At 36.2% G+C, this 576,716-nt stretch overlaps 7 protein-coding genes and 2 long non-coding RNA genes across 10 annotated transcripts; 5 read left to right on the top strand and 4 right to left on the bottom strand.

Annotated features, from left to right (window-relative positions):
• Positions 1-149,022: 149,022 nt before the first annotated feature.
• LOC133524723 (uncharacterized) lies at positions 149,023-152,151 on the bottom strand. The gene is made up of 2 exons (XR_009800418.1): positions 151,629-152,151; positions 149,023-151,412 (listed from the first exon to the last, which is right to left on the bottom strand). It is a non-coding gene; the product is annotated as an uncharacterized LOC133524723 (long non-coding RNA).
• A 45,777-nt stretch (positions 152,152-197,928) lies between these two features.
• LOC133524722 (uncharacterized) lies at positions 197,929-217,808 on the top strand. The gene is made up of 5 exons (XM_061860863.1): positions 197,929-198,059; positions 210,450-210,552; positions 210,738-210,977; positions 211,362-211,497; positions 216,414-217,808. Exons 1-5 carry the CDS (start codon positions 198,040-198,042, stop codon positions 216,554-216,556), a joined length of 642 nt encoding a protein of 213 aa, XP_061716847.1. The 5' UTR covers positions 197,929-198,039; the 3' UTR covers positions 216,557-217,808.
• Positions 217,809-256,126: 38,318 nt separating this feature from the next.
• On the bottom strand, positions 256,127-257,192 carry LOC133524745 (uncharacterized). The gene is made up of 2 exons (XR_009800419.1): positions 257,000-257,192; positions 256,127-256,871 (listed from the first exon to the last, which is right to left on the bottom strand). It is a non-coding gene; the product is annotated as an uncharacterized LOC133524745 (long non-coding RNA).
• On the top strand, positions 257,056-563,827 carry LOC133524741 (uncharacterized). The gene is made up of 2 exons (XM_061860892.1): positions 257,056-257,188; positions 561,668-563,827. Exon 2 carries the CDS (start codon positions 562,802-562,804, stop codon positions 563,702-563,704), a length of 903 nt encoding a protein of 300 aa, XP_061716876.1. The 5' UTR covers positions 257,056-257,188; positions 561,668-562,801; the 3' UTR covers positions 563,705-563,827.
• On the bottom strand, positions 267,688-304,265 carry LOC133524721 (reticulon-4 receptor-like 2). The gene is made up of 2 exons (XM_061860862.1): positions 304,144-304,265; positions 267,688-269,842 (listed from the first exon to the last, which is right to left on the bottom strand). The coding sequence occupies exon 2, from the start codon at positions 269,814-269,816 to the stop codon at positions 268,080-268,082; it is 1,737 nt and encodes a 578-aa protein (XP_061716846.1). The 5' UTR covers positions 269,817-269,842; positions 304,144-304,265; the 3' UTR covers positions 267,688-268,079.
• Positions 336,150-337,753, top strand: LOC133525279 (3-oxoacyl-[acyl-carrier-protein] reductase FabG-like). Its single transcript, XM_061861568.1, has one exon. It carries the CDS (start codon positions 336,873-336,875, stop codon positions 337,632-337,634), a length of 762 nt encoding a protein of 253 aa, XP_061717552.1. The 5' UTR covers positions 336,150-336,872; the 3' UTR covers positions 337,635-337,753.
• LOC133525315 (uncharacterized) lies at positions 348,534-348,893 on the top strand. The gene has a single exon (XM_061861602.1). The coding sequence runs from the start codon at positions 348,534-348,536 to the stop codon at positions 348,891-348,893; it is 360 nt and encodes a 119-aa protein (XP_061717586.1).
• On the top strand, positions 431,636-439,623 carry LOC133524720 (uncharacterized). Its single transcript, XM_061860861.1, has 4 exons — positions 431,636-432,086; positions 432,777-432,934; positions 434,003-434,128; positions 439,493-439,623. Exons 1-4 carry the CDS (start codon positions 432,005-432,007, stop codon positions 439,583-439,585), a joined length of 459 nt encoding a protein of 152 aa, XP_061716845.1. The 5' UTR covers positions 431,636-432,004; the 3' UTR covers positions 439,586-439,623.
• LOC133524739 (leucine-rich repeat-containing protein 24-like) lies at positions 475,694-569,865 on the bottom strand. 2 transcript variants are annotated; one of them, XM_061860890.1, is made up of 2 exons: positions 568,452-569,865; positions 475,694-478,020 (listed from the first exon to the last, which is right to left on the bottom strand). In XM_061860890.1, exon 2 carries the CDS (start codon positions 477,987-477,989, stop codon positions 476,223-476,225), a length of 1,767 nt encoding a protein of 588 aa, XP_061716874.1. In that variant the 5' UTR covers positions 477,990-478,020; positions 568,452-569,865; the 3' UTR covers positions 475,694-476,222. The 2 variants fall into 2 exon arrangements, with proteins under 2 accessions (XP_061716874.1, XP_061716873.1); XM_061860889.1 differs by having other exon boundaries at positions 475,694-478,024; positions 568,452-569,863.
• Positions 569,866-576,716: the final 6,851 nt, after the last annotated feature.

The raw sequence follows: 576,716 nt of genomic DNA, 5'->3' as shown, positions 1-576,716 counted from the left end.
AATAACAAGGTATATATAGAAACATTAACCTTTCATAAAAGCTTGTAGGATTTTTTCATACCAGGACGATGGCAAATAAACACCGCGGCCTATGAGCGCCCACAACTCCAGTGGACTTTGAAGTCTAATACTTACATGGCTTGCCCTGTCATAAACTACCCCAGAAAAAAATAGTGTAAAGACAAACACGCCAATTTGCCTACAATAAACAATTTCGGCTTAAAATCGTGACGAAAATTGCTCGTAGACTTTGAACGTGATTATACGACATGCGCAGCGAAAGGGTTAGACAAATACTGACGCACCTGTCCGTCGGCGGGTCTAATTAATGTGCCCACCCAACATGGCACCGCGGGGGAAATCTGCCCACGGTGTAGATTAAATATTAATAGAGATATGCCACTTAAATAGATTCTTATAAAATAAAATAAATAATCAAAGTGCCAATCGTAGAGTGTAATCATAGTAGGATCATGGAGGGAACAGTGGCTCTGTAGAAAAAAGCCGGGAACAGTTGCTTACTCAACCTAATATCAACACGAGAGAGGCCATATTTGGCCGACTGAGCCAATGTTCGCACTGAGCCACTGTTTCCGCCTCGACTCTATTTGAAAATCTTTTTCATAAACAATACTTGATTATTTAATTTCGAGATATACGATGCTATGTTTTCATAATAGAAGCTGAGTGATATAAATTCAAAAGTCTACTTCGAGAAGAGTATGCGACTAAAAAAGATTGGAGTATCCATTGATTCACTAGCAAAACGAGAAAGTACTTAAAACTGTACGGCTAGCATGACTGTCCTTGTCTCGTTTGCATATTTTGGCTCGTTAGTGTTTGCTTAATCTTACACGCCACTTTTCTCGCGTATTGAGATGAGTAGCGGGATCTAACTATATCTTCTTTTTATCCTGTTATCCCCTGCTGGGGTGTAGGGCTCGAACCATTTTCTTCCACTGACCGGAGTCCAGGGCAGCCTGGGTAACCTCCTCGCACCCCATCCCCAATACACCCGACTCTTGCTCCACGGAACGTCGCCAAGTAGATTTAGGGCGACCATATTTTCCGGGCATCTTTCAGGTCAGGGCCACCTTGGATAGTTGGGTGTCTGGCTTCCTGAGGATATGCCCAATCCAATGTCATTTGTGCGCTTGGATCTCTTTTTTGTGATCCAGTTAGGCCAAAAGATGCGCAGAATTTGCCTTAAGCATTTGTTCACAAGCACTTGGAGTTTTGTCATAAGTCTTTGCGGACAAACCAGGTTTCGCACCCGTACAGTAACACGGCCTTTACATCTAACTACGAGTATATGTATGTCCCTTATTCTTTGTGAACTAAAATAAAACCAAGAGCAAAGATACAAAAAATATCTAAACTCAAAACTTTGGATATCCGCGTGGCATTAACTATTCGGCGGTATATCTTTTTGATAAATAGTTAATATTTTTGGGACAATCTTACATAAATTGACCTAGCCACACAGTGAGCCCAACAAGACTTAGACGACGATTTATATATGTTATAGATAGACTAATACGTAATAAATACATAGAAAACATCCATAATTGGGTACTTGACACATGTTGAATATTATAACAAAATTTAGTTAAATGGATAGAAAATGAGCCATCCATTATAAAAAAGTGGAAATTATAAAATTATATTGTGATTATAAAAAAATACAAGGCTCCGAAGTCTCAAAAAAAAATTTTTTTTTTTGTGTTTCAAAAATATAAAAGAAAATGGTACCATTCGATTCCTTACATTCTATTGAAAAATAAATTGTATGACAAACACAATATTTTAGGGCCAAAATGGCAATTTCCTTGATCTTCCATACATTTAGGACAGACTTATATAATGTGACGTTACATCACCTTATCATTTTGTTATAGGCGTTTTAATCGTCGAGTGCGAGCGTCAGACTTTAACTCTCATTTCTGACATTTGTATTGCTTAAATGCCATGAGTCCCATATAGACATTTGATCCTCAGGAAAATCAAGATCGTTTGACATTATTTACAAAAAACTGTCAAGTAGCCAATTCAGGACCTTACCTGTAATGAACACGTATATAAATGCCTTTACCCGTATTTTAAGCCGGCAACTCCTGTTTCGTAGGCAGGGTAGTGTCCGATTAGGCTGGGAGGCCTCTACGTTTTTGATGGCACGTCTACCTCGTATTAATTGGTCTGTACCCCCTCAGCGGACACTATTTAGCATCCGCGTATTAGATTATACGGTCGCGTGTTTGTGATGGAAATTATGCATACAATATGTACTGAGCATGTGAAGCGCCCTTCTACACCCGAAGGTTTCGAAATTAGGACGTTAAGTTAGTGTACAATATAATGAATGAACATACATAAATTTATGTACAATCACGCCTATTTCCACCACGGATTTCCACTCGCTACGATCCTGACATACCGATTTCGCTTCCTTCACTTTCATAACATTCCTATCTCCAGGCTTATTTGCTAGGGAGAACATGTCGCTATACGGCAAGCGAGGCGATGAATCTGCTCGGATCACCCGAAACGCGCACTTGTTAAAAACAATCTCCCATAAAATTAATAAAACCGGAAAGATAGTCTATGTTGCTGGTCCGGTAGTATACAACAAGCTGCTAATCTCTATCACAGAAGCGGTAAAGCATAGTTCTGTCAAAATAAAACTAAAAAATTGGCTCGTCAAACAAGGCTTTTATAGTTTTCAAGAATTTATTGATTATAAAGAATGCGTAATATAATTCATTAGTTTAATTTAATAGTTTAATATTAAATGGGTATCAGCATAATAGATATAAGATGTGTAGAAATAAGTTTGTAATCTTGACCTGTAATACCTCTTTACCAATAAATTATGTTCATGTCTATAAAATATATTAAACCGGGTCACTCACGTATTTTAAGCAGATGTTTAAAATGTTCATGTTTCACTCCATAACAAGGACCATCCTCAACGCGTTAAGTACCTTTGATTTTCACCCCTGTCCCCTAATCGAATTCAACACCCTCGGCCACAGCCCCGTATCAATTACACTACCTGTCAAATGTCAAATTAACATGCAACAACTTTAATCATGTTGCACAACATGTAACGCAACGCCTCGGGGAAATCAAGTCTTATTGCTCTGATGTATTGACTACTTGTTAGACAATATTGAGATTATTGTTCCGACAGTACGGACATGTGAAGCTACTTTATGAGCTACTATTTTTGACCGAACGTTAGTAAAGGTCTACATTTCAACTTGAGCAAAAATGCTTCCGAATGTTCTCATCTACACGAGGCCGATTTTTAAATTTCGAGCGCTCGATTTCGTGGCTTAAAAATCTGTGGGAAACGGCGAAATGCTATTTTAAAAATAAGAGCGATCAAAATTGGGAATCTAGTGGTATTGATAACTCGTTTTCAAGTCTATTAATAGAATTTAAATGCCTAGTAGTGGGAAGAAAAACACGAAATCGAGCGATCAAAAGTCAAAAATCGGCCCCAGGGTCGCAATTCTCAACCGATTCTCCTGATAATCTGTAAGTAGGTTCCGTGATTGAATAGATTTATGTCGATTCAGTTTTTGGATTTTTTTTAAATAGGCGTACCTTTATACAGTTTAAAGCTATCCTCACGAGGTTTACAGCTTGCAGAGTCACTAGTATATACAGGGTGTAAATTTTGTTACCTGCAACAATTTACGGGCTGAATAGGTCATACTGAGCAACTTTTATTATGGGACAAAAAAATTTTTTTTAATAATGCATGTTAAATATAAGATGTCAGGTTTTAAAAAAGATTTGTCCCGCCGAGTTTCTTGCCGGTCCGATATTGGGATATCCTCCTAGAATTTAGGAGGGATTTAAATCTTTTCGGTCAGAGATGTAGGGTTAGAGCCCACTTGAAAAATAAAATCTTTATACTACTCGTATTACATCGTTATTTTAGTTGTAAGTTAATTTCTAATGCATCATGCCTGATTTCCGTAGCGAGCTTACCCCAGCTTACCTCGGTATCAGACGCCAAAACTGAGCTAATGAAGGATTACCCTAATGCACGGGATCAGGGGCTCGTGTATTGATTTGTGCTAGATTAGCCAGTTTTGGCTATAAAGATAGATGTTATAGAGTTGATTAATGAGGTAAATTATCACATATTTTATCAGAAAGTTAACCGCGTTTCATTTCTACATTCGGCGTTGTATCAAAACATATATTACTGACATTGAAAAATCAAGTAACTTTGGGCAGCTATTTCAAGACCAACTTTAATCTTAAATGCATGTGGCAAAAATAGCATGACAGAATCTAAAAAGGCTAACGCAACTTTTTAAAGACCAAAATGTAGCCAACGTACTGTCTTCCAAAATAACTCCAACATCCCGGTTAACTCGTGAAAATTTCAACCCGCCAGCGTTTTTCAGTCTGAACGATATTAAAAGCAAACTGCCTTTGAGGCAAAGCCGTGGTCGTGGCTGATCTAAAATGCACCGCTATCTCCCCGATACTCAAAGAGTTTACTCCATGAACATAATACAGGAATATAACAAACTCATTGTTGGTAGCCATGCTGGGAGCTTTAGGTTAGGTCTAGACTGTAGTTTTTGTCGCTTTTTGTACGTCTAAAGGAACTGGACGTCCACTTTTTGGCAAACTAATCCCAAAAATGGGCGGAAAATGTGCTTAAGAGTAATTGTTAAATATTATTTCGCACAGAAACAAGTTCTAATAATTTCATTACAAGCCAGATCCGAATCCAAAACCTCTGGATTGGGAAGTTAGGATTTCTGCCGCAATTTTCATGTACCCTAATTTATACAATATATTGTAAACTTCACATCGCTATATATATTATTATTCAAGCGAAGGAAAATGCGACTAGAAAATAAACAAATAAAAGACAGACAGCCTTGTGTTCCAGCGAAATAGAGGAAGATTGATCTATCTCATAGATGGCATTCTTGAGTTACCGTTTCTATTTGTGAACTGTATTTCTCTGCGTTAAGCTTCATTTTAGTTTGAAAGAGTTGATCAATCTTGGGTATTAAATCCATGGCTTATTTAAAGGTTTAGTAAAAAAAACGCTAACCGACTATGAAAAATCCAAAAAGAAGGAATACTTTACGTCGTGATTTCCGCCGCAATAAAAATATTTTTTATATATTTATTTTTATTCGGAAAACCACAGCTATCAATTGCACAATAGTTATATATGTAAATAACAAAGAGCCAATCATAGGTTCCCACAGGTAGCAACAGGTTAACAAACAATTGGTGGTTAGCACTAAATTTCTTACAACGTGTTACCACTAATATTCTAAATATGAATACTTATTATATACTGAACTATGAAAACAAAACTTAGCAGTAAATTAATACATCGATCGATACAGTAAGGGCCTTATCACACTTGCGATTTGCGAGCGAGTTGAAAGCGAAGCGAGCACGCAGCGAGTTCGCCGCGAGTGCGTAACGATCTCGCCGCGAGCGCGGAACGAGTTCGTCGCGAGTGCGTGGCGATTTTGCCGCGAGCGCGCAGCGAGTTCGCCGCGACTAGAAATGGGCCGCCGTGCTGTATATTCGTCAGCAAAATTCATTTCTACCCACTTTAGTTTATTATCTATCACGTTTATTATCTACGAGTGTTAGCGGAAGCAATACTAATGGCATCGTCGGAAGGTTCAAACATTGTTGAAATGGATATGGAGGCGTTTATAATTGAGATTCAAAATCGTCCCGTCCTATAGGACCAAACAAGGCGTGAATATAGTGATCGTAATTTTAAAAAAACAAGCATGGGAGGAAATTTGCAATATATTTATTGAAGACTTCGCGACAAAAACAGTCAAGGACAAAAATGAATCAGGTAAGTCAGATGCAACATTTATATGTATTTATTTTGCCATGACAATGCACCTTCATTCGAAACAAAATATTTAGCAAATTTATCACTTATTGCACTACATGAAATTCTAGAAATATTTTCATTAACGTATGTATTATCATACAGTCCAAGTATTTGCGACATTTTCTTACGACGTCTTATAACTTTGACTTCCATTTTTTAACTGACTGTCCAAGAATCAGGTCACTATCAGCGATTTTCCCGCGAGTACGCTGCGAATTCGTTGCACGCTCGCGGCGAAATCGTCACGCACTCGCGGCGAACTCGTAACGTGCTCGCGGCGAAGTCGCTGCGTGCTCGCCTCGCTTTCAACTCGCTCGCAAATCGCAAGTGTGATAAGGCCCTAATATTTTATGCTATCGCTCTCTCACGCTCGTTTAAATAATTTGTCTGTTAGAATCCGTCTTATAGTTGTGATATTGCTATTAAAAACGTCTATCCCGTTCCTTCGTTAGTTCATTTCGACTTTTACCAGCTCGTAGTAGAAAGTTATTATTTCTGTAATTACGCGATGAAAAAGGAATCGAAACCAATTTATTTAGTGATTGTTTGCTCATTTTCTATCAAATTAACTGGATTTTGTTACAAAATTCTACATTTGTGTTTTACAACTCGAAAGCCAATTATCTCAAAGTTGGGTGTTTGTAAACAAGGTCCTTCGAACCGGATACCCATAGGAAACCCGAGCCTCGCCTGCGGCTCTTTCTGTTTTGCACAAAAAACCATTGCCTCATCCAGTGTAGGAAACACTTCAGACGAGATGTTCAGATTATCCTTATAGTACAGCCAAAGGTTGTAAGGAAACGAAAAAGGCGGACGTTGAAAGGGTCCTTCCTACTAGGGATTCCACACGGCAAGACTTTTCGATCTTTTTTCTATGGTTTTGACCTAAACTCGAATAACTTTCTAGGAACATAGGAAATATGATTTGAATTGTTGAAATTGTCTTCTTCTTCATTTCATTTATCATTTATTCGCGTGAATTATTGTAGTTAACAGGTGTTACATAGGTTTTATGGGTCACAAAATTCAGCCGAATACAAGCGTGCAAATTTTACGCCTTAAACACTAATTATCAAGCTAATTAATCATACAATTAAACTATCCATCAACAATTGAATACATTAGCATGTGGAATGATCACATAAAATAATAATAATTATAAATAATAATTATTGAAGCAACATCAAGTTTAAAAAATAAATTATTAAAATACATTCATTAAATCATCAGCATGCAAAAAAAAAATCAAATAAATTAATTTGACATGCATTCAGGTGAATAATTACTTATATACATATATATATATATATAATACCGTTTGTATTCAATACTCAGTCTCGGTCTCGGTCTTTCTTCAGTCGGTCTCTTAATACTGAAGATTGTGACATCATGTCCTTCTGTTGAAAACCAGAATCCTTCATAGGGTTATGTTCCTCGCCAAGCGCATGGCCTCATGCAGTTTTAATTGCGTAGGTGCAATAATTTGAGCACATCATCTAGTAGAGGGAAAGCTCTGAGGTCTCGTGCCTTCAACTTTGCGCGTCAATATTAGTCTTTCCAGGCTATCCGGGGAGCGACCTGAGAGGTGTTTGAAGTATGTAAGCATTAGGTCCTGGAATATCGTTGCCAAACGACGTTTTATGCGTAACTCCACGGTACTGTTAAAAGCCGGCGCCAACACCACATCTCAAACGCGTTGATGCGCTTGTTCAAATTTGCTCGGTCCATGTCTCCGAACCATACAGAAAGGTTGGGACAACCAGAGAATGCACAAGTACATATAATCTTTGTCTGTTTTATTATACTATCCGATCCTTCCAAATCTTATCTAGCCGCGCCATAGCTCCCATTCGCTATTTGAATCCTCTGGATATCTGGTGACCCTACTTGCAACTCTATAACAAAGAAATATTTATTACTCCAGCCTGGAGGCAAGAGGCAGGAGGCAGGAGGCAAGAGGCAAGAATAAAAATAAACGCGGCAAAGCTAATGAGCCGCTGTTTGTGTCCGGGTGTCGCTCGTTTGTTTCGGAAATGGATCGGAAGCCGAGGCCCACTAGTGGACAGCTTGAAAACAGTACGCATAAGATATTAAGAGAAATGTGGTGGGCGGTGGACTGCTTCTCCATACAAACGTAGTCCCCATTCATCTCTGGTAATTGAAATTATGGAAAATTTTTTTTACATAATTAGATGTAGGTACCTACATTAACTACAGCTACGATCCTTCGTTTCCATTTACAAATTTTTTTGCAGTTTTGACGAAGAATGATAGAGAGACAGATAGCGTTTTTTTTTGTTTTCTGAAAACGAATGTCTTGGCTAGGCCCCTGCTGTTTTTTATGTCGTACTCAATAAGAGTCCCGCTGTCACCGTGTGCTAACCGACACCAAAGGTGATGCAGTCCACGACTTATTGTATTAAAATGTGTTAGGGTTTTGCTTAATAATGTATATCTAGGGGAGGCCTACATATGTCCAGCAGTAGGTGTCTTTCAGCTGACATGATGTGTAAGGCTTGTAACATAAAATAGACAAAAACCTACGCTCTGTTAAAAACTGTTTACTATCCAAGGCTTCGTTTGTTTACAATTGTAGCGCCTTTGGCGCAGTCTTCAACTTTATGTGGGATTAAACATGACGTTAGTTCGTTGCTCTCTCTTCTAAAGAATATAATGACAATAATAATGATAATAACAATAAGATTGTACTTTTCCGGCTGCTATTGTTTTGTTTGCGACACGTGGATGGCTTACAAAAATATGGTTATATTGTCTATTTTATCTTTTCTAAACGCCTTTCTGTACTTTTGACTTCGGACATAGACCTTTCAATAATATTTCCACACCAGTCGATCTATTGAATCCAATTTATATCAGTTCATCGTCAGATCTGATTTCTCGTCTCGAAAGTTCATCTTGCCCAATGACCGCAGTCCCCTGAGGGCCTAACCAAGATGACAATAGTACATCGACTAAAGGAAAAAAGGAACCCTTATAGGATCACTTTCTTGTCCGTCTGTACGTCCGTCCGTCCATCTGTCTGTCAATCTCGGGAACGCGTGGAGTTAACGATTAGGAATTAAAACCATATACCTACTCAAGTCTACAGTTCCTTGAAACTTTGAAAAAATCTGACTTCTAAGTTAACGTAAAAAACGTATATTTCGACACTCTCAAGGGAATCCAAATTTATAGCGTTGTTTCCGTTGACCTACAACTATGAAATTTGGTAAGTAATATCGTCTTTTACTACAAGTACCTACAGGGAAAAAATCTGGGAACAATATGGCCTATGGAGGGCGAGTCCGACTCACTCTAAATTAATCTCTCTCGTAATTAGCGAGTTTTAGTTATCATCTGATGATTTCCTAAATTAAAAAAGTACCCACCTTATTGCTGTGTAACATTAAGATAACATAGATTATACAGAAGGCTCCTCAACATTGCTGCCGCTGCTGCTAAATTTACAATTGTCTATTTTCACGAACTCATATTTTAGTGAAGAACCTTTCAGTCAGATCAAACTTGGCTAGTATCATTTGGACTGAGCATAATGTAAGGCAAGAATTAAATCAAAGATGTCGCCGAGTCTCGCAGGCTCCGTGGTGTAAGTTATAAATGATTACACTTCTCGCAACTTTGTCCACAATGGTGCTGCGGTAATTTGTATCTTGTCGAGTTTCAACGAAGTGCTGCTTGAAATTATTTAGTTAAATACATTGAGTTACTATTAGAGAAGCCATACCAAATAGTGTTGGTAGGAACTCGAGTCTTTTGAGTCTGAATTTGGAAAACTCGACTCGTTTTTACGAAAGTCGGCGTTGAAAAAACTTCCGAGTCTTTTAAGTCCCGAGGCGAGTCATTTATTGAGTCTTTTTTAAGAGAACTCGAGTCTCCAAATAAAGACTCCGTCAACAATTTCATAGGTTTAACCTAAATAAAAGTAAAGAAATTATGCGTTATTGTACACTTGTGTGCCTAATCCACCAATATTATTTAAAGACAAAGCATTTCGAAATTGTGTTAACAAAAAAATTGAGAGCTCTCTGAAAAGGACTCAAGTTTCTATAAAAGACTCGAGTTTCTAGCAAGTTGAAAAGAACTCGAGTTTAGACTTAATTATGTGAGTCTGAAAAACTGAGTCGAGTTTCAAAGCAGAGGACTCAAAGGACTCGAGTCTTAACCAACACAAATACCAAATCACAGAATAAATAATAGTACTTATTCTTCTTCTTCCTCGCGTTGTCCCGGCATTTTTGCCACGGCTCATGGGAGCCTGGGGTCCGCTTGACAACTAATCCCAAGATTTGGCGTAGGCACTAGTTTTTACGAAAGCGACTGCCATCTGACCTTCCAACCCAGAGGGTAAACTAGGCCTTGTTGGGATTAGTCCGGTTTCCTCACGATGTTTTAATAGTACTTATTACCGTATAGAAACGACACTTCCTACAAAACCGAAGTTTGAGAGCCATTCAGGGACGAATCATACTATCCCTTTAAGCTATTAAGGGTTGTCAAAATTCAAGTCATTATCTTATCTGTGGTCGTACACGCAAAGGGACGTTAAGTTGTGCCAACTCTAATAATTACTCGAAGCAATGCTAAGCCGAACAGAGCCGAGAATGACTGAAAGGAGAAAATGTCGCCTCACTGACCAAACAATGAAATTGTCACAATCATGTCAGATTCACGCTCCGCTTCTATGGTTTTTTGTCAAAACAACAAGAACTCATGGCGTAAAATACTGATATTCTATGCCAGTTCTATACGTAGTAATAATAGTACTATTATTAAATAAGCGATTTAGTCTTAAGGTGAAATTCGGATATCACAGTTGATAGGTACAAGGTCAAGTTAATTGGTACATAGGTGGTAGCATCAACACCGCCGCAGTAATATGCAACAGTAATGCAGCTGACTGCATATCAATTTACTTGATAAAATCAGACAGATTGAATATGGCGGCAAATTTCATTAAATCTAAGAGACTGGAAGATACAGCGGATCAACGCAGCTACAGTAATATCGCAACAGAGCAGCGGCAGTCAACATCAGAATGTCAACTTTAAAGCGTCTATTACCCCATTCAAGTATGGTCAATTTATGATTATAACTTCAGAGCGCATGAAATAGCTAAGGTAAGTCTGACGCTCAAATTGTTTTAACGATTCTGATTAAGGTCAGAAAACGGAGTTTTTTAAAAGCCGTAGCGCTTTTTGGATCACAGTACCCCTTATACATAGGGATAAGTTCGCCTTTGTACATTGCCAAAATTTTTTTTATTGTATCTTTACCTGTCCCTTATGTACAATAAAGTGTTTACATACATTATGGCTGCCATGAATTTAAGTAGCAATCATGAGGCATGTCTCGAGGGACTATATCGATTCGAATCCTGAGTTTTTGACTTTAGGTGGCATAAGTAATCGAAATGAAGATTCTGCATCTATATTACACATGTATTTATTGTATGCAATAAAATGTTTTATTTTCTGCTACTAGTAATACTCGTACTCATGACTCATGTGTAATATAAAGCATGCTTTATATTATACGTATTATCGAAAACGTTAGGATTCTTTGGTTCTCCATACGGTGTTAGAACCTATAAACAATACCTGTCTCCAAAATATATCTGGCATAACTCCTGCTATTTTGACTTGTCAAATAGGACCTAACCATGCCACCAATTGATAATAGTATAGGGGACACAAACAACTGAAAAATAATAAGTTTAACCACAGACTGACTGGAGGCAATGTTCATAAGTCAAAAATCACAAAAAACCCGCTATCTTTTATGATTCATATAAACTTGACGCTAAAAACTCTGTAACTCGAAGGCGAGTCTTGTTGATTTGATTTATATTCTCATAAAGAGTAAAATAGTTCACGAATGGCCGAACTTGGACTGTCTAAACCATAGACAGTCTCCAGTAGACTCCATATTGTGGAGCAAATGTATGTAGAAAGACACATTATCACGGTGACATCGTTCAAACCAACAAAGTACTACGTTGCAACCTGCATCTTTCCTTTACATTTTATGATCAGTTTTATAGTCTTACTTTATTTGTATCTTAATGTTTGTTGGTATATATTTACGCTCGAGCTGTTTTAAAAAGTAGACATCAAAAGAAAAATCTTAGACAAAAAAAGCAGACATATCAGCCTAAGTATACTCGTGGTTATAGAAACATTATATTATACTCGTAGTAAACGAGGTAAAACAGACATAAAATAAAAACATTATAAATAATGTAAACAAACAGTTTCATTTCAAAATAAAAGTCGGCGACAAACATGTTTGGTGATGCGACAGATGCAACGGTTACATATCAGAATACCTTACATTGTTTTAACTAATGTTGAAACACCTATGCTCGATTCACCTAATTTTAAATTATCTAACGATCATTTCACCTAAATATTGAGCGCCACTTGCACCATGCCAGTATCCCGGGGTTAACCGGTTAACCCTGGAGTTACCATGGTTACCAGTATAATTTAACAAGGGCTGTTAATTAGGATAGTGCAAGTGGCGCTTAACTACCTAAGTTTATAATATCTAAGCTCAAAATAACTAAGCAGGACTAAACACTTAATGTACGATATATTTAATGCACGGTTCACCTAATGCAACAACGATATTTATGATACCTATGCGCCTTGAGCGTTTTCTTCTGTATCCCATCTATTCGGGAAATTATCTGTGAGTAAATTTACTAGCTACGACCGGTCAGCTGAAATGTTTTTAAGTCACAAGTTATTTAACGCTCTCCACTTCTGAATTCCGTTTTGGTACAGACTTATTTAAAGTTGGAATTATATGAAAACGAATGTCCGTTTCGTAGCTTTGTTTTGTTACGGTTTCTGTTCTCGTTTTCATATCTGCTTACTTAGTTGTTTGTTTTTGTATTTATGTACTGTTATGATTTGTGTTCCTTGAATTATCTATTGTTAGCTGCTTTCTGTATTCCCGTCATACATGTGTCTATTGTAACACTCCCCCCCCCCCCCTATCACTCTGTCTATCTAAATAAACCCTATTTACCCTACCTAGCTAAACCTAGACTTGCCTAAAATACTAAAATACCTATTTCCTAAAATTTCCAATAAGAAAAATTGAAAATTCTAAAACCTTTAAAATACCGCAATCCGTAATTACCTTTACTAATTTAATTAAATAATGTAATACCTAAAACAACTCTAAACTAAATAAGTTAATATCTTGAATTCGATCAGTAAATTGGCCAAATGATCGTTTAGTGTTTATGTAGGACCCAACTTTGTAACCGCGAATAGTAACCAAAATCCTTTTCGCATATAGGAAAGAGTTATGTAATGTATACGCCTATTAAACCTAATATGTCAAATAATTAATAAAACGTAAAATATAACAGTATTTAGTGTGTCAGAGTAAAAATAAGGTAATTGTAAGTTTATTGGCAGATAAAGTATATAATTAATAAGTTGTAATTGATAAGGCAATAGTAGATATGTCATAATTCAACATGTCAGTAGAATGTCATAGTTAATATGTCAGTAAAGTTTGTCTAAGTAAAGTCTGTCAAATGTAATAGTCAGTTGGTCAAAGGTCAATTACTAACAAATGTCACAATATTTTGGTTTTGGGGTTATAGATATCGCCCGCTCCACCGCGATACCCGTAGTCATCATCCAGCTGCAGGTCAGACTCCCGACCCCAGTTCTGAAGGAACTATATTTATGGTCCTGAAGGGACATCTTTTCATAACAACAGGACTCTTTTTCATTTGTCCATGTCATTATGTTGTGACATTTTCGTCATAAATGAGAGGAATCCAAAGGGACAATTTAACATAACAAAATACTGGTAGTAGAGCAGCAGTAATTGATCCACTCTAATTCTCCAGAATACTGTAATTCAGTAATACATTTTAGTATTCAATGAAATGATAATATCCAAACTGTAGTTGTAGTCATTTTGAATCACCTTTCGGACCAAAATAAACCACGATCTTGCATCTGCCTCGATCCAGTTCGGGTAAATCACTCATTGGGTTATAATTTCAATAAGGTTTTATGATAGTAAGACCTTGTATTTTTAAGGTCGGGTGTGAAAATTACAGATCTGTCGAAAACAGAATGAAATCGTCATACTGTCTGCTAGGGACAGGCAAAACAAACATTTTCTTTTCATGAGCAAATTGACTCTACAGCACTACATTATATTGTGGTTATTGGATTGAATTTTCCCCACAATATATTTTCTACCAGTAGCGTTGCAAGGGATCAAAATATATTCAAAGTCATAAGTAAATATGTCAAGTTTGTCAATAAGTCATAAATAAATATATGTAATAAAATCCTAACAATCCCTAACCCCCAACTACATCCTAGCTAATTATACTTTAAATCTAACCCTTAAACCCATAATTAAACTCAAACTATGTAATTAAAATAGCCATAAAGTATCAAAAGGTAACCTAGCTAACTACTGCAAGTATCTAATGGCTTTGATATAATACAATTATAAATCTAGATTAAACCTACAACTCCCTAAACCAAACAAATAAAAACCCTAGCCCTAACAGCTAAACTATCCAACTATTCTATCGATATATTTGCAAGCTAGCAACCCGGGTTGCACATTTAGTTTACTCGCGTAGTTTTCCGGTGTGCAATGGAAAACTCCTAGACTAAAGCTAAGTACGACGGATGGGGACACTCCGATTTAGTCCTATTTCCTAGTTCCCCGTGTGCTGACAATACACTCACGCTTGGGATTGGGACAGCAAGTGTAAAGTCGGAAAGGTAAATATAAAAGTGAATATATAATTATATAGATACGGAATTTGGTCTAGAGCTTGGCTTTTTTAAGAAGTCTAGTTGACAACCCAAATTGTCCAAGTTCCAGGGGTAAAAACCTGTCTTAATAGACGCAGGTAACTGCCAGGACCCACCTGGTATGATCCTATGACTCAACTTAGTGAATTAGAGCTGTAGTTATCCACCGCTAGGTTACCCGCTCAGAATCACTAAGTCGCCAGCACTATGCTGAAGAAGACAACCTCTTCTAACCCATAATTTGTGAAAGAACCTACGAAATATATAACTAAATTAATATATAAAGTTCTCCAACCAAAATCATTCCAGTGTTATAATCACTAAAATAATCCCAGCCAAAACACTATATATATTAAACACAATTAAAACACAACTAATAAATTGCACTGTGAACAAAACAAAACTTTACAACCTTTAAAACATCCATTGTTTTGTAACCTAGACTTCACTAGTATAATCTTAAACACTAGCGCTGGTCTGGATCACAAAGCAATAATCAAACAATTAAAATTCACTAAAATTATAAATGACACTATAACCAAAACAAAACTGTACAATCTTTATAAGTCTATTGATTTATAAATCAGAGTTCACCAGTATAATTTCAAACACTAGCGCTAGTCTGAACCACAAATCAATAAACAATCAAATAGCTAAAATTTACATAAATTAACACAAACTAAATGAACTTCTTTAAAATTATTTAAATAAAACCCCAAAACAAATTACCTTATACTATGCCCCAATCCAAACTCTACCAGTATCAGGAAATACTAGCAAAGTCTAGGTCAGGTCACAATACAGGTAACCTAGATAACCTAAATACCCACAATAGAGCGTTGTCTAACAGTCACTGCGAATGGCCCCGAGAAATGCTCGTGCAAGCGGTTTTATGCATCCCCACCAGAGATCCTGAAAATCCCGCGCTCCCAGTTTCAATGCACCTCATTGGTAGTTCTTTAAACCAAGACTGAAATTTATAACTTCATACATTTCCTAATTAACATAAGGTCCAAATTCGACCTACTTTTGGGTGTGGTTTAAACTATTTCTCTACGCATTTAGGATGTCAATATAGTTTTTATTCTAACCACCTTTGTTTTTTCTATATGTTAGAGATCCGCCCTTTCTTATTTTTTTATAATATGGTTCAATTTAGCTAAGAATATTTTTATGCGTAACAAACATATTTCGTTTCATTTTATGATGACGTAAGTTTTGAGCTGATATTTAAAACTAACACTTGAACTAATGGTTCCAGTATATTGTTTGGACCAAGTTTTATAATGCAAAAGCTTTATGACATTGAAATAAAGTTCAAATTATTTTAAAAACAAGTTTCTCATTATATTGGTTTACTATTCAGCACTGAGCCCTCCAAATAAGCGTTTAATATTTCAGACGATATGACCGACTTCAGATAAGAAAGAAATGTATTACCGTGAGACCCAAACAAGGAAGTTTATTTAACGACTTAAAAATAGATCAATATTATGTTCATATGTGTAACAGGCAAGGAGAGGTACTGGCATGTTACAATCGCCTCCCAAAATTTGCTGTAGCTTAAATATATTAATAATATATTTGTGAAAGTAAATTTTCGAATCAAATCAAAATAAGAAAAATAATTGTTATCAAAATATTGCAAACGGACTCTAATAAGAACCCTTTTTAACATTCGTCCCTTCTGTGTGTGCCTTTTTTTTTTTGCTACGGCTGTGTGTAGTGTGTGTTTAAACCAAACAAAAGAATGAACATTTCTGAAAGAATAAGTTTACAAGTTCAGCCATGTTAAAAATAAACAATCAAAGGCGCAACCAGTTAATCTTGCCTCAACAAGAAAATAGAAGTTGTGCTTGTAGTCCAATGTCCTACCCTTCTACCGATCCTAATGATACATACGAGAGTTTCCGACTTGAGTCTATATTTTAGCGACCAAGAAAGGAATCAAACGTATCTCTTTTTAAGACAAGATTAAACCTTTTGACCAAGGAGCATTTGATGCCACTCGAGGGGTCGCTATCTTTCATCTTTAAAAGATTTAATTCCAACACCGTAACTCATAACTTATATCTCCAAAAAGCCTTTCCCAGTCTGGAGCATGTACATCATTAACGGGACGTTATAATTAAAAGATTAAGCTCTGCTTAACCCCTTTGTATGTAAAATGAAGCAAAAAATAAATTGATTTATTATTGACATTATTTTGTATATAATAAATTTCCTAAATAGTGCTGACCAATAAAAAAGCACAACTAATCATTAAACTGATTCGAAATGAGCTAAATAATACATATCATCTTTAAATATTTTTCTAAACCCACTTCGCATTATGCTTTTCCATATGAAGAAAGCACTATGACGTCACATTAATGATGGGTGTGTAAGTTCTAGATCTGATGTTGTGTGTAGTGTAGAAGTAACACGGCGGCAGTTTATAAATCTGCAAATATGCTCTTGTTGTTTTTTAGCGAGCCTAACCTAACTCCAAACTACCGTGTTACCTCCTTTGTGTAGTGTAGTGTTTCAGTCAGAATGTCAAAAAAGAGTGTTTCATTTTAGTTTTGCTATTTTCTCAGGGCCCCTACATGCATTTTTTTTTTGTTTCAACACCCGTTAATCATATTTATGCATCAACATACTCACTTTCATACACCCCTGAAAATCGAACAAAACTATCGAGAATAAAAAAAAATGAAAGAAAATAAAATGTATTAATTATGCGTCAATCTTTTATGAAAATTTACTGTTAGCAAACATACCATCAATACATCTAATATAAAAAAAAACTTACTTTTTTTTTTAACGACTCTATTACCCATTTGCAAATAAAATTACCAAATCAAAGTTCTGATATTTAAACTATCTTGTAATAAAAACAACTACACTTATAGAGCACCTAATTTAAAAAAAAAATAACAAAGTATGGAGAGCCCAGCAAAATAATAATAAACATGTAAAATTTAGCAATTATTTAAAATCAACAAAGTAAAATTTAAATATTGTTTGTCATAAACATGAAAAGAAACTATTTTACGTTGTAATGAAGTACAATTATCAGCTACAAAAATAAAATCGTTCTATTTGAATCTAGAATTAAAACTGTGAATTAATTCTAATATATTGTAGGTTTTATTGAAATAAATTATTATTTTAGACTAACTTGCTTATTGTGCAATAAAACGTTAATATATATATATTTTTAGACTAATCTACTTATTGTTCAATTAATTATATTTTTTAAATTTTATTATATATCTTGATTTTAGCCAAAACTTATAAAGTTCCCACGTAATATAGACATAAATACAAACTGTTTACCTAAGCCCTATATAAACTTATCACTCACTGCAAAAACCGATCCCATTATATGTATCACAAATTGTAACAAATTAGGTGAACGTTTAAAAATCATAAATCTGAAACTATTTAAGTCAAATACAAAAATATGGCTTAATTTTTTTTTTATTATTGTACTATTGCTCATAAGTATCTACAGTATATAAGTTAATATATGTAAAATATATAATTATGTAATGTATAATCGTACATTCGACCTACGTTATAACTAGATTATTTCATAACATAAAAACGTTGAACTTTAAAATACTTATTGTCATATTATAGTCTAACGTATTCAATTTTTTTTTCTTTATACCACGACGGTGGCTACGGCCCGCCTGATGGCAAACAGTCACCGCAGCCTATGGACGCCTGCAACTCCTTAATATTTCTAGCATTGAAATATTCTTAACACCCATTGTCCACGCTTAGGAACATTAATTTATTTAATTGTATTGGTATTCAGAACAACAACAGCCGTAAATATACAACTTACATAAATAGGTATTTTTACATAGTAGTAGGCCAATAACAGTTACTCGTAAGTTGCAATATATTATACAGATATATTATTAATAAAACCAAGTAATATTTAAAGTGAAAGTGCGCAAGCTATACAGAAAACAATAGATGGTAGATCGATATATAATTATCAAAAACAGTGAAGTTAGAGCTAATTACAAAAAATTACAAGTTACTTCAACAAAAACTACCAAAACTGCCAATTTAACCAACACTAGATAAAATAAAACAATTGTTTAAACGCGACTGAGGAACTTGCACATTCCTAAACCTAATTACTACCCGGACTTTATTAATACTAATTCTTTTAATTACGCAAAATTAACATGATTGAGTATGAGTGACCTATTGTATTTTGTAAACTAAATAATTGATGTTAATGCTCAATCATTAAACTATACAATGTATTATTATACCTTGATGAATAAAGCTGTTAATGTTATTTTGTATTTACCTACTCTTTTACTTATTTTTATTGTAGCCAATATTAGTAAACCTAATAAAATAATGTTAGCCTACAGTACTAACCGAAATATCGGCACATAAACATGTAAGTAATCCTAATATTTATTTGACCTCACACTAAAAGTTATTCCCTACACGATAAAAAATTAAAACGTTCAAACTTTAACTTCGGGCGATAACGTTGTTATACAAAAACACACTCATGTTACACTCAAGTGGCTAGCTGGCGAAACACTTTTTGTTGCTTCTACGAATGACTTTAACCTGAAACCATAACAAACTCAAACTCAGTTAAGTGGCCATCGTGACATGTTTTCGTAAACCAATCTTACTATTCGTGGTAACTTTTAAGAATGTCTCGAGTGACGTGAAGTGACGCCAATGCCAAATGAGACCATAAACATTAAAATTTATAACGTTCTTTGTTTTAACTTATTTTATCATGACTACTTTACGAACTCCGCAAGATTTATATTTAAAACCGTTTCGAAACACACTATCATAACCTTTGGTCTCCTAATAAGTACTAATTACTGTATGATAGGTAACCTAGTAATGCCACTGGATAACTAACTCTAGTATCATTTTTAAAGCTTTATAATACCACGCTTTATTCATGGACCTATGCCGAACAATGCATTTACAAAAGTGTACTAATTAATGTATGCATGTATGTGATTAATTAATTTATTTTATATTAAAATAGAATTACGAGATACAAAATCACAGAGTAAAGTAATACAACAAAAGCTAACTTATCCCTGAATAATAAACCCAATATATATATATAACTTTGATTGATACCTAATTTAATTATATACCTGTAATTATTATTTCTGTAGATACTACAACCGTATTTTATTAGGAACAACTATTATCTATGTTTAAGTTATCTAAGTAAATTAAATGTCAGAATGATGCCGTCTAGCTTCCACTACAAAAAGAGTAAATTTACATTACCTAAGTATATTCAAACGCAATACTATCTGAATAAAATTACCAGTATATTTTTTTTTCAACTTTTAGTAAATGACTGAAACTACAAAAACTATGGCATTGTAATAATGAAACCGTAATATTTAACACATATTCCGAAAACTACAAAAGACAAACATTATCATTGCCAAGTAAATGTACTAAAGTATACGTACTTTCATGTATCCCTAACATTCCTATTTTAACCTACTGCGTCCAGAAATCGAACACTGATTTTATTTATTGAAAGTACGCAACCGACTTCTATACAAATTCAACATAAAATAAGGTACATTAATATAAACTAACGTAAAAATGTAACGTAACATAAAATTGATTTAAATACAGTTTACTGATTTACTAGAACTGGCAAAACTAAACTTGAGATCATTTTACACAAAATGAAACTTTTTACATTTAATTTATATTAGACAAAATAACTAAGTTAGAATAAATATATAGACTTATGCCTCTAATTTCTAAATCTACATCACACTAGTAAAATTCATATCAGAAACGAATAACATGACCGCAATTGTATACTATTTTAAGCATTGTTTTTTACGCCTCCCCATGTATACAATTTTAATAATATTAGCTATCTAATATAAAATTAAATTTAGAGTATTACTATGTACGCCTCCCCGTACATACACCTTTAATAAATTTAGCTAGGTATTTACTATCAAATGATATTAAGAACATTACTATGTACGCCTCCCCGTATATACAACTTTAATAACTTTAACTAACTACTTTCGAATAAAAATCTTTAATCATTACATACAATTTTTATAAGAATTAATATTTAATCGCAGTAAAATATAAATTATCTATAACTAACTTGGCATTGAATAGATACGCATAAAATAAGTTTTTCAAGTAATCATGTTTCCTAATTGACGCACAACTCTATTCCATAATATGCTATCCGTCTTCACAGCAACAATTGTGTTGTTATAATCGACCGTCGATACAAATCAACTATAACAACAACTTTGATCCAAAACAAGACATGTAACTCAAAATTAAGTTATAAATGAAAGTAGTAACGTTAATCGAAATAAATAAAAACCCAAAATAAATAACCTCTGCATTCAATGTTATTAATAAGAAACGAACGAAATAAATAAACCCTGAACTCAATGTAATTACACGAATCAAAATGCATACATTATATCAAGATATTGACTATCATTTATAAAAACGACTTAATATAAAATAGAAGTAATATAATTTATTTTATATTATCCTGGTCACGGCACCAATTGTAACACCCCCCCCCCCCCCCCCCCTATCACTCTGTCTATCTAAATAAACCCTATTTACCCTACCTAGCTAAACCTAGACTTGCCTAAAATACTAAAATACCTATTTCCTAAAATTTCCAATAAGAAAAATTGAAAATTCTAAAACCTTTAAAATACCGCAATCCGTAATTACCTTTACTAATTTAATTAAATAATGTAATACCTAAAACAACTCTAAACTAAATAAGTTAATATCTTGAATTCGATCAGTAAATTGGCCAAATGATCGTTTAGTGTTTATGTAGGACCCAACTTTGTAACCGCGAATAGTAACCAAAATCCTTTTCGCATATAGGAAAGAGTTATGTAATGTATACGCCTATTAAACCTAATATGTCAAATAATTAATAAAACGTAAAATATAACAGTATTTAGTGTGTCAGAGTAAAAATAAGGTAATTGTAAGTTTATTGGCAGATAAAGTATATAATTAATAAGTTGTAATTGATAAGGCAATAGTAGATATGTCATAATTCAACATGTCAGTAGAATGTCATAGTTAATATGTCAGTAAAGTTTGTCTAAGTAAAGTCTGTCAAATGTAATAGTCAGTTGGTCAAAGGTCAATTACTAACAAATGTCACAATATTTTGGTTTTGGGGTTATAGATATCGCCCGCTCCACCGCGATACCCGTAGTCATCATCCAGCTGCAGGTCAGACTCCCGACCCCAGTTCTGAAGGAACTATATTTATGGTCCTGAAGGGACATCTTTTCATAACAACAGGACTCTTTTTCATTTGTCCATGTCATTATGTTGTGACATTTTCGTCATAAATGAGAGGAATCCAAAGGGACAATTTAACATAACAAAATACTGGTAGTAGAGCAGCAGTAATTGATCCACTCTAATTCTCCAGAATACTGTAATTCAGTAATACATTTTAGTATTCAATGAAATGATAATATCCAAACTGTAGTTGTAGTCATTTTGAATCACCTTTCGGACCAAAATAAACCACGATCTTGCATCTGCCTCGATCCAGTTCGGGTAAATCACTCATTGGGTTATAATTTCAATAAGGTTTTATGATAGTAAGACCTTGTATTTTTAAGGTCGGGTGTGAAAATTACAGATCTGTCGAAAACAGAATGAAATCGTCATACTGTCTGCTAGGGACAGGCAAAACAAACATTTTCTTTTCATGAGCAAATTGACTCTACAGCACTACATTATATTGTGGTTATTGGATTGAATTTTCCCCACAATATATTTTCTACCAGTAGCGTTGCAAGGGATCAAAATATATTCAAAGTCATAAGTAAATATGTCAAGTTTGTCAATAAGTCATAAATAAATATATGTAATAAAATCCTAACAATCCCTAACCCCCAACTACATCCTAGCTAATTATACTTTAAATCTAACCCTTAAACCCATAATTAAACTCAAACTATGTAATTAAAATAGCCATAAAGTATCAAAAGGTAACCTAGCTAACTACTGCAAGTATCTAATGGCTTTGATATAATACAATTATAAATCTAGATTAAACCTACAACTCCCTAAACCAAACAAATAAAAACCCTAGCCCTAACAGCTAAACTATCCAACTATTCTATCGATATATTTGCAAGCTAGCAACCCGGGTTGCACATTTAGTTTACTCGCGTAGTTTTCCGGTGTGCAATGGAAAACTCCTAGACTAAAGCTAAGTACGACGGATGGGGACACTCCGATTTAGTCCTATTTCCTAGTTCCCCGTGTGCTGACAATACACTCACGCTTGGGATTGGGACAGCAAGTGTAAAGTCGGAAAGGTAAATATAAAAGTGAATATATAATTATATAGATACGGAATTTGGTCTAGAGCTTGGCTTTTTTAAGAAGTCTAGTTGACAACCCAAATTGTCCAAGTTCCAGGGGTAAAAACCTGTCTTAATAGACGCAGGTAACTGCCAGGACCCACCTGGTATGATCCTATGACTCAACTTAGTGAATTAGAGCTGTAGTTATCCACCGCTAGGTTACCCGCTCAGAATCACTAAGTCGCCAGCACTATGCTGAAGAAGACAACCTCTTCTAACCCATAATTTGTGAAAGAACCTACGAAATATATAACTAAATTAATATATAAAGTTCTCCAACCAAAATCATTCCAGTGTTATAATCACTAAAATAATCCCAGCCAAAACACTATATATATTAAACACAATTAAAACACAACTAATAAATTGCACTGTGAACAAAACAAAACTTTACAACCTTTAAAACATCCATTGTTTTGTAACCTAGACTTCACTAGTATAATCTTAAACACTAGCGCTGGTCTGGATCACAAAGCAATAATCAAACAATTAAAATTCACTAAAATTATAAATGACACTATAACCAAAACAAAACTGTACAATCTTTATAAGTCTATTGATTTATAAATCAGAGTTCACCAGTATAATTTCAAACACTAGCGCTAGTCTGAACCACAAATCAATAAACAATCAAATAGCTAAAATTTACATAAATTAACACAAACTAAATGAACTTCTTTAAAATTATTTAAATAAAACCCCAAAACAAATTACCTTATACTATGCCCCAATCCAAACTCTACCAGTATCAGGAAATACTAGCAAAGTCTAGGTCAGGTCACAATACAGGTAACCTAGATAACCTAAATACCCACAATAGAGCGTTGTCTAACAGTCACTGCGAATGGCCCCGAGAAATGCTCGTGCAAGCGGTTTTATGCATCCCCACCAGAGATCCTGAAAATCCCGCGCTCCCAGTTTCAATGCACCTCATTGGTAGTTCTTTAAACCAAGACTGAAATTTATAACTTCATACATTTCCTAATTAACATAAGGTCCAAATTCGACCTACTTTTGGGTGTGGTTTAAACTATTTCTCTACGCATTTAGGATGTCAATATAGTTTTTATTCTAACCACCTTTGTTTTTTCTATATGTTAGAGATCCGCCCTTTCTTATTTTTTTATAATATGGTTCAATTTAGCTAAGAATATTTTTATGCGTAACAAACATATTTCGTTTCATTTTATGATGACGTAAGTTTTGAGCTGATATTTAAAACTAACACTTGAACTAATGGTTCCAGTATATTGTTTGGACCAAGTTTTATAATGCAAAAGCTTTATGACATTGAAATAAAGTTCAAATTATTTTAAAAACAAGTTTCTCATTATATTGGTTTACTATTCAGCACTGAGCCCTCCAAATAAGCGTTTAATATTTCAGACGATATGACCGACTTCAGATAAGAAAGAAATGTATTACCGTGAGACCCAAACAAGGAAGTTTATTTAACGACTTAAAAATAGATCAATATTATGTTCATATGTGTAACAGGCAAGGAGAGGTACTGGCATGTTACACTATACACGTGTGGTCTCGATGAGATTCAGTTTCTTGGTTTATATTATATGTTTATTAATAATATATTTGGTTCGCATGACATATAAAACCATAGGTTTTATAATTATAACTATTTATTTGAGTTATAGTGTCAGACCAAGATAAGTTAGCAGCGATTTTGATAGCCCAGACTGTAGTAAACGTCATAATTTCATACAAGTTTCACGGGCTTATAAAGTGTGTTCACCCTCACACACTAGAACCTAAATGGTCGCGAACTGTGTGGTTTAAGAGAAATTTCCTCCCGCGGAGGCTTCAGCTGTGGAGTGAGCTCCCTGCTGAGGTTTTCCCGAGGGGCTACAGTATGGGGTTCTTCCAAAAAGAAGTGTACAGCTTTTTAAAGGTTCGGTAACGCGCATGTAATATCTCTGGTGACTGCTTACCATCAAGCGGGCCGTATGCTCCGTCCGTCCACGGATATTATAAAGTAAATTGCATTCCTGAGCTTAAATTAAGTAACTTTTTCATAGAAACCTATTTATCTGATAAGGTTCCTACGAGCGTGTATACGGCAATGTACAAGAAATAAATAAACAATTAATAGTAATTCTTAATGGTTATGTAATTCATAATTTAATAATCTCTTAACGGCTGCTTATTAAATATAATTATATAATTTTAATTATTTTCTTCCATAGGGCATCAATCCGTCGTACCAACTTGACGAGGCGAGGTCCATACTTGTGAGACACCTCAAAACATCTTCTGGAAAAACGAAAATTCTGCATAAACTGCTGTTATTACGAGTAGAAGAACAAAAGAGACAAAAAATTTGACTAGCTAATTTAATTGAAATTATTCATGTAAGATTAAAAGTTTTGAAGTCAAAAAACATTTCAAAAAGTATGGCACTATCCGTGGTATGGGTTTTACCCTAATGGGCTATCTACGACGCACGATAGTTTAATATAATTTTTCTAACGAACTGTACCACTGTTGCCTGGTCTGACGGGACAGAAAAACTATTAGAAATAGTTGATTCACCCAGGTACCAGCGGCACTTCGGAAAATGCCTCACTTGATATGTATGCGCTATTCATTTAGACAGTGACGAGTGTGGATAGCTTAGTTAATGGATACAGGGCACTTGGGACGCGCGTTCGATCCGCCGTGATGGCTGGAATCTGTAGTGCCCTAAAGGTGCATCCAGATTTGGAAAACGTGTCGGGAATAAGTACAGACGGCATCTATATAAGACATTTTATTTAAAGTACAGTTTTTTCATGTTTGCGATTTCTTATAGGTACACATCCTAATAGGAGAAAAAAAATGCCCCAAGATTTCCATACTTTTACCGTTTACGACATATTAAAGTCTATGAACACTCCCATCTTAAATACCGGCACCGCACTTGTAACTCTGGTGTTGCAGGTGTCCATGGGCGTCGGTAATTGCTTACCAACAGGCAATTCGTTTGCTGGTTAAAGTTAAATACAAATATAGTTTATGAACGTTAAATAAAGCTACGCCGGCTCTAACCCTACACCTCTGGCCGAGAAGATTTAAGTCCCCCCTAAATTGTAGGAGGGTATCCCAATATGGGACCGACAAGAAACTTGGCGGGACACATTTTAAACATTACATCTTATAACTGATGCATTAAATAAAAAATACAATTTATATTAATTTAAATAAAACCGGCCAAGAGCATGTCGAGCCACGTTCAGTGTAGGGTTCCGTAAATCTGTAGTTACTCTTCCGTCACAATAAGCTAAACTGGAGCTTAAAGTATAGTAAATTGTTAACCAAGGGATGAAACGGTACCTTTCACGCGAGTTAAACAAATAGGCAAATTTGCATAATCAGTACCTAATTAAAGTATGTCTTTTTACTATGAAGGGGAAACTTTTTGCGAGAACTCAAAAACAGCTAAACTGATCGTGTCCGCTATAGTTTTCATTTAATGTCTTTCTTAAGCTCTACTTCCACGATTTTTTCATATTTTTTGGACCTATGGTTCAAAAGATAGAGGGGGGGACACATTTTTTTTTCTTTCGGAGCGATTATCTCCGAATATATTCACCTTATCAATTTTTTTTGTTGAAGACCCTTATTAGTTTTGAAAGACCTTTCCAACGATACCCCACACTGTAGGGTTGAAGCAAAAAAAAAAATCACCCCGACTTTACGTGTAGGGGAGGTACCCTCAAAAAAATTAAATTTTTAGATTTTATTGTACGACTTTGTCGGCTTTATTGATTTATATATCCATGCCAATTTTCAGCTTTCTAGCACTAACGACCACGGAGCAAAGCCTCGGACAGACAGACAGACAGACAGACAGACGGACATGGCGAAACTATAAGGGTTCCTAGTTGACTACGGAACCCTAAAAAAGAAAACCATAAAATAACACACAGTAGGTACTTTCTTAAAGAAATTTGAAGCACTAAATTACTAATGCAGGACGTCATAATTGCCAAACATCCATGATATAATAGCTTATTTTATAGTATGCTCGCCGTTTACCCCCTATATTATAAAAAATAAGCTGATTTAATTTATTCACATTGTTAGTGGTGGTAGTTACTATATGACATTAAGGCTAGCAACTACGTGGACTCGATCGCATTCCCTCTTGATCGCATCAATACATCAGTGCGAGCGAGATGGACTGCGATCGACCACGACCACGTTCGATTGTTGCCTCCTTGTCACACTTACGTACGAATTTACAAGCCCGACAGAGAGGCAACACGTTGAACGTGGTTCGCGGTAGGCCCTCAGCTTCTGTTCTGTACTATATCTATATACATTAACAGCCGGCTTTGTTCGTATGCGGGCCGCACCTCCTTCAGTTGTTCTACACTATTCCTCCTGTCTGCAACTTGCTCCTGGGAGTTGTTAAATTTAAGTCATGAGAGATCAGCGTTTCCAGATTAATGTTAAAATATAGTACTTTGTGCAACGAGGGGGACAGGCTGGAGTGAATTAAAGACTTGAATTTGCAATATTCTTACTCCCGGAGTTATACACAATGTTTTTCATCACACTTGCGAAGAAAAAAATAGATTTTAGGGGAAATAATCCATAAATACGGTGTCATTTCCATGTTTGACAGGTTAGGCATTGAAGGCACCCATCTAGTAGTCAGCCACAACTGAAAGTTGTGTAAAATATTTTAAACGGCTATTAAATTAATCAAATTAAATATTTTTAAACATACACAAAAAAAATACAAATGTCAGGATTTATAAAATAAAACTAATGTTTACCTAGTTGGGTCGTATGAATAAGTGACATAACTTAAAAACTCACTCGCGAGTTATAGCTTTTCTCACAACCCATAACACCCGCGGGAACAATATAGGCTTTTGTTTGCCTGCATGAAATAAGATTTTTTTCGAGCAGAAAAAAAAACAACCCATCACAAACATTTACTATTAGTACCTAGAACATTACCAGAACTCACGCGCGTAAGGTGACATTCGAATGGCAACTGCAGCTGCATAACTGTAGCGGCATTATCGCTGCGGCCTTGACTTAATTAGTGACAAGTTGAACGTCGTAATCGCAGCAGTAATGCGGCTGCGAACGTCACCATCTGAACATACACACATTGTCATCATAAAAGATGACAATGTGTGTATGTTACGGCGTCACATTATTGCAAACCAGCATGGTTTTATTAAGGGCCGGAGTGTTGAATCCAACCTTATATCCTACACGGAGATCTTATTGGACGCACTAGATAATAACTATCAAGTAGACGCTGTGTATACCGATTTTGCCAAGGCCTTCGATAAGGTTTGTCATGAACGCTTACTCTTGAAGCTTTGGCATATCGGTATACACGGCGACCTTCTCCGATGGATAAAATCTTACATAGAGAATCGTTCGCAGGCTGTGGCAGTGGGTGGATATACTTCTCAGTACAGGCCTATTACGTCTGGTGTTCCACAAGGGTCTCATTTGGGGCCTTTGTTGTTTGTCATATACATCAATGATATTTCTGCATGCATAAAAAATTCAAACTTACTGTTATATGCTGACGATGCAAAGATATTTAGAGTCATACGTAATGTGGACGACTGCAAAGCCTTACAAAAAGACTTGGATCTTTTTGAGACTTATTGTATTGATAATAAGTTGTCGATAAATCCAGACAAATGTTCCGTTATAAGTTTTAGCAGGAAAAGGAATAGTATTAATTTTGATTATAAACTTTGCGATAAAAAATTAGGTCGTGTTCACCAGATTCGAGATCTCGGTGTCATAATGGACTCTAAACTCACTTTTATACCTCACATTGATGACATGTTAGGTAAAGCATTTAAGAAGTTAGGATTTATACTACGCGTAGGTAAACCATTTAAGAGACTTTTAACTTATAAGGTATTATTTAACAGTTATGTTCGTAGTCGTTTGGAATTTGCAAGTGCTGTGTGGAGCCCACTGTATAAAATACATAGTGATAGGATAGAAAGAGTTCAAAAAAAGTTTGCTAAGGCAATAGAATACAGAATTAGAAATAAATACTCAGATTACGCCACCGCAATGAGAGTACATAATATAACATCCCTTAGTTATCGCCGCGAACGTACCGATATCTTAACCCTTTATAAGATTATTAATAATATTATTGATGCTCCGTTTTTACTACATTCACTTTCCTTCAGAGTCCCTCGACGTTGTGAACGTGCTTGCAGGAAAAAACCCCTCTTTTACATCCCCCGTAGTCGGACTGCTTACGCAAGAAATAGTTTTGTTAGAAGGGCGTGCAGGTTGTACAACGAAAAATTTCTAAGCCTTGATATTTTCTGTGAGAAACTTAATAGATTTAAAACACTATCTATGCAGTGTAATAATTAATAACCCAAATGTTTAGATTGGCGCTTTAAAGAAATAATCTCAGTATTAGATGTTACTGCTTTTTATAATTTCTTTATTAATAGATAATAAATCCTTGAGATTTCAGGTTGTAAACAATACCATAAGGTTGTTATAATGCTCTTATGTTTTTATTCTCATAATTTTTCTTTTCTTTTGTTTGTTTTTTGTTTTTGCGCGCACAAATAGCTCTGTTTTACTATGTAGAAACTACTTAATTTAATAAGCATGATGTTAAAATATTTTCATTAAGGAAACTGTAAGTCTAGTTTTAAGAAAAGTTCCTGTGCTATATATAACTATAAAAGACTGTTTGTTTCTTAAATAAATAAATAAAAAAATAAAAAATAAAAAAATAAATAAATAAAAGGCAACATTCTCATACAGATCATGCACAGGCTCAAACTCTATTATCCCAATATTCCACATTTCACCATTTCATGGAACTGATGTATGACACTACATTTAATATGTACAAACGGCAATACCTTAGAACGTATAGTCTCTGGAAGAAGTAGTCTTCCTCCTATACATTGTTCTTAATAATTAATAACATTAAATTTGATGTATAAGTCCGGGGGGAGTGTGAGTGCGGAATCTCTGCACGAGTAAGCCAGCATTCTACTGTTTGGCCAAGATGTAAGGTTTAATTGAGGGGCAACCAGGCCAAATTCACTGTTTTTATATCGCTATAGCAAACGTTATATAAATAACAAAGTTATGTATACAATATTTGCTTAGCTTGGTTATTGTTCTTTAATTTTTTCTACTGATATTTCAAAAAGCATATCGTATCACAAGTAAATAATTTTTCCGTGAACCCTTTTCTTGAGTTAGAATCCGTATAAACTCCCTTATAATGCAACGCTTAGACACGAAACTGTAAGCAGTAGTGAATAATGATATACGCTTCAATTACGTCTGCCGATTTTTCAATTCTATAAATAGTTTTTGAGAAATCGATACTCTTCAACTTCATGCGTTGCCCCGGCGCGCGGGTGTCTGCGCGCGCAACGAGGGGCAGTCGCGGTTTGACCGTCAGACGGGAAACCTGTATCACTCGACGCGACGCGTGCGCAATTATTCTTTGTGAATTGATCGTACGATTCTGATTTTTGAGAGTTTATCAAAACTCTCCAAAATTTATTTGGACACTGTTATTTAAGTTTATAATGAGTGAGTGAGTATTAAGAGAGCAAACGGACGCAATCATTTGCTTGCTTGTGCAGATTTAAGTTGTAAAGGTGAAGAACGAGGAAGGGGCGCCGAGGGAGTTGGAACGCGCGAATGAATGACCATTCAGATACGGGACGCCTTTAACGCATACATATGCGATATAGTATTTTAGGAAATGCAACTCTAGCTACTAATAGGTACCGCTTGTGGCTTGGCCCACGCCCGTGGTTCTGTCCACAGACTATGCTTGGCACGTCGTCGTTATTTAAGTTTTTATTCCGCGAGAAATCTAGGATTTAAAGTTCCAAATGAGTGTAATTTTAAACTTGACTTAAAACGCTGCTTAATTTACATTTTGTCGGTGTTTTTGCGCGGAAAGTCTACTTGTATTGTTATTGCGCTTCACAGTAAGCTTATTGTGTCGATTTTGTATTTTGAATAGTTTTGAATACATATTTTTGAGATTAATTACGACATGTACTGCTGACTGTAGAGGAGGGTGGGAAAATATGTGATTCTAATCGTTTTTGTGATATCTGTCTTTAAAAATCGACCAAGAACATTTTGGGCTATGCTCAGTGTAAGGTTCTGCAGTTACCATTCTGTTAGAATAAGCTAAACGGGGGATATTAGTAGGTATCATGTACATCATAAGCATTCTTCAAACCTTCGCAGCGCAAATTGCAGCTATCTAGCACTAACGACCAGGGAGCAAAGCCGCGGACGGACGGACTGACAGACAGTTATGGCGGAACGATAAGGGTTCCTAGTTCACTACAGAATCCTAGTTCACTAGTCAATATTTCGTCATGACATAGAAGAAGGAATTATAATTTTAGATTTCATATGCCATTGTGTTGGTCATGTACAGTCAGCATCAAATACTTTGTAGCAACCAAAGTAGCCAAATAGTTCGGTACACCATATATTTAGTATGGTGTACCGAACTATTTGGCCACTTTGACTGCTACAAAGTATTTGACGCTGACTGTACACTTTCTTATTTTACCTTATCTGCCCCCAACGAACTAAAATTACTATGAGAAGTGTGACTAGAGGTTAAAAATTACCCCAACTGGTTGTGCCGCGAGCGGCTCAACTGTACTGTAATACCACCCAAGAGGTTTGATATATTTAATTTTATTTTGGCCAATATAAACTTTTATTGACCAACTTTTTAAGGGTTCCGTACTTCTAAAGGAAAAAAAAGGAAACCCTTATAGAGGATCACTTTGTTGTCCATCTCGTTTATCAAGACCCTTTATCTTCAGGTCGCGTGGAGGCATCAAGTTGAAATTAAAACCATATATTTGAAGCTGTGAAAAATCAAACTTCTAATTTGAAGTTAAAAAAAGATAGAGCGGTTCATGCTGCTAAAAACGTATATTTCGACACTCTCAAAGGTCTCAAAATTTATAAGGTAATTTCTGTTGACCTAGAACTATAAAATTTGGCAAGTAATATCGTCGTATACTACAAGTCTGTACTCTCTCCCTCTATCACTGTGTCTGTTTTTCCCTGTGGAAAAATCTGAAAATTATAGGTATATTTGTAATTAAATCATAAAAAATATACATGCATATACAATTTTGTACGGAACCCTAGGTGGGCGAGTACGACTCGCATTTGTCCGGTTTTTTTTAATAGCGGATAATGGTGTAATATGCAAAGCTGCGGGCGGGTAATATTTATGGAGACGGGATAACTCTCAGTGATATGGACCATTTTTCAAAGTCAAAAATGTAAAGCTACGTCCGTGGGCTGGGGAAACCCGACAGATTCTAAAGTTGTATTCTTGGCCGCATTTAGACACTAAAATGTCATAAAAAGTTTTCTGAAACCGGTCTTGTTTTAGAGATAATGAAAATATTTGTAAAAATTTGTTTCTGTAATAATATGATAAAAAACGCCTTTTTGGCTGCGATACTGCTACTACTCGTATAATGTGGCTTGGTTTAGAAATACATACTGACAAATATTAAAGTTTGTATCGTAATTTTGTATCTGTAAATAAATAAAACTTTACTTCTTTGTTGTAATATTTTGTTTTCGCCAAGATGTAAATAACGTGCAGAAAACGCAAAAAAAATAATCTGTTTCAGCCAAAAAAAATTTTTTTTTCGAATTTGAGCAAAACTCATATAACATTTTTTGCTCCTCATGACCTCAGAATACGTGGACAAAATCTGTCGGGTTTTACCAGCCCACTGTGTATACTCCGTTGCTGCCCTCTCTATTTGAAACATCATCTCCCATAGATTCCAGATCTAATACAGTGACCTAACTGTTGTTTATGTATAGTTACAGTATATTGGCACAGAGCATAAATTAGCCTTGATCAAGATGCATTTCCCTGGCACTTGCTTACATGTGTAATGTATGCAAATATCGACGAGCGAGGTAGAAATTCGGAGACGGGACAGAGGGCCTAGCCAAGATGCCAATTGTTTACGTACGACAACGAAACACTTTCTAATAGAGATATCACACTTACATATTAGTACGATAGAGAGACAGATAGCGTTACGTTGTCCTACCGCAAACGATTGGTATCTTGGCTAGGCTCCCTCTCTAGACTTTAGATAAGGTATTGATAAGCCTTACGGCCCAATTCGAAGAATGAGATACGATAACGATAAGTTCTGGTTTAGATAAGTTCTTATTTAGATATAAGTTTCTATGTCGTATAATTGACAGAAGCAGCTCAATTCGGGCAACCAATGTCACTTTGACGCTAGAAAAGTCGTAGATAGATCTTACTGGGATCGAAATAAACGTCAATTTTGATATGTCGTTTGCGTTTAGTTATCGATCTTTCCAAACTAAATTATAACTAGTACCTACGTATATTGAGGATGTAGGTATAGTCTTAAATATCATTAAAAGTAAGTTAAAACAATTTATTGACAAAAAATGTGAGTCCTTATCATTTGCATGTCTATCTACTTCTAGAGTCTTTATAATGAGCCTAAACTCGATGTATATGTATTTTTGGAAACTATACTAAAGCAGGAGCAGACAGAAAATATCACGAAAACACATTGACATAAATATCTAAGGACGGGCCTTACGGACAATAAGAATGGGGCCAGTACAGCGGTGTCACGCACAATAATTCGAGCCAATCGTGAAGTCTAACGCCGCAACGCGATTGGTTGATGAGTTCCCTTCACGCCCGCGATTGGCCACAACTAGTTGCGTTAGACTGCACAATTGGCTCCAATTCGTGAGTGACACCACTGAACTAGCGCCATTCTTAGTGCCCGTAAGGCCCGTCCTTAGATATATATGTCAATGCGAAAATATGTTTAACTTTCTTTTTTTTTGTAGTATAACATTACCCCGCAGACCACATCAGTATTATTTTTGTATAAAATTGATAGATAGAATACTCTTTATTGGTACACCTCAGTAAAAGATACAGCTTAAATAAAACAATTGATTAATGATATAGGCAGAAAACAGGCGTTCTAAAATAGCTTTTGATAAAAGCAAATTTTACTTAGAAGGATATTTTCAGAGTAATAGAGATGAAAGGTAAAAACCCGCGCAATATCCAAATTTTCGGTCGCAAATTTCGTGCGGCGCGCTATCTTTTGTTTTCTTCTAATTGCCTTTCCGTTCTTCTCTCTCACTGAGCGTAAGTGTGAGCGAGATGGAAGTGCGTGCTCGGAAGCTTTTTAAATTTTAATTTTTTGTACGTGAAATAAATAAAAAAAGTACCTAATCAATACGTTCCCTCAAACAGCACACTGCCGTTTTTTAGAAGCAATTCTCATATTTTAACCTTTGTGCATTTTTTTAAGTGCAGTTTAGACCTATCTTCGTGATTACTTTCTATTGAGTGAAAGTTTAAAAACTCAGGATTCGAATCAATAAGTACATGCCCTCGAGAAAGGCCTCAAGATTGGTAATTAAATTCGCAAAAGCGCTACGACTTTTTTTAAATCCTTTTTCTGAACTGCACCTTAAGTAAACGCTGTATCTTTAGTATATAGATAAAAGTTAAGAAACAATTTGTACATATTCGGGTAGTTATAACATTTAAGTATCTTAACTCCTTAAGCCAGTTAAGGGTAGATGAAAACATTACATGATCAAATAATGTAGGTTAAAGTCAGGTCGTTCAGTGACAGATCCAGGCGGTTTTGTATTTGGTTGGTTAACCAATAAATGTTTTAACTACCCGAAAATTTACAAATTGTTTGTTTACTTTTAAATATCTAAAGATACAGAGTATAGGTATGGTAAAGACGACCACTAGTAAATTTAGTATTTATATTCCAACACAGATGTTTGCTCGAAGTTCAAAACACTTCTACATACGTTCGGTGCACTGTCTAGTGCTTTCAATTGAACATAGAACTGGTTCCATGCTCCGTTCAGAATTACTTAACTTTAATACCGTTAGCAAACAAACTATCATTAAACTAATTTTACGGTTTACACTCATGTGTTTTATTCACTCGCGACATGTTTCGGAGAGCCTAGATCTCCTTTCTCAAGCACTAATAGAGCGAACAGCGTTGAGTGTAAACCGTAAAATTAGTCTAATGTTAGTTTTTTTTTACGTAATAGGCTGCAAACGAGCAGACGAGCCGCCTGATGGGAAGCAGTCATCGCCGCCCATGGACATAAGCAACATCGGAGGAGCCATTTATACGTTGCCAACCTTTGAGAACCCTAAAAACCTGCTTCTTGAAGAACCCCATGTCATAGCGCAAGGGAAACACCTCAGAAGGTAGCTCATTCCACAACTTGCACGTTCTGGGAAAAAACGAGCGAGATGCCCGCTTGTTCTTGGTTTGCCACGTGTTGAGAAAGTGAGGATGAACTTTGTTTCTTTGGCGGGAGGTGCGGTGATAAAAACGTGACGGTGGCACCAATTCAAAAGTATAATATTTCTCACGACAGTTTTAATTCGAAAATAACTATCGTCATAGAGTAAATCTTAGTGCTTTCTCCATACACATGTATAAACTCAATATGGACGAATATTTAAACGGTGGTTTGCATAGGACCTACGAAGTATATTGATATAAATTTTGCTTAGAAATACAATGAAAATATTAACCATACAAATTAATTCGGGCCGCAATGAAAAACCACACACAACACAGAAGATATTGCAAACTCGGGTCTTTAATTACCATCCTCGTATCCAAAATTTCACTTACCCCCACGTTGCACAATGTACTAGTACAGTACACGTGGTGCTACTTTACCGCCCTAGTGCTATAACTAGCTCTATACGTATATTTAAAGGGCCATATGTACTGTAAAACGTTGTACAATATACGTGCGAAAAGGTAATTTCCTACTACTTTTCTCACTTGTATCGTAATGTCGCAGTTGTGTGGCATAATATTTTCAAATAAAAAAAGCGGCCAAGTGCGAGTCGGACTCGCGCATGAAGGGTTCCGTACAATTTAAGACGTATTAAAAAAAATCTACTTACTAGATCTTGTTCAACATTTTACCACTTTGGACACACATTTTACCACTTTGGAAGTGTCTCTCGCGCAAACTATTCAGTTTAGAAAAAATAATATTAGGAACCTAAATATCATTTTTGAAGACCTATCCATAGATACCCCACACGTATATGTTTGATGAAAATTTTTTTTTTTAAATTTTATGACGTATTAAAAAAAACTACTCACTAGATCTCGTTCAAACCAATTTTCGGTGGAAGTTTGCATGGTAATGTATATCATATATTTTTTTTAGATTTTTCATTCTGTTATTTTAGAAGTTACAGGGGGGGGGACACACTTTTTTTCATTTTGGAAGGTTCTCTCGCGCAAACTATTCAGTTTAGAAAAAAATGATATTAGAAACCTTAATATCATTTTTGAAGACCTATCCATAGATACCCCACACGTATGGGTATGATGAAAAAAAATTTTTTTTTTAATTTCATGACGTATTAAAAAAAAACTACTTACTAGATCTCGTTCAAACCAATTTTCGGTGGAAGTTTACATGGCAATGTATATCATATATTTTTTTTAGATTTTTCATTCTGTTATTTTAGAAGTTACGGGGGGGGGGGGGGGGGGGACACAAATTTTACCACTTTGGAAGTGTCTCTCGCGCAAACTATTCATTTTAGAAAAAAATGATATTAGAAACCTCAATATCATTTTTGAAGACCTATCCATAGATACCCCACACGTATGGGTTTGATGAAAAAAGATTTTTTGAGTTTCAGTTCTAAGTATGGGGAACCCCCAAAATTTATTGTTTTTTTTTTCTATTTTTGTGTGAAAATCTTAATGCGGTTCATAGAATACATCCACTTACTAAGTTTGAACAGTACAGCTCTTATAGTTTCGGAAAAAAGTGGCTGTGACAGAATCGGACAGACAGACGTACATGACGAATCTATAAGGGTTCCGTTTTTTGCCATTTGGCTACGGAACCCTAAAAAGGAAAATACTCTGTAGATACCTATTTGCCTTTTAACTCAATGCACAAAATACTTATATTTACAGGTATTTTCACCCTATTCGAAAAACTGTTTAACAATTTTCTTTTCTGTCTGTACTAACATACTATTTCTGTAAGCAGGCCAATTGTTCGTTACGAACTACGGTAAATTGCCTTCTGTTTTTGTGCCAAATTCGGGGTTCGACTAGCTTAATTTACATTAGTCGACTAGCTTAATTCTAGACATAACATTGTCCCATCTCTCTTTGGGACAATGTTATGTCTAGAATTGGACGTAGTTACGCGAAAACGTTCCAACCCACAGCGACCCCATTTTGAGATAAACGCAATTTTGTGTTTTAGCGGTACACTTTTTCCCTGTAATTATTTCAGGCAAATACTATTGGTTTTACTGTGGAATGCCAAACTGGTTATTGAATGATATGCATATTTTTTGTAAATACATAATACAAGGGGCAGATAAATAGGTAAAACGAGTTTGAAACGTTTTTGCTAAATTTAATTTTGTATGAACCTTGTTAAATAGCAATTATGCATAAACGTTCCAAAACGAATTTAAGTGTATTATTTTTATAAATATATCTAAAATAAATTTAATATGTAAAATAATAAATAACAATGAAGAACATACAAAAAAAAACAAAAAAAAATTGAAAATGTATTACAAAAAAAAATAGGACGTGATCTTGTGAGCTTAGAACCTATGACAAAAATTAGCTGATATGGTTCCAAAAGTTATCAAAAACTTATATTAAACATTCAACCATCATCGTATTCTATGATCTCGAAGTCCGGAACCCCACCAAACCCATCAACATCATCAGTAGCTTCTTCAGAACTTTGAAGCGTTCTATAAAATTGAAGGCAATTCTCAGGTATGTAGTGGTACATGGATTGTAAGTCCACTAATTTCGCTGGAGCAATCGGTTTGCCATTAGGCCACAATAAACAAAAATCAGATTCTTTTATGTATTGCAATTCTCGCTTTATTCTTTTATCAATTTTCAACTCATTGTAATCGTCTTCCATCGTAGACCGCATAAAAATAGAAAACATTTTATCTTTATCCAACTTAATTTCTTTTGTATGTAGCCAACTAACTTTAGATGAGTCTGTAAACTTCTTCCTATTGATAATCTTCTTTTCCAGTTTAGTTGTACTAAAAAAATCAGTCTTTGTCATTTTGTAAACTTGAAGAGGTTTAACTTTTTTACAGGTTTTAATAATATTGATGTATTCTTCAGGTGTATATACGCGTTGATGGTGGTTGAGTGCGATTTCAATTTATGAGAAATCTGTGTCATTTGGTAAGAAAGTATGGCCAGATTCAAGGAATCGGAATGATATGGTTTTCAGGGTTGGATGAGAGCTTAAGATGGCTTTAATCATTAGGACGATTTTGATGTTTCTATTCTGACCACCATAGCAATCACTCCATAGGATTAAATGTTCAGCCGTGGGTTTATATATTTTATTAGGCACGAACCTACTTCCTGTGCACCTCTTCCTGGCTCTCCTTCTACCCATACATAACAATGCCCAGTATCATTAGATGCACTATGGATACCACTATTGTAAAACCACAACTGCCTTTGGTAAAATGCAATATTCGTCGGAATGCGGGGTAAAGGCAATGTTTTCTCCAAATCAAAGGTTAAGCATTCCACTGAGGGTGAATTTTGTGCTTGCTCAAAATCTCTCTTCATTTGCTGTCTCATATTTTCAGCCACGCTTAAATGTTGTATTTTTTCTTCCTCTACTTTTTCTTTTTCGTCGGCACTTTTAGCATCACGAATTCTCATTTGAAATTTATCGCACTTGTTTACATGTGTCTTTTTTTAACGATTTGCATCTTAGATTAAATTTGGTAAGAAATACCTTTTTTAGATATTCGAAAGAAACACATTTGTGCTTATCGTTATATTTAAGTGTAAATTCCTGTTTATATATATCATACATTTTTGCTACTGTCATTCCTGGTTGCAGGTATAAAGCATCATTATTTTTTATCTCTCCTATAATGAGATTCATATTTCGGAAGTTTGTTAATAATCTCTACAATGAAATGATTATGCTCATCCGATACTTTATTATAGCCACCTGTATCCTGGATCAAGTATATGTGGATCGTTTATAGAAAAAAATTAGAAAATAATATATTATAATAAAACGTTCCAATTAATTTAGAACAGTCTTCGCAGTTTAAAAAAACAGTATGGATTAATCTAAAAGGTTTCAAATTACATGGAACATTTTTGCAGAAATAAAAAATGTATAAAGATTTTGCAAAAACGTTCCAACCCACATGGATCATTTAAGAAACAATTAAATGTGCGTTTTATGAATTTAGTATAATGTTCCAAGACAAGTGGAACATTATAACGATATGTTATTCTATTAAGAGTTTTGAACAATATGTTTCAGTATGCATGTAATGTTTTTACTTTATTTTGAGTACACGTCCTTGGCATAATGGTGGGTTGGAACATTTGGGTCAAACTTTATTGATGAAACTAACCTAAAAATACTAGCATCTTTGTGTGCACATGATGTAATATGTCAAAAATAGTACCCTGGTTATGGTAACTCATTTTCGAGTGACTTGTGGGTTGGAACGTTTTCGCGTAACTACGTCCAATTGTGATCGGAATTAGGAAAACTTCTACATTAGGAACAATAATTAAAGTAGGTATAGGTACCTAATATTGCTACGAAATATTACTCCTAAGAGATGTTTTTCTTAACGAACACTGCGGAAATGATACTTGTATTTTTACATCAATCGTCTTATAACTATTACTCTCTTTATTACATAATAACAGATCTAGAATGACGATTGAAGTGTGCAAAAGAGACGCTATCGCGTATACGAACATTTCATGAGTGTGAAAGAGGCAGACTACAAATGCATGAAAATACGTATCACAGCTTCATTGCGGCTTCTAGCGTCCGCTTGAATATCTCAGAACCTAAGGTTAACGGATCGGAAAATACTAAAAGCTGTATATAGGAGATACGTGGCTACAACTATTTACTACCTTGCATAATCTAGGGACAAGTGACCTGCTGCTGTGAACCGTCCGTTGAAGTGGGGGGCATAGGGGTGTTACATGTAAGTTGCTGCCGTGGACCGCGGGGGACAGGGGACACAGGGGTATTATTGGGTTGCGGGGTATTCTAAATGGAGTAATAACGTGCAGAAGGGCTAGGAGTTGCGGACTGTCTGTAATTTTTCAATAATTTATACAAGAAAGTTGCACCCGTAACGCTTCCGCATAGCAGTATTGACTGAAGTTTGAAAAGTTTAAATCTTTGGACATAAGAAATAGCTATTTTGGCTTTGCCCTCCGCAAAAATCTGGTGCCGCAGAAACCGCTTACGCGCTTTTGAACGACATTATTCCGATTTTTATCGCACTTTTGATATTTGACGGGGAATCTTTTTAATTCATTAATTCTTTTAAAATTATGGGTTCAGTCCAGTCCAGTGGGACTATTTCGGCAGTAGCAAAGTATTAGGAGCTTTAAATACGACTAAAATTGTACGGTTAGTACAAGACAGTGTACGATGATTTTATTTAGCTCTTGTAAAGCGATAGCTGGACTTTACAAGTAGCACGTGGACTACCGGCCGTTGACTCCAAAACGGTGGTTAAACGCGTTTAAAGATTTTCCATTCACTGTACATTACTAAATTAGTTACTGTCTAATAAATAATATTAATCAGCAAAAAACAAAGGAATTAATCAAGAGGCTAACTGTTACGATGGCGCTCGAACTGGAAATCCCGACGGGCAATCTTGTACATTGTATATCTTCATGGAAATTGACAGATACAGCGCCGATCAACACCGCAGCAGTAATGCAGCTGCAGTTGACATCCATGTCACGACACTGAGAAAAAAAAACATATAAAACAATTGAAATTGTATTAACGTTTAATGCTTTAAATAGTTGAGCTTTAGAGAGACACTTTAGAAATATGAGCCTATTGAACAAAACAGTAAATTTTACTGTTCCGAAAAGACAGTAAATTTTACTGTTTTGAGTAGCTTATTTTTAAACGTTTATTTTTATCGTTTTTAGGCTTTCGTACCCAAAGGGTAAAACGGGACCCTATTACTAAGGTTCCCGCTGTCCGTCCGTCTGTCCATGTGTCACTAGGCTGTATCTCATGAACCGTGATTGCTAGACAGGTGATTTTTTTACAGATGATATATTTCTGTTGCCGCTATAACAACAAATACTAAAAAGTACGGAACCCTCGGTGGGCGAGTCCGATTCGCACTTGTCCGTTTTTTTTAATACTTAGAAATGTACAAACAGTTAACGTTACTGTTTTGTATTTTACTGTTTTTCGAACATTGTTGATATTGTAAAGCAGTCTTAATGAAAATCACTTTAATGTGTGCTCGTTAGATCATATTTTTTTCAGTGAAAACCAACAGTAATGCAGTTATATTGACATACTAATGTCACCTTTTATACTACGTCGGTGGCAAACAAGCATACGGCCTGCCTGATGGTAAGCAGTCTCCGTAGCCTATGTACACCTGCAACTCCAGAGGAGTTACATGCGCGTTGCCGACCCTAACCCCACCCCCCTCGTTGAGCTCTGACAACCTTACTCACCGGCAGGAACACAACACTATGAGTAGGGTCTAGTGTTATTTGGCTGCGGTTTTCTGTAAGGTGGAGGTACTTCCCCAGTTGGGCTCTGCTCTAGATCTGGAATGACATCTGCTGTGCTGTGCCCTACCACACAAGGCGAGATGACATTCACATTGCCCATACCTCTCTTTTGGACGTAGTTTAAGGACATACCCGGGTCCAAACACCTTTAAACAGATGTTATTTTTAAATATTTAAAAACTGTTTATCCAACTAGTATAGGAAGTAATAGTAACTATACAGTAGTGTAGTTTAACAGCAAACCAAACCGCACCCAAAATCACGGCAGGCAGAACAACCGGTTGAAATACTGGTGAAATTAATCCGATACCTCGGAACTCGCGTATAAATCTTGCAAGTTGGGCACTTGGCTCGGTCAGGGCAAGTTTGTAGTGCTTAGGCGGAAATATTTGGGCTGCATTGTTGGCGCAGAGTAGGAGAAAGTAGATCGTGCAAATTTGTCTATATGTTTTTAAATCCCGCATGTTGTTTTTTACTAATTGCTGTATTCTTGTATTTTTTGTATTTTATATTAAGTAACTATGACACAAATAATATCAAGCTATAATATTATCAATTGAAAATCTCTAAATGAAAGTCTCAAAATGGCCTTCCATGTGCTACTCATAGAGTTAGACCACAACAATTTTGGTAACACACGCAGTGCTAGTGTTATACAAACTTGTGCTAGTGCTAGTGTTATACTAAATACAAATGGGGGACTTAATGCCTTAAGGCATTCTCTACCAGTCAACCATAGAGCAAAACAGAAATTCTCGAATGTGGGTACAGTGAGAAAAATAATTCAGAAAAAATGACAACTATAAGTAATTTTGAAAAACTATTTACAATTTTGGACATTAATAACATTATTTACAATGTTACACAAATGTATGTAGTAATATCATATATATATATATATATATATATATATATATATATATATATATATATAGACATATTAATATCTAAATACCAATATTATATATACATAAATATAACATATAATATTAATATACATACATATTATAAAAACTATGCATAATGCGCGGAGGACGACTATCTCACTTGTGCTGCACTCAGCAGGTGCTTGTGAAGCATACGTTCAAATTATGGCGTGTAAATAACACTTTCACTGCGCATGCTATCAAAATCGTTGCAGATTTATCTTCGTCTAACTCTATTTCCGCCAAAGGTTAAGGTTAGTTTTTTAATTTTTAATATTAATTAATATATAACATATAATCTCTTTACCTTCAGCACCTTCTGCGAATTGCCTATGATGTTAACATACATGTTAATATGATAAAATATCTATATGTCTAATTATTCCTTTCATATTTCGTTTCTATGTATCAATTTATTGAACTTGGAATTTATTTTAATTTTTTATAAATACGTTTTTCAGTTTGTGAAAACAAAACATTATTAACAGCCGATACGTACATCGTCATATTTATGTTTAGTGGTTACTGAATTGTCAAACATCAACTTCTAACAACCAGAGTTTACGCAAAATGGACGGAGTCATAAAGCGCCAACCAGCGACGGAATATAGATGAATCTCTTAGTACATTCTGGACTTCAATATTACTCTATACACAATTTCCCGATATTAAAAAAGGTGTGATCATCACACCTTTTTTAATAAGGTCATTAAGGATCAAGTAGAGCGTTCATGAAGCAAATAGAGGAAAAACTCAACATCGTGTCGTATCAGGCAGAGCACCCCCAAACATGGAAATTACTCCACCGACAAGTCTACTCTTAAATATATGATGATGGTCACTAAAAGTTGTCAAGCTGCGCATATTGAAGTTGAGTCGCTCGCGGCACAATACACGTGCATTTTTGAACTGAAGCACTTACCTAGTACAAATTGTACAAGTTACCTTTAGTCGCATCTAGGCCAGCGAGAAATGTGCTGGTGATAACTATCTCCCGCATAAAGAAATGAAAATGACAAGCTTATGTTCAACAATGATTATAACAAAGATGAAAGATATGTGATAATTAAGCAACAAAAACAGTTACATTCACAGATAATGAAATAAACATGGAAGTATTTTTTGTGCTCCTTATGTATGAGTATAACTTATCTTTAGTTATATAATATCATTTCTCTAGTGAGACTTATACAGGATGGATTTTCTTTTTCTTTCAGAGAGGGCAGCTACCAGATCCCGTGCCGCTAACCGAAAATGGTCTTAGAAGACCTTCCCTCGATTTCAAATTAATGAAGATTGGCGTTTACAGATATTGTAAACACCATACAGGTTGCGAGAAAAAGGTCATTTTGGACAAAATTTTTTTTCATGCCAATCGATCCCATTGTTATCGAGGATCAAAAGATTCTACGGGAGAAAAACAAAATTTCCGGCTAGAAAAGCCACAAATTGAGTGCTTTTTTTTCTTTTTTCTTTAATATATGTTATGTGTTGTAATTAAATTAATTGAAAGCGTTTTATTTTTTGGATGCTCTATCTATGCGATGAGATCTCTGGCACAGTACTTATATGCGATGCTTGATAAAGTTAGGCTATTGTGAAGAAAGGTTGTTAGAGTTTACAAAGGCCTATATTACGTTATGGCCTTGTATGATAAAGCATGTTGTTTAATAAATTTCCATAATGGATAGAGATCTCGTAACTTACGTGTCGTAAGGTTTTTTGTGGAAACACTATGGTTTGGAGATGTTTGTGCTTACATTTTTAATCATACAAGACATCATATTAATTATACCTATTTAAAACAGTAGGTATACGTACTACCAGTGGGGCAATGTTCCTCCTTTCGGCTTTTCTCCGCTCCGCTCGGCTCAGCATTGCTCCGAGCAATTATTAGAGTTGGCACAACTGGACGTCTATATACATGCACGACCACATATAATCACTCGAATTTTGACAACCCTAAATGGCCGAAAGGGTTACTGCCATTAAAAAGGGACAGCATAATTCGACCCTGAATCGCTGTCAAACTTCGGTTTTGTAGGAAGTGTGATTTCTCTACGTTAGACTATTATTTATTCTGTGCCGACACATTAATCCGCACTATACAACTCATTTAAAGGTGACATTCGAAAAACAAACGCAGCTAATTTACAGTTGCGACATTACTGCTGTAGCTTCAACCCCCGCGCCCGCGGATGTTCGTCGCCGCATTACTGCCTCGATTATGACATTCACTCCTCATTTTATCTATTTAGGGCTTTTTAGGGTTGTTAAAATTCAAGTCATTATCTTATCTGTGGTCCTGCACGTATATAGACGTCCAGTTGTGCCAACTCTAATAATTGCTCGGTGCAATGCTGAGCCAAGCGAAGCCGAGAAAAGCCGAAAGGAGAAGTGTCGCCCCACTGGTGTCGGTCCGTTTAACTGTACGAGTATTTTTTGTATTATCGGACATATTTCATTAAATTTGTTATTAGAAATAGGTTTACCTAAATGTCATAAACGCTCTCTTTTATCTCTATTCCCGCAAGTCATATTATAATGTTGGTAACACCATAAGCAAGTAAGTAAACACATTTTCACTTGTTTTTGGTACCTGTCATTTGATTGTTCAAAACAACAAGCGACGGACCCTTGATTTAAAATTAAATCTGCATACATTGGTCCATCCACTTTGCCACGAAATGGTGTCAATATGGAACAAAGCCCCAATCGCTTCACAATTTCCCGCTGAATTGAAAAAAAAATCGCCTTTTTTGAAGTCGGAAAATGTATGCAAATACGTCTATGACGGCATTGTACGCTATACGTGGCTTTGCGGTGAATGCGCGCGGCTGCGGCTATTTTGATAGCAGCAGGTAGCGGGCGCGGAAGCATACGTTGCAGCGGTTTTTCCATCTTAGAAACGTCGCGCGTTTGAAGTTTCTTCTTTTTTTGTGTTTGGACGTTCTATGTTCCACGCTTACAGCAAATAGAAACATACTATGTAGATACACCTAAAAAAAAGTATTAAATATTCGAATTCCATAACTATAAATTAATAAATACGTACGATAGTCGTGTTACTTGCGCAATGAGTAGTTCCAAATTTCAAATGATTTATTTGTTTGTTAAACATAGGTATGTACAACAGTTTGTCTTAAATGTATAATAAAGTATCACTATGCATTTACAAACTAAATCTATGATAAATAATAAAATATACACAACAAATTAAAAGATCATATCAGTGTGTAGTACGCTTTAGTAACTAAGAGATCATACAATATATTTTTTTATTTCTTTATATCAACATTTTTTAAATCTCTTATGGTAGCTTATTATAAAATTTCGTGCACTGGTTACAGTGGTTACTAAATATTGCATGGAAAGTTAAAACAAGCCCGTCATACGCCTGATGACCAAAATGCGAGAAGGTAGGCGTAGAAGGCGTAAGAGGCAATCTCCTACAATTTATGCGCCGATTATATATGTAAAATCGCTAATCGCCACCGCACGAAAGTCGCTACATGTCATTCCGCGTCACTCAGCCCTAGGTCCAAAAGCAAAGCTATATCGGGAGTGCGTTTGCTCTCCATCTGCGATTCTGAGCCGTTTGTTTGCCCTGGCCTTTGTTCGTGAAACTTCATTACACTGAAAACTCAAAACGACTCAAACGCGTGTTAAAAACCTATCGACAAGATTTTTTTTAATTGCTACCGTTTCGCCTCACGTTTCATCAATTTGAACTTAAGATTATACAGCCGCAACCGCTACAGACTTTGTTGCTCCTGCATGATTTTTTTTTCCAGAACGGATGCCAGTTATTCGCTCATCATTCTTGTTGGAATGAGCCCCTGTTCTGTCTTTTTGCATCCCCATTGAGTATCTTTTGTCACCCCCAACCACTTCTGAACTTGGTGGTAAGTTTGGTAAACGTGCAATGATGCAACATCTTTCGTTTGAGACAAACGAGCGAGGTCAACCTTCGCAGGTGGCTGTTTATACAAATCCTAACGTTGGCTGTGATATACACACAATTAGAAAAAAAAAAACTTTCGTTGTAGCAATAATTTAACATCAGAATTTGCATATTTGCAGGTAGCCGAGTCAAATCAATGCCGCAGCGAGTGTTAAGGGGGAAGAATAGCTTTTCGAATCTAACGAAATAACGGTGATTTTTCTATGAAATTCAATTTCGGGGGAAAATTAAATCTTAACAAATCATTTTGATTTTGATACCGATCGCTTCTGCATAATATATTTTAGGTTAATAGGTTTCGCTTTTGAAAAAAAAACCTTTTTTTTGTTTTTTTTTTGTATTGCAAATTTTGAAAAAAAAGGAAAACCTATAAGTAAACCTAGTTTTAATCATGTAACATGTAAAATATTTTTCAAATTGGAAAAACGTTTTCTCTTTTTATATGGATGATCACGTGGTGTATACTTCCCTCTTAAGGAAAAAGAAAAGCTTCTGGATTGAGTATGTGGTTGATGGCGTTTATTTGTCAAAAAAAATACTACTAGTAGCCTTGATTATCCTTCAAGGCCCATCCTCTTACCCGTAGTAATAACTTCAATGTAATTTAATCCATTTCCAATTGAAACCGAGTTGAATTTCTTCTGTTTCGTTCGATTCCAAAACACCAGAAAGCCAACCATATTTCCTATTATTGATTTCAACTTAAACCGGCATTTTTTTGTATATTTGAAGTTTATAAGACATAGCATGGACAAAGTATTAAACATTAAGATCTGGAAAACCTAGCTTCGCATGAAAATAGCTTAGAAAAGTTTAGTACCGACACAGTTAATTTTTATAATACCTAGTCTCGCAATCTCGCGTGAATACCGATAGTTTCAAATGCTTATGGTTTGGCCATTGCTTTAGAGGAATGTTTTAATAATGGCATTTAATCCTTTACCACAGGTTATGAAACTTTTTAGGGTTCTATAGTCCACTAGGAATCCGTTTAGTTTCGCCATGTCCGTCCGACTGTCCGTCCGCGGCTCTGCTCCGTGATCGTTAGTGATCAGACAACGCGTGTAAAGTTTCTGTCATTCTTTAATCACTTCATAAAACTTGTCTCGTCTCCGCAGGATTACAATTCTCGCATTGCTCCTCGCAGTGTAAAAACAGCCTTATGCTTGGTGAGGCAGAGCACCACTTCCCTGCGTAATAACCGACTCGGTAACTCGGTAAATAAAAGGTGCCCACGAGGAACCCGAGAGATTTTGATATAACCACGCATTTTTGAAGCCAAAAGAAGGAAAAAATGTTATATGGGTTTAGGTCAATTTCACAAAAAAAAAACTTTTTTTCTGCGATTTTTTGTGTGTACATAAAATGTAAACGCTATTTGTAAGACTGTAACTAAAAAAAAAATTTTTTTTTTTGTAAAACCAATTTTTGTCACTTCGACATTTATCAATAAGGATATTTGGACTAGGTCCCATAGTGGCAACATTGCCATCAAAAAGGCTGTACTAAGTTACAATAAAATGTTTTTTTTTTGTAAGTGTCTTTACTCGTAACTCTGAAACTAGGCGATTTCCAAAAAAGTTTGTAGGATATTTTAGTCTTTAAATAAGCTCAGGAATACACTGTAAAAATTTCTCGCAATGCTCACGGGCACGGTGTATAACTTTGAAGTATACCAACAGACACTTATAAGTTGCGATGCGAAACAAAAGTTGGCCAGCATCTACCCATTTTATGCACTTTATTTTTCTTCCTGACAGGAAACGTGGCTCACCTGGGAATTTATGTTTCAGGTATAATTTTATCCATTGATATTTAAATATCAAAAGCGTGGATGCCAGTTTTAGTTTCGTTATATTTGGTACATAAAGATTTAAAGCTGGTTTACGTCCTGTTGTTGAAATTACGTTTTCAAGTTTCTTCCAAAATTCTTCTTGGATGCATTTCTGTTTGACCCTATGGTTAATTGGCAGAAAATGCGTAATTGCATTATGCTTGCCTTTTGTACTGTTTTTATGTGAAATTAATTAATAATAAATAAATAAATAAACTTAAAATGCCCATCAACCATTTTTTTATCATAAAGGTACATAACATTGTGACACCACTTTATTCCTCGCCAAACTGTCTTTTTGTTGAAGTTCTAAGTTATTAATTTACAAAATACAAAATGTTATCTGAATCATACTCGTAGGTTCGTTTGAGTACTTACCACCCACACATCACAATATATAAGCCTTAGGCTGCGGCCTGAACGCACGCAAGCTATCAATGTCATACATTTAGTTATATTTGACATTACATAATCAAGGCCTTTCATACATTTGGTCGAGCGCAATGGCCTTGATTTGCCGCTCGCCGTCCAGCCGGCTGCGTGCGTCACACCGCAGCCTTATTGAGTTTGCTGTAGGCGTAGTCAACAAACGTTTGATTATTTTTAGTGAAAACATCTGTTACTTAATTTAATTTGATTAGATTGGATTCTTAACGGTATTCTAACCAGCAAATCTCTATAAAATGTCGTGTCATTCTAACACAAATGTCAAAATGAGGACACACATTTACCAACGAATTGTTAGATTAGACAGACGTTATGAAAAACTCCATAATAATCTACTCCTTGTAAGGCAAAAACACGTACTTTTATTATGTCAATAATTACAATACAATGCTACCATAGTTATTTCTTCTTCTCGACAAAGAACAAATGCAAGTTATCAATATCGACACAAGTTCAAAAAACGCATGTATCTTCCCTAATGAGGCCCCTTTTCCTCACAAAATTGCTACAGAAAACGTCAATTTATCCAAGATACTATAATGAAGATGCGATCCTCACTATTTCACAACTTTGTTTCGCTACATATCTCACACGTTTTATTTTTTATCGATCAGCCAAACCAATATCAGCCTTAAACTTACATGCATAAAGAGATTCCCGAATGTATTGAGATACTTGGTATAATACTACTTGACACGCTAGCGTATACGTAACCTGATATACATGCAAAACCAAAAACGACCTCACGTTATGTAAATAAAGTGTAAATTTAAATGAATAACGTGTGTCTGATGCGATGTTGCGAAGGTTATGACGCTTGCTACGCCAAAGTTTTGCTACTCCGTAGACGCGTAGCTGATTCGTAGCTTGTTGCATTATTATGAAAATTCAGACCAGACTGCTTGGGGAATTGTGAGAGTAAATTCATTATTGATAATTTAAAATTAGTACCTATATTTAATATAATACAGAATACACGAAACTCTGTAACAGGATATTTTATAAACGGATGACTCCATACGTTCTGTTAAGATCTAAAAATGGTATTAAGGTTTAAATTGTCATTGAAATATCGTTTTTTTAGTGGGGGATTCAAAGAAAATCTAAAAATATGAAACCTGCAGAGACGTCCTAAGAATTTCTATATCTTTTTTGTGACAGCAATGTTGGTGTGAACAAAATGTTGTTCAAAAATATCAAGTTCATTTCATCCAATAAGTTTCATTTTTGGTACAAGCTTTTAGCGCTGACTGTACTTTTCTTTCCACAGGCAACTAATACTCATCGAGACAATTCTAACAACCCCAAACACAATTAGTTTGCGTTGTTTTGTCACAGAGTTCGCATGGCCACTTATATCTATCATCAGATCAGCTCCATGTCATCATAATATTGCATTTTCATCCGATTATATGTATGCAATATTTTAGCTCAATCGGAAATCAGAAAGTGAGTTAAAGTTTGCTTTCAAGATTTGACTCACACTAACTAACAAGTTAAATAAAATAATAAATAAATAAATAAATAAATAAATAATATTAGGACATTGTTACACAAATTGACTAAGTCCCACAGTAAGCTCAATAAGGCTTGTGTTGAGGGTACTTAGACAACGATATATATAATATATAAATATTTATAAATACTTAGATACATAGAAAACACCCATGACTCGGGAACAAATCTGTGGCCCTAGTGAAAAAGGGTACGTCTCTGGCAGTTTAGGTGTATAAGGGCATAAGTGTTACATGGAACTTACACCCCTTTACACCTGCGCTGCCAGAGACTTGTACCCTTTTTCACTAGGGCCACAGAAATATCCATGCTCATCACACGAATAAATGCCCTTACCAGGATTTGAACCCGGGACCATCGGCTTCATAGGCTGGGTCACTACCATATATAATATATATAAATAATATTCCATTTTCAAATAATTTAAATTGCCTGCTTTGCCTAAATTTCCTTTGCACTTTGCACTATAAAACCATGTTAAGAGCGCACCGCCAACAAACTGTTATGCAGTTTGGCGAAATTTTGATTGTTGTTCATGTATGTTTTTTTTATAAACAATAAATTAAAAAAAAAAACTTTTGAACAAAATCTTAATTCAAACACTCCCTCTATTTGAATTTTACATTCATAACGATGCTACTTTTGTCCATATACTCTGGCGTTCTCGTTACCTGTAGGCGGGCGTTACGAAAATTCTCATTTATTCGGGTCCCAAATAAATAATCTTCTTAGTCTTAAGAGCTACCAATGTATAATACTTTTGAATCAAATATTTGTATTTATTATCCATCACAATAAACCGTTTTATCCGAGCCTTTATAGGGGAACTTAGTACGTGTTAAATCTGGCAGGGTCGTCATGTAATAATAAGAGATAGTAGCTAGAGAATTTTCACTGATATTTTATCCGTAATAAAGCAGCACATTAATAATGTATTGCACCAAAAAATACATGTTTCAAGATTGAGTCTTGTACCAATAAGGCTAATGACAAAAATACACATAAAATTGTATTTGTTACCGCGATAGTTATTCATGAAATAAAACTATTTTAACGGACTATATCGCGTAAATGAATTAAAGAATACATCCCGACGTTTCGAGCCCTTTACAGCGCTCGTGGTCAACGTCAAATACATACAAGAAGGCGCATTCGACAACGGGCTAATTTAAAAAAATAGCTAATGAGGCGCTCTTTTTTCGCCACTTTTTATGTGACCTTTTTTGCCACTTTTGAGTTATTCCTAGTCAGAATCGCGAGCCCTTTTCATCCTTATAGGTGAAAATAAGTATCCCAAAATTTCCATACATTTTTTAAACTTTCCTTTTTGTTACCGCCATTCAAAGTATATGGGGAAATGGTAACACAATAGGAAAAAGACCCTGGGACTTTTTTTATCCCATTAGGATCGAAAGAGCTAGAGTAGAAAAAATATAAAAACTCACATAATTTATAAAAAAAATACAATATTAATGAAAGTGACATTTCTTTTAAAACGCTCTAATAACTATAAAACTAAAATCACTTCATACTTTGCAACACTCACGCTACTGCAAAGCTTATCAAGGAACTTGTTTACTGTTGCAACAGTAGAAATTTCTGTATAATATTAGCGATTAGCGAGATTAGCGACCCAAAGCACCTAACTTGCTACTTCTATGCTGCGACGCTACTTCTTTCCATATACTCTGGATACTCTGGCGGCCTTGTTATTTTATAAAAAGCGGGCGTTAGGGAAATTCACAGATATTCGGGCCCCAAATAAATCATTATCCGTCCCAATAGACAGTTTTATCTGGTCCTTTGTAGACCCTGTTTTAAGTGAATTGCGGGCTCGAGGGGATGATTAAGCTATGTTTTCCTGCACGATTTATAGATTTGGAGTTTTTATCTGATTCCGATTTATTAATGTGTTTTTTCAAGGTAAGATTTAAGTAAATATTTAATTGTGTTAGTTTTGTTCAGGTCTAAAATCTTAAACGTAACTTAAGAACTGATTTTAACTAAAAACTTAGTAAACCAACTTTACTTACTTGTCAGTACAATTTATTTGGTCAATCACCTCGAAAACCACACCGCAACCACCACCATTTTACATGTCTCTGTCTAGCCCGATGGTTGGCTGGTAGAGAAAGCCATTAGGTACCAAGTCCGCCATTTGTACATTATTTTTCATATTTTTTGCAATAAAGTTTAAATAAATAAATAAAACCACTAAGTCTATTATAGTATTTTATGCAACAGTTGTATAAGAAGGGTCAAAAAAGGCGAGTGGCGTGAGTAACAATGTGAGCCGGAGCCGAAGGCGTAGGCGAACATTGTAAAGGAATACGCCACGAGATTTGTCGTTAAATACAGGCCTAATAAGCACTATGAATTAATGACAGCGTCGAGTGACCCAAACAATGTCAGGAATCATTTTACGCACTTACCGTTAGTGCTGCATAATGCAATTCTGCGCGTCAGCTTTTAGTTGTAGACATAGAGTACCTATCATAGATTCTGTATTATGAAGAGTTTATTTGGAATTCTCTCTCAATCTCCTTCTTTCGTTTTACTTTTAACAAAATGGTCATGGTTATTATTTCATTGGTGCATAGCTAGCTGCACAATACGCTGACTTTCTTCTCTGAGCTTTTGTAGCAGAGTGCCAGAATTTGCAGTTTTGACGAGTATCAGATCGATTTCCTGATTATTACGCGGAAATATTCGTTACAATGAAGATTTTTACTTTGTGCACTATGTTATTGTTAGCATATGAAACAACGCACCAAAAGTATCTGCAACGTTGGAATACTTTCCAAATAAGTAAATGTATGTTTACAGCCCGTGGAATTTAAACTGTAGAGAGTGTGCATTAAGCTAATGCGCGTACGCGAATCGCGGCCGTCGTGAACGCTGCTCGCACTGTTAGTGCCTGAGAAAAGAGACCTAGGCTCTACGAAACATGTCATGCGAGTGACTATAAACACGTGAATTGAGCCGTATACTTTTCTTAATTTACAGTTCGTGTTCAAAAGTATCTGTTGCAATCTAATTGTACTCCATATAGTTATTTCTTTATGTCAAGCTATTAGAGATTGGTAGATACTTTTGACGCATAGGTACAGTCAGCATCAAAAGTAGCGGATGAAACAACGCGCCAAAAGTATTTGATATTCCGGATAACTTTTCCAAATATAGATAAATTTCTAAAATTCGTGCTCAAAAGTATATCTTTTACAGTCTTAGTTGTTCTATATTAAAGACACCACTTTTTGTTAAGCTGTTACAGAATGGTAGATACTTATGAAACGTTATTTGATCCGCTACTTTTGATGCTGACTGTACTATAGTAATAAAAAAAAATCGCCGTAATTAGTACAAATGTGCACCAAGGTATCGACATATTTCATCTAAATTATTTTTTTAACAAGCAGACACTTCTGCGAATGAGCTTAGAATTTTTTTTTTTTTTTTAATAGCCTATTTGTGTGTCCCACTGCTGGGCAAAGGCCTCCCCTCTAGCTTTCCAATCCTCCCTGTGCTGAGCAAGGTCCCGCCAGTCCCGCTGAAACGCATCCAAGTCGTCCCGCCATCTCTTTCTCGGTCTGCCTCTGCCACGACTACACCGGGGATGCCAGCTAGTGGCTATTTTAGCCCATCTGTCATCATTCATCCGGCAGACATGTCCAGCCCAGTCCCACTTAAGCCTGGCGGTCTTCATCCCAACATCGACGACACGGGTTTTGGAGCGAAGCCCTGTGTTCCTCACCCTGTCTGATCTTCGGATACCCAGGATACTCCGCTCCATTGCTCTTTGACAAACCTTGAGCCGTGATTTTACTGCCTTGGCTGAGACTTGAAATCACGGCCTCGGGATCGATACTCTAGCGCTCTGTTATTTGGTAGTAAATAATTTCATCTAGTAGTAAACAATCTGCGGTTCTAGTTTAGCGAAGCTAGTTATAAAGCCGGCGCCGACGCATACGTGTCGGGCAGCCGCGGCTAGGGATCGCTTTAGACTTCCAGCGTCGGTAACTTTTTACAGCTTAGCCTTTTTTGTTTAAAGTCAGCTTTGTAGAGCTTTTAGAATATTCGACGAGCTATTTTGTGAAGCTAGGTGAAATTTAATATTAAAATGAACGGGCACTGGAAGGCTCGCTATGTACTACAAGAACAAATTAAATTACATTATGTGAAAATATTTTAATTGGTATTTTTTACCAGTGGACAAACTCTTACATAAACTATAAACGGAATAAATGTCATATAAAAAGGAAAAAATTACCTCCACAGATTGTCATATAGGTACTTGGGGATTTCGATCCTTGCCACCGAGCCCAGGTGGCCGAGCGGTTCAGGCATCTGTCGCGTACCTAAATGGAGGACGCTGGTTCGATTCTAGCCCTGGGCACTGGAGGCTCTAGTCATATTTTTCCTTGGTATATGACATTAATTTCGTTTATACGCTATGTTACTAATAATTTTTTTTTATTTTTTACCTAGATTGCTTGGGTGGAAATGTATTGATTTGAGATTTATATGTCGGGAAGGGGGGACCTTCCCTCCCTTTTATACTGTACAATTGACTACTACTATAGTTCGTGTCATCCACGATGACGCGCAGGTTTGTCAAATCTAACCTTTAATAACATGATAATACGTGTTAAGGCACGTGTCTTCGTGATTAAGACGATCTATACTTAGCAATGTGCCAAAGAGAATTTTCAAAAATTACAAAGTTCCCATAAATGTTCGCGGTATTTTTTTCTGCACATTATTGCCATTTTTTTTAAAGTTAGTTTCGATTTATATCACACTTGAAATAGATGCCAATAAGTGACGTAAATATTAAATAAAAAAGGTCGCCAGCATCATCAGTTAAAGTAATATAAAATAAAATAAACATTGGGTAATAACATTGTTAAATTATAGAAAAGGGACTTTATCGCGTATTGAGTGACTAATCGGAGGTTAAAACTCAACACGCTATTAGATTCAGTTTCTATAATTAAATAATATGTAAAAATCGTGAAAGTTTAAATCAGTGTATTGGGTAATAATCCCTAATCTAAACGCGAAATTTCTTAGTGGAAACTTGCATGAGAATTCTCTCATGAAGATTTCCACAAATTTTCGGAAATTTTGAGAATGTACACATTGCTACTACTACGATATAAATAACCTACATTGAATAATGTTGTGAGCCGAGAGAATCAGTTCATTCGTCAATAAGATGATGATGATGTAATCCTATAATCCCTCATTAGAGACAGGGCTCGCAGAATATTTTTCCATTAGTTGCGATCCTGAGCAGCTACTTCCAGCTCTTTCCAGCCGAGTCCAGTTGAGCCAGCCTCCTAAACTGATGGCCTCCATGTGGTACGAGCCCGCCCCGACCGTCTACTGCCAGTCGATTGCCAGCGGAGTCCCTGCTTGTCCAAGGTGCGGAGCGTGTGTTCGATCCATCGTTATTTTCTTACAAGGATTTCCTGGCCTATGGGTTTCTGGTCAAGGGTCTATGGATATTATAGAACAAAACAATGCAATCTAATTGAGAACTCTAGAAAAAAGTCATGTAAGAACTGGATTTTCAAAGGACCCGGTTGACCTCTGTTCTTTTATGAATTTAACCGGATAATCGCCGATGCGTGAAATATCCCTTTTTATAACAAGCACCTACGGTCTGACAACTCAATAAATCTCATGAAAAACTGGAATCTGGATAGCTTAGGTGGCTTGAGATGAAAAATGTGGTACAGAGATTGTTGAAACGGTATGGTGGGAGGGAGTCAGACAACCGTATGGACATTATGGTAGTTGATGTAGCTATTTAATGACTAATCAGGCGCGCGTTATATCTAAAAGTACATTTACTACAGAGATGTGTACTAACGCTTTTATTACATCAAGGAGCCAGAATAGCCGGTCTTTTGACAAAGTCTACTTCAAGAGGTAGGATAAGCGGAGGATGTAGCTAAAATCATTAAATGATTTTAGATTTTCCAATTCAAGATGATCAAGGGCTATGTGTACTGCCTTCTGCATGGAACCACATGCTTGTCTAATGGAATCCGACCATCTTGCAGAGGCTCTTCCTCGCGCGCTTGCCTTCAAACTGACCCAGTATGATGTCACGTTCGAGGTTGTGGTGTGGCGATCGCATTACGTGCCCAAAGAATCTGAGAGCCCTCTCCTGCCAGATTGTTGATTTAAGTTTTATAGTAAAAAAAGTATCATTTTAGATGACTTGTAAAAAAAACATTGTATACAACAGTGATATAATCAAGCTTTCAATCTCGTACCTTACTTAGGCAACTTAGCAAGCGTTGCAGCCTAAACACGGTACCACTCGACTGAAAAACTCTATTATATCACGATTGAATAAAATAATATTAAGTGTCAGTGGGTAATGCTCTAAGACCCAAAGATTTTTGGTAACTACATAACCGTAACCGCTGCTGAGTGAACTTTGGATGAGAGCAATACACGACCGGATATCATAATGATTATGTTGAAAGCATTTTCATTATAACAAAATTAATGAAGAATAGTGAAGCCTTCGATCAGCAGTTAATGTCTTTCGATAATAATAGAAAATTAAAAACAAGTATCTTTTTGTGTTTTAGCACAATTTAAATATGTCCAAAAAGCTAGCAATCCGAATATTCCAAATATTCATCCTCAACCAACCTGCACTATTGTAATTCGTGTTCCATTTTTCGGCACCGGTGTCCCGGGGGCCCTCAATGGCGCTCCATAATGGCGGCCGAGCCTGCAAGCCTGGCAGTGTGTTCCAAATGTATGGGCGAGTTCGAGCGAGTGCTAAAGATCTACGAGTAAATATTCTTACACCAATTGACTAAGCCCCACACTAAGCCCCAGAAGGTTTGTGTTTTGGGTACTCAGACAACGATATATTACATATTTTAATATTTGGGGACAATCTTACACAGGTTGACTTAGCTCCAAACTAAGCAAAGTTTGTACTATGGGTACTATGCGATGATATACATGACTCAGAAACAAATATCTGTGCTCATCACACATATAAATGTCCTTACCGGGATTTGTACCCAGGACCATCAGCTTCAAAGGCAGTCACTACCGATTACGAGTTGACGAGTCACATGGTGACTGCAGCAGCCACTATCGCATCATTACTTATCTGCAATTTTAACGCGAACGTTGTCATTGTCAAATTTCATGACAAATGTTGCTGTTGCTCGAGGTAAAGAGATTCAAAATGCGATCAATTATTTAAGAGAATTGAATAAAAGTTTTGTGAAATTGTCTAGGCTCGGCGAGCGTTCGCAATAACGCCTTTGAATACAATGTGCAGTGTCATTTTTTAAACGTCTTTCTTGGCTTGACACCGGAGGTTTCGGGCATTCAAGAGGTTTTATCAAAGTCACGCTTGGGGTCGGATTTTTAATAGCATTTGACAAGTGCCCACAATGGTAAGTAGAGCGTGAGAAGTGCAGGGGATTTATGAAAACTACGTAACTTTTATTATGCGGATATTTAGAGCAAAAAGAGGCGTGGACACTTACTAAAACTTCTGAAAATTTGTAAACAAATAAGGAATCTCGGCACCGATTTAATCTTATAGTGGATAGTAAAGACGTCAGCACTTATAGACGATGGTTGGTTAGTTAGTTATGCTGGGCATTTTCCGCAAATCGACAACCATTGTGCCTATTTCGCGTGAAACAAGGTAGCACTACTCTAGCCAGCCCAGCTCTTCCACGAAACCTAGCAGTGTCTTCAGGTTGCTAACTGCCTCCTTTAGTGTGGACGGAGTCGCTAGGTGTTTGTTGCTGTCCACTTGTACCTGTTTACAGTCTAGGAGAATATGTTTCGCTGTTTCCTCTGCTTCCATGCATGCTCTGCACATGGGGCTGTCCGTTTTACCCATATTATGTAGGTGTTTGTTTAGTGTGTTATGTGCTGTCATAATCATATACTATACTTCATAGTTTATGTCTGGGAGTTTTCAGTAGTATTTTGGTGAGCGTACGATGATTGGTTAGAGCTGGACAAAGCTAACTTTGCCTGCACAGAGTGTAATATCAAAGTTTGGGATTACCATAAATGCCAAATTTCTAAGAAAATATGACGATTATCGCACTTGGTGGAAAGTGTGGACTTTTTTACGTCAAAGTCAATGCAGATTAAGCTTAAATGGATTCTATTCAATTTAATATCGAATAATGTCGACAGGTAATGCCCAAACGCTAGCCAGGCAACGGGGCAATGCGGTCACTGTCTTAGGGACGATGTCTCGGGTCACGTTAGGTTTCGTCGAAGTTTAGTTGTTGTTGTAAATGTATCAAAGTTTAGCAAAGGCCCCACTTTATAAACTGATATTGATGTCATATATTAAATAAAAAAGTGACGATACCCTATGGTGAAGGCCGGATCACAAATCAAAATATTTGTTAAAAATAATTTGATTTGTTTCCAAAGTTGAGGTTCCAATCCGTTGATTATAGTTTCCGAAGTTACGGGCAGTTTAGTGAAACCTGACACAACATACTCTTAAGAACCTGTGACTGATTGCCACGCTTAAATGATTAATTTAAACACCTTTTTATAACATCAAAGTTTAATTTCTAGGGTCCCACTTTTTCGATGCCTAAAAAATGTCTAGGTATATCATATTTCAATCCCAAGCTATTATAAGAACCTCGGTAGAGAAAACCATTTTGTACCTTTTGGCGTTGAAACTCTAGGTCCATGGGGTCCCAGCGCGCACAAGTTTTTTGGAGAAATCGCGAAACGCCTGGTTGACGTAACTGGTGACCGAAGAGCTGGCGGCTTCCTCGCACAACTTATCAGTATTGCGATACAACGAGGAAAGGCCGCCAGCATCCTTGGTACAATGCCTCAAGGGCCTATTTTAGATATAAGCTAGTTATAGTAATCATCTGTATATATCCATTATGTATATTGTTATTGTCAATAAATAGAATTAAAAGTAGGTAGCTATTATTAGTAATTCTTGTTGGTCTATATATCAATCGACGTCAATCAATCGATCGACTGATCATCGATATACGATCGCTCATTCCCTTGGGTCACAAATCGCTATAAATCGAGCATCAATCAACTGACCGAGCATCGATTGAAAGACCGATGCATCAATCGACAAGCTATCGAATATACGGAAAAATGGATAAAAATAAAAGAAAAGGATTACTAACCTAAAACTATTTACTTCGAGCATTTTCGCTAGACACCACCAGACCATTGCTTCAACTCTGACCAACAAGTCAACTTTGTCATTAATTAATTTTCCTGTCTCTTTCCATTCAGAGCAGAGTGAAAAATTCCGCTAATGGCAAAATACATACATAACAAAAATGCAATTACCCTCTACGGTTATCTCTAATACAAATCCGTCTCTCTTGCGTACTATCTCATAAATCACCAGGCCGCATAGCTTAAAACATTACCCATAACCATCATCACAATGTTTTATAATCTATATTTACTTTAATCGACTTTCAACTCTAAAGTCCTAGAAAAAAGTTGCTTTTTCAATAAGAAAATCTAATCAGATACGACTTCTCAAAAGTTCGAGTAGATGTTAGTACGAAGAAATATAAGCCCTATGAAAAGGCGCAGAGAGTTTCATTTTGTTTGAAAAAAGATTGATTTATAAAAAGGCGAGAGGAACTGCCTGCGTTGATGCGTAGGAAAGAAAATATTTATTTTGAAGAAAGTATTGGGGCTTATTTTGTTGTTTTTTTTTATGCCTATAGATACCTGGCTAAAGTAACTGGAATTCATGAAAAGGTTGGTTATTTTATGGTAGAGCTACCTCTCAATTTCATAGGTAAGAATCATACTCCTTGGTTATACCTATCAAAAGTATTTATTATTTAGACATATGGTTAATTCGTACGAGCTCAGCTACCTGATGATTAATACTATTAGAGGGCCTACCGCAAAAAAAGAAAATTTCGTCATTTGCCTCTCTATCGCTCTTTCATATTCGTACGATAGAGAGCCAAATAACGAAATTTCAATTTTCGTTTTCCGCGGTTGGCCCTCAGGATTCGTCTTAAGAGGCATCTTGCTCGCAAATACTAGTGAACGTGAGATGCCTGATGACGCGACTCAAGGTCGCGGTCGTGTCATGTCATAATAAGACAAAAATATTAAATCGATGTATAAAAATTACTAAATGGAATTAATTTTATATTATACACATAAGTGTTGGCCCAACGGTAATAAGAATTGAAAATATTAAAAATTAACCATTACAAATTGTACCGTAACCGTAACATTGCCGCCCGAGCCCAGCATTGCAAGCCCGTTTCTGTCTGTAACACCTTCAGACGTGGCCACGGCAATCTCGTCCTTCTATCAAATATCAAATATCAAACATTTATTCAGCAAATAGGCCACAGGGGCACTTTTACATGTCCATTTTTACAAACAATAAATAAAAAAAAAAAAAAACAATTACAAATATCGAATCTATGAAATAATAAATACTTTATTAGAGATGTATACTGTCTCTAAATGTCAAATTACACTAAAAAAAAACTATGATAAAAAAATAAAACCATAAAATACTAAAATTCTTTAGAGATGTATAAGTCTCTAAGTGTCAGAGATAAAATATAAAAATATATATTACATTATCCTTAGAGATGTAGAGGGTCGCCAAGGCTTGAATTCTTATATAAATAATTAAAAGACAAAAAAATTAAAACAGACAAGAACCGAATGAAGTGTCTCACGTTAATGTCACTCAAAAGTAAAGTTACATACTTTAACATAACCTGTACCCCGTGTAAGCTTAAACAGACCGGTCTCCACAAACAGCACCCGTTCACGAGTATGACGTGTATCTCAGCCATCGCCTCCCTCAACCTTCATTCGGGAAAGTGGCATAATGGGTCGGCCTCTGGTCTCGATGGTTTACGGCCTCAGCATCTTAAAGAACATCGGCTTGTGGGCTTTTTTGGCCTCGGTACACGGTTCAGCTGATCTAGTTGGGCGCATACTTGGAATAGAGAGCACCAATATCTGCATACCTTTCGCAGCAGATGCATTAGCAAAATGGGCAACATTATGTCCATGCAACGAACATCCGGAAAGCCCGGCTGTTCAGAGGGGCTAGGATGACATCCTCTGCAGGCTACCTCACGCAAATTTACAGGCTGGTGATCTGGCGCGTCTTAAGGCCACCTCCTAACCCGAGTCGGGTGTATGGTTGCACGCCTAGCCATCCCCTCATCTAGGCACATTGCTGGACAATGATTCCCTAAGGATCGCAGTGGCCTTAAGGTTGGGGTGCAAGGTGTGCAACGCGCACCGCTGCATTTGTGGAGTGATGGTGGAGGAGAACGGCCACCATGGACTCAGCTGCCAGAGATCGTTTCGCCAGGCACCATTCTCTAAACAAAATCGTTTAAAGACAACAGCCATCGATAACCCAGTTTAGGCGGCATCTATTTACATGGTTAAAAGAAAAATGTTTTTATACAATGAATGAATTTTTAGAATCTAGATAACGAAGAATAAAATGTAATGCTATTTAACATGAACAATATGATTGAAATTTGTAGTATAATGTTGTATTAATTTTTAAATCATTTCATGTTTGTAAGTACTTATACTAAAATGACTAAATATAGTAGTTAGTGTGTATAAAATTTTTTTGCATGCTTATTATTAGCTAAGTGTGTGATCTAATTTTACATATATAAAGATGACCATTAATGTTTACCACGCTTAATGCAAATAAATATATTTAATTTAATTTAATTTTAATTTTAATTTTCGTCGAGCGATGCTCTCGGTAGGTGTTCCGTGCCTCCTGGAACCACCAGGGCTGTCCCGAACAGACGGCAAACGACCCGACGGGCTGACGCTGGTTCCATGGCAGAGAGGACGGTGTCTTATATGGGATGCAACCTGTGCGAGTACCTTTGTTGCATCCCATGTAGGACACACTGCTAAGTCGGCAGGCTCAGCGGCAGAGACTGCCTCCAAAAGCAAGCGCCTGAAATACTCTGCCTTGGAAGCCACCTACGATTCCGTGCCCGTCGCCATCGAGACAGCTGGGCCCTGGGGGCGGGAGACGCGTGAGCTCTTCCGAGAGCTTGGCAAGCGACTTAGGGAGAAAGGAAATGACCCCCGTTCTGAGTCAAGACTAGTCTAACAACAGGTCTCCATCGCCATACAGCGGGGTAATGCTGCTAGTGTAATGGGGACCTTTGGACCCGGCATAGCTCAGAACGGGTTTTAGTTTCTTAAGGTGTAGTCAGTAGTTAGTATAATTATTCTAATTAACGCTCGGCCAACACTGATACACATAGATTTAAGATTAGATCCTATGCATGTAATTTTACATGTGGAACTACCCAGACTTTGTAATATCTATTGTTGCAATAAATAAATATTAAAACCATTCAGATTTAACAAATTGTCCGGGTTGGAATTGGTTTTGATACGACATGACGATCGTCTTGGTGATGGACGCGCATCTGATGCACGACTTCAAGGCCAATTAAAACATTGTGACATCAAAATGTTATCTAAGCGCACGGAGCGTAAGCTTATCGTAAAAACATTACGTGTTTTTACGATACGCTTACGCTCTCTGCCTATTACGTGAAATCTCTCAACCTACGAGACTACTAAGTGAAATCTCATTAGTCGAAATCATGTAGTCACTGGCGTCAGATACTTTCGGCGGATGAATCTACGATCTTACTTTCTTGTCACATGAATGTTTATATATATAGGTACATTTGTACATGATCTACCCCAATATCAGCATTTTCCAAGATGCTGCGATGCAAGATGGTCCCCAAATGTCAAACGGTATGGATGAATAAGGGAACTTTAATTTACATACACACCAAATTTCAGGACTGTCCAAGAAATGTAGAGGTTTGTTCTATTCCGATTTGATGAGTCGTATCAAAATCAGATCAAAATCATAACGAGTTATTAAATCTGAACCGACCTCCCGTAGTTATAGGCTTGTCCTTGGATTTGCGTCTTCGTGCGTTCAATTCAGAGCGATCCATCACAGCACACCTGTGTAACAGGAAATTAACATCTCTCTTGTTTTGGCAACTATGTTGTATTTGACACAAGTTGTAACGACCATGGGTGTTCTATTAACATACGACCTTTGAAAGACAATATTGTACAACTAGTCTAAGGTGTTTGAGCGTATGATATGAGTAACATATTGCGTGATACTTACAAGGTGTAAAAAAAAATAGTGTGGATCTGTTTAAGGGCATATTCGGTATCGTGTTCTGATTAGGAAAAAGTAGAAGATTTTTTTTGGCGAAATTATTTTTTTGCATCGAGGGTTGACCGATTTGGATGATCTATCCCATACATAAAAAGAAAAAGAAGTTTTTTTGGCGTCATAACTTTTTTCTTCCGAAGAGAGGGGTATAAATTTCATCGCATTTGAGAGTCAGACGACTTAAACTGCCGCCATACAATCGAATTTACGCTCGCGATTTAAATCGATTAGCTGAAATAACATGAAAGTCTGCGTGGACATTCAAGTAAGGGGGCGTCCATTAATCGCGTCATATTGTATAGGGGGGGAGGGGGTCAGCAAAAAATCACCAATGATCACCACAGGGGACGGGGGGGTATGGACACGTATCACGTGTATTTTTTTTTTCATCTGTGCTATACTGTATTATAGTCAATAATAATCCTTAGGTTCATTTGTTAGAAAACTGTTCTTTAGTTATCGAAAAAAATACACGTCATATTGGATGGGGGGGGGGGGGGTCCTGAAAATATCACCAAAGATCACCATGGGGGAGGGGGGGGGTCTAAAACAAGCCAAAAACGTATGACGCGATTAATGGACGCCCCCTAACATATATATTAACATATATATTATTCAAGTAACTATGGCTTGTACTAGCTTTCGTTGCTAGGAATTGTTATACAAACAAAATAGAGTGAATTTGACATGCAAAACTTCAGTTTCCAGAAAATAATTAGATTGACCCAATTAGCGTGAGTAGTTAGAAAAGTTAATAGCTGTCAGTTTTGTAACGACAATTAAGCATGAAATATTTATGCAAATCAACTTTTTGCCTTTTTTTAGGGTTTCGTAGTCACCTACAAACCCTTATAGTAGACGTACAAAGCGCTGCCAAGGTACTCCCTTTGTCCATACTTAATAATTCCGTTTGTCCTGTTCTGACAGAATGGTAAAGAACCACGAAACCTTAAACTACACATTGTAATATCGCTTATAGTTTATGAAACGAACACCAAAATCGATTTTTTATTGAAATTTAATGCTTAATTATCTTCATAAACTTTTCTCAACAACTCACGCTAAATTGGGTACATTATTTTCTTTAAACTCCAAGATACCAATTTCATAATTTGAATGCATCTTCGTTCTTAGTGTTAAATCCTTCAATATTCAAAATGGCCATAGGGGTTAAATGTTATTACCTAAATACAGAGTGCTGGTTAATGTTTTATGAGTAAGTAATAATAAGTTTAAATGCGTCTTATCAGTCACAGTACAACATAGGACAAATACAGTGTGTTTTTTGGTCTACTTAATCAATATTTTCTGTTGCCAACTTTCATTTACTGAATCAGATTATTTAGGTCTTTTAAAAGTGCCTAATTGATTGTCTGTATCTACTCAATAAATAAGGCAAGGTTTGTTTTATTCGCCGACATTTTATTCCCGTAGGATTAAAAGCTTTCATAAGATTTGGTCTGTGTCATTTTCTTTCCACGCCCTAGGGGGAATAGAAGTATTAGAACAAATTGAATTTATAAAACAAAATATTTTAATTTGTTTTTATTTCAATTAGAATCACTACTTTATAAATTGAAGTAACTGACCTAAGAAAAAAGTGACCAAGGCCTCCAGTGCCCAAGCCTGGAATCGCTAACATATTAGGGGGAAGATTTCCAAAAATAACGTGCTTTGCCTTTGTCCATACTTAAATTTAATTTTGATATGAGGCTACAGTGGGCCTTCTCTTAAAAACATTAAACGTGTTTGGTAATTTTATTACTTAGCCGTGTGAAAAAATTATCTGCATCGTAAGGATGAAGGCACTTAAAGTTCGTCCACACTGAAGTCTGCGCGCTAAGTTATGTAATACAATGTCACAGCCTATTTTGTGTCCCACTAATTTCTTCCGCCATTCGTTCTCGTTTGGTGCTTGCTCCTGCCATAAACCGCTAAAAATCACGTCTAGGTCTTCCCGTAATCTTTTTTGTTCTGCCTCTGCCATCCATGCCTTACCCAACCTACTGTGATGAACTTAAAAAAGTATTTAAAGCCAGAGTCGCATGCAAAGCTAGTATCGCACCGTCCAAGATGGCGGAATTGGGAGGTTATTAAAACCGCTTGTTTATCGAGGCATCATCCATCAGCGGTGATTAATTGCCTCCTTGCATTATCGACATCCATTCAAAACTCCATTACGCCGACATAAGAAGCCTGATGATGTTGGTCGAGCTTTTTATGTTAATATGCTGGCTTTCACACTTTGCGAATTTAGTTAAAATACATCGGCCTATTATTAGGATATATGGATAATAATTGTTTCCTACTAACGCAACAATGGTTTGCACAAAAATATCACTGACGGATCCGATTCTCGTATCTAGATCTAATTTTTGACGTATATTAGCTGTCTTTTAGTGGAAAGGATAGCATAGATCAGTGCTGTTTCGAGACTGGTGTATTGTGGTAGATGCCTTATTTCTAAATAAACCTATATTGTGTTTGACAAATAAATGTGTACGTGCTTGCGTGTGCTTGTGAATGGGTTCTAGCAGGTGTATTACATAACAGCAAACTTCTCCAAAAGGCCTCTACATGTTGTACCTCCACGTACGCCTTTTAAATGACTCGGACGTATATACCCGAGAATTTAAGACAGACTCTTATTACATATCCGTTCTACGGTCAATTATATGATCCTCTTTATATGCCTTTTTACCTAATTAGGTGTCTATCATAAATGTTACACCTATTAATACGAAAACGGGAGTTAATCGCGGATAGTTAAATTGTTTACGTTTCGACCACGGTTTCTCTGAGACTACGGGAACAATGCCTCGACACATCGGAGGTATTTTTTAAAACTTAAATATGCGCGATTAAGACTCGTTTTCGTAATTAATAATGAGTAAAAATTATGGAAGTTAAAATCTGTGTAATGTTCTAATGTTACACATACACTGCAACATATTTCGAAACACGAATTATTCCCATACATTTTGTCTATTTACAAATTTTGCTAATTAAACTGTGCGTAAATAAAGTCGAGTCTATTTCTGTTCCCATCATTAAAGTCGCGTCATCATCTCATTACGAAGCAAACCTGACCTCAAAACCCCACAAAAGCCTTTGAACTCAATGTTTTTCAACCCCCTATATATCATCTACCTTTGTTGGCATGACCTTTTCTTTGTTGGCACAACACTTGTGCCCTTTTTGTGGGCCATAAGGAGAATTTTATAGCATTTTTATGCTTGTATCATTTTAGGAATCTTGTCATTGGAAGGCCTTTTTATGTAAAGTATGAGGTTTGGGTCGGTATTCATTTGCGAAATTACGGGGCGTTTTTAACGATAGCGTTATAACGTCATGGTGATGTTTTAGTTACGCAAATGTAAAGCTACCGTTTTTTGAGTGATATGTGGAGAATACTTCTTCTGCTTCTACCTAGCGTTTATCCCGGCTCATGGGAGCCTAGGGTCCGAAAGCAAGAATAAACTTACCTAACCTGCAATTGCAGCATGGTTCCATTTTTATTACTTGTCGCTATGCCCGTCACTTTCACACTTACATACTCGTTAGAACGTAACAGGTATGGTGACAAATGATAAAGAGCCGACCATCTTAGCCCTAACTATATTTTTTCGCTACAAAAATATTTTTCACCACACCAGCTGGTAAACGCTCTCTTGGTTGTTCGAAAACGTAATAGTAATGAGAAAGTAGTATTTTATCCACATGTTTGGCAAAGTGAAGCAAATTTACAGTTGTTTCCTTATGTTGGCTGGTAGAAATGATTTTTAAATGATGATTTTGAATGATAAATACTCGTATTGAATAACGTTCATTTTGATTTAATGTGGTTTGATTTCGATTCATATTTTACAGTTAACTAATATTTTCTTCGGCTTGGTATGGTGAAAATTTTTGTGTTTCACTCTGTGGCAAAATTTGTATAAAGATTGTGCCTTAAAATCCTCGCAACGCTCAAAATTCCATTATTCGCTCGCTACGCTCATATTTCAATTTGGGAATCTTTCGCTTCCTCAGGCATCAATATTAAACAACAACTTTGCCCCCTTGTAAAACAAATAACTATAGTGCGCTGACTCAATCAAGAGAATTGTTTGTCTCTAACAGGTTGTATTTTGATCAAGCAGATATATCTTAACGGTACTACAAATCTTTTTTAAAGAAAACCATTGTTTAAATTAAAGGAATATTGTATCGCCCGAAGCGGTGAATTTTTCCATCTTTCCTTTAATCTAAAAAATTCTAACAAGTCCATTTGTTAAAGAACCGGAATTCATGGGGAATTATTGAAACAGAAATAACTTATGTGGTATGAATACAATACAACAATTAGTGCCTGTTTCACAATGTCTAAGTAAAGTATTGGACAGCTAAATAACAAATGAATTAACTGCCAGATTCTTCCTGCAAAACTTAGCAATTAATCTACCAGTTAAACTTATTTGAAGAGACCACAAACTTGCTCTTAATTCGCTAAAAGTTGGCATACGCCAAACGTCGGAATGTTTAACAATAAGAAAACGTTAAGTGAGAAAAGTAATTAGCAGTTTAAAAGCAAATTGTACAAAGAACGATAAAGCCGTACTTACACAACTGCATTGTTTGTACACGTTAATCCCGGGTTTCACTAACAAAGCGATGCTATGATTAAGTTTCACCAATGTTTACAGACCGTTAAATGTTAAACGTCTTCGATGATTCGGCGATCGATGATGGCGGCCTGCAAGTCCCCTGGGGATAAGGTGGGGATAGCGGCGGGGATGATGGAGGCTATGGCAACCACTGGGGCCGAAGGCGCTGCGGCGTAGACGAAGATCGCGGACAAGATCTGTTAATAAATGATTTAAAAAAATAAGAAGTAGGTAATAATGTACTTAATGTATCACGATAAAAAAATACATGTTGAAACCAAAACCTTAATGAAACCCAAAACTTACCAAATAATAATTCAACGTACTCGTAGTTTGGGTGCTTGTTGATGTCAGTAAATAACAACTTTTTATTTTACCCGGGTCCATGGTTAGGTACGCCGTAGTTATTTGTGTCCCAAGGGAGGAAAAGTATTCCTCCCATGGTGCGCATACTATTGTCCTGGAGGGCAGAAAAAATATTTCCAACTGACTCCCTTAACAGGATCTTACATTAATGTGTTTACAAACAGACAAAGCATGCGCACATGCACACTAAAATGATTTCCGTACTGAAGTGTGGTAGGCACCTAACAGCTTAGCTTGTTGTAAGTAATCTCATTTGTAATTTTAATTTTAGAATTTATATTTTGTTAATGTATCACAACTATCTATAATGTTATTTGTTGCCACGAATATACAAACCCAATAGGGTTTCACGGCTCTTTTCTGTTACTTTAATTCTACATGCCATCTATATTATGCTACACCCTAGTACTATAGCGAGTCTGCCCTTTGCAGTGTGCCACAAGATTTAAGTGAAGGGGTAATTTTACGGGCCGTACGTAAATTTTATTATTACTCGGACAAAAGACGTACATAAATTTCCTACTTTACGGGCCGCATGTCCCGAATACCGCACAATGTAGAAACTTGAGATTGCTTGGGGTGCATTTTATGCCAAATTTCAAGTTAGTTTAAATCTTTCTGAAGTACTCCAGGATTTATACGCAGTTTTTAGAGTTCTTTATTTGTATGGGAGTATATAAATCATTTTCAGAAGTTCCGCACGGAAGTTTTTTTAAAGACACTTCTACCAAAAAACACTTCATTTTTTTGTCTACTGCTCTTAGGTCTACACTAAAGCTCTGAGGAATTAGGCGAATGGCACACTCCATCCGATTCGCATTTCGCAGATTTCGCTCCGATGTTTGAGCTAGACAACGCTATGCGTGTAGTATAGCGATATCCCGCGCGCACATCGGAGCAACGTGCAAATCTGATGCAGTGTGCTAAGCGCCTTTCACCCCACACTCACGTCTTATTATATACTGTTCTACCTGAATCCATTCAGCGCTAATTACTACACGTTGTCGTTTTGCCTCTACGAAGCATTTCCGCTACATACCGGGAAATTCATGTTATCGGCCACGGCGTAGCGCTACTACCGTTGTTCAGCAGTGAATGTGTTGAAGTTGGCCAGAGGACGCCGTGTAGGTACTTATTATTAATATTTACTATAACGGTACTTAGACAACGATATATATAATATATAAATATTTATAAATACTTAAATACATAGAAAACACCCATGACTCAGGAACAAATGTCCATGCTCATCACACGAATACATGCCCTTACCAGGATTTGAACCCGGGGCCATCAGCTTCGTAGGCAGGGTCACTACCCACTAGGCCAAACCGGTCGTCAAAACCGGGCGTCAAACCGGTTGTGGAGTTAAAACACACCAAGGCCTAGTTTCTCCTTTAAGATGTTATTTTTATTTTGAGCAGCTGTCGTAAAAATCTGTGCCCACGCTAATTCCTGCAATTTCGTTGTTTAATGACCGCTGGAGCCCTATAAAAAACCGAGACACCGTTATTTAAAAGAAGAAAAGTTGTAGCAATCTATGAAGGTGTTCAAGTAATCTAGGTACAACCTATTTAAGATATTTATCTCCAAAACTTTTGCCGTTTGTTTGGCGACACGGGTCTTCTAAATATTTTCTACAAAGGCATTTTGCTACAGAATTTCGCGCTAAATTCTTGTTATTACTTATTTCGAATAGAGCCAGCTTTCTCAGTTAAACAAGTTCGAACATAATAATTTAGATATAATTTATCCTACATTATTTTTCTTTAATAGCGCCATTTAAGAGGATACGGGAGCTGAGAATTAATTATTATAGGTGAATATATTATATCAGTCTCGCTTACGAAAGCGGCTCCTAAAACTAGTGTGATAAGGACAACGCCAGGTTAGGCGAAATATCCTGCGTAAAAATCTCAAAAAACGATGTTTCGTACTCGACTGTTTCCTTCTCTAAAACTTTACCAAATGTAACGAAATTTTGAGATCTAAATGGTAATAAAATTGTCTGTGTCGGACTGTTTTCTAGGCTAAGTGATTTCAGTTTTGAATACCATGCTTCTCTTTGCGGCCTAGTAAATTAGGTCATTTTTCGAATATTTGGAGTGCACTCCGGCAAAACAGTCCGACACAGATATTAATGAGGGGATAGTGTGGGGCGAGAGACAAGCCGAGCAAGTGGAATTGTACCGCTCGATTTGCCATGAAAAGCTGAAACTGCTCGATTTTCCGGCCGAGTTAACGTCTTGTGCAGATAAGGTATGTAATGAATATAACCATAAAGTAATTTTAGACAATATGTATAACTATATTATCAATACAATGACGGAGGCGGCCAGGAAGTCGAGTAAGCAGAGGCGGGGCGGACAGGGTAGGCATATAGCGGGATGGAATAAATATGTTGCTGGCGTTCATAGGGAGGCGAGGATTAAGTTCTTGACGTGGGTTGGAGCAAACAAACCATCTGCGGGATACATTTATGAACAAATGTGTGCATCCAGAAGGATTTTTAAATCAAGGCTGAAATGGTGTCAGGATAGACAGGATCAGATAAAAAGCGACATCCTGGCGTCAAATCAGACTAAAAAAGACTTTAAATCCTTCTGGAAAAACACTAATAAGTTCAGTGCGCGTCCGAGTGTACCTGTGAGCGTTGGCGGGGAATCCAATAAAAAGTCTATTGCCAATAACTTCAAGAGTGTTTTTGCAGTGAGTCCGCTGAGTGCGACTGCGCATGGGATGCTGGGTGCTGAGACTATCATGGGAGGAACAACTGTAATGTTTATGGCTAAAGATGTTAAGGCCATCATAAATAGCATGCAGAGGGGGAAATCTCCAGGTCATGATGGTCTCAGTATTGAGCATCTCAGGCACGCTGGGATACACATGCCTCGTGTTCTGGCAATGTTCTACACCTTATGTCTAAGGCACGGTTATCTTCCTGACCAGCTAATGCGTACTGTGGTAGTGCCGCTCGCTAAGAATAAAACGGGTGACTTGTCTGAATTAGGGAACTACAGACCCATCTCACTTGCAACTATTATGGCAAAAGTGCTTGATGGCTTGCTTAATGCACATTTGCAGAAACATATAAAGCTGAACGACGCGCAATTCGGGTTTAGACCTGGACTGTCAACAGAAACCGCAATTTTGTGCCTTAAGCAGGCTGTCAGGTATTACAGGGACAGGAACACGCCTGTGTACGCGTGTTTCCTGGACCTGTCAAAGGCCTTTGACCTGGTTGTTTACCCTGTATTGTGGGACAAGCTGGCTAAAACCGGAATACCTAAAGAGTGCGTAGGCTTGTTAAAATACTGGTATAACAATCAGGTCAATCAAGTGAGATGGGATGGGGAGTACTCAGACGAGTATAGACTACAATGCGGGGTTAGACAGGGAGGGCTAACATCTCCCACCTTGTTTAACCTTTATGTAGATGAACTGATTGGGAGGCTCAGCAGCGCGCGTGTTGGATGTCATATTTTAGGAACTTGTTTCAATAACATAAGCTACGCGGATGACATGGCGCTGTTGGGCCCCTCAGTCAGCTCGATAAAAAAGCTAATCACCATATGCGAGGGCTACGCCGAGCAGCATGGTCTTAGGTATAATGCAACCAAAAGTGAAATACTCATTTTTAAGGCTCGAAAGTACAATTTAGATTCAACTATGCCTAGGATCATGCTGGGAGGGGTACCCCTCAAAGTGGTGGAGAGTTTTAAGTATCTGGGGCATGTGCTCACTGGAGATATGAAAGATGATTTGGATCTAGAAAGAGAAAGGAGAGCCATGGCTATAAGGGGCAATATGGTTGCCCGCAGATTTGCACGATGTAACAAACAAGTAAAGTTAACACTTTTTAAAGCATACTGCCAAACTTTTTACACGTGCAGTCTGTGGGCAACATTTACGCAGCGAGCCTACAATACACTAAGGGTTCAGTATAATAACGTCCTGAGGATGCTGTTGAAGCTGCCGAGGTACTGTAGCGCATCCGGTATGTTCGCGGAGGCGCGAACGGATGACTTTTATGCCATCAGGCGCAAAAGAATAGCGTCTCTGCTGACACGCGTGCGCGGCAGTAGCAACAGCCTCCTAAGGACGTTGGCTGAACGCCTTGATTGCCATCTCACGAGCTACTGGGTAGACGTGTTGATAGGCAAGGCTAAATGAGCTGGATGATTTAGTTTTAATTTAGTTTTATGTAAATTAATTGGTACTAACGTAGGGTGTAAGATTTTTTTTGCTGTTACTAACAAAATTTATGGATCCTATCGGTCTGAAATAAATGATTTTTATTTTTATTTTATTTATTTTTATTTTATTAATAATAATAATTTGTGTTGAAAAAATCATTCTTCTAGCTTCAAAAACCCAGGAGGAAACAGTCGAGTACGTTTGTATGGAGAAATGACCACTCCTGTTGCCTCTTAAGGTCTTTTGAGAGTTATGAGTCAGTATGTCTTAAATTACGAATGGCAATAGTCAAGTGACTTTCGTGTCATCCTGATATATTGTTTTTTATTCGCTTGGCGTTTGTCGAAATAAGATTGTCATCTTGGATAGGTATAATATGAACGAAGAGACTAGGCTCTCTGATCATTGTTCGCCTCTGTTAGCTGTTCCTTTTTATACTACGTCGATGGCGACCAAGCATACGGCGGGTCTGATGAAGCAGTTTTCGTAGCCTATGGACGTCTGCAACTCCAGTGGTGTTACATACGCGTTGCCGACCCTGACACTCCGCACCCTTTAATTCAATTTTAATTTCATATATCAAGTAGGTACATAAATAGGTGGCACCATAGTATTCTAATTGTACTTTCTTTAATACAATAATCAATTTATAAAAAATGTCTACACACATTTTATATATTATAATTAGTATTCTAGGGAACAGCTATGATGTGCCTTTTAGCTTATGAAATAACTTCTTACTATCTAACTCTATACAATCAATTTTTTACACTATATACATAGGTGAGTAGTGCTCATGAGATTAGCATGTGAAAACATAATGTAAAAGTCGATTCATATAAAATTGTCAATTATATACGTCTCTGTCACCTTTATGAAATTGACATTCGTATTCAGAATGCCTTGCGGTGCGGTGCAGCTCTGCACAAAGTCTTGGTGTCCAGGCTTCTCAGCAGAAAAACTAAGATCCGAATTTACAAGACCGTAATATGACCCATCTTAACATACGGATGTGAGGCCTGGACTTTGAAGGAGGAAAGCAAGCTTCTGGTGGCTGAGAGGAAGATTCTTCGCAAAATCCTCGACCCAACGCAGCGACCCGATGGCAGCTGGAGAATCCGCAAAAACGTCGAAGTCGAACAGATAGTAGCTGAGCCATATATCATGGGTGTCACAAAGGCGCAAAGGCTGCGGTGGCTCGGTCATCTAGATCGAATGGGAGCCGATCGGGCGGGGAAAGAGCGTTTGAGGGAAAACCGACAGCACGCCGCCCGGCCGGTCGACCTAGGTATCGATGGGCGGATGTGGTGGACATGGATCTACGCGAGCTCCAGGTTGAAGACTGGTGAGAAACTGCACAGGACCGGGATCAGTGGCGAGCAGTAGTGTTGGAGGCCAAGACACACTTTGGGTCGCTGCGCCCGAGGAGTAAGTAAATACTGTCACCTTTATTCTCAATTATATTCGTAATATCTAGAATTGTAACCGGAAGAAATTAAATATAATTGCAGTACCTACTTGCCTGTAATCAGGCCGCTCATTTTGAAGAAAATATCCACCAGGCTTCACGCCGCTTCTTCCGTGTTACAGTCTGAGTTGAACCTCATACCTACCTCTGGTTCTTATGACAGTTCATACAAATCTCATTTCACATTCTCCATTTTAACTCGGGCATTTTGCTTTCGTATATCCGGATGTTCTCCTCTACAGGTCGCAAATTCTTAACCGATTCTCGTGAAATTTCGTGACCAGTTTTTATGATTAAATTGATTTTTTCTGTCGGCAGTTTTTGGATTTTTTCAAAATGCGGGATTTGGTATATAGTACTTAAGCGCCAATAGCGTCTATGGCGCTTTGTGTAAGTATTTTCACCTATACATTTTCTAACCTTCACAAGGTCTACAGCACACAGAGCCACCAGTACATTAATGAGCTAAATTTCCAAAAAAATGTCGACAAATATTTTTCATGACAGCAATGGAGTAGCTGTTCCATATAAAAAATGAACTCTCATAGGGACCATCATTTGACGCGAGAGGTACCTATAAATTACTAACGCACCAGGCTCTGTTTATCAAAAGGGGTTGTAATAGTAGCTTTTACAGTACTTTTGTCTATAGCTGATTGAATATGCGCTAAAACTCAATATTTACCTACCACGCATATTTCGCCGAGTAATTTATGCTGGGAAGACGTAAATGTGTAGTAGGTAAGTTTACAACAATGGCGAGCTTACCGCTTTGTCCGCCGGCCGCAAAGCTAAGGGTTGCGGGCCAGGCCAACTGAGAATTAAGAGAATTAAGCTGATGTGACTTGCCTTTTGTGTCTACAGCCTGGATTAGTGAGGTAAGCGTTAACGGTTTTTAAATTGTACCTACGTGTATGTGATTGGGCGAAAGTTCAAATAAAATGTATTCGCTGCCTTGTGTGAAGCAATATCAATTTATGTCAAGTGTGCGACTTTCAAACCAGATATCGCGGTTTCGAACCCCGCCGCGTTGACTTTCTCGGACGTACCAATCACGTACATATAATAATAAAAAATAAATATTACAGGACATTATTACACAAATGGAATAAGTCCCACAGTAAGCTCAATAAGGCTTGTGTTGTAGGTACCTAGACAACGATATATATAATATATAATTATAAATACTTAAATACATAGAAAACACCCATGACTGAGAAACAAATATCCGTGTTCATCACACAAATATATGCTCTTACCAGGATTTGAACCCGGGACCATCAGCTTCATAGGCAGGGTCACTACCCACTAGGCCAGACCGTCAAACTATACGTTACACATATGTACGAAATATAATTTAACATCTACTGTAAGCAAATGGTTCTATCCCGCGACATGACAATATATTTCTCCGAACGCTTAGTATGTGGTTTTTCGGTAGAAGAAAACATCGTTAGGAAACTGGACTGCCGGATCACTGAGAATGACGAAAAAAACCATGGTTATCCAGCGTATATATGCTGCGAGCATCATGGGCACCTTCGCACCGGGGACAGTGAGTGGTTTGTTTGTTTTTAAATTTTTAGTTGTATTTTTTAATCATCTGCCAGACCCAAATCAATTATCACCCTTTTTATTCTGATGTTTTCTTGTACAATAGTGCATAGATTCAAACCTTTAACAATAACTTCCAAATATTGATATATCTACAATATTTACTAACCATACAAAAGCCTGGTAATCACAAAAGCTTGATACCCTGCTAATTAGCCGAACAACACAGGGATTATATCCGTCTTTACATTGGACAAAAACCGGGTCATTGTAAGACAAAGGAAACCTTAACGTTCATTAAGTGTCGGTTATCGACTTGCGAAACGAGTCTGAATAGCCTTGTGAGACTTATGTTTGTTAATTAAGAACAGGGTCGACAGTCCAGGGTGCGTAGCTAACGAGCCAATCGTTAACGCTCCAGCTCCGTAGCAAACGAAACTGTCACTGTTGCACTAATATGGAAAAGTGATAGAGAGAGCTTAACAAAGAAAGACGAGGAAGACCAATTCCCAATCCCAAATAAAGGAAGCAGGGCTATAACCGCGAAAGTAGAAGTTCGTCAATTGCGGGCATTTTTTTGTCACTCTAATTACATCTTAGTGAGAGTAAAAGAGGAATATCCTCACAATTTGCGAATTTCGGTTTTGCGCAGTAGGCCCCCAGTACCTACACAAAAAAGAAACAACAAGGTCGTTAATCCAATTTAACCCATTAAGCGCTAATTATGACATAATAATATTGTCGTCAGGTCCTGTTCCTGTTGCAGATTTGTCTATGATATTTTGTTTATACCACGACGGTGGAAAACTAGCATACGGCCCGCCTGATGGTAAGCAGTCACCATAGCCTATGGACGCCTGCAACACCAGAGTTGTTATATGTGCATTACCGACACTCTTTATAAACCTGTACACTCTTTTTTTGAAGAACCCCATAATACACAAAATTCAAAGATTTACTTCTAAATAAAATGTCGTATTGATTGGTTGTCATATCGTGTTTGTGATATAATGTGAAAAAAAAATAATACCGAAGGTAGATTTCGCCGCCCTTGCCTATATAATAGTTAAAATTATAATCCGGACATACGAACGAAAGCATTTTTTCCCAAGCTGAAACTTCGCTGCCGCTCGGTCAATAAACAAACGCAAAGGAATATCTACAATTTGTCATGGAAATATTGCGGCAGACTACGAGTAGTTAGAGAACGGCTAAAGCGATTAAGTTATTTGAAATTCAGTTTAAATAAAACTTATTCTTAACGAAAAGACAACAGTGCGATCAAACAACTGTTCTACGGGGCTTATGGGAGAGAGTACTGGAAATTTTATACATAAAAGATTTATCGACAGTGGGTCATCTAGAAAAAACTAGCCGAACTTAAGACAAAAGTGGACTCGCGCGAAATCGCCTTTTCGTACAAACGTATTCCTCGTTTTTCTCTCTGGATATTAACATTATTGAACATATTTGAAATATGAGAGCCTCGGTAGAGAGTACCATTTTGTGCCATTTGGCGTTGAAACTCTAGGTGCATGGGGCCCCAGCGCGCACAAGTTTTTTGGAGAAATCGCGAAACGTTTGGTTGACGTAACTGGTGACCGAAGAGCTGGTGGCTTCCTCCCACAACGTATCAATATTGCGATACAACGAGGAAATGCCGCCAGCATCCTTGGTACAATGCCTCAAGGGCCTATTTTAGATATAAGCTAGTTGTAGTAATCATATGTATATATCCATTATGTACATTGTTATTGTAAAAACATTAATATTATCCCTAATTTTGAGCAAATATTGGAGCAAAGTAGGACCATTTTACGGTAGTGAATTTCCAGTAAAAAGAGCAATCATATTTATTTATTTAATCTTTATTGCAAAATACACGAAGGTACAAATGGCGGACTTAATGCCATAATCATATCAGGCAGATAGGACGTTAACATTAAAATGTCAGTCTGTCTTGAATAATGTGTTCTTCCTGAAAGCGACCACCGGTTCTAATCTGCTGTTGTGTTGTGCCCGCTGTACAATGTCCAAGTTAGTTTGTAACTTGGTGTTCTGCTTGTTTATTTGTTCCTTTGCCGGTCTGAACTGTTTTATTCTTTTCCAATATGTTAGCTTCCTGCTAGCGATTGGAAACTATATAACGAGAATTGTGGTTCTCGTCTATATTTACCCAAGTATGGCAAATCCAAAACAATAGGTTATGATACAAACAAATACTGTTAACAGTTTTTGTTTGTAGTGTTTGTAGGATTTAATGTGTCATGTAATGTGTTTTATCGCAACTTTGTAACTACAGACCAAACGATTATATTGAACGAAATGTCAATGTGTAATCTGTAATTTCTTTACATTATAACCCTAGAGCCGTAGTTTTCAAGCGGACCCCAGGCTCCCATGAGCCGTGGCAAATGCCGGGACAACGCGAGGAAGAAGAGAAGAGCCGTATTCCATATTAACAGGTTATGAATTTGTCCTGGATGTGAAATATGATCTTTCAGTGTCAAAAGTATTTCTTTATATTTTTTCGACGAGAAACGTCTCCAAGTTGAGTTTTTATCGATCTCAAAAAGATTCATCTATTTATGCAAAAAAAGATATGGACGGTGATAATTTTTCGAAATGTTTACTTGTTATTTAGGAATCATGAGGACTGGTGTAATGATATGTTTTTCCTTCATTGAAGAGCAACTGGTAATATCAATGGACATTGCGTCCATAAGCTCTATTTTTATGTGAAAATCTTAATGCGGTTCATAGAATACATCTACTTACTTACCAAGTTTGAAGTTCTTATAGTTTCGGAAAAAAGTGGCTGTGACATAAACGGACAGACAGACGGACATGACGAATCTATAAGGGTTCCGTTTTTTGCCATTTGGCTACGGAATCCTAACAAGCTTTCATTTGATGTACTATACGATTAATAACAAAAGAATAGGAAAAAAAATCTGTCCGTACGCAATTTAAGTAGGCAACCTATTTGCAACATGTCAATGTGAATATTACCTATGATTTTTTCTTATCACAAATAAATAACAGATGATTCCTAATAACGTATCTAACATTAGGCACATCTTGTAATTTATATGCATTACGTTAATACATAGTCTTGCTTGATTTTCTTTAAGATCGTATCGGTCCGGCAATACTACAGGCGACAGTTCATGCTACAGTTTAGCCATGAACATTGTTATCATTGTTAGGCATGTTTGATAATCGCACTAATGAAAAAATGCAAAACAATTTTTCAACACCTACAAAAGTACTTTTTTCCAAAACAAATTGCACTTCGCCACGTAATTAAATAACGCGGTTAATCCCCGGAGCCTCCAATTAAGTTGATAGCTTATTAAAACCGTTAGTGGTCCAAATTGCCCCATTACGGGCCGAGTGCTGAGAGACGGGAATGAATCGCGTAGATGTACAAATAACTAGGCAAAGATGGCGTAATTATTTCGGTGCACAATTACTGGAATAATTTCGATGTTTACATTTTGAGAAAGAAAAAAACGTAGTAGGATTTTTTTAATGATTCTATTTTAATCCTGCAAGCTCTCTATCTTTGTCATTTAGCTAAAGTTAAAGTACTCGTATTTTAGAGCAGTGCGTGGTGCAACATCCTTTAGTTGATTTATTTATTTATAAATCATAAGCATTTACAGATCATGTCCAAGTCGCTTACATACTAGTTCCCGATATATAGAGTTATATAGAGTCATTAGTCATTCAAATTTAAGATTATTAAGATAACAATATACAAATAAAAAATCAAATAATTTAATTTAAAAAATATGTGTAATTAACAATCATATTTAATTAACTATTTAATTATTATTACAAATCATCCACAGCGCAGGCTTCGTCAAAAACATAGATACAAAACAGAATCCGCAACAAACTTCGTCCAATCTATATAAGTGAAAATCCGCCACAGGCTTCGTCATTAATGTAGGTACAACATAAAATCCGCAACAAGCTTTGTCCAAAAACCTAAAACTACCTACGATTCCCCGTTAATCCCCGAGACGACACGTACCCGGCGCAAAAGTTCCAAAAATACTGGCCGCATTACCGCGCTGTACTGCCAATGATATTTGCTGGACCAGGTATGAGCCAGAACGGGGACCCAAACCTCGCTCTCTTAACCGCCGCCCCAGATTTTTAATAAAGGTTTTTGCCTCAGAACACCAGGGTCCACCAGTTTCCACCGCAACAAAAATGTTGTTTTTAACTATTTAAAAACAACATTAGGTGTCGTCCAAAACTACCAACTTTATCCACAAATACGTCAATATATGGGGCCTGCATTGACATGACATTGAGAGACGAGACCGAGTGCGCACCGTTCTGATTTAGTCAAAAGGGGCTAATTTGTGCATTCCTAAATCAGTAATTTTAAAAGTCACAAATACCTATATTTATTTATTAAAGTTTATTGCACAAAGATTAACAATTATGTACAAATGGCGGACAAAATGCCAAAAAGCATCCTCTACCAGTCAACCATAGGGCCAAACAGAAACACTAAAAGGTGGTGCAAGGAGAAACAAACAATCCAGTAAAGACAATTATATGGTTACAAAGGCAAATATTGTAAGTATAATATACATACTTACATAAACATACCTCCTTCTTCCTCGCGTTGTCCCGGCATTTTGCCACGGCTCATGGGAGCCTGGGGTCCGCTTGGCAACTAATCCCTAATAATATTTATTTTTTTACCCTGTGGTGGGTACTACAGTTGTTGTTTCTCATGTTTAAACATACTAAAATATATCTAAACATAAAACTAATTAAAAACTAAACTTAAATGTATTAGAACTTAAATATAAATATAAACTAAATATGTATAAAACAACTACCTACTCGTACCTACTGACTACCGGGCCGCCTCCGATGCAAAAGTGCCCATCACGCTCGCTGCGTTGCCGCGTTGGATTGCGATGGATAGCCTTTGCATCAGGAAAAACCCGGAGCGGGGGTCAAGGCCCCTTTCTAGCAGGCGATTATATAAATAAATATATGGGATGATGAACACCTGACGAGATCTTCATTTAGCAGAAGAATACGGAGCACCACTGAACTGACGGACTATATAGTAGTAGTAGTAGTAGAAGTAGTAGTAGTAGTAGAAGTGGTAGTAAACTCTTTATTGTACAAAAATACATATTAAAAGTAACATACAATTAGTAAGAAGTACAAAGGCGAACTTATCCCTTTGAGGGATCTCTATATCACCATTATGACGAATATTCTAACAAACAATAAATAGATACAAAATAAAAATGACGAATGAAGCTATGAAGCTGACGGTCCCGGGTTCAATTCCTGGTAAGGGCATTTATTCATAAGATGAGCATGGATATTTGTTCCTGAGTCATGGGTGTTTTCTATGTATTTAAGTATTTATAAATATTTATTTATTATATATATCGTTGTCTAAGTACCCCCAACACAAGCCTTATTGAGCTTACTGTGGGACTTAGTCGATTTGTGTAATAATGTCCTATAATATTTATTATTTATTATTATTCGTCTGATGAGCATGGATATTTGTTCCTGAGTCATGGGTGTTTTCTATGTATTTAAGTATTTATAAATATTTATTTATTATATATATCGTTGTCTAAGTACCCTCAACACAAGCCTTATTGAGCTTAATGTGGGACTTAGTCAATTTGTGTAATAAAGTCCTATAATATTTATTTATTTATATTTATTTATAAATATGTTTCTACTTAACGTACACGTGCGTATTAATTCTTCCTCTAAAATCCAACAAATTCACGTCTAAATATCCGTAATCACGTAACTATGTTGATTTAGGATGCGCAGCTCAACTGTAAGTGAAGGATTGTTTCCAAGTACTCAAGGATTACCTAAAAGGATGTTTACGCTTACTGCCTCAGAGAGGATAGCGTAACACGTGTTTCTGATGTTAAAATATTGTAACAATTTATATACTTTGCCCATTTTATTTGAATCTGTACACTAGACTTTTTTATTTAATGATTCTTGCAAAATCAGACGTTAGACGTTAAGGTATCTTAACGTCATCCTTAAGTCTCAGACAAGGAATAGTTATTTGTTTTACAAGGGGGCAAAGTTGTTTTTTAACCGCTCGTGCTAATATTGATACCCGAGCAAGCGAAAGATTCCGAAATTGAACCACGAGCGTAGCGAGTGGTTCGATAAGTGGAATCTTGAGCGTTGCGAGGGTTTCAAGGCACGAGGGTTAAACAAACTTTGCCTCCGCGTGAAAGACAACATTTTTCACCACACCAACGCGAGGAAAATACTAACTATGAAATACCAAAAAAATCAAATCCAAATGAACTCAATTAAAAAAATTTAATCCAAAATCATCATTTAAAAGTCAATTCTACCAGCTAACATAAGGAAACGACTCAAAATTTGCATCTGATTACTTTGCCCCACATGTGGATAAAATGCAACTTTCTTATTAGTTTTTGAACAATCAAGAGGGCCTTTACCAGTTGGTGTGGTGAAAATTATATAACTCTACCATAGACCATAGTCTAAGTTGTGTGCTTAATTTGTATGTCATGTTCTTTTCATATTGGTGAGCAATAAAGTATATTTGAATGGTATTGTATTGGCTACTGCCTTAGCAAGAAAAAATACACCACGGTGCTTGTTTTCAACAGAAAACAATATCGTTCTTACCTTAACCTATATTTTTTACCTTCGCCATAAACGTCTTGCTGAGATATGAACCCGCACCATACGGCCAGGCAAGCCAAGCTTATAAATGTGGCTAATAAAGTTACGCGTTCACGTTTCAAGCCACAAATCATGCGGATATCGTAAATGTTTACAGAATGAATGTGCGCCATTACAGCGCGGGAATAACCGGGCGGGGCGGGTGTGGCACCGGGGCGAATGTAAACGGTGGAGTGAAACACTTCTTGATGAGTATAGAAATTAATCAGGAAAACTATTTGAGTAGTTTTGCACTATACCTTAACATAAAAATAAATGCATCCATCAAAAAATAATATCCGATTGCAGACATGCAAATTAATTAATTTATATCTAATAGTAATTACATTCTTAGACAGACTGTAGAATATTCGCTTGTGTATTTTTTTTTTATTTTAATGTGTAATAAAATGTATATTTTTCTACTTCTTTCCAATTTTTTGTGTATTTTCCCCATTCCTTTTTGTGTTATACATGTTTATCCTATAAATTGTGTATGTGTTTATATCCTTTGTCTTTCTGGTACCTTGTAAATTTTGCTGCATTCACCCTCTTTGCACTATCTACTCTCATCTACTCAAATGTTAACTGGAAGAGATCCCTCAAAGGGATAAGTTCGCCTTTGTACTTCTTACTAATTGTATGTTTCTTTTAATATGTATTTTTGTACAATAAGTAATTAATAATCTCCATTGTGTGTTGATGACTGTAGTGTAAAATAACAGCACTATCCTGCCATCCGATTAGGCCATAAATATATAAAAAAAAAAAAAAAAATGCCATACGATTTTTGCACCCTGACATAATGTATTGACACTGCACAATATAGTAGAAACATAAAAAAATGGCCGCAGTGACAATTATCCTGGAGACACAGAATACTCCAAGCTTCCTTAAATAATAGGTTCTAGGGGCTAGATTCTAAATTGAAAACTGCATTGTCACACATATGATTGTATATGTAAGAAAAATACAACATCAAAAACCGAAAAATCATGAAAAACCGAACATCGTGAGTGTTGTATGTAGAACCGGTGACATCTCTAGTATGTAAAACGTTCAAGGTAATTCAAAAAACTAGCGCGGCCAAAAGATGTTGATGTCATCTTTAGCCAGTCTTCTCCGAGACCACGGAGACAACGCCGTCCTCGAAACGTCGGAGGAAAAAAAATAAAACCTCGTAATTTTTCGCGATTAAATCCCGTTATAGTAAATAATTAGTAAAAATCGCAAAAGTTAAAATCAGTGTTTAAAAATATATATCTTGCACGCCATATCTTTTGGTTCCATATAAGTAGCTGACTTTACAGCGTCTCTTAATTCACGAGAGATATATACAACTCGTTGCTATCTGGCGTCTTGGGTGTCGATCTGGCACGCCTTAAAGCGCTTGCACAGCCAGAGTCAGGGGCCTGGATACATGCACTGCTCTCACTCCAGCTTGGTACACTGCTAGACAACGACTCGTTAAGAATAGCAGTGGCACTCCGGTTGGGGGCCAGTGTGTGCAAGTCTCATTGCTGCAGTTGCGGAGCAATGGTAGAAGACAACGGACACCATGGTTTGAGTTGCCCAAGGTGCGCGGGGCGATTTCCTAGGCACCAATCGATCTAGCGTGCCTTGCATACTGGAGCCACCTGGCTTGAGTCGTGCAGACGGAAAAAGACCGACTGACTTGTGTAAGCACCATTGCCGCGTCCCACTTGAGGCAAACCACACGGTGTGCTGGCACAGCTAAAGCACACTAAATACTCCGCCCTGGAATCAAGATATGATTTCGTACCAGTGGAACGCATGTAACTCCTCTGGAGTGGCAGGCGTACATAGGCTACGGAGACGCTTACCATCAGGCGGGCCGTATGCTTGTTTGCCACCGACGTAGTATAAAAAAAGTGGTAATAGAGACCGCGGGGCCCTGGGGTTCTCAGGTTCGCCGCCTGATTGCAGAACTGGGTCGGCGTCTTCGGGAGAGGGGCTTGGACCTCCGCTCTAGATCGTACCTGGTTCAACAGATCTCAATTGCAGTGCAGCGAGGAAATGCTGCAGGCATCATGGGTACTTTTGAGCCAGGTACGATGCAGGGTGGGGCGCATATAAGGTTACTTACACATATATGTACTAGTTTTTGTTAGCTCTTTTTAGTATTTTGTATTTATAATTAATATTGATGCTGGTAGAATTGACTTTTAATAAAAAGATTTTTATATAAAAATTCACGAAAACACTGAAATTTGATTGTAGTCCCACAACTTTTAATAACATACCATTTAATATGAGGGCCTTTCACACCCTGTGTCATTAAATATATTTAAGAGACAATTCAAATTTTCAAACGACCTGGGATGCGTAGCGATGGAACTTCATTTGTTTAACTCGCTCTGTAGTGATTCTATTTGTTAAAAAACACATCCCTCGCAACGCATGCTCGCACATCGCTGGTGGAAACGCAGCCAAGTATGCAGTAGCCATCACAATAGACGTTCTATTCGGTGTAATAAGCGCCCAAATATCACATTTCAGCGCCGTATCGCGCGATTTGACCATACCACGTACATAGGCCGTTTCGCATCCGCTCAAAACCGGATTTTACACCTGCTTACACAGTTTAAGTTGCTGAAATACGAGCCAGTTCGTCTAATGGAACGAAAGACATATGGTGGTGCGGTTGGAACTATTAGAAATGTTGGGGTGGTCTATATTTCACTCACCTAGTTTAGCGGTGAGAAAACAGGTGTGTAATGGAAATAGTATATTACATAAGTGAGACATTCCTTGTTTTACTGCCTTAAAGCAAGAAATATCTCATCACATGTGATTGCCAACCGCGGCAAAGCCCAGGTGGACAAAAATGTGATCTGAGCCGATACTGGCCGAGGTGTGTATACTATTTTTCTGTTGGACGGAGCCGGAAAGCGGCAACGTCGTTTAACGCAGCGGACCGTAAGTTGATGTTTTCCAAGAAGGCAGAAAAGAGCATTTTTGTGGGTTGTTAATAAGTGTTATATCGCTGTCATAAGAGTCGCTGTCATAAAACAATGATGATGATGATATTCTGTCATCCCTCATGGCACAGGGCTCTCTGTAGAGATTCAAATTTTTCACGGGCCAGCGCAGGGCGGCCTGCTCCAGCTCCGCCCAGCCGAGGCCTACTCCTTATAAAATAATACCATCATGTAATATTTAAATGTTATAATCGTTTTTACATAATTTTTACAATCAATTTAACTGAATTGTTATTCGATGTCATCTTAATTAATAAATCAGTAGGGCTACGATGGTCGGCTCTTTATCATTTGTCACCATGCCTGTCACGTTCTAACAAGTGTATAAGTGCGAAAGTGAAGCATGACATGACAAGTGATAAAAATGCGACCATGATACCGTCACAGGTGTCAGATATTTACAGTTGCAATAAGAATAACTCAAAGAGTAAAAAGAGATTTGCGAAAAGATAATAAATAATGTTTACTTGAAGGATGAGTCACCTATTTTGATTTAGAAAATGCTTGCTATAGAAATATTTGCCCCTGAAATCCAGGCTGTGTTGATAACCTCCTCCTTCGAAATCATAGGTTAAAAACTAATAATATCATGAAGCTACACTGAAATTAGTACGTAAATCCCGATTTCACCAAATTGGGTAGGGAGTTACCGTCTCAGAACGTCAAAATTGTACGGATTATCGTGGATTAATCCATTAAATCTCCAGCCTCTGATGGTCGCAATAAATGGTTGTTATATTATTCAGTGCTTCTTGATTGGAAGGCTTAAGATAGACTCGTATTTTTCCTTTGTTAAACCACGCTAGATTTAAGCTACTTATTTATTGAGTACCGAGGATGAATTGGGGACACCTAATTTGAAAATATTTCAAAAAATCATTACCTAGAAGAATGTGCGTGCGTGCGTGCGTGCCTGCGTGCGTGCGTGTGTGTGTGTGTGTGTGTGTGTGTGTGTGTGTGTGTGTGTGTGTGTGTGTGTGTGTGTGTGTGTATCAGCTCCAACGCTCGATGGGAGTTTACAAAGGATTATAAAATACACTCGCCCCGGCTTCGCACGCGTTACGCAAACAAATTATACACCTTCAACCTGTCTCAAAAATCACTCTCTTGATTGGTGATAAACGGATGAAAATCCGTTCGGTAGTTTTTGAGTTTATCATAAACATACATAGACACAGACAAACGCGGCGGGGACTCTGTGTTACGGTGTAGTGATCATAACATGTAAAAACAAAACTCCGCAAATTGACAATTCGAAATTTTTAGCACACTTTAAAGCTTATTCGGAGACGCCATGTATTGCGAATTTTGTTATGTGTAAGCGTGACAAGCAATGCCAATTAAACTGATGGCAGCGTACATTTAAGGTAACATTAAAGACTTCATAATTTTTAAAGTTATTGAACAAAAGTGTGATTTTTTGAGGAATATAATCTATGTTTAAGTTATTTGCTCATGTTACGTTACAGGCCGCACCCGGTATAAATAAATATTATATGACATTATTAGCAAATTGACTAAGCCCCACAGTAAGCTCAATAATAAAACAAATAAAACTTGAATTATACAGGGTGTCAATTTCGTCACCTGATATGAATATATAGGCCAATAATTTACGATGTGAATATAGGTCATAATGAGCAACTTTTAATATGGGTCCAACCCCGAAATCGCGTAAAAAACATTGACTCTCCCACAGAAAATGTCAACGTCAGATTAGCCAAAATGTATGAACTAGCCAAATTTTCTTTCATGGTTTCAGGGTTGGCCATTAGTAAAAGTTGCTCAGTATGGTCTATCGGCCCGATTCGAAGAATGAATACCATAACGATAAGTTCGGGTTTAGAAAAGTTCCTAATTAGATATCGTTTTTAGGGTTCCGTAGCCAAATGGCATAAAACGGAACCCTTATAGTTTCGCCATGTCCGTCTGTCTGTCTGTCTGTCTGTCTGTCTGTCTGTCCGAGGCTTTGCTCCGTGGTCGTTAGTGATAGAAAGATGAAATTTGGCATGGATATATAAATCAATAAAGCTGACAAAGTCGTACAATAAAATCTAAAAATTTAATTTTTTTTAGGGTACCTCCCCTACACGTAAAGTGGGGGTGAAATTTTTTTTTCGCTTCAACCCTAGAGTGTGGGGTATCGTTGGAAAGGTCTTTCAAAACTAATGGGGGTTTTCGAGAAACATTTTTTGATAAAGTGAATATATTCGGAGATAATCGCTCCAAAAGAAAAAAAAATGTGTCCCCCCCCTCTAACTTTTGAACCAAAGGTCCAAAAAATATGAAAAAAATCCTGGAAGTAGAGCTTAAGAAAGACAATAAATGAAAACTATAGCGGACATGATCAGTTTAGCTGTTTTTGAGTTATCGCAAAAAGTTTTCCCTTCATAGTAAAAAGACTTATTTTAATTAGGTACTGATTATGCAAATTTGCCTATTTGTTTAACTCAGGTGAAAGGTAACGTTTCATCCCTTGGTTAACAATTTACTATACTTTAAGCTCCAGTTTAGCTTATTGTGACGGAAGAGTAACTACGGAACCCTACACTGAGCGTGGCCCGACATGCTCTTGGCCGGTTATTATGTCGTATAATTGACAGAAGCAGCTCGATTCAGGCAACCAATGTCACTTTGACGTTAAAAATATCGTAGATAGATCTTACTGGGATCACAGCGGAATCGATATAAACGTCAATTTTGACATGTCGTTTAGTTATCGATCTTTTGAAGATCTTTCCAAGATCTTAAAAGTGTCTTAATCATTCGTCGAATCGGGCCGTATATGAATATATCGAAGTGGACACATAGTAAATTATTGCAGGTGACTAAATTGAAGACTAATTAATTAATTATCTCATATTACTACTAACACATATAATGTATTAATGTTCAATTTTAAATGTATATTAATGTTATGATTTAAATGTATAATTATGATTATGATTATAATGATATAAACCAACACGATTTTCATAATTAATTTTCGATGTTTTTTTTTAAATTATGAATGAATATGATTGATTAAACTGACACCCTGTATAAATATTAATATCTTAAGAGAATAATCTTGAAATACCCGTTAATTAGTCAGTCCCAATTCGTGTCAGTGTTTTATCGCCACGCACGATTGCCTCATTAAGGTACGTGTCATAATCAAAGACTCACTTTGAACTCACTTTGAAGTTACTTCTAAATCATAATTACTGTTACTTAAATCCGCAGACGGTAATTTGGAAGTTCCATAATGAGTTTTTATATTTGTTATAGCGATTCTAAGAATGTTAAAGCTACTCGTATTTGTTTGTTTGAAACTTGAATAATACCTACTACACGGCACGACGGCATCATATTGTAAGGATACTGTTTAGTTTATTATAGATATTTAGTAATTATAATACATATTTCTAGATTAATTAAGCTAAGTATACGATTAAAAGTATTTGTACTGATCGATCACGTGAAGGGTCACGTGATCGATCCCTCCATCTTGAATATTGAACGATCATTCGGGAGGCGCCGTTCGAACGATAACGGGCGATCAATATTACAAGTGGTTACGATGATTGTATTGTGAGCAGGTCAGTACGTTTTGTTTTGAAAAAAAAAAGAAAATGAAAGCATTTATTTCGGACAAAAACCTCCATATTATGTTAGTAATGACTTACGGCTAAGTGTGTTAGTAGAAAGTATAATTGCAATTTGAAATGGCATGCAGAGACATCCAGTGAATAAGGATAGGGCTGTCCATCCTCTCAGCAACCACCTTCAGGAGAGTGTTGGTACTGCCCCGAACACGCTCGCTCAGGGACGCCGCCCGCTTCCGCATCACGGCTTGGAAACCGTCGGTTCTCCATGCGGCGAACATCTCCAGGTGGGTTTTGTTAGAACTCGAGCCGATATAATGCGTGTCTAAGCGAACCTACTGTCGTGTGGTTGGTCAGATTTAAAGAAGTCATTATTCATTGTGCCAAATAAATGTATTTTGATCACACCTACCGTTGTTTTAATAATATTGTTAGACCCCATATATTTGACTTAAAAACATTGACAGAAGGTGACGATCATTCATAAGCATTCGTCATTCATTGACAGAAGGTGACAATCATTCATAAGCATTCGTCATTCATTGCCAGAAGGTGACAATCATTCATAAGCATTCGTCAATCATTGACAGAAGGTGACGATCATTCATAAGCATTCGTCATTCATTGACAGAAGGTGACAATCATTCATAAGCATTCGTCATTGCAAATGTTTGGTTGTTGTATAAATTGTTCTACAGTATGTAATTCTGATATAACTAGCGTTGAAAAATACGGGAAAATTTCCAAACGACTCGTTTTTTCAAGTTTCTTTCGAAAAAAACAATGCAAGTTTCAGTTACAATACTTCCGAAAAAACGAATAAAGCCGAAAAAAACAAATAGTTTTTAAACTTCTGTATTTTTCCATATGAATTTAAACAGGAAGGTGAAGGTGGCACGTCTAATGTGTTAGTTTCTGGCATTTTATATATTTGACTCTGACATAACTCATCAGTGGCATTGTGTATGACGTATTTAACTTTTCTGCATAAAACAGGAAAAAACCGAAATTTTATAAAATTCCCGAAAAAAACAATTGATTTGCTCGATAATTTTCATCCCTAGATATAACCACAAAGTTAAAACGTAGCATCTAGTGCTATAAAACAATAATCACTTATTCCTCTGGCGCAGCGACCCAAAGCTTTCTTGGCCTCCAACACGACTGCTCGCCACTGATCCCGGTCCTGTGCAGAGGGCCGTGCCTCTCTGAGGCACTTGTAAATTCTTACGTAAGTGTGACAGGGAGACAACACGTCGAAAAATGCTGAAAGATTTTTTTTTCCACTTTCCAAGATTTAATTTAGTCTATATTTCCTCATTTTGTATCTTAGTTAAACATAGCTTGACTTATTATTAATTTTATTTTTAAGTAGTCCTATTTAAGGCTAATTATTTAGTCTTAACTACAACAGATTATAATTATTTTTTTCGACTGGCAATATTTCTGTGGTCTCTCGTGACATTGTGACAATTGTAACGTCGTGTCATTAAATGCAACGTTTTGAGTTAAAACAAAATAAGTAATGATACATTGCTTACTGAATTATCTTATATGGAAAAATAAATGTCGTCTATTTTAAGACCCTAAAAGTGTGTTCATTAAAGCCTTAACTAACTAACTACCTTTTGATTATGGGTCGTATCAAAAATAAACGCAGTATGTTTCTTGATTTTGCATTCGCCACCATTACTGTCACGACTCGAACGTTCAATCTGTCACCCACGGAAATTGATGACTCAAGAAAATTGACAATTTCAGCGGCCACATTAAGCAACGCGGCCGCAACAGCTAGTAATACAGCTGTAGTTACGAGTACCAACCAAAAGTCACCATTAATGAATATCCGAAATATTTACCATTTTTTTTTATATACTACGTCGGTGGCAAACAAGCATACGGCCCGCCTGATGGTAAGCAGCCTCCGTAGCCTATGTACGCCTGCAACTCCAGAGGAGTTACATGCGCGTTGCCGACCCTAAACCCGCCCCCCCTCGTTGAGCTCTGGCAACCTTACTCACCGGCAGGAACACAACACTATGAGTAGGGTCTAGTGTTATTTGGCTGCTGTTTTCTGTAAGGTGGAGGTACTTCTCCAGTTGGGCTCTGCTCTAGATCTGAAATGCCATCCACTGGCTGTGCCCTACCACACAAAGCGAGATGACATTCACAATGCCCATACCTCTCTTTTGGACGTAGTTTAAGGACGTACCCGGGTCCAACATATTGGGGAGATCTTTTTTAACAACTGACATCCATGTAGTCAGAATAGAATATAATATAATAATTTTTAATCTTAAATACAAACAAGACTAATTACATAATAAAATGAGTTTTTTGCAAAAAAATCATTTATGGTACAAGCATTTATCGCTGAGCTTTTCTTTCCACAGGCAACTAATACTCATCGAGCCAATTCTAAAAATCCCAAACACAATTAAGTTGCGTTGTTTTATCACAGAGTTCCTTGGCCACCTCCTGTCTCCATCATCAGATAAGCTCGACGGTACCATAATATTGCATAGTCACCGTACTTACATATATGTGTAAATTTTCAGCTTCATCGGAAACCAGGAAATGGATCAAATTTAACTTGCAAGATTTGACCCGTACGTACATAAATAGGTACATTGCAAGTTAATAAAAAGCTTGTAACAAAAGCATAGATAGTATAAAGTGCCACGAAATGGCCTCATCTCTGCATGTTGCTGGTGGCTTCCAGTGCTGATCTTCCAAAAGGGGTCTGCCACGAGGATTTGGCCCCAACACGACCATGACCATCATTTTGACCACTTGGTGGTTTTGGTGTTTGGTTGGTGGTGGTGGTTGGTTGGTTTGGTGGATATTAACATACATACAAGATACAAGTATTATATTTTAGCTTTACCAAGCCAAAATAAATACTTGATTCGAAAACCTTATGTATTCGTACTAAAAGTATAAATCCAACTAAGTAGAAGACACACAACAAAAACACAAAAGCAAGCTTTCACATGTATTCTATATTACAGATAAATATGTACCTATAATATGATATGTACAAGACTTCCAATTAGCATTTAAAACGAGCTTCTGCTCACACATTGCTTTGTTATTCGTAGGTAAAGTAATCTTAATGAATAAATAATACTATAATATCAAATTTTGTAATATTATACCGCTCCTTGTTGCTCGGGGCAGCGGTAAAAAACACGGGAGCGTATTTTGTTTTTAAACTTATAAATGTACCAATTTTGGAGCTTGATAAGATCAATATGGGTAAGATCGGCATAGGCCAAGAACTCTCGTACTTCGCTTAGACAGTTCTTCGCTCGCTTAGAAGAACTTCGCTCTTTCTCCTCTATCTTCTTCTTCTTCCTCGCGATATCCCGGCTTTTTGCCACGACTCATGGGAGCCTGGGGTCCGCTTGACGACTAATCCCAAAATGTGGCGTAGGCACTAGTTTTACCGAAAGCGACTTCCATCTGACCTTCCAACCCAGAGGGTAAACTAGGCCTATGCATTTTCTGCAAATCTAATCCCAGCTTACTATGTTTTGGATTTTTCAAATTGAACGTAAATAGATGTTTTAGGTAAGCATGATCAATCCTAGACCGCATCGGCACTTACCATCAGGTCACATGTTTAACTTTATCTAATAAAACAAGTTTCGATTGTGAACGAAATTATTATTCCCCGTGTGTTTTCAGGTATTGTTTTACTTAAGGAATGAGAGCTCTGAGATTGAATACCTCTGCCCTCTGACGACTGCGAATTATCCCAGTAAACTACTTTACTGTTTCGATAAAACTTATTTTGAATAATTACAACGCTAATTCCATTACCTTAACGAGTTTTCTCGTTGTGAATGAAAATGAAGTTAGGTTTAAGATTTCGTGCCTAGTTATGTTTCAATCATGAGATTTATTTTGAACATAAATCGATTATACACTGAAGACTTTCATTGTTTGTAAATTTTATTGATTTAAATTAATACGAACAAACCGACGACGACGACGAGCAAACCGTGGCATAAACGTTGCTATTAAACGGAGCTAAGTTGCTCGGTGAGTGACGTCCGGACATTGAAGCGCTATTATCGTAAATCGAATCACAGTTGAGTGCGGGATAAGTGACGAGCGAGTATTAAGAGACATAGTTATATGGCATTTTCGTAAAAATATTACATTTTGATGCTAGTGCGGAAAGTCGAGATATCGGGACGAGTGAAGAATGACATTTCCGCACGTATATCGAACGACGTTTTTTAATACAGTTGCGAAAAAAAAGAAAAACAAGTACCTTTTTTATGCATGTTCTAAACAATTAGATACAAACAACTGTAAATATAAAATATTATACTATTATTACCTAAGTATTGTTATTTACGATTATTTGTGTATCGTATATTTAAATTGTATGAAAAGAATATCAAAACTTTCTTGCAGTAAGAAAAAACTCCTCTGCTTTGACAGGCGTTTCGGCAGCTATTCCGTTCCATTCAGACAACTTATTAAAAACGGTTTTTCAATATTTAATATTAAAAAATAAACGTGTTATAATGATTAAGAGGTAAGTAATAAAATATGAAATATGCTTATATTTATTATTTTTACATTAACAGTAGGTTTTTATGTTGATTACGACTTTTAAAGGAAACTAACATTAAAACTCATCAATAAGTAAGTAGTCATGAATTGGAACAAGTGGAAAAGTAAAAAGCACTAGTTCGCAAAATCCAACTTTCCGCACGCTAAAGTGCAACTTTACACTTTTTGAGCAACTGTATTAAAAACTATATTTATTGTAGGTTTGTGAATGAAGACTAGTACAAAATAGCAAGCAGCAGCTATAAGCGGAGCTAAGTTACTCTTTGAATGACTTTCGGACATATAAGGGCTATTTTGGTCAATCGCGTCACAGTTTATTGCAGGATAAGTGATAAGCGAGTTTATACTATTTATTGTAGATTTGCACGTAAATGAAGATTCGTACAAAAGAGCAAATAGTGGCTATAAGCGGAGCTTAGTTGCTCCATGAGTGACGTCTGGACATACGACCTCCATTAACGTAAATTGAATCACTGTTGAGTGAGGGATAAGTGACGAACGAGTTTTAAAGTCATGGCTTTTTCATAAAAGCTATATGTAATTGAAGATATTTTTAATCGTTCCTTAAATCAAAAAAAAAATCTCTTAAAAAATCTGATTAGTACAACAGGATGCTGTTCTGCTATGTAATTCGTTTTTTTTTCCTATGCAATTCGTTTTTATGTAGGGTTAGTGTTTTTTGCTGATCGTTTAAATAGTACCCTATTTATTGTAGTTTTGACAATAAAGTCCTGTACAAAAAGAGCAAATGGCGGCTATAAGTGGAGCTTAGGTGCTCATTGAGTGACGTCTGGACATTGAATCACTGTTGAGTGAGGGATAAGTGACGAGCGAGTAGACGAAATTATGGCTTTGAAGTAAACAAAAAATATATTTATTGTAGGTTTGTGAATGAAGACAACATGAGAGCAAACAGCGATGCTCCGCATGTGATGCCCGGACATTGTACTGCCATTCTTCTTCCTCGCGTTGTCCATATTGCCACGGCTCATGGGAGCCTGGGGTCCGCTTAACAACTTATCCCAAGATTTGGCTTAGGCACTAGTTTTTACTAAAGCGCCTGCCATCTGACCTTCCAACCCAGAGGGTAAAACTAGGCCTTTTGGGGATTAGTCCGGTTTTCTCACGATGTTTTCCTTCACCGAAAAGCGACTGGTAAATATCAAATGATATTTCGTACAGAGTTTCCGAAAAACTCCTCGGTACGAGCCGGGGTTTGAACCCGCGACCTCCGGATTGCAAGTCGCCCGCTCTTACCGCTAGGCCACCAGCGCTTACTGGACATTGTACTGCCATAATCGTAAGTAAAATCAATTTTTAGTGCGGTATAAATGACCAGTGAGCATTAAGTATTACTAAAGTATGAAGTGTTATTAACAAAACTTCCGTGAGAAGAATATATTTAATACGTCTGTGCCTCAGCACAGACATATTAAATATATTAAAACGGGTCACTCACGTATTTTAAGTCGAACATCGCTCGACCCCCCGCGCGCCTCTAACGCGAACAGTCGTCTAAAGTGAGCTCTCGTCAATTATTTTTAATTCTCGAGTAAACATGGCGAAAATCACGCCACAAGTTATTGAAAAACTAATTTTAAAAGCCGTGGAACCGATAGAGTTGAAAATATCCGAAATCCACTATAAAGTAGAAGCGATTTTAGCCAAACTAGATCTGGAATTTCGAATATCTCAAACGACGAACGGCAAAGATGGCGTAGCTGCAGAGCGAGATCGCTCACAGTTACACTCCGTGTTGAGTAGCATCATCGGGAGCTCGCGTTGGCGGACCGGCGTTTTAATATATATAAAGTATGCAGTGCTTCTGGTTATAAATATACATCCCAAGACTATGGGACATCAAGGGAAAGTACTTTAAATATACTAAATAGGATATTTTGCTGAAAGAAGACTTTATGTTATTTTTAAAAGTCAGTAATTCTGCAGTTAAAGATTTTCTAAGAATTACTTGCTTCGTCTGGGATTCGAACCGACTTATTAATTTTCTTGAAATTGACTCAAACATTTCACGTTGTTCCTTTCTTTTAAAATACTATGTTACTTAAGAAGAATTACTATTTTTTGTCCATTCTTTCGATTGGCATCATAAAAATAGGGGTGTTTTTTTTTCACATTTAAGTCGGTTCGATTCCCAGGCGAAGCAAGTAATTCTAAGAAAACCTTTAATGCAGAATTACTGACTTTTAAAAATAACATAATATCTTCTTTCAACAAAATATCCTATCTACGATATTTAAGGTACTTTCCCTTGAATATGTCCCGTAGTCTTGGGACGCCCTGTATATTTGTCATTTTCAAAATAAATCTGTATTCGAAGTTACCCCAACGTAGGTACTTAAAATAATTGATTCGTTCACTTACCCTTCATAATTCAAGCTTCGTCATTCCATGCGTAATGATACACAAACACACATATACCTGTTACTGGGTCGCCATATGTTATTGACTCGTAATATATTAACAATTAGACCACAAGCAGCAGTAACTTGCCAAATATATGGTCACATTCGCATACAATAATTTGTGGGTTGTACCTACATAACCTCAACGCGTTGGGCGGGCGCTCGTATTTTCATCCATATTGCTATAGTAATACGACAATTTATACCTATCATAAGTGCTTACACTTATTTTTCTCGTGTATATAAATTTAAGTCTTATTCCGTTTATGTAAGTTACAGTTCGCTGTATCACAAAATGATTATTGTTATTTTATTGGCACCCTACAAAGAATTAGGTTTATGGTCGAATTAAGAATGGTCTCGCCAGTATTTTATTTCCTAGAAATGGCGTTTTCTAGGTTGCTTTGATAGCAATCCAAGTGGTGAATGGAATGTGGCATTTGTCGAATAAAGATTACCTACTTACATTTGAATAAAGAGGGCAGCAGCGTTGCAGGCGCATCGTTGATATTGCAGCCACAGGTTTAGAATGTACCTTGTAGGTACAATCAAGTGTAAAAATATGGATACACACAAGTTGCTCAAAAATATGTCCCATAGCTCTTATGTCGGCGAATTAAGAGCTATGGGACATATGTTTGAGTAAGTTGCGTGGAGCCATATTTGGCACTTGACTGTACATTGCTTGTAAAATTTCAAAAGTTCGACGAAAATCGGGATGATGTCATGTGTTATTGGAAGTAGCGGTAAAACGGGGTAGCTAGAAAATTTTGGGGTAGCTTTGATAGTTTTAAAATGGCCTCAAAATTTCCATTATTCTTGAACTATTTACTAATGCCCAACTGTGGAAATCTTTCGGTAAATGATGATCCCAAATGAAACGTCATAAGTTCGACCAACCAACCAACTTAGCTATCCAACTAAATAGAGTCGCACCCACCTGAGTTGAAACAAATTTTGCAGTTACTTAATATGAAATTGCCACCATTAATGTCAAATTTGTATGTAAATATAATATGATATTTGTCACTTCAAAGTGCAATATTAGCTTAAAGCCTCCACAAACGTCACCGATAAATTGTAGGCTATTTGTGTTACTTTGCGGCTTTTGATCGATCGATTGAATTCATTGCACTTAGCCGGGAACTAAAATCACAATCAATCTGTTACAACGTGATTGAATCTTGAATGATGGACTCTTTAAACCTTGTTTCTATTGAATCCGAAAATTCTATTCATTTTCATTAAGTTATTAGTTCATTGTTCTTGTAAACCTTTCACTAAACCCGCGTTATGACCATCGGCGACACAATATACCCATCGAATTTGTAAGAAAAACGCCTATTTTTATTAAACTTCAAGTTTATTGCATAGTTTTATAGGGGTATATTTCAGTTTTTACGCTACCTGCAATAAAAATATACGACGTGTCGCCACAAAGGTTCTAAGAGGCATATACTTTCATTGTTACATATGACTTTATCGCACTAAAATCCCATTATACGACTTCCGTACCGTTCGTTCCTCTTTATAGGTGAAAACAATTTATTGTTACGAACAAATATTTGCATTTTTGTTCAGCACTGACGGTATTTTTGAGTTTTTAAAGAAAACATAGTATGCATATTGCATAATTAAGTTGTTAGTGTGCTCGATAAAGGCTCGGTTGAGTATAAAATACAATAAAAACACAAATTGTACGACCCTAGGAATGCCGGCACAGATTTTTCATAATCTGGACCCGGGTAATTGTATGTCCTTAAACTACGTCCACAAGAGAGGTATGAGTATTGTGAATGTCATCTCGCTTTGTGTGGTAGGGCAAAGCACAGCGGATGTCATTGCAGATTTAGAGCAGAGCCTAACTCCACCTTACAACAAAAACCGCATTCAAATAATACTAGACCCTACTCATAGTGTTGTGTTCCTGTTCCTGCCGGTGAGTAAGGTTGCCAGAGCTCAACGAGGATGCGGAGTGTTAGGGTCAGCAACGCGCATGTAACTTCTCTGGAGTTGCAGGCGTACATAGGCTACGGAGACTGCTTGCCACCAGAAGGGCTGTATGCTTGTTTGCCACCGACGTAGTATAAAAAAAAATCTCTACATACTATCGCTCCAAGCATGAATACCTATTTAAATTGTTCATTATTTCTCGTATTATACGCGTTTCTTTTTGATAAACTTTGTTATTTCTGAACTACCATTGCACTCATCAAGGAATATGAAGACTTTCGTTTCATTTTTTTCATTATAAAAGAAAAGTCAACAAAAAGCGGTCCTTAAAAAATAACAAAGTCATTCGTACGAACTTTGTTAGCGGAAATCAACTGCAGTTATTTCATTCATTCTTCGAAATGCAACTAAATAAGGTTTCACGTCATGGCTGCATTCAACTTGAAAATTTACTTTGAAGCCTAAATTTTCTGAATTTGTATTCTTAAAATGTATGTTATATACCTATAAAATAATATTAAGAGTGAATAAGAGCGATTACAGCGGCGGCTAAGCCTTAGGGGGCTTTGTTCGCTTTCATATTTTTTTAACGTATATGCTTTGTGTTAATAAATAGTTTAAAAAAGTATGTTTATATAGCATGACTTTTATGATTTTTAGACTTTAAACCCTAATCTGTAAAATAAAGGCCATTGTTTCAAACAACAATGTCTTTAAAAAGCAATTGTATCGTGATAGTATTAAGCTTCAAACCTATGTAATAGGCGCTTGCCTGACATGGAGGTGGTCGATCGTCCTACATTACCAAAACATGCTATCTCGTATGAGCTGCTACATAGATTTGAACCTTAGTACTACTTTAAAGTACTATAAAGCTGTAGATATGCTCACTGATTGCTCATTCTTTCATTAGTGAAAGAATAATTAGTTACTACAGGATAAAAGCCCGTTTATCCAAAACGTTATCGACTCACGTACGTATCTCTATTGCACATTCAATTATGTGTGTTAAAAAGTAATAAAACCACTAGCAATATTCTACTCATAATCGCTCATAACTTTGAAATATGTGAAATGAAATTGCATTAAATGCCTTAATACTAAAGTAAAATGCAATTTTGCTCGAATTCTCTTTCTAGATACCTTCAAGCGTGCTTTCAAACCACATTTTCACTAGCCATTGGTCTGAGGCTTAACACAAACTTATGCTTTACCTCTGACTTTAAGGGGTCTGTTTTGTGGCATCTATAGTACTGATGAGCAGATTATTTTAAGTAGAAATGCATTATGCAAGAGGGATTTACTTCGGTTTAGTGAAATCCGTTCCTGAGTTTTCAGTTGTGGTTTTAGCGCTGTGTTAGTTGCAACTTATAAGTCTCGACACGTGGCAAACCAAGAACAAGCGGGCATCTCGCTCGTTTTTGACCAGAACGTGCAAGTTGTGGAATGAGCTACCTTCTGTGTTTTCCTTGCGCTGTGACATGGGGTTCTTCAAGAAGCAGGTATTTAGGGTTCTCAAAGGTTGGCAACGCATAAGTGGCTCCTCCGATGTTGCTTATGTCCATGGGCGGCGATGACTGCTTCCCATCAGGCGGCTCGTCTGCTGGTTTGCGGCCTATTACATAAAAAAAAAACTACAGTCAAGGATTTTGATGTATCTACAATGTCGTTCCTTGTCACAGTATCCAACAATATGAAATCCTATGGAAATGTCATATTCCTCTCACTGTGACAAGAAAAATGGTACATAAAATAAATTATTTGACCGTAGACTGCTATCTACGTATCTATTAACTTTATATGGTATCATCCATTTAGGTTTCTTGCAGGCCCATGATAGTTTTGTCATCTGTCATCGTGGTCTATTTGCGTGAATGCTTATATAATACCAAGCAATAATAACAAAATACCGACAAAACTTAGTACTTTACTGTAGCATTACCTTATCTATATTTTTTGTTATACTACGTCAAACAAGCATACGGCCCGCCTGATGGTTAGCAGTCTCCCCAGCCAATGCACGCCTGCAACTCCAGAGGCGTTACATGCGCGTTGCCGACCATAACACTCCACTCCCTCGTTGAGCTCTGGCAACCTTACTCACCGGCAGGAACACCATACTATGAGTAGGGTCTAGTTGTATTTGGCTGCGGTTTTCTGTAAGGAATATGATGATAATTCTTAGTGAGAACGGTTTAGGAGGTAGGTACGTCTATTGAACTATACTTACTTCTGTCGTTTCTCCAATAAAGAAAAAAAAATGAAAGGCTTAAAATAATTTATCTATAGCTATACACACTACTCTTGTTTAAACGTAAATAGGTAAAGAGCTTACTACTAGGTTCTACAATTACTAACTCGAATTTCCAAAAGGGTCCTAACCCGGGATTAGAGACCTATCCAGCAGCTGAAAAAATGCTATTACAGTACATATGGTGCTACTTTACCGCACTAGTAAAAGTAAGTAAAATTAGCATATTACGTTACTGTGTCGAACATTTAAATGGCCATATGTACTGTAAAACGTTGTACGATACATGTGCGAATAGGTAATTCGCAACTCGTGTCGATTTAAAACACTCCCTTTGGTCGTGTTTTAATTTATCGCCACTCGTTTCGAATTTCCTATTTTTCACACTTGTATCGTAATGTACTATTTTATCATATCTATCTGACACGCTCGAGTAACTCCAAAAATCTCCTCTTGGACTCCCCTGCCATTAGTTTAAAACTTAACAGCTCTCTAATTAACGGCCTAAATTGGTCGATCCGGCAGTAAGAATGACAAGGGTTTCAATTCATTTCACCAAATAACAAACCTTCAAACTTCGCCCTTCCAACTAATAATTAGTCGGCATTCGGTTTGTGTTCACGTCAAAGAACGGTAAAAGCCTATTAAAATTAAATTAAATATAAGGGCTTCGTCATAAATACAGACTGGGCTACATTGTTACTTCCAAAATGGCAATAGAGTTGGGAAGACACTGGAATAATACTTGTAAGTTACATGTATAAAACTTAAGTAACTTTATGTTATTTGTTTTCGTTTTAAGAATTTTGGGACACCCTAACAGGGTCCATGTGTGTATTTGGATGCAAATAAAGATATCTATCTAACTATGAAAGGAACTCAATATTAAAAAAAAATCTACCACCTTTGAAATGGTAAATTTGTTGGTAATTTTTTTTTTCAGGTGACTACAGCGTATCGAAATGAATCTTAAAGTTGAGTGGGATGTGGGGATGAAAAGTACGTAATTATAGTTCGGTATACAAAATCTTAATTCAACCATTACATTCGACGAGTAGAAAAAATAGTTTTGTACGAAAATGTTAAATTCGCTGTATTTTTTCACTATAGTGTCTGATGCGCACTTGCAATAGGTACTTATAGTATTCTTCGAGCCTACTTCTTTTGTACTTATATCTACCTATGCTAGCGTAATTCATTGTAAAACATATCAACATTATCTAAATACGTAAAAAGCCAAATCCCAACTCGTTTTTCCTCTTGTTTTATAATGTCTACGCCATTGGGCACTGATTGATTACTTCCCACATTCGTAGATATGACAAACTAAAAACTTAGATAGGTATATGATCTTTTTTATGTGCCAGCCGGCATTTAGCAGGCAAGCCGGCTGATGGGTAGCAGTTACCGTCGCCTATGGACATAAGCAACATCGTAACAGCCACCTTAGCGTTGCCGTCCCTTAAGGGGCTCCCAAGCGCCAATAACCTTCGATCTGAATCCCTTGGATTTCTTATGTTTTTTGTAGCTTATCATATTAACAGCAACGGCTATAAACAATATAGTATCCCGTATTTACTTCAAAGTTAATTGTCTGCGAGTTATTTGGCATAAAAGTTGAACAATCTTAGGCCAAAAAACTGGTTTTCTGGCCATAACTTTTGTATTAATTAGTTTAAAATTAAAATCTCTGACCAGTTTTTGAGACGTCAATGATAAACTCATATGTGAAAATTACGTACATGTAAAATCCTTCGTAGCAATCGAGTAACGAAAAGAGTGTTTTTAGACAATATTTAAAAATTAAGTGTTCATATTTTTCAAAATTCGGCAGACCAGAATGGTGATACAAGATTGAAGAACCAATAGCTGATTGTCTTATAATTGAATCTATAGTGCAAATGTAGTAACGACTCAAAACCTCAAAAATTTATGAAAATCGCGGGGAGCCCCTTAAGAACCCTGAATACCCGCTTCTTAAAAAACCCATGTCGTATCGCCAAGTAAATACGTCAGGAGGTACATAACTCATTCTACATTCTGCACGATCTGGGAAGAAACGAGCGAGATATCCGCTTATTCTTGGAGTGCCAAGGAGTTGGAATGAAATTTGCTCCTTTGGCGTTTTCTAATGCTTATTTTTGACTACCGGTTTGGCCTATTAGCCCAACGAAGCCCTATGAAGCCGAGGGTTCTTCGAATCACGGTGAGGGCATTTATTTGTGTGATAAGCACGGATATTTGTTCCTAAGTCGTGGGAGATTTCTATGTTTTAAAGTATTTACATATTATATATATCGTTGTCTGAGTACCCTCAACACAAGACTTCTTGAGTTTACCGTGGGGCTTAGTTATTTCGTGTAAGAATTTATAATATTATTTATTTAAAAGAAATTGTTCAGCTGCAAGAGACCCTCAAACTTGAAAAGCACTGCCCTGGTTGTAAAACATAATTGCAGCAGGAAGCAATAGCGGCCTGATGAAACCATATTGCCGTTAATATTCCCTTTAATTAGACTAAGAATCGCTTGCCAGAACCGCTAATTAAAAATAGACGTTGGAGATGGTTTAACGTTAGATAAGTTGTAGAATATAAAGGAAAATAATTTTAAAAACTGGATATTAAATTTTACGGTTTGGTTTTTTAATTGCACATGTTTATTTATATTTGTAAAGGTTAAAGGATCTGTGTCGTAGCAACAAACACAACTGTTGTCTCCGCTTTTATAAATTTATAAGTACTGAATTATCCACGTATATTAAACATGTTAAAACCGGACTAGAGGTCGGTATGAGGTTTTGCAAGTATGGGCAGCTAACGTAGGGCTCCCCTCCCGGTACAATCTGTGTAAATCTCTCTTGGCAACGCATACCGACAGGAGTGACAGAACGCCTACATCTGCCCGTTGCCTCAGCCATTGCCATGCACATCGCGCAGGCGCGAGACGTCACGTCTCTACGTTTCATTAGCCGTCGCCATGACGACACCCAATCATCACATGCGCATTGGCGAGATTTTTAAATTTATCCGTCATCAACATTGGTGTCGTCGTCGTCAACGTCGTCAACAAGAATGTTTATATTTTCTTATTAATCTTGTCTTTTAATAATTAAATTTAGTGTTTGAATGCGAACCAAAGATGTCCTCATAATATTTTTTGCCGTGCTTTCGTTTAACCCATAAGGATACCTATCTTTTACTATATATTATTTTGTAATCTACTTAAGGTCTTCTTTTTTTACGTAGTTTTATTTAATGTGTCATATCATATTATTTAAGTTATATATGTCATCTCAACCCTTTATTAACTCGCCGGAGCTGCTGTGTTGCCCCATTTGCGGAGACAATAAACAATACAAAGGTCGGCGGTTGCTGGCAATTCATACTGCTTGTAAGCTTGGCCCCCGTATGGCTGTCAACCCCCCGTTGCCCAGCGCTTCTCAACCGGCGCCATCATCCCTCGCCCGGGACTAAACTCTTCACCACCAAGATGTGAAATACCGCTAAGGTCATTAAAAACTAACGTTCACGTTATAAAGAGAATATCCCGTGGTGCGCGCTTCTGTGTTGCACGCTGCCTCGCACAGTGCATAGCCAAAGTTGCTGCCGGAATTCTACTCAAGCATGGGAGCGTTACCTTCTGTTACATAGTCCTACAAAAAAACAAAAATCTTCACTTACGTCTTACATTAAAAGTAAAGAGACAAAAGATATATATTAATATATCTTTTGTCTCTAATCCACCAGCTACCTATCTCGTAAAAATTATACTCCCCATAATTCACCCTGTACCAAAATTAGAACGATTGAAAATATATTTTCGGAAGGTGATGTGGGTGGAGCTGCCCGTTTTTTAATCTCCCCCGTCGACTTGGCTGCGCACTCTGCTGAGACCTACGCGCTTTGATTGAAAACACCGCACACCTGTCGCCTCCTTGACGCTGCTAGTTCCACCCATCTCTGACGACCCTTTTCTTTTTTTTTTTTTTTGACGGAGTGGGAATGCATTTACGATCTCTGACGACCCTGCGATACAAGTATGCGAGGACGCAGTAGTGCAAGCTATAGCATCGTTTCCTAACGGATCTGTTTGCGGAATACATGGCTTGTCCCCATAGCACCTAAAGGATTTGACCACGAAGTTTCAAGGCAAAGCAAGATCAGAGCTACTAAAGGCACTTATGGATTTAATTAACCTGATTCTATCGGGCCGTGTACACCCCAAGATCGTACTGCTGCTTTATTTACAGTGATAATCTCATAGCCCCAGAAAAGACAGCGGAATTCGCCCAATCGTCGTCGGTTGCACCATTAGACGATTGGTCTCAAAGCTCTGCTGTAGAAATCATAAAACACCTGACAAATGTCTTCAAACCCCGGCAGCTGGGTTTCGGGATCAAGGGCGGCTAGGAGGCAGCAGTGCATGTTGCGCGCTCTTTTTTTTAATCGTCCGAACTATGAAGTTTTTGTGAAATTAGACGTTAAAAATGCTCTTAATGCGATTGACCGCGGTTCTCTGTTAGCAGAAGTAAAAAAAACTGCTAGTCTTTATAATTACTTCTACTAAACCTTCTTCATTTTCAGATTATCGTCCCATCTCAATTCTCCCTTTCCTGTCCAAAATTCTTGAGCGTCTCGTTCACCAACAGCTTACATCGTACCTTAACACAAATAATCTTTTAAATCCCTTCCAGTCTGGCTTCCGTCCTGGGCATAGTACGGCTACTGCACTCGCGAAGATCACTGACGACATCCGGGCGGGGATGAATGATCAAAAATTGACGGTATTAACGCTGCTAGATTTTAGCAATGCGTTTAATACCGTTGATTTTGATATTCTCCTTGGAACACTACGCTCTCTGAATATATCTCCTGCGGTAGTCGAATGGTTTCGTAGCTACTTGATTGGTCGTCGGCAGCGCATAAAGGTGGATGATTCCCTTTCTTCTTGGTGCAACACGTTGGCTGGCGTTCCGCAAGGCGGCGTGTTGTCTCCTTTATTGTTCTCCATATTTATAAATTCAATTACTTCTAACCTTACTTCACATTATCACCTTTATGCCGATGATCTTCAGATTTACTTGCAGGGCGTCACTGGCGATCTCGTGTCCATCATCAATAGGGTGAATAGCGACTTAGAGGAAATCTCGAAATGGAGTCGCAGTTTTGGCCTAAAAGTTAATCCGTCTAAGACACAGACTATTATAATAGGTAGCCCAAAACTGCTTCCCAGAATCGACTTTAACAACCTCTCACCTATTTACTTTAATGGTGTTTTGATTCCCTACTCGCAGCAAGTAAAAAACCTTGGCATCATTATGGACAGTACCTTATCGTGGGGACCTCAGGTGGCCGAAGTTAGCAGGAAGATGTTCGTGGCAGTTAGCTCACTCAGGAGATTACGGAACTTCCTTCCCATTCCTACGAAAATTGCTCTCGCACAAACTCTTCTCCTCCCTATTCTGGATTACGCTGACGTTGCTTATCTCGATCTCACTGAGGAGCAACTTAATAAGCTTGAGCGTATCCAAAATGTGTGCATACGGTTTATATTTGGGTTACGCAAATATGACCATGTCTCTCACTTCCGTTCGCAGCTCAAGTGGCTCCCTATTCGCTTACGTCGTAACTCTCACGTTTTGTCCCTTCTGTATTCCATTCTTTTTAACCCCGCGACTCCCCGCTATCTCAAGAACCGTTTCAGTTACCTCCGTTCTGTTAGGTGCTCCCAGAACTTGCTTCTTTCTGTACCATCATCCTCTTCTAAATTTTATAATCATTCTTTCACGTCTCAGGCTATCCGACTATGGAATTCTCTGCCGATAGATTTAAGGCGCGCTCAATCTCCTAATTCTTTCAAGAGACTCATTAAACTTCACTTTTTACCTGCTCCGTAATACTTTTATCTGCTTCCTTTTCCATACTTATGGCTGGCATTTATTATATATATATATATATATAATATGTATTTTAATATATGTATGTATATGTATTTATATATCTTTTTTATTTATATTTGTATATGATAATTATATTGCTTAGTTTTGTGTTTATTCTGTGCTAGACTTCTTTTATTGCATCTGGAACACCTACTGTCATAACATTTTTTTTTTTTTTTTTTTAATTCCGCTACCTAAAGGTTGTCTGGAAGAGATCGCTTTTTAGCGATAAGACCGCCTGTTGTTTACCTCTTCTTTATGTGTTGTATTATTTGTACTGTTTCTGTATTGAGGTGTGCAATAAAGTATATTTGTATTGTATTGTATTGTATTGTATTACTTATGGCAATGCTACGGAGCACCTACTAAATGATTTTTGGAGGCAAAACTATTTTATCAAGCATGGGCTAAATAAGGAGACCTGCTTGGACCCACCATTCTCAGCCTAGTCATTCATCCAATCATCACTAAACTAAATTCAAAATTTACCAAATGTAAGCTTTTCATAACAGATCACCTTCCATCGGAAAAAAAGAAATTTTATTTTTATAGGTAAGTATATTTTTGTAGTCATTTTGTTTCTAGATTTCACTTTAATAGTTTTAATTTATTTATTTTAGTATTTATTTATATATGTACCTATTATTAATTAATTTAATTCGTTCATGTAGAAAATGTTTATATATTGCCTAGGTGATGATATTTTGACTAAAATACAAATATCTCAGTTCTGCAATGGAATTCCGCTTGGTGCCCATAGAACGAAATGAAGTTCATTGAAATACTTATCTAATAATCTAACTCTCATTTCATTTGGTTTTTAGTCCACGCCCAAACAAAGTTGCCCATTGTCCTTTTAGAAATTAAAAAAGATTTTATTTATTATAAACATGCGGTAATGTAGGTCTTTTTACATAATTCAATTAATCTTTATTTTCTAAAAATATAGTATATTTTTTATGCAAAATCCGAGAGTCGAAATTAGGCTCAGCTAGACGGTTCGAGAACTCACACATTCCCGATGAGGTGCTAGTGGTTCAAACAGGTACCGCGAATACCGCAATGTACCCAAACTCGCATAAGTTTTCTCGACTACCGAATGGGCCTTTACAAAGTGATACGTCAAGCATCAAAGACTCGGCTGTCTTTGATGCTTAATTTTAAGAACCCTTTTTGTAACTGTAAATAAATATCTTTTAAAATATCACAAAATTCCCAAACAAGTTGATGTCTCATACGTAAAATCCGTTTTCTCCCGGTCTCTAAGACGTTGCTTATAATATACAGAAATATAGGTCAGCCTAAGTTTCGGGAGCATATAACTCGCAGTACCCTCGGGAGCTATTTGATCCTACGGTATCAACTATCGCATATTGACTTGCATGAAGAGTGTTTGTGTCGTGTACCAAATTCTGAGGAAGTGTTTGTTACAATGTTTGATATGTATTCACTCGGTGATAGATATATTATATTTCATGTTGGTACCAGGGAAGGATTTGTTCCAAATTGTTTCATTGCTTAAAAAACTTAAAATACTCAGGAGATTATCATGATATGAGAGGATTTCCCTAAGTGGGTAAATGAAAAACTTTTACCAGACATGTCATTAAATTAGCTTAAATAAGCTTCCAATCGTAATCACAGAAAATATATTATAAAAGAATCGGGGGATGACAATAGCCTAGGCCTAGCGTATCCGAAGATATGTACATTAAAAAAAATATTTTCGTTTTGATACAAAGAAAAAAAACGAATAAGCAGGTCAATTTTTAACAAGCAGATTCGTCTGCGAGCGATACTACCAATTTTTATATTAAAGAAAAAAAAAATGGATTATTTAAGCGGGTTCAAGTCCTACCGAAAGCGATTTTTTTCCATGTTTTCCATTAATACAAAAATTGGGAATAAGTAGGTGTCACGAAGAGTGAGTGAAAGGAGAGCTGATCTGAGCTGTTTAGTACGACACGACTATTTTTTTTAAACTATTCTGGAAGGGTGGATAAGACAAACGAGGTAGAGGCAAACCCAGACGCAGTTACTTGGATAAAGTGAAAGGATAAGTTACTTGGATGTCGTGTCATCTCAAAAAGTCAAAGAACTAAAAGATGCGATAAACTGGAAGATACTCCAACAACAAGATGACAAAAAAATAAAGGAGATACAATTTTCAAAATTTATCAATTACTTGAGACGCATGACTGCTGTCAGGTTGCTGCCATACCACTGTGACTTGAGCTTATATGGAGTCTGGTAAAAAAATATGGCATCAAAAAATTATGAGCGTTGCTTATACGAGGCAAAAACAACAGGGCATTATATTTGGAGATAACAAAACTTGTTAGCTCCGAATGGGTTGTTTTATGAATTTGAATCATATAAATAGGATGGTAAAATTAGTTTTTAAACGGTTTGTTTCCGTTTACTTATGACGGCGTTTTTAGCAGTAACAGCTGCATAAAGGAAATAATACCTTTTATTGAACAGATTAAGGGCCGAACCTAAAAAAATAATTTCTTAAAATTCATACTATACTCATAGTGTTACATAAATATTTCATTATTCTTAAATATTTTAATATTATAATAGTACTTATTACACAAACAATTTCTAAGCCCTAAATCCACATCTACAATAGGTTCCTACGTCGCGTAAAGATCATAAATAATGTCCAATATATAAGATATATGGACTCCGTAGAATATTTGTTGATATGTCACATTTGTAAGATGAATGGCCGCTGCAGTGGAAATTGATCTGGTAATACATCATTATCGGGTGAAACAATTTTCAAACTTTTTCTAGGAGCTTCGAGGTAATTGATGTGTCTCTCAGGATTGCTGCTGGCTTGATGAATTGTATAATTGAAATTCTGAGCAATCTAGCATAAAAATAGTACAGCAAGGTCTACAATATTTTTAGGGTTCACATAAGAAGTTCGTAAATACGTTTATTTTCTAATTATACTCATGTAATAGGATGGCAAGAACAATAGACTCATGAAAAATAGTAAATGCCATCAAAAACATAACTTAAAAAAAAAAAAAAAAAAACAAATCTTGCAACTCAGTTTCTCTACTGTAAACAGATGTGAGATCCATGTAATACCAAGTCGGTTAATTTATTCACCTCCTGTCTTAAGTTACTACGTAATTAGCTAACCTAACAACATCGTATAGTGACCATATCAATATTAATTTTACTTTTATGTTTTAAATAAATAGTATGACTTGGTCAACAGATTTTTTTTTTATGACTACCGATTTATTAGTAATAAAAATATATAATCTATATTTAAATTCGAGCATCTTTTAAGATTCAGTGTTGCCTTAAATAGCAATGTTCGAAATTTAGAACTGTAGATGTTTTACGGCTTGCGGCTGGTGCCTGCCTTCTTTTCTATGTCAACTCTATGTAATAACTACATGGCTAGTTTTTAAAATTCAAAATCAAAATTGTTTCGTATGACAAATTTGTCATCCTTTTCATTCACACCATTTTTTATCATATATATATCTCGATCGGGGAAAGTTTGGGGCATGCGCGTTTGCAACAATAATTTAAAATTGGAAATAAATTAAAAAGAAGAAAATTGGAGAGTCTTGATTTTGCGGTTGATGTATCATATGACCAGAAGAAATTTATTTTGAAAGAAAGATTTTTGCGGTGAAGTTTATAATAATATCTAGAAGACGGAAAAAAACTCAAAGCGGAATATCCGTACACAGTTACAGTTAATATAAACCGAAGACCTGCACAAGCGCCACGGGGGTGAGTGTACGGCTTTTATTCTATATATGTTATTTTTAGTTTTCCATCTTTTTCCACCAAGAAACGGGTGGTGAATGTCCGAGGCGCGGATAAAAGTATCGGCATCTGAACCAGCGCGTTATTTTCGAAGGTCTAATTCCTCGCCGACCGCCGGCTGGCAGGCTTTCGAACCATTACATTTTTGAGGCATTTTGGGTCAAAACACGGGGACGTGAGAACCAAGCGCACATTTTCTTTATGTGTACAAAATGGTCAAGAGTTTAAGCGACATGGCTTATATACACCACAGATAACCAGAGATCTGGCCATCAGCAACGATTAAGTGACAACGGTGGCAATACAATGCTGTTGGAAGTTAGCTACTTAGAGCACGTTTTTACGCACGCAAAGGCGGGTAGTTTTGAGGGTGATGAAGCAGTAAGCAAATTGTATCGAACCACTTGCGATACTCGTTCAAGCAAAGCTGGTAGTGGTAAAAGTACGTGCCAAACTGAACTGAGAGGTACGACCTAACAGTTTTCGCCTGATGGCCCACAAAGGTGCCGCTGCTGTTAATGTTGGTGGAAGCACCATTAACTTGGCCTTGCATCCACGTATTAAAAAAAATCGAAAAATGGGGGACGAGAACCTTCATCCATTCCAGGAGAATATGTAAGGTTTTATTACAAGTGATGAAATGTTTATGATTCGCTGCACACTATGAATTCATTTCATTAAATGTAGGGAAGCAGAGTATTTTTTCCCATTTGCCTTTTGAAAACATTACTCTGTTTCTGTTGGGTGATAATTGCCACCAGTACTTGATCATCCGCTTTTTCGAGCCGGAGTTTTCAATATGCTACTGATCATGGACAGCTACTTTACAAGAAAATTATACCATTTGCCATTTTTAGGGACATTGTGAACCGTCTAGGTGACAGAAACTCAACCAAGCGTAATTGGGAAATATTGATGTCCCAAGAGAAAAGAAAATTATGTGACACGGAACGACGACTTTTTACGATAGTAGGAAGCCTTACCCGGAAAACAGGAATTTTAGTTTTTATAATACTGCTAAACTAAAGAACCTTCACAAACCTGCGGCGAAAGTATCGGCTGCTCATAACAAAAAAGAAGCCGCACAGGCATAACAGCCGCAAGAATAAAAGGTAACTCTCTACCTCTGCGTTGACAGCAGGATCACGCTGAAAACAAATTAGTCGATTAAGAAGAGTTTAGTAAGTTGTTCCGTTCTCGGAGTCAGTTCCCACGTGCATTAGCTTATAAGTCGCAGGGGTAGTGATTGACCTTGAGCCTAGAGAACTTGCTGTAGGCTGTTCGTACGTTGCGCTTTCTCGGGCTCAAAAACTAAAAGAAGGGGGGGACGCTTAAACAAACTCAAAAAACCTTGTGTGTAGTACCATAATAATCTGATTTTTAGCCAAAAATAAACCAAGCAAAGCATTTTGTGAATGCATTTCGAAAAACCTGAATAAGAAAAAAACGCTGTTCGCGAGCCCATATAAATAACACTGTAGAGGTTGCTTTATTAGATCAGATAAAAAAATATCTGTTACTCAAATAAAAATAATCAGCAGATATGAGGCAGCAAACAAAATCTGGATAAGCCTAAAAAAAACGTACTATAATCACCAGAATTTTAATTTAAAATAGCTAAAAAAAAATCTAACATTCCGAAACATCCTGGACAAGACAAAAGCCGCAGTTCGCGATAAAAAGAAATAGTCTAATATGAAGTAAAGCTCGAGGAGATAATAAGATGCAACAAACGAACACTTGACGCTGTAGAGATTGCTATATCAGAAAAACTAAAATAAGTAGTGAAGTTTAAATAGATTTAAAAAACCTTGTGTGTGTGTAATACCATAATAATCAGATTTTCAATAAAAAATAAAAAAGGCAAATACTGTGAATGCATTTCCGAACAAGGTTATTAAATTTGTATATTAATGTGCATAATAACAAGTTTTGGGTTCTGTTTACTCGAAATACTTGTAAATCATATCTATTTATACCAAAAATGATTATACTTCTGTAAATTTAAATGCCCTAAATAACGCTTGACATTACTTGTGTAAATCCCGCGATAATCGCGACGTGCCTAATTTATCCAGGTTTTGTTCCATTGTTCCGTCGGCGGCAGTATCGGCACAATCGCCAACGAATAGCGCAATTTGTCTTGTTTTTTGTCAGCGCGACGCAGGGGCATGCTGAATTGTGAGCAAAAATGTAAAAAACGCGGAGTTTTCCTTAAATGCAAAATAATTGCTTGATTATGGTAAGTCTTTTTTTTCGTAAAGAAAGATGAGGACGTTAAAGGGATTTGACTAAGTGTGAAAATGCCACCGTATACGTCAAAATCCTATAAAAATAATACGATTAGAAAAGCACCAGTAAACTTTATCCTTGCAAAGGGGGTGCAGAATTAGCTAAGATATCAGGTAAAACCTGTGTGATTCCATTCGTATACGTCATTCGTTCCATTCAATTCTTTCCAAATTTCGAATACTTTTAGGTTCAGTCTGTATGTTTATAGGCCCCAAATAACGCTTGTCATTACTTGTGTAAATCTTGCAATAATCACAACGTGCCTAGTTTATCCAAGTTTTGTTCCATCGTTCCGTCTGCGACAATATCGGCACAATCACCAACGTCTTGATTTTGTGAGCATGACGCAGAGACATGCTGAATCGTGAGCATAATTTATATGCATGAGCATGCATTAGAATAGTACATTACGATACAAGTGCGAAAAATAGGAAATTCGAAACGAGTGGCGATAAATTAAAACACGACCGAAGGGAGTGTTTTAAATCGACACGAGTTGCGAATTACCTATTCGCACATGTATCGTACAACGTTTTACAGTACATATGGCCCTTTAAATGTTCGACACAGTAACATAATATGCTACTTCTCGCACTAGTGCTATAAAGTAGCCCCATATGTAGGTACTGTAAACAATATATTGTACGCCAGTTACTGGCTGATTGTGACGCACTTGTAACAATACATTAAACATCATTTTTATTACTCACTTTCTAACAATGATATGCATTAGTATTTGAAATACAAAAATTCAGTTTGCTCGGCATGTTTTGCTTCATGACGAGTAGCTTCCTCTAGAGCCGTTTGCGTTGGACAACCAACACCGGAAACAAACACCAGCTAACGTTGACTTTTTGATGAAGCTCTTCATTATGGAGCAAAACATGTAGAGTAACTTTTGACTTATTAATCTTTACTGACTCTTACAAAGTTATTAAACAAGCACTATAAAGCATATTCTCCTTAAGGTTACGTTAACACCTATCTTACTTATCTACCTGGTATATAATAATAAGCAAAAATATTTGGCGACGCACGAAGAAAGACAAGAATCGGAATCACACCACGAATGTAACAGAAAATCGCCTGAATCCCCCGATTTTTCCGCCCCTGTGTCCCGACATCTAAACGATAGCACAAAACAATGGAAAAAGGCTTTTGATTGTTACTGCGACATGAATATGCAGAGGTGTATCTGGTTGTCAATGCGTCCATACCTATGGCGCATTGAGAAAATACAATAGCAATCCATAGATAGATAGACAGATATAATACTTTTTATTGGCACACCTCAGTAAAAAAAACTTAAGGAAAAACACAATTTATTAAAAATAGAAGTACACAACACGGTATTATCGCTAAGAGCGATCTCTTCCAAACAACCTTTAGGTAGTGGAAACAGAATAAGGATAGGTAGGTAGTTAGTTTTCGTTCTTATTTATATTGGGAACGGGAATAATATGTGAGATTGAAACTAGAAGAAGCTAAATCTAACTCATGAACAGATTAGTACCTATGTATGTATCATAGATGTAATTCTCCACCACCCATAAGAACCGTACTTGACAATATAAAATCAGTTTGAACTAGTAATTTATTGCGTCAGAGTATGGGAAACATTTCAATGAATTTCCAATTATTTCCAATTCTATTAAAATTAATTTTAGAAACGTGATAAATTTTGTTGTAGTGACGCTTTTAAATTTGGAGGAATAAGGATCTGAGCTTGGATACCGGGTAATTGGAAGCGATTCTAGATATTTAAATTAGTCAAATCAAAGATGACTTCGTTTGGTCCAGATTTATCCTCGTCAGTATAATGATGACTTAATTTTAAATTCAATTATCATTGAGTGTGATGTGCCGATGTTAAATTATGCTAAATAAGTAATTAGACATTAACAACATATTTTCGATAAATATGTATCGTTCGTTTCGTTATTTAATGTATTCTCTGTTGTCAGGTATGTCAATGTACCTATGTGAGGGTCTTGTCTCGGTGGCCAGTTAGTCACAATCCGAGTTTATACAAAAAAGGTTAGTGCCGAAAGGGAATTTAGCGCAGTAGTGCTCCACCATACCGACAACTGTCGTCTATCTATCTTTTTGGATCCCTGAGTCTTTTATTAAGGACAAATTTCAAAATGTTACATTAAATAAGACAAGTATCTAAACAGCGGCTCTGTGATCTGTGGACTCGCCTTAAGCTTAATAAAAATAAGTTCAACAATCAAAACCACAGCAAACTCACACTAGACTTAAGTGCCATAGACCCTAATAACGCTTAAGTCCTTTGTGCCAATTTCCGCTATTTTCAGCATTTTGCAAAAAACGAAACGACAAAAAAATCTATGTAAGTATCGAACCAGCTTACAAAAATGCGAGCTGAAGAGGAAAACATGTAGACTTACTAAAGCATTTTTGGCCAAGCTGAAGCGGAGACCTTCGCTTGGTCAATTATAAAACAAAATTTTCTGGATTTTAGAACGCTAGAGTAATCAATACAAAAAAAAAATTGTTTCTAGTCTCTGTTTTTTTTGTCTTAGTGATAATGATCTTCCTGTTAACGCAATACGGTGAAAAAGAATACCTACTTGTGTCAGACTCTAGGGATCTGTATTTCCATAAGCTTGTAAAAACATATCCGTCTCATTTGGACACGTACACCAGGTGATATGGGACGTGGCAGGCCTATAAACATATAAAGCCTTTGCCTATGCGTAAAACACTGAAAATAATATGGTACAAGAAACTCAGACGTTTCTTCAATATTATCTACCGTCACCAAAGTAGCGTACACTCAAACATCAACCATAACTCATTAAACTTAAGGTCGAGGATTTAAAGATTGCAGTTTAATAACAGCAAAGTTAAGTTGGTAGTATGGCACAGCGTAAAATGTTTTGCGGTAGTGACAGAGCCGGATTCCATTCTCAGATTAGATTCCTGGGATGCCCCTACTCAAACGCATTTTACGTTCAGGTCTTCTCAAACCTTTTGGCTTCTCGTCCCATTTATGCGTTTTTGTAAAGGAAGAAATTATTCGTCAAGCACTTTTCCATTTCTCATGATCTGAAAGTGTGTCGTTGTTGTTCTAAAAAGTGTGTAGAAAATGATACATGATACCTACGTTTCTGCTCTAGAGCACTGTAATTTTTTAAGTACGTGTTTTCTTATTTATACGATAATCAATTAAAATTTTGGTTTTAAATGGACTTGTTGTACAATTTACATTCTGGTAATTAACTCCCCATTCCATAAATAACGATATTTCTTATCTAATTAGATAAAAGCCTAGTTAATTAAAAGCCTACCTCAAGAATGTTAAGTACTGGACATACGCACGGGAGGAAACGCGCGGGCGGCGGACAGAGCGCGAGACTTTTGAAAATATTGAAGAATAATACTGAAGTTTATACTTTACCTTTTGTTATTTTAAATGCACATGTATTTTACTTTCCTCATCCTCGAAATTAAAAGTAGTGTTTAACTCGGTTGAAAGACACAATTTCGGTCTTGGACTATTGGTACTCTCACTGCGTTCGAACGCCACACTACCTCGACAGAAATGGGTGCCTTTCATCCCTTGGTTGAGAATCTACTATTTATGCTTGAAATATATTTAAATAGTTTTTCACATTTAGTTACTCGGTACTTGAAAATAGTGACTTCGAAACATGGTACGCGTAGTAAATAAAACTGCAAAATTCGGTAGCAAATTCTTAAGCATCAAAATACTTTCACTAACAATTTTCCAAGTAAAACAATAGAGCTAAGAAAACCACAACGACGCGAAATAATAAGTTGACTACGGATTCTGAACACGTCTTTCCTGCTATAAGCTAGAAAATAAGCTCAGAACTGCTATAGGAATTCAATAAGAGCATTACTGTATAGCTATTCACGAATGATATTCACTCGTTGTGGCATTCTCGATACAGTTATTCTCGCCATTTGTGATAGTCCACGTCAAAAGGTACCTTACGGCGGCTTACGCCATTATTAGCGGCCGCCCAATACTAATGAGGTACTCCGCGACGTAAGCGCCGATAGCCATTAGATACCTTTTGACGTGGACTGTCACATTTAAAGAAACAATGGGATAAAAGATGAATGAATGAAATTATTCACACAGGTAATATTAGGTATAGATGATACTCGGAATACCATTGAGTGTGCAGACCAGGGTGCAGGCACACCAAAAAGGAGATGGGATAACTTGGACGCATTCTACCCGGATTGATGTAAAAATACAAACGACGGTCGAGTGGAGGAAATGTGGGGAGGCCTTTACCCTCGGACACTAAATTAGGCTAATAATAAAGTATGTAGATATAAATTTTAAATTATAATAACAATAACTGATTACTGATACCTTTACTGCCACACAGATTTGGCAAAGAAAGATATAAAAATACAGTTACTGACAATCTAAATATTTACTGCGTAAGTGACGCATCACACGATAGACGACGACAAAAGTTCAATCAGAAAATAACGCTTCATAGCCCTTAACTTCTTTTGTCATGTTCACAAGAGAGACGTGAATCTAATTACTATAACATATGACCTCCCTGATATAATATGTCCGTGGGGTCCTGATATAATATGTCCGTGGGTGACTGTTATTAGTTTTTAAGAAAAAAAGATCATTATATATTATCAGAAATCTACCTCGAGTGTTTACATTCCCCACCTCAGTTAGACCGTATCTCTTTTACAGTATGTAATTCCTACCACACCCGCTGAAAATCTTTATGAATTGCATTTAACCACTTATTAGGAGAAACAAAGAAGTCATTCAACTAAGGTCATTGCTCTCTGCTATTACTTGGTTTATTTAGTATATACAGAAGAATCCGATCACAATACAACACGACTTTTTTCCACGATGCATTTGAATTTCACTCAAACCAATCTAAAAAGGTTTAATGACCAAAGAGAAAATAAATTATTACTGATACGCTCAGTTTGTATAGTAGTCGCGGGCTTATATTTCTGTTCTAATTTGGATACACAGCTAAGATGTGGATAAAAAGTTAAATTCACAATTTAATTCTTGTAGAGTTAAAAGCCGAAGGAGTTAAATAAGAGAAATTTGTTTCTTAAAAAAAGAATCTTTTTTGTCGTATCCTCATGGCTGAGGGACGTGGACGCCCATGGGCACTCTTCACCAGTGCTCCCCAAACCGCTCTGTCATGCGCCCGGGGTATGATAGCCTGTAATGTGGCTCTTGTCTATGACGTTATTCTTTCCGCCCTACGTGCGGACATATGTACGTCCATCCCTACGCTTAATGCCATCAAAGAATCAAAAAATCTTTACACGTTTGCAAGTTTGAGTACTTTAAGTAATGTTTTGGTGCTATATTTAGCTCGAGTCAATAAAGCAGATTTCAAAGGCAGATCAATTCATAATGCCATTCATATCACGATTCCTTTTACGGCACACGAGAGTTCTAAACATAAATCAAACCGTTCGGCTGGTCGCGTTCCCATAGCCATTCATTTAGTCGAGAATGAAAGGTACACTGAACTACATCTTATGATATTACCTCAACAAGCTGGTGAGGTGAAGTCCGTCCGATTGAGGATGGTAACCATTGTTATAACAGACAGAATCCAGGTTCTCCATAGAGGGCAAAATATCTCGGATCTGCGAGAGATCTCTCCAAGGTCTTACTCAACCCATGTTCCAAAGAACAAAGTTCCTCAAAAAGTACTTACAGTGAGAATTTCGGAATGTTACTTCAAAGCTCTTCCTACGTTCGGACATCTTAAAATAACTAATTAATTATTGTTCGATCAATTAAATTCGTTACATACATTTTGTTGAAACGGGAACCTATACTGGTTTGTGTAAGCTCGACTCCATTAAGAGATTGGAACTCATCCCTGCTCCGGACGTAGATATATCCACAGTCAGTCATTTTGAAAAACGAACCAACTTTTTTCTTTTTTCTAGGTAGGTGTACCTGGCCGCGACGGTTGACGAATGCCGTGGGAAAGAAAAAACTAGTTGCGAATACGGGTTCTGAATTTAAAATTGTTATGATATGAATTATCATGGCCAGTGTGTTTCAACTGAAAAAAGGGGGGAATAAAACTAAGTTTATTACAACTTATTAAAACAATCATTTGATTATTATTGGACTTGTAAATTAATATAGTATTATTGACTATCTAATAAAATAAAACACCTATTTAATATGAATTAACTTTTGTAGCATTATTAAATATTTTCGTTTCTTGAATTGTTAATTCAGAGAAAAAGTATAATAACGAATACAAAAAAATGAATTAAATAAAAAAACATGTCAAAGAAGAGCCTGCCCGACCACGCTACGACAGCATTTAAGTACAGCATTTGTTGAATTTATGAATCAATTTTAGTTTTTTTAATTCCATTATTGTTAATACTACTACACTACGAGTACTACCAATTAATTTGACCAGTAAATATACCAGATAAAATCTCGTCCCTGTTTAAAGCATCATTTTTTTTACCTACTCAACAAAAATATTGCGCATGGCTTAAATGTGCCTGTCTTTCAGATTAACTTCTCCCTCGAACACTTTAGAAGTAGAAAAAACTCGGTAAAAGTTTCTTGGGAATCAATAGGAATATTCAAATGTGGAAAGTACAGATTCTAAAAGGGTTACAACTTGCATGGCAAGTTTGTTACAAACGTTCAAAGGCTATATTAGTACGTCAATTTGCCACCAGCGTGGTATAAAAAGTTACTATTACATCGTCTTAGTTTGTTTGAGATGCAACTGAGAAAACCAACTTTCAACATTAGCATAACAAAGTTAAAAATTCTCATTTTAAAGCGAAAAAGATGTTGAAAGAACTTGCGCAAAGAAGTTTAAAAAGTTGTTTTTCTTGTCATAACTTTAATTTAGTTAAACTAAGAACTGGTTGCCGGATGGTCAGGCGTGCGCCAACTCAGTGTAAGGCCTGAGTGGACGCTCGAGTTGGGCGTGCAGCGCGCATGTTAAACAAATGCAAACGTATAGGAGCGGCCGTAGTGCACGCTGCTCACATCACTTGTGAGCCCGACGCCACGCTGCGCTGCACGCCCCGCCGAACGCTCCGCTTCGAGCGTCCACTCAGGCGGTTACCTATACGTTGTTCGTCGTTCGATCCAGCATGTATTCAATGAGTTTGCACATTTGTCAAAAATACAATTCGCAAATGTTTCAAATTGAAAATGATCGAGATAATAATAATGATATTGACATTGACAAGAATAAGGTACTATTCAAGGAAATAAGTAAAAGGCTCATAGATTCTACCGGTGACCAAAGAGCTAACAGCTTTCTCTCGCAGCGCATAAGTATTGCCATTCAGCGAGGGAATGCTGCCAGCATCTTTGAAACAATGCCGCGGGGGCCTTATTTAGATATATTTTAATTTAGATTCGTTTTTAATTTTAATATAAATAGCTATCTTATACAATTGTATGTACCGCTAATTTTACATTGAGATAAATAAATAGTTTTTTTTAGTTTGAATAAAGTATTTTAATTTCCTGTAAGTGACGACCTGTCTGGTCTAGTGGGTAGTGACCCTGCCTATGAAGCCGATGGTCCCGGGTTCAAATCCTGGTAGGTAAGGGCATTTATTTGTGTGATGAGCACGAATATTTGTTCCTGAGTCATGGGTGTTTTCTATGGATTTAAGTTGCCTAGGTACCCACAACACAAGCCTTATTGAGCTTACTGTGGGACTTTGTCAATTTGTGTAATAATGTCCTATAATATTTATTTATTTATTTTCCTTTAAGTTATTACTACCAACGTTCTTTTTATAAGAGTATGCTGAATTGTTTTACTCATAATGTTAATTACCACACTTTTATTTGTAATTATAATGTTGTATCGAAGAAAATGAAGAAAGTTTCTAAGATTAAAGGATGTAGGTCTAGGCATAGAGAAATAAGTAAGCATGGAGGGCTAACTCTACCTATATACAAAGATAAAATCTATTTATTAGAAGTTTTAAACGAGCTTTGCGAATACTCATTTAAAATAAGATTTAAGCTTATTATGTTTTGCTAATAGCAATCATTTTATTAAACCATACCTCCCATACAACTTAATATTATTAACCCATTGACGCCCCTTGTACCCACTTGGGTATACCTGGGTTACAGCGTTTGATTCAATTTTCTACTGTAACTCTACCTAACAGCATTAATTCTGGGTTCCCAAAAGTGGGCGTGGGCGCTAATGTTAAGTAAGAAAACTCATATATTGTATGTATATATATATATATGACACCGTAAGATTGTACACCCGTTAGTTTATAATCTAACGTAGGTTAGGTAGGTAAGTTAGTAGGTAACGTAGGTAGGTAGGTTAGTTTGTAAGCTAACTACCGTCAGTTCATAATGTAACTAGCGAAATTATAAACTAACGAGTCTTTAGAATACGGTGACATAATATATAATTCATTACATTTCGCATCATAACAGTATTCCAAAGCACTGTGAAACCAATAGACATTGTCGTACACAAGTACCAGAGAGAACTTGAAATAGAGGGCGATTGTCAAAGAAAACTTTGATGCCACAGTAAATTCAGTGCCATCCTCATTTCACAGTGACACATGATTAAAACTTTCAGAACGCCACTCAACTCTGATCCTTCCTCCACTGATATGCTTCAAATTTGCCAAACGTCGAATATTGGCGCCATCTAATAGATCAAAGGCCAAAGGTATGGCGATATTTAGCGAGATTTAGCTAATCTTAATTCTACTGAGAAAGCATTCCACAACCAAACAGCCCGGAAGGTAAAAGAGCTGTTAGATAAAATTTTGAAGTAGATGAAGGAGGAGTAGAAGAGAGATACTTGAAACGCTCCTTGAGATAAGGTGGTGTAGCGGGGTTAAAGAAAATACCATAAAGGAGGGCAAGAACATGAGAGTCACGGCGAAGACGAATAGGAAGCCACTTGAGCTGAGAACGAAACTGAGACACATGGTTGTGCCCGGTAAGATGGTGCTACTTTTTGATATGTATAGAGTGAGCAATCTATGCGTAATTATTTTTCTAATGTATAGGTAAAACAATATAGCGCGATATTTCTAATACTACATTTGTCATCTTAATATTTCTTAACTTTATCTACATACTCAGACAAAAGTACGCAGCTCCTCTGTTCTGAGCTGTTTGCTTGGGAGTTAGTATAATTTGTCCGCACTATTCTGTTTGTATTGCTTGCCTCCCGGCAATTATTATGAAGTTTGATTAGGGTCCACTATTTGTATTTGATTCCAGCATTGACATAAGTAATTGGATTCCGGGAATAACTCGGGTATATGTATAGTTACAGACAATTAAGGAATAAAGACTGTTAATCTAAATTAGCCGGGATCACTGATTTGTAGATGGCATCACTTAACACCACACCACCTTAGCGTCTTGTCAGCGCTATGGAAAATGGCGTCTCTTTGCGTTGTGTCGAGTAGCAACTATAGAGTTGACTAGACGCCGATGTTCCGAAGATGCTAGTGTGGGGTGACCCTTGGAGACGTCAGGCTTAGAAATAACAATATTTTCAGAATAAGTAAAACTCGCTGGCCTTGTGCTTGTGCAGGGTGACCTTTTAGTTACTTGGGTACTTAAACATATTTTTCAACTTCTAGCTTAATTGATTTTAAATTACTTTTGCATTGATTTATTTACCACGAAATGTTCTGTGAGAACCTAATAAGAGTAATATATGACTTGTTTGTTAAACTTTGACAGGAGAGTATGAGTTTTTTTTTTTTTGTGAGAATTGAATATAGCCGGTAGTACTATTAGTTATTCTGTGATATAGCCAACAACTTTAATTAGGTCGGTTTGCTTTAGTTTTATACTTAGCCACACAAATCATGTAATTTAAATAATACAGGTGGTACTTGTACACGGACCACTACCCTCACCAGTGGCCATCCGTGGACTTATTGGTCACTTTTTTCTTGAGTGTATGATATTTATATAATTTATATATAATGCTACTTAAAAACACAAATAAAAAAACATTTCATAAAATAATTTGACATGTTCCCTAGTTACATAATACAACTACAAAAACGAATTTTAAATATTATTACCACGTTTTTTACAGGTAGCTCCCACCGTAGTAAAATAAAAAATAATAAACACAGACTTCGTCTGAATATTGACAATTTCTACTTGTATTTGTCTCTGGTTTAGCATTTGATTCGAAATAAAATATTTGAACAATGGTATGATTTGTTTTTAAATTGAAAGGATGTTGACATTGTTGACAGACACAATATTTGTTTTCTAGTTTGGTTGATACTTATGGCGGAACATTTTTAACGAATTTGGGGGTCAACCAGTTTATTAATAGCCTTGTTGTTTTGCAAATATGTATTGCTTTGATAAATAAATTACTTGAGTATGATATGACAGTACATGTTAATAATATTTACAAACATAAAGACAAGTATCGGGCTGCTCGTTAGTTTTGTAAACAGTTATTCCTACGTAAACCATTTTTAAATTGCGAGCCCCTTTTTTATATCACGATGGTGGCTAACAAGCTTACGGCCCGTCTAATGGTAAGCAGTCACTACAGCCTATGGACGCCTTCAACTCCAGAGGTGTTACATGCGCGTTGCCGACCCTTTAAAAACCTGTACTTTTAGAACCTCATACTGTAGACCCTCGGGAAAACCTCGGAAGGGATCTCATTCAACAGCCGGAGCGTCCGCGGGAGGAAGTTCCTCTTAAACCGTATAGTGCGCGACCATTTAGGTTCTAGGGTGTGAGGATGAACACCCTGCCAACGACGAGCGGTGCGGTGATAGAAAGTGGCCGTTGGCATCATGTAAAACAATATATAACTACTTTATTAGTTTACCTATTCACTGATATTACCTACACAGATAAAAAAGATATCTTAATTCAAAACGCAAAACTCTCTTGCGCACGGTTGCTTAAATAAAATAATAAATTGCTTAGTCCAATAAATGTGTCTTGAGTTAAAAACAACATATTTTTTTAAAGGAGAATAAAAATTATTTAGTTTTATCTTTACACATTTTTAAAGCGAATGGTAGTGATTTGAGTTAAGATATTAATTATTCGCCGCAAGAAAAAAAAGTCTTAGAAAGAGATATAGCACGCTCTTAAAAAACGGTTTTATCTTGAGTAACTCACCTTAAACCAAAAATATTACCAAATTCCAAAGAAGAACCACCAAAATTTTCCTTTGAGACTTTTAAGTTTTTAAGGCAAGATCGATAAATTCTTGGTTTGATTTTTTCAACCTACAGTCAAGAGCCAAAGCTATTTCAAAGAAGAAGCACCAAAATGTTGCTTTGAGACTTAAGTTTTTACGCAAGAGCGATTAATTCTTGGTTTGATGTTGTCAATATACAGTCAAGACCCAAAGCTATTTAAAAGAAAAAGCACCACAACTTTGGTTTGAGACTTTTACATAAAATAGTATCAATAAATTTGATGAAGGGGACAAAAGCGCTGGTGGCCTAGCGGTAAGAGCGTATGACTTGCAATCCGGAGGTCGCGGGTTCAAACCCCGGCTCGTACCGATGAGTTTTTCGGAACTTCTGTACGAACATTTGATATTCACCAGTCGCTTTTCGGTGAAGAAGAAAAACATCGTGAGGTAACCGGGCTAATCCCAATAAGGCCTCTAGTTTAACTAGTGCAGGCCAATTCTCGGGATTAGTTTCCAAGCGGACTCCAGGCTCCCATGAGCAAATGCCGGGACAACGCGAGGAAGAAGAAGAAGATGAAGAGGATTATTGAAAACTACAAAGATTTCAACGAATGACGAAAGCCATGCTGGTTTAAGAAAATTCATTCTTTATTCAAGACATACTAAACTTGGCGCTAAGAGATTTCAGCTCTAGATATAAATAATATCATATTTCACATTGAGTAACGCACTCTTGAACCAATACTTTTTCTTGTTTTTATGGAGAAATATAATTCTCAATTCAATTATGAGTATCTAACCCCAAGAAACAAAGTTTCTTGGCACAAGTTCTTTAAGTATTGCACTAAGACAGTTAGGATTAATTTAAAAAATACAATACTTGAAATAAAACGTAAACGCTCTTGGTGAGAATAATGAGCTTTTTAAAAAGAAAACTTTTTATAGCTCGGATAGAGAATTTAATTTAACTTAAATTTAGCATTTAGTTTATTATTTAGCTTAAATAATAAACTTTGAAATATTTTATATCTTGACGCAAGAATTTTATTGTTTCCTTATATAGGAAACACAAAATGTCTTGACACAAGAGTATTTACTTGGCTGGAGAACTATTTTTTTTCAGTGTAAGGTTGAACTGAACGGGCTATTATTATCTTAATCGCCATAAATGTTTATACATTTACCCTTCTCTACAAAAACATCTCAACCTACTTCTATACAAAGGTTGACTGGAAGACCCCTCAAATAAGTTCGCCTTTGTACAGTCAGCATCAAAACTAACGGATCAAATAACGCTTCATAAGTATCTAACATTCTGTAACAGCCTAACAAAAAGTGATGTCTTTAATGTAAATCAACTAAGACTGTTAAAGATATACTTTCTAATGTAAATTTTAGAGATTTATCTACATATATTTGGAAAAGTTATGGGGGATGTCAGATACTTTTGGCGCGCTGTTTCATTCGCTTCTATTGATGATGACTGTACTTAAGTTTTCCTAATTGTAAGATAGGAATCGAGCGTGAACTGTAGGGGGCGGCACAGAAAACCCCTGTGTATTGGTGCGAAGTGTAGCCCACCAAATGGTAGAACACTATGGTTGGTTACAATGCACAAGAATATACACGTGAACTGTAAAGGGCAGTACTTTCTTTGGCGTGAAGTGTCCATATACAGTTTATGTTTCCGATTCAGGCCATTAGATGGCTGACCCTCCAACGCGCTAGCCCGTATATTTTTACTATGTGTGTTTTTATTTGTACAAACAAATAGACAAAGACAAAACAAAGTATATTAATACAACTACTAATTTGACATTATGACATACCTACTCAACCATTTAAAAAAAAAACCTAAATTGTTAAAAATCTGTAATTGAAAAACAAAGCCGGTTGAAGGAGATTAAATCCTCAACAAGTTCCTTGAACCCATCAAGCACTTCAACCTGCTGACTTTTCTAGTCTACCTACAACCCGCAAAAACAAACCTTACTACCTTTTATTACGGTTGATTTTCTAACGTCAATACTATGATGAAGGCAGGACACAACAGCTTAGAGTACAAAGGGCGTATGTGTTATAGAATTATAAAGGTCTATACGTTCTTTCGTTTCTAAATGATAGTACAGAGACCGCACAACGTCCCTATTAGAAGAGGCAGTACGTGACGTAAGAGCTCTGTCAATTATGATGACTCAGGTCTCTTTACCCTAACAGGAGAGTTCGAATTTGAAGCTAAAAATGTTGTACTTAAGGTTGAGATTTGCTTTGTAGAATGCTGAAATTAATTGTAGTTGTGACACTTGTGTAATTCGGAAGTTTTGACCTAAGAAAAATCTAACAGCAGACCCAGGTAGCGTGGGTAATACTGAAAGTTTCTGGAATAAGCCATTTATAGGTCACGCAATCAAAATGTTTATTTGTTGAAAGTATAACTTTTTGTCTATTTTTAGATACAATTTGTTCGGTGATGATTTGTATTTTAGGAATGCTGTTTGAAAATTATATATCAGGGTTTTTTTAAAGATTTTTTATAATTTTCAAGATTCCAGGAACTTTCAGTATGACCTAAGTATAATCATTCTCAAAAGTAAAACAGACGATATCAATAGCGTTAAAGGGATAAACAAGCGATAGAAAGTGTAGAAACAACATCCCACTAGATCCCGCATTATGACCATAAATATAACTAAAGTGATGTGTCAATGTCATCTCAATAAAATGTTCATCCTACTACTAATATTACTGTACAGTATGATCTCAATACTATTTTAATCCTATTTCACATTTAAGGTGTATGTATGGATAGTTACTAAAGCTCATCATAGTCATCATCATTCATATGTGCATATTCATAAGTACTTACTTATATTATTTAGTAGATGCAAAGTTCTAAATCACGAGATTCTTTTTCAGTTGTGAAAAACATTTATAAGTTAATGTTTATTGATAAATTTTAATATAATTATATTAAAATCTCGTAGGACCAGGTTTTTCTCTAACTCTCACTAAGCGTGAGCGAGATGACTGTGCGTGCGATTATTTACGAAAATAATTATATTCTCAAAATGATTGTTGTAGACCCTTATTACTTAGTTTTGAAATACCTATCTATCGATACCCCAGACCATTGGGTTAAAGCGAAAAAAAAAAAAAATTGTATAGGAGGTATACCGTAAAAAAAAACTTGTAGTTTTTATTTTACCGTTCTGTCGCCATGTATGATTTATGAATCCATGCCAAATTGCAGCTTTCTAGCAGTAACCATCAAGGAGCAAAGCCACGGATGGACAGACAGACGGACATGGCGAAACTATAAGGGTTCCTAGTGGACTACGGAACCCTAAAAAGCGCTACGATTATTCAATAACTCTGCTGGCTGAACCTACGTAAGGTGCTTTTCTTTTTTTTTCAGAGATAAAAAGAAAAAGCACCTTATCCTTATACAAAATGTATGAACAGAATCATGGCAATTAGACGCAACCGCAGACATATTCTCAGAGAATGACACTACGTCAAAAATGTGTAGTTTTCTTTGTTTAATGCTATATCTAATGGTAAATAGTGATCTGTGGGTAGAAAGCACAGTGAACGCCAATTTTAGTTGTGTGGACCAAAGCTCTCTAATTTAAGTTAGACTTCGTTACGAAAACAGATTCCGCTGTCGGCTCCCGTAACTTTGGCCTATGTGGTTGTAAGGCATCACCGGAGGGCGGAATACATTTGCAGCAAATACTTACCTACTAATAGAAGAAAAAAAAAAGTATGAAAACATTGCCTGAGATTTTTACCTAAGGTGGGAAAAATAATTAAAATAGAAAATGCACTACCTAGGTAAATATTTGTAATAACGACCATTCGTGGAAATTAAATATTCAACCATTTTAAGAAAATTGTGTGAAGTGGAACATTGCTGGATGAAAATACTCTCTGTCTGGCTATCGGTCTTAGCCTGGGAGTCAACGTAGCAAGCAAAGGCCAAAAGGCCATTCATTTAATATAATAATGATAAATTTAAAAATGATTACAAATTTCAGGCAAGCCATTTTTTACAAGAAGTATTGGCAAATTTGGTAAAAATGATCGACGAAGAAGGGAAAGGTACTGTTGACCTGAGGGTATCGGTACCATACAATACATACCAACACGTGAGGAATAAAAACGGCATGAGTTTATGACGGTATGACCAATATAAAAAATAAAAATAAACTGCACTGAAACGGTTACCGTAAATTCGGTGAGTGTGGCGTTTTCGCCGCGATCGCGCAACGATTTCCCTGCGTACAAAGATACTGGGAAATCAGAAAGAATTTAAGACAATAAATTCATTGGAAAGTGGGTCAGGTTAGTGGGTTTGAATGTGTATTTTTTGACCTATTTTAATAGGTACTTAGAGTGTTTACTCTTACGATGAAAAAATTTCAAAACGCAGACCTCACTGTGATGCTTGTCGCTCAGATGTCGGACATAAGCTGATTGAGGAGACTATAAGTAAAAGCTGCGAGAAAGCTTCCGAAGGGAAAGATCTTGCTTCACGTATTTATAAACAAGGGCTTGATTTGATAGAGAGCCATTTGGCTACAGATAGTGCCTTCCTCTTATGAAAAAAAAAACAGGTATATATAGGAAACGTAACAAAATGGCGGGTGTAAAAACCACAAAGGCTAAGTCACCAGATTTGGTAGAGGTAACTGTACAATTTAATGATTTCCTTATGGCGAATTATTGCCATGAAGGAATGCGAATTATTACGTTCAGTTCGCCTGACGCTAGATCTCGTTTAGCAAAATACAGCAACTTTTATGGATGGGATATGCCAAGCTTGTCCAGCACCATTTCGTCAAATATATTCGTGTGGCAATTCGTGTGGAAGTTAACAATACAGATGCCAATAACACAGTTCCGTTAGTATTTGCTTTCATGCCACACCTAACTAAAAATGCTTGTTTATTAAAGGCTGAGGTACCGGAGTTTATATATCTACAGACATTGAACGTATCAGAAATGTGCCGTGACAGACAAAATAATATTCTTCTATTACAAAGAAAACAAATATAGAAACCTTATAAAACCACATCAGGTTGTCTACGAATTATGTGTTGGAAGCCGGTGATGAATACTTACATGCGACTGCTAAACAATTTATAACAAAATCTAGGTAAATATAAAGAAAATGAGCAATTCATAAGACTCCTGAACTCGCTTCTGTCATGGGCACCAGAAAGTGATATTTTTGCAACTCCCTGGGCAAATATATTTCGGACATGTCAGATGTATTGTGAAACTCTGGATGTCACTTGATTTTATTATATTCGTGTTATTTCTTGTATATACTTTGTCTTCTATTAATTAATTTGTATAGTGTCTTAGTTCTCACTATAATGTTGTACAAATTTTGTATGTAACAATAAATAAATAAATAATAACAATAAATTGGAAGGTATACGGAAAAGTTAAAAATTTCAAGATAAGTTTTTTTTAATATCCAAAATGGAAAAACATGGCATCAATCGATTCTTTGCATTTTATTAAACAATTGTATGACAACTGTGAACCTCGGCTGCCGATGCCGTTCCGTTGCTCGGTTGAGGAAAAATTAAAACCTATCAAAAGTTTAACTCTAAATTAAATATTTTATGACTTGCACCACAAAAATACAGTGCGCCTTTCACGAACTTAAAACTTACTTATTTTAACTCAACTCTGACTTCGGAAGATCCTGATTCCCGGCATGGGGCGAAGTTCCCCCGGCTTAGCATTATTTATTAACTTTTCATTATGTACGAATAGGTTAAAATTAACACGGGCTATTTGCATATTTTCCTACTAAACTTTGAAGTATCCTAAGCTTAAAGGCGGCCAAGCCTTAGATAATTTAAACACTACAACTATGTTGTTGAATATTGCAGTTATTAAAGCAAGAAAAAGTAATAAATAAGGTGCTGTGCTGATTAATAAGCAAGAGAATTATGGACGCTACGTATATTTAGCGAAGTTTTGGCATTACCGTCATTTTGACTAAATTCACTTTGGATACTATGACTTTTTATCCAACTTCAGAATGGTCATTTCAAATGGCCGATTTTCAATTTGAACCTTTAATGATACTTATGCAACTGTTTTACATGAGGTTGATGAAAAAATTTAATACTACAGCGGTGGCGTCATGGTTCCATTTTTATCACTTGTCACTATGCCCGTCACTTTCGCACTTACATACTTGTTAGAACGTGACAGGCATGGTGACACATGATAAAGAGCCGACCATCTTATCCCTGCAGCTTTTCATACGTTGACTTTCTAGTAAAATTTACCGAAGGATTTACTTTTAACAAGTACTTATCGTTCTTAAATTTAGGTACCAACATAAATCACGTTGTAAAGGTTACTTATATTACAATGCGCTTATGAACATCAAATAAAGCTACGCCGGCTCTAACCCTACACCTCTAACTCGAGAAGATTTAAATCCCTCCTAAATTGTAGGAGGGTATCCCAATATGGGACTGGCAAGAACTCGGTGGGACACATCTTTTCAAAACAACATCTTATAACTAACATGCATAAGAAAAAATCAATTTAAATTAATATGGTATAAAATAAAACAAAATAATATACAGTAGGTACTTTCTTATAGAAATTTGATGCATCTACAGGACCTTATCATTGCCAATCCTATTGTAACAGCGAGGGAAGTCTCGTTGGTACACTGTCGCCTTTAACGAGTATTGTCAAGGCGTTAGAGTGCGAGTCCAGATATTTTTGAGCACCTCGGCTGCTCCGATTTTTTTATACTACGTCGTTGATAAACAAGCTTACGGCTCACCTGATAGTAAGCAGTCTCCGTAGCCTATGGACGCCTGCAACTCGAGAGGTGTTACGTGCACGTTGCCGACCCTAACACTCCGCACCCTCGTTGAGCTGTGGTAAACTTACTCACCGGAAGAAACACAACACTATAGTCTATTAGGGTAGGGTCTATTTTTATCTGGCTGCGGTTTTCTGTAAGGTACTTCCCCAGTTGGGTTCTGCTCGATGAACTAGAATGATATCTGCTGTGCTGTGCCCTACCACACAAAGCGAGATGACACTCACAGTGCTCATACCTCTCTTTTGGTCGTAGTTAAGGACATACCCGGGTCCAAAATACATCTGATGGCGACTGTACCTACGTCACCATACTAGCTGAAATGCTTATTTTAGGAAACTGCACACAGGGGCGTGCAAGAATTTGAATCCAAGACCTTTGAATTGATATTCAGACATAGTTATAAACCACTTGGCCACTACAGCTGACAGGTACGTACATTTATTTCTTTTATCTCCATTCTTCATCCAAAGGAGCCAACTCTAGAGTAATTTCTTGGCAAGGACGCGGAAGCCAATTTCTCTACCGGTTCGGAAGGACATTTTCTTGGCATTTTTGCTGTGAGTTCGCAATTTAAAATGTGCCGTTGCAATGATAAGAAATTGCCACAAGTGTAGCAAACATCTATTCGAAATAAAATATTTTAACGTGCGTTTTTATACCGTTTTTCGAAATCAATGTTATTAGACACAAATATTTAGGTATTATAGTAAGTAGCTACCTTATTTTCACACGTTTATGTCAAATGAAAGAACTAATGGTAATATTTGCTAAAATTCTTCTAACGAAATATATTTTACCTCTAAGTCTTGGAAAAAAAAACAATTGAAAAGTATTATTAAAGTCACATTGCAGCCTTAGAATGTTATAAAAGCATTACTAAGTTAATGTGCAATCGTCTACAATTACCACTATTTTTACCATTATTTACCATTTAATTACAACCAAGCAATTTTCTCCGAATGAATATGCATATTTTGCCTGAAACCGTAGAAAGAAATTCACCGAGGCTATATTGCAAACATAGACCGCAAATAAAAAGCAGAACTATTAAAAAAGTAGCCGTATGCTTGTTTGCCACCGTCGTGGTATAAAAAAAAATGGTTAAGAGTGACATATAGGGAAACGATCAATATCAAGTATAAAAATGATTGTTTTCGCTTTAAGTTTGTACAAAAAAACATCTTATATATTTTTATCTAAAATTAACGAGAACTACATTTATTCATTACATCTTTGAAACGTTATAGAGCCCCACGTAAAAAAGATTTTTTGTAATTCAATAACTAATGTTTATTGGTTTTCAAATGTTTAAATACATGCAGTTAAAATATAGGGCTTAGGCTAATGTCGCTATAATAAGAACCGCGAGAATATGTATCACTTAGTGCGGCTCAAACAGTCTTTTGCAACGCTCGAGAATTGTAAAATAGCAGCAAAGATTACTTTAAATATACGAGTAAGTATGCATTTAGGTAAATAGATACCTAACATCAACGAGGGTGTGAGGGTCAGCAACGCGCATGTAACTCCTCTGGAGTTGCAGGCGTACACAGGCTATGGAGACTGTTTACCGTCAGGCAGGCCATATGCTTGTTTTCCACCGACGTAGTATAAAAAAACCTCAATTTCATAACAGTTAATGTAGTTTTTCTATTACCTAAACATGTCACAACGTAATGAAACTGTAAAGTGGATATTAATTGACCTTTTTTAGAAAAAATATACAGGTTTCGAGAAGAACAAACATAGTTCAAGTCATAACTACCACGGAAAGAAAGCTTCTCAAAAGTTATATACTTAACCTAAAGCACCTCAAATTAAAAATTGAAGCTGTTCTTTGCAACGTTACGGAAAAATCGGTTTTGTACCTACATATTTTTCTTTTCTATAAACTCTGATTTAAGGTGTACACGGAGCCCTGAATAGACAATTATTGGGAGAACAACGAGGGTAATTAATTATGAGAATTTATTGGAATCCCCAAGATTGTGTTTAAAATTCTGAACTTTCCATTATAAACATACAGGTGGCGGGAAATTTATTAAATTTCTTTCATGAGATTGTTCAAACAGATATTATGATTAATGAGGTCTTTTAAGCTATTTGAGAACGAAAAATATTATACCAGTTCTTAGGTAGGTATAATAATATGAGCAAGTTATGAATATGTAAAATAATCAATATTAATGACTCTCCGAACTACATACTTCGGCTTGGCGGTTGAAAATCAAACAATCTATATAGTTACCAAAACTACTAACAATTTTCACGATAATAGGTGTAACCTGTAGACGAAAACAGTCGGAAAAAAGAAAGCATTTTTAGCCAAGTTGAAACAAAAACACTTGCGATCACTCGGTCAAAAAACATAAAACGCAGGAACGTAGTTTCTAACATAGAGGTATAAATAAACCGCTGACAAACAGTACCCCTAGTGTAAATTTGATCGACATCATAACGTGACGAACGCGTTTGCGTAAAGTCTCATTTTGTATAGGATTTTGAGTTTCCAAAACGTCCCGCTTGGCGCGCTCTTTCTAAATCCAATACAAAATGAGACTAAACGCAAACGCGTACGTCACGTTTCGAAATCGAATTTATTTACACTAGGGGTACAGATCCCCACCCCTTTTTACCATAACTCTAAATCTAAATACTATAAAAGTGCTCATAGAGGGTACCGATTGTACATATTTTCCTCAAAACCTAATATCAAGGTCGTGTATAGTAAACACCCTGGAGGGGCAGGGACTCACCTTCGAATAGCTCATATCCCGCCGACTCCAATTTTGAGTTCGTATTTCACCACAAACACGAAAATTTGATTGTTCACGATGCACAGCGTTAAAAGTGATGTCACTGATCTTCTTGGAGTATTTTTTCACATGTATTTTGAGTTTTGATTAGACGAGTGCGAGTTTTTGGGCGCGCGCGCGATGGGATTTTATTTTGCACTGGCGGTTTAAGGTGAGGGTGGGGGTATAGGACAAAGGATGTTGCCATATATAAAATATATAAGAGGTGCGTTCTAGTTGTGTGTATGAGATATTTAAATAAACTTAAATTAATTTTAAAAATGTATGAAATTATCACAATGGCGTAGCCAACTTCGGGGCGCCTAGAGGTTTCCTCTACATTGCGTTGAGATAAAAACTGTTAATATAGGTAGATACTACTGCTAAAGAAGAGTATTTTTTTTTTTTTTTTTACTAAGTTTGTACTATGTTAAATTTAATTATTGCGTAGGTAACGGGCAGAGCCGAGTTACAGGACGGACATAAGTTCCTGAATTAGTAGTCACTTTTGCGACGCGAATTATATTATCTTTTCCTGGGAAAACCTCTGAGACAACAGCGAGAGGCCAGAACATAGGATGAGCGTGATCATCTTTAATGACAACAACTGTTCCCACACTCACAGGTTTGGAGGGTGAATTCCATTTATCGCGTTGTTGAAGGGAAGTGAGATATTCCGTGCTGAAACGGTTCCAATAACTTTGGACAATTTTATTTAAAAGTTGATAGCGAGTTAACATATTATTTGAGATATTAGTATCAACTTTTTTCGCGGGTAAAAACTTGAGTGGAGTGATATTTAAGAAATGACTTGGCGATAATGCGGTTGGATCAGTAGGATCCGATGATAGGACGCAAATCGGACGACTATTAAGCAGCCCTTCAATTTGGACCAAAACCGAATTGAATTCTTCATAGGTTAAAATTTGATTTCCTATAGTTTTATATAAGTGAGTTTTTACGGATTTAACATTAGTTTCGCTCAAACCGTTAAAGTGCGGACCATAAGGTGGACTATGTTGAAATGTACTTTTATGTTGCGCTAGATAATTACTTAAATATTTATTATAATCTGTTGACTGTATCAGTGTGTAAATTTCGTTTAGTTTGTGTTTTGCTCCAATAAAATTTGTACCTCCGTCACTATATAAAATCGAAACCGGACCTCTGCGTGAAATGAAACGTTTAAAAGCGGCAAGAAATAAGTCCGTGCTCAGATCGGAGACCAATTCTAAATGGATGGCTTTTGTTGTCAAACAAACAAACAAACAGATATAAGCCTTATGGCTTTTAACTCCGCGACGGCGTATATGAGTGATATAAAACGGTCCGCCGTAATCGACAGCCGTGTGTACGAATGCTTTTACTTGAGAGACTCGAATGGGGGGAAGATCACCCATCGGTGGTTGCGTAGACAATGGTTTGAGTTTAAAACATGAGTTGCATTTGTGCACTCTTTGACGAATTAAATTTCGAGCAGATAAGATCCAATATTTTTGCCTAATTAATGCTAGTACTAAGGCGGGACCGGTATGAAGGTTCGACGAGTGATAATAATCTACTAGAAGCGATACTACTCTGCTTTTTGAGGATAATAGTATTTGATGTTTTTGATCAAAACTTAATTGAGAATGAGTGAGTCTACCTCCTACTCTTAGGAGACCTTGGTCGTCAATAAATGGACGCAGTTTTAGAACTGATTTACTAGGAATTAATTTGTTATTTTTAATAGCATCGAGCTCGCGAGAGAAGTGTGTTGCTTGTTCGTAGCGTAATACGCGGCATTCTGCATATTCTAAGTCATTTGGAGTTATGGAACCTTGAGAGTTGAGTAGTTTTACAAAACGAAATGCGTATACGAGTGAGCGAATTAATTTAGTCCACGTCGAACATCTTAAAGCGAGGTCATGAATTGGGTGAGTAGGTTCGGCCGTAGATAAAGTTTGCGCGGGAAGCGATGTAATTTTAATTTCTTGTAAATCTTCCTGTTGATTATGATTTATTTTAAATTCCTTTACAGGCCAGGTATTAATCGGAGCGAACAGCCATTGCGGGCCGTGGAACCAGAGTGAGTTGTTTATTAATCCTATTGGCGTTACAGGCCGCGAAACAATATCTGCAGGGTTCTCTACGCCACGAACGTGGAACCAGTGTGAAGCGGGTAAGTATTCATTTATTTGATCGATACGATTAGCTACAAATGTGTGAAATTTATAAGCGGGTGAATGAATCCATGTAAGTGTTACAGTGGCGTCTGAAAAAGCGTATATTTTATTTATAGTGCAGCGTTTACTTAGGACGTCGCGAACAGAATTTATTAATTTTGCGAGTAACACAGCGGCGCAGAGTTCTAAGCGAGCGAGGGTTTTATTAGGATTGGAAACTTTGGATTTAGCGGTGAGTAATTTTACTGAATGTGCGGCTGAGTTTTCATCTGAATCTACGCGTAGGTAGATCGCTGCCCCATAGCACTGCTGACTAGCGTCGGCAAATCCGATTAAAGTTATTTTATTTGTGGACGTTATGCCAATATGGCGCGGTATTTTAATTTCTGATAAGTGCGAAAGCTCCTGGTGGAACTGTTTCCATTTGGAGACAATGAAATCGGGCACTTCATCGTCCCAGTGAAGTTGAAGTTTAAAACATTCTTGAATGAGTAATTTCATATAAGCTACGACCGGGCTAATTAGACCTAGCGGGTCAAACAAGCGCGCGGTGACAGATAAAATCGTGCGTTTAGTACAAGTTTCTGGAAAATCTATGTTTGTTTTAAAATGAAAGTTATCGTCAGTAGGCTGCCATTGCATACCTACTATTTTAGTATCAGCGTTGGGGTCGTCGTCAAATTTGACAGCAAGAGGGATTTTTTGTGCGGATGGGATGCGCGACATGAGTTGAGTATCATTTGAAATCCATTTGACTAAATTGAAACCTCCCGATTTGAACATAGCAGTCATCTCTTTATATATTTTTTCTGCCGTATCAACGTTATCGACGGAGCTAACATAATCGTCAACGTACATATGGTTTTCAGCTTCATAAGCGGCGAGCGGGTACGAATCACGACTATCTGCGGCAAGTTGTCGCACGACACGCAAAGCTAAATATGGCGAACTGGAAACGCCGAAACAGACCCTATTAAATTGATATATTTCAATTGGTGAGTTTGTGTCAAATCTAAATAAAATTCTTTGGAATGAGTGGTGATCAGGAGAAAGTCTCACTTGAAAATACATTTTCTCTATATCTGCGGATATTGCAATTAAAAACATCCGGAGATTTAAAAGCAATTCGAAAATATTATTTTGTAGAACTGGGCCTATATAAAGTAAATCATTAAGAGATTTGCCTGACGTAGTTTTACAACCAGCGTTCAGTACAATACGCGTCTTTGAAGTTTCTTTGTCGGGACGATAAACGGCCCTATGCGGTATGTAATAAGAATCAGTGTTTAGAAAATTGTTCGGAACTTTTGTTAAATAACCTTGATTTATGTAAGTTTGAATAGTTGCGTTATAATCAGACCGTAATCCGTTTGAGTCGAGTTTCTTTTCTAAATTTAATAAGCGGTGCTTCGCTGCAGAATAAGACGATCCTAATTCGGCAGGTGAGTGTTTGAAAGGGAGAGCAACGGTGTAGGTACCGTCGTCATCGCGCGTATAAGTTGACTGAAAAAGCTTTTCACATGCTTCGTCATCTGGACTAAAATGGGTTTTTTTCTGGGACATTTTCAATTTCCCAAAAGCGTTGCGTTAATTGATCGAGACAGAAATCCTCAGTTTGACAAAATAACGTTTTTTCAGAGTTGTGAGAATTTAATGAGCGTGCGTCATTTTCGAGTGAATGAGGAAAACAATGCGCCCTTCCTCCGGCGATGTATCCGAGAGTAGTCTCGATACCTACAACCGAGGAGGTCGGTGAGGTGACTTTACGCGGTCCGAGTAACGTGGGGAACAATTCATTGCCTATCAAACAATCTATTTCACCCGGTAAATAATATTCGTCATCGGCCATCGGCAAACCTTGAAGGTGATTTAATTGCGTGGATTCTAGCTCGGCGCTAGGTAAAATGTCCGTTATTTGATCCATAACGCGACAGCAAATGGTATAGGAACAGCGTGAGTCGAATCGAGAATGTATTGTAAGTTGCGTTATTCCGAACGTGCGGTCTTTAATTTTTCCTATGCCATTAATAATAGCGGGTGCGGGATTTATTTTTAAATTTAAGCGTTCACAGCAAGCCTTAGTTATGAAATTAGTAGCCGCTCCCGTATCCAAAAATACGCGGAGGCGATGTGTTTGATTATTACTATAAACGTTAACAGATGCGGTCGGGCATAAAACTAACGTGTCACTCTTTGATTTTCGAGGATTTGCGGGAATGGTAACCGACAACGCGAGGTTGCTATCGTTATTCGCCTGAGCATTTGTCTGGCCGCCGTCGTGCGTGCGAGCGGCACTCGCCGTAGGCGAGCGCGGCTGACGCGGCGGGTGAGACAGAGACGGAAGATTGCTGGACAGCGGCGCTGCGGCAGCGCACGCGCCAGCGAAGTTGTTATTATTGTTATCATTTGCTGAATCAGCTAATCGCGGGAAATGCGTTGTATTTGTTTGGGTCTCATAATGTAATAAAGAATGATGTTTCTTATTGCAAATCGAACACCTGTTTGTTGATTTACATGTACTAATATGATGAAAACCTAAACAGTTTATGCAAAATGTGTGTTGACGAACTAAGTCGTTGCGCGTTTGAGTGTTTTGTTTTAAGAAATATTCACATTTAAATAGCGGGTGAGAGAGTTGAAAATTGCACACTTTGCATGATCGAGATTGAGTGACAATGTCAGAGTTATTTGACTTGCTAGAAGTTTGAGGTTGCGGAACTGTAACTTGGGTACAGAATGTTTTTATTTTATTAATTTGCGGTGCGGGTTTGTTAGTAATCTGAGCGCGAGTATTATTATTATAAGTTTGAGAGCGAGACGGCGTGTGGAGTACTTGGAGTTTACTCTGTTCAGTTAGAAATTTCTTTAAATCACTAAATTTAGGAATGTCGATGTGTCTATGAGCCTGTTCGAATAGGTCAATCATAGATTTATCCAATTTGCTTAAGGCAACGTGAGTTATAATAAAATCTGATAAATTATCAATTTTCAAGCGCTGCAATGCTGCTTCAGCGGAACAAAAATTATCGAGCATATTATCGACCGACTGTCCGGTCTTTTGTTGTAACATTTGGTCTAGATATATAGAAGCCTGTACCCTAGTATCTTGGTATTTTGCTAGAAGAGCTTGCCATATGATGTCATAGTTTTCAGAGGTAGCGGTTATTCCAGAACAAACATTTAGTGCTTTGCCGGAGAGACATCCTATTAGGTACTGGACCTTTTCAGCACTTGTTAAGCGAGTATTAGTGTGTATGACACTGCGGAAATTTTCATAGAATACTGGCCACTTAGTAGGAGTACCATCGAAACCTATGAGTTGAAGCGGGGGTAACTTAGTATTTAAGTTATTATTTTTCTTTTGGTCCTCAAGCTCTTGCCTCAGTGTAGTTTCTTTTTGTTTTATGTAACAATATAATTCGTCGAATGTATTTAAAATACTATAACTCGGCAGAGCCTCAGGATTTTCTTTGAGTTGCTCAATCATAAGTTTATCTACCGTTTCAATATAATCTGAACGCGTTTTATCAGCGGATTGAGCCCTAGCTAAGAATTGTGTGCGAGTGACATCGTCGGAAACCTTCAAGCTTAAGTTATAGACTTCTTGGATCATTTGAAATAGAAATTGTTTTTTATGTTCCAAAAATCTAATCATGACATCTTCGTCGCTTGAACCCTCTTTCGATTTCTTGTTTCCCGGCATAATGGCGATGAGTTAATTAATAATGAGTTATGCGTAATTTGCGTGAAGTTTTAAAATGAATGTTTTGTCGTAAAATAAAATATATCGACGAACTGTGCGCGGCGCGTATCTAAAAGTGATATGGCGGGTAGGGAAATATAAATGGCTCGAGCGGCGAACAAATTTTTACGATTGACTATGTGAAATATACGGAATCTACCAAAAATATGCTTTAAATCTTAAAGAATGAGTAAAATAACTGGTATTTAATGATAACTAGTTGCGAAATAAAATGAAATAAGCGTGATGCGAATCAATTAAAGTATGTTGGCACGTTGCGGGTTTTTAACAAATATGCGTGTAAATTATATTTTTGAGTGTGTAAATAATGTAAATATGTACGAGATAATGGGATATTTATATAGAAAGGATCAGGATTCGAAGGACCAGACTTGGAGGGGCAGGGACTCACCTTCGAATAGCTCATATCCCGCCGACTCCAATTTTGAGTTCGTATTTCACCACAAACACGAAAATTTGATTGTTCACGATGCACAGCGTTAAAAGTGATGTCACTGATCTTCTTGGAGTATTTTTTCACATGTATTTTGAGTTTTGATTAGACGAGTGCGAGTTTTTGGGCGCGCGCGCGATGGGATTTTATTTTGCACTGGCGGTTTAAGGTGAGGGTGGGGGTATAGGACAAAGGATGTTGCCATATATAAAATATATAAGAGGTGCGTTCTAGTTGTGTGTATGAGATATTTAAATAAACTTAAATTAATTTTAAAAATGTATGAAATTATCACAATGGCGTAGCCACACCCCTATAATGGAAAAGGCTTCAGTAGTGGGATGGTATAGACAAATCCTGTAAAACAAGTATTTATCATCATTTTTTAATCGCTGGCAACATTTTACCATAAACAAGAGCCAAAGAGCTGCTTAAGTTAAATTTTTCATATATATCTGTTAGTTTGAAGTTTGAAGATTAATGGCGCCATACATCCCATGACTGGAGCAAAAAAACACAGTTTTAATTGGTAATAAATATTGAAACCAATTGCAGTAGCTTTCATTATATACATAGAAAACATAAAAGACGGATTGGACATTCAACTTTTAAAGCGTAAAGCGGTTTTACAGGTGTCGGTGAAATATCAAAAACACTCCTAATTTTCTCTTAAATGTCCCATAATTGATGCCGTTAACATAACATCTCTTCAAAAATCCCAAATCGCCACAATGTTTTCAGGAATTGATTGGTTACTGGAACAGCGGTAAGTCGTTAAAAAGTCCACTTAACACTTTTAAAACGACTTCATTTTCGGCTTGAGCCGTTATCAGAACATTACTGCTGGTTCATCTCGGTAACGGCTTATTTGGGAATCGGAAATCATTTTGAATAACTTTTGAAGGGGACGATTGGATTTGAGGACGGTTTTTTTACGTTTTCCCAACTGACGAAGAAAGGAAAATGTTTATCAAAGCAATACAGTTTAGCAAAATCATCATTTCAAATTCAAAAGTTAATTTATAAAACGTTATTGTTTTCTTGAATTACGATAAAATTGTGCATTTAGACTTTGACTACGCTATTTCCAGCAAAAGAGTTATATGGGATCGAATCCATTTCAATTACAAGTTAGAATTCATCTTTTGAAAGGAATTAATAATCTAACTGACTAGCCCATGTCAAGGATTGATTTAAATGAAGTTCCACCCGAAGTTGAATAGCAATCCATACGGGTAAACGTTAACGTCGTTTTCGAGGAGCGTTTTGATTCGCCAGCCTAACCTGCTGACAATTTATTTTAGCATTACCTAATTAGTCCAATCTTACATTGTTTTTGTTAATATGAGCGCGTAGCTGAGTGTATCATATTTCTCTTTATTCTGTTTATGGTCAACAGTTTGTATTAGTTTTACTATAAATATCTTCTGTGGTTCACTATTACTATTCTGTCCATCAAAAGCGTCAGTACGCGCGTGCCTCGGGAGACAGCAGGCCGATTACAGACTCCTGTTTGCACTCCGACGTTGATCGATGGTTGATGAAATACTGCCTGAGCTGGGTTACACTTCCCTTAATTCTTGAGTATAACTGTATTATTACTAAAAATATAAACATTTAAAGAAAAATGTAAACTATGGTATCATTCATTAGGTATTCTAACAATTACAGAAACAATCAATCACTGACAGCGATACAAATACTGACGACGAATATCGATGACAGGGCATTTGCCCATTCGTATTTTACTACTAAGTATTTTTTTAAACCTACCCTAAGGTTTGTATGAAAGAAAAACTGTTGTCTAGGTACTATTTGCTTACGCACGACCTAACCTAAATGGGTAAATACCGGATCACTTGAAACTTCTTTCCGTCACAGCTAAAATATGTATTTGTTTACCTAATAAATTAGCATAAAATTCACCCGTCTGAGCCCGGGGTCCGTCGTGTTTGACACAACACAATGTAAGGAACTTTGGGGACTAAATCCGAAAGCCGACCGTATATGATAAATACACAACTTAAATAATTTATCAGGATTTTAACTTGACCCCATGTACAAAAAAAGGACTTAGATTTATCAATAGCTCTACTCTTCTCTAAGACTAATACTTATTTAATAATATTCCATGGTAAAGAGAAGAGCTATATAGCGATTGAACACACAAACGAATACCAAATTGTTGCTGATTTGAATTTGAAATTTGAGCCGTCCGTCCCAACAAGTCAACAAGATAGTGATACGAGATAGTGTTATATCAAATAACATTGATATTGTAAAGATAATTTGCGTCACTGTTCATTGTACCGTGTGATGGAGGATCAAGCTTGTTAAAGAAATTGTTAATATGGCTGCTCAAAGTAATACTGGATATAAAGACATAAATTTTACAGCTATACGAGTAAAACAATAAATCAGGAAGAAGCTATGGGCACATTTTTGCTGAAGTAATAAGCACAATTATCTGTTAAAGATACGAGTAGTTGCTGCAGCATGTTAAAATAGTTCATTTATCAGAGTCAACATACTCGTACATTATACAAAACGAGGTAAGCATGTCTATGAGGTAGAAAGAGACAGAAAATATGAAATAAAGAATTCTAATGAAGAGCCACGTAAGAAAAACTTGTGAGGGAGCAGCTAGGTACTTGTATCGAAGAAAAATTGATTAAGCTTAATATTATTTAGTCCCCAGAGAAAACCACCGTGGAGACTGCACCTACAGAAAAACCTGGCATAACAAAAGCCAACAATACACAATCCCTTAAAAAATCCTAAGCCTTTGAACGATTGTTTGAAACTCGTGACAACATAATAAATACGGTAAGGATATGGTGGTTGCACATATCTATGCGAAAGCGTGATAAAACATTGTACAGTCAGCGTCAAATACTTTGTAGCAGTCAAAGTGGCCAAATAGTTCGGTACACCATACTAAATATATGGTGTACCGAACTATTTGGCTACTTTTAGCAATACAGTTTAGCAAAATCATCATTTCAAATTCAAAAGTTAATTTATAAAACGTTATTGTTTTCTTGAATTACGATAAAATTGTGCATTTAGACTTTGACTACGCTATTTCCAGCAAAAGAGTTATATGGGATCGAATCCATTTCAATTACAAGTTAGAATTCATCTTTTGAAAGGAATTAATAATCTAACTGACTAGCCCATGTCAAGGATTGATTTAAATGAAGTTCCACCCGAAGTTGAATAGCAATCCATACGGGTAAACGTTAACGTCGTTTTCGAGGAGCGTTTTGATTCGCCAGCCTAACCTGCTGACAATTTATTTTAGCATTACCTAATTAGTCCAATCTTACATTGTTTTTGTTAATATGAGCGCGTAGCTGAGTGTATCATATTTCTCTTTATTCTGTTTATGGTCAACAGTTTGTATTAGTTTTACTATAAATATCTTCTGTGGTTCACTATTACTATTCTGTCCATCAAAAGCGTCAGTACGCGCGTGCCTCGGGAGACAGCAGGCCGATTACAGACTCCTGTTTGCACTCCGACGTTGATCGATGGTTGATGAAATACTGCCTGAGCTGGGTTACACTTCCCTTAATTCTTGAGTATAACTGTATTATTACTAAAAATATAAACATTTAAAGAAAAATGTAAACTATGGTATCATTCATTAGGTATTCTAACAATTACAGAAACAATCAATCACTGACAGCGATACAAATACTGACGACGAATATCGATGACAGGGCATTTGCCCATTCGTATTTTACTACTAAGTATTTTTTTAAACCTACCCTAAGGTTTGTATGAAAGAAAAACTGTTGTCTAGGTACTATTTGCTTACGCACGACCTAACCTAAATGGGTAAATACCGGATCACTTGAAACTTCTTTCCGTCACAGCTAAAATATGTATTTGTTTACCTAATAAATTAGCATAAAATTCACCCGTCTGAGCCCGGGGTCCGTCGTGTTTGACACAACACAATGTAAGGAACTTTGGGGACTAAATCCGAAAGCCGACCGTATATGATAAATACACAACTTAAATAATTTATCAGGATTTTAACTTGACCCCATGTACAAAAAAAGGACTTAGATTTATCAATAGCTCTACTCTTCTCTAAGACTAATACTTATTTAATAATATTCCATGGTAAAGAGAAGAGCTATATAGCGATTGAACACACAAACGAATACCAAATTGTTGCTGATTTGAATTTGAAATTTGAGCCGTCCGTCCCAACAAGTCAACAAGATAGTGATACGAGATAGTGTTATATCAAATAACATTGATATTGTAAAGATAATTTGCGTCACTGTTCATTGTACCGTGTGATGGAGGATCAAGCTTGTTAAAGAAATTGTTAATATGGCTGCTCAAAGTAATACTGGATATAAAGACATAAATTTTACAGCTATACGAGTAAAACAATAAATCAGGAAGAAGCTATGGGCACATTTTTGCTGAAGTAATAAGCACAATTATCTGTTAAAGATACGAGTAGTTGCTGCAGCATGTTAAAATAGTTCATTTATCAGAGTCAACATACTCGTACATTATACAAAACGAGGTAAGCATGTCTATGAGGTAGAAAGAGACAGAAAATATGAAATAAAGAATTCTAATGAAGAGCCACGTAAGAAAAACTTGTGAGGGAGCAGCTAGGTACTTGTATCGAAGAAAAATTGATTAAGCTTAATATTATTTAGTCCCCAGAGAAAACCACCGTGGAGACTGCACCTACAGAAAAACCTGGCATAACAAAAGCCAACAATACACAATCCCTTAAAAAATCCTAAGCCTTTGAACGATTGTTTGAAACTCGTGACAACATAATAAATACGGTAAGGATATGGTGGTTGCACATATCTATGCGAAAGCGTGATAAAACATTGTACAGTCAGCGTCAAATACTTTGTAGCAGTCAAAGTGGCCAAATAGTTCGGTACACCATACTAAATATATGGTGTACCGAACTATTTGGCTACTTTGGTTGCTACAAAGTATTTGACGCTGACTGTACTTACGTCTGTTTCAATCGCGTGGTGTTAAAAAGTTTGCTTTATTCGTCTATCGTATTTACTCCCGCAGTCTTCTTTGACTTAAAATACTGGATTTTTCTTTACTGTTAGGGTTAATATTTGAAAAGGATTAAAATTTGTTTAATAGTTTATGCCGCCGGCGGGTGTTATTATACAGTGAATACGGTCTTAACTAACGTTATATTAAACGAGTAGCTGTTTGTTTATTTGGAGGTAGTTTCATCAAATTTGGCGGAAACAAAATAAACAGTATCATGAAATATTAGCTTTTGTATATAAATTGGTATTAAGTTATGAAAACAATTTGGTTGTTTTAGTAAGGGTTAGTACGCGAAACCGCCGCTAAAAGCTGCTCTAATACTATTGAAGTTACAGTCTAATTTTAAAACTAGCATGAACATAAAGTTTTCTTGTCTCAGTCAATATTCTATGTATTACTGTAACGTAACCATAGAAATCTAGAAAAACCGGACAAGAACGAGTCAGACTCGTCAGCTGAGGGTTCGTACAAAATTATTATTTTTTTATTCAATATTTATAGTTTTTAGATTTTTACCTGTACTTCAAAATCAAAATATCTTTATTTACTAGAATATTACAAGGCAAGATATTATGGCTAAGTTGTACATCCATATTCAACCTGCATGCAGGCGTGCAAATTCTCCACACACTCCACACACACACACACACACACTTCCATTATTATTTAATATGTCATTACAAATTCTAAACTAAAAATATAATATTAAAATTAAAATATCAAACGACTACATAATAAATAATGGGTAAAATAAAAACCTAAATGTAGCATAAGACGATATTACTTGCTAAATTTCATAGTTCTAGGTCAACGGGAAGTACCCTATACATTTCGATTCCCTTGAGAGTGTCGAAATATACGTTTTTTGCGACATGGACGGTTATGTCTGCATCTTTTTTTTTAGGTACGTAAACTTAGAATTTTGATTTTTCACAGCTTCTAGAGGTACCGTAGACCTGAGTTTTAATTTCAACTCGATACCTTCACGCGTTCCCGAGATAAAGTGTATTGACAGACAGATAGACGGACGGACGGACGGATGGACGGACGGACATCAAGGGTTCAGTTTTTTCCTTTTCAGGTACGGAACCCTAAAAATGTCAATATGCCTACCTCACGCGAGGACTCATAAGGATATGAGAGTAAATTTTTATATGAAGCTGTAAAATGTTTGTAGACATTTTTTGGAGTACCTTAATTTATTTATTTTATTACCACACTTACCACATTAATATATTTAGAAAACATTTAAGTTGACAAAAATCGGTAAAACTTATATTTCTTTAATCAAACCCAACCAAAAGATAATTCAAACAAGAAAAATATATTCTTACACCACAACAACTATTATTAGTCGTTCACCACATGTCCACGTTCTCAGATAACTTAATATTAAGTTATAGATAAGTAATTAAATAGTTAAAATTGTTACAAACAACCACTGTTTATTATGGAGGAGCGGGACTTCCTGACACAGGTATTTCTTACCTACTAGGAAGACCCAACCTTGTTTGTCATATGTGTACCCAACATTTATGAAATAAATCATTTTCATTTTCATTTTCAATATTAAATCGAGCATTCATTAGCGGCTAGGTCTAAACGAAAACCAATAACCACATCTTAGGACTTTTACACCACAGACTTGTAACGGCCTTGTAATGAAACTTTGGTTTGGTAAAGCTACTGCGTAAAATTTAATGTTTGAGACAAGTAACCACGCTGTAGCGTATTTGAAATAATATCATTTGATATTCACCAGTCGCTTTTCGGTGAAGGAAAAGACCGCGAGGAAACCGGACTAACCCAATAAGATCTATTTTATATTATTATTACTGCTCTTAGTTTTAATGACGATCATTATGTGATAATATCTACTAAATATTTAGTTTGACATGTATTCCATTATTTCTTTTTAGTTTCCTGTTTCCTTTGTTTCGTAGTTTTTAATTTGACGGTAATTTCGAATTTGTTTTTTTTTTTTTTTGATAATTATTATTGACGTTTTATAATTATATGTTTGCATGCCAAATCATTGACGATCATAATGTAAATTCATATAGATTAACATAAGAATAATTTATACTGTAATTTATCGTTATGAAAATAAATAAATCTAAAATCTAAATCTAAAATCTTTACCCTCTGGGTTGGAAGGTCGGATCAGATGGCAGTAGGTTGCGTAAAAACTAGTGCCTACACCAATTCTTGAGATTAGTTGCCAAGCAGACCCCTGGGATCTACTTAAATACTTGAAGGGTCTATTTCACAATGTCCAAGTAAAGTATTGGATAGCTAATTAACAAATAAATTAACTGCCAGATAAAACTTCCTACAAAACTTAGCACTTTATCTACCTGTTAAGCATATTTGAAGATTGTGAAACGCGAACGATGATTTTATTTATCAGATAAGTGGCAAGTAGCTTATTCATAACTTTAATTCGACATTGTTAAACAGGCCCTAAGTTATGAGAATTACTAGCATGCGCTGTTGGTTTTACATTCATTTTTCCTTTAAAAAGTATTTTCCCGACCGTCGTCGCTCTTCGCTCACACCGGTCATTCACGCTCCGCTGGAGTTTACAAGTTTCACGGGTCATTAACCCGCTATGATCGAAAAGAATTAATGGCTCGATATTTTAATCAGCGACCGAATTTTATCGAATTAATAAAGACCTGTGTTCCGGAGCCTGGAGATTAAAGCTTCAATATATTTTGATTAATGTCTACTTATGTAACTACTGACCCGTTTCATACTTTACATAAATACTTCTGTTAGGCCGAAGACTGGACGTGCGCGGCATGATGAAAATGTATATGATAATGATGTTTATTACTTGAATGGATCTAAGACACATTCGTCAGATTCCTTTTTCGTCAGAATAAATTATAGCCTATTTTTTTTTTCGGACAAAAATTGACATTTGGTTAGATTCCGCTTTCGTCAAAATAGTAGTAGTAGAAAGTAGTAGTAAACTCTTTATTGTACAAAAACAACTTACAATTAGGAAAAGCTAAGTACAAAGGCGAACTTATCCCTTCAAGGGATCTCTAAAACCGCACTGTTTCTTTTCCAAAAACATTTCCTTGACAACTTATGCTCCTATTCTCATATACTATAATTATTATTTATTATTATTTGAGCTCCTATTTCTGGGCGGTTTGCCATTCGAGCATCTGAATCTATCTAACGAACCTAACTTACGAGGTAGGTAGCTTTTTCCCCAAAGTGTAATGTTTTCACTAACGTCACACTAAATCAATGGATAGGTAGGTTAGGGTCCTTAGGTAGCTTCAGATGCCCGAAGGGCAAACCGCGCAGAAATAGGAGCCCTGCAAAGCGGGGCTCCGTCTAGTTTAGTTGTGAATGAAATGTTTCAATTATTCGATCCACTGTTGGAGCATATTAAGATATGCAAGTTTCACAGGATAATTCCATATCTTCCACGCCAAAGTTATTTTTTTCCTGTCCAAAGGGGAATTCCGTTTTCGTCCGAAAAAAACAGGATATAATTAATCCTGACGAAAAAGGAATCTGACGAATGTGTCTTAGATCCTTGAATGAACATTGCACCTGTTTTAGACGACAGCGGTGACGTAGGCAGCCGCCGCTCGCCTCTCCGCTTGCCGCGCCGTGCACCGCGTGCGTCTTGTCCGCGGCCTAAACACGTCGAGGGACCCCGAAACAGGCCGAGAGCGAGTGTGTACATACTGATCACTTCTCTGATCATACATCACATGTCGCTCTTACTCGTCTCATCTCGCTCTTCTCCAATTACCTAGGTCGGTTTTTTGCAAAGGCTCCAGACGAGTGTGTACAGCCATTAGAGTACTCGTGGCTTAAAAGATACTAGGCTGTCATATCAGAGGCAGTAGCCAAGATAACAGTCGTTTATTAGTCCAAGATCCCAGAGCCGCCAGACCTTACTTATTTTCTCATGAATAAAATGTATGGGATAATATAATGTTAGTATGTACTTTTAATGTGTGCATATTTGCTATATTGGCCAGACGGCCATTTATCCGGTACAAGGTGCTAAAGTTTGTTAAAAATAATACTAACTTTTCCTAATATTCTCATAGCTGATTTTTATGTATGTTTTAAAAAATATTGTTAAAAATTGATAATCAACATTGCCAGACCATTTCCGCCGGTGGTAACTTTTACCAGACCCTTTAAAACTGTCTAAAAGATACTGTTACTTATCACTCTTGATTAACTATTACAAACCATTTTGTAAGTAGCCAGACCAATTGGAGGATGCCAACCATCCCCCAGACCCACATAAAGTTTCACACAGACACACATATAAACTATAATAGTGGGGATGGTTGAGCGGTGTGGCTACTTACAGTCCCTGAGTATCATATATAAAGTTACAATATTTTTTGACAGCTTTAAAGCGACTGCTAAAAGTTACCGCCGGCAGAAATGGTCTGGCAATGTTGATTATCAGTTTTTAGCAATATTTTCTAAAATATACATATAAATCAGCTATGAGATTTTAAGAAAAGATAGTATTATTTTTACCTACCTTTAGCACCCTGTACTGGACAAATGGCCGTCGGGCCAATAAAAGTACATACTAACACTATATTATCCCATACATTTTAGTCCTGACAAAATAAGTAAGGTCTGGCGGCTCTGGGATCTTGCTCTATAGGGACCGTGCGCGTTGGAGGGTCTGCCATCTTGTGGCCTGAATCGGAACCATAAACATGCACATGTACACGTCACGTGTTTTCTTGTGCATAGTAGGTTCTGCTATCTTGTGGGCTACATCCTCCTACAGTGCTGCCTCCTACAGTTCATGCACGCTCCCTATAACGTCAGTTTAAAAATAAAAAAAAATGTACCGAGATGACAGTTATTTAAGTGTCTATTGGCGTTTTCATATTGTGACGTTTAAAGTCGCATAAGATATCCTACCAAGAGAAAGATAAGAAAACTATCAGGACTAAATATAACAAAATTTGTTAAAACTAAAAAAGAAAGGTCATGAGTTCTTATATACCTGAGCTGGCAATAGACAATTAAGCGCGAAACAAGTCTTTAATAGGGGTCACTTCCCTCCACAATGCCGCGGTACGTCGCAATTGGGTGTGGCCGTCTTCAGCTTTGGTTCCGTTTCCCCAGCACGGGAACTTTCCGGAACGTTGAGGAGCATGCGCATCTAGGTTTGTGGGTTCCGGTTTCAATGTTCCGGATCCGGGACAGGCATAGAAAGGTGTTCCACTTCAATGTTCCAGATCCGGGACCACAAACAGTAGTGAGAGTCAGAATGGCGGGTGTACCTAAATAAAATCAAATGAAAAGCATACCATATTTTTGTACCTAATTTGTACTATTTAGTACCCCGTTTAAAAAAAATTGTACCTCACGGTACGTAAAGTTATCATCAAAAAACAGGTCACCCGCCATCCTGACAGTTAGAATGGCGGGTGTACTTTATTACGCTATGTTCCCGTGGTTATTGATAAATTCTATAAAAGCCAAATTTTTGTACCTTTTTTGTACCTTCATATTCAATTATAATATGAGTCATTTTATTTGTGCTTTCCAAGTTTTACTCATTTTATATTTTGCTTGCTATTACAATTTTGCAGGCGTTATAATTTTTCAAGTTATCCATTTAATTTTTAAGAAAAAACGCTAAGGTACAATTATTTTTATTACGCCAGGATTTAGTACCTTTAATGTTTAATCTGTTAAGTTCAAATAACTCAGAAAATCATGTCTTAAAAATGATTTTTCTTAGGAAGATTTCTTTGAATTGGCGCCTAGCCTTTTTTAAAGCTAAGGTACAATTATTTTTATTACGCCAGGATTTAGTACCTTTAATGTTTAATCTGTTAAGTTCTAATAGCTCAGAAAATCATGTCTTAAAAATGATTTTTCTTAGGAAGATTTCTTTGAATTGGCGCCTAGCCTTTTTTAAGACATGATTTACTGAGTTATTTGAACTTAACAGATTAAACATTAAAGGTACTAAATCCTGGCGTAATAAAAATAATTGTACCTTAGCGTTTTTTCTTAAAAATGAAATCGATAATTTGAAAAATTATAACGCCTGCAAAATTGTAATAGCAAGCAAAATATAAAATGAGTAAAACTTGGAAACCAAAAATAAAACGACTCGTATTATAATTGAATATGAAGGTACAAAAAAGGTACAAAAATTAGGCTTTTATAGAATTTATCAATAACCACGGGAACATAGCGTAATAAAGTACACCCGCCATTCTGACTGTCAGGATGGCGGGTGACCTGTTTTTTGGTGATAACTTTAAGTACCGTGAGGTACAATTTTTTTTAAAGGAGGTACTAAATAGTACAAATTAGGTACAAAAATATGGTATGGTTTTCATTTAATTTTATTTAGGTACACCCGCCATTCTGACTCTCACAAACAGTAACATCCGAATTGCGCAGTAGCATGCCCCACGGGTTTGGAGAGGGCCAAATTAAATCCCAGACTTGATCCCTAAGATGAAAGACAATTTAGGAAAATTTCGAAAATGTTGAGTGACTGCAACATCCGGCCCGTAAAGGAAGAAATATTAAGCGATCCCTAAGCAAACTTTTAATGTTCACGGATGTGGCAGTCACACAGAGTGCCAAACATAGTAATGTAGAATAAACAAGAAATGAACATAACAATTCCAATTAGCAACTTAAATTAAATAATTACAACTCTTACCCGATCTGGGGACACGTACGCAGCATTTTACCAACAAAATGAGATATTCAATTGTAAATATATTATATTCAACGAATTATTTTCTTCAGCATTTCTCATGTGCAAAAAATGTGACAGATTGCCGAACGAGATTTTAAAATGTTTTTATTTTGTCAAACAGCCAGCACAAAGCGCTTAATGCGAAAAAGGTTTTATAGCAAACCGTTACAATATAAAGGTTGATCAGAAATATATGATCATTGTCAAGAGGGCGCTGTTATTCTCATGTATCGGGTGACAGTTCAGTCTACTATGAAAAATTTAGTTTCAATGAAATTCCGCAATATGGCGCGTGATCATATATTATTGGTAAGACTAAAAAATTAGTCCCCAGCAAGCTCGGTTCTCCATAAAAACGTAGTTAGTTTAAAACGACTAGCTAAATTACTCTGAAACTTTGTCCTTCTAACTACATAAATTACAGGACTTCTATCTAGTCCTGTAATTTATGTAGCTTCAGATACTATAGTTACAAAAATAGAGCGAATTTAAGTTTTTCTTAAATAACTTGTTTTTGCTATTTTTCGTTTATTTTATAAAACTAAACTGGAGTTGTATAATCTAATTACAAGACTTGATATACCTCATGTCATTGTAGGTGCAAACTTGCAAAGTTTCATTACAGTCCACGTAGTTTTATAATGAGAACGAAACTCCCTGTATGGGAAGGTGAAATTCGGCCGAGCTTCGCGGGGACTCTTAAGCCTTCAGTTCAGTACCCCTAGTGTAAATATTTTCGACAGCGAAACGTGACGTACGCGTTTGCGTTAAGTGTCATTTTGTATGAGATTTTTGACTTTCCAAAACGTCCCGCTTGGCGCGCTGTTCAAAAACCCATACAAAATGAGACTTAACGCAAACGCGTACGTCACGTTTCGCTATCGACTAAATTTACACTAGGGGTACTGTCAATTTCAGGTTTTAGTTAAATCATTTGGCCTCACACCTTAGCAGCGTGAACAACCCCCTGCAAACCCCCAAGAAGAGGGGGAAAAGGAGAAACCCAAAGGTCTAGCCTGCGCTCTGTACCTGAAGCTAGCTTCATACCTTCATGAACTGACTGATATAAGTATATACTGTTTGACATACGCACAAATATTGTTTGTTTAATAGAAGAGGATATAAAAAAAAACTCTTATGAAAGAATGCCTGGATTTAACAGAATTAATTAAGACTTGTTAGTCTGTAGCTGAAGGCTACAGCTTTCAGTATTTAAGTAAATAAATATTGTAACGAATATAGTAGATTGTTAGCCAAGGTATGAAAAGCACTAATTTCTTCCAAGCACGAACGCAGTGAGAGCGCCAATATTCCGAGGCTGAAATGATGCCTTTCACCCGAGTTAAACACTACTTTTCATTTCGAATACTAGGAAAGTAAAATACATTGTGCTTTAAACATGCTTTTTTAGGATTCCGTAGCCAAATGGCAAAAAACGGAACCATTTTGGATTCGTCATGTCTGTCTGTCTGTCCGTCCGTATGTCACAGCCACTTTTTTCCGAAACTATAAGGGCTATACTGTTGAAACTTGGTAAGTAGATGTATCTGTAAACCCCATTAAGATTTTCACAAAAATTATAAAAAAAAAACAATAAATTTTGGGGGTTCCCCATACTTAGAACTGAAACTCAAAAATATTTTATTAATAAAACCCATACGTGTGGGGTATCTATGGATAGGTCTTTAAAAATGATATTAAAGTTTCTAATTTTTTTTTTCTAAACTGAATAGTTTGCGCGAGAGACACTACCAAAGTGGTAAACTTCCCTCCCTGTAACTTCTAAAATAAGAGAATGATATAACTAAAAAAAAGATATGATGTACATTGTTATTTATGGAAAGGGGAGTTAAATATCACAATGGATATTGTATAACAAGTCCATTTGAAACCAAATTTAAAATTGCTATCCGTAAAAAAAAAATTTAGAAAGCTCTAGTGCAGAAACGTATCACTTTCTGCACACTTTACAGAACAACAATGACCCTCTTTCAGAACATGAGAACTGAAAAATATTTCATCTCACACTTCTGACTTAAGCTTACATTCGATTAGCGATTGCAGCAGCGTTGCTGTAGCGATAAAAAAAAATGGCACAAATTTTCGTTGCTGATTGTACTTTTCTAACCACAGGCAACTTATAATCATCGAGACAATTCTATACACTCCAAATCCAAACACAATTAGGTTGCGTTCCGTCATCACAGATTTCCTACGACCACCTCCTGCCTCCATCATCAAATCAACTCGATGGTACCATAATATTACATTGTCACCCGACTTTCATATGTATGCAAATTTCCAGCTAATTAAATCGAAAATCGGGAAGTGGTTCTCATTTAGCTTCCAACATTTAACCCACACTAACAAGGACACTAACTTTATTTATTTATTTTTTATTTATTTTATTTACATGGAGAACCAACAGCTATAACTATGCTAATAACAACATAAATAGTGACACAGAGCCAATTATAGGATCTCACATATAGCAACATCTTAATATTTAACATTAAGGTAAATAACACGCACTATTTTACATAGGCACATGCAATAATATGTTAACAACGTTATGTATAGGGATGTTCACTGTATTTAAAATAAGTTACACCATGCTTGAAATGAAATAAAGCACCAGAATATTACTAGAAAAACGTAGACAGAAGTTATTTTCAGACACAATTTCTATTTTGTAAATTGTATAGTAAATTAGTAAATTTATTTAGTATTAGTCACATACATGCTAGGCAAATAAGAAGTATATATTTTGTTTTTAATTTTTTAAGTTCACAGATTATTAAGCATTTTAAAATAAATTATTCAGGATTGGAAAATACATGCGAAACATAATGTCTGAAAAATGCCCATCAGGTAAATGGTAAATGTGAGCCCTTATCATCGCAATTTTCAGCATATTTTTGGACATTTTCGGCGTTATCTTAGTAAATTTGTGTCAGATGGTCGGTTGTAACTGTTTAAATTTCATCAGCTTGTTAGCATAGACACGTAATTTTAGATCACCTCACAGAAATAAGTCAGGAGCTGCAAAATTTGGGGAATTTGGGCGCCCATCACTGTCACTGTTTCTCGAAATTAATCTAGCCAACAACTTGTTTTAAACAACACAAACATTTGAGAAAGAATTGCTTGCTGCTAGAGGTAGATATGTATTTGGCTGAAATTATCCCCCATACACAATTGCCAACCCTGAATAATATTTTTATAAGAAAAATATTTACTAATTTTTGCATTTAATATAGTTAAAATTTAAAAACAAGGTGTATACCTCTTATTTGCCCATCCTGTACATAGCAATGCAATTTATGAAGGTTAGTGACAGTGAAATTTGCCCACGTTAACGCTTCTCCAGTAATGCTGCAATAGCAACCCTGCCGCCAAAGTTTATAAATAAATAAAAATGAGAAAAATTCACTGTCATTCTCATTCAAAAAATGGTAACTTTATATCATTTGACACTTATAATTTAATCTTGACTTAATAAAGATAATTACAATACATAATTACATTACAATACAATATGTACTTAACGCAACACTGTGCATGCAAACTTAGTGTAGACGGATTTTTGTCCATATCGTACTAATACAACAGTGTATCGTAGTCAGCATATTTTATTAAAATATTCCAATCTTTTCATTGCGCCTCGCAATGATACCACCTTTTCTAATCCTGAAATTCCTCTTCAAAAACATAAATGCAAAAACGGTCGAAAAAATCAATACCATTAAACCCCGCAGAATGCCCGGCCGCTTAAGCATTTAAAGGTATCCTTTAACACGGACGAGAACCCAAGTTGGGGCCAATGATATCTTACGTATGGACTTCTTATTCTTACGGTGGCGGTAAATTGTCAAAGAGGAGCACTTTCCTGGAAGTGGCCAGTGATGAGGAAACCGATGCAAGGAGGAGGATGGACTTCGACCAATCAATTTTGGGTATCCCAAGATGGATTAAGGATTTAGTTTATCGCAGGGAATGGTCGGATGAGGACATCGCATTCGGTCGTTGTGCATATCCTTGGGAAAAATTTAAGTCAGGCTGTGGAGTGCTACCAAGTGATGTAATGATGAATTTCTGTCAAATACCCATTTTATTAGTAATAACAATATAATATTGCCTTTACGAGCTGGTGTGAAAAAATTCTATATTTTCTTGTGTATTTTTTACATGCAATTAATGTTCCCATCCTCCCACCGCCAAAATAAATGCGCAAACAAATACAACAAACCACCACCAAAAGTACAAAACTCGACACGTGTTTAGCCTCTCTACGAGGCACCCTCGGCAGATGCTGAAGATGTTCAAGATCTGGCGGCTGGCAACGGAAACGGATGTTTTTATTTTTGGGGAGGGTGGTAACATGAATTGCATGTAAAAAATATGCAAGAGAATATAACGGGTTAGCACTAACTGACATTGACAATCTTTTCGCGGATCATCAAAGTAATATTTTTGTTTTCATTGATAGGGAATTACGCAAAGTAACGCCCGATTATATTCATTAGTTTTTAACAAGAAAAAGAATATCTCCTACAAAAATTACAATTTAACATTTTATAGAATTAGAAGTCCATATGCTTTAAGGTCGGTGGCCGACGCTATCAATATTCCCGCCGTGGCTTTGTTTTGCTATGAAAAGAACCTCTTATCCGGGATCGCGTTAGACTGATCCGGGATGGCATACATCAAAGAAATGACCATTTCCGGAAATATTTAAACATAATAAAATACTGTGTAGATTGTATCACAACAAGTGAAAATAAAATAAATTTACGTATTTTTTTATATAATACTAAAGCAGAAAAGCGCTGGTCGCCTAGCGGTAAAAGTTTGCGACATTAAATCCGGAGGTCGCAGGTTCAAACTCCGGCTCGTACCAATGAGTTTTTCGGAACTTATGTGCGAAATTTCATTTGATATTTACCAGTCGCTTTTCGGTGAAGGAAAACATCGTGAGGAAACCGGACTAATCCCAATAAGGCCTAGTTTACCCTCTGGATTGGAAGATCAGATGTCAATCGCTTTCGTAAAAACTAGAGCCTACGCCAATTCTAGGTATTAGTTGCCGAGGAGACCCCAGGCTCCTATGACCCGTGGCAAAAATACCGAGCAAAAAAAGCAGGACTACTTTTAGGACTAAAGCGCTATTTTAGTCCTATACTGCAACAATGGTGTAATTTTCAACGTTAATTATTATTAACATGGTCCAAATATAAGTTGTAATTTTTAGGGTTCCGTAACGAATAGAAACTCTTATAGTTTCGCCATGTCCGAGATCGATAGTGCTAGAAAACTGCAATTTGGCATGGATACATAAAGGTTAAATCATATAGGGCGACGGAGCGGTAAAATAAAAACTATTTACAAAAAAATAATAAATTAGGGTACAGTCAGCAACAATAAATGAAAATGTATCTGACATCTCAGATAACTTTTCCAAATATAGATAAATTTATAAAATTTACGTTTAAAGTATATCTTTTACAGTTGTTCTATATTAAAGACATCAGTTTTTGTTACGCTGTTATAGAACGGAAGATACTTATGATGCGTTATTTGATCCGCTACTTTTGATGCTGACTGTACCTACTTCCCATGCAAAGCGAATTTTCATTCCCTTTAACCTAATGGTATGGGATATCATTGGATAGGTCATTGAAAACGAATAAGGGTCTCCAACAACAATTTTTTGATACACTGAATATTTTCGGAAATAATCGACCCGAAAGATTGTAAGCACTCACCGTAGCCTACTTCGTTCTCATCACCCTCATTAAAAAACGAAGTATCGGAAGCCACAGCTCGGACGCGGACCGTTCTGTCCGTCTTGTGGTACTCGACGCAGCGTGAAATGGCTGTAAATTGTTATTCTTGGCTCCCTAGTGCATAATGTCAACAGTTTCGCAAACAACCAGTGATACTGTTGTTACAAATACGACCAGCTCTCAAGCGGTAGAACAATGCTGCGAACTATTAACTAATAAATCGTGGAGTCCGACTTAGCTAACTTTGCAGCGCTTGAACAAAACAAACGGGTCAGTGAACTTCATATTTTCATAGAAATTTGACATTTATGATGACATTGCAACACTTTGTTACTGCAAATGCTTGGTCCTACTCTAATTGGGTGTAATACTAGTCATTACTTAATCAGCAACTCTTTATGAATGTCAAAGTCATTTGTACTCGAAATGTAGGAGGTACCTAATAGGCTAGTTGAGAATTTTCTATTGATGGTATCAATATCAATCGATCAGATTTGTTGTGAGGATGAAATGTTTCTATGGGACTCAATGCGTTAAAGCACACAAGTCTGACAATCCCCCTTTAGGCCGGTTGTAGATGTCCGGTGTTTTCGCCGGACAATTGTCCGGGTTAGGCGACGATGTCTGGTTTTCTTGAGTGTAGCTGTCGGTAGCCATGTACAAAACCGGACGTAGTCACGTAACACGGTCCGGTTTCCGGCGAAAACACCGGACATCTACAACCGGCCTTACCGACAAAACGCTCCAAACAAAAGGCAATACCTACATCGTGACGTCACGATGTAACGTCATTAATAAGCCGTTTCGATGTATGGAAAACAAGGAAATTAAATTTGAGGTCTTGTATTTTTTAAATTCTTATATATATTTTAAAGTTCCAATTTATTGTAATAAATTTCTTATTATATTTTCTTCTTCTTCTTCCTCGAGTTGTCGCGCTTGACAAGTCATTCCTAGAACTGGCGTATGCTCTAGTTTTTATGAAAGCGACTGCCCTCTGACCTTCCAACCCAGAGGGTAAACTAGGCCTTATTGTGATTAGTCCGGTTATATGGGTTTATTTTTTATCTATTTAACTAGATTTAGTTACAAAGTTCAACATGTTTCAACAGCCCTATTATAATTATAAAGCTTAAATCATTCGTAAACTTTATTGCAATGATAAAAGGTCCGCCCATGGTCAGTTAAGTTAGTAGATAACGTGGATAATAATGACCCCTTTGTATTTTATAAAGTGTATTTTTTTCCGAGATATTTGCTATTTAATAAAAATCAAATATACTCTGCATAAAGGAAAATAAGAGCATGTATTTTGTTATCTCAAAATGGAGGGAATTCCACTTGAAAGGGTAAAAGCTTGATCAAGTGAAAATTCGGGAATTGAAGGAATCTTTGAACTTATATTGACATTGTTCGCTTAACATTGCTGTTCAATTGACAAGTTGTGCATTGTACAAGTTAATTTACCCTTTTTTCTGCGTGTTGTTTGTATCATAACGTCTAAAAATAACCATAAAAATCTGTCCGAATTTTAAAATTCGGTAAAGAATGTCATTAACAGATGTTTATTGTAGAGATACACGGAAAACACATTATCTTCCTCGCGTTGTCCCGGAATTAAAAAAAAAATCATTTATTTCGGACGACACAATCCATATTTTGTTAGTTACAATTATACTTATATTACTATGTTAGTACCTAAACTGAGATGTTGGGAGGTCCAGTGCCTAATTAATGCACTGTCCCATCTCCCTGCCACGACGGCCAGGAGACTGTGGCGGCTGTCGCGCACCCTTCGGAGCGTCGCGGCGCAGCGCTTGCGCAGCGTCGCGTGGAAACCGTCCACATGCGCATCGGCGAACATGCCCGACGCACTGCAGTATCGCGGCAGCCGCAACAGTACCCTGAACGCGTCATTGTACTGTACACGCATGGCATTCATAGAACGCTGCGTGTATCTCGTCCACAGGTTGCAGGCGTACAGCGAAGTACTGAAGTACATTTTGCCACGGCTCATGGGAGCCTGGGGTTCGTTTGGCAACTAATCCCAAGAATTGGCGTAGAGACGCTAGTTTTCACGAAAGCGACTGCCATCTGAACTTCCAACCCAGAGCGTAAACTCGGCCTTATTGGGATTAGTCCGGTTTCCTCACGATGTTTTCCTTCACAGAAAAGCGACTGGTTATGTTATGTTAGCATAGTCAGCAAACGAGCAGACTAGCCGCCTGATGGGAAGCGGTCATCGTCGCCCATGGACATAAGCAACACCATAGGAGCCACTTAAGCGTTGCCGACCCTTGAGAACCCTAAATACCCGCTTCTTGAAGTATCCCATGTCGTAGCGCAAAGGAGGCAAGTCATTCCATATTCCGCACGTTCTAGGAAGAAACGAGCGAGATGCCCGCTCATTGTTGGTGTGCCATGTATCTAAGAAGTGAGGATGAACTTTGCTCCTTTGGCGGGAGGTGCGATGATAAACACGTGACGATGGCACCAATTCAAAAAGTTCTTCGGATCATTCCCCATTGTACAGACTGAACGATCCGGGATTTGAACCTCCGGATTGCAAGTCGCACGTTCTTACCGCGTTTTTTTTTTCGGTAAAGACAGCAAACATCTATTCAATTACATGTATGAAAGGACAGTTATCAGTTGTAAAAAAATATTGTAAATATGCAAAGAAGATTTTCTTCTGATTTTGGGTAAAAGTCGTAAAATATGTAAATTGTTGAAAATAAATGGCCGAATCGAGCTGGAACTTTACGACACCCCTGCCACAGACTTTAACACCGCTATTTGTCGCACTTCCCCGTTTATCGGCAAAACTTATTCCCGTACAAGGGCGGTAATTCCATTTTCCGATACTTCCCTCGCAATAAAAAACACTCCACAACGTATTCATACTTTAAGGCCCAGTGGCCTTAAGTTCTTGTCTCACTGAGCGCGTGAGCGAGATGACTGTGGGATCGCGGTATCATGTTTTTGGATATATTTTTTTTTCTAAGTTTTAACAAAAAAAAATATTGCGCAGTTTTTAGAAGAATTTTCATATTGGCCTGCAAAGATAACCCATTCAACATGAATCACGACACGTGGTCGTTTTGCCTCTACGAAGCATTTCCACTACATACCGGGAAACCTATATTATCGGCTACGACGTAGCGCTACGACTGCAGCACAGCGGTGAATGTCGGCCTGATTTGAACTTTAAGACGCACCAAAGTGCAAAAATTGTTACAAAAAATTTAAATGGGTTTTAGACGTTTTCATGATTTTTTTTCTATCAAGAAGAAATCAGGTTACAAAACAATGAAGTTACTAGAAGAAGACCTCAAGATTGCTAATTAAAGTTTTGGCAACCGTAAGTGGTCTAAAAAAGCACAATTTTTTTTACTGACTGACTGCACCTTAACATCCGTAGCGCGCTCAATAAAGCAACGCGCGATTTTAATGTACTGCATAAAAATACTGCTATTGTGTCACACTGAGTGAAATATATCGCTGTAAATGAAACTTACTTTAAACCAAAACGTAATAAGTCTCTTGATAATATAAAATCATTATATCGTTTTTTTTAATGCGAATGTGAGGGTAGTTTCAAAAAGATATTGCAGCGTAAAGTCATTGCAGTCAGGATTGTGATTGGGTTAAGTTGTATATGACGGTGTGACGTGACTCAATAAGTTAACAGTTTGAGTGCCGTTGACTCGGTTATGTCCAATGATTGCTACGTGGCGAGAAAATGCTACGGCTACGGCGTAGCACACGTAGCAGTACTGTGTATTGAAATAGTGTGGGCGGTATTCATGTTCAGGCCAATTCGAAATGTACGATGTGGGTCGGATATGTCAGTGTTTTTCTTCAAACAAAAACGAACGATAATAATATATGACTATCTTCCTGTAGTATTTACTTGTTAACTGTCTCCACACGTATTTTCAGAGTATTTTCATTCACAAAAGCTAAATTTAAATTAATTAAATTAAATTGTCTTTATTAAAGACAACATACGGTCCATAAATGTGTTAGTTATAGCTTATCAGTTATGTTAATAACAACCGTAACCTTATCAAGTATTTAATAACTTATAAACAATAGTGCCTTTGTCCGCTGACCCATTGTCCACAACAGATGACAATCTAGCTTATTAGCTATCATGTTTAGAATGCTGTTGCTACTCCCGCGCACTCTGTCAAGCAGTGAGGCCGTTTTCTTGCGCCACGTGGCATCTAAACCGTCGATGCGCGCCTCGGCGAACATGGACGATGCGCTGCAGAAACGCGGCAGTTTCAACAGCATTCTAAAAGCATTATTGTATTGAATGCTTAGCTTATTTAAGAGGCTGTCAACACCCAATGTCCTTGAAATTGATGTTACTTAAACAGTTTTTTAAGAAAGACTATTTCTTTTAGTCAAGTAAGAAAAATATATGTTAATATTAATTATATTACAAAGACCATGGTCGTACTCGATACACGATTGAACGAAATCGGCTCTATAGAAAATAATTGCAAAGATTGGTCTTAAAATCACAATTAAACGGTTTTATGTCTTTATTGTTTTGATTTATGGGTCTGCAATTAAAATCACAATTTCAAAACATTTATATCTAAACCGTGGTCGAGTTAAATATTACACTAATAATCCACTTTTTTTTATTTAAATATTTTTCTTATTATTCCCTTGCCCAGGCTCAGTAACATGCGACAGTGCTATCTCATTTACTCCGATACAAATAGACAGTGTGCGCGCTTTAGGTATTAACAGCCTCTTAACTTTACTTAGATATGACTTAAACTTCATGGGCAAATTTATACAATATTAGTTTATTAAATTGATTCTGAAATATATTAAACTTACATAAAACAACACCGAACAGCCGATAATACAGAAGCATATTATTAAACTTCATCAGTAAAATAACAAGAACCCTAACAAATTAATAGTTATTAGTAATCCCTTATCTCAAAACGCCTACAGCTATGACCCTTAGCTCTGCCTTTAGAAACCCTACAAAGGGCCATCACTCGACCTAAAAAGGCCTTTAGCTTTGATAATTTCCGTCAGATACGATTAGGTTATAATAGCCGTAAGAAGTATTTGTGTGAAAATTTAATACGGGCGATTATTTGAACGGTATTGAACATAGGACCTAAGAAGTAAGTATACTGAGAGAAATTTTGCTCAGAAATATAATGAAAATATTCAACCATACAAAATAATTCGGCCCACAATGTGCAAACACAAGTTAAGAGATACGAGTTTTTTTAAATAACTTTCATCGCTTGTTGAATGTTAAGGAAAGAACTTAAAGACAAGATACATAAAAGGAAAGAAGATATTTTATTTTTCAAGTAGGCATATTAGATTTTGCTGATGAACGTCAAATAAAGCTACACCGGCTCTAACTCTACACCTCTGCCCGAGAAGATTTAAACCCCTCCTAAATTGTAGGAGGGTATCCCAATATGGGACCAGCAAGAAACTCGGCGGGACACATCTTATCATAAAATCTTATAAATAACATGCATAAAAACATACAATTTACGTAATTGGCTTGATCATAAAAATCTGTCCATTTAATATGATTTACTTTTGCCTGTAAGAAAGGCGCTCTTTATAGTATAGTTTAGAAGACGGGGTATTATTATTACCAAGTTTCTATACTGCAAAGACCCACAATTTTGTGACTTAATACGTGAACGTTTGATGTACAGTCGCCATCAGATATATCGCCTCTATTCTGAAGGCATCTAAGTGTATAGAAATTTTTGAGCACAACGGTCGCTTCAATAAATCTGACGGCGACTGTGCCAAGCCCTGCGGTGGCAGCATGGTTCCATTTTTATCGCCCCTCACTATGCCTGACACTTTCGCACTTACATACTTGTTAGAACGTGACAGGGATGGTGACAGGCGATAAAAATACGACCGTGATACAGCCGCCGGCAAGACAAATGTCAACAAAATCGACTTCCAATAGAAAAGTTCAGGTTTTAACTTTCATTGTTCAGTGGCGACATCTTCACGTGACAGATCAAAAAGGCGGTCTTGATAGTGTAACTAAGTAGACATATTCATGAAGCACGTAACTCGGTCGATCATCGAACCGGTCGAAGCCTGGTTAATGTCAGCTGCCGCTCCGTTGGTAGGTTGATGAACGGTAGCCACCTAAACACGTAACATATAAACATATTTCAAAGAACTTTGTCATAAAAATCAGTCACTTGCAAAGATTAACTTTGATCGTTCAGCAGTAGCGACGCCTCGTTGTGGCAGGTCAAGTTGATAAGTCAGTAAGGGAGGCGCTTTTAATAGTGTAACTACGTAGACGTATTCAGGAAGCACGTAACTCGGTCGGTCGCGAGCTCTCGACTCGAGTTTTACCATAGATTATTAGTCACAGTCAGCCCATGTTGCGTATTTTGTTTAATAAAGTAGTTACACATGAAATAGTTGGCTCCAGTACGCAAAAAATGTGTAATTCTCTTTAAATATGTATTAATTTTTACTAACCTGTAATACAAGGCAGACTTTGTCATTGCGATAACAGTAAGTATGTGTGATCAGTGCCCCTAGTGTAAATTGGATCGACATCATAACGTGACGAACGCGTTTGCGTTAAGTCTCATTTTGTATAGGATTTTGAGTTTCCAAAACGTCCCGCTTGGCGCGCTCTTTCTAAATCCAATACAAAATGAGACTAAACGCAAACGCGTACGTCACGTTTCGAAATCGAATTTATTTACACTAGGGGTACAGATGATCAGGGGTCGGACAAAAAGTGCGGATGACGTAAAAATGACGTAATCTTGCACACAGGATGATGTTTGAGTTTGTATTTAAACTTCCGTGTGACATGTAGTAACAAAGTAGTATTAATGAAGTAACAAAATAATCGTAAATAAATCCATGGAATTAATAATACAGGTGGTAGGGTGATGTAGTGAATAAAATAAATTTCACGAAACTTGTTACCATAAGGTATAATTATTTGAAATTAGTTAGAACAAGTCTGTGGGATTGCCACAATATTCGAGTAAAGATGACATTTTAGAGCGTTTTCTTATACATTAGTAAATATAAATTTTAGCTAAATATAATCGCGAAGATACAATAGCTAAACAATAACGAAGTCAATTTATTGTTCATCTGATTGACAATGTGTCAGTCAAAAACGTACTTACTCATTTCAAGTGGCGATATCGTTTAATAAAGAGGTTGATAAATGATAAGTGATAATTGTTTATGAAAATCAAAAATACTATTTGAAATCAGCCTATAAGTGGTTTGACGTCATCCGCACTTTTTGTACGACCCCTGCAGATGATAGATCTAGACGTTTAAGATGGAATTGTACGTGGATATTTGACTTTTAAAATCAGTGACAAGTCAGATTTTACCAAAATACAATATGGAAAGTCTTAGCTTTTGCAACCATGGGAACAAACAAATAGCCCCCGCTATCTCAAATAATCAAACCTTACAATATGACTGGCGAAGATCTAAGCTCAAGCTTACATATTATGAAACTTTGTTGATAAATGATAATGTTATTTAGAGCATGATATTATGTTCACTCATAAACCAGAACTTAAAGCGTGGTCATCGTTTCTAGAAAGTTTTCCTTGTATTCACATGTCGCATCTGTTATTATGTTATTCTCTCCCCAGTCTAGTCACGCTATGTAGATTCGCTGACGCGGGGAATAGGACGCTTAGCCTCGACTGCCAGGGATATGTTATGTTATGTTATGTTTTATTGATTAAGGGCAAATTTTACAAGTCAATAAATAAATGTACATATCTATGCTTAAATAATTTTACATGTCAGGTACCAGTTAATTATTATTACAAATTCATATTAATTACATTATCACATTTAAATTTATAATTAATTACTAAGATATAAGTGACAACACTACGGCTGATTAACTATTTTCTTGTCGTCTCATTTTCGTTGGATAGAGAAAATGTGCACTAGTTGTCAAAGTATTTGAATAACGATTAAATATTGATTGGTAAATTGAGTGTTTTTGATATACCAAAAATTTTGTTTCCCTCGTACAAGTTGTTATTGTATGCTCCTCTACATTCCGGAAGGTTCCCGTGCTGAGGAACTGGAACCACAGCTGAAGATGGCCACCACCAATTGCGACGTACGGTCACGTCTGAAAATATCGATGCGGACAAAGTGCCAAAAATATGTATACACTACCCTAATATATGTATACATATTTTTGGCACTTCGATCGTGTCAATGTTTTCAGACGTGACTGTACCGCGGCATTGTTCAGGAAAGTGACCCCTATTTGATTAAAGACTTGTTTCGCGCTTAATTGTCTATTGCCAGCTCAGCTCTAATATACTTTGTAAAATGTACTCCGGGTAGTTTTACTTTCTTTCACTTGGTAGTCTATCCTATATTACGCTAAACGTCAAATCCAGGGGTAAAAAAAAATGTTTTAGGCTTATCTGGGCTAATTTACCATATAGAAACATTTATTAAGAAACCCCATTTTCCATAGAGATGCAGCAAACAAAAATGAGTAAAATGGGGTATTATTGTATTCTCTACCTTGCCACGCTGTTTCGCTGACGCGGTGAACAGGACGCTCAGCCTCGAGGCTTCGAGTACCATCGATATAAGTGACAAAGCGACAACAAGCATGATTGTGATTACCTACTTTCTTATCGTCACGTTATGGTAGATAGAGAAAAACGTGAACGCGTAATGAGAGAATATTTTGAAAAGCGGTAAAACTTATTGATAAACAAATACTGCACTGGTACTTCTAGTGTTACCTTCATATGCTTAGCGAATGAGTTTTTTCCATTTTTATTTTTTTTGTGTCAAAGACAAACCAAGCTAAGTTGGCAACGATTTTGATAGCCCAGCCTAAGCGTCATAATTTCATTGAAGTTTGACGTTTAAAATTACGTTTAAAATCGCTGCCAACTTAGCTTGGTCTGACCTACCTACCATTTATAATGACATATTATGGCGATGTCCTAACCTAAACATATATATATATATACCTATAAAAAATTAATAATATTTTGTTTTGTAATATAATGTACTTACGGTTGTGGAAGAGCGGGACGTCTCAACACAGGCCTTGTACGTCTAAAGAGAGGCCCCAGCATATGTTTACTGTAATGTATGTAAATAGATAATAAAGATATTTTTCATTTCATTTTTTTCATTTTCATGTCAAAACCGAGGGGCAGTCATGGCAGCTAACTCATATGATTCCAATATCATTTAAATGCCGGTTTGATGTCAGTGCACGTTCGAATTGGCCTGTAAAACGTGTTTTTGTCGTGGCCTCTTTAGTTTTTAGTTTTATTAGGTGGTTTTACTGTAATAGGTTTCACGATTACACAAAATTCTAATAAAGGGTCCCTAGCAAGCTCGGTTCTAAATACAAACGTAGTTACGCTCTCATTTCAAAACGACTAGCTAGATTGCTCTGAAACTTTGTACTTACAAAATGATAAGGTAACGTACATTACGATACAAGTGCGAAAAATAGGAAATTCGAAACGAGTGGCGATAAATTAAAACACGACCGAAGGGAGTGTTTTAAATCGACACGAGTTGCGAATTACCTATTCGCACATGTATCGTATAACGTTTTACAGTACATATGGCCCTTTAAATGTTCGACACAGTAACGTAATATGCTACTTCTCGCACTAGTGCTATAAAGTAGCCCCATATGTACTGTAAATGTTCTTTAATTCGTTTATGAAGCTTCAGATACAAAACATAGTTAAAAAAAATACAGCGAATTTAAGTTCTTCATAAAAAAACTTGATTTTCCTCTCTCTAGATTGTCTTATTAACCTTTTGACCGCCAATAACGTCATATGACGCGCACGGCTACAACCCAATATCAACCTTCACGCGTACCGACAAGGTTCTCGATTACACGCCGCGTACGATAAGCGTGGCGTTCAAAAGGTTAACTGGCGCTATATAAACTAATTACAGTACTAGATATATACTTCATGTCATACGTGCAAAGTTTCATTACAATCCAACGCGTAGTTTTAAAATGAGAATGAAACTCCGTTTGTATGGGAAGATGAAATTCGACCGAGCTTACCGGGGACTCTTAAAATTTAATAATTAAAATACTTCATACAACCTAAGCACCTTAGTACAGAAGTTTCTGAGCATAAGATAATTTATCTTGTACAGGCCAAGAATTTGTAGTCAGCCTTGTAAACCGCAGAACACAGCCGACTCGCCTAATGGAATTGCTTTATGACTACTGACTTATTCACAACAACTATATAACAACGATAAGACAGCAAAATTGGATTTTGCTGATTCTGGATCCTCATCTAGCGAAATATTCATAAAATAATCACAAACGAATTTAATTTATAATTTAAACACATTTTGATATTAAACGCGACATTCGGGTGTCAACTGCAGCTGCATTACTGTTGCGATTATGACTAGATATGCAACGAATAGTGGCTTGGCCGAATACCGAATATCCGGCGGAGCCATCGGCCGAATAACCGAATATTCGGCTACAAGTTTTATCTAAAATGAAGTATTGTAATTTGTTTCTCGCTGTAGGCAGCCTTTGATAGGTATTGGGTTAATTCTGCACGCAGTGAGTATTGAATTGCGGACATTAGGTACGGTGCGTTATTTTTCGTCGTGTGTAATTTTTTTTTTGTATTCTTTTTCTCATATTATTGTACTATCTAGGTAATTCGAAAGATTATACTGGTCTTAATAATTGATTACTTGTAGTATGTTACTTTTTTACCCCTCGTTTACCGTTACCTACGTGTTAACGTCTATTCGGTATCCGACCGAATACTATGCTACTATTCGGTATTCGGCCGAATAGTGAAATTGTGGCCGAATACCAAATAGTGGCCGAATATTCGTTGCATCTCTAATCATCTGTCACTCATTTTATCAAGAAAATTTGAATGTCATCTTCAAACGGAATAAGGTGCAAATATATTAGGTCTCGTGTGCCATATACCTTTAAGATTCCGTATTTCACCTTTCCATAAAAACGGTTCTCCGTTGTCGTTTAATAACTACGTGTTGGATTGTAAGAAACTTCGCACATTATTTGACACGAGATAGGTATATCCATGCCTGTACGTTTATATAGACCTTGTTTATAAAACAAACGGAATAAAAAAAAAAACAAGTTTTTTATGTAAAACTTAAATTCGTTGTATTTTTTAAACTATGAATCTGTAGATCAAAATCCGCAAGATGCAAATTCACGTAACTAGCACCGGTAAATATTGCATATCCTACACAACAGCAAAGTTTAAAAAGTTGTTATTTTATTATTTTGAAGGCTACTTTTTCCTTTTTTACACAGAAAGTATTGAAGCATGTGCTCTGCAGGCGTTTATCAAGTAAAAAAGGACAAAGTAGCCTTCAAAATAATAAAGTTACTACGTTTTTCCGATAAATTATGCTGTTAAATAGATACGCGGTATTTAACAATGCTAGCGGATTAGTACTATCCCCGACGATTTGCCCTTGAAAAAAACGTAAAAAATCAAAATAAAAACTAAAATTTTGCGTTATTAGCCCCGTAATGCCCATGTTTTACGTAAACGAAGATCACACCTCCACTGGCTTGCATGAAGCGATGCGTACAGTCAGCATTGAGAACATCAATTGTATACTTCCAGCAGAACTAAACAATTTAGGTCGTCCTGGAATGCAACGGCTTCGTTTTATGTAATGTTTGCATTCTAATAATTATTCATTGAAGAAATGTTGCATTTGTTTGAAATGAGCGACTAATTATATTTTTTAGCAAAACTTAAAAATATGTATAAATCTATGACGTTAATGTTATTGGTAAATATAAAAAATATCTTCTGATTCAACCATCGCTGTAAAGATATCGTGTTTTTGTGCTCCAATTACCCATAGATTCATTATTTTTTTCAAATTCATATAATATGATTTTCATATAGTCCTATGGCTTCGTTAATTAAGTTTGTTAGTATTTTTTGAAACACTGGTTTGCCGATTTTGTAAAAGCGGCGTCAACGACAAAAGTGCATGTAAAAGATATTTTGAAATGCAATATAATTCAGAAAAAATGCCATTGTAAGAAAATAATCAGCTCTTGGGCTGATCCTCTAGAGTGTATACTTTACACGCATACATAAGTATGTATGCGATGGTAAGTAAGTACTTATTGCACTATTTTAAACTCAACCATCAACCATCGCATACATACTTATGTATGCGTGTAAGTACTTACTTATTGCACTATTTTAAACTCAATAAAGCTCAATATATATATATACACCGTGTTTTTATTGAATTCCGTTAACTTAGGGGTATCGGTAAGTACGTTTAAGGAAACTAAATGGCATAGTTAATTTGCAAAGAAAAAAATATTTTTGCTATTTTGTAATTATTTTTATTTTTATAAATAATAACTAAATATTGCATATAGCGTTGTTGTAACACGGGCATTACATTTAAATCAACCAAACAATTGAAAACTGTGACATATCAATGTCACTTCGAACATCAATCGTCCGAGATAGTACTTTACGTTTAGGAGTAAATGTATGAACTTGTACTGAACACTAATCAATATGTAAACAGGCCCTAAGGTAAGTGTACACGCTCGTAGGGGCATTATAAGATTAAAATTAATTATTGATTATCTCCGAAATTGAGTTAATTAGAATACCGGTGTCTTTGAGAAAGTTACTTAATTTAAGCTCAGGGATGCACCCTTGAAATTAACGCAAATAAAAAAAAAAACACGGTGTATATATATATATAATATTTATCCACCGAAGAAAACATGCTCCAATCGAATAAAAACTTTTGTGAGTCATAGGTCATAGGTATTGGAACTAATACTCGTATAATAATTTCACAAGTAGGCTGTCTGTGCTTGAAAATGGAGGCCTCGATTCTCAGTAACATGTTACTAGTCTAATAGTGAATACAAATTCATGAGTAAAACCATAAGTTTTTGGCAAAAAAATAATTTTTGGTACAAGCTTTTATCGTTGACTGTTTTTTTTTTCCATAGGCAACTAATACTCAGCGACAGTTCTTACAACACCAAACACAAATATTTTTTTATTATTTTATCACACAGTTCCCATGGCCATCTATTCGTAATATTGCAGTGTCATCCGATTTACGTACGTGTACAAAATTTCAGCTCAATCGGAAATCGGGAAGTGGGACCAAATTAGCTTCCAAGTATTGACCCGCACTAACTACTTAACATACATACTAACAGGACAAGTTAAATAAAAGTTTGTAAAATGTATGCTTATTTCTCGTTTAACTATTTATATTTCCGTGTAGTTACTAACTATTTGGATCAAAAACTTTTTAGAATTTATAACTTAAGGTTATGCTACTTTCCTGTGGACATTATAATATAAACGTACTTTGAAGCCAAATTTTCGTACTCTTTCCTTATCGGCATGTTAAAACCTTTCACTTCTTAAAATTTGCATAACGCAAGTCTTAGAAAAATGTACCCAAATTGTTAACTTTCGTAATGTCTAGAAAGACGCTGATTTTTCTAAACGTTTTTGACCCATTTATCTGTCACAATAGCCCAAAAACATACAATAATAACCACTAAAACCTTGTCCACTGTAATACAATAAACAAAACCTATTTATTCGACTCTGTACCTCAAATAAGAGTGGCCATAATAAAAATTTATAGGCAATTTGGCCGAAAAAATACGACCAGTTTCCTTGCGTTTTCTTTGTGGTTTGGTAATGAAGGAATACTCCTTAGATCTTTGTAAGGAAGAAATAAAACTTGTGTGTATTAAAATGCGGAGATTTCTTTGTATGTTATAGTTACACCTACACTAGGTTTACATACCTTCAGGTCAAACATCTTAACTAAAGTCTATTTTTTTAATGTGTTATTAGTTTGCCATTAAAAATGATTTGTATTCTTTCATCTTATAGATCAAAGGCCAAAGTTATGGCGGCATAGTTTCGAGCGATGGCGCCACAAACTTTTGCTGATGCCCGGTAAGACGGTGCCACTTTTTGATATTTAACAAGTTTAACACATATCAGTGAAATAATAAGGATCAAAGTCAAACGGCGTTTAAAAGTTTTAATCATGCGTCGAAAGATGGCAGTAAATTTACTGTGGCTACAAAATTTTCTTTGACAATCCACTTCTATTTCAAATTCTCTTTGGTAGTAGTAGGTCCAGGCGCCATATGTATCGGAGCGTCCAAGGTGCTCAAAAATATCTGAACAACATGAACTTTAATGTCATGATAATACTTAATAGCTTTGTTTAAATATTTGAGAACGCCTTGGCTGCTCCTATAAATCAGATGGCAACTGTACAAAATGTATGAAACACCTGTTAGGTTCAATTTTAAGTGTATTTATTTAAATAAATAAATAATAAATAAATGCATGTATATTTAGGTATGTGTATGTACTTAGGTATATGTATTTTTAATATGTTTATTTTTAATTGCATAGCAATTTTTCTGTTTTCTGTGTATTTTGTGATAAGTTATTTTCAATGTATTTGCAACACCTACTGACATATGTAAATTTATTACTTTCTGCTATCTAAACGTTGTCTGGAAGATATCGCTTTTTAGCGATAAGACTGCGTGCTGTTTACCCCTGCTTGTGTTTCTGCCTTTTTGTATTGTTTTCCTTTATTGAGGTGTGCAATAAATAGTATTTTGTATTATATTTTAACCCTATTTTTAAAGATCGAAGATATCGTTCCTAATTCGAACGTTCCTCAGGTTATTCTTATCAGTATTTTAGATACATCGTCAATGTAGATAATCTACTGTCCAAGACAATGGCCTAAGAAATACCAGTTGCAAACGCTACCGCTCCCTAACGACGTTTTCCATCACCCTTACCAACCGGAAGTAATTTATTCATATCAATTACGCAAGCAATTTCTACCTAGACACAATATTCCAGACAAACCATCCTATCCAACTCGAAAAGGTCTCAAACGACATCATTTTGCAAGAATGATACGCCATTTATATATTTCTAGGCATAAATCATTACACTGCAATGCCTGACCATCGATCACAATACCAATTTTCTCAACAATGAAACTGATTCACATGCAAAATTGAACTCTAATTCAATGTCTCAAGGTAGAAGCTGTAAATTATTGTCGGGTGACCACACGGTAACGTATCGATGTATGAGGCCCCGGTGACCATGAAGTAACGAGGAAACTTCGCGTATTCTGTACACCTGGTGCGGAACTTGAGAGTTTCGAATTTGGGGTTACCTCAAGGTATAATATGTTCGTAATTTCAAAGTTATATTGCATTGGTGGAATGTGTTTGGAGAGCTTGGTTGAATTTATATTCATAATACTTCGAAGTGATATTCCTCTTCTGATTCCTATTTATTATATAAACGCTCGAAATGTTTCAAATAATTAATAGAATCAGGCGTTACTTTGCGGAAATCCATGCTAATTAAAACAAGAAATATTACTTTGCTAATCCGCGAGAAAATAACGTGTTAGTCAATCAGTGCTAACCCGTTATACTTACTTGCGTATTTTTACATGCAATTAATGTTCCCACCCTCCCACCGCAAAAATAAATACGCAAATAAATATAACAACCCACCACCAAAAGTACAAAACTCGACACGTGTTTCGCCTCTCTACGAGGCATCCTCAGGAGAACTCCTAACTCCTACCTGAGGATGCCTCGTAGAGAGGCGAAACACGTGTCGAGTTTTGTACTTTTGGTGGTGGGTTGTTATATTTATTTGCGTATTTATTTTTGCGGTGGGAGGGTGGGAACATTAATTGCATGTAAAAATACGCAAGTAAGTATAACGGGTTAGCACTGATTGACTAACACGTTATTTTCTCGCGGATTAGCAAAGTAATATTTCTTGTTTTAATTCGAAATGTTTCACTCCGTACCGAAGATTGTCGTTAGGAGCTTGTGTTGCCGGACCGGCGCAGAGTGCGGGCCGCAGCCCTCTGCGTCCGATGACACGGCTCAGGCGCGACGGCAGGAGAGGCGAAAAACTACTCTCGTTTACGGCAATATTGTCAAATAATGGGTTGCACACAATGGGAAGAGCAAACTACGAGGGGGAGGCGATGTTGAGGCAAAGTGGCACTGCAAGCTCGCATGACTCTCTGGTTCAGCCTAAACGGCAGTATCAATACTGAACTGAACGTCGAATGTCAAACAACAACTTTAAAAGACGCACTTATGCCGCAAAAGGAGATGGATGAATAGATGTTTGCATCATGTGTTGCCTGTTGAAGCTCACTGTCGCCCTCAATAAATTCCTACAATTTGATGTAGTACCACTCACTATACTTAGTTTATTATGTTTGTATTGTTTTTTTTTCTGTTGAATAAATAATAGAGAAGATTACATAACGAAATAAAAAAATAGATTTCCTAGCGATCCTTCCTTTCTCAAGAAATTACAAATATGAGAAGCCAAATGTTTGAATGAGTAACCCTGTATTATAGATTTTTTTTTTGGTTTTTTCATTTTACTGTAAAATTCCAACCACAAAAAGTGAAGCCTATACATTTTTTATTTCCCAAAGCGAGTGCTCCACTTCCGCGCCTATAAAGTTATGCGGGTGAAAAAATACACTATTTCACCATTGGACACTTTATAAAATCGCCATTTTTACTCATCACAGACCACTTGACCACTAAATAGAATGAACAAAACTTCTAGAGATCGCCACGTATTTGGGACGAATTTTTTTTCATTGTATAGCTTTGGACCACTCTGTTACGCTTGTATTTCTGTATTTTATCAAATAAATAAAAAAGACGAGTGTTCTTGCCTGTCTTTTTAGCTGTAGGTTACATTTACCGTACGAAAAATTAAAAACTAAATTTCATCACGTACAAAAAGCTACACTCCGTCACATTTTTTGGGATAAAAAACCAGATAACGATAATAATTTTGACCCATTTGGCGTGTACATGCATTCGTTTTGAATGAAGGTCCCTAAGGGCCTACGCTAGCTGACGTGGGTGCACGGAGCGGACAAGCGGGTTAACGAAAAATAGTATGAGCAACGCTAACTGAAGCGGACGCGTGCGGCGGATTTCACCTACAAATAGTACCCGCGTGCGTGCGCACAGCGACAGCCAGCGTAGGCCCTAGAGATAGTTTTTTCAAGTCTCATTTGGTTGGGCTAAATTTTTAAAAATAACTTAAACAACGTATATTAATCGATGTTTTATTATTTAAATGTAACATTTCTAAATAAATTAATGTGCTAAACTTCAACAATGTTATGTGTCAGCTAATTCATAAAAAAAGAACTGTTATAGAGACCATCATTCGACATGAACGGTATTTATATATAGTCTTTTAATGCTTCATAATACAATTTCCAACTACTACTTCGCAAGCATCATCTATCAAGAGATTTTATATAACGTTCACCATCATGTATATGTACAGAATTACATGAATTACTCTATATTTTATACCTTAAACAAGTAGTAGTATATAACTATGTATATATTTTTAATATTGTTTGACTTCACGTTTAATTTTTTCTATATTAGTTATTAATTTATCCTGCACCAACATATACAAATGTCTCTATTTGACCCAATGGTTAACTGGTAGCGAATGCCTTTTGGCATTGAGTCCGCCATTTATAGGTATTTTTTTCTTTATTTGTGCTAAAATTGAAATAAATAAATAAATAATAAAATGATTACAGAATCTTTATGAAGTGATCAGTGATATCCGCTCGGTTTCAATGCACGCTTTAAAATTTTACAAAATATACAGGGAAATATTCCGTGCAATTTAAGGTAAATAAAAAGCGATATCATATTTCGAAACAATTTTATTATTGGGACCGTGCGAAGTGCATGGTGGGGGTAAGTAAAGCGATCCCAGCGCATAAGGTGGTAAAAATTTGAACTAAATGCGGATAGCGTCTTTAACACTTCGTACAATTATATGGCTCGAAATGAAACTTTGATTTACGATTACTCCTGAAATATTCATTTAAATTGTATGGTGTAAGGGACCATTGTAATCTGTATGAAATGCTTAATATAACTAACGTATTTATTTTGATAATTGTTAATAATGTATTCATGTAAATAGCTTTGCAAATGCCACATATTACGTCGTGATCTTTTTCTAGAAGTTAAGAATGGATATAGTAAGTTATCCTTAAAAGATAGACATTTAACATCACGGACTTTTTTGTAGACCTATGAATGAGAAACAACCCCACCATACATTGTGTTGTTATAGCTCAAACGGATTAGGCAGCGTTTTCGATTAAAGCTCCTAGCCAGCGTGATTTTTTCCGAAAACATCGTTATTTTTCAAACAAGCCTTCCTCAAGAATCACTATTGATAGATGAAAGTCGTATGAAAATCCGTTCAGTAGTTTTTAGTTTTGGAGTAGTTTTATAAGATGTAGTGAATTGACGTTTTCCCCTAGACTTGCGGACACTAGGTTGCGTGACAGTCGTGCACGCTCCCAATAATCAAGGATAAAGCTCAATATTAAAAAAAATCTCTTTTTTGTTGACGCCATAGAAAACGAGTACCTAAAGAGTATTCGTGTATTATTGAACACACAATACAGCACAACATTGAACTTCTCAGAACGTCTCAGGTCCCAGAGAAAAATTGTATGGAAGCTGGGTTATCTTAATTTAGTCATTATTGGTACCGTACCTAAAAGGTACAAGAGGAAACCTTACGGTGAGCCTCTCTCCGTCCGCCTGTCTGTCACATTGCTAAATATCTCGAGAACTACTTAAGCTATCGATTTAAAATTTGAAATAGTTATAAACAACGCTAACCTCCATCTCCAGAGCCCTCCGTGTATCTGTCAATAATAGGACATTACGATACAAGTGCGAAAATATGGCCCTTTAAATGTTTTACACAGTAACGTAATATACTAATTTTCGCACTAGTGCGGTAAAGTAGCACCATATGTACTGTAAATATAATAATAGTTAAGAGCCGCTAGCAGGATCTTTTTATATGACACTGGCAAAGAAAAAAACCGGCCAAGTGCGAGTCGGACGCGCACATGAAGGGTTCCGTACTGTTATCTATAAAAACGGTCACCCATCCAAGTACTGACCCCGCCCGACGTTGCTTAACTTCGGTGATTCGATGAGAACCTCGAGATTGGAAAGAAATATTTATTTTATTCTGTTTTTAGTATTTGTTGTTATAGCGGCAACAGAAATACATAATCTGTAGAAATTTCAACTGGCTAACTATCACGGTTCTTGAGATACAGCCTGGTGACAGACGGACGGACGGACAGTGGAGTCTCAGTAATAGGGTCCCGTGTGACCCCTTGGGTACGGAACCCTAAAAACTGTCCGTTAACACAACAATATTCTCTTGCAATTTCCGCAATATGTGATATGATGTGTGTAGTCAATTAGTGTTAATCCATGAGTATTCCCGCTAAAACAATCCGTGTCCGGGCCGAGGCTTCTGACATTTCATGCCGCCGTACCCAGATCGTTCTAACGTGAATCTACCTTTTATTTCATACAACTGATAATCTAGGTCTCAGATCGCTAAAAACTAAATTTCCCAATCATCTTAGTTACAATCAACGATCCAATAAGCCGTCATCGCCACTAACGGACGGCGGGCACTGTAAGCAGACAGTTTGCATGCAACCGCGGCCGATCTCCCGCCACTAATATCGCGTGATCGCATCGGAGACAATGGTTCTTGAGTAATTTATACCCTACGACAAACAAGCCAATTCGAACGTACACTTAACATCAAAACGATATCTAAATAATTTCAGTCGTGCGTGATAGATACGCACGGGCGACTGATATGATTCTCAATGTAAGTTTGAATTAACCTCAAAGCTTCATGATCGAACTAGCCACGTCATTAGCTTCAGCGAAATGTAAAAGACGTTGGTTATATTCCAGTTCCGGGCATTAGATGTCTTAGAAACTTTTTCTTTCGTACATGACATCTATTTTAGTCTATAATTTATAGTTATATTGGTTTCTACCTAAAATAACAAAAATCAGAATTAGTTAGAATAGAATAGAGTAGAGTAGAGTAGAGTAGAGTAGAATAGAGTAGAATAGAGTAGAATAGAGTAGAATAGAGTAGAATAGAATAGAATAGAATCATTTATTGCATGTCACAAACCAGTTGTAAAGGTGGTACATATTATGTGGTTAGTTCAAGTGACGCCCTGTAAGGACACAGCACGTTAATACTACAGATAACTTAAAACTAAACAACTTAACAGCTTTAAGCATTATTTTAATCATAATTTTCGTTAAAGTAATCTTTCACACTGTAAAAGCACTTACTAATAAGGAAGTTATTTAATTTATTTTAAAATAATTTAAGTTTTTCTAAGTTTTTTAGCGAATTCGGAAGGTGATTATAAATTTTTATGCACATACAATGAGGGCTTGATGTAACAAGCTTTAATGAGGAGAAAGGTAATTCCAATTTGTTTAAATTTCGGTTGTTTGTTCTATTATCGATTAGTGGCGAATATAGATTGGTATGTTTTCTCACAAATTTGCTTGCTTCATAGATGTACAATGAGGCAAGAGTGAGTATCTGGTGTTTAATAAAATAAGGTCTACAGGAATCTAGTTGATCAATATCCACTAGTATTCTAATTACTATTAGTTTCGTAATTACTATTTCTTTTTCTTTTTTATTAATGACTTCCATTTTAAATGTAGTTTTGATGTTTTCTTGCAAGGCTACCTACGCATCGTCATATTTATTTGAGATGTTAAAATATATCGCCGATTTTCTCACGTCGAATATTCTAGTCAAAATTTCCATTAAAATTTGGGCTGATGTTGTCGTTATTCTGAGTTCAGTTCACCAATCATTACGAGTATATGTATTTATTATTAAGGAGATTGACAGTCAACGGTGCAGCAGTAACGTTGCAACAGGAAATATGCTCCAGTGGTCCTCCGAATGTTACCTTAAATCTGGTCCGTTAAAAAGTATGGCGACTATTGCTAATCTGAGAATAGACACAATTTTGAAACATCATATCTAGAGTCGAAGTTGGCAGTAACGAAAATCGCGTGATCGTGTCGTACGTATGCCCATCGTTCCTTATAAAATCCCCTAATACAGACACGGATATAATCTTAGAAGGTATACTCGTTATTGGCTCACAATCTTCGTTATCGAACCCCTTTGTTCGATCCTCTTTCACAATTTATAAGGACAGAGCTTTGAATAAATTGTATCATAATACCGCTACCTTTTCTTTTTGACCACGTTTACAATCTTTTGTTTTTTGGTTTGCTCCTTTTATCTCAGCTTACATTTTTAGGGTTCCGTAGCCAAATGGCAAAAAACGGAACCCTTATAGATTCGTCATGTCCGTCTGTCTGTCCGATTATGTCACAGCCACTTTAGCTCTTATAGTTTCGGAAAAAAGTGGCTGTGACATAATCGGATAGACAGACGGACATGACGAATGACATGAGCTTTGGATTTTGGTCAGCTCAATTGTGATAAGCTGGCAAGGGAGTCTTCGTTCCAATATGAGTTCTCCGTAAACATGTGGTCAGGAGTCTTAAACAATCGCCTCATTGGTCCAGTGGAGATTCCAAACAGACTCAATGGCGATAATTATTTGGAATTTATACAGAATTTGCATTATTTGGATTGTTTCGGAGATGTTCCCTTAGAAACACTGCGGACGCATTGGATCCAACATGACGGAGCACCCGCACATTTTGCTCTTCGTGTTCGACAGCATTTGAATGAACACTTTCCTGGGCGGTGGATTGGTCGCGGCAGTCAAACTCTTGCGTGGCCCGCTTGGTCTCCGGACCTAACACCCTTAGAGTTTCATATCTGGGGTACGTTAAAAGAAAGAGTTTACGCAAAACCGGTGGCTACAAGAGAACAGTTGTTGCAACGAATTCGGGAAGAAGCCGCGAGATACGGGCACGATTAAACGTCTGTTTGGAGAATGAAGGCGGCCACTTTGAAAATAAGTTGCAATAGTAAGTTCCTGTTTTGATTTCATGCAAATATTTAGTGTCGGCTTCTTCCCGAATAAAGGACATCATTTTGTTAATTTATTTGATTAGGACTGTATTGTATGTAAATAAATTATGTTACACTCAATCTTTAATTTCATTTGTACTATGCCATAAACTCAGAGAATTAAAATAATAACGTAAAAAATTAAACTTTCAACCCAGGACCTTCCACGGAGCTAAATTTGTTAACGAGCACTGAATTCTGTCATCGATAAAGTTTTACACTGACGTTAAATGGCAAAAAGTTGACATTAACTTTTGCCTAACTCAAAAGAAGCTATTACAATAGCCACCAACTAAATATTTAATTTCTTTCAATATCGTAGATCGGTTTAAGCGATAAGTTTACGTTAATGTTCCAAGCACTATGTCAAGTAAAAGAAAATGGATAAAAACACGTTGTATAGTTCGTGTCATCCACGATGACGCGCAGATTTTTCAAATTTAACCTTTAATAATATGACAATACGAATCAAGACACACGTTTTCGTGAATGACACGATCTATATTAACATTAGTGTATCTCCTTTAATTAAGGCGCACCCTTTGAATATTCATTAACATTGAAACGATATACTTACTAGCAACGAAGAACGGGTATTTTTACCAACTTCTATACACCTAAACGACGTTATAAGATACGTTCTATAGTATGATCTGACCTTATTTGCGAGCTGATCGACAAAGTTGCCCCAACACAGTAATAAGGCCATGTATATGACTACATCTTGACCGCTCATAAAGCAGTTTCTTCACTAACCATATTACGTGTAAGTATCTCTCCTCTAAGACATACACTTGGACACGAAATAGGTACGGGTACTTTCACCTACTTTTACGCACCTAAAGGGCGTTATAAGATACGTTCTTTCTATATAAACCTTATTTACAAGCTGACCGACAAAGTTACCAGCATAAAACCCAATAGGTTACTATTTTACATGTGAAATTACAAGTAACTGTAACCAAGCTTTTCCCAAGTGTCTACAGTATGAAGTTCTTCAAAAAAGGAGGGTACAGGTTTTTGAAGGGTCGGCAACGCGCATGTAACACCTCTGTGTGACTGTTTACTGCTTGTTTGCCACCGTCGTGGTATAAAAATGTACCTTATGTTATCGGAGCAATAAAGAATAAGTATTTACTTACAGTAGTAAAGCCTTATGGTTACATCTTGGCCACTAATATCATTAACAATGCAATTTGACACTAGTAACCAAGTAACTATGGGTATTTTTACCTATTTCTACACAGCTAAAGCTATGGTGATTGATAAGATAAATGTTTCTTTTAACTAATCAACATACGTTCATCGGTTTTATAAAAAATGTACGTCTTAAATAATAATTCAGCAAATAATGTATCACTACTTTTTTTCAACTCAAAACATCGCATTTACTGACGCGACGTCACAACTGTTACAAGTGATGTACGAAATACATTACCACACAACATTAAAAAAAAGTATTACGCTGTTGTAGTTGAGAGTAAATTATTATTTTTATTTCAGAACTGCCTCGTTTGTTTGCGGTTATATAAAAATACGCAGTATTATCATCTGACCTTATTTGCGAGCTGATCGGCAAAGATACCCGCATCCCAACACAGTAGTAAAGCCGTATGACTACATCTTGACCGCCGATAACGGTTACGGCTCACACGTCATTAAGCAGCCCCGAGGCGCTATTAATACTATCTTTACTGGAAACATATGGGGTTCTGTTTAGACAATACCTGATGCGTTAAGAATAGAAAGTCTAGAAGTCGAAAGTCTTCAAGACACTAGTCTAGTCTTCTAACAACACAGTACGACTACATCTTGACCGCCGATAACGGTTACGGCACACACGTTATTAAGCAGCGTACTAAGTACGCAAAGAGCCGGAGACACGTCCTTCATACAAATCCGATGTGGCAGTTTAAACTTCAGCCTCTTAAATCTCACAGTCATTTTCGCAGTTTGGAATTTGGAACCTTCTTTTATATCATTATATTCATTATAGTTTCTTGTGCCGAAAAATCTCAATACTTGATAGAAGCCAATTTTCAAACCATTCAATTCAATTTAATTCGATACTTTATTTCCAAGAATATGGTACATATACTGTTGGTTAGTAGAAGGTAGATCAGCATATTCTGCCGGCATGCATCGGCGTAGAAATTACAAAGACAACTGCTTATTAAAGCTTAATCTCTTGTTTTTTCACAAATAATCTACCGTGTGTTTCCATTTCAAGATATAGAGACGTAGTACGGAAGCGAAGGGAAATAGATCCTTTGTTTTTTGGAACTATTAAATATCAGTATTTTTTATACTTCAACATATTTACGTACAAAATAGATATACAAGGTGTAATCGTTAAGTGTTTACACGCGAGGATTCCGTATATATAACAGGTATAAAAAAAATACTGAGATCGAAAGTACGTTATTAAATGAGTAAAATTACATCAATAACTTTTTTAAATAAAACTATAAATTAAATATCAAAAATATTAAAGCTCCATACATTTTCTACATTAGTAATAGATAGATTACTTGTTTACATAAGTAATATTTTATAGCCTATGGACGCTTGAAAATCCCGGGGTGTGAAAATGCGCGTTGTTGACTCTACAAAACACAACAGTAGATTGTGTCACAAGCCAAGCGAAGGGTTCTACAAAAGGAACCTATTCACGTTACCTGGTATTTATTACAACCCACACATCTTACTTATACAAAACATCAATCTTAACGCCCGTTAAATCCACAAGTTTATCTGTTCGACATGCAAAACACCCATCGCCCGCGGCCCTACATTTCCATACCCTTAAGTGTCCCTTACACGTCCCGACTTGTCCCGACGTGTTCCTGCAACGTCCCTTTGAGACATTAGAAGATTCCCAAGCGACTCAAGATTTATGGAATGTTGACTTTGGACATAAAAGGGCGTTGGGACATAGACTTACTATCTATAGATAGCTTTTTAAATTGTTTAATGATTACAAATTGATGTTCTTTTAGTTGTAAAATACTATCCCCGAATTCCTCTTCCCTATTACCCGGTACTCCGACCAATGTATGTCATTACTACCTGTAACACTTGACTACCTATTGTTTATAATTATTATTTAACATAGGTATCTAGATAATTTTAGTAAAATCCCTCTTGTACAGTAGTTGTTGCGAATGCAACTTATTATTATATAAAAATCAATGCAGTAGCTAAACGCAGCCGTCGGGCTCGGCTAGTATTCGGAGGTTTTTTAAAAGCACCAATTTATTTATTTAGTCGTATGGCATATTTCAATTCTTGGTCGCTTTACAAATTAATATCTAAGGTCTTCACCCAATGGGCTGCGTTTTCGCTTAGTTTAAGTAACTCCAGAGGATCTCCCTTGTACTTTCTTTTTGGACACTCATGGACAATGTGGTAAATGGACTGTACAGGTGCTCCACAGTCGCACTTCGGTGTATCTCGCTACCCACACTTAAACATAAATTCTCCGGATCGCCCGCTTTCAGTGCGAAGTCTATTTAGTTGGCACCATTGCCGTCTCGGAGCCGAAAAGCCCTGCGGTTTGCTGGTAGGATCGTAGCTGGCATGGGATGCCCTGGGCAAGTTAGCAATCCAGTCCTCCCTCCATTTATCACCATAATGTTAAATAAAGCACCAATAGGAGCGGTCCACATATTCTGTATCGCGGCCAATTAGAAGCATCTAAATTTAAACTACCTTTTTTGTACTGATCATATATTGCAAATCACTCTTTCATACTATCAACACCCACTTTTCTATATTGAACCGTTTTGACAAGAACCCTTGTAAACCAGTACCCTTTGGAAGATTATACTTCGCTTCATTATGAATCGAAGTTTTATTTGAGTCGTCGACATCCTGACCTGCACGGCGGCTACAGTAGTGTAAATAAAATCTGTACGGATAGTCATGCCATTTTTAGAATTTGTTAAAATAACGTTGGTTGGGTTTGCAAACTTATATTTCATCAATCCACTGTATAACTGATCTGGATGGTATGAAGATATCACAGCCACCTACAGAGTGGTTGAAGGTGTGGCTGCATAAAGCTTATTTATTTTATCTTAATCAAGTAAAAATATAATATATAAACTAGTTTTAGCCCCAAAACTCCGCTGTCTTGTATAAAATTACCAAACTATTTACCAATCAACTGAGATAGGTACTTTAGAATATATTTATCTAACAAGTTGATTAATTTTGCCCAAATCTGATTTAATTGCCTAATAATGTTAACTACACAACTACCATGCAAGAGGGGGTTGGGGAGGTACTTCAGTTTTTATGTGTAATAGTCTATGGAAAGTAGCTGAGCGGTCTCGCAATTGTATGATTACCGGGTGTCGTCTTGTACGTCAGTACTTATAAATCGGAGCAGCCAAGGTGTTCAAAAATATCTGAACACGCCTATTGTCACGGCGTTAGAGTACGTGGTCAGATTTTTCTGGGCACCTCGGCCGCTCTGATATATCTGATGGCGACTGTATGCTCCCTCTAGTATGCAGGTGATAATGTCTAGAACAATGGGAATTGGGAATATGAAGGGAATCAGATCAGGGAAGGAAGAGGATCAGATTTTATTTTGTATATCCCGTGATATTGGCAGTTTGGAAGGCTGGATGAATACCAGCGTGCTTCTTATGCCGGCTGTTCACACTCGTCGAGAGACCCCGAGACAGGTCGAGAACGAGTGTGTACATTCTGCTCCCTTCTCATCTCGCACTTACTCGTCTCGTCTCACCATTCTCCGATTAGGTCGGAGCAGTGCCGAGACACTCTGCGAGAGGCTCTCGACGAGTGCGTATAGCTGGCATTATGTTTGCAAAACACACGAACATCGTACACGTAGTCTCCATACAATTGAAGTTACTTTCTCATTTTATTCCTAATTGTCAGGGGCTTGTCTAATTGTCAGGGGAAGTGCATTCCAGAGACACAATTATCCATGACACAGGCATTAAAATTAAAATTCCCTGTCGTAATGCTCGGTAAAAAGTGACTCATCAAAATAATAATTTGAATATTTTCGGCTCAAGATCTTAAATAATAATAATAATATATTTCATATTTAAGCTGTTTATTTCAATAAAATTCACATTACATAATATTAAACTTAACTACTAATCGTAATTTAAAAAGAAGTTAAGGAGTCTTATATTAAATATTTATACTTTACTATAATAAAACCGTCAGTCAAAAAAAATCCTCTGTCGGTACATATTTGTATAAGTAATTCCCACAAGAGCTTGCATCTTGCATTAAAATTTTATTTCTGCCATCTGTTGTCTCACCGGCGCAGCTGGGTCCTAATAGTATCTTAAACACTTTATAACCATCTTAAACTAGTTCATAACTCTTCTCGGGTTTTCTAAATTGAGACATATCTTTCATCTTTAAATGAGATATTTCATAATAACGTGGTTTCATATCATAATATAATTCCTCTTTTACTCGAATTAACGAAAGAGACATATTTAATACAGTAATTTTATACATTTAGCGTTTGCGTCAAATCTAGTAGTTTTGTTTTATTTTCCGACTTGTTTATGATGTTGGTCAATGAATAACCCGAGTTTGTGACCCCGAGCGACGAACGCAACTTTGTCAAAAATCGAGGAAATTTGGTTTTTTTATTATTTTTTTATTTGGGCGTTTATGATCCTGACTAATTTTTTAGTACCTTCTCAAGACGTTTTTAAAGTAGACAAAATTTGCTACAATACAAGACTAGAGTTCTCTTGTACATGTAATAGTTTCTGAGCCTTATTAAATTTAGAATTTTTTGAACTTGCATTCGTAGGCTAAGTGCAGTGAGTATGCACTTTCGTCTCAGGCGATGCCGCTTCGCACGATTGTTCCTAAGGTCAAATAAAGCAGATTTGGCCCGGTATCTACGAGATCGTACCGTGCCTACCCCCCAAAAAGGGGTAGAGTCTATGGTATATTTCTTCCTGCTCCTGGCAACTAGGGCAAGTTTCATATAATTTAGGGACGAAACTTTGATGTCCTTAAGATGAAAGATGCGAACATAACATAGACCTGTAAACCACCTCATTTATTTTAATCCTTCCATTGTGAAGTACCTGACCACAATAACTTAACAACTGCTCCAATTAAACGGATGACCCAAATAAATAAGTACTTTACGAAATATCAGTTGAATACAGCATTCAGCAACTTCCGCTGTCCAATAATGTAACAATAAGTGGATCCAATAAATAGGAACCAGGGAGCTTTTAATAGATTTGTATCGGTGGTACACTTAGCGGTGAGTATGGATGTTATGCTCCTCTTGTAACTGGTTCAAAAAAAAGTTGTCTTTTTTAGGACCACTCCGTCACGCTTACAAGCGTAAAAAAAAAACACTCTAAACTCATTAGCGTCAGAAATACATTTCTGTATTTTATCAAATAAATAAAAAAAGACGAGTGCTAATGCATGTATTTTTAGCTGTACATTATATTTAACAGGAGAAAATTTAAAAACTAAATTTCATCTAATACAAAAATTTACACTCCGTCACATTTTTTGGGGACAAAAAGCAAGACCACGAAAATTTTTTTGACCCAACTGAAAACTTTAATTTGTGGCATAGATAGACAGAAAAATATTACTGCTGTACCTGAAAGTATTTAGAAAGAAAGAAAGAAAGAAAATACATTTATTTATTTATTCATTTATTTCGTATTTATAAAAATACTAGCCACATTTTCACAAGGACAATCAACTTTTCGCTCAACTTGTATTAAGGCACTGTGGGTTCAAGTTCTCTCTCATACTGGTCGTAAGCGTGAGCGGGGTGACTGTGCGTGTCCGGGATCGCGAATATCACGTTTATGAATTTAATTTTTTTATAACTTTTAACAAAAAAAAAAATAGATGAGTTTGGTCAAAAAGAAAATTGCGCATAATTTTCGCTTCTGACCAATTTTTTTTAATGTTTAAGGTACGTTTTAGACTTAAGGTATCTTCGTGTGTTTTTTTTTATTTGAAAAGGGTAACCTTTAAACACAATCTCACCTGATGGTAAGTGCCAATGCAGTCTAGAATGAAAAATGCTTACCTAAAATATTTATTTCCAGCAAAAGTCAAGAAATCAGTTTAGGAATTGATGAAGTTACCAGAAAAAGGTCTCAAAGCTGCTTATTACATTTTTGGCAAACGTATTGAAAAAGTACTCTGATTTTCAAAAAATTGGCTTATTGAACCTACTGTACCTTTAGAAGTTTTATTAGGTACAGCAATAACGATAGGTACGAAATAGAATAAACTTGTGTAGACACCTACTAAAGTTATTAAAATTTCACAGAACAGGTGTTTACCTGTTCTGTGAAATTTATTTGTTATTTGTGTGTATTTTATTTGTTTTGCTGTTTAGCAATTGCAGTGGAATGCCATTTTACTTTTATTTTCCATTACAATTCTGTTAGCTTTAAAAAAATCTTAACCAAGTGGAACAAATCGACGAGCGAGGCACTTTAATTTAACTCATTTCAGTTATCGCTTAAGCTGTTTGCAACTTAGTTTATATACAGTAGAACCTTGATAACTGGAACTTCGGTAAGATGAAATATGAGTTTATTAGTGTTTGTTTTTCTTTGAAACCCCGAAAGATATAATCACAAGAATCACTCAAGGAGAGGCTTAAAAAATTGTGACATGTGTACACTTAGGTAATTATCTTTTTCTCGATTGAGTACTTATTTCACTTCCTTTACTTTTCTTGTTCGAATTCATATCTATTTAATTATATTACCTATGTATTGAGTATTTATTTATTTATATTGATGTGTATGCATTCTTGTATTATTATATTTCTATTCATATTTATTTGAAGCTATATGCATTCAAACCTTGCATTTAATTAATTTTAGTGATTGCGCTTTTGTTTTCGTTTCATCTATTCTACTCATTTCCTCGAAGGTTAATTGAAAGAGATCCCATAGAGGTGTAAGTTCACCTTTGTTGTATTTAATCTACTCTGTAATTGTGTTTCCCGTGTTTTTATTTTTATCTATAATAAAGCATATATGAATATATATATGATTTTCTGGAGGTAGTTTAAGCCGGAACAACCTATGTCAAATCCCAAAACTCTTAAAATCCTAAAAAACTTCACGTACATGTGATCTCTTTGTATATAAAAAATAATAATCAGTTTATTTTACCCCGATGATGTACTCCGAAAAAAGAACTAAAACTGATACTTTATGCGTACTTGTGATTATTTCCGAAAAATAGAAAAGTTTGTTTTATTTTTGCTTGATTTGAGAATAGATAGATAATTTTAATTGAATCTAAAACTATTTTGAGGCGGACAATAACCTATGTAATATAAACCTCTTTATAAAGTTCCGCCTGCGGCTGTGGAACGGCAGGGATGCCGAGGTTTTCTCGAGGGGCTGCAGTATGGGGTTCTTCAAAAAAGGAGTGTAACATGTTTTTAAAATGTCGGCAAGGCGCATGTTACACCTCTAGAGATGCAGGCTTCTATCTTAGGCTACGGTGTCTGCTTACCATCAAACGGGCCATGTTTGCCACCGACGTTGTAATTATAGAAAAAGTTAATAATCAACATAAAAAAAAACTGATTAACACGAATTTCTGGCCTTTCCCTTCAGCTACCTGTTGTCGAGGTTCTACTGTTACAATTTTAGACTTGGTTTCATAAAGCCCGATGATCCTACAAACTTTATAAGCTCCCGGGCTGTTTAGATTATAATGAAGGTATGAGCTCAATTTTAAGGTTAACTGGAGATCCCTGAAAGGGATAAGTTCGCCTTTGTACAAATGATGTGTGTTCTTTCCTGTTTTATGTTTCTTTTTGTACAATAAAGTGTTGTACTACTACTACTAAATGCATTATAACTTTAGATCATATTTTAATGCTTTGAGGTACAAGAACGCTTGAACAAAAAATTAAATAAGTTATTAAAGAATATAATATGATTGATCATTTCTCCATTTTCTTTGTGTTTATACTACGTCGGTGGCAAGCATTCATAGAGCCCACCTGATGGTAAGCAGTCTCCGTAGCCTATGTACGTGTGTAACTTCAGAGGAGTTACATGCGCATTGTCGACTTTAGCACTCCGCACCCTCATTGACTTTGATGAAATAATTTATATATGTAGTTTGGCCTCTTAATGACATCATTATTCTTGCTTCACCATGAAAACAGTTGAATTGTCTTGTGTACCAAAGTGCCAGTTAGGTAAGTACATTGTTAAATTGTGGAATGAACTGTCGGCCGCGATATTTCCGGACTTATATGATCTTCAAACCTTCAAGAAAAGAGTGCACTCCCATTTAAAAACCTGGAATATTACATATTATCGCAATAAATAGGTAGGTACGAGTACTATCACTCGGTTATTTGAATAATAATAGCCATTGTAATGATGTTATTTAAGAAAAGGTGATATCATAAATTCTTCATGTGTTTTCCTTCCAATCAGCATCAATGATTAATACAAGGATGTTATTGATAAACACATCAGGTATTTAACCTCAATAATGTCATCAATGTGGCTTGAGATGGTATTGGGGTTGATTAAATATACCATACTTTAAATTTTGGATATTAAAGGTCTGTGATTGGATGTAATCACTGTTGTATAGAAGAGGTCTGAACTACTTTGGGGGTGTCGATAGAGAAAGGCGCATGGCGATTTATATAATTGATATTTATTATCGCAATTTTATTAGGTATGGTGCGTTCCTATGAAAATAAACTATAAGGCATCAATTACGTTAAGCCAATTATTTGGACATGAATGCGAACTCGTAAATTTTACACTGCGGGAATATATATATGCAATACAAACTATGCCTTTTATTGTTTGAAACATAATCAGTATTTGATGAAATCTTTATACAATATAAATTAACGCCCATACCTATCTGGGAGAATTACATTTGTCGTCGGCTCGTCAAATCAAGTAAAAACCCAGAAAAACCAAGATTTGACCTTTAATCATCTAAATTGGTACATATGATTACATCTGTGCTTATGCACTTTAATACGGTAACGATACAATAACTCGTAACTTTATCAACCGAAATTTCCAAGACAGTATACACAGTTTAGGTGAGTAACTATTTAAGATGTACATATTAAATTCGATCTACATGACATGAATGATACAATATCAGGAATTTCCATCGGCAATTCACTTACATCAAAATATCTGTAGAGATTTGAACCTTTGTGTCGAGCAATAATCATAATATATAATAATAATGAGAATCGAACTCATTTAGACATTTATTTAACATGAATTGTCTCATCATACATACGATGTTATAAGCTCAAAATAGATCATACAAAATAAGTGAGCTGACTTGAGCATTTTAACTAAGATAATTCACTGATTAATCTGCTACTAATTCTCTAGAATCGCCCCAACAATGAATTCAGATTATCAAGCAAGAATTGAACTTGCAAGGGTTAAATATGCTGTCATTTGATAAAATGCAACTTGGGCGGTTATTTGTGTAAACCTCATGAAAAGGAACTTATACATATTAGCTTCAAGAACAACACCCTAGGTACTTAACTGGATTATGTCGCCAAGAACGGGAACCACTTTTACAAGTACTGCCAATAATATATTATTTGTGTACAATAAAGTATTTTACTACTGTTACTAATATTGTCGAGACAATTTAAACTCAGTCGGAAACACTTCTCCTTGCCGGGTCTAAGATCAGAGTGTCCCATCATTAACTCACTTGGCCAACTTAAACAACTACAACTTTATTATCTACATATTATCTTAACCTTAGGTATAATGTAACAAGAGTCATTTCCACTCGACACCCCTCCGGGGTTTTCGACGTCTCCTTGCAAGTGCGCCGTCTCGCTCCTTCTTACTGTGACTCGCATTGTATCGCTCGCACAGGACGCGTTCGCGCCGTCTCCTTCCAACGCATGGCGCCATCAGGAAGCTGGTACTACCTCGCTCCTCTCGCTCTCGAAAGGAATTTTAAGCGCAATGCACCAACGCCCGTAGCAGACGCAGAGTGTCGTGCACATGTTGTTTGCCTGAAATCATTTGAAAGAACCACGGTAGATATCGATACGTATTGTGTTATGAACCGTAAGGTCATGTGCCGAGATGCTAGATTAGTTTGATCTTGTGTACAGTAACGTGATATTTGCTAGCATTTTATTGCCTTTAAATAAATATTGGGAAGGCAGATCATAAATTAGACCTTTCTAATTGTTGGTCTCCGTTTTGTTGTTTATTTTAACAGAGCAGATCTTTGTTTGACTACTCATCCAGTTCTTAGAAAGGGTACCTTTTAAACTAGTTGCAATTGCGTATCAATATTTCTAAATTATTAACACCTACTATGTACGTCAAGCTATGTTGCCATCTCAGGCTTCAATGGCAACTACGTTACAATTTTTATAAAAAGTGGCCATATCACTTGAACACAATGGAATTTGAAATTCGAAAAATACTAAAAGTCGTATAAGGTACTTAAATAACGTCATCCAGTGACTTGAATCATATCTAAAAACTATCTCGATATAAAACTTTTTCGAATATTTATTATTATTTATTGAGAAAAGCGATTAAAAACCGATACAGACAGACACACAAAAAGACGCATTCAAATCGGTTCATCAGTTAGAGAGCTAAGGTGCTACAGACAGACACACAAAAGGACGTTATCACATTCGCTGCGGTAATTTACATATTATAATGCAATTAAACATACTTCATCGAGCCAAATCGACCCGGTGCCGCAACTCAGAATACGCGTGAAACTTATAACATTCCTTTTTTCGGCAGGAATTTAAAAGTAAAGTGAACATATACATTTGCCGAAAAGCAAAGTGGGATACTGAATCTGTCATTATTTTCCACGCCCATAACATCTCTTAGAGAAAAAGCAATAGCCAAATTAACAACACAAATGAAAACTCCAACTGAACCCAAAAATGTCATAATCCCAACACACACAATAAAACGGGCACAAATAAGCGCAAAGATAATCAATATTAGCTTGTAATGAGAAAACTTGTTGGGCAAACTGGCAAAGTTGGGCGGCGTTAGGGACGCACCTGGCAATGTATTAGCCATGCTTACCGAGTAAGGCAAGTAATATACGTAGTCACACCTCTATCTACATGTTACAAATTTCTAGCTACATGTGTATTGGCATAATTTTTATTTTTGGTTCTTTCCAAATGAAAACCAAATCCAGAAGAATAGAAAAACAACGCTTACTAATAGTTTAATGAATCATAGATTGTTCAGGCGAAAGTGGAGGACCCATCTTGTGGGTGAAATCACCTTTTTATACAAAAGTAGTCCTAATTTCTTCTCTGCATATTAATATTATTGTAAATTCAATTCAGTTCAATTATTTATTTCTATCGTATCTAGGGAGATCCATACAAAATCATACAAATATAATATAGAATATAGGAAATACTTTAACACAATTTGTTGCATATCAAACACAGCTATGCCCCTACGTTGGGATTTTTTTCGATTTTTTAATTATTATAAGGTTTGGGAGCTATTAAAAATTTGTATGAAATCTGTTTTTCGCTCCAAATTTTTATCATAATCAAAAAATCTAAAAAAGTCAAACGTAGGGGCATAGCTATGATTAACCCCTTACCCCATACGAAGCCATAAATGGCGAATATGATATCTAACTCTATTCGCAGCTAAAGTTCAAATTTCAGAATATTTTTTTTACATGCATTTTTTCTACTCAAATGAATCATATTCATGTAACTTATGATTATTTATATATACTCGGTGACATTGATTTATACCTACTGAGTGAAATATACTTTTGTATAACACACATCACCTGCCGATCTGAAAATTACCCACCCCACCCCACATACCCACTTAATGAATGGAATTCTGTCATAAAGTGGGTATGGATTGTCGCAGCTGTCTGTACATCGGTATTATTTTCATGCGTTCCTGAGGCTCGTTCAACGCTAATTCGGGACAATGTAACTGTCACCTTATGACAATTATAAATAATACTTGAGTTAACACGTAGAACGTATGCACGGTTTACCTATGCTCAATAGCTAATTACTTAGTATAAAGCATATAAGCCATTATCGACACAATCACTATAAATAATAGGCGCTGACCGTTACGTAAATCAAGGTCATATTTCCACGTGCAATTTGTTCTACGTGTCAAATCCAGTGTTACGAGTATATAAGCTTCTTATGTTTTTAAGCTATTGCATAGCTTCTATCGCGGGCCTTGAGCGCGGGGACCGAATCCAGAAATTCCGTAACGAAAAAACCTCACGCTCCCCACTTCGTCTAACGTCGTTTCAGTTCGGCAGTCTTCGACACGGCGTTGTGTGCGTGCGATTAGACGTATTGTACTACTCAGAGACTTGTCATACGCTTCGCTTGACAGACAGATGAAGTGTGCGAAAGGGAAGCCATCACGTATATGAACAAGCCACGAGTGTGAAAGAGGCAGACTACATATGAGAAAACGTAACCATTTTTTGAATTCGAAGGCGGCCGAGGCGGCCAAAATCATATTGCCGTATTTTTTAACGTTAAAAATATACGAGAATCAAAATCAAAAATAAATATTAAGTAAGTAATTTAGTGAAGATGGTGTCATGTTGTGTGCCGGATTGTTGTGTTTCAGGGCCAAAAAACCCAGGGAAATACTCATTTCACAGGTAATTATGATAATCGTAGCGAAATTTTCGTAACGATATTATATCAAATTAACAGCATAAAAAGTGTAAAAAGCCAATTTATACAGTTCATTATAAGTTTTTCTTCAATTGTGTGTTAATATTTCATGATATTAGTCAATAATTTAGAATATTTTGTGTAAAAACCTAAACTGTTACTTTACGCTAGGGCTTGACAAAATGTTCATATGACTGAAAATTTTTTAACGTTAAAAATATACGAGAATCAAAATCAAAAATAAATATTAAGTAAGTAATTTAGTGAAGATGGTGTCATGTTGTGTGCCGGATTGTTGTGTTTCAGGGCCAAAAAACCCAGGGAAATACTCATTTCACAGGTAATTATGATAATCGTAGCGAAATTTTCGTAACGATATTATATCAAATTAACAGCATAAAAAGTGTAAAAAGCCAATTTATACAGTTCATTATAAGTTTTTCTTCAATTGTGTGTTAATATTTCATGATATTAGTCAATAATTTAGAATATTTTGTGTAAAAACCTAAACTGTTACTTTACGCTAGGGCTTGACAAAATGTTCATATGACTGTATCGATAACTTGTCGGTATATTAGTAGGTATGGAATTAGTTGTTCACAAGACATCATTAAGATATTAACCTTTATAACCGACGTAAAATAATAACGATTGTTATAATACCTTTTTTGAAGATGCACATGTTCAGCGATAAATTTAAACTTCACTTTCCAACACATTACTTACATTTTAACCACTTTTCCACGGCTTTGCCGCTAACACAAGGAAACACAAGACAGCGTATACACACCCAACCCAACTTGTCAGGCGGAAAATGCGCGAATTTCAAATTTTCTTTGGTAAGTCAACTATTTGCGCCTACTGTTAACACTTAGCATGTGTTTGTGTTAACGACATTGCACATGTTACACCACTCACACCCGCATACGACAGAAACCTGCTTTATCAACGCGAGTCACCTGCTTTACCGACAGCGCCGGGTTCCATAATGCTTGATCGGACTACGTTAGTAATTTAGTCAAGTAAAAACGAAAAAACGTAAAAAGAGCGTACCTGGGTCGCCTAGCAGGACGTCCTATCGGACGCCCTAGGTATCGCTGGAGCGACATGGTGGAGGCGGATCTGCGCGAGCTTCGAGTCGACAATTGGCGAGAGGTCGCACAGGACCGAGAAAAGTGGCGCTGTCTTGTGTCGGAGGCCAAGTCTCATTTTGGGTCGCTGAGCCAACGGAGTAAGTAGTAAGTAAGTAAACGTCCCAGAACACCAAACCAGGTGAGAAAAATAAAAAATCGCAATGAGTGGCGATACGATTTTAAGTCGACACGAGTTTCGAATTAACTATTCGCAAATGTATTACAATACATATGGCCCTTAAAATGTTCGATATAGTTACGTAATGTGCTAATTATCGCACTAGTGCGGTAAAGTAGCTCCATATGTACTGTAAAATAAGTAACAATATATATTTGACCATTGTGACACATGTGTACCTATATATTTGACCATTTTGATGCTGACTGAAACGACTGTAACTGTAGCCTCGGTTATCACTATCAGTATTGTTATTTACTATGCGTCCGCTGTAAAAGAAAATTAAAGGTACTAAAGGCGCTAATAAGGTCTAATAGTAGTAATAATACTCATACCTATTACATTTTTTATAAAAACAAACACATTTGAAAAAGTAGTCGATAAAGCAGTTAAACATCGATAGATTATTAATATGTTGTAACATGACATCACTATTTTTGTTCGCACATAGACAATTTACGCACACACTTGCATTTCATTTTTGGTCACACTTTTGAAGTTTGACAGTCGTTCTATACTATCCTATTTCTATGGTACTACTCTACGAAACTCGCACGAATCGAGACGAGCTGCTCCGAAATCGGACAAATACATAAGCAGCTGTTTATAGTAATCTGTATGTATCATTGATGTACGTAATAGGGGTAGATGAGGTACCAGGCGGTCGATCGTGAGCCACAAAATATAGGTTCCGGGACCTATATTGAATTAGTCGTATGGGTGACGCTGAAGTGTCAACATTGTCATCAAATTCGATAAAATATTGCCAAAGAATGCCGTGTTGCGCCTTTTTCCAGTGCTTCAATAGCTCCAAGCACAAAAACAAAGCTCACGGTATCACTTTTCATTCGTAAGTACTATTATAACATTTGAAAACATATTTTTTCTGAATAAAATTAAAAAATTCCTTGTTATTGAGTGAGCGCGACAGCTAAATAATGCATTACCCATGTGAGAAACACGTTTATCCGAGTGTCAAGTAGGCATGCCCGCTTCATGCAGTGCATGCATGCCCGAGTCAGCAATTTTTTTTATAAATAATGCAACTTTTTAAATCATGTGCTCCTATTTCTTGAAACTATAGAATGTAACCGGTTTTTATTTTAATATAAGGTCACTGTGGGCAAGACCGTCTACAAGGCAAGTCCGTCAACACATTATAACTTTTGAATTAGAAAGCGTTTGCCGCTTTGGCGTCGAGTTTATAAGTCAGTTTTTCGTGCTAGTTCCCTCACTCTAAAACAGGCGAAGGCGCTTATTCCCATGACTTACAACTTGTCCAATATAAGTGAATCCGTATACGTATCGTAACTATGAATAAACAAGGTTCACACTTTTATATTGGTTATCTTGAGTCGTGCGCTCGGTGAACGATTGGAATATATAAATACCAGGAGTAACTACGAATTACCAGTGTTTACATTATCTCTTGTCAAGCGTACTTGTCTTTTCCGAAAAACCATCAGAAGTGAAACCTCGAGATCCCTATCAACTGAGATCATATCGTTATACTGGTTTACTGGTGGTTGGTTATGGTGGTATTAATATCAAAGAAAAAGAAATACTGCATAAATAAAATAAATAAATAATTATAATTGCATAAGTTGATACAAAATGCTATGCAATAGCTTTACCGCGGCAGTCCCCGAGTGCCACACGTCTTTTTTTTTTTTTATACTACGTCGGTGGCAAACAAGCATACGGTCCGCCTGATAGTAAGCAGTCTCCGTAGTCTATGTACGCCTGCAACTCTAGAGGAGTTACATGCGCGTTGCCGACCCTAAACTCGCCCCCCCTCGTTGAGCTCTGGCAACCTTACTTACCGGCAGGAACACAACACTATGAGTAGGGTCTAGTATTATTTGGCTGCGGTTTTCTGTAAGGTGGAGGTATTTCCCCAGTTGGGCTCTGCTCTAGATCTAGAATGACATCCACTGGCTGTGCCCTACCACACAAAGCGAAATGAAATTCTTTTGGACGTAGTTTAAGAACGTACCCGGGTCCGGGTATGTAACGTGGGTTTCAATAAGAAGACAATTGCAGTCCATTTAATTCACGTTGTTTATAAAAAAAACACGATGATCTTGTATGTTTGTTGGTGAGCTGGTTAATGATATAGATAAACCCCTTCAAGTGGCGGTAGCGAAAACGCGAAAAGTAACTAGTCAAGTGTCGCCGCGGATTTGTGCAAAAGGCAGTCAAGTGGCGGGGCCCCGATGGGTGGTCAAGGCGTATTAAGTGGTTTCTGCAAAATTGACGATTTAAGCTTATCTATGTTACTTAGTGCTTCTGGGCGTTTTCCGCAAATCGACAACCATTTTGCCTATTTTGCGTGAAATCGAGGTAGCGCTACTCTAGCCACCCCAGCTCCTCCACGAAGCCTAGCAATGTCTTCAGGTTGCTAACTGCCTCCTTTAGTGTGCACGGAGTCCCTAGGTATTTGCTTCTGTATACTTCTGCCAGTTTGCAGTCTAGAAGAATGTGTTTTGTTGTTTCCTCTTCTTCCATGCACGCTCTGCACAAGGGGCTGTTTGTTTTACCCATATTGTGTAGGTGTTTGTTTAGTGTGTTGTGTGCTGTTATTAATCCTACTATTTTACGTAGTTGGCAACTAGGTGTTTTCAGTAGTATTTTGGTGAGCTTGTAGTTCAGTTCCGGTAAAATATCCTTTGTCTGCCTGCATCTGTCCATTTCATTCCAGTACTTATTGTGCAGTTTACTAATAGTAGGTATTCCTACTAATAACACTATAGCGAGTAATGTGCGCCGAAGCGTGATGGAAAACATGTAAGGTATTACTTCCAGGGCGTTTGCATTTTTCTTTTGCTTTCAAAGTTTTCATTTAAGTAAACTATTAGGTATTTTGAACACACATCATGTGTCATAAACAGTAGGTAATTAGGTTAGCTTATCTACTGCTGACTTATCCAAATAAATAAAATATTATTTCCTGGGATATCTTATCCGCATAAGGCTGCCTTTCCACTGAGGAGCAGATGAGCGGAGATTCGACCAATAGCATAGGTTCTCTTCTCCGCTCCTCTGGTTTACAACAAATGTGGAACGGTGGCTTATAGGGGTAGGGGTATATGTAGTTATTCAATTTCTATACTAGACAATAGTTTGTTATCTGTATTTATTTACTACATCAAATCAAACACAGTTTGGACACTGTATCGAACCAAAATGTGAACGTGACAACGTTACGACAATTGCGACTGGCGGGCTCGCACTCACCTATTACCGCATCTACCAAAAACCTGCAAAAAACCGTATGTAGTTATAAAACTCGCACGGAGATACGACCTTTTGCCAATAATCGACATTACATCACCGCGTGATTGCTTTGCGCGGACGCATCGAGTCAGTCGAGTCAGTCTGATCTAGCGCACCGACATACACGCCGCGTTCGGATTTCGAATTGTTTGTTTTTAAATCAATCAACAGTTTTTGCAATGCCGCTGCCATATGACACGTAAGTGGCCAGTGTTATTTTTATTATTCTTATTTATTAAACGCGTGTGATGTGATAAATGAAGTTCGTATTGTGTTTTAAATGTTTATGTAATTAGTTTGTAGCTGGTTTTTTTTGCGAGAAGTGAGTTGATTGCGATTAAAAAGCCAATTCGAGTTGAGTTTTCGTTATTCGATCTCATTCCAATTTGATATTGATCTGATACGGATCTGTCAGGAGAAAAAATGACATTTCTTCAACCAAAAACGTCACTTTTGACACTAACAGATCAGTATCATGTTGGCATGAGATCGATTAAATTAAACTCGAATTGGCCTCTTAATAATATGGTGGTGTCAATTCTATCCATTTTTCCTGTTATCGAGTAGGTATTTGGCGTAGAGATTTTTGCGCCCGCTATTTTTTTCTACCTATAGGAAACTTTGTAGTAAGTAATCGTCTAGTCGTAGTAACAATTTGATTGTTGATTCTGTTAGTATAATTTTTACCTTTGGATTTTCTTTTTAACAGGTTGCAGGTAGATTCATTGTCAATAAAAAAAAAATATACAAAGAAAAAGTGTCTAATGTATAAATTATAGTAAATTATTATGGATTTGACGATGGTAAATAAGGCTACCTGCCACCTTATATTTACCATCAGCGACTAATTAATATAAATTTTACTAATTTTAAAATAATACCAAGTAAAATTGACTAGTGTACAACAGGCATATTTAGGATTCCGTAGTCAACTAGAAACCCTTATAGTTCCGCCATGTCCGTATGTCTGTCCTTCCGCGGCTTTGATATGTGATCGTTAGTGTTAGAAAGCTGCAATTTGGCATGGATACAATCATGCATGGTGACAGAAAGGTAAAATAAAAACTGCAAAAAAATGTAACCCAATGGTGTGAGGTATCGTTGGATAGGTATTTCAATACGAGTATACAACAACCATTTTTTGATAGTGAATATTTTCGGAAATAATTGCTCCGAAAATAATGTATGTTGAGGCTCTGTACTGATGACTCTTGTGTGTGTAATGTTTTAGCATTTGATTGGGCTGGCAGGGGGACTATAACCCGAACTATCGGATTATTCCTTTTAGTTACAATCAAGTTGTTACCAGTGGTACTACTGGGATTTTTTTTATCACTTTTAAGGCAGTTAACTGAAACAGTAATCTACTTATATTTAAACTTATAACTGATTAACTAATAATGAATTTGATTTTTAATAAGTATCGATTAAAGCTCTATATTTATACTGTTCTATTACTTTGTTCAAAGCCATCAAAATTTTAGTGGTTACTACAGGGAAAAATTCCCACCTTTTACTATAGTAACTACGGGAAGGTGGATAACCCGAACTATCTTGTTCGTTCCATTTCGAGAAAAAGTTTTCCACTAACTAAATCTTAACAATAGCACATTAAACAACGGGGGGGGGGGGGGGGGGGTGAAATATTGTAACCGAGAGTTTATATAATATGGAGTAAATTAAAGCCTCGAGTAACAATATTCTTACCCGACTCGTACAGTACCGTTGTTGGAAGAAAAAACTAAATTTTAAGCGAAATAATTCATAATACGGTGACAATTTTTGACAGTTTAGGCATCGAAGGCACAGACCTATCCTACGTTCAGCCTCGCGAGAAAATTGGGTAATAAACGGCTATTAAATTAATCAACTTAAATATTTTGAAACAAGAAAAAAATGGTAAATTATAAACGTTAATATTTTAAAAGTAAAACTCATTTATACCTAGTTAATTCGTTTATTTATTTATTTATTTATTATTTATTTTTATAAATTATTCACAAAGTATACAAAAACTTTTATTCATTTCGGGTTCAATGCCCCATAAAGTTTAAACATTTTTGTGTATTTACTTTGGGATTTTAGGTAGCTAATGAATAGAACGAGTTACTGATCTGGAATGAAATATTCTTAATTTCTGTTTGATGTTCAACCAAAAGAGGCTTTTTATTGGATTTAAAAATAATTCAATTACGCACTCCAATTGGCCTTGTGGCAAAAAATCAGAGAAATCAAAGAAAATTGTTTTTTAAATACACTAAGGACATGCATTATATTTGTTTTGTTTGCTATAAATAATTTTAAATTGGGGTAAATTATGTTCCTAATAGATCATAGGAACAGTATTGAAGAATTATGAATCACTTTTGAAATGTTTAATATTACATAATACAGTAAAAACCCGTTTTTAGTGGAAACGCGTTTAACCTAATTAAAACTAGTTTTCCGTAGGGCCTCAGTGAAAACTAGTCATAACGGATTTTTTTTAGTCAAAAGTAGTTTTCGCAAAGTGCTTTGGGGAAAACTAGTTTAGACTAAACTTATTGTTCATTTTTTTTTAATAAAGCTATTTTTGTGTAACCTATAGACAAAACTAGTGTTGTCACGGCAGTAAAGTTACCGTTAACAGTAATTTCCCATTTGGGAAATTTACCTGTAAATTACCATTTTCCCAGTAACCAAAAACGGGTAAATACAATTTCTGTCGGTTATGGCATGTTTTTACTTTTGTTATGGTATCACTTTTGTTAATTACAGATATAAATTGTAATTTATGTAAATTTTGAGAAAAATATGACATAATAAAACTGGTGGCTCTGTGAGCTGTGGACCTCGAGATAAGTTTCACAAGCTTAAAATATGTCAAAATAAAGTTCCATAGACGCTAATGGCACTTAAGTCTATTATGCCAATTTCTACCATTTTGCAAAAAATGAAACGACAACATTTCAATCTAACTACCGAATGCCAATAGCGTCTATGAAACTTAGGACTACTGTGAGTTCGCTGAGATAAATACTCAATGAAGTAAGAAAGGACATTAATTTTGTTAAATAAACAAAAAAAAATCATTAGTTTTATTTTCTCCTAAAATATTTAATTAATTAGTTTTGAGTGTGAGCAGACAAGGAGTAAATTTACTGGTACTATTGCAAAATTTACCAGCCTTGGTGAAAACAAGTTTTAACTATAACGAAAACGCGATTTATTCTAAACACGGGTTTTTACAGTAACACATATATTTTTATCAGTAAACAAGCAGACGAGCCGCCTGATAGGTAATATTCTTTAAATAAATTAAATATAATTATATCATTTTAGTTGTAGTAATCATCTGTATATATCCATTTTGTATATTGTTATTGTAAATAAATATTTGTTATAAATGAAGTGAATAAAAAAAACAACGTATATTATCATTTATTTCAGATCTTTACAAGCCATAGATTTGTTGGTTTATCTAAGCTATGAACCTAATAACTACAACTAGTATTAGTATTTACTAATAAACCTATACAATTAAAAAGGTACTAAACAACGTCAAAGTGTCAAGACCACCAGGTGCCTCCATATTGGACAGTCGTATCGGATAATACTTCCAGAAAGCTGTTGGGACGGCTTCTCGCTCGTTCGTCGCTCGTCATTAAGTATAGTCAAACCAAAATAAGTTGGTTTGATATCCCAAACAGTGCAAGTGTTATTCTAAACGTCAAACATCTATGAACAGGCTGGTTATCAACATCACTGCCAAGTTAGCTTGTTCTGACTCTAAATATTCCTTTATACATTTGGTTTCAATTTTCATATTACATAATGGCGTTATTATCTGATATGAATTATTCATAAACGTGTGTCAAATGTAACAACCGTTGATAACCGTTTTGTCATTTCTTTGTCACCGTCGTTTTGACATTTCTGTTTGTTAGAAGAAGATGAAATTTAACAAAATAATTGTGAGACGTGGCCAACTTTTATAAACAAGGGGATATTATTTTATTTGTTATAGCTATGACATCTATGTCAATGTGTGATTTTATTTCTTTCCAGGAATGTTCTAGTAATTGCAATGCTGTTTATACAGCTGAAGGGATATCACGGCATATAAACTAATTATAATATAATTAACTTTGTTCTCATTGAATTTAGAGTTAATTGCCTAAATTTAAGTAGGTATATTATCTATATAACTCCGTTATTTTACTGATACAGTATAAAAGTAGGACTTCGAAATTGGAAGCGTATTTTTTCAATCGTAACAGCATTCCACTAAGGAAACTTGTGGTGTTCTTATCTATATGATCGTTAAATCAAACACGAACTCCACGTATAAATATAAACTATAATATTAAGTTCTACAAAAACGCAATGAATAATGCAATAGCGAGCGAAGCGATAGGTTGCGTTTGCGTAAGCGCGAGCGGCGGGGCAGAGCGGCACAGGTGCGGCGTCGAAGGCGATCGGATGCGCTCTGAGGCTCCGTGCAGCGATCTGGGAGCCGGTCCGTGTAGGTTCCCTCCGCGCGTCTTCTTCGCCCCGCTGTCGCCTGGACGGGTTTGCGAATAGTGATGTGCGCATGCAGTCTTGATTAATGCGCCACAAACTCAACTACGCGCTTGTCACACAGCTGGGTTTGCAAGCGTCCAAGGCTACGGTGTCTTATTGACTTATTTGCCATTTGCCATCATCCTATAGTAAGAAAGACTGCAAAATAAGCCTCACAAACATCGTTACCGACTAAATTCATTCGAAAAATTTAAAAGGAAGGAATTGAAAAACAATGACTCTGCTTCTTCCTAAATTTTCCGCGGACACGTCTTGAATCACTCAATAAACATTTTAATTAAGGTAAAGTAATTATCCTGTCTTAATAATCTGTGTTTACTTAAATATAACTAAGTTCAGGCGTATTTTTAATATTAACTACTCTTGGAGGCCGATTTAGATTTAACGATTTGTTACGGTTTTTATCGTTTTGATTAAACGTTGACAATAAACATAAAGATAATTACCTTTTTTTAAATACCTAAAGATACAGACTAAAAGGTCGGCAACGCGCATGTAACTCCTCTGGAGTTGCAGGCGTACATAGGCTACGGAGACTGCTTACCATCAGGCGGGCCGTATGCTTGTCTCTTAGGGATATTTTCGCCTTTGTACTACACAATTGTGTTCTATCTGATGTAATCAACATTTCTCTTTCTCGCACAATCAAGTGTTTACTTTCTTACTTACTAAAATTCCCGAAAAATCGAGTTTAAATTTTCGAGTGTGTCTTCTTCTAAAACTTAGTAGGCAATCGTAATAAAATTTTCGAAATAGACTGGGAAAAAATAACAGTTCTATTGTTTTATGTTCATTGTTGTTGGATTGAAAGGTTCTAATGTCCAATTTTCGGAATTTCCATTTGGCTCGAATATCAACTTCCTTGAACGTCCATTTTCGCCACCAATGTGTAATTTCTTGAAGGCTTCTATTTGCGGCCGTTCATTGAAGTCTTTAAAAATTCGAGTGACAAATTGTTGCACCGTGTCTCAATATTTTTCGTACGGTTTTTGTGGTCGTGGCACAAAAATTACAAGACGAAAAGAAACATACAAAATCATTACCTATCACTAAATCGAGCACGTATTGCACGTGACTGAGTTGGCAATATATTATGCTCCTAATAATTTTATTGCATTTCAGTGAATAGGATCGTATTGGGTGAAATAAAATTTGCACTGACTTTCGATTTGACACCTCTGCAAATCTAAAAATAGTTGACATTAATATACGTTTTCTTTTTATTTAACAATTACCTGATATATGCTTTAATCCTTTTTAATTACTTTATTGAGAACGACGTCGCGGGCACAAGCTATATGTTACTTTTAGGAGTTAAATTACATTTCTTAGCTATCCAACAAAAAAAGTTAAATGATTGAATGTAATTCGTTTCATGATTTTCATCTTATTTCTGTACGTTATCTGTCAGCATCTATATAACCTGGCTGTTTATATATGACCAACTAGCAGTCACACAAACTCCCTAGCCTCCGCACCCCAAGATTCTGCAGTCTCCACCGCAACTCTTATATAAATTAATATTGACAGTACATTATCTCATACCTAGATCTAGACATCTAAATTCATATAATTGGTCCGCATCTAAATTAGCGTTGTCCATGCCCATTCTGCTGTATACTTTATCACTTAGGAGATGAATGAGGTCGAATTGATAATAGACGTCACTGAAATGGACATACATCGTAATGTTGTCCCCACCAACACATAAGCATGGTCTACACCACATTGTTAACTTGTACGTTAACATATGTTTTAGTGAGACCGTTTAAGAAAGTAAGTGTTCATCTTAATAATATACCTAACAATGTAACCTATTATCCTGTCGCATACTTCTATTGTTTCTCCAATAAATAAAATAATACAGATACATCGGAGCGGCCAAGGTGGTCACAGGTATCTGAACAAACAGTATTTTCTAATAAACCCATTCATTTTTGTATAAATCAGATATTAAAGTCGTTGTCCTACTTATTGCCTAAATTTTTTGAACAATGTGATATAACGTCTGTCAAGCCATTTCCGTCAGTAGAAAAAAAGCGGTTAATTTAAAAAATGTAGGCGCATAGGGTTATTATGCCATAGAAAATTTGAATTTCGTGCTTTTGAATTTCTACTGACAAAGTTTTTTGACCAGCTATAGTTTTATATTATTTTTCATTTCATGGTGTAATCTAAACGGGAAAATGTGGCCACCATTTGCCGTTTAGGTGATGAAGCAAAATAAAACTATGTGACAAAAGTTCGGGATTCAATCAGACTACGACATTAATATTGTACTTGATCTTGATCATATAGAAATGAATTGGCTCCGTTGCAATGCAGATTAACACTTTTCGATAAAAAATATATGAATAGACATTGGCTTCTTTAGTTTATGCATGTTTATGTGTTTTAGTTTAGGGTCGGCAACGCGCATGTAACACCTCTGGAGTTGCAGACGTCCATAGGCTGCGGTGACTGCTTACCATCAGGCGGGCCGTATGCTTGTTTGCCACCGTTGTGGTATAAAAAAAATGCACGGCTCTGAATAGCCCAGATAATGTAACTCTCAGAAAATGTTTTGAAGATCGGAAGGTCAGCGCTGAATTTTGGGTTAGCATTTATGCCCATTACATAGTAAACTATTTATTTAATTTCCTTCTTGTGTTATACTTTTGTATACATATGTTATAGTTTAGCACGAATAAATGAGATGATTTCTGTACCCCTAGTGTAAATAAATTCGATTTCGAAACGAGACTAAACGCAAACGCGTACGTCACATTTTGTATTGGATTTAGAAAGAGCGCGCCAAGTGGGACGTTTTGGAAACTCAAAATCCTATACAAAATGAGACTTAACGCAAACGCGTTCGTCACGTTATGATGTCGATCAAATTTACACTAGGAGTACTGATTTCTGGAAAAGTTGAAAGTAAAATATTTTTTTAGATTAACTATATTTATCTAAGTAGATAAGTACCTACTGATTTGCTCGTGTTTAAAAGTAATATTTAATAAATGAAGCTTAACTTAAACGTTGTACGGTCATGTCTGAAAATATCGATACGAAAAAAGTGCCAAAAATATGTATACACGACCTTAGCCAATATATATTAAGGTAGTGTATACATATTTTTGGCACTTTATTCGTATCCATATTTTCAGACGTGACTGTACCTATACAATGATATACGTTTTACTTTGAAATAATACCATACCATACCATACCTATATATAAAACACCGTGTAAATTTATTGTCACGTAAAATTCGTACTGTTTACAAAGTAACAACCTTTGCCAATGCGTTTCGGTCATACGCGTATCAAAATAAACATACTATCACTGATTAAAAACGTCGTAAGTATATTACGATTCCAACCACATATAAAACCGTTTATAAATAACCAGCAAAATTGTTTACAGAATTAAAAGGCAACAAGTCCAAAGTAAAGTACATTCGAATATGTATTTAAACGCGACTAAATAGAATATAAATTTGGATGGCGGTATATGGTGTAATATTTAAAAAATACGTAGTCTGAGTGAATGAACTCCACTTGTTACGATATTATCTCGACTTTTAGGTCAGATACAATAAACATGGACTTGGTACTCGTGTATTTGATGGGTCTCTATTGGTTCCCATAATTTTTTAGTTCCGAGTTTCTCAGTCCATAACGTTTTCTACCATAATTTTTATTAGTCATATTGTTAATAGTCATAAAATTAAACGACATAAATTGATACATAATTATTTGATATAGCCAGAGGGACCGAATGATTGTTAAACGTCAATTCCCTCAAGCTATATCGAATTTGTAAAAAAGACTAAGTAAAAGACAAAGGTGACACCGAAAGATATTTCAGGGACTAAAGACTGAGGTGACACCGAAAGATATTTCAGGGAATAATAAGTCTGGGAAAAAGCAATTAACTACAGAACCTTATCAGGTTTTGTAATTAATTACTCAAAGGCTGGTAACCCTTGCCAAGTAAACATTAGAACTTAGAGCTTTGCTACTTTTTTATTAAAATAAAATTGAAATACGTGCGCCTCGAGTTAGTGATTCCGCAGAGAACATCCTGAGGAACACTTACACTGGAATAGAAGAATAGGGTTTGTAACTAATTATCTACTTAGTATATATCAAATAAAATAAAATTGGAACAGCTTATTGTTCAAAATAACTTGTAATAATCGACCTGTCTGGCCTAGTGGGTAGTGACCCTGCCTACGAAGCCGATGGTCCCGGGTTCGAATCCCTTAGCATTTGTGTGATGAGCACGGATATTTGTTCTAGAGTCATGGGTGTTTTCTAAGTATATAAGTATGTGTTTATCTATTTAAGTATGTATATCATCGTCTAGTAGGTAGTACAAGCTTTGCTCAGTTTGGGGCTAGGTCGATTTGTGTAAGATTGTCTCCAAATATTTATTTATTATTTATTCATTAATCCATAGAGAAATGTTGATCCATTGATCAACATTTCTATGTATAATTGCTACGGCATAGCATACACCACGGATTGATAACTTGTATGTATTTGTATGTTCTTCTGCATTTTTGGGCATTCTTGTACGTCCAAATTATTTAGCCAATTTTGCTTCATGTGGTGCCAGTTGCTTTGCCTATATGCCTCTGGTAGATCACGGGCCAGGCGCTAAATACATCGGTTATCGCATTCCGGACGATAGCCGGAAAAAAAATCATCGTCTATAATAAAAATCGTCAGCCGCTTATATCGCGGTGGAGAGACCGTCAGCTGGTCACATGAACATGTAAAACCATTTATTTTGTGACGAACCCTTTATTATACATTGCCCTGAACTAGGTAAGTACTTTTCTTTATCGTCCGGTAGCATTCCGATCAGCATTGGTCATGGAAATCTGTTCCTAGCTCGTGGGTTAATACATCCTAGGTAACCTTGTCACAGACTTCCACAAATTAAAGGTTTTATACAAAGAAAAACACTTAAGATCTAAAATATTTTTAGATTAGTACGTTTAGGTTTAGATTTAAGTTTATTTTCTTTACGGTTATTATTTATTCAAGGTTAGACATTATTGCACGTAATGTTTTAGTTTTGTTACCTACTCTCATGCAATGAATTCCAACGACAATATTGTTTGATAATATGGTTTAGAAATATTGAAATGTTTTTTCAAACAACTCGGCTACGCAAGACAATGATGTTGAACAATAAAGAATGTGCTGTTACATGACCACCGATAACACAATACACATTATGCATATCACGCACGTACAGTAAAATAATGGTGTTATGAATGTTTTTAATACCCGTACACTAGTTTATCTTAAATGCAGTTTCATTTGTTACAACTTACAATAACATACGGAATAGGGTGGGTATTTTACGCATTTACTTAATCAATGTATCTTTGGTACAGTCAGCGTCAAATACTTTGTAGCAGTCAAAGTGGCCAAATAGTTTGGCCACTTTGGTTGCTATAATGTATTTGACGCTGACTGTACTAGTGTTAAGACGCTAGAGGTTAAAAATAAACTTTATATTAAGATATTTATTGCGTGTATAACAAGCAGTAATGTTTTTAACTAGAGTAGGATGCTAATCAGATAATATTTATTGCTTATTAAGGCTTTATGCACTAGATATTTCTTGAGCAACACGGGCGTTATACTAGAACTTGCAGAATTAATTTATTGTAGACTAATTTCTGCCCGCTTCGTCTGCGTGGGATGTTGAAGATGATAACATTTGTGTTTTTCATTTACTACGAGTACAATCGTTTGTCCTTATCCGTCATTTAAACATTTGTGTTTGTTAGGTAGGGATAAAATTTGACAGAGGTTTTAAAAATATTATGGATAAGGGGGTTAAGAGGCCGTTATCGATTTTAGTCACAAAAATGTCAAATTGATAGATTTAGTCGATGAAATTTTATACCTTTGGTTCACTATTAGAAATATCAAGTACTGGTTTCTATTAGCACGTCTTGCTATCTTACATTTTTATAAATCATTTTTTTTTAAACAGACTCAGTAATATTTTTTTTTCTGATGGACGTTTAGGTAAACGCGCGTAAAGCACTGATTTTAAATCTCTTATTTGTAAATTTCGTAAAGTTTGGACTGCTAAAAATGGTATTACACATACTTCCTCCTATACTTCAACTTTAATAAACTACAGTTTAGCAAGCAAACTATTATAAATTTGAAGTAAGTAGTATAAATGAAAGTTAGACGAAATCAATTTTCTCCAGAAATTACTTCAAACCAAGTGACAATGTCTCTGAAAATCGACTTAATTTCAACGTAATTATGATACTTAAACAATCTAAAACATTTGCTGAAACTGTTCTTATACATCATTTTGTATAATTTACCACCATATTTTTTTGATGAATTTTTAAAAATCGTTTCTTCTCGTCACATATTACCGGGGACGCACGCTTGCTACCTGATTATTAAAAGGCAAGATGAGAAGATGTGCTAATAGAAACCAATACTTGTTATTTAGATATTACGTAACAAAAGGTGTACAATTTCAACGACTAAATCTATCAATTTTACTTTTTTGCTCTAAAATCGTTACCAGGCTCTTAATGTCGATGTGCGCACAAGGCCTATTCTGATTGTAATAACTGGCTATGAATTTGATCTGGATTAGTTATGGATATGATCTATTAGTGCGAAAAGTGTAATTTTTCCATCATATTACAATCAGAAAACGTCTGTATCAATGTCTGTTTAAGCTCTTTAAGGCAGTCAGGTGAAAATATGTTAGAATATCCAAAACACCTTATTAGGTTTCCAAAATTATTGTATTGTGCATCCGCACAGGCAAACTATTCGAAGATAATGACATGTTTGGTTTATGAATGTGACATCTATCTAGAAGAGATATTCTATACAACCAGAGTTTATACTCGTACATACACGAACTCTATGCTTGCGTTTTATGCTTGTGTATCAAGAACAGAGTAGGTTAGTTAGTCGACCGTGACTTATACTCAAGCAATGAGTCGCTTTTTGTTCGCAGCTAATGGTCGCCCCATTCTTATTGTTAAAGGAAAAAAACACCGACAGACGTGTAAAATCTTAGTGCACGGAAAAAAGTAACTACTTACTTCACCTGTGACGTGACCTTGTACAGAATCAGTACCCCTAGTGTAAATAAATTCGATTTCGAAACGTGACGTACGCGTTTGCGTTTAGTCTCATTTTGTATTGGATTTAGAAAGAGCGCGCCAAGCGGGACGTTTTGGAAACTCAAAATCCTATACAAAATGAGACTTAATGCAAACGCGTTCGTCACGTTATGATCAGGCGCGGATACAAGGGGGGGGGGGCCATAGGGGCAATGGCCCCCCCCTAAAACCCTGGCTCTCACATTACTAAATTGAGTAAATTTTTTTTTACCTTATTTTCTGTGCAAAAATATATGATTTTCTCAAAATGGCCCCCCCCCTAAGCCAAATCTTGTATCCGCGCCTGGTTATGATGTCGATTAAATTTACACTAGGGGTACTGATGTTACCTACTGAGGTAACATGTCGAATAGTATCTCAGTTTATACGTAATAAACCATGATTCAACCTACTGAGGTACATGATTCAACCTCAGTAGGTTGAATCATGCTTTATTACGTATAAACTGAGATACTATTCGAATTTTAATTATGTGAAATAGTGTTACAGAATGATGAATGTGAACGCGATAATAACGGATCTTTTTATTGAAATTAGACAGTTTAAATGTCGAGACATTGGACCTATCCAGTGATATTATGACAAAGTTATTAACATCGTTTCTTCCGTAGGTTGTTTTTAAATGTGGACTAAGGGCCCGTTCCATAGAACCTTGTAATATATAAACCGAAATAATTAAAGTAACTTAATTTGTTCTTGGAGTACTTGTAATACATATTTTGAAGGAAAATAGATCCGCTTACATCTGAAATATAGCGGGGATTCGAGAATATGGCTGCTTAAGTTATTGAATATTCATTGACATTCTAACTCTCATTACGATTCTTAACCCATTTTAATTCTTTACAGGATTTCCACGACTTCGCAGTCACGAACGGAGTCCATGTTTACAAAATGCTGCTGCTGCATTCCATTGAGGCTTGGGTGCTTCATTCTCGGATATTTAAATCTGGTTGGTATTCTTTTAGAATCTTGATAAAATCCTGTACTGTATTGACTTTTGTAAACCCACTACTTATATCGACTATCTTCTTAATAGACTTGATATCTGCGAAAACCCTTAAAACTCCTGTCTGTAAGCAAGTGGTAAGGTAGCATCCTGTTACATTTCTTCTAATTTGTCTTTTTATTTTCCAGATTTTTAACACCTACCACACCCTAGCCCTACTGACCCTGACCACCTACATCGGCATCACGACCCACGGCTTCGACCACTTCGACTCTGACCGTCCCCGCATGGTCTCAGACCAGGTGCCAGACATCGAGTCTGTTGAGAGACCCTTCCTAAACCAAGTGGGGATTCTGCTTATGGTTGTGCTCTGCGCTAATATTGCTTGGTTAATGATCAATGTGGCGTGTCTTGTGGGACTACATAAGGTAAGCAGGAATTATTTGGCTATTATAACATTCATTTTGTTTTAATATTGCCGTGGAAGACGGATAAAGTCCAGATTAAAAGTAAGGTGATAAATTAGAACTGGATCAATTCAAATCTGGAATTCTGACAATCAAGGAATTCAAATCAGTAAATGATAACTTGTGCCTTTGTGTTAGGGCATTATATTAAGCTGCTTTAAGAAAAACATACAATGAGCCATTTATATACCTAAAATCGGAAGAAAATCAACGTTGCAGCAATATTAATTTAGACCTACTTAATGATAAAGTGCAATTTAAATTTGGCAGGTGAATAAGTGTAATCGGAGTCTAATTACCTAATGTCATTTTTATTCAACTAATGACTTACTTCTAAAATTCTAGAAAAGTCTCGGCCCGATCCGCGTCTACATCGGCTTCGCCACTGTACGACTGCTGCTGTCTCTCGCTGGCTTCGTCTACCTCGTGATGTCTTGCAGTGCTGGCACTCAGACGATCATCATCCACAGCTTGGATCTCGGTGAGTTTTACAAGAATCTGAATTTGACCAAAATATCATACAAAAGTTTCGGCATCGTCGCTACCGTGAGGCTGTTTCTGTCTCTCGCTGGTTTCATTTACCTTGTGATGTCTTGCAGTGCTGGCACCCAGGCCATCATAATCCACAGCTTGGACCTCGGGGAGTTTTAGATTAGATTTTGATTTTTCAGAATGTTTTCTAAAAAATCGGCGTATGACTCGTAATCCTGGAGTATCTATTTAGTATTTGGTAAAGGAGATCTACTTCGATCTAGGGTACCATAACTATTGTGAGCAAATAAGAAACCTGTGTCCTGTTGAACGTATCTTATTTGGCTGGTGATGATGAAATAATTTAATATAATTTAAATGCCAATTTCTAAAATGAAACACTAATAGAAAATTTACATTCATGAATGCAATGAATCATGGACATAAGATTCCCCGAGCACTGGAATAAGCGAAGCTTTATGAATAAAGACGATCTGCAAATAGAAGCCATTTTAATCTCTAGCGTCCCACGATCCTAAAACTAGTACAGTCAGCGTCAAATACTTCGTAGCAGTCAAAGTAGCCAAATAGTTCGGTACACCATATATTTAGTATGGTGTACCGAACTATTTGGCCACTTTGACTGCTACGAATTATTTGACGCTGACTGTACAAATGACTTGAAATGAAATTTAAGTCATTATTAAATGGATCAGAGTTGCTTTTATTTTGTATCGTTTAATTTTAAAACGAAACATATTCAACTCTATTTTCTAATACCATTGATTCAAATTTGACCGCCAAATTTTCTTATATGGCGTGCTGCTAGAAGTTTTAAATATTTGCCGAAGATTGTCCTCGAATATTTCAAACTTCTAGGGTACACAGATCGACTTAGCCCCAAACTAAGCAAAGCTTATACTATGGGTACTAGGCGACAATATACATATGTACGTATATACATAAATATATACTTATATACATAGAAAATACCTATAACCCAGGAACAAATATCGGTGTTCATCACACAAATAAATGCCCTTACCGGGATTCGAATCCGGGACCATCGGCTTCGTAGGCAGGGTCAGTACCCACTAGGCCAGACCGGTCGTCAAACCCAGGATCACCCTAACACGTTATGTTGCAGTGAATTATAAACTAGAAAGAGCTTATATTATAAATAGTTATGGCGGTATGAGGTTAGACACGAGTAATTCGTTTTCATAATAATTATAACAATATAGTACCTACAATAATAGCCCCAACTCAAGTACCCAATGTCGTCATACTAACTGTATGGAAAAGTTGATACTTATAGGGCACCAACTGTTCACTCAGTTATTTAATGATATCACTACACCTTATAAAACGAAGTCCCCCGCTGCGTCTGTCTGTATATTCAAACGGATGAACGGATTTTCATGCGGTTTCCACCTATCAATAGAGTTATACTTGAGAAAAGTGTTGGTATATAATTTGTTAATGTTTTGTGTAATCCATGCGAAGCCGGGGCGGAACGCTCATTATAAATATTTAGTTTATAATACTATAAAATAAATCCTATAATTTCACCTTTGATTCTAAAAAAGTATTTACGCAATGTACCATTAAATTTTTCCGTGTCACAGGCGGACTTAGTATTTCCACACCAAGCGTAACGGAATATCTGCATTTGAAAACACATTCAAATGTATACTTTGCTGTCAAGGAATAAAGTTAAGATTGGAGCTTGTTTTGAAATGGAGTTACAGTGGAGCTAAACCGGTAGTAGTATTTCAGTATGAATCGTCAAAAAGCTCGCCTTTAACATTTTTCACGGGCCGCCAGAGGTGTTTGCGTACAATTCGGGTTCAAACGCGTGGAGAATTTGTATTCGTAACGTCGGTCAATGTACCTATTCGAGTGTACAGTCTGTCACAGCGTACAAACTGTAAACAGCGTAAAAACATTTTTTTTGGGTTAAGTATGACCCACGCTAGACCGGGCCGGGTCGGAGCTTCCGGCGCTTCGTTTTATATAGAAAGCACTACGTGATCACCGATCATCCGTCATTGAAAATGACGTGTCAGACGCCTTGGCCCGGGCCGGTCTAGCGTGATCCTTTATGACTAAAAATATAAAAGCACTGACGTGTGTATGTTTGCTAGATTTTCTTAAACACAATATGCATATGTTGCCTGGCTGCCGGTACAGAATAAAAAAAAAAAATTGAGTCACCCTCATACTACTTCGTTTCGTTGCGACAGTGCGAAACTATGTATGTGTAGTTAGCATATCAAAATGTAGATCACGATTTTATTACAGTTGTATTAGACCTTAGTTCTAAAGTTCCTGATACTTTTTAGCAATAGTTACAAACTATAGTCTGTATCTTTAGGTATTTAAAAAAAGGTAAACAAAATCTACCCTCAAATGGCTCCTTAAGGCAGCTGAGGGTAGATGAAAACATTACATGATCAAATAATGTAGGTTTAAAGTCAGGTCGTTCAGTGACAGATCCATGCGGTTTTGTATTTGGTTGGTTAATATTAAAACTACCCGAAAATGTAAAAATTGTTTGTTTACGTTTTTTAAATACCTAAAGATACAGACTATAGAGTGCATATTTTTTTTTAATAAAGCCTTTATCCTGTTTTAAATAGTATGCTGTCAAAAATAGTTTTATACTATGCAATCTGCATAAATTATTATCATCGCCAGTTACGAAATAAGATTTTTAATTATACTTCTCCAGTATGCGTTTAATTGTAATTAAAGTACCAGAGCCTATTGTATTCATTGTACCTACCACAAGCCCTTTTTTTATACTATGTCTATATACTATATACTAAGCAGTATCCGTAGCCTATGTACGCCTGCAAATCCAGAGTAATTACATGCGCGTTGCCGACCCTAACCCCCTCCCGCCCCTCGTTGAGCTTTGGCAACCTTACTCACCGGCAGGAACACAACACTATGAGTAGGGTCTAGTGTTATTTGGCTGCGGTTTCCTGTAAAGTGGAGGTACTTCCCCAGTTGGGCTCCGCTCTAGATCTGGAATGACATCCGCTGTTCTGTGCCCTACCACACAGAGCGAGATGACATTCACTATGCCCATACCTCTCTTGTGGACGTAGTTTAAGGACGTACCCGGGCCCTTTGACCATTGTGATAAATTCTATGAGTCCATGAAGACAATTCTTCGCCAACTTTGGTTTACCAATGTAAACCTTATGTCTTTGATATAAGGTCTACAAAATGACAGTTACGAGATGGTACCTATTAAACCATAAAGCCTCATAGCGAATCTCAACAATCAGATGTCATGTCAAAGTTACATTTGCGTTTCAAAACAGCGAAATAAATCTTATGGCATCCTTATTCCTTTGTAATAAATGTGTTTTTTGAAACATTCGGCTTTAAATCAGAGTTACTTCTGACTTCTGACTTCTGACTGAGTTACTCATGACAGGATGTTAATGGCGTGTGTGCCATTTATTTCTAGAATGTCGTATGAAACTAACTCATAGCAAGTTTTAAATACTTTTTGGTAGTAAATCCGTAGGCAAAGTAATTTTATGGTCAAATGCACATGATTGTACGTTGTTTTTTGCGATTTTTCGAATTACTTTGTACTCACTTTGTTCTGTAACTTTAATAAGCTATGCTGCCCGAGAATGTTCCGTAGGTCTGAACTAAACGAAAACAAACAGAAAACTAAAAAAAATGAATTAAATATTCTGGCATATGTTTATATTGTATAGTATATAGTAAGTCGGTATTTTGGGTAAAAGGCTTCTAGAAATTGATTATCGCTCATGTTATCTCGGATATGGGTAAATATGGTATCAATAACGTGAAATTGGTGGGGGTTACTGTGTCGTCATAAAGTCGGCAATACAATTTTTTTTACTTTTTTCTTGTAAGTATTGAGTTATACTATAAGTATTCTAGATTAAATGTAGAGTCAGCATAAAAAGCATTCTAATAACTTAACAAAAATACTGCAAATTACATTTACGTTACAGATACTTTAAAGTATATATCGACAGAGATATATCTCTACATGGAAAACTTCCAGGGTGACAGATTTTTTGGTGATTTTTTTCATCAGCAACTATTGATGCTGATTGTACTCAAGCTTCAGTAAGATATTGGCGTACATATACGACAGAAACTGCTGACGTTTAGCATATAGCTACATAAACTGGTTAAACAAAATAGTGTTGGCAAAACTACATCGCAGAACAAGTTTAAAAACACAACTCAGTAACAGAAGTTAGACTTTGAAACGGAGCGCAAACTATACTACTTAAAGTCGTAAAAAGTGGAAAATATATTTTCACTGTATTTGTGTTTTTCTATTCGCACTCGCCAAGCACGTTTAATGGACGTGGTCATAACGTCCACACTTACCATTTATGATGCCTTACATTGTATATTGGAATTGCATTTGTGGCAGATGGGTTTTACGCTGATGGCTAATGTTTTTTATTGACAAACACAATTACATTAACTTAACTAACAACAAATAAATAAGTAGGTATAGATCGTGTCATTCATTGTCATGTTATTAAAGGTTATGAAACTATATCTTGACGAATTATGTAAGTTCCGTATGAAGGTATTATGACATTTGGGAATTTATACTTTAAGACCTGCCCCGGCTTCGCAGGTCGCACGGGTTAATCAATTATCCACCTAAACCTTCGTCAAGAATCACTCAATTGAGAGGTGAAAATCGAATGAAAATCCGTTCAGTAGTTTTTGAGTTTATCGCGAGTATACAAACAGACAGACGCGGCGGGGGACTTCGTTTTGACGTAAAGCGTTTCGCGTGTTAGTGCCACTTGCGACGCGGAGGTGAATACATACGCAACAAAACTATTTTATTAGTTAAATAAGGATCAACGTTTGGAAACCATCTACCTTCACTCTTGTCCACAGGTCTCGCAGCCTACTTCATCCTTGTCTACTACATCTACGCGGTTCATCTCGAGCGCGAACTGGACCAGACCCGCCCCGAGCCTGCTAACGACATCTCTTTTGTCTATCCCGTCAAGATTGATAAGGAGAAGCTTGTTCTGTAGATAGTTCCTTCAGATTTCCAACACCGCACCACACTTTGAGGTCATGAGGAGAGTCATTCTAAATGGACTTTTGTTTTTAATGTATACTTTTTTTTTATTGGGTACCTATTGTTATGTTATTTCCACTCAGAATCATTAGCTCTTTCGATCCTAGTAGGAGAAACTAAATTCTCATGATTTTTTTCCATTCCGTTGCTATTTTAATGGCGGTAACGTAATGGAATTAACGAAAAATGTATGGAACTATTGGGACGCTTTTTTCCTCTATTACGGTAGAAACAACTCTTGATTCTGAGCAGCAATATCAAAAAACATTCCCAAATAAATAAATAAAAAAGTGTATTGAAACCAAATACGCCGTGATTATTTGTGAAAAATCTCGTCATATAGGTGTATAGTTTATCGGTTGGAAAACTATAACTACATTTGTTATCTAAGTCCTATTCTAATACCTATTTTAATAATTTGCGTTACTGTCATGGCACAGGGGTCACCAATTAGTTTCTTCAGGGGTCCGATTCTTAAAATAAAATTATCATCGCGGAAAGTTTCTTATTGAGTTTATTAAATAAGCAAAAAAAAAAATAGATCGGCGGTCCGGATCCAGGCCACAGTCTGCCATTTGGTGACCCTCGATTCAAGTCGCCATTATTTTTATCAACGCCGCTGCACCCACAATTGGAATGTTTGGTAGTTCCATATCTCTTTTTCATTAAATTTAATAATAAGTAAAGAGGGATGTGCAATAATTAAATAATTTATGAGCTTTCATAAACATGTGTAGCCGTTAGCTCATTAAATGAACAGATTTTAGATTCATAATTTATGTAGTGTAGGTATTCCTTTTATTATTTTATGAATAAAATAATAATGTTTCTAAATTAGTTTCTAAATTAAATGTATGTATTATAAACTAAAGTAACTATAAAAACGTCATAAATTTTAAAGTTTTTAGTTAATATACAAAATGTATTAAATATATATATTAATTATTCCTGAAATACTGTTTGCATGAGTGATGTATTAAAAAAAACAACATTCTCGCAAATAAAAAGAGATTAATTAAAAAAAATACAATACAAATCAGTTACTTATTACGTTAATTTATGTAGGTGGATTGTTACTGTTTAATTTTTATTATAACTTATTAAATAGGTACTTTATTTTGCTTTTATATAATGTATTTCTTTTCTAATGTGTAAGATTTATTATTTGTTTTTAAACTAGTACTTAAATAAAATATTGTGTAAGATTTATGTGTGTTATTACCTAAACAAATTATTTCCATGTTCAGTTTAAAAAAATATCGCTACAAACACCTTACCTTTTTATATATTTCATCTTACTTGATAACAGTAAACTACCTAACACCAGCAAAACCCCAAAGGGTTTCCGTCTCGCATATCGAAAGTTTATAGCAGAACGATGGAGCAAGATGTCTCCTTAGAGAATACCTGTTGCCCTCCACCGCATTTTGGGAGAAATATCGGCTAAATATTACCAAAATATATTATACATAGAAGAAGTTGAAGTTTAACTCAGTGAGTTATCCCGGTTATAATCAGAATCACCCTGTTGGTCAGGTTATTTGACTTTGACTTCAGACATACGAGTGGGTAGATCATCTGTCTTAAGGTTATGTTCGAATTTCGAATGTCAATCGTAGCATTAGGTACTGTTACGTTGTCATGATTGCTGATGTGTCTGTCAATTTCCTTGATAAAATGAGTAACGGAATAAACGTAATAATCGCAGCAGTAATGCGGCGGCGAATGTCACTTTGTTAAGGAAAGTAACATTCAAACAACAAACAACACAAACACAACACAACACAACAAACACAAACACAACACGGTAACAAAGGAAGGACAGAGACTCAGCTTCATTGGTTGATAAGCCGTGCGGGATGCGGGAGATTTCCATAAAGCATGCCATAGGGCCCGCATTTGGGGAACTGTTTCCATTGGTCGATAGGGCCCGTATGCGGGGTGCGGGAGATTTCCAAAACACATGCCATTATGAGTTTCACTAGTCGTTATACCACCTCACCGCCTACGGGGAGTCACCCGCATGCTGTATGTCGAGCGAACTATCGACTTATGAATTTTACAAGTCATTATAGCGCCTGCGGGGACTCCCCGCACGCTTTATATCGACCGAGTTATCGACCAATGAAACTGAGCCATAATACAGCTGCAGTTGACATCCCAATGTCACACTTTACACTAGCTACTGGCGTAAGTGAAACTGAATTTCTTATAATGCCCCGCCAAGTATAACGACCGTAGGTGATATATGAAAACCCGTTCAAAATTGGTGAGGAAGGTGAAGATTGATATTGCATGAGAAAACGACGTTAAAAGAGTTTTCCAATATACTAATTTTTTTTATGAAGCAACATCTACTGTAAAAATATTCCATCTTAATTGAAGCAGTGAATTTTTCCATTTTTCGGTATGCGGCTTATACGGCATGTCACAACAAGTTCTGAGTGATACGTAAAGTTGACCTAAGTAAGAATTTTTATCACTTCTTTAAAAAAATATTAGCATGAACATATCAAATAAGGTGCACTCCGTGAGCGATAAATCCAAACAATTGCTTCTTAAACACCGTTATCAAAGTTTTCCTCAAACATCCAAAGGCGTTAAAGTCACAAGGAAAAAGATAAGTATCTTTCGTGTAAGAAAGGGAAAATATAACAGTAAGCACCGTTGAGTTCAAGTGTTTGAGCCCACGTGAGAATAGAGTCCATTTTCCCTTGGCACGTGCGTCGATGCTGCAGATTACTTGTACAAGATCCCGCATTATTAAGTTCTAATGTAGTGTTTAAAGTCAGATCGCGTTAGGGTCTAACATTATCTCCAGCCTACTACCTGCTACATAGTCCGCTTATTATGCTTTTCTAAGTCAGGTAAAAAAAAATGGTAAAGTATACAAAAATACTCACACATGCTTATTTGCACGTTCTCAGCGAGCAACATATTCTACCGCATATATTATATCCTCGTGTTCTGGCCGCAGGCTGGCAAATATGAAACACATCATAAAGTACATATAACAAAAGACCGCAACTCGTGGTTACTACATTTGTGACATGTGCAATGAGCATACATATAAAAATTGACACCTAACTATTATAGAAACAAAACGGCACGCCTCGCGGTGTGACACAGTCATGTGTCAAAAGTAGCGGATCCAACAACGCTTCAAAAGTATCTCCACCACTCCGTAACAGCTTAACAAAAAGTGATGGTTCTATGTGTAGAACAATTAAGACTGTAAAAGATATACTTTTGAACGAGAATTTTCGAGATTTATCTATATTTGGAAAAGTTATCCGGAATATCAGATACTTTTGGTGCGTTGTTTCATCCGCTACTATTGATGCTGACTGTACCTACTTTATTAATTTTAATTATTTTAGAAGGGGGCGAATTTCTTTTAACCCCTCGTGCGGGCTTGAAATCCTAGCAAGCGAAAGATTACAAAATTGAAAAGTGGGAGTTTGCGAGGGTTTCGAAACGCGAAGATTTAACAAACATTGTTAAGTGATATTTAAAATCAAAAATCATTATTTATATACCTAAGTCAATTCTAACTACTAGCCAACATGAGGAAACAACTCAAAATTTACATCTGATTAGCAAAACTTTCTTGTTAGTTTCTGTAGTATAAAAGAGCCTTTATGAGCAGCTGGTGTGGTGAAAATTGTTCTTTCTCATGGATGTAATCATTTGTCGGTGCAAATATTGGCATGACCCACGCGAGAGAATGTTTGTATTTAATACAGTACTAATATTTAATCCAGGCTGTTCACGTCTAGTTTCGAGCACAAGCATCTTTATGGATTAGAGCAAAATGAGCTTCTGAATAAACAGAAAGATTAAGTGACTGAAATATTTGAGCACATAATCAAATGCAAAAAAATGTTCATATGCTATTAATTATTCTTCTACATTTCTTCCTGACTATATTTTGCAATCTTGTCGAAATCACATCGTCTTCTTCTTCTTCAGTTGCGCTCTCAATATTGAAGATCGTGACATCATGTCCTTCTGTTGAAGACCAGGTTCCTCCATAGGGTTCTGTTCCTCGCCAAGCGCATGGCCTCGCGCACTTTTAATTGCATAGATGCAGTAATTTGAGTACACCATCTAGTAGGGGGAGGGCCCAGAGGTCGGGTGCCTTCAACTTTATATTCGAAATCGCTTCACCATATACTTTAAATTCGTCTGCAAAGTCATCCGTTGTCCAAATTCTTTAACTGAATTATTACGACGTATTTTTAATAGAACCTATAATGCCGCTGCCATATGATATGAGCAATATGATATTCAACATGAAGTCTAACACGAATATACCAGAAATTCTGATTCTTTCAAATTCAAATTCGGAACTTCATACGTAGTGCACGAAGTGAAGGGCAGTTTTACAAGTCTGATTCTACCAGGCTACCAGCGCTTCGGAATCAAATGGATGAAACGACTGGAAAACTTTCCGCATTCTGCAATAGAGGGGCCGATTCTAATTTAATAATTTGTTATATTTTTGGTATTGAACCTTTAAGTCTAAGGAGAGACTTTGCCTCCTTGTGTGTATTCTACCGATTGTAAATTGTACAATAGGCTGTGCTCTGAAGAATTCTTTGACATGATGCCAACGGCCACTTTCTATTATCGCACCGCTCGCCGTCAGCAGGGTGTTCATCCTCATACCCTAGAGCCTAAATGGTAGCGCACTATGCGGTTTAAGAGAAACTTCCTCCCGCGGACGCTCCGGCTGTTTTCCCGAGGGTCTACAGCATGGTGTTCTTCAAAAAAGGAGGCCGGCAACGCGAATGTACACCTTTGGAGTTGCAGGCGTGCTACGGTCTTACCATCAGGCGGGCTGTATGCTTTTTTTAGGGAGTAAAATGATGGCTAACTAGCATAACTTTTTGATATTGGAAAAGCTATAAAAAGTACATTACAACATTAAGATACAAAATAACAAATAAAAAAAACAAATTATATGGTAGTAGCGACCCGCCCTGGCTTTGCACGGGAACGTATTACGCATATAAACCTTCCTCTTGATTCACTCTATCTATTAAAAAAACCGCATCAAAATCCGTTGCGTAGTTTTATAGATACATACATAGTGACAGACAGACAGCGGAAAGTGACTTTGTTTTATACTAATATGTAGTGATATTATAAATTAATTGAGATGTAATATTTTACATTATATTTATAATTCTATTATTAATAGAATTATAAATATAATGTAAAACAGTTAGTAGAAGGTCTGTTCATTCTGTTTGTCGTATATCATAGACTAGATACCACGTACCTATGATACGCTTGGATGGCTGTTTTTTGACTTGTAATTTTCGTTAAACGCCAGATGCCGGGCATAGGCAAAACTGTTTAACTTCTAAGACACGCTTTCAATGTGATGTGTTCAGGGACACCTATCGTCAACTAAAATCCCAAAAAAATTGACTTGCTCTGGCTCTGTAATTTGTTGGTCATCATATGAAACTATTATTTTTTCTTTTTCCCCATATCCATTCCAGAATTGCAAATATGTGGTCTTGCTAATGTTGACTTGCGTCATATGATTGAACTTGAAAATTTAATAAATATGTACCTACGCGTACCGTGGTTTTATTACTTTAATATTATCTACGTATATATAAATAGACAATATTCAGGTTCAAGGGATGATTATAATTTTATGTTCTCGTGAAACTGACGCTATCAAACGTTATGTACAGATCGTGATAGTGTCGGAAGAGTATAGTTACGAAAATAACTATACATTTGTTGGGAAAATGTTAAAAATTATAAACTTCAAGAGTTTAAAAAACATGTTTTAACTGATATATAATTGAAATTATCAAAATTTGCAAGTTTATGAAATGTACTGCCAAATGTTTCGATATAAATCGAAACAGCATCTCCAACAATTCACTTCTAATATTGCATCTATCTTTACGTGTACATAAACGCGATTTCAATCATAGATAAAACCGTTCGTTTTATTACTGAGAATAACTTGTTAAGTGAATAATTCAGAAGTCATTGTCTTCATAAAACGCGTACTGTTTAATTCAGGAGCGCGAAGTAGGAATTAGAACATCTTGTAACGACGACTCAGTAGTGCAAACTATTCACAGTCCGGTGGTACAAGGTATAAGCGAAGAGGTAAGATGGCAAGATGTAGCGCAGGACCGTTGACGGCGGCTGGGGGAGGTCTTTACTCGCGATGAAGTCCATCAATCGTAGTGATAGATATTAAATTTAGTTAATAATAATAAAATAAATAATTAAACATGTAAGCTAGGGATATATATTTTTGATCATTGTTATTAGAGTTAATAGAGTGGCTTTTGTATTTTTTATTTTATTTATCTATAAACGAAGAGGTCAGAGGGAGGTAGAGCGATTAGAGCGTCAATTTGGCAGTTATCACACTGGGTGAGATTCTTAGGTCGCTTCGATTAATATTATCGATTAGTATTATAGCGACATGCGAAGCGATAGCGAGGATTTGCATGCCCATTAGCTGGCTGAATACACTACTGTTCTTTGAAATGTATTTGACAACATTCATTTGCCTGTAATCTAGCAAATAAATGGTTTCATATTTGACATACCACTGGCACATCGGAGTGACGTGTGAATCGCATGCAGAGGGATAACCACCTATCTAACACCTTGGTTACGAAACTTACTCGGCAATGTATGACGGTCAGCGTCAGAGTGGAGCGTGCACATAAGAACACCACCATAAACTTGTGTCACTTCTACACTACAAGCAGACGAAAGAATGCATTCATTCATAAACTATCCAATTTAGTAGTTTATGAATATCTGATTGGCGGGAAAACTCTGATACATCAACAGACACATGAAAAGCTATTTAGAGATGTATCGACGATGTCAACTCGATATCTTAAATATACGTTACTTTTCGATTATAAAAGATTGGGCCCGTGGATTCGTATTAACGACCAGTCTCATGTTACTATCAGATATCACCGAATTAAACACGTACTCTTCGTTCATAACTTATTATTTAGTTCTTTGTATAAATAGGTAAAAAAGTGCAAACACCCGCTTGATACTTGATATTCGTTATATTCGTATTGTCATAGAGAAGGCTCTCAGGTCAGATGTTAGCGTGATGCACATAATACTTATACTTTAACGCTTACGCTCCTCACTCGTAACTTAGACCCCACCCCGTCTGATTAATTCCAGCTTTTCAGCTTACTGCTTCGCGACCAAATTAAATTGTAAGTGCGACTTTTGGTCGCCGGTGAACGGAGCCGGAAGCAGTCTGAAGCGACTTTTAATTGTTAAATTAGCAACTGTTTATAGTCAAGAAGTAGGTGATTCCGAGAAGTAGTGTAATTGAAAGACAGTAGTTGTTCTACGAAGATGCTATGATGGAAAGTAGAAGTACAAGGTACGTTTCTAAGCTTAATAGTATTTATGTAGTATGTATATTCTTCACACACACATTTTTGCTTGTTGCTGGTGTATTTCCAATATGACTTGGAAGTCTTGGAACTCCGGTAGCCGTTTAAGAAGTGTAACATTCTTACGGTAGATGTCGCTAGGGGTGCCTAAAGGCCGATTATGGTGGAGATATTTGCTGAGTTGTGTGGCGATCCAGTGGTCGTGGGTTCAAGTTCAACCCAAGACAGTAAATTTGTCAATTTTTATTTTATGTCTAAGCTTAATAGCATCGTTATTAACAAAGTGTTTTGTTGTTTCCACAACAATATAAAATTATACACTAGGTAATTTTTTTTTTTTATAACAGAGTCTAGTATACGAAGAAGACTGACGGCCCCCATACAATGCCGCGGGAATATTCTATAATATTAAAAAATATTTTTACGTTTTAGTTATTTGTGTACGCAAAATGGCATTGGCTAAAACTAGATCAATATAATTAATATAATTATGCTTTTCTGCAAAAAACAGCAGCCAGAAAAGTCGAATTTTACATTTGGAAGTCATCAAAGCAGCAAGTGAGAGATTTCGTACATATAAAGCTAAAAATAATTAAGAAATATTAATACATAATATAATCTTTAGCTTTAGGTTTTATATCTCAGAAACTAAATTTCTTTCCAATTCGGTCGTACAAATTGGTGGGTGTATTTATCTGTGCCCGCCCCATGTGACCACCGCCATACGAAAAGCGGGCACAGATGGGAATGATTTGTATGTAGTGCCTATTCCCATACACCAAACTGAAAAAAAAAACAAGAATTAACTGCATTTGGATATATTTTTTAAGTACCTATGAATTGCTTAATCCATTTGCTGGATAAATACTACTAGCCCCGGTGAAACAATTAACGCGATTACATTTTCCTATTGCCGGTTAAGTTATACAAGGGGTGATTCATCAACGTCACTTACCCGGATTAACTTGTGCAACTCTCAAAAACTTGTTGTAGCAATCTTTGCCACGACGTTCCACCGAGACTGCCAGTACCGCGGCTATGCAGGGGAACGATATTGGGACTTTAAAATTTTAATGTCGCCGATATATTTAAAAGTAATTTGAAGTTATCATTGACATTTTTTTTTTATAGTTACGGTCAATTAGCTTGATGATTCACGGTAACAGATTATTTAAAATACTAAACAAACAAATGAATTAAATTATTATCGATAACAATAACCTTTGAGATTCTAGTACAATTCATTAAAGGATTCAATGGCAAAAGTATAGTAAACGTCAAAACTACTTTCCCTAAACATTTTACGTTTAGGTTTTTCATTATACTTATAATAACGTCGAGGACTTCCTCGTTGTTATTTCAGAAGTGGTTCTTAGCAATTAGCAATTTTGTAACCAGAATAATGGTAACAAAAATTGCTAAAGTGTACCGGGGTAAAAGAACTCATGCAGCTTCCTTTTTTCCTTGGGCATCCTCTGAAGGAAGAAAATATTGTGCACATTTTATTCATTTATTTTATTGTCTCTCAGTCGTCTATCGTCATCCAAGAGATAGGCAGCTGGGCCGCAGCGACTATATAAGTTTTTAGTGAAAATACAAAGTTTTCATCAAATAAAAAGTGTTTTTCAATCATCCACCAACATCCATTAATAAAACTTGTCATCTAGTCTATTATATTAATTTATGGAACCTGTAATACCTGTATATTGTTTATCGCCTTGGCTACTTTTAAGGAAATCTAATGAAATGTTTCATATTTTCTTTGTCTCCCAGACCGATCGTCACCCAAGATACCCCCCAGCTGGGCCGCAGAAACTATTACAGCTAAAGTTAAATCAGTTTTGTCTCCGCGGGCTCACGCCGGCCGTGCCAATCCCGACTGGAAATAAAAGGATTCTCAACTTGTGCCTTCGTTTATAGTGTTTATACAGCTTTATGCAGAATTGTGAAATGTTTGTTAAAGAAACACCTTTCGCTGCAATGGTTGTTTGATCTAAGTCAAATCAGAATATCCCTACAATGGGAAAACGGGAAATTATTTTAAAGAAACCATAATGCTAGAACCCGTGCCGTAATTATGTTTTTTGATTTATGTTTTTTTTATAGCTTACCATAGTGTCCCGCTGCTGGGCAAAGGCCTCTTCTCGTTTTCTCCACTCGACCCTGTCGTCGGCATTTTCCCCGCCGCCCGCCGGCATTTTTGGATTTATGTGTTATATACGTCCCGGTTACGTCCTTAAACTATGTCCAAAAGAGAGGTATGGGCATTTTGAATTTCATCTCGCTTTGTGTGGTAGGGCACAGCCATTGGATGTCATTCCAGATCTAGAGCAGAGCCCAACTGGGGAAGTACCTCCACCTTACAGAAAACCGCAGCCAAATAACACTAGACCCTACTCATAGTGTTGTGTTCCTGCCGGTAAGTAAGGTTGCCAGAGCTCAACGAGGGGGGGCGGGTTTAGGGTCGGCAACGCGCATGTAACTCCTCTGGAAAATAGGCTACGGAGACTGCTTACCATCAGGCGGGCCGTATGCTTGTTTGCCACCGACGTAGTATAAAAAAAAAAATATTTTCGTTAGTGACAATTTCTGTCTGTTTTTATATAGTTTTACATAGAATTGTGAAAATGATGTTTGTTTGGAGACACTAAGCTAAACGTGCTTAGTGTCTTCAAAAAAACGTCGTTTTGGCTTATAATCTACTTTGACCGTGACTTTGTAGGTACGCGTACGTAAAGTCGTTAAAATACTCCCCAAGAAAGACCAAGGAGTTAGTAGTAGTAGGCTAATTCTTGGATAAAAATTATTGACTATTCCGGATTATCAAATATTTTATTCAAACCCGTTTTGCCTTTCATATAAAGAAATATAATATTCATAGGATTTATATTTCTGCGTTCCTGCGTGGACAAAGTTTAAAATATATTATTTTCCGAAATGGCTATGAGTAGTAACTATTTAAAGCTTAAAGCACCACCTTTAATGTTAATGTTGCTCGTATTTTTCTTAAACTCTCATCGTTTATTAAGCCATAAATATCGAAGTGAAACTCTCGAAAGTAACTTTTACTTAAAGAAACTCGTGAGAAACTCAGTCCTTATTGACTTGGCCTGAAGTTGAAATAAACTTGACTGTTAGGCTCCATTTTAAAATGCTGCAAGGAAATACTTAGTTTGTAAAGTGTGTTATATTTTTAAGGGTTTTTTTATATTGTCTAGTAGGTCATTTTTATAAAGTTGTATATAATCTGTGCAACTATGTTAGCGAAAAAAGGGAACTTCAAGCGAAATTACGAAAATGTACAACTTCAAAATTAAAATGCCGAATAAATAATAAATAAATAAAAAGAATAAACCTTTGACTTTTAGAGACTTTGTTGTTGACTGGTAGAGAATGCCTTTTGGCATTAAGTCCGCCTTTTGTACGATAAGGTTTCTTTTGTGCAATAAAGTTGAAATTTATAAAGAAAGAAATAATAAATAAAAATCCTTTATTTCTGACTAAAGGTCCATACATGGTTAATAAACATTAAAATCAAATCTTATTACTAGTGTTAGTACAATATAAAAAGTAGTGTTAGTATAATTTCGGCTAAACGGCCAGTGTGCAATATATGAGCTTGTGTTTTGGGTACTCAGACAACGATATATATAATATACAAATACTTAAATACATAGAAAACATCCATGACTCACAGACTCAGCAAAAAATATGTATTTATTTATTTATTTATTGTATTCGACACTCGCAAAGGAATAAAAATTTATTGGGTACTTCCCATTGACCTAGAACTATGAAATTCGGCAATTAATATCGTCTTATACTACAAATACAGGAAAAATCTCAAACATATAAAGAACCGTGTCCCGGATAGTATGGGTCCTGGGCCATGACGAGTCCCGAAGTAACTTATATATCATTAGATAGTGCATAGCCTATATCGATAGAATATATCATCCTTATGAGCGTATTTGGTGGGCATACATTGTTAGCAAAAATTCATCTGCGTTATATTAGGGTGGCAGAAACCCATTTCATATGTAAAAATATCGTCTTTTATTTGTCTGTGAACTATTACAGGGCACTGTAGTTCTCCTTGCAACCAGAGCACCTCCTCGTGGTGACAGTGGTAGCGGTCAAAGTTTAAACTTTGACCCGCCAAGTCTCTGGAAATATGACATGGCAAGGAGATTTAGTGATTTAATGCGTTCTGATGCCTCTGGAGTCTGGAGTCCATCTTGGCGGGGGCAGACATGTGAGCGACGGATGTACCGAGGGGTTCATGCCAGCCCTTGGTACGGGATCAATCCGAAGATGCAACTGTCATCCATATATTGTTTTCCTGCAATGTCACTGACAAGACAAGAAAGCTATAAGAAAACATACTTTAACTGGTTCTCATTTTAGGAACTGGTATTTAGGGTATTCAAGGCATCTAACAGACCAATAAAACCTCCACCAACACACACGGGAGACCTATTTATAAGATTTGACAGTACTGATGAAGAATATTCACAGATATAAATGTCAATTAAGTCATCATTCTTGGCTGCCTATAAACATACGCCCACTTCGAATAACAATGAAACAATTTTTCCGTGAATGCACTCGTAAATTCCTACCTGTTAGTATACGATTCATTAATGGACGCACCATGGCCCAAATCGGGACACGGTTCTTTGTTAAAATAAAAAATAAAAATAACACACAATAACAATAACATAATACAACAACATAATTTATAATTTATGAACCTCCAGGTCTTTTTGTTGTATTTCCTTTTGTTGTGGTACAGTCAGCATCAAAAGTAGCTGATCAAACAAGGTTTCAAAAGTATCTACCATTTTGTAACAGCTTAACGAAATGTGGTGGTTCTATATGTAGAACAATTAAGACGGTAAAAGATCTTCTTCTTCTTCCTCGCGTTGTCCCGGCATTTGCCACGGCTCATGGAAGCCTGGGGTCCGCTTGACAACTAATCCCAAGATTTGGCGTAGGCACTAGTTTTAACGAAAGCGACTGCCATCAGACCTTCCAACCCAGAGGATAAACTAGGCCTTGTTGGGGTAAGACGGTAAAAGATATACTTTTGAATGTAAACTTTAGAGATTTATCTATATTTGGAAAAGTTATCCAGAATATCAGATACTTTTGGCGCGTTGTTTCATCCGTTACTATTGATGCTGACTGTACATCATTTGTATTGCATTGCTGATATGTTTATATGACTGTTTGGTTTCTAAATAAAATAAAATAATAAAAAAAACTACAAAATAAAAATTTATGGTGGTGAGTCCGACTTGCACTTGCCCGGTTTTTTTTAACTATAATATATTACAGTAAAAATCCGTCCTATAAGCTATGTGTCGTATCGTACGCATAAGAGATCTTACTTATTTTTCTCTGTATGCCCACTATCTGCCTAACCTGAATAAAAATCGCCGTTAAAGCAAAACTTCAAAATTCTCGATTCCTTGAAGGGGTAAAGTTGGAGGCTTTTTATCATACGACTTATGAATGGGGCCGCGAGGAGCGCTTGCTGATGTATGGCCACATTATGGCGCCGCACGCCTTCCTTCTGTGCTCAGCTGGGCCAGCAGCGGGTATATGCCAAGTTTGTTAAATGCACCTACATCCATACTAATATTGTAAACGCGAAAGTAACTCTTTCTATTTGTCTGTCTGTTTGTTACCTCGTTACGCTTTAACCACCGAACCGATTGATATGAAATTCAACCAGGGGCGGGGTGTTAGGGTCGGCAAAGCGCATCTAACCCCCTTTTGGAGTAGTATGCGTCCATAGGCTACTGTAACCACTTACCACCAGTCGGGCCGTATGCTTGTTTGCCACCAACGTAGTATTAAAAAAATTGGTACGGAGATTTTGAGTCCCGGAGAAGCACATAGGATAGTTTTAGTGATCTCAGAAATTATCTCCATAAGGATTTAAAAGGAGGATGATATTTTCTATGGAAGTGGTATTTGTACTTCGCGTACAAAATCGCTGGTTACTTATATGAAACTGCCAAATACACCGAGTCATTCAATCGCATATGCTAATTGCTATCGGATTTGTATCATGTATTGAAAAAAAAAATGTTTACATTTATACACATTATTATTAATTAACTAAAACAGGCCTCTTAAGCCCGACATTGCAATCGTGATCTTGAAAAGAGACTGAATAAAAGTGAAATCAACACATGATTTAGGTAACTTATGTCAAAAACCTTAACGTTTATCCTATTCATTAATAACGCAATGACATTCAAAACAAGAGACTATGGGCCCACCCAATTCGAACAATGCTTATAAAATGTCACACCGATACGATATCGATCTGTCAGTGTCAAAAAATACGTTTTTGCTTCGAATTGGGCCATATATTATCGCAAGTGTGAATATACTGAGCTTCACGGAATTCGTTCTTGCTCACGATCACGATAATCCATTAGAAGATTAATAAATGAATTTGATGCTATGAAAATACTAACAGGCCAAATAGAGTTTTGGTTATTTAATCACGTTTCAATATGATACTGATCTGTTTGTGTCAAAAGTGAGGTTTTTCGTTGAAGATATAATGCACAATTCAGCAGGTCCTCTAAAGGGGATTGGAACATCTCATATTGGAATGATGTCAGATCCATCTTAGATCAGTATCACATGATATTGTTGAAATTGGCCTGGAAGATTAATTTTAAAAATACAAAACGTATCAAAACCCAAGTAAGGTAGAAGTACTAGTGCTCGACGCTGGACTATTACTCGACATGGGCACTTTATGTCAAAGTGAGAAGGATTAAGTTCGAATACAGAAAAATCTTCGTTGTTCAAATTTAACCTATATTTCCATGAAATAAAGTGCCCATATCGGTGACTAGTGCAGCGTCGAGCACTAGTACTTCTACCTTATATTTGCTTTAAAAAGGCTTTAAGCAGTCTTTAAATCGAGAACAATGCTTAACCAACTCCAGATACCAGGTTCTATCGTCAGGCAGCAGTCGTTCCACACAGTTGACTTTGCAGTTATAAATGAATAGGCACTGTTTGACCTAGGCCAGTGGCTCCCAAACTGTTTCGTAGCGCGACCTCTTTTTCATGTTCCAATTGTAACGCAACTCCCTTGTAAATGAAGATACTTACGCGTAGCTGACGCAGCGTCTTACGTATGCGAACAACTCGCGGACGCGAAGTGAAGCGGCGCGGCGCGGATGAATGAATCCTTTGATACCTATAGAAGTGTCCTACGTGGGCGATCTCGTTGCGAACGTGAATGCCGTGAGCCGCCGCGCCGCGCTGCGCCGCTTCGCTTCGCGTTCGCGAGTTGCCCGCTTACGTAAAACGCTGCTTTAGGATCTAGAGCCGGTAAAGCGAGCATACCGGTTCCCGACGCCCTGAAAACAATACCGTGACGCTCCGAGGATCGACTTACAGTTTGGGAACCCCTGGCTATGAAATATTTGCAGCAGGAAGCGTTTAAGCTGGACTTTAGCTCCCTACGGACTTGCTTTACTTTCCAAGTCGTATTTTTGAATTGTGAACGTTTAGGGACGGAAATTGATTTTTTATTTGATAAGTGTTTGTATTCGAATTTAAAAGTAGCAAATGAAATAACATCTGTAAACGAAGAGATATATTTTAAAGTTAATTTATTGTGTTATTAAATATCAAAAATAATGACGCATTTTCTATTTACGTATGCAAAATTTGGGACAGTATACTACTCGTATAATGAAACAAGTATATTAATTAAGCTGTTATTAAATTTTACGTTACATTTAAGTTTCAACTATACCTAATCACTACCTCTTTGAATGTCTACCTCGTCTAGTTTCGATAAAACCTAACCCTATATTATTAAAGAAGCTGACCTTTGCGGATCTGAACTAAGTAGGACTAACTTTATCTAAGTCAGAGGTTCCCAATTCGGACGACTAACGCAAATATTGACATCTAAACAAGTTCTATCTCCATAGAAGACCTAACCTAACTTACAATGCTTCCCAAAAATATTTGACCGATGTTTCATTTGCCAAATTTGCATTTGTTCGAACGTGCTTTTTTTTCTAAGACCATAAGTAAATATTCTTTATTGCACCAACAATTATACATTTTACATACATGTAAAACTACAAATGAATTTTAAAGGAAAATAGAACCAGGTAACAACAGGCGGTCTTATCGCTAAAAAGCGATCGCTTCCAGACAACCTTTAGGTAGCAGGAAATGTAGGTGGTAGGTAGATGGTGTAGGTGTATGTGTATGTAGGTGGAGTGTAGGTATACTGCAGTAAAATGAATTAGCTTAAATTAGGTTCGGTTAGATTTAACACCCTTTTAAAAATCCAACAGTAAAAAAAGTATTTAGGTTTCTAATATCATTTTTTTCTAAACTGAATAGTTTGTGCGAGCGACGCTTCCAAAGTGAAAAAATTTGTGTCCCCCCCCACCCCGTAACTTCTAAAATATCAGAATAAAAAATCTAAAAAAAATATGATATACATTACCATGCAAACTTCCACCGAAAATTGGTTTGAACGAGATCTAGTAAGTAGTTTTTTTTTATACGTCATAAATGTACGGAACCCTTCATGGGCGAGTCCGACTCGCACTTGGCCGCTTTTTAAAATATACAGAAGTGTTGTTGTGAGCTTAGAGTTAAGTTCCATAAGCAAAAAATTGCTTTTTTAAACTTAAAACCGAAAATTCCAACTCCCGGAAGCTCCTCTGTATGTTTACCGTCATTGGAATAATGTGAAAATGTATGCTTGTAATAACAACCAAGTATCGATATTCATCAAACTTGACCTATTTCCCAAGTTATGATTTCGTTACCCGGGCGAGAGTTTCTAAGTACTCCGAAGTAGCGAGTTAGAAATTGAAAGCGATGATGGGCTGTTGCTGACACTTTCGTGTTTCAGGGTTGCTATTACACACATAGGTAACATACCTAATAGAATAACAATATACCTAATAAAACAACCTAAATTTAGAACGCGATATGACCAAGCTTCAGAGTTTTCATAGCACAGTAAGACTACTTAAAGAGATCTATGGAGTCAATATTAATATTAAATTAAAGTCATTTATTTATTTATTGTTACATACAAAATTTGTACAGCATTACAGTGAAAACTAAGGTATTATACAATTTAATTGATAAAAGACAAATTATATACAAGAAATAACAGGAACATAATAATTTGACATCCAGAGTTTCACAATACATCTGACATGTCCGACATATATTTGCCCAGGGAGTTGCAAAAATATCACTTTCTGGTGCCCATGACAGAAGCGAGTTCAAGAGTCTTAGTGCTCGCACGGCCTGAGAGTTTCTGTGCGCCACAGTTCGTGTGGTTGGGACTGCCAAGGGCCTCCGCTAGCTGACCCGGACGCCCGCCGCGTGCGCACGCGGGTGCTATTTGTAGGTGAAATCCGCCGCACGCGTCCGCTTCAATTAGCGTTGCTCATACAATTTTTCGTTAACCCGCTCATCCGCTCCGTGCGTCCGCGCCAGCTAGCGGAGGCCCCAAGAGATTGTAAGTTCGCGGCCTCAGGAGAGTTTTGTGCACAAATGGGATGGCAATCTGAATAATTCATGCTACCAGATCTTGACAGTCAGCGTCACCACGTAAGACACTGCACGTTATACGGAGGAGGCTGGAATTGTGCCGTACCTCAAGGGAATTGAATCCAAGCGATCCTAACAGATATTTGGTCGGATATAGGAAGGGATAGTACATATGATTTTTTTTGTACCTGAGAAAAGGTTTTTGGAGTTTTTCCAGAAGTAGAGCGTGAACTCAGCTGGGTTCCATACGATGCTGGCCGCCTCTAACTTGCTCCAGACCATACTCATCCTGCGGCGGTAGCACGGTCGCAATTATATCGCCTGTCACGTTCTAACAAGTATGTAAGTACGAAAGTGACGGGCATAGTGACAGGCGATAAACCGCCACCGCTGTCGTTTTGTCTTATTGTGCGTTATAAACACTTCTAAGCGTGGTCATATCTAGTTTTTTTTATTTAGATTGTTTAAGTTATTTACATGTTATTCTTGTAGAATACACCATAAAGAATAAATATCTTAGTCCAAAATGCTAAATTCTAGCAGCAGTTTTTCTCCAAATGTCATCCTTCATCCGATGTCTGATGACACTGTGAAAACGCTCTTACAGGCCAAAATACGTCAAATATTAGGTCTAGATACGATATGAATCGGATATGTCAGTGTCAAAAATGATATTTCTTCAAACGAAAACGTCACTTTTGACACTGACATATCCGATCCATATCGTATCTAGACCTAATATTTGACGTATATTAAATTTAGAATCGGGTCGTAAATCTTTAATACTCCATAATGAGCTACATGCATGAAATAGTACATTACGATACAAGTGCGAAAAATAGGAAATTCAAAACGAGTGGCGATAAATTAAAACACGACCGAAGGGAGTACCATATGTACTGTAAAATATTTTACAGCACATATGGTGCTACTTTACCACACTAGTGCGAAAATTTGCATATTGCGTTACTGTGTCGAACATTTAAAGGGCCATTATGTACTGTAAAACGTTGTACGATACATGTGCGAATAATAGGTAATTCGCAACTCGTGTTGATTTAAAACACTCCCTTCGGTCGTGTTTTAATATATCGCCACTCGTTTCGAATTTCCTATTTTTCGCACTTGTATCGTAACGTACTATTATAATGTTTGTTCGATAAACACTTTCAACACCACGGAATTTATCCCATTTTTTGTAAATTTTTGCAAACATATTCGAGTTTAAACACATAAACATTATAATTTTTTTTATTACCCAGACGTAAACGAAAAAACTTCTATTAGATTCCTTGTATTATATAAAATATATCCCATCCCTGCGACATATTGTATATAGTTTACATACATTTTTCTCTCGTTATAAAAAGAAAAGTTATATAAGGAATGTAATACAAGGTTTCTGTTTACATTAGGGCAATTTTTTTTTTTAAAGTTTACGTATTTAAACTCGAATATGTTTGCAAAAGTGTACAAAACATTGGAAAAAAAAATCGTGTTGTTGTACGTGTTTATGGAACAAACACTAAAATATTTTTCATGCGTGTAACCTATTGTGGAGTATTAGCAACATTTTTAACTAGCGTATGGTGGACCTTATGTCATTACAATAAGGCTCACAATACAGTAAATAGCGTGGACTCTATTGGCTGACGGTGGAAATCGGATTAATGGATTGGCTCGCTTGCACTTTGTCTTTGTAAGTGTCAACGACTTGGCTCCTTCCAGCTAATTTATAAAAGCAAATGTTTTCTTTCACGCCTTAAGTGTATTTAAAACTTCTATTGCTTGTGTTTGGTTTTGCTTGAGAGGTTGAGAACCGTGGGTGTTGGTCGATATTTAATTTGTAATGTATACTTTGGGAGTGAATCGTCTTACGTATTTATGTTTTAAATTGGTAACTTGGATTGAAACACGGTGTTGTTTTATTTGATTTTAGAAAAGTTTGATTGAAATATATACAAAGAGTGCTTTTTAAAAGACAAACAAGAGACCCATTGAGACTTATTTCTATGAGTTGTTTTTTGTAGCCACGACCATGAGCATTGGTTTGAAAGTCGCAAGCTAAAAAATCTGACTTAAAATTCATGGCCTTCCCGACTAGGTGAGTCTGAAAAAATAAATGTTATCAATAGCGGCTGAGGACGCCGGTTCGACTCCAGGCCCGGCCATGGCTTGGTCTATTTTTCTTTATTATATGACATCATATAAGTTTATAATAATCATACATCGGAGTTTCGGAGCGGGAATGTTTGACATTAATTTAGCCAAAGAGTAGGTATTGGCATAAAATCAGAATGTTCTCTAGTAAGTTTCTACCTAATGAATAATTAATTAAACATAATATTAAATTTAAAAAAAAACATATTTTTTTTATATTTAAACAATCTTTCCTGCCAAGTGAAACACAATTTTTTCACGCTTGGAAAATACTAACTTTAAAATATACATGGGACTGGGCTAGTCACATCTCCCGAATGCCGGACGAATTGTGGGCCAAGATAACCTGTGAGTGGGTGCCCCACGAGTCTAACCGAGGAGCCGGTAGACCTCATCGGCGATGGAGGGATAATTTGAACTCCTTTTTGAGAGGCTGGCCAAATATAGCACTTAAAAGAGACAAATGGAAAAAGAGGGGGAGGCCTTTGCCTAGCAGTGGGACATAGTGGGCTCTCAATAATAATAAATAATTAAATATACACCTCAAATCGAAATGAACGTTATTTATACCTATCATTCCAAATCATCATTTATAAGTCAATCCTGCTCTGTGACATCAGAAATGAACTCAAAATTTGCATCAAATCATTTTAAACTCTAGCAGGTATAATACAATTTACTTTTCCGTTTCATAAAGATAAAGAGGATCTTTATGAACTTGCGTGGTGACAATAAAAATGTATTATAGTATATACAAAATTCACAGAGAGGCAGTTATTCATTAGGCATTATATGATGTTTTATCTTACGCTTGTTCAAATCATTCACGACCGACGACCGGTCTGGCCTAAGTGGGTAATAACCCTGCCTATGAAGCAGTTGGTCCTGGGTTCGAATCCCGGTAAGGGCATTTATTTGTGTGATGAGCATAGATATTTATTCCTGAGTCGTGGGTGTAATCTATGTATATGTATGGCTGGGTACCCACAAAACAAGCCTTCTTGAGCTTGTGGGACTTAGTCAATTTGTGTAAGGATATCCTATAATATGTATTTATGTATTTATTCCTGCACCGAAAACCCCGATGTATTATAATTATATAATTTTCCAGCTCGCCCTTAGCATTATTTAAAGTGGGTCAATCGAATGAAACCCAACCCAAATGAAATTATCCCATCCAAATCCAACTAATTAGATTTCGGCCTAATCATACATCGGAATCCGTAAACAAAACATGACCTCAAAACCTCAAGTCAAACAAATCTGGCTTAACTTCATTCGGGAGCGGCTTTTGAATCTCAAAAATGTGATTTTTACAAGCTTTTATTTAACTTGCAATGTACATAAGATACCTAACCCATGTACCCAGCGCCTAAAAAAGCCCACTTTGTAAATATTCGATCCTTTTAACAAATTATTCAATAAATGATTTATAAATATTGTTGCTTTTTCTTAAAATTCATAGTCTATTTCGTGTCTAAAAATAAATAAGGTTCCGGTACCTTATGTCTGTTTTTATGGGTCAAATCTTGGAAGTAAAATTTGACCCACTTCCCGGTTTTCGATGAAGCTGAAAATTTGCATACATATTATGTACCTAAGTCGAATAACAATGGAATATAAAAGTATCAACTTTTACCGAAATGGTTATTGATCAAATGACGAGTTTCGAGAATGAAATTAAAAATCATCCCGAATGTGTTCACTAGATGCAATATTAAATGAATCAAATCAAGACCAGGTTTTGAAAGTTTGAATGCCACTTCGGGCCTTCTTTCCTCTAATTTGCATATCAAGGGTGATTGATCCTCGTGACCTGTTTACTCTTTGAGCTACTTGCTTTTTAAATTGGTAAATAATGTAAATAAAACCACATCGGTAAAAGGAGACCGGTCCTTGGCAATTTCAGTAGAGACCTCTCCGAAACACGCAGGTATACTAACAGGGTAACAGGTCAATTCGAATTTTAGTTATTAAATCTCATTCCAATATACTCGTAATACTGACCTGATATGATATGTCAGTGTGAAAAGTGAAGTTTTTGCTTGAAGGATGACATACTTAATGCGCAATTGAGCAGGCCCTTTAAACATTTACATATATATCTAAGAACGGGCCTTACGGGCACTAAGAATGGTGCTAGTTCAGTGGTGTCACTCACGAATTCGAGCCTATCGTGCAGTCTAATGGAACTAGTTGCGACCAATCGCATACGTGGTGCAAACTCATCAACCAATCATGTTGCTGGTTAGACTGCACGATTGGCTGGAATTCGTGTGCGCGACACCGCTGTACTGGCTCCATTCTTGTTGTTCACAAGGCCCGTCCATAGATATATATGTCAATGCCTTTATAGGAAATTGAAACCATCACAAATTGGAATGATGTCAGATCCATGTTAGATCAGTATCAGTTAGAATGGCGATCTTTGATGTCTGAGGCCAAGATCCAAGATCCACTTCGGGTCATCGTGCTACAGCAGTAAGTATCATTCACATTTTAAATTGCACGAACACCCGAAACCGGCGAGAGTGTATGAGGAATGTTATGAAAGTGAAGGAAGCGAAAGAGGTATAACAGGATCGTAGCAAGAAGAAATCAGCGGTCTCTGCCTACCCCTCCGGGAAATAGGCGTAATTATATGTATGTATGTATTTATTAAATTGGGAAACCACTTAAGTTATTTTTTTTTATATGGGAACTGATCGTGTATTCTTAAATATTCAAACAGGAGTTTGCTATAAAGATTTAAAATTATCAAGACGATCATCAAGAGTGTGTCAAAATCGGTTAAAAACATAACATTTTTTAAAAGTAGATTCGATCTCCAGTACAGGGTAGGGCTTCATAGGCTCTGCCTCATTCCATAGAAGGCTTACTAACACTAAACTTGCTAAAAACGACCCAAGACCGGTAAAAGTCCAAGAAAGTGCAAGCAGACCCGTCACTTAGCAGCAAATTGCACAGAAGTGGCACCTCTCAGAACACAATGATCCGTGTATAAGCATTTAAACTTTAAATATTTTATCTCGATTTGGTATTTATTATTATTAATTCTTAGGGAAGATCATTTATTTAAATTAGTCGGTTATTTTGTGAAAATGAAATATGAAACTAAAATTAAATACAATTTAATTAAAAAAATAAGAATACAAGTACATTTTAAAAATTAGAAATAAGATTAAAATTCTCAGAGTAAAAATGGAGCTCAACGAGGGTGCGGAGTCTTAGGGTCGGCAACGCGCATGTAACTCCTCTGGAGTTGCAGGCGTACATAGGCTACAGAAACTGCTTACCATCAAGCGGAACGTATGCTGGTTTTGCCAACGACGTAGTATGTAAAGGATGTATGATGTCAATCGAGCGAGCGTCTACGGCCGAATAGGCCGAGATTCGGTCCTCGCTGCCTGGGGAATGGGAACCCGTTGTGTGGTCACGTTGCGTTGTCAGCAGTTTCCATCTAACAATATAGTATCGGCAGAGGTTAGATCGCGCTCACAACAATATGTCATGTAGATAGTGGGATTTAGTAATAACTGTATTTTTTTCCTAGAAACCGATAGCATCATTAATATTAACCACAAAGTTTCTTCAGTGTATTCATCTTAAATATCTTCCACATTGATGGCATTTATTCATTCTTCCATTCACTAGTTTTTTTTTCAATTAGTTTTTTACTCCATTTATCTCAAATCTTCTGGCGTTACATAAATCTATAAAAAATCAAAAGTTTATTGTGCACGTAGGCCTCAAGGCAACATCATACAGTGACATCAAAAATGCACAGCAACATTTATAAATCCAACTCTAATATATATTAACAAAGAGTAAATGGCTTCCCACGCATCACAAATATTGTGCACTGAGAGAATATAACTCTCAGCGCGTCGCAATGTGTTTAGAGTCAGACCAAGACAAGTCTGCAACGATTTTGATAGAACACGCAGTGCAAGTGTTATTATAAACGTCAGATTTCTATGAAAGTATCACGTATATCAAAATAGAGGCAGACTTTTCTTAGTCTAACTTTACACTTAAGTTTAGTGCAAACTGCTATTTTCGTAGATTGAAATGAATTTCAAATCAAGATCAGGTTTGTAAACTTCAAAAGTCGCTCCAGAGGGACGAAGAGATACTTAGGACTCCGTGCAAATAGACATTAGCACTGAAAAGGTCTGAAAAATCGCAGACTTTCTCTAACGGGGTTTTTAATGAGGATTGATGTGCTAAGATGTCTAGCGCCTAATGGTGGTGTATAAAATATTTATGGTACTTAAAGCTAAAAGTAATGTCACATCGCAACTGAAAATTTATCATTCTACTTTATTACCATTTTGAAATGTTGCTAAGAGATGAGAACGAGTCAACAATTTGCTACAATAAAAAAATAGTGCCTTGTTTGAAAGAGTGAATGCGGTTATGTGACTCGGAATTCTTTTCTTTCTGCAATGCATACAGCGTACTGCAACTGCAACTAACTCCATTGTTCGTGTTAATATGATTTTTCGAGTACCTAATTGCATTGTGTACTTATTTAAATTTTATTACAGCAATAGTTATTTTATCGACAGTTATCTTATAAATGTGACAGTGAGAGAACACTGAAGTACTTATTACCGTTCCCAATTTTCAGAATATAAATGTTAAGACAAAACTCTAACGATAAGGAATAAAAAAATCTATGGGTGCTAAAATACCTATTATTTCGTCATACTATTGTAATTGGGTTCTATCGTCTCTTCCATTTGGAGGTTTAAAGATATTAACCTAAAACCACGTGACTCGGTGGCTTGCCATCTTCAGTTCAGAATATATAATAATAATAGTTACCTAAAGACTTTATTGAAAAAATTACTGAGTCACGTCTTTTCCTTCTTTCTTCTTTCTCACTCCATTTGAAAATGATACATTATAGCAAACACATATTGTTCAAATGTTGTCGATTTCATTTATATACTTCAGAGATCTGCGCTCAAGATTTATAACTTTGAAATCTTCCGAGGTATAACTCCTCACACAACCTATCAATTAATTTAAACACTATAAATGTATGTCTCTAGCCCAGTAAAATAGACCACCAACTAGCTTATTTACCCGACCGTGACGTCGCAGTTAGTTAGAAAGATTAATCCAGCTAGTAAAGTATTTTAAACTGAATATAAAAGCCGACAGTTCCCGACAATTGAATCTCAGAGAGGCAGTTACACCGTGGTCGGAATTCTAATGTCACTTAATTAAAGACCAAATGATTGTTGTGACTATCTTAGTAGTTGAGAGAAGTTCATATTATTAGTAACAATAAACAAAAAAAATCTGTAAACTCTGATCTGTAAAATTTTCAGATGAATGAAAAGTTGATATTTATTAAATTATGTTTAATCCCTTTCATTAATTAAATAAACAAATGTAAAGGCAAGCGGGTATTTTAAAAACATGATCTTCTTCAGTTTTACAAGTCGTGTTTTATTTAATAAAGATAAAGATAGTTTATTATTCAAGTAGGCATATTACAATGCGCTTATGAACGTCAAATAAAGCTACGCCGGCTCTAACCCCCGATTTAAATCCCTCCTCAATTGGGGAGCTTATAAACTTTGTTTACTGCATAAACTATAAAATTTACAAACTCTTGCCAATACAATTAATTTATAGTTCAATCCAGATTTATACGACGAAAAAAGATATAATAAAACGCCATGAAATTATTAAATTAAAAACATCAAAATCAGAATCCGCAAGTTTGTTTGTATTTAAGTTTATTTTATTTCTAGTTTAATTACACTGCATTACTTATGACAATAATGACACCAAGCTCAAAAAGGTGCGTATAATAATTGCAAATTTTAAATTTATTGAAATATGCAGGTTATTTTTTCACTTGATTCCAGACAATATATACAATTAAATTCCCAAAAGTGACGTATATTCAAAATAAAACCTTGCAAAAATAAGACGAAAAAATTAATTATTAACGTCTTATCGGTGTAACAAACTCCCTTCTAAAAAGCCAAAGAAATTCAGTCCAAAAGTTACCTTCAAATGGACTGCATTTATTTTGAATTTCTTCCAGAATGAAATTCTCATCGGCTCTGCAAACACGTTTGATGTCAATTTGAATAATGCAATAATACCTCGAAATGGGTCGTTGAGGGAATTGCAAAAAAATACCTTGAGGTAGATTCTTTTTTAAAAATTAGATAAGGTTTCCATCTTCTCGAATCGAAGATCGCTCAAGCCAATTGGTGAATGCGAAATTAAGTAAAGGTCGTGCGCGAGCACACATACACTTACAAAAACATGATCTTTAAAACTATATTATAACACCCCCTTACTGTATATATGCAAATAAATAATTTCTGATTTCTGATTTCTGAGCTGCACGCCAATCACCTAGATGGTCAAGGTTGTGTCAAAACCAGTTCAAACCCATAACAAAGTCTGGTTCCACCTCTATGCTTCTCACGTGCACCGATAAGTGTGAGCGAGATGCTTTATGATTATGACACTATTTCTGTTTGCATTTTATCAGGAATCTTCAGCATTTGGGGCTCACGCTGATTGGTCGTGTCAAAACAAGATGAACCATATCAAATAGGCACAACAAAATTGGCCTCCTCTTCGCTCATTTTTTAGATAAATCAAGCAGCAATGTAAAATGTTGGAGCGTAATCGATAAAAAAATAATGAATCACCTTGCGATACGTTCGGTCGTTTTTCTTTTCGTAAGGCGAGGCGTTTGCGTGAAATGTTAAAATCGTGTTTTAAATGGCATTAATTTGTAATGCGATAAATTCTTGTTCTGTAAATATTTATTTGGCTTATGGTTGGTATTTGAAAACTTTGATTGTGTATAATTTATAGTACTTTTATGACGACATCTTACGATAACTTAATGACATTTAAAAATAAATATAAAGGGATGTTTAGGATATCGTGGAATGTTCGCAGTCAGCGGCGAAATCTCAGTAGCTCAGTTGGTAGAGCGATGGGCTGGTATCACGGCGTTGCCATTTTGAGTTTTGCCCGAGACGGTAAGTATTGTCGCATTTTAAAATGATTTTAAATACCAATAAATAAGCCAGACGTTGACAAAAATGCATGTACATATATCTGTGATAGACTTATTTTATTTATTAAGAAAATACACAGTATGACAGTTAAAACCAATTCACTGTGGAATTTATACACCGTGTTTTTATTTAATTCCGTTAACTTCGGGGTATCGGTAAGTACGCTTAAGGAAACTAAAGGGCATAGTTAATTTAGTGAAAAAAATTTTTTTTGTTATTTATTAATTATTTTTATTTTTATAAAAAGTAATTAAATGTTGCATATAGCGTTGTTATAACACGGACATTACATTTAACTCAACTAAACAATTGAAAACTGTGACATATCAATGTCATTTCGAACATCGATCGTCCGAGATAGTACTTACGTTTAGTAGCAAATGTATGAACTCGTACTAAATACTAATCAAAATGTAAACAGGCCCTAAGGCAAGTGTACATGCTCGTAAGGGCTTTATAAGATAAAAATTAATTATTGGTTATCTCCGAAATGGAGTTAATTAGAATACTGGTGTCTTTGAGAAAGTTACTTTATTTAAGCTCAGGGATGCACCCTTGAAATTAACGGAAATAAAAAAAACACGGTGTATAAACAGATATACTATTATGTAATCCAGGCGTTGAAACTCTAGGTCCATGGGGTCCCAGCGTAGGTTTACAAATATAGCAGTTCGCCATAAGGTGACAAGCTGCATGATCTAAACAAGGCGTTCTATCTTCAAGCTGTCCACCAAACAAAATTATAGCTAAGGAAGTTTGAATTTTGTTTTATTTTTGATTGGGTATCTTTTGGCCAAAAATTAGAAGACAAATGAAATGCTAATTTTGGAAATGTTATATTGGACTTTAATTCTTTGAAAAACATGCATTAATTTTATGTTACAACCTATCTTGTATATAAATTATAATGACACAAAGGTCATATGATACTAACAGCGGTGGCAGCATGGTTCCATTTTTATCACTTGTCACTATGCCCGTCACTTTTACGCTTACATGCTTGTTAGAACGTGACAGCCATGGTGACAAATGATAAAAAGCCGAAAATCTTAGCCCTACAGGTATTATGAGACTAACCTATGTACATAGAAGATGACTCACGTTTATCCATCGGCTCACAGAACTTCATACATTTACTACAGACAACTTAAATGCTTGGCCTTAGGTACCATTTGAAATAGTATACACTCAAATAAGATATGAAAATATAAACTTAGTTTACAGACCTTGTAGTAATCCAGACATATTCAATCATACCCCCCAAGAAGCTGATTAACGCACGGTGGTACAATAAGTCTTATCGTGGTACACGATTTGAACCCGATCTCAAGAGAAAACATTCATAATGAGCTGAGCGGCCAGGGGAAATCAAGACGATTTATTAACCGAGGAATAGAAACAGAGTGTACGGAAAAAAGTAATCTTTATCTCTAGACAAAGCCTTGTGACGTCTCTTAAGAGTCGGCAGCAAGCTCGGTTCTCTACACAAAGGTAGTTACATTCTCATTTTAAAACGACTAGCAGCAGCAGACATAGAATGCTCTGACACTTTGTACTTACAATAGGATAACGTATACCTATCTAAGTCTGTAATGTAATTAGTTGATGTACTTATAAATACAGCTAATTAAATTTTTGAATTTTTTTTTGTTTTTGTTCTTATTCATTTATTTTATAAGCCGGAGCTATATAAACTGATTACAGGCATAGATATACCTCATGTCATTGTATGTGCAAAGTTTCATTACAATCCAATACGTAGTATTAAAATGAGAACGAAACTGCGTTTTTATGGGAAGGTGAAATTCGGCCGAGCTTGTTATGGACTCTTAACATCAGGCATTCTAACGATGGAGAAAATACGTGGTCGTATGTACGTTTTCCAATAGTAGTTTTCCATATGGCAACAATCTCTATGAACTTAAGAGGAAAAGGGACGACCGCATCTCCATACAAACGTTGTCCCCATTTTCCTCCCTGGATATTAACATGAAAGATTTTTTTTTATCCAATTTGATTTATATAATACCTATACTAATTAATAACCAATGCTATTTCCCTTCATTTGATTTTTTTTTTCAATTTTTTTATTGTTCAGTATAAGAGTTAGAAGCGAAATCATTTCATAAAAAAATTTAATGCTCCCTAACTTATAATAAGTAATTAATTAGAGAAAATTCAAACGAAAGGGAACACCAGTTTTTGGTATAAATTTTGATTGTGTCAAAATATTTTCAATAATGTTTATTTCCAGAAAGAAAAATGGGGACTGCGTATGTATGTGAAGGCGGTTCCGGGGCGGTGTCGTTCTCTTTCGCCTTACTCGTAACAAGAAGTTCTACATTGCACCATTGGTTTTGTCAGTTGCTTAACCCTTTGAGCACCTTATATCATAAACACAAACATCACTCAAACGCCAAGATCCCGGACGCAAGGTAGCTAAATTAGCTTTCGAGTAAGGTGTACATTAAATGTAGACCTTACTCGAAAGTGTGAAAGTTACTCGCACTTGCATCGTCCGCCATAACACCTATAGTTGTCCTTGGCAATGTAGGCACGACTAGTAACGACGACTTTAGGTGTTCTTGGCGTTTAAAAAGTTTGAACTTCAAAACTAACTTTCTTTGGAATTTGATTCCGCTTCTTAACTTTAAGAACCTATAACACGTATTACTATGCAACAATGGACATGTATACAATAAACGGCAACAAAAAACAAACCATTTTGCACCACTGTGCAAAATAAGAGGTAACTACTGTAAACTTCAATTTTCTCCAACGCGAAAGACCTAATACCTTCTGGGACCCGTGACGTAAACCCAACATAAACTAATAAACTACACGGATATATCGTGAACATAATAGGCATTGCCCCGAAAAGTTAATTTCCGTTTACAAAGTCCCTTAAGAGTTATTGTTACATATTTAGTAGGCAAGTGGGACACGTGGGCATTATTCCAACTTTTGGCATTTAAGGATTTTGACGGGTATTTTGATATTTTCGTGAAAATAATGATGCAGGATGTATAATGAAAAATTTCAAAATTAATATTTTTTCAGTCAAAAGTATTGTAGCTTCAAACGACTGAGTTTGAAGTATATTAATAGGTTTTAATTAAATAGTTAACTTTAACTGAACTTTTTGTTTGCGATTACAATTTATCTTTTATTTGTTTCTTTGTTCTCAAACCCGCACGCTCACATTTGACACATAACACTTAACACTGCCAATTTCTTGCCCAGTTGGACGTATGGTAACGTACTTTTGTCAGGTGACAATTATCACCGTGGTGAAACAGTACAGTCAGTGCACCTATCATAGGTATGCTACTTGTTTTACTATGGAAAGCATGCTCACAATTTAGCGGTTAGGCTCCCGTCTTGGGATCGCTGAGCGATTCTCCGACTTCGGAGTCGTTAACATGATCTTTGTAGTTTTTATCTTGTAGTCCTTTTTCCATTGAATTATTATGGTTTTCTCAAAATAATAGTAATAAAAAAATCCTTTATTTCAAGCTACAAGGCTCATAATCAATTTTAACATGTCTTCATTCTAAATCGTATAAATTTCTGTCATAAAATATTGTACAAAAATATATAAACATAATCATTTAAAATTGCTCTTAATTAAAATATAATTATTCACAATACAATATAAAAAAATTAAAATTGAATGTAACATGGGTATAAATAAAACAATGCAAAATAATAATAATAAAATGCAATAAATTTCTACTTCCCTCCCTATCCTATCCCAGTCTTAATTACATGCCTGTCACAGCAGTGCATGATGTAAGGACAGTCCAGTCTGTCCCCGATCATCGCTAGGACTGTGTTGGGGCTGGCTCGCACCCGCTGGACCATGGACGCAGCGCGCAGTCGCATCGTGGTATGGAAACACGCCGTGTGTGCCGCCGCAAACATACCCGAGGTGCTGCAGTAGCGAGGCAGCCCCATCACTGCTCGAAATGCGTTGTTGTACTGGAAGCGAAGTGTATTCATTGTATGCTTTCAGCGTATAGTTGGCTCACAGGCTGCATGTGTAATGATGTGATGACCCCATCGCCAACTGGTTTCTTTAGTGCAATCAGTCAATGCAGAGCAGTTTGTTTTGAGCTGTTGGGGAGTAGCAATTCCACGTACCCGAGTGCTTCTGGAAGGAGCTATGACCCCCGGCGTCAAATGCTAGCCTACATTTAACAAGCTCCTTAGCTACATTTCAAGAACAAAATCAACGCGCATTGTCGTTAAGAACATTTTGGTCTCACTCAAAATGGTAAGGTTGGGTCTGGCAGTAGGTACTAAAGAGTCATCAATTTAGATATACATATAAGCTTGCGAGAGCTTTTGCGAGCTGGTGCAGCATGTGGTGAAAACATTATTTATACGACTATTATGAAACTAGAGCTTTTTTATGTCGTGCTATGCACATAATTATGATAAAATAATTAAAGGGTAAAACGGGACCCTATTACTAAGACTCCGCTGTCCGTCTGTCACCAGGCTGTATCTCATGAACCGTGATAGCTATACAGTTGAGATTTTCACAGACGATGTATTTCTGTTGCCGGTGTAACAACAAATACGGAACCCTCGGTGGGCGAGTCCGCTCGCTCTTGTCCGGTTTTTTACAGATAAGTAAGGCTCGTTTTCAAAATTGAAAGATAAAGTTTGCATCGGTTCTTTTGATCGTTTTTAGGGTTCCGTACCCAAAGGGTAAAACGGAATCCAATTATTAAGACTTCGCTGTCCGACCGTCTGTCTAAAAACTGTTGTCACATATTATGTACATACTTGTATTCAAGAAAAACTAATTTTGTAAGGTAAAAAATACTAGGTACACATTAATGTATTTCTTGTCATCTTCGTTCGTTCCTTCCCGAGAAAAGCGGAATTGTTTAAAATTAATAACATAAAATTTCGAAAAGTGTATGCTCCAAATAATAGCTTTTTCACCACAACAACTTGTAAAGGCGCTCTTGGTTGTTCAAAAACTATTGAGAAATTTGCATTTTATCCACATATGGGGCAAAGTAGTCAGATGCAAATTTTGAGTTGTTTCCTTATGTTAGCTGGTTGAATTGACTTTTAAGTAATGATTTTGAATGATACCTTTTCTATTATGTTCATCTGGATTTGATTTGGTTTGGTATTTCATATTAAGTATTTTGCTCGGGTTGGTGCGGTGAAAAAATTTTGTGCGACACTTAGTGGCAAAGTTTGTTAAACCCTCGTGCCTTGAAACCGTCAAGATTCCACTTCTCGAACCACTCGTTAGTGGTTCAATTTTGGAATCTTTCGCTTGCTCGGGTATCAATATTAGCACGAGCGACTAAACAACAACTTTGCCACCTTGTAAAACAAATAACTATTAATACATGTACCAAGATATACTTAAATACAAACCATACAAAATTCTTTATTTCTTCAAAATATACGTGGCCATGATTTAGGGGATGGAGCCGCCTGGTAAACAAAGAATTGCTTGCGTTGGGAGGCATATATTTTACTGTTTTATAAATTACAAAAAGAAAATATTTTTTCTTTTGAAATTAAATGAAATGTGAATATAATATATTCGAGGAATCCCACTTGATACCGAATCAAATTCTTTCGCTTTGCAATTCTGCAAATAATACTTTTTGAATTTTCTGAAACATATTCGAACTGCAATATTACTTTGAAATTTAAAATGTATATATTAACTAATTAATTTTGTATATTAATTCGTGGAAATCGAAGCCCCATCGTATCTCTGAATTTCATTCCCTTAGTTTTGAACGAGTATATAGTATACTATTTATTCGGTTATATTTTATGCAAACCTCGCAATGGAGCTGGCAAAACCGTGGTATATGACAGAGCTACAACCGCGAAAATCGAAGTTCGTCAATTGCGGGCACTAGTGACGTCTTAGTGAGAGTAAAAGGGAAATATCCCGCAATTTACTAATTTCGGTTTTCGTGGTAGGCCACCAGTTTTATGTCAGGGTTGGCGATTATGAACCATTTTGCTTAAACTTTATTGAGAAATAATAAATAAGTAAGAATAACATTTAATGAGAACCTTTTTGACCCTCTTTCGATATAACCCGGTTTAATTTGTGTAAATTAAATGTAAATGTAAATTAACATGTATATATGTCAATATTAAATTAGTTTCAATATGTCTGTTATTCTGTTTAAACACGTTTTTTTCCCGCATTTCATTCAAATATTAATATGGAATTTTTATTGCTTGAAACTATTGGTGTGTTTCAAAACAAAGAAGAAAATATGTTTTGTACTTTGTTCGTTAGTTATGATATGACTTATATCTGCCACAGATTTGCTGGATCTGTTGCGGGGTATATACTATAGGAAATCGTCATGTCACTGATAAGGCTGACCAAATTCTAAATTACATTAGTTTCTGGGTACAATAAGGATTCTAACTTACCTACTTCGTTCTTAATTTTATATTAAAGTTAGGTCGCTAGACCAAACCTTTAATTTCATTTCCGATTTTGAGGTTACCATGTTTTTACGCGAGACACGCAAACATACCCAGAGTGAAGCACAAACCTTATTTTGAGACAGTTTTGTATTAAGCGACCCTGTCCATATAGGTAACACTTTAAATAGTGACGTATTGTACTCGTACAAGTATTTAGTGATTTAAATTAGTCTAACATGATATTATTATTATTTATTTTCCTCTTCCAACGTTCCATCCTTTTATTGTTATTGTCAGTGTGTGTGTGTCGTGCCATAGACAATAAACGTAAACGGCCATGGACATATATATCTAAGGATGGGTCTTACGGGTAATAAGAATGGGGCCAGTACAGCGGTGTCACGCACACGAATTCGAGCTATTCGTGCAGTTTAACGCCGCAACGCGATTGGTTGATGAGTTCGCATCACGCGCGCGATTAGTCGCAACTAGTTGCGTTAGATTGCACGATTGGCTCGAATTTGTGAGTGACACCGCTGATATATATTATGTCAAAGTGAACGGCTATTTTACTTTCTTTGTCTACCTTGAAAATAATAAACTATTATTGGGTAGTTTAGTGCTATACTCATATCTGTGTTGGCATTTTCCTGAGACGTCAGTCATCTGGTGCAACCCAGTTGAAACGCTGGATAAGGAAACAAAAATAAAATAATATCGCACTACACTCGTTTAAATAACTAAATACGATACGACCCTGCCTCTACGTATCATCTCGGTGAGGGGTACCTGTCCATGTGTTACTTAGTCAACTACTAGAATTATCGAATGCTCATTTTCGATTACGAATATTGGATCTCTCTCTGAAGTAACTCCTCGGCGATTTGTCACATGGGGTCGCCTTAAACCAACGACGTTCTGCGATCTTGACCATCTAAAAGAAAATGTTATACTGATCTTGGTATAGATTTAACAAAAACACTGGCTTTAAAGAATATAGGTATATGGGAAAAAATAACACTCTAGTCTGGATTAGATGAACAATACAAAGACTCAATAGACTTCTATTTCTAACATTTATCTCGACACATGGAATCAGATTCCCCTGCTTGTTTGTCCACTGTTTGCTTTGCACAAAGACCATTCGGATCACAGACTATTTTATCAGAATCCGCATTATGAAACTTAAGAGTAACAGGTATGGACAAAGGCGTGATAAAAGATCACATACCTACCTATAATAACCTAGTCAGTCTATAGGTCGCAACACTATTAAATTATACGATAATCCAGTTAGCGGTAAAATAATATTATTTTTACTAGTAAATGTCTGATTTCGCTGCAAATCATAAATTTGATAGAAACAGGCATTCAAAATTTTTTACCACCAATCTTATAAATATTTGTACTAATCGTAGGTAATTTATAATAATTGATTAATCAGATATTGTTATATTCATGTAAATAAAAGTGCATGAAATATAATTTTTTTTTTACTGTATTCACGGCAAATTTTAAACATTTCGTACTTTACTTGAAATAAATATTGATTTGCCGCGGCGACAGCATCTAATAATATCTATATCAGCTCCATGTTTTTTTTTTTTTTTTATTTATGTGTAAGTGATTTCTACCGCACTTTAGTGGTCTAGTCGTATTACTTAGAGCGAGCGATGAGAAAAATTGGTCTCAAATGGTTTTTTCATAGTCAACTTAATTTTTTTATTAGTACTTTTTTAGTAATATGCTGTGTCTCCTATTGTAATTCACAGTATTTCATTGGAGTATTCATCATATATCTATAATTATAAAATGACTAGTAAAATATACAAGCTGCAAAATAACCTATATTGTTTACCTACTCTATACATGCTCATACAAAAAAAACACAGGGATGATATATTATTGATCGATACTATAAGTAGGTAATCTGTGATCCGGATCGAGCATGAGGTTTAATTTCAATCCGTTACTGAGAACGAGCAGACGAAGACTCACCTGGAATAAGTGCATGCTCCGAATGCAATGTGCAATTGTTAAGGATATCATGTTAGATGCTTCGTTCGTTTGTTTAAATATTTGCCTCACAGGCGTATTCGAATTTTTATTTTATTTTTTATAACGATAGGCAAGCGTTTGACCACGATCTCACCTGATGGTAAGTGATGATGCGGTCTACGGTGGAGCACGCTTACCTATGAGATACCTATTTACCCTAGCCTTGAAGAGACCCAGATTGTACTCATGCGGAAACACAGACTCGGGCAGGGCATTCCACTCCTTGGCAGTTCGCATAAGAAATGTTGAAGCAATTGTTGTGTGTTATATCAATTGAATTTTAGTTATTGGATCTGTTTCCGATATAATACTGATATGTCAGTGAAAAAAGTGACGTTTTATGATTAAGAAATGTCTGTCTGTGTGTCTGTATCGTTCGAATATTTAGGAGCGATATAGGCATACCTTTATGGTCTAAGATACGTTGTAAGTATTATCTACCCTCACTTCATCTGTAATTGATAGATAATATTCACATTTACATATTGCAAATAGGCCTAGTTAAATATCGTACGGACAGATTTTTTATTACCTTTTTTTTGTTTTACAATCGTATATTATTTTTATACTACGTCGGTGACAAAAAAGCATACGGCCCGCCTGATGGTAAGCGGTTACCGTAGCCTATGGACGGACGCCTGCAACTCCAGAGGTATTACATGTGCGTTACCGATCCTAACACCCCGCACTCTCGTTGAGCTTTGGCAACTTTACTCATTGGCAGGAAAACAACACTATGAGTAGGGTCTAGTGTTATTTGGCTGCGGTTTTCTGTATATATGAAATGTTATGTGTGTTATATCAAATGAAAGCTTATATTATATATCATATAACTATAATAGGTTGACTTATTAAAAAGTTGGTCCAGTCCATGGTTGCCTAGATTTTAGATATTCTAGAATAATGTTTTTCGCGATACAACGATCCTAGCGCGAACAAAACTTCTGGGCGAATCAATGGGGCCACCATACACTAACATAAAACCAGCCAACTACGAGTATAGTCCAATACCATAGTTGTATAAGGTATACAAGTTCAAAACATAATCAAGTATCCAAACCAATAATAATTTACATGTTTTAGATAAGTTTGTAAAAATTACGTGTAAAATATAGTAAATTGTATAAATAAATATCAAAATCTGCATATATTTTTTTAGTATTTAGTCCACTTGGCAAGTAATCCCAAGAATCGGCGTAGGTACTAAGTTTTCACGAAAGCACCTGCCATCTGACCTTCCCACCCAGATGGGAAACTAGGTTTTATTGGAATTAGTGCGGTTTCCTCACGATGTTTTCCTTAGCCAAAAAGCTACTGGTAAATATCAAATGATATATCGTACATAAGTTCCAAAAGCATCATTGGTACAGTCAGCATCAAAAGTAGCGGATGAAACAACGCGCCAAAAGTATCTGATATTCCGTATAACTTTTCCAAATGTAGAAAACTTTCTAAAATTCGCGTTCAAAAATATATCTTTTACAGTCTTAGTTGTTATATATTAAAGACATCACTTTTTGTTAAGCTGTTACAGAATGGTAGATACTTATGAAGCGTTATTTGATCCGCTACTTTTGATGCTGACTGTACCTACAAGCCGGGTTTGAACCCGCCACCTCCGGATTGAAAGTCGCACGCTCTTATTGCTCGGCTACCAATGCTATTTATGAAACTAAATTGCCACAGAACTAATTCAAATAATAGTTGCACCTAAACCAAGTATACGAGATTCGGTTTAGACTATAATAGATAAATTTTGGACAATAGTTGGTTACGTTTACGCTGTGTAGATCTGCCAAGTCCACCAAGTCGAGCAAAAAAGCACGGACGTACCATCCTTTTCTCGAAGCAATTCGGACCATTTTTGACCCCCTGTAACTTCGTTGTGGATAAAACTAGAAGACTGAAATTTTCAGTAACCATGCAGGCATTGTAAAGACACGGTATATTTCAAATTTCATTCAATTTGAACCAGTATTTTCGAGAATTATAACGGGTCAAATTTCTTAATTTTGTCACTCACTGACTCACCGATCATCAAAATTCTAAGGCACTTCTAGCAGACCTAGAAGCTTCAAATTTGGAATATAAGTAGTGTTTGGTGTATGAATCAAGAAAAAACTAAAAAATCTAGAAAAGACCGCAAAGAAAATTAAGCCCATACAGCCAAGTCTTCAGTTATTAAATTTTTCAATATTGGCTTTATTCGTAACGATGTTTTATGTTTTATTTATACATATATACAATAAGTAGAAGGTACCGAAAAGGAAAAAAGTAGAACTGTCTACAAAATACAAAAAAAAATGAGATCCCATCAAAAACAATACTTGTCAAAAAAACCAAGTCTCGCAACTCAGTTGTTCTACGGTAAAAAGTTGTGAGATCCATGTAACACCAAGTCGGTTATTAATTTATTCAGTCTCTACTTAAGCGACTTTCTGTCTTAATACGTCCAGTCTCTAAGACCACGATCGTGGTCCATAACAATTGAAAATCAATTGTGTCTGGAATCTCCGTACTCGAAACATTAAGTTGTTACGTAATAATTAACAGCATTTTATAGTGACGCATATCAATATTAAAATTCTTTAATGTTTTATATAAATATATTGAGACTTGGCCATGGCCATTTTCAATTGTTATGGACCACGATCGTGGTCTTAGAGACTGGACGTATTAAGACAGAAAGTCGCTTAAGTAGAGACTGAATAAATTAATAACCGACTTGGTATTACATGGATCTCACAACTTTTTACCGCAGAACAACTGAGTTGCGAGACTTGGTTTTTTTGACAAGTATTGTTTTTGATGGGATAGACTTTCCTATAAAGTATTGATAATTATAAGGTTGGTTAGCTAAGAATGTTCGTCAGAGAAACGATTGAAATTAACAAATAAAAAAATTCAATGGTGAAAATGGGTTTAAACTGTCTAATGTGTCGAATCCTGTGCATTGTTTGTGTAAAAAATCTGTATCCGAATCAAACACGCGTGTAGTGTGCTTGGGTAGACCAAATAGTGTGATCGCCACCAGTTGAAAGCGAAACCACCCGACGCGCATGAATGAGGGTAGACCGAGCGCGGTCTACACAAGTTTAACACCCACCCACTGTCTTCAGGTACTCGAGAACAAGATGCATGTAACTGCGTCGAAATATCGGGAGCTCAAAACAATACAAAAGGGTAATCACGATCAATATCCCGGTCGATATATGTTTAGTGAATACAATAGTGCTCGTCAACGATCTAAAGCACGACGAAAATCGGAATGATGTCTATGTAGCCGGAAGTATGAATTCGGAATTAATAAGCGATTGCGCAAAGTATTTGCTCATTGTGCAACCAAGGTATTTTAAGCGTGAAACCCTCGTTGGTTAAAATGCAGTCCATAGGGGTCCATTGTCGATTCACTGTCAGCTAATAGGAAACAGTTTCCATTCTCTGAGGTAGAGCTATTGCAATTTAGACTTAAACACTAGACTGAAATATAAGCCGCTTAAAATGACATTGAAATGTTCAAAGGCTTTTTTATGCAAATCCTGGGCCAGTGTCACGCATTGTTTGCATGTCCTGTCGGGTTTCTAAGTTAGTTCATTTTTCTTGAAGGAATAAAAATACACTTTTTAAGGAATACAAAAATAATTCCTGAATTTCAATACTTTACAATAATAGGTACATGTAACTAAGATAAATGGCTAAAGTTTTTCAAATTTAAACCACTATATCTGTCTGTCTATGTCTGTCTGTGTGGGTCTGGGGGATGGTTGGGCCCCTCCAATTCGTCTGGCTACTTACAAAATGGTTTGTAATAGCTCCCTGAGTATCACATATAAAAATCAAGAGTGAGATTACAAGTAAAATTTCAATAATTTTTTGACAGCTTTAAAGCGTTTGGTAAAAGTTACCGGCGGAAAAAGTCTGGCAATGTTGATTATCAATTTTTAACAATATTTTTTAATCTACATAAAAATCAGCCATAAGAATTTAAGTAAAATCAATATTATTTTTTACCAACCTTTAGCACCTTGTACCGGACAAATGGCGATCGGGACAATATAGCAAGTATGCAGACATTAAAAGTACATACTAAAACTATATTATCCCATACATTTTATTAATGAGAAAATAAGTAAGGTCTGGCGGCTCTGGGATCTTGGAATACCACCTTTGTAACTTTGTCATTGTGGCATTGTATGGACCTAAAGTGTGAAATAATGAATTTAATTTCTTATTTAGAAACTGGTAAGATGACCACAGTGTAGATTTTAACAGAAGGTCCACTATAATACAGGAGCTGGCATCGGACCAACATTCGTCAAACATTGGCCGCCGGGATTACCGTGCCAGCGTCGGACAGTGAGTTATTACGAGAGTGGACTGAGGACACAGCGATATATGGAGCGTGCTTTTTTCCTTTAAAAGTCCGCGGTAAAAGGAAACAAGACTTATATTTGTACATAGTCCGAGGTAAATAATTAGTTTTCTTCTTCAGTTCTGACTTAGAACAATGCGAATTTCGCAGACTAGAAAAAACTGGACAATTGCAAGTTGGACTCGCCCACCGAAGATTCCGTACAAATATAACTTTTTTTTTACAAATGTATGGTTTTCAGATTTTCCATGTACCAGTAGTATAGGAAAATATTAATTGCTTATTTTCATAATTCTAGGTCAACAGGAAGTATCCTATAAATTGTGATTGAAAGTGTTGAAAGGTTTTTTGTGGAATAAACGGCTGTATCTTTTTTTAAGTTAACTTAGAAGTTTGATTTTTTATTACAGCTTCAACGGACTGTAGACTTAACCTTTAACTGCCGACCTGGTTTTTACGTAGCACTTACACCGATGTGGTGTCTGAGAGACGTACATTTTATTTATACTGTTTATAATAATACAATTTAGATGCTACTTTTTTTAGGTTTCTTATTGCGTGAACACTTATTAAAGGTAATTAGTTAAGGAATAATGGAAATAATACCAGCTTTATTTTGAGAATTAACAGACTTTAATAAAGAGATCACAAAATCTTAACGCTAAATTTTAGGAACATTGATTAGTCTCCATATTTCATATAATTATGAAAAATCTAACAAAAAAAACATTATTAGCGCTTACTTCTTGAACTAATTAACATACTGAAAACATAAAATCACCTCTAAATAAAAACATTAAAAAAATGACAACAGTCAGACTTGGCACATTTCATGGCCCAATTTGCACTGCATATCTGAAGGCGCACGTAAGGCACATACCTAGATTTGTTGCATTTGCAACAAGAGTACTTCGTACGTCTTTTTAGGCGGCTTGGAGATATTGCACAAGTTTTGCGAACCTCTGGTTCCATATTTATGTCGTTTTTAGCTGGGGGCTCGGGCATATCAGCGGGTTCAATGAGTCGCTCTAGAGTCGTAACTCACGGGTCATTCTGTTATTATATGCCCGTAATTTCATCTTAATTTTTTATGGCCTTACTCGTTTTGGATACCTAGGAGGTGCTCGAGCTGCTTTTCGTTTCCTAGAAATGCTTTGCTTCCTTCTAGGCATTCTGAAATAATAAAAAAATACCATCAAAACCGACGTAACGTCAATAAGACACTATGAGTTTGTGCACTAAAACACCGAGGTGACGACTAACTGACGTGCATATTATTTATACATTAACACCGTACTTACGTCTCCCAGACGGCGATAGCTTCCCTAGAGTCACATATGCACTCGCCGGGCTCGTGGTGTCGACTGCCGGCTAGCAACGCGGAACGGGGAAGGTAGCGGGAGGGGGAGCACCTAGAGTCGCGTAGTTTTAAAGTTAAGTTCAAAATAAAAGTAATGACGTCTGTGAGACGTATAGGTCGTCAGTTAAAGGTTAAGTATATGGTTTTAATTTCAACTCGATACCTCCACGCGTTCCCGAGATAAAGGGTCTTGACAGACAGACGGACGGACAACAAAGTGATCCTATAAGGGTTCTGTTTTGAACTTAATTAATATTGATGTCAGTTGCTGGGTTTTTTAGGGTTCCGTAACTCAAAAGGAAAAAAACAGAACCCTTATAGGACCACTTTGTTTTTTTGTGTTGTTGCTATAAGGTTGTTTGATCCGGTAATTACCCGGTTTATCCGGAGGCGCGCCGCCTCGCTAATCAGCAAGGTGAGGGCCAGCCAGTATCTGAACCACTGTACTGCGCTCCATGTATTGGGCAATAGCAATATGTAATGTATACTAACACTAAATGTAAGATAAGTAGGTACTAACATTGACATGTAGTTTTGGCAATTTGTTATATCTAACTTTAATGTAATCATAAAGTTTGTTAAATTTTATTAATTAACTAATTTATTTATTCTGTTTAATGTATTATGTCGTTTGTTGTATGATCCCTGATGGTCGAATTATATGTTTTTTTATTTTATTATAAAGCGCATCGCATTCGGCATGGATCAAACGAAGGCCAACGATAGACGACCCTAAAAGCTACTGAACTGGGGGTCCATGTACCTATGATCAGCGAAATTGTATGGTTTCGGAAAAATCATCGAAAGCTGGCTCTATAACCGACTAAACAGTTTTCAATCAAATTTGGTTAATATGTATCAGATTCTGTTCTTCTGGCCATCAATTAAGCCTTAAGATAAAAATGTTTTAAGACCATATTCGATATACATATATTCATACTATCTGAAGTAATCACATCACTAAAGTAAGATATTACTAGAGTAAGTAGTTAGGTTAGGTTAGCATAGTTCAGAAGAAAAAAAAACACAAAATCGACGATCCCTCGGACATCATTCTTTTTGTGAACTTAGATGGTCCAATGACCTTAGACCCCCATTGGGTTAAAATGGTAAGTCTACGGCAAGGTAACTGAAGTCACACACACAACATGTTATAATTACTTAACAGCGGGGATTAAGAAATATTTTACTGTACTTTTTTCGTACCGATAGCTATTAACAGGCAACTTCAAGGTTACCCAAAACGTTTTTCAGTGTTTATATATCATTCACTGCTTTTTTTGCAATTTTTCATTCCGACACCTATATATTATGTTTATTATCTCTGGCCCCGTATACTCGTACATATCCGTATACATAGCACGTAAGATAATTTCAGCCCCCACTAACATTTCGACACAGCTTCGACACGTAAAATATATTTATTCGACACACCTCCTTGGTACGCAAATTGGTCGTGCTCAGTATGCGGAGCACATTGTCGGACGGGCCCCGAATCGCAATGGTGCCTATTATTTTATACAAAATTGAAATGTCAGCGGGTTCATTTTGTCACAGTCCAGTTTGGGCACAGTACCTTTCTTTGCCCAATTGTAATCGCAATGACCTATTTTTTGAGCGGACTTTTCAGTGGACTAAGGAATATTGTTTTTATTGTTAATTACGTGTTAGATATAAGTAGCAAATTGCTTTGCCCTAGCCGGGTTCATGTACCATAGTAATAAGTCCTAGACATAATGCATTGTACATGACTGCAATAAACAAATAAGTAAATTTGGCTGAATATAAAAAATATTTAAAAAATAACTCGTCATTTCTTGCGCTGGCATCTTTTCGGAGCTAAGATTTTTCTCTACGAACCTTGCACCGGTGGTAGTTTCGACAGTAATAAGAAGATGATATTAAGGCATTCCGACAAATTATTATTATTATTATTTTCATTTATTAAGGAGCTTTTTCGATTAACCGAATATGTCGCCCCGTTAAAAGAAGACTTAATTAACAGAGTTAATATGTATAATAAACTTAATTAAATCACACTTGTCTGTCCTTAACACCACACTTAACAATGTTAAATTGCCTCTGCGAATGCTCCTCAGACAAAGGACTTTTGCCAAATTATATTAATTGTTTGTCACCATCTACACTAGTATTTCGGTAAATGTGGGTAGCTTGTAAAAATATGTCATATGACAGTTTGTAAAATTTATGACCGTTACGTTGCTATCGGAGTGTTTTAATTCTATTTAAATCCCAAACACAATATTTAGCTACGAGATGTACCTTACGCGTTTGAATAAGTGATAAACTAGTGAAATAATTGTTAAACACGATGGCAGCGAGAGCTTACGTGATTTATGGCGGCAATCTCACGTTCGACCACAACGTACTAAGAGTTTCGTCTATATATTACGTCGCTGCTATTGAATAATTAGGGAATTGCTGACCATTGCGTCTTAGTTTAGAATTGGCGATCCCGCGATGCGTGAGCAATCAAAGTATGGCTTGTCAATGACCATTCAGGATCGTTCATGAGGCATTTACGCTTATTTGCCTACTGTTTGGTTAATGTATAGGCAGCTTGATTATTAATTATGTTGCAAACTAAGGATAAAATAACTTTTACAGTACATATGGTGCTATTTTCCCGCACGCGTGCGGGAATGAGCACTTTCCGTGCATATGTCGAAACTTTAAAGAGCCATATGTACTTTAAAATGTTGTACGATACAGGTGCGAATAAGTAATTTGCAACTCATGTCGATTTAAAACACTACCTTCGGTTGTGTTTTAATTTATCACCACTTGTTGCGAATTTCCTATTTTCAGCACCACCGTAAATAACTATTTCATCACACTTGCTGGAAAAAGATCTTATTTCATGTAGGTGTACTGAAGGATAAGGGTATGTATTGTTCCCGCGGGAGTTATGGATTGTGAAAAAAGTTTTATCTTCGCAAGTGTGATGAAAAACATTGCGTGTGCCCGGGCCAAGAATATTGCAAACTCGAGTCTTTAATGCACTCCAGCCTGTGGCACTCGTGCATCTAAAGACTTCGATTGCAAAATTTCGTTTGTTTAATATATGGGTCACTAGAAAAGTTTTTCAATAGACAAATATAAAACCAAGAGGTGGCCTATCACATATACTTTTTAAAACTATATTTCCATATAATGTTTGGCGAGAAACATTTACTTTCTTTTAAAATCTACTCAGAAAAAATAGATTTAAACTTTGTATGAAATGAAAACGTTGTATAAAATATTATTAAGTATTTTTAATAAGTAATTTTAAAAATAAAAGTAAATGTTTTCCACGCCAAAGATTGTCTATGGCAATATAGTTTTTAAAAATATGTGATAGGCCCCTTCCCTATTTTATCTTGATCTATGTATTGTATTATACTTTGTTTTTTGAACATTAAGTTCGGTAAACAGTCTTGATGAGTTTTTTTATTGAAAAACACTTTTGAAAAATAAGTCACGGCGAATTTAATATATAATACTCATATAGCATTTATTTTTATATTCTTTTGATTTCATAAGTGATAGTTACTATTTTTTAAAAGCGATTTTCTATACCTAAAGAGACACTTCAGGATTGTTAATATTCCACTTCGCTAAAAGAGTGAAGTATAGTAAATAAATCTAATGTACAGTCAGCGTCAAATACTTTGTAGCAACCAAAGTGGCCAAATAGTTCGGTACACCATATATTTAGTATGGTGTACCGAACTATTTGGCCACTTTGACTGCTACAAAGTATTTGACGCTGACTGTACAAACCAGCCCAGAATTTAACTGGTTGACTGTAGTATGGCCCTGCCCTTGTTCAAAGTGAAAATTTGCATATAATTTTATTCAAACATGTTGTTATGGAAAACATGAGGAAGGGTTGAACAGCGGGCTTTAGTTCCAAGTTTCTACTAAATTATGTTTCATTTAAATAATTTCACAGTACCAGGAAATACTAAATATTGTTGGTGACTGCTTCTATTTCACTAATTTTAGGGTAAAATTTGAATATAGTCGCTATAGCAAACTAAACTCACATCACATAGTAAACGACTGAAATTCTTTCGATTTATGTCACTAAGTAACAGGAGAAAAGTGCTAGATTTAATGTTCCTTTATAAATTGGTTAATAGTACGGGGCTGGATTGTCCAGAACTGTTAAGTAAAATTAAAATAACTGTTCCTGCTAAGCTACCTCGTCCTGGTTTGTATAAGCTGTTTAGAATTCCATTTGGGAAAACAAATTTAGGTCGTAACTCTGCCCTTTTAAGAATGGCAAAATTATACAATCATATCCCTGGCTCTGCGGGAGTTGACATATTCAACGATAGACCAGAACAGTTTAAAAGAAAGGTGATGAAATATGTTGGCTCACTGGATATCACAAAGTAATTCGCCACAGATTCACAGATGACTTAAAAATACTTAATAAAATATTTATATAAAATATTTGTATATAAGTAGTTAATAATTGTTATCAACTGTTTACTCGTACCATCATCCTAGTTGTACGAATAGCATTAGTTAATGTAATGTACTGGTACTAATTAATTTAACCGTAAGATTACTGCATGTTCACTGGTAGAAGACACTTATATAAGATGTGGTTACCTATAATTAGATAAGCATCAGTCCTGATTGTCATATAGATTTAAGAGCATGTAAGATGTATTATCTGTTGGTAATCCTAAAAAAAAATATTGCAAAATATAGTCTGGGAAACCATGTATGTATTAGTATAACATGAAAGCTATACTCAGATACTCAGTGCCCTTTTCTGGTTATAATACTAGTAGCAGGGGGCGAAACTGACCCTTTCGGGCATTCACGGCTCCGTTCGGCTCAGCAATGAGTTTTCGGAACTCAAGTACGATATATCAGTTATCATTTGATATTTACCAGTCGCTTTTCGGTGAAGGAAAAGAAAACATGGTGAGCAAACAGGACTAATCCCAATAAGACCTAAATAGTTTCCCATATGAAATGAAAGGTCCGATGGCAGTCGTTTTAAAACTGGTGCCATCTAATTATTCTTGTTATTAGTTGCCAAGCGTACCTCAGGCTCCCATGAGTCTTGGAAAATAACCAGGCAACGCCATGAAAATGATGATGATGAATAAAAAGACAGTATGATTCTTTCTGTTTATGCTCCAGAGACAAAGAACTTTTTCCAAAGTATATAAACCAGATTTTTGAAGGTATTTGTATTTTGCTTGTCTTGCTAATAAAATGTATTATAATATAAAAACCTAACATAATAACTAAGTATTAATTTTTAATTTTATAAATAAATTTTTAACTGTATCGTAAAACTCCCAACAGTACGTAATATTACCGCACCGACCTAACATTAGCTTCACTCAACCTGCCTCTATAAATTCAAAAGCTCTTAACAAAAATAATATCAAAGTGTCCTCACCGCTAGAGTGCCCAACTTCACCTTATCACCCGGGACAAAAACACTAGGGTGACCATCTTCACGGCTATTAAACGGACGTTTCCTCATTGGTTAAAAGCCTCGACCTTCCGTTTCATGGACCGTGATTTCTTACTTAGTCCTGTTTTTTGTCAGATACGAAATGGTTAAGGTTATTTGAGACAATATTGGTGGATTGGGAAATAATGTCTCTTTATAGAGTAAAATCTTATAGAGCTCGGGCGAAATTGAATTACTTATCTTCCTTTAGAAAAGTGTCGTATTTTTAGTAATATTAAAGGGAGACTGGCGACGAAATTTCTTATCATTTATATCTTTGAGTGTCTAGTTCTTAAAGTCATTTTTATCCGACTACTGGAAGGGTTGTGATTTTAACAGTTTATATATATGAGAGGACATTTGTATCGTTTAATAAACTAATACACATAATTATTGCGATTTTCGCTTCAAAATTCCTTATGTGAACTGCCAAGGAGTGGAATGCCTTGCCCGAGCCTGTGTTTCCGCACGAGTACAGTCAGCGTCAAATACTATGTAGCAGTCAAAGTGGCCAAATAGTTCGGTACACCATACTAAATATATGGTGTACCGAACTATTTGGCCACTTTGGTTGCTACAAAGTATTTGACGCTGACTGTACATTAGATTTATTTACTATACTTCACTCTTTTACCTTAGCGAAGTGGAATATTAACAATCCTGAAGTGTCTCTTTAGGTTTGCTACAAAGTATTTGACGCTGACTGTACATACTGGATCTCTTCAAGGCTAGGGTATCTGATAAGTAAGCGTGCTCCACCGTAGATCACCTCATCACTTTCCATCTGGTGAGATCGTGATCAAACGCCTGCCTATCATCCTTAAAAAAAATAGGTACTTTTGCAGTTAAACGGCTGCAAGGCATATGCCTCACATTTATTATGAGAAGATACTTCGCTTGTCACAAATCTTTTCAGTCGTCAGTTATTATAACTCTCATATCTTTATAAAAGACAAATGAAGTTACTGGTAATCAAGGATTAAAATAATCAACTGAATTAAGTAACGATAATTTTTTTATTATTTACCTACCTATTAATAAGACTTTTCAAAGCAAACTTCGCAACTGTTAAACTAACTTAAATACTGCAATACGAAGACAGAATAACCAATATTAGGTTAAAAATTTCCGCAAATCGTTTATTAAGGGCGAACTGTTTGGATTCGATTTCCCGTGCACTATAAAAATTTCCCTCTATTTCCTTTCTGTTAGACGTCCATTCGCGATCACGTCACCGATTATATTGCAACTGACATGGGAAAATGTATGTGCTTTTAAGAAATGTATTTCGTTACATTTTTCTTAGAGTTTGTGAGAGTTAAAACTGCCCTGTGATATCGGACACGGGCAATGTACAAGATTAATTAAATTGGACATGGATATAGTTAGGAAAAGTGACCGTTATTAGAGAAATATTTTCCTGCAAAAAATTGTCTTATTTCATGTAGCAACATTCGTTTAATGCGTCAGACCAGAACACAATTATAGTGACTTTTAAAGGCAAGGAAGGCGAAGAGATAATTTTAGGTTTTTATAAATGTTATAAACTCGTAAATATACGAATCGTTTCATGATAGCTTGTTACCTGCATTACTTTTTTTTTTCTTTCTTCCTAGCGTTGTCCCGGCATATTGCCACGGCTCAAGGGAGCCTGGGGTCCGCTTTGACAACTAATCCCAAGATTTGGCGTAGGCACTAATTTTTACGAAAGCGACTGCCATCTGACCTTCCAACCCAGAGGATAAAACTAGGCCGTGTTGGGATTAGTCCGGTTTCCTCACGATGTTTTCCTTCACCGAAAAGCGACTGGTAAATATCAAATAACATTTCGTACATAAGTTCCGAAAAACTCATTAGTACGAGCCGGGGTTTGAACCCGCGACCTCCGGATTGCAAGTCGCACGCTCTTACCGCTAGGCCACCAGCGCTTTTTTGTTACCTGCATTACAAGCACGTATTTCTAGAATTTCATCAATTAATGTATCTTTCAATTTTTTTTACATTTTGTGATATAACCTATACATTAAGATTACGTTTTGCTCAGCACACATGCGCTACCAGGATATTCTTTTAAGTCAAAGATTTTCCTAAGAATAATTATTTGTAGGGATATGTATTAAAAAAGATAAGAACCATGTCACTTCCGTTCTTTTTAAAGTTTTTACATTATTTCTAAAACGGTTGCATGTGCCCATTTTACCGGTTTGTTGGTTGAATGTCGCCTATTACACAGGGTGACTTCAAATTGGTACTACGAAACAAATATACAAATAGTTACACACCATTAGCCCCGTTATTAAAATAAGCTATATTTAACTATCGCAAATTTTCTAATAAAACAAATAATGAAAGTCCCGAAGTGTGGTTACCCAACATAAAATATCTTACTGACAACAGAACAACAACCTGTCACAAGTTAATAATTATCGATATGAGTGACACTCAGTAACTGGCAGGTGATTGATAACCAAAGAGGAAAGTGTTCATTTTAAATTATTTAAACTTCTTTGTTAATCATTATGTTAGGGTAACCATGTGTCCTATAAAAATAGGATAAATTAAAACTTTTAAAAAAGTTTAGGGAAGATGTGTGTAAAGCATTGATTTTGTATTATAATTACCAATTTGAAGTCACAATTTCAATTTTACTTACGCTGTACGTAGGTACGTAGCCCGTAGCAGCAATTTTCCTCGATGTGGTGGAAGTCGTTTTGTGTAAGTATTGGATAAGCAATTATTTAATTCATCTTAATATAAAATCCCACTTTGTCGCTTGCCATATGGACGCCTTTACAGGTTATTCGTATAAAGGTACAAGCAAATCTCGTCCTTATGGTAAGCGACAGTGGGAGTTTTGCCGGCCGCGGTCACATATATTCTTGGTACGTCGAAGAATATAAAGTGAAGAAAGAAATAAGTTGTTTGTATTTTTAGTAAGTGTTGTCCTCGCACATATGCATGGAGGCGTTTTTGGGAAGGGAATGATGACACATACTTCATGTTAATAACTTCTTCATGAATATAAATTTAAATTAGGTAATAATATTCATGTTTAACTATAAACCTCCCATGAGACTCAAACATATTAAAAATATGTTAAATTGAATACTCACGTAATTTTACTTGAATATCACTCGACATGCTTCAATCCATTTCGTGGAACGGCTGTGAAATAGGTCATGCGATAATCGACTTTAATTACATGAGTTATTTTATACCTATTCAATTCCTGAAAATGCCATCTAGATAATTTTAATGAACGGTCAACCAATTTGATTCCTAGGCCACTATAGAACCATGTCATAATGACTTCTACGACAGTAATTAATAGAATCAGGCGTTACTTTGCGGAAATCCATGCTAATTAAAACAAGAAATATTACTTTGCTAATCCGCGAGAAAATAACGTGTTAGTCAATCAGTGCTAACCCGTTATACTTACTTGCGTATTTTTACATGCAATTAATGTTCCCACCCTCCCACCGCAAAAATAAATACGCAAATAAATATAACAACCCACCACCAAAAGTACAAAACTCGACACGTGTTTCGCCTCTCTACGAGGCAGTTGTCGGGTGTCAGACCGTCAACATCTCCAGCATCTCCTGAGGATGCCTCGTAGAGAGGCGAAACACGTGTCGAGTTTTGTACTTTTGGTGGTGGGTTGTTATATTTATTTGCGTATTTATTTTTGCGGTGGGAGGGTGGGAACATTAATTGCATGTAAAAATACGCAAGTAAGTATAACGGGTTAGCACTGATTGACTAACACGTTATTTTCTCGCGGATTAGCAAAGTAATATTTCTTGTTTTAATTTCTACGACAGTGCTTATTGAGTGATGCATGTCATGCATAGAGTAGTTAAAGCGACAAGGTACTATAGTGGCCTAGGATTAAACTTGGTTGACTGTACTTACCTATGTAATATTACTATAGCCTACTCTACGTTTCTTCTTACAAGTCTCGGACAAAACATGTGCGAGTGACATACAACTTTGATATTAAAATGAAATAGGGAGTATTACAGGAATGTTCTGCCGCTAGAGTGCAGCAGTGGCACAAACCGTAAACTATGGAGAAACTTATATAAACTATGCCGAAATCAATTTTTTTCAAAGTTTACACAGATTATTTGGTGCGAACAGAAATGAAATTTATGTATTAAGGCTGTTTGTTTACTGTTTAAGCTACTGGCGGCGTCCCTACGCAGAGTTATGTGTATTATTCCCTATAGATATTAAATTAATTATATACATTATAAATATTTTTTTATACTATTATTATTATTTCCTTTATCTATCATACCGCGTTTATTTAGCGTACCTGGGTCGCCTAGCAGGAGGACGTCCTATCGGACGCCCTAGGTATCGCTGGAGCGACATGGTGGAGGCGGATCTGCGCGAGCTTCGAGTCGACAATTGGCGAGAGGTCGCACAGGACCGAGAAAAGTGGCGCTGTCTTGTGTCGGAGGCCAAGTCTCATTTTGGGTCGCTGAGCCAACGGAGTAAGTAAGTAGTTATTTATCATTCTTCTTAAGTTAGGCTTTTTACAAACTATAAAAACACGTATAAAAACAATACAAAACATATAAACATATTATAAAAAAACCTAACCTAGGGTGCCGCCGGCAGCGGGGCAGGGCCCAAGCTGCTGGTGGTCAGGGCCGCAGAGAGAGGAACCGCCGGACTATCCGCGCCATGTCCAAGATCACCCGTCTGCATCTGACCCATGATCTCTATCAAGGTATTATTATTAATTTATATTATATTTGTGTATATTGTATATTTGTGTATTAGTAGGTTTAATACTTATATACTCGTATATGTACGAGTAGTATGTGTGTTTGTGTTAAATATTAGTTTCCACATTTCGCTCCTTGCATTACCTGTACTACTTTTAGTACTGTAGTACCTACTTTTGTATGAGTTTCACATTTCCTGCTACCTAAAGTTTGTCAGGAAGACTGGTGGAAGTCCACCTGTTGTTACCTGGTTCTATTTTCCTTTAAAATTTATTTGTAGTTTTACGTGCATGTAAAGTGTATAATTGTTGGTGCAATAAATAATATTTACCTACTTATTTAAGGCTAAATAAATTTGATTCCTAGTAGTGGAAGGAAAGTAAATTATGCAACCACTTTCTTAGTTCAATCTTTTTTATTCTCTCATCCGATTTAAAGCAACAGTTTTCGATCAAAAATTCTTACAAATATAGCTTAGGATGTAGCTTTACATTTACAATACTGTATAGTAAAAGTAGCTTTAGACAGTTCTTAAACTAACGCGGATAAAAAAAGAAGTCATCGTTCGTATACTAGCTATGTACTCAGTCCTATTTCACTTACAATAAAATGACACTTGTTAAAAACATCAGTAAAATTAACAACATCTACAAAAGTGATATGTTATTAAATAGTGTTCATTATCAAAATAACTTAAACAACAGGCTTTATAATACTATCTCAACAACAAACTCTCGGATAAAATATGCAAAATAAACAATGATGATGGTTCAAACTTACTAACTAGTTTATAGAGCGGTAAATTCAGTGGAAAAGGTCGAGAGGGGTAAGGGCGCGGGGGTATCCTTACTATCTACGTTGGCACCAGGGAGGGACCAAGTGGAGCTGCCGGCGGCCGTGATCCTCGGTCCCATGTTGTCGTAGGCAGACTTCAAGAAACACGTTCGGCTTCGTCGAGGCAGCGTGGCCCCGCCACCGAGCAAGTCAGGATACTCATCGTTATGACCCGAGACTTGTACGGATATAAAAATGTTTCCATATGGAGCGGGCAGAGCAAACTCAGCCGGTGGAGGCGGGAACGAACCAGGCGGGCCTTCAATAGTTATCTGAACGGGCTCTAAACACCGCGTGTCCTCGCTTTCCATCGACATAGATCGGTCCAACATCTCAAAACCGTACGACGAGCCTCCTCCGCTTGTTCGGTCACAGCTGACGGCTAGAGAGGTATCGAGAAGCTTCTTCTCTTGGTCTGTGAAACTTCTACTCGGTGGCATTCTTTGGCGCTTGGTATTCCAACAAACACACGCTGCTACGAATCCTAATGCCAGCATGCCTACCATGGATCCTGCCACCATGAAGAGCGTTGAGTAGTCTGGGGCGACGCGAGCAGTGGCTGTTCGCGCTTTAGGTAAAACTAAGGTCAGATAGGCAGTGGCTTCCCCTGCTAAACTTTTCGCACTACATTTCCACTCACCGGACAGTTCACTCGTTACATTAGTTATGGTCACGTTGACCCATTGCGCACTTTTGTTTATGATATCGTCACTAAACTCATTAAAATAATTACTTTGATATCTATTTATAACAATCTCACTATGATTTATCGTGTCGTTTTGTACTTCTGTGTCGTGCAAGTACCACGATACTGTGGGTTCGGGATCGCCACGACTGAAGCATCCAAACCGTATGTCCGCACCGGACTCTGTTCTAATTATTCTTGGACTTGACACAGCAATAGGCGGACAAACCATTTCTTCCCCTTTGATAGAACGCCATGACACTTGAGAAACATTCTCTGGACCACTACAGATAACTTCTTCGTTCCCAAGATTACTGTTCAGAAACCATTCATGGAACCGTCTTAATCTACAATCACAATACCAAGGATTATCTGAGAGCGTCAAAGTTTTCAAAACAGGAAGGTTGAATGTATTTTCTTGTACGTAAGTCAGTAAATTTTGATGCACATGCACAGTTTCTAACGCTCGCAAATTCACCAAAGCAAACTGGTGTATACTACGCAAGCGGCATCTGGAAAGTTCTAGTTTCTTCAAATGTAGCAGCGGCGGAAACTGCTCCGCAATTAGTGAGCTCAAAGGGTTGTCGTTAAGCACCAGAAGTCTCAAGCGGACGTTTCCCCGGAACGTGTCAGGTGACAATTGTAACAATTCGTTTTGAGACAAGTCTAGTTCGACTAAAATGCGGAGCTCTCTGAAAGCATTTGGACTCACAGAACGCAGGTTCGTCGAGCTTAGATTCAATCGTTGCAAGTTTAACAATTCTATGCTCGCAAATGCATCTTGTCCGAGCACTTTTAATGGGTTTCCGTGTAAGTCGAGCACTTGTATGTCCGCCGCTAGATGAGGTATTTTTTCGAGGCCGGCGGTTATGCAGGAGGCTGTCTTCTTTCCGGAGGACCATTTGCAGTGGCACTGCGCGATGTAAGCGCAGTTGAGCCAGTCGCTTCCAGCCTGGTTTACGAGCACGAAGATGCAGAACCCCTGCCATAATGCCCGAATGCCCATTTCATAGCAGAACCTTTGACGTTTACCTGTAACAAAACGAAAGCTTTTAGGGAGGGACGATCAAGTGTGCTCTCACCTTCAGGTAGTAATTGGCCTTCGGTTTTGAGGGCCTTTTGCGCACGGGGAGTTTCAAAGGCCCTTGATTAATATACGGTAATTAATAGGAGCTCATCGGGGCGTATCTCACTGACCTATCTATGTACGTGACTAATGAAGATCTAACATTAGATAGGCCCTTCTGTAATTATGATTGACGTGAGAACAACAAAGGAGTTGAGACGTCTATGTTTCGAATACGGCTCAAAGGGTTTCGAGGTTTGTTATTGCGTCACTCTAATTAGTTGCTTGTGTGTATTCGATACGGTTTCGGGGCCTCGGGACATATTTGCTCTCTAATGAAATTATACCGGCTCCCGACAATGTGCGCTAAAGTGTAAAATAATATATTCGCAACTATTTAAAATAAACACATTCTCATGTGGTTGTTTGCTTAGTACAATATTCTAATGTAATATTTCAGTGTAAACCTACACTTGTCTTTGAATATTAACTAATTAATATTAGATGGGAACCTTTACAGTGTTTTTATAAGATGTGTAAAAACAGAGCTATTCATTTCAATTAAACTATTTTGTACCTTGTTCAATGTTCACCTTTGGAAAACAATATATTAATGTTTAACAAACAGGCAGAAGCGGCAAACATAACAAACTAGAATATCTGATTACTATTTCATTTAAAAAGAAGTTTGTTTTTCTTGCCTCTCTCTCTTTATTTATTTATTTTAAAATAAGTTAATGGTAAATTCTTGTACCTAATGCCAAAAAAACAGATTTCAAAAATTCTTTCTGAAGCAAATCTAACTCGGTTTAAACGTGATATTTCAAACTGAAACTGTAAAAGACCCTGTAAAAGCCTTCTTTAAATATTCACGTCTATCTTTGGTCCCTAGGTTTTAGCCCTAATGCACAAGGTACCTAGATTACCTAGAGTAACAAACCACAACCAGAATTAATTGGGGTAATTGACCGGAGGAGAAATTTATGCTGGAATATTATTAAATGTCCACCCAGGAGATTAGTTTACGTGTTGAAATTGAGTAAAACGTGCTCGCCTGCTCATCGCTAGTGCCGTAGAATCCCTCCTTTATACGAAATTTTGCACACAGGCCATTTTATGTTCAAGATGCACACAACCTTTTTTAGTACCTATGGTTTTTTATGATAAGTACTTAAGTGATAGTTCGCCTTTGTTGTATTGAATTTACTCTGTAACTGTGTTTTTCGTGTTTTTATTTCTATGTACTATAAAGTATATACATACATACATACATACTTTACTTAAAATCACGAATCCTAGTAAGAGACGGAAAATGTCTCAAAATTTCTATAAATTTTTCGAGCCGTATGACGGTAATAGGCATTTCATCACCGTCTTATGAAAATTAGTAATGGAATGGAAAAACAATCATGATCATGACGAGAAGTTGTCTACAATTACGATCTAAAAAGCTAATGATTCTCAGTAGAAATAATAAACTATGCAATGTTCTAACATTAATCTATACCATGTATCGAAAGATTTCTGGCCACGTAGCCAACGTTCCAATCGCTAACGCTCCGTAGCGTAGCGAATTCGTCCCTCTCTCAGTTGCTTTTCGTTCGTTACGGAGCGTTAACGATTGGTACGTTGGCTACGCGGGCAGGGGGCCTAGTCAAGACGCCAATCGTTGATATAAAATGCCAATAGAAATAACTATCTGAACAGGACAGTCGAAGTAACTTATTTTCTAAGCCACTCTTAATATTACAAACTATTCCTAGCTACTTTAACACGCATAACAAATGATTATAGTATTATGGTATATATTAGTCTTTTTAAAATTAAATAGTGCTCGCTAGCCTTAAATGTGTTGTTATATAAGTGTATCTAATGTAAGTGAATTTTGTAAATTCATTCAGATAATTGTCTTAAAACATAACTAGTCACGTAACTTGGTAGCATCTGTCATTCTGATACATCGTTTGGTGGCTCCTCTACACGATGGCCCAGCCCTGGACCAGTGAGATGGGCATGCGATTGTTATGGCTCCTCTACACGATGGCCCAGCGCTGGGCCAGCGAGATAGCACGCACTATGGAATGAGCCACGTGTAGATGCGTACGCAGAGTTGCTGGCTACCTTTGATGCAGATGAAAAACCGACACCGCGGCCATCCCATCGCCATCCCGCCGCGCCATAACTCATCCGACACCACTACCCTCTCTGCGTGCTGGCCTATCTTAGTGGGCCAATATGATAGCCCATTGTGTAGAGGAGCCATGACGTTTGTCGATGTACGATTGAGATTTTGGCTAGGCCCCCAGAATCATAAAAAATTACAGATGTCACATCTAGTTAAATAATCTGGTTATCGCAAATAAATCCAACTTAAGACAGTTATGACTTGAAGCTAATTGTGTGTCTAGACAGACTTATTAACCTTCATTCGCTATGAACTTAATTACACTTATTCTTGGCAGAACGCTTTGCGTTTATTACTACTAACTTGATTTTATTGTCCGTTCAAACAATTAACTCGTAGCAAAATATTGGTCAGTATATTTTTGTTTCATTTCTAATGAAATATTATTCTCATTCTAAAGAGTCGACGCTGTCACACTAAATTTTGTTATATTATATGTAATTGCTATTTATGTTTGTGATGTAAGAGCCCTAATTTATAGAGGACTTGTGTGAAATGTTATGTCCAATTATGTTGAATTAATAGAAGATATATTATTATTATTTACGGTATATGTGTGTGTGGTGAAGCGTTAGAAAGTTTAGTTTTGTAGAGTAGAGAGCTTTATTCGTAAAATAAAGGAGGAAAACAACAAGTAACAAAACATAACATATAAGCCACGAAATGGTCCCGACTCAGCATGGTGCTAGCCTGGCTGGGCTAGCGCTGGTCTTCCGTCTGGGCCATGACCGTGTGCAGCACGAAGCGTAACACAATAATTAAAATAAACATTTAAAAAATTAAATAAACATAAAATGTTGTCATAATTTCTTCGGCCTTTTTTAAGGTACACGCATGCTATATTCATAAAATTTGGACGTGTTTGATGTGTGAATAACAATAATTGTGGCTTTTGAAAATATACGAATGTCTAAATGCTACACGCCGTTTCGATTTTCCAATTGACTATCTGTTTTGTACCAATGTTGTACTTAAATGATACTCGTAGATCGGTCGGATAAATAGGGTTAATCAAACTGTAACTTTACTAAATATATGGAATATGAAAAAGATCTGAACGCAACTTTTGGACATATCTATTACCAAGCTACGCTGCGTTCGCTACGGCATCGTAGCTCGTAGCAGTTTTCTCGCTATACGGCCCAAACGGCCTGATTCGAATATTGAAATAAAACCGCCTGTATCCTGGTAGCCTGTTCAAATATGTTTTCGTTCACATTAAGAATGTGGTAAAATCATCATTTCTGCCTAGCTATGCTCGCAACCAATCAAATCGTTCCTAATTAGAAAGTATGCCTTCAACTGGTCACTGTGAAGTTTACTTTCTAATTAGGAACGATTTGATTGGTTACGAACGTGGCTAGGCCAGCGGACAATACAAATTTTACTGTATTCTGAACGCGCACGAACTATAGTTATTTATTGTTACTATTTGTAATAGTTATGATCTGTCTGCTGGAAAAAAACTGAACTCTGATTCGTTGGCACAAACACCCCTAAAATTGAACCTATGCTAAGAACAGAAGACTAAAACAGAATTCGTTGTAGTAACAAGCCGCTATAAAGAATTAAAAAAAAAAAGAAAAGTTCCTTGTAAACTCTTGTAAAAACAATTGCCGTTCTATAGCCTAAATTATTACTGAACTCCCTAACAACCGTAAGCTCCGGCAAAAAGCATGCTTAAAGCCTTTTTCGTTTCATTACACTTTATTAAAGCTCTTTCGGAAAATCGAGCTAAATTAAATCAGGCACAACAGCACTGCGCCTGGCAAAACGCCAAGTGACCTGACCTGGTATCAAATTAAAAGAACTTAACTTCATGTTATTTGTAAGGCATATATGGCCTTCTGGAGTTAGAGAGACGGGCCTTCACATTAATATTGTTTTAGAGCCATTGCATTGGCTTCCTATAGGTACGTGAGGCGAATGCCTGTTGGTCATTGCTGGAGTTTTCAGATGTTAAGGAAGCGAGGTGGTGGAACAAATCGAAAGTCAGGTACGCTTTTAGTCGTTGGGCTTGTTTGTTTTAATAATTAGGGTTCCGTATCTAAGGAACTCAAATCGAGCCAATGGTTCGACTCGCAATCCAGCAGGAAGCGTCAAAAACAACTCGAAGTTTGGTTATACACTATCCGCACATGTCTGGTTTACGAGCTTATTGTCAGGACAGAGGGTTATGGATGTAAAATTTGCGGATAGTTTCCAAAAAGTTTAAAAGCTCTAGGAAATTTCATTATGAATGTGAAAATGTTTGATTTTCATAAAATAATATGAGAAGAGTCAAAACTTTTCCGTGTGGAAATTTCGCAATTTTGGAACCTTTTTGATGGCACATCAGCCCGCTTAGCCAACATGCCAATCGTTAACGCTCCGTAGCGAACCAAACGCAACTGTCTCTGTCAGACTAATATGGAAGAGTGATAAAGAGAGATGACTACGCTACACTACGCAGCGTTGACGATTGGCATATTGGCTACTCGGGCAGTAACGTCAAATATGTACAGGTGCAGTCGAGTTCATAAATATGTAGGGTATACGTTTCTTCGCCTTAATCCATTGAAATAAGGTGAAAAAAAATAATAAATAAACATTAGAGGGATAGGGGGTGATAAACACATAAATAAATAAATGTCCTGGCCAGGATTCGAATGCGAGTCGTCATGCTTTTTAGGCAGATTCACGGTAGGGGTCAGGGTCAGGGGTAGTTAAAGTGACGTTGATGTTCGCATGTCTTTTGACACCCGCGCTCTTACTTAGATTAAGCTTTTACAACACAACCAACAAAACATTTGCACATATAAATATTTCCAATTTTTTCTATTAGGTATATAAAATAAATCCATTCAGGCTTATAAAATACATTCGTTTCATCCTACGCCGCCATTTCCTTTTTCCAACCCGTGTTGTCCTTTGTCCTCTTTTCCTATTTTGGGTAAATGACAATTGCGAAGTTCAATGACCTCGTTAGACTACAAACTTTTCACAGGAAGTTGAAGCAGATACGCTACTTGTATTTGATTCGTTTTGTATACAAAAGTAAGTAACAATTATCTACGAGGTTCACCAAGCCTTGTGTTTGAAGTTACTATAGAGCCTGTTTAAGCTATTTCTACACCTTCTAAAATTACAGATCGGTTGGACATGTTTTTTGCAAGCTGTCATTTAGTATTTGTACTCGTAATATAAAACAATGTTTACTCTACAAGTTCATTCACATATAAATAAATATGTATGACCATTTTCTGGGGACTATATAAATAAATAGGTATTATTGTACAATTTGTACAATATTACACAGTAAACAAAACAAGGCTTGTGTTTTGAGTACTAGATGACAATATATATAATAAACAGACATATATGCATTGAATTGAATATATGACATATATAAATACTTATGGTTCCTTCTCCCGCGAAAAGCGTAAAACTAAGTTACTCTGAACCATTTTTTATATTAAATATGACACTCTCTGAGCAGAAAAAAAAAATAAAACAATCTACAAGATATAAGCAATTTTAAATAAGTGAAGAAAAAAAAATCTTGAAATCACCTCTATTTCTTTAATTGTTAATTACTACTGCAACTTTTATTGAAAATGTATGAAACTTTACAAACTTTCTCACAAAACACTATAAAATGATTTGTTTTTCTTCATTTTTCAAATTCATAAAACTATGCCTTAATTCCTAAAAAAATAAGCCAAAACCCTGCCTAGATTCCTACCATTATCCCGCTCTCGTCCGTATAGTCAGTGCGGAGCAAGTCGTGTTGCTAGACGGACTTGTGTTGCGTTACGCGCACGAGCAAGCGAAATTTTATTTCGAACGCATAGCTCTGCGCGCTTTATGGACAAAGAATAGGTTCAATATAATTATATGTCGTGGCCCGAAGGCTCTGAAGTCGCGAAAACATAATCAGCTGTTCCACAAAATTAATTGACATGATTATATGATTTTTGCGGATTCGTATTCATTAACAAAGAATGGTCTGACATAAAATCGTCCTTATGTAATCTGTGTTTTCACTATCACAGCTGTATCATGGCGACACTGCGCTTTTCGTCTGAATTGAATCGAAACGACCATTAATTCTAATATACGTCACGACTGAGACACGTGAGCTCGTGGGGTTTCACTTTACCAACCCCAAAATGTCACATGTCCACACTAAATTCAAATACGAACGGTCTTTTTCAATCAACACCCAATTTTGATAGTGTTCACGAAATAGCCCAAGCTGTTTTAAAAGGGCGGATGTTTGTAGGATTGTAATGCGATATAGGCCTTTATAAAATTAAGATACAATCGCTAGTGGCAGAATGTTCTGTTATTGGGTCACTGAAACAACGTTAAGCCTAGAAGTTATAAAAGTGTTCGGAAATACTAGAAGTTTACTAGAACCTTAAGTTTTGGTATAAAGTAAATACTTCGAATAGCCATTTAATACGAAAATATTTTTATTACAATCAAAAAACAATTTTAATAACAGTACATATGGTGCCACTTTATCGTGGTTCGATCCGTAGCTCTGCTGCCAGTAACAAAAAGGACGCAACTAATATTTTTGTTTTATTTTATGTACTATATATGAAAAATTACCATAAGATAAAACGAAAGTATTTGCACGAATTTCTTAATATAAATTTATTGAAAACGCCTACGTATTGCGCATATATGTATTTATGCAAAAAGAGACGCAGACTTACATCTTTTCAACTTGGTGACGATTTAAAATACTTTGATTAATAGCATCTGACTATGAAAGCGAGTTGAAATACTTTAATTAAAAGCACCCGGTCTGTCATTAAAATGAAATAGAAAGGACGTTTGTCCAGCATGTTTATGCTGCACTTACTCACATTTTATACTGTGTGTATTTTTTAACCCACGACGCGAAAAGAGGGGTGTTATGTCTGTCTGTGTGTGTCGTGGCATTGACCGTTAACGTATTAACATGAAAAAGAGTTTCCTTGCGGTGGTTATTAGCAATGATTGATAAAAATCGATCCAGCAGTTTGAAGAGTCTCACCTTTTTTAGCGCGTGTGGGCACGTATAGACCAAATGTATCGCGCGTGTAAGCGCGTAACGCCGAAGTACGGAACTCTCGTTGGGCGAGTCTGACTCGCACTTGTCGGGTTTTTTAATCATATAGAAGGCAAACGACCAGACGGATTACCTGATGGTAAGCGATTACCGCCGCCCATGGACACCTGCAACACCAGAGGGGTTGTAAGTGCGTTGCCGGAATGTATCGGTCCTGAAATACCGAGAAAATAGTTCATTCCACAGTTTAGCTGTGCCAACTTTATTTCCGTCAACATTCCATGGACTGCAGCTAATTCCAAAGCATAGACACACACCACGACAAAATCGCGCTAGAAAATTGGGAGCAATGTAACTAAACTGCAAGTTACATGCCCAATATTCGACGAAAAATCCAACCAATTCCTTCTGATACGATTGGATGGGACTAACTAACCTCCAAAAACGAGGAAGGTTCTGAAGCGTCTAGGCAATCTAGGTCGACATATACAGGATGACATCGGTAGCGTGATCAAAATCTAAATAACTTAAAAAACATTGTTCACAGAGATTGGTATAGAAAACCGGTTAAACGCGTTGTTCTTGGAGATCGTTTGACGTAAATATCCAAAATTAGGAGCAGCTACCACCACTGATACCGTAAATAAGCCAAAACCGCGTATTTCTTTTTTTTTTTTTTGGATTAGTGGTATACTCAAATACAGGAAACGCAAACATAAGATAAACTTTGTGTTGTATTTAACAATGTTTTGAAATTCAATAGTTATTTTATTTTATTTTATAAAATAACTTATCACTTAGATCAAATTAAGTGAAAAAATTTCTGAGAAATAGTCTGGTGTAATTTCTCGCTATAAAGTTAAGGATATGAAAGTTTTTTTAATCGCATGACAAACTAGCAATGTATGTTTTTTTATTATTCAATGGATGAAAATTATCTTTAAAAAAAACTTTAAATAATATAATTCATCGTCAGCAAATTTTGGTTTCTATAGGGAACAAGGTACATTTCTATTCAACAATTTTCAGCCCCAGCCCCTGACTCCTAACAAGCGAATCGAACGTGAAAGGAGAACTATTTTCAAAGCGACCCGTCACTAGTGCGATAAGGACGGTATTATCGAATACTTTTCAACCATCGTATGTAGTTGAAAAATAGCTTGTGTGACTGAAATCGACGGGCTGCTTACAGGACGTTATTGGAATAAGAAGTGCAGGCGAGTCCAAAGCTAAAACAAACCGGTAAAAAACTCAAGTATAGTCCAGTCAAATAGAATTTCACCTCAGAATGAGAAATAAAATTATAAGCTCGTATACATCCTCTGTATGGCGTTCTAAAATTTGTCAGAAAAAATATGTCTGGGTCAAATTTATATTCATGGTCTTGGCTCAAAGAAGGCAGAATTAAACCAAGCTAACTCTGAAGTGACATTGCAGTAACCCAGTCACCTTAAAAACCTGTTTTTAGTGAAAACTCGTTTTTCCAAGTTAAAACTAGGTTTCTGTAAGGTCTCGATGAAAACTAGTTTTAAGTAACTGGGTTTTTTAGTTAACACTAGTTTTCACAAAGTTTCTTCGTAAAAACTAATTTACTGAAACCGTTCGTATTAGGTTAACCGTAACCGATTTTATCTATTTTAGTAATATCAAATTCGGCTCGGAGTTAGCTCATAAGGTGTCTACGAAGTATTTATCTCCGTGTATTTCAGAGCTAGGTACCATCTGTTAGCTGACGATTCGTTAATCTTAAAGCAGAGCAAGTGTTAAGGGTCGATTTAAAAAAAAATCTTGTTGTATCGAGGCTAATATTCCAAGTACAATGAACAGTATTGCTATGGGTATGGGTATGTGGTTATATATTCATTATATATGTTATAAGCAATCCGGAGGTCGCAGGTTCAAACTCTGGCTCGTACCAATGAGTTTTTCGGAACTTATGTACGTAATATCATTTGACGTTTACCACTAGCTTTTCGGCGAAGGAAAACATTGTGAGGAAACCAGCATATATCTGCGAAGAAGTTCAAAGGTGTATGTGATGTCTCCAATCCGCATTGGGCTAGCGTGGGGACTATAGTCCAAGCCCTCTCGCGCATCAGAGGAGGCCTGTGACCAGCAGTGGGACGTATATAGGCTGCATTATTATGTTATTAACAAATAAAAAAATACTTTTGTTCCTTAAGTATGTATTGTTTGTGATAAAATCGAATTTTAAACTAAAAACAGAAAAATGTTCCGCTGTACGTTTAAACTTAGGCAACGTATTATCAAATACATAACCTGTATAAAGATAATTATTTAGAAATTTGATTTAACTATTTATATAAAATAATGCGTTTTTATTTAAACCAGGAAAAAATAAGGAATACACACAAATGTCGAAAAACCCATCTTTTCAAAAAAATACCCTTAACGGCTCTGAAGGTCATAGTGTGGTTGATCGAAACGATCGACTCATCGTGCCACTATAAGCAAGGAAGACAGCCAGACGCCAAAGCGATTTCATGGAGAAAATTGAACTTCACAACTTTTATTCTACGTAGCGTGGGAACAAATATTACGTAAGATTGAGCTGATATTTGAGGTTTGGATTTCCGAACGTTTTCTGTCATAGGATAGGTGCATGATAGGTGTAAGTATTTTAACATTTGAAGTATGTTTATCAGACTTCATTCCTAGTGCAAAAAAATGCTTGACATAAATTTACTTATCCCTCTTATAGTTTCTCACTTTTCCGTATTTGGAAATTAAAATGTTTCATAATGCCAAAGTGTTGAGTTTTTAGTGATTGCAATGCCTCGTCACTCAAATATAATATTAAATGTTGTAATTGACCAAGCGTTATCTACAAAAGCTTTTTAGCTTGAGCAAAATACTTTCGTATGTCCGGATGTTCTCCTATATAGGTCAAATAGTTTAAAAATTAAATAGATTTTTTCGATTCAGTTTTTTGATTTTATTCTGTTTTACGTTATGCTCTTGAGGTCTAACAGCTCACAGACCACTAGCCACTAGTGAAGTAGATTAATGATAAACTACTTGAATGAGAAGTGTCCACCGATGAACACATCTGTTCTATCGATAGATGTAAGATATAGACAAAGCATAAGTGCCATTTAACTATTCTCAGTAATCTCTATCTCTTAGAATTTGGCTATTGACACTTGAATCTACTGTAGATATACAAGTAAAGTGGAGTACAATAGAAATAGCAAATAATGTAAAAAAATATGACAGCTTTGTTAGCATTTGACATACCTATAACCTAACATTTTTACGAATTTTTCACTGTACTATTAATAATTAACATATATTTTAACAAAACAGTCACATTAATATTAAAGTCTAAAAACAGATGATAAGATCAAGGTTATGCTTAAAAAGTGCGAGATTACGATGTAATGAAGATTAATTGGTTTGCTCGCATTATTTGCAATTTCTATTGGGCCCCACTTTAGATTAGAAACGTGCCAAACACAATTTACAACATATCCCGGGTGTGGCCTATAACTCGAGCAAATTACTTAAATACTGTACTCCTTAAACGATGACACTTTTGTTCAATAGCTTAAAAATTATGCAGTCTTTAAATTTCCTATTTTTCATACAAATTAATTATCATCTTCAATGTACGCCTGTCGTCAGTATAATTGACGTTGCTTGTCACACTTTAACCTTTTCGCCGCCACGTCAATGAAGTTATAAAGTGTCATCGACGCCACGTCAAAAATTGCACGTGTACAAACCCGACCAAAACCACGACTTGATATGAAGTCACGAAATGTACTGACTTTATATCAAGTCAATGGCGGTGAAAAGGTTAAACATATCAAATTTCGCAATACATTACATCTTAGCATAAACTTTAAAGTATGCTAAAAATCAAAAATAAGTCATTTTTAAAAGTCGCTGAAATGTTGTTCAGTTTCAGGAGTACAGCCTACAGTATATTTTTTGCTCCTATCTTAGATCAAGAAAGAGGTGAAAAAAAGGTGTGACGAATTTATTATTTTAGTTTTTTCTCTCGGTAAAAACCAAACGTTTTAAAAAGGTTCAAATGTTTAGAATATTCCATATGCCTGTGACATAATTTTACATTTTATGATTTAATGATGCCCAATACTTTAATTGAATAACATGCAATTTCATTCTTAAATTAATCAAAACAATATTTTTTGTGGAATGTTAAGTTTGCTGAACAGAAAATGTCTAACGACGTGTAAAACGATTGGTTGATTGATTGATTATTTCAGATAAAAAATGTATGTATATATCAAATATTTTAAACGGCGCCGGTTCATATGTATGTGGGACACGACGCCTTATTGTGTGCGTGAATATTTCGGTGTAATACCTACGTATAAGTATAAATGGGTACCTATAAAGTATAGCTGCATTATTAGGTATATTATCTTATTTAAACACTAAAGCAAGGAAACACGCTCGCAAGAGAGTAATCAAAACGCACCATTTTCGTAAACAAACCAAAGATAACCAGCCAAAAACACCCATTTTCCGAGGTTTAAAGCCAACGGCATATTTCATAACTTGCCACAAAACTCGGCATATTATTTACAAAGTTTATAAAAGTAACAGCTATTTTGTGCAAAGAATCCCAAACGAGTGGGAAAGGTAGAAGTTTTCTTTTGTGTTCCATTGTTTTGAAAAAGTTGGGCAAGTATTCGGGATATAATAACGACATGCCTTTGTTACTATGCTCAAGTATAGGGATAAATAAGCGTTACACGTGGGCCTAATGGGTAACAAAAAGTATTTCCCGTTCTCGGAAAGGCATTGAAGTGGAATAGTTTTTGCTCTAAAGTCTATTATCCCTAACGAAGTATAGTATTCTCTCGACGCATAAGTATTAACTATACAAGCCCAATACAAAAGTAGGTAGGTACCTACGTAAGTAGTTAATATTTATGCGTCGAGAGAGTTAAGTATACCTATACTCAAGTGTATTATCCCCTATACTTGACGCGGCGAATGATGATCCTTAGGACAGTTCCTCGAATTCGCTTTTGGATAGACATAATTTAAAGAATAATTGTCTAAAAAAAAAAAAAATTAGTACCAAAAAAAGTCCAAAAACATTTGACATTGACAGTTACTCCATACAAAAATTAACTATCATAGGGCGTCAGGTATGAGAAGTATAGGAGTCTCTCGGCCGGTTGTAGATATCCGGTGTTTTCGCTGGAAACCGGAGCGTGTCACGCGACTACGAGCAGTTTTGTATGTGGCTACCGACAGCTACACCCAAGAAAGCAAGATATCGTCGCCAAATTGTCTGGCGTAAACACCTGACGTCTACAACCGGACTTTTTGCAAACTTAATAATACGTAAGTAGAAAGAGTCAGACCAAGAGACCAAGCTAAGCTGGCAACGATTTTGATAGCCCAGCCTGTGCAAGTGTTAAGTAAACGTCATAATGTCATAGGAGTCTGACGTTTAAAATAAGACGAGCTATCAAAATCGCTGCCAACTTATCTTTGTCTGACTTTAAGTATTATACTCTTTACACTTCACACAGCAAGAAACAGATGGAAATTACATTAAATATAATTTAATTCGTTTTTCTTTATACATCGCAATCAATTATCCGAGTTCTTTCGTCAAAATTGTAAGAAAAAACACAATGTACTTTCACTTAATGTTCACGCAAAAACCTGAGTTTATTGAAAACGGTTTTTGCCTAGTTAAAACGAGTTTTCCGTATCGTATCTCACTAATTTAAAAGAGTTATCCGGAAGACTTCGATGAAAACTAGTTTTAACTGGGATTTTTAATTCAAAACTAGTTTTCTCGAAGTGCCTTGGCGAAAATTAATTTCGACTAAACGAAACACATAACACACACACACTGAATTTGAGAGAAAAGAAAGTTTTTTTTTAACCAATCGTCCTCTGACATTCGTTGTCATGTCGTTCAGCTTCAGTACCCCTAGTGTAACTTTGATCGACATCATAACGTGACGAACGCGTTTGCGTTAAGTCTCATTTTGTATAGGATTTTGAGGTTCCAAAACGTCCCGCTTGGCGCGCTCTTTCGAAATCTAATACAAAATGAGACTAAACGCAAACGCGTACGTCACGTTTGGTAATCGAATTTATTTACACTAGGGGTACTGAACACACGTATTGTTTTTTTTTTTTCATTTAGAAATAATATTTATTACCTTCCTATCTTAGAGCACTATGGGTACGATAAGATATAAAATTAAAGATCGTGATAAGTACAAATATCGGTGTACCTACACAATAATACAGTTGGAAGTTATCTAAGGGGCGAGCGTCGACGACGCAGGAATGATTATGTAGATGCGGATTATATACAGTGCGATTGTTATTGAACTTCACCTAATTATAATATTTTATTGAATTAATATTTGTAATTGTAATTTGTAACTGTTGATGCTTTTTTTATTGCTTGAATTTAAATTGCATCTTGACGTGTACAATTGCCCTTGTGCGCTATCTAGCCGTCTAGCCAAGATGCAAATCGCTTACGCTCCGTAGCGATCGAAAGGCAATTGTCACTGTCGCACTAATATGGAAGAGCGATGGAGAGAGATAAGGCGTCTCGTTGTCGTAGCGATAACGATTGTCACCTTAGCTAGGCCAGCTGGTGATTAAACCTAACCTAAACTACATGCATGTCAACAGATATACAAAATCTCAACATTAGACCAGCTAAAATGTATGACACAGCCAATTTTCTTCGCGGTTAGGGCTTGTCCTTTATAAAAGGTTAAATTTTATGCCATAAAATTAAATAAAAACTTAATTGAACACTAACAGGCTCTGCTGAAATTTACACCAGCTTTTTAAAGGCTTGTTTCACTTCTATATTATTAAATGTAAGATATTTAAACTACAATCTAAAAGCTTTTTCAAATCTTCAAACGTCAGGCTTTGTAGTGAAATTCGCTAAAAACTTTTTTCATTTCGTCTAATTGTCTACAAAGTGGCTAAACTAAAAAGCAAAGGTCGGTAGCAACGTCAAAGCAAATCGAATCAAAACTTATTTCCGCTGCGTCAACTTTTTAGCAAAAGGACCATTTCACAGGGATTTACAGCCAGTAGCTTGCCACAGTGCTATCTTACGCACAGTAGCATTATATTTAGAGCTAAAAATGCGATGCGAGATCTTTTTTTTTACACTACGTCGGTGGCAAACAAGAATACTAGCCTAATTGCCAGCAGTCTCCGAAGGCTATGAACGCCTGCAACTCCAGAGGTGTTACAAGCGCGTTACCTCCGCACTTTTGTTAAGCTCTGGCAACCTTACTCACCGCCATGAACACAACACGATCAAATCGAAAATAGTAGCTAATGATATCCCTTTTTAGCTATTTTGGAGATACGAGATAACTACCTCTAGATTTTTTTAATATCCATTTTCCACAATTTCTTCAAAATCTCAAATGATTGGTTTTTAAACATGTTTTTCCAATCGTTCGTTAACATTCACTACTCGTATATTATAAGCCGAAGTAGTTTAACGATTTTTTTATTTTTCATAAACACCCGAGTTGCTTTTTCCATAGCAACATTTACTAACCGATGTCTTATGGATTTACTATAGCTACAATTTACTTCTTAATTTAGGTATTTATTCTAATATAGGAAATGCAAATATTTTACATAGTTACTGCATATTAATTTGATTAACGATGTGCGTCGGTAATCGCTTACCATCAGGTGATCTGTCCATGCGTTTACCTCCTGTATCATCTATAATGATATCACATTATACGTCAACATATTTAATTTATTAAATTAATATATATTTATTTCACCGTCCTATTCACGAATTTTTAGTCACTCGCAAGGGTCAATATGCAAGCTTATATTCGATCAGATGGGTCATAAGTCTTTTCGTTGTCTTGTTTTATGTCCGCAAAAAATGTGACGGAGTGGAGCTGTAGTGTTATGGGATAAAATTTAGTTTTTAATTTTTCTCATATAAAATATAATCTACAGCTAGAAAGACATGCAATAGCAGTAGATTTTTTATTAATTTAATACAAGACAAAAATACATGCGTGACAGAGTGGTAACAAACAAGAGAACGAAAATGATTTTAACCCAGATACCTTACTGTTAAATAACCTGTGCACTATTCATTTTCAAACTGTAGCGCGCACTTTGACCTGGCCACGACAACTTTTTTCACAAATGGAATTCCAGGCCAACCTCGCAGTCGACACTCCGCACAGAAAGCTATCGCGATATCGAGATTCGAAAATTGACTGTCCCCTTCATTCCAATAAAGCAAGAGCGATAGAGGCGAACACATAATTTATTCGATTTTTTTTTGCGACAGTCCGGTATTGCCAGTCTCATTATCATATGTTGGGGAGACTTGCGTGCAGTGGATCTTGAATGGGTTAGACTAATAAAACGATACAATTTAAAGTTAAAATGGCGCATCTACCAAGGCTCGGAACCGGTTTTAAAAATTGCGGTAAATACCAGTTTATTTCGGATTCACTCCGAACTTTCATAAGAACGCGAATATTGTAAGAACTTTATTATAATCTAAATAAACTGGTTTATTTGACAACGACGGGACTGCCGGACGGCCTGGTAGTGTTAAGATAATTTATTTTCCAAGTAGTCGTATTACAATGCGCTTATGAACGTCAAATAAAGCTAATGTGCCACGTAAAGAAAGACACCGATATAGGCAGAAACCGGCTTTAATTGGTCTAAATCGGTTAATCTGACAAGAACTTTATGGAAATGTTCTTTTAAAAACCGATACTTTTACGGTTTTCCGTACGAAACCGAAATTAAAAGGTCTTGCGCCAAGTACATACCTAATTACGGTTTGAAAATTTAACCAGTTTCCTAGTCTTGGCATCTACAGCTCTTACAAAAGAAAGTTATCCACTGTGCCCCGCACTGCTCTACCGTAAAAATACTTTTTTTTAAATATATGCTTTACCTACATAGCGCCAACGATGCTTGAAGTCAGACAATTTCTTTTAACCTCCAACACGCGATTCTATTCGTTTTTATTCGAGCTTTTGAATAAACATTTTATTTTTAGGGTTGTTTTGTATGAATATACCTATGTATGTCTTTTATTACATAATCATATCTTTGGTTATTACTAACTACACAATAACTAGTCAGTTGTGTATAATTATCTCAGATGATTTTTTTATTTATAATATTTCAGGGATGAAGGTAATGTGACGGTGGTGTTAAACATTTAACAATACTTTCCAAATATATAGGTCCATAATAAATGTGATTGTATGTATTTATATATTAGGGTAGTTGGGGCAGTAATCATTGAATATCATAGAAACAAACACCATTACCCTCAGTCCAATATCTACACAACCTGTTAAATTGAACGTGTTAACAAACGCAAACCCACACACCTTGCAGTTAGTTAAGTAAACCCAAGTTTCAACTAGTCAGGTTTGATGTGCAGAGACTATTCGCATGGTTAGGAGAGCAGACGCCTCCATCTAACCAATACAGAACGTTTATTATTTTTTAGGGTTCTGTACCTGAAAAGAAAAAAACGTAACCCTTATAGGATAATTTTGTTATCCGTCCGTCAGTCCGTCTGTCTGTCAAGACCTTTTATCTCGAGAACGGGTGGAAGTATCGAGTTGAAATTAAAAACACATACTCAGATCTAAGTTAACGTAAAAAAAAGATTATGCCGCAAAAAATCTCAAGGGAATCAAATATACTACCGTTACCGGTAGGATACTTACCGTTGACCTAGAAACATGATATTTGGCAAGATATATCCTCTGGGGAAAAATGTTAAAACTCTGAATTTGTAAAACCAAAAGATAAAATAGAAAATAAGTTAAATTTACATGGAACTCTCGGTGGGTGAGTGCGGGTCGCACTTTTTTTTACTATATTCTGTGAAGTTAACACAATATGAGTAGACGTTGTGCATTTTTTTTGATGCCCCAGTTGAAGATCCTCAGAAACGGATCGAAACATTGTCAAGCGTTTATTCGACTTACGTAGGTGATTCTAGTATCTGAGATTATCAAACCAAGCTTTTCTGAACATCATTTATCCGCCGTCATCATCATGATATCAGCCAAAGAAAATTAGCGCTTGAAAACGGCCTGAGAGAAATTATTAATACTGCATCTCACCAATAACATTTTCATATAAAATGTTGCAAAGACGAAATCATAAGGCTCGCACTGTCAAAAAGTTATCGGATCTCTTGTATTTATATATTATATATATCGTTGTCTAAGTACCTTAAACACAAGCCTTATTGAGCTTACTGTGGGACTTAGTCAATTTGTGTAATTGTTGAAACCGTATATTTTAATCTTGTGTATTTCTTTAGCACTTAAAAATTGACTTAATTCGTCAATAGATGGCATAAGTAGTAGCGATTTTGGAAATTTATTATGGTTGTTTTTGTTGGCAATTAACACTAAAGTATTTGTAAAATAATTTAGAATAACATATATGTAATATTTCAGATTTAAAGTCACAACTTAGCGATTTGTTGTTAAAGAAAATTAATTACCAAATTAATCAAAAGATGGCACTTTGTTCCCAACGCGCATTTCCTAGAACGCGATGGTGAGATTTTTTCGGGTTTATCAAGCAGTGAGTGTTATATACAGTGTGTAGTAGAAGTGTAATTAGTAAATAAAGTGGTGGTTTTATACAGTGTGTGTTATTTTTGGACCTTGTTCAGTAATAATGTCCTATAATATTTATTTATTTATTTTTCTTGTAGAGACAAGCTTCTAACGCTACAAGCCCTAACTTAAACTCTGTACCTTAGTCAAAATATGTGGCTTGGCCGTTTCGCTCGTTTCGCTACACTTTATTCACTATACATAATTTTTTTTATTATACAATAGTTCTTGTAGTAACGATATACATATGAAAGGTAAATACTGATAACTATTTCATCTACAATAATAACTGAATTCGGTAAACCTTACCCCAAAGACATTAATACCCATCCATGTTCAGCTAAGAGTACGGTTAGCGCAATAACTTCCGATCTCTCGTCAATTTGTCTTACACGAGTGACCGGGAAGTTTTGAGGAGTTAACTTAAGTAAGAGGATTGTTAGTTTTTGTTTAAAGTAGTTTGGGTCTGGTCTATAGAAATGGGGGTTTGATTGTGAGTCACCACTTACTAAACAAAGACCCCCGCCGCGTCTGGTCGTATGTTCGCAATAAATATAAAAACTATTGAGCGGATTTTCAGAAACAAAACAGAATATATTGATTTTAACAAATATTTTACCTACATGAAAATGTTAAGGAGATTAAAATTTGTTTGTCTAAGAGAAATATATAAATTCAACTAACATAATTCGGTCAAAAATCTTTCCTTTGTTTTGTTTTTGAATTTGTCAAATAAATAAAAAAAACTTTAGAAAAATTAAAAAATTGGGATCAAAAAACAAGACAATGAAAACATTCTGGACTTATGATACTATACGGCACAGTTGATAAAATAAAAACAATAAAATTCATTTATTTCGTACAACTTGTGACCCATACATTGTAAGTAACAAAGACTTATGTAACTATTTATTAACGTTGTTAAGTTTCAGCTAGTTATGGAAAAAAATATTTTTGTTATTTTTCCATCATTAAAACAGTTTAACTTTTCTGATAACCCACATTTGACATCATTAAGTGCTAAAGCTATGCTTTTAATTGGTCCTATTGTCTCATTAGAACTGGCGTCATATTAGTCACGAAACCAACATAGCTCACGAACGTTTACTGTTTTAAATCATACTTATATTATATGAATTTGTATTAGACCTTTACGAAAATAAGTCAATAATATGTAAGGAATTGTTTATTCATTTATACTTTTAAAATTATGGCTTCAGTCCAGTGGGACTATTTCGCCGTATCAAGGTAGGAGCTTTAAATACCACTAAGATTGTACGGTTAGTACAGTCACGTCTGAAAATATCGATACAGACAAAGTGCCAAAAATATGTATACACGACCTTATTGCCAATAATTTAAGGTAGAGTATACATATTTTTGGCACTTTGTCCGTATATAGACTTTTAGACGTGACTGTACAAGACAGTGTACGGTGATTTTTTTTTAGCACTTGTTAAGCGATAGCTGGACTTTACAAGTAGCACGTGGACTACCGGCCGTTGACTCCAAAATGGTGGTTAAACGCGTTTCAAGATTAATTCTTCATTCACTGCCCACTATCGATATTACACTTAAAACAATATTAATGAGCAAAAACAGAGGAATTAGACACGAGGCGTGACTATCAAGATGGCGCTCGAACCGGAAGACCGGAATTGTTTATATAGACGTTAATGTGTTTAAAAATTGTAATATGACATAAGGTTTGCAGTTACTTACTTTTAAGAAGTTTGATTAAATTATTCTTCAATTATTTAAAGTTTAAACAAGAATAGGTACCTTCACATAGACTTCCATTGCCAAGCAATGTAAGATTTTCATTACTTTGGACATTTCAAAGCGTAAGTACTGAACCGAATTAGGGTAAATAGTCTATTCCAAGAACTGGACACCTTTATCAAAATGGGTAAATTAAAATTCTATTTATTGATTCAGACAATTCAAATAAACCGAAATAACATTCGTTCTGAAAATTTACTTGGATTGTGTGAGTATTGAACAGAATCTTATTTAAATATTAAGGTGTCCGGTTATTAGAAAGTGGCCAATAGTAGACGATTTACCCTTGCCCTATATCAGCATAAAATCAACAATGAAAGGCTAAGATATAACAAAAATATAAAAGTACATCCTGATCTTATCAATATTAAGTGAATTAGATATAAATTTGAAAAATGTAGAGACTCGCAAAAATAAGGACCGACGATCAAGCACGGTGATAAGCGAAGCGGGTTATTTGAATAGCGATAAAGGGGCCAATGTACAATCTTTACGCTAACGACGACCGATTGCTGAATATGTCCATGAGAAAACGGACTGGATAATGCATGGTGCGAGTGCTCGCACGGTTATAAGCGGAGCGATTTATTGTAGCGGAAGATAGAGGACAAGCGCTGCTGCATATAAACGTAGTCCCCGCTTTCCCATGGATATTGACATTGTGGAAAATATTTTTACCCAATTGGATGTATATTAACCGTAGCTATGTTATTTGACATTTTTGCCATTCGATGTTTTGTTTTTAAGAGTGTCATACTTTTTTTTCTAACGTAACTTAAAATTAAGTTTTTTTCTAAAGACGAGTTACTGTTTTGGAAAAGTCAGTTTTACCGTAGAGTCAGATTTTGTAGTATCAAAGTGTGTAGTGTCATTGGAATTTGATGTTTATGGCGGTAGTCCACACTAGCACTAGAATTTTTAAGCGTTAGGTACGTTCCAAATAGTACTTAGACCTAAAATCACTCGCACAGTAGCCGCACCCGAACGTAAGCCGGGATCTCGGGTCCAGCTGAGTTAGTGCCCTGCCCCGAGATAAATCTCACCATGGACACTGGGGACTCGATTGTTTTATATCACAAAGAATTTGCTACAAATTAATTTGCTTTAAACTTAAGCACCATATGGAAGATGGAGTGGGATGAAGGTGAATAGAAATGAATATTTGTTATAAAATGTGATAGGTTAAACAATCTCTCCTAGCTGTCCTAAATCGCTCGCACGGTGTTCGCACCCACACGTAAGACGGAATCACGGGTCCGACTGAGTTAGTGCCCCGCCCCTAGAAAAATCTCACCATGGACTCTAGAGACTCGATTGTTTTATATCATGGATAATTTGCTAAAAATAATTTTGCTTTTCTTGTTGAAATTTGAGTAGTGTGGAAGATTAAGCTGGATAAAGCTGAATATTTGTTATGCTTTGGAACTGTTGCTGATTTCCAAATAATTGTCCTAAATCGCTCGCACAGTGTTCGCACGTAAGTCGGAATCGCGGGTCCGGCACAGTTTATTCAGGGATCCGAAATAAATCTCACCATGATCTCTGGAGACTCGATTGTTTTGTATCTTAGAGAATTAGCTACAGATTACTTTCTTTTAGTGCATTTAGAGCTGTATAAAGCGGAATAGAGGTGAATATTTGTTATTAAAATTTGTTAGGCTATAGAACTGCTATTAGTTACCAAATAGTTGTCCTAATTCGCTCGCACAGTAGCCGCACCCGCACGTAAGACGGGGTCACGGGTCCGACTTAGTTAGTGCCCCGCCCCGAGATAAATCTCACCATGGACTCTGGAGACTCGATTGTTTTATGTCACGGAGAATTTGCTTTAAATAATTTTGCTTTGATTGTAGAAATTTTAGTACTGTGGAAGATTGAGCTGGATAAAGCTGAATAAAGGTGGATATTTGTTATTTACATTTGTTAAGCTATAGAACTGTTACTTTTTTCCAAATAGTTGTCCTTATTCGCTCGCACAGTAGTCGCACCCGCACGTAAGCCGGGACTCGGGTTCGGCTGAGTTAGTGCCCCGCTCTGAGATAAATGTTACCATGGACTCTGGAGACTCGATTGTTTTATATCATGTATAAGCGCAGTAGCGGAAATTGAATATTTTGTTACCCTTACTAATGTTTTATATTAAATATAAACCAAGTATAAAATAACTATCTACCTACTTAAACCAGCATTGGGCTTGTTGTTTTTCATTACGAACCTTGCTTGAGGTAGGTACTTATATTTCGAAAACTCCTTAATACGAGCTTGGGTTTACACTCGCGGCCTCCGATTCGAAAGTTGTGCTAAGTGCGAATATTTTTTTATTTAGATAGTATGAGTTTCCACTGAACTGTATACGGTCGCCATCAAATATATTGGAGCGGCCAAACTACTCACAAATATCTGAACACGTGTGTCAAGGCGCTAGAGTGCCTGTTCATATATTTTTGAGCACCTCGGCCGCTCCGATATATCTGCTGGTGACAACAGCTGATAAGCAATTGTCACCAAACTGATTGTTAATGTCAAACCCCAAAGGTATACAGTATGTATTTTTGATATAACCTCAAACTTAAACTAGACGTAGGTTTTAGTGCTATAAAGCAATTCTTAAATATTTTTTTTAGTGTAGTCTTCACTACCAGATCATAATTAATTTGTTTTTTTTCGAGCGGCAATGTATTTCGTAGATCATGATCACTGGTGACAATTGTGACGTCGCGTCATTAATGAGACGTTTTGAGTTAAAACAAAGTAGTGATACATTGCTTGCAGAATTATTTCGTATGAAAAAAATAAAAGTCGTCCATTTTTTATAAAACCTATGAAAGTGTGTTAATTACAGTCTAAACTAACTGCATTTTGATTTTGTGGCCGTATCAAAAATACGCGCTGTATTTTGTCACGAAAGTAACAGCTAGAACACAACTTAAATCGCGCTTTTAAGTACAAGTTAAAATTCCCAAGCATGTGAGTACAAAAAGGCTGTCTGCAATGCGTACCGTGCCAGGATTCAAATAATACTAATCAACGAGCCGACGCGAAAGAGCATTTTTCCAGCCCCGCTTAACAAAGGCATGTCATAAGGCCGTTGGTCGTTGCCTTTGCTAATTCCAGTGGGGGCCATTTGGCTAGGCTTGTGATGCACAGTGTACAAGTTAAAACAGTACGGCACGGAATGGTTGAATTTATCCAAATAACTCAAAACAATAAAGACCTGGTTATGTGATCGTTGACGCTGGTTATAAATAGAGATACAATTATTTTGGAAATACGGGACTTATTTAATTTCATAAACAGGAAACCACAACATATAATAAACAGAAAATTAACCTTAATATTTTTGTAGTTACCTATATGTCTTCGATGAATTTCAGCTAGCAATCAGTTTATTTTTATCAACTCAGTCACGAAATTATCAAAAATATTGCCCCCCTGATCTACAAGTTCTTATGGCAGTGCATACCTTTATTTTTCAAAACCCATCACCAGTCGTCAACGACTTTTGATAGGACTACCCGCTAGGACCAGTCAATTTTAGCCTCTTTAGGCACGTCTAGAGCAAAATGAACGTGAAGAATTTCTAATATACAAGTTTTTAATTAGTCTATTACTTACTATAAAGTATGTAATTACTATCTACAATACATTGACTACTAAAAATGTTGTTATTTGTTAACGGTACCAATCATGGGACATTCAAGAGATAATTTAGAGTATTTTTGATATTTTACTGACATCTGTAAAATGTCTACCGCTTTATGCTTAAAAGTTGAATGTCCATGGTTTTTTGCTCCAGTCATGGGATGTATGGCGCCATTAATTTTCAAACTAACAAATATCAATGAAAAATAAACTTAACAGCCCTTGTTTATGGTAAAATATTGCCAGCGATTAAAAACTGATGATAAATACTTGTTTTACAGAATTTCTCCATACCATCCCATTACTGGTGCCTGTTCCATTATAGTGTGTTGTTTTCTAAAAGTGTAATTGGGTGGATCAACTTTCTTGTGATGTTAATTTTTGGGTCGTTGTTGAAGTGACAGTAGGACATAACGCTGGACTAATATGCTTAGTAGATGGAAGTGACTTAGAACCACCAAAATGCATGTTTGGAATTTAAATACTATAAAACCTGAAATTTAAGAGTTATTTTTACCTGAATATTTTTTGTTGTAGGTGTCATATTTTCGATTAAGTACCTATTGTTTTTATAATGTTGAATGTGTAATGTTACCTTTACAAGCTTGCCAACCAAAAATTCAATAGCGTGATGTGATGTTTGTAAATTATTCGTAATTTACAACGCCTGGACTTTATTTCTCTGGACGTAGTTAGTCTAGCAGTTCATGAATAATGATGAAGTTTATCTAGGCATTGTTTACTTACATTGTTCCTCAAAACTAAGCTAAACGAAAACTCTTAAATGTTGTTTTATTTATTGTTTCAGAGAAATTCAATATACATGTTAATTCATTGTCTTAAAATGATAGTATAAATTTTGTTTATTTTATGTACCTAGTTAACAAGCTTACTGATAAACGGAACACTCACGAGTGTTTTATTAAATAAATAAATATTATAGGACACTATTAACAATAGTACTCGTGATTCTGACTTTTTCTATACTACGTCGGTGGCAATCAAGCATACGGCCCGTCTGATGGCAAGGCAGTCTCCGAAGCCTATGTACGCCTGCAACTCCAGATGTGTTATATGCGCGACATCATCATGTGCGACTTGAAACCTGCAGTTCCAACTCCAGTGAATTGGACTGAATAAACGCAGTATGTGATCGACAGCCCGGCTGTTTCCGGCCGGGCGTCCCCAACACTACAAGTTCATAAAAAAGCCATATTTTTTTTGTTCATTATTTCGGTATGTGTGTAGTAATTTTGATAGTTTGACGACGAACGTTGTAAAGAGTTCGAAACATGAACTTTAAACTTATTATTATGCAAAATAATCCATTGAAACAGTTTTATTTAATTCCTAAAAATGGAAAGGGTTTTTGTAAAAGGCTAAATGCGAGCCTAAAACAAATACTTTATCATCAATTTGACCGACGAGGCACCGCACAGAATTTATCAAAGTCTACTTCACGTGTGTTATATTTCACACCAATATTTTAGTGCTATTTGAAACCTAAAATCGTAATTTATTTGGTTATTTAGTTAATGATGCAGATAATTGTCTGTCACTTTAACATATGTGCAATTTTAACTCCAGGTGTTTCGACTTAAGGCTGGATTTATTACTTTCACGAGATTAACTTAACTACATGGGTTCAGTACCCCTAGTGTAAATAAATTCGATTTCGAAACGTGACGTACACGTTTGCGTTTAGTCTCATTTTGTATGTGATTTAGAAAGAGCGCGCCAAGCGGGACGTTTTGGAAACTCAAAATCCTATACAAAATGAGACTTAACGCAAACGCGTTCGTCACGTTATGATGTCGATTGAATTTACACTAGGGGTACTGAAATAAATTTGTTATAATGAAATTAATTAAAAACTATATTCTAAGAACAAAATTTAATTACTGTCTATGAAATATTTTAATTTGTGTTTTGTACAAGTAGACACTACTATTTAAACTATAAACGAAATAAGATGCTATATTATGTGACATTTTATTTCGTTTACATTTGTATGCTATTATGAATACTTTGTCTTCTTATATCGTTATTTCTATAGTTCCACAAGACCAGACTATGTAATCCATTACACTTTTAATGGAAAAATTATACCTTGTCCTGTATGCTGCCTGCAATACGACCAAATATCAAAATTTACGACTATTGGAGATTAAACCTTAATTTAAAATAATAAAGATAAGTTTTCTTTTAAAAAATGTGTCCAAGTGGCCGTATTGCCAGCAGTGTAGGGCAAACGTTAATTAGAATTGACCATTACAAATTGAACCGTTCAATTTGATTACAACTGTAACCGTTTACGGTTCAATTTGTAATGAATATTGGTAGAATTGACCATTCAATTTGATTACAGCTGTAACCGTTTACGGTTCAATTTGTAATGGTTATAAGTAGAATTGAATTTTAACCATTAGGTTAATGGTCAATTCTAATTAACGTTCGGCCAACCCTGGCAAGCACCATACGTAGTGTCTTACTGGTATCCTATTCTGTCCGAATTAAAAACTAGGTCTACACTGTGTTATAAAACGTTGTATGACAGCCAGTGTGGGACCACCATATTACCCAACCAAACTTAAAATGAGTCACCGGTATGTATCAAGTCAGTATTGTATATTTCTACTACAGAATGTACCGCCTGACAACTAACAAATAACGGGGGAATGAGATACGATAACAATAAGTTTTGGTTTAGATAAGTTCTCATTTAGATATCGTTTGTATTTCGTATAATTGACAGAAGTAGCTCGATTTGGGTAACCCATGTCACTTTGACGTTAGGAATATCGTAGATAGATCTTATTGGGACCACAGCGGAATCGAAATAAACGTCAATTTTGACATGTCGTTTAGTTATCGATCTTTTAAAGATCTTTCCAAGATCTTAAACGTCTTTATCATTCTTCGAATGGGGCGGTAATGTAGTTTTATTTATTACGAGGGGTGTTAGTTAATTGTAAACTTTAATATACATTTCATTTTATGACTGTGATGATATTTGTTTCTGAAAATATGCAATGGCCACCTAAAAATGTTGATTCAATAAAAAAATCAGATGATGAATATTACGGTCGTTTCGAAAAACTGACGCTTTAAATTATTTATGCAGGCGAACTTAACTATTTTCATTAATTAAGTTATTAATTACTGTTAAATTCCAGAAGCGCGTCAAAATTCATGTGCCATTTATATGCGTTCAGCCGTGAATGGAATGAATTAATCGTTTTTATTTAATTTTTGTTTAATCAATTAAATACTACCATTGGAATTTTAAATTTAATTTGTGTAACTGTGCCCTTTACATATAGGGTGGATTTATAGGGTTTCTTACCAAAAAGGTAAACAGAAACCCTTCAAGACTTATGTTTTTCATTATTTCCGTGCCAATTGGTACGAAATTTGATAAACTTAGACCCTCAGTACGCGGAGCGTAAGCGCAACAGACACGTAAGCGTATCGTAATACGCGCGTAGAACGAGATCGCTACAAGCACCAACAACTTCAAACAAGCCTGCACACGAAGCGTCGTCGTAGCGTAGCGTGTGAGATTTCAGTCGTCAGTACGACAGGTGTAAAAAACAAAACTTCTGGCATAATCAAACAATACAAAATCTTCTTCATCTGATGGGGAAGTCACGCCAGCGACGCCATGATTTCAACTTATGAGATTTCACTAATACAACGATTACGCTTACGCGACGCTTGATGCCCAGGACTCTACGCGTCTCGTATTGGTAAGCGTTTTTACGATACGCTTACGCGACGCTTACGCTTACGCTCCGTGTGCTGAAGGCCTCAAACTCGTATAAATATATAGACATTAAAAAAAAAGAGAAGTTTTACTAATTTTTTCGCTTGTGCGATGCGATTTACTTATCATATTTTTACCTTCAGAACCATCATAACATTTTATTGAATAGAAGGTAACAAAGTAGATTTTAAATCATTTGATCAAGTAGGTAACTGCTCCACAGACCCATTTAAAGAAAAAGTCTTCCATTAAAAGCGTGCTTAACGATTTCATGTTCAACAATGAAATCTAAAAATAGCTTTTTTCAAATCATGGTTTTTTAAATCAACTGAAGAATTGATACTTAGGATCGTTATTTAAGCTCAAGTACGAAATTACTTCTCAGACCTATTTAAAGAAAGAAAACTCAGTTAAAAGAGTAATTCTAAATTGAAATTGAAATTGAAATTGAAATTGAAATTGAAATTGAAATCTTTATTGTCATATTGTGAGTTACAATGATCTTAAAATTATGTTAGGGTAGAATCATCACAATCAACCGCGATGCGGCGTACAATGTTAATACTAAAACTAATCTTACAGCTAAATAATTATACAAATAGGTATTACATGTGATACGAATAAAATTATTGGTAACAAATAATATGTCATACTAACTCGACGGCATAAAGTGGTCACTTATCTTATAGTAAGCTTTGTCTAAGCACCATTTATAAAGTTTACGTCCGAATTCAGGTAGTTCAAGTATTTTAATTTCATTAGGCAAGTGGTTAAATGTGTGAATAGACATATAAAATACACTCTTTCTAAGTTGAATCAAAACTTTTTTTAAATCGATGCTTTCTAAATCAATACAAGCGTCCAACTCTCCCTTCTTGCGCCATTTGCAGGATACTTCATTAAAAGAGATATCTTAAGTTAATTACTTATTAGAACTCTCCAACTATTGTTTGCGGGGTATCAATCACGGTTCTCGTTAAGTGATCTGTCATTGTGATTAATGTAGGCGAAACCGTTTGTGGGCATTGTTTCTGTTAATTTACATCGGACTATCAGGCTAATTCGAACGACTGACTTCAGAATGATATTTGGATCATGTTACTTGGTTATCGTGCGTCTCGCTCACGCCACTACATGATCTACGGACAAGAGCGAAATGCACAGTTACTGAATGACATCAGTTAGGTGTTATTCAAATATCAGTGTACATTCGAATTGGCTGTAGGAAATTATAGCTTGTTTAGAGTCCATTTACTTAATGAAGAATAGATAGTGACCATACCACACTATCTTACCAACCGGCATTAAAATCTTGCACAATGAAGTCAGCAAGATTATGTGACACGCTCTTGTGGACCAATAAATAAGATTGTTTTAAATATTTTGCAGGCTTCGGTAAATATTATTGCAGGGGAATGGATAAACGTCCATGTCCGTTCTTATACTCGATGTAACATGAGGAAACCGAAATATTTTAACTGTGTAATCCTGATCAGATTTAGAGACTAAAATGTTATATAAAATTTTCTGGATTTCACCTAGTTTCAGAGTTATTACCAATTAAAAAAAACAACTTCTTATCGTAACTTAGTGAAAAACGCCTTTTTGATGGCGATGATGCCCTTATGGGGCGTAGTCTAAATATCCTTATTGATAGATGTCAGAAGGTGACAAGTAAACTTTGCAAAAACTAGCTTCTACAAAAAAAACGACGTTAAAATTCATTTTCAATGCCAGTTTTACCCTAACATTAACTTTTTACGTACAAATAAATAAATAAAAATAGAAAAAAAAATAAACAAAATAAAATCTTTTTTTGGTGAAATTTATTTAAATTCATAAAACATATTTCAATTTCTTTTGGCCTCGGAAGTGCGTGGTTAAAATCTTTCGGGTTCCTCGTGTTACACCGTGTATATACGTAAAACAATTTCGGGATAGTACACCATTTATAACTTGAGAACGGCTGGACCAAGTTTAATGATTAGGGATTTATTGTATTGTCTCTGTCCCGGTTAAGAAAAAATCAAATTTTTTTTTTTACTATGGCTGACAATGTAGGTATTTCGTAAAAGTTATCATGGATATCATTTTGTAGGTTCTTCGGGGTACGGATTTAGAAAATTACGGTCATTTTGAAATCCAAGATGACTGACATATACTTTTACGAAAAATCGTCATGGAAATTATTTTATAGTTGTTCGGGGGTGCAGATTTCGAAAATTATGACATTCACTGACTGGAGTGGTACGAAGAGCGCAACAAAGTTCTTTCGTAGGTATATGATGTTCTTCGCTATCAGTATTCTCAAAATAAATCTCGAGAAAAAGTTTTATAACAGACAATCTTGACTTTTTCAGGTTCTTTTTTATGTGATAGGCAGCAAACGAGCAGACCAGCCGCCTGATGGGAAGCAGTCATCGTCGCCCATGGACACCAACATCACAGGAGCCCCTTAAGCGTTGCCAATCCTTGAGATTTTAGGGAAATACTCGCCTCTTGAAGAATCCCATGTCGTATTGCAAAGGATATTTCCTCAGGAGGCAACTTATTCCACATTCTGAACGTTCTAAGAAGAAACGAAATGCGAGCTTGTTCTTGGTGTGCCATGTGTCTAAGAAGTGAGGATTGTTTATGCTCCTTTGGCGCGAGGTGCGATGCGCGATGCGACGCCAACAGAATTTGCAGAGTTGGTAAAAATGGAAACATACGGCCCGATTCGAAGAACAAGATACGATAACGATAAGTTCTAATCTAGATAAGTTCTCATTTAGATATCGTTTAATTGACATATAATTGTATGTCGTATATTGACAGAAGCAGCTCGATTGCGGCAACCAGTGTCACTTTGACGTTAGAAATATCGCAGATAGATCTTATTAGGATCACAGCGAAATTAAAATAAACGTCAATTTTGACATGTCGTTTAGCTATCGATCTTTTAAAGTTCTTTCCAAGATCTTAAACGTGTCTTAATCCTTCTTCGAATCGGGCCGATAATTGAATCAATTAAAATGTAGGTAACTAAAGTTCTCGCCTACTTGTAATTATGTACAATGTTTATGGAATTGTATTAAATGTTCAAATATTTAATGCCGAAGGCAAATCGCAATTAACAACGAAACATAATTTAAACATTTTAGTAGTACCTTTTACGCCTTCGCAAATATGATATTTCCATAAATCCCTTTCATGAGTTACAATGTTCATGAAAGGATTTGGGGATGAGCGTTTCTCAAACGATTATGTTTAATATCTCTGTATATTACGATACAGTTGTGACTTCGTTGACTCATACCTACTGTTTATCAGGTAGACAAAATATACGTTTTCATATTCCGAATATTCCAGATTATGGGGTAGGTGATTCCGAAAATATACTAATAATATGGCATTATAGGTTATTTTCAGAATTACCTCACTTTATATGTAATATACCCGTATATTACCTACTGCCCGAATTTACATTGGGATATTTATTCGAAAATTGGTAAATCGATAAATGTGACGTCCCATGGGAAAAGGTACCTTATGGCGGTAAGCGCTTACGTTGCCTAGCACTGCATTAGAATTGGAGCGTCGTTAATAACCGCGTAAGCGCCGACCGCCATAAGGTACCTTTATCCGTGGAACGTCACAAATCATTCTGTCCGTTAAGAAAAAGTCTACAACTTCTTATAGGTAATCACTATTATTGGTAGTATCATTTTATCTTATAGTTTTTTATATTAAAAGAAAAATGAAAAAATGACCACCTCCGGTGAAACTCGAACGTGCGACATTTTGGAACACCAATCGCTGCTACCAACTGCTCCTCGTGCCCCGTGCTTGTAGTGTTTTTTTTTTTCCTTTAATAGGTAAATTATGTAGTATTGCTCGCGGTCGTTTCTGCTTTATAAATATCAATTCAGTAACATGTATTTGGAGATTGGAACTTCAGCTCTTTGTAAGCCGCCTAGAAAAATAATTTTATGGGTTTATACAATACCTATATATGTGAAGAAGCGGTGGTGGCCGAGTGGATATGACGTCCGACTTTCAATCCGGAGGTCGTGGGTTCAAATCCTGGCTCGTACCAATGAGTTTTTCGGAACTTATGTACGAAATATCATTTCATATTTACCACTAGCCTTTCGATGAAGGAAAACATCGTGAAGAAACTTGCATACATGTATACATCTGCGAAGAAATTTAAAGGTGTATGTGAAGTCCCCAATCCGCATTGGGCTAGCGTGGGGACTATAGCCCGAACCCTCTTGGGCATGAGAGGAGGCCTGTGCCCAGCAGTGGGACGTATATAGGCTGAATTATTATTATTATTATATATATACTTACTTAAATAGAACGCCGTTTTAGCCTACCTAAATCAAACTGTCACTAACATTCGAGACCCCTATCCAAACATAATAGATTCATGATCTAGTTTTAAATTAAAAATAAAATTAGGTATTGAAGTTGCCGTTTTGCTAGTCGATAAGGTCGATTTCTAAATTATTTTTTATATATTTACGAGGCAAATTTAGGCGTCGACTAGATTTTCGATTACTCTTGAAATCTTACCTTCAGAAACAACACTAGATTATCTTCTCCGTCGACCAAATCATTCCGTTCATGTCAAACGTGACTAAAATTAAAAAAAAAATGAATAGCTTCAGAACCAAAGTTTCATTAGTGATTTTCATTTGTCCTCGTCCCACGTGACGACCGCCATATGGCCGGCGCCCCACTGCTGCGCACGCTACATCCACGGCCCACGTTTTAATACAAACCGTGGGCAAGCCCACGAAATTTTGTATAGGAACGTGGGTCGTGTACATAGCGTATGCGAGGACAAACGGAAACGATTTATATGAAAACTATTTCCATCTGTGCCCGGCGAGGACTATTTAGCCATACTTTGCTGCTCAATTCGAAGCAATTAAAGTTGACTTGCAGTACTGTTTCCAGCTCTCGGCTATTGAAATGAAACACTATTAAAAAGTTATCATTGTTGACTGTCCATTTGGAACCGTCACATCACCGTGGTTATAGATCGTGTCATTCACGAAGACTCGTACCTTGACTAGTGAATGACATGTTATTAAATGTTAGATTTGATAAATCTGCGCGTCATCGTGGATAGCTACTTTAGGTACCTCATAATCTGTTTCTTCGTGCAATGGCCTTTACAAGTCAAAAAATATATTTTTAAAGTTAATCCTGAAAGTAGTACTAAAATTTTGCCTTAAATATGGGAAGAAAACGTCATAACATTTATTTATTTATTTAATCTTTATTGCACAATACATGAAGTACAAATGGCGGACTTAATGCCTTAAGGCATTCTCTACCAGTCAGCCAATAGGTTAAACCAGAAAGACTAAGTAGGAGACTATATATGAATATAAACTATATGTTGATAAACTTACACATATACTTAATACAAATAAACATACATATATTAATACATACATAATTTTACCAAGTGTGAATCATTCAGTTGATGAAGAAGAAAGTAAGTCAAGGAAACGCAAGGAACATTGTTATGTTTCATAGGAACAAAGATCACTCCATATTGAAGAAATTAAGCCGGTTGAAGAAAGAAATATATATATGGTCGCCGCATTAGATCTGACTATGTTATAACATCATGTACATGTAAGTTTGTTTTATCATTAACTATTTGCATCCATAATTGTTTAAGGGTAACAAAAAATCTTGAAATGCTGCCGTGTACCAACGTACTCAACCTTTTTCATTGCTCAAAACGTAAAGACAATTTTCGAAGTCTGCAAGACAGTTCATAAACTCATAAAATTTAAAAGGTACTTTCTTTCGTATTTTGCGGCAAATCATAAAGCGGCTTATGATTCAATAGAATAAAATTATTTAAAAAGAATTTTCCTTCCTTTATAAACGTAATCTGATTATAAAACAGTAGGTACTAGAACGCAATAAAGGCTTCATCCCATTTAACGGCGTCGCAAACTAATGATTTCCTCAGTATTCCCCAGTAATGAAAACTCATTCACTTTCAATCCTCTGATTCTGCAATCATTCCTCCACCAACCAATTTACGCTGTCATGTCAAACGTCACAAAAACCTGAAAATCAATCAATAGATGCTGAACAATTTTAAACTCTATTTACACAAAGCTTGGGTATAAAATTGGTTGGAACAGAGAAAAGTGCGTGTTCGGAAAACGTTCGCAGAATGCCTTATTCCGTAATCCCTTTTAATTGTGTTAATTAAAGACGTGCCGATGTCTTTCATTAAAAATTATAGGTCTTCTTTTAATGTAGGCTAAATTATAATAAGTGTTTTAAGTACTTTGGCATGTAATAAGAATTCAAGCCAAATTTCACTAAAAAAATAATGAAATGTTTTAAAATTTAAAGACAGGTTTAAAAAGTTGTAGGTGTCATGACGTGTAAGCAAGTAACAATTTAATTTATGCTATTAAGGCCATATGCCTAATATTGTGATATTAATTACTTTAGTCCATCGATCGTAATAGCGTATACCTATAGGTATATATAATATGGTAAGTGTCCAGGAGTTGGGGATGAAATTAGGGATAGCTTATAGGAGAGTTTCAGTATAGATTTATGACACCTAAAAACAAAATAATCATACATATATTATAAAGTGACAAGTAAAATATAGACAATAGGTATAAAAATGTAAATAATATACAAAATCTATTTAGACGTCAATGTTAACCAAAAATAGTACAATGATAAATAAATACATGACAATTACTAATTGGTTTGACAGAAAAATATATTTGCTCATACACGTAATATGAAATAGTTGAATTAAATAATATTTTTTTATATTATTGCACATTAATTATCTTTCATTTATAACCATATTTAACGCTTAAATTTTATTTTGCTGCTACTCGTCATTAATACTGTGATAAATCAGTTTATAGTTTTAAGGTGTTTTAGGTGACAAGTGTTATTTAAATAATTAGTTATATACTAATTAATTTCTCGGAAACGTAATTGCTTCTATTTTACACCTAATTATCATATTGTAATATTAATCAAAAATAAACAGCCAACATGGTTAAATTAGCACACTTATTAGTTCCTTACGATTCTTAACTCTTTTAAACATGGAAACAGAAATATAACTATAGAATAAAAATTCAATGTAAACAAAATTAACCACACCTATAATTGAAAATTATTTCAATGAAACTTACTTTCTAAATCCAATGCAAACACAGAACATCACATACACTCCACTGTCAGTCGCGCGACTAGTCGCCGGTCGACGCACGCGTGCGTCCGAGACGCAGTCTCGCACCAATCTGAGCTGCTGTAAGGCTGCAGAGAAGTCACGCCTTGGTTTCAGCGGCGTGAAAGATATATTTCACGTTTCTGTAGCGGTGGTTTAAATGATTTAATTTCGGTGGAATAATGGGTACTAGAGTACAATCAGCAACACTAGAGTACAATAGTAGTAGCGGATACCGGAAAATTGTCTTTATACAATAAAATTTTCGAGTAAAGTGCAAAAATACCTACCACATTCTATTGTTTTTAAGTATAGAGGCATATTGGGTTAAGTTAAAGAAATATGAAATTACTTGTACTCACGAATATGAAAAAAAAAATTGCATCTTTTTGTAAATATTTCAGATAAAGATACATACAGTTGACTCGTAGTCTTATCCACAACTTCTGAAGCCGAAAGTAGTAATATGTCAGAATTCAATTAATAGTGACAGTACCCATCTTTGTTACAATACAACGTTGGCTGTCAATATATAAAAACGCTAACTATGTTATTCTCTGCATTATGGATTGTATAAGTCTTTGAATTATTCTGAATATAATGCATATCTAGATAAGGGCATACTTACTTAAGAAATGTTTTTCGGACTTTCTTTCAGACTTTAGGAAGATAAGGTTTATAAACTAAATAACTTTCTACAGCTACATTCTTAGTTTTCTTTAAATCCTAAAGTGGTAAGCATCATCGCTCGTCATCAGATAAATTAACTTACACTATTTATTTGTACCAACCGTAATAATTCACATTAGATGTTAAAAACAATCGTAATGTAAGATTGTTAACTACGAGTATGAATTACTTGTCAACAACTCTTTAGAATTAGTCCTTTAATAGTTAGTCCCTGAAAATGGAAACTTCCGCAAGAATAAATTACGATCTTTCCGCTCACCCCTACCCACAGCCTTACCGTATGATTGCCCTGCCCCTCAATGGCTCGCCCTGACGCGCTCCGTCACTAGGACCCTAAGTACGATCAAACGCCATACTATGACTAAAACATTTCACATTTACATACTATACCTTTTCGTCCGATATTAGGGAAGCGCTGACGTATGTAGGGCGGTTTGAAAGTCAGGACTCCAAGAGATTGAAGGCTAGACTTTCGCACTTTCATTTGAGTTTGTACTTTCGGAAATTGGTATCCGGTAGATACAGTTTCAAGGCATTGAATACCTATTTGAATGTAGATTGCAACTAGTGAATTATTTTGTTTGTTTACTATACAAATAAGTATGCAGGTATCTAATAGTATATTACAATACAAGTGCGAAAAATAAGATATTTCCAACGAGTGGTAAATTGAAACACGTCTGAAGGGAGTGTTTTATATCATCACGATTTGCAAATTACCTATTTGCACATGTATCGTACATTTTACAGTACATTATGGCCCTTTAAATTTTCGATATAGTCACGTAATCTGCTAATTATCGCACCAGTGCGGTACAGTAGCACCATATGTACTGTAAAAAGCAATTTGACTGTGCAGTTGAAGTATTAAAATGATGTTTTTATTGGATTTGATTCGCTCAATTCAAAGAAAAAATATTATTTTTTACATAAAGCTTTGATATCGGATATGCAGATTAAATAATAAATACTGCAGTTGATTGGAACTTTATTGAATACTTCTGCAAACAATCAGTTTATCGACTTCCTATGAGACGAACGTAAATTGTGTATCTACTATCAATTCAATCAATGATGTGCTATTCATTAATATTGAAATTTAAGTCACACGAACGCTAAGCCGCCTCCATACATTTAAAGTTAGGCTCTCATTTTAAAACGACATTTTGAAGTAGCATGAAATTAACTAGTTTCCGTTGCTAGAAAGAAACGCGACTAGAATTTTTACATACAAAACTTTCACTTGCTCTATTTTCCTTGTATAACAATTTTTGGAACGAAATCTAGCAGCAGACATATGTTATATTTTATATAACACTGATAGGGACAATATAATAAAACACTATCAAAACTATCATATGGTTCCTAACACATAATAAAAGCCAGGTTGTGATCACCATTAATGCCGTTCTAATTCAAGAACAAATTGAAAGAGAAAATGTATTTGCAGGCACATGCAGTCAACTTGAATGTAATGATTATATAGCAAATAGCAATAATTTTTTTATGCAACTTTATCTGTGACTAACTATTTATTTGTGACACTACTATACACACATACTTTTTTTAATATGGTTAGTATACGAAAACAACAACATAATATAATACATTATATTAAAAAAAAAAAACTGAGCTGAAATTTTTATTTAGGCACTCACGTGCTTGATATTTTTCAGTGACTTCTATTATTATAATACAATAAGGGTGACAGCTTGTAACTACAGCTACCAAAAACACGTGAATCATCTTATTTATCAATATAATACTATTCACAATTTTGCCTAAACCTAATACTTAAAATTAAACATATATCATTTAAGCAACTGACTAAACTTACTAATAACAAAAAAAAAAAACTTGTATCTATTTGTATGTACACTTATCAACATACCATTTACAGGTTGCTTTGATCTTGGGCATCAGTGGTGCATGTAGAGGTGTAGAGTTGACAAAAATAATCACCAGCGATATTGAATTCCAAGGAGAAATAGCGATAGTTAAGCTTCGAGGCACAAAGAAATAGACCGTTCCTTCGTGATCCGGGATGAGATTTTGGATATTTTCAAAAATATTATACCCTACGGCCTCAGGGCATACAATCTAACAGGCTTTTTCTGAACTACATAAAGGGAAAATGTACAGGACGGCATAAAATATTAGCCCAGTTTTTGAATTTGGAACACCTCGAGCTCTATACCGGACATTGCTTCCGTTGCACATCTGCGACATTTCTGGCAGACTCGGGAGCTAGTCTACGGTGATCAAGATACATGGTGGGTGGAAATCCGAAAACAGTTGTTGAAGGCTATACAGAAGATTCTGTTGAACATAAGGAGAACATTACAATGTTCAACCACCATCACTTTACACAAATCCACAACCAGGCACATGCCGTGACCCTCCTGTTTTCATTGAGCTAGCCCTTTAGGCTTACTTGCGGATTTTTGTTAAATCTTTACTTATTTTCTCTCAGAAATAGTAGCAACTTAGGTAAAAATATAAATAAAACGTTTCATGCAAAAATAACAAGCGCGTGTAACGGTTAAGTACAAACTATTTCGAAAAACATGAATCTAATATTGCTATGGCTAAAAATAACAATTGTCAACGACAGAAAGCGGTCACTCTTCAAAAGCAAGTGCAAACAGGCGAAAACAGGTAAAGCAAAAAAACTTTCGCGTGACGCGAATAAGCGTCATGAATAGATCTTGAAATGCTATTTATGTTGATTCAATTCTTGAACGAGACGTTTGGATTGAACGCAGAATCCTTATCTGGTATTTGGAGTAACAAGTTTTTTTTTATATAATCATATTTTATCCATTTTTATAGGGATGTAGATTAGAATAGAATAGAATAGAAGAAATTTATTCAGAAAACGCTTAAGTTTAGGTAATACATGAGACGACAGAATCAATTTATTATTAAGCGTCACTGAAAAGGTCTCCACTCAGCTTAATGTCAAGATACCACCTAAGGATCTCGACGCTGGTCTTCCGTGGAAACCTTTCCGAGAGAGCACAGCTACACGCTAAAGTACAAAATTTTATATATTTAAGTACAGAAGTTTCAAGTAAATATCATAAGGCTATAATTATTATTCAATTAAAAACTACAATAAAAAATTCGATTTGGCTTCAAAGTAAAGCACCATAATAGTACATTACGATACAAGTGCGAAAAATAGGAAATTCGAAACGAGTGGCGATAAATTAAAACACGACCGAAGGGAGTGTTTTAAATCGACACGAGTTGCGAATTACCTATTCGCACATGTATCGTACAACGTTTTACAGTACATATGGCCCTTTAAATGTTCGACACAGTAACATAATATGCTACTTCTCGCACTAGTGCTATAAAGTAGCCCCATATGTACTGTAAATATAGTTGTAGTTGCCTATTTGTGAAACTCCTTTGGCTCACGGATGCGTAAATTCACTTATGCCGATCACGAGATTTGCTTGTATCTTTATACGAATAACCTATGAAGTTGTTCTTATGGCAAGCGACAAAGTGGGACGTTTTGCCGGCCGCGGTCACATTTTGGAGACGAATTTGCTTATGTAATGTTCTATATATTATACTTCGTTTTTTAGCATTAGACAGAACTTCGCAGAAGTAAGCTTGTGTTTCCGAATCGGGCAATTTTTGCGGTAAAATTTGGAAGTAAACTATTATTATTGACTTTTATTATTTACAATTAACGAGTCTGATAAAAACTATAGTAAAAAATGTCCTAAGGACCTCTTTTCAGCATGTTTACAAATCTATCTATGTCGACAAATTAAGTACGTTTTTTTCTTTTTTGTTGTGGCATAAGAATGGATGAGGATTATGGTACTAAAAGGGCATAGCTGGGACGCTCGGTAGGGCGAAGGCCGATAGGGCGACCGGGTATCTCTGAAGCGATGCTGTTGAAGTGGACTTGCGCGATCTCTAACCCGATAACTGACGGGAGATAGCGCAGGATCGAGACAACTGGCGTTTACTCTTGTCAGAGGACAAGACTTATTTTGGCTCGCTGCACCACTAAGTATTAAACCTATTCATAACATTCACCTGTAACCTGTAACTTACAATGGATTGACATCAAACCATGGAATGATTGAAGTCGTAGTTTTGAAGCAGCTTTAAAACAGTTTTGTTAGAACACTTTTACAGCCCGTTAAAATCTTTAACTTTCAAAACATTGCTCCTTAAATGGTGGTCCACAAAAAAGATGTAGCCAGAATTATTAATTTTTTGGCATCGCAAATATTTTCTTAACTTGCTTTCTATCCACAATTTCATCAAACTCCATAATCTGCTCAATCTAAAATGCCATTTAAATTAACCTTTTCTTATCCATTAATGTGATATTTGTACTCGTGAAAGACAACGTTTTACAAATACAACGTTACATAGACACTAAATTTTTGTGATTTTTTAAATATTATATGTTGTCCCTCTCTATAAGAAATATTTCGTAATTAAAATACCATCGTATATGTAATTATACATACAAACTTAGCAATTACACTACGCCGAAAGCAGAAAGAATCCAACACTAATAAAGCCGTACTCTTGAAGCAGCCTTAGAACCGTAACACCGACATTCAGTTAACGGCAATCGACCACTTTTTCAGCCCGTTGAAAGCTTTAACTTTCTAAATGTGTAACAATGGTTCTCAAATAGTAGTCCGACTTTCGGATGGACTTTCATTTATTATTTTGTTACAAAAAAAATTGCTTTTGCGCGTGACTTGTCCACGTTAGTAGCTCATTCTAGTACATACAAAAAATTGAATATGAGTATGTAGGTACCTAAATTACATCTTGTTATAAAGTTTTTTTTTTCTTGATTTTGTGATCTTTTGTTTATATGATATGAGTTCTTAGTAAGTATAAGTAGTAGCATAAACAAATCACATGTCCAATAAAGCGATCTACTCGTATTGCTAATATATTCTGTGTAATTTATGGAAAAAACTTTTAAAGAAGCAATACATCACTAGAAGAAAACGAAGATACTGACTCTAATACGAAAGCGCATGGTATGGGGATCAGCTCGGTTGTGGAGTCTTCAATAAGTAAATATTTTTTCTACTGATGGGCTAAATGTTTGTCACCTAAAACTTTCTTTTCTAGAAGTCCGCTAAAGTTTGGAAACCACTACTGTGGACAAACTAACAAAATGCACTTCCTAGCGAGCTCACCAAATTGTCTACGGTACAAAAGGATCCCGTTTTAGAACTCTTTATGCCACGGTATAAACTGGGCGCATTCTTAGAAAATGTCAGGAGTGTTTCACTGAATTTCAGATAACTAATGCAATAGAGAGTTTACTTGTCCAGAAAACGCTTCATTCATTCTTTTAAAATTATGGCAGTCCAATGGAATGATTTCGCCAGTATCAAGGCATTAGGGCTTTAAATATGTCTAAAATTGTACGGTTAGTACAAGACAGTGACAGTTGATTTTGTTAGCTCTTGTAAAACGATAGCTGGACTTTACAAGTAGGACGTGGATTACCGGCAGTTGACTCCAAAATGGTGGTTAAACACATTTCAAGATTAATTATCTTTTCACTGCACACTACCACATTAGTTTACTGTATAATATTGTATAAGCTATGAATATTGCACATTAAACAATATGAATTAAAACATGAGCAAAAAACAAAGGAATTAATCACGAGGCTAACTATCAAGATGGCGCTCGAACAGAAAGTCCCAATAAAACGCTTCAATCAGGAATTTTATGGGAATGAATTACCCTTTAATTGGTGCTGAACAGTACTAGTATTTGGCATATGCAGATTCGCAAGAAAGTCAACTCACAAGAGCTGCTTTAAAACAAGGTTTAAGGTGTCAAGCATGGAAACTGTGCCAATAATGGGGTGTAATAAGTTTACTCGACTTAATAATCCTAAATAAATATTTTTTTTAGTAAATTATACTCGTAACAAAGCATTTCTCTAAATCATGGCGGCGTGTTGTGAAGCACATCACCATCCGATGATGACCACAACCAATCGACTGTCAAGAGTGAAACGACTATGAAGAAGAAGTAGATATTTAGCTTTCAAATATTATATTGATTAATTTGATACATTTAATTTAATTTTAATAATGGTCTTTTTCGCTTTTATAACCGGCTTCAATTTTAAGAAGGAGGAAGTTCTGTAATCGTGACAATTGTGGATCTAAATAACCTGCGTAATTAAACTCGATTCTAATAAAAAAAACAATGTTAATGACTGTATTTTTCCTCGTTATGAGAGATAATCAAATAGAGTTCCGACTCTTGGTCCGCCAAGCTAATTCTAAATGGCATTTTGACAAAGTTTATACTACCCAATTATATTCCATCTGATGTAATATTTAGGGTCTATTTTAGATATAAGCTAGTTATAGTAATCATCTGTATATATCCATTATGTATATTGTTATTGTCAATAAAAAAAAAAAAAAAAGTAAGTAAGTAAACACTTTATTGTACGAGAAAAATAAATATTACATCAGATGGAATATAATTGGGTAGTATAAACTTTGTCAAAATGCCATTTAGAATACTTACTTACTTACTTACTTAGTTTATCAAAATTATTAATGTCAAATTACTATGAAAATATGACGTGCATAATGACACTCTCTCACTTTGTTCTATTCAAGTCGATGCATAGTTAGCTTAGACGGTCTCGATCGTTTTTTAGTACCAAGTGAGCTCTCTGCACTAAGTTGCGCTAACAATAGGTGTAAACTACTTTAAAAACATAAACGTGCCGGTTGTTGTCCCTTTCACGAGCTTGTGTAAGTTCGTCGAGCGCCTTTCATGTTCCGCCTGTAGAGTTACTATTGATATTGTTTGAAAACATGTTGCTCCATACACTTGTTTTCAGGAGAATTAAGCACAGATCAGTTATAAAGGGAATGAAAAAGACAAGTGGTTATGTAAAGTTGACAAGTAAGGGCCACTTGCACTATCCAGGGTTAGCCACTAACTCAAAGTTAACCACGGGGTTAAATTGTTGGTAACTCCGGGTTTAACCAGTTAACCCCGAGTTAGTGGCTAACCTTGGATGGCCGCAAGTGGCCCTGAGTCGCGTAAATTCGACAATAGTAAAAATCATTTATTCAGACAACATAATTTTCACTTTCATTTTTAATTTTCACATCAATACAAATAACAATAATATATGACTATTAAGGTGGTCCAAAAAAATAAAGTTATGGATATTTATTACCACAAAGTTCTTTTTTATCCAAGATGCATAGAAATTATCTATAACAAAATTAAGAGGAATTAAACAATATTTAGAGGTAGCTATAAATGAAACAATTCTGCGTACAAAAATTTTTTAGTGACTACATTAAGCGATTGCTCCTTAGAAAAATATAACTTCGACGAAATAAGGACCTTCCTAATAACTATAGAACTCTTCTTCCTCCTGCCCTTATCCCACGTTATGTGGGGTCGGCACAACGTGTTCTTCTCTTCCATTCTCCTCTATCTTTCGTCACCTCAGCACTCACTCCTTTCATTCTCATATCCTCTTTCACACAATCCATCCATCGTTTTTCCATTCATCAACATTCATTCCTAACATTCTTTTTCCTATATGGCATTCATCCCTCCTCATTAAATGCCCATACCACGCTAACCTGTGGTAGGTTAGGTTAACCTAACCTTATCTTCTCCGCTACCGGTGCTACTTTCAAACTTCCCCTTATATACTCATTCTTAATCCGATCCTTTCTCGTCACTCCACACATCCATCTCAACATTCTCATTTCCGGTGCGCGCACTCTTTTTTCATTCGTCAGTTTCGTCGCCCAGCATTCTAATCCATACATTACAACAGGTCTCACGATCGTCCTGTAGATTTTCCCCTTAAGTTCCTAATGACTATAGTACTATTAACTCTTTATTGCAAACCTGATATATGGTTATACCTGGATATCAATCACTAGTTACTATTTTGACTGTTTCTGGTAATGAAATGGTACCGATGCATATATTTTTTTATATTTCCAATACTGAATAGTAATTCTCAGAAAGGAAATACACATTGCTTTCAATTCCAATCAAAACCCTACTACTACTACTAGCTACTGCTACATTGCCTCTACCCGGTTTTAGCTGGTTTCCCAGTGCTGGGCGCTTCCTAGAAATGCCCAAACAATTTTCTATGATTTGTAATCTTCATTTAGCTGGCCCGGATATATGGTTGACCTGGAAAACCTGACTACGTCGGTGGCAAACAAGCACACGGCCCACCTGATGATAAGCAGTCTCCGTAACCTATGAACTCCTGTCACTACAGAGGTGTTATATGGGCGTTGCCGACACTAACAATCCGCACCCTCTGAGCTATGGCAACCTTACGGCAGGTACACAACATGATGAGTAGTGAGCACAAGGCTGTGCTGTGCCCTAAAGACTGTATCGTTTATTATAAATACAGATAAAACTTGGTCTAACTGTTGACTTTTTTATTATTTTGTATTACTAATATGTTTTTAGGGTATGATCTGAGGGTATTTTTACGCCATATTTGATATAAAAAGGTTTTATATTTTGTTATTTTACGGACTTTATGATGCCTTCTAAATTGTCTAGCAAAAATATTTCGGACAAGCCTGCATCGAGCTTAATTTGAGACTATTTACCGACTCCTTGGTACGATTTAAAGAAACAAAAGGTTAATATGCTGCCAAAATATGTTATCAAGTGTCCTCTTCATGGTTGCTCAATTGAGCATCTGCAGAAAAAATTTGGTGAATTTTTATTTTTACATAAAAACAATTTCACGCAACATTTTGGATTCCCGACAATTTCTGATGCAACCGAAATGAGTGAGACAGCTAAAAGAATCAGCTAAAAACCAAAGCCTATCGGACATTCATGGCGTTGAACCATCGCTAGAGCGAGTCGATAGAAACGCTCCATTATAGTTATATTGGATGTCAAAGTCGGAGTTGTCGTATGTTACTACATGCCATTTTCTCTAATAGGTCTCATTTGCACAGATCCTAATTTTTTTTAAACTAAAACATGTGATTAGACTATGCCCAGATGTTTAGTGAATAATAAAAAAATAACAAACAAACAATCTAAAAGTTACATAATTCGGTTCCGTAATTATATTTTGTCACATTATCACGTTTGTTTTTTTACGTTTACTTGTAGCCTTTTTCGGGCTACGCTACGTGTCGCAAGATCCTTTGCGCCCCCAGTAAGAAAATGTGCGAACATTTGAGACCTGTACAAAAGTATGTAGACCACAAGGTACTATAGTAGTTTAACACTCTTAACACTCAAAATCACGACAGTAAATTTTCAATAAGCCCAGTTTGTATCTAGTATTACCTTGGAATAATCCTCTGGAACACTTGTCTTTACTTTTATCCTTGATCTGTATGTGAAATCCACAGGATAACGTTAAAGAGATAGTTTAAGCTCTCGTGAGCCTTCCTGTTGCGTGGGAAGACTCGGACCTCTGACTAGCTTAGCTTGCTTCTCAATTTCTAAAACTTTTCCAAGTTGTATGCGATTTAAAAACTTACGTCACTGTTTTTCCTTTTGTTTGAAATTAATTGTTTCACATAACTATTTACGTGACTGACGTAATCCGTCACTTTTTCTAATTAGCTGCCAATTTAGTTTAGTCTGTATACTTTCGGAATAGGTGTTTTAAATTTTGCTGTAATAAACTATACTGGTCTATAACTATTTTTACATTTCAAACTTTGTATTCAATATTCTTAAGCTTAAGTATATAAGCAGGCCAGCGGCCATCCTAGCCTCAGTCTATAATCAGCTCCCAAAATGAGCATTTCTATATTCCGGGTCCGTGCGGGGCCAAGGCAGTCCCCGCACCGTCAAGAGTGCTCTTCTCGATGTAACTGAATAAACTTATCTTAAACACTTTTAACGTATACCTACTTGCAAGCCATCCACGTGCCCCCCTTTTTCCGGAAGTTCATGTTGTGAACACGCTGGTGCGCCTCTACCACACGTACGCACAGCTGGTGCGCCTCTCCTAGACGAGCGCACAGCTGGTGCGCTTCTACTACACGTGAGCGCAGCCGGTGCGCCTTCTCCTACATGTGCGCACAGCTGGTGCGCCTCTCTATACGTGCGCACAGTTGGTGCGCCTCCTATACGTGCGCAAGGCCTCACCTTACAAGCGCGTGCAGTTGGTGCGCCTCCTATACGTGCGCAAGGCCTCACATTACAAGCGCGTGCAGTTGGTGCGCCTTCCCCTGAGCGCGCCCCACCTTCAAGCGCGTGAGCCTGCGCTCGCTTCTGGAGTGCCTGCGCCCTCCCATTTTTATCTAGTTCGGACTTGACCTTTTTTTCTTAACCTCATATACGAGGAGAAAAAGAGGTAAACAGGCGTTCATGTGACTATGTCTTCCGCAACCATAATCCGAGGGCAACAGAAAGAAGGCAGCGCAGCGTTGAAGGGTTTATGAATAGTAATACAAACAAAGATATCATGGATGACTATATGGTATATATTTTAACAATGTGCTGCCCCGAAGATTCATGGATTGCAAGCGTGACACAGATGGGGAAATTCAAGCACTTTTATTGGGGACGCAACGGGACATACAAATCTTGCCTGGAGCCATTTGCCCAAATATATACAATCCACGGAGATTGGGGCAGTAGTAAAACTGTGACGTTTATTGACGTGACGGAACATTGAAGTCGGTCACCTTCCCATGTGAGTTCCCGGAGCTAGAACACTGGAGCTGACCACTCTAACAGTGCAGCGCACTACTAATAAGTGCAGGGAACAGATCTCAAACTAAAGATTTGTTTCGCAGTCGTCATTATGTGTGTATCAGCTCAGTTAAAAATGACTTACGACCTAGTCTAATTTATTTTAATTTTAGTTAATACTCAACGTAATTTCTAATTTTATTTCTGCTAGCTTTAATACTACTCCTTGCATTTAAACTTACTACACGCGACGTCTAAACATCACACAACGACCACCAATCAATAAAAGACCTCTCGTATATGCCTTAATGTCATCCAAAAGCTACACGGCCTAGTATGCTCTATTTTCCATGTTGAAATCCAGAATCAGCAAATGAACCCCTAAAAAATTCACGTGTGTGTAGCCTGTTTGCCAAGCGATAAAATCTATTAGGGGTTTGATTACATGTTTTGTGAATTTGGGACTTTAAAGTACTTCCGTGACTACTGGTTACAGGAAATATTCCTTGATCAATGGTCTTCCTCTGGTATTGGAGAAAGGCATAGGACCAACAATTATGTGGAAGGATGACGGCACACTATTTTAAGTAAACACATTAAAAAATATAATTCAAATGTTCTCGATGTAATTGTAACTGCAACCTTTAAAAGAAGCCAACCCTAAAAGGCAACCAAACAAGCAGAATTGTCCACGACCAAATTATAAGTAATATACAGCAAAAATTTCTCCTACACGTACGCACGGTTGGTGCGCCTCACCTACAAGCGCGTACAGTTGGTGCGCCTTCCCCTGAGCACGCCCCACCTGCAAGCGTGTGAGCCTGCGCTCGCTTTTGGAGCGCCCCTGCCGAAGTCTGTACGTGCCGGACGACGGTGCGTCCTGCGCCCTCCCATCTTCATCTAGTGCGGACTTGACCTTTTTTTCTTAATCTCATATAACTAAGCCTTTTTTTTTTAAACTGTAGTGCCATATTGGCTGGAAAATAAAGTAACACCCCCGACTTCATTGTTTTTCACTAAACCTTCTTGCATTCCACTTACTCTCCACACTCTACTCTGTTACCTACTCTTTCAAGACCTTTGGAAGAGTAAGTAGCGCAACAATTTTGCCGCCCAACTTTGAATTTTCCACCCCATCTACTTCACTATAAATTCAAAATTATAGACAACATTCGCGTCTTTAAAAATTCCATTCCAATCTATAAATTTCCTTACCTTCTAACATCTTCCTAAGTCAATATGGCACGACTTGTTAAGTACACAAACCTAAACAAACCAGAATTAGAATAAGAGGTTCGTATTAGGTTAGAAGAACCCAGGGAAAATTTGGCCGCTTTAAAAAGCAATCAAAGGTCCTAGGACAAACTCAACCCGCATCAGAGGTACTTCACTCTATCATTCTGTCTGAGGAAGAATTAGAACAGATCTACTACCTATTAGACTATTTGAATCTGCGGAATCTACCTGTCAGATTTCCCCACACTCACCCGTACCCGAGACCTCAACAACAATACCAGCTCCCCCTTAACTCCCCTCTCAACTACCGTATCCTTATCTCGGAACTTAAGTAACCTCGCCTATAACGGTGATTTTTGCCCAAAATCCTTCCTCCAAAAGATAGAAGAATTCAGTACCTCTCGTAACCGAGAGAAAACCAAGAGAAGTAAAGAACGTCTAGCCGAGTTAATTTTCGAAATCTTCACCGATAGAGCCCTATATTGAATACGTTTCCAAAAAAACCGTAAACGTCCTTTCCTAGGACGATATTTGTAACTTAATAGTTACAGATTTCGGAAATATGGACTACGATTATAAACTTTTAACTGCTATCCACGCTAAAACGCAAGGGGGAAACGAAGCAATCGTTACCTATATTTCTATTATGCACGGCATGGTCTCTCGCCTCAATAAACATTTCCACACTCTGTTCGGTTACCTGCTCTTCCAAGGCCTTATGAAGTGTAAATAACGCGACAACCTATTCGAACCGTTGAAACAAGGTCAAGTCTCGACTAACACCATGACAGACTCTCGCTAGGTGGCTGGATGAAGAGTCAGATGCAGGTTTTTTTAGTGTTTATATTTTGTATTTTTTTGTATGTGTTTTTTTATTTTACTTTTATATTCATATTGTAAAATCTAAGAGAAGAAAAATAAATAAAGAAGACATAATACAAAAAAAAACCGCTGACAATGTGGCATGTATGGGACTGAGAGGTGAAATCAAACACAAGTGCTTACTCGCGAGCGTCTGTATTGTAACTAACTCAACGTACATTGTCAACTTATGTATATCTATATCTTACACTACTACACACACCTCAACAATGACGGACGCGTTAAAGTTTTTTTAGTTAATTAAGTTTTTGTATAATACTCTTTTGAAATCATGTTTAACATCAAACGTGTGATTCAGATCATCTGTGCAAGAAAAATACACCGATATATAAAACTGTCAAACGGCGACGCGCAATTGTAATAAAGTAAGAATGATCACAAGATCGCGCACAAAAACGGCACAAAGCGCACAAACACCACCCCTGCCCGCATTGTCCTGTTTCTCGCCTTCGTCGTCCGGAGAAAAATATGCGGGCGCCAATTTTATAAAAAAAGACTATAACGGAGGGACAGTGGTGGAGATGCAGCGCGAAAAAAAAGGGCTGCAAAGGCTTCTTGACCCTTAAGGTGAGTATATTTTTATTCCTTTTACTTCCAAATAACATAGCGACTATCATGAGATTAATATCTTCCGCAACCATAATCCGAGGACGACGGAGAGAAGGCAGCGCAGTGTTGAAGGGTTTATGAATAGTAATAGAAACAAAGATATCATGAATGAGTATATGGTATATACTTTTAACAATGAGCTGCCCAGAGGATTCATGTATTGCAAGCGTGACACAGAATGGGAAATTGAAGCAATTTTATTGAAGACGCAACGGGACATACAAATCTTGCCTGGAGCCATATTTGCACAAATATGTACAATCCACGGAGATTGAGGCAGTAGTACAACTGTGACGTTTATGTTAAGGAACATTGAAGTCGGACACCTTCCCTTGTGAGGTCCCCGTTCCCCGGAACACTGAAACTGGCCCTGAATTTATGCCACCTAGGATTTATTCCTATGTGTGTCACCTCGGTTAAAAAGGACTCACGACCTAGTGTTATTGTAATTTTAGTTAATATTAAATGTCCACCATGTGCATGGCTTGGACCATTCGACTCGATCCAAAGGCGCGCTGTACGAATCGTCGATGATCCCAAACTCGCAAGCGGTATTGAACCTTTAAGTCTAAGGAGAGACTTTGGCTTGGGCTGTGCTCTGAAGAATTGTTTGACATGATGCCAACGGCCGCTTTCTATCATCGCACCGCTCGCCGTCGGCAGGGTGGTCATCCTCACACCCTAGAACCTAAATGGTCGCGTACTGTGCGGTTTAAGAGGGATTTCCTCCCGCGAACGCTTCGGCTGTGGAATGAGCTTCCTGCCGAGGTTTTCCTGAGGGGCTACAGTATAGGGTTCTACAAAAAAAGAGTGTACAGGTTTTTAAATGGTCGGCAACGCGCATTAATACCTCTGGTGTTGCAGGCGTCCATAGGCTACGGTGACTGCTTACTTTCAGGCGGTCCGTATGCTTGTTTGCCACCGAAGTGGTATAAAAAAATTATTTTGGCTAGCTTTATTTCTACTCCTTGCATTCTAACTTATTACATGTGACGTCTAAACACCACACAACGACCACCAATATAATACCTCTCGTTGATGGCTTAATGTCATCCAAAAGCTACACGGCCTATTATGCTGTATTTTCCATCTTGAAATCCAGAATTAGCAAATGGACTCCTAAAAAATTCACGTGTGATTTCGAAACAAGCACATTTACAGAAATGTTTAATCCAGAGGGCTTAAAAAATTTAAAATACAAATTCAAGGCTTACAGACGCTGCGTTTTTTTTGTGTAACGAGCTAAACTGCTCGTTTGGCACGCGATAAAGTCTATGCCGGGTTCGATGAAATTTTTGTGAATTTGTGACTTTAAAAAAAGCAAGAACCATTTTTAAAATATTTCAGTGACTACTGGTTACAGGAAAGATTCCTTGACCAATGGTGTTGGAGAAAGGCATAGGATAAATAATTATGTAGAAGGATGACGGCATACCATTTTAAGTAAACACATTTGTAACACATTTTAAGTAAAGTAAACAAAAATATAATTGAAATTTTCTGGATGTGATTGCTACCTTTAAAAAAAGACGCCAAAAATAAAAGGCCACCAAACCCTCGAAAACGAGCAGAATCATCCACGACCAAATTATAAGTATTGCGCAGAAAAATTTTATGCGGGACAAAAGCACTGTGTGCCATTTTCTAGAGATGATACGTTAAGTATTTAAATTGAATAATGTTTCTTTGTTTTTGTATTTTTGATACTTAATATTCCTTCTTGTGTATTTTTGTGCCATATTTTTGTTTTACCATTTGTTAAAGGTCTGTGATCCGCATACTACAACTCCTCAAAATTCTAAAAGCCTTGTTTGACGGGCGGTATAAATAAACGGTTCAAAATTTAGGTATCATTCGCCAACGTGTCAACCATCATCGTCCATAATATTCGCCACATTAATACATTTTTAACCCCCCCCCCCCCCTATATCAAAATAGTGATTTTGGTAAACTTTGTAAAAATTAAATTTTACACAGGGTGTGACACAAAACAGTTTTAAATAGGGATAATTTATACGTGTTCTGTAAAATAATTGTTTTACTGCAAATTGGCAACAATTAAATTTGACAACGCTTTGCTATACTTGACGTCTTAAAAATAAATTTTCCTTTGACATATTTACATCCGTGACATTTTCGATACATTTACAAAATTAACAATATTATTCTATTCTTTGGGTCAAGTGCACTTATATTATTATATTGAAATTAGTAAAATGCATATCACGCGCAATAATCCCACATGTCAGGAAGAGAACGCCGACACGGCAACATGCCCAACCTGCTCCAAAACGTTCAAAAGCAAAGATCTACAACGCCACATACGCTCCGCTCACGGCCCTCACAGCTTACCTCGGCCACAACATTCGTCTCAAGTGCCTCCACTACAACAACAATTACTAAGATATCCACTCGAAGAAGCCTTTGACTCCCCGTACCTCAATGACAGGGGAGCGAAAAACGGCATCTGGCAAACACGCTGGGACAAAGTATGTACTCTCCGCGGCAAGCTTTACGATCTCCCTTCCTCTAGTACCGTTAGCAGGAAATTTATTCACACTCTTGCCGACGAAATAGAACAGCTAACTAACTCTGTATACCCATCAGAACGGGTACTAATTTTTATCGCAGTCATGTTACAAAGAGACAAGAATGTTAAACAAACGAAAGATATAAACCGGTTGCTTGAGCGCCACTTAAAGTTATGGACAGATGAACACTACGAGATCTTACTAGCCGAATCAACCAAATCTGACAACTCTCTTCGCAATTCATACAACCGAAAGAAACATAATGACAATGTAACACAAACGTTTACATGCTTAGTTTTAAGAGGCAAAATACCCGAAGCCGTAAACTGGTTATTAACGAAAGACTCCAGTAAAATCCGTAACACCGACGATGAAATAGACAACACTGGAAAAACCGTTGGCGATGTCTTGAAAGACAAACACCCACCCTCCATAACGCCCGATCCTCATCTATTTACTCTTCCAGAGGAACTCAAGGAAATGCCGCTACTACTCGAAGTCGACATAACCTATTACGTGGAACAAGTTGCCAGAAAGCTACATGGTGGCGGAGGCCCAACCGGTACAACCTCAGAAAACTGGAAGGATTTCCTCCTAAGACATGCGTCGCTTAATGACAATCCGTCGATATCTTGCCACCATCAATGTGCCTACTCTTCTTGAGCCGACGGGCATTATCAGGGATGATGGCAAGAGGCCTGATGGGGTGTCCTTAGTTCCTTGGAGCTTGGGACGAATGTTAGCGTGGGATGCTACCTGTGTAGACACACTGGCACCGTCCCACCTCCAACGGACTAATGTAAAAGCGGGCGCAGCGGCAGAGAGCGCCGAAAGTTTGAAACGTAATAAATATAAGAGCCTGGGTAGAGAGTACCATTTTGTACCATTTGGCGTTGAAACTTTAGGTCCGTGGGGTCCCAGCGCGCACAGGAAATCGCGAAACGTCTGGTTGACGTAACTGGTGACCAAAGAGCTTGCGGTTTCCTCGCACTACGTATCAGTATTGCGATACAACGAGGAAATGCCGCCAGCATCCTTGGTACAATGCCTCAAGGGCCTATATATTTAGATATAAGCTAGTTATAGTAATCATCTGTATATATCCATTATGTATATTGTTATTGTAAATAAAGATCTCTGTATAAAATAGAAATACTTATTCTGTGAACAATTCAACAATGAAGCTTTAGGCGTCGCTTAATGACAATCCGTCGATATCTTGCCACCATCAATGTGCCTACTCTTCTTGAGCCGACGGGCATTATCAGGGATGATGGCAAGAGGCCTGATGGGGTGTCCTTAGTTCCTTGGAGCTTGGGACGAATGTTAGCGTGGGATGCTACCTGTGTAGACACACTGGCACCGTCCCACCTCCAACGGACTAATGTAAAAGCGGGCGCAGCGGCAGAGAGCGCCGAAAGTTTGAAACGTAATAAATATAAGAGCCTGGGTAGAGAGTACCATTTTGTACCATTTGGCGTTGAAACTTTAGGTCCGTGGGGTCCCAGCGCGCACAGGAAATCGCGAAACGTCTGGTTGACGTAACTGGTGACCAAAGAGCTTGCGGTTTCCTCGCACTACGTATCAGTATTGCGATACAACGAGGAAATGCCGCCAGCATCCTTGGTACAATGCCTAAAGGGCCTATATATTTAGATATAAGCTAGTTATAGTAATCATCTGTATATATCCATTATGTATATTGTTATTGTAAATAAAGATCTCTGTATAAAATAGAAATACTTATTCTGAGAACAATTCAACAATGAAGCTTTAGAGTGAGTGCCTGAAGTTAGGAACTTAGTTCTTATGATGGTCGGGGAATGGCGGTTTATGACACTTATCGAAAGTTCGCGGTCTCACGGATTATTTTCGAATTTGAATAATCGGAGGGATTCGAATAATCATTTTTACCACTATGGCGACAATTAAACAGATGAGGAAAGAGGAACATTTCTTTGGGGACGGGACACACAAATCTTGCCTGGAGCAATTTGCCCACATATACTCGTATACAATCCAAGGAGATTGGGGTAGTAGTACAACTGTGACGTTTAAGTTAAGCAACATTGAAGTCGGCCACTTTCCGAAATACAAGCTGTTGTTGCCAAAATCACGGCTCGGAAATACACAAAAGCAGGAATGTCCTACGAAATAAAATGATTAAAAAGTGCTTTTACAATTAACAAGCCTTCCATTTAACATATTCTAGGAAGATGTACTAAGTTATTTCCTGAGCATGATTACTGAATCTTGCTTTTTACTCATATCATAATTATATTTTTACGAATATCTGTATAGAGTATCTGAATATCTGAACTTGATATTCAAAACTTTAGTTAATACCCAGGTATTTAGTAACAATACAAACTACAATAAGCGATTTCAGATACTTTAATTTAAGCAATGTGTAATAATTATGCTATTATTGACTGCATATCAAATAATAATTCGTTTATTTTTGACTGACATACCATGTAATGCTTTTGGTACTTTATGGCGAATTAAGGAAGCTGAAACTAAAACATGTGACGTCCCAGATCCGGAACAGTGCAGCGCGCTACAAGTGCAGGGAAGTCATCCCATACTAAGGATTTGTTTCGTAATTGTTATTCTGTGTGTGTCAGCTCAGTTAAAAAGGACTCACGACCTCATCGAATTTTATTTTATTTTATTTATTATTGAAAGTAATTTCTAATTTTATATCGGCTAGCTTTATTTCTACTCCTTGCGTTCTAACTTACTACATGCGATTTCTAAACGTCACACAACGACCACCAATATAAGACCTCTTTTGTATATGCCTTAATGTCATCCAAAAGCTACACGGCTTATTATGCTCTATTTTCCATGCCTAAATCCAGAATCAGCAATTAGACCCTTAAAAAATTACGTGTGATTTCGAAACAAGCACATTTACAAGATTAGCAGCAGCTTATTAAATCCGGAGAACAAAAAAATATAATAATTTAAATTCAAGGCTTACAAACGATGCGTTTTTTTGTGTCGCAGTTTACCCCTTTTGCCACGCGATATAAGGTTTATGAGGGGTTTGATTATTTTTTGTGAACTTGGAACCTCTCCTCTTTTTTTTTAACAAAAAGTTATCCATTTTTAAAGTATTTTAGTGACTACTGGTTGCAGAAAGGAATGTTTGACCAATGGTCTTTTTTAAAAGGCACACCATTTTAAGTAAACAGATTAAAAAATATAAAAGAAATGATCTCGATGTGATTGCTGCCTTAAAAAATGGCGTCATGCCTAAAAGGCGACAAAATCCTCGCAAAATGACAAGTAATATTCAGCAAAATTTAATGCAAGACAAAATTACTCCGGCCTTACGGGAAACTAGTTTAAACTAGGGAAAACGCGTTTACACAAAAAAAACGGGTTTTTTCTAGGAGGATTACTAGGAGTATAACGCGTAAACAGGCGTTCAGCTTAAGTTTTTTTATTTCATTTTGTTTTTCTGTCACCCAAAACCAAAATGCCCGTGGCGGAAATAAAACACACTTTTCGAGGTTGAGGCTAAGCGCTCCTCTACAACGGGCGCCAATTTTATAAAAAAAAAAGACTTTAAAAAAGAGGGTGAGAGGTGGCGAGGGCGAACAAAAAGGGCTGCAAAGGCTCCTTGACCCTTAAGGTGAGTACATTTTTATTCATTTTACTTCCACATGACATGGCGACTATCATGAAATTAGAATCTTCCGCAACCAAAATCCAAAGGCCACGGAAAGCACGCAGCGTCAAGTGTTTTGAAGGTTTTATGAGTAGTAATACACACAAGGATACCTATCATACAGAAAATTCATGGATGGCTCTGCCTGCGAACTCCAACATCGCCTGGATTGCCTGCATTGCTCCGGAGTAAGTTACAAAAGGTACTCTTTAGAAAATCATAGGAGCTGGAAGTGCGGTAGCTGCCACATAAAATCGAGTATAAAGAGAACACGCTGGTAACCAACCGTAAATACTTGCTCTTGTAACTTCTCAGTTACAACTTTCTTGTAGCCTCTCGTATATGCCTTAATGTTATGCAAAAGCTACATGGCCTATTATGCTATATTTTCCATGTCGAAATCCGGAATCAGCAATTGGACCCCTAAAAAATTCACGTGTGATTTCGAAGCAAGCACATTTACAAGAATGATTTATTCGGAGGAATAAGAAATTAAAAATATTTAAATTCAAGGCTTATTTAAATTTTGTATCGCAGTTTAGCCCGTTAAGATCTATGAGGGGTATGATTAGATTTCTTGTGAATTTGGGACTTTTAAAAAACTTGAACTATTTTTAAAGTTCTTCAGTTACTACTGGCTACATGAAAGATTCCTTGACCAATGGATAAAGTCATAGGGCGAATAATTATGTGGAAGCTTGATAGCGTACCATTTTAAGAAAACACATTAAAGATATATAATTGAAATGATCTCGATGTGATTGCTGCATTTAAAAAAGGCGCCAACACCAAAAGGCGATCAAACACTCGAACAACGAGCAGTATCATCCACGACTAACTTATAAGTAATGCTTAGCAAAATTTTACACAAGACAAAATTACTGTGAGATATTTTCTAGACATGATACATTAAGGCTGCGTTTCCGCCAGAAAGTGCGAGAACAAATAGAATCATTTCATTTACCTTACCTTCACTCAAATCAGTTCTTATAAACAATATTCTATTGGTTCTTATCATTAATCTATAGTGGAAACGCAGCCTAAACAATGGCAGTGGTATGGTGGTTGCTTACCATCATTAACAACGAGTGTGGAATACATCGTGATGTGGAGACAGTAGACAGGAACCTCACGTCATTCTCCTTGGCAAACGAGAACTGGCGCAAACCTATGGTACTAAGCACCACGGACCGCAAGGCGGTATGGAAGAGTGAGAAGCTAAACGGGTGGTTCTCAAAGGCCTTCATGGGATCCGATTGTTAACAACTTTAAAAATAATAACTTAAAGTTTATTATTTAAAATCTGTGACATTAGTACTGATATTTTTTAACATAAATATCCGTGGCGGAAATAAAATAAATTTTTCGAGGTTGAGGCCAAGGCGCCAATTTTAATTAAAAATACTGTATAAAACGAAGAGTGAGTGGTAGGCTGGTGGCAATATAGCACGAAGAAAAAGGGCTTCAAAGGCTCCTTGACACTTAACTTGAGTATATTTTTGTTCCTTTTTCTTCCACATGACTTGGCGACTATCATGAGATTAGAATCTTCCGCAACCATAATCAGAGAGCCACGGAAAGCACGCAGCAACAAATTTTTTGAAGGGTTTATGAATAGTAATACAAACTGCGAACTCCGACATTGCCTGGATTACCTGGATCGCTCCGGATTAAGTTACAAAAGGTACTCTTTAGAAAATCCTAGAAGCTGGAAGTGCAGCCAGCTGCCACTTAAAATCAAATTTTCCTCAAAGCCTTCCAAAGTCATCCGTAAAGGAAAACACGCAAATAATAGTAAATACTTGCTTTACTCGATTTATCAAGGGCACAATAAATGTATGCGTATTACAGTCCAAGCTAGTATACTAAGGATTTCCAACGATACCGTAAAATGGTTTCCTAGCTACCTATGTGGACAAAAGCAGCTTGTAGAACTGCAGCGCCCTGATGGAATAAGCACAGGTTTCAAGAGGGGTTCCACAGGTTTTGGGTCCCATATAGTAGTGATATTACACATGATAAAAAACAGAGTGAGCCTTCCTAGTTTCAAGCGTCCCATCCTATGCGATTCGGAGGTTTAGGAATACGCAAAATTTCCAGGGTGGCTTCCCCAGCCTTTTTGGCATCCCACTCACAGCACGTCTAGTCTCATAGGAAATATCTTAAGAGCTTTGCCCACAAACTGTGAGATTGCGGGCTTTGAGGATGCTAAAAATGCTTGCCCGGGCAAACAATTTCCAGACCACCCAAAATCACAAAGGAGCTAGGATAATATTTACTGTGATTTCACTTACAACACTCTTCTAAACAACTGTACAGGTCCAGATCATGCGAGGTTTTTGGCGGTCGGAGCCCGGGAAGCCGGCCAATGGCTACATGCCCATCCTTCACCTAATACCTGGTACTTTCTTGGATCCGACCTTCCTAAGACTGGCGACTGGTTTGCGACTCGGGGTTTCGGTATGTACGCCACATATATGCTTTTGTGGCACGGACGTGGACCGACTGGGACAACATGGATTATCTTGTCAAAAAAGTGCAGGTCGTTTTTCAAGACATGCGTCTCTTAATGACATAATCCGTCGATCTCTTGCCACCATCAATGTGCCTGCTCTTCTTGAGCCGACTGGCATTATCAGGGATGATGGGAAGAGGCCTGATGGGGTGTCCTTAGTTCCTTGAAGCTTGGGACGAATGCTAGTGGGGGGTAGCTACCTGCGTAGACACCTTGGCACCGTCCCACCTCCAACGGACTAATGTAAAAGCGGGCGCAGCGGCAGAAAGCGCCGAAATTTTGAAACGTAATAAATATAAGAGCCTCGGTAGAGAGTACCATTTTGTACCATTTGGCGTTGAAACTCTAGGTCCATGGAATCCCAGCGCGCACAAGTTTTTTTGGGAAATCGCGAAACGTCTGGTTGACGTAACTGGTGATCGAAGAGGTGGCGGCTTCCTCGCATAACATATCAGTATTGCGATACAACGAGGAAATTCCGCCAGCATCCTTGGTACAATGCCTCAAGGGCCTATTTTAGATATAAGGTAGTTATAGTAATCATCGGTATATAAATCCATTATGTATATTGTTATTGTAAATAAAGTATCCTACCAAAAAAAAAACATTGTCAATATCATACGACTGTATGCCGACGACTTGCAGTTATACATTTTTTTATTTTATTATTATTAACTATTATTTTTGAAACAAGATTTAACACAAAAAGCCACTATTGAAAACCTCTAGGGTTTATGTAATAGTTGGCGAGATCGCGCGGACCGATCCGCGTATGCTTAATACCATTATTACATACTTAGTTATATTTTCCTGTCGAAGCTGTTATTGTATCTATCGTTTAAATATCGGCCTTATGTACGAGACAGTAGAATCAATTTACAACGACAGCTCTTACAGGTGATCAGTAAACTTAATTTATCTTTAAACATTATCTCTGTACTTATATCTAATATACATTACTCTGGGCTTAGGTAGTATTTTTTTAGTAATGACATACATTTGACATGGTTTCCTTCAGTGTTAATGAGATTATACAGTAAGTTCTTAGGTAAGGTGTTTAGTATATGTGGGAGTAGAAAGTCGGTTACTCTTTTACCATATACATTGTTACTTTTTGGTATTGGATATGAAGGTAAATAATCTAAAGTACGTAACTTACTGGAGCGAGTTTTTTTATCTAATGAGGGTAAAATTTCACACTCCTCTAATACTAAGGACAGGCAAAACCTATTAAAGACGTTAATAACATTGCAGTGTTTAAATAGACCCTTTTTATCATTTTTATACTTTCCTCTGATTTTATTCGGTACGATTGTTTTTATAAGTGCTAATTGTAGGTTATAGATTTGTTCTAAGTAGGTTTTGTATGTCCGCCCGTAGCTTGTGATACCATAACATATAATCGAGTCGGCGAGTGATAGGTAAAGCATCCGTAGTGTATTGAATGGGAGTTTATATTTAAGCAATGTTAAGTTAGCCATGACAGATCTAAGTTTTGAGCATATGTGATCTATGTGTGGTCTCCAATTAAAGTTATTATCTATAATTAGGCCTAAGTAAGTGTGCTGTTTGACGAGTTCAAGCGTTTCGCATTTACAATTATTGCTAGGGTTATGTAAGCAATGGTGTTCGTGTGCTATGATGTTAGGGGTCCGTATTTCTTTATTGTACGGTGATCGAGTGTGGATAATTTTAGTTTTTTTAGCGTTTATTGTAAGACCTACGTCATGAGCCCATTTGCATAGTAAATCGAAGTTGTGTTGCATGGCTTTTTGAGCTTCGAGTAAATCATGACTAGCAGTAAGAAGGCATGTGTCGTCCGCAAATACTTAAAATGATGTGCCACATATATACCGTCCAGCATGCATGACATTATTGCACAAGTAAACAAGCTCAAATATGATCTAGAACTTATCGCTAACTGGTCATGCAAAAACTCAGTTTCACTATATTCACAAAATTCAAAATTAGACACAAAAAAAATTGAAAAAGTATCCAACCTATTTTGCATTTCAAATAATAAATACAGGTTTAGAGCGAATGCAAGAAGTTAGAAGCTTTTCCTGGTGGAAACACAGCCTTAGAATCATGATCATAATCATACATTTTTATTACAAAGAATATGGTAGGTAGAATTGAATTGACAACATTATTTTGGTACTGAGCAGCATATTCTGTCAAAACTGACGTAGAAATATAAAAATAGAGAAAAGGTACTAGGTATATTACAAAAAACACAATGAAATTAATTGAGAGAAACATTAATAAAATATAAAAATAGAGAACGGGTAGGTTTATTAAGTACCAAAAATAAAGTGAAATTAATTAAAAAAACATTTCCACAAACAAAACCATTAATAAAATATACATAATTCAATTGAACTACTTGACGTATCATCTCTAGAAAATGACACATAGTAATTATTTGCTGCATGAAATTTTGCTGCGCATTACTTATAATTGGGGCGTGGATGAGTCTGTTCGTCTTTAGAGGTTTTGATCGCCTTTTAGTGTTGCCGTCTTTTTTAAGGCTAGCAATCATATCGATAACATTTTATTTATATGTTTTAATGTGTTTACTTAAAATGATGTGCCATTCCCCATAATAATTCGCCATATACCTTTCTCAAAAGGAAGACCATTGGTCAAGGAATCTTTCTGCAACTAGTAGTCACTGATGACGTTAAAAATGGTTCAAGTTTTTTAAAAGTCCCAAATTCACAAGAAATGTAATTAGTCCCCTCATAGACGATATCGCGTTGCAAACGGGCTAAACTGCTACACAAAAAAACACAGCTTCTGTAAGCCCTGAATTTAAATAATTTGAATTCTTCAGCCCTCTGGATAAAATATTCTTGTAAATGTGCTTGTTTCGAAATCACACGTGAATTTATTATGGGTCCAATTGCTCATTCTAGATTTCAACATGGATAATAGAGCATTTTGGCTGTGTAGATTTTGGATGTCATTAAGGCATGTACAGTCAGCGTCAAATACTTTGTAGCATCCAAAGTAGCCAAATAGTTCGGTACACCATATATTTAGTATGGTGTACCGAACTATTTGGACACTTTGACTGCCACAAAGTATTTGATGCTGACTGTACCTACGAGAGTTCTTGTATTGGTGGTCGTCGTGTGACGTCGCATGTAGTAAGTTAGAATGTAAGGAGTAGAAATAAAGCTAGCCGAATTAACTTTAGAAATTACATTTAATACCTAGTCAAATTAAAATTACTTCGACTAGGTCGTGAGTTCTTTATAACTGAGCTAACACATACAAAATAACGACTACGATACAAATCCTTAGTGTGCGATCACTTCCCTGCATTTATTAGTAGCGCTGCATTGATAGAACGGTCAGCTTCAGTGTTCCGGATCCGGGACTCCACAGGGGATGGTGTCCGACTTCAATGTTCCTTAAAAATCACATTTGTACTACTGCCCCAATCTCTGTGGATTATACAAATGTGTCATGTAGGATTTGTATGTCCCGTCCCCAAAAAAATGTTCAATTTCCGTATCAATCCGAATAATCATTGAAGCAGGAGCGGAATCAGCGGGACACTGAAGCTGGCCACTCTACCACTGCAGCGCGCCACTAATATGTGAAGGGAAGTGATCCCATACTAACGATTTGTTTCGCAGTCGTTAATCTGTGTGTCAACTTAGTTAAAAAGAACTCACGACCTAGTCAAACTTATTTTAAGTTTGACAGATATTAAATGCAATTTCAAAATTTATTTCGGCTAGCTTTATCTACTCCTTGCATTCTAACTTACTACATGCGACGTTTAAACATCACACAACGACCACCAATATAAGACCTGTCGTATATGCCTTAATGTCATCCAAAAGCTACACAGCCTATTGCTCTATTTGCCATGTTGAAATCCAAAAACAGCAATTGGACCCCTAAATAATTCACGGATGATTTCGAAACAAGGACATTTACAAGAATGTTTAATCCTAAAGGGCTAACAAATTATAAATATGTAAATTCAAGGCTTACAGTCGCTGCGTTTTTTTGTGTCGCAGTTTAGCTCGTTTACCACGCGATAAGGTCTATTGAATTGGGGGTTTGATTAAATTTCTAATGAATTTGGGACTTGAACCGTTTTTAAAGTACCTACTTCAGTGACTACTAGTTGCATGAAAGATTCCTTGACCAGTTTTCGTTTGGAGAAAGACATAGGACGAATCATGTGCAAGGGTGACCACACCATTTTAAGCCAACAGATTAAATAATATAATTGAAATATTCTCGATGTGGTTGCTTACTTTTAAAAAGCCGACCAACCCTCGAAAATCAAGCAGTATCATCCACTACCAAATTATAAGTAATGCAATGCACAATATGCACATAGCAAAGTCTAATGCAGGATAAAATTACTGTGGATCATTTTATAGAGCACGTACGTACGTATGTTAAGTAGTTTAATTGTATTATGTGTATTTTATTAATGTTTTTGTATATGTAAATATTTTTGTAAATTAATTTCATTGTATTATTGGTGATAGAAAATATAGTTGCCATTAAAATATGCCATGCTCTGTGGTAGCTCCACATTGCGTATTGGCATTTTTGATATCTATAAGAATTTAGCGTACATTTGGTACTGGTTATTTAATTAAAATCAATAACATATTTAAATAATAGCAAACTTAGAATAAAATGTAGGTAACCTAAAATTAAAACTGCCAAAAAAACAAAAACTAATATCTTAAAAAAACATGGGTGACCTAGCCCAATACGAGTATGTTTATACTAAATTAGATTACCCAGGTCTGATACTTGTGGAAGGGTTCCCATAAGGCTGGCTGCGTTCCCCCTTTGGATCGCTTTATGCTGATTCGTTGGGCGAGGAACGAGTCAGCCTTACAGTCCCCGGTGATCAATGATTTTTTTTTAAGTTGCCTAGTTAATTTTTAAAAGTTTCGACTGCAAATGCTGCAAATATATGCCGATTTTTGAGAGCTATATGTTTGCGGCATTTTGCCGCCTCGGCAGCTACGGCAGCCCCGCCCGCTCTCAATGATGTTGAGCTGAGGTGAGACGGTGCTAGGGAGTCCACACACGTTGCGTCCCAAATAAGGGACCGTCCCACACTCCAGGGCACAAGGATCATTCCGTCGGGCCTCTTGCCATCGTCACGTGCGAGGCCAGGTGACTCGAGAATGGCTAGGACGTTGACGCTGACGAAGGCCCGACGGAAGATTGGTACATAATTTGTACTTAGAAAAAATGTATTCCTTTTTTTGGAAGTAAAATATATTGCAAAAGCGATATTTAAAGTACTAAATTTCTACTGTTACAACCATGTAGTACCTCTCATGAGCACGCTGTTTATAGAACTTAAATGCTTATTTCGTTGTCATTTATTACCAAAAAATGGAGTCCGGCGATAATTAATAAATAAAATAAAATAAAAAACAAAAAGGACGCGCCACCTTATTAATTATAATAAATTAATTAGATATAATTTCAATAACGTTAATCAAAATAGTATATAATGAAGGTGCGTCGGTCGGTCGGAATGCTTAGCGTCTATTACAATTAATGAGGATAAAACATCTTACGTAGGGCAATATATGCGCAATTGCGCAAACCTAATTGTATAAAAAAATTTGTTGTACCTAGGAAATCAAAACTGTATATTAAAAGTCTGTACAAAATGTATACCTCTACAGATGACACACGAAAACTGTACAACTAATATTGAAAGCAGTGTTACGACCGTATACTTAACAATGACGTTCCTTCGTTTCAGCAAAAAAAAATGTACGAAATACCACTTATCCGACTCTTAAATGTTCAAAGGGTGTAGCAGGATAGCCTAGGAAAAATTGCCCCCAGCGATTTTGGGCCGAAACTGTAATCAAACGATGCCTTTTGGGGAGGTTATACTCTGCACAAAGTTTCATCCCTCTGTTACCCCCTGGGGGTGAAAAAAACCCGATTAACCCCAAAACTGTTTTAATTATTTTTTCCTAAACTATGAAAGTGACGAATTTCAAATTTCGTACAAATATTAATAAGACTAAAAGCTATGTGCTAAAAAAATATTAACCCCCTAACCATTGAAATTCTTGTAAAAAAAAACAAAAATAAAAAAAGAATCAACCTGTATATCAAGTTTGGCTCATGGTACCACACCATTTTTTTTTTTCAAAAATGAACCAGTTTATATTCTACATGATACAAAAGTTTCATGGACCTACTCCAGAAGGAACATTGCGAAATTAATATGTATTGGCTCTTTGGTGCGTACTATTCATTGAACTCCCACTAAGAGCCTTGCATTATTAATAAACAATGGCTTGCGATCGGACCGCTGGCGCTGCTCGTGCCCGATTTGAAAAAGGTGGGGATAAAGAAGTATGAATCAAACTCATTTGTACATGGATCTCAAGTTTGGCTCATGGTACACACACCATTTTTTTTTTCAAAAATGTACCAATTTATATTCTATATTATATAAAAGTTTCATGGACCTACTCCAGAAGGAACATTGCGAAATTAAAATAAACGTACTATTTCGTAGCTACTAATCATTATACTCGTATCATGCTTAATACGCAACGTCTCGGACCCGAAAACAAAATAATTTAAAAAAACCGGCCAAGAGCATGTCGGGCCACGCTCAGTGTAGGGTTCCGTAGTTACTCTTCCGTCACAATAAGCTAAACTGGAGCTTAAAGTATAGTAAATTGTAAACCAAGGGATGAAACGGTACCTTTCACGTGAGTTAAACAAATAGGCAAATTTGCATAATCAGTACCTAATTAAAGTATGTCTTTTTACTATGAAGGGGAAACTTTTTGCGATAACTCAAAAACAGCTAAACTGATCATGTCCGCTATAGTTTTCATTTAATGTCTTTCTTAAGCTCTACTTCCACGATTTTTTTAATTTTTTTTGGACCTATGGTTCAAAAGTTAGAGGAGGGGGACACATTTTTTTTTCTTTCGGAGCGATTATCTCCGAATATATTCACTTAATCAAAAAATGTTTGTTGAAGACCCCTATTAGTTTTGAAATACCTTTCCAACGATACCCCACACTGTAGGATTGAAGCAAAAAACAAAAATTCACCCCCACACGTGTAGGGGAGGTACCCTCAAAAAAATTAAATTTTTAGATTTTATTGTACGACTTTGTCGTCTTTATTGGTTTATATATCCATGCCAAATTTCAGCATTCTAGCACTAACGATCACGGAGCAAAGCCTCGGACAGACAGACAGACAGACAGGCAGGCGGACATGGCGAAACTATAAGGGTTCCTAGTTGACTACGGAACCCTAAAAATGTTTTTATAAATACAAATGAGTTTGATTCATACTTCTTTATCCCCACCTTTTTCAAATCGGGCACGAGCAGCGCCAGCGGTCCGATCGCAAGCCATTGTTTATTAATAATGCAAGGCTCTTAGTGGGAGTTCAATGAATAGTACGCACCAAAGAGCCAATACATATTAATTTCGCAATGTTCCTTCTGGAGTAGGTCCATGAAACTTTTGTATCATGTAGAATATAAACTGGTTCATTTTTGAAAAAAAAAATGGTGTGGTACCATGAGCCAAACTTGATATACAGGTTGATTCTTTTTTTATTTTTGTTTTTTTTACAAGAATTTCAATGGTTAGGGGGTTAATATTTTTTTAGCACATAGCTTTTAGTCTTATTAATATTTGTACGAAATTTGAAATTCGTCACTTTCATAGTTTAGGAAAAAATAATTAAAACAGTTTTGGGGTTAATCGGGTGTTTTTCACCCCCAGGGGGTAACAGAGGGATGAAACTTTGTGCAGAGTATAACCTCCCCAAAAGGCATCGTTTGATTACAGTTTCGGCCCAAAATCGCTGGGGGCAATTTTTCCTAGGCTATCCTGCTACACCCTTTGTCAAATAAAGTATCCTATGAAACTTCTACATAGTTACCTAGATGGAATTAAATATGATGGTATATGGAAGTTTCATAGGCCACTGCCGAGTAACGCTGAGCAGTCGATTTATGTTGGTGCAACAGACATTAAACTGGTAAAAAGAATTCCAAAAACAAAATATGTATTGAGTAATTACTTCTAAAATCAAAACTGTATATTAAAAGTCTGTACAAAATGTATACCTCTACAGATAACACACGAAAACTGTACAACTAATATTGAAAGCAGTGTTATAAACGTATACTTAACAATAAAGTTCCTTCATTGCCGTGTTGCCAGTAGTATAATGTTATTTTCCCAACTACCCCTGTATTAATCGGGGTAACGTATTAATGTTGCCACATTGGAATTATTATTTAACTGCTATGTTAAATGTAAACATACATAAATCAAGACACATCTATTTTAGTTTACAATGTAGGTATATAATAACGTACCTACAAAAAAAAGATCAAAAATATTTCATAAATAAATTTCATTCATTTCATAGTTCTAAAATAGTACCTACATTTTATATACAAACATAATAAAGTGTACTATGAGTATGATTTCTGTTCCGCTTTTAACGTCACGTTTTGAGCAATTTATTATAAATAAAATGTTAATGGAAGTAATACATTGACAAAATATACCAATATTATATTAGAGTTTTAATGCGAGTACCTATTTAAAAACTAAATAATATTTTCTGTGCTAAAGTATTTATATTGGAAGGCACAGAACTTTATAAAGGTTGTATATTTAACCCGCGCTCGAGGCAATCGACATAGTTAATAAAAAGAGCTATGACATTGAAGTTGATATTCACCTATTTAGTCTGTCAACAAAATATCACGTCTATTGCGACTCGAAATATAAAAACTATTTTTAATATTATTTGACTATTTACGCCGCAATATGTGCTCAAAAATATATTTATACGTATACATTTACAAAAATATATATTATGTCTCAAAAGTTTCGAATTCTGTATAATTTTAATTTCTGATGGCGATCTGGGCCAAAATTTATTGGCAACGTGCGAAGTCGGTGAAGGGAAGAGTGGTGTTGATTTTTGTCGGTATATATTTAGTAAGTTTTATTTTGAAGTTTGTTAATATTTCTAAATTTGCGCTGGGATTTGTTCCTGTTATTCGATTGGTGAAACGTTTTTCTCTCATCGCTGAACAGCATATTATTTCCAGTGCCAGCCAGTGCAGTCACACACAGCCCGTCTAAATGTGCCCAGAGACTGCGCCCCAGAAGTACTGACAGTGCCTCAGCTCAGCATGCCATTTTAAATGCTTTATAAATTGTTGAATACTGTAGGTACGATTGCTTCGTGAACCCACCAGAAAAACCTACGTTCGTGAACCCACCTGAAATACCTAGCCTACGATTGTAACAGACTCTCCATATGTATTTACGAGTAAGTTACCGGCCCGTTACTTTTGACTAAAGTTATTTTTATATCTATTATATTTAAGGAGAATCTTACATAGGTCACTACCAAAGGCTACCCTTGTGTACATTAATACGATTCTTTTTATTCGTGTTGTGCATCATGACGACAGTCTTTTAGCATTTGGAGCAATAATAACGTACCGATTAGAGATACTAGTGTAATAGTTATTTTATTTTGTGCATTTTTTAGAAAAATCAATCATTCACAGAAGTAACTGACAAACATTTAAGTGTTTTGGTATAGTCACGGATAACTGACAAGTTATTTAAATTAAAATTTATAATTCTAACCTTGAAACAAAAACCTAGCTACAAAGTTGACGTTAATTTTAGGTATACTTAAGCCACGTCATTAGTGCCTTAACTTGTTGGCTACACGTGCAGCTTAGGTATATAAGTAACCAGCTCAATGACTAATCCAACAGTATTCTCTTTAAATTGACGCAATGAGTTTTACGGATAAAGTAGCTATAGTGACCGGAGCAAGCTCTGGTCTCGGAGCCGCCGCGGCATTGGCACTCGCACGAGAGGGCGCTAAAATTGTCCTTGTAGCCCGAAACGGAGACAAACTCAACCATGTCGCTCAACAATGCGAAGAATGTGGCTCTAAGCCCCTCATCATCATAGCAGACATCAGCCAAGACGAAGAAGCCAAAAAAATCGTGAAAACCACCGTGGAATCCTTCGGACAGTTAGACATCCTAATCAATAACGCTGGAGTAGTCGGCATTTCGTCCATGTTAGATGAAGAGATCATCAATTATTATGACCTAGTCGTCAATACAAATCTTCGAGCTACGGTGCATTTGACGTGTCTTTCCGCTTCTCATCTCATCAAGACAAAGGGTAATGTGATCAACGTGTCAAGTGTAGCTGGGATAAGGGTTCCCGGGAAAAACTACATGTGTTATGCCGTGTCGAAAGCCGGAGTGGATCATTTCACCCGCTGTGCTGCTTTGGAATTGGCCCAGTTTGGAGTGAGAGTCAACAGCATCAATCCAGGACCGGTGAATACTGACATAGTGGTGAACGCGGGTGCGCCAAACCCTGATAAAATCTGGGAGACGTTCAAAGCCAATACAGCCCTAAAAAAGATTTCGGAGCCTGAGGAGGTTGCTGATTTGATTCTGTATCTAGCCAGCGACAGAGCGAGGAGTATCACTGGTTCATCTATTGTGATTGACAATGGTTTGCTCTTGGCTAAGTAGTATTTATAAGCCGAGCAAATTATTGATTTGTACGAGTATTACAAGTTATGACAGGAATATAATACTTGAAATTAATAACTTTATATTCGATTATCAAATTATGAGTGATATAAAACAACTTTCTTAAAATATTATAAAAAAAATATTATAACAAAATTTAGTTAAATGGATAGAAAATGAACCATCCATTATAAAAAAGTGGAATTCAAAAAATTATATTGAGATTATAAAAAAATACAAGGCTCCAAAGTCTAAAAAAAAAAATTTTTTTTGTCTTTCAAAAATAGATAAAAAAATGGTACCATACGATTCTATACATTTTACTGAAAAATAAATTGTATAACAACTATACACATAAACGCAATATTTCAGGGTCAAAATGGCAATTTCCTTGATCTTCCATACATTTAGGACAGACTTATATGATGTGACGTCACATCACATTATCATTTTGTTAGAGGCGTTTCAATCGTCGAGTGCGAGCGTCAGACTTTAGCTCACATTTTTGATCTTTGTGTTGCTTAAATGCCATGAGTCCTATATAGACATTTGATCCTCAGGAAAATCAAGATTGTTTGACATTATTTACAAAAAACTGTCAAGTGGCCAATTATGAGTGATTTAAAATATTTCGGTATGATAAATTGACAATGTTTACAATGTAGAACCCAGACATAAGGAGACTGACATAAGCAACCTCTTTTATAAGTACCTAAAATTAGCCAAAAGCAATGTATAAGAATGTGAACCAGAATTCGGTCCCACGACCTTCGAAATAAAAATCACAGGACAGAACCACTCGGCGGTGACATTCTCTGGCGTGTAACCTCAACAACTTTTACTGTAGGTACACTGTAAACAGTGCGCACAAAATTAAATATTAAAATATGCATGCAATGGTAAACAATGTTTTTCATAGCAAGAGACTGCGACACAATATTATCATTATTATTTATTTCATTTCATTTCATTCATTCATTGTGAAGTCATGTACATTTCAATTAAGATGTTGTATATATGAACAAGTCAGAACATGACACCCCGTAGGGGCATACAATATTACTTAAAGCTAATAACAGTACCTACATAATTAACTAACAAAATAATTACAAGAACGAGAAACTTATACTATAGGTCAATTATTACATGTCATATAATATATTTTTTTATAGGCTATAAATTATTATCATTTAAAAAATCTTTAACAGAGTAGTAACATTTGTCAATAAGGAATTTAATTAATTTATTTTTAAATACTGTCAACTGGGGTTCTAGCTTTATATAATCAGGAATTTTATTAGTTATAACTATACATTTATAATGAGGACTATTTCTGTATATTTCCAAGCTGGCGGCTTCCTCGCACAACGTATCAGTATTGCGATACAACGAGGAAATGCCGCCAGCATCCTTGGTACAATGCCTCAAGGGCCTATTTTAGATATAAGCTAGTTATAGTAATCATCTGTATATATCCATTATGTATATTGTTATTGTCAATAAATAGATGATATTTCCAAGTTAGTTTTTGGTAATATTAATTTATTTCTATGCTTCGTTCTAGTATTTTCCTTATCTTGCTTTAGTTCGAATAAATCTGGATTTTCCCGAACAATGAGAGCGGCTTGTAAAATATAGATGCAAGGCAAGGTTAATAATTTAAATTCAATAAAGAAAGGGCGACAACTGTTGGGGATATGCACATTTGCCTGGACACGAATACATTTTTTTTGCATCACAAACAGTTTTTTGGAAATTAAAAAAACTATTTCAAATAAGTAAAGTGCAGTTAAAAAAAGAGGATGCTAACTAACGCACGTATCCTAAACAAATACAACCAATCAAATAACGTAAACAACTGTCAAAAGTGTCAAAGATCAGCTTATCTGTATACAAACATTTCACAGTCTGTCACAGTGATGAATAAAACAATCAGTCCTTAACTCGTCAAGTTGTCAGGTTTACGTGCAATCCCGATCTGGTTTTCATATGTGGTGTGGACACAGATTATAAAATTCGTTGGCGGGCAGATACACTACTCTGAACGTTAAAAATAGCAGTACATGTAATTAGAAGTAATCATACAGTACAGTACACAAAATATGTATAACCTGCCCGGGGTTTTGGGTGCTGTTGATGGGATACACGTGCCCATCATATCCATGGACGCGGAAGAAATATATTTCAAAAGTAAACATATCAATTAAAAAAAAATAAGGACCACGATTGGTGGGTTATAAGTCAAAATATGTAAGGTATCCCAAACTTCTGCCTCCAAGGTCATTGAGGAGGTTATACAAGCGATAACACGACTTTTGATACAAAACTAAAACAATATTGAATATCTAAAGCTTTTTACACTCTCGAAGAATATATGAACGACGGATCGGAAAATATGTATTAGTTTTAAGTGTAAATTACACATTTATTGCGTCCAAAAAATATATTTACACGATATAAATTAAATATAGATAAAATATTAAAAATTACGATATTAGACTGAACTATTTTTATGATATTTTTGAATAGTACCTATCGAAAATTGTATTATTGTTTATCTAGGTTAAGTTATATTTTTAAGATTTGTCTCGCCCTAGCAGGGTCCGTGCTGTACTTCATAATGTTATTATTATATGTGAACACCTTGTAATACCATGGTTGGCATTCAATCAATGATGAAACGATGATGATAAGCTCACCGGCCATCCTTGAAAAAAATATACGTTTTCCTAGAACAGCAGAAGAATGGAGCGAAATTAAAGACAGGTTTAAGGAAGTTTATAACCTGATCGGAGTTTTGGGTGCTGTTGTTGGGACATGCGTGCCCATCATACGACACAAGAACGTGGGAGAAATGTATTTTAAAAGGAAACATCTTCAATCAAAAGAAATAAGGCTTAGGGATGTTACGACCAGACTGCCCACTGCTAAAAGAAGTGCCAAAAATAGAGACACTATCGCATATATCGGTCAATCATAGTCGGCACGATCACAAAGGTTGGATCCAATGCGTCTGGTGCTAAACATGTGCGAGAACTCGAAATTAAAGATAAATTTTATGAAGTGTATATCCTGTTCCGGATTTTGTGCGCTGCTGTTGTACACGCGCCCATCATATAACCCACGGACGCGGAAGAAATATATTATAACAGAAAATATTTCCATTAAAAAAGACAACTTTTGATGGGTCAAAAATCAAAATATATCAGGAATCCCAAGTTTCTGCCTTCAAGACTATAAAGGAGGTTATAAATGAGATAAACACACCGGCATGTCTAAAAAAAATTATACATTTTCCTAGAAAGACAGAAGAACGAAACCAAATTAAAGATGGTCAACTACAGTCTGCACGATCACAAAGGTTGGATCATATGCGTCTGCGTGCTAAACATGTGCTATAACTTAGAATTAAAGATAGCTTTTCGGAAGTTTATAACCTGCCCGGGATTTTTGGCGTTGTTGATAAGACATTTGTGCCCATCATACGATCCAAGGACGTGAAAGAAATGTATTTGAAAAGGAAATATTTTTCCAAAAAAAATGGGCATATGGATGTGACGACATTTCCATTAAAAAATAAAAGATAACGATTGACGGGTCAAAAATCAAAATATGTCAGGAATCCCAAGTTTCTGCCTTCAAGACTATAAAGGAGGTTATAAATGAGATGAACACACCGGCAGGTCTAAAAAAATTATACATTTTCCTAGAAAGATAGAAGAACGAAACCAAATTAAAGATGGTCAACCACAGTCTGCACGATCACAAAGGTTGGATCATATGGGTCTGCGTGCTAAACATGTGCTATAACTTAGAATTAAAGATAGGTTTTCGGAAGTTTATAACCTGCCCGGGATTTTTGGCGTTGTTGATAAGACAGTTGTGCCCATTATACGACCCAAGGACGTGAAAGAAATGTATTTAAATGGGAAATATTTTTATAAAATAAAATAAGGCATATGCGCCGACCCTACCGCCCGCTACTAAAAGACCCTACAGGAACAGTGCAGAAAGCATAGTGATCCGCTCGCCTCGTAGCAGAGACCCTATTCCCAGACGACAACCCGAAAACAGCTACTCAGTATCACAATGAAATGAGGGAAAAAGCAACCATGATTCAAAAACATACACCAGATGATCCTCCTTTTACCAGTCATATACTCCATCAAGTGGCGCAAAGTTTTTCTCCAAAAAAGTCACTAGAGGACGACGGACTCACGGTTTACATGTGCACGGTCAGTTCTAAGAAACAATGACGGAATTTCCGCTAGTAAATGCCTCTGGAAACTTCTAAACTGGGGAAAAAAACCTTGGTTATATTAAAAACCGAATAAAGATTTGGAAAAGATTTTTGAAAAAATATGGATAACCAGACAGTTAAGTGGCACATTTACGAGACATTAGACCTACAGGCACGCTTCATACATCAAAAACACTGAACAAGTGCAAATCAAACTCACCCGCCGAGGGTTCCGATCAAATATAACTTATTTTTGTGTTTTATTTATAGTTTTCAGATTGTTTACTAGTGCTTACTAGTACTATAATATAAGACGATATGACATGCAAAATGTACATCGAATTAAATTCCTAATATTTAAAATATGTCATACATAAAAACGGAAAATAGACATAGCTTAGTAAGCTCGACTACGATGCCGGCATTGGTGGTGATGCTCATCGATCAGTACAGGCGCTATAGTGAAGTGACAATCTACGATCAGTTGGAATCGAGTCAGCAGGTCGCGTAATTTCCCATCCAATTTTTTCACAATTAACTCCGTATACTTTATTGCAATGAAATAAGATCTACCGATACTTAGTCAATTATAATGCTGATAATACTTTCTGCCCCAATCTCTATAAGGCTTCAGAGTCACGCTAACGTTGCGATGAACGGCCCCTTTGTATAAAACATATTCGTATTTGTAGGATATTCATGTTGTCAAGAAAAATACCGAAGGCTTGCACCTTTTTATTTGTTTTAAATATCAAGCCGCCATTAGAATAGAGACTTATCTCTAAACTATTCAGTCAGCTGTGTGATAAAGGTAAATCCAGTAATATTACATAAATAGCAAAACGGTCTACAAAGTTAGCTTTCGTTGTCACAAAAGCAGCACAATTCCATTATCATCGTACATTCTATATCTTAAAACTAACTTTATTCTGAGCACGGACGAAACCGCTCCCGAACTTCAGCAAATAGATATAACTCACTTGCCGAGCGGAAAATCTAAGCGCTATGGTTCAGGGCTTGCGTAAGGAAAAATAACTATATATTTAAGAAAGTATTTGGGGACAAGCATAGACAGATCGACCTAGCTCCAAACTAAGTAAAGCTTGTTCTTTGGATACAAGGCGACGATATACATGCGCTCGGTTGTTTTGTGCGGAAATCGCTACGATAGACGCATACGATCAACGAATTGCGTTTGCCGCATCTACGTCCCGAAAAAGAGACCTTGAATGAACACACAAATTATTGATTGGCCGCTTGCATTGAACGGATGCGGTTCACGCAATAAACAGGGATACTCCTTACACATACAAGAAAATAAATTATTTTTTAAAGTGCGTTTGACGCATTGCTTCTCATGCTGCGTTCACTGCGCAAAACAACGTTTAGTAATTATAAGTAGATTATCTGATGTAAAATGATATGCGTCAGATGCATCGCGGTTAACGTAGCGTCGCATAAAACAACTGCACTATATACTTAGATACATAGACAACATCCATTATTCGTGATGAGCACACAAATAAATGCTGTTACCGGGGTTGGAACATTTGGAACCCGGGACCTGGTTTAGGACATAGGCCGTTAACAACTCGGATACATCTGAATTGACAACGCATTAACTGAACTGAATATCGTTCGATCGATACCTTCTCGAGTTATTGTTCTGGATTGAAGACGTCGCGAACCTCAGTGAAAAGGCCTTCATATACCTGAAGAGGGTGCGAACCTCAATCTGTAGATTAATATTTAATTATATCCAGTAACTGTAATTCTGCCATACGATAAAAAATACAATTTACGACCGTAACACTTGAAAAAAAATGTATTTTTTTTTATTTACCTGTCAGACGATTCATCGTAAAAGTGAGCCCAAGTCTTTTAACTAACAGGTGAATGCAGTATCATATATCAATTTTGATACCCGTATTCGGTAGATAAAAACGAACCCTACCCTGAACGAAATCAACTCAACTATTATAAACAGTTCAAAATTGCGAAATTAAGTATTGACAATAAGAGTAACTTTTGAATAGAAAATTAAAATTTAAATATAAAAAATAGGATACCGAAGTCAACGAAGAGTACCTGGACTTAAGTTAGGGATGTTAGGGTTCGTTAATTCAGACGAAGTAATAACAACTTCTCAAAGAATTGCTTAATTTCACTTAAAATTGTACGTTTAAGGTTTAACTTTTACTAAAACAAAGAGGTACTCTTTATTTAAGTTAAATAAACTTTAAAATGTATCTTCTGCCCGATCCGTGCATCCAGTTTTGTGAATATTAAGGTTTGTATTGTTATTTTCTTTTCAAAGAGGCCAATTTGCTTAAAACTAGTTTATTTTTTAGAAGTTTAATCTTAATGAAAATGAGTACTTAATATGTGTTATAAGCAAAACTGCATTGATAGTAAAAACAGACAAATAGAAATAAGCCGATTGGAAAAGACACTCCTCATTTAGACGTTTTAAGGTTGAGGGGTGGCGATTGGCCGCCACGAGATACGAAGGGCCGAATCAACCATAGATCGGCTCCTGAACCTCCACGGCGGGGTCGCCAACAACAGTGGCCCACACGAGACACGCGGCCCGATTCGAAGAATAAGATACGATAACGATAGATATATATCTAAACCAGAAGACCAGTTATCATTTAGATATCGTTTGTATGACGTATAATTGACAGAAGCAGCTCGATTCGGGCAACCAATGTCACTTTGGCGTTAGAAATATCGTAGATAGATCTTATTGGGATCACAGCGGAATTGAAATAAACGTCAATTTTGACATGTCATTTAGTTATCTATCTTTTAAAGATCTTTCCAAGATCTTAAACGTGTCTTAATCATTCTTCGAATCAGTCCGACGTAGTCGTTCGAGGAGACGAAGATAGCTCCTGGACATTCGAGTTGCTCTCATCTGCGACCAGAGGCATAGGTCCCAAACTCCAGCTCCGAATGGTAGCAGGGCAGGTTTAGAATCATCGATCTCGAAAGAGAAAGAGGTAGAAGCCGTTTAGCACAAACAACTATTTAATATAGCTTTTATAGCAAATGTATCATAAAATCTATTATTAAAAAAATCTAATATATGCTAAAAAACCCAATAAACTTTAATTTCAGATCTCCAAAACAATCAAGAAACTCATTAGAACCTCAACACAGGCCCTTAATCTAAAAGAAAAAAATCGCGATACGAACAACTAAGTTGGGTTCGGCAGTCCTAAACTTATATCATTAAAGAAGTTAATTAACAAAAACTTCAGCTGAACTTAGCGATCGAGGACTACTGAGAGGCCTATTTAAATTCCCACAAAAGAATTATAAAGGTTAAAAAAGTTTCAAATAAGCTATTTATAAGGTGAAAACTAATTTTTCTTCTTTCCGACATTTTTCTCGCCCGAGTGCGGTAATGCCCGTATTGTTTTTTTTCATAAAAGGGATTTTATGAATACATCGGATTTTAATTTGCAAATGTGTCATTCTTATAGCATTATATGGCATTATTTGCATAGGTATGCAAAACTTTTACTTAGTTATTGATTCTACATGGGACGAACGGAGTCGCCACGTCAGTAAATCTTATGCACGGGTGTATCCACTACTTGTTTCATACTTATACATATATTGTAAACGTTGTATATTTCAAGCAATAAATCTACAAGTCTAGTGTGATTAGTTCAATTTCAGATTTTTCGTATTTTGAATAATTGATGAATTTGTTTATTTTATTCGCCTTCTTTAGTAACATGTTTGCGAAAAATCGCAAAGACGGACAAGAAATTTGACAAAACTGTAATAAAAGCCTAGGTATTAATCAAACCTAAGAAACGAAACGGCCACGGCACTCTCAGTAACATCAAATAGTATCATAGTAACAATAACTTCTCTACATGCAATATGAATTCTCCTAATAATTTTCACAACATTAATTACAACCAGCGCCATTTCACACTTCCTGTGTTTTACTTTACACGCGACTCTTAACACCTCAAACATCTTTCAGGACGTGAATTAATTAAATAAGAAATCCCGGGCGTGTCCTAATTTTGAGCTGGCTACACAAATATGTCCCGGCGTAATCCCAAGACTATAATGAAGCTCGCTCGCTAATGATGGGCCCAGGTCATTCGACTTTTTGGTTGATTCGATTTGATCAAAAATTCGAATATTTTAATTTATTTCAGCAGAGCCTCTTAACGAAACGAAATTACATTTTCAACATAATAAAAAAATACCGCCTTTCTTGAGAAACGAGAAAGAGCTAGTGTATACGAGGGAGGTTTAAGAAGTAACTTGTTTCGCCTACGTAAAGATGGCGTTGGCGTCAACTCTAACTAAAAATATTTAATCTGTGGCGTCACGTAATTTTTGGTAGGACCTTGACATTTGACAGTAGTTCAAATAAAAGTGGTCTGAGTTAGACGGCAAAATGGAGAAAATTGGAATTCGTGAAGTTATTCAGTCCTTGATTGGTTTTGAAGGCAAAAATTTAAGACTAACCAGGAGGTTATACGGGAGATCAATGCGTATTTCGAGGTTCTTGAAGACACGTACTTCCGTAAGGGAATAGAGAAGTTGCAGATTCTTTGGGACAAGTGCGTAGAACTTCGGGGGGATTACGTAGAGAAATAAAATAAATACATTTACAATATTATTATTTATTTCATATTAAACCAAGTTACTTCTCAAAAAACCCTCGTACATCTACCAGAATATTGCCCTGACAATTGACAATACACGAATATAACGTGGTCAGTGTTATGGGATCCACACCGCAGGTGTATGCGCCACCTTTCGTTTGCTATCATTCACAGTCTTCCATCTACCTTGTTCTTATTTCATAATTAATTTCGACGTCACTTTTAATTCATATCTTCCGCCTTTTTGCCGACCTTTCAACAGCAAAAGAAGAATAGATTTCAAATCTGACATTTAAATAAAACAACACGCGATTTATTTATTACTTTATATATAATTACTATTTATAATTACTATTAGAAGTATTAGAACAAATTAAATTATTTTCAGAAAGTATTTTAATTTGTTTTTATTTCAAGTAGAAACACTACTATATAAATTATAAACTGAAATAAATGTCATATACTAAGAAAAAATATCAAGGCCTCCAGTGTTCCAGGCTGGAATCGAACCAGCGTCCTCTGCTATCGCGGCAGGTGCCTAAGCCACTCGGCCAACGGGGTCACGGCAGCATTAGTCGATTTTTTCCAAGTATATGCATTTTTTACTGAAGGCTTACGGCGCCCCCTAGCCATCCGTAAGGTAAAACAGTATGGTTCATACCTTCTAACAGGATCAACTCAGGTGATATCGAGCTAGCGAGAGAGATGGCGCTGCCAATCAATACTATTAGAAGTATTAGAGCAAATTAAATTATTTTCAGAAAATATGACCCCGTGGCCGAGTGCATACCACAATAGTAGAGGACGCTGGTTCAATTCCAGCCTGGGGCACTGGAGACCTTGGTATTTTTTTCTTGGTATATGAAATTTATTTCAGTTTATATTTCAATTAGTTCAATAACCAGGGAATGTGAAAGAAAGAAAAGAGGATGAACCAAAAGCTAATAGGTAGGTAAATAAGACTGCGTCCACCGAGTATAGGTATAATTGGGATAGTTTTAGTTGTTTTGTTTTAAAGGTCCTTATTTGTTAGTATTTTATCTATATTTAGTTATAATATAGTTAAACTGAATACTCATGTGTGTTTTTTGTTATATGTTGTGTAGATTGAATTTAAGGTCGAATTAAATGATTATATTTAAAATAAAGAAGCAATATAACTAATTTATTATTCATTTCAGATTTAAATCGTCAATGTCAAATGTATAATAATGTTAGTTATTTATTATTTTATCAAAACATTATTGTACAATTATAAAAAGAAGAATCGCTTACTTGATATTTAGATTTTGGCCCATGAGCTTTCTCTCTTTTAAAAATCTCGACTCCTAAATCGAAAATAGCCATTGCGTTTTCCCATCCCTAAGCGGGCTGTGTGTCCGGCATTCAGCCTTTCAACGCTTAATTGGGATATTCGTAATATAGCTAGCTGCGGTTAACTCGAGGTGAAATTATACCGCGTCATTTTAAAATTAATAACGCGAGGTAAAAATGCGGGTAAACCCAGACTTAAAGGCTTAATTTTTAAAGTAACAAATACAAGCACTTACAAAACCTTAAGCCTTTTCGCTAGGAAAATATTTACGTTGTTCTTTGTTAGATATTTTATTAGTCTCCTTAAATTTTTAACACCAGTACGAGTATTCTGAGCCTCTACTATGAGCTGCAATAGTAAATTCTTATTACTTTAATAAATTAGTAAGTGAATAAATGGGTCATGTCATATACATATTTCCATTATTTTATGGTCTACGTGCCTAACAACTCCGATGTCCTTTTCTAAGTATAGTAAAAAACAGAGTAAGAATTATATGGGAAACAAAGCTTGAAAATCATATGTACGGACAATTATACAGCGCCTCTAGCAGTCACCTAAAGGACTAAATATCATAAGTATGAGCCTAGGGGTGCAGCCAGATATGCGGAATTCGACGGGTGCCGAGCTGCTCATGTCGAAGAAAAAAAAAGTATTCAAAAAATTTATAAAATAAGCAGCAGGAGCTTCGCGTTACAGAGATGAAGATGCTGCGATGGATGAGCGGCGTGACGCGCGCTGACCGCATCCCTAACGAGTACATTCATGGCAGCTTCATAGTCCGTGACGTAGCGGAGAAGTTGCAAGAATGTCGCCTCCGGTGGTTCGGCCACGTTTTTAGCAGGCCAACTGACTACGTAGGAAACATATACCTTTACCTAGCCCTTGACGGCTCCCGACCCAACGGCAGACCAAAAAAGCAATGGCTCGATGTCGATGTCGTGGGCGTAAACGGGCTCACACGAGAGGACGCCCAGGATTGTGCAAAGTGGAGAAAGGCAATTAGGCGGACCCTGGCAAAGGACGGCATAGCGCTAGGTAGAAGAAGAAGTATAAAATAAGCAGCTTGGGTCCCGCATGCACCTTAACGGTAAATTACATATCGAAATCTAAAACCTAGCAATTGATATGTTTGATATGTCATCGAAAAATACCGTTTCGACTGTAGTAGTCCTCTTTCACTACCAAATTTCACGTTGGCTAGAACCTATTTATCCCAAGAGGCGGCCAGCGCAACGTGTACATTGAGGATGTCACAAATGCACTGTACCACCCGAATGAAAAAGTAGATTCTATAATGGATCTATCCGATATGAACTTTCGACGAAAATTGCGATCTGATATGGCTAATGTATAATTTTATTATAAGGCATTGCAATTAATAAGGACGCATCTAAAAAGGACTAGAGAGCCACTGGTCTGATACTAGTAGCAGGTTCTCACTGTAATGAAATGTTGAGGACGCAAAGAAGTAAGAATTTTTATTTTTACTACCGGTCTTTATTATTATTATATTTTTTAGGTCACCTAACCCTTGTCCCGACGGTGAGCAAAATGTGTATGTCAGTAGAGCGGGTATTAATTACTCCAGCAATTTACTCACTAAGTATTATAATAATGTCCGGGACCAGTACTCAGATTTTGCAATAATTATAATCTAATCAGCAAGTTCAAAAAACTTCGGCAGGGGACGCTCTGCAGAATCATCTCAAAAGCACTTATTGATAACAACCAAAATCCATCACGCGCGTTTCACTCCTACCTAACCAGAGGCCAGAGGATCATTTGTGTAAGAATGAAGAAGAAAGAATACAGAAGAAAAAAAACAAGGTGATGGCTACAAAATTGCATCTTTTTAAGTAGAAACTCTCCAGTCATATTTAAAGATATCTCTCAACACCTGATTGAGTGTCAATTGAAACATAAATATTCTGTAAGCATATTTTATTGTACTAAGACTTATTAAAAATAAATAAAAAATGCTTCAGTTTTTCTATTATAAATAAACGTTCTCACATACGCCATAATCATACTTTTAGTTGAGAACTTTACAACATGCAACTAGAAACTCCCTAGTTCCCTGATACTTAGGTAACAAGAACAAAACCCACAAATGCCTGCATCATGTTTTGTCAGAAAAACAAAGCTGGTATAAACAACGAAATATTTTCCAAGAACAAGTTTCCTTCAATATATTCAGTCCTAAGTCTGCACAATCGGATTGTGTCGCGGGCTTCCTTCTAAAGACAAAAGAATTACATGATGATTATTGCCATAATCATGTATACAATCTTTCAGCGTACGTCTTTGGAATAAGGAGGAGATTTGTATACATGTTTATAAAGACGTTGAATGGAGATACGACTGTTTGGAACGAGAATTGCAGTTTCCTCAGGATTGAGTTGAGTGAAGTGCAATGCAATAAACACAGGTGTTTGTTGCAAAATGGCGTTTTGTAGATACGGCGGATACACTTTGACATTTCAGAAATCTTTCAGCTCGATTATCTAGGAAAACAGCATCTTGGCGTCAAAGCACTAACTCAGACTAACCAAGAGAAATTTTGAACCCTCTTATATTACTTTTCCCCAAACCCTGTCTTGTATAGGCTCTTGTTATTACACGTCTTTGAGTTGCACCTGACTCTGGAGCGATTTATTAACGTTACTTTAGGATTTGTGAATGCAAAGCAATAAACAAAAACACAAGAACACAACAACACAGGCCTCCTACCATTGAACGCTTCTGCAGTTTATTCTGTCCTGGCGTTTAGGGCTAAACCGACATCTGCATTTTATAGCCACGGCTAAGTCTAAACCAACTAGCCCTCCGACAAAAGAACGTAAGTGATCTTGCTTTTTTATAAAGTTTGGACATTTTTGCTTTCAATAACGCAACCCTTTTGAATCAGAGGCGTTTCTAAGTCCAAGCACTACCTATTGTTTTCAAATAATACCCGCTCCCAGATTTAAGGATTTAATTTCATAAAAGATTCCCTTTTTTGTTTCCGAGAAATTTAAATGAAGAGGCATTCGTCCTGTTTTATAAGAATAGATGATTAATATCTGTTAATAAGTTAACTGGAGAATTATTGAAGAAATTCGTAAAGTTTTCTTAACCCTTCAGCTAGATTAGGGCTATTATTTTAATGAAACAATTATTTTTGCTTTGCCTACAAAATTCAGTTAACGAGATGTCTTCGCTTAAAAATGCCTTATATTAATTAGAATCATCCTTTTACTTTTATTTTAATTTGCGATTGATCAATTAAGAAAACCCTGTCTTTTCTATTGGTATCATCACCATCGAAAAAGGCGTTTACACTCAGTTACAATAGGAAGATGTTGTTTTAATTGGTATTAACTCTGAAACTAGGCGAAATCCAGAAAAAGTTTATATGACATTTCAGTCTCTAAATGTGATCAGGAATACACTATTAAAATCTTTCGGTTTCCTCGTGTTATATGGTGTTTCCTACATTCAATAGCTTTCTGCTTTATAAGACAAACACACTCTTACAAGCCTTCTTTTATATAAGTGTCTCCTCGCAACAAAAAATAGCTGCTTAAGAGCCAAATGGCTTTCAAGACTATCTCGTACATTAATTTCAACTAGGTGGTAATTAAATTTGTCGTCTTACCCATTTCCGCGCCACGGCCTTCTCCTGGGGCTCGCGCACACCTAGGGTCTCAAACTAATGAATGTAAACTCCTATTACGTGCTCTAAAGCGTGTCATATAGAATGCCTTTGACCTGGGTGCTTTTAAACTAAGGACACTGGTTCTAAGTATTCAAGCGTATGCCTACATTATTTAAAATTTACAATTGATTTCATGTCTGTTTTGTGTCTATCCTTTTTTTGATTCTAAATCCTTTCGGAAGAGTGCGGATCTTCAAAGACCTGAAAAGAGACTCAGAGACGCCACACGAGAGCGAACAGCTGGCAGCTTCCTCGCTCAGCGTATTAGTTTAACAATCCAGCTAGGAAATGCTGCCAGCGTTTTTGGTACTATGCAGCTTTATTTTACTTTAGATTGTAATTATAGTTTAATGTAGTATATCATATTAAATGCGATGTAAATAAATTATCTAAAAACACTACTGACATATTTAAATTGAATTACATTTTTCGAACAATGTGTATTTTCAATATAAAAAATCGGCCAAGAGCATGTTGGGCCATGATAATGTAGGGATCCGTAGTTACCATTCTGTCAGAATAAGCTAAACGGGCGCTATTAGTAAGTCTAACCTAGCATAAGGGATCGAGTGCCTTCGCAGCGCTTTGTACATTTTTTACTATGAAGTGATGATGTTTTGCAATAAATCAAAAACGACGGGACCTATACCACGATACCCCACATCATTGGGTTAAAGCGAAAAAAAAAATTTTGTATGGGAGGTACCCTAATATTGTTTTTTAGGTTTTATTTTACCGTTCTGTTGCCATGCATGATTTATGAACCTATCTATGCTAAATTGCAGCTTTCTATAACTAACGATCACAGAGCAAAGCCGTGGACGGACAGACAGACGGACATGGCGAAACTATAAGGATAAGGTTAAGGGGCGAAACCAAAAACAGGAAACCAGCAGCTAGATATGCTTCGAAATGTCGGGCAAAAAACGGCATAATGGTAACCTTAAAAAATTTCATAAAATGCTGTTTACAGGCTTTAGGCCTCATTATCAGCTGGGTAGCTGTTTTAGTGTGAAGAGACAGACAGACACTGTTACTTTCGTATTTATTATTAAATTATTTTTAATATTAAGTACAAACTTAGGATATATGACTAAGTATTTTAGATTTAGTATCAATCAATCAATATTTTTCTGCCATTATACGGTTAACATGGGATCTTAATCTATCTAATAGTACATGCATATTGTAGAAATACTGCATCATCCTCTATAATAATAGTAGTAGTAGCGTAGTAAACATGAAATTGAAGTTTAAGTTCTGAACGAAACGAATTAGTTCAGAAAACTACTATTACCGAATACAGCGAGTAGCGAGTATGGCACACGGCTAATGGTCGCCGGGAAAGCGAAACTTTGTCTTAATAAACGCTAAAAGCGGTACACCTGAGCGTTATGGTGGGACAGAGTAACGGGCGAAGTTAGAGACATCATGTTGATATTATTTAGCTGCCAGTTAAACATGAAAAGAAATCTAATTTAGTTATAAGACAATACTGTGGCGGCTCTAGCTAGTTGTAATTATCTTCATATTTATTATTCTTTACAAAACTTCTGTATTTAAGGTAAGATTTATTGTCAAGTAAATATTAATTATTGTTATATTTAATCAGCTTTACATACCTATAAGTAATAGTAATCAGCTTTATATAATTTAAGCCACGCCGAATACTGCACTACATGAATCGCGCAGCATGTTTCCGCCACGGCTGACGATGTGGTAGAATATGTTCGAGAGAATCCGTTACGAGCTGAAAGTGTTCTAGCTGCGATCGCGCCATTACGTGCACTTCAGCTCGTTCATGGTGCGCGTGCCGGGCGTGGCGGCCGGTGCTGGAAACCATTCGCCAGCGCGGACTTCTGGCCGAAGGGTGTGGTTTTTCGGCAGTTCCGTGGGAACCTGCCAAATCCTACACTGGAACACGCGACGCAACAGAAAATTGAGTCGCCGAAATGGTTTTTAGCTTTTAAGATTATTATTTTTGATTGTATGTATATGGAATCAAGACTCGTCGCTACTCCGTCTAAAGGGGTAAGATATTTTCTAGTTACAAATGATATATTTGAATAATTTACGTATAGTGTATCGTCATGTCCAAAAGCAAAGCATTATCCTCAAAAATTGTATTATTTTTTGCATTTATTACTGTACTTCCAATCATTACACAAGTTTTTTAGATAATTTTATGTCATTGTTTTACTTGTGTAAAAATACGGATATAAAATCCCGTAAATTAATTTGATTCAAAAGTATCGGATATGATATGATATGATATGATATGATATGATATGATATGATGATTGGTATGATATGATGGCATATATAAAATATATTTATTTGATTAATATTGTTTCGGTTCTATGAAGTGGTTGATTGATTCTAAATGATCCCCTTAAATACTTTCTTATTATTTTCTGTATATGAAATAAGTAAATTATACTATTATCTTATCTAAGTATTATCAAAACATTCAATATTATTTATTTTATAAGAGTAATATCCTATGAAATATATTTTATAGTTTGCAACTTAACTTTATCTCTGTTCATCACATTACACGAAAAAATTTGGACAAAAATAGAGCAAAATAATCTAAACATTAACTACTCTGCAACGGTCTAAATAATTTTATAATCTGTCTCAGTTTTCGGCGCCTCAGCAGCAAGTTTAAGACGTGCGATATCCCCGGCTAAACGAAAGGTACTATTACCTACAGCCTATCTAGCGTAATAAGGGCTTTATTAGTACATTCTACGTTATTAGACCTTTTTATATGGACTTGTAAAAGTTTGAGAAAATAGTATGAAAATGCTCGCCCATTAGCGCCAAATTTTGGTTTTACAAGTCGGGAATACTCTTTATTTCTAAATAATCCATAGAGCACACAATTAGGTTTAGTGTATTATTATACTTTATTTATATATGTAAGCAACGAGTGTTTTCCCCAATAAACTGTTCAGCAGTTTTCGAGAAATTTCAAGGCTGTAAATTTTATTTAATGTGTATTTGTGTTTGCTAGATAATAAACAAAATAAAAACACAGTAAAAAGCCGTTTTCTTTGTATTATACCTTTGTACAACTACTTGCTACTTGAGCAAGTCTTAGCAGAGTTGCTTTTTACGAACAATATTTTTCAATTTACCTATTTTTACCTATTTCATTTTCAACAGTATGTCTACAAATAAACCAATATTTGCTTTTTATAGATATCTGTATTTTTTACATATGGAAATCTTGGATAACTTTCAAATATCAAAATATCAAATATGTATCTTTATTTTGCATAAAATATGGTATACAAGATAGACTTAGTAATTAAGAGGCACATGCATATTTTACTAGCAACTGGCATGCAAAAACACAAACACGCATACATCTGTTTACTATGCTAATAAATCTAATATTATACATGTCACGTCTACAAAAAAAAAAAAAAACAAATGTCATATTTAATCTAATTACAAATGTCAGTATCTAATCATATTTGAAATAGTCAAAAAAATCCTCAATTGAATAAAAACATTCTTCTATCAACCATACTTTTAAGTTTACGCTTAAAAAGACTAAATGGTAATAATTTCAGTTCGTGTTAGAGACAGTTATAAATTTTTATTGCCATACAGTAAGCGCTCTTTCCATACAATACTGTCATTTTTGCGGGTATGACGAGACGATTAATGTATGTTATTTAGAGCAGGAGTTTTTATTAATAAATTAGTTACAGCAAAAGGGCTAAAAAGTTGCTGAATCAACGAAGGAAAATTATTTTGAGTTTTATAGAGTATATCTAGCAAGCAATTCCACAACGGGGTTAAGTGTAGCGAATGTTGGACATGTCGGACATGGACAGTCATGATACATTTTCGAAAACTATCAAATAAACATTTCTCATTTTGCGAACGTTTGTTAGCGCTAGTTTAGGAATTCTTGCTTTACTATTATCTTATCTCTAGTCTACTAGCGGAAATCTTCCCATATATACAATACTGTTGCGAATACAACTTATTATTGTATAAAAAATGCAGTAGCTAAACGCAGCCGTCGTGCTCGGTTAGTATTCGGAGGCTTTTTCAAAAGCACCAATAGCAGCGCTCCATATATTTTGTATCGCGGCCAATTATCAAAATCTTGCAAATCCCTTTCTCACCATCCTCCATACTATCAACAACCAACCATTTTCTACATTTAAACGTTTTGACAATTAAACCCTTGTAAACCAGTACCTTTTGGATGATTATATTAATTGACTAATAAGAGTAGATATTTTATTTGAGTCGTCGTGATCCTAACCTGTACGGCGACTACAATACAATTCAAAGCTCTTCCCCACACGGCCGCCTCTTTTATATCTAATATAAAAAGAAATGACTATAACTAAGATAATTCTTTAATTAATCTTAAAGTGATTTTCTAAACTAATAAAGAGAACATGATTTTTGTGAGAAACAAACGCGTTAAAAGTCATTCCAATTTCAAAACTTGCCCATATAAAAGTTAAAGACAACACAAAGTTAAATGAAGATCATATTCAATTTCGTCTCGGCCGAAACACGGCATGTCAAAAGTTTGTTTTCAAAACTTCTCAACTTGCGTAATTCTGCATAGAAAATACTATCTTATTTCGACCTAAATGTTGTTAAAATTCAAGCGAACTAGAGGAGAGATTTAAGACTTTCGGATAGTAAGGGTAAATGTTTTGCGTTGTTACAGATATTTGAAGGTTATGATTGAAAAAGTTTAATCGATTTCGGATCAAATCGTCACCTTTCTCAACCCACGGGACATCGTGAAAAGCAAACATTAATTACTTAAAGTCGCCCTCAAATCAATTTGCTTATATAACACTAACTTGTGTACTTGCGACTTATTTTTGTTTAATAGGCATAGATATAACAATGAATAGCATAGATATAATAATTAAGGTGCGTTAAATCTAAGTATCCCTATATATCTTTATTGAAACTACGTACAAATCAGATTCAGGGAAGATATATGCAACCATATAAACACAATATATAATACACATGTACGTATTTAAAACACCCTTGTGCCTACTAAAACCCTACGGCATCTCGAAAATCATTGTTAAGAAAATATAAATTTACAATCCCAAATTTTATGAACAAGAAATAATAATCAGATTACTACATTTCATATCTCTCTTTCCCGAGAGGCGCTTAACAAAAGCATCTCAAAAATAACAAACAAACAAATTACGCAAACAAAGACAATCTGTCTCCGGGTTTAAAACAATTATCGTAACAATAAACCCACAGAGCACAAACTTCTTTAACCATGCGTTATCTTTCCGACTGCCATTAACAAAGAAAACATGGAAACTCCAACCCAAAATTAAAGCCTTAAGTTTCAATTTAAAATTACACCGAGGATTTAGTTGGCGAACGTTCAAAATCGAAAACTAAGGTCAAGGCAGTAAGGATTCATTTAAATTCTAATTGAAAGATTAAGTAATTCAGTTCAGGGTCGATTTTACAAAGGGCGTTATCATGCAGATCGTCATTTTCGGAGTTCTGTTGACTTGTCAACTGTATGCTCCAAAGAGAAGAAATGAAGGCCATAATCAGTTAGGCCATAATACTCTCTTCGAGTTACCGCGATAGATTTTCATGAAATAAAATTAGATTACCCTTTACAAATTTTGACAGAGGTAAATATATTTGGCCTCAGTCACCCGTTGACCACGAACGTTGTAAAGGGTTCTAAACGTCCGTCTAAATGGTTTTATTTTATTATTTAGGCCAATTTTGCCAACTTCCTGTTTGAGACTTGAGAGTAAAGAGCATTGATTGAATTAAGTTTCCATTATAATTCTCACGTGTTCCTGTTTATCGTTAAAATATTACTCAGGTATTAGGTAAAAATAGTAACGTAATGGCAATATATTCAATGAGAAATCTTAGAATAAAAAAAACATTGATAAAATGTGTCTCTGGATAGAAATGACCGATATGCATCTTTCCTATGCTCTGAAGTATTTCAATCTTTTAGTTCACTAGTTCTGAACTATGCATATATGGAAAGATGCATATCGGTCTATTCTATCCAGAGACACATTTTAATTTTATTGTAAGATTTCTCATTGAATATATTTCCATTTCGTTGCTATTTTTGCAGTGGCACAATAGACCCATCTATAAATAATCTATATGAATAGTACTGGTTTCATTTCTCCCAGAAATACAGATTTTGATAGAAATAAAATTATGAAAGGTTTAATGTAGCGTCTCTCTGAACGAGTCAACAAGTAAATAAATATACATATAGTTAAACCGAACTGCTGAAGCAAGGAAAGAAGATCTATTAACAAAGCTGTGTGATTACCACTAGCGTCATTTTTATACTGTTCGCTCCAAGGTTTCTGTTTTATAGTAAAATATTAGAATACATAAAACTTATAGATAATAACGTCTTAAAGTGGATTTTCTTTTGGCCGTCCCTAACAAACAAAACGAATAAAAAATTTCCGAAATAATAGAAATTACGCAGTTCCTTCATGCTTAACCATAAATGTAATTCCTCACGTAAGATTCTAATTTGATTAAAACCAATTAAATTCGTCTGGTTGCAAAATGGCTCCCATTTCCTTTGCAAATTGATAGCTTCGGGCACTCAGTCAATGACATTGATGTCTTTTGTTGTAAGAAATGGAGATTGTTAGCTTACTCGGCATTTTGCTCAATTATTTGTACATTTCTTGCTGCAGGTTTGAATCGCACACAGAGGTTTAAATAAATCGAAAGCAAAAACAATTAAGCTTAAGTATATCTAAAAAAGGAGAATAGGTATTTCGTCAGTCAAGAGGTGTTTACACTCTTATTGGAAGATACGAAAGCACTAAAAATGTATAAAGCATGCAGCATCTAACTATCCCCCCCCCCCCCCCATTCCTCTCATATTCCAAGCCCTATCCATTCCCCATATTTAAGAGGAACCGACACCGGGCCTCTGACGTCAACAACGGCGAAATAAGATACCTGTTGGAGAGCTGGAAGAATGAAGCTGGTCTGAAGAGGGAGCATATCCTATTGAAGAGAGACACCTCCGGTGTACTGGTCCGATGGGAGAAGGGTGGTACCGCACCACCCTTCTCCCATCGGACCAGTACATCCACTCCAAGGCCCCTCTTGGATCTATCTCGTGAGTAGACACAGTGGTATCCTCTCAGCCCATACGACCTGAATATCCTCATGTGGGTTGCCAATCAGGGGACAGCTCTAGGAGTTAGTACATGTACTGCCGTCATAACGACAAAAATTACTCAGAAGTATGAGACAGGAGGTCTCCAATGTCATATAATAATATATCATGCATGTGTAGCGGCATCTTGTAAGACGCAATGTGTGCAGTAGGGAAAAGACCCTTTTTTCCCTACTGCACACATTGCTGGACCCAAGTGCGTAATTGCGTAATATTCCGTTTTAATGTGTAGATAATTTTATGTTGTTTTTTTTTTTGGTTTGTTGTTCTTATCATTATCTTATTTCTTTCATCTTCTTGACCTGTGTATGTGTGCTTTATGGAATAAATGTCATTTCTTTCTTTCTTTCGTAGAGGAGATAGTATATTACGGCAGCCAGACAAAATCCTGGATGCGTGGAAGATTACAATAGGGGTCCCAAAAGAGCGGGAGGTAAAAAAAGAAAAAGCTCATTTCTTCGGTAAGATGACTCTGGAGATCCGGCTGTACCAAGTCGCCACGTAGAATAATATAAAGACAGTGTTTAAACACATCCCTCCCTAAACCATGGATGGCCACGTGAGAACGCCCTCTACAAACGCTTAATAAGAATGCCCGAGGGATCAAGCACGCAAGAGGGCAGCCATGTGTTGGTATTGGAATTCTCGTGCACTAGCTTCAGTGTAACCCCTCTTTTCGAAGAGTTAGACCGCTTGCTGGGCGTTCACCATACAAAAGAGCTTCGCGTTACCATCATGCAGATGCGGCACCATTGCTACCCTCACAGGCCAGTGGGACAACCAAGTCTACCACATGAGGGTGCCCTTTGCAACTGTTCTAGAAGAGTATGATGAAACAGGTTAATAAATGAGTCGCATTGCATCTTGTCACAATGTTTACATATCTTACTAAAGTAGGGTAGGGTGTCATAGGAAATTGGCCTTTTGGAAAAAAACACGTATGTTACGGTGATGCAACAGCTGTACTTCAGGATCGTAATACGTACCGTAAAACCACCCAACTATAGTCCAAAGCTCCCAACTATAGTCCACAAATAAACTCAATTTTTCTCGTTCAGGTGTGTATTTTACTATATTTTTGTAGTTCTAAGGCAAAGTATGTTTATAAATGGAAGGTAAAACTAGGAGTAAAGCACAAGGAACATTGGTATAGATACTTAATTTCCTTTTGAACTTGTGGACCATAGTTGCAGTATTGGACTATAGTTGGGTGGTTTTACGGTAATTACAAAATATACATAATCATAATACACTACACCAGTCCAGCTCTTTCCTTGGCCAGCCAGTTCCTTTTCAACCAACACAGAATTTGCTGGAAGGTCTCATAACATGGAAGATAGTATGCGGATCATGACAGCTAAGATAAGTCTGATGCTGGGCGTGAGGCTGGGAGCTTTATAACTAGAGGGGAGGCGGTTCCCACTAGCTCTAAAGCTATCAATGCGGATGCTGCTGTGATCGGCTATTCTCTAGCCGCCGTATTTCAAGCTAGATACCTGCCTGAAGCAACTGCGATAATGAATAAAGCTTGAAATACGGCGACTAGACGAGGAAAGAAAAAAAGGTGCCAAATCCTCGCTCGACTTCTCAACCGCAGCCGAGGATCCAAACACGAGCTCAATTCAGGGGCTGGCGCAACAGCAAGCAAGAACTAAAGTAAGTATGGTACATATTTATATATCCTCCTAACTACAACAATACACTAGAAATAATACATGATAACAAACTAATCTAATTAAATCGTGTCTTGTCAAAGGTGGCGACACGAGAATGAAACGGACTAATTTTAAAACCTTATAAAACAATGTAAGCAAAACATTGCAGGCACTGCAGTGTTGTAAATTACTTTTTACGTTGTCACGAACTTAGCTATCGGACACAGAAGACAGTTTTAAATCAAAACTGTCGGATACTAGAGGCCGGTTTTTGTCTTGGCCGGTGTATTGGAAACCATTCAATGTGCCAATGACGTCTATTCTGGGCTTCTTGCTAACTAAACAGAAAGACTTTATGCTTATTAGGAAGAGGAAGACGACGCATGATATTGATGTTGATCAATTAATATCCCTAGCGGAAGAAAATAGAACACAGGACAAAGCAATAGATGAACACAAGGATAAACACTTAAATCAGAAGCATGGAAAGTGGTATGCGCAAATCGTACAACGATACGACGTGCCGTGAATCAATCAATGCACATCGTAAATAGATTTCGGCGACACGACGTCTCAACTCTCTAATTATGTTTAAGTTGTCATACGGTTTGTATTATTCCCACTGTTGAAAGCGGAGACCGGGAGGGTAAATAATTGCGACAAAAAATGCGCGTTTCGGTGTCGTAATTACATTCATCTAACATTGCGCATGTGAACTCAGATTATCCGGATTTTTAAGCGCTGTTGTTACTAAGCTCATTATAACTTTAACAGAACTTTTCAGAAATTACCATGGAGAAAAAATGTTAAACTGGGTAAAAATTCAAGAGTGTAAAAATGTTCGTCGAGTATATAAATTTGGTGTTTACAGCATAAAAATAAAATATCAACCAAAGAGCTGACAACTTTCTCTCCCAACGCATCAGTTATATAGGACATACAATAAAGGAATGCTGCCAGCATCTTTGATAATTCCGCGGAGGCCTTTTATCGATTTTAATATAATGATATCTAAGCTTGGTCATCTGTTAACTTTCTTATTGAAAAGAAATGCGCTGGTAAAATTGAATCAACAACAATTACCCTCAGATTAGGTCTTTAACAGAAGCTCAGAAGTCCAAACTCTGGGTGCAAGAATATTAGGTGTAATTAACGGATCGAGTCTGAAACACCACGCTGGGGTCTAAGACTCAAATAATAGACGTAACTCGGAAAGCGGCGAAGTTGAAGTAGGACTGGGCTGGTCTAGTAGGACTGCTGAATGCCGGACGACTTGTGGGCTAAGATAACCATGAGGTGGAAGCCCCACGAGTCAAACCGAGGAGTTGGCAGACCTCGTCGGCGATAGCGGGATACAATAGACTCCTTTTTGAGAGGCTGGCCAGATATAGCACCAAACACAGTCTGGTGGAAAAAGAGGGGGAGGGCCTTTTGCCCCGCAGTGGGACACAATATTAATAATAATAAAGTGTTGAAAAAAGAAATTGTACCTAGGGTGTTCTCGAGTAGTCGCAAAATTCGAACTATTCTCTGGTTCTAATCTAATACTGTTCCAATATTGGTACGCAATATCAATGCAAGCAATAAATCAATCGTTGGTTATATGTATTATGCGGGTGTGTAATGTTTAATATTAATATGAAAACACTATCATACACTTGCTATAATGCCATTTCATATATTATTACTTGTTATAATGTAGGTAATTATTATTATACGTTGATTTTGTTATATTATGATTTAATCTAAACCGTAATTAATATTATGCCTACTTATGTATACATTTTTAACTGGTATAAAGACATATTGTATAATGGCTTATGTTGTATCATATTTTAATATAACGTAATACTTTATGAAATCAAAAACATTATATATTATACGATGTTGCAGTTCTAATCGAACCTAACCCACTTTTTTAAATATTCGTTTTAAATAACTCGTTAGGTTAGTCTAACCTAACGAGTTAGGTTAGGTTACTCTTCTGGGAGAACCTTTTATTTCTATTAAGACCGACATATAATTATATATAGTGCCATATTGACTCCACGTTCTTCAAATAAAGTAACCTACCCCTCACTTCATTGTTTTAATTAAAACCTTATATTCCACCTAATCTCTACACCCTGTTCAGTTACCTACTCTTTCAAGCTTTGGAAGAGTACGTAACGCGACAACCTATGATTTATTCACAGTTGCTAATTTTACAATAGACAAAGTTATAAACACAAAAAATCATTCCCGCGCCCAAAAAACCGTCCAACTCGTCCAAGGTATGTCTCATACCATCGTTGTATTAACTACACCTTTTATAAATAAATATAGGGCATTATTATACAAATGGATTAAACCCCACAGCAACCCCCTTTAAAAATAACACCACCTTAAACACCTGGAGTACCTTTTAAACTAAGATACATACAGGATTTATCCAATTAAAAAAAAAACATCATTATTAAGGGTTTGTTTCTGTCGACGATATAATATTCTTTCTCTCACAGTAACAATAACAATATCAATGTATCTTGTTCTTGGAAGCTGTAAACAGCGAAGATGGTTTGACATTACGCAGCTATAAAAGCATTTTCCACTATTCCTGTTTCAGTGAGACAGTTCCACCACAGAAAATTAAACAAAAAAGACTGTTTATTTCTTACAAAGTAATGTTAGATTTATTTATACCATGTGAGATTTATTCATATTTGTATAACTCTTTGACCTCCACTTGACAAAGCAACATTATCTAGTGAGTTCTCTGAGAGAAGTAATACATAATTGTGTTTTGTAGTGTTCAATGATGATGGCATTCTTTGTTTTTTGTCTCTGATTTTTGTATTAACGCAAAAACTTCAGTCAAATGAAAACTAACGTAGTAGTATTTGATGATTCTTGGAAACATCTCTATCATAACGTAGTAACATCTTAGCTCCTAGTTTATTTCTTTAGACATAGATGCTTTGTAGAAAATTACGTTAGACATAGTCTTTAAAGAATTTACCTCACTATACTTTGTCAAGGCGGTAAAACCGCAATTCTAAATTTTGGTATCTAATTCTAAATCACAAATGGTATTATATTATTTTTCCATCATCATGCTCAAAAGAAAAATAAAGACCTGGACATAATTTTGCAAAGAAAAAAAATTTTTCTAAAAATTGGCAATAAAATGAATGACTTCCCTAAATTTACACCCGTGACAAACACAATTATCTCAAGTGAAGAACAAATTATACTCATCTCTTTGTCTTGTACTTATAGGAGGTGTGGGCGACACACTTTTTTGGAATGTGGTTTTCTTGTTAATTTGATATTATTTTTTACTTTTTGTCAATCATTCTTCTTTAAGTGGCCCTTCAATATATGAAGCAGCGTATTATTCAGTAACAGGAGGTAAATACAAAATTTTCTGAATGATCCAAACCATTTGATATCATCTTTTCCTTGAGACCAAAACCATAACTGGATTAAAAGCTACAAAACGTGATTTTCCCCTAAGAACTGCAAAGACAGTAGGAAGTACGATAAACAGTATATTAACTTAATTTATACTTACAAGTCTACAAATTAATAAACCAAACCGAAATGTACCTACTAGTGGTTTATGTAACTACAAAATGAGAGGCTTTAAAGTATCGTTTTATAAAAAGCGGACACCCGATAGTGTTACAAGGCCAATAAGTATAGATGTCTCAGCGCTCAGTACGAATTTCTAGCTTTTGGCATCAAGACACGTGGTCCGTGGGACAAGGGAGAATGTGGGCTTCACGAAGCATTAAGTATTCTTTTTTTGTAAGTTATGTAAAATTATTATTGCATCAATTAATTCTTTGTATTATTCCGCCATTGCTTTTGGAAGAGAACTTAACAATATTTCAAGTTATGACACAAACATTTGGTTATTTCTATTTGACAATATTTAAGAATGTTCGGTGGTTTGTTGCAACTACTATGATAATACATAGTATACATAATACATAGTATACAACTACTAATAAAATAAAATTTCGGTAGAACGAAACCCTGGAAAACATAACAAAATGGAAACTTGCCAGAACATAGTTATGCCAATAACATAACATATTTTATAATGTTATGTTTATTGTTATGTAGCCCAGTACCCCTTATTCACTTGAGATTGTTTATTCCTTAGATGCTCATTAGAGCAAAACAGGAAAGGCTATGGCTATGGCGGAGTATATGGCTACGCGCCCAATATTCGCAAGCAGAATTTTATGGGCTTCTCGAGGCCTCAAGATAATATACTCAGTGGGCAAATATTACTGCAGAGCTGCGATACTATGAACCAAACAAGTCCGTACAGGCGTGGAAGCAAAGGATAATCCACGACAGCATCACTTATCGAGACCCAGTGAGGACTCCGATAAAATGAAGTATCACCGTGAAAAATAGACTTTAAATCAAATTATTTAACAACCGTTTCATTCATGCAACTAAATACCGTCGGCTATAGAATTTCGATAGAACAGAAACCATGGAAAATATTGAAATCAACGAGAAATTGTCATTTGCAGAATATATCGGTCAGGACCCCTTATTCGCAAAAATAAAAACTATATTAGCAAAAAAGAAAATTGGCCGAGCAGATGGCTACACATCCCTTGTTCGTCAACAGGGAATTTGAAACGCCTCTCGAGGCCTCAATACAAGAAAGCCAGTGAGCAAATCATGCTGCGGAGCTGCGGTCCAATGTACCGAACAAATCAAAACATGCGACGAAGCAAGGGAATTTGTAAGCTGGACTCCTATTGGGTTAGGAAAGAAATCAATAATGAGATCAGAGAATCAAAGAACGCTCTGAAAAACTGAAGTCATTTAGATGTATATAATATACTGTTTATAATACTACAACAGTTACAGGCCAGGAACTTATAAACCCTAAGCTAAACAAACTTTATTTAGTGACCCGAATTCGACCTATGTGTTGCGGAATCTTTGGTTGGATACTGTTAGGTTGTTTTCACAGTCTACTTAAAAAAAAAATCACTTACTTCAGTTCATAGATACATGTTATAGTTGTTATTAGATATGTCTATTTGGAGCACTATTATCAAAGGTAAAATTCCTTTTTTATGTAACTATTGGATAGCCCATCCTATTTATTATGGTTGTTTTTAAACCAATCCCTACGCGAGCGTGTAAACGCTAGTAAATAAATCAAGGAACTGCTGACAATAAACGTATTGTTCAAGGAGCGTTATCCGCAAGGGGTCGCTCGGCACGTACGGACGTCGACACACGTTCTGCGAGACAAGCAATTTTACTGCCCCATAGAGCCTAGAAGCCTATCGATAAATTATCTTTGGTTCAGATTAATCATTTTAGCAGAGCACTTTTTTTTAGCTAAATCCTAGTGAGATTGCGATAAGGTGGAGTTAATAAATGATGACACAAAACGTTTGCTGATCAAAATCGTTTCAAAATAGTCGTACCTTTTTTAATATAATGAAATTTTGGAAACTGGCGTTTAAGACGCATTACAAGCAATTTTAATCTTTTTCAAAAGAGAAATGAACCAAAAACTAATAACAAAAGAAAACATTCCTAGAATGATTATTCTCCTCCTTGTAACTTATGTCTGTTAAAATCAATGGGAATCTCCGAAGAGATCAATTGGAAGGAGAGTTGCCTGAATCTGTACATAAAAAAATTGATGAAGCAACTATGGGCCTAGAACATAAAATTGGTGACAGTTGTGCAGCAACCTCACTTGTTTACATAACATTCCAAACGCAAGGAAGATATGGAGATGTCGAATGCAAAACTTTATGATTCATCTTAATCTGGGCCATAACTGCTCGCAAACTCAGGTCCATGAGTACGCCAACTATGTCCGAAAGAAGTGGATGGATGTACAAATAATGTATCTGCACACCCCTGCAAGTGCTAAGCTAATTGTTTTACTGACTGTGATTCGCCAGACTTACGGATTTTTTATAGTCTATGCTTAAGAGTGTTTGACTGCTATACAGTGACTTTTATTTGAATGACCCAAACAGTTGCTACTCGTATAATGGCCAATTCATTGTAACAGCTGTTCTAATTCGTTTTTGGCTGATTCTGATGACAGCCTGAAAAGGGTTGGCATTCTGAGCGGAACCGTCAATCACATTTGAATTGGAAAGTGTTATAGTCAACTTCACTATATTCCTATAATTCATATTTTTATGATTTGTATCGTATTAGCTATGTCATTGATCGAGTATCATTAATCTACGTGATTATAATCTATGATGAAACAGAGTTAAAATAGAGATTGAACAAATCAAAACTTCATTATATTGTAAAATCTTACAAGTTGCTTTACCCTGTTTCCCCTGAACTTAAGACCGAAATATTTTAAAATTATAACGTTAGTTTTCCAGTTCCAATTTTTATAACCAGCTAATTATTTCTTGTGTATTTTTGTGCCATATTTTTGTTTTGCCATTTGTTAAAGATCTGTGATCCGCATACTACAATTCCTCAAAATTCTAAAAGCCTCGTTTGACGGGCTGTTTAAATAAACGGTTCAAAATTTAGGTATCATTCGCCAACGTGTCAACCATCATCGTCCATAATATTCACCACATTAATACATTTTTTTCCTTCCAGCTAAATCTTCAGCCATACGGCTGCATACGCCTTTTTTTACCTTTCATTTTTGCGGAAGGCAGACATTTAGTTTAAACGATCAAAATAGTGATTTTGGTGAACAATGTAAAAATTAAATTTTATACAGGGTGTGATACAAAATTTATACGTGTTCTGCAAAATATTTTGTTTTACTTGTGTTGCATGGATGGCGCACAAGCTGGCGACTTCAAACAGGCCGACGAGGTAAGCCTCACTCGCTTCCTTACGAGCGTGTATGGCAGCAGACCGGGCGATAACGATGAGGTTTCTTCACTCCACCACTGCTTAGCGCCGACCTGCGCACAGCTTTAGTGACCAACTGTTTACGAGGAGCCTCTCCTCTTCGGACGCCGATTTACGCGCGCCTTTGGTAGCCAACTGTTGCGAGAAGCCTCTCCACCCGTGGATTTACGCGCACTTAAAAAGACTTCGTGTTAACTATCAAACTGGCTATAAATTGCAAAACTGGTTAAAAACGACCTGTTAACACAAACGACTTTTCCACTCAAAATTCACAAAACCATCTGCCCAAAAAACAACTTCGATCTTTTCTTTTTCGAATATTCCATAAAAATTTAATTTCAATAAGCGCAATATGCACTTAATTTATTAGAAACAGCCAGGAATTATACGAAGAAGGTCGGCGTTTTCGCTATAAGCGCCACTTAACGGTATCCGCGTGAATCAACATCAGCGAAACATGGCCAAAACACTAAAAACAACCTGACCAAGGCACGGCGGTAATTCCACAAAACTACGAAAGATGTAGTAGCGTTTCGCTACACTATATAATAGTTCATCGATAGTCTATCGACACATTAACCCTAACTCCAGACTAGCTACATTTTAGTATTCCACACAGTAGGGACAACACTTAAAACCGAATTTACTAGCTATTGGTTACCAAACAGCGGGTGTGGGTTGAGAATATATTTCAGATTCAGATTTCCTAATATGAAATAATGGTGTGTGTCAAGGCATCTAACCTCCATGGTGACCTGACATCGACCGACTGACTGGTTGACTGACATACATATTTGTAACGACCGACATTTAAAATACAAATTCGACACGACAAGACAAAATCACTTCTGTTCACAATAGACAACGAAATAACTAGGACGATGACTGACTTACCCGTCAATGTGTAAATACATAATCATAATCTTTATTGTTTGTGAGAAATGGGTTAAATTTTACTATTGTAACAATTTTACATGGACTCACCAAGACTCTACCTTTACAGGTGTACAAACAAACATTTCCTATGCACTCTCACAACGAAATGATGTCAAGCAATACAATCGTAAATCTTAACTCTTATGTAATACAAGTCATGCAATAACAAATCAAATAAAATAACATCGAAATTAAACATAATCAAATCCCATTAAATCATTATTTTAAAAGATCATGAATGCTATAAAAACATCTCTGTACATATTTTTTTTATAAAGAACGATTGCAACGTGTTTATTTGCATGAACATTGCATTCAAAAGATACAAGTATAATGAACATCACAGCCAAAAAAAAGACGGTTCAATAGATTCAAGAAAAGTGAATGTTTAGTCCTCAGATTTGGATTAAGATTCTGATCCCAAAGTCTATCCTGGGATATCCTTTAGGTTTTTCTCTAAACTTTTACGTACTGAAAATCATTATTTAAGGAGAGAGACGCACCCGTTAGTATAAAAGTTTCATAATACGAACTTGACACGGCTCGTGGTCTATTTCGCTCACGATTGTGTCAAGTTCGTATCATATCAATAACAAATCTCTTTAGTATTTTTAAAATTCGGATGGGATTCCTGAATTGTTACTCGTTAATAATATACCTACAGAGTGTCCTCCCGAGCACCCAAATTAAACGTAAACCTATGTAATAAATTAGGTATCGCCACTATCGCATCTGCTTCAATCTATCTGGAAAATGTAACACAATAAGTCTAATCAGTTTAATGTAACGGCCTATTCAAATATGGCACAGCGCACTTGACACGTCAGCAGGCACACTCGTGCAAACTAACGTAACTCAGCGACACATGCCGGTGATTGGCGAGTCGTAAATCGTTCAGCAGCCGGCGCCATGTTGAGAGCTGATATGTGCTGTGGCCAACAAAGGATTCACTTTTTGGAGAAAACGTTTTGTTAAAAACATGTTTTTTTTTTACAAAAAATATACAATTATAAAATGTGTATACGTAAAAACGTGCGTTTCCGGGATGCCATAACGTGAACCTACGAAGGATTCCCACTTTCCTGAAAATTAGAGTTCTTGTAGATAAAAAGCTGTATTCGCCTCCGAGTGCTCGTGTCTGCAATGAACATTTTCTCATGATCAATGCAGAGCAGTTACAAGACATGCTCAACTCCTTAATATAAGCGAGTAATGAAATAAACTTGTTTAAATTCGACGAGATTGAGAACATATCGCCCGAGGAACTACATTTTTGTGTTGGTCTTGACCACGCACAATTTGACCATTTGCTGCAGGAAACACCTTCCCTCACTGAACGGTCGCGTAGACCTAAAACCATACTAGGTGCATATGTAATGAAAATGAGGACGGATGAACCCGATCACATACTCGCCGCCAGGCTCAACATGAGTCGTCGATCCTCGGAGAGAAAATTAAAAGTAGGCCGCTAGTAGGCACTAGCGCCCTGTTCGGTAACAAAATCACTAACTAGGCACTTAGTGATTTTGTTACCGAACCATTCGGGCTTGGACCATATACCTTGGACCTAGTGTTTAATATTCAACCTAAGTAATATACCTACCAACCTATGCTTACTTATCCGAAGTAGCGCGGCTACCGACCGGTGACACAAAAATGTCTATAAAAGCAACTGACATAATACTTTATTGTCATTAGAATCGCGATAAAAACCAGCACGATTATACAAATGTATAAATAATATTTAGTGAAACCCTTATTAAAAGTGTTCCCCAATAATAAGAAGGACAGCAAGGAGCTACCAGAAGAGGCATCTGCCAGCAAGAGGACCCGCAACCATCGGTTAGCCAAGATAAACAAAAATCTAGCTACAGCTAATCATTTACACGGGGACATAGATACTAAAGCAGTACTTATTTTTGATGGAACATCTAAAACTAAGGGAACTTCCTGTTTCAAAAAACCTATCATCATCATCATCAAAACCTATAGTCCACATAAATTCCGGAATCCGACGAAATCGTGGAGGTCTGACGGTAGTCACAACGCCCGATGATGACATTATGTCGCTGGAGTTAGCAATGGGTGGGCGGACCAATGAATTATGTGTTGGAAGCCGGTGAAGTGTTTATAGTAGATAGGGGGTTTAGAAATTCGATCCCCGACAACGAGGTATGCGCGTAAAAGGCACATATACCACCTAGTAAAATCCCTATCGAACGTGACACAGCTCAGCACCGGAGACCTTATCGTCCCGCACAGTCTGAAACCATCGATACGAGAAGAAGGCGGCTTGAGAATTCAATCTCCGACATAGAGATATGCGGGTATGAGGCATATATGCCACCTAGTAAACTTTCTAACGAGACACAGCTCAGCACCGAAGACGCTAACAAATCCCGTCTAGTAACTATTATCAGATGGGTTGTTGAGATAATATACGGTCGTTTAAAAAGAGACTTCAAATTACTCAGACAGCAGTGCTGAAATAGACGTTTAATGACGTTCGTATTGCCACAGCGCTCACCAACGTTTTTGAAGAGCCTGTAGGTGATTCAGCATATGCTAATGACATAGTAGAAAGATGGAAACTACCTAACTTGTCAGAAAATTATGTGGTGCAAAACAATGTCAATAGACAAATATCAGCGTTTCAGGCGGCGTTAAAAGAACTAGATTTCCCAGGCTCACTATTGAGGACTGCATCCTTAGCGAACAGGTTTGGAATTAGGTGTACAAAATTAAGATTTGTATAATTGATATTCAGAACCTAAGACAGTTACAGCAAAAAATATAGGCAGGCATTCTTCTACGAGGACGAATAAGGCCATGACTGCCGTGTAACAGAACCCTTGTAAGCAAAGAACAAGGGAGAAGCGCAAAAATAAACTATTACTGCTCCTGTCTGACAGCAAAGCAGGACTAACGAGATGTGCGCTCATATTATTAGTATAATGTGGTTTTTAGGTTGGGCCAGGTACAATCACGTGTTGATGCCGGCTACACTTCTGGATTATTAAATCCATAAAATAAAAATCTATAAAAACATACCAGTGTACCACCGGGACCACCAGGTCTACACATTGGGCCCCGCTTCGGAGCGGTGTGACAACCGCATAGCCTTGCCAAACACCTTTAATGACGTTAGTGTTAACGGAGCGCTCACGAACATCTTTAAAGAGCTTTTAGGTGATTGACCATTTAAAATTTTAATGACATATAAGAAAAATCATAGAACAAAAACGGGAACTACCAAATTGGTTAGGGAATTGTTTGGTGCAAAATAAAGTAAATAGACAAAGAACATTGTTTCAAAACATGACAGACGCATAGGTCGTTGAAAGAATTAAATTTTCCAGGTTCACTATTGAGGTATTAGTCATCATAGCGCTGGGTAAGTACCAGATTAAGCTTGAGCACTCATGCTTAAGCGAACAGGTCCGAAATGAGATGTACCAAATTGAGATTTGCGAAACTGCCACTCCGAATCAAGACAGTACGGCATAAATATAGGGGCTGGCGTTCCTGTGAGGGCGAACAAGGTCTCGACAAGTAACAAAATGCATTACTCGTACATTTTAGTAAACAATGGAGAGCAAGGGAGGTGCGCTATATTTTCACAGTCCTATCTAATAGGAAGTAGGACTATCAGGATGTTCCCTCACATTATAAAAGTATAATGTGGTTCATAGGTTGGTCGAGGTACGTGTGGCTGCCGGCTACATGATTTTGTACCGAACCATTTGGGCTGGGACCATATAACTAGGGAACAAATAATGAACGAAAAATGTGGTCATAGCCAATCATTCATATGGGAACAAAGGTATTAAGGCTGTACCTACTCAACAGTATTTTTCACATTTGACCATAGCTAGCTTATTTTACAAATCTTATGGAAAATGTCACATTTGTCATATCAAGTGACAAAAATGAAGGAAACGTTTATTTATTTTAATAATTGATATTAGGAATCGTTTATATTAGCTATAATTCGGGAACGTCCAAATTACTGGACATAACCTTTTACCCTCTTTTTGTATATTTTTCTTATATAGAATTATTGCTACTATTGAGCGCCTAGGAGGTTTGAAATCCTTCCGTGCTTTCTGTCGATTTAAGGGTTAAATACTGATTTAACCCTTAATAGGTTGAAGCAACAATTTTCTGCAAATGATAAACTGGAGTCGATTAATAGGTAAGTTTAGCATCTAAATTCTAGATTGAAGTCGGGGCTTCTAACTTCCATGGTAACCTGACATAAACAGACTGGCTGACTGATATACATATTTGGAACGACCGACATTTTTAATTCAAATTTGATTTGATAATACAAGACACAAGAGATCAGTTCACGACAGACAACCAAAACGACTACGACAAAAAGACCGTTCGTGGTACTTCAGCCGTTTTAAAATATACCAGAAATGGAAAATCGAAGTAAGAAAAAGCTGGAGCTTCTATGTCTACGACAGAAATTATGACCGCGTGACAATGCAAACTTTAGCCGACTGGCTCATGAAGACTGCGAACGTGGCCATACACATAGCTCCTATTTCATTGAAGCCGTAGAGAAGCCTAGCCATGCGATTGAGCTCACAGGGCGTACCGCCGTTACATCGATCTAATACAAATAAATAAAGTGAGAAATAATATCCCTTTGTACTAATCAGGGTTGAAGGGTTGAGAGTAATTCAATTCAATTCAATATATTTATTTCAGGTCAAAATAGGCCCATATAGTTTGTTAGTAATTACATTATACTAATTAGAGGTGAAGTAATTAACATTTAATTTCGTTTTCAGAACGACACATTATTTTATTTGTCGATCAGTTTGTGATGATGTATATCTATTTGACGATTACATTTCGTCGCTATACTTACTCAAACTCGTATCTGATATACGTATCTAATATATAGATACGAGGTTGAGTAAGTATAGCGACGATTTATAATCGGTGACAAAATATCTTATACTCGTATATATTATACAAAAGCTAGCAGACGCCCTAAGAACCACATTGTAGTAATAATGTGAACGCACGTTCCGATAGTCCTACTTCCTATTAGATAGGACTGTGACAATATATATTCCTGTCCGAAAGAGCAGTAGTAGTTAAATATAGCACGCATCCTTTGCTCTCCATTGTTTACTATTATGTATGATAACTCCTTCTGTAACCCGTCTGCTGTGACCTTATTCATCCCCACGGAGGAAAACTCCGCCTTCTTCTCTATGCCATACTGTCTCAGGTTCGGAATAGCTGTATCGCAAATCTTAATTTGGTACACCCCATTCCGAACCTGTTCGCTAAGGTATAAGCGCGCGAGATTAATCTGGTAGGTGTCCAGCACTATGAGGACTAATTCATCAATAGTGAGCCAGGGAAATCTAGTTATTTCAACTACTTCTGCTCCTATTATGTTTATAAATACTGCTCTGTCTTTATTAAATTGTATCACATAATCTCCGGACAAGTTAGGAAGTTCCCTTCTTCCTTCTCTTTAAAGACGTTTAGTCTACTCTAGTGACAAAAAGAGAGTGTACTCTTTAAAATACGTTTAATACCTCATTGGAATCGGAATTATGTATATAAAAATAAGTTCGAAGCGTTTATTAGCACACAAAAAAAAATTAAGTTATAGACAAAAAAGGCAGAAAAAAGAAGATATTTTTATTTTTGCCAATATCTCAAAAATTATTAGTAGGTATTTAAGAAATTTGAAAAGAATATTTTATTTAAAGAGGAGGAAATTTCCAATCAAAAAGTCCTCACTTGCAGAACTGTATTCCTGTAATACTTATTATTCAACGCTGAACATAGTCCTCCGCGCCTTATTTTCGGGATACGCATACGTACGCGGCGTGAAAAAGCGAGTATGTAACATTAACTATTATATTAAAGGTATTAAGTTACATTCATTTATAAATTTGAAAAAATATGGTGTATTTTAAACATGTCAAAGAATTTACTACTGTCAGAAATTTATCAAATAATTACTTTTTCAAAAAGGCAATTCTTAATTAACACATTTTTCTCGTCTTTATTATAAATCTAAATTTTTTTTTAATATTTGGCGTAAAAATATTTCGCCTCATGGAGACCTTCTTATATACATATTTAACAAGATCACGCTATAAAAGTTTGAATAAAGTTAATAATTTGTTTAAAATAAATTTTATAATAATGGTGAAATCTAACAAAAAATTAAAAATCTAGGTAAAATTTAAAAAAATATATCAATAATATAATTAAACTATTAATTATATCAAAACTTTTCCAACGAGATCTTTTTTAGTATGTATATAAAGGCCTTTACGAAGCGAAAAAAATTTGCGGTAAATATTTTAATTTTTTTTTAGTTTACAATAAAGAAGGAAGTTCAAGAAAATTTTGTTAATTAACAATTGGCTAACTTATTGAAAAATTAACTTAAGATTTCTTCCCAACGGCAATAAGTTATCATACCTGTTCAGAATATGCCTTAAATTATAAATTTTTTTAAATTGTCAATGCCTTTAAAAAATACCTGACGTGACGTACTTGCATTTTACGCCACATCCATACCCAAAAAGAAGCGCGGAGACCTAAGTTCAGCGTTGAATAAAAAGTATAAATAATGGAGATACATTTCTGCAAGTAAGACGTTTTGATTGATTTTTTTCCTATTTAATAATATTCTATTCGGATTTCTTATATACTTTTTAAGATATTGGCGAAAAAGGAAATGTCTTCTTTTTCCGCCTTTTTTTGTATACAACATTTGAAATTTTTTGTGTTTGCATTTTTGTTTCCAAATCCAATGAGGTATCACATGTATTTTTAGGAGTAGTATCTCTATTTTTCACCATTTTGAACTTGTCGAGTAGACTACTAAGTGAGCGCAGCGGCAGCACGAATACCATTAAAGGTGTTCGGCAAGGCTCCATTAAAATACTCGTGTTTGAGTAATTTGAAATACTGTTTTGAACGACCGTTTCTTACCTCAACAACCCACCTGATAATTGTAACTAGAAGGGATATGTTGACGTCTTCCATGCTAAGCTCTAGGCTGTGTCTCGTCAGGTCATTTAGTTGGTGGCATATGTGCCTTATACCCCCGCATGCTTTTGTGTCAGTGATCGAATTTCTACTTCCTGTCTACTATACATATATCACCGGCTTCCAGCACATAATTCATGGGTCCGTCCAATGACAGCTCCTGCGACATAAAGATAAAGATATCCGAAAAAACGCGATCTCATTGTTAAAAAAAAGTGATCAGATACAGCCCAGTACGGAAGATGCCAACCTATCCCGTCTAGTTACAGTTACCAGGAGGGTTTAGGTAATACATGGTCCTTTAAAAAGAGATTCCGAATTACTCCAACGAGAGTACTGTTCTCAAGACTTGCCAAATACCTTTAATGACGTTCGTTTTGCCGCAGCGCTCACGAACGACTTTGAAGAGCCTTTAGGTGATTCACCATATGCTAATGACATCATAGCAATCATAGAAGAAAGACAGGCAATACCTAACTTGTTGAGAAATTATGTGCAAAACAATGTAAATAGACAAAGAGCTGCGTTTCGAATCATGACAGACGCAGAGGTTGTCGAAATAACTAGATTTCCCAGACTCACTGTTGAGGAATTAGTCCTTATAGCGCTAGCTATTAGGCTCTTACCAGATTAAGCTCGCGCGCTCATACCTAAGCGAAAAGGATCGAAATGAGGTGTACCAAGTTGAGATTCGCGAAACTGCCATTCCGAACCTGAGACAGTACGGCATAAAAATATAGGCAGGCGTTCTTCTGCGAGGAAGAGTAAGGTCACGGCTGACAGGTAACAAAATGCATTACTCTTACATTTTAGTAAACAATGCAGATCAAGTGTGGCGCGCTATATTGAACAACTACTGCTACTGTCGGACAGGAAGCAGGCCTATCGAGAATTCGAGATGTGCGCTCACATTATTAATATAATGTGGTTCTTATGTTGGGCGAGGTACAATATTGTGTTAGTGCTGGCTATATTTCTACATAACATAATTTTAAATATCGATAGTAATCTAAGATGCCATAAATGGAAACTGTAATTCCCTAAATTAAAAGTCACTTTTGATACATACCTCATGCGGTGCGTATTGTAGGAATAGTGCCCTTCGTAGGGCGGTACATCAAATATGTCGTATACAAAACCAAGAACTAATAAAGAAAGTACAATCTCAATCTGCTTATATCCGAAGTGTTGTTACTGCCGCTGTACTAAGCTGCAGCAACTAAAGTATCACGTATGTGATCTGACTACCATTGATGTTACAGGGAAAGTTCTTGGAATGCATACATTGAATACATTAATGAGCAACACTGTCATCTGACATGTAAATTTCTGCATCCACCTACAACTTGCTGAATAATCAGTGAGTTCGATCCTCAGCGGAAAATTGGCTATTCAAATGCTTTTAGAGATTCGGGTTTTGTAATGATGAAACATTGCCAAGCGGCTTCTATTAGATTAATGATGATCGCAGGTATTGTGTGTAATTGTTCTTTGCTGCTCAATCCTCGCGATTAAGGTTGACTTATAGAACTGTTTCTAGCTATCTGCTATTATTATGAGATAATTTAAAAATATATGGTAACATTAACATAAAATCTGTCACTTTTTACCTCTTCCATATCATAATCTTCGGTCATTTATTACGTATTCATTATACATTGTCATACGTAGTTTCCGAGAAATCACCATGGTTATTATCTGTTATTCTTGCAATGGCCGTTACGCGTCAAAAACACGTATTATTAAGTATCTACCTTAATCTAAATAAGCCCAAACTAAGAAATACGAACCTATTAGATTAGACGAAACTAGGAATAATTTAGCAATTAACTCTCAAAAATAAGCCAAGGGTATAGGCTACTGCAACTGAGTTATTGTCCGAAAAAGACCTAAAAAAACTGGCCTAAACCTTAATAGTGGCAAAAAGCAAACAAATTTAAGTTAAACAATTTAGTAATAAGGGAACAATTTAGTAACAATTTAGTAACACGCAACATATAAGGTTTGAATCTTTCAAGATCATTTTGATAGTTGGATAAAGCGGAAGTTTTTTCTTTGAAGTTGAAGGTACGACAATAAAATATTTGTCCATCAGGTCCGGTATCCTTTCCTCTTGTCATCCCAGTTATTATTTAATTATTTCCTCCTTCAGTACCACACTTGTTTCCCCACTTACAGCTGACCAGGCCTGCCTTCAAATCGAAGGCAAAGACTTTATTGACGGCATAATTTCTTTCAAAACCGGTTCGGCCGCCAGCTTAGATGGAATCTCGCCCCAACATTTGAAAGATCTAATTTCTCATTCCGTGGGCGACGTAGGTGAGCAGCTTATCTGTTCCCTTACTCAATTAATAAAATTACCATTATTGATATATTTTATGTTTTCAGGCAAAATTAACACCGAAATTGTCCCTATTCAATACGGTGCAAACCTGATCGCCCTAACCAAAAAGTAAGGAGAGGTGAGACCCATTGCGGTAGGGTCTACTCGTACTTTACGCCTATAAGGCTATCAATCCGGCAAACGTAAAAATAAAAAAATAATGGGACACTTTAATCTATAATCATACGATGTCAACACAAACAAAAATATAAATTCGTATATGCGAAGATCTTCAATCTTGACGTTTTAGAGTCCGAAAGTCTAGATTGGTGATCTTATGGGCAGCCATAAGATCACCAATCACAATCACCAATTGGGTGCAGACCCAATATTATCGGCTCCACTGGCTCGGACACGTTTTGAGAATAGAGGAGGATCGCGGCGGATAAAAGGGCATGCCTGGGACGCTAGGTAAGGCGGAGGCCGATCGGTCGTCCCACGTATCGCTGGGGCGATGCTGTTGAAGCGGACTTGCACGATCTCCAAGCCGATAACTGGTGGGAGATGGCATAAGATAGAAACAACTGGCGTGTACTCGTGTCGGAGGCCAACACTCATTTTGGGTCGCTGCGATTTTAAGTAAGTAAGTATACGCAAAGATAATCTATTCAGTTTTTTTGTGAGTATAGTAATGAAAAAAGGAGAATAATTACCAAAAAAATTAAATCCAATTTTAATGGTACTCGGAGGGGCATTGATGCCGGAAAAATATAGAAACAAAATAGGTATTATTACTTTATTTATTTATAAGATTTTAGTGTGTACTATTACCACCCCAGTATACCCATACCAGCAACATACCCTAGATAGTTACTTAAGGCAAGTAAAAACATTAAACTAAAGGATACACAAAACGATCAAAACCAAAAATGTCATCAAACTCCCTGAATAATCCGAGTCACGCTCAATTTATTCCAAACTGTATCCGAATTCCGGATCTTCGAACCGCTTTATAATAATTTCCCGCGGCCCGTTCTTAACTAATATAACTTTTAGCCAAAGACAAATTCACTCATCCAAGTTGAGAAACTCAATTAGGGGATGACGCTTAGTACTTGAATTATATTATTGAGTACACCGTTTCAATTTGGAACCAATACCTATTTTCTTGTATTCGTCCTCAGCAACTGATTTTTGCCGTACGGTATGAACACAGGTGACCGATTTTTGCAGCGAATGTACAACCCATATTCGATCCTATGATATAATAATAATATGACCACAGAGTGATCAAGTGTTTAAAGAAGGGATTTCATTCAACTACCAAGAAATAGGATTATGACATTAGGTATCTGATCTCAGTATGACAGTATGCCAGGGAATTACAGAACTGTACGTTAAAACAAAGTACTTTGTTTCCTTTCAATAATAAAGAAAAGCGAAACGAAACAAATACAAATATTTCACTCAATGGAGCTGAAAAATAATTACGCTAAGGATAGTAGTTGCTTTGGGAGTAAGGCCTGGTTCTAATAGGTATAAATATTTTGACCTGGAAACCGTGACGCGGTGCTGCAAGTGGCTGTGATCCTTAAAAACCATTCTGGTTTCGATCCTGTCATCATCATCATCATTTATTCATTGTGAAGTCATGTACATTTCAATTAAAATGTTATATATACAAACAAGTCAGACCATGACACCCCGTAGGGGCATACAATATTACTTAAAGCTAATTACAGTACCTACATAATTAACTAACAAAATAATTACAAGAATGAGAAACTTATCCTCAGTAATTATGATCCTGCACAATCTGAGTCATCTGACTTCTATAACTCTTTGATCCATGTGAATTCCATACCCTTGTAAGCCACTGGATCAGGAAGAACGCGTTACGCGACTTTTGGCGCGCAACTGTTTTCCCAAACTTCTAAAATATATTATATTATTGAAAAATGTTTCGCGCTAAATTCGATTAATTTAACCTATACTTCAATTGTCACTTAGCCTGAGTAGTAATGGCACGTCTTATTAAGCAAGTATGCTAAACTAGAATATGAAGCTTGAAAGATTAGAGGAACCTAGATATAACTAAGCAGCTCTTTAAAAAACAAGCGTAGATTTTAAGTGTCTATGGTAGCCAAGCAACTGTTTGTCCTCAAAGGATGATAGACCAACGAGGCACGAAATGTGGTGATGAACCCAGATGGATCGCAGCAAAAAGTGACCTTTATATCCGAGCTCGCACCCTGCCGACGCCTTTGAAGACTACAAACGATCCCACGCCTGTCTCTAGCTTTACTAAGACACAAAGCAAGAGTGATGTCAGCCATAGGTCACAGATCAGAATGCCGGTGCTGTGAGGACAAGCTCCGGCCCGTCATCTGCGGCCCTCGTGACCTGAATAAGGCCACGTAGATATCTCTTTGAAAAAAAAAACTAGCTGCAATAGGTGGCGGTTTTATGTGTCAATACGAAGAATTTTGGGTCAAGCAATGGCTTGCAAAACGACCACGTCATAGCCATGTGCAGTAAACACTCAGAGAATTTTCAACTCATGTACCAGTTAATTTGTTTAATTTTAAGATTGAATGAATCAGCCTTTAAGTAGTTACCTACTAAATACAATACGTCAATGAAATGTAATGGAAATACGTGAAAATGGACGGATTATTAAGATTCTGAACTCTGTAATTATTCCATTCTTAACACCATTAAGTATTCGATGTCAATAAATGATTTAAAAAAAAACAAGTTCCTTTTGTAAATAAAATGCGGGCTGAAATTAAAAACTTAGACCACAAGGCGCTTTCTTTCATATTCCTTGCAAGAGAAATACTAAGGGAATTGCAAATTATTAAGAACTCAAGTGTATCGTGTGATATCGTCAATGACTGCGTTGCAGTTTTTAAGGCACATTTGTTTTGGAACGGAAATATAATAAAAATTGAAGTCTCACACTGTAGACTTCAATGTCGTAAGTATATATGTAGTATATACTAATAAATGAAACGGTTTGTCAAGAAGTTTTTTTTTTTTTTTGGCACCAACTATGATCTTGGCAAAGAACCAGATGTAGGTACCTAACCAAAACGAAAAGTCGGCAAGATTCTCGATTCGAATAGCAATGTAATATTTAAGTACCTACTAGTGGCTCTGGGAGCTGTAGACCTCGCGAACATAACTTAAAATAAATAAATGTTTGGCTCCGCCATTTAAAAATAAAAAATAAAAACATACAACTGAATAACAAAAAAATTTAATCACCGAATCTGTTCACAAAATTTCACGAAAATCGGTTGAGAATTGCGACCTGAAAACATCCGATTATAAAATTTACTATTCCACACAAAATGTCAAGGTCAGACAGCCAAAATGTATGAAACAGACAATTTTTGAAAAGTTGCTCAGTATGACCTATATATTCATATTGCAGGGGACTAAATAAACATCCTGTATAAAAAAAACTTACTTCACTTCACAAGAATATTTATAATAATAAATGACTTAAATAGAGCCATCAAACTACTATACCAATTTCTGCCAGCATTAACTTCCGATTAAACGCCAAAACACAGGAACCACAAAAACACAGCCAATAATTGTCACCATTTTCGACCAATCTTGTAAGTAAATATTTGCGGTAGCCCATTTTCTGCTTTTCAATCACTGGCGTGTCAAGTCAAAGCGGCCTCTGTTCACTGCCAAACAAAGCTCACGGTTGGTGAGCATAGTTGCAGGAGCGTTGGAATCACTTGAATGTCAAGTAGGTTTTTTATGTTCTAGCAGAAATTGTTGTGCTATATTTGTGTTCAGATTATAACCTCTTTTACGTAGTAGTTTTCCTCTTTTTCAGATGTAAACGCCATGCCCAGGATAAGCCAAGTGAATCTGCCCCCACCGAGTTCTGGATTGTCATTTTTATGGATGGTGTGGCTCTTTATTAGTAACAAACATGCAAATTGTCAACCGCCCAAACAATAGATTTTTGTACAAAAAATGAATTGCATTCGTTTAAAAACAACGTGTATACGTTATACAATATAGAAATGGATTCTACCTTAAAAGCTATTGATGAAAATATGCCTATTTTGGCATTTTTTTTACTGGATTTTATGGCCTTTGAATACCTTTTCTGCCGTGTATCACTCACTCATTTCAATTCAATAAAACTTCTCGCCTTTTTTCATATCAGATTATTATTTTTATTCAAGAAATTAAATCAACGTCTTATTCATGGTCTTTCAGGCTAAGTGCTGTGGTTTCAATTACATAGGTATTTCAGATAAGATAAAGTTTCTATCATGCATTCAGATACACTAATATTCAATAGAGCGAGATGAAACAGATACTACCACGATATAATGACAATGTTTATATATCAGTAAAACGTTATCAGTTATGTAACCAAACGGTTACATTATGGCCTTGTAAAGAGATTTTCAAGAGGCAGTTTTGATTATACCTACTATTGTCATACTATTTTTTTAGCACCTAACTAGTATAGGTCTACTATTGAAACTATAGTGCATTTCAAAAGAAGGAAGCCAAGCGCCACCACCACCACTAACGGTGCCAAGAGCTTAACTCCACAACTATTAATCTACAGTAGCGATCATAAGTATTTTGACAACAGTATAAGTTTGCCCGTCATACAAAGATTCTCAATGCAACGAGATTTTGAATGCTGTGGTATCGAAATATTTAACTGTAATCTAATAGTAGTATGCATATATAGGACTCATGATTCAAATATCGACGTATTTTTTGAACAATTAAATAAATTACTTACTAAACTTTCTTCCATCTAAAATTAGGAAAAAGATAGTAATTTGCGGTGATTTTAATATCAATACATTAATCGACAATAAAACGACGAAATATTACTAAAGTATTCTTGATAATTATAATATGTTTAGTCACATAAACGAACCTATTCGTAAAAACAACTGCGATCATATAATAAGTAACTTAAAAACCGCAAAAGGTACAACACTACAATTGGGCCTATCAGATCCTGATACTGCTCAAATCATTACCTTTCCTACCTATATAAAAAATATGTACGAGGACGGTATGTTACAAAAAGAGATTATTGCAAAGAAAATATTCTCTTATTCCAAAACTATATGAAGCAACTTTCATTTTCAGGAATCTACGATGAGTAATGTCCAGACAAAGCTTTTACTATATTTCACAACCTACTTGTTCTATTCCATAATCTTTGCTTTCCCGTAATAAATAAATAAAAAATCTAACAAAACTAAAAGGCCTAAGTGGATCTCTAAATCACTCAAACGCTGTTGTGCTGCGAAGAGAAAACTTTTCTTTAAATATCAAAGAAGTACTCAAAATAAAGACCTTTATAAACAAAAATTACATAATTACACTAGAATACTTAAAAAATGCATAGCTTATTCCCAGAAGATACAAAATACAAAATGTATATCAAATTCATCTAACAAATGCAAAGCTGCGTGGAATGCCAAGCTAAGTGGGCGCATTGTGGCTGTGCAGGAGTAGAAGATAACGACGACGAAGCCGTCCATATATGCCCGATTTGTGAAAATGCCGACGTTCAAATATTCAATATCCCATCTTACCCAAGAGGGTACCCCGTCTGAGAGGTGGGATAAGATGGGGAGATTTAGCATTTTTTTTTAAAGTTGATTTTTCTAACATAAGAATTATATTTTTCTGTTTTGACTGATTATAATTAAAGAGAGAAAGACTTATTATTTTGTTAATAAAAGTTCCTACTTTGTACTATTAAAAACGGATGTTTTATTTATGAAATACCTTAAGGTCCCCGTCTTACCCCACCTTCCCCTACCTTGCTGGATTTTTCAGCACGATAACGACCCTAGGCACAAATCCAAACATATCCAGGCTTTCCTGAAACAAAAAAAAATGAAGGTTTTTGAATGGCCGAGTCAGTGCCGATCTCCAATAGAGCATTTATAGGAACAACTGGACCGCAGAGTAAGACGCAGAAATTACTTTAACAAAGAGGCTTTTTCCAAGCTCTTAAGACAGAGTGGGAGAACATGAACGTATACAGAAGTTGATTCGATGTGCTGCTGTTCGGAAGGCTAAAGGGTTTGCAACCAAATATTGAAGAAGTTTTTTATTTAGCAATCTTACCACTTACCACTAGGAAATTTTATATACGTGTCAAAGTAAATACTTCTGAGCGCCGAAATTAGTGAATTTTAAGTTTTTCTTTTATAGTTGTTTTTACTTTTAAGAATAAAACCTAAAAAAAACTATGCCTAAACAGGCTGACTTTACGTACGAAGAAGTAATGATTAAATATTTATTGTTTTCATAAAATTATTTAAATATTTATATCTGTCAAAATACTTATGATCGCTACTGTAGTAATGAGGTTTACTAGTTGTATTAACTTATTGATTTTGTTGTTAACTGTGTACAAATACAGTTGTACTAGATAAATGTGGAAGAGCGGGGCTTCTTGTCACAGGTCTTATTCAGATTACTAGGAGGTCCTAGCCATGAGTGTTATGTTGTACTATTATTGAACAAAATAAATGCTTTTTGATTTTGTTTATTTTTATTTTGACTGGTGGGTCCATTTAAACATTAATAGAAACAGTTTTATGGACGAAATTAATATATAACTTCGCAAGATCGAAACGGTACGGTGAAACACGTGTGAATCGTATAATCTAATTTAATAGAATTTTACTTCAAGTTTAGTGCTACCACAGCCACACATTAGTATTCAAGTAACTATCCCGAAGCAAACGGGTCTTAGCGATTGCCTGTGAAGCGTAAAAAACTCATTCAGTGGGCCCATAACATCATCCCTTACTTTAATGGTGGTATTAATTCTTCGTCGCGATGTTCTACGCCTTTTTATTGAAGACAACAATGGTTTTATGGTATTTTCATACCGTTTACTCTGTATTTTCTTACTAGTGACAGAGGATTCTGTTTAAAAAGGTCATGAAACAGATTTGATGAAGACAATAAAAATGTATTTGCTTTTACGACGTAGAAAGTTTATTTTATTATAAAAATTGTCTGATGTTTAATTTATAAGCAATGGCTTTAATTTAAATACAAATATCATGTTTACTTTAAAATGTGACCCAGTTGGATTAAATTCAGATACACAATAATAATTGTATTTTTTGTTTCAGCCAATATTATGTTAGTAATACAATATACTTATGAAACTAAATGTTACTAAATTACAATTAATTAAATCTAACTAAATAAATATCTCTGCACACACAGATCGACAATTAGTTTTAAGAGTAAGTACATTATATAATAATTATATGTCAACGCGGACGAAATACATCCGTTATCGTTACTTAAAACTTTTCTAAAAAGAAAAAGAAAGTTGTCAAAAAATATGAGAGAAGCAAAGGATAAGTATATACAAACATAGTAAGTATGTAGTTTTAGACTACAACTGTAATTATGAAATGAACCATGAACCCAATCAAATTTTACGAAAACATGACATAAAACGACCATCAATCCAAAACGATTCAGTGGTCGGGGGTCGATTGTAACAGACCTGAATTTGTAATCTCCACGTTAATACAAAAGGTAAATGGGCCATCGCTGTTTTCAACCGCCGTAATGACGTCATCACCGCGTCCTCTGTAATCGAGGGGTGCGCCCACTTTTATAGTATCCAAGCTATAAGGTGACCGTCGCACACACCAGACAGGCTGACATTGCTTGGGTGATATTTCAGATAATAATAACTTGAATTATGCAACTTTGTGGCACCTTTAATTAAAACAAAAATATTACTTTACTCATCCGCGACCGCCACCACCGGCAAGTATTTACAATTAGAGACCCCTTCATTAGACGCAGTAAAAGGTAGACTATACAAAAAGAACGATGCTGGTATCTATTTTACTATAACTTTTGTATATGTAAACTAGATCTTTTCCTTCCGTAATTTGGTATCTGATTATTTATGACACATATGTTTGAATTTACGGATTATTTAAGTGTGAAATATTAAATAACAGATTTTTTATGCAAATGACTGCAGGGATTAGTAAAAGAAAATTATTTCAGGCATAATAATTTGTGAAACAATTTTAATAATTTTACAGGGGATTCAGCATACTCTCAGAGGCAAACCATGAAGACCCTAATAGTCGATGCGCCTGAAGGATCCCCCCCCCCCCCCCCAGGCCGGCTATACTGCAGTACATCAAGTTCGAACTATGTAAAACAGTTTCGGGCTTCTCAACTTGCACTGAAAGAAATGTTTGCATAACTGTAACAAAATTTTGGTTACTGTTTACACAAAAATTGGGACTTGCGAACTATGTGTTATATGTTACAAAACGTGTTTGGCTATCAGTGTTCAGGTACTGGGTATACACTACAAAATAAGTTTGTAAATTTATGCAAAGTTTATTTTCTTATAACCGTAGTTTAGTTATTTAGTAAAGTTACAAAACCAGTTCGGCTATCTATTTTTTTCAATGTGATATGGAGTGCTTATCGTCGATGGGAAAACTGCATTTGCATTATGAAACAGCAGACGCACATCAACATTGCTAACAGAATAAATGTCCAGCTAACGACGCTGCATGCAGACAAAGAACTGTAGGAGCAGCGCATGGTTGCGGAGTTTGACGCAGGTCAGGATACCGCCGAAATGTATCTGGCGATGGCTTCTGACCGGTGTTGCGTCAATGAAGAACTCTAACTTGGTCACGCTGCTCGGCAAGCTCTTTTCCGTCAATAAAATTAGTTAAGGTTAGCCAAATACCTAATAAGACATAAGTAATTATTCTGTGAATCTACATAACTCATTCATTTTATAGGATGGACGTGTAACAAAGAAGACGGCAAAATGTAAAAACTTACGAGAAGGTCAAGGCACGAAACTCGCGGTGTCTACAAATGAACGACTTTAAGCAAAAAACGAGAGATACCGAAGCTTCTGTTCCCAAATGTTTTGAATGGATACACCTACAGGATCCCCTGAGACCCGCTACAAAGCAATAGATCAAGTTAGAGCCCAGAACTATGCAGAGCGATTTTCGGTTTCTAAACATGAAGTGGAGTGCTTATCGTCGATGGGAAAACTAATTGCATTATGAAACAGCAGACGCACAACAACATTGCTAACAGGATAAATGCCGAGCTGTCGCTGCTGCATGCAGAGGAGAAACTGCAGGAGCAGCGCATGGTGGCGGAGCTTGACGCACGTCAGGAGACTGCCGAAATTTATGTGGCGATGGCCTCTGACCGGTGTCGCATCAATGAAGAACTCTAATTTGATCACGCTGCGCTGCTCGGCAAGCTCTTGTCCGTCAATTAAATAAGTTTAGGTTAGCCGAATGCCTACCAAGACATTAGTCCTTATTCTGTGAATGTACATAGCTCATACATTAACATTTTATAGGACGGACGTGTAACAAAGAAGACGGCACTGCCTTGACCTTCTCGCATGTAGAGACATGCGAGAAGGTCGAGGCACGAAACTCAGGATGCCTTGAAATGAACGACTGAAAGCAATACACCGAAGCTCCTGTCCCCAAAATTTTCGAACAGGCGGTCGAAGAATTTAATCACAGCGGCCACAGCCTTTTATAAGGGACCCCTTCGTTTGACGCAGTAAAAGGTAGTATATACAAAAAGGACGTCGCTCGTAAGTATTTTACTATAACTGTTGAATATGTTAACTAGATATTTTCGTGTAATTTGTATCTAATTATTTACGACACATATGTTTGAATTTACGGATTCATTTACGTGTCAAATGTTAAAGAAAATAATAGGTATCATTCGCCAACGTGTCAACCATCATCGTCCATAATATTCGCCACATTAATAATTTTTTTCCGTCCAGCTAAATTTTCGGCCGTATTCCTTTTTTTACCTTTAATGTTTAGCCTCCTCCTTCAGCTGGTTTATACATTGCTAACAGAATAAATGCCGAGCTGCCGACGCTGCATGCAGACGAAGAACTGCAGGAGCAGCGCATGGTGGCGGAGCTTGACGCACATCAGGAGACAGCAGAAATTTATCTAGCGATGGTCTCTGACCGGTGTCGCATCAATGAAGATCTCTAACTTGGTCACGCTGCTCGGCAAGCTCTTGTCCGTCAATTAAATAAGTTTAGGTTAGCCGAATACCTACCAAGACATTAGTAATTATTCTGCGTATCAACATAAAATTCAAAAATCTAATCAAAATTTCAGTACATAACTCATACATTAACATTTTATAGAACGGCCGTGTAACAAAGAAGACGGCACAATGTCTAGACATGCGAGGAGGTCGAGGCACGAAACTCGGGATGCCTAGAAATGAACGACTATAAGTAAAAACTAGAAATATCGAAGCTCTTGTCCCCAAAATTTTTGAACAGGCGGTTAAGAATTTAATCACAGCGGCCACAGCCTTTTATTAGAGACCCCTTCGTTTGACGCAGTAATAGGTAGACTATACAAAAAGGACGACGCTCGTATGTATTTAACTATAATTTTTGTATATGTAATCTAGATATTTTCCTTCCGTAATTTGTATCTGATTATTAATGACACATATGTTTGAATTTACGTATTCATTTACATGAAAGAAAATATTTTTTGATGCAAATTATTGCAGGGATAAGGACAATAAAATTATTGCAGGGATAATAATAACTTGTGAAACAATTTTAATTATTTTACAGGAGATTCAGCATACTCTCAGAGGCAAACCATGAAGACACTAATAGTCGATGCGCCTGAAGGATCCCCTGAGGCCCGCTACACTGTAGTACAACAATTTCGAGCCCAGAACTATGTAGAGCGGTTTCGGGCTTCTCAACATTAACTGAAGTGCTCCTTTTCGTTGACGGGAAAACTGATTGCAATATAAATCAGCAGATGCAAAACAATATTCTTAACAGAGTAAATGACGAGCTGCCGCCGCTTCTTGCAGACGAAGAACTGCAGGAGCAGCGCATGGTGACGGAGCTTGACGCACGTCAGGAGACTGCCGAAATTTATCTGGCGATGGCCTCTGACCGTTCTCGCATCAATGAAGATCTCTAACTTGGTCACGCTGTTTGGCAAGCTTTTGTCCGTCAATTATATTAGTAGGTAAGCCATTACCGGCATATAATATTGAATATAATATAATTTTTTTTCAACGTTTTTGAATTTGATAACTTTAAAATAACATTTAAATCATATTACAGCCGTTCGCCATCGCCAATCGAAAGAAACGGCCGTGGATGGGTTACCAACGACCAGATTTGGATGATGGACAATGGAGCTTAAGAGGCTCTCTTTTACCAAGAGCATGTGGGGTCGATTATTTATTTAAACTTTATTGCTCTTAATACAATTTTTTTTTTTACAGTGAATCCAGAATATTAATCATAACTTTTACACTTTTTAGTGCTGGTCGCATTGTAAAAATAGACTAGAGTCCAAAATTAGAAAATTCAGAAACTCGGCCACCGACATGGGCGAAGAGCCACCTACGAAAGCCCAGTTGACGTCTAACGAAGCCGTTGTCCAGCTATTGCGGCTACGATATCATGGCACCATACCAAATTTAATGTTCAGGTGCCATTATTCGGACGAGAAGAATATAGCGAGGTAAGAACGTGTAACATTTTATATATTTCTAAGTCTACAACTAATATGTTTGAATTAACGGATTCCTTTACGTGTCAAATGTCAAAGAAAGATCTATCTATCTATTAAGGGAATTTATATAGAAAATGATTAAGAGTAGTGTATGCGAACTCCGGCTGCATAACTATTTGAAAGGTTATAAATCTTATATAAATATGAATGTACGTTAATTAATTCATAGATATTGTCCTGAATGCTGTAGTTTTCTAAACTATTGTGAATATTTGTAACAAAATTAATATCGAAGGTATAATTCTCCTTTTATTCATCCATTTAGGAGCACAGTCCACCTTAATAATGTGGCGGCGGACGGAGCCCCTCGTGTCCTCCCGCCGAGGTGTCGCACTCAGGCAAAACCCATGGGTGGCCTCACTGAATGCCGGCGCTAGGAGTACAGGCGACGGAAACCCTCGTGTCCTCCCGCCGAGATGTCGCCCCCAGGCAAAACCCATGGGTGGCCTGACTCACCGAATGCCGGTGCTAGGAGCACAGGTGACGGAAACCCTCGTGTCCTCCCGCCGAGGTGTCGCCCCCAGGCAAAACCCATGGGTGGCCTCACCGAATGCCGGCGCTAGGAGCACAGGCGACGGAAACCCTCGTGTCCTCCCACCGAGGTGCCGCACCCAGGCAAGACCCATGGGTGGCCTCACCGAATGCCGGCGCTAGGAGCACAGATGCCGGAAACCCTCGTGTCCTCCCGCAGAGGTGTCGCACCCAGACAAGATCAATGGGTGGCCTCACCGAATGCCGGCGCTAGGAGCACAGACGCCGGCCTGGCGACGGAAACCCTCGTGTCCTCCTGCCTATGTGAGGTGCCCCACCCAGGCAAGACCCATGTGTGGCCGCACCGAATGCCGGCGCTAGGAGCACAGGCGCCGGCCTGGCGACGAAAACCCTCGTGTCCTCCCACCGAGATGCCGCACCCAGGCAAGACCCATGGCTGGCCTCACCGAATGCCGGCGCTAGGAGCACAGGCACCGGCCTGGCGACGGAGCCCCTTGTCTATAAGACGTGATGCATTCAGGGATATGGCTACAAGCGTAATTAAACGACCAGAAGGTCTACCGAAGACGCTTTAGGTTGCAGTTTTATTTCTAATAGTGCAGACAAGAACAAAAATCTGAAGGAGCAAGCATGATGATAAACATGAGGAAGATGCAGATACACAAAAGAGAAAGAAGAAAAAAATAGAGACAATATCCCATGTATAGGTTTATACTCAGCCTCAAGAACATGTTCAAGACCCTTATGTCCCTTATATAGGCGCATGTCTTTGTGACGCCGCCAGGGCTAGCTACGATGCACAATTAACATGTGCCTTTGTTTTGAAATACTATGATTAATATTTTACGCTATCGACTTTAAAGCTACAACAATTAAAAGTCCTTCTTGCATCTAATCTTAACAATGTTAGGTATGTATTAAATCGCAATCCCACGAACAGATGGCATTACGGTTTCTAAAATCAACGACTTCTAAAAAGTTATCTTGCGCTACATAATATATCTGCATGAACGGTACCTTTTTAATAATCTCACCTGTCTGTCATAAGTTACCTCATCCAGTGAAGAATTTAGATGCAAAATCGTAATTAAGGTTGTCTGGAAGAGATCGTTCTTTAGCGATAAAACCGCCTGTAGTTTATCACAGTTTAAGTTCTGTGCTTAATGTGTATATTATGTTCTTTTTTATATTGGTGTGCAATAAACTGGGGAAGTACCTCTACCTTACAGAAAACAGCAGCCAAATAACACTAGACCCTACTCATAGTGTTGTGTTCCTGCCGGTGAGTAAGGTTGGCAGAGCTCAACGAGGGGGGGGGGGGGGCGGGTTTAGGGTCGGCAACGCGCATGTAACTCCTCTGGAGTTGCAGGCGTACATAGGCTACGGACACTGCTTACCATCAGGCGGGCCGTGTGCGTGATTGCCACCGACGTAGTATAAAAAAAAAATGAAACGTCTTCTTGAAATTTTACACAAATAAATATATGTTTACATAAATGCAAAGCAGCACAAAAACTGAAAAATACAGTCGGCATTAAACTAAAGAAAACTTAATAATACCTAGGTAACGTGTAGTTGAAACGAGCCTGTCATTTATGTATCTCAAGTTTGAGAAATTATGTTTCTGGACATCTACAAATGAAAATAAAAGCCTAGTTTAGAAACTAGACAAGACAAGAAAATCCTAGTCTAGAAACATCAGTTTAAAATAAAGGCTATTTCGGAGATCATTTTAATCCTAGGCTCTGTTATGACACGCTTTTGATGTGGGTTCTTCAGAAGGGCTCAGGGCTCTTTATTTTGGGTTAGTTCTATTATTCTCGCTTTTTAAATTGTCTCGTAAGAAATATAGTTTCAAATTACACAAAACGGGCCTCGATATCTCCGAACGCTGCTCGCTGAGCACCGTGCGAATATCTTTGTCATTTTTAGTTACTTTCGAAATGATGTTAAGTATTAATATTCATAACAATAGTCTAATGTATTTTCTTAGTTACTTTTAACATAAAAAGTAGAGTCAGACCAAGCTATGTTGGCGGCCATTTTGATAACCCAGCTGAGGATCGTGTTATTTTAAACGTCAAACTTCTATGAAATTACGTTTACTTAAGATGCACCGTTAACCATTAACACTTGCACCTTCTGGGCTATCAAAATCGCTTCCAACTTATCTTGGTCTGACTCTAATCGATTATTTCAATCAAAAATATAATGAGCTTAATAGCTTTTTGTAAAATAGAACTACAATACTCATGGCCCCCACGGAAGACCAGCGCTAGCCCAGCCAGGCTAGCACCATGCCGAGTCGGGACCATTTCGTGGCTTATGTATTATGTTATGTTAGTTGTTGTTTTCTTTTTTATTTTGCCACGAATGAACGCTCTCTATTCTATTCTATTCTATTATTAACGGTGCATTTTACACATATGTTCGTGTTTTTTCTATCGAGCGAAAGTTGTTTAATCAGGTTTCTAATCGAATTAAGAAGTTACTAAAAAGGCCTCGAGATTGCTATTCCTTTTTTTTGCAACCGTATTATAATCTAAAAATGCATCTTAATGGTTTACGAGTACATAACAGTCATTCGGTGTAACAGCACCCCACATGAGAGCATAATGCGCAGCACACCCAAACGACGTCGTAAGAACGGTCCAACCCTTTGTATGAATCTTATCTGCATTTTGTTGTGTCCAACGTCCTTCAGGTAATTGTGGATTTTACACTGATTCGCTTTCCAGAATTGTCCTCGGTGTTATTAATCGTTTTGGGTTGTTATTATAATTTAGGATGGGGCTGCTTGTTGTAATATTTCGGCAACGAAAAGTCGATGGCGCTTTCAAAAGATGTTCAATTCATTTAAAATGTGTGGCGGTGTATAATGTTATATTCAATTAGAAATACAATTTAAATATTAAAATAGAAACTGATACTAAAATTGTGTACTTTTGATGTTTAGCTTGTTTTGTGTTTAGCTTGTTTTAGCAGTTGGAAACATATTTAGATTTAGTCAGAATTTAATTTGTTTGACTGGCTCTGCACAGATCACAATTTATTTTCGTCGTTTAGTCGGTTATTCAATTAATATTAGGCTTTATTTTAATTATTATTGTTCCAACGGAGAACATTAATACACACCAAAGTAAATCCAGAGTTACTATAGGAGTATTAGTCACATTCGATCTCTGTTCTCAGAGTCAGGGTTTTATAGATATTTTTCGTTCGATTTTTATTTTTATTTCAAACTTCTATCAACTTCACGTATTGTGCTTTAAACGCTTCTTAAAGTGAAAACCGATCTTCTCCGAATTTGCAACTCTAAGAGAATCGATAATGTTATGCTAACATTATGCCTTTCTGAACAAAGCGAGGTCTATATGCTGCTTAATTTGAAATGAATAGCCTAATAATATGCTACTTTGGTAAATTGCATAATAAGTACCTACAGTGATAAGAGCAAAAATCGAATAATATATAGTAGGTACAAGGAGAAAGGTAAGGAATCGATCTCAAAGTTAAAAATAATAAAAAGTGCATTATACAAGGTAGCCAGGGAGGTTTTGGGATTATACTGAGCAACTTTTACTATGGGACCAACATCGAAATCACGAAAAAAATGTTTACCCTCCCATAGAAAACGGACCAGCTAAAATGTACGAAAAAGCCAAAATTTTTTTTCGCGATTTCGAGGTTTGTCTCACAGTAGAAGTTGCTCAGTATAATCCCAAAGCCTCCCTGGCAACGGGAATGCACATATTTTTTGGCCACCTTGTATAAAAAAAGACGAATCGTCAAAGTCAGACATATTTTGACTAATGTTCCTGATTCTCTTTTGATGATTGATGTATTTTCCGACTTTTTTCAATGTTCTTGTGGAAATGTTCCATTATGTCTCACATGCGAACACGCCAGGGTAGGAATTTTATAAGCACCAATATTGCACATTTGTAAATACCGATGACAGGAAAATTATAATGAGCAGTAAATCGCGACAGCAAGGTGGTCGTGCCTTTGGTGTAGTGTAGACGTACACTACCTACTAACCAAATCGCCAGAGATTTATTACTGCCAAGATCTACTGTCCAGTCAATCATCCAGCATCGCAAGAAACACGGCACAATTTCGTGTTTGAAGAAGTCTGGTCGACCGCGTATGACGAGTGCAGCTGAAAACCGAGTTTTAAAGAAAATTATCAAACAAAACCGTGCTCGTGCGGGGGAACTTACCGTAAAATGGCGTGATATGATCCAGAAAGACGTTTCAGTGGATACCTGTAAAAGGGTTCTCAAAAGAATGGGATATGGTTTTTACACGGCCAAGGAAAAACCTTTACTAACGGAGTTACAGAAAAAGAAGAGGCTGAAATTCGCTCGCGACCACTCAAACTGGACGGGGCATCTTGCCATACTGCGAAAACCACGAAGACTTGGCTCGAGTCTAAAGGAACCCCCACTATGGAGTGGTCGTCGAATAGTCCAGATTTGTCACCCATTGAAACATTGTGGTGGAAAATAAAAAAAAATACGCAAGTTTCCATCGAGGTCAAAAAGTGATTTAAAAGAGAATATTGTCGCTGTCTGGGAGTCTATAACCCCAGAAGAGTGCGAAGAGTTGGTAGCGACGATGCCATTGAGGATCAAGGCTGTTCTTAAGAGTAAAGGCGAGACAACTAAGTGGTAGGGGAACTATTTTGCGTACTCAAGATCGATAGCCGAAATATTATGCGTTGCAGTTGATAGAAGAATTGTATTTTTTTTATTGCAATACATGAATTATTTTTTGGTATTATACAGGAAATAAAGTTGATTAATTTTACAACACTTTTTTTAATTCTTGCTCCTATTTTTGATGAGATTTGACTTTGAAAAAAAGTTACTTTCAATTTTAAATAGTAGCCGATTTCTTCTGCATTGGGGCTCGTATAGGCATTACACACATCGGCTATCTTATTGCAATACATATATACAATATCGCTTCAAGTGTTATGACCAACTTAGCACACTTGTATCATAATGTACTATTAATATATATTCCAACATTAAGCTACTACTTGAGAAACATTGTGTAAACTTTATTTAGTGCCTTAACGCTTAAAGCCCTCAAAAAAATTGCCATATAGAGGCTTTTAAATGTGTCGGTCGACTCCATTCATCGTTCCAATTGCAAACAAAATGTTCGTAAATAACATATTACATTTTGCACCACTAGTAGTAAAAGGACGTTGATGAACCAATGTCCCGGCATCAAATTAAATTTCCATTTAATTCTCAGTATTTCCATTATGAGGAGCCCCGGTAATCAAGTTGTCCTAATAATTAATTCAGGGCTTTGACTTTCAGTAGTGCAAATTACCTTCTAAAAAGCTTTTTAAAACGAATATTTTTTGCACTAGCCAAAGGCTTTACGTAAAGGAAATTTGTAATTAAGTCGCAGTTTTGAAAGTAAATGCTAAAAAGTAAATCATGAACAAAATGGTCAAAATACAAAAGTAGGGTTTAAATTATTCAGTTAAGATGAAACCTCATATTATTAGCAATGGATTATAATATAATTTTAGCTATATATAAGCTACGCTATATTTAATATGCTTGTGCTGAAAAAGTAGAACAGTTTGTCTCGAAAGCAGCACTAGAATAATGAAACGTGCAACGCAAAGTTTCACTTCGAACTTTTTCAGTCCAGAGCATAAATGTCCAGTTAAAGATGTTAACACAACATGTCCGTCAACCACTAATTGACAACATTTCGTTTATATAACACCTGAAATTTTACATATGGTTTGGAAGAATTTTGCTACCTGAACACTCCAATATATTAAAATAAATTTAATATTGCTTGTTACTAAAAATAACTACAAAATAATTTTTAAAAAAATGTTATAATTTTACCAATGCTACGACACAATAGGTGAAAAGCCATTGCCATTCTCACGAGAAAAAAATAGCTGTCATAATATTGAATTTGACATTGTCAAGCAAATATGACGTATTGATTGTACGGACGTAGATTGATTGAAATTTAAAACAAAGAGAAATTTATTTGCATAATTAAGTTATCATATACTAATCTTTTTTAAATGGACAAAGCCGTATGGATATATTAGGTAATTTACTCTTTTAAAGTATAATAATCCGCAGAACAGAACAAACGGCGCAAATATGCTGTCCTCGGTGAGGGCTATATATTTGCGCCGTTTGGCGTAGAAACTCTGGGACCGTGGGGGCCTAACGCAAAAATAATAATCAAGGAAATTTCCCAGCGTCTAACAGACACCTCAGGTGACCGGAGGGCTGGCAGCTATCTCGGCCAGAGGATAAGCCTGGCCATCCAAAAAGGTAACGCTGCCAGTCTTCTGGGTACCATAATGCATGAAGGTGACCTGGGGAGCATTTTTTATTTATAAGTTTATTTTAAGTTCTATTATATTTTAGTTTTAATTTTAATATCTTAGTTTATATTTTATTATTATTATGTTTTTTTTAAGTTGTACCTAAAATTAATTTTATGTTAAAATATCAGTTAAATTATGTTAATTTCATATTTAAATATGTTTTGGACGCTTACCTACTGCAAAAATAATTCGTCGTAGATATCTGACACATATTTAATTACATTACATTCGTTTGTGTTTAATACGTCGGGTCCGTCGTATCTGTATGAAAGCCTTATATACAAAATAGTCGTAAAAAAAACTGATATTTTATCAAAATTGTTCTTAAAACAACAACGGACCAGCGTAAAATGCCAACGTCAGATTAAGTAAGATGTCCCCTGATATTTATTTATTTAATTTATATAAATCAATTAAAATGTGGAGAACCAATAAAATTATAGGGTCAGACATATGAAAATGATCAAAAGATAGACGCTGTATATGCCAGTCTTGAGAGCTGTTGGCAGAATTCAGGTCCCTAAAAACGGTTGAACAATGGAAACATAACGGAAACTATTTAAAGTTCACTATGTAAATTGTCAATACATATTTAGTAGAGGCCAGACGTCATGTTTCTCGGAAAAATCTTAACACGGCGACCTAAGGATTTTCCACACACGGTACAGCGACATCTAGCAGGTAATTTGACAACTAAAATTAATTGCAAATAAAACCAAGAAATACATATCGAGGTTGGACAATTACGAATCAATAATACAGTAGAAGTTTTTATTTAGACCAAATTTACCTTCGAACCAAACTGCGGGTCACATCGTATTAAAACTCCATACAATCGTAATTTTTTCATTCCTCTTAGGTATAAATACAGTACTTAAATAAAATATTAAATGATTCATAATCAAGTAGTACACCCATTAGCGGAAACAAAGTCCCTCTAGTCCCTCTCGTGCAAAATCAATACGTCTTGGCGGGTGGCCAGTTCCCGGGAAATATGTTTACGCTTGAACCTATGTCGCGATCATTGTTCCTGCTAAATTAGATGCATGCGCTTACTTTTTGTATAAAATAGGAAAAGATGTTTGTAAAACTCGTAATATTTCCTAGAGCTAAATTTGATAATATTTATATAATGTAGAGAACGTAATAAGTATATTGGCAGCAAGTGAGTTTAATTTTTCTTATAATATTTTTATTTGATTTTGTTTTTTTTTAGATCATATGGGAGATCAGAATAATAAGAGAATAATAATACCGCCGATGTTGGTTTACAGAGCAGTTTTTGTGTATTTTTATCTTTGTGCAATAATGTTTAACATCAAACATGTGCTCCAGATCATCTGTGCAACAAAAATACACGGATAAGTATATAAAACTGTCGAACGGCAACATGGAATTGTAATATAGTGAGGATGATAACAAGATCGCGCACAAAGGCGCCACAAAGCATACGACTACCACCCCAGTCCGCGTGGTCCAGTTCCTCGCCTTCGACGGGCGATGAATATGCTACTGCGGCTGACGCGAGCACCAGCCACGAGGGCGGACTGTCGCCTTCGTCTACACTAAAAACAGCGCCATGAGAAAGGCGACTGCTGCCGGTCCGCTTGGGATCAGAGGGATCCTCAGCCCCAACCACGCTGTCGATGGTGTAATGCGAGATGGAATCATTCAATAACCGAGAACTTTAGGGCTACAGAGAAGGGACTATCCGCTTACCATTCGAATTCTACGTCCAATTTAGAGTTTCGAATTTGCTACTGTTTCGGAGTAGCGAAGAGTCATGACCAACATCTTGATTTATATTTTTTGAGTCACAATTATACTACAGCAGATCATGAAAACATAAGCCATGGATAACCCTAAGCTATTTTGGCTTTGTTTTTTTTTTGACAACTATGTCAACGCCTTGGGAATCAAGTTTCCCGGTTTGTAAGGTAGAAGTAATAGTCCTCGACGCGGTACTAGTAGGTACTCATCATCCATACTTTCAATTGTGATAAATAAGATAAGATTAACGTTACATTCATCGCAACTAGATTTAATAGATGAGAAATGATTGTAGCATTCGCATTTAACAAATTTGCTAATTATAAAGTATACAAACTATTTTCAATTTATGAATAATATATGTGATGACGTTGTCATGAGCAATAAATATCTAAATTTTGTTAGCGATTTGGTTAAGCTTTGCTCGTATTTGCTGACTTATTTAAAGCACTTCGACGGTAAGTTATGAATATATTTTATAATTGTGTTGATGCTAGAATGTACAGGAAGATATTTATGTTACTAAATGTCGATTTCGTTCATTTTACTGTGATAAACAAGCGTTTCATTTATTAGGACTGAAAACCGCCGCAAGTCTAAAACTCGACAAGGCTGACATTTATTGGGACTATTAGGTTATTTTCCAAGTCCCAATGTTTGTCAAGCCGTTTTTTTAGGATTTCATGATTAAAGTAAATAAAACGAATCGTTTACAATTTCGTCATATCAGCCTATTTTTCAGTAAGTCACATTTATTATACTGGGAAAAAAACAAAATACACGCACATAGGCAGTTTTTTGTATTTCTTTTATGGTTTTTATGGTTTTAAAAACCAAAACGCTTTTTGTTATATTTATGTAATTATTTGGAATGTTTATGTAATTATTTGTAATAACTGGTTACAAAACTCGCATTTTTTAACCAGTTATAACACGGGACTTTATACCCGTTTCGAAACCGTGGTTACGAATCAAAAGTAGGATTTTATTCCTCTTTCGGGGATGGTTACCAATGTTTAGTTACGATTGATACATTTACATTTAAAAAAAAACATTAATAATCCTCACGGTCAGGCTGAACTTTAAATACATAAGACATATACATACACTCCTAAAGTTAGACCAAGATAACTTTGCAGCGATTTCAAACTTCTATGAAATGATAAGGTTTAAATAACACCTGCACAGTATGTGCTATCAGAATCGCTGCAGAGTTATCTTGGTTTAACTCTACGTACGTAATCTTGCGTCATATCAATTTACTGTATGTAAGTACAGTAAGTACATCGATAAGGCGCAAAATCAAATCAATGGGAATTTTAATAAATAAAATTGTGGCAGGCATTAGATACGAAAATTTCACACTACAACTTTTTTCTAGATCAGCTATCAGTCAAATAAACTACAATTTCCCTCCCCGACGGAAACTTAAAACGTGGTGTCATTACCTTACAGTTGTGTGCGAATGATGGCCGCTTTGAATTGGAGATGAGGGCCCACGAGATACGTTAGGGCATAGAGAAATAAGTAAACTTAGAGTGCTCACTCCATATGAGTTTTTCTACTTAATAATTAACCAAAGCATTAGCGAAGGTCTCCATTTAACGCATTCACTGCCAACGTTTTCGTAGCGCTACACGCGTAGTCGATTCTATCGTTTTCCCGCTTTATAGAGGTAAGCGACTACGAACAGCGCCCGCCGAGCGGGTTCCCGGTATTCAATGTGTTAACTCGGGTAAAATGCTTTCGTATCTCCGGATGTTCGCCTTTACAAGTCGCAATTCTCAACCGATTCTAGTGAAATTTTGTGATTAGGTTCGGTAGTTAAAAATATTTTTTCTTTTGTTTCGTTTGTAGGAACAAGTTAAAAAAGGCGGACTTTGGTACAAAAAAGTTGAGCGCCAATAGGATCTATGGCACTTAAGACCATAGTGAGTTCAATGTGATAATTAATCAACAAAGTAGTTTGAAATTTTTAAACTTATCGCGAGGTAAGTAAGTAAATATTCTTTATTGTATTAATAATTATATATATTACATACATATAATACTACAAGTAAATTTTAAAGGAAAATATAACCAGGCAATAACAGACGCTCTTATCGCTAAAAAGCTATATCTTCCAGATAACCTAAAGCTACACCGTGAGGTCTACAGCTCACAGAGCCACTAGAATTTTATTAAGTTCTATGGTACACCTAAACAAATACAAACTAACCCCCCACTCTGATATTCACCAGAGCCAAATGTGACAAAAATATCGGTGGCATAAGGTGACATCATAGGGTGATATTTGCTGGACCAGGAAAGAATCAGAGCGTGGGTGGCAGTAAATAAGTTATTTATAATAAGTTTTAACCAAGCTGTGCAATATCTTTTTATCTTTGTATGCAGTGAACACTCTATGCTTAATTATTTCTCTATGGTTAGGGCGAACCAGCGTAGATGTAGGACGGGTACGTCATCTTGCCGAGAGATATGGGTTTTTGGCACGGAATAAGTTTCGGACCAGGGAAAGATACCGGAAAGGAACTGTATATTTTTGGTTTGGGCGTTTGTTATTAACTTTTTTTCGACTTTACTGGTAAGCGCGCAACTGTCATAGATACTGTCATTTCCAGACAATGAGGGTGGCGTTTGCCAAAAACCCTCAATATATAAAGATTAGAAAAAGGTGGTTTCCAACCTATATTACGATTTGACAGACAAAATCATTTATTTATTATTATTTATTTTAATTACAAATTACGAGTAACTCTCATAAAGAAATAAGTACTTAGACATAAAAATGTTGCTACGCCCTAGTAGGGTCCATGATTGTACTCTATTTAAAGAACATCTGTAATACCATGGTTGCAACGAATATGGACTGTTCAATTTACTAAGCGGACATAAAAAAATAGGCTCATTTAAGGATTTTTTATTATAAATATATCTTTTTACGGTGAATGCTTGCTAACAACATTAAAATAAAATAATATATTACACAAGAACACTACATTTAATTAGAACGGTAAAATTTCCGGACTTTAGCTCGGATTCGTCGTATGAGTGTTTGCACATCGCTTTTTGACACTTTTCTACAAGCAGCAAACCACATCCGTTTGAATTCTGCCAATGTACTAGCTTCGCGGCCATCCTTCCGCAAGTGTCTCTTTACGGTAGCCCAGTATCGTTCGATGGGGCGGAGCTCCGGGCAGTTTGGAGGATTGTCGTCTTTTTTAACAAAATCGATGTTTTTTGAATTTAGCAGCGTCACTGTCTCACCAGCATAGTGAGCACTCGCCAGATCAGGCCAAAACAAAGGGGGAATATTGTGCTTTTTATACAGAGGATATAACCGTTTTGTGATGCATTCCTTTCTATAAATTTCGCCACCAATTGTACCGGTTGCAAAGTAAGACGAACTTTTGAGGCCACAGGAACAAATTGCTTGCCATACAAGGACTTTCTTCCCGAATTTATCAAGTTTTATGGCTTTATCGGAATCTGGAACATTTTCTCCTATAACTGCATTGTAATACTGAGGCCCCGGTAATGTACTGCTGTCAAACTTCACGTACGTCTCGTCGTCCATTAGAATGCATCGAGTTTTGTTTTGCAGCAAAATATCGTATAAATTGCGGCACCTTTTTTTGGACCGTATTTGCTGCTCGGCACTTCTCTTTGGCATTTTTTGCTTTTTATATGTCCGTATGTTATTTCTTTTCTTGATATTCTGTACGGTGCCTACGCTAGTACCTGATTTTTTGCAATTTCACGAACGGACATGTATTTTTTTGATTTTAACAGCCGCACGACATTTTTTTCCATATTCGGGTTTGCCGGCCCACTTCTTCGCCGCGATTTTGGTAAATCGGCGAGCGTATGATGTTCCCCAAATTTTTTTATTATTTGAAACACGGCTGATTTGGAACATTTCAACTGATTCGCAATTTTCCGCATTGAAAATTGGCCTGTACACCATTTTTGCAAGATTAATTTCCGATCACCAATATGAATTCGCTCCATCGTGAAAAATATTTTGACAATTAAAAAAATGTATACAGCAGTTGATAGACTTATCTATGTTTATTTTATAACCAGCCAGTACATATCAGTCAGTTTTTAATATAAGGATCTATATTGACTTATGTATGTCCGCTTAGTAAATTGAACAGTCAGAACTTAAATGAAATGAAAAGAATTCAACCTGTGTGCAAAATACTGTCGTAATGACTTTTTATACTCTGTATTTTAATGCGTAAATATCACACAAATACGCATCTGAACGTTCATCCCTAGTACCTCTATACATAACATACATATATGACTTCATTGAACTGTGTGTCCAATGAAGAAATCAATAAAATGCTTAACGAAAAACAGTTAAACAATAAATACACTCAAGGCAACAATAAAACATCTAATTGTAAGTAAAATCTCTTCCAGAACTGCTTTGTTCATTGCCTAATGAATGGCAATTTAATCTAGATGGCAAATTAAAAAAATCAATTAGTGCCCGAGCTGATTAATGCCAATACGAGTCCCGTACGAATGAGCGGCATTCAGATTTAAATAAACTGTTATTGATATGCTGTGATGGAGTGGATGGAGGATGAGGCATGACATGAAATCTGAAATAATGAGCTGATCTGAAACAATCATTAAGACCATAAAGATCGGACACCTGCCATGGTCAGGGCACTTGTTAGAAATAGAAGAAAATAGAAGGCCGACCGGAGAGCCACAGAGCTCAGATGGTTGGACGGCGTATACCAGGATATCAGGACCTTAGGAGTGACAAGTTGGAGAAGGACAGCCACAAATAGATCGGACTGGAGAGATTTGCTTGACACACCCACCCGCGGCTATTATTTCCTCAGATGATGATGATGTTATTGATATGATATTACCTGTGCGTATAATGCCTTGTATCTGTGCATATTTCTCGCACGAATAAAAGTGCCAGGACTGTACTGAGATAAATATCATTCTATGTGGATTTTTAATGTAACCGAAAACTTAAACGAGACGTTTTAGTGTAAAAAAATTATTATGAAAGAAGTTTTGCTCTGGTAGCATAATTATTTTTTATATTTTTTTAGAGCAGCAAAGTACATAGTGATCTCTCGTGACAGTTGTGACGACGCGTCAGTAAATGCGACGTTTTGAATTTAAACCAATTAGTGATACAGTTCTTGCTGAATTATTTTATAAGGATGTAAATAAAGTGGTACATATTTGTATAAAACCCATTAAAATGTGTTCGTTATAGCCTAAACTATTTTAAAGTTATGCAGTTGTATCAAAAATACACGCTGTTTGTATATCAAATTAGTAAGATATTTATATATTCTGAATGCCGCTCTCGCTGCTTATTGAGACTAATGGAGAGCTCGCGCGAGCTCTAAGGGTGGTTCACAATGAGTAAACGAAATGAAGATAAACACAAATGAGAAAAACGAGTTCAAGAGGTATTAAGACCGATTTTCCCTGGAGCGATGAACCTCTAATACCTAGATTTGAAATGAATGCTGCTATTTAATAACGACAGGAGATAGGCAGAGTTTTTGGTGGATTGTAGAGTGAACTACTGTAGTATTACCTTGGAATAATCCTCAGGAACACTCGTAAAACTCCTCCTTATTGAACATTTACTACTATTACTGTGTTCAAACCTTCTAAATTGCGTTTTCTGCCTCTCGTTAGTTTACTTTTATCCTTCATCTGCATTTGTAATCCACGGGATAACGTTACAGAGATGATTTAAACTCTCGTGAGCCTTCTAGTTGCGTGGGAAGACCGGGATCTCTGACTAGCTTCGCTTGCTTCTCAATTCCTAAAACTTTTCCAAGTTGTATGCGGCCATGATCTATCTAAAAACTCACCTCACTGTTTCTCCTTTTGTTTTATTTCATTATTTGTTCTTTTTGTAGCTGAATTAAGCTTAATTTCTTCTTTCCTAATTGTTTGACATAACTACGAGTATTTACGTGATTGACGTAATCCGTCAAGTTGCCTTTAGATTTCTAAATTTGCTACCAAAGAGTTTATTCTGTATATTTTTGGAATAGGATGTTCTAAATAACTGGTCTTTAACAATTTTTAAATTTCAAATTTTATATTCGGTATTCCTAAGCTTAAGTATTTAAGCAGGCCAGCTGCAATCTTAGCCTGAATCTATAGTCAGCTCCCAAAAAGCGTTTCTATATTTTAAGGGTCCATGCGAGCCAAGGCAAGCCCCGCATCGTCAAGAAACCCTTGCTCTTCGTAAACCTACTTGCACGCCGTCTACGCGCCCCCCTTCTTCCGGAAGTTCGCTATTTGACGACGCTGGTGTGCCTTGGGTGCGCGCAGCTGGTGCGCCTTCTACTTTACGTACACACAACTGGAGCGCCTATAAGTACTACACATGCGCACAGCTGGTGCGCCTCTACTACACTTGCACATAGCTGGTGCGCCTCCGCTACATGTGCGCACAGTTGGTGCGCCTTCACCAGAGCGCGTGCCCCACCTTCAGGCGTGCGAGCCTGAACTCGCTTCTCGGGTGCCTCTGCCGAAGATTGTCCCTGCCGGACGACGGAGCATCCTACGCCCTCCTCTTCCTTATCGGGTTCAGACTTGACCTTTGTTATTAACCTCATTTAATTTAGCATTATTGTAACTGAAGTGCCATATTGACCAGTGTCCTGCTGGAAAATAAAGTAACCTACCCCTGTCTTCATTGTTTTCACTAAGCTTCTTCACATCCTACTTACACTGCTCGGTTACCTACTCTTCCTAGACCTCTGAAAGAGTACGTAATGCGACACTACCTAAGGGTATTTTTAAATACAGACACTGGCAATTACATTTGACCCAACCCATTTTTTTTGCAACAACAATAGAAAAAGAAGCGTGCCCTTCAAATTTCTATTGAACACAACACAACAATCAACACATTTATGGACCTCAATATTCGTTAATATTCAAACATGATTTGGATTGCGAATATTAACGAATTTTGAGATCTGTAAACGTATAGTAATGTAAACTAAGCCTATGCAGATTAGTATAACGGTGTGTGAGACACCTGCTGTAGGCAAGTATTAATTGGTGAACAGATTCCATTTCTCTTCGCGAATTTTGAGCGAAACGCGAACATTGTTCAGGAGAAAGTTTGGTAAATTGGCCTGAAAATCGTTTTCATTTCGTTGTTATGTGCTCCTTAAATCCTGTTCTAGATATGCGAAACACTAGCCATTAAAAGTACGTCAATTACATGATGCATACTAGATTTCAAAAAGCCAGGAGAAATTCCTAGTAAATTCATTCATGAAATAAAGTTTTATTTCACGAGTGACTGTAGCACTAAGTAATCGAAGATAAAATATGTAGAAGAGCAATAAATAAAGATAATAATAATAAAAAAATACCGCTGACACTGGCAGACGTCCGTTTACATCTCGTTTGCTAAAATATATTTTCATACGTGATATTTGCTCTGAAATAGTGATTTATACTAATTTGTGAACCCAGAAATAAGTTAAACATGCGGACAATTGAAGGTTTTGCCTATAAATACCGCGAACATGGGTCATATTTGCACCACAAACGTTTTGACATTTGGTGTAAATCACCGGCAAATCTACATAATTAGCAATAATCACACGAATTCGAGCAAAACCACCACCCCCGCCCGCCTCGTCCAGCTGGACGACGATTTGGAGTTTCCCGTCCACATCGTCGTCAGGCGACGAGTTCGCGACAGCGCCTGACACAGACAGGTCCAGTGACGAGAGCGGGCCACCGCCGCCGCCGCCACGACCACCTGCGCGAAGAGGGTGGCCACCGCTGCCGTGACGCTTAGGGCCTGCGGGACACCCTGCCCCGCCCACGGCTCCCGCTACCAGTGGTATAATGCGACGCATGTGATGGACTCGAGCAATAAACGAGAATGTCATGCGCGCCTATTATGGGGCTACAGAGGAGGGAACCCAGCTGTCCGCGTATCAGGCTGATGAAGCCACCATCACCGTGTCGGAGCAGCGATTATCGAATCAGGTGCGTGTCAGTAAGATCGTTTTACTGATGACACGTCTTAAAAAAAACTTTGACACACATACATGTTCCCTGTAAAGTTGACTTTTCATTGAGTCATAGCATAGACATGGTATGCTGAAATTGTAGAGTATGCTTATAAATAAGTTGAATACCAACTAAAATTGTTAATTATCCTTAGTTCTTAAATGGTTTTCTTTGTTAAGACAACTTACTGTTTTTTTAAACTTTGCTAAGTTCTAAAAATTTAAATAGTAAAACTCTAATTTCTTAATAGTAAAATTTCACGCGGAAGCATATTTTATTTTAAGTAAAAAAAATAGAGGTACAGACAAATCTCTTTTAAAAATGGCCAGGTTTTTGGTTTCATGATTAATTGAATATTATCAAAAACATGTCACATATCATGTTTAAAAATGCCACAACACCAGATTTTTTAAATTTACTTTTTTTTATACGCGGAGTGCAATTATAATACTGCCGAGGCTTTACTTCAATACCGAAACAGGTTCCCACTACCTTATCCAACTGGATATAGGACATTAGTACGAGCTATGGACCGCGTCACTAACAATCGTCCCATCGTACAATGGGTCAAAACGACCAACGCGGAGGACGCGCTGTTGTACATGCAGCTATATTTGAGGAGAGTGCTACGTTACTTCGACCGTAATCCTAGAGCAAGTTCAAGACAGGCGGGCCGACATTTTAACAAAAATAATTCTAAGATATTGAAACTTGCCGGCCGTCACCCTTTCAAAATTCAAAGAGTTCAGGCTTTGTTACCCAGAGACTTTCCTGTCCGAGAAGCTTATTGCTGGTGGCTTTTGCAAAGGGTGGCGGACGATGGCGAGTTCATCTAACGCATTATTTGGGGTGACAAAAGTATGTTCACACAAAACGGAATGTGGAACAGATGTAACGAGACCATCTACGCAGATGAAAATCCACTCGCATATTCTCGTTACACAGGACACCAATATCGTTGGTCGGTAAACGTTGGGGAAGCAATTCACAATACAATATAATAGGATCAATGTTTCTACCTGCACGCCTTAACAGAGAGGGATACTTGGACCTCTTAGAAACGGAGCTGTACACTTATCTAGAAGATTTGTCACTGGCCGAAAAGTGACGTGTCTGGTTCCAGCAAGATGGAGCACCAGCTCATTCCGCAGCAGCTTAAGTACGTGAGAAATTAAATGACATGTTTAGAAGTCATAATTGGATCAGGCAGATTCTCTAGAAATATTTCACCTGTATATGACATCAATGCATTTAGTATGATGCTCTGAATACAAGTATATGAGATGACAAATGCGAAAATGGTTGAGGTAGTGACTGTGACGTCATATAGTCGGCGATACAGACAAAATATTTTTTCTTTTAAATATACCATATAGCATATCAAATGAAAGGGTTTGTTGAGTAGATTACAATTATACAACAAACTAACATTTTCACTACTTGGTGTAACAAATTATTAGAAAACGTCCAACAATTTCACGATGCAGATATGCTCTAGATAAGAACCGACTGAATGGATTATTTCAAAATACATAACAAGTGACTGTGAATATCTCTTATAAAATGTATCCAGAAATATCAAACAATAAGAGAAGCACATCAATTTGTATAAGAGTAAAATTTTCTGTTACTAAAATAATATTTCCCATGTGGGATACCCCAGTAAGATGAAAGGGCTTTGTGAGTAGGTTAGCAAATGTATAACACACTATTGTCAATACTTTGCTACAATTGATTAGAAAACGCACAAATAATTTTAAATTTCGTTGAGACATACCGATATCCAAGATGGCTTGACCAAAAATCCTTTTCTAGAAGACTTAGACAAAATTACAATCTAAAAAAAAAGAAAACTACTTGCTCTCAGGTTAAAAATGACTAGTTAATAAAACGACGCCAAGAGGAGCGGGCCCAGAGGACAACGAAGGCGTCTCCTGCCGAATTTATGAGTTGAAATGAAATGTGACGTTTGCGTAGTTGGAGCCAATATTGTGGATTATGATGATGAAAATTAAGGTTGTGTTTGTTTCCGGGAAGAAAAAACAGGTATTTATATTTAAAAATGTATTTAAATGACTAATACATTCTGATTGTTTATACTGCTTTACTTAGATTGTCCCGTCGAAAGTAAAAAATCAATGGCACGAGTCACCCAAACCGTACAAATATGACCTTTAAAAGCTTCCCACATACCCCAAATCTTAAGTATCATTCAAGCTCTTGTGTTTCTTTCAGAACTTCCAAACCCACACATTTTGCCCTTAAATTATGCAACAGCCTTTACGTATTGTCTCGTAGGGTCAGGTTGCTATTATCTATAGACTAATTTACATAGACTCCACATTTTTTATTTACACAATAAAAAAAGAACCTTTTTAAAATTATGTTAAGTAACGCTAATTAAAACTTCAAACGACGCGGATACTTTAAAGAAATGAATAAAATAGACAGAACATTGAGTTTTGTGTTGTTTCAAAGAAACCAAATATTTCAAAGTGTAACCTGTAAACCTATGAAATGTACCCGGCTGGTTACATAATACCTAGGGATGTACTAAAGGAAAGAAAAACAAGAGAGTTCACTTGATATGTTTTATTTCTTCTTTCAAAACTCCTACATACCCTAAAAATTCAACTTCTAGCTCAGTCTGCTAACGGTAGAGCTGTTGGTTCATTCTTATCTGTATTCTTACACTATAGGATAAATCACCAACAAACTAGTTGTTTAATTAAATTTTAATTAAAATGTTTAATTAAAAGTTACACCTAAGCATTAAATTTGGCAAGCAACACTGTCCATCAGACCTCAGTAAACCTTGATTATGATATTAAAATTATTCATTATAAATGTGACAAAAGCAAAAGGTTACCGATCTATGACAATGACAAAACTTGTTCTACAAGTAAACTATGAGCTTCTTAAGGGCTACCTAAGGGATTTCTAAGGGTTTCCAAAGGATTTCCTAAGGTTTTCAAAGGGCCAACACATACCTGCTGCCACAGACGATGTTTATTCCTCCGAATTAACTCCTCTGCATTCCGCCTGACACACAAGACAGACGACAGAAAAAGTCTGCTGCAGTCAAAATTAGCATTTGGGTTGGAACTCGTAACAATGGCCGTGAAGGCGTCCCGAACTGGACGAAGAGAAGACCCGTCTCTTACATCAGCCTGCCACGCTCAAGGGCACGCTCCTCTTTCCTCAGCAACTTGGCAAAGGAAAGCAACATTTGCCTCGACCTATTAAAATCTGGAAAGAATAAATTACTTAGTCTTCCGAATTTGGTTTAAGCTGTTTTGCAATGAAAACACTTTGTGGGAATTGCTTACCCAGAAACCAAAATCTGAATCTCCGGAACTATATACTCGTATGGCGACAATAAATTTCCACGCAGAGTTTTATAAATATCTATTTTAATTTTGTAACAAATCAGTATTCTGACACTAACCCATGCCGTCTTTTCTTCTCCTTCTTTTTTTCCCTACATTTCAAATTTAGTGCTCTTTTCAGCCAGAACTGTGTGTTGTCAGTCCAATTGTGCTACCTTTTAAAACATGTAGGTTTCATTACCTAACGACACAATATCCAGAAAGAAATGCTGAAATACAACTATTTATATTTGTAACTAAACTAATTAAATTAAGTCATGTTTCATATTTCTAAAAAAATATAACACTAAGAGAAATAAAAAAACAACGAAGTTACGCTAACACCACTAGATGGCGCTATGTGACAAAAGCAAATATCCTTTTCTTTTAATAGAACTATAATAAGTGTTGTGCAATAGAAAATTTAAAGTCAGCAGTAAGAAGCCTCTGCACGTCGGCAACAAACGCCAATACAATGATCTCATAGCGATCACATATAGCACATGTTTCTTTTGACGAGTAAAGCTACTAAAATGATCACTGAATGTCATTTACTTATAACCGATATCTAAACGCAAAAAACGGATTTATCAAAACAAGTTCCTTTGACACTTTATTTGTCAAATTCTATTATACAGAAAATGGTCGCCTTAGTCTATTTCTCCCGCTAAAAATTGCTGTCATACCGAAAAAACGGTAAGTGCTCTGTTGTACTTTGTTGGTTGCATATAATTAAATTATAATAAGTAAATTCATGCGATTATTTATTTTGCTTGATCTAGCTCGCCAGTGATCTGCGACGCTATCTCACGGAATGTCCACAGTACACCGTAAAAAAACATAACAGTATGCTCTTACGCGTAATAGGGGCATATAAAATTTGTTGGGCTCACACTAAACTCCGGTTTTACGGACCTCACACAAAAACAGGAGGGTGATCGTAAATGCAAAGTGCTTTCGATTTGAACTCAGTATTATTGAAAGGTGTCGTAAATACGATTAATATTGTATGTGCAATTTCTTATTTGGCTGAAAGGGATACATTTTAGATGTACGAATTGACCATACATTTTAACTATAGTAAAGTATGTAACTCATTTTCACCGCTTGTGTGTAAGTTAAAATAGAACAATCTCAAAATTCACTTTTAAAAACCAATACCTACTTGAGGCGTTTTGGAGTTTACTCCTTAAGAAGCGATTTTCATAAATATGGGCCCGGGGTATGAATATGAACCTTTATGGGAAGTAACATCAAACGTTACGTTACGTTATGTTTCGTGCGCAACTTATCTTGCACAACTCGTAGTAGAGTTAAACCAAGATTTTGGCAGTGATTTTGACAGCCCATACGGTGCACGAGTTATTTTAAACCAAACTTCTATGAACTTACGACGCTTAATTGACACTTCGACCGTCTGGGCTATCAAAATCGATGCCAACTTATCATGATTTGACTTTAGGGGCTGCATGGAAACACTTTATTTATTCAATAACAACTGTCAATTTGCGGAGTTTTGATGTTAACTTTTATAATCGTTCGTAAGGTTTACTCCCTCCCTCCTTCAGTCGTAACGTCGGAGCTGACACCCACACTTCTTATTTAATATGACTCTTTGAAAACTTTCAGATAGATCGACAAAAAAAACGTTATATTTTGTTTTAATTCCATCAGTGAGGCTCCCTTCTATGCACTTTATGAAAGAGGTTTAATTTTCCAGAACAAAAAAATGTAAAGTAAAGGACTTCTCAACAGCAGTTCGTCAGCCCATAACCGTTTATTTTATTTTCATCACACTCGCTCGAAAAAGACCTTATTTCATGCAGGAGTACTGAAGGACAAAAGCCTATATTGTTCCAACGGGAGTTATGGTTTGTGAAAAAAAGCTATATAAGCTTTACGTCTTTTAATTTTGCTAATAATTAATACGAATTAACTAGGCATAAATGAGTTTTACTTTTAAAATATTAACGTTTATAATTGAGTATTTTAGTTCATGTTTAAAAAAAATTAATTTGATTAATTTAATAGCTGTTTAAAATATTTTTCCACAATTTTCAACTGTGGCTTAACGTCGGATAGGTCTGTGCCTTCGATTCCTAAACTGGCAAAAAATGACAAGATGGCGGACGAATGTTTGAAATGTCTACGCATCTAAGAATTATGTCGCTTAAAACTTAGTTTTTTCTTCGCAAGAGTAATGAAAACATTGTGTGTAACTCCGGGGGTAAGAATTTTGTTACTCGCCTGCGGCTGTCGTGAATATATAGACTCTCGTACAATATTCCACTTAGCCCCCGTCGTTGCACAATGTACTTACTATTTAAGAGAATGTTGTAGGTACGCTTGAGTTTAACCTTTGTTACAGAAACAGGAATGTTTTTAATGAAAACAAACGAAACTTGTTGGAAATTCCCTTTAATCTTCAATCAACCAACGGATTACATCAGTGACACTGCGCCGCACTAATAGGATTACCTACGGAATTTATTTACGTCGAAAATATTTATTTTACACCTACCAATTCAGGCATTACACCCTATTGTAAAAACTGTTTTACTGCCTGTTTTTCTGGATAACATTAAGAGGATTTTTTTTGTTTTTCGCTCTTAAAGCTTATAATAATACAAAAAAAAAAACAAAAGAAGGGATAAATACAATTTGTACAGATACACAGATATACAGGGAGGAACATAGGGACTACGTTTGTTTGGAGAAGCGGCCATCCACTATCATCTTAATAAACTATAGAAACTTTTACGTACCTAATGAGTTCTACCTTATTTACGTTATGTACGACTTCGACGCACCCAACAAATTTAGACGGATTTGCGTAGCTTGCTATAGAAACTACGGTCGTTCGACACCAAAAAAATGGTTAATAAAAAGGTGTCAGAACGCCTAATAGGTGTCTCGGGGGTCCACAGGCTTCTTCTTTGCTCAAAGGTTGCTCAGAGGTTGAGTTTGGCGGTGCAAAGAGGTAACGCCGCCAGCGTTTTAGGATTTATGTCGGAAGGAGGGGATTTGGGGGAGGTATTTTATATTTAGTTGTAGTCGTAGTTTTAGTTTGGTTAATTTGGTTTTAAGGTTTCATCATCATCATCATCATCTCAGCCATAAGACGTCTACTGCTGAATATAGGCCTCCCCCTTGGACCTCTAACCGAACGTAAAATGTACCGGTTGGAAGTGACCCACATCCAGCGTCTTCCGGGGACCTTAATAAGGTCGTCTGTCCATCTTGTGGGTGGTCGTCCTACGCTGCGCTTGCTAGTCCGTGGTCTCCCCTCGAGCACTTTTCGACCCCATCGGCCATCTTCTCTGCGCGCAATGTGGCCTGCCCATTACCACTTCAGCTTGCTAATCCGGTGACTTTAGTTCGTCTACGGATCTCCTCATTTCTGATTCGATCACAATTTAAGGTTTATTTTTAAGTTAATAATTTTATCTTCATTTTGTTAATGTGTTATATGTACTTCTGATTAATAAATAACCTGTTTTTATTTAGACTACATTTACTTTGTGCGTATTTAATTTTGCTCATAATTTGTAATAGATTATTCTGGTTCAATTAATTAATAACGATAAGAAATTTGGTTATAAATATTTTTCAGCAAAATTACATTTTAACTAAATTCACTTTGGATACTATTACTTTTGAACCAACTTCAGAATGGTCATTTCAAATGGACAACTTTCCATTTGTACCTAATGTCAGTTAGTCGACAAATGACATTAGTGTCACCTCAAATCTTTGACAACAAACAGCACAATTTTTAATCATCAGTACGACGAAGTAAGTATCCCAAAATGTTTGCGGATGAAATAGTATGGAACGCGTCACCAGCAGAGGCCTCTGCAAGCTGAGGACCTGTATTATCATCGGTAAGCCAACCATTTCATCTGAATTAGGTTTTACTCTAATACAGTTCATTTCGGCTTTACGCCACATTGTATGGTTGTGTACTTAGTTGATTTCACATTTTTCATTCAAAAAGAAAATTAAAACTTCATCTTCTCACAAAAGAAACCCCCATTGTCTCTTGTAATCTCTTGTTCACATTCATCTGTTTTAAATAATTCGAATTCGTTTTTGCTGTCTATTATTTACAAGACTACCTACTCCGCATTGTCATTATTTATATTTAGTACCTGGGCGACCGAGCTTAGCTCGGTTATAACTATTTATTGTAATATGGTGGTGTATAGGTGATAATCTTAACTACATTTTTTAGTAAATTAAACTTGTCTAAAACAATAAAAATTATATATAAACTTGAACATATAAAAAAAAAAGTTAGTCACCGGGCGAGATTCGAACCCGTAACACGCGTTTAGCTGTCCGCGTCTTAACCCGCTGGACCAGAGGGACAGTGGCCGGCAACACGAAATTAGCGAGCATATTCTGCGTCGATAGAAAAACGCATGAAAACTCGAAAACACGCGTTTTCCCAAACATAAGACTAATCTAGATCGATTGTTTACCCCCAAAAACCCCCATATACCAAATTTCAGCAAAATCGTTAGAGCCGTTTCCGAGATCCCGGAAATATATATATATACATATATACAAGAATTGCTCGTTTAAAGGTATAAGATATTTTACAATTTAGGTTCTCAGTTTAAGGGTCCACTGAAAATCAACGTCGTTGCATTATGTGCTCCGACACAGGCTTGGACAATCTCAAAATTAACATTTGACATACTTTGAAAATCTATCCTCTTTGAAAATGTTAATTTCGAGATTGTGTCCTGTTTCAAATAAATTATTTTCATTTATTTTCATTCATTCATTGATATTTTGAGCGCTTAGACTCAAAATTCTGCTACATTTAATAAATAAATAATATATAAATATTTATAAATACTTAAAGACATAGAAAACACCCATGACTCAGGAACAAATATCCATGCTCATCACACAAATAAATGCCTTTACCAGGATTTGAACCCGGGACCATCCGGGACTAGGCCAAACCGGTCGTCATTGTATTATGACTCACAAAATATTCCATTCGAAATTTATTACAGCTGATATATTGGCAACACTGGCTTTTGAACTTACAACTGAGTTAATAATATAGCAGCATTGCTGCCAGCATCGGAGCAGGAAATTGATTTTCTCGCCACGACTCGACATTAAATATGACGTCAAATGGTGCGTCAGTAATATGAAAATTTTCATTTTGAATATCACCATGGTTCATCGTTGAACGCGTTTGATTTCCTTCGGAACGAACTATTAAATAAAATATGAGTTGTTGTCAGTTTCCATTATGTTTTAAATTGTGAACGGTTTACCTGCTAAGGATGGATTGAGCAATTTGCTTGATTTTACTAATAATCATTTTAAGAATTTAACTTAATTTGAAACGAAAAAACAATATACATGCAAAATGTAATAATTACGTACACTTTAAGAGAAGCCCAGAAAATAATGGGATGAAAATATACAATGCTTTAAATAACGACATCAAACAATGCAGTAATATAGATGAATTTAGACAAAATTTAAAATCGTTTTTAATCAGTAGGCCTTTCTATTCATCAGCGGAATTTTCGGAAAAAAAATCGATTGAATTTAATTGAATTATGTTAACTAATTTTAAAATATTATTAAATCTATTTTTTTAATTCATGATGGTTGTTTCATTTATTGTACTCACAATTGTAATTTTGACAACAGTTTTATTATTAATGTACGTTTATAATTAATGTAATATACTCACCTATGTGTAATTTGTAATAAATTTAAGTGTATATCTGTTAGCTAGCTAAGATAGTTTAAGTTGAGAAACAGCATAAAGATAAAATACTAAAAGCTATAATTTTGTATTGTTAATAAACAGTTTTACTCGTACATTTTCAAATAACTTTAATTTGAAACTTTCACAATTTTGACAAGTATTTATAATAATAACGAAGAATATTAATTAAGTATAGATTCTAATGGAATAAGTCGCAATTCCCGAAATTCCTTTTTATTCCCTTGATGGCTAAAGCTTAGGTACTTTATTCACGAATGCATTAAACAAATATTTAGCACAGCATTTCGGATCAACATCAACATGTTTCAATATACAGTACCGGCCAAGAACATAATTATCACCTGCATGTTTTTACAGTAGAACTTGTTTTATATTTGTAAGTGATTTCCACCTCACTTCTTTACGTAGTCTAGCGGTAGTCGTTTGTGCGAGCGATCAGCATAATTGGCCTCACGTAATGGTTTTTCCATAGAGGTTTTTTTTTTAAATATATAGTCAAATTTATTTTTTTATATGAGCTTTTTTAGTAATATGCTGAGTCTCCTATTGTAATTCACAGTATTTCAATGCGGTATTCATCATATATTTGTATAAAATGCCTAGTAAAATATGCAATCTACAAAATAACCAATATTGTTTACTCTATACATGCTCGTACAATAAAACACAAAGGTGATATATTATTGGCAGGTACTGTAATATTTACGTTAAGGTAAATAAAGACTTTCGCCTAGCGATATAAGACTAATTTTCAACATACGCCAAACTATTTATTTTGCAGAACCAAAACCGCAACTTTCATAATCGCTACTTAATTCTCGCTTCTAACACACCAAGGCTAGGTATCAATTTCCTGTGCTCATAAATTCTCCAACAGTTTTTCGAGGAAAAAGAGTGTAAGTGCTGTTATATATTTGATGACTTAGGTCATTTTGATAGGGTAATATCGAACCACACGTTGACTAATGGCCTTCGCCTCGATCGCAGGTGATACAAAATTGATGTACCAGTAACTGTACACGTTAGTAATACTGAAAAATGGTCGTCTTCCATCATTTGTTACGTTACTTAAGTTGGTTAGCCTGATTTTGTTTTGTTGTTGGTTTATGTTGAGAGATAAATTATTTTCGTTGAAAATAATATTACAGATGATTAAACTAGTCGATGAAAGTTAGACGTACCTAAGGAACTGTGCAAAAGTATTCGCTCAAAGAACGTTGGATATGAACATTTTCGACAGAAAAGAAAATAAGTCTAATCAACCGATAATTTAGCTTTAAAAAGGTTGAATGTAATTAGGAGAAGAAAACTGGAGCATTTGCACTTTCCATAAAACCACTAGGAAACATGCATGAAAATTGAAAATCATATTATATTTTTTTATTTTATGAATACCGTTGTTAGGTTAGGTTAGGTTCTAGAACATTCTTTTCTAGAAATGGAATAACAAGTAGAAATGGTTAAAGTAGTTACCCAAAAATGCGAGGGGAAAAAAGCGAGGAAATATTGTTATGTTTTTATATGTTATTAAAAACAGCTGACACTGAAGGACACATCACAGGAAAAATCTTTACTGATTTATTTAATTTTACAGCATTTATATTTTATACCGCCGATTATGGGTCTTAAGGAGTATTTGTGTATTTAAAACAATGTATACCTACCAATAAACATGTGCACAGGTGGTTTCTATGCAACATACTCAGTGATATCAAACAGGTATAATTAAACGCGTTAAGATAGTAAAAAATTACAATTAAACGCTTTAACATAAACAAACGTAAACATGATCACTTGATCGCGTACAAAAGCAGAACAAGCTTGTAGGGGACGACCACCACTCCCTTTTTTGTGTTTTATAGATTTTAATTTAATATCCATATTATCAAAATCTAATCTAAGACTTAAGATGAATAAAGGAGATAATAATAAGCCTGCATGCCAGCTTTTAGGGGCAAGGAAAAATCAAATAATTACGTTCATTCATGGCATGCATAGAAAAATCCACAATCCATGAAAAAATTCGTGATTACACATTGCGTGGGATCCGAAGGCTAGACCAGGAAATTGCTAAACGTGATCCGTCACGTCGGATCGGTAGTTATAAAAGTTCCGCAGAAGCTGGTTAGTGCGAAACTTTGACAGATTGAGCGCGATTTGTTTGCTTGAGAGAAATAGTTTGTATTATAGGTTTTATTTCAACAAAGCAATAGTTGAATGGGATAAGGGTAGAAGATGAAGAGGCAATTACTATGTATTTTGAGCCCTTAAAGAATGTCTCGGAATATTCAATACCCGAAAAATGGTTCCATTTACAAAAAAAAAACACAAATTAGGCCCTTATTGTTTATATACTTAAAGATTTTATGTTTATATATACTTAATTCAAAAGATATTTTGTATAAAATATGTAGGTAATAATTTACACAGCAGGTATTAGTAGTCATGTATGGGTTTAATATAAAGATGGTTAATAAAAATAATTCTGAGCAAACTTCCACGTGCACAGAACAAGCAAACATTCAGATGAATTCATATTCTTAAATAGGTAAGTACCTGAAAAAATTGGCCGAAGTCAAATTCGACATCCCTAAACACATGCAGAAGCAAAAAACCATCTGATGATTCGCACAAACGCAAATCACTGTATTGACTGTATTGACAGTCACTCGGCCTTGTTAGAGTCTATGCCCGCCGGAATAAACACGTCCAAGCCCCGAAGCTTGGTCGTTAGGAAAACACCCTAGAGAAGAAGCTCACAGATATAGTTCAAACCATCACTTTAAACTATAATTATAGTACTCTTTCTTCGGCTGTAAGGCATTCTGTTACGGGAATCTAAGAAATGCAGTTTGGATGTTAGACTCACTTCCTGAAATACAGCTATATTCAAATACTCGTACATCCCGCATCGGACCGTGACAAAGACGGAGGACGCCCTATACAAATACCTTATACGAATGTCAGAATCATCCAGCACACAGGAAGGAAGCCACGTGTTCATAGGCCTCAATTTCTCCTCCTGGTCCACTAGCTTTTAGATTACAAGAGTGTGACCCCTCTATTTGAGGAACTGGACTGGCTAATGGGGGTATCCTACGTCTTCTCATTTACAAGCCTAAGACTTTCGACCCTAAGAGCCGGATCTCCGGATGCTGCATATGGACCATTCCTTCTGCGATCCGATATCCCTTATCAGTATTATAACAAATAAGACGCTCACAAGTAACAAAGTTCGACATAAGTACATCGTACTTAGTCGGACTAATCGAAGAAGTTGTAACGAAGTCTGAGAATCCGAAGAATATATGACGTGTGCTTGTGTGGGATGAAATCTGCTTTTAAAGTCTCAAATACATAAATATCCAGCCAAAATTAATAAACGCTGCAAGTATGTCACCCTCGGGTGAAACCCTGGGGCCGTAGGAGCGCGCATCGCCGCTATTAGGAACTATCAAAGCACTGTATAGAGGCTTCTGGTGACCAGAGGGCTAGCCAATATTTCGCTCAGCAGATCAGCATTGCTATCCAGCGGGGCAATGCCGTTGCCACAAAATGTAACCAAAATAAGAAGTCCACAAACATCAGCATGTGATAACTGTGTGACTAACGACGAATAACGGGTAAGATTTTTGGAGGGAAGAGGGGCAATACGGTTAGCCTTCTGGGCACCCAAGCGGCCACCTAATTTAAGTATAAAAACACTTAAATTAAACGTGATGGTACAATATAATAATTGTATTTGGTTGTATTGTAATAATCATTTTTCCTTATTGCACAATAAAAATAGGTAATTAATATTAGGCTCCAATACGCCCACTCTGTGCATCCAATAAAAAACACATTTTTTCCGCGCACAAAACGCACGATCAGTGTTTTCCTCTCAAAACATTGACCAAACCTCGCAAACTGCAAAACTTAATATTACTACGCTTCTCTGACTCGCTTTTAATTAAGTTACACAATAGTTTAATCGATCAAGCGTAAAGTTCAAAGTTACAAAGTGGGCTCTATTCACCCAAAGAGGTGTGATACCCCGTGATATACGGCCCCCTCGCTTCGCACTTGGACTGGTGCCCATAGTCTTATAGATTGCCACTTCGGAATTTTCAATCCTAAAATACGGTTTGAAAATAGAATGTTAAAGGAGGGTCATAACTTGTCATTGGAGACTGGTATTTGCTTTCGGAAAATATTAATGACTTGTGGTAAGGAATTCTTAATGAATATTTGCAATACAAAAGTGTAGCTTTCAAAACTGATAGATGTAATTATCAATAGTTCACATTATGTAGTTGTACAATATTTAGTATTGATAAAAATCAAATTGGTATAAAAAACGGTCGTGTTAATCGAGAAAGTCGTAGCAGAGGCGGAGAAACGTATTAAAAATTGTAACTAGAAATGAAAACTATCAAGTGATACGTTTAAACATTCAGATCACATCATAAAACACGCCATTCGTCGGTTCTAACTCAATCCTAACTTTAACTATGGGCGACAAGTCGCAATAAGCAAAGTTATTTTTATAAGTACGGGTGACTATGCCACTGATGAGTGGCGAGCAGTAGTGTTGGAGGCCAAGACACACTTTGGGTCGCTGCGCTAGAGGAGTAAGTAAGTACGGGTGACTATTGTCGATACAGATATGTTTCAAATTAAGTCCGTATGGCCAAGCTCTCACAAGAAAATTGCGATTTGGATAATATTATATTCTAGTTCACATTTATGCTAATTACGTGAAAAATTTGTTTGTAATTCATATTTTTTGTTGGTGGACTATGGTACTAACCACAAAAAAATACCCGTAATTAGTACCCGTGTGCATCACATTATCAATTTCAGATTTATCTTCAAATTAACAAATAAAATAATAAATAAATAATATAATATATTGTTATTAAAATTTTAGGATGCTATTTAATTTTATTTTATTTTATTTATTTTTTTCAAATATTTACACGGCATTACAGCATATGCCAATACACCGAATAATTAGACTACAAATACAAAACATATATAAAATAAATAACAGATATTCATTAATAATCAAATGCAAGTGCTGGAAAGCCAATCCATCCATCATCTCACAGAATTGTAATTGTATGATGTGTAATTGTATCATGTGTAAATGTATAATGTATATGGAAATAATTTTCTGGATTAAATTAAAAAAAAATACGGAAACACACAAATACATACAAACAAAAATATGGTAAAGAACATATAATATTGATCTACAAACTCTAACAATCTGTAACTGCAGCCCAACTATCAATTCCAACGTCTCAGATTCAAAAAGCAACGTGTAAGTCCTAACAAGAAGAGATATCACAATACAAGCTACCTTCAAACACAAAGCCGAGCCAGCATTGTCTGTGAGAACACGTTGCAAAACAAAAGAACAATGAAGTCTGCACGGTAAATAACTTAGCTTATTTCAGTGCATTTCTTTTCAGTTGATGCAAGGTAAAATTTGGGAATGCGAGCATATTAAAAATGTTTGAAAACCATGCTGACCAAAAAAATAGGTAAACTGCTTGCTAATGCTAGAAATGAGAAAAGCTTCAGTACAGCGTTACATAATTTTTTACCACACCAACAAAAGGCCCTCTTGATTGTTCAAAAACTAATGAGAAAGTTGCATTTTATCCACATGAGGGGCAAAGTAATCAGATGCAAATGTTATTTTCTTATTTTCGCTAGTAGAATTGACTTTTAAATGATGATTTTGAATGATATTTTTTTACTACGTTCATTTGGCTTTGATCGAATTTGTTATTTCATAGTTAGTAGTTTCCTCGCATTGGTGTGGTGAATATTTTTGTGTTTCACTCGGAGGTTTGTTTAATCCTCGTGCCTTGTGATTCTCGTAACGCTCAAGATTCCACTTATCAAACCACTCATGGTTCAATTTTGGAATCTTTCGTTTGCTCGGGTATCAATATATGAGCGGTTAAACAACTTTTCCCCCTTGTAAAAAAAATAACTATTGATGAGTTCGATGAAATTCGGTGTATATAAAAAAGGGACCATATTTTTAAATCTCAAAGACATTGCATTTTTATTATTTATTCATTCATAACAATAAAATATTGTGTTGAACATAGCTTAAAATTAAAAATAAAACATTACATTATATTGAAGAAATTAAAGCCTAATTAGTGATCCCAAGATGATGATATTAATTAAAAGTATTGAAGAATATAATGTATACGTACATTGGTCAAAAACATATAGCTGTTAGAATAAAAATCATAAAACAACCCCGTTAAGAATTTTCAATCCTTAACCTCTGTAAGCTGTACGCACGAAAATAAAAACTATTCCATCAGCGAACCAATATTAATTGACTTTACTATTACCGGTCAATTCGAACGTACACTGACATCAGAATGATGTCATTGAGTTAAAGTGCGTTTCGCTCGAGCAATTAATGTACGGACAAGTACGAGCGAAATGCACAATAACTTAAAGATATCATTCAGATGTTAGTATACGTACGAATTGGACTATAAGTTTACAAAAAAAAAATCCTGAATACTATAGGAAACACGGGATATTCCAAAATTATAAAAATATTCCAAGAATTATTTAGTTTTTGACAAAAAGATCAACTGAAGAATGATATCTACTTGGGACATAAAGCCTGACCAGTAATATATGATCATGCGCCATGTTGCGGAATTTCATTGGAACTACTTTCTTACACTGGCAATAATTTTAATGATAGGTTGTCACTGTTGTCCGTGTCATTGTAGCGGTTTATTTGAATAATACTTAAGTGTTGAATATTAAATAATAAATGACAAAAAATACCCTAAATTATACATAGGCAAGAGCGAAACATTGTAAAGCTTGTCACTGTACATTTCTTTACTGTGCAATAAAGTTTGTAAATAAAAAAGTAATAAAAAAAAGCATTTCCAAATTAACACCAGAGCTGACAAGTAAACAAATCAAAATGTCATTGTATTCTTGGTTAGTCTGGTTGGTCTATTATTACGACTTGGTTATTCTAGTGTTATGTAGGAAGTTCTTCAGTAACAAAAATTAGTTTGGTTTGAAAATATTTATTACAGGCTTTGAAGACGATCAATCTTGATCATTGACAATATACCTATGTAAGGTTACGGAATACAACATAAAATATATTAGTAACATGATCATCATCATTCTGGGTGGCCTTTTAGTGATCCAATCTTAGATGTAGGCCTCTTCTCTTAGATTTAGTATGTAACATAAGAAGAAATATTTTTTCAACTACAGAGCTGAGCTGAGCAGAGCAGATTGTGTGACTAATATTATAATAGCCACACCATCTGGTAGGTATATTACGATTAAATTAAATATAAGTATCTGGGTGAATCAACTTATCCTGTCCCGTTGTCCAAGGGACAACAGTGGCACAGTTTGTTTTAAGAGACGTTGTATGCCGTTCAATTAACATGCTTAGTAGGGGGCCCATTATGGACATTGGTTATAACGACCACAAAAACGCAAGTTTGATACATTTAAGTACCATAAAATCAGTATTTCAATGAACTTTTGTCCCCTGGACAACTAATCGTAACCATGGCAACGAGTGACGCTAAAAAGTTGATTCTCCCATCTGCAGTAATTATACCGGGTATTTCCTGTAACAGGAGCAATAAATTAAACTGCAGGCTGTACTCCTCAAACTGACCAACATTTGTTCAACAACTTTGAAAAATAACTTATGTTTTGATTTTTATTACACATTAAAGTTAATTCTAAGATGCAATTTATTGCGAATTTTGTTATGTTTAAAGCGTAACAAGCAACGTCAAACACACTGATGTCAGCATACATTGAAAATAATATTAAATTTGTATGAAAAAGTTAAAATCTAAAGATTTCATAATTTTTCAAAATTGTTATTCAAATGTTACACCGTTTTAGTACAATATATGGTTTAATTATTTTCTCGTGTTACAGAAAACACACGATATATAGTCATTAATATCATTTCTAGGTAAATCAGACGCATTGATTACTCGAATTACGAGAGAAGGTCGTTCCTCCTCAGGAAATAAAAAAGAAGATACAAAATAATACGAAAAAAATACGAATTTAATCTATGTAATGATACGTAAGAGAATATACGGTATTGACGACGAAGAAATTGTGGACACCGAATATTTTAGTTCTGAATTTAAATATAAAAAACTAGTTGCCAATCCATATTGTTCAGACTATACTGAACTGTTGCCATACAAATGAGAATATTAGCGCCCTCTTGACAATGATCATATATTCCTGGTGAAGCTTTACATGCTTACATAGAATATCCCCGATGAAATGAGAAACTTCTTTAAAGTATTGGAGTCGATTTGAAATAATTAGTGCGGCACCAGCGGCAGAATATTCCTGAAATTTAGTGAACCATTTAAAATTTCCACTATTTGCGTAATTAGAGACAAATTGTTATTTGAATATGCTTTAGTGTTACCATCTATCAATATGCGTGATATGCAGCTAACCGAAACCAGCTAACCAGGTTCATTTTATCGGCAGCCATGATTCATTAGGCATTACACGGTAATGTACTAATTAATATTACGTAGTCAGTACACGTGTTGACAGATGTTTCGGTTCACAGTACACGAGGGGACATGGATAGTGAATTGGCGCATGAAGTGAACGAATATTTATAATAGCAATTACATACGTTGTAGGTATATATGAAGACATTATGAATTTTAATAGAAAAATGGAAAATTCAGATACCCAAGTATATTCACAATACCGCATAGTAATAAACTTGACCTAATTTTATAACCTTCCATTGATTTGTTGAATATTGAAAAACCGTTCTTAAGAAGTTGTCTGAATGGAACGAATAGCTGCCGAAACGCCTGTTAAACCAGAGGCGTTTATTTCTTACTGCAAGCATGTTTTAAGTTTCCAAAGGCAACATTTGATATTGTTTTTATACAATTTAAATATTTGATACATAAATAACGATACTTAGGTAATAATAGTACAATATTTTATATTTACAATTGTTTCTGTCTTATAGAACACGCATAAAAAAAATACTTGTTGTTTTTTCTTATTTTTTCGCAACTGCATTAAAAAACGTCGTTCGTAACACGTGCGGAAATGTCATTCTTTCCGCACTAGCATCGAAATGTACTATTATATACTCATTATCATAGTTTCCCTTTACGCTTAAAATCCTTCATTTCTGTATTCTAAATGTAAACTGGACGAGACGACATAACATATCAAAGCATTCGAATGCGAAGACAGATGAGCAGGAAGGAATCCAGTACAGAAGTTTCTCAAGATCCCTCCTTGTACTGACGTCACCTGTACTTTAACTGTTTCCCTCATTTTTGCGTCTTCATAATTATGTAATCAAATTTAAAAATAATGTAACGTAATGTAATCCTCCATGTCGTATCCGACAACGGCGACCTTTACAATTTCCTCTGATGAGCACGTATATGGCTCGCGAAACCGAACTTAGTCTTAAATGCCCGGTCGCACTGTGCACAATAAAGCTGCCATTGGTCGTTATATGTGTATGCGTAGGACGGCTTAGGTCGAGACTTCCGTTGTTCCTTGAGTATCGGGTACTTGTACGTTTTGAGTGGATTTCGAAAAAAAAATAGGCCGATCAATACGCGGATGGCGAGGACTACTTATAAACTAGATAATCATAGAAACTTTAGGATATTCGTCTTAATAGAACTAAATATATTGCCAACACCATCAAAAGCACAACGAAATCATATACAATTGTCCTAATAAAACAATAGAACAAATACGACTGAAACTTTTTACGAACCATATCTCCAGAACAGAAAGAATTTGCCGCTATTTATACGAATGCCAACATAAGAGTGAGTTGTTTGTGCCAAGACTATCGCTGACCGAAAACATGGTATCCGGACAGAACATCCGGGCGTAACAAATGAATTGTAACTTAATGTCAAAAATAAATATACATTTTTTCGCCTTATCGTCATGGAATAAGGTGCAATTGTATACAAATATTTCTGACGTTAAAAGAACTTACATCATTTTGGAATGCCGAGGCAATATCCGGATGGTGTTATATCACTGTGTCATTTCCGAGCGCTCAATGTCCGCTGATTGGAACGGTGTGGCGTTTTTAAAATGCGGTGTATTGAAAAGGAGCGATAAATAGTTTTTAAAAGACAAGAAATAAGTTATATAAGGAAAAAAACGGGCATATTTCTCCTAGAGGCAGGCTAAGCCTAGCTTATAAGACGGGGCATTGCAACCAGTATCTTGGGGACAATGCCTCGGATTACGTATTTGTCGATGTTATGTTAAACGAACTCGGGGAATAACAAGTTGTCTCGTTAAAAGAACATCACTTTTATTTTAATTAATAGTTTAAAACCAACACCGGAGAAAGCTTTGTGTTTGATAACTAGCGGTTCTTAGAGCATGTTTAACTCTTACCACATATTTTTTTATTTTTTCATTCAGACTAGTATAAAAACCATAATGATAAAAATGATGTTTATGAGATGATGAAACATTTACTTGTTTGTATCGAATACAGTACCTCTAGTGTAAATTTGATCGACATCATAACGTGACGAACGCGTTTGCGTTAAGTCTCATTTTGTATAGGATTTTGAGTTTCCAAAACGTCCCGCTCGGCGCGGTCTTTCTAAATCCAATACAAAATGAGACTAAACGCAAACGCGTACGTCACGTTTCGAAATCGAATTTATTTACACTAGGGGTACTGTTCTTTAAAAAAAATATGGCGAAAAAAGATTAACATTATAAAGCAACCACAAATTTAAGCCACTAATCCTTAAGCAGAAATCACACAATTTAACGACAAAGAAAATTTTCCTGAATTGAAAATAAAACGGCAGTCGACAATAGACCATACAATTCTTCACAAAGAAGAAAAAAAGGCCGCGAAGGAAAGGCCAATGAAAACAATAAATATTCGTTTATTAGAAAATGTTTTTGCGCCAGCGAAGCGGATAAAACCAGAGTTTGGTCAATAACAAGGGAGTAGAAATAAAGAAATGTGAGAAAGGGTTTTTCAATATAAAATGTCTCTCGTTTTTAAATATTTGCGCTATTTAGTGGTTTATTCAATATAAATTTTGTCTAGTTTTAAATGTTTTAATGTACAATCCTTGAAAGTATATATACCTACAGTATGAACTTTCCATGATGTTCATTGGTAGTCACCTCGAAGTCAGAGGGCCTATCGCGAAAAACGAAATGTCTTTATCTGTCTTTCTATCGCTCGAATATGAAAAAGCGATAGAGAGGCAGATGACGAAATTTGGTTTTTCGCGGTAGGCCCTCAGGAGGGTAAAAATTTTACAGGTATCAGTGAAATATCAAATTTTCTCATAAAAAATTACTTTTAAGTTTATGTGCATTATTTGATTACAAATCGGAAAATCGAAAATAAACGCAAATATTAAATTGAAACTTAACGAGTTAATGACTTTTATAACGATATTTAATTTTCACTTTTAAAATTATATTTTATCTTATTTTGCATACAGACACCCTGCTTACGAGTTAAAATACACACCTGGAGTTTTGGGTGCTGCAGCTTAGGTACCATTAAGCAGACAGTATGCCTGTTGGCCAGGACTGGTAAGATTAAGCATCGATTAAATAAAAAAATACGTCACGCAAAACTCACCATTTATTTACACAGTAGAATTCGTTTGCAAAGGTCACGACCTTGCCTTATCAATAATTCTGCATGAACCTAAACTTTTTAATGAAAATAGTCCTGTACTGTAGGGTGCATTAAAAAACTTCAGTAATCCCAGAAACATTAAACTTTGTTGCGAGAAAAAGTTTTAATGGGTGGGTCCGGTGGGTGCCGTACAATTCATTGGGCGATATTAATAAAAACACGCATTATTAGGTAGGTAGCAATGTGTTAACATTGCTTTATATTTGAGAGTCAAGAGGTGAGTAACGGCCGCTGATCCTCATATTAATATGGACTAGTAGACAAGGATTACAATATTGTATAGACGTGTTTAGTGAACGATAATAGTCATTTTCTGGACTCCACATCCGACGCTGCGAGCTTTAATTATTTGGAGCCTTTTTATACTCTTGTTAAGACCTATCTTAACAAGTTTAGGTACCTATTAGCATACCTAAATACCTACTTACCTAATCTAGATAGATTAAGTCTCTCTATCGTCGGTAGGTGGCACCACCTATGAAATGTACCTAATTAACCTCTTAAGGTGACATCTACCGAAAACTTGTGTACTTGCTCTCTAAGCTTAGCCATATCAATGTACCTATGCAATAGTTCATAAACAATCCATAGTGTGGCGCTGTACGCGACTATATAAGCTTCTACATGTGTATAGATTAAATCACTTTTCTCAACTAGTCTTCTGTTAACATTAAATATAACTATTGTAATTCTCTGCTTTGATTCGGTCTCCATCACCTCCAACGCTGAACAACTCTTATTGGCCAGTTTAAACATCTAACTAAACGGACTCCAAATTGTTAATAATGAATTGACAAACACATCAGAACTGACAACAAAGAGTCGGCCATTGCACTCAATCCATGGTTTACGCGAGACTACCAACTTAAAGAAAGAATTAGTGAAAGAAGGTTAACAAAGAGAGTGTATAAGGGAGAAGTAGAAGAGGGAACTGGAAGGGGTAGACCTCGGCGGACTTTCTCTGATCAAATCGGGGAAATCCTGAAGAAAGACCAGGTCAAGAGCACCCTAAACCGACGAGCGTGTATGAGGAATGTCATGAAAGTGAATGAAGCGAAAGAGGTATGTCAGGATCGTAGTAAGTGGAAATCCGTGGTCTCTGCCTACCCCTTCGGGAAGTAGGCGTGATTATATGTATGTATTTAAAGGACTTCTTGAACCTCAACTCAGGTCTCTTAAATATGGCTGCAAACGTTGATAAAAGTAATTTTGCTTCACTTTTGAATTCCTGAATTACGAGTACACCATTACCGAGTGGTTGATTTGAACTCAATTGGAAAATTACATTTACCCAGCTCTGTTTAAGAAAGGTTTTCATAAACATGTCAAGAGATCATGGTAAGAGAATATATGGACATTGAAATCACATAGTTATTATTAATTTTGATTATTAATTTATATTAATTTATTTTGACATTTTATAATCAGTTCAGTTTTTTATTAATATAGTACTAAGTATATGCAAGCGTGTATACATCTGTAAAGGTACTGTTCGGGTTTACTAGGTACTGGAGTGCGACATACGCTTGAGCGAAGTATTGTTAGTGCTAAGTATAATTAGGCGATACACGATTGTACGACATGTCATTTGTGGGATATATTGCTCGTGCGAAAAATTATGAAACTGCACGATTGTAGAACGTGCCATTTGCGCGAACCATCACTAGTACGAAGTATTATTAGGGCGGTACACGACTATACGATGTGCCATTTTAGCGAACTATCGCTCGTACGAAACATTATTAGGCGATGCACGACTATACGATGGGCCGTTTGAGCGAACCATCGTTTGTGCGAAATATTATTGCTTTTTTATTTGTGTGCAATTTGATTAGGTAATGTTATGATCGACTGGTAGACAATGACTTATATGGCATTAAATCCGTCGCATCGTTGTCTTATTTGTGTCATACTATTGACTTGTATCATATTATATTGATTGAGTGTGTGATTTAAATTAATGACTTGTTTGTTAAGTGGGTACATTATATGCCTACATTTATATTTTTTTCCCTTAGAATGGTTAGAAGAATCCATAGGTAATAATCAAATTTCGTTGAGTCCTATCTAGCTATTAGCAGTAAATATACATATCTATTATATCTTGACTCTTTATCTATTCAAATCGGTGCACAGTGCAAAGTTAGCTTATACGGACTATATACTTGCAACTTATTTAAAATTATGTTTATTACTGGACAAGATACTACAATATTTTTTTAAAGAGTTATCAGATGTCATCGAGTGTCAAAATAAAATTTATTTTTTACGTCTGCTTATCATAGAGTAACTTATATCTGCTTATTAAAATATGGAATAAAGATATTCCGCTTTAGTATTTTTTTGTTTTTAAGGATGCCAAGAATTATTTTAAGTGTTATTATTCTAAAACATAAGTTCCCAACTGTTACAGACACCCAGCGACGATTTCCTAATCTAGTATTAAGTATAATCTTATTATATAAAATCATGTTTGGGTTGATTTGTTAAAGGATTGATTTAACTGTAAATTCTGTGTCAAAACATCAGTGTGTTAATAAGAGTTTTCCAGTGAGTTTGTTGTGATACGTGTTTAGTGAGTGATTGTAGTAATTTTTTGGACTCCATATCTGACACTACCCTGCCAAGTGAGATTCTCAGATACCAATTGGAACTAAAGAGGATAACTAAGAAGTAAACGCGCGTGTACTTGCACATGTAAAACTATTATATAATTATAATATAGGCTCCACATAGTACCCATGATAACAAAAAAAGGCAGGATTTATTCGAACAAACAATTGAAAATTATACCGGAAATTATTGCTCTCACTGCAGTGATAATATTGCTGTAAACAACCCTATTCTTAAATACTGGTCAAATGCATGTCGCAATAAAATAAAAACTGTGTTATAAGAAACTGTAATGACGCTCATCCACTGTTAACCAAAGGGCTAGCAAGTGTTTCTCGTAGCGGATCAGTTTCCAGCGCGAATTTTTTTTCTTTTTTGATTCGTTTACTTGTTCATTCCACATTCAAGACAAAATACATACATTGTTATATTACGTCAATTCATTTTTCAAACATAAAACATACTTCTGAAACGCAAGTTTCAAATTCACATTTATATACAGTCAAAAACCTTCATTTACTTCCAGGCCAAACTAATTTGAACCTTCTGCATTCGTATTTAAGTTTGCAAACGCTTAAACTCGTATTTGTATGGCTCGGTCTAGACGTGATGAATTCCAGTATTCAGCAGAATGAACGGGCGCAATTTGTACCCGATTCGATCAATATTACATTGTTTGGCTGCGAATGGCTTATTTGACTCTGTTTAGAGTTCTTTGCACTTGTATGTTGTATATTTCAACGAAATGTAGAGTACTTAGTTGCTCTGTTGAGGGTTCCGTTCCAAAAAGGTCTGTCACGTAGTTATGCCACAGAAACCATTTTACAAGTATCAAGGGTCGATCGATAGGGATATTCTAGTAAATTTATGTCGTGATAAAAACACAGGGATGGTGCTATAAACATTTTACTCAAATATGAACACAAGTTTCTGAGTATTCTTTCGTTTAATCTATAATCGTTTAGTTAATTTGTACAATTTTAAAGAATATTCGAATATTAATATTATAAAAAAGCTCTTAACAATTAATATGATGAACTTATCCTTTTTAGACACAGAAAACATTATTAAGATAACATCCTAACATAACACACACATATAGCTTCTCTTAAAAGTTATCTGCTTGTATTATCTATTACTAAGCTTTATTAATTTTAATTTCCTTATTCTACTTTTTCTTTTTCTGTTCAACATGGTTGCCAATAGCCGCTTATGTAATATATTTTTTAAGTAAATCGTATAATTTTCAGAATAAATTGTTACTTGCTCTAATATTTTTTTTGGAAATAAACTATTTGTATTTGTTGTATTTATTTACCCGCAGGTACTGATATGTTAAACAGGGTTAATATTAAATTAATAACGCAGATTTCATAAAATTTTAATAAGTCGGAGAGCAAAATCGTGTCAGGTCGTGTCTCTAACCGAATGACCATACTTTTCGCCCCATTTTCCCCTTCCATGTAAATTGGCTATTTAAAAGCCATTTATCAGATTTTTAAGAGCTATCATATGATCACGATCATTATCGATATCTTGGCAGATGATTGATGCAATGTCATGTAAAGAATCAGATGGCAATCTCTGCATGTTCAACTAATAGCATAGCCCGGTATTATTGGGCGGCAAAAACGTTCTAATGATTAGTTAAATATCGACTCAAGTATTCTCGATTTCTGTAGCAACAATTCCTATATCATAATAACAAATGCTACTTAGTTGGGTAAGATTCCTTTTCGGCACTAGGTAAATTTTTGTTCACATACTTATAAGGTGAATAACTGGCCACCGAGACATGACGCTGACATATTGACATTTTGACAATTGACTGAAATTTAAGTATCGCATTATGTTCAACGCAAATTAATACACAAATATACTTACTCAATACATAGATCAAGTGTTATGCCCACCGCTTAGGGGATCGGAATACATATAGACCAGGACAACAGGACTAATCAGGGTAAGTCACTTTCATGTATAAATTCTCATCTGGTTGATTTAAAAATAATCCATTCATACACCCACTTCCCGGTATAGCTTTAAGTATAATTATTAAATAAGCGTGTTAGTTATTGCAAGCGTAAACGTGTGACATTACCTAAAGTTATTTTGTTAATTAAAATTACACCAAATAATAATTCCGTTAATTTAATTGTAAAAGCGATTATATATACATCTATAAAAAATTACATAACGCTACTTCTTTACGTCATCATTTCATTAACATAGATACATAATATGTTTCGCTTTTTCCGTCAAACCAAATTGAATCCATCAAAACGGGGATGAATATTACGTACATTATCTACAAAAAACATAATAGTTTTTAAAAACCCAAGGGAAACTTCTAGTAATCATCATTTGATAACGCTACCTAATGACTCGAACCAATTCAGGTAAATTACAAAATCAACAATCATTATTTCCCAAAAACGGATACGAAGCGATCACACATCCTGATAGTCGAATAAATTGGTAGAAAGATTTTATCAGCTGAAAACAACCAAGTACAGCGAAATTGTTGTATCATTATGTTCGGAATATTTTACTAGAAACAACGTGGAAAATGAGCAAAACGAACAGTTTGTGGGGATTAAAACTTTTGTTTCTCATCGGGCTGGTTTGGCATGTAAATGGGGAGGAAAGAGGTTCGTCAACATATTCTATAAATATTTAGTGTGCAGTTGCGATTAGATTAGCCGAAAGATTTTTATACAGCGATTTGTCTTCGATGATTGTTAATTTTTCCTTAAAATATAATACACATTTTTTTTTAATTCGTTTAGATACATAAGTTTTTCATTACCTTTGTTGTGATTTACCATGTGTAGAATTGGTAATTAATTTTGTTCAACCACTTTGCTGATCGATCTGATCATACTTTGCCGACTGACATTTTCGGTAAGACGAGTGTTTACTGAGTATATTAGGATATTCCATTAACTGACAGAATCTACCTATATGATAGACACCGCATCAAATATGACATGGACAATTTCATATTTTTAAAATAGGATACTAACCTAACCTCAAACTCTGCAAACCTGCCTTATACACATGTCTCCCACCAGATTGCTTCTGGACATTAAGTGACCTACCCCCGAATTACTGTCTTTTTAGTTCCATCTCCACTAAACCTTGACCAATTCCGTACTCTTTCAAGTCACTGCTCCTGTAACAATCTACTTAAGTGCAAACTAAATCGCTAAACAGTATGCATTTCTGATTTGAAATCTAGTTAAAAACCGCATGACGCCTGTGCAATAACAATTGTAATATAATATATCAATTTTAATGTTATGACAAATATGTAATTCTTTCATTTTATTTATTAACAGAGAACCCATTCACTACGGTGGTGCGCAAAACCCTAATCAGCACTGCGCGGTCTTGCATGACCAAAGTCGGCGCGACGCAGACAGACCTCGAGTATCTCCGAAAAGACCCGCCCTATCCCGAGAAGGCTGCTTGCATCATCAAGTGCTTACTGGAAAAGGTGGGTACTCAGGGAGTGGTAAGAGCGGTTTTGCATGACCAAAGTCAGCACAACGGAGAAAGTCTTGAAGTATCTTTGGAAAGACCCGCCATATCCCGAGAAGGCTAGCTGCTTGCGTGATCAAGTGCTTATTGGAAAAGGTGGGTACTCAAAAAGTGGTAAGAGCGGTCATGTATGATTAGAGTCAGCGCGACGGAGACAGACCTCGAGTATCTCCGGAAAGACCCGCCCTATGCCGAGAAGGCTGCTGCCGCAAAGATAGCTGACCCCTCTGCATATAAATTTGTTTCCAGGGGGGGGGGGGGGTACTATCTCTTTAGCTGACTGTACTATGTACGAAGGTATACCTACCAATGGTAAAAGTAGTCATGTATGTCACATTGAAGAAATGTTACTTAGTTCTTGTTTAGTATCGAACACTTTTTTAAATCCAGAAACTATGCTAACTAATTTAGGATTGGCGCGAATACTCGTCAATACTTAAAAGGATCAACAAACTACCAAACACTCAGCGTCATCGTATATTCGTTTAAAAAAACGGCATAGACAAAAGTTCAATTTTATCCTCAAGAAAAAAACATTAAGTGTATTGCAAATTCAAAATACGAAAAGAACAGTCAGCAGAAGCGTCTACACGCCGAACCAGCAGTAAAAAATGTGAGCCAAACTATTTCAATCTGGATTAACATAAAAATATTCACTTTACGCCACAGCTCTACAAAAGTCTCTGTAGGTAACTAAGGTAAGGTTATTTTATTATTTGGAGAGGAAACAGATTATCTAGTGACGGATAGCCATAATAAACGTCAAACTATGAAAATATGAGGTTTACAGTCAAGGGGCACTCCCAAACTTCAGTGGTTACATAAATATGAAATTAGTTACATCAATCTCTACAACGAACTCCACATTACTTCTAATGCCATAGAAGGTTGAAACAAATCACACATTGTCACTTCGTAGTGTGACAAAAGTCAACTTACACAGATTTGACGACAATGAAAACTAGTGGGACAAGAGTCCATTTATCATAAGTCCTTATTAAAAATATGATTTTCAAACTTATAGATAGGCGTGGTCAAGAACAACAAGTACTCCAAGACTGGTTTCATGGCGGCAGTAACACCCCTCGTGTTTAGAAACAAAAAGAAGTTGGAACACATGAAAAACGTGTCGGAAAACTGCGACAAAGAGGTAAGATAATTCTGGGGACTATTTTGAAATAGTATAGTTCTGTGGAGACAGAGATATTAAAATGTATTTTTCACTTCAGCAGCTAGAACAGGGCAACTAAATTGCTGCTTAAAAGCCGTGAGCAAAATGAGATCACTCATTGAGCAAATTGTGATTTAGCTCACTGAGTGAGACAAAATGACATTCAAAAGGTGACCTTTAAATTCGAATGTCATTTCTATATGGGGGGGGCCTAATAAAAATTCGAAATACTTGCGATTCCATTAGTTCTTTCCCGTTCCCGTAGTTAGCAAAAAGAAAGAGGCAGGAAAACGTTCAAATGTCATTCGACTGTAAATTGACGGTTTATAACAGACCCAGCATTATTCAAAATCAGCAACGAGTATGAATTGATTGTAAAATAAAAGCAATTAACTTAAAAATAAAAAGATTATCACCCAAAATAATTTTTCTACTTTAAGCGATCTCTGCTTCTGGTCAAATATATGGTATGTATGATCAATTCCGCACCTGTCCCAATAAAGTTTTCGATCGAACAGTCAAATTCATTAGTACCATATCATATAACAAAATTTTAATTTTGTTTCGTTTTTCGTGTTTATTGCAATAATTAAAGTTTATTGTTAGAATACCATAAGAAAACATGGGTAAAAAGGGATGAAGTTGGATTACATTTTTTTTCAGGTTTTATTTTACCTTCTAATATGTTCTGTGTACTACACAAGACCAAAGTTGTTTACATCTCGGGCGCTGTCCCTTACTACGCTTATTATTCTAATTATACAATATTTCGCTTGCATGAGAGTCAAAATAAGCACTCTTCTGTCAAACTTTGCTCTCTTTTTGCACAAATAACTAATTCAACTAGACACTAATCGAGTCGAGTAAATAACAGTCCCTTATTTAATTATTTTCATAAAAAAAAATTCATAAAAAAATTTTCCTAAAATGTGACGCTCTAAACGTTTTTGGCATGGGCAAGTACTTTAGTAGTTGGATTCTGTTCTTTGATCAATTTAATCTTTATTTGTACCCATTCGTGACGATTAAAAATATGAGATCGTTTTTCAAATATACTGTATTTTATTTGGCAGTATTGAGTTACACAGCCGCGAGTTTGATTTGATCTTTTCCTTTTCCCTTAATTAAAAAAAAAAGATCGTTACTTGACAGCTTTATTCAATCAAAAACATGCGTTTAAATTCCTCGAGGATAAATAATGATTACATAGATTGATTATGTTTGGCGTCAGTATCTTTTTTTTCATTTATTAAGGAGCTTTTTCGATTGACCGAATATGTCGCCCCGTTTAAAGAAGACTTAATTAACAGAGTTAATATGTATAATAAACTTAATCACACTTGTCTGTCCTTAAGACCACACTTAACAATATTTAATATTTTTCCGACCACCTCGGACATAGGATTCGACAGGTAAGTATATAGGCGTCAGTATCAAAATCCTATTTGGATATATACCGATTTAATATATAATATATTTTTCCGCTGCCATTATTTAATAAACGGGATTACATCGAAATTAAAATCTTCTAAATTTAGTAACTGATAAACTGTAATTTTCACTCCTGTGGATAGCAGTAACAGAAGGCTTTTTAGAGCTGTCTTCAAATTTCAATCCAGAAATGAATGTATACCTCGCAAAATGGCCAAACTGCAAAAAAACTACAACGCAAATAGAAAAAAAAACTACAGCAAAAACCCAATGGTGAAAGAAGTGTACTACCATGAATACCTAACTTAGTATTAGGACTAAATCGTTTAGACTGTCTCAAAATGACTACTAGTGCTTAAAATATACAGTCAACAAAAATGAAACTTTTAGTAGTTATTTTATCGATTAAATTCACTGCAGATTTACCTTTATTGCCTATACAAAAAAGGGGTTGGAACGGAATAGAAGAACAAGCTCACAAAGATGACGCGACTAAGTCATTTATAAGATAATTTGAACGGAGGATCCCATCTGCCGGTCTAGCCAAGGTGCCAATAGTTTGCGCCGTAGCAAATGAAACGCTTATTAAACATGCCGTTTCGTTCGCTAAGTACACTACAGTGCGCCAAAAGAGTACAGACCACAAGGCAGACCAAACGAAAATACCTAGACAATGTGATATATATTGTTTGTCTGATATTGGACGCCTTTACCAGCATGGAAACGCTGGTAAAGGCGTCCAAAATCAGACAAACAAGGGGTAAGAGACAAAACGACAGGACCTAGAAGATAAGGACACTCGTAATTACGCCCCCGAAGAGCAGAAAATTTCAGAGAGCCTACCGTGAACACCGAAGTTCGCAAATTGCGGGCATCTTTCTCTTTTATTCCAAGTATTTAGAGTGACAGAGAAAGATGGCCGCAATTTAGCAAGTTGGTTCGACCTGAGAGACCTGCACATTGCGCAACTACACTACAATCCACAAATTTACTTCTGTTGTCTTGTTGTTGTTCTGGTGTCTGTTGTTGTGTTGTTGTCTGTCAAACGGCAGTGGATAAATTTTTTCTCTCTAATATGTTGTTGCAAGGAAGAAATGATCCAACTAACAATAACACATTGGAAAGCTGGCAAAAACGGATTAACACTCGTATGACCCACAAGGCTACTTTTTTTGTACATTGAAAAATGAAGCAAAGCTATTCGCTTCGAATTTATTCGTTTTAAACAATTTTAGTTTGATAGGTCACGCAGACGACATCGTAGGTTTTAGGTCCTTCATACACTTTTCTCAACCATCACTCCATTTCATTCACCCCATTAAACATTTTTTTTCCCTCAGCCAATTTTCACCCGACTCCTTTTTTATTCTATATTTCAATAGCCATTATGCGGAGAGCAGGGATCGTCTTAATATTGTTTAGGGTAGGGGTCAGTTATATATGCAGCTTACCGTAGATTTAAACTCATGGGAATGCAGCGGTGACCTTAATAATAATTTACTATAGGTACCTTTAGTTTTGTAGGTAGATTATTTAAGCTACCTTTAGGTAACATTTTAATAAAATTCAAAAATGTTATATGTTAAGTGTTTTCGGGTTATACTTATACTCCCTAATTTAATTTTGTAACAAGCAAAAACGTCTGCGAACGATGCTATTAAACTAAAAAACAAAATAAAAGTAGAAAAATTCACTGTTATTGGTGAGACTTGAACCCGAGCCACCAAGACCTCACCCAATACAGCAAATTTATTTAATATTAGCATTAACAGATAAACCTTACATGCTAACACTCTTTAGGTATATTTACTTCTTAACTTATAATAGCAATATACAATACATTTCTTTTTTTTTTTAGGTAGTTTGTTACATATTTAATTTTAACAATTTGAAATATAATTTAGTTTATAAAGGCTTTAAGTATAGCTATGTTTATTTTGTGTTGGAAGGTAGACTAGTAGTTAACACTGTATAATTATATTAGAAGGTAATAGAACTTTTTGTGACTAGTATCTCCAGGTAATGGCTTGATGCTACAAAAAGTTTTGATTCAGGGGTAAAAAAAACATCCAGGGAGCTGTCGCTGTTTAGAATATTGTTTATAAGCGTCAGAGCTACGTGCAGGGGGGAGGCGGAAAGAGCGCGCGTGCGCGCCGGCGGGACGGCTAACAGGCCGCGTTGCCTCGCGCGCAACTGCATGACACTCGTACGCAGGACCCTCAATGGGACCAGGGCAAGTAGTTCCGGATTAATTGTTAGTCCTCCGATCAGTTTTAAAAAGTATTTTACTAAATACATATGCCTTCAAAACTCGAGGGACGTGTAGTCTACCATTCCGAGAACGAAGAGAGTTGGGTAGAGGTACGGGTAGCGTCCATACATTTTGTGGTACAAAAAGCGCACAAATGACTTTTGTACTTTTTCCAATTGGAGCGTAAGGACCGTATCGAAAAGAAAGTAGACAACTTTTCAACTGCATATTTTTTTTCACGGACGTCATAGACACAAATATGTTTTATTGAAATATAAACCTATTTCTTAACTCTATTAAAACTAAAAATAAATTGGACGTTCTATCATATCTGTCAAAATGGGGAAGATTAATTTAGAAGTGAGAAAAAATATTTTGGACGACTGGTGGAAAAATAAAGGGTTAACTATAAGAAAGCTTGCTAAAAAATACAATGTTAGCCCCGCAGGCGTACATAAATTAATTAATAAGTTTGGCACTACTGTTACCTTAGAAGATCTACCAAAGTCTGGACGAAAACGAGGCCCTTCCGACCCGGAATTGCAAAGAAGAGTCGTTCAAATGTTCAATCGAAAACCAACTCTGTCTATTCGGGATGCTGCTCGTAAAGCAAAAACTTTTATAGGAATGATCCAGCGTATCAAAAAAAGGTGCAACCTGAAGACGTACAAAAAACAAAAACAGCCCAAACGTGATGAAAAACAGACAGTTGCTGTTCGAAAACGCACCAGAAAACTTTATGACCGAGTTCTTACAAAAAAAGTGCAGTGTATCATAATGGATGACGAAACTTATTGTAAATTCGATTACAAAACTCTACCTGGCCCACAATTTATAACAGTTTCGGCAAATAAAAAGGTTTCTCAAAAATATAAGTCGATCAATATGGAAAAATTTGGAAAGAAAATTTTAGTTTGGCAAGCAATTTGTCAATGCGGACTGAAATCAAAAGCTTATTTCGCTACGGGAACTATAAATGCCCAAGTTTACCGCGACGAATGCCTACAAAAGAGGTTGTTGCCTTTTATCAAGAAGCACAGGATGCCTACATTATTTTGGCCAGACTTAGCCTCCTGTCATTATGCGAAAGTGACTAGAGAGTGGTATAAGGCCAACAAGGTAGATATTGTAGAGAAAGACATGAACCCGCCTAATTGTCCGGAAGTTCGCCCTATCGAGAGATACTGGGCCCTTATGAAAAGATATCTTCAAAAAAATGCTAAGGCTGCAACTTCCCTTGCTAACTTTAAAAAAAAGTGGCATATTGCTTCTGAAAGCGTGACGAAGAAAGTCGTCCAAAACCTCATGCAGAACATCAAAAGGAAAGTCAGATTTCAGGCAAAGTAGGGGCATTGCAGTTGTTTATCTAAAAAAATATCCTTTTTCAGATTACATATTTCTATTTACTTTTGTTATTTTTCAAAAACACGATCTAATTATATAGCTTTTACATTAAGTAGTTGTCTACTTTCTTTTCGATACGGTCCTTATATTGGTGTTCATGGGGATTCCAAATGGCGGAATTCGTTTCCAACTTGCTGCGCACATATGCATTATATAAGACGCTAATAGCGTCATTAGGGAGGCCCTAGCGACATCTACCGTAAGAGTGTTACACCTCTTAAACGGCTAGCTAATTTAATTTGAAACAATGTTTGCAGGTAAACCACGTGGAGTCGTCGCCGTGTGAGCTTGGCAACGAAATAACTACATGCATTTTTAAATATGCACCTGAATTGCATTTAAAAGCCTAATTTATTTTTTGTAAGTGACATTAAAGCGATTAGCATGACATTTTGTTTAATTATTATTTACTTAACTATTAATCACAATCATAATCATTTATTGTATAATATTAATATTACATGTCAATAATTTACAAAAAGTATTGAATAAAAAAAATCATTAGAAATTTAAAATCGAATAAAAAAAAAAAATGAAATAATATAATCAATTATGATATACTCTAGGTATGTAACTCATAATTTAAGCCTTCAAAAATCGTCAATGCTATAAAATGTGTGCTCGATAAGCCAAATTTTTAATTGTATTATTACTGCTTATATATCTGGCACAGAGAACCAGTATTTTGCGCCGTCCATTGTTGTCGGCCGACAAACAGAAGCGGAGCATGAATCTCGTGCCCTAAACGCATAAGCGCCATGAGTTTTTCAGCGCTTACGACGTTTTGGTCGCGTGGTACAGGTTACCATTGCGAAAGTTTCAATGTTTGGTATGGCTTCTTAATAGTAATAAATAACTCAATGTTTTTATTATTTAAAAAGAGGTAGTAACATAACATTGATTATATTTTCCAAGCTTGTATAGGTTGCATATTACTATATTTTTTATTTATATGTGTAATTTTTTGAAACACTTTTTGAAACACACACATTGTCGGGCTAACTTGACAGTTGTGAGTGCATTTTTTAAAGATAGGACCCAATCTCAGCACAGTCTTCTTGAACGCTCTAAGTATTCACAGAGAAACTGCCACAATGTCTTGGGATTTACAAGAAGTTGTGACTTATTTCAGAAATGATACTGAAATAGCTTCTGCTATCACTTCAGCTGAATTCCAGACGGTTTTCAACCCTGAAGAGCATTTTTTGAACCTCTTGAACCTCTTGTAATTAGTAACTATACACGAGTCGTACAAACAAACCAATTGTGTTTTGTTTCACATCACAAATGGTAACTAAAAATATGTGAAAAATGAAATATATTCATTTTAACGATGCAACACAAATGAAATACATGCATTTCATCGAAACAAACGCTCGCTTTACTTACCATAAAGGTTTTATTATTTAAATTAGTTAAAATTCACTGTAAATACTTATATCTATGTGTAAAAATTGAATATAATCACAATCTAAGTACTTAATCCAAAAAACGTATAGAATTTTTTATTCTAACACAGTTCCGACGTTCAATATTAAAATAATATTAATAATCTACGATAGATGGAACTTTCAGAATCGTTCGCCCACAATAAGCCGTTCGCCTATAGTAATATGTTGCCCAGGGTGTCTAACCAAGAGACCAATCGTTTGCGCCGTAGCGAACAATACGCTAATGTCTCTCTGTCCCACTAATATGGAAGAGTGATAGAGAGATATTACCGTATTGGGATTGGCATCTTTGCTAGGTCGTCTGTTATGGCAAAACAGGGTATCTTACTACATATTTCCTACATAAGTTGTTTTACCGTAACAAGGCAGAATGGCAACTTTTAAAAACAAATGTAACATATTTTGGCGGAAATTTTAAGAAAAAATTAGTTACGATAAAGGTTTTCCTAACGACAACCTATCTAGGTTAAGGTAAGTGAGGTTTGTAAAAAAAAAAACAAGTTTAAAGTAGTTACTTTAAGCTCTTTTTCTTTACAAACTTTTTGTTTACCTAATCCTGTATAATTATGCGAAAAACAATAATTGCAGATTTTATTCTATTCGCTAATAGACAAGATCCAGAGGAGCCTTGCGCCCTGTGGACCCTTCGAGAAAATCAGAGATAATATTCCCATATCCCTAACCCATGCTTAAAGTTTACTATGTTCAGCCTTTGTTACGTGACGGATAGAACAAATGTAATGAATTTCAGTAAGTATTATATACGTGATATAATCTGTTTCCATAGTTTTATTTTATGAGTAACTATCGCAGTAACCGTAGACGATATCAATATAATTAAAATATCCAACTAAAGGTCCTATTTGATAGTCCATCTAAGCTTACTAAGACAAGAATAGAAAAAAGTAAAGGAAGTTTCATTACATCATTTTTGTCAGCATAATGACACTTCCTACGGACCAAGGTAATTCTGCATACCATTTGCAATAACAAAAGGTGGCAATGATCAGTTATTTAGTGTGCCAGTTCAAGCATTTGCTAGTAAACGCAAGTCAAATGTATGAACTCGCACTTAACACGAATTTATGAATAATCGATTTTGATCGCTATATCCGCAGACTTTCGCACTTTGCCGACTTTCAATTATACTTTTAGCTATCGCTTTGCCGACTTTGATTTTTAATATTTTTACTTCGCATTTAGCTGACCTTATACAACCTATTGGAGTTAGACAGCACCTAGCAGACTTTTTTTTAATATCCTATGTAACAACGCAGGACAGTCAATAACAAGACCGAAGTGATGTCACATAAATCCTCCAGCAAAAAGCAGCTTCCATATAATTGAAGTTACGCTCTCATTTAAAGACGACAAACATAAATTATTACCTATATGAAACTCGGCATTAACATTTACACAACATTAATCTTTGTCTGATTTATTATTTCAAGAAAATAGAGAGAGCACAAACTTTTTTTAAACTTTTCCATACTCGCTCTAATTTCATTGTATTACAATTTCTAGTAACAAAACCTAAACAATATTTTGAACCGAGTACTGAAAGTAATACTCTGAGGCCGATCCGAACGAACGTACAGTCAGCGTCAAATACTTTGTAGCAACTAAAGTAGCCAAATAGTTCGGTACACCATATATTTAGTATGATGTACCGAACTATTTGGCCACTTTGACTGCTAAAAATTATTTGACGCTGACTGTACATCAGAATATTTGAATCATGTTATTTAGTTATCATGCATTTCGCTCCTACTTTTTCCGTACATGTATAGGCACGGGCGAGACGATAACTAAATAACTGATAATTTGCACACTCCATTGATACAACATAAAACGACGAAGAGAAAATACTAACCAACGCAGAATTGCAGAATAACATATTTGATTTTACATTTCATTTATCAAGATAAATACCTCATTACACTGGCTTTCTCATTGAAACAATAAATAAACCATTTTCAATAAAACTTATTCAATCTGAACTGAACGAATCTCTTACAAAATATCCTTTTGAGCAAGACTGACAATAAATATTTTTAACGACACGTTTTATGAATATTACATGTAGACTCTCGATTATTATAGTTTAAAACTACGAGTAATATTTTATATAAATTTGTAAAAGAAAGGAAAATATTGAATTTCAATTGTAATGTTTGACGCAACGCATGAACGTTCCGTCAATCATTTGTTTTTCTTCGGCGCTCCGTGTTCGAAAGTTTTCTTTTTATTCTAGCCGGCCAGTACACGCGCATTTTTTTCATTAAAGTTTTTATTATTGACGCACGAGTTTAAAAATTCAAGTTAATATATGAACGTTAAAAGTTGAATATTTTAGGCGTAATGTGAAAAACTTATAAATGAAAATATATGTTTTGCGTGTTCTTAAACTGCGAGATGTACATTTTTTGCGGAGCGAAAAGCCGGGAAAGCAATATAATACCAGTAACTGCCACTTGGGCGGCGCTACTGTCAACGTATTCAAAGAGTTTTGCGTACTCTTACTTTTTAATTTGTGGTTAAGGTAATATAAGTATAGCGTCTAACGCTGTATAATTTGATTAGTATTAAAACAAAATAATAATAATATTATTTTAGTTTACATTAGGAATATTTAGAGTTGGAAAAAACAACTCAAAAGTCTTGAATAATGTATATTAAGCAACATTCATGAAACTTATTTTGTGTAAAGGCGGTTATCACAATGGATGCGATTTGCAAGTCGCTCCGATGTGCGAGCGGGATGTCGCTATGATACGCGCATAGCGCTGTCTCGCTCAAACATCGGAGCGATCTGTGAATCACGTGCAGTGTAATAACAGCTATAGAGTCGGACCAGGCTAACTCTGCAATTGATTTGCTATGAATAAGTCTGTCAATATCATAATTCAAATAATGTCAATTTCTCTGAAAATATGACATTCATAATGACACTTATTCTGTTTCGTTTAGATGGACACTACTTGGATTAGTATTTTAAAAGGGATATTTCTTTTTTGTTTATCGGACTGCATCAGAAAGAGGGTAATGTTTTTCGAGCGTATGTATGTATGCCCATTTCTTTGGCACGCCGTACAGCCTAAACGGCTGGACGTTTTTTGACATATGATGCGAGGTAGTTGAATTCGTCAGAATTGTGGTAGTGACATTGGCTATATAAATTTGGAAATTGACGCCCACATATGAAAAAAAAGGGGCAGGGGGGTTCTTACCATATCCATATGGGTATCAAATAAAAGCTAGTGAAAAGACCATTTGGAATATATATGTATGTAGAAGTCGGGTTTTTAGTTTTTTAAATTAATTAACTTGTATAGTGGGATATTAAAAGTGTAAAATAATGCATGGAAAGCAATATTTATGACACAAATCTTGAGAACTAGCACGTTTAGCTTGTTTTGCCGGGTCACGTGCAACATCAACGAGGGTGGGAGGGGGTTAGGGTCGGCAACCCGCATGTAACTCCTCTGGAGTTGCAGGCGTACATAGGCTACGGATACTGCTTACCATCAGGCAGGCCGTATGCTTGTTTGCCACCGACGTAGTATAAAAAAAAACATATTTATCTGCTGTAGTTTACAAGTGACCTTGGACAAGTTTAGTCTAGACCTTTTTTTTTACTATATTTCGTTTGTTTTTTTAATAAAACCTTTTTTTCACATCATTTCGACCGCCGATTATGACCGATATTATGGATATTACCGATAAATATCGCCATAAATCTAAAATTGGTAAATAATTGGAGATTGACGCTAATTTATTTTCTGATTAAATAGATCGATTTGATCATCCCGTCTGGACTGGCCTTCGGGAAGAGGCATATACTCAGCAGTAGGTAAATAGATAAATAGATATAGAGATCGTGGCAAAAATCAAAAAGCTTAAAGTGAACGAGCAGAATTTAAATAAAACATATAACTATTAGAGTTATACGGACCAAGGTAACTCTGCATGGTATTTGGAATACGCTATAATATTGTAGATTTATCAGTAGGTAATCTGTGGATGATGCTGTTGGTTTCATACTTTATTATTCTTTGTATTCTATTTGTGTCTAAACGTGTATGTTACTGTTTTTTGAACCAAATAAAAAAAAACAGAGTGTGGCTATGTTATCATTAATGTCAAAAAAACATGACGTTTACATTAAATTCTATCGTCTGTTATCTGAGCGTTTCTTTTTCTGCCACTTTTTATGTAGCATGTTTTGCCATTTTTGTGTTATTTCTAGTCAGGATCGCTAGCCTTTTTCAACCTTATAGGAGAAAAAAGTGTCCCAAAATTTTCCATACATTTTTCAATCTTTCCTTTTTGTTACCGCCATACAAAGTATATGGGGAAATGGTTACACATTATGGAAAAACTCTGGGACGTTTTTTATCCCATTATGATCAAAAGAGCTCATGATTCTGGGTGGTAAACACAAATTTATGAAAAAATACAAAGTAGCATTTTTTAAGTAACGCTCAGCTATCATGGAAAACTATTCTACGTATTTCACATCATTAAAATACCTTATCTTCATTAAAATGATCTATACAATGTAGATGCTACATAACTATAACCATAAAGAAGTGTTTTATAATGCTATTTTTCATTTATTATTGCGATGAAAACACGCATTGCAGGATTTTGTGGGTGGCCCGCCGGGCCCCAGTTGGTGCCTCCTGGCATAGCTTAGAACAGTTAATGCAAAAAAATGCCCGAAGTATGTTATATATTTGTAATCTACTCACAAAGACATTATTTGATACCTCACATGGTATGTTATCGGTTTAAAGAAATTTATTTTTCTCATAAGAATATTTACAATTCACTTACATGAGAAATTAACACTTATTTAACTATGATATGGTGAGCGTATGCATGCTTATGTTTAGATTTACAAAAATCGCCTTAAATTATCTACACTATATTATTTTACAGTACTAGAAAATTATCCATTTATAAATAACAGTATACAAAAAAAAAAAAGTTGGTAGGTACGTGTTCGATGGGTAGACTTTAAAAAATAATCACACGGAAGATGAGTGTTTACGCACCGCACTATTCACGACATTGTTGCACTGCAAAAGATAGATAACGCTGTACACAGATTAAGGTTGGATGGATGTGGCTTAAAGCTTGTTGCGTGTCTCAGAGCGTACTTGGTCAGTTACGTAAGATTTAAGTAGTTTTTTAAATAGTGGCATTGATTTTGCATCTTTTATGCTTAAAGGAAGAGTATTATATAAATTTGCACCTTCATAGAGGACCGTTTTTTTTCCGTAACTCGTACGTGGTGGCCGAAGTACTAAGTTATTGCAATTCCTTAATTTAATTTTCTGTATGTCTCGTTTCTTTTTAAATGATATTTGGACATGCAGGTCTTTTTGTATTATTTTACGTATTAGTATACAGGTATTGTATTTATAACTTTGATGTATATTCATTATTTTTGTCTTTTTGTATAATGTTGTAGAAGGTGTAAGGTAATCGAGATTAAACAGGACCTTTATTAGTTTATTTTGTGCTCGTTGAATAGCGTCCAAGTGTAAGGCAGCGGCAGAGCCCCATATTTCGATGAGGTAATCTATATGTGGTTTTACAAGAGTGTTGTAAATGGTATAACGAACTCGCATCGGAAGACAGCGGGCTATACTTCGCAATGCGCCAGTGAGGGAATTTATTTTAGATTTAATTTTGTCAATATGTGTTTGCCATGTTAGTTGTTTGTCTAATATAAGGCCGAGGTATTTTTCTTGCTCTACTCTGTTGATAGGTTGATTGTTGTTATCAGAAAAAAAATTAGTATTTTAGTAATTTCCGGTAACAGAAAATACGCGGCACTGATTATTTTAGAAACATTCCCTACTTTGAACTCAATATTATATCTTTGCAATTTTAATTCCGATTTGAATGACTTCTCAAAATGTCAAAAACCTTTTAACGATATGCGCTAGTGATGCACTCTGGCGGCAGGACATTGCAGTAATTTTCCCCATTATAGATAGGTACACTTAAACCTTCCTTAAGAATCACTATATTGATAGGTGAAAACCGCATGCAATTCTGTTCAGTAGTTTTTGAGTTTATCGCGAACATACAGACATATAGAGTTATAGACCCAGCGGGGGACTTTGTTCTATAAGGTGTAGGACACCGACTGAATAATGGCACTTATATTCGAAATTATTCTAACATTATTTAACCAGCTGTAGACCTCGCGAGCATAGCTTAAAACTGAATAAATGTAGGGTTCCGTCGTTTAGAAGAATTTAGAAAAACTAAATAGACAATAAACATGGTTTAGAAATGCGACCAGTAGAGTAGAATGATTCTAAAATTATTTAACCAGCTATACGTTTTGTCATACAGATTTGAGAAGCTGATAGTTGATCTTCAGCACAGAAGGTAACTAGGCTGGGAGGCGGCAATAAATGCCACTCGTCATTCCGCCATCAAATCCATACCTATACATATCTAATGACGTAATAATCAAGATAGATATCAAAAAATTATTTAGGTAATAGCGTAGAAAAAGAAAACCAGCGTTAATGAAGTTCTATAGAAAATCGGCTCTTATACATATCCGGCTACCAATGCTAAGCCTGTCCAAGTAAATCTCTAATCAAGCAGATTCTAGCTCGTTAGCTACGCCACCATCGTAGCACATCACAAGCAATAAGTCTTTACAGTGATCTCCCTGAAGTAAGCTGTTCGTCATATAAACACAGGGAATGTAATACGGAATACGCACCCAAGTTAGCCGCTTTCTGAATATTTAATTATGCCTTTGTTTGTGAACCTCTGCGAGATTGCAATGGGTGCGAAAACTGTACATTGAATATGACTTAACTACTGAAGTTAGTTGATTTTAAAGTAAGTTAGTATTCTTTAAATTTAGAAACGTGAAAATTAAATAAAAACTCGTTTTTTCTAAGTATTTGAGTAACTTTAAAATATACAACTCCCGTGAGACTCCAACATATTAAAATTACACATGCGGTACATTTAAATTAAAATCTCTGTGTTGTGTAGGTACAGTAAAATGATTACGACTAAATTCAAATTTAAACTTTAACTTAAATCTCAAATCTTAATTTTATTATTTTATTGTTGTAGGTGTACATTTTAAAAGTGAGCAGGTGATTTTAAAAACAGAGTTTTATTTGGAAATAAGCAAGAAAATATACTACAACGGTCGATTGTATCAAAAGGGAGTCGAGTTACATATTTTTGTCGATGGCGTACATTGAATGCTGAACGAGGCGAGGGATTCTAAAATAAAAAGTGTTAACGCCCGAGTTGGAAATAATTTTGCTATCATGTGACACTTATTGCTTTTCACATAATCTACGAGTAAATTATTTTTTCATAATATTATGTAAGCTAAAAAAAAATATGAAAAAAATAATGGCCTAGAACAGAAAAGTACCACTTTGACTGCTAGGATGGGATCCTAGCAGGGAAGAAAAAGCCCTTTTCCCAATAGGTGATGTGAAAATATTTATAATGTCCATACAACATCAAACGCTTCGTAATAAAATTGTCGCACCTTATTAATTTATGATTGTTTATCTAAAACATCAAGTATACAGAAATTATACCTAAGTATTTACTTACATTTATAAAGGGAGTCTCAGGCACAGAAGTACAAGGAAAGTATAATAAAGGCAGTTCAGACAAAAATAACATACAATAATATTGAGATTATATTACAAACATAAGTACCAATCTGTAATAAAAACATCATATCTGATTCAGAAATAAATTTTGTAAGTACCTACTTTCTTCACAGTCGAAACAAAACAACTGAGAATAACAGTCTGTACACATTAATGGACACTTAAATGTTTACAATCACATGTATGTAATACAGGGTGACCTTAGCCATTGGACAAACCCTGAAATCCCACGTAGGGTGACTTCCCAGGAATGGTCTGACGTTAATATTTTTTTATTTGCAATAATCGACAACAAAAAAAAAACACACTGTTTTAATCTTTGGCAGTGTTTTTGACAATTTGTTCGAAATATTTGATAATGATGACATTTTTCAAAAGTCAGAAGCTTATTAGTGTCATAAATAAAAAACATAATCAAAAAAGTCGAAGAAAGTTCCATATTATTCTTTGAGGATATTACCTTAGGAGCTACTAACACATACAGGCTGCTCCAAAGTAAAAAATGGTAATCTGTTAATGAAACCGCTACACCGGTTGTTATGATACTTTGTACACTCAGTACACTGGTTCTAAATACCCTAATGCATATGTACATTTCGACTTTGTCCAATGGCTAGGGACACACTGTATATGAAAACATATAAGATAACATTTTTACGCCTACTTCCTTAAGATCCTTGGCGAAATGGGTCACCATAATTATGTCACAGTCACGTACTTTCAGAAGAAAATATACTAAGTTATGACACTTAACGCTTCTTTCTAATTATTCTAGCGAACCTACGTTTTTACTGATTTTGATACGATATTTTGTAGTTTGTACTACTACTACTATACTACTACTTAATGGCGCAGCGACCCAAAATGAGTCTTGTCCTCCGACACGAGTACACGCCAGCTGTCTCGATCCGGTGCCATCTCCCGCCAGTTATCGGCTTGGAGATCGCGCAAGTCCGCTTCAACAGCATCGCCCCAGCGATATCTATGCGATGTAGTTTGTAAAACTTCAATTTTAAAGTTGCTTGTATTTTAGACATATAAGAAAAAGATGCCAATAAATATATTTGTCGGTCTTTAAAAAAGGTTTAAGATGGGAGAATGGCTCGGCGATCCTAATGCACGTAAATGAAATAATGGTACTTTTTCTATGAAATTTCCATTTCGGGGGAAATGGTTTCCACTAAATCTTAAAAAATCACTTTGATTTCGATCGCTTCAGCATAGTATATTCTAAGTTTATAGGTTTCGCTTAAAATAAATTGTATTACAAATTTTGAAAAAAAAAGGAAAACCTATAAACCTAGTTTTTCATTATGTCAATAACATACTAAAAAATCATGGAGAATGGAAAATATTCAAAAGTGGGATTTTTTTTCTTTTTGTATTGACGAGTCTACTTCCCTCTTAAATATTAAAAAAAAGTTAAGCATCAGACTTTTGCAACATCAAATTGGAAATTAAGATTGTTACCTGGAAGAGGTAAGTAAGGTGAAGTTCGTATTTGTTTTGTGCAATGAAGTGTTTCGTAGTACTACAAATTGATATCAAAAATATAACAATTTCAATGTTTAATTGGTTGGCCAAGTAAAAATGCCTACACTTTTTCCCTTTTAGGTTCTACAGTATTTAAACACAAAATAGCCTGCTCTTACATAATAATTACTTCCCTTTGTGCCCGCAGAACCAATTACCATATTATTAACTTGGTCTGGTTATTTAGTACTTAATTAAGACTTAGGCCTCAAGGCTGGATATTAGTTTAAACATATATAGTTTAAATCTCTTAAAGGTGCAGTAAATGGCGCTGTACAAATGTACATCTCTAAAACGCGTGCTGTTCTAAAATAATTTTGGCAGTTTACGGAACTGATGTTTATAAAAGTGAACCTCCAACGACCTCTACGAAAGAATTGGAGGCATTTGTTATACTACGTCACAAACTAGCATTCGACCCGCCTGATGGTACGCAGTCTCCGCAGCCTATAGACGCTTGTAACGAGGTGCTACATGCGCGTTGCCGGCCTTAAAGTGGCCCACTAATTAACAGTCCGCCGGACGGTATCGGCCTGTCAGTTGTCCGGAACTGGTAATTAATTAATCAATGGGCCCCTTAACTTTCGCACCCTCGTTGAGCTTTGGCAACCTTACTCACCGGCGGGAACACAACACTATTTGATAACGAAAAACTCACAAAATCAAAAACAAAAAATATGCTAAATATTCAATTCATTTACAGTACACAATATGGTGCTACTTTCCGGCACTTTGCGTGCCTGTGTCGAAAATAACTATTGTACCTAGTTCTAAGGCAAAGTACGAGTTGTCTATAAATAAATAAAAAAACTCAGACAAAACTAAAAAAACATTGTTATTAATATTTCATTACCTTCTGAACCTGTGGGCCACATTTACAATATTGGACTATAGCATAGAATAAATAATAGTACAGTCGTCATCAAAAGTAGCGGATGAAACAACGCGCCAAAAGTATCTGATATTCCGGATAACTTTTCCAAATATAGATAAATTGTTTAAATTCGCGCTCAAAAGTATATATTTTAGTCTTAGTTGTTCTATATTAAAGACACCACTTTTTGTTAAGCTGTTACAGAACGCTACTTTTGATGCTGACTGTACAACCATACAGAAATAACACTTCCTACAAAACCGAAGTTTGATAGCGATTCAGGGACCCTTTCTTATGACATGTATAACACTATCCCTTTCGGCTATTAAAGGTTTTGAAATTTTCAAGTCATTATCTTACTTATCTGTGGTTATGCACTCAAAGGAACGTCAAGTTTTGCTAACCCTAAGAATTGTCGTAGCAATGCTGAGCCGAATGGAGCCGAGAGCCGAGAATGCCCGAAAGAATCAATTTTGCCCCACTGACTATAGGTAGGTGATTTTACTTTAACTTGTATATACCCTGAAAATACCAGCTTCATACTACAAATAAACAATAACCATACACCGGAAAAATAAATCCAATTATTTTACTTTGTGTTGTTTATTTGTTGACACAATACCCTTAAAGTCTTACTTGTTACCGACCTTGTAATTGGATATAAACTTCTGTATTTATTTCTGGTTATATTGTAGTATTTCTCTGAAATAAGACTTTACGACTTGTCTGAAGAAGTCGGTGAATAAAGTAACTTGTAAGAGGAGTTTCTAAAAAAAACTTCGACGATTCTAGGAAGAAATAAGAAGCAAATAAATAATGTGCAATAAAGTGTTGTTGGAATACACTTATCCATGTATATAATAATAGGTATACTATGAATGATCACAGACGATTTATTCGACACGGAATCTGTTACAGAAAAGGCACTGTTTCCTTTATACAGTGGTTACACTGCTTACTGCTATAAGCCCGACATAAGTGACGTGGGCACGCTCGTTTAAATAGCAAATTTACCATTTTATTTATATGGTTCAAATTATTATTATTATTATTTAAAAAAATGTCCATCCGCATGGTGGCTGATTGTTCTCTGAATGAGCTGTCACATAAATTTGAACCTTAATACTATCACAATAGTTGCTCTTTAAACGACATTGGCAAGTGCTGAAGACGGCTCATAAACGAAAAAAAAGCTTTAACAGATTAGGGCCCGGGCCCGAAAAATTCATCTGAGATAATTCATACTATACCTAAAGTAAATGATTATGATGTAGTCTGTATTTTAACATCAAAATCTTGTCTGTTGCTGACATTGAATTCAAGTACCTGGGCGACCGAGCTTTGTTCGTTTATAACTATTTATTGTAATACGGTGGTGTATAGGTGATAATCTTAACTACATTTTTTTACTAAATTAAACTTGTCTAAAAACAATAAAAAAAAAAAAAAATTATATATAAACTTGAACAATTAAAAAAAAAAGTTAGTCACCGGGCGAGATTCGAACCCGTAACATTCGTTTAGCAGTCCGCGTCTTAACCCGCTGGACCAGACGAAAGACAGAAGTGGCCGACAACACGAAATTAGCGACCATATTCTGCATCGTAAGAAAAACGCATGAAAACTCGAAAACACGCGTTTTCCCAAACATAAGACTAATCTAGATAGATTGTATACCCCCAAAAACCCCCATATACCAAATTTCAGCGAAATCGTTAGAGCCGTTTCCGAGATCACAGAAATATATATACATATAAATATACAAGAATTGCTCGTTTAAAGGTATAAGATTAGTATGTTACCGACGTCGACCAAAATGTATAACTAAAATGTGGTCTGTACCTATCATGTCATGTATTTTATGGTTTGCATTACACGTGTTTAAAAACCGTTGCTAATTACTCGACGGAAAGGGGTAAAGAAGCGCTTATTGCGCCGAATCATTAACATTTCCTCATTTTTTTTTTTTACAACTGTACAGATTTCCGGCATCGCTTAAGGCGATTAGTGACCTTCTTCATAATGTTGACAGTAAAGCTCCCATGCGTTAGCATAAGCCACCATCAATCAAACAAGCACCCATCAGTCAAAAGATGAAATTTGTCGAAAATTCTAAGGTCAGATAAAATTATCAGCTGTACGAATCTAGTACGAACACTGCACGTTTCTTGCCAAAGCCATCTTTAAAACATTCTTGGTATAATTTTTTTTCGGCTACTATTGATGCTGACTGTACTTACTTTACTTTAACTTAGCTGGTGAGCAGTTATTGCGACTGGTATTAGTATTGTACTGTTTTTTTTTAGATATATTTAAATCCAGATTTAGTCCTCAACCCTTCTACTGACAAACCATTGCGTAACTTAAGCAAACTGTCTGAGTTAGTGCTTTGACGCCAAGATGCTGTTTTCCTAGATAATCGAGCTGAAAGATTTCTGAAATGTCAAAGTGTATCCGCCGTATCTACAAAACGCCATTTTGCAACAAACACCTATGTTTATTGCATTGCACTTCACTCAACTCAATCCTGAGGAAACTCCAATTCTCGTTCCAAACAGTCGTATCTCCATTCAACGTGTTTATAAACATGTATACAAATCTCCTCCTTATTCCAAAGACGTACGCTGAAAGATTGTATACATGATTATGGCAATAATCATCATGTAATTCTTTTGTTTTTAGAAGGAAGCCCGCGACACAATCCGATTGTGCAGACTTAGGACTGAATATATTGAAGGAAACTTGTTCTTGGAAAATATTTCGTTGTTTATACCAGCTTTGTTTTCCTGACAAAACATGATGCAGGCATTTGTGGGTTTTGTTCTTGTTACCTAAGTATCAGGGAACTGTAAAGGAGTTTCTAGTTGAATGTTGTAAAGTTCTCAACTAAAAGTATGATTATGGCGTATGTGAGAACTGTTTATTTATAATAGAAAAACTGAAGCATTTTTTAATTCTTTTTAATAAGTCTTAGTCAATAAAATATGCTTAGAGAATATTTATGTTTCAATTGACACTCATATTTTTCCCTAGATAATTGCCACCACGGCAACGATTGTCATAGAGAATTAGGTTTCTAAAAATAAGAGGGTATGTTTAAGTAGAACATACTTCACACATGTGTTAGTTATATTCGAATCATGGTTATGTTTCGTCTGGTAACTTTAATAGGGAACAGTTTTATGGGGAAATTATTTTTGTTAGGAGGCAAGTGGAGTGGTTATTTTTCTATACAAACGTAAACGAATCTCTCTTCCGTGGATTTTGATTCTAGACAAACTCTGAAATTGTAATTTAGAATTTTTTTTTTTAGATTGTGTGTGAAGCTTAGTACTAAATATTTTATACTTTCCGGCTGATCTTAATCTAGTCACGAGAAAAACCAATCATTACAATATCTCTATTTGTCAAAGTATTACAGTATGCAAAATTGCAAATCTGAAGTGTTATACAACCACCTATATTATGTCAATGTATGTATGGACACAACACAAATAAGAAAAAGTTACCACGAAATACAAAATACATTTTTATTCTATCAAATGAAATAACATCATTTCGACGCATAGATCCTACTACAAAAGAAATGAATGAATCATAACATACATTGACAATCGATACTCATATTTTCAAAATGGGATCTGCTAGATTTGGATTACACTGAAACAAAGGGAATGACTGCGAACTTGACGAAAGCGATTTGAGAAGTGCCTTATAAGGAAATCCGATTCCTTAGATCTGGGGGAATACATTTGCGACGGAAGCGGGAGTTGTTGACAAAGAATATTTATTGTGTATAAGCCAGTTCGTTATATCAGCTCAGTGATTCCTTGCTATGAGCAGAGTCAGCAAATAAGTAAAGTAAGTTATTGGTATTTATTAGTAACTGTGTTTTGTGGATATTCATATGAGTATTTGATAACTAATAAGTAGAGACACTAGCCCCTTCCCACATCACCGGAACCAGTAACAGTGCGGGTGCCGGGGCTAAAGGGGCCGAAAAGCTTAAATTACCAAAGTACAGGGGTCTCGGCCCCGCATACTTTTTTATGCCATTTGGGGTTGAGACGCTTGGCCCGTGGGGTCCTAATGCTCTACAACTTTTTAAAGAATTATCTAAAAAGCTGGTCGACTTCAAAGGTGACCGAAGAGCTGGCAGCTTTCTCGCACAACGTATTAGCATCGCAATACAGCGGGGAAATGCTGCCAGCATCCTCGGCACCATGCCAAAGGGGCCAAATTTTTTAGACATACTTAAATTTTATTTAGTATTCGTTTTTAGTTTTATTTAATAGATAAGTTCGTTTATTTTTATTGTGCCCTACATTTAATTACTTTTTAATAAATAAGTAGAATAAATTTAACATTTTTATTTCATATCATCGGCCTTTTTGTCACCCTGTAAAGTGTAAGATAAAAACGGCCAGAATATAAAAACTGGCATTTGCAATCAATGTCGCATTGAAATCACACGACTTCCAAATAAAAATAATAAAAGTTTGTCTAGAAGAATAGTTCCGTGAGTGTGAACGTTGAAAATATAAATGAAAAGGAGCACGAACTAAATTTCACATAATTCTGCGGCCGCCGTAACAATAACTGCAATAATTGAAGCTGTAACCGCAAAAATCGAATTTCGTTCGGAGGAAATTATTACAAATGTGATAACTTACTTTTACGTATAGTTTTACTATGCGTAATACAAATATATTCCCACAGCAGCATAATATCGTACTAATATCCTGAGATATTTCCCTGACACTCGGATTTTTTTATTCGCTTCTACGTGGGCTTTTAACGACTTAACAAAAAATATATCAGATTAACTTTATGTATTTAATTTAATTAGAATACCTCGTTTATTTAGTGCCTGTCGTCCCAAGTTAAATAAATAAATACAGCTTCACAAACGCGACATATTTTTAGCCTTTTTACTCCAGTAAAAACCGAAAGCTTATACTTGAGCCGAATGACTTTTGAGCGGCCCTTAACTTGCTTCCTTCAATTTCCCCTGTCAAAGCTCGGATCTCGCTACTGTGTGACGTCATAACTTGTATGCGTCTCGGAAGAAGATGGTGCAAGTTACAGCCTTACTTCCTACAGGTAATTTAAATATACATTTTTTAAACTACCTATTCCTTTTTAAATAGCGATGGCCTAATGGTAAGCGATTACCATCGCCCATGGACACCAGGGGTTGTAAGTGAGTTTCGTATCGGTCCGGAAATACCGTAGGCGGCTTTTCATTCCACAGTTTAGCTATCTAGGCTAGCGAGGCAGAAAGTTTCTGGAGAAACTCACAGTTGAGGAATGCGCTCGCGCCTAGGGGATGCGGTGCGTCTACTGCGTGCCACCTGCCCGTTGCAGGCATCAACCATGTTTGTGTCACCATTTACAGCTCAGGAGGTATTACATAATATATAATTAAAAGAATTAAAGCTAAAGCTACTTTTTTTTTATAATTTATTTGAATCAAAAGAAGATTACAAAAAGCCTTAAACTACTAATCTGCCAAACTGCAGTACAGTTTGTTGGCAGAAAAAAAAAACTAAATCTACCCTCCATCAACTAGTATTGTAAATATTAATAACTATAGCCGCTTTTGCATACGTATGTATATTGAAACCTTGGTATGTTAAAACTTAAACTTCAGAGTGGTTATCACATACTGTTATTGATCACAGGTCATTGTATTATGTAATTCAAGCTAACATTAACATTGTAAATTAAAATAACTGCTAAGTTTAAGTTATTGGTTTAGTTTAGTCGCTGTAGAACCCTTGTGGATTCCCGGTCTCAATTCTCCACAAACTACCTATTAACTTTATTCAAAAACTGAATGAGCGCTTTAATGACTCCATTTAAAATGGTTACTACCCAAACTCGCTTAAGAAGATCAAGGTGACTCCGGTTTACAAAAACTTTCACTCAGCTGCGTTGCGTAGCGCAGTCGACACTTGATGTTAGTGTCAATGGTGATTGAATCGAACCTCTGCATCATGCCCGTTATGTAGGTTTGCAATGGGTCCCAGCACATCGATGCCTTATGTAAAAAAAACTGAACTCCGCCTACTACACTATATCTCGTCTAAAGCGGCTGCTAACACAGCAAACCTAATGGTGGCATACTATGCCTACTTTCACACGCACCTCAGCAGTGGAATAGATTTTTGGGACTTAGCGGCTAACAGAGACAGGCCATTTTTGCTACAAAATACAGTTAATCGCCTAATATGTGGGTTTCCTCCGGATGAGACCAGACGCCAGACATCTCTTCATTCACCTCAGAGTCTTGCACTGGCAAGACCTGAGAAGAAGAAGAGATTTTAAATATTTGAAGGTACTTTCTTTTTATTTTTATTTTTGAGGTGGGTAAGTACGTGAGAAGGAGCCCACATGAGTTATCCATAGCAAGGAGGAAACCTGAGCTAGCTGTCCTCGCGCATAGACTACAGAAAACGATAATGGACGCTAAAGTTTTTGATAAGATTCCCGAGGCAATTAGAAACGTTGACACGGAATATCAATTTATAAACAAGTTTAAAATGTATTGCTTAGACAGTAAAAGAAAACCTTGACATGATTAAATTTTTTTTTTATTATTATTATTGTTTTTTATTTTAATTAATTGTAATTTTTAATTGTACTTAATTTCCTATTGTATTATTTCCGAATTGATAATTGAAATTTTATATACCTAAGTATTGACATAATTTATTGTATGCCATTAAAAAATAAAAATTAAGAAGTTTTTATTTCGGACATGAATCCATAATAAACGTAATACTTCATTACAGGCCGATATTATAATAATTATATTGTGGATGCTAAGTTTAAAAAATAGAAACAAATTATTAATAATAATTAAATTAAAAAATCAAATTAAAATTAAATTAAATTGAATGTTACAGGTAAATAAATATCATTGTCACTTTTCATAATGGGCATATGGCGATAATCGAAATATCGGGCTGTCAAGGGCGTTGTTTTTGTTGACAGTGTATGATCAGTACCAATAAGTAAATATATCTATGTATCTATATTTAACATAAATAAGAACCTAAAGGCTAGTCGCGTTGTATGGCAAGGCTTCATTGTTGAGAAAAATTCTGGCCAACTCTGGTCGCAGATCTGACGATGAGCGTTTGATCCCTACGGCCGCAGCATTTGACCGCAAACGCCTTCAAAAAGTCGACTAAATACTAATATGTGAATATAATAGCCCTGATCCAAACTTACTGACACGAGACAGGATTCAAATCCACTACCTGCAATAAGTTCCTCTTCCAACGGTTAGTAAGCCGCATAACTAGTTAGTATTCGACTACCAGCTATTACTATTACTAGTATTACTACTACTATTTTAGCTACTCATTTTTACTACGGTCTTAGCTATCACTTCCTCACGTTTTCAATTGGCTTCTACAAATTCCTAAAAGATTCCAATCTCAAAGTCAAATTACGCAATTAGCCCTCCGTTTTGTCTTTTCATCTCATTCTGAAAAAAGCGAAGTTTAAATTAAATATTGATGGTTTCATTGTTTTATGAACGGATTTGCTTTAAAGGGGTGCTATTTGATGCAACTAAGTTATAGGATACCTAATATATTTTACTTACCCTGAATACATTTTATTTTAGTGTAGTTTGCCTTATACATAGTATTTGAATTGAATCAAATATAATGCATATGAGTTATCTAAATACATGATTAAAAAATATTCCAGTTAAAATTTGAATTTAAAAAAGGGCAAGTACGTCTTATACCACGCAATACACGGCTTTGTACCGGCAGGTTTTGGTGGCTACAGAAAAATATTTCCATAGATTATGCTCAAAATTATTTTTTATAAAAAGCTTTTTTTTTACTTGAATGATTTTTTTATATTTTTTAGCACATGTAATTTATAACAACATTTTTTTCTAAACCTTTCAACTCTTCCTTCCTATTGGATTGGATTTGGTTTCGCTCACCAAATAATCATATAAAATAGAATGCGAGTATTATTTTATGTAAATGCTACGACATAATATATTTCAACTTGTACCACAGTGCAGAATGTTATGAAAATATCGCACGTTACGAAAATGCTTCCTCGCGCAACTAGGCCAGTTTAAATGAACTCCCGCCATTTTGCCGTAAAATGAGCCAAATGAGGTTTTTGTAGCAAATACTGAAGTTTGTTTAACAAGCATCTCCATCAACCATTGTTATTCTAGAAGTACATATTACGGATCATCTACCTACATGTCTCTCTCTTCAACTTCAAGTCGTTCCAAGGACAGCTTTAAGCTCTTCCCCCCGATATAATTTCGCAGCTATAAAGAGTGAGATAGATACAACTGACTTCAGCTCGATTATGGAAGCCTCAGACCCAAACTTGGCCACAGATCTTATTATAACAACTTTGCAAAACGTCGTTAAGAAATATATTACAATACCTAAACCTTGCGCCAAAAAATATTCGAATTATCAAGCCTTGGATAACTCCCGGTTTGGTGCGATGCATCCGCAACCGAGACCGATGCACTATAAGGTCAAGAAAAACCCCAATAATGAGATACTCAAGGTATATAAACGCTATCGAAACTTCTGCACCGCGCTCCTCAGGAAACTAAAACGCTCATATGTAAAGACAGAGTTAGAATAAACAAAAAATAATCCTAAATCTATGTGGAAGGCAATTAAGACTATAACTAACACAAACCGTAACACACAGGTTCCTATAGAATTTCTAAGGCTTTCTGTCGACGCCCAAACTTCTGTAATTTCTATTAACAAACATTTTGTCAATGTCGGTGACACCTTTGCTTTGAAATCCCAAACAAACAATAGACCTCTTTTCTACCCTGCAAACCATGCCACATCGTCTCAATGTAATTCCTTCAGCATATTGCCAACAGACATATCCAAAGTGGAACGTATCATAATTAGCATGCGACCAGATTGTGCTACTGGGTGGGACAACACACCAACTAAAGTTTTCAAAAGCTCAAAAAATATTCTTTTTCCTCCGATTACTCACACTTGCAACTTAGCACTAAACAAAGGCTGCCTTCCCAACGCTTTCAAAAAGGCTATGATTCATCCTATATACAAGAGTGGGGATAGAATCGGTGTCAGTAACTACAGACCGATTTCTATTTTAAGTTATTTGTCCAAAATACTAGAGAAAATCCTTAATAGTAGACTAACTTTGTATCTCAATAAGTTTAAAATAATTGCTAGTAACCAATTTGGCTTCCGGACTGGAATCTCAACTGAAGATGCTGTCGCTGACTTTAAGTCAAAGTCAAAGTCAAAATATTCTTTATTCAAATAGGCCTAGCAACAAGCACTTTTAAATCGTCAAATTTTACAAATATCATCTTAATCTAAATATCAGAGCAATTTATTGATGCAGTTATTATTGTTCTAAAAAAAAACATTGAACTATTATAGATATGGTAAACTTAATAATAAGAATTTCACAAAAAGGATCGTCAAACATTAAAATATATATATATGAAATTCTTATGGTTCTGAAAAAAAAATATATACAGATGATTACTATAACTAGCTTATATCTAAAATAGGCCCTTGAGGCATTGTACCAAGGATGCTGGCGGCATTTCCTCGTTGTATAGCAATACTGATACGTTGTGCGAGGAATAAAATAAATAGTAAAAATAAAATAATTAGTAAATTAACATGTCAAATTCAAAATAAAACTTATAAAACTTCACTAAATCTCTTGTCGGTAAACTGGACCATCGGCTTCACTGCTATGGAATTTTTCTCGACCTGTCTAAAGCTTTCGACGCCGTCTCCATCTCCGGGATAGACACCAGAAGACCTGGAAGTTAGTGCTAAAGTAATGAAAGGGTGTACTCTTTTTCTTAAGTTGATACTACCCTTATAAGCAATAAATTACACAGATTTACCTATAGAATTTATTAAATAAACTGTAATATATTTCTATATTATTCAGTTGATCCCTCAATACTGATGATCGCTACATCATGTTTTTTTTGAAGACCATTAATGCCTTTTTCATCACACTTTACCTACCGCGAACGACGTTCAACGTGTTGTCTGCCAATTACACTTACATACGAATTTACAAGTGTGACAGAGAGATTGCCTCAGATTTAGGTAACCGTAGACGACCCCTTAAATCAGTGTACTCGAAGGACGGCGGAGAGAAGAAGGCGGAAAATCGTGAAGCGCTGGATGCGCTTCACGATACTGATTCGCAAATAATGACCACGAGTACTCTGTCAAACGCAATCTTTTGAATTATTCGCAATGTCTCGGTAATCTGGAATCGGATTACGCTACATTATAATAATGTTCCTAATTTCATCAAAAACATGAACATGTAAAAATATGCGTCTCGCAACCCAAAAAATGTGACATTTTCCCAAAAATGTGTGCCATACATCTCTAATGGTATAAATATATTAAACCGACAAATATCTGTAGTGTCTGCACGTTACAACGGGCGATAACGAAAGCAACCACATGGGAACAGATTACATTAGCAAGCAGATACGGTACTCGTTTACAAAATTGTTTGCTATTCACCTCCACCTCCTGATTATGCATCGATGCCTACTAGGGTATTTTTTTTTTTATATTTGAAAAAAAAAAAAACAATTAATTTCACAAATTTTTCCACCCGTCTGCTTTTCTTCCAGCAAAATTGACGATAAAGACGAAATAATGTGTTCAATAACAGCATTTGGTTTAGGATAACGTGAAAAATATTGAATATTATGTTTAATTATTTTACCTTAATTTATTGAATTTTTAATAGAGTTATGGACTGTAATAATATAAAATAAAAAAGAAAATAATAATTGTTTATTGACAACGGAAACACAAACTTAATAAAACGTAATAAAATAAAATAAAGCAACCGAGTCAATATTACATCTGTCGATTCGTGAAAATATTCATTTATTTTTCATATAAAAGATGTGTGTAATATAGCGATTAACATCCAACATTTTTAAAGTGCTAGTTTATTTTCTTCTTCGATGGATGTAAGGCAGCCCAATATTGCCCTTGTAAGTGATCACTGAAGTCATGCTCCATGACTCTCCCTTATTTGTTTATATCCTAATAATTTATCATTCTTTAATTGCCTTAGTTATATTTTACCATATATTCTTTTGTAATTTTACGTATGGCTCATGATCTTTATATTTTTACTTAGTGTTATTTAAATGTCCTCCTATTAAATATCGTGACGTTTTCAATCAAAATGTACCACATTGTCGCTTACCATAAGGACGAAATTTGCTAGTATCTTTATACGAATAACCCGTCAGCGCGTCCTTATGGCAAGCGACAATGTGGTACCTTTTGCTTGAAAACGACATATATGTCCTCTCAACTCTGCCTTAACCGGCCGGAGTTGCTGTGTTGCCCCCTTTGCGAAAATAATAAATACGAATTCTTCAATGTGTAGATCCAATCCGATCAATAGAGCTAGGGTAGATCTAGAAATTTTTATTATTAAATAGATCTAACTTTGGATGTTTTTTATGAGAAACTTTTTAAGATGTACATTTTTAAGCAGTAGATCCATTTTAAATAATGGATGAACCTAATAGGAATTCTTTTATCGTAACATTTCATTTTATTAAATCACCCTTGTTAGCTGTACTGCAATGTCTGTAATTTTACAAATATAATTAATTTTCTATATTTGAATTGAGTTTGTCTCAGAGTCAACTTGCCAGCTCGGCGATCGTTCGGATACTCACCAAGGGGAGTTCAACTTATTAGTTTTTTTATTTGAGACTGCCATATCTGCTATAAAACATAATCTGTGTCACAAGTGTCCCGGACGTACGCAATGCGGCATGGGTAATGCGTTTCTTATTACGTGGACATATCACGATTACGTTCGAGCATGTATGTGTAATGGGGCTCAAGTACAGTCAGCAACACATGTTGCTAAGCGAAGTATTCAAAATTAACCGAACATAACTTGCTGAGCAAGGGAGAGCTTGAGCAGGTAATTTTGAACATGTCACTTTACGAGTATTACTAAACTACTTCTGCTAGTAACGATGTGCTTTTTTAAGGAATCCTATTTATATCACTTAGTGACTATAATTGTTGTCACAACTTTACAACATATCAGAAAATCCGTACTAATATTATAAATGCGAAAATATATTTCTGTCCCTCTGTCTGTTATATCTTCAAGCTTAAATCACTGAACCAATTTAGTTGCAATTTAGTATAGAGATAGTTTGAATCCTGGGGAAGGACGTAGAGATCCTATTAACAGATTTTCTATAAATATTAATCCTGTTTACGATAATTTTCACAAAATCCCTTACCTTTATACTCTCATAATTAAGAACACGGAAGGAAATTTCACCCCCATCTCAACCGAGGGGTTGAAATAATTAAAAATAATAAACAAGCCGAAATCGGTCAGTCAGCCCAGAAAATAGGTCGAACGGGGTAACGATTTATTAGGGATTGTTTTAACTTTTGCTAGGGTTACCAAGAGTCGGAATTTGATGGGACTATTCGGCACGTTACGTATTAAAATGTATGTACAAAACACCCGGCCGCGTTGTAGTTGACTGGAAAATACTCGTTTTGGTTGGTTACAACCAAACTATTAGACTCTAATACATTACCACTGATTTTTGGTCATTATTTTTTTATTTCAAAAACTACATTTGATAATTTTTTTTAAACGATTACTTTTGTAACTTAAAACCTTTACAGACAACCTCCAGTTAATCGGTAGACTTTTATTGCAGTTAATTGGAATCATATATTAATTTTCATAAAGAGTCTGTTATAACAAAAACATACACTGCTTCCATTCTGTCGGGAATAAAAAGCGAAACGTTTTCAAAACCCGAGTACCGTTTTTTACGCCTATATCACTCGTATAATAAAAACAAACTTTCACCAATATCTATCTGCCTAGTAGTTTTGATGCTATTTACGGTGGAACACATGACAAAAACATACTCACAATGTATGTACCTATGGTATCATCAACGCACGTCTCATTCAAAAGAAAATAATTACGAATGTGTTTTGGGTAAATTAAATAAAAAACGAAAGGGACGAACAACGAATGTCCATGACAAAAAACGAATAAGACTCATGGAGATAAAAACTATTTATAGAATTTGACAAAGAAGACAAGGACGGATACCGAATGAGAAGAGTAACGAACGAGTGTCAAATGCAGAATGCAACGAAAAACGAATGAGACTAACGACCCTTCCATTAGTATAGTAAATAAATAAAAACTCTATCCAGATATTTTTTACTATTTCTAGATTGATGGTAACCCTAGCTGCGAGTACCAATAATCCTTGCTCCTGAAACGTACGATTTGCTCCTCGAACACTCTGAATGAATGAAATCCAATTTGGCTCAGATTTAATTTATTTTGAAATTTATTCAAAAGTTGTGACCCGTGAGATGAGCTAGTAAGGTTATGTTAATTATAAGCATATTGTTGTACCTAGTGGTACACATAATTTGGCCTCCAGAATTGATGAAATTGCTGAAAATAGCCGTGTTAACTTTAAACAAGTTTGTGAAGTCAGATGATTAGATATATTGTCAGTAACAGAGCTGTATTTCAATATAAACCAAGAGAATTGATTGTAATAGAGGGGTAAAGTTTACAAAAAAACGTGCCTCTTAGTTTGACACCCAAAACAGATGGCGCTGTACTGCGCCATATGTTTTGCGGTCACTGATTGTCAAACGTCAATTTTTGACAGTCAGAGTTACCGCAAAATGTTAGGAGCTGTGCAGCACCATCTCGTTTACCTGTCAAATTCGAAGCTCGAAATTAGATTTTACACATCTTTTTTATTGTTATAAAAGTACAAGCAGTACAACAAAATCAATTTTATCCCAATATTTAACGCGTTACGTACACTTTATCCAAATACTCTCTGAACCTAGGCGATGAAAGCAAAATAGCCCATTTCACAAGTTCTAGTTGCTAGTAGATTTCCGAAAGTCGATACATAAAATCTGTTTACCGCAGTGCGTTGTCCTCTTGCCACGTAAACATGTGAGACCTAAGGAGGTTTGCACCTTGATCCGTTGTTATAAGGTTAACTTTCAGAGATTTGTGCGTGTCCGATGTAGCTCGTTTTATTCTTAGGTTACTCGTATTATCATAGCTTGAAAAGCATTCGGCTTCGGTCTGTTGTCATTGTCAACGACTCTCCTTACCACTGAAAATCCGCAACATAGACCTAATAATATATGTCGGGGTATACTTTGTTTGAAGCGACTTTTTATAACAGCATAATTGTCCTTCCTACGGTTGCAAACTTGCAACTAAGACCGCTATTATGTGCAAAAGGAGAATAAACTAAATGATAATGTTAGTTGTGAAACACGACACAGTTACCTAGATATTCACGCAGAGTGATAACGCTCTAGAATGTACATTCGCAGAATGTCATGGTAATTTATCTCCAGACAAATAAGCTGAACGGGCGTTTACAGAACAATACACTCCTACTGCCCAAATTGTCCATTATAGTTAATGTCCAGATTCAGACTACATACACCAGTATTACTACTGCTGCAGTATTGCAGTGCGATATTACTGTTGACCGCATTGCTGCCAATATCAAAAATTCGGACAACAATTTTGAATGAAGTTTTGGTGTAGTCAGAATCCAAATGGTACTCATGGGCAGTAGGAGTGTATGTGCTATCTCGCGACAAGCGCCGATAGGTACTTAGGTTATTTTTCTTTTCACTGTTTGATAATGAAATTCTTATGTGGATCCGATATTAGTCGATATACCTTCAATAATCGTTGAAGATCGCTTCGTGGTATTCATTGTCTTCGATATCGATGTCCTGCTGAGCTACTGTATTGATTACCAGGCAGGTTTCTTCAAAACAGTCTAATAATTATCATTCACTCACTGTAACTCGTCGTTTTTGCAAGAATATGCGAGACGTTTAGCTATGCATGCAGTCTATTTTGCGATCGATGACTTATGCTCTAGGCTTGGCCGCGCATGCTTCGCGCTCCGTCGCCTCGCGACTACCGCGTCTCGCAGCGTCGTACTATCGTGCTACTTTGCGACCGTCCACAGCCTCATCACCTATGGCGTGGAGCTGTGGGCGCGGGCTGCCGATGCCGATCGAGTCTTCAGGATGCAAAAGCGGGCGATACACGCTAATGCGGGCGTGCCCGATAATGTGTCGTGCAGAGAGTTGTTTAAGGAATTGGATATTTTGCCCCTTCCTTGTGAGCACATCTTCCAAGTTGCTCTCTTTACATATAAAAACTACGATGCGTTTAGACAACGAGGTGTGAACGAATCCCGCGCGATGCGTAGCAACAAGCTTGCCCATCTCCTCGTCACTCCCGCCCACAAACTACGCAGATCAGAAAAGTCGGTATACATCTCGGGCCCGCCTGTGTATAATAGACTACCTGACACAATAAAAAAAGATGCAACTTCTGCGGTGGTCTTCAAAGCTAGATTACGCAAGTGGCTTCTTAATCATCTATTTTATTCTGTAATCGAGTTCTACGAACTCCCTATGATATAATTAATCTCTCTAGTCAGTATTTGAATGTTTTACTGAAATAATTCAATATGTATATTAAAATGAAATAATATTTCAATTAATTTTAAATTTGATATAGAATGTACCTGACATGTAACTTGGCGTTATTAATAAAGTATTTGTATTTGTATTTGTATTTGATAACACTAAAGCGTTGTAATTGTTCTATAGTGTATTTTGCGTACAGTATTATGCTACTCTATCATGCAAATAACCTAGTATCGCCAAGCAGAGACAAGCTTAAAGAGCATTTTCTACATTTACTTGCTTGTTGCAGGCGACATAAGTGTAAATGCAAGTTTTAGTGAAGTGGATGATTTTTTGTAAGATGACGAAGTTATGCAATTTTTTTATTCAATAAACCTTAGTAAGATTCATGATATGTACTAAAATTAAGATATTGTTATTTTTTGGTAGTCATTGTTTTTAGAATAACTTTTCACTACGCAAAAGTAGGTACCATTAGATGGAGTTGGACCAAAATTACTGTGCACAGATTTTTCCGCGCGGGGTACAGAATAAGGAAATGTTACCATAACCTTTAAATTATTTACTGTGAAAATATGACGTTTACAAAGGCACTCCCGTACTTTGTTAGGTGCGTCAACATTGGTGTAGAGTTAGCCTAGACCGACTCTAAATAGTGTTATTTTAAAATGTTGACAATGCGAGATTATCAGTTTAAATACTTTTATTTCATGAGTAACCACCGCGGAAAACGAAAAAAATAATGTATATGCTTTAAGTAAAGATCACTTAGCTAAAGGTTTAGGTAAAAAGACTAGGTCAACATTCATTGGCGCTCGAATACTAACTTAGTACAGCGATATAAGACCGCCTGTTGCTACCTTTCTTTACATTGTAAATCTGTTTTTAAAATTTGTTTTCTTTGTGGTGCAATAAAGAATATTTACTTACTTACTTACTTAGTTTAGAAGCGCGATCTTGAGAATTAAATAAATGTGTTAGCTTAGCTGAGAGAAGTCTGTGATACGGAAACGGACGGACTGGATATACGAGTACGTATAGTTTATTCTGTGATACTGTTTTGCGTGGGAAGCTAGTTCTAGTTTTGTTGTTTTCCTTTTGTTCCTTTTATTCTCTATTGGAGTGTAAATGCATTATTAGCTTTCGTTGTTTATTTCTTAAACAATCCGGCTTAGTTCTCACTCAACATCGTTCCAAAAGTTTGTTTCGCAGATCATTTCAGATCAAAAAGTCTGTTTTGTTGCGATAGATAATTTAATTGAACTTGTATAAGTCTATACTTATTCAGATTGATAATGAAGGTCGTCTAACGATAAGGCCCAGGGTTTAAGTCTCGGCTAGCAATTTTTTTTTAAATAAACGAATTGTTTGATGAAAAAAAAGATCGAGTAAATCGAACTAATCAAAATATCGGCTAGATTTCTCTCTGCATTGTAAAGTCGGTGGTTGGTGGTGGTTCGATGATTTCGTGAGTGGTGATTATGTGATTAGTGTTTCGCTAATTCTTCGGCTTTTGAGGATTCTAATTGGCTCTTTTAGCAAGTGGTAAAAAACAGACAACGCTAGGAAGACGATGATGATTCATAAGTATTAACGACCGTCCATGTCCGGGCCGAGGCGTCTGGCACTTCGTTTTCTGTGATCACGTGATGCCTTGGCCCGGACTTGGACCATTTTACCGTGAGTCATCCTTAATTAGCTTGTTCTTAAGACAATTTACGGGACCTACTACTTTACTGGTTCATTGTTCCATAATTTTGCTCCCTTAGGTAATATTACGTAGGTATGCTTGCATACGCTGGGTACAGTCACTGAGCTAGCAAATGCTAGTTTATTATTAACCAGGTCACGAGGCGCCTCGTTCAGAATTCAGTTAAGCAGCGTTGCAATAATCCTGTTTACATAAAAAGTATTAACTCCCTCATAACTGTATGAGACTTAAGCTCTTTTTGTTGTACCTGAAAGTCGTGTCACAGGGGCCTGTTTAGTCAATTTGAATTTGATGTAGGTCTTATAGAAACCCAAAATTGAAAGTCCAGCGACTTACGAACATACCTACAGCTTTCTAGTAGTCTATAAATATTAATATACTTTAAACTTGCATCTAGTTTATGTTAACATTTTTTAAAATTAATTTTCTTACGAGGATTTCTCGAGAATTAATGTATCGGCTTTCAATATAGGAGCTTGTTATGTCAGTAACGCACATGTGATACCTTTGAAGTTGCAAGTGTCCCTAAGTTACGGTTACTTTAAGCTGTATGCTTGTCTGCTATCAACAGGTATAAAAAATATGTTGTATAATTTTGGCTTTACAAAATTATAATAACGTACAAATTATAACTAGAAATATATTATCGAAGTAGGTACCGAAATTATTTACGTAAGTAGCTCATTGCTACATGAAATTAAATGAATGATAAACATTTATTTCAAGTAACTAAAATGGATTCATACAAATTTGTTAGTAGACTTATGTTCATAATGTTAGTACCTAATTAATTATCTATTTATAAAATTATCTTTTGCGTGGAGTGGTTTCGTTCAAAGATCTCATGTCCAATGTATTTTTAGCAGATAAGCTGCCATCGTCCGCTGACGGTCCTGCGTTGTCCGCTGACGGTCCTGCATCGTCCGCTGACGGTCCTGCATCGTCCGCTGACGGTCCTGCTTCGTCGTGTGTATACACTGCTGGTATCATGCCTTTCGCAGCAGTGTCTCAGATACGGGCAGTCAAGTCTGTCCGCTACCAGACACAGGATAGGGTTGGAACTAATTAGGGATACTAGGGCAAGGGTAGAGGTGTTGGACACTAGGGTTAAAACTTAATTAAATACCGTGAAGTCCACATGATTTTAAACAATTAAATTAATAATAAGTTTTTTGACCAAAGGTTTAATTATTATACAAGCTTTGATCGCTTACTCTACTTTTCTTTCAATAGGCAACTAATACTTGTCGAGACAATTTTAACAAAGCCAAAACACAATTAGGTTAAGTTATTTTATCGCAGAGTTCCTATGGTCACTTCCTGATCATCTCTTTTTGTTTTCATGGTGCATGGTGGTAGTTTCCATGGTGGTGGTGGTTCGATGGTGCCATGTTATTGCATTGTCACCCAACTTACATATGTGTGTGAAGTTTCATCTCAGTTGAACACTTCCCTAAGTGCACATCCCTATCACAATTTTCATTTTTCAAATATCATAAAAGAGTAAATAAAAAGCTTGAAACCACGCCGTTGTTTCCAGTATCGAATGTCTACTTTCAGTCTGATTGTGTTCTAAGTGCTGTCTATTAGTGTGAACAAAAGATGCCTTTGTAAGCTCTGTTTCTCGCCACTGGTTATTATTTTTCTAAGAAATATTATCATTGTTCATTGCAAGTCGTCAAAGCTTTTCCGGTTGTATTATGACGCTGACTCTTGTGTCTGCTGTCATACTCACGTTGGATTAGTTCCTTTAATGAACATACAGGATGAGGGTTGAAACATGAACTAACATCAATACGATAAATTACTTAGCTCATAAGGTTTTGTACAAGCGAAAGCGAAGTCTTCCGTTTTCGATTGGGCAAAAAAACTTTTATTATGTCCGTATGTCTTCACCTACAGGGGGCCCATTTTTGATTTTCAAGCGCTCGACGAAATGTCACTCGAAATTCTGAGGAAAACGGTAAAATTCTGTTTTTGAAATGAAAGCGATATAAATTGGGAATCTATTGGTATTGACCACTCGTTTTAAATTCTATTAGGTGAATTTAAATAGGGACCTAGTAGTGGAGATAGTATTGAAAGGAGCCACACGAAATCGAGCGCTTGAAATTCAAAAATTGGCCCGCTCTTTTCTCAACTGATTTTCGTGCAATTTAGTGAGTAGGTTCAATTATTATATAGTTTTCTTTTAATTTTCCTAATTTGCGGAGCCATGACGTTTCAAAAGATTTTACTCCTCGCATAACCACTAGTCTAAAGTGGTTATGAAAGTTTTTACCTAAAGACTGTATACTTACTTCTTCAGTTTTTTAGCGTGTATATACTTACCTAATATATCCTCTTGTTTTGCGATTTGTATCGCCATCCGCATCACCCCAATTCTTGAACATCTTATCAAACGAAAGGCGGATTAGGATTAAAGAGGATAGGGTTCTATGACCTACATCATAACATTCATAAATAATATTTAATCCTTAAAAAAATACGTAGAAGTAGAAGCACAAGTAGAAGTCAGTTCGTCCTTTTCATTTCCTGCTTCAAAGCATATAGACACTGTATGACAAACCTTTGTTTAGCCAACGACGCCCATACGGTTAATTGATTCACGGCGCCGAGCCCGACTTAATAGAAATTCCATTGTTCCACAGCAAACGGTGTCTATGAGAGTGTCAACAGAATGCGATTGAGTTACCAAATTGTGGCAGTATATTGATGAAACTGCTGAACTAGAACTTTTTAGTGGTAATTTTAATGAGAAATAAGGCAAAGAAAGAAACGGCGGATTTTGAAAACTAAAGTTACTATTCATAAATTAGATATACATATAAGTAGTTGTACAAAAGCGGCGACTTTCAATCCGGAGGTCGCAGGTTCCAACTCAGGTGCGTCCCATGAGATATAACTACATAATATATAATTTTATTTTAATAACGTTCACAAGATATAATGAACGTTTGCTATAATAACAAAATCGATATTTTTATTAGGAATAACGGTCAATTAACATAATACTCATTTTGTATAATGATATCATGTATAACACTCAAATACTCTATGTATATCGATCATAGTATATACTATCTTTTAGTATAATGATTGTAAAATATCGTCGGTATACTTCAAAAACATGATAACTGACTGAAACATAGTTTCGAGAAAACGCGAGTTGAAAGTTTGATCCTCAAATGTGGGTATTTAAAAACCGAATCTTTACTAATTTAGTTTAACACTTAAAATTTTGGGATGTAAACATTGTATTAAAATGGTACTTTTTAATTTTTTTTATCAATAACTATAAAATATTGACCTATAAAAAAATGGGACGTGTTAGTTATCATGTTTTGCCTGTATGTAAAATGAACAAAATTTTGTGTATAACTATTATTTAAATAAAAAATATTAATGGTGTGCAATAAGTTAGTTAATAAGGAGTGTTTTGCTGTCCATATTTATTCACGTATGGAGGAAATAGTCAAAAATTGCTAGAATAGAGTCACTTATATCTGTTTACCTGTAAATAAAAACACGTTGGATGTTATTTATTATTTTTTATTACTACGTTAGTTTTTAAAATTTGCTTGTAAATCTATGGGAAAAATATATTTTGAATCACTCTTGTTATTTATAAGAATTATTAATATACATATTTAATAGTGATTTTGAAAAAAAAAAAGAAATCGGGAACTCTTAATAACAAAAATGGATATTACTCTTATGCAAAAATAGCTCTAAAACGAAGTAAGTTTCTTCTTTATTTTATTGTTCATCATTTTCCGAACACGAATCATCAGCGCCGGGTTCTGGAGCACGGTCTATTGCATTAATAGTTTTTAATGCCATGTAATACCCGTGGTACTCTTAAGGTATCACTCCCTTTTTGCACAAATTAACGAGGTCCTTTTTTTCGGCTTCGGTAACGGGAAGGACGTCACTATAGAGCGGCTTTAACTCATACTGATCATGAACACCATCTTAATTTATATGTTGAAGTCTAGATTTTCTTGTCAGACGAGCAGGAGTACGAGTTTTTCCATCACAAACATTTATACAGGAAAAGTCGTTCGACATACTGTACCTATAGTATATTTTGTCAGGGTGTCCTTTCTTACTCAGCTGCTTAATTTTTACTTACCTCAGTTGCCTAATTTTTAACCATAGTACAGTTTTTTCTATCAGAATCTTTTTGCCGGTTTTTAATAGTGTTTTCTGCGAGATCCTTCAGGTCGTAGAAATCTCCATATTTAAATTCTTTGACTTCGAATGGTTCTTTTGTGACTTTTTTGCCATGTATGTTTGTCACATGGGACGTTTTTCTTAAGTAATGCGACTCCATTTGAGGGAATGATTCGATATGTTCTCTTATGAACATCAAATCAGATTCGCGTATTTTATTAGGTGGAGTCTTTTTTGCCTCTTTTATTATCTTTTGTGTATAAACCGCTGATATCCCGTTTATCCACAGCTTCCGTAATAACAGTCTGCGATATGCACAACGTTTTGCAGAAGAACTTCTGACAAACTTGTGTTTGATTCTCGGACTCCCCTAAAAAGCATTTTACAGTACATATGGGGCTACTTTATAGCACTAGTGCGAGAAGTAGCATATTACGTTACTGTGTCGAACATTTAAAGGGCCATATGTACTATAAAACGTTGTACGATACATGTGCGAATAGGTAATTCGCAACTCGTGTCGATTTAAAACACTCCCTTCGGTCGTGTTTTAATTTATCGCCACTCGTTTCGAATTTCCTATTTTTCGCACTTGTATCGTAATGTACTATTTTAATATTTTCTGGGTTTTTTCAGTGACTGGCAAACGGCCACGACTCTTTTTGGTGGTGCAATCACAACATGAGAAAGGATGAAAAGTTTTCTGGCTTTAAAGTCTAAAGACCAATAATATCAGCGCATTTTATTTCTCTCTTCATCAAATCGATCGTTGCAATTAAAAATGCAACGGGAACAATTGCACGCCTGAGGTATTTTTGCTTTTTGTTCCTTTTTGTTGGTCACGTAGGGTAATCCATCAACTCGTCTCCTTTTTGCTATATTACGAGACCAGTTTTCAGGTTGAGGTTTATGCCATCTTATTAAGGTTAAAGAACGGCATGAGTTCCATACACTGCTCATCAATTCATCTAAGACCCATGCAAAAATCTCCATATTTTCTTGGCGCATGGACAAATCCGTGTCATTTTCGAGATCACTTTTTTCGAGAATCAACTCAAGGTCATTGCTTTAATTTTGGGTACAATTAAGGCAGTCTGACTCAAACAAGTCACTTAAAGTTATCAATTCTTCTTCACTTGGCTTGTAAAGAGGATCATCGGTTGAAAAATCGCTACCCAAAATAAAATCCACCTGATCCGCAATACGCAGCTGTGATGCATCAAGTAAGAATGAATCAAAAGGTATGTTTTCGTCCCGGTCTGCTTCATGACCTAAAAACAAAATCATATCGCTTATAAAAACTATTTTATATGGTACACATTTATGCGCGATTTATATTTTATCCATCATCATATAGGTACATAATTATTTATGTATAACCTCATTTTGTTAACATTTTAATAGCTTGACAATTTTTTAAAGTAATAGTCTATTCTACAAATTATGTTTATTTAACATAGACTGCATGATCAGATAAGAATTATGTAAGTATATTACTGCATTATTATCAAAACTACTAAAGTATGTACACTAATAATCCTAATATTAATTCACTTAGTTAGACACCAGTCAGCGGCTTGAATATAAGTTTCAAGATTTAAATCCAATAAACACCATACCTACATTTGACGTGCAATATACTCAAATATTCGCTGTGGAGCTTAGTAAACTTATATAGAAAACACTTACTTTCTTTATTTTGGGCCAATGCCACTAATCGCTTGCCTCGGGATTATTTATATCACTGAACATGTATTGTACGTTATTGAACGAAAAGACATGCGCTGGCGCTGATAACTTTTCACGACTGACCCGCATAACTGCATAAAGTGATTGATTTTTGCGTGATCAAACCATACAAAGTCGTTTATTACAGTTGAGCATCTTAACGTATGATTCTATTGCGCATTAAGGTTTACAAGTAAAACTGATTAAGTGAACTTAATATTATCTAATTGTATATTATATCGCGTCTTGAAAGAAAAGTCTACATGTGAATAGTAATAAATAATGTTATAATATTTTAGCAGTTGCTATATCTAGGTTGTTAATTACAGGTACATTCAGGTAAAACATGTAAACGTTACTTTATATCTTTTGCTTGACCAGTTTTATGGGATAGATAGTTTTAAATACCCTTATTATTTTTTACGTGAACATTATGTTTCATTTTTTGTCTGATACTACTTTTTTACACTCTGTAACTTTGTAAATAATACAAATAAATAAAAAAAAGCCACATATATATTAATAACAATAAAAATTGAACAAAACTGTATATACAACTAATTTTTGATCATTTTGTCAGTTATCATGTTTTTGAAGTATACCGACGATATAATAGCGTATGATATACTAAAAAGGTTATAACTGCTACCCCTATAAGTACAAAACAAGCTGTTGCCAGAAAAGTAGGTTAGGTTAGGCTACAATTGCGACTTCTACAGAAAACCAACTGCTGGCAGGAAAGTGGGTTAGGTTAGGTTAGAACTGCGACCTCTACAGAAAACCAACTGCTGGCAGGAAAGTGGGTTAGGTTAGGTTAGAACTGCGACCCCTTACAGAAAACCAACTGCTGCCAGAAAAGTAGGTTAGTTAGAACTGCGACCTCTACAGAAAACAAACTGCTGCCAGAAAAGTAGGTTAGGTTAGGTTAGAACTGCGACACTGGTTAAAACAATTTCAGGCGCTATTATTCTATATGAGCATTATGCATTTTGGTGTTAGATGCATTGAGCAATATACATTATAAATCTTAGATATTATGGACGTTATACATAATGATCGTTATATATAATGATATTATACTTAAATAACGTTATACTTAACAAAAATAGATATTTTGATGTTATACCAAACGTTCGTTATACAACTTGAACGGTATACAAATCAAGTTTATACCATGTGAGCGTATACAACATGAATATTATCGTATATATTCTTATATCTTGTATTACTTACCCTTCCAACTCTGCCTCGTAGCAAGGAGTTTTTCGAAACTTATGTGCGAAATATCATTTGACATAAATATTAACACAATGTTCAACTAACGTAAACACGTAGAGCCATTCGTTTTTTGGTGAAGGAAGGAAATTGGACTAATCCCAATAAGACAAAGTTTACCCTCTGGGTTGGCAGTCGCTTTCGTAAAAACTGGTGCCTACGCCAATTCTTGAATAAGTTGCCAAGCAGACCCCAAGTTCCCATGAGCCGTGGCAAAAAGCCGAAATAATGCAAAGAAAGATATACCTACCTGTTTATCATTAAATGATAATTTTATCTAATATCATCAGTTTCTTTTAAATATTTAAATAACTGCAAATAGCACTGTATAGGCGTTAGATAACATTGACTACATATTTTTGTCTTGTATTTAAATATAATATATGGTGTAGGTCAGGAGGCTATTGCCTTCTACAGTAGCGTTGAAATGGTAAAAATGAAACGACGGTATACTATGCTTGTGATCTGTTTATTTTTACATTATTTGCTCTCAAAGAATTTGTTTAGAAGCTATCCAGTATAACTAAGTGGAGTGTATAGCTTTATACATCGTTAAAGATATAAAGATAGACGAAAACAAGACAAAAGGGTCAGTCTTATGTTTGGGAAGTTTATAAGTAATAAATAATTATATTTACAAAAGTTGGGAAGACACACATATGCAAAAAGTATTTAAAAACAATGTCCTAGGAAATCAACGCAAAGACTAGATTCTTACTTCAATAAAATCCCAACATACCAGCAACAAGATTTACTCTAACTAATAATGATAAATAACATTCATCATCATCATCAATAGTGATAACAACCTTACGTATTTAAATCTCACAGGATGTCACACATCTCCCACTTAGCAATTAAGTATTTACAAAACTTAATAATCTTATAATGAAGAAATTGGAAAAAAGTCTAATTGACCAAAAGTCCGTGTGGTACCAGGTCACCTCAGGGCAGAGGCGTCCAGTACCAGGGGCCGAGGCTAAAGGGACACAAACTCAGGTGGCGGAGGCGGTAAGGTCAGTACAGGGGTCTCGGTGTTGTCCACTCCACCGTTCTCCGCGCTAGGTCCAGGTAAAGACCATGTTGAAGAACTCCCCGTCGCGGTCACTCTGGGTCCCATATTATCATAGGCCGGTGCAGTGCAGCACGTCCTACTTCTACGTGGCAACGTCGCTCCTCCACTCAGAAGATCAGGGTACTTCCCCGGCTCACCAACTCTCCCTGCTACTTGCACTGATATAAATATGTTTCCGTAAGGAACTGGGACAGCAAACTCCGCAGGCGGAGGAGGAAAGGCCCCTGGAGTACCTTCTATAGTTATATGTACAGGGTCGAAGCCACAGCCTCTAGGCTGATCATCACCACATCTTTCTGTCAGTTCAAAATCGCAGGGAGACGCCATGTCACCTATAGAACGATCGCAACTGACGACTACTGATGCATCTAATAATCTCTTTTCTTGGTCAGTGAAGCTTCTGCTTGGTGGGACAGTTCGTCGTCTTAATCTCCAGCAGGCCACAGCCGCTAAAAAGCCCAAGGACGCTAGGATACCTAATGCACCAAAAACGACGCCAAGAAGTTGTGGAATGCCGGGTGCTGTTCTTGCTGTGGCTGTTTGGGATCGTGGTAGCACGAGACTAATAATTGCTCTTGCTTCTCCAGCACTACTTTTTGCTACACAGGACCATTCTCCGGCCGCACTAGAAGTTACATTCAACAGCGTGATATTCACCCATCTCACGCTACCTGCTACTCTTTCATCGGCATCATCGTCTTCTATATCCGTCTGCGTTTCTTCCAGATCGCAATCTAAACTACTGTTATGTACATCTACACCGTCAAATAACCATGTTACTTGAGGTTTTGGAATTCCGTGAACCCAGCAGCCGAAGGTAGTTGCCATTCCGACTTCAGCTCTCACAACCAACGTGCTAGAGCGCACCTCGGGCGCGCACACCATGCTCTCGTTAGAGACACTCCGCCACTTGTTCCCTGCCTTCGTGGAAGGCTCCACACAAACTAACTCTTCTGTATCTAACTTCCTCAGCAAAAACCAATCTTTAAATTCACGCAATCGGCAATCGCATCGCCACGGATTTCCCGACAAAGAAATCGTTTTCAAAGTCGGCAAAGAGAACGTACTGTAACGAAGGAATGTAAGCTGATTTCTACGCAAATCTATTTTCTCCAAAGATTTTAAATTCCGTAAAGCGTTTCTGTGTATCGTCCGCAGGCGGCAACCGTCTAATAAAAGCATGCGCAGATGCGGCAAAGGCGGGAACTGGTCTGCAATTAGCGTCGTCAAAGGGTTGTTGGTCAGAACTACCAAGCGCAGTCTTTCGTTGCCTCTGAATATATCCCTCGGCAGATTGGAGAGGTCGTTTTCAGCTAAATCGACTTCAATCAGAATTCTTAATTCGAGAAATGCATCCGCATGCAGCGATCGAAGTTTAGTGGCTCTTAAGTTAATTTTCTGTAGGTTTAATAAGCCGATATTAGCAAAGGCTTCGGCAGGGAGGTTTCTGATTGGGTTGTCGTGTATGTCCAATACTTGGATGTCGGATGAGAGTGGCGGGGGTCGGCGTAGGTCGCTCGAGGCGCAGGTGGCGGTTTTTTTGCCGGAAGACCACTTGCAGACGCAGGCGGCGAACCGAGCGCAGTCCAGCCAGTCGCTGGCGGTCCTCGCGGTGCACGTCGTGAAGATCACAATCCAGTACCACCTGGCCCAAGCCACGCGCATGCTCATCTCATTTCGGGCGTGTGTTTACATCGGCAGGCTGCCTGAAACAACAAACGCGCGTTAATCGACTAAACAACGGGGTTTCGGGAACAATGGCTGGCTATCGTTACTCTGTTTACGTGGCCTTAGCACGTTTTTGTAATGATTGATTTGGTAAACCGCCGGAGCAGTAACGTGTCTGTTACTAGCGGATCAAAGACGCACGTGCTTTGGTTATTTATAATACACGCACGTGCGATCAATACGTCTGGGCTTAAAATAAATTGACACGTATAAACAGTGGAACACAATAAGTCAATCAAACGTTTGCGGCTCAAATGTTGCATTAATTGAAAATAACTGTTTTGCTTCTTTCTTTTTTTTTTACTTACAAATAAAACAATCACTATTGCTACGATAACTATTAAATGGAATATCACAGAATATTGTAAATTAATAAAATTTATCCTTTAATGATCGCAACGGGAAGTCCACCAACATTTAAATCATAAAACCGTTATCTTTGAGTAAACGCCAATTAATTTTGTTGAATCTCGGAAGTCAGGATATTATGAGATTTAATTGTGATATTAATATAAAATTTAACTAACGTGCCTATCTAAAAATACTTTTTCATAGAAGTAAAAATCCTCCGGTAAAGTTCCAATTTATTCAAAATTATATATCTTGACAACACTTATTCCTCTATGTGCGTGAACTCGTTCTATTACTTATATGTATTACGTCAGCTTTATATTACATCAGCTCTAAAACACTCGATATACCTCAAACAGAAGTTCATCTCAGAATGAAATTAGTTTCCACTGCTAGCTACTTCGTTACCATTACACCGTTCAAGAGTGGCCACCAGAAGATTAATAGGGCTTCAATGGGAAAGTTAATTGTGTAACCGTATTTACCCTGTTCGGCTTAGTGGTTACTCTTATAGAGTGTTAAGTGTCAGGGTGTCTGAATAATCAAGGGTCAAAGCCTTCCTGATAATTAGGCAAATGTCGATTAAGTACCGTAACCTCTTTTCTGTGTATGATAACTATGATAATCATGATATTATTATGGATTCTGACCGAATTTTTAGGCATATTTTTTTATAGAACAAGTTTTTCTGTCTATACAGTACAACCGAGGTTTGAACACATGATTTTTACCTCCAGACACATATGAAAGGTTAATAATTGATTTTGGGTTTTGACTCAAAATCTCAGTTCTTCTGACGATATTATAAAAGCGACACCTAATATTTGTTGTGCTTAAAACCTTATCACTAAAAATTCAAGGCAGATGGTATTTAAATTTAAGAGTCTTTCATTTAGACAGTCTTTGCTTATGCTTGGAAGATACTTAAGACAGAGTGATGAGAGGGTAGTGATCTGAACGATAAAAGGTGACATAAATGGTCATACTGATATTTTTTTCCTTTGGGATCAATCACAAAGTCACGCAAAATCAGCTTTCCAGCAGTTCCATAAAACTCAATGTAATCAAAACATGAGAATAGGTATTTTTGCCATTTAAATTTTAGTCATATGTTACAATTGTGAAAATTGAAAACGTCGTTTGCTAGAAAATTAAAAAATAAAAGAATTAAACGTAAAAATAAAATGTTCCATTAATGTCTTCGCAACAGGTAAAAAATAAATAAACCAACAAACAAGCGGTGTTTAAACTGCATCCAATTAGGACGCACTAGCGAATTAATTCCGGGCCGAATAAAGGAGCTCTTGCCACGAGCACGGCAAACTAATTCCATGTGGGGTGATGTGGGCTTTCTGTGCCAATTTGTTAATTGGACGTCAGTGTTACCTGTCAATTAATTTGAAAATTATGTTTTTGTCAACGCCATCTTATAACGGCCGCTAGGTTATGGGTACCATATGTTCAAGTTGATATGTGCAATTTTTAAATTAAAAGAAACATGGAACAATAACTGCTTCGGGCAATATTTCAACTTAAGACCTTTTGGAACACCGGTCCAATCTTAACTAAGCTATATACCGAAATCTACCAACAGCGTGTCAATTTTTGTTTTCCTACCTTTTGTTTACACGCCTGAAGGTTTTCCTTTTGTTTGCTACGCGCCTCCATCACAAGTTCAAATCTTGCTCGAAGTGTTTTTTTTTTCCTTTAATAAAAAAAACAGTATCGTTTACAGACGTATCTACTTGATAATAATTCTATACATTTTTAATAACATATTTGAAGTAAAAGAACGTGAAAAAAGAGGGAAACACATAATTGGAAGGTAAATTGATAGGCGACTAATATGGACAGCTGAATAAAGTGATACCTAATTGGTTACGAAAAATCAGAATCCAATATATTCTATTTTGTGAATTAATATCTGCAAGTGCATAATACAGTCAAAAGATTTAATTTGTCACCCATTTTGTACCCTTTCACAGTGAAAATAGTATGAGGTCTCTAGAGACTTTCATGTTGTTTGTCACTGTGGCAAGGTACGAAATGGGTCACAAATTAAATCTTTTGACTGTTCATCGAAAATTGATCATGCCTATGAATCCGGTCAAAACGATTTCACGCTTTTGTACCCTGTACCGTAAATGTCATGAAATACACCGGTGTCGATCTGGAAAACTGCTCTGCGATGATTAGTTAGTCCGCTTGTATGTGATTTTATAATGTACTCTATGTCTCAGATGTACATCTTACAGAAATTTTACATTCAGGCGAACTAAGAAATCTCGGAGGAAAATCGGATAGGAAATGTATTAAATCAACTATAGATGTATAATATCCGGTCATCAAGGACTGATGTCGTGTCTCGAGCCGGCTGGCCGCACAATTGATCTGTTTACAAATAGCCGGCGTGTCCTGTATAATTTGAGTCATTTGGGTGACTGATCTGTTTGCAATGGCTAACTTGACTTAGATTCCTATATGATGAATATAAGATAAGATCTTTTTAGGGTTGCGTAGCCAAATGGCATAAAACGGAACCCTTATAGTTTCGCCATGTCCGTCTGTCTGTCTGTCTGTCTGTCCGAGGCTTTGCTCCGTGGTCGTTAGTGCTAGAAAGCTGAAATTTGGCATGGATATATAAATCAATAAAGCTGACAAAGTCGTACAATAAAATCTAAAAATTTAATTTTTTTTAGGGTACCTCCCCTACACGTAAAGTGGGGGTGAATTTTTTTTTTCGCTTCAACCCTAGAGTGTGGGGTATCGTTGGAAAGGTCTTTCAAAACTAATAAGGGTTTTTAAGAATCATTTTTTGATAAAGTGAATATATTCGGAGATAATCGCTCCGAAAGAAAAAAAAATGTGTCCCCCCCCTCTAACTTTTGAACCATAGGTCCAAAAAATATGAAAAAAATCGTGGAAGTAGAGCTTAAGAAAGACATTAAATGAAAACTATAGCGGACATGATCAGTTTAGCTGTTTTTGAGTTATCGCAAAAAGTTTTCCCTTCATAGTAAAAAGACTTACTTTAATTAGGTACTGATTATGCAAATTTGCCTATTTGTTTAACTCGGGTGAAAGGTACCGTTTCATCCCTTGGTTAACAATTTACTATACTTTAAGCTCCAGTTTAGCTTATTGTGACGGAAGAGTAACTACGGAACCCTACACTGAGCGTGGCCCGACATGCTCTTGGCCGGTTATTTTATAGCGATTGAGTCCGTCTGAGCTAACTTTGCACTTACTTGAATAGAACAAAGTGTGAGAGTGCTATTATATACTTACGTCATATAATTTCCATAGACACATTTTAATTTAATTGTAAAAATGTAAAATTTGATTTTTTTAGTATTTCCTCTTCTTAAGTATCAATTATATAAACTCATTTGAGTCTGGGTTACCTACGAGACAGGCTGAGCCTAGTGTTGGAGCCAGAGCAAACTGACAAGTATATTTCCTAGCCAAGGTACCTACTATGGAAGGTGGAGGTAAGGAATGGAATCTCCATGTACCAAAAAGTGTCATCAAATACCTTAAATAGGTGGCGCTACAATACCAAGAATACTTGAAAAAAAATCAAATCATAGACAGCTACTCTAGCGCTACTCTGGAGAGTTTTCGAACTAAGTATTATTTATAGCTGACAGCCGGACACTTTTGCAGCAGTTTACTCATTTTAATTCCACACTCCATAGTACCTATATTTTGTCAATTGTATTTAATTAGGTTGATCTTGACACCCCTGTAAACAAATTTTGTGTACCTACAAAAAAAAATTGAAGTTTTTTTTTAAGGTTCGATTTTGTCAAACAAATGGCATGCTGAGTCCGCTTGGTCCGAATCTAAATAAGAAGGTACGGCTTTAACTTTTATTAAATATCAAGCAGAAGACGCAATATATATTCAGCTATGGCGTTATTAAAAAATATATGATAATTGTTATAAAATAATTACAGATGTAGAATATCTGGCCGTCAAGGATTGATGTCTCGATTGTTTATCTCGAGCCTGCCTGTTTACAAATAGCCGGCATGTCCGGTATAATTTGAGTCGTTTGGGTGACTGATTGGTTTGCAATGCTATCTCGACTGAGCTTCCTATATTATAACGATTCTATTTAAGGATATAAAAAAAAAAAAAACAATTAGCTAGCAATCCTATTCAGAAAAAGTGGTATAGCATTAAAGTTAACGAATAATTAAGAATAAGGCCACCTGTTGTCTACAATAGTTTAATTTATATGCTCAATTTGTATGTCATGTTTCTTTTGATATTGGTGAGCAATTATTTGTGTTGTATTGTATTTAAGTACCTAACTATTTATCGACTTCCCAAGCTTAGTCGTTAGTGATACTGTCTACGTAGCAGGAGGTCCCTAGTTTGAATCCAGGTAAGCGAATTTATTTCTGTGTTTATAAGGAATATGGATAATTGTTTTTGAATTATGTAAGGAAGTATGTATTTATGTATGAAAATAATCGCTTGTATCTATAGTACAAGCTTTACTTAGTTTGAAGCTAGGTCGATGTCATTTATTTATGTGTGACAGCATATAAATGTGAAGCAGGAGACTCCATAGATATTCAGTTTTGGCGTCATTTAAAAAGCATAGGATGTGGTCAAGGACTGATGTTTTGTAACTATCTTTTGTGCATTTTGTGGGACGGTAGCGGAGTCGTATTTGTTCGGATCAATCCAAAACGCTAGTACTGAGAAAAATAATACAAGAAAATTCCGAATGGAGTCAAATTGGGAAGTCAGTTTTTTAAGGACAACACACATTGCTTAAGTTTTGGCGTCATTTGAAAGTTAAAATCCTAAAAATAGCATACTATCTTAAGTTCTCAAACATTGATTTAGTTACGATACTAAAAGGTGCTTTTATCTAACATTAAGTTATTACAAATTGCCTGTAGATAAATATATATCCTAAGATACATTGAGCGGATTATTTTACGTAATTATATCAGTTGTGAATCATTTATGGTAAGCTATTATATATCCCCAATAATCAATAGGTACGTTCATTTTAACTATTGAATACACAATAACCAAAATTGTAATTACATTTCAGACAAATTATCAGCTGAAACAGTGCATAAAACCGCAAATATGAATATATTTGATCAATTGCCACCAAACTAGGCAAAGCAGAGCTACTGCATTATCAACAGATATTATCTGTGGAATGATTTTGTACTCCCTCGTCTGTGATTTAGACTTTATCTGTAATACCGTAGGTACTACTCTATGCTATCATAGCCATTGCAAAACTAGTTTGAGTTTGGAATTCATTGCACGAAAATACAGTACACAATTGATGTGTTTTGTAACGGTTGTTATGGCTGTTGTGCGTAGTGGGGGAGCGTAATGGACGTGCGAAATCCTAAAAAAACACAAAAATTGCCCTCTTTTTCGTCAGTCATTAAAAGTACCTAGTCTAAGCTAGCCGGCGTACACTTAAGAAGGTCCATATTGCCGGAAAGAAAGGGCGTTAAAGAGCAGGCCCTATACTCATATAGCTAGCTGTATTAGCGCCCACAAAAGAAAATGAACCCTAATAATCTCGGTCACTGCCGTTGAAACTGATGAGCAAAACCATCATTATCATCATCATCATATCAGCCTTTTATCGCCCACTGCTGAGCATAGGCCTCTCTTCTAGTATGCCACTTATCCCGGTCCCGAGCCAATCTAATCCAGAAGTGACCCGCAGTCTTCCGAATGTCGTCCACCCAACGAGCCAACGGACGCACGCAGGCACTCCTGTCGTCTGAAAGCGGCCACCATTCCGTTAGCATTTTGGCCCACCTGCCATCACTCTGCCTGGCAACATGTCCCGCCCAACTCCATTTTAATTTGGTAATGACGTGTCCGACGTCTTGCACCTTGGTGCGACGTCGGATCTCGACATTCCTCAGTCGGTCTTGAAAACCATACTTCTCAATAATCTGTAATAAGACTCAAACTTCTTCACATTTTAAGTATTGAATGCTTATTCGCTGCTATGAAATACGATTCAGAACTCGAACAAACAAAGCGCTTCCAATGTTTTAGAAAATCGAAAATATTTTCACCAAAAACTCTACGGTAAGTGATTTATATTGTTTACTATTTTCCAGTATTTGGCTCCCGTAAATATCTCTCAGTTTCTATTTGTGGACATTCTGGACAACTGATAACTTTCAAATAGTTTTCACGGGAGAAATTTATTTGGGATAAATAGACAAAACAAAGAGCTAGAAAGAAAAATAATTTCTCGTGTGGAATCTCGGAATATAATAGCAATGTCCCAATTTTCTGTTACATCTATAGCATTCTGATCGCGAGATATAAGAAGCATAAACCAGCTTATTTCTTTATAGAATAAATAAGTAGTTAATAAGGAAAATGTGAAAAATAAGTAGACTCGCCTATTAGTACACAAACAATGAACACGATCATTTATTTTACTAAGTGATGTTTATTACATTATTGTTTATTGCTATTGTTATTTTCATTGTATTGTTCTTTAAACCGTGATGTATGGTTATATTTCAAACCTAATACATTTTATTCATAGCATCTGAATTCAGTCAAAAGATCGTTTAATCAAAATTAAAAAAAAAAAATTGTTTATTGCGTAAGACACATTTTGTTTATAATGTAAGGTGATGGAGCCACCCGGTAAGCAAAAATGCCTGTGTTGGGTGGCGCCACTCTTCCTTTAGGTTACATAACTATTCATATATTTTACGTATACTGAGCTAATCAAATCTAAATCTGAATAATTTTAATTTACTGTCTAAAATTGTAGTTTATACTATGTACATTTAGTTTAGAATGAGGGTATTAAAATGAATGGAAAAATCTTCTTAGTTTATACCGAAAATGTTCTCAGTTCTCCCTAAGGCTAACCCACTGCCTCTTTGTTTCTCAATTAATCCGAAATCGATACTTAATGGCAAATAGTTACTTTGTTACAATTTAAATAAGTTAGAAACGCAATGTAGCGTAAAGCCACAGGCACAGCCTTCAAGTTAGCGAGCCCAAGGAAGCCGTATTCTCAAGTATCTCACGTATCTAAATGACATTGAAATCAAATTCGTTTCTTGCCCTTGGTCTATCTTAGGCGTACCTAATTACCTATCTGCTATGGGTATAGGCAGAAGAGTTGAGGTGAATACACACACAGTTGCATAGAGTATTAATCGCAAAAACAGACTTTAGCGCACGATATCACGCAAAAAAAACCTTGAAACTTTTTGGTCCATCTTGCAGTTGGTGGTTTAACTTGCTGTAGGTACGAAAAAAGGAAATATCACTGTTCATTACATGCTGTTGTTGTAATGTGCGTGATATCAACTCTATACTCTGTATGTTAAGATATTTGATTAAATTAAACAAAATCTACCCTCAAATGGCTCCTTAAGCCATGGTCATTGTAGGTTAACAGATCCAGGTGGTTTTGTATTTGGTTGGTTAACCAATAAATGTTATAACTACCCGAAAATTTACAAATTGTTCGTTTACTTTTATTTAAATACCTAAAGATACAGAGTAAAGTACCGATACCTATATATATAGGCATATAAAAGTGAACCACTGATATTCACATTGAATTGGTGCGGTAAAGAAAAGCATTGGTGTTAAATTTTCCATGCTGAATAAGGTCCAAGAAAAGCAGTTGGAAACAAATGTAATTGAGGAGTGGGTTGGATAGCGTTTCGTTTGTAACTTGTTTCTTTAGTTTCGACCAAATTACTGTGCCCAAACAACTAGAATTTAATATTTCCCAATCCGAACTATCCTTGGAGTGGGAGAATCGGGTTGACCTTATTTCCGTTTATTTAGTAGTCACTAGTCAAATTAATAATTGGAAGGTAGGTTTTTGAGCGTACCCACTTACTTTTAGGAATATTATTATAGTTATTAGGTGACGTAAGGATGGCGACTGCAGCTGCATTATACCACGTGATCCATAGAAAAAGAGTAAACGTTTTGCCACTTCTAAATTTCTACATATTTTTTTAGTATGTTATTGACACAGTAAAAAACCAGTCTACGGAATAAAAAAAACAGAATATAGAATATATTATGATGAAGCGATCGATATCAAAATCAAAGTGATTTTAATGTTAAGTTTTAGTTAGTGGAAAACATTTTCTCCCAAAATGGAATTTCATAAAAAAAGTACCGTTATTTTGCTAGGATTCCAAAGCTATTCTTCCCTCTTAATGTTGCGACATTGCAGCAGCCGGGAAGCTTTTAAATCGCCGCTGTATCCGTCAATTTCATTCATAAAATGATTGAAGTTCGCCACCGCATTACTGCCGCGATTATGACATTTAATCCTTCGCCAATTTTATCAAGGATATTGACAGATATTGCGCCCGCGTAAAGACCACAGCAGTAATGTTGCAACAGTAACGCCGCTGCAGTTGCCAACCGAGCATCACCTATATATATATAGACAGTGATAGATACTCCGAAAAGATTTTAGAAAATAAAGTTGAAGAAAGAAGATTATGGCAATTTTTTCACGAAAACGACAAAATTGCTCATTTGGCAAAAATATTATTTGTCCTTAAATATCATATTATAATCTCCTATTTTCCTCCTATATAAGATGTGAAAAAAAAATACAAAGTATATCCCGAAGGTAATGTCAATTTATTAACATCGCGCCATTTTAATGTAAGTTGTCAGTTCAAAGGGAAACAAAAATGCGAACGTCTTTTGGTACACGAAAAAATATAGAATCCAGGGTCTGTTTGCTGACTCACATTGGTATTTCAACGGTATAATGTACCTGAATGTATTTTGCACCTCGAAAGCATTGTGTTTAACAATGTAGAATATTTATTTTATTGTCATGAAGTACGACATACTAGCTGCCTGATGAAAACCAGCTCGAATAAGCAAGAATGAGTTCTGAAATTTATTTACAATGATAATTTAACATCCATTGTGCCTATTTTGTGTGAAACGTAGCGCTACTCTAACCACCTCAGCTCCTCCACGAAACCTAGCAGTCTTCAGATTGCTAACTGCCTCCTTTAGTGTGCATGGAATCCCTAGGTATTTTCTCCTAAATGAAATGAAAATATTTATTTCAGACACCAGGTATCCATATTTTTGTCTTATACTTCTACATGTTTACAGACTAGGAGAATATGATTTTTGTTGTTTCCTCTTCTTCCGTGCGCGCTCTGCATATGAGGCTGTCCGTTTTACCCATATTATGTAGGTATTTGTTTAGTGTGTTATGTACTGATTGAGAACACATTATCCACATCAACCATATGAGTGATGTCGAAATTATTAAACAAAAGCCTCGTGTAAAACCCCTATGATAAATGACGACAAGTAATAAGTCAAACTTCAGTTATCAACCGACAGTCTTAGCTAATTGTTGTTTAATGTCTGTTTAATGTACGGGAAAGGGACGTGAATTATGTGTTTGCTAATCTCGTATTTATTATGTTTACCTAGTATGAATGGAATTTGATTTTAGAACTTGGTGAAATGTTTAATTATTTGGAAGACGTTCGGAATTTCAGATATTTAAATTAGAAAAAGTATCATACTAAAAACGTTATATGTAAAAAAATGCAAGTCATGCGTTATTTTTTCTGTGGCTATCCTTGGGTTGGGAGCATGCAATATTTAAATTTTAAATTCCAATATTTTGTTATAAATTATCGTTTAATTACTTAACTACTTAATAACATGCTATATAGTGAAGATATTTTATTTTATTATTTAGTTAAACACGTACAAAACGGACACTTAAACACATTTTAGTATATTATAGGAATCTCCAAGTATCTCTACATATGTTATATTTTTGCAAATGTTCATTTATTTATACGATATCAGACCCAAACAGATTCAATATCCAACCCTTCGATAATTTAAACATTAAATTCTAGACATTATTTACTCTTTTTGTAGAACCAAAAAGTAATTCAATCAATGTAGGTAAACCAATACCTTGTGCAGACAAAATGAATCATTCACAAAATCAGACTTCTGCCTGGGCCAAACTTTGCTTTTAATTACCTGTGTCTTTGAAAACGTGCCTTTAACACGTGACGGACTGGATTTTTTAAAATTCTAACCGGTTTGAGTACGAGCAGTAAAAGGCAACGTACGCTAATTGCGAACGTTTTCGACACTAACTGACACTTAGTCCGGAATTACGGCCGTTCCTAACACTCAAACTTAACGTTCCCGGGATTGACCTCGTTATAACCGTCTTGCATACGCTTTTATGCTTATTAATTAGAAAGATAACACTGAGATATGCTTAATTGCAAACGCGACGCGCGGTAAACTTTTATTTGAACTTTATTTATTTATTTCACCTTTAAGAAGAAAGTACAAATGGCTGACTTAATGCCCTAAGGCATTCCCTACCAGTCAACCATTGGGCGAAATAGAAACTTACAAAATCAAAGAGATAAAAGTCACTATCTAAATACTAATATTATCAATATACACACATAATACAAATATATATATTATTTATTTATTTGGTGTACGTCTGAAAAGGTAATCACGTAACTTTCATGTTGATTTTCAGGTATAAGAATAAGAGCCTGCCTCAACAATGCTTTGGTGACATGATGACATATACAAATCGAGATTGTAATGAACTTTTTGGAGAAACGCACAGTTGAAGATATCCAACTATCTAAGTGGTTAAGATGGAAATGTCGCGTATTTAGAGTGACTCGCTCAGTTAAACTGTGGAACGAAGTGTCGCCCGGCGGTATTTTCGGGCCGGTCACGCACTTGCAACCCATCTAGTGTTCATGGGCGACAGTTATTGCTTACCATCAGACAATACTTTTGCCTCCTATATCATTAAAAAATTTAGAATGAGATGAGATAATTTTTACTTCGAATCTAGTTAGCTTGAATCAAGTGAGGAGTTCAAAATGAAATAAATACTAAAATGGATGTCGCCTAGATTTTAATTTTCAATTGGTCATCTAATCATGCCTTATCACTCACAGGGATGAGTTGTAAAAGTGACTAACGGATACTCCAATGGTAAATAAAATGCGAGTTTAAAGAGATAATGTTTTTTTTTTAACTAGAGTCTTAATTGAAATATACAGAAAATTTTATCCTTAGTCTTAATTGAAATATACAGTAAATTATGTTTGGCTTTAAGTTTGGTCGAGAAAAGAACTGATTCAAATAGATGGGTTCAAATATTTGAACTCGAGAGAGCAAAGTGAAATACATTGCGCTACAAAATCTTATTTGATTGGGATCCGATTTTTATTGAGGTGCAAATTGCATTTAGATCGGTCGGGATTGAGAATGGTGGACAGACGTGGATAAGAAAGCCAATAAAGTTACTCGTCTCTCTATAAAAATATTTGTTAGATTTGATGTTGTGTAACGTCAAGAAGCTGGTTATACGTTTGTTAAACAAGTTGAAGTGTGCGAAGGGTAAGCTATAACACATATGAACATATCATAGGTGTGAAAGAGGCCGATTACAAATGAGAAAAACGTGACCGCTTTTGAGCTTCATAGCGGCAGCTAACGGCCGCTTGAATGTACCAAAACATAAATTAAATTAAATAATCGTTTAATTCAGGCATAGCCCATATAAGTGTTAGTAACAAAGCCTTAAATAATAATGTTAAACTATGACTATGACTATTACAATTTCCTATAATCTACCATGCAACACGCATGCTTAGGGCTAGGACTACAATACCGGGGGAGCAATACGTACACTTTGATATGATAAAATGTGATATGAAAAAAAAAGGTTAGTAGACTAGAAAATACGAAAAGCTGTATTCAGGAAATACTTATATTTATTGCACATTAAAAAAGTAAAACAAGTGAACTTAATACCTGTAGGCATTTTCTACCAGTCAGCTATAGGACGAAACAGAAATTCCTCAAGGGGGATGCAGTGAGAACAAACAAAAAAACTAGATTAATATGAGCGTAAAATAATTCCTACATAAATACTTACTAAATATAATAAGCTATAAATGATTACTATGAATACACTAAGTAAATATATAGACGAATATAGGAATATACGTTTAAATAAATATAGGAATCTTATACCTTTAAACGAGCAATATAGGTACATTTATATATTTTGGGGATCTCGGAAACGGCTCTAACGATTTGGATGAAATTTTCTACATATATATATATATATGGAGGTTTTCGGGGGCGAAAAGATAAATCGACCTAGTTACATAGGTCTTATCCATGGGAAACGCGCATTTTTGAGTTTTTATATATTTTCCGGGCAAAGCTTGGTCTTCCAGATACTATACGTTTAAACAAGCAAAAAAAAAAAACACAATTACATGTTGTTTCAATTCAATACTTCTAAATGATACATCATTTTGATTTTAGTCACACTTTTGATATTTGACCGACTATCTTTTACATTGTAGATCTGTATGCCAAACCGTGTTTGATGTATCAGGTGCAACTTTTGATAAGATTGCTAGACGTGCAGTAAAAGGTAACTATAATGATAACAATATTAAGTGATTAGTTAAGTTGATAGAAACTTGTATGAATGTGATTAGAAAGTCTATGTAAGTTTTTAGAAAGTCTAACAGTAATATTCTTAGGAATGCACGCCATACTTTGCTTATCTGTACATAAATTCTATTTATCGGCAAACTGCGAAATCCGACACAAGAGCAAATTCAACGGAGCTACGTCGTTTTGTCGCTTAAAAAGTGTTTAGTTTTAAGTTTAAGGAACTCCATCAGCAACCTTGGTTCTCCATTAAACGCAGTTACGCTCTCATTTCAAAACGACTTCCTAGATTGCCCTGAAACTTTGTACTTACAATAGGATAAGGTATATCTAATAATCCTGTAATTAGTTTATGACACCATAGTTAAAAAAAAACAGCGAATTTAAGTTTTTCATACAAAACTTGTTTTTACTCTATCTCGTTTGTTTTATAAACGAGCTATATAAACTAATTGCAGCACTACCTCATGTCTTTGTATGTGCAAAGTTTCATTACAATCCAACATGTAGTTTTAAAATGAGAACAAAACTGCGTTTGTATGGGAAGGTGAAATTCGGCTGAGCTTGCCGGGGACTCTCAAACATTTTACTAAAAGTTAACAATCAAAGACTAACATGAATATATATATACGTCTTATGGCTTCCCTGCACTAATCAATAATATAAGAGTATGCGTATGTCGAGTTGTAAACTATAAGTATGCATCAACAATATGGGATAGTTTCGTAATTTGAACAGGTACTTCAGAAACTTGAGAAGGTAGTCCTCTTTGTTTGCTGAAATAAAAGTTTAGTTTAGTACCAGACAAAATGAATGAACGGGGTTACTTCCATAGTAGAAGTTGCTCAGTATGAATTATATATTCATCTTTTAAAATATTGCCGGTAATAAAAAAACACATGTATAAGCTAAATAAATACGAGGAGCTTAGCATAGCAGGGGGGCGTGGGCGTACCTTTTCTCTGCAGCTGTGACTGTACATTGTTGTATTGTTTTGAGGAATAAAGTTTAAATCGAAATAAATAACATAATTATGTGCCGCTAGGTCACCTAGGTAAACCACGTACGTACCGGAATAAGATAATAAAATTGTATTAAAGTGGTGTTAAAATTTTGTTTCCGAATACGACGGCAGAACTTTCGAGATGCGGCGCGATGTTATGGTTATGTTCTTCTGACCGGACATGCTGTGTAAGCTAACGTACTTATCCTAGGTATAGTACAGTGAAGCTTCATCTCACGCAAATTTAGACGGACCTATCTCGGGAATTTTCTTAACTTTACAAAATATAGCGATATTCACAGACTCAGAAAGCGTTCTGAGTATCGGACCATGCAGAACATACAAACATACTGGAAAACAAGTTGGAATCTGTTGTTGAAAACAAATTGTGTTTTTCCATAGCGTTATCGGCGGCTGAGAATACGTTTGTGCCTTATCCATTTTTGAGCAAAATCGTTTTATAACCATTCCTGAAATATATGCTATAAATTGACACTAATCGGTTTAAAGAAACAAAATCAAAAATGTTGTGCCATATCCGCATTTTAGTACAGGATAATTTACACTTTGGTAACAGAAAATTGTCACAAAAATTGTGACATCTAAAAATTTGTGTCATATACAATATGACAATAGTAAAAATGCTTTTATTTCATGATTACCACTATCTTCTTCTTCTTTGTCTTTGCCTTATCCCATTTATTTGGGGTCGGCTCTCCTCTTTCTCATGCGCCAGGAGTGCATGTCCTGATTGATTTTTTGTTTTGATTTTTTTCATGATTACCACTATATTCAAAATATTTGTGTGTAAATAGTAAACATGTGTGTCTAAATGACAAATAAGTTGAATATTTCCTAAAAACTTAACGAAAAATATTTTTATTTGCTTCATTTCGCTCTTCTGCAAATCAACGTAAGTGACGTATGGTACATGGTACAAACAAACGTCTCACCTGACGATAGGTATACGCGGTGCGACAGAATTTAATCTTTAGTATTACTCATTTTCAGGCTGGGTTGTTGTTGGTTGCATTGATTTCTTGCAATATAAATAGAAAATATTCGTAAAAAATGAAAATTAGGTAAGATTACAACGACCAACAACCGTATCCAGTGCCTGTTTTTTTAATATGACGTTTTTTCGGAATCAATTTTTTTAATGTAATATTAGTACACAATTACCCTTTATTGAGTACACGTTCAAAGAAGTGACTGTAAGCCACAATTGTTAGCTATTGCTACTAACAGCAAGGAAAATCGAAGGCAGATCAAAAGGGTGTCATTTCGCGTCGTGGGCTCGAGTATCAAAAGACTGGCACACCGCACCGCTTCTAATTAGGTCGACAATGGCTTTGCCATGGCTACGTTCTATTCTTTGGTATGATCAAAAGATCTTGCTCTTTTTAATAAGACGCTTAAGTAGTACCTGTCTGCTTATGACGAAAGGGGACCACCGCCCCCAAACCGCCTTTCCATACAAACGTAGTCCCCATTTTCATCATATTCATATTCAAATTCCTTTATTGATAAAATTACAAATTTTACATGTCAAAAGGTAATACAATATATAATTAGGTCGATGTCAATTTAAGTACAATTAGTAGCATCTGGTCAGTGTCTGTCGAACACACCGAGGGGGGTTGGATGAGTGTTGTCGAGCGTGAGTGCGAGTCCATCGAACCTATGGGGGCAATTACCATCAGCCCCGATGACGTAAGTTGTGCCATCCGCACGGCCCAGAACTGGAAAAGCCCTGGGCCGGATGGATTGCACAACTTCTGGCTAAAATGGTTCCGATGCTCGCACTCGCGCTTGGCAGCACAATTTCAACAAGCCCTCGAGCTTGGTTCTCTCCCACCTTCCTTAACAACTGGTGTCACCTTCCTGCTCTATAAGTCCGGTAGTACCACGGAAGCAAAGAACTACAGACCCATCACGTGCTTGCCTACTCTCTACAAGCTCCTTACATCCATTTTGAGATCAAAAATAAACGCGCACATTGTCGCAAACAACATTTTGGCCTCCGCTCAAAATGGATGTAGGGTTGGGTCCCGTGGTACTAAAGAGCTCCTCCTTATAGACATGACCATTTGCCAACAAATCCGGCGGAATAAGGGGGCCCTCTCTGCCGCTTGGATTGACTACAAGAAGGCCTATGATTCGGTGCCTCACTCATGGCTGGGGAGGGTCTTAGAGCTGTATAAAGTTGATACAGCTTTAAGAGCCTTCCTAAGTGCGTGTATGAGGCAGTGGACCACAGTCCTTCGTCAACCAGGAGGTGGGGATGACCGCCCTGGCCCGCAGGATTTTATAAGGATTGAGCGAGGAATATTTCAGGGTGATAGTCTGAGTCCCCTGTGGTTCTGCCTAGCTCTGAATCCCCTCAGCACCCTGCTGAAGGATTCGGGACTAGGTTGCCGGCTTCGGAGAGAGGGTGAAGTCATTTCTCACCTTCTGTACATGGATGACCTCAAATTATTTGCACCAAATAGCCAAGACTTGTTGGAGCTACTGAAAACCACCGAAGTTTTCAGTAGTGCCATCAACATGGAGTTTGGTGTCGATAAATGTGCGGTTATGCATGTACAGCGGGGGAAGGTTGTAAATTCAACAAATTTACAACTATCTGAGGCAATGTCTTTCAGATCTATCTCTGAATCAGAAACCTACAAATACCTTGGTATGTCACAGTCGTTGGGTATTGAGGACGAGGGTATTAGACAGTCGGTGAAGGAGCGCTTTTTTAGTCGGCTCACAAAAGTCCTTAACAGTCTTTTGTCAGGAGGCAACAAAGTGCGCTCCTTCAACGCCTGGGTAATGCCCTTACTCACATACTCCTTTGGCATACTAAGGTGGACTCAGACCGAACTGAACGCCCTGGACCGGAGGGTCCGACTACTGCTCACCACACACCGTATGCTGCACCCACGCTCGTCAGTTATGAGATTGTACATCCCACGGAAGTGTGGAGGTCGAGGCTTCCTAAACGCCAAAGATCTCCACAACCGCGAGGTGTGCAATCTCAGGAATTATTTCCTTAACAACGAGTGTGGGATGCATCGTGATGTGGTGGCAGTAGACAGGAACCTCACGCCGCTCTCCTTGGCAAACGAGAACTGGCGCAAACCTGTGGTACTAAGTACTGCGGATCGCAGGGCGGCATGGGAGAGTAAGGTGCTACACGGGCGGTTCTACAAGGCCCCCACGGGACCCGACGTGGACCTGCTCGCGTCGGTGAATTGGTTACGATTCGGGGACCTCTTCGGAGAAACCGAAGGTTTTGCCTGTGCAATTGCGGACGAAGTGATGATGACGAACAACTATCGGAAATATATCCTGAAGGACGGTACGGTCGACATTTGTCGGGCATGCCGCCGTCCCGGAGAGTCACTCAGGCATATCATTTCCGGTTGTTCTCATCTTGCTAACGGCGAGTACTTGCACAGACATAATCTCGTAGCCAGGATTATTCACCAGCAACTTGCTCTTCTATACGGCCTTGTGGACCGCGAAGTACCGTACTACAAGTACTCACCTGCGCCAGTTCTCGAAAATGGTCGTGCCACGCTCTATTGGGATCGATCTATTATCACTGACAGGACTATTGTAGCCAATAAGCCTGACATCGTGATAATAGATCGATCGCAACGCCGGGCCGTGCTCGTCGACATCACCATCCCCCATGACGAGAATCTCGTGAAAGCCGAGAAGGACAAATCCAGTAAGTACCTAGACTTGGCTCACGAGATAACCGCCATGTGGGATGTTGATTCGACGATCATTGTCCCGATAGTCGTTTCAGCGAACGGTCTCATAGCGAAGAGTCTCGACCAACACCTTGAGAGACTCTCGCTAGGTGGTTGGATCAAGGGTCAGATGCAGAAGGCGGTGATCTTGGACACGGCGCGGATAGTCCGGCGGTTCCTCTCCCTGCGGCCCTGACCACCGGCAGCTTGGGCCCTGCCCCGCTGCTGGCGGCACCCTAGGTTAGGTTTTTTATAATGTGTTTATATCTTTTGTATTGTTTTGTAAGTGTTTTTATATTTTACTTTTATATACATATTGTAAAAAGCCTAATCTGAGAGAAAAAGATAAATAAAGGAAATCAAATTCTCATCTCTGGATATTATCATTATTGAAAATATTTTTACAGAATTTGATATGTTTTATTTTAATCATAGCCATGGGTCGGGACCGTATTGTTTCTTTGATTTTTTCAATATTATAAGAGTTAGAAGCATTTTAGAATTTGTATGAGTCGTTTTTCGCTTCGAACTTTTATAATAATTAAAAAAAAAAACGAGAAAAATCAAACAGTCGGTCAAATTTTTTCCATAATGTCAATATCTAGGGAGGAAAATGAGGACTACGTTTGTATGGAGAATAGATTGTCCCATTTCCTCTTATAGTCCACTGTTATGTTGAAATTGAAAGTGGCAGCTTAATACCTACACAATTTCCGCAACCTGTTGTTACCATGGTAATCATTTTCTTTTGGGTTTCTTTCTTATTTTTATGTGAATAGGAATGTTATTGGTACAATCAATAATATTTACTTTTTTTTATGGTAGAGGAGGCAAACGAGCAGACGGATCACCTGATGGTAAGCGATTACCGCCGCCCATGGACACCTGCAACACCAGAGTGGTTGTAAGTGCGTTGCCGGCCTTTAAATTATATTACTTACATACAGTTACTTACATAGGTAAAATATTATGATTGATACGATTTAATAATAACTAAATAAATTAGGGGCCTGTTTCACAATGTCCAAGTAGTATTGGATAGCTAAGTAACAAATAAATTAACTGCCAGATAAAACTACCTTCAGTTGTAAATGAATTTATCTACCAATTAAGTTTATTTGAAGATAGTGAAACGCTAACGATGACTTTATTCGTCAGATAAGTGGCAAGTAGCTCATTTAGGACTTTATTTGGACATTATGAAACAGGTCCTAATACTATTATATACTAATAAAATAACATAAAACTTATACCCAGTGGTATAAACCCACCTATGTTAAGTCCCCCTTAAATTAAATTAAATTAAATTATTATTTTTTAAATTCATAAACACACAAACAATAATATACATACATAAAAGAGAACATAGTGAGAGTAAAGTGTCACGAAATGGCCTCATCTCAGCATGTTGCTGGCGACTTCCAGCGCTGATCTTCCGATGAGACCATCGAGTGCGAGATAATCACGGAAGGTAACAAACAAAAGGAAAGCAACATAAAATAAACCGAAATAAATTACGCACAGTAGACAAGCTAATACAAAAAGAGACACAACATGACGAACATACTTAACACTAAGTTTAAATAAAATTGCACGGACCAAACGAACGTACCTGTACCGGTCCGGTCGGATCATATCGTGGTGCGGCATTAAGTGTGCATAACTAGCGCCACGTCATAGTAAGTATATGAGTTGGGAATAGTTATAAATATTTCTGTAGGCTTTTAATAGTCAAATGTCATTATTTATTTATTTATTTCCCACTGCTGGGCAAAAGCCTCCCTACTCCCTTACCGCGTATCCTGGTATTGACTTGTCTCCCAATATAATAATATATTGTTTCAACGAGTTGGTAATTTTTGAATTGGTAATTTTTGAGGAAAGAATAGCTTTTTGAAACTAACGAAATAACGGTACTTTTTCTATGAAATTCCATTTTGGGAGAAAACTTATCCACTAACAAAATCTTGACAAATCACTTTGATTTTGATGTCGATCGCTTTAGCGTAATATATTCTAGATTTGTAGGTTACGCTAAAAAAAATTGTTTTGCAAATTTTGAAATAAAAGGAAAACTTATAAACCTGGTAAAAAATCACAGAGAATTGAACATAGTTATTTATGTTTAAGTGGAAAAACGTTTTCGCTTTTTGTATGGTATACTTCCCTCTTAATTTTTTTGTTTGTTTTTCTGGTTCAGGAACAAGGTGCTTTTGCAGATGATTGAAGAAAACGTGATAGTATAGTTTGAAATTCGCTTAAGAACAAGTACGATGTTTGAAAAAATATATCTCAAGTTCGGATTTCTTTCATCGTTAGTCCTCTTTCGAAGTCTGAAGCATGTGTTACGCAAGCCATAAAGACAAATCGACGGCTCATTTATAAAGATTAGTTCAGAAGATTCAGAATTTGAAGGTAAGTTAGACAGATTTAAAAATACATAGAGTCAGCCCGAACTAAATTGGCAGCGGTTATGATAGCCCAGACGGTGCAAGTGTTATTTGGTAAACTATGACGTTCACTGAACACTTGCACCGTTTGGGCTATCAAAATCGCTTCCAACTTAGTCTGATTCTACCTACAAGTTAACAATATGTATGTATGAATAAATATCTGGGTACAATCTTACACACACCAACCTAGTCCTAAACTAAGCAAAGCTTGTAATATAGGTACTAGGCGGTGATATACACACAAATAAATGCCCTGACCGGGATTCGAACCCGGGACCTCCTAGTTCACAGGCACTGACTACCTTCCCCGTACTCAGATAAAAAAACCGGCCAAGTGCGAGTCGGACTCGCACAGGAAGGGTTCCGTACCCTTATCTATAAAAACGGTCACCCATCCAAGTACTGACCCCGTCCGACGTTGCTTAACTTCGGTGATTGGATGAGAACCTCGAGATTGGAAAGAAATATTTATCTTATTCTGTTTTTAGTATTTGTTGTTCTAGAGGCAACAGAAATACATAATCTGTAGAAATTTCAACTGGCTAACTATCACGTTTCATGAGATACAGCCTGGTGACAGACGGACGGATGGACGGACAGCGGAGTCTCAGTAATAGGGTCCCGTTTGACCCTTTGGGTACGGAACCCTAAAAAACAGTAATGTTTTGAATTGAATTGGTTGTAGACTTTTTTTTATTTTTTTATCTGATTTTTATTGAGGCTTTGGACACTCTAGGTGAACATGTCAGCCTCATGGGTGCTTTCATAGCTCCCTACGCAAGGGAGAGATCAATAAAGTGGTATACGCTGATTGCTATGTCTGATAAAGGCTGCCAACCAACAATTGATCTGTCCATTGTGCATGGAGCCCAAACAACTAAATATCCTTTTTCTCAACTTGTAGCTAAATTCAGGAGCAGGAAACTATTGAGATCATCAATTATACCTGTACCTGATAGGTAGCTTACTCCACACTGAGAACAGTCATTAAGATCAGTCTTAGTAGTTAAGATAACGCAACTTAATGAGAGAGCTATTGATAGTGTTACGATCTAAGTTTTATTGAACATTACTGTCTATAAAAGTGCATACTATTGATCCTATCAAAGATTATCGAGGTGAGTTATTTACTAGATAGTTGTAATGTGCCAAAATGAGACCAAAATATATATTTTTTTAATAATTTCCAACTGGCGATGGCGCAGTCAGAATGAATGTGTTCTTTTTTGCCTTGCGTTTGAATAAACTTTCCACCCGACTTATGTTTTTTTTGGTTTATAAAACAAATTAAGTTCTATATGACTACTATTTTCTTGGACCAGTAATATCATGGCCAATACAGTGCCTTCGCGTTAATTCCTTAATATCAGTCCCTTTTGTCTTTCTGCCTCCTGCATTCTATTTTGTTGTAACTGGACAGTGACAGACTTAATTTGTAAAAGAAGACAAAAATATTACAGAAAATCCAGCGGGCCCACTCCACGAGGCAATATCAAGTAAATTTATCTCACTAACTAGGCACCTAGGTACTGTTTTTTTAAATTTCTTAGTTTTCGAGCCCATTTTAGTTTTCTGTTTATTTTGTTCCTAACATAAAATTTGGTATTTTGGATAGAACTTTCTCCTTTTTTTATAAGACCCTTTGTGACCAATGGCAATCGGTCCACAAATGCCTACCGGTACTCATTACTGCATTTACCAAAAATGCCTCCGTAGTTTTTACACTACAGAATATAACAGTTTTAAATGATTTACGGTTAGTTTCACTAGACTTAAATCGACCGGGAATCAAAAACAATATGAAGGGTAATCACGGTTTGTATCCCGGGCTATTTAAGACTGCATAATATAACAAAACAATCATACATACATATTATGAAAAAGCTTTAGTTTATACACTACAGTATGTCTCTCACCATGGGGCTTTAAATACAGGGCTCGATTCTACTCGCTAAATCAAGCTACTTTTATAGCTTAGTTTCATTGGTCGATAGGGCCCGTATGCAGGGTCCGGGTGATTTCATTAAAGCATGTCATAGGGCCTCGCATTTGGAGAACTGTTTTCATTGGTCGATAGGGCTCGTATGCGGGGTGCGAGAGATTTCCAAAACGCATGCCATTTTGTTTTTACTAGTCGTTATACCACCTTACTACATGCAGGGAATTACCCGCAGGCTGTATATCGGCCAAGTTATCGACCAATGAAACTGGGCCATTCCATTACTAAAAATATGACATATAATTATAAGATATTATTATAGATTTTTATTAGATATTATTTTTATGTGAATTCTTTCACAAATATTCAAAAATTCATAACCCTTTAGTGTGACCCAAAAGACATTGTCCGTATCATTATGCGGCTCTTTCATCAAAGGGCGCTCCAATTCTCTTCGCCACATGACGCGTCTGGGTAATTCCCTTTTTGTTTGACTACGAAAAGGTTCCATGTTTTTGTAATGAGCTCGTAATTCTGGATGTCGAATAAAACCAAGTTTTTTTTTAACATAATGATTAATTTGACTCGAATTACTTAGACATCACCAATACTTTCTGTATTTGCAGGTCCGAAAGCGGGGCAGAGGTCTCGCAAGTGAATTTGAGCCCCAATGATAACCTAATGCTATTCCTTTCTAACGGCTACCTTTTGCAACCTCAAAATATTTATTCTCCGATGTTTTATTTACCATTTTCAAAAACCATTAGCTTTTCAATAGGGTCACAAATCTAATCTAACCTAACCTAGTGGCTTTTATATGATGTCTTATACAAAAGTTTAGAAAATTTAATAGATTTAGAAAAAGAAACGCGTTCGGTCAAATTAAAATTTGGAAAACGAAACATCGGACAAGCATTATTCGAAGTTGTGATATAATACTACTTCAAACACATCTTAAGTCATTTTCGTTCTTCACAGATTATTGTATTTGATACGAGCCTGACTGACTATCTATGAAACTATATGTGAAAGTAACAAAACCATAAATTGATGTTCAGTTTCTAACTTCCGAAAATCTTTATTTTTTCAGTGCATTCAACAATGTTTCGGACTACAGTTAATTTTAAAGTTAAATTAAATCACATAACCACATTACATTAAAAAGTATTTTCGAAATGTATTAATTAATCCATATTTCATGTTTATTCAATAAAATATATACTTAGTTTGAATTACGAGTAGCTATAATAATAATTAAATATAAACACATAAGTAGAAAAGTGGTTTAAAAACCTACATGAAACATAATTATATAAATTTATTATTTAAATTTAGACGTACAATATTTTAAGATAAGTAAAGTTTAAGACAAATATGTGCTTCAATTTGATAGAAAATGCAAATGGTGCTGATGTACCGCGCCGTACATTATGCGGTAACATCGGTCGTCGAAAGCTGAAGTTTAACAATTCACAGGGCCTACCGTGAATACCCAAATTTGCAAATTGCGGGGATCGTTCTCTTTTGCTCTCACTAAGACGTAATTAGTGACAGAGAAAAATGCGCGCAATGGTCAAACTTCGATTTTCGTGGTTATAGCCCAGTTACCACAAAACATGGCGCGCGCCCTATCATTCTCAGCAGCAAATTACGATATTTCTTAGATTTTATACACTTCTAATAATATAATTAATGATTTTTTGCTTTCACTCAACTCTTTATAGAAGGCTTTCGAAATATAGTTATGAATTAAATTAAAAAACTCCTTATGATGACGAGTGACCGTTGTGAGTGCCGAGGGCTGGCTCATTCCTAGGTCATGGCATCACCATTTACCGTGGGAGTGTAGCCAGCCTTAAAAGCTTTCCGCAAGAAACAGAGGGTCTACCGCGAAAACCTAAATTCGCAAATTGCGGGGTTCTTTCTCTTGTACTCCAATCAAGGCGTAGGCAATTAGAGTGACAGAGAAAAATATATGTAATTTGCTAACTTCGATTTTCGCGGTTATAGCCCAGACCTGGGGGATTTACTCGTACCATAGGCGGTCGGTATAAGTTTTATTTTATCAGTTTTAATTTATTTATTTTATAGTTACTTTAAACGTATTTTGTATCATTTAAAAAAATATAATTTATTAAGTTACCTACTGAATTAGGCTGTTTGGTTCAGGATCTTTATTTTGTATTTATCAAGGTAACTCCATAAGCCAGTTATCCACAGTACACAAACAAAATTATATTCAACATTAATTGCTAAGTGGGGAAACATAACATTACTTTGAAACGCAAACAATGGGGTAAGATAACCCTTGAAAAGAGTCTTGTTTTTACACCAAAAACGAGCTTACAATATCATCTGCTTAGTTACAGTATTTTTACCTACCATAGCGGTGGCAAACAGTCGTGCGGCCCGCTTGATGTTAAGCTGCCACCGTAGCCAATGGGCGCTAGGATAAGTAAAGTTTAGATTTTTTGAAATAATTCCCAGTTCACATCTATTCCAGTGGCATTACAGTCCACTGACGATGAATGTTTAAAATATTATCATTAAATTACATTTATTCATTCAGTTTCACTATTTTAAGGCGCGTATACCTACATTAAGGCCATTTCAGACACATCTCAATTTAAGATCGGATTGTTTATGTATTATGAATTTTTTTTCCGATAAAAATTTAAATGGCGCCAATTCCAATCATAACCTACATTTTTTGTGTTTGACTTTCCTTATAATCGAAGTGAAAAGTAGAGGTTTTAACCCGGTTAAAAGTAACCATCTCACTCTCGAACGTCAGTCAATGGCATTCGAGTTTAACGCTGGAATGCTATTGAATAATGTGAACCGGCACTGGAATATAATCATTCCAGTAAGCATTCCAGTCTAGTGGCTGGAAGGATAGTCTACTTTTGGTTCCAGCTCGCCCAATCCAAGGCCACTGGAATAATGTAGACCGCAATCCAGTGCTGGATAAAAAAAAAATAATGAAAACTGCTGCTGGTGATTGGCGCACATCTCACGCTTCACTTCATTTTGCAACCACCAATCAGCGTGTGCTATCTTCAAGGTCTACTAAAACCGTGAATGGTAGAGTTACCCAAGGGTTGATTCGAGCGCCAATAGTTTTTGTGTATTTCAAGGGCGAGATGGTTACTTTTACCGAGTTAAGCACTCTGTTTTCATTTCGACTATGAGGAAAGTCAAACACAAGAAATGTAGGTGACTGTATGACTGATGGTTATGGTTTTGGTTATGACTGGAATTGGCACCATTTACATTTTGATCGGAAAAAATATCTAAAACCATAGAAAATCCGATCTTAAATTGGGATGTGTCTGAAATGGCCTTAATATATACGTTAAAACAGTAAAACTGAATGAAAAATGTAATTTAATGATAATATTTTAAACATTCGTCTTCATTTATATTGATTTATTTAAAAAAAACTATATTTATGTTTATTTCATACATTTAAATATTAAATACAAGTAGTATTTTCTAGGGTGCAAAGTAATTTTGTTTTAATTATATCAGCCGAACTTTCCGAATAGGAGAGATGAAAAAAATCTTACATTACGCGCATCTTTCTCTGTCACTGGAGTAAAAGAGCAGGACGCCCGCAATTTGCGAACTTCGATTTTTGCGGTTATAGCCCTGAATCCAGCTCACGTTTTTTTTGCAGCGTTTTTCCCACTGCTGATCTAAACCATCCGCGTTACTTTACTCGGTCCTTCAAAAATGGAAAAAGTTTTTGTGTATTTCAAAATATACAAAATTAATAATTAAAAAGTGTCCCAAACGGATAATCCACAGGAAGCTTGTGGTAACAAAATTTAGCGATGATTAATGACGCTTCGGCTCATCCTTTGTTTACCTTCCGTGAGACCGTGACTGATATCGTTATTTTTAGGATATGGAACATCGTCCATATCTATTTAAAGGTAAACGATATATTTATAGATTAATTTTCTATCTCCTTTCCTTCTTCCTCGCGTTGTCCCGGCATATTGCCACGGCTCATGGGAGCCTGGGGTCCGCTTGACCACTAATCCCAAGATTTGGCGTAGGCACTAGTTTTTACGAAGCGACTGCCATCTAACCTTCCAACCCAGAGGGTAAACTAGGCCTGGTCGGGATTAGTCCGGTTTCCTCACGATATTTTCCTTCACCGAAAAGCGACTGGTAAATATCAAATGATATTTCGTACATAAGTTCCGAAAAACTCATTGGTACGAGCCGGGGTTTGAACCTGCGACCTCCGGATTGCAAGTCGCACACTATTACCGCTAGGCCACTAGCGCTTCTAGATTAATTTTCTATCTACTGTAGTTTTATTATTAGAAACGCAAAAGTAAGCATGTGGTTTCTAAAATGAGGTACTTATTTAAGTTACATTTTTAAACCGCATGAAGTGCCCGAAATAAATGTCATACATCTGCTGGTTCTTTCAGTATTTTAAATGCTAAAAAACGAATTACAGATAGGTTCCCAGCGGGTCATACAATTTTAATTTTAATGTTCAATTTAATTCATATACTTACGAGTATATGCGGTATGCGCAATTGAACATATTGGCCCTCAAATAAATATTTACTCAAGAAAATTTGATAGTATCTACTTACTTTTTTGTATGTTTAAACTGTGAAACGTAAAGCGTGACTTAACATTATTTTCACAACTTGACCCTGCTTACGTATATTTTTCAAGATAATAGGTACCTGGTGTTATGTTGTACATTGTAATCAAAACTTCATGTTTATCACGGTATATTTTAATTTGTACTTTTTCTGCTTTAATATTAATTTATGGTATGTTTTTTCTAATAGACCATCATAGAAAAAAAAGATTAATGACATTAACCCGTCAATCCGCCTAAATCCCAAAATCCTTAACCATTGGGTTCCGCATGCAGACGCAGTTGCGCAAAAGCATTAGTTCGAACACGCTGGCTCGATGCCATCTTGCTATTCCGGGCGATGACCTCTTTTAAACGCACGTTCTATAAGGTCTTAACTACCACCATTTACCTACAAACGTACGCCCTTAATGAACGCACAGTTGTACTGTGAAATGTTATAAGATCGTAAGCGCCCAGGGCTATTCTGAAAGACTAAGTAGAGCGCTTGTTTTAAAACTAGTATAAGTTTGAGCTGAGCTTGCGTATTGTTGATATGGAAGTTGATTCTTCGTTTATACTGGTTTGTTTTTGAATAATAAGTAGTCTGAATAGCTCAAAAGTTTACTATGAAGATACGTCGTTCTGAAACACCTCAAACAATACGTTTTTATTGCAAGCAGACAATGGCAGTTGACCACTGGCCTGGATTTTGGCTTTTTGGTGATTGTACTGAGATGAGGGCTTTTAGAAATACTTGGCATGGATGTAGGGTTTGGAAGAGGTGAGCTTTTAATGACAAGATGGCTTCAAGTTTGTTGTTTTTTTTTAATTACATGGTTATTCATGTTGGTTTCGCCATTAGAAAGCTGGCTCGAACTCTGCTGCTGCTAAGCTCTGAACCGAGCAAAGTGGCGTGCTCTTGTGTTGGAGGCCAAGACTCATTTTGGATCATCGCGCCAGGCAAGTAAGTAAGTAAGTAAGACACAATGGAAATATTTTTTTTTAAATATGCCTTTATATAAAACAAATAACAATCTTTATTTATGTATTGTCCAAAAATATTTATTTTACTATATTTTAGGGATATATTTTTGTTACGTATATGGGATGTATTTTCTGAGGTGATTTTTCCGCGAGGTTAAGACGTTTACAATGAATGAAGAGGACGCTGGTTTGATACCACCCAGGGCTGGTACTGGAGGCTTTGGTCACTTCTTTCGCATATGGCAAGTATTTCAGTTTATGTATGTATATCTGATTTGGCATATGGCAAGTATTGAAGTGTATGTTTAAGTATGATCAGTTTATGTATGTATATGTATAACAAAATTATGGGCGACAAATAATATACAGTGTGATATGTTTAAAAAAAAAGTTTATATAGTTATTCTACTAAATAATCAGTCACAATGATCTATTCGCAAGTTTCTTCTGCCGCAAAAATAAATAAAAGAATAAAACAATTACTAATAAAATTGACCCATACAAACGTGTCACCTTTACAAGGCAGCCTGATCCTCGTTCACATATAGGTTCAGTAGTTTCGGTCTTACGATTAAATATATACCTACATAATCATTTTTTTACCAAGTATTTAGATACGTCTGCAGGCTACACTACGAACGAATGTTTAAATTAAAGTAAGTAATATTAGAACTTGTGACCTCTCGGAACACCGGTGTTCACAAGTTCAAGTCTTGTTTTTCCGTTGTTCCTTTAATTTAGCAATGAGTTCGTAATATGTACTTAAAATATATCATTCTTTCCTTCAGTTGGGCAATGTAATACCCAGAGAAAATTCTATATTGTAAATGTTTGACTTTACGAACCGCTACTTTGTTTTAATCATCCTGGTCAAATGAAAAGTAATTAATCAAAAAGTTTTAATTTGTATGACCGCTGACTTTATAAATGAACCCAAAGAGGAAATTTAAAGTATGATTAACATTACCCAATTTTAATATGGCCCGTATATTTAAGAAAGTTGCTGAGGAGTTTACTGGAAAGGCTTTTGCTCAGCGCCTAAATAAACATGAGTTATGTGGCCCGAAGGCATTGAATCCGCTCATATAGATAGCCCATTATGAAATATACAGCGTCTTACCATAAGGAAACAATTAAATTTATATTTGACGACCGGTCTGCCTATGAAGCTGATGGTCCTGGGTTCGGATCACGGTAAGTTGTGTGATGAGCTCAGATATTTTTATCCGAGCCATAAGTGTGTCATTTTTATATACTCGAATCGTTGTCTAAGTACTAATAACGAGCCTTTTTGGGCTTACCGTGGGGCTTAGTCAATTTGTGTTAGAATGTCATATAATATTTGTTTAGTATTTATTATATTATTTAATTTATTCTAATTTATGATACTTCAAGTAAAAACACTACATTAAATTATAATCTGAAATATATGTCATATACGAAATAAAACGTGACCAAGGCGCTGACCTAGAGAGTACGCAGGGCTAGAATCAAACCAGCGTCCTCTGTGGCTGATACCTAGACTAATCGGCCACCCGTGCCATGACAATATCTATTTCTATTTGCACAGCTCCTTCAAGACAAAAATTGATGTGTGCGCAATAAAAGGCTCAGCAGCCTTCTATAACCCCGACAGAATCACTGTCGCCGGATGTGTATTTTTGTTATTTACACCATTTTTTTATGTGCGAAAAGATTGCAATCGTTGATAGGCACTTTATTGGCAGAAAGCGTGAATTATCTTTATGCTGCGTCTAGGGTTGGTGATCGAAGCCTGCCTGTACCTGAATATTTTGGTCAAGGTAAGCGTAGGTTTCACTTACATATTTATAAGTATGCAAATAACTTGAATATGGTAAGATTTTTTGTATAAACTTAGGGATTTCCAAGCACATTTAAGGGTTTATAAGAAAAAGTATCAGAAGACTAAACGATCGGCCACACCGCTGCTCAGAATACGGCGACGGTACGGAATTGCAGTGACCGTGCCGTAAGCGTCAGGATTCTATTTTATCGCATGACCTCCACACCTTCTTTTTCCTCGCGTTGTCCCGGCATTTATGGGAGCCTGGGGTACGCTTGGCAACTAATCCCTAGAATTGGCGTAGGTACTAGTTTTTACGAAAGCGGCAGTCTCTTCTGTCTGTCTGACCTTCCAGCCTAGATGGTAAACTAGGCCGTATTAGGATTAGTCCGGTTTACTCACGATGTTTCTTTCACAGAAAAGCGACTGGTGAATATCAAATGATATTTCGTACATAAGTCTCGAAAAACTCATTGGTACGAGCCGGGGCTTGAACGTGCGTCCTCCTGATTGCAAATCGCACGCTCTTACCGCTAGGCCACGGACGTATTGAATGACCTCCACACCACTGCTCATAATACGCTGACAGTGCGAAATTGCAATGACGTGCCGTGAACGTCACGACATTACCGCATACTGTCCACACCGCTCCTCAAAATACGCTGATGAATCGTATACACCGTGACGTCACGCAAAACTACGTTGAGTCAGCGTATTTTACTCGAACGCGATTCTTAAAATAGGAAAAATTCGCAACGCCTGAAATCGATTATCATTAAAAAAACTCTCCTAGCATTACAGCGGTGGCAGCATGGTACCATTTATATCACTTGTCACTATGCCCGTCACTTTCGCGCTTACTACTCCCTAGAACGTGACAGGTTACAACTGTATGTATAATTTTTCACCGTACGATTAAATAAAGGTTACAACTACTATGATTACTAGTTTGTAATTTCTTTCACATTTTAATATAAACTAAAAAAAGTCAAAAACAATTCATCCGTCAATTTGTCGGTAAAATTACACCGACTTAGCAATATATAGATCGTGTCATTCACGACGAGACGTGCCTTGACACATATTGTCGTGTCATTGAAGGTTAGATTTGACAAATCTACGCGTCATCGTGGATGACACGAACTAGTATAACATTGTATCGTCCCGCCATGAGCTTAATTCTGATTAAACAACTTGATATGGTTTTTAAACGGTTTTGATAGGACCATTCAACCATTGTATTCACGATTGGCACGCTTCTCACGCACGACTTTACTTCATTTTGTATGCGGCAATCAGCGTGAGTGATCTTCAATATCGTATAAAAAACCGCTACGATTTGTGAAATCTGAATCGAGCTCCATATTACTGTGTAAATCCAATTTGGGCGATAAATTAAACCAGTTAAAGAATTTATCCGTGAAATCATTAATTAAGAACTTTTTTAAATTGCATTTAGTTATGACCCCATAATTATTTTTTGAAAATTTACTTACTAGAAATATACAGCAAACATTACGAGACATAACATGATATGAGTACTAGATCCGAGCTTTTTATAGTAACTGCCAACAAGCGTTGACAGTTACTTTAAAAAGTTCGTATCTCGTAACTTTTGTGTTGCTTTACAGTGTGGACCGAATTATTTTGTATGGTTAATATTTTCATTGCATTTGATATATCATCAAATATACTTCTTAGGTCTTATGGTAATACACATTCGCATGAGCACGCTTAAAGCACTTGGTATGCAGAGTTAGCTTAATATACATCTATATCGGCGGTCGATCGTAAGATCAGGCAGATCGTACTGTTCCTGTGTAATGTTTTTACGGTAGTCTTATTAAACTAATGGATAGGTAGGATAGGTTCGTTAGGTTGCTTTCGTTGCCCAAAGGGCAAACTGCCCAGAAACGGGTTCTGTCGAATCAAAGAACGGGACAAAGATTTTCACGTTTTACGATATGCCTAAGAATTTCAATCCTGATCTTACGATCGGCTGCCGTCATATAGATGGACTCCAGTCTTTAAATTTCACTAGACAGAGAATTACTCATTTCTTATTTCAAATAAAATAAATAAATAAAATGAAATAAATAAACAAAAGTTCTATGTCGTTTAACGCTTTCCCGGTCAAGATCAAAAAAATACATGATAAAAGCTCCATCGCTTCTTTAAAGTCCTAAAAATTCTGCGTAAGAATAAAGAGGAATAATAAATTATATCGTAGAAGATATGCTATCTATTTTAATGTCCTCTTGACAAGGGTTTGAATCTTTAGTCTATTATGTATTAAAAATCTTGAATAAATTGGTCGGAAAAACAAAGGACGTTTTATGTCTAGAATATTTATTTGCTGACATGTCCACTTACTACTTAGTTTAATTAAATTATAAGTATGTACTTAGTTCGTAAGTTTTCTAACACAATATATTATTGTTAAAGAAATAAATAAATGAATGAAATGAAATGAAATGAATAAAATACTAGCAGTTTCTTCAACATTCCGTAACTTTGGCTTTACTCTTTTATTTCTCAGTTCCATTTATTTTTAGCAATTTAGATAAAGCGAATAGGGTTATTGTGTTATAAAAGATTAAATAAAATAGTATTTTTTGTACTCGTATAAAATGACTTAGTTGTGTTATTGTATTACAAATATCCTACCTATAGCTGAGAAACAACTACAGTAATGCTTAATAATAAGTTAGGTCTAAGTATATCACATGCAAGGAAAGCATCAGCTTGGAGTACCCCTTACATTTCATTAAAGTGCCAAAAGGGCATCTACGTGTCCGAACAAGGCTCTCAAAGCTCCAGAACACTATTGTTCCGTGATGATTCCGTGATAGACATACAAAAAGTTGTATCTGTTTTTCTCAAATTTTACTCGGACAGAGTTATTACTATTAACTTAAATCTAAAATAGACCCTTGAGGCATTGTACCTAGGAATTAGTTTTAGCGATCGTGTGCGTTGGAGGGTCTGCTATCTCGTGGCCTGAATCGGAAACAAACACATTGAGACTTCAAGACAAAGCAAATGCTGCCATCTATCGTTCTCGTAAACTTTAGTTTAGTTTTAGCGCTATGCACTAGAAAAATGTTCATGGATTTACATAATATAATCAACTCGTATACATTTTTTTTGCTTATAGTCACATTAATATTTTGGGATTTATTTTTTAGCTTGTGCAAACCGTCTTTGGGTCAGTCAGGTATCTTAATTTATTTTATTTTATTGAAAAGTTTTTTGCCTCATTCGTCCAAAATTTGCTATTTGCTACAAAATTTTGCTAAAAAGAGGGCCGTTTATACAAAGTGCATAAATTATTTAAGAAATGGGTTCTAAAGGTAATTAATTTAGATCAACTGAATTTGATTACAAAACTTTACGATGGGATCACCTTCAAACTACCCACGTACTTTCGCGTTAGTATGTAAACTCATAGGAAAATCTCGAAAAAATCCATCAAAGTTATTCCATAAGCTCACCTGAATATTAAGCATGTTGGAGTTCCTTTGACCCTCGCCTAACAAAAGGAATAAAATAAATGTGCCAGTATCTTGGTCCATATAAATTTAGTACGGACACCAGCACGCGTGAGTTATAAAATCTAGTACGACTTAGGACAGGAGATAAAATGCAACAGTGGGTTTTCTTTGGAAATAATGGAAACTATAGACATATTTTTTACTGTCAGGCTAATTCGACGTACACTATTCCATATCGTGAATTTCGCTCACTTGTTCGTCCATGTATTGGCGCGAGCGAGACACACGATAACTAAATGTCATTATGCAGGGAGCTGCATTTCGTGTAATTCACTGCAATTTATCTCCACTACCAGGCATTTAAATTCTACTAATATAATTGAAAACGAGTCGTCAATACCATTAGATTCCCAATGTCTATTGCTCGTATTTCTAAAATATCAATTCGCCGTTTTCCATAGATTTTCGAGTGACAAATTCTGATATCAGTGTAGGTTCATATTTAAAATGTACTTATACTACAAACCAGCTTGTAAACGTAGTGCATACACATGTACGAAGTTCGAACATTGAGTTTTTATTCTCTGCGACTTAATATTTTCGTCTCTCTTTCTCTCGTCTTATGTTTTATTATAGTATCGATTAAGAAACATGTTCTTTAGAATAAAAGTCAATAAAATTAGGTATTGAATTGTTTTATTCAAACCCATCATCCTTTTACTTTAAAGGCATTATTAAAATATTTAGTTTAAGTTCATTGAAAATCCAATTTTGAGTTACTGAAACTTACACCCAGTCTCAATAAAAAGGGCTAAGACAATATCTGAAAGTCTGTAAAATAATTGCCTTTCCAGTTGATTCTCTTCGGTCAACAGTTTGCAAAATTTGAAACTTTTCATTGAGTTTAGATTTATTTTATTGAAATAAATTTGAGACTTAGGCTGACGGTTTCACTATTTCATTAACTGAGATATATATTATTTTTGTGGTAAATAAAAGATAAAAAAATGAGAAGTTATGAGTACTCACCTAAATTTCATGAAATTTTAAAACTTAAAGTTAACATAATTATTTCTGTAATTTTTTATCTACATTGTACCAATATGAGACCAGTAAAATAAACTCGTAAATATTGAATGTGATTCTTTTGTTATGTATGTAATTAGTTTGTTTTTATTTCAAAGGGAGGCCGCGTACTACGTGGTGGACAACCGTTACCAAAGTCATGGAGTGCAGCAGATCAACACATAGACAACTCAGGGCAGAAAAACCTGGCGCCGTCGAATGAGGAGGGCATCAAACCCAACTAACGGGACATGGCAAAGAAGAATTAGTTTGTTTGTATTCTGTAACAAAAGAACAGATAAAAAAATACATTCATTAAATTATTATACCCAAATATACATAATATAAAACTCACTAATAAGTACCCCTAGCGTATGCATCAATGGTTGTGTGTATTGTGAGAGTAGATTTGAGCGGAAATTTGTACCAGTTAGTTTTAGACAAGCATATAACGATTACGAGATAAATCGTATATTCCGCGAACTAAAATGAGTTAAATTTAAATAATTGAAAATATTTTACATATTTATCGTTACAAATAAAACGTTTGACGTCAGACAATAACCACTAAAAATATCACCCGATGACAGCTTGCCTCATCGTCGGTATTAAAGTTTCAACTAAACTGTGTCCCACTTACAGCTGTTTCAGAGAGTGTTAAACGGAGTTTCACGGGCTTTTGTTTCGCTCTGGGGAATAGGCAAATATTAGTGATTCAAGCTTGTTTTGTTCAGTTTGTTTTGTTTCTATTACGCAAATAAGTTGAGTGAGCGTTTTCACATTGTCCAATCCGATATCGAATGCGATGCCATAGGGCATTTTATCGAGTTTTACTCCATATATTGCCTATAAATTATACAATTATTACAATCTTGTGTATAATATTTAAACTAAATATTCCGTAACAATATGACTTGGAACTCGGGTAGCCGTTTAGAAAGTGTAACGCTACGGTAGATGGTGCTAGACCCATATGGTGGAAATATTTGCTGCGGTGGCATCATGGTTTCATTTTTATCACTTGTCACTATGCCCGTCACTTTTGGGCTTACATACTTGTTAGAACGTGACAGACATAGTGACAAATGATAAAGAGCCGGCCATCTTAGCCCTACTGGCTATGGATGAGGTTTTGGTGGGTCAGTTGGCAGAGCGCTGGAGTATCAATCCATAGACCGTGAGTTAAGAAGAGAGTGTGAGCTTGAGTTAGTGAGAATAAGTCTCACCCAAGGCAGTAATATTTCTACTTTTAAATCTATTCTAAGCTAAATATCCCGTACCTGATTGAGTTGAAACTTAGCGTACCTTAAGTGATTCTCGTTACAAAGATTTTGAGAAGTACTGAATAGAACATGTAAAGGTGATAAAGTACAGTTAACAATAAAATAAAATAAAAGTTGACACTAAATTGTTAGTAATTGAGGCGGTTGTCGATCTGCTTTGTGATCGTAACGAAATAACGGTACTTTTTCTATGAAATTCCATTTCGGGAGAAAACAGTTTCGACTAACTAAACCTTAACAAATCACTTTGATTTTGATGTCGATCGCTTCAACATAATTTATTCTTATTTCGGGTTTTTTGAAAAAAAAATATTGCAAATTAAAAATAAGGAAAACCTATAAACCTAGTTTTATTTGTGTCAGTAACATACGAAAAAGACATGGAGAATGGAAAATATTTAGAAATGGAAAAACATTTTCTCTTTTGATATGGACAAGTACGTGCTATAACTTCCCTTTTAAATTATGTAGATGTTTGGAATCGGCATATATAGTTAGCGGAAAAACGTAAAATTAACAAAAAAATGCTTTATGCTACCCTTATGAAAAATGTTTGTCATTCCTACTGTGTTTTCTCCATTGTATCGGGAGTTAGTTATGAGTAACAAGGGACTGCGGCACCGGATTACGGCTCTATTTGTTACCTCCACGCAATATCGATGGCCGTGAGTAAAACATGGCATTATCTACCAATATATTGAACTAAAAAATACTTTTTTCTACTGCGGCACTTTTATTTGTGGAAATCAACTTCATGTGAAGCGCGGCGCATGGGCGGCGGTGGCCTTTGCCTGTAGGATCATAACAGCAGTGTTATTATGAATATTCATAAAATATTGTGGAACTGTTGTATTTTTTTAATGTTGATTTCTAGACAAAGATCTGCAAACCAATATTTATTTTGGATTTATTTATCATTTTAACGCAACGGTAATTCTCGGGCCTGTCTTTACAAACATTTTCATTCGCTACTATTGATACTGATTGTTGTAAGAAAGATAAAAATATAGTTTAAATTAGAAGATGTTCACTCGGTTTTACGAGACTGCATTTAAGTACTTAATCGGTCCATAAGTTCTGCCATAATGGTTTTTACTGATACAATGCAAACTTTTAATAAAAAAATGTAGGCATGATTCGGAAGCTTGTTTTATAAAAGCGTCATATAATTCGTTAAAAAATTTAAATCGTTACTTTACTTTGGGATTGTCGTTAGACGCGAACATAACTGTGCAAAATTATACTTCACAAAAGGGAGTTAAGCATCACATTAATAAAGTAGTTACAATTGTATTTTTTTTTAATAAAAATAAGCAACATACTCGTACGAATAACAATAAGGAACATCTTCTTCCTCGCGTTGTCCCGGCATTTTGCCACGGCTCATGGGAACCTGGGGTCCGCTTGACAACTAATCCCAAGATTTGGCGTAGGCACTAGTTTTTACGAAAGCGACTGCCATCTGACCTTCCAACGCAGAGGGTAATCTAGGTCTTGTTGGGATTAGTCCGGTTTCCTCACGATGTTTTCCTTCACCGAAAAGCGACTGGTAAATATCAAATGATATTTCGTACATAAGTTCCGAAAAACTCATTGGTACGAGCCGGGGTTTGACCCCCGACCTCCGGATTGCAATTCGCACGCTCTTACCGCTAGGCCACCAGCGCTTCCAATAAGGAACATAAGGAACGAATAATAAGGATTCTGTACCTACCAGTATCTGTTTTACCAGTAACAACCTTTGTAAAAAAAAAAAAAAAAAAATTTAATCTGTTTATTTCATATCAAAAAAAACATGCATTTTTCTAACTTAACTACTAATCTTAAATTAAAAAGATTTTTTGAGTTAAGGAGTCTAGGCGTGTAGAATTAATTATACAGTACACTTCATCTTTGTATACATTTTCATTATTTTCGCATTTTAAGCATGTGTTTCTTTATCATAGATCTAACTTGCCCACATGTTCGACCTTCTAATGAGCTTACTAATTCATATGGAAATCTATTCAATATACGCGGTACAATGCATTTCCATACTCTTCGACCATATTCATTGTTTGTTTTCGGACCTCAAACGTTGGAATGTTATCTAGGTTACGTAACCGTAAGGGTCGCGTTTTTTTGTTTAAGTATTTTATGCTATTGTAGTATTGGGTTACAATGGATAAGTTTATTTTTTCAAATACAGTTAATACTCCGCAGTAATTGAATAGATTTTCATAATTGCTTTTATATTTATATTTAATTTTCATAGGTACAATAGTCTTAAGCATACGTAACTGGAGGTTATAGATTTGTGGTCAAGCTTATAGAATGACTAAGTTATTTTGTAACGGTTAAACATTTTCAGTTCAGTAATTTCTAAATGAAGTTCTATGAGAAAAATCATTCAATAAATTGCTTTTGAAATACTAGTACTTTGTTTATCTTAATCATGAATTGGAAACTATAAATTAGTAGTTACATAACTTTCTAAAGTTCTCTCATCGTTCATTTAAGGATTCTATTCAACTGTACCTACAATTACAACTTGTGTTTTGTTTTCAAGTTTTAAGGTACCATTCGGAGTCTGACTAATACACCAGTATTGTAGCGCGACATTACTACCGGCTGATTTTACGAATATCTGTGTAGTCTGAATTCGAACGGAACCTTTAGCCATCCTCTGTGAGGTCAATAGATATCAAAATTAAAAAATGTTTTCACATTAAACTATATTCGAGTTCAGTGCCATAATGAAAGATACGGCCCGATTCGAAGAATGAGATGGAATATCGATAAGTTCTGGTTTAGATAAGTTCTCATTTAGATATCGTTTATATGTCGTATAATTGACAGAAGCAGCTCGATTCGACGTTAGAAATATCGTAGATAGATCTTATTGGGATCACAGCGGAATCGAAATAAACGTCAACTTTGACATGTCTTTTAGCTATCGATCTTTTAACCAAGATCTTAAACGTGTCTTAATCATTCTTCGAATCGGGCCGTTAGTCAGTATTACACATGTTACAGTGCAGTCGCCATCAGATATATCGGAACGACCAAGGTGTTCACAAATATCTGAACGAAAAATGATGTTAAAGAGCATGTTGAGCTATTATTGAGCATTTTGGCCGCCCTGATTTATTTGATGGCAACTCCGTACTCAGTAGGATTGAAATCAGTATGTAAGCCCAGCGAAGTAATCGTCACGAGTTTCAACTGAAAAGTGACGACGTGCGAAGAAAATGTAGGTCGTTCCAATAACAGTCGTTCAAAATTTGTAATTGACGAACGTTCTCAACAACTTTCCTGAAATTTTCACTTAGGAAACGTAAATCAAGTTTGCATAAAATGAGGATTTTGGAAACGAAAGTTTTCATCGCGCGATCGGCGTGCGTTAAGTGTGACACGTGATATTGCGTAAATTAGAGTAATGTTCTCGATCTACCTTCATTTTTAGCTGACTTTGTCTAAACAAAACGAAACGAAGGGTTGAGATCAAGTGAAATTGTAAATAATAATAATAAAAAAGTATTTATTTATTTATTTAAAGTTATCTACTTGGCTTTGGCCCGTAGCTAACATTAATTACCAGCTTATGCTGAGATGTAAAAACCCCTGAAAACAATAATAAAATTCTTTATTGTGCACTACAAAAGAAAAGCTCAAAAAAGACAAACAAAGACAGGACTTAAATTAGTAGGTAACAACAAAACTGAATACGGATTAAAGTATGTAAAATAATTATTATCGAAATAAATTATTTCAATAATATCAGGAATCTGGTGGCCTAGCGGTAAGAGCGTGCGACTTGCAATCCGCAGGTCGCGGGTTCAAACCCCGGCTCGTACCAATGAGTTTTTTGGAAACTTATGTACGAAATATTATTTGATATTAACCAGTCGCTTTTGGGTGAAGGAAAACATCGTGAGGGTACCGGACTAATCCCAATCAGTCCTAATTTACCCTCTGGGTTGAAAGGTCAGATGGCAGTCGCTTTAGTGAAAACTAGTGCCTACGTCAATTCTCGAGATTAGTTGCCAAGCGGACCCCAGGTTCTTTTATATAGGTAATTAAAATGAACTAATTTGCCTTCAATATTAGCAGTGTAAGTTGCTTTAAAATAATAATAATAAACGTTTATTTGTGTGTTTATATATATTTTGTATTTTTTTGTTTTTATATTTTACTTTTATATTCATATTATAAAAATAACCTAATCTATCTTAGATTAGGTTATTTTCAATGAATAATGAAAATAAACGTTTATTTATTCAGACAAAATTCACAAATTTGTTAGTACCTATTATTAAAGCTACAACCTAAAAACTATGTTAATATTCGTAACTCACTAATGACAACGTACCTATTTTAAATTAAGTGTTGCATAATTATTGAGCACTCTTTCCTTATAGCTAATGTCTTTAGGGGGCTGTTCGGGCTAAATCTGTATAATATTCTTTATTGTAGTTCAAATGAAAACAAATTCAGAAACAGAATTACAACGTAAATAAAACTAGCAACAGGCGGTCTTATCGTTATACGCGATATTTTCCAAGTAACCTAAGAGCGCTTTCACATTGTTTTATCCGATATCGGGTGTAAGATGCTGTAGGCCGCCTGGGCGCCTGCTTTAGCGATCACGCACACTACCACCAACATTATGCCTACACATATGCACACAAACAAATATTATTTGTCCGACAGCTGGTTCCGACATGTCTGAAATTATTGGAAACGCCTTTCCGATACCGATGTTGGAATTCGCCTCCGAGAAAAACAACTGCAGGAGGGTGCCATATGGCATCAAGTCGGCCGTTTTTGCGTTATCTATCGTTTTTAAGTAATAATGGTATATTAAAAGAATAAATAAATACATGCTTTATTTCACTTCCACCCGATATCCGATATCAGATCAGGCAATGTGAAAACGCTCTAAGGGTAGGATGCGTGGGTGTGCGGGTTATGTATGTCATGTATTTCACCGGAGTTTCAAAATCACTGAGCTTTTGATGAATGAGGTGTCAATCGATTTGTTTTCGCCATCCGGGTGTCATAGATTACAGTTTTAACTAACTTTTGAAAATGGAAGTGTTCCAATACACTGACCTAGGTGGTGGTGAAGTCGACTGTGACGGGATCGAATCCGGTAAGGGCATTTTATTTGTGTGATGAACGCAGATATTTGTTCCTCAGTCATGGGTGTTTTCTATGTATATAAGTATCCACTCAATTGCTTTTGGTAACTGTAGTTACCAATTGTCACCCTTATTTTATTATAATAATAGAGGTCACTGAAAAATATTAAGCATGTGAGTGGGTATGTATTTATATGCGTATGTATATCGACGCCTAGTACCAATAGTATAAGCTTTGCTTAGCTTGGGGCTAGGTCGATCTGTGTAAGATTGTCCCCAAATATAAAAAAAGAATATTATACAAAACTTTGCGCAGGCCTCGCCACTAGCACAAACTGTAGACAAACCGCTTTGATGTATAAATGTTTTATTATTTCGTAACAAATAATCTGTGATTATGGCATATTATATGGATATAAGTTACTTTATGGTTTACGGTTACTGGCGACAGAACATTGCAGTATTACTCCCTATTGAAATTCGTAGTATTTAGTCAGGTTAATAAAAGATAGTTGAGATGTAAAAAAATAGAAACTTCTCAGGAATTGTGGTAAAAAATTAACAAAAAAATAAATTACATAAATCGCATTTTCACGAATAACCAACGTAATAAATCTTGAAAATGAAAGAAATTATTTCACTTTTCACGTCCTAATAGCGAAGTCTTAACAATTAGAATCAGACTATTTTATTCAAACATAAAGTACATGATAATAAACACTTATTTATTTATTTATACATGAAGTTAGTTTGCTTTTGATGAAACCCTCTTAATATTATAGCAAGATCGAAAAACGTGATAGAAATTTAGTTTTTGTTAATTTACATCTCTTATTTATTAGACTAGACTACATTAAGGCCACAACGGCTGAAGAATATTTTACTAAAATATCGAAAATCATACAATTTGAACCTTAACTTTATACTCTTAAAGATCAATACATACATTTCAAATATACAATACCTACGTAAAATAACAAATTTAATCGACTAAGACGTCATTTAAATTTTTATGCCTAACTTTTAAAAAATCATATAAATTGTAAACGTATGAACTGAGAAGACTTTTCGTATTATTATTCAAATCATAACGAAAAGTGATGTCACGTGTAAAAATATAACTTGAGTTATTCTAATAAATTCAGATTTAAAACTATATTATTCTCAAACTTGTTCTAAAAACCCAATTAATCTTTCACATCTAGGATCTAGGCACTTGTCTTTTAAAATTATATTAATATTATATTGCGCACGAATTAATATATGGAACTACAATATTTTGGACGTGGTACGCATGTAACAACAACTCTCTTTTATATTTATTATTATTAAAAATATTATGTAACACTGGCCTGTGTTCGTGAATTTGATAGCCCAGAAAAAAAAAAAACAATTTTAACGGCGGAGTTTTCGAGACCAGTTTGCTTAAAGCATTTTACGGTTTAAAATTCAGTTCCTGGATATTATTTTCATAACTTTTCATTTTTGATGCTTTTTTAAATGGACTTTTATTTAACGCAATATGTCGAAATTGAGCAATGATTGTAACAGATAGTTATTGTTGTTTTTAGAGAAATAATAAATATGGGGAAATTTTAATTGGAAGCTGCATAACATTAACAGCTTACAAAACTTTCATGAAATTTAAATGAACATTTCACTTAGGAAACTTAAATTATTTCGGAAGACGGCAAACTTACATCAAACGTATGCTTGAAATACAAACTGCAACTCCATAGCAAAACGCTAACATTGACTGCGAATTGCAACCCGTCGGTGCAAACATAGTTGGAACTCCAAACACATTGCAACTTGACGTGCATAACATATATGCTTACATTATTACATAACGTACATTAAATACACATATAATTACTTTACATATCTACGTTAGTAATTTTATCTGTACTTTCAAAACTTGGATATAGTTTACTTAATAGTCTTCTCCTTCATCTTCCTCGCGTTGCCCCGGTATTTTGTCACGGCTCATGGGAGCCTGGGGTCCGCTTGACAACTAATCCCCAGAATTGGCGTGGGCGCTAGTTTTTACGAAAGCGACTGCCATGTGACCTTCCAACCCACAACCTATAATCTAGGCTTTATTGGGATTAGTCCGCTTTCCTCACGATGTTTTCCTTGACCAAAAAGCGACTGGTAAATATCAAATGACATTTCGTACATAAGTTCCGGAAAACTCATTGGTACAAGCCGGGGTTCGAACCCGCGACCTCCGGATTGAAAGTCGCACGCTCTTACCGCTAGGCCACCAGCGCCTGTATATAGTTTACTTATAGTGTATTTATTAAATCTAATTATTATTTTATATAATAATTGTATTTATTTGTAATCATTTTATTATTAAATCTTTGGATATTTTGTATATTGTAAATTTTAGCGGCAGATATATTGATGTATTTCAGCAATTAGAAAAACTCCCGAATGTATTATTTGGTAAACTGGTTATTCATGGCGTCGACTTCATTTATGTAGTTTCTGTTACACGATTGGTTAACTTTTACGAGTATAGCAGTGATAATCCTATCGAAGGTGCCTCTTTTTAACAAACAATTTCATTGTACAGGCAAACGGCACCGATTCAAGCCTCGAAATTTTCCATGTAGATTAGATTAGTCTTAAGTGTAAACACACACTTCAATACTGTGGTTATAATTTATCGGTTAACTATTGGTTTGTTTACTTTAAACGGTAAAACCTGTTTTGCCGCATACGACCTTATAGAATAAAGCTAGCGCTAAATCAAATTAACTACGCGCGAAATATCAAGATGAGCACGGGTTCGGGGAAGCAAGCTAGCAAGCAAGCGCCGCATTTTTAGATTTTATTGTTTAACGATTCGTCGCCTTACCGTTTTATGATACAGGAGGCAAACGAGCAGATGGATCGCCTGATGGTAAGCGATTACCGCCGCCCGCCGTGCGTTGCAGGCCCGCCGCGTTGCGGGCCTGCAACGCACTTACCCACGCGGTACGCTCTTTTCTTGAAGGTTTGAAGGTCGTATCGGTCCGGAAATACCGCAGGCGACAGTTTATTCCACAGTTTAACTTTTAAACTATGTACACCGATCTGAAAATTTTCATGGGCACATTATGAATGGAATTCATTCCCAAATGGCCATGCACTTTTGCAGCTGAGTGTGATTCGATAAGTACATCTCGTACACGCTAATAAGTAATAGACTGTGTTGGAGCTACATTCATCCCTTAACACGATAGTGGACTACCGCTTCTCCATACAAACGTAGTCCCCATTTTCCTCCCTGTGTATTGATATAAAAAAATGTTTTTACACAATTTAATGTCTATTGGCTATGCTATTAATTTGATTTTTTTAAATTATTTTTGGTTGTATTTACGAATAAATTATTTTGATTCTATTCTATAACATTCTATTATATTCAAGAGCAGACAATTATCACTAGTACTATACGATTCATATATCTGCACACACGTATGTTCACAAACATACTCGCCTCTTACCAACTGTTAGTGTATAAAACGTGTCAAAGTCAAACCAACATCTCACCAACGCGCGCCTCTAAGAATGCAACGGAATACTATTCCACAGCGCGTGAATCACGTGATTTACACACGTCAAGCTACATTCGAGTTCCACTGCTGTTCACAGGTTAAGAGTTGCAGATGGATAATTCCGGAATGTTTGTTAAATATTGCTTTACTATTGAGTTTTTTGCCTTGATGTGCATATTACGTGAAGTGACTGATTATGAATGCAATTCATTCATAGTAAGAAATATATAAACTACATATATTCACAATTCATGCATGATCAGAGTTTTAAACAAAAAACAAATTGACTCTTGAGAAGTCTATTTTTTCGTTACGCTCTTTGAATCTATATCGATATTTTAATACTCAGTGCATTAACATGAGTTCGTATTTTGTAATACATAAAGAAAAAAAGTAGAACAACAAAATACGCATAACAAACACTACAACATACTTACCTCCGAACGGAATCTGACACTTCATATCTCAAATAACTGACACATCCTCAGGGAAATCACATACTTCTCATACGCATCCTCATTTTAGTGCGGGCTGAAAACAATCGTGTGTGCTATCATTGGTTTTAGTGTTTATTAGTGTTTACACTACGTACTCATATCAAAATCAAATCAAATCATTTAATTTTTGGTAAAAAACCCATAAAGAGACCTTATTAACTAACATATACATACAAAAATGATGATCTTAAAACATAAAAATTTTGGCGACACAACAATCTTTTGCTGCATCAGCCATTTAGGATGTGTATACTCGTATAACAGACTACAAGGTGAAACTTTCAAATTTGTAGGACTTTGTTTCTTGATGAAATCAGAGCATACTTGCCTATGTTTTTAACCGTTTTCATTCAATAGAGAGCTTAATCTATGATACGATCTTGAGACGACTCGCGGTTTATTTCGCGCGTACTGAACAGCGCGAAAAATATTAAATAGAAAGTACATATAAACAGATTTTACAATCAAACCAACAGCCTAGAGGCCGATTCTGATAAAACTATTTAAATCTGCGCCGTAAACACACGCCTATCATACTAAATCGGCAACAATAAACTTTAAAATCAAAACGGGCAGACACACATAATTTCTTTCTCATGCCGTTTACAAAATTTCGTTACAATTGGTTAAGTTTTGGAGGAGAAAATGTCGAGAACGAAACCACGATTTCTGAGATTTTTACGCAGGCTTTTTTCGCTTAAGCAGTTGTCCTTATCGCATTAATTTTATGAGCCGCTCCCCGTCAGAGCGACGGAGGTATTTACCAAAAATTCTCAAATCGGAGAAGGGGCTCAGCTGGTAATTCCACTTAAAATCGCCCAAGCTGATTTCCCGCTGCTTCACGCTGGTGCCCACGCGCAGTAATAATCACGAAATTTAAAATCCTTCTTCCTCGCGTTGTCCCGGCATTTTTGCCACGGCTCATGGGAGCCTGGGGTCCGCTTGACAACTAATCCCAAGGTTTGGCGTAGGTACTAGTTTTTACGAAAGCGACTGCCATCTGACCTTCCAACCCAGAGGGTAAACTAGACCTTGTTGGGATTAGTCCGGTTTCCTCACGATGTTTTCCTTCACCGAAAAGCGACTAGTAAATATCAGCTGATATTTCGTACATTAGTTCCGAAAAACTCATTGGTACGAGCCGGGGTTTGAACCCGCGACCTCCGGATTGCAAGTCGCACGCTCTTACCGCTAGGCCACCAGCGCTTCAATCACGAAATTTAAAATAGTGTCATAATATATTTCGACCGTATTTATTGCCTGTGTTCACCTCGATCTGTGTCAAAGTTGTATCGTAACGAACGGAAGGATAATATTTTCACGTGCTCATAAATATATTAAAAATGTACAGACGTACAAATAGTAAACAATGTATATTACATTTTACAAATGAGTTTCCACTCCGTAATCTGGCATTGCATGTCTCAACATAAATCCACTGACTGCCACCGCCTTAAGGTAAGCTCCAGGGAAATCACATACTGGCCGTCTCAAATCTGAAACGGATTTAATCTCGAGATGTACCCTTTATCTTATTTAGAAAACAAAGTCTTGAAATTTGTTTGTATGTTAGACTGAGGACACAAAACATGATAATTTTAGTATTTTTGAAATTTAAGTAGTTATAATTATTTATGCTATTTATTTTTCATGTGACTGTAAATTTTGTATTGGCTTGTCAAAGATCTCTTGTGACCTACTTGCCAAATACAATTCTAAATTATATAACTAGCGAAGAGGGAGCGGTTAAATTTTTCTTTTCTTTTTATATTGACTTTAATTTCAATTTTTAGCTGTAATTTTATTTTGAATTTTATTCCCTTAATTGTAAGACATATTACATAATGATCAGGGGGCCGATTTTTTAATTTCGAGTGCTAGATTTCGTGTAATTGCCTTGAATTTATCTTCACTACTAGGCATTTAAATTTTACTAACATAATTGAAAACGTGTGGTCAATACCACTGGATTCCTAGTTTCTATTACTCGTATTTCTAAAATACCAATTCGCCGTTTTCTGCAGATTTTCGAGTGACGAATTCGAGCGCTCGAAATTCAAAAATCAGCCCCCTGTATTCTTTAAAAGTGCATTTTCTAGTCAGAACAGACAGCTATCGAATTTAAAGAGACTGAAACGTTCTCGTCATTCATGGAGTTACAAGTCTCTTTATTCTTGAATTCTATTACATTTGTTTATACATGTATATATAGGTATATACATATACCTACCTATAGATATTACAAGCTGCCTATAGATGTTTAAGCATCTCATATTCTGTAAAATAAAATAAATAAATAAATATTTATAGGACATTATTACACAAATTGACTAAGTCCCACAGTAAGCTCAATAAGGCTTGTGTTGAGGGTACTTAGACTAAGATATATATAATATATAAATATTTATAAATACTTAAATACATAGAAAACACCCATGACTCAGGAACAAATATCCATGCTCATCACACGAACAAATGCCCTTACCAGGATTTGAACCCGGGACCATCAGCTTCGTAGGCAGGGTCACTACCCAGTAGGCCACACCGGTCGTCAAAAATGTCATCAAAATTGACAATAATATTAAAATTCGTATCGGCGTTTAAGTAGCTCAGCCTAAAATCATTAGCTATGTAAAAACAAGGAAATAAATTTCTCTTTCCAACATTAAAAGCCTTCGTCCAGTAAGGTTTCACCCTCATTCAATATTGCGCGACCTTTACATCATTTCATAAAGTCTGTTAGACGTAATTCTCGTAACTGTTCATTTCCCTGACTCTGTCAATAAAAAAGATTTCGTTCCCGATTCGGCAGAATATTCCAGAGCAGCGATGTTTAATAACAAATAAAGTACCGTCCCGTTACGAATACAAAACATAAACAGCAAATGGTTCAGAGTACAATCAGAAACATAAATTAAACGATTCAGGACCTTATCGCCGGGGAATAACGTCACAAAATGTACATAATGTATATATTGCTGGATCAGAAAAACAACGATAAATAACTGTGGAGCCTGAACAAATGAATACTCGTTTGTAATGAAGCCGCAAATGAAATGGACTTTGTCATTAGTTCAATAGAAATTTATCTTTAAAGTAAAAGAGACAATATTTATTTATTTAACCATTTTTTATCTCAGTGAACATGCTAGCTTTTACCGACTTTGTCCACAGGGAGAAAAGAGTAATAAATGATATAAAATTACTTTACATTAAAATAGTACATTACGATACAAGTGCGAAAAATAGGAAATTCGAAACGAGTGGCGATAAATTAAAACACGACCGAAGGGAGTGTTTTAAATCAACACGAGTTGCGAATTACCTATTCGCACATGTATCGTACAACGTTTTACAGTACATATGGCCCTTTAAATGTTCGACACAGTAACGTAATATGCTACTTCTCGCACTAGTGCTATAAAGTAGCCCCATATGTACTGTAAAAAGTATTAAATAAAACACAAACACAAATATATTTATGTAATTTTAATAGCTGAATTTAATGTAATGTTTTCAATGGTAAAACACAATTGTAATATTTTATTTTTTAAAAAAAAAGATAAATATGTTGTCAGTTCAGTTTGAATTATTATGTTTCGACATTTTTACACGTGGGCAAATGATAAAAAACAACAAATCATAATGAATCTAAGGATGGTTTTATTTCAACGAACGCTTAATTAATACCTTATTAACGTCTAAATATATTTTTACCTTTCGCTAGCCGAGAGAAAACACGACCCTCAAAACCGTACTGATAATAAGCTATTTTAATCCCAACACTTTTCTTGATGAGTTCTCAAGAGACCTCGTATTTTAGAAAAATGTTTCAGCCAAAAGTCCTTGAGTTGTTTTACCTCTGCTGAAAATAAAGAAAGTTTTGCTTTTCAACTTTTTTCATCTTAGAATTTGTAAGGAAATAGAATATACGAGAGTTTTAAAGAAGCTTTTTAAGTATTGAGACGTTTTAGTTCATTTGAAACTAATTGATTGGTATAGATTTACATCCACCAGAAAAATAGCTTGGTCACTTTATTGACCGAAGCGTAGCGTAGGTCTACGTTTTGACTCGCGCAATCTGCTTTCGTATGTCCGGATGTTCTCCTCTTCAGGTCGCAATTCTCAACCGATTCGCGTGAAATTTTGCGAAAAATATAATTTTTTTGTCGATCCAGTTTTTGGAATTTTTTCAAAATGGCGCAGTCATGGTACGTCGCGCCTAAACAAATAGCCGTATCGATATCATAAGAGTTTCCTCCTTGTGAGACATGGTTACAGAGTGATTTGCGAAAAATTCAGATATTTTAGAACGCTGGTTTAGGGGGTATTTAGATATTTAGGTTTTACTCGAGAATAAGTAGCCTAATTTCACCGTGTCACATATATCCATTCGTGGCTCAATTGGAATACACTAGCTTTACAATCATGAGGTTCCGGGCTCAAATCCCGAACAATGAAATCTTTTTTGTTTTTTTTTGTACTTTAATTTCCTATTTTTTATTGACTAAGCTTTGTAACAGGGAGAGAGAAGAGGACCCTGGATCTATTCCCTGAATTGTATCATTTTGTATTTTTTTGTATTTAAATTTCGTATTGTTGATCAAGCGAGCACGAAGCGCGAGCAAAGCGTATTCGTTTCAGTGTTATTGTCTGAACTTTTTTTACAGCCGTTAAAGTTCAAGGAGACGGACAGTTGCGCAGGCGAAAACGGGTTCATGTTTAAAAAAATCTGAGCAGTTTTTACATTTAGATTAATTTATCAACTTTGGCTTTGCTATAGAGACGTAGTTGTAGATTGGAATATTGATATTATATTAGGAATAGAAGTTTAAACGTAAATGTCTGTTATATTGCTTTAATAAATAATAAATATATATCATAGCTAAAAGAGGGAAATGGTTTTCTAACATATTTCTTGCGTGCAGTCGCCGCAGAAAGTTTCGGTACGGTTCGTGGCATTCTTTTAGAAAATTTTGGTGCTTATAAATTACTAAGAGCCAGCGATGCTTGCTATAATCTTGTCTACAAAAATTCAGGCCACAAATTTGCAGGAACACAATGTTCCGAAGATTTATTACGTATCTTCTGTTGATATTTTAGTCAAGGTATTCGATGTAGCAAAATGATGTTATAGCGGATTAAATTGCCAAATCCTATAGAGATAAAACACTACAGAGTGAAGCTCTGATGGCCCTTCTTCTGCCGACGAAGATGGAGGTGGTTCTACTTTTACCATTCAGGGGATGACCTAGAACTGTGGGCGTTTGGAAACGGGAAAGGGAGTATTTTCTCTTTCCTTCCCATTTTGTAGGCGTTGGCAAAGAGAATTTGAAATGGAGGTGGACTGTCAAACAAAATTTTGTTGCTACAGTAAAATTGCTGCTATATCTTTCGACACATGATAAAAATTGTACACCATTTGACTTTCCTTTCCTTGATGATCTTTTTGATCCTTATTCGTTTACTAATATATGTTAAAATTGTTAAAGACCTAAAAGTGGCGCCATCTAATAGATAACCGGCCAAGAGCATGTCGGGCCACGCTCAGTGTAGGGTTCCGTAGTTACTCTTCCGTCACAATAAGCTAAACTGGAGCTTAAAGTGTAGTAAATGGTACCTTTCACCCGAGTTAAACAAATAGGCAAATTTGCATAATCAGTACCTAATTAAAGTAAGTCTTTTTACTATGAAGGGAAATCTTTTTGCGATAACTCAAAAACAGCTAAACTGATCATGTCCGCTATAGTTTTCATTTAATGTCTTTCTTAAGCTCTACTTCCACGATTTTTTTCATATTTTTTGGACCTATGGTGGTATGGAATTGTGCCTAATAGTAGCCCCCCGATTTACTGGATGTTATTGAAATAATAACTTGGAGCTTGTCACAGTTTTGAACTGGTTTTGAAACGACCTTGACGATCATTTTGATGATTGGCGTGCATCTCATGCACGACCCACTTATTCGCATGCAGCAATAACCAGCTGCGGTATCATGGTCGCATTTTTATCACTTGTCATGTCATGCGTCACTTTCGCACTTACATACTTGTTAGAACGTGACAGGCATGATGACAGATGATAAAACACCGACCATATTAGCCCTACTGTTGTTTTCAAGATCGTGTTAAAATAAGATTAAAACCGTAAAAAGTTTTAAGTTAAACTTAAACTTAATCCAGCTTAAAATATGTTTACAAGAAAAGTGGGATAAAGTACATTTCCCTCGGTCATAATCAAGGGCAAATTTGAAAAACATAATAACGATCAAAGTAAAACTGGCTTACATTTTCGTAAAAATCTTAATATCTTTGGACCGTATGGCATTCTTGATACAATACCGGTCAGCTCAGTCGAGCAAATCTCTTTGACAACATGAAGGATTAGGCATTTCGCTGTTCACGAAAATTTCTCCATATGTCAAGGGCCTACCTTTTTATATTAATGCTTAATGTGTCGCCATGTGTACAAAAGGTCAGAAGTTCTAAGTATTTCTTATGAAGGGAGCCCGTTTTTGTGAGCATTATATTTGTTGCCGCTGGCTTTGCGAAATTTGATACGAGTTTAGTTAATCCCTGAAAGTATCTTGCTGAGTACTAACGTAGATAGTTACTATAATATTTTCATATAAAACTAAATATTACTCATGAAGTGATCAAGTTTAGTATGTATTGATTAAATTTATTCTAAAAATAAGCAGCCAAGTGCGAGTCGGACTCGCGTTCCAAGGGTTTCGTACACCACACGATTTTTAAATAGAGGCTCTGTAAACTGTAAACCTCACTATTATTTATTTTCTTAATATATAACTAAAACCGACTACAATATAAAATCCGCGCCACATATCTATATTAGGCGTCAATAGTCATATTAGGTACCTACGACGAGGGCATCGGATCACGCGCAGTGCCCCCTGTAAGTAGTCCTGTTTATATGAGGACTCCTTTGGTGCCCAGGAATTTACGTCGGCTTTCGCCCGCCTCGCTTCTTTGAGTATGAGAACGCCGTAGGCGCCCGACACTGGCCCTCGCGCAGCGCGCCTTGTATGGCTTATCAGTCCGAGGGTCAAGGGCTCTGCAAGCATACTCGTACTAAAGCGCGCACCACGTCAAATATACGTCAGGCTTTTCCCGAATTTTACATGTCAGGGCGTCGAAGGCGTGCACTGTTTATTACAGTTAGCCCGACTCTTTTTGTATGAGTGCACCGAAGGAGCCTGGTACCCCAGAACCCGCAGCGATGCCCCACGATATCAGTACGAGGGCGCCCCGGGAAAGGACTGGAGCGTTCGCAGCGGGCTTCGTTGATCTTTGTAACATGTTGGCGCTGCACAGTAGGCCGATAAGTGGCTGTATGCCAGCGGCCCGTGGTTGGAAGATAATACCTACCTAACTGTAAACAAAAATAATACGTATGATATAGGAATTCGACTACGGCGATTGCGGATTTAAAATCTACTTTCCCTGCAAGTCTTCTTTTATCGGGTCAATCAGGTGCATGCAAGCAATCCCAAGCCTGAATGGTGTACAACACGGTATCGTTCTTTGATTATTAGAGTCCGTCTAAAATAACTTTGCATCGCCTTTAATAACACAAAGAGTAGGAGTGTCATTAAACTTTTAAGTACATCATGTTTAAAAAAAATTGCCAAGCGGAGTTATTTTGGTCCGACTATATTATCTTATTCATGACAGACTTAAGATAGCATAAGGGCAAAAATTGTTCATGACGCATTATTTACTTAGCCTAATAAAGCCGTTTCGAATGACACCTCATTTGTGAAATTATAATTAGTACCTATTTTAGAGAGAAAGAGAGAGAGAGAGATGGTTAGAGCCGGCGCAGCTTTGTTTGACGTTCATAATATAAGGGCATTGTAATGTCTACGTGAAAATAAGGTTTTTGTCGAAAAAAAAAATCTGATACAAGATTTTATCGCTGACTGTACTTTTCTTTCCACAGTAAATAAACAGGTTGCGTTTTATCACAGAGGTCTAATGACCACCTCCTACCTCCTATCTCCATCATCAGAACAGCTCGATTATTTTAGAAGTTTTTGAGGAAACAGATGAACATACATACATACATATATATCTACAAACATACTGCTTTAGCTTTGTTGTAGTCGGGTAAAATATAAAAAAAATACTTACTTCGTTAAGTCATCACCGCGAACTCATTATAGTCTTAAGCGCCATAGATATTTAAGGCGCTTAAGTCCTTTAAGCCAATGGGCGCCGGCTCTCCCGTCTTCTCCGGGAGGGGAAGAGAGGGATGAAACGTCGCCGGCAGAAGAGGAGGAGGGGGAGGACCCTTTTGAGGACTTTGGGAGCTCTTAGAAACCATCCCCTCAATCGCGCGATGCAAAGCGACGTGCATACCGAGGGCTCTGAGGGGGTGGAGGCGGCGGAGGAGCTAAGGTGGAGACAGCCCTGCTTATTCCGCCCAGGCCCGGGCTGAAGAGCGGTGGATAGGGGAAGACCCAGAGTAAATCTACTTATACACCAGTGTGCTTTTTGTGACTACCATACGAGGGGTCGGAACATTCATAGGCATATGCGGTGCAGACACCGGGAGCTGGAAGGCAGGGAGGAGAAGAGGGTATTCGCGTGCTATGGTTATTTCAGAGTCACCGAACCAGTCCCATACTGTCCCCCAAAGTATGCCCCGCCTCTGGTTTATGTAAGGAAACTCGCAGGAGTAAATTATGAATGGCTCATGGCGGTACCAGCCTCTTACTATTATAAATTACAATAAAACTTTTACATACATGACTTATACTGAGTTATCAGTATATTTTATCATTCTTTATATCATGAGTATTTGACAGTAAGAACTTTTGTCAGATTTTTGGCATCGTGGCACGAGTTGAACCGAAACCTAATTTAGTTTTTCATCAAAGATTATTGAAGCAAATTTTAATTTATAAGAGTTCCATATTCTGGACAATATAAGTGCAATTTTCTGCGAACGATGCTTATAATAAATTTAAAAGTGGAAAAAATACTGCCTTGGGTGAGACTTGAACTCACGGCTTCTGGATCGATACTCCAGCACTGCCGACTGAGCTACCAAGACCTCATCCATAACCAGCGAATCTTTCCTCCATATGGGTCTAGCGGCTAGAGTCCGTGCATCTACCGTAAGAGCGTTACACTTCTTAAACGGCTACCGGAGTTCCAAGCCATATTGGAAATTCACCAGTAACGAACTACTAACTAACTAAATAACTATTGTGGTGCAGTGATCCAAAGAGGGTCTTGGCCTCCAAAACGAGAGAACGCCACCTGTCCCGATCCTGTGCCACTTCCTGCCAGTTATTGGCTTTGAGTTGGCACAGATCCGCCTGTACACTGTCGCTCCAGCGGTATCTGGGCCGACCCACTGGACGGCGACCAGTCACCAGTCGGTCGTCCCAAATAAGCACTCTTAACACCTCGATCCTCACCCATCCTCAGTAAATGGCCGAACCAGCGAAGTCTGTGGCATTTCGTTTCGCCGATGATATTGGCAACGAACTACTACCCATACTAAATTAATTATGGCTAAAACCAGCCATATTTTATCCAATTGTGACGGAAAAAAATTGAAAGCAATAAAAGTCCTGTATCGAATTGAATTCTTTCAACTTGAGTAGGCTACATGAAGATAATTAAATTAAACCAGCACGAAAAAAATCTTACTAAAAAAAGTTTCGTAACTTCGAGGTTAATGTTCTCATTTTGTACAAATGTCATTTATACACAGGAATAGACGCCTACTTACATCCTTTTAGAATTGTCTTTAAGAGGCTCAGGTCCAAGCAAAACCCAAATTAATTGGAAAATGGAGGTACGTACAATCCACGACAGCTTCGGGAGAAATTAGGATGAAGATGATACAGTTGACTGTTTGATTTGTAATAGTAGAGGTAAACAGGATTTCGCTTCGGTAGAAATCATAAGCTCATTTTAGCCAACTGACCACAAACTTTCATAAAATGCGTCTAATGGTTGATGGAAGTACTTATAAAAATCCGATAATTCTTAACACGTTTAACATTTGTTTGTTACTACATTCTACAGGCATTTTAGGGGTATGAATAAAATGGCGAATCTACAAGCACTTCTAAAAATACATTTCGTCCACGCTAAGCTTGCACGTGCTACATCAAGTATAGCGCTTAATGTATGCATTGCCAATACCAAGGTGGTGCAAACTGGGAATAGCTGGACTCTAGAAATCTAAATTGAATGAAATTGTATTCAAATACAATCCAATTAAGAAGCCGATTAGGGTTCATTCATTTTTAATTACATGGCTAGTTTTTCTAAGTTGCTTAGTATTCTATTAAGCATGAACGACTTGTAAACTTTTTGTCGCTACTATTCATCTGGTCTCCAACCAATTTATATACTTAATCCAGCTTGAGCCAGTGGGATCTAGTGGTTAACCACATCTTAAATATAGACCACGCGATGAGTGTGATACGACGACCGATTCTATGGCGTTATTCATTAGTGCGCTACAAGCCTGAATAAGCTATAGATATAAATCGTTTTACTTTATCTGTCATTTTGATTTATGTATTTGTTAGAAAGGAACTAAAACATAAGGAATAAAGTTTTATGAATAAGGGGGTAAAATGTTTGACTGACTGCTAAATTCTGATATGTTTATGGGCCAACCGCACCAACAACAATTCGCGAACTGATCAGCGGCACTCAGTAGTAGACTATGAAACTATTATTACAATAAAACTTAGCGAACGTTTTAACGTTGGCAAATGGTTTGGTGCAACCGACCATTTAGTCTCTTCTTCTTCCTCGCGTTGTCCCGGCATTTTGCCACGGCTCATGGGAGCCTGGGGTCCGCTTGACAACTAATCCCAAGATTTGGCGTAGGCACTAGTTTTTACGAAAGCGACTGCCATCTGACCTTCCAACCCAGAGGGGTAAACTAGGCCTTGTTGGGATTAGTCCGGTTTCCTCACGATGTTTTCCTTCACCGAAAAGCGACTGGTAAATATCAAATGATATTTCGTACGTAAGTTCCGAAAAACTCATTGGTACGAGCCAGGGTTTGAACCCGCGACCTCCGGATTGCAAGTCGCACGCTCTTACCGCTAGGCCACCAGCGCTTTTTTTTAACCGACCATTTAGTCTACTAGCACATAAATTATATTATATTATATATGTAAAAGTGTCTCAGCCTACCTAATACCTAACATTATATTGTTTAATTCTATCAATTGTAAATCTTAAAACAAATCAAATTCATTTTAAACTCTACCAAAATTGTGATATACGTAGTATAGATAAACTATTATGATTATGAATTATAAAAAAAATGGATACCGTCCCTAAATTCCAAACAAACAATTTATAATGTTTATTACTTTAAACCAATATAGAACTATAAAAAAAATTATAAACCTCTACGCTATATACCAAAAATGTCTTAGATCATTTTGGAAAAAAAATACTCTTCAAACTGCTGGATCGATTTCTATCAAACAAAGCTAATATCGGTCCATCCGTTGGAGAGCTATTATGCCACAAACAGACAGACACACAGACAGACATTGGCGTCAAACATATAACAACCTTCTTTTTGCGTTGGGGGTTCATTAAAAATAAAACCCTTTTAAAAGCAATCCCTTCTTACGATTCACAGCACAATAAACCATTTAATCGAACGAATGTTTACCTCCGGATTAAAGTCCTCAGGGATAAAGTTGATTACGGACGAAGATTTATTAAGTCAATAGGAGATTAACCTCTTGTGTGGAATATCGAGGGATGCTCTCTAATTGAGCTAGGTGCACGTGTGGCGGCCGCAGGAGGGTTAAGTTAGAAGAAATGTGTACAAAATGGGAGAACCATAGGAACAAAATGTCGTGTCAATTATTTTTTACTCGTATAAATATAGGCAGTATACAAATATTGTCTGCCCCTTCGTGCATTACAATTCCAAATTTCATTCGTTTGTTGTCCTTTTAAATAATTTTTCAACTACTATAGAAACTGGTAGGAAGTTACAGTTTTAATTTTGGAGGCTAAAATTTATTTTTAGATAACTGAGCTAAAAATATATATTTTCCTTCTTATCCATATCGTAACCTTCATATTAGCTTTAAAGTTTGATTGATTAGACATGTACTTAAAGTCTTAGATAAACCTCAAAGCAAGGCGCATCCCTGGTCTATCCTAAGTCTGAAAATAATGCCAATATCGTCAGGCAAATAACAGCCCTATAACATCATCTCTTCGTATTGTTTCCTTACCTTTGTAGTAAAAATATTACGCATTAACGCTAAAACAAACGCCATTCTTTCTCAAAGTTACATTCCTGACTCAACTCCCCAAGGAGTTACGTTAGAAGTTACGCACGTAAATTTCCCAAGCAAATGGGAGATTAACCTCTTCTGAGGAATATCGAGGGACATCTAATTGAGTGAAGCGAGTGCACGACCGCAGGCGGGCTGAGTAATAGCTTGTACTTAGTCGATAACATAGAAACCACTAGACGTAGATGTACACGTGCATGTATAAGTACTTGCATTAATTGATAGTGTCTAACGGAAGCAATATTAAGTATTTGTTTTGATTCCATGCAAATATTTTGTATCATATTTAGAAGGTGTTTTAGACTAGTTTCAATATTTTACATATTTGATTTTGATGAACTTAGTAACTTAGTATTACCCAGATACCGCTGGAGCGACAGTGTACAGGCGGATCTGTGCCAACTCAAAGCCGACAACTGGCAGGAAGTGGCACAGGATCGGGACAGGTGGCATTCTCTCGTTTTGGAGGCCAAGACCCTCTTTGGGTCACTGCGCCACGATAGTTAGTTAGTTAGTTGATTTTGATGAAAGGCACAACTGCAAAAACAGTCTGATAAATCTCTTCATGAGTACTAAATAGTCCGAAGGAATCGCACTGGTATCTACAAAGGCTGATATGGGCCTACATATAAATATATGTCAGTATTAAAAACTTTGCCCTATCTTCTATTTTTCTGGGTTTAGTGTGATATGTCTAAGCGGCATTGACTTTATCTCGAATTATTTCTTCTTAGATCATTGTAAAAGCCTCGTCAATTTCTGTTGGTTTTAAAAATGACAAAGCCCCAATACCTATATCACATTCGTTGAGCAAATCTGGGTTCATTATTACCAGACTCAAAGTCAGGATCTGTTATGATTTAGATGAAAAAAGGTTAATAAATACTGCTTGCCGGGAATGCTTCTTTAATGGCAAAGTGGCAATGCATTAATATTCGATTGGGATTTAGTTATATACTTTGCTGAGCTGCGCGTCTTTTTGCTATTTCTAGCAAGATCGTGTAGTATTTTTCTGTTTTGTGGTACTGGGCCACCCATGGCGTGAATATAATAAATTAGGTAGAACGGCTGAGGACAACATTTAAATGTACCGTCCATTAGAGTTTAGACTGTACTTAGAAGTTGCAATTTTGTTCATCTTTGTCTACGTTCTGTCATCGAAAACGGAAATTTAACCTTCTTGATAGGGGTTTATAGGTATAGTATCCTTAATATATATATAGTGTCCTTATTATAGGCGCGGCGCGCAAGCTTGGGGCATTTCTTGCATGCAATGCTGAGCTATCCATTGAGTCATTATCTTTTTAAAATTGCTTTAAGCGCCAGTCTTTATTTTAAATTTTACAAAGGTTTTGATAAATCTAGTGCGAAAACATGTGGTTCTGTTGAGACTCAGTTTACTACCGTTTAACGACAGGGATTTGAAGAAAAAAACAAAGATGTTAAAATAAAACATTGTCTTACTCAATGTCGGAATTCACATTACACAATTGTAGACTAGACTAGCCTCGGTATACAAATAGCAGTGAATTCTTACTTATATAGCCTTTGTTTACTTTACCTATGTATGAATCACCAAGCAAAACCTCAGGTGTCTATTTACTTGTACCACAGAATTTTTGCGGCCTGCGGCGGTGGTGAGATTTACGGTTCAACTAAATTAGTTCGGGGTAGTTTAATAGCTTTTGCCGAAATAAGAAAACTATAATAGGTGGAAAATTGAAGCCAATTTTATAATATTCTCTTCAACCCTTGTCAATCTTAGTTGACCTTGTTTATCTGATGTAAGTAGTATTTTGGGTCATATCTTCTATGTTTAGATTAACCTCAAATCGTTAATAAAACAATTAATACAATTATTTATCAAAATCACTTGTTGATAATTAAATATCAGCTCAAAACGGCCACTTCAATGATGGGCTGGATAAGGTTGACCTTTCAATGAACATAACTTCATCTACTACCTAGCCTTATCCCGGCCTTTGCCAGTTCCGTTTTCCTACTTGCCTTCCACCACTTTGCAGGATCCTGGGCGTCCCCTCGCGTGAGACCGTTTACGCTCATATTCACGACATCGAGCCATCGCTTTTTTGGTCTGCCGTGAGGTTGGGAGCCGTCAAGGGCTTGGTGAAGGCATATGTTTCCTACGTAGTCAGTTGTTCTGCGACAAACGGGACCGAACCACCGGAGGCGACATTCTTGGAGCTTCTCCGCTACGTCACGGACTGCGAGGCTGCCACGGATGTACACGTTGCGCTCAGCGCGCGTTACGCCGCACATCCACCGCAGCATCTTCATCTCTGTAACGCGAAGCTCCTGAATGTGCCTTCCAAGAACCGGCCACGTCTCGGCGCCATAAAGTAAGACTGGTCGCACTTATACACTGGTCCTTTGAGTCTAAGCGGTATTTTGCGATCGCAAATGACTCCTGAACTGAACCATGACTCCAATGAACATAACTATACAGTTTTATTTTATGAATATTTATGTGACAATCTTACACAAATGTACTGAGTCCCATTGATATATATATATATATATATAATAGATCTTCTTTCGTCGTGATTACCACAGACCTTTAGCACCACTTACTTCTACGCACTCCAATTTACGTTCCATTGAAATCTGGAGATATTTAAGGTACTTGACAGTCTTAATCTTCTAAACTCGTCAAAGTTTATGTTTCGGTAATGCATTCAGGAATAAGTACTCGTAATCGTACGAAGATAGCGTCGACTTTCGTTCGACAAATAATGGTGCCCATTTTACAAAAAATACAAAAACAATATCAAAAATCAATGCTAAATAGTGACACTGAAAGACACACTGTTTATCGACAAATCTCAATTACTTACCACTACAATTGCGACATTATTCCGTCCGCTCTCTCGCATGCCGAATAAACATGAAAAGAAAAAGTTAGCTAACAGACGTTGATACGGATATTGTTTGCTGACAAGACTCAATTTCCTCTGTTGAAGCAATCAGAAGAGACAATGGGACAGTTTGCAGTTGGTGATACGGGCGCAAGTGGACACGATTTCGTAAACTAGGTTGTATTTGACATGCAGAAATGACCTAAATGCAACTGGGACGTAGATGATACCTGGAATAGGAGTTAGGCCTCGGCCGAATAGAAGAGGCTTTCTTTAGTCTTAAGGGATAATTTTGAGTCGGTTTACGTTTAAGTTTTTTTTTTAATACTACGTCGGGGGCAAACAAGCATACAGCCCGCCTGATGGTAAGCAGTCTCCGTAGCCTATGTACGCCTGCAACTCCAGAGGAGTTACATGCGCGTTGCCGACCCTAACACTCCGCACCTTCGTTGAGCTCTGGCAACCTTACTCACCGGTAGGAACACAACACTATAAGTAGGATCTAGACGCTACTCATAGTGTTGTGTTGTGTTATTTGGCTGCGGCTTTCTGTAAAATGGAGGTACTTCCCCAGTTGAGTTTTGCTTTAGATCTGGAATGACATCCGCTGTGCTGTGCCCTACCACACAAAGCGAGATGACATTCACAATGCCCATACCTCTCTTTTAGACGTAGTTTAAGGAACGTATGCGGGTCATTACATAAGTAACTATTAAGTATTTTTTTATTCGGGAAGGGATTATTTAAATAAAATCTACATTATACGTCGAAATTTGTGCGTAACATTAAGAAATTGTAACATCATTAGCTTTTTTGGATTGGCTGGAATTTTATATTAAAGGACTTTTGTTTACTTACCCTTAATATTGGAAAATCTCCACTTGTGGTCTAGACTATGAGATTAGATTAGCAAACCCGATTGGGAAGTCTACGCCATGGGATTGGAATATTTGGAATAAAAAACCCGATTGGGAAGTTTAGACCATAAGATTGGATTAATAAACCCGATTGGGAAGTGTAGACCATGGGATTGGATCACCAGCCCCGATTGGGAAGTCCAGGCCATGGGATTTGATTAACAAACCTGATTGGGAAGTCTAGACCACGATTGGTTTGATTGTAGAATCACATTTACTTTTTTTCTACATTTAGGACTGCTTAGGCGCATGATACACTGGATTAGAGTCGCACGTCGCTTCGACATGCGAGCGAAATGTCGCTAAAATACGCGCGTAGCGTTGTTTCGCTCAAACAACAGAGCAACGTGCGAATCGGAAGCAGTGTAGGAACTAATGGAACTGAATACAGGGTAGAATACAATATATTAAGCATAATGTGTAATGGGAGTATAATGGGAACTTTTCCTGTTTACACATATAACTACGAACTACGCACACTTGGCTTTATGAAGCGCTTACAAAAGATCGTGAGGTCACCACACCAAGGCTCTATTTTACTTATGGAATACGACTTCTACTGGCGCCATCAGCATGGTCGCATTTTTATCGCCTATCACCAGACCTGTCTCGTTCTAACAATAGTGCGAAAGAAACAGGCGATAAAAATGGAACCATGCTGCTGCCGCTGCGCTGCATTCAATGTATATAAATATATCACATTAATGTATAATAAAATATCCCTAGAACTAGTTGCAGATATTTATATTGCAGCTAGTCAAATGGAACTTAAACGAGTGATCGTGGTTTCATATTAAATGAGTACTCATTTAATATTAAATTAAATGAGTAGGTATATACCCCTTACATACATACATATATCACGACTGTTTCCCGGAGGGCGGTAGGCAGAGACCATCGGTTCCTTTCACTTCCTTCACTTTCATAACATTCCTTGTACAGTTAGGGTGCTCTTGACCTGGCCTTTCTTCAGGATTTAAAAGTAACCCGTCGTTATTTCCGCACTCATTTGTCAAATGCCAATTCTCCAATTAATCGATTGGAAAAAAATATTTAAATGTTTATGAGATATGGTCAAGGAAATCGATTTCTATAAATCAATATGAAAGTCGATAGGGATCACATAATTATTGACACAAAATGTTACGTATAAGTAATTCAAATTCCTTGACTGTAATCTCATTAAAGGTATTTATCTCGGGAACGCGTGGAAGCATCTAGTTGAAATTAAAACCATATTCAGGTCTACGGTCCCTTGAAGCTGTGATAAAATCGAACTTCAAGTTGACATAAAGATACGGCCGTCTATACCGCAGAAACCGTATATTTCGGAACTGTCAAGGGAATCAAAATTTATAGGGTTACCATTGACCTAGAACTATGAAATTTGGCAAGTAATATCGTCTTAAACTATAAGTACAGGGAAAAATCTCAAAACTATAAATTTGTAAAAAATAAAGATAAAATAAAAAGTAGGTAAGTTACATTTGTTCGGAAGCCTCGGTGGGCGAGTATGACTTGCACTTGTCCGGTTTTTTTATCAAGCCAACTTGAACCAAGTAAGTTTTTTTTATTTTTTGTTTATTATAACATTAAAATATAAAATATGTGTACCACAAAACAAAATATTCGCCAAACTGCGAGACAGTTTGTTGGCGATGAGCTCGCTCGTTATACTTATAAAAAGGTACATAATTTTGCACTGTCCTACCGTCCCGGCATGGCCAATTTTTATGTAGGTATTACAATTATGAAGTAGGTAAACGTAGGATTGGTGACTCAACACTGGAGGCGCGGGCGCGGGACAGGAGCACAGCGGTGCTTAAAAAAGTGGAGTCGGCCCTTGAAAATTTAATCTAGTTTCAGTGTTTGTTGTTTTGTTCATGGCATTCGCCTTTGTAAAAAGGTGTAACAATTAAATATGGAAATTAATATTTTGCGTTACCCACCTATAAACGCTCCATCTAGTTGACTAGTGATCTTTACATGTAACATAACATTAACTACTTACATCACCTACGTAACTAAACCGTTCTCTGACATTCACAATTTCGTGTTTCCCTCCAGCCATTGTCTTAGGAATCTTATTGTTTTTATACGAAAAGGTTAAGTACTGGTCGACTGCCGCGGACGTATCCTCTTGATTTGGGGCTGATAATGGTTTTTATTATATGGGTATGTTTTTTCTGCGTCTAAAAGGTTTATGTGTAGTAATATTTGCATCACAAGCTTATGTAAAGTTATATATTATGAAACGTTAAATAGTGACATTAAATACAACAGTAAGTGTCTGGACTCAACTTTTAGACTATTTTTTGATGTCATTATATTATTATCATAAGATCACAATAGATACGAGTGGGTTCGCCTTATGACGTGAAAAAATGTAAAGGTGTAGCTTATAAATATTAGTTATTTGTCAGTTGTTTTATAAAGAACCGTTACAATATTGTAAATATTTCCAAAATTATTGTTTGTATGAAATAATAGCATTTTTTTAGCCCTTGTCGTTTTTTCAACAGTATCATGCCAGCAACAGCGATGTTCAGACCGGCGATATTTTTATTTATCCAAAATAATAATATTATAATTTTAAAATTTATAAAATCTGTCCGAAAATATTTTTTTAAACATAAGTAATTAGAATTTAAGTTAAAATTTTGGTACTTCTATAGTTGTTTACTTATATTTGTTTCGCATGCCGTGTTTACCTGTAAGTAATTGTGACACCACTCCTTACATGTATTAGCTTGTACGTTTTGAATGTATCGATGTCAACAATTGTTGGTGAACCTTAAATAAATAAAATAAAAAATAAAAAAATAATATGTATGGTTAACGGACTATCGCCTAACCAACAGGGAGGATAATTCATTTATTAAATTGATTTTGTTTCGTCTTTTACTTTTGATAAATAATGACATTCAAGCCGTATAAAATACTTGTTTCGCCACAAAAAAAAAGGAAAGTAGTAAACTTTAAACCTCCTCGGCGATCAATAGTCTTAATGACTCTGCTTAAAGAAAAAAAAGGGTACTTAAATGTATTTAATTTACGCAGTACCTACCTACTTTTCACGTTGTCAAATTGAGGATACAGTTTTTGAGTTAAATATTTAAAATAAAACTGAACTTCACTAAAACTTTAAATCCAGATTAACTTAACAATCAACATTTTGTTTTAACAATTAAATACTTAATGTGTAAAATATTGTTTTTTTTGCTCAGAAATTACATTTACACCGCTTGTTGCATGTATTACATCTACGCGCTAATTATAAATTAACCAAAACATAATTATGCATTAAATATCTATGTTATTATTAACATCGGAATCTGCCAAGTTAACATACCAAGTTACGACGCAAACCTGTAGAATATTGCAAGCCTATCTGTTACTTGCAAACAGTTTACGATAAAGTTACCAGCACGTTACAGAGAATTTAACTATCGGTAAGTTTATAACATCGATAGGTGTTAGCGTACTTACTTGCATAATTATGTACTCTTGGATTATAAATTGTACTTAATTTTGAGGAAAAAATCTGGGTTGCTTGTAAGTGCCGTGTCTTCAGAAAGAGTCAACATAATATTTTAACATTATTAACTACTACAAACAGGTCTTAATACGTATTGTAGAAGTTAATAATGTGTAGAAATTAAAGTGAAAGTTTAAATCAATATATTTTAAGTCTATTAAGACCTCTTAAGGACCAAAATTCCAATGTTAACTGACTTTATAAAAACGATAAATTATCAACATGGCTATTATCTCTAATATTAACTAGTACTGATTAAAAAAATGTTTTGAAATAAAGAAATGGCTTCTTATAGTCGTTCATTAGAGTTCTATTTTTTTTCGTTCGTGCCACTAAGTTGCATAACGTGGGCTATGATAATTTATCTACTTAATTGAAACTTAAGTGCGCCAATAAAACTAAACAAGTTAGGTATTTTCTCTCAACGACTTATCAGTTTAAAATAAACCACTAGGTAAGTATTTTGAAGATATTTACATCAGTAATAGTAATAAACGCTGTTACATGAAAAAAGGTCCGGTGAACGGTCCGAGAACTGATGTTATGCGAATGTCTTTGCACTGCGGCATTTTATTCGTCGATTTATTTGACTGTGTCTCAGTAGTTGACTTATCAAAACTGCTTAACTCTAGCATGGTTTAAGGTTTAGGACATGTTAAATCCAACATCTTCCAGTCTTTGTAACAACGCCACTAAAGCTGTATAAACTGATATACTAGCTATAAATACACATAACGTTATTGCCTTAATCTCGATAATTTATGCGAACTATAAAACAAGATTTAGAGTGAGTTTGAGTTAGTCGAACGTGAGTTACGGTTGCCACGACGTGAGGAGATTTACTTATGTCGTTATCAGGAAACGTTGTTCAGATTTTTTAAATTGTATACCGACATGATATCTATTTTAGAACGAGCACTGAAAAAATAGCCAAACTTATTGAGTCATTCAAAAAATAACGGAACTTAGTAGATAATAACGAAATAAATGTTGATGTAGAAGGAACGATGGTGACCGGAGAGCGTGCGGGTTTCAATCCGGAGGTCGCGCATTCAAACCCGGCTCCTACCAATGAGTTTTCGGAACTTATGCAAGGAATATCATTTGATATTTACCAGTCGCTCAGTGAAGGAAAACATCGTAATGAAACCGGACTAATCCCAATAAGGCCTAGTTTACCCTTTGGGTTGGGAGGTCAGATCAGATGGCAGTCGCTTTAGTAAACAGTTTTGCCGACGCTAATTCTTGGGATTAGTTGCCAAGCGGAACCCAGACTCCCATGTGTCCCAAAATGCCGAGATAACGCGAGGGAGAAAAAAGAAATTAATTTTGTCAATATCCTAAAAACTATTGTATTGTTACAGACCGACCTGTTGTAACACAGTCCATAAGTCCCAATTTTTGTGGAAGTTAAGTACCTAGTAACAAAATATTCTGTTAGTGTTATGCAATATAATTTCTTTGAGTGCGGCTCTTTCGCACTAATAAATAAGTGCGAGCAAGACGTATTTGCCGATACACGGCAATGCAGCGAACAGTTGTATGTATTGGACAAAACTTTTCACGCAGATTTCTCACACTTAGGATAACAGTGTAAAACTTTTATAATTTTTAATCACCTGGAGAATTTGTACATGTAAGTTGTACTCGTACCTAAGTATGGCACACATTCTGGCAACAACTTTAAATACCCAGTTTTACAATATTAAAATAACTAAATATATTATGTATTTATAATTGCAACACATGTTTGTATCATATGTCTCAAATCTGAATTCGCGTTACTGTCCTGATTTCTGAAGCTTTTCATATTGACGAAACAGAACTGAACTGAGATAAACTAAATTCTGACATTATTCTAACAAGTCGGTTTGAACTCTATCACTATCGCCGAGTCATCATTTCTATTAATTAACACTTACTCTATTAATTAAACAATCATGCATACATGTTTTATTGTTTATACGCTAAATACATCTTTAAAATGTTCCTCTGGTCGTTAATTATCAATTTCCTGATTTATTTATCGAAACAGGTATTACGTTAATAATATGAACAGCATCCAACTTTGCAACGAATAATATTGCTATATTAATGTATTTCCATTTTTTATGGTTTATTATTTTATGTACCTTTAATATAATTTTATCAACTGGCTCAAAATTCTTTTTTTTTCATCCATCCTATTTATTTTTACAGGAAAACAAAGTACCCAGGAAATAAATTGTTAAGCAAATACGTATAGAGACGAAGAGAAATTACATGGAGAAGCCGAAAAAGGCCTGTTTTATTATTATTTCTGGCGAATCGTAAAAACCCTATTTCGTTCTTATTGGCGGTTTTATTCTCTGGAATAATATTATAAAACTGCATATTAGACTGCGAAAGGTTGAGGTTTATTGTCCATTTTGTAACTTTCCTGTAAATAATTTCTGGTGCGCTAAAGGAAAACGCGGTTTTTTGGTATAATATTTATGGAATTCGTATATATAGTATCAGAAGCAGCGAAACATTTTATTACCTTTTCGCAGTAACACGGAAGGGAAAATGTATGAAAGTGTTAATTTTCTAAATATTAGCAGCTACAATAAGAATCTACATTAATTAAATTTCGTCATTTACGAGCCATGTATTCAGAATTTCAGATACATCCTATCGCCAACCACGTTCGACGTGTTGCCTCCCTGTCACACTTACATATGAAGTTATAAGTGCGAGAGAGAGGCAACACGTCGAACATGGTTCGCGATAGATCCTCTGAACCATCGAAGATTGGTTATTGACAGTCTATAAACCTTGAGGTCAATTTTAATGTAAAACAATTATGGATATAATACGACTTCGATGATTGTTTTGGTGATGATCTCACACGACTTTCACTTCATTTCGCATGCACCAATCAGCGTGAACGATTTTCAAGGTCATATCAAAATAAGATCAAAACAAATGGTCAGATAAGACGGTTGCTTTTAGTTGCTACAAGCAACAATAAAGCCTTTAAATGACAGAAAACAACAGCCAAATAACACTAGGCCTTATTCATAGTGTTGTGTTCCTGCCGGTGAGTAAGGTTGCTAGAGCTCAATGAGGGGGGCGGGTTTAGGGTCGGCAACGCGCATGTAACTCTGGAATTGTAGGCGTACATAGGCTACGGAGATTGCTTACCATCAGGCGAGCCGTATGCTCGTTTGTCACCAACGTAGTATATAAAAAAAATAGCATATTTATTTGCTGATTTTGATATCAAGTTTAAAGCACAGTTGCTTCTATAAAGTCAAATAAATTTTAAGTCTTCTAATTACCTAAGTGGAATTTCCTCGTCCTGTTTTTTCATATGAAACAATGTAAATTTCCACTCAGTCTTGCCGGTGGAAAAAACTGAACGGAAGGTCGTAGAAACCTAATTTGTCTTAGTGGAAGTGGTTCAGGTTTTTTCCTTCTACTTTGCTTTATTACTACATTAAGTATTTTCTTATATTTGGTAGTATTTATTGTACACAAAACACTCGTATAATTTTTACAACATCATCGTAAGAAATATATTTCAGCTAACCTTAGAATAACTGAGCTTATATTTTTTTCTGTCTTTTGTGTTTTTTTCAAGCATAAAACAAGAAATCAAAATTGTGTAAGACTTATACGTAAATAAACTGTAAAATATTTAAAGAAATACCATAATCGGATCTCTATCGCTATAACTGGAACGGACTTCTCCTTTAGCATCAAAAATACACGAAACAAGTTTGCATTTAAAATCGTTTTGCTAGCAGAAAGATTATTGTATGTGTACTTATATGAGATATAAGACTTATAAGAGAGGTATGGGCCTTATGAATAAGAGAGGTATGGGCATTGTGAATGTCATCTGGCTTTGTGTGGTAGGGCACAGCCAGTGGATGTCATTCCAGATCTAGAGCAGAGCCCAACTGGGGAAGTACCTCCACCTTACAGAAAACAGCAGCCAAATAACACTAGACCCTACTCATAGTGTTGTGTTCCTGCCGGTGAGTAAGGTTGCTAGAGTTCAATGAGGGGGGCGAGTTTAGGGTCGCCAACGCGCATGTAACTCCTCTGGAGTTGCAGGCGTACATAGGCTACGGAAACTGCTAACCATCAGGCGGGCTGTATGCTTGCTTGCCACCGACGTAGTATAAAAATATATATATATATATATTATATGCATTTATGCAATCATATGTTTTTGTTATTGTTGAAATAGCACCGCCCACAATCTCTCTGCTTTGCATTGAGTGTAATTACACTTAAGGCATCATCTATCAGTTGATAGAGGATGCCTTATGGAATGAAGTCCGCCTTTTGTATTGTAAGGTTGTCTTTTGTTCAATAAAGGTAAAATAAATAACTTTATACAGGAATAGGTAAACTTAGAAAAAATCTTAATCGGTTTTACCCAATACAATGTCGGAACTTGTGAACGATCATCCGTCAAAGCTTGTCACAGCGACATGACAGAGAATAACACTACACTGCAAATGTTTGCTATGTAGTTTTTAAACTGCATTTTTAAGCTGTAATGAACAGGCAGTTTTTTAAATTACCGGCAATATTTTGCTAGCTAAATGAATATATTCGTAGGTCATACTGAGCAATTTCTATTATGGGACCAACCCCGAAAAAAAATTGGATTGATTGGTTGAACTAGGCCACTTTTAACACTGACAGATCATATCTATAACAAATCCAAATAAAATTCAAAACCTGTTATTATATAAAGATTACACTTCCGGGTCTCTGTTACAATAATGTTATACAGGAATAAGTAACCTTACGGCCCGATTCGAAGAATGAGATACAATAACGATAAGTTCTGGTTTAGATAAATTCTCATTTAGATATTGTTTGTGTGTCGTATAATTGACAGAAGCAGCTCGATTCGGGCAACCAATGTCACTTTGACGTTAGAAATATCATAGATAGATCTTATTGGGATCACAGCGGAATCGAAATAAACGTCAATTTTGGCATATCGTTTAGCTATCGATCTGAAATGTGTCTTAATCATTCTTCGAATCAGGCCGTTAGCAAAACTTTTAATCGATTTTTCTCAATACAACATGTCGGAACTTGTGAACGATCATCCGTCACAGCGGCATGACAGGCGACGACTTACAGTAAAACTACACTACAAATATGTGCTATGTAATTTTCGAAAATTATATTTAAAAAAATTAGGAGACATACATAATGTCTAAAATTAAGCTGTAAAATGTATAAGGAAATACTATAATCGGATCTCTTTCGCGATTATTTCATTCAGGCAATATCCAGCCCACTATCACTTGGATCTTTTTAACTTCAGGTGAGATGGTGTTCAAATGTTTACTAATAAAACAAAATACAGGAATAAGTAAACTAATCATGACTCTTAATCGGTTATTCCCAATACAACATACTTGCAAACACGGACCATCCGTCACAGCGACATGACAGCCGATCAATAGTAAGTGTTTGCTAAGTAGTGTTAATCTGTTATATATAAGGAAATACAATCAGAGATATTTTGATTCTAATTACAGATTATAAACTTGATCTGGATTTGCTATGGATATGGTTTGTAAATGTCAAAAATGACGTTTCTGGTTGGAAAAAAGATATTTTAAACTCTAATCGATCCTAAATAATAGAACCTGTTATTACAATCAAAATATGCCTCCAGGTATAAGTAAATTTAACTTGCTAAAACTCTTAATAGTTTTTTTTTTCCAATACAACATGTCGGATCATCCGAGCAGACATCACATGACAGGCGATCAACAGTGAAACTACTGCAAATGTTTGTTTTGTAGATTTCCAACTGGGTTTATCATACAGCGTACATGCTTGTTTGAGCTGTATTTAAATAAACGGTCTGACATTGCGGAATAGACTTGTCAGGCAGGAATGTGTATTTTATTGCAAGCTTTTATTTATCTTACAATGTTTCTACGAGTAAGTACCTAACCTATATATGTTCGGGTCAAATCTTGCAAGGTAAATTTGACCCAATTCCCATAAATCGATTCAGTTGAAACTTCACATACATATACAAGATGGGTGAGAATGCATTATTAAGGTACGATCGAGCTGATCTGATCATGGTTACAGGAGGTGACCATAGGAACTCGGTGATAAAACAACGCAACCTAATTGGAGTTTCTTAGTATTGTCCGAACGAAAATCTGCAGTCAGCGATAAAAGCTTCTATCACGAAATGAAATTTATGCCAAAAACAAATTAAACCAAAGGCGTAGTCGGACACAAAATATAACAATAATTTTATATCAAATTTAAGTTGACGGACGTTCAAACTCATGCTCCGATACATTGGATATATAGAGTAACTAGTTTTATTATTTACTGTCGCCCTCTTTGCAGCTGTCTGTATATCCTCTAATACTTAAATAATGTTGTTTATAGTATTTGTAATTGAAAACGTGGAGGTAGCTGATATGAGCGGCGATTCTTTCATGATAAATTAATATGGATGCGCCAGTGTATGGAGACTGCGAGTTATTTTATATGCTCCGCTTATGTACATAAATGATTTGTTTCTTTTTTTATATACGCTTCAGATAAGCATTGTTAGCTTAGTTGGTTCGGACCAAAGTTCCTAAAAGTCGAAATCGAGTCTTGTCCGAAGCGGTGTTCTTTTTTTCCTTTTTTCCTTTAACATAGAAATGTTTAGTCTCGCTCAAAGATGTATCTGCTTGATAAAAATGTATTGTGGTATTGTTCTGAAAGTTAAAGTCGTAAGTCTAAATCATACAACTACCATGGACTATCTCAAAAACACGGACACCAACTATCTCCCAATTTCGTGCAAACTTTCCTTAACATAAAATAACCGCATAACGTTATTCTAAAGCTGTCAAAAACATTAAACAGTGGCAGTAATTCAGTGGTAACGAGTTGAGAACAAACTACATGTTTCCAGTGCTAATATTTGAGCAACTGTTGGGTTTGACGTGCGCTAGTGAAGCTTCGTTTTGTAGAAATTTCGGCTATCGGGGAACGTCGGTTCGAAAATCATGTTAATACTGTGTTTGAGGCTAATATCTGGATGCAACATGCTTACATGTGCAGTTGCAGCCTTAAATAGTTGAACTTCTAATATGGATGTACAATATTCAATTCAATTCAGAACGAAACTTCGTTTGTATGGAAAGGTGAAATTCGGCCGAGCTTGCTACGGACTGTTAACATGGAAAAGCACATATAAAGAAAAACGTTCCTAGCAGCGATTTATTGATTGGAACTATTATTTTGTAAGCCTTTATTTCCTTTTTCAATTTAAAACTAAGCTAATTCTAACTACCCATGGTTATACATTAAGTTAACGCTGTGAAGATTATAATTGAGAATATTAAGAATATTTAATAAAGTAAAATTCTAGTCTACGTCAAATTGTTGTATAAATACAAATTCCCTTGAAATATAAATACAAGTTTAACTAAATTAAGTAGCAAATGTAACGCAAAGATAACTTTAGAACGGCTTCAGTAATCCTCTGGGCTTAGAGTTCTGTGGTCTCGAATTCGAATGGTGCCATCAGGGCCAGAAAATATTTGTTACAATGCGTACAATATTATGGAAATTAAACAGTTCGCTGTTTCTCCGACTTGAATATTAACATATTTTGTGTGTAAGACTAAATTTACTTGGGATAGGCCTTATTTCAGAAGTAAGTCAGCGTCTACGTTTAGGTATCTAGTAAGTTTGCTCCACCGCGCATAATAAGTTAATAACAGTGGGTACCTAAGTGACAAAACTCAATTACCGCATTTTCTTACAATACCATCCATCTTAAGGTCAATGTGGGGAAGACCGGCATATATTTTTTTTTTTTGCTGAAAAAACCATCATAGAGCAAGAATATTTGTATAGGTATGTATGTCGCTCAGACACAGTCAAAAAGGAAGAGCTTCGATAATTCTGCTCTACCGGCCTATGTGTACAAACGTAAGAGTTTAAAGTGACGAAAAAGCTTGTAGACGGTCTTTCCTTATAGATAGATTTCTCCACTTTGATATTACTTAAAACTTATTTCTAAAGACTTAGAGTTGTAATGCCGTTGCTCAATCAATCAGTCAATCAATATTTCTTTTCAGATAAAACCATTGTACGGTCACGTCTGAAAATATCGATACGGACAAACTGCCAGAAATATGTATACACTGCTCTAATATATGGGCCATAAAGTTGTGTATACATATTTTTGTCACTTCGATCGTGTCGATGTTTTCAGACGTGACTGTATAATGCATGCAAATACAATTTTTATCGAACATTACACAACCAAACACCCGCTGTTCGCGGCGTTCAGCGTCTATCACCAGCCTCTGCACGCCGCGGGTGGCGGGTGAGAGAAGGCCTAAGGACGCCTCGACATGCCTGAGCACATCTCGGCATGCTTAAAGACGCCTCGGCAATATGCAGAAGGATCCCTTGTTGTGCCGTGCTGAAAGTGGGCACCGGGCCTTAAACTAGCTGTTTGTTTTTGTTGATTGTAAGTTGTTTTATTATTAAAGACAATATTCATTCAAAATTAATTTGCAAACGGTGCTAGACCCATATGGTGGAAATTTTGCTGCCTATGGATGAGGTCTCGGTGGCTCAGATAGCAGAGCGCTGGAGTATCGATCTAGAGGCCTTGAGTTCAAGGCTCACCCAAGACAGTAATTTTTCCACTTTTAAATTTATTCTAAGCTTAATATTCATTCAACTTGTAGGAGACGTTTCTATAAAGCAATTTAGTTGTAAAATGGAATTCTCTTTCATTTCAAACATCGATCTTAAAATTACATCTATGTTGAAAGCTTCGAGCTATCTCTTGATTGAAAAAGGTCGGTGATCAGCCGGTTGAATTTGATTACCATTTGAAAAACACTTAAATATTTTCTTCTTTTCTGTACCTTACCTCGCAGGGGATGGCGGCATGACCTTGACGTTTTTCGGAGACAGACAATTCGAAGGCACACTGACATCAGAATGATAATTGAAATGTAACAAAACTTCTGTGAGACAAGACACAGACATTAAATATATCAAAACGGGCCACTCACGTATTTTAAGTCGAAAACGTTCGACATGTTTCACTCTGTATCGAAACATGTTCGGGCGCGGAGGGCTGTGGCCTGCAGTCAACGCAACGACACTCCTCGGTACGGAGTGAAACATATCGACCGTTTTCGACTTAAAAATACGTGAGTGACCCGTTTTAATATATTTAAATCATGTTAGTTTGTTATCGTGCGTATCGCCAACAGAATACGTACGGACAAGTACGAGCAAAATGCACGATAACTGAATGACATCAGTTAGATGTCAGTGTATATTCGAATTGGCCTGAGAGTTGCGTGAAAGAAAGAGAGGGAGTCTTTTGCCCAGTACTGGGTCACAGCAGGCTAACATAACTAAAAAAATCTCTAACCTAACCTTACTCAAGACAAAAAAAACATAATAGGTATGTTACACTTTTGTCACGAAATAAGTAGCCTAGTTATCTCCACTCTAAATCTCTACCCAGTGGTCCACTTTGTTGGCACGGGCCACAAAATATTTCCTAGTAAAATTTGGCTAACATAACTAAAAAAATCTCTAACCTAACCTTACTCAAGACAAAAAAAACATAATAGGTATGTTACACTTTTGTCACGAAATAAGTAGCCTAGTTATCTCCACTCTAAATCTCTACCCAGTGGTCCACTTTGTTGGCACGGGCCACAAAATATTTCCTAGTAAAATTTGCGCTCTGCTAGTTTTATTATTAAATCATTGCGCAGTCTAGACGTGACACAGCTTTCAGGGTAAAGACTAACTTTGTAGTTTACTAAATTTATGCTGGAAAAAGGCTCTTGTTTACGGTCACTGAATGAGAAATCAGGTAACAATGCGATCGTGAACAATGGTGAACTTTTGTAAGTTATAAATGCTTGTTCATTTAAACATCAGTAGTACTTTACATTGGCTACAGATATTTATTTAAAGAAGCCTTCGATTACAAAATATCAAAGAACCACTACTACGATAAGTTAAAGCTTATAAAATTCAAAGGAATAAACAAAATCCAAACACGCGTAAAAAAACAAGTCTATGAACTACTGCAATTTCACATAAATTTCATTCAGAGTACATTTTGGATCTTACGAGACATTTCTTAAGCTTTTTCTTCTACTAGGAAAGTAGGTCATTCAAAACGGTCAAAGGGATGTATTTTGCATACCTAAGATACCACAGTGCAAATTCCATAAACTACAAATATCTATTTATATTCACGCTTACGGTTTTCACGTGACTGTGTGTGAAATTCTACAGTTCTACAAACGCTTGTGAAGTGTTTATAGGACGACAGATCTGGGGGCCTACCGGGAAAATCGAAATTCGAAAATTGCGGGGATCTTTCTCTTTTACTCTTACTAAGGCGTAATTAGAGTGACAGAGAAAAATGCCCGCAATTGACGAAGCCTCCTGGAGCCCGATTCAAATACGATCTTGAAGCAGAGATCGTTACCGGTATAACTAAAAATAGCATTTCAAATATTTCTTAGATATTCTAGAATGGTATTTAGGTAAGGACAATTAATTATCAAATAACCTAAGTGAAATGCAAAAATATAAATTACCGAGATACCGAAATTGAATACCGGTTAATTTGTATGAAAATTGAAGATCGCTCACCCAGATGCATGCGAAACAAAGTGAATGTCGTGCGTGAGATGCGCGTTAATTAGTAAGCGTAAGCGTATCGTAAAAACGTTACGAGTACGATACGCGTAGAGTTCTGGGCACCAACCGTCGCGTAAGTGTAAACGTGTTATAAGTGAAGTCATATTAGTTGAAATCATGGCGTTACTGGCATCAGATGCCCAAGACATCTGGAAGTAAGATCATCTACTTTCATGTCAGATGCAGAATTTTTATTGTTTGATTATGTCAGAAGTTCTGTTTTTTACGCCTTGTATTACGCTATGCTTCTCGTAATGACGAGAGAGATCTATAAGCTACGCTACGACGACGCTTCATGTGCGGACTTATTTGAACTTGTACGTGCTCGTAGCGCTCTCGTTCTACGCGCGTATTACGATACACTTACGCGTCTCTTACGCTTACGCGCCGTGCACTGAGGTCCTAAGACGATAGACAAGGCCGTATCAAAACCATAATTGTTAAATTAGAATCGCCCACCATGTCTACCACATAACAGCTGTTTGAATTTGGAATGTTCTTCGTAAACTTACGGTTGAAAATGGAATGAGTATTCCAATGGTTGTTATGGCTTTTTGCGTAGTCGAGAGACTGTCTACGAAAACATAGATCCTGAAATGAGTACGGTAAACAGTACCCCTAGTGTAACTTTGATCGACATCATAACGTGACGTACGCGTTTGCGTTTAGTCTCATTTTGTATTGGATTTCGAAAGAGCGCGCCAAGCGGGACGTTTTGGAAACTCAAAATCCTATACAAAATGAGACTTAACGCAAACGCGTTCGTCACGTTATGATGTCGATCAAAGTTACACTAGGGGTACTGTTTACCGTACTCATTTCAGGATCTATGTTTTCGTAGACAGTCTCTCGACTACGCAAAAAGCCATAACAACCATTGGAATACTCATACTCATTGGAAATCGAATTTATTTACACTAGGGGTACAGATCTAGCCGATTTCCACCGAAACCGTGAGCCAATGAAAGGGTCGCCTGAAAATATTCCCGGTTTTGATTAATTACGCAAGTTTGCTCGTCGACAGGCCTTTTGTAATTATTTAGACATGCTCTCACTGTAGAGGCTGTAGAGCTGCGTCACCCAGCCTGCAATTTGATGACGCGCGGATTACGGATTTAGCCCTTGTTTTGGTATGACATGGCTGTTTAGGGATATTATTTTTTAATTCGAATTATTGAAAAGACCGAATGACCTTGGCTGGCTCATTCTTAGGCCGAAGAATAGGCAGCGGGGGAATCTAGCCAGCCTCATGGCCACCCTTTCGCAGGCGATAGACATGAGGGATTTTTCATATGTATGAAATTTAATAGAGTATTAAATTTAGAATTTATTTGTTTAGATTTTATTTAGTTTCTATATATAATTGTATTGTATTTTTATAAGTATATAAAGTTAATTGTTTAATTATATCTATGAAAAATCCCTTTTCTAAAAAAAAATTCTTATACACGTTAATGGAAGACAAGTACAGTCAAGTGTAAAAATATGGGTGTACACATCTTACTCAAAAATATGTCCCATAACATCTTATTCCAGTGTAATAAGAGCGGTAGTACCATATTTATGAGACGATTCTTTCGATACATATTTTTGCACTTGACTGTACCTACGCGGCGCGGCCCGCTTGATGGACAGCGGTCACTACATTTTAAATGCCTGCAAAAACAGTTGAGTGTGTGTTTTACTCGTAATTTGTTACGGCTATCACTATGGCTACGGCTATTCACTATAACCCTTATTATTCTATATTAATATACATTATAAACTTTTTAAACACTAAATTTTAAAATACCTAATAATGTTCTCTCAGTGTAAAAGCAAAACACACAAAAGACTAAACGCGTAAAAATTTCTTCATTTTTGCCATTTTAACAACTTTGAGGGTATATTTTTATTAAATAACCGTACTTTTAGGTGGAAAAAACCGAAGGCTTCCCAAGGGAGAGATTCGCACGGAATAAAAAGGGCCGATGAACAGATAGGAGCCGCTATTACGAGGGTCAGGGTCTGGGTCTTTAACATACTGACAGGCTTGTTTCGATGCTTCTTTGACGTTATTTCCGACTGAGTTGATAATGAGACTCTATAGAAATAACAATAGTTTATTTGATGTACAATGAAACTTAACCTATAATACATCTTATTCTAGAACAATCTTACACCAAAATGCCGCTCAGCATAATAATATATCGATGTATAAGATAACCGTGCCATGGTGCTGGTTTTCAGGGGAACCAGAAAGAAAAACACAATAAAATAAAATGAAGGTTACATTTCATTTTCTACAGAATTGCAGCGTAGCATTGCTTCTGGGAGAAAAAAAGAAAATGTCATAGTCAAATAATGTCTGTGCTACTATAAATTAACAATTCCTGTAGTGCAGTCATCTCTCATTAACAAATGAAAGTTGTGGGGAACTTCAGCAGTTTTATAACCACTATATTTTGAACTGTTATTTACGCCTCTTAGTAGGTATTTATTATTGAAAATAATGATGTCTGATAAAACATTGATTATAACCGATCTTTTCACTCCTACACATTTTTTAAATACTTTTATTCATCATTTAATTTCCATTAGGATTGATTCACGAAATGCCTATATGTGACGTAAAACGAGTAAAGGTACCTTGTGGCGGCCGGCGCTTACGCTGTTATTAACGACGCTCTAATGCAGTGCTACGCGACGTAAGCGCTAACCGCCATAAAGATACCGTTTCTTATGGAACGTCACATATATACGTTCGCCGTCGTACTGTCGCGATTGTGACGTTCAATCCGTTACTCATTAAGTATATTATGGAAATTGACAGATACTGTGTCACAGCCGCAACAGTTGCAGCTGCAGTTGCCGTCCGAACGTTAGCGATGAGAGTAGTTACCTATATTGATATATGTGACGTACCACGATGACAGGTACCTTATGGCGATCGGCGCTTCACATCGCGTAGTAGGTACCGCATTAGTATTAGGGCGCCGCTAATAATGGCGTAAGCGCCGACCGTCATAAGGTACCTTTCGTCGTGGAACGTACGAACTACACAAGTACCCGAGTTTTATACCAATGCAACTTCTACGGTATCTCGTAATCACATTCTAGCGGCACGTTAATCTCGACTCTACCAATGCCTGAAGTATCCTATGGATTTTCAAACGATCTTCTGTTTATTTATTTAAACTTTATTTAGTGATAGTACGAATAACGCCTACTTTTTATTTAATAACGATAATCATATCCGCATATCTTACGCATAAGATATTCTGTACCAGTTAATCGTGCGGCCAAACAGAGTAGTGTAGTAGTGTAGAACTACAATTGTCTTATTACATGTAAAATAAAGAAATTCTGATTCGGTGCATATATAATGTTGCACTGGTAGGTGTGAATTGAATAGTCCTTTCGCATACTCAAAATTGAGCTTTATGTCAATTGCACAAGGTCTTTAATACTTTGTCCTAATTGCAGCCGCTTGAATAATGCCACAATCGTGACACCGCTGAAACTCATATTTTATTCATAGTAGGTAAAGAGCGTCAATGATTAAGCCATATATCTTAGTGAATACTAAGAAACAATATTTCGTAAGTACAATAAAATCTCTTAATACGATCACGTCTAATACTATTTTCCGTGTAATACTCCATTGTACCACGGTAGAGTCAAGAGTAAAAATATGAGCGCATATATGTTACTCAAAAATACATATTATTAAGGTAAGAGTTGTGGGACATATTTTTAAGTAAGATGTGTGCACTCATATGTTTTTTACACTTTACTGTAACCTGCAATTTCGACCTTTTTAGGAATTCATCTATTATTCACAATTAATACGCTTTCCAATATAATATCTCTTACGTTTTTAAGTCCCTTCAGAATCTCTTAAGCGGGTTTTACATTATGTTTATATTCAGTCTTTTTACGATAATTTCCGGAATGCCGTTAATTTTTTAAAGATTTTTCTAACAACATTCTTAGAATAGGCCGCTTTGAAATGAAGCTTTATTTTTATTCTTACACGAGTTTCTGATATTGAAACCTTAGACTGAAAGTACAATCAAAGTCTAATATAAAATTATTTTTAGAAATGTAAATTTACCTTCCAAAGTCGAAAAGTAACTGCTAAAATATCCAAATACTCGTAGTAAATTAATTTAAGCTAACGAAAGAAAAATAAGTTAGTAATTTTACTTTAAGTGAAGCAATGCTCATTACTTTCTGTAGTACCTTTTTAATTACAGGTAATATATTCGATTTTGTAAAATATTATACCTGTTCAATATACATAACGGATAAATACAGAGGATTACTATAACTAGCTTAAATCTAGAATAGGCTTTTGAGGCATTATACCGAGGTTGCTGGCGGCAATTCCTCGTTGTATCGCAATACTGATACGGTCTGCGAGGAAGCTGCCAGCTCTTTGGTCACCAGTTACGTCAACCAGACCCCATAGACCTATGGTTTCAACTCCAAATGGTACTCGGTACCGAGGCTCTTATATTTATTACGTTTCAAAATTTCGGCGCCTTCCGCCACTGCGCCCGCTTTTACATTGAAATTTAATAGCAATGCATCAGTTTCGTAGTGGGTTATAATTGATCTCATCAGTCATCTATTTAAACTGTTGGCTTCTCTTTTAGAGCGTTATTACATCGTCCGATTCAATATCGAACATCAGAGAGAAGTGTAATATGAATAACATGTGTTTTCTGTTCTCTCTGCAATCTCAATGCAAGTATAAAATTTGAACGCAAAAAAGGCGGACTTCATTGCACAGGTCACTCTCTAATAGCCGTCTTTCTCATAGGCCGCTGGGCCCCCAGTATCGTATTGGCACTTTCTATTATTTCCAACATGTTGAACCCCCTGTCAGCCGTCGAAACGATAATCTTTGTTAGTGTGCATATATGTGTAATATAATGCTTGCTGTAGTATGCGTGATCGCTGAAGGAGGCAGCCTATATTGGATTGAACAATGTGAAAATGCTCTCAACGCCCACCCTGTATTATGCAGTATGAGAATGAGAGCGATATCGACGCACATACCCCATTGAGTGTTTGGATAACCAGGAAGTTTATTTTAAAAACGTGTATTTTTTTCGTTTCGACTTGCAAATCATTATACCCTAAAGCGACTCTGCCTCGCTTTATATTCCCGTAAAATTGGCACAATACGCAACAATTTATTCACCAAATAACCCATTTGAGAGCCAATACAAAAAACAATAAAGATAATCCCATTAATTACCATAAATTCTCAACTGTCGCGTCGCTTCAATCGAAGTTCGCCCTTAAAGCGATTCAGTCAAAGGTCAATTTCCCAGTTGGTGATTCTTTGGAATTATTTGTATTGCAAAACGCCGGCTAATAGTCCTGGTCCTGACTTCATTGCTAAAGCGACGAGTCGGCCTTTCGAGCAATCCAGTGAATAAGATAATCGCAATGACTGCGGTGTCTTGAAATGTCTGTATAAGATGACATTTGTATCTACAATAACGACATTCGGAACAAATGAGCAATATGAGTTGCTTTTATAAGTCTTAATACCCCATGGTTGTAACACTACTAATTTTTCGAAGGCCTAGTTTTCCCTCAGGTTTGGATAGTAAGATGATGGACGCTTTCGTTTAAACCTACACAATTGCTGTGGCAAATATTAGTCAAAGTCAACCCTACTTATGAATGCAACCTGGAAATAAGATAAAAAGGGGAGCTAAAATAGTCTGTACCGAAATCTTGGGGCAGAGTATGGAAAATTTACTTACATTGTTATGAACTCGTAAGTCCCGGCGTTCTTCTACAAGTACAATAATAATATATTCGAGTCTTGAGCTCTTTCAGAAATAAAAGATTGTTCCAAATTCAAAAGAGCAAAAATTGGCCCCATCGAAGCTAAGCCAACGACTTGCCTCGAATAAGCAACTGCAAATCTGAAAGGACGTCGTATAAAAGTTTTATAGGGCTTGATTGACCGCTAGTGCTGCTGGCCGGAAAGTGGAACTTTGTTAGTCTATATGAAGTGGAGTCTGTTTTATCGGTGTGTTTTACTTTTGCATTTATTTCAACAGTCCCCGATAAATGACAGACAATGCAAGGCCTAAATTGTTTAAGTTTATATAAAGTTCTATTATATTTTAGTTTTAATTTTAATATCTTAGTATATAATTTATTATTATTATGGTTTTTTGATACCATAATATATTATGAATATTATGATACTATCGAGCTGATCTGGTGATGGAGGATAGGAGGTAGCCATTAAAACTCCGTGATCAAAGCAACCTAATTGTATTTGACTTTAAAACTAATGAAAAGGGGTTGACAGCTTTTACCCGGCGGAAGCTAGTGGCCATGAAATTATTATTATCCGCATGAACAGCCTTAAAATAAACAGCAAAAGCAAAACTAGTCGATATAACATTTTGGACCATATGTTGAGCGTCAATTACATTTCCATACTTATTTATTATTGTTCAATATTCACTTAAGATTGGTCTGAACCCACAAATCACACTGAGTAAGCTATTGTAACATCTAAATGGATGTTGTATAAAGGTTTTATAGGGTAGATAGGACGGAAATGTCGGTCCAATTTACCACAGAAATTTTATTTATACTAGTTTAAACCAACAACTCGCCTCCAGTAAGCGATTGTAACATCATCTAAAGGGATGTCGTATAAAGGGTTTATAGGGCAGATAGGACGGCAATGTTGGACTCTATTGATTGGTCGCCAGTGCACCCGGCCGGAAAGTGGAACTTTGTCAGGCTTTGTCGGACTATATGAAGTGGAATCTGTTTTATCGAAGCGTTTTACTTTATTGGACAGTATTGAATATATTGTGTTAATCTATAGATGTAAAACAGTTGCGTTACTTAACGGATAGACAACGCAAGCTCTAAACCGTTTTTAAGTTTTGTAGGGCTTCACTTGACATCAGTACCCCTAGTGTAAATTTATTCGATAGCGAAATGTGACGTACGCGTTTGCGTTAAGTTTCATTTTGTATAGGATTTTGAGTTTCCAAAACATCCCGCTTGGCGCGCTGTTTCTAAATCCCATACAAAATTAGACTTAACGCAAACGCGTACGTCACGTTTTGCTATCGAATAAATTTACACTAGGGGCTCTGAATGATATATAGGTAAATGATGTAATTTAGTTATCATGCATTTCACTAATACTTGTTCGTACATGTGCGTGCGAGACGAACATATACGGAGGAAACGACAAAGTTCACGAGCGAGACAAACTATTGACATATTAAATTCAGTCCCTCGGGAAAATTAAAATATTATGTAGATAAAATTTTGAAAGATTTTAACGACAACAATAGCGAATACAACAAGGTGCTAATAGTATTTACCACCCCCTACTACTCATAAAGATAAATACATTTAAATATATAAATATTATAGGTCATTATTACACAAATTTTCTAAGCCCCTCAGTAAGCTCAAAAAGGCTTGTGTTTTGTGTACTCAGACAACGATATATATAGAATATAAATCTTAAAATATATAGAAAAACCCATGACTCAGCATCAGGGACAAATATCCGTGCTCATCATACAAATAAATGCCCTTACCGATTAGAATATATTTTATTACTTACTAAAAAAAAATTACACATATATCGTCGGCTAAAGTCGCAAATCTCATATCTCCTAAGGAATTAAGAACTTTAGGTATTGGTGCCTAGCAGTATGTTGGCGAACCTCAGTTAAGTAGGTATTAGATATATTACGAACTTTAGGTATTGGTGCCTAACAGTATGTTGGCGAACATCAGTTAGGTATTAGATATATAGGCTACAACTAAGTAGATAATCGTATTTTTCGTTATCTAAATAATGATAATATACCTACATTCGTTAGTAGCATAAAGATAAAAGACCATGTTTTACAAGCAATAAGTAATTTACGTAACAAATGAAAAATAGCTCAAAGTTCTTGATGCCCTTACAGCGCCCTTTGTGATCCTAACTACTCTGAAAGCCCGCTGTCCTAATTATAGTACAAATGTTAAGTCGAATTAGTACTGTTTTATTCGCTGCTCGTCGTAAGCCGACTTATTTTCTTTTTTTGTTACCTAATTTTATCCTAGTAGGATTACATTTTTTTTCACGCACTTTTTTTTAACTAAAAGTTAACAGATCTTGAGATACAGTTGAATGGTATCGTTATTAATCGCTATTCAAATCTAAAATGCCGTTGAAATAAGTTTGTAATGTGTTGTTAACTTATGCGGTATAGCACTGCTGACAGCGTAATACAAATTATAGAATATATGTACCATATACTTTCCCTTCTCTTTAATGTCCTGTATTCTCCTTCTTCCCCTACTTACCTCTCGGAGAGATTTAAATTCTTAGCAGACGGCAGCGGACACCGACTCTGCTCCAGCGCGAATCTCTAGCTATGTATCCCACCTCACAAACATCGATCCTATGGCAAGTCCTTCACGGTTTATTCTGTCAAATTATGAAATTCTTTACCATCTTCTCTTCGACAGTGTTAATCTGTCGCATCGCTAAAGGCGAATTTAAAAAAGTTATGGCTTTCGGTCGAAACTTAATTAAAAGGATGTGTGCGGTATTTTAGTTATTGTATATATATATGTACTATATATTATAGAATATATATGTATTTAGTTGTATATATGTGTATATATTTGTTGTAGGTCATATACCATTGCATGTATATTGTAGGTTGAAATAAATACCTTTTCTATTTTAAATTTTTTTTTGCTCCAGTTTGTACAGTACGGATGTCTACCATCTCCAATTCTCCCTCAATTGCTCAAAGGTTAACTGGAAGAGATCCCTTAAAGGGATAAGTTCGCCTTTGTACTAATGATGAGTGTTTTATTTCCTGTTTTGTTTTCATTTCTGTACAATAGAGTTTTACTACTTACTACTACTATAGAATGAAATGAAAAATGTATCATAATAAAATACCACAATATTGTCGTTCTTAGTGATGATGTTTGGGCCGCTTGAAAAACAGACCAAATATGACAAATGATTTTTAGGTTTATGGCGGAGGGAGTAAAGTTTTTATCTCCCACCAAGCAGAAAGTTTCCGAACTTACAAGAAAACAGGTAGTTAAAAGTGATCTTTGTCAGATAACTTAGGGTTTGGGTCATTAATTTAGTTATTCCAGTAAAAATGATTACTTACTAACTAGCCCACCTAATTGGCTACTCGAGTAGATTTTACTCATAAGATCATAACTCAACATAATTATACAACGTGTTTTTATCCATTTGCTTTAACTTTAAGGGTAGATTGTTTACCTCTTATTGAGTTAATTTCTCTAAGAAACTAAGTTCCTAACTCTTACCGTTTTGGAATTATTTAAAATCTAAATTTATTCACTAATCTAAGATAAACCAGTGTAAAATCTTCTTAATTCATAACACCATAATTATTTTCTTCTCCTTCGTAAGTAAAGAGTTTAGAATGTTCCTTATGTACAACAAGAAGGTTTAAATAAATGAGTTCGTTTTAATGCTGCTTTTACTTGGCTCGCGTGTCACGTCAAATTGACAATACTAATTTGTTATTGTTGTTACTTATTTTATTTTCAAATAAATAATTGTGTTCACTTGCGTTGTGATGCCACGGTTTAATTATACGGCCGAAGAAGAGGCCGACATACACTTTATTTACGGTTTCTGCAATGGAAATGCCGCAGATGCAGCAAGGGAGTACCGACGTCGATATCCCAATCGACGCACGCCTAGACCTTATACTTTTATGAATGTAAGTATTTTCTTTATTTATTTATCTTCTTAAGTTAAATTTTTATAAAATGCTTACATATTAAAAGAAAAAAACAACATTTTATTGTTTTCGTATTATTTTTCATACTTTAGAAGTACTTTTCTCACTAACCTACTTTTATTACTGTTGCAGATACATAGACGGTTCCGTGAGATGGGTCTTCGTTCGGCTCCGCATGAACGTGTCATTGATTTGACAGTACAGGATGAAATCGGTATAATGAATTCAATTATTGAAGACCCGACGTTATCAACAAGACGAGTAGGCCGTATCTTTAACGTACCACACGCCAAAGTCTGGAGATTGTGGAAGCGATACGGTCTGCATCCTTACCATTACCGCAAAGTGCAAGGCCTTCTGCCACGGGACAATTTCTCGCGAATTGTTTACTGCCAAAGATTTAATGAGCTATTAATACAAGACCCACAACTTATTTCCAAAATCCTGTGGATGGACGAGGCTCAATTTACGAGAGCAGGAATAATAAATTCTAAAAATTATCACCATTGGGCTGACGAAAATCCAAAGCTGGCAAGGGAGTCTTCGTTCCAATATGAGTTCTCCGTAAACATGTGGGCAGGAGTCTTAAACAATCGCCTCATTGGTCCAGTGGAGATTCCAAACAGACTCAATGGCGATAATTATTTGGAATTTATACAGAATTTGCATTATTTGGATTGTTTCGGAGATGTTCCCTTAGAAACACTGCGGACGCATTGGATCCAACATGACGGAGCACCCGCACATTTTGCTCTTCGTGTTCGACAGCATTTGAATGAACACTTTCCTGGGCGGTGGATTGGTCGCGGCAGTCCAACTCTTGCGTGGCCCGCTAGGTCTCCGGACCTAACACCCTTAGACTTTCATATCTGGGGTAGGTTAAAAGAAAGAGTTTACGCAAAACCGGTGGCTACAAGAGAACAGTTGTTGCAACGAATTCGGGAAGAAGCCGACACCATGCGTCTCACTAATGTTAACCTAAATCGCGAGATACGGGCAAGATTAAACGTCTGTTTGGAGAATGAAGGCGGCCACTTTGAAAATAAGTTGCAATAGTAAGTTCCTGTTTTGGTTTCATGTAAATATTTAGTGTCGGCTTCTTCCCGAATACAGGACATCATTTTGTTAATTTATTTGATTAAGACTGTATTGTATGTAAATAAATTTTGTTACACTCAATCTTTAATTTCATTTCTGACTGTGCGACTATGCCATAAACTCAGATAATTAAAATAAAAACATTAAAAATGAAACTTTCACTACCAATTAACAAAAATAAAAAACTAAAATAAAAACTGCTTTAGCGGGGTTTGAACCCAGGACCTTCCACGGAGCTAAACTTGTTAAAGAGCACTGAATTCTGTCATCGATAAAGTTTTACACTGACGTTACATGGCAAAAAGTTGACATTAACTTTTGCCTAACTCAAAAGAAGCTTTTACAATAGCCACCAACTAAATATTTAATTGTTTTGTATGGGATACCAAAAAAAAATTTTTCTTTGAATATCGTAAATCGGTTTAAGGGATAAGTTTACGTTAATGTTCCAAGCACTATGACGAAGTTAAAGCAAATGGATAAAAACACGTTGTATTATAAAATTGTATGTAAAAATCCAAAGGTTTATATAATTTTGAGCATTTATGTTTGTTATTTCTGTAACCGAAATATATCATGAGACTATTCTAGTATTCGCTATTACTAAAATTGACGTTTTTTTTTTCATAACTAGAAATTAAATTCCAGTATTTTTACAAAGGTATGTTTCGTTTTTCTTTATGTGTTTTTAAATCAAATGACTAAACAACTGGTAAACGCTTATATGTTTTTTTATGTTCTTCCCGAAGCACACTGAAACTCATCACATTTTGTCCAAAAGTACACTCGGCTTAGTAACAATGAAATCGAAATAAATAATAAATGAGGAAGACTCCATAGCGGCGGCTATTCGGCAAATTGAGACGAAGGAGGAAAGCAGATGGATAAAGCCTGTACTGCTTAAATTAAATACGTGTTCCGGGCCCTGATTTGTATAACATGTGTACGGAAAAACGACTCGTATAAATGCATCTTAAAAATTGGGTGTAAAAGATTGACATTTTAAAAGCATGTGCTTACGCCGCAAAACATATACGGACTACATGACGATTTAGGTTACTGATTTAATTTTCTATCAGGATTTTTTTTCTTTTTCTACCTTCCTCATCATATCATACTGTCCTGGCCGGTTTCGACCACGGCGACTGTTGTAGAACTGATTAATGAGAGCGACGTTCGTGAGCTCTCAGGTGGCTGACATAACCGATTTTAAATTTAACCGGTAAATATGTAAACACAGTTGGTATCTAAATACGAATAAGTACAGGTGGTCAAGATGACAATTGTTTTCTCCAATCTCTTCTTCTTCCTCCTGCCCTTATCCCACGTTATGTGGGGTCGGCACAACATGTTCTTCTCTTCCATTCTCCTCTATCTTTCGTCACCTCAGCACTCACTCCTTTCTTTCTCATATCCTCTTTCACACAATCCATCCATCGTTTTTTGCGTCTACCATCCGCTCTCCGTCCATCATCATTATTTTTCCTATATGGCATTCATCCCTCCTCTTTAAATGCCCATACCACGCTAACCTACCACTCCTTATCTTCTCCGCTACCGGTGCTTTTCTCCAATCGAAAAGTATTTATATATCAGGGTAACAGATGCTACAAAAAGTCGCGTCACTATTTCTATGAGTTTAAGTTTCAGGTGCATAAATAAATGCCAATTATTATATGAACACATGTTATACTGTATGTACAAGTGTACACTGTTTTTCTGAAGCGCAGGCTGAAAAAAAGTCTTTAACCCTTTACGGCCGGGAAAAATATTTTGCAAAGATTCATAAAAAATGCATGTGAACCGTTTTTAATTGTTATAAAATACGCGTATAAAATGTTTAAAAAAATCCTAGTGTCCTTTATCATAAAAAAAATCGCGTGCACGAAAGTGACGTTCAGGAACTATCTGGAAATGCACTAACGTGCAAATTCATTGAGTTTTGTAAAATAATATGACTAAAACGCAACATTTTACAGAACAATGCATGTCTATGCTGCACATGCATAGCATATGAAGTAATCAGTATTCAATTTAGCATAATTATCACAATTTTCTTTAAGAATCAACATCTTAACGATTAAAGAATGATTAAAAACAATAATCAACAATTGTAGAGTACTCTCAATTCAACTACATCTAAAGGAAATGCTTGAAAAAAATATTTTGATGTGTAACGAACACGTTGCATTTAATACAACGAGTAATAGCCCTGCTGAAGCAGTCTGAAGCAGTCTGAAATTGGCGGGCTCTTGGAGATTTGGTATCGTCAAATTGAAGCATCATCTGAAACATCACTCAGACGCCTCAGACATGCTTCACTACGTCGTTTTCTTGGTGGTTTAACCAACATTTCTAAGATTTTGAAGCGAAAATCGAGTAAATCCAGTATTTCGCACCTAGGACGGCCTATGGCATCACAATCAAGCGAATATCCATAAAATGAATACTGATTCATTCACATGTAAAAAGAAAGAAAGAATTTAGTTTCAGTGTCCATCTCCTTGTTTAAAAAAAGGTCTCCCATGGGTTTATTAGTTCATAACTTTTTCTGAAGCTGTAACATACACGTATGACCGAATCTTTATCTCTCATCTCTTGACAACCTTAATGCTGATCGTTCCCGAGCAGTTAGACAGTAGGAAAACATATTTGTTGTCTTTCCTCCGAACTAGTGACACTGGGTCTGTCACCATCAGCAGGTAGGTACATCTCATCTCATCGTATTCGTCGTTTATTCTTTGATTTCGTTTTCAATTCATTCAAAAAGCGAATAAGGGAATTCTTCGAGGTCATCGTATAATTCCTCAACATGTGATATACTCGTATCATTATTGCACAAAATTTCAAGGAATTTTTTGCCTCTTAATGGACGCTTAAAAAAAACACAAATCTAACATTACAAAACGAAAAGTATTATAAAACCATCAAACATATGACTATTTCTTTTGATTTGATTTTCTGCGCAGAAGCCGGATAGACAAAAACTTGCAAATAGTTATGACCATCGATTTACGGGCTACGGCCGAACCCACAAATTCGTGCACTTCTTTTTTACGAGCATGTAGTTTCCCCTTAATAACTTATTGTTACTCTAATTTGTGATAAATAAACACACATAACTCTTTTACTGTAATAATTAAGTATTAAATAACAAGTTTGATACCAAAATTATACAAAATTAAGAACTTACGTGTGCCACTGCTCCCATCAAAAAATGCCACCATCTTCAAAGCAGTCTCGCGACGGACTGATCCTACTGACCTGCGGTATTTAGTACTGAAACGTGTCCCTAATGTCTGCAGATTCGATCGGAATAGGTCTGAGCTCGGAAAGACAATTTACTTGCGGGCAGGATTTTTTAAAAGTAATTTGCAGAATTATATCGAACCGGTCGTAAAGGGTTAAACATAAAATCACATCAGAATGTCCACTTAATGGCGCACATACATATACAAGGTGTAACAAAAATAAAGGGGATCCGTTTAAAAACACATAATTATTCGGTATCGTGGTCGGCAAACCGTCCATGGCAAGGCCAAAACATTATAGCGTAAAAAAATTCTCTTACTTTTTCCTCATCACATTACGATACCGAAAATGCCCTCAAGCGGATCCCCGCTGTTTTTGTTACACTTTTAAATATTGCTGATTTTAGAAATAAATAAACATTGAGATGAAAGAAGGATAAATCCTGCACGGCTTAAATTAGCTAAAATTAAATACATGTTCCACACTGATTTATGAAGCTTGTTTGTTTATGAGTACAAAAAAGCAAACAAAAAGGGATACTAAATCACGTCTGTTGGCTTATTAGAAAATAAAATGATAGAAGTATAAAAACCCATCTTTTATCATTAATATCATTATGGGTTCATTATGGGTATCTCTATCTAAAAAAAAACATTTAAATTTCCGTTTTTGACTGTTACCTCTTACAAAAGTAACAAAAACGATGTTTAATTAATTTAATTAATTAAATTTATAAATAAATAAAGCCACCAAATTACCTACAAAAAATATATTATGTTTCTTTCTTAATTTATTGAATCCAATTACTTCGTGGAAATCCATAGAAATTACAACAATAATATAGTTTTGCTGTTCTGAAAAACATAATGTGCTACGCAATTAGTATCAACCCAAAGTCGTCCAAACGTGTGCCATTCAATTAGAATTCCTCAACATCTCCAGCATCTAACAAAGAGAATTTTGAGCTTATTTATAGCTTATTTTTGTTGACTGTACCTATTTCGTACGTAACTAGACTCACTTAATCAATTGGATTTTCTCGCTACACGGATTTTACGTCGTCGTAATCTTCAAATATTCTGGAGAGAACGCAGCATTTCGACTTGAAACAACTTGACGATATAAAAAAAAACTTGTTACTTTGTTGCTTATGGTTCATTGATACGTACGAGTATTTTCTTAAGACCAATAATTCTATGTGTATTACCTTACCTACCTAGTAAGCACGAACGTGGAATGAATAATAAGGTTAACAATATTATATAAATCTGCACAAACAGGATACAACAAATGAACCGCCTTTTTTTGTACTAATTTAAATATTAATTTACAAGTTTCAAAGTAAAACCATTTTGCCGCCAACATTTCCGACACTATAAATAAACAACATTTCAAATACGTCAATTCCACGAGTAACAATTAGCCAGCCATAAAAAAAAAAACAATAACTCACCATAGAACATGGAACAATTCCTAGAACACTATATCCAACATATTCACAGTTTCAACATTTCAACACAGCACTGCACACGTGGAGGGTCGAACGGGGAGCGACACGATCGCGCGCCGCGGCAACCGGACAGCGTATGAAGCCGAATCGAGCCCCGCTCCCCTCGCGACATAAAAATATTTACGTACGTAATGCGTTCGACTGTAATTTGGTAAATAGATAAATATAACTTTATTCGTGGATAAGTTATCTACCTGTTGAAAATGCTACTCAGTAGTCAAGTTAGCTTAAAGCGGGAAGGGCTTTTAAATTGTGCGATCAAAAGCTACGAAAGTCGAAGAATAATGTATAAAAATAAGTTTATTGTGATTTAGCGTTCGATTTTGAGGAGGTATGACCCTAAATTTTAGTTGTTCATAAGAGTTATTTGCTGAATATTTTTCATTAATCTTAGCGTATAGGTGGCCTGCTGCGTGATCTGGTTCTCTGTACTTTTCATTGTACGACCAGCCGTTCTATGGAGTTATTATCACGCCTAGAGACATGACCAAAGTACTGCAGTATGCGCATCTGTACTATGGTCGATAGACGCTTTGTGATGCCGAGTTCCTGGAGTATGGACACGTTGGTGCGGAACTCTGTCCAGGATATGTCGAGCATCTTCCTCCAGCACCATATCTCTAGAGCATCCATCTTCCTCTTTTCCAACTCACGCACTATCCACGTCTCTGCCGCGTAAAGGAAGATTGGGAATATCAGTGTTCGTATGAGCCTGAGATAGGGTTTTAAATTTTCCTAATAAAGCTAACAAATCATTCATATTAAATTATTTATAATTATAACTCTCACAAAAAGCCTCAAAAGAAAATGTAGTAAATGTTAATTTCAGTAGAAAACAAGAGTTTCAGTGTCAGGGCGGCCACAGAAGTTGGTTCCAATCGTCTCGCCTTGCCTATTTTTATTTAAGTACCGAAAGCGGTCGCTCGCACAATTTAATTCATTCACCGCTGAGCTGCGGTCGTAGCGCTACGTCGTAGCCGATAACATGGGTTTCCCGTTATGTAATTGAGCTTCGTAGAGGCAAAACGACAACGTGTCGTGATTAGCGCCGAATGAGTTAAGTAAATAAATATCATAAGGACAATTTTACACACATCATCTTAGTCCCATAATAAGCTCGAAAAGGCTTGTGTTAGACGACATTATATACACCGTGTTCTTTTTTATTTTCGTTAATTTCAACTCCATTTCGGAGATAATCAATAATTTATTTTTATCTTATAAGGCCCGTACGACCGTAAACACTTGCCTTAGGGCCTGTTTACATATTGATTAATGTTTAGTACGAGTGTATACATATGCTACTAAACGTAAGTACCATTTCGGACGATTATATGATATGTCACAATTTTCAAGTATTTTGTTGAATTAAATAAACGCAATATGGTACATTTAATTACTTCATTTTTTATTTATTTAACAATGCCATTTAGTTACTTACCTTACGATGAATAATATATAGTAATATATAAATACTTCTGTACATAGAAAACATCCATAAATCAAGAACAAAGATTTGTGATAAGCACCCAAATAAATACCCATACCGGGATTCGCACCCAGGATCTCCTCCTTCCTGTTCCGTAGGCTGGATCGTTACCGGTATAGTTCGTTTAATTTCGCATTATAAAAAAAGTAAACAATCTTGACATGTCATTAAATTGAAATCCGTCATTTAAAAATCAGTAACTATTACATAAGAAAGCAAAATAATGTAAACGGTCGAATGTGATTTATAATTGAAACATATTTGCCGATACTTATTTTTACAAGCTTTTATTTAACTTGCCCTGTTAGTATGTATGGGACAAATCTTGCAAGTTAAATTTGACCCACTTCCCGGTTTCCGATGAAGCTGAAAATTTGCATACATATATGTAAGTCGGGTGACAATGCAATATTATGGTACCATCAATTAACACGATGGGAAGATTATACGTATAGTAGGACCACTTTAGACAAGGGTGGCAAGAGAGACTAGAAGGAGTTGGAGAAGGCCTTTGCCGACAGGCACACTGAACCAAGAGATTTCATAAGACTATTCAAGACTAACTTAGTATAAAAAAACAACAATCATGTTCAGAACAAGGGGGCGTCCACAAATTACGTAACGCAAAATTCCAAATTTTTTGACCCCCCCCCCCCTCCCCTCAATGTAACAGGACCGTCACGCTTATCTGGGACCCCCCCCCCCCCCCCTTCAATTACGTTACGTAACTTAATATTCAGAAAAGAAAGACAGGTGGTAGTATATATACTTTTTAATCAAAAATCTGTCTGTATTAATAAATCATTAAACTGTGGTTTCAAGGAATCAAGAAATTTAATCATCTATGAACGGGTTTTGGTTCCATTTCTTAATACATTCTATTAAAGGTAAATCAGAATCGCTTTCACAATCGGTATCGGCTTCGGTGGCGATCCCATCTTCTGTGGCTAATATTTTATAATAATACATAAAAAAACAAAAAAAAAAGTATGTATTATTATAAAATCGTGCGTGACGTAACGCAAACCTTGACTCCCCCCCTCCCCAACGTAACAGGACCGTAACGCTTGGCGTGACCCCCTCCCTCCAATTTGCGTTACGTAATTTGTGGACGCCCCCCAAAGGGAATAATAAAAAAATAGTTAGCAAATGTGGAGACGAACCGCCTTTAGCATAAGCAACATCATCGGGGCCACTTAACCGTTGCCGACCCTTGAGAACCCTAAATACCCGCTTCTTGGAGAATCCCATGTCGTAGCGCAAAGGAAATACCTTAGAATTCATTATACATTTATCATTAATCTTTATTAAAATTACAAGTTTACGCTTTCATTCCGTAAGCAGTTATAAGGCAGAGGTGAATAATAAATATATCCCTGTAATGATTTTGAACTTTGTTTCAAAGATAAGGTTAAAGGGTTAACATTCGATATTAACTTGTCCCAAGGCAATTTCAAAACTAGCAAATTTGAAGTAAATCATTATAGAATCAGTTCTGTATTAATGAAGTTCAATAACGTTATTAATTAAAATGTATTTACATTGTAAAAGGCGAACGTTACCCAATTAATAGTTAGATCTTAATAATATAAGTTCATGACTTAATTTCATTCGTAAAGGCTTTAGGTTTTGAACCATAAAGGTGACTTTCGGATGGATTTGGATTACTGCTGCGGCCTTCATGCCGGCATTGTATCTTTCAATTTCTTTGGTAAAATAAGGAACTAATTGAATGTCGAAGAACTTGACAAATATGTAGGTACAGCGTGTGGACGGTAAAGAATGGAAGACAATCTCTTACGGCAGAACTGTTGCGAAAGTGACCAGCTTTCAGCTTTAAATAATAGTTCCTAATCTCTCCGGTGGCGCTAGATAGGCTCATGAACTTACATCAACCATAGAGATATAATAATATAGAGATAAAATGGGGCAACAAATAACCCGATCAAATTACATACATAGGTTGTTTTTGTTGTTGTCAGGAATGTTAAAACGTGTTTTTAATTTTGTCACATTGCGTATGTCCCTTACGGGTGCACGCGTATAGCACATCTATATAAAATACTAGGTCTATGACATTTCATTCGGTGTATCGTGGCGCCACCTATTTTGATAGACACTTTTCATATACAGAGATTTTGCTCTTTTCTACAGTCCATAGTACAGCGACAGAAAAAGCTGTATGCTATCCGTATTGCTCTTAGCAGCAAGATAGCAAAAAGTGTCCGGCGAAAGGATATTCACAGACCACTAACACTATGTTAAAGAAAATTAAGATCACCGACACATATTTAAGCGCTTCCGTACAAATTCAGTATGGGAAAGTGACCGCTTATTTTAATTGCACCCACAATTACGACCAGTACTCGTGTAATTTAAAAATATTTACAAAAAATAAGCTTTAGCGGTGTGCCCCGGGCTATTATACTAGAACGTTATGAAGAATACAACTCAGTTGAGTTGCTCGATCGAAGCATTAAAAAAAAATACAAGTAAAATTGCAAGGTGTCTATGTAATATGTGGATGGATCTAATTACCCCTGTAATTAAATAAGATATTTATTTGCGCAGGTTGGGTCAATATTTTAGTAATTATTAGGGAATGTAAACCATTTTTTATTTGCATAAAATTTAGATTAATAACCGGTTATTAACCGGTTTTCCCGTATAATTTAAAACCGGTTTGCATTCCCGAGTATCAAGGAATTCTGAAAATTACTTGCCTGAGTATTTATCTTAATAATTTGTGAATCCAAATCAGTTAAAATATTCTAAATTTAGAGCTTTAATTACATTCTTCCCCAGCAGCGGCAAATCTGTCGACAGCGTAATAAAATTGTAGAAATTCTTCACGTCGATATTTTTGGACTAAAAGAAATACGTTCTTGCAAAACTCTGTCTGGTCAAAAACATTGAAAATCTTCAGGCAATTATTTATTCAGGAACCCGATACAGATCAAGATCCTAACCAGATGCAACTTGATCCAAGATATTGAACCTAGACTAGGATAGAGTAAGATAATTTCACTGACGGTTTGAGAATATTGAAGTTGAAATTGAAATAAAATTTTCAAAATTCTTATGGCAATGAAAGGATAGACTTTCCCATTAAATACATAATATAACTAGTAACATGTATGTATATACTGTAATCATATATACATACATTGCAAATAATGATGTCAATGCCGAAAATTGCTCAGAGTTGTTATGTTTTCTGAAATATTTTTCTCACTACACGTTCGAGAATTTCTGTTTTACCCTATTGTTGACTGGTATAGAATGCCTTAAAGCATGAAGCCGCCATTTGTACTTATGTTTAGAAATAATTAATAAAAATAATTGTAAGTCACCGTTTTCATTTGAATATACTTGCGCCTTATTGTGATTAAGTCTTCTAGTAGTATTTAGACTAGATAAATGTAGTCGTTATCTCAAGAACCTTTTTTATTCTTACTTGAAAAATCTTGGAACCGCCACGAAAGTCAGACATAAATCTAAGGCGGATTATATTAATTGAAAGGGAAAAATTTCCATAATTCAGAGAAAAAGTTCCGTAAGAATTGCGGCAGAATTGGATTTCAGTCTTTGATCATGGTTTTTGAAATAAAAAAATGCGGACAAAGAAGTACAGCTTCATTAATAATGATTTTGTGACATAATCAACAAATAACGGAAATAAATCAACTATCATCATCTCGTAGCGTTTGTCCCGGCTTACTGTCTATCTCGTAGCGTTTGTCCAGCCAAGAATTATTTTTACGAAAGCGACCACCATCTGACTTCCGGTTTGTTAAATGTTTGTTAAATTTTAATTTTAATTTTAGTTAAATTTTATTTATTAATTTATTAATAGCTTAAGTCTAAATGTCTTACTGTACTTATATTGTTCATCCTAAGATACTGGAATAAGGTGTGGTTACCTATAATTGGACAAACATCTACCCTTAATGTTATGTAAGCTACAGATTATTTTTTCTCTGATGTATTGTCTGTTGGTGATCCTAAATAAAAAAAAATAAAAAAAAGAACCCGCGACCTCCGGATTGCAAGTCACACGCTCTTACCGCTAGACTAACAGAACTTTTAGTAGGAACTATACATGCGAAAGCAAAAGTGACCGAGGCCTCTAGGGCCCAGGGCTGGAATTGAACCAGCATCCGAACCATGCTGTTCTACCTTAGAGTTGGCCAAAGGGCCCAATGAGCCGTGGCCCGGGTGGCCGAGTAGACTAAGTATCTGCCGCCAATCCGGTTCGAAGGACCATATGTAGCCGCCGTGCAGGTCAAGATCTCGACGACTCAAATAAAACTTCGATTTATAATGAAGTGAAGTTTCAAAAGGTACTGGTTTACAAGGGTTCTTGCCAAAACGGTTAAATGTAGAAAGTGTGATTTGCAATATTTGATCAGTACAAAAAGTTGTTTACATTTAGATGCTTCTAATTGGCCTCGTTAGAAAATATGTGGAGCGCTCCTATTGGTGCTTTTGAAAAGCCTCCGAATATTAGCAGAGCCCGACGGCTGCATTTAGCTACTGCATTGGGAATATTTTTATACAATAATAAGTTGCATTCGCAACACAAAGAACGCTGGTTCGATTCCAGGGAGGCCTTATTCACTTTTTATTACAGTATATTAAGAAATTAGGTATAGAAAAATATTCTGTAGCCATTTTAGTTTTTCAAAATCTCAACTTAATTATCGATTTTAAATGCCAATACAATTCGTTGCTTAAGAGCCCGGTAACGATTTTAGAGCAAAAATTTAAAATTGACAGATTTAGTCGTTGAAATTGTACACCTTTTGTTACGTAATATCTAAATAACAAGTATTGGTTTCTATTAGCACGTTTTTCATCTTGCCTTTTAATAATGGAGTCGCAAGCGTGCGTCCCCGGTAATAAGTGACGAGAAGGGACATTTTTAAAAATTCATGAAAAAAATTATGGTAGTAAATTATACAAAATGATGTATAAGAACAGTTTCAGCAAATGTTGTAGATTGCTTAAGTATCAAAATTACGTTGAAACTAAGTCAATTTTCGTAGCCTAAAATCGTTAACGGCCTGTTAACCAACCGCAACCGCGAGTTAAGAGGAAAGGGGACGACCACTTCTTTACACGAATGTCGTCCCCATTTATGTCTGGCTGGATATTGACGTAATGTAAAATATTTGTACATAATTTGATGTATAATTAACCATAGATATGCCCCTTCGTTAGACTTTTTTAGATTTTTTTATTATTATACGAATTGAATGCACAATAAAGAGTTTACTTAGTAGTAACTGTTACTAGGTACTGCTACTACTACTAAATGCTCCTAACTCTTATAATAATTAAGAATTCAAAAATATCAAACGAAGGGGCATATCTATGGTTGATGTACGGTCAACCTCAAAAATCATCAAACTACGCGTCAAACGAATTCGGTAACAGCTTAACAAAAAAAGATTAGTCTCTATAATTATGTGTTGTTACAACAAATAGTATATAATAGACACTTTTGAACGCGAACTCTAAAGATTTGGAAATATTATCCAGGGTGGCAGATATTTTGGCTGCGTTGTTTTATCCGCTACTATTGATGCTGACTGTACCTCGAACTGTGTCAATTTATTTTCAATAATGTTAGTATCTAGGGAGGAAAATGAGGACTACGTTTGTGTGAAAAGGCAAAAATTTGGTAAGTTACTACTTATGGGAGCATTTCAACCCATCAACGCGCACGAGATGATTTCAATATGCGAGTAATTTCAATATCAGATCTAGTTGAGATTGTCAAAGTGTGGACGCAGCTCGCTCTTTATTACTCTTCCTTATGTAATGTACTTTGTCAACGAACTCAAAAGTTGAACGTTATTATGATACGTGAATAAAAATACAATGTGACGAGTGTTCAATACCCCTAGTGTAAATTTATTCGATGGCGTAACGTGACGTACGCGTTTGCGGTAAGTCTCATTTTCTATGGGATTTTGAGTTTCCAAAACGTCCCGCTTGGCGCGCTGTTTCTAAATTCCATACTAAATGAGACTTAAGGCAAACGCGTATGTCACGTTTCGAAATCGAATAACACAAGGGGCTCTGACGAACACAGGTATATTAGTTTTCCACTTAGAAACGAGATTATAAATGGAATGACAATAATAAGTGCATAAATTAATTTTTATTAATGGATACATTTTTGAGGCCCATATTCCATCAAGTAGGTCCATAATGTGTCTTTGTCTTTTAAGTACGGAATGACGGGCACTTAAATACTCATGTCTGCTTGGAATCATGTGTCGATCAGAAACAAACAAATAATGCGTTGAATACATTATGAGTTTTGACGGGCGGGAACAGTAAAATTTTAACAGTGTAACTAGGAGTCTGATTGTAGATGTCAAATTCAATATAAATTTCTCTATAACATGACCTTTGTCACGTTTTCTGCAGCAATGCAGTCGGCTGCATTAATCCAGCTGCTGGATTCCAGCAGTATTGCAGCGCTATATTACTGCCGACTGCATTGCTGCAAATGTCAAAATCGATGTTGGTGCCCGTATTTTGACATTTGCGGCAGAAATGCAGTCGGCAGTAATGTCGTGCTGCAATACTGCTGCAGTAATGCTGCTGTAGTCTAAATACGAACAGTATCTTAATTTTTATTGCTAATATACACTGTCACTGCCAAGCCAGAGCAAAGTTAATGTGGTCGGTTTGTAAATTTATTT

The sequence above is a fragment of the Cydia pomonella genome, chromosome 14 (genome assembly GCF_033807575.1).
Source record: "Cydia pomonella isolate Wapato2018A chromosome 14, ilCydPomo1, whole genome shotgun sequence".
NCBI classification, from domain to species: Eukaryota; Metazoa; Arthropoda; class Insecta; order Lepidoptera; family Tortricidae; genus Cydia; species Cydia pomonella.
The sequence above is the reverse complement of the archived record's forward strand: the minus strand, read 5'-3'. Positions and strand labels throughout refer to the sequence as shown.

Excerpts from the sequence above, each read along its gene's own strand:
- LOC133524722 (XM_061860863.1), top strand. The coding sequence starts at position 198,040 with ATGCCGCTGCCATATGACAC. Across the intron at positions 198,060-210,449 it reads ATGCCGCTGCCATATGACAC|GATTTCCACGACTTCGCAGT; the intron begins GTAAGTGGCCAG and ends AATTCTTTACAG. Across the intron at positions 210,553-210,737 it reads TTCTCGGATATTTAAATCTG|ATTTTTAACACCTACCACAC; the intron begins GTTGGTATTCTT and ends TTTATTTTCCAG.
- LOC133524721 (XM_061860862.1), bottom strand. The coding sequence starts at position 269,816 with ATGGGCATTCGGGCATTATGGCAGGGGTTCTGCATCTTCGTGCTCGTA.
- LOC133525279 (XM_061861568.1), top strand. The coding sequence starts at position 336,873 with ATGAGTTTTACGGATAAAGTAGCTATAGTGACCGGAGCAAGCTCTGGT.
- LOC133525315 (XM_061861602.1), top strand. The coding sequence starts at position 348,534 with ATGAAGATGCTGCGATGGATGAGCGGCGTGACGCGCGCTGACCGCATC.
- LOC133524720 (XM_061860861.1), top strand. The coding sequence starts at position 432,005 with ATGAGCAAAACGAACAGTTTGTGGGGATTAAAACTTTTGTTTCTCATC. Across the intron at positions 432,935-434,002 it reads TCAAGTGCTTACTGGAAAAG|ATAGGCGTGGTCAAGAACAA; the intron begins GTGGGTACTCAG and ends TCAAACTTATAG. Across the intron at positions 434,129-439,492 it reads CGGAAAACTGCGACAAAGAG|GTAAACCACGTGGAGTCGTC; the intron begins GTAAGATAATTC and ends CAATGTTTGCAG.
- LOC133524739 (XM_061860890.1), bottom strand. The coding sequence starts at position 477,989 with ATGAGCATGCGCGTGGCTTGGGCCAGGTGGTACTGGATTGTGATCTTC.
- LOC133524741 (XM_061860892.1), top strand. The coding sequence starts at position 562,802 with ATGGGTCTTCGTTCGGCTCCGCATGAACGTGTCATTGATTTGACAGTA.